Below are 446,596 nucleotides of genomic sequence, written 5' to 3' on the forward strand. Positions count from 1 at the left end.
CTGTATCATCCATCTGGACTCATGTGTTCATTTTCTGCTGAACAACACCGCACAGGACGGTCATCTACATGCAGCGAGAACCTGCTCCGCACTGTTACGAGGGAGGTGTGAGGCTACAGCTGGAGTACTGAGGGAAACGTTATTTAAGGAAGGTTTTAAGTTGCCTTCTTTGAAAAGATTGTGTGACATCTCTGCTTTTCGTTCCAATATTACTGCATTGCAGCTTTCCCCGCTCTTTTTTTATTTGATCCCTCACTACAGCCCATCCAGACTGTTTAACACAGCATCGAGCTTTAAAGGGATTTAAGATGTCAGTTTGTATGTTTGCTAACTCACTTTCAATCAAAGGGCTGTGACTGCCATAACAACCAACTTGTTTGTTCTTACATGACAATGTAGGGAGGCCTGGATAAAATCCAGAAAGCTGGTTCTAAAAAAAGGAAGGAGTAATTAGTAAATGTCATCTGAGAGGAGTATGGCGAATTAGGAGCCTGGTGGATCATGTAATTAGGACTGGAGCCTTTTCATAGACGGCTCAGGGAAGGACGGGGAAAAGGCGGCAGCATCCTCTGCTGAACACTGACAGCACTACGAGCTGTTACAGAAACAGCATGTGACACACGCACACACGCACACACAGACTCATAGAGGGACAGTCGACAATGTCAAACAAGGCTGACAGTGATGCATGACTGTTTGAGTTTTTTTCCCTCTTGTTTCACATATCTTAGCAGTCATAAATGTCACATGTGAAAAACTGCATGTGGATTCAAAAATGCAGTTTGAGGTTCCAGTGAAGATTTTGGTTTCTATATATTTAAATCAAATGATAATCCAAGTATTTTGTGTTATATTATTCTGTAATATTTTATATGTCTTTTAAGTATTTTTAAGTTTTTGGTTTTAACATGTACTTCTCCATTGATTAGATATAGAAACCCATATTTGATTGTGAAAAATATAACCTATTGGTACAAATGATATGGACAATAGATTACTTAATTTGCAACTATTCTCAGAATGGATTTATCATGTAAATCATTTATCAAGTATGAAAAATATTTGATGGTTCTGATTTCAGTATTTTTTGCATCTGTTGTTGTTTGTTTGTTTGCAAGATGACACAAAAAAATTGGATTGGCACAAACTTTGGTGGAAGGATGCAGTATGTGTCAGGGAAGAACACAACATTTTGGTGCATATCTGAAAGATCCATCGTTTTTCATTAATGATCAATAGTGATTGTGGAGGCAGTTGATCATGGACGATGATTACAACAAGATTGCTTAGATATGCAACAGGCCTACTCATATATTCTACTCCTCCATTTCGATTGCCATTGCTGCTCCCTTCGTCTCTTAAAACATTGACACACCTTTCCTTCATGTTAAAAACCATCAATGTTGTAAATACTGCTAGCATACAGCTACATGCAGAACCTATTGCACTTCTGTCCATCCGGGAGAAGGATCCCTCACATGTGGCTCTCATTTAGGGGACTGATATCTATGAGTGTGTTAAATTTGGTGCAGTGTGATTGAATGTAATAAATAGTTGGGCCTTCGTATGATGGAAAAAAATGCCTGTTGGTTTATCAGAGTTTATCAGTCACTGTCATCAACCCACAGACTTGCTGTCCTCATTGTGATGTTTCCTCCGGATGAGACCCTGAGTCTGCTGATTCAGATCGCTTCAAACACACACAACTACTGAAGGGCACACATTTGATCCTGTGATACACTGGTGGCTGCACTGAAACCCCCACATTAACAGCCATGTTGTGTTGCACCTTGGCTCACACGGTGCACTGCAACAGAGCCCACTGTGTTATCAGCCACTCACATGTGTGTCTATGCAAATCTATTCAAAACATGGCAGCTGTTCATGTTTAGATGCGGCACATGCAGCTACTGCTGGATACAAAACACACGTTTACTCTCATTCCTCCTCATCTCAGTAAGGGTTTCACTGATCACCTACTTTTTTTTCTTTTTACAATTGATTAATATTTAACCAGTGAGTGACTAATTGAAAAAATGGGGGCGTGTTGAGGAAAAAGCTGTGGAGCCTGGAGGGATTTGTGGCAGAATAGATCAGAGCGAGCGCAGATAACAATTTAGATGGAGTAATAAATAAATCTCCTCTGTGAGAAGTAGCCGGAGGACTGACAGCAGCAGATTAGAGCCTGTGCCTTTTAAACAAATTGGGTGCTCAAAGAGGCATATTGGCTATGTGCTCAAGCATGTTTTATAGTCGGCTCTGTATCCGTCGAGACACACAAGTCTGTCAGCTCCCGCATGACATCATGGAGCAGCTCAAACAAGCTCACACTGCAGTTTCAACCATTATTTATGTGTTTATTGCAATTACATTTTTAATCTAGTTAATCTAAAGTAACTTCTGTCACACTGTATAGAGTCTACAGTTTTTTTTATTCAAACTGATGCACTAAGGGTCCATGTTTACAGAGTATTAAAGTGGAAAAAAAAGTGGATCAGTCCAAAGAGAAAATGTTTTCCTCTCAGGTTGTTTGTTTATTTGTCTGTTTGTTTGATATTTAGACGGATTATGCAAAAACTACTGCATGGATTACAACTGAAATTGGTGGAGGGATGAAATATGGGTCAAGAAAAAACCCATTAAATTTTTCTGCAGATCCAGCCATGTTTTTTGGCTTTCTTTAACATTGTGGAATAGGAAGTTTTTCAACATTTTCATTGGTTTCTCAAAGAATAATTCATGGATCTTGATAAAGGGTTGTGGTTTGATGACAAAGTGCAACAATATAGATACGCTCATGTTTCTGACAGTAAAATGAATCTGACAAAAATACAGTATCCTCACAGGTCTATATCTTACCACAGAGCCAATAAGGGAGTTTATCTTCTATGATCTGCTTCCTGCCACTGATTTACTGTAGTTGTCTGTCTTTAGCTTTACCATGCAGCTGCAGACATCTGATGTAACATATAATTTGGTGCAGATCCACATAAAACTCTGAATCTACTGATTTTATATGTGGTTTCATGGGGGACTTGGTGGAAGTATGAACTATACTGAGATGGAGTGGTTATATACACCATATGTCTCCAAGGGGCTGTAGGTTTGCTTTTGTGTTACAGTGTCAGAAAACCATCATTTAAGTTCTGATAACAACAAAAATATGTTAGTTGCAAGTTGATTTTTTATACAATGATCAATTGTCTCTGGGGAAAAACTGTGTTTGAAATGATTTGGCACTATACAAATAAATTGAAATTAATATTAATACCTACAGTCCCAGCTGAGGTCTAGAGATCCCCACTCTTTGGAAGTTTCATGTTATCTTGTTTTTACTCTTTTCTTATCTGTAACAATGTTTTTTTAATTTTCTGTGTAATCTCAAATTTCTTTTAAATCGTTTCTCATTCTCTAATTTTTTAATGGTTCCTATTGTTTGCCTTCAATTGTCCATCTTTCACTCGCAAAGCACCTTGTAACAGTGTTTTGAACGGCGTTATACAAATAACGTTCATCATTATTATTCTTATCATATAAAGTTCTAAAGGAAACAGAGAGAAGTGAAAATGCATTGCCTCTGCAGCATTTCAATGCTTTTTCCTTTTGACTGTTATTTTCCCGTGTTGCCTCATGTCTCCAGATTTTCATCACATCCTCGAAACTCAACTTTATGCGGCATCTTGTGGAAACGTCCCTGTCCAAGGTCCTGAATCTGCTTTCCCAAGCATGCGTCATGTGACCGCGAGCAGCAGTGCCGAGCTCAGCGCCCAGTCTGCTGCTGCTGCTGCTGCTGCTGCTGCTGCTGCTCTCTGGAGGTTTCATGTGAGAAAAGGACGAACCTCGAACTACAATCTCTCATCCTGCCTTGTTTTCACTTCATTTTTCGCTGCCACTGTTTTGACGATGCGGGAATTGTGGCTCCTCAGAGCGCACGGAGTGTGACAGAAGATTCTAAGGATGCGGGACTTATGCAGCTCGTTGTGTTCCTCTCTTTTTGCTCAGATGCCAACACGGTGAAGACCGAGTGGACGAGGCTGCTGCTGCTGCTCGAGCTCCGCATTCAGAAAGTCTTGATTTGATTGTTTTTTTTTCCTCTTCTTCTTCTTCCCTCCGGAGCGACTTCAGGAAGATGTAAGGAGGGGATCCCACCGTGTGCAACTGAACGTGCCCCCTCATCCTTCTCTCTCCATCAAAATGCAGAAGGGAATACGACTTAATGATGGTCATGTCACCTATCTGGGACTTTTGGCGAAAAAGGATGGTACGAGACGGGGCTGCCTGAGCAAGAAGAGCTCGGACAACACCAAATGGCACAGCAAGTGGTTTGCGCTGCTGCAGAACATGCTCTTTTATTTCGAGAACGAGTCCAGCTCTCGTCCCTCGGGATTGTACCTGTTGGAGGGAAGCATCTGCGACAGGGCGCCCTCTCCCAAACCCTCACTGTCAGCGAAGGAGTGTTTGGAGAAGCAGGTATGGAGACAGGCACACACAAACGCGCACACACACAGGCTCTCTATCACTGCCTCATTGTTTTCCAGCCCTGCATGTTGACAGTGAAATCTCAATTTCCCTGCGCCTCAAACGTCTCTGAACTCCATTTCACTCCAGAACCAAGTTCTTTTTTTTTTTACTGTGCATGTTTTTCTTCTCCTCCTTCTCACGGTGACCTCAAATCCAGCAGCAGAATAACATGAGGTTCCAGATTGCTGCTGTATTGCACGTTATGTAATGCATGCATGGCATTAATGATGAGGTAACAATTTTAACACCTAATGATATTACAGCAGCCCTGGCACTGGGCTATGCAGTATTTGTGTTGCTTGGTGTTGCAGTGAACCACAGCTTAATATGTTTTCCTTTTTTTTTTTTAATTGGGAGAGTTTTCCTTGGTGCATTAAATGTGACCACAAATGCGTTTCTGCTATTAACCTGGTTGGTTGTTTGTATATTTTGCTTTTGACTTTCAGTCATCATTTCTTTTCTTTTTTTTTGACGTTATAGGGCGGAGAGTGATTTACCTACTGCTGCTTCCAATGAAACATGCAAAAAAAAAAAAAAAAAAAAGTTGTGGCCTCAGGATTTCCATCTTGTGGTGAGATGTGACATTACAGCTGGGGCTCAGGACACAGTGGGGTGCCAGTGATCAGTCAGCTCTGATCTGCATGAAATGGCTCAATCTAATTTTAGAGCTTTCACGTTGCATCATACATAGTGATGCACTGCTTGTGAAGAGTGGCACTTTCATGATTTGTCCATAAGACCCTGTTACTGTGTCGTAAAAATCACGTGTGCACATTTGAGTTTTATGCGTTTTGCTCCTTTAATCAGGAAAACTTTAGATTAAAAGGGTCAACCAGCTTGTGGACAGTCTTATTGTAAATAAACTGCAGAGAAACATTATGCCTCTGAGCCACCAGCCCGTCGCTCTGTGCCTGACTCTGTAGGTAGGGCTGCAATCCAAAGTGAGTCCAGGCTCTTCCTGTGAACAGCTGCCCTTGTGCTGACAAAGCAGAATGCAACACACAGGCTAATGTTGTGCTCATTTCAAGGCACCAAAAAAAAACACCTCCCTGGAAGAATTTTTTATGTTTTTTCTCAGCAGTGTTGTTTCCCTCTACATTCTCTGGCCGATACAGTAAACTAGAGAAAAGTCTATGGATTTGTTCTGCGAATCATGTTAGCAGAGAGTGAAAGACAAATAATTTGACTGATATTAGGAGTTAACTCTCAATGTAAACAAACAAACAAACAAACACAGTAAGAGTATGAAAACATCACCTCTACTTCCTACCCCCCTGGATTTGTGGGGTTTGAGTTTTATAGCAATCCACTCTAATCCCTACATTATATTTATCCTCAAATGCAGTTTGTGTGAAAATGATAATGCGCTTGAGCCCGGGGTTTCTATGGCAACCCTTTTTGCATCCTAAATAATGATGCAGTTGGACGAGGCGGGATAACAGAGGGAAGAGAAGAAGTGTGTCGCATCTCTCCTATTAATGCGAGTGCTACGTGGGTTAAATTTCGTTCTCGCGGTACCTTGGAGGGGTCAGAGTCCATTTATAGAAACCGCATGTTTTCTCGCTCACACTGGGAAACGGCAGCACTTCAAACCAATAACACAAGAAGCCACAGCAGCGAGGGATGTGACACAAGCTGAACCCCAAATCAAAAGATCTGACCGGTAGTAAGATTTGACGGGTTGGGGTCGAAAAAAAAGACTAACATCCAAACCAAAGCTCCTCATTAAAATGAAAGTGGATGCCCGTTGAGTGATTAGTAACACTTAGTTCTCCAGGGAATATATTACTGTATAGAGCTCATTATGTGGTGCAGGAAAGTCCTTTTATAGCACTGCTGTAATAAAACTGAGATGTTTACCAGTCAGCAAGAATTGGTTAACTCACGTAGGAAGAACAGTTCAATCAAACGAAAGAATCATTGCTTTAAGAGCAAGTATTGCTCACGTATGGATATCGTGGGATGTATCGATGCTGTATTGATCTAATATCTCTGTTCAGAGAAGTAACGATTTTTAAATGTGCGTGACTCAGCCGTAAACATAAAGCAGCATGAAGACAGTGTGCTTAACATCACCTCATACCAGACACTCACCGCGCTCCTATCACAGAGATCACGAGGGAGAACTTGCAACAACATGCATGTCTCCCTGCCAGAAATAGATTTCCTTTGACGGTAGGATGAATACCTAATGAAAGTGAAGATGGAGGAACAGTCAGCCATACATGACTATCAGCTGCAGGTTGATAGGTGCCTGTTGAGCATCTGCAGGGCCAAAGATTAGAGTCTGGTCTCAGTCATCATAGCAAGAAGAAGTCCAAGGAGAAGATGACATTTGACTGATAGGAGTTGTGATATATCTTTTTTTATCATGGCTCACTATTTGGGAGCTTTGGTAAGTTTGAACAAGTAAATGGTGAATGGTGGTCTCGGTCAGGCCATGGTATCTTCAGGAGTTGTACATGTGAGGCAAAAGGCTCCTTCAGTTCTAGGAGATCTAGAAGAACTGCAGAAGATGAAAGTCCAAATATTTTCAAGAAACACAAGCAAGTCCAGTTGCCTCCTACATACGCTTGAACAACTCCCACATACATATATATGGTAAATGGTCTTTATTTAAATAGCAGCATTTATAGTCTTGATGACCACACAAAGCACAGTACAGTTTTGCCATTCACAAACACTTTCTCTATCACACATCACTCACACACTGCCCTCAGGGGCAATTCAGGGTTCAGTGTTTTGATATATAAAAATAGTTTAGACCAATTTTTACTTGAACCATTTGGAAACATCCAATATATATTTGGAGACTTTCAATATATGTCAATATATTGAATGTAAAAGTCAAAGTTGTTGTATGTATGTGTCCAAATAGTTACACTAGTTTTGCCACAGAATGAAGTAGCAGATCGTTTCCTCTGTAAAAACAGCAGTACTCTTTTAAGAGTAAAGATATATAGTACTTTGAGGTAGCAGAATGTTATTTGGTATTGAAAGTTGTTTACAAATGAGGAAATATCATCTGAATGGAAACCCAAAATCCCCAACTGTGCATCATATAATGCCTTCATAAAGTACTCAATTAATCTGATAATTGCTATCATTTAAAAATTATGTAATAAGTGTTTCATTCCTTTCGAACTAGTAAATCTGTTATAAGAATCATCTGAGAAAGTGGTGTGCAATCATTGCAAAACATTTTGTTATCAACGGAAGCTATTTCAGTATCGTATCTTATAAACTCAATTTACGTAGAATCTGAATCAGTAACATGCGTAGTATTAAGTTTTAAAATAAATGTAGTGGACCATGAAGGTAAAACTGTATTTTAGTTTAGTGGCAGGTAGATATGTCAGGAAACAACAACCAACCCGTCAATATATGTTGTTTCCTGATGCCTCCTCCTGGTCCCACTTTAGATGAAGGAAAAAGGTAAAACGTCAACACCGTCATTCTTTGTTTTAAATATTACAGCATCTACTGGTTTGTCAAGTTATTTGACCATTTCTCGGTTACGTCTGCATTTAATGATCTCAGGGAGCATTTTCCCACAAATAATCATCTCTTCAATCAGAGGATGCGCACTAAAGACAAATCAAGTAAGAAAGTTCAGTCTGAATTATAAAAAAAAAAAAGGCAATTTCCTCATCCTCAAAAACAGCCTAACCGTGCACACTGCCTGGAGTTGCTAGGAAACAGGTATCGCACAGTTATGTAATTAGCCGTGGCTCCAGCCTTCATGTCTTATGGCATTTCCTCCTGGGAGCTAGAGACATCCCAGGAACTGAGCTGGGGGAGGCTTCCCTCAGTATGCCCCATCAATTGCACTGGTGGGCGAGGAAGATGTGGCTTCCCCAGGCCCTGTGTGATTTTAAATCACCCACTTGATGTCTGCAGCAGCGAGGCAGTGGAACAAACACAAAAACAAAAGCAGCGGATAAGCTTCAGTCAAACCACTATACCGCAGAATGTGTCCAATAATGAATAGTCCTGTTGTTTCTGACCAGAATCCCTCACCTCTCTCTCTCTCGCTTGTTTCTTTCAGTACTATTTCACCGTCAGCTTCACCCAAGAAAACGTAAAGGCACTCGAGTTACGCACAGAGGACGTAAAGGACTGCGATGAATGGGTGGCTGCAATATCACACGCCAGGTAAATGCACGCATTAGTGAAATGTGCAGATACAGCAATTAGAAGTTGAAGCAGTTGTTCAGGGCTAAATAATCTTTGAGTGATGTGCTGAGGGGGGATGTTGCCATGGTTTCATAAGTGGGTTTAAAATATAAGGAAAAACAGACGTGAAAATAAAAAACTGATTGCTCCGCTGCATGCACTAATGTCAAATTCATTGTTTAAGCTGCAATATAAAAATGTGTACGTGTGTGTGTGTTTGCATGTGTTACAGTTACAGAAACTTGGCCACCGAGCATGAAACTCTCATGCAGAAGTATCTCCATCTGCTTCAGATCGTGGAGACAGAGAAAACAGTTGCTAAGCAACTTCGACAACAGATAGAAGATGGGGAAATCGAGATTGAAAGGCTCAAGTCAGAGGTGAGTCCTCTACACGCAGGAGCGGGAGTGTAAACAAATACGCAACATTATTCAGGTATGAACCAATTTTCACACCACAGTCGCACAACCTCAGTCAAATATGAATACACCGCACTACAATCATCTGGATGCCAAGGTAACTGATTTCACTTGAAGGAAATGTAGAGAAATCTGTTTTGAAATCATAGGAAAAGAAATATTCTTTTTCATTTTAAATCTTGGTTAATAATAATGCAATACTGATTGTTCTTTGTATGTAAAAATAATCCAGGTGATTTGTCAAAAATGCTAGATCTTCATCAGGAGATATTATAAATCATGTTTTTTGAAAAGTGGTTTAATATTCAGACATTCAACATCTTTGTTTGTGTTTTGTGTGAAGAAATGTTCGACTCATGTTAAAAAAAAAGAGACAGAAAACGGACTCTTGGCCCAGAGATCTGCCTGCTTCACGAGAAGCCCCAAAAGCTTGATTGTTGCCCCCCAGAGGCTAATTCGCCATCATCAGGAGCCATTTGGCTCCAAGATTATATAGAATGCAACTCAAAATTTACACAAACAAAGATCATGCTATAATTGAAACTCTGAGTTACATCAAACCCCCTGTTGTATTTCCACAGTAAATTGATTTTATTTAGACCTAATACAAATTGTATTTATTATCTAATGATTATTTTGTACATGTGCACACAGTCAGAAAAGCACAACTCTATCACATCTGGTATAAATATAACTACAGATATTAGCTTTCCATTGCACTCCACTTTACAGACTATCTTTAGGCTATTTTGGCTGACCTGTGTCCTCTGATATTCCCTCTTACTGTATTTGAAGACTAAAGCGAGCGCTGTTAAAATATCCAGGATTTTGCCCTCTCTCACTGAACCACAGCAGCAGAGGATTACAGGATTTTCTATCTATAGACGGATGTGTGGCAGCCGCACACAATATCAGTCAGACCGGCTGTAAATAGACTTCCTGGTAGTACATCACCACTGCTTCCTGCACCGCACTCATATTAATCCAAAATACGTATGTGTCTCTTTACTTGTTGTGACCTGCCAGCACCACAAATAACATCTGAACCTGTGGGAAAACAATGTTGATTATTGCTCTGTGAAATGGAAGCACTGCACCATCACATGTAAATGGTCTGTATTTATATAGCGTCTTAATGACCCCTCACAGCGCTTTACAGTACAGTTTATTGCCATTCACACACATACAATGCATCTATGTGCAGCACTTTTTCTATATACGAGAGGCAATTCAGGGTTCTGCACTTGGCTAGAGGACGGCCGCTCTACCCCCTCAGCCACAGCCGCCCCCTCTGCGTGAGCTGCGCTAATGCCGACCACTCACAACTTTGCATCTCCTCTCAGGGACAATGCCTCCAAACAGGGCTGCGTTCCTCGCTGTATTCATCAGATCAAATAGTCATTTTACTTTAATGTGCAAATGTGATGCTTAAAATCTAATTAAGTGCTGAATATGCATGAACACAGCTTTATATTGCGTCTCTTCTATGAAATGCAATGACAATTAGCTCTCCTGCCAAATTCAAAGTAAATGGAGACACTTGGCTTCAAACAGTTCAAATAAGCTCCAGTCTGGGTATTTTATTTATTTTTATTCTACCAGCCTCTTTACATATTGTCAACATGCAGGAACAGTCTGCTACATGTTGCATTTAAATGACCAACGTGAATGAATATAGTGACGCAGTAAAATGTCTCAGTGTTGACAGGTCCAGTCCCGTTGACTCAGTCACTTTGTTTACATGCTGCTACAATAAGTAAGAAGATAAAGATGTGAGTGGGAATAATTGGTCATTCTTGTGGTCGCTCCCGGGCAGATATCCGGGCTGCTCAAAGACAACGAGAAGATCCACGCCAGCCCTGCAGCTGCTCCGACAGACGACGACTCCGAAATCAAGAAGATCAAAAAAGTAAAGCATGCAACCCAAACTTGTTTTATTTTTGAAGTGCATGTAGATTTTGATGAACTTGAATCTGGTCTACTTCAGGTCCAGAGCTTCCTGCGAGGGTGGATCTGCAGGAGGAAGTGGAAGACCATCATCCAGGATTACATCCGCTCGCCGCACGCAGAGAGCATGAGGAAGAGGAACCAGGTGGTGTTCAGCATGTTGGACTCAGAGGCCGAGTACGTGCAGCAGCTTCACATCCTGGTCAACAACTTCCTGAGGCCACTCCGCATGGCCGCCAGCTCCAAGAAACCACCCATCACTCATGATGATGTCAGCAGCATATTCCTCAACAGGTTAGATCTGCAAAACTACTCTAAAAGTAGTGTGTTTCAGTGGGCAAGTAATCTGTGTCTCTGAGGCGCTTTAACACGATCAACTGTCAGAGTTTGGAATGAACCAAGAAAGAAGAAACAAACAAGCAAGAGTCATGAGCCTCAGCTTTAATCAGCTGACGGCCGTTCGGTCACACACCAATCACAGCCATTCTCACATCAAGGCGGTCCGTTTAAATATTACACCCTCCTCGTTGATCTCTGCTGCATCAGACTGTTGCTGCAAAGTTTGGCTTCCACCACTCCAGCCTTGATTTTACTTAACCAGGCTCAAATGTTTAAAATGTTACTCAATGACTTGCCATCAACGGCCAAGCCTAACTGTATTTCCATTTGTTGCAATAAATGGTTTAATTAAGATGAGAGTGTTCCTGACACAAGTATATAAACACAGGATGTTACATAAATTTAATTCCTAACTGGACAAATGCATTAAATAAAACTACATATTTCTTTAAGCTGCAGAAAGGGATTCATTTGTATAGACACCACACAAATCTATACTTATCTGTACTGAGGCTATCAAGGTTTAAAAACACAAAAATATCTAAATATTCAATGACATTTGGAAAGTAAAATATAAAATACAGTATAGAATTAAAAAAAATAAAATGTACAATATATGAGAGAAATCACTCTCATACAGTGTAGAACATATATATCTCTCAAATCAGTGAATGGATAAAATGGATGATGATAAATCAATAATATTGACAATCACCTGATGTATCCTCTCATATAATTACCAGTTTAGAATTTTTGATTAGTCCACTTTTAAACTCATGACAGGAAACCTACAGATCTGTGTGAAAATGTCATAACAACATTCATGGAAAGCAGTAAATGATTATTATGATAATTTTTGGTCGACCGTATTTCTTCCACTTGCATGACATACCACAAAATCAGAGAATAACAAAAATGTACTGCACTCATCCATGCATTGCTTTGCTTTTAGTAGCAGGAAGAAAATTGACTCGTAAACTATGTGAGACTTAGCGATGTAAACATAAACATTTATATGAACATAGTGATTAATAATAATAATGTGATCTGGTATTACACAATGTTAGTCTGCTGTACTCTACTAACTGTAGATCTTTGTCAGACACACAGACAGAACAGTGAAGACAGTAATCTGCATGTGCCCTCATTGGCCTATTCAAAATCTACCCACACACTCATCCAAACATATTCATGCGCAAAACCTGCACATCCATGCTCTCATACACTTTCGTCTCTTTCAACTTCAACTGGTAAACTCTGCATTTCATAAAAATCAGTATCACTCATATTTTTCTCTTTCTTCCAGTGAAACTATCATGTTCCTACATCAGATATTTTACCAAGGTCTAAAAGCCAGAATAGCGAGCTGGCCAACCTTAGTGCTGGGTAAGAAACATCTCATCTACTTTCTTTGTTTCATTGTCATTGCAAAGCTTGTTCTGCATGTGAACCACGATTCTCTTGGTGTATGGATCTCTACCCAGCTGACCTGTTCGACATCCTGCTGCCCATGCTGAACATCTACCAGGAGTTTGTGAGGAACCACCAGTATAGCCTGCAGATCCTGGCTCATTGCAAGCAGAACCGAGACTTCGACAAGCTGCTGAAACAGTACGAGGCCAAGCCCGACTGCGAGGAGAGGACCCTGGAGACCTTCCTCACCTACCCCATGTTCCAGGTCAGCTCGTTTGTCTCGCTGATATACACGCCGAATTAAGGCAAGCCAATTTGTTTGCTGCAGAGCTGCAGCCCGGAGCCAGAGTTTGTCGTTAATTTTGCTCTCTCACAGTCGCTCGGGGCCAAGTTCTTCTCTCCATATATAAATGGTACCCTTGGGCCGTATATTTCACTAGCTTAATACAAGGTGGCTATTGCTATGCCAATGATGCCCCATTGTAACTGTCCGTAAAACATTTGGCCACTTTGGTTTTTTGTACATCTAAAGCTGTGTATCTTTTAAAGACACTGTTTGTGATCCAAACGAAAGACAGTCCATCACCAAAGCTGCCGTCACTGCCACAGATATTGTTTACACACTTTATATGGTCGCTAGTGATAATTTTAAGTCCTTACCTGATTTATCCTGCTTTCTTATCGTAAAATGTCAGTTTAGACTTTAAGGTTTTTTATTTTTATGCAATCCGCTATCACTGATTGGTGTTTTCCTTTAATGATTAATTTAGAACTGCAGTATATTCCACTGGGACACATACATGTCAAAACAATGTATTTATCATGTCTTCTGACCTGCAGTCTGCCAGAGAGGTTCAGTCAGGACTTGGCTTCTAAGTCCCGCCTCCTCTTTTGCTCACAAAGCGATGTCCTGTAACTGCAGCATCAAAATCTGACCAGCCCCAGAAATAGCAGGCATTTGTCATCTTTGGCTCAGAATATCCCTGCAGTGTTTTCAATGTCTCTAAAAAGTGGTTGTTTTTGGAGCTTGGGTTTTAATAATGGCTCATTTCTGGCGAGGTACGCAGTTTCCCAGCAGTCCACCCTGCTGGGGCCAATTGCAGGCTGTGCTGTGTTGATAACAAATTTTTGCTGATGAGTGTAGATTTTGCTCTGCACTGGTCTACTTCTCATTAGTGTATGTGCACGCTGGCACTTGTATGTTCCTGTGTGTGCGTGTTTTGCGTTGTTGTTGATGAGCCCTTAAATTTGAGTATGACTCCCCTGTTGGTTTCTCTTCTGTCCCCATAGATTCCCCGCTACATTCTTACACTCCACGAACTTCTGGCCCACACGCCCCACGAGCATATAGAGCGGAATAGTCTGGACTACGCAAAATCAAAGCTAGAAGAGCTTTCCAGGTACATTTGTCTCAAACCAAGACTTGCATGGGGCTTCAACTGAACAACATAGAGCAATCACAGGCCTAGTTTTCACCTAGATTGTGTGGTGTCTCACAAAGAGCTTTGAGTGTTGTTGACTGAATTTATATAGATTTATATGGAAAAACCAGTACAATGTATCTTTTAAAGATAATATTAAACTCTAAATATGAATATTGATATACCGGTACATTGGATATTATTCGAACCATTTTCTTTGTCCTTGTTTGTTGCGTTTCATTGCCTTTTTGTGTCTGATCAAATGAAAGTGATGGATTTTCCTTTTTTTTTAATAGAATCATGCACGATGAGGTAAGCGAGACAGAGAACATCAGGAAGAACCTGGCGATAGAGCGAATGATCGTGGAGGGCTGCGAGATTCTCCTCGACACCAGCCAGACATTTGTACGACAAGGTAACTCCTGTGTCAAGGCCCCTGAAGTGCCCCTGTATGATCATTAGTCTTTTTGTCACTTACCAACAATACTAACAATAAATTTTACAATTGGTGAAAAATGTTTTGACAAATCTATTTAAAGATGTGTGGCTTTTCTCAAAATTATTGAGATAACTGTCAACAAGGAATGACTTGATCACCTTACAGATTTAGGAATTGTGCATGTTGGAAATATAATCTGCCCCTGTATGTAAATTGTAATCCCTGATTTAGAACGATCCTAGATCCACCACTGTCCTGCCTTCAAAGCATTGCATTACCCTGGTCTCTCATCTTCTGCCCTGCATTAAAGGGGAAATACTCAGTTTTCATGCAAAAAGACCCATCTCTCTTTCTCACTCTCTCTCTCTCTCTGGGGAATAACATGTGCTTCTCATGAGGAGAGTTTTTAATTGCCAAGTGTAATTAGACTGTTCTGAGGGAAACTGATGATGAATCTGGGACTGTAAATGTCACTCATCCCCAATGGGCCTTGAAGGATGAGGACAGGGAAAACAGAAATGTTGAGTTATTTAATCTCTAGTTTCTCACATGACTGTAGATGTATTCACTTATAGAGAAAGGATAGATGAGCAGTGTTGAGCGACTATCAAATATACAACACTATAGTCGCCAAGAGGCTAAGCAGGGATAAAAACTTTACCTTCCGGACGCGCTGGCTGTTCAATAAAACTTCGATGCAAAAGACTGCTGGTTTGTGTATATTTATTTCTGCTAGAAAAACACGCAGTGGAATGTTCCCATTGTCCAATAAACATCACATTTAGTTCTTTGATTGATATAATGCAGTCAGCAAAGTAGGACTTCCCCCCTCACCCTCTCGTTCCTTCATTCACCCGGTGAGAAGCAGCTGATTGTACCTGCTGACATACCACCACGTGAATCAGATCCCCATATGTGACCATAGCAACAAACTTAACATTACAATACTAGCTGGCTGTTTCACAAGCAGTTTCACATCAATTCTTTCTCTTTAGTTTTTCCACTATCTCCTTCTCTTGCTCCCTTTTTTTCTTACCCCATTCTTGGTTACTATCCATTTATATGTCTCTCCAAATCTCCCCATCACCCTCTCTCCTTCTTCTTGCTATTTACACCGACTCTTTCATTGCCACATACAGGGTCTCTCATCCAGGTGCCGATGAGCGAGAAGGGCAAGATCACCCGTGGGCGACTGGGCTCTCTGTCTCTGAAGAAGGAGGGGGAGCGGCAGTGCTTTCTCTTCTCCAAGCATTTAATCATCTGCACCAGGGGTTCTGGGGGAAAGCTTCATCTCACCAAGGTAGGCCTGCGCTGCTGAGCCACAGTGTGGTGGCGCTGCTCCTTATTATCCAACATCGCAGTCTTACAGCGATGTGCAAGGCCCAGATCTCTGGGCTGAACTGAACGAAATACCTGACGGGAAGATAAAAGCTACAGGGTCTGCAATGACCACTGGACACACACACAGGCACATTGTTTGACAGCAGCAGCTTGGTGTCACTTTGATTTGTGTAATGGATTGGTGGTGTATTATTACTCCACATTACTCAACATTAGAGGGCGATTGATGTTTGCGTTTAAGGTTTAAGATCGAAAAGCTTCCAACTAAAAGCCTTAGATAAAGTTACAACACCAGTCTTATGAAATGTTTTAATTGTAACCGTTCACATTTTTAATTAGCTCTGTGTACAGTCAAACAGTCCACTTATATAAAGTCAGTAGTTCCTGATTGTTATTTGGATCTGCACAAAATTGCACACACATATAAATATCAGTCACCGAAACACTTTTTAAAGAGCCATGAATTATTATCTGAGAAATAAATGAAAATGTTTCAAAAAAAACGCCCTTTATTGCAAAGAATGCAATACTAAGTGAAATAATGTTCCAGGATCCGTTTCCTGATCCGGACCTGAACCAAAATTTTATGGGTTCCTGATACATTCCACATCCTTACACCAAATTTTGTGGTAATCCATTTACTACTTTCTGCGTAATCCTACTAATTAACAGATCAACAAACAAACCAATGCAGACAGAAATATAACCACCCTGCCAGAGGTAATTGTTAATGTCTTAAAATTGCTCAACGTGTTTTGCCTTGAATTTTAGAGCAGAGGTGGATAAAACCTTAATTCATTTGTGTTATGATCATTTCTAAAGCAGATATGAAGTAATGTCAGCAGATTCCTTTACACCAGCAGTTCTGACACTTCTTTGCAAATCATATTCATCTTCTCACATGGAAGATGGCGTGAAGTTTAATCCCAAAAATTCATAACAGCAGTCCATTGCAGATTCTCAACTTTGCAGCATTAATGTCTGTTACTATGTTGAGACAAATGTTGCTGGTGTTAAGAGGCAGAGTGTGTACTTTGTGTGTTGTTTGCAGAATGGAGTTGTCTCACTTATAGACTGCACTCTTATGGAGGACCCTGAGGGGACAGATGATGAGTGTGAGTGTTTTATTCATGTAGCATCTTACAGAAATATGCATTGCACGTACCATGTGTGATGCTATATATAATGCATGATTACTTGAGTGTGCCGGACTTCATTCATATTTGATCATTAACATTTGAAAGTACAAGAGTCAATTAAGTCTCTAATAATGTTAAGTAATGATATAACAGTTTTAGCCGATATTTTCTTTGTTTTTATTGAATAAATATTTTATATGAATGTCCTCACTAAAAATGTGCTTATTTCTGTAGAGAAAATGACAGCTTGCGTTACATCTTTATATTTACTTCAAAGCCAAATCAGACAAGAGCGGCCAGGACATGGAGCACCTGGACTTCAAGATTGTCGTGGAGCCAAAGGACAGTCAGTCATTCACAGTCATCCTGGTGGCCTCCTCGAGGCAGGAGAAGTCTGCATGGACCAGTGACATCAGCCAGGCACGTCAACACACATCACAGTCCACGGCCATCAGACGAGGAGCCGAGGATGTAGGCATAAAGTCTGCATGTTGCAGAACTCACTAACATTTCCTCTGTCTTCTCTGTTTGCTTCGTCCGTGCTGGCGCCACAGTGCATAGACAACATCCGTTGCAATGGGCTGATGATGAATGCCTTTGAGGACAATTCCAAAGTCACAGTACCACAGATGATTAAGTAAGCCGTTTTATTTTCCTCCCTTTTCTTTGTATTTGTATTTTTTGTTCCTGACATTTATTTTTCTGTTTTGTTCAACTTTCTTTTTCCTGAGCAGGTCAGATTCAAGTCTGTACTGCGATGATGTGGACATCCGCTTCAGTAAGATGATGAACTCCTGCAAGGTGCTGCAGATCCGCTATGCCAGTGTTGAGCGCCTGCTGGAGAGACTGACCGACCTCCGTTTCCTCTCCATCGACTTCCTCAACACCTTCTTGCACTCGTATCGTGTGTTCACCACTGCAGATGTGGTGCTAGATAAACTTATCACTATCTACAAGAAGCCCATCAGCGCCATACCTGCTCGGTGAGTCACATTACATTTGGACAGACTTGATTTTGCTGGATTGTTGTCAACAAATGTTTGGCACCTCTCCACATCTTGTTGGATTAAGAGGAAGTTGCTCTATTGTAATGCTAGTTGCTGTCATCCTGAACTTTTGGTTTTAAGTGAATACATATGAGTTTCTAACTTCTGTTTTTTCTGTTTGTAAATTTTACCTGAATGTGTTCAGTTCAAAACTTAAATAAAATGCTCTACAGCAGGTCTCACCGTTAAACTACAACAATGTCCATTTAAATACAGTTTCAAATGGTAAATTACCCAAACAATGTAAGAAAACCATAGACTGTACATAAAGAACTTGATGCTTCTCCACATAATTTTAAAATGTATAGTGAGATTTTTTTATTTTTGGTCCATGTCCCATCCACTATCATGGAGGAAGCATGGTTCATGAGCTTTACTGCAGTCAATCATTAGGGAACGATCAAGATGCTTTGGCATGTTGTTGCTCTTTATCTGTTTGTGAAACAAATAGTGTTTGATATTCAGGATGAATATACATATATAAATGTGTAGGTGTTTCTAGAATTAACAGCCTAGATACTGTATTTAACACTGGGACAATGTCAGGCTTCACATGTGGTTTTTGACAGCCTCTGTAAAGCCTCTGTATCTGTGTGTGTGTGTGTGTGTGTGTGTGTGTGTGTGTACTTATACCTTTGTGATTCTTTGTGATCCATTCTTAGCATAGATCTTACAAAGTGAGGACATTTTGGCAGGTCCTCACATTTTCAATGGACTGTTTTTAGGGTTAAGACTCGGTTTGAGGGTTAGGATTAGAATGAAGGTAATCCTTAGGGTAAGGGGCGAGGGAACGAATTGAGTGTCCTCACTAAGATAGTAAAGTACAAGAGTGTGTGTGTTTGTGTGTGTGTGTGTGTGTGTGTGTGTGTGTGTGTGTGTGTGTGTGTGTGTGTTCACTGGTCAATGGCAATAATTGGGTCCTGTTTCTCCCGCCTGACTGGGAGTGTCTCAACCAGGGCTCTCTCACTCTATGGCAATGAGCCTCGATGCTGCAGGGCCCCACCCTCTCCTCTCTTTCCCTTTCCTCTCTCTCTCCTCGTCTGCAAAAGATCCATAGTGTGAAATGCTGATGAAGTGTTGCAGTGGGGCGAACTCGCCACTCCACAGGCAGCCAGGGCCCCACTGTGGGGTTCAGATCAGGGAGAGCTCCCCATGCCCACGCCCTGCAGCACGCTATCCCGTGGCGCTTGTCATGTCACTGTGAGACACCTACACTTGGCTGCTTGTGTCAGCAGTGGCCATGCGCACTATAACTCGCTGTGCTATTTATGGGAACCCGTGAGGTCGCCAGGAGGGTGGCAGGGAGTGGGAGAGGGTTTCTGGAACACTGCAGCATGTATCCTGCTCTAAAACGATAAGATGCGACTGCAGAGGCACTTCTGGTTGCTCAGCTGACTCGGTTTGCATAAATTATTTAGGAGGTGTTGTGTATTTAGCTAAGCTCTTAAAACAGGGTGTACTTAACAAATATCAAAGAAACACATTCCTATGTACTGAATTCAAGTGCATATATCCTCCCTTGATGCAGGTCCCTTGAGTTATTCTTTGCCAGCAGTCAGAACAGTAAACTCCTGTATGGAGAACCTCCCAGCTCCCCAAGGGCCAGCAGAAAGTTCTCCTCCCCTCCTCCTCTCGCCATCACCAAGAACTCATCCCCGAACCGCCGGCGCAAGCTCTCCCTCAACATCCCCATCATCACCGGGGGCAAAGCTCTTGACCTGGCTGCCCTCAGCTGCTCCTCAAACGGCTATGCAAGCATGTACTCGTCCGTGTCGCCATTCAGCAAGACCACCTTGGACATCAATAAGCTTTACGTGTCCAGCCCCATCGCGAGCAAAATCCCAGATGAGGGTGATGACAAGAAAGACAAGGTGGAGGAGACCTCAGTGTGCAAGCAAGGTGGGCCTGCAACAAACATTTCGAGCAAAATACCCCATGTTTGATTTGCTGTAATAGTGATTCGAGTAACCTGTGTTTTTTTGCTGTGATGCAGATCTCTCAGTGCGAGAGGAAAGCGACAACGATCCAAACCAGAGTGACGATGGGGACACAGAGGCTTCTCCCACAAAGTCACCGACCACCCCAAAAAACCTAAAATGCAAAAACTCCTCAGGTACACCCTGTCCTAGACATGTGCACTAACATATAAACAACTTTGTCATGTGATATCCAGGCTTGTAAACCACACACTGACATGCCACCTGTATACAATACCTCTGCCAGTGCCTCATTTATCACTGAGCCCTGAATATGTAACCCAAGACTGAGCACATATCAAAACAAAGCATGTAAGTGAAAATATTACAATTAACAGCCACAATTTACTCTGTTTTATATGGAAAATAAAGCCTTTAATCAGATATAGGTTGCAATAATCTACAATTTTTAATATATACTTCTTATGGAAAACAGTCCTGTAAAACATAAATGTGTTAGTGGTTATGAGCATGTGGGGAAAGCCAATGCTTGGCTTCAGTAGGTGTGAGGGAAACTTGTGTCATAGCAACTGCATCAACACGGTGTGTTTTCCCTGCCGCCCCCAGTAATGAGGCAGTTTCAGAGCCAAGATTATCTGTGCCTTCTGCATCAAATGACAAAAATCAAACAATGATTTTTTATTTTTTTTAAAGAGTACAGCCTGTGCCTCTGGAATGTGTGAATTAGCGGACATTGAGAAGAGCTGTGTTGTGTCTCACATGGTGAAGGATTCTTGGCTGCATATGATCTGTCTATGTTCCCAGGATTTAAACATAGCAGACTGCAGAGAATCTGTTGATTCCTCTGCTGTGCTGATATTTGTCGGCTATATTTAGCTGCAACCATCTTGATTATCAAAGCCTCTTGTAAAGAAAAGTGTGGAGGGAAAGATTTTGTTGGCCTGTAGTGCCCCCTAGTGGAGGCTTGAGCAGGGAGAAGAAGCAGGTCATTCTGCAGTGTATTTGAATTCAGTTACACCCACTATTATACTGTAAATAGTATTTCATGAGTTTTTTGCAATTCTGAGGAATATATAACAAGAAAACCTTTAACTTGCATTGCCTCTTCTTAAACCGACCACCCATTTAATTTACATGGCACCAGAATAAATCACATGGTTATTTTCTCTTTATTTTTTCTTCATTGTAGAGTTCTCTCTGTTTTCATACAATAATGGCATGGTGATGTCCTCATGTCGAGAGCTGGATAACAACCGCAGTGCCCTGTCTGCTGCTTCCGCCTTTGCCATCGCTACAGCTGGAGCCAATGAGGGCACACCAACCAAGGAAAAATATCGACGGATGTCCCTCGCCAGTACTGGTACACAAAACACCCATTATTCAATCAGGATTAAGATGCAACTGTAGTTATTGGTTGACCTCACTCAGGTCCACAGATTTTAGATCCGTAAATATTTTAACTTTCTGGGTGTTTTTTTTGCCAATGCTGATATAGAGTTATTGTAAAATATCCCAAATATATTTTCTGCAGGTTTCCCAACCGATCAGAGGAATGGAGACAAAGAGTTTGTGATCAGACGAGCAGCAACCAACAGAGTTCTGAATGTCCTGAGACACTGGGTGTCCAAACATTCCCCGGTAAAAAAAATAAACAACCAACAATTCAGAAAAAGTTGAAATATTTCTGCACATTGTTAAATTTGTGTGTGTATCTTCAGGACTTTGAGAGTAACAATGAGCTGAAGACAAAGGTTATTGTTTTCCTGGAGGAAGTGATGCACGACCCTGAGCTGTTGACTCAAGAGAGGAAAGCAGCAGCCAACATCATCAGGTACTGTTGTGTGCTGTTTTATTGGATGATTGCAATTCATATTGTAAACCCAGTACTTAAAATAATCCATCATACTGTTCATACCTCTGAGCTTAACTTTCTCCTCTATCCATCAGGACTCTAACTCAGGAAGATCATGGTGACAGTCAGATCAGTCTTGAAGATGTGACACAACTGGTACGTGTAAAGGTTTAGTGTGGAGCAGCTTTTAACTACAGGAAATAAGATTATAATACAATTGTGCAAATATATCCTCTTTTATACTGGTAAGGAGACACTTTACAGCAGCAGCTAATCTAATCATCATTTCTCAATTAATCATTTGGTTTATAGAGTAAGATAAAGACCAACAGATATTTGGTTTTGTATCATCAAAGGTGAGGAAATCCAGAAAATATCTGAAGTAGTTCTTTTGCATTTTTGCTTAAAAAGGTTTCTTGGTTACTCAGTGAATCTCACACCGTCACCAAGGCCCAACAGTCCCCTCAAATCAATCGCTGCACCTATTTGCAAACCTGCATAGATATCAATCCTCTAAATATGCCTGTTTTTTAATCCAGAATTATTCATTGAAAATGTAAAAAAAAAAAACAACCTTTCCCTCAATGCTCAAGAGAGTGAAGTCCCTTTGTCCAAATACATGTCAAGATTTGAATGGGCTCTTTCTTCACCCATGTCCCATCCTTCCACCAACATTCATGCAAATGTATTCAATCATTTTTGCATAATCGTGCTGACAAACAAATCAATCAACTAACAAACAGGACTAAAGACAATGTCTTAAGAGTTGGGAATTAAATAATTTTTTTGTCAATCAACAAATTGTTACAACTCTAACCCACTTTGGCTTTTAAATAGATTTGTGATTGAATAAGTTACCTATGGGGGCTGAGAGATCTCACACAAGCGCATCGACAGAAAACATGAATGCAAAAGTCACAACTTTAAAATGTAAAGCCACAACACAAATTCTAAAGCCACAACACAAATGTAAAAACCACAGCACCAAAGCAAGAGCCACAACACAAATGTAAAAGCTGCAACACAAACACAAAAGCCACAACACAAATGTAAAAGCTGCAACACAAACACAAAAGCCACATCACAAATGTAAAAACCACAACACCAAAGTCAAAACCACAACACAAATGTAATAGCTACAAGACAAATGCTAAAGCACAACACAAATGTAGAAGCTACAACACCAATGCTAAAGCCACAATACCAAAGCAAGAGCCACAACACAAATGCTAAAGCCACAACACAAATGCTAAAACACAACCCAAATGTAAAAGCCACAACACAAATGTAATAGCTACAAGACAAATGCTAAAGCACAACCCAAATGTAAAAGCCACAACACAAATGCTACAGCCACAATACCAAAGCAAGAGCCACAACACAAATGCTAAAGTCACAACACAAATGTAACAGCCACAACACCAAAGCAAGATACAACATAAACTCGACCACAAAGGAAGTGAGTGACCACTGATGCCGGATTGAACCCAGCATCGTGACTTACTGTGGTCAAGTGTCGGATGTTTCTCAGATGTCGTTTGTGAAAAGCGAACACACCAGTCGAATTAGATGCCACTTTGTTTGAGGTGTTACGGTACAGGTGCGTCATTTGTTTTTGGGTGCGCCCAGCACCTGTACCGTAACACCTAAAATAGACAGGCATCGACTTTTCATTCGGTCAGCTACAGTAACTAACTCTGCTCATTTCGTGGTCAACATCCATTGAGCTGCTTGTGTGAGACATCTCAACCACCTTACTTACCTGATGTCTTCTGTCGATCTACATTTCTCTATCAAAAGTAAGTGAAGAAAACAGCTGCCCAGTTGTTAACAATTGGAACCTAGTTCATCTGATCACAGATGAACCAGGTTTCTGAGCATGAACCTTCTTGTGCCATGTACCAACATCAAGTATTTTTGTTATTCACTCACCTTGTGCACCTTTAATCATTTTGGGGTTGTTTTGTGTGTCCTAGGTGGGAGGAGGGAAGACTGAGTCCTTTGACAGTCATTCTGCACTGGAGATCGCAGAGCAGCTCACTCTCCTGGACCACCTGGTCTTTAAGGTCATCCCATATGAGTGAGTGCCATCACATCACCTGTGCATTTTAGTAATAGAGAGGAAATCAAATACCTAAATAATTATTTTCAATGTTTGCCTGTTTACTTTACAGGGAATTCTTTGGACAAGGCTGGATGAAGAATGACAAAAATGAGAAGACTCCGTTCATCATGAGAACAACAAAGCACTTCAATGATGTATGTTCCAATAAACGAGCCCCTCGCACAACTCCTCTATTCTACCTTTTATTGATTTTCAAAAATAACATTGAGTCCATTCCCTCCATTTCTCTCTTTCCTCTGCAAGATAAGTAACCTTATTGCCACAGAGATCCTGCACTGTGACGATGTGGTCACAAGGGTCGCGGTCATCGAGAAATGGGTGGCCGTGGCCGACATTTGTCGTTGTCTCCATAACTACAACGCCGTGCTCGAGATTACCTCCTCCCTCAACCGCAGCTCTGTCTTTCGTCTCAAGAAGACATGGCTCAAGGTTTCGAAGCAGGTGTGTATCACCCTATACATCTATTAACAAGGTTTTTCTTCCCAATATGATTAATTGTGTTCCTAATAACCTTTTCCTCCAGACAAAAGCATTGATTGACAAGTTGCAAAAGCTGGTGTCATCAGAGGGGCGATTCAAAAACCTGAGAGAGGCATTAAAGAAGTGAGTTCAGTTTAAAGACTTCATTTTGAGCTGGATAAATGAGGCAAACATGCAGTACACATAGATGATGGTGTGACGATGTGTGTTTCCACCAGCTGTGACCCTCCCTGTGTGCCCTACCTGGGGATGTACCTCACTGACCTTGCTTTCATCGAGGAGGGAACGCCAAACTACACCGAAGACAACTTGGTCAACTTCTCGAAGATGAGGATGGTGAGATCTTCTGTGTCCTGCCACACAAGTGCCTTTCATGCAAATGTATGTTTTACAGTCTGAAATAATAATATCCTGCTTTTCAGATTTCACACATCATCAGAGAAATCAGACAGTTTCAGCAAACAGCATACAAGATTGACCTGCAACCAAAGGTAAACAGATATTTAGTTTAGTTTTAACTTCTCAAGCCTTTAAAAATGAATAAAACCAAGGGACAAGAATCACTTCCTTGTTGATCTGATTTGGACCAAAATACACGTTACTAGTAATGATAATTCACAAGTAGACACTGTTTTAGTCTAAAAGGTAACAAGCTAAAAAGTCGGGAACTGATTATGTATTTTAAAAACTTTAAAGATGAATTTCAATTTTTTTGCGTGTTTCAGGTAGCCCAGTATCTACTGGATATGAGCTCTGTTCTGGATGAAGAAAGCATGTACGAAGCCTCACTCAGAATTGAGCCAAAAGTGCCCAACTGATAAGGAAGGTGGTCCTCCGTGTTCTTTTCTCTGTTGATATTACACATCAGTTAACATACAAACTTTTGTATAGTTGTACATGTTTAAGATATTTGCTCTTCCGTACAGTGGATGTTTAAAGTTGTCTGAAGACACAAAACATTTCAGCGTATATATATTTTAGTTTGTTACCGTATCCACCACCAAAAATTTACAATTGACATTTCTTTGGGTTATTTCAAGCATAATAACAGAGGTCACTTTGTTTTCAGGTAACTGTGTCTTCTTTGTGACCAATGACATTATTTTGCATCATCACATACTGTGTTGACTTTTGCACTTTCCGAGCACCCCTGCTGCCGGCCATCATTCTCTTTTCTTAGGTTTTATTGACAAGTGAATTTCTCTGCAACCAATGTAGCAATGTAAAAGATGTAACTGCATCAAATCAGGTAAAAGAGCACAGAGGATAGAAACTACATTTAATGCTGTGGGACAATGATCGGTGGAGATAAAGTATCTAAAGCATAACTGTCTCTTTGCTTCCCAAACCAAACCAACAGAGATGTCTTTCCATTTTTGCTCAATACTCTAAAGGAGACAGGGGTTCCCAACCATTTTTGAACAGGACAATATCTATTTTAATAAAGTGTGTCCCAATTCAGGGGCCTCATCCTTCGAGGGACTTTGTGAGACCTCTAGTCCGCAGAGGCCATGCCGAGCTGTCACTAGCTTGTCCCACTCTTACCATTATATAATTCCCTACTTTGACTGGCCGCACATTCTGAAGCCCAGCCACCTGCACAGCTAGCCCGTTAGCTTCATCACCAGCATGCAATTATTCCTGGGATAGGTTGGCCCAAGAAAGATCCACCTGTTGGATCCTTCATTGCTCAGGAATGGAGGGGCGCACTCGTCGGCGGTAGTTAAAAGAGTCTTGAAATGGGATAGTCTTGTCGCGTTGCTGTGACATATAATCGGTTTTCAAATGCAGCCACTGAAGGAGGTGGCTTCTGAATTGGGACACAGCTGTAGTGTCATAGTGTAGCAGCCCAGCGGGAACCATCAAGAATTTAATTAAAAGGGAAAACAAAGCTCTACTGAATGAAAGCTCTACTGCTTACCTCACATTCTCGGAAACTTCTAGTACCTCTGCTAGTACCTCTTTGAGGCTGTACTTAGGCACAGCAATTGTTTGAGCTAAATGCTAATGTCAGTGTGCATTCAAGATCACACTGACAATGTTAACATGCTAATGTTTACCAGGTGTAATGTTTACTACCTTCAGCATCTTGGTTTTGCATGGTAGCATGCTAACATTTGCTTATTAGCAATAAAAACAAAGTCCATCATGCCATTAGTTTTACAGGTATTAAACTACATTATTGGAGGAATTGTAATGCTGACCTGTTGCAAGGACAGACAATCACCAAACCTTTTATAGTTCGGCCTGATGGCGAAATCTGAACCAGGTTTTCTGTCCAATAGTAGTAGAGATATTTTGCACTAAGAAGTAAAGGAAAGGGATCACTAAAGTCATAAGTTTTCATCCAGATTTCATGGCAGCCCATCCATTTGTTGTTGAGATATTCCTATCTGTTCAAATCTCATCTATAGAACTATGCTAGCATTGCAAAACACAATTACATTGTTGTTGGTAATGTTAAAGTATTACCAAACATAATAGCTTAAAGTTGTTCTGGGGGGTAGTAGCCAATATTCTGAGGCCCAGTCGTGGTTGCCAGACCTGGGGTTGGGAGCCTCTGCTCTATGATATGTCTTCATTAACAATTCATATTTTTAGATATTTTTTTAATTGTTATAAAGCTAGACACCTAATTTGTAGCCTGGTGTTAGATAAATTGTCCAGACCAATCTGAGACACCTCAGCTTAATTTGTATCATCAAATATAAGATGTGTAACAACAAACACTGCTAAAAGAAGATTTAGATCTCTTCAGTTTGCTGTGAAAGATGAGTTATCTGAATATTTTGTTACACTTGGAGTACACCAGTTTCTTTTTTTTTATTTGTTCAACTCAATCTCATGACAAAATCTCACACGAGGTGGTAAGTGTTGTACCTTCAGGTTCGGCAAAACTTTTGTAGAGTAAAAGGTTGTTGCTCTTCTGTAATTAAAAGACAATCTGTCCTATTTGCTGTTCCAGTGATTGTGGAACGTGACTGTATATCACTCTGTTATATGCATCGCTGTTACAAACTATGATAAAACCTATGTGAATGGCCTCTGCCTGCAGCATTCAAACACTATTTTTGTAGTAGTATAAGACAGAGTGACCTGCTCTTTATATGTACATGGGAAAGTATTTTGTACTTGTTGTTATTTCACCTCACTGAGATGTGCTGTACATTTTGTACAAGCAGCCCTGCATACTTCTCAATGTGGAACTGTGTAATTCTTTCAAAAAAGAGTTGTATCTCAAGCTTAAACACAAAATGCTACGACAGTGAAGTCTTGAAACTATGACTTAGAGATAGGAGACAACTTCAGAGTGTTTTGCATTTATACTGTAATCCTGTCTATAACCATTTCTGTTAGCAGGAATATAGTAATGTAGTGCTTATTCTGTGAATATTTGTATGTATTTTTACTATGTATGTACAGTACACTTTTAAAGCTCATGTGGCAGGCATGCAACACCTTCACAAACAGAATAATACTATATACTTATACTGTATACACTTATACATGCACATACTCTTATAAGGTATATAAACAAATAAACATTTTGCTGTTAGCAATACCCACTGGTATGAAAATTATCTTTCAACCCTCCTGTTTCCACTCCTTGAGATATATTCCCAGTTTTGTAAAAAAAAAAAAAGAAAAAAGCAGAATTAAAGGTTTGCTGATGACAACAACAAATTAACAAAAATATGTTTCCCAGTAACCTCTTGCTAATAAATCCATTTTATCTCAGGGGCATTTTGTCTCAAGTGTTTTTGTAGATCAATCAGTTGACATCATGCTCATCTAATTTCATGAAATAGAATAGAATCTGAGAATCTAACAACAGAAATCTGTCCTGGCAAGCAATTATGTAAAATTACATACAGTAATTGTAAAATCTGGGCTTCATGTGAAAAAATAATCCCTAACACACACAAATTAATTATTGAAATGCTATACTGGCATCATTTTACTTTTATTACTTACTTGTTGAAATACACAATGTGGAAGACAGTTTGAGAAATGACTGGTTTCTATAAGCGTGTGTAGGATTTCATTATAGTTGATTGAATGACCACATATTAGAAAATGTCTCTTAAAGGTTTTTCCCTAATGTCATTGAGCACATGCAAATGTTGTCTAAACCATGGAAACACTGTTGTCTAGTCCTTCTGAGAAATGTAGGATTTAGTGATAGCTAGTGGAGAAGTCGCATGTTGCAGCTGAATACCTCTCACCCCACCCTCCCCTTCCAAACATTAAACAGAACCTGTGGTCGTCTTCAGTTGTCATCAAAACTCTAAAGGTGTTTAGTTTGTCCAGTTTGAACTACTTTAAAAAACATGGCTGCCTATGCAGAGGACTCGCTACCGATATAAATAAAAAGTATTTGAATATACATACTAAATATAATATAAATATAAATATAAATATAAAGCCCATTCTAGGGTAAAGAAAAACACAATTCATACACTTTATGAAACACAGTCGTGAAAACATCACTAGGATTATTTTATATCCATTTTCTGCCAGTAGATCCCTTTCACTTACATTTTACACTCTGAACCTTTAAGACTACAAATCTACCACCGTGGGAGGAGGCGTCTGGGAAATGTAGTCTTGAGAGTACATGGCAGTGAAAAGCCTCCTCCCACACCCAGCTTCGACCAATCAGGAGTCCGTTTATTGAAGAGGCGCTAACTCAAGCTGTTGTGAGTGTCCTCACCCTGCAGCGGACTCAGATACACAGTGAGTGTTGTGGTCGAATCACTGAAAACAACCGTCTCTGTCTGACCAACTTTACTTCAGTCACCGGACAAAACCCCGGTTACTCATCCCGCCCGGTGTCGCGCGCGCGCAGAGCTGACAAAGGTGGCGGCTAACGCTAGCACCGTGGCTAACTCAGCTCCTCGACAACAATGTCCGGTCTTCCACAAAACAACCTGGAGGAGCAGCTGGCGAGACACAGCAACGCTGCTCAGAGCAGGCTGTCTCTGGCCAAACCCAAACCCGGGTAAGTCCACTTCCAACAAAAAGCACCGCGCCATCAAAACACATGCTAGTAGTTAGCTACAAGCTGTCAGCTATGCTAACTTATCAACAGTATGCAGCTATCAGTGAGGTAACAGCACAGCAGGAGGGTTGAACTTTGTTCGAAAAGTGTATTTGCTCTTAACCACATATACTCCTGAACTAGTTTCGCTTCTGTTAGTTCATCACACACAGTATGTAACAGTAAACATGTGGCCTGTTGAGGTGGTGTTGTAAACTGTCAGTCAGGATTTATGTGTCAATCAAAGCTGCAGTGTGGACTCCAAAACTAGTATTTAATGGGGCCTTTAAGTTTACAACTTTCAAATGATTAACTAACATCTAATGGAGACACAGTAATCTCGTCTCACTCAGCTGATTGCATAACATCAGTTTCATCATCTATTGAGGTGGTGCCAATGCAAACACAGCGAGGATCTATGTCAGAAAAAACCCCACAACCTTCACTCAGGAGCAAACATCAGTGTTTAAACTCAAAATAAATAAGAAATGTGACATTTATTGTGATAATTATCGACATCAACTGGTATAAACTTTTTTATCTTCATGTATTGTCTGGCTATACTGTCCAGTCCCAACTACTAATGATGCCTGGATGCTTAATCAAAGAGAATTGTCAAAAGTCAGTCATGTCCCCTTGGCTATTTTATATACATTCATGTAAATAGTGAGCCACTGGTTGCCAGTTTTGTGGATAATGTCCACACCTGCACACTGTCAACATCTTGTTAGGGTTTTGGCCCTGATGGGCAGCCTTCTGCCAGAGCGGAATATCACAAACATTTTGCATCCATGCTGGGAGGGGTCAGCTGAAATTCTACCTGTCCTGGAGGCATACAGGTTTCTGAGGGATGGCAGTTTGCATGACACCCCTGTCTTCAGATGTTCACCACGTTTTCCTAATTTCATACCTGTGTATTTTTTCAGGGCTTTTTCTTTCAAAAAGAAGTTGTCATTAGGTACAACAAAGGTGGAAGTTCCGACCAAGGTAATCAGCTCAAATGTTTTGGCAAACAGGAATGTCAATGTCCCTAAGAACAGTGTGGTGACTAAATCTCTTTTGGCATTTTCAAACAAGCTTGAGAGACCTCAAAAGTCCAAAATCAACAACTTCTTCCCTGTAAGTTCAAAAGGAAAGTCAGAATCCATCAGCCCAGCAGGTCCCTGTGCTGCTCAGACTCCTCCAGTAGTGTCTGGTATTAAGTCGACTACAGCTCCAACTATACATAACAGTCAGTTTCCTAGTGGAAACAGCATCTCCACGAGTCTGGATGCATCTCTTGGATTTCAACTGGACAACTGGGACGATATTGATGACTTTGAAACTCCTGTAAAAGGAAAAAATGACTCATTCAATTCAGAAATATCTGGGAACAGCACCAAGCCAGTCTCGCCTCCTAATGGAGAAAAAAAGGAATTCACAAGGAAACTAAACCTCGATGACCCTGTTGTGACACCAGACTTTGGCAACTCGTTCTCCAAAAAGAAGGGCCTCTCCAAAAGTGAACAGTCTTGTCTGGAAAAAAATAAACTTGAGCACAGTGTCAACAAAACAGCTGATTCACCAGGACTTAGTTTTTATCAGGACCCAGCAGAGTTGTTCCCAGATGATTCCGCAATTAAAATGCCCAGAAGACGTGGTCATGCTCATCTGAAGTCTATCATGAGTGATAATGACAATGACAACAATTTTGTGTCCGAGCCTTTAAAAGAAAGAAAAGGTAAGATTCTGTTTATTTCTTCATTTGTTTTTTATTTTCACATTTGAGAAACATTTGAAAGACAGGAATGCAATGAATTGTTCTCAAAAGAAGAATCATATTTAATGATCATCTTTTTAGATGATAAGAAAACACTGATTGACCCTGCAATAATAGAGCTCGATGACAAATCAGAGCCTGATGATGAAAAGGACTACATACCCCCTTCACCAATCTCTTATACTTCTCCTATATTGGAGATGAGGTCAGTTGTTTTCAATTTACCATGTCTTAACATCCCAGAAGTCAGTATGTACACGTTTGAGCAGTGATTCATTTCAAACAGATCTAAAATGGCTGATGATGAAAGAAGGAAAAGTCAAGAACACACCAAGAGACCCGTCACAACTCCGCATGAACCCTCTGATCTCCACTCAAAAGACAAAACAAGTGGGTGTTACACCTTTTTCACATTTCACTCATGTATTGAGGACCGTGTTCTTTGTCATTTTCACCAATGATTTTGTTTTTCCTTCATGTCTTAGATGAGCAGCTTTTCAGTGTCATGAAGTCCATTTGTTCTCTGGTTGATTCCATCCCGGAACATGAACTAATAGGTCTGTCTTGTGGAAGTGAGCTTTTACTGAAGAGGGCTCAAAGGTGAGTACATTTGAGTAGAAAATACAGTTGTTGTTATTCATGGTATTTAATGATATCTTTGTTTGACCGCAGTCATCTGTCTTTTTCATTCAGGAAGAGAATTCTTGCAACTGGTGGTGAAGCTCTGTTCAGGATGCAGCAGCCAGACAGTACTGTGTTTTCTGAAACCAGCTTAAAGGAAAGCTCCTCTGTTAGTTGTTGTACGTCTGGTGTCATGTCCTCTAGCAGCTCTGCCGTTTTGGACTCTAAAAAACCTCCTAACATCAGGGGATCTTCAGTAACCTCTGTGGACTATGACTCTGATCTCTCTGACAGTATTATTAATGTAGAGCCCTTGCACAGTAAAGACAATGGGAAATTACGTGTGGAGAATGATGGTGAGTGTGACTCTCCTTCAAATCACAGCCTCACAAAACCATCTTTTAATTTCTCAAAAAAAGTGAGCACAGACCTGGACGGCTCAGATCTCTTCTTCTCGCCCCAGAAGCCAGAGACTGTTCTGCGGAACAAACCAAATACCCCAGCAGCAGTCACAGCTACAGACAACATAGAAGCAGACGACTTTTACTATGATGACTTTGACATAGATGACTTCAATGACTCGGATATCCCTGATTACTTTGACGAAGCCTCAACTTCGTCAGTGACTGGACAAAACTCCAGCACTGTGTCTACTACAGTGAGAGAGGGGGGACCGAGCAAGTCTTCATGGGATAAGAAACCGGCAACACCTGTGTCTGCAGCCAAACCTTCAAAGATCTGCTCCCCCGGTAAGTCAGCATGGCAAGGAATCATCTGTGCTTGTATTTGTTAGATGTCTGCAATGAGGAAATGTATGATTACTGCCTCAACATAGCAAAGCATATTTTGTGCAACTTTTTGGTAGGCTATGTAAACAAAATGTCAAAATTGAGCGATTTTGTCTGTAATTTGTATCATACTATTTATATAAAGGGTATTTTTAGCCTCTGTTGGGCTTTTGAATGTGTTAATTGCACAATATTAATATCAAGAAGCGCTCATTAATTTGATTTTGCAGTCCAAACTCTCTCAGGAATAATATGCACACTAGGTCCTTGGTGAATCCTCTTTAAATTTCTTAGGAATGATTCTCAGACCTCTGCTTTTTAAATTTGTTTTTGTAGGTGTGTGGTAGGTTTGTGCGTTTTGACTGACTCAGCTTTATTGTCTCCCGTTGCAGAGCCCGACTTCAGAAACCCAGCCCATGATCGATTCAGAGGATTCAACTTCTCCTACTCACAGGAAATGATGAAGATCTTTCACAAGCGCTTTGGTCTTCATAAATTCAGGTTCAATCAACTAGAAGCGATTAATGCAACGCTTCAGGGAGAAGACACATTTGTTCTGATGCCTACAGGTTTGTAGACATGCACGGCAGAAATGCACTTAGTTGTGGAACAGCTGCAGTAAGATGTTAAAATCGCTTAAACTGATGCATCTGTAGGTGGAGGAAAAAGCTTGTGTTACCAGCTGCCAGCCTGCGTCTCATCAGGCGTCACTATCGTCATCTCGCCTCTGAAATCACTGATTGTCGACCAGGTCCAGAAACTCACTACACTGGATGTAAGTATGCAGCTCCTGCTCGTCTGTTAGATGAGAGTAAAGTTTCTAAATGAAATAATTTTTTAATGTCACATTGTTCAGATACCAGCGACAAGTCTGTCTGGTCAAAAAAGTGACAGTGAAGCAGGGAGGATTTATATGCAGCTCTCCAGGAAAGACCCCATCGTTAAACTGCTCTATGTCACACCTGAAAAGGTGAGAAATGGATGATTTACACTTTAACAAACAAAAAATCACACCTATAGATCCCAACATTTATCTTCATTTCAGTTATTAGTAACTGTGATTTGTATTCTAACATGGTGCTTCTTATCTTCTCCCCAAGGTAAGCGCAAGCAACAAGCTGATCTCCGCCCTGCACAACCTGTACGAGCGAGGCCTGTTGACCCGCTTTGTCATAGATGAGGCTCACTGCGTCAGTCAGGTGTGTTTATCGTTGCTTTTACTGTGTGCATGTCTGCATTATTTTTTTATTTTTACAGCAGCCCTTAAGAATCATTCTCTGACCTTAATTTTTTTAGTGGGGACACGATTTCCGTCCAGACTACAAGAGGTTGCATGAACTGCGGCAGAAGTTCCCCAACGTGCCGATGATGGCTCTGACAGCCACCGCCACCCCTCGTGTTCAGAAAGATATCCTCAACCAGCTGAATATGACTCGGCCACAGGTGTAGGTGTTTTGATTTCAGGCTCTGTCTCAGATTCTTCTCTTCACTCAACAGTAACTACACATTTTCTGTCTAATATATTTCCAGGTTTACGATGAGTTTCAACCGAACAAACTTGAAATATGCTGTGTTGCCCAAGAAACCCAAAAAGGTAGACGAGGACTGCATCAGCTGGATAAAGAAGCACTACCCACGTAAATAATTCAGAATTACTTTTTTCTGATCCCTCCTCATGCTATTTTCAGAACACTTGGAAATATTCAGCTCAGATGTCTACATGGACACATAAGAAAATATTTCCTGCACATTAAAGGTTTTAGTTGTTTTGAAGCAGAATTTCAGTGAGGAAATCGTTTTTTGATTAATATTTTTGTCAAATGCTTAATTGCTTTTGATAGTCATACTGGGACATATTTTGTCAATAATTAGAAACCCCTTTGAATTTAATTATTAAGCTGCCTATCTGTGCGTTTCAGGTGACTCTGGCATTGTGTACTGCCTGTCCCGTAATGACTGTGATGCCATGGCGGAGAGTCTCCAGAGAGCGGGGATATTAGGTCTGGCATATCACGCGGGCCTGAGTGACAGTGACAGAGAGTATGTGCAGAGCAAGTGGATCAATCAGGATGGCTGCCAGGTGAGGTCACCACTTAATTACAACCACAGATAAATATGACTCGTAGGTGGGAGTTGATACAAGGCTATGAGTCAAATTGCACGTTGCTTTGGTTTCACTGTTCCCCTTTGTCTGCCAGGTCATCTGTGCCACCATAGCCTTCGGCATGGGCATTGACAAGCCTGATGTGCGCTATGTGATCCACGCCAGTCTGCCGAAATCAGTGGAGGGTTACTACCAGGAGTCGGGACGAGCCGGCAGAGACGGAGAGATGTCTCACTGTATTCTGTTCTACACCTACACTGATGTGCAACGCATCAAGAGGATCATCAGCAGTATGTGGCAGAAATCACAGCTATCTTACACCTGTGAAATCACCCAAAGCATGTTTACTTTCCTAATGACTAACTGTACATATTCCTCATGTAGACTTTGTTGTAATCTGTTTTTTCCCAGTGGATAGAGAAGGTGACAGACATGCCAAAGCGACTCATTTCAACAACCTACACAGCATGGTACACTTCTGCGAGAACATGATGGAGTGTAGAAGAATTCAGCTGCTCGCCTACTTTGGAGAGCTCAAGTTCAACAAAAGCTTCTGTAAAGACCACCCTGACGTCACTTGTGACAACTGTGCAAAACCCAATGTAGGAATAGTTTCTGATCGTTTATCTCATATTCAAAACCTGCCTGCCTGTTTCCAGCTGATCTACAATATGAATATTCATGTCCGCAGCAATACAAGATAAGAAATGTTACTGAAGATGTGAAAAAGATTGTGAGGTTCGTTCAGGAGAACTGCGAGAAAGTCGGAGCGAAGTTTGGCAAGACTGCTCAGCAAACCCGGCTGACGCTGAACATGCTCGTGGATATCTTCCTCGGTACAGTACATGTTTGTGCTTGCAATGAAAATGCATCTTTTGTAACTGATGGATGTTGCATGATGTTGTAATAAGACATAGTGGTAATGGTCAATATGTTCTCTTATATTTTGTCAGGAACTAAATCTGCAAAGGTGCAGACAGGAATGTTTGGGATGGGAGGAGCCTACTCCAGACACAACGCTGACCGTCTCTTCAAAAAACTGGTTCTGGATAACGTTCTGGTCGAGGACCTGTACATCACGTTCAACGGTCAAGCTGTGTCTTACATCTCTGCTGGAACAAAAGCCATGAACGTGCTGTCGGGACACATGCAGGTAATCGGTCCCAGTCATGCATCTACTTTAAGGCAGTTTGAAGAGATAGAATATGACTCGATGCTTAATGAAGTCTTAAATATCAATCAAGGCACTGAACAATAAACATCACTTAACATAGGTGGAGTTCTATGAGACGGAGAGTGCGTCAAGCATCAGGAAACACAAAGCTGCAGTGGCCAAGAAGGTTTCTCAGAGAGAAGAGATGGTTCAAAAGTGTCTGAAGGAGCTGACGGATTTATGCAAGCAGCTCGGGAAAGCGTTTGGCATTCACTATTTCAACATCTTTTCCACAGCCACCTTGAAAAATATATCTGGTAATGTCTGAAACAGTTGTTGACTTTTAAATACCACTTCATCTTATATGATACAACCAGCATGAACTTGTTCATCCTTTGTCTCCCCAAATGTCAGAGAAGCTCTCCTCTGACGCTGAAGTGCTCCTGCAGATCGATGGAGTAACAGAGGACAAACTGGAGAAGTATGGAGCAGAAGTCATTCAGGTCCTACAGAAATACTCTGAGTGGCAGCTACCTGGTAAATGACCCACATTAAGTGTTGCATTTGCATATTTAAACTCTTCGCACCCCATGTTCTTTACTAGTTTCTTTAGGGCACTTTAACACCTACCTTGTTTGGTCCGGACCTTACCACATTTGTCTTTGATCAGACCAACAAACACATTTCATAGGATCAAAAGAGTTCAATGGTTCGGTTGGTTTGCATCGTGAAAACACTGATAGTTCAGACTTTCAGACCAGAGGCAGGAAGTTGAGATGGCGGTAGACAATAGAAGAAGAAAAAGAAGTGGCTTGTAGGATTGCTTGCAGTCTTTCCTCTGACAATATAACATTTGAACAATGAGGACATTCATTTTGCTGGTAGTAATACCATGAAGATTTTACAGCAGCAATGAAATGAACCAGTTCATTCATTTTCTCCCGTCAAACTAAGACTACTACCCGCCGCAGACATTAGACACACGCCCGACTACAAATCGATCTATGATCAGTGAAAGCAAAACTAACAAAACCAAATGTAAACAATGTAACAATGGCATAAACCTTGGTGTGAAAACCCTAATCTTGCACATTGTTGAATTAATCTACATTGTTTCTGTAGAGGAGCCGACTGGCGGTGGTGAAGATGAATGGATAGACACGACACGAGGCCGTGCAAATATAGATTACGAAGATGAGGACAACACCGAGTCCTCCACCTACTTTCGTAATCAGTCCTCACAGGGACAGAAGAGGAAGAAAGCTCCGTTCTTCAAGTATTCCAAGAAGAGAAAAGGATACGGCAACGCAAGCTCCAATTCTAAAGGGTCTGTATCGTTTGTCTCACATTTTATATTTAGCAATAAGATTTGCTTCAAAGCTGAAACCTTATTTTCTTAACTTCCCCTCTGTCTTTCTGTGGCTTTAGTCACGGCTACAACAGCAATAAATCATGGTCATCGTCGAGCTCCAGAGGTGGAGCGAAGGCTGCAGGTCGAGGGTCCAGGAGCTCAGCAGGCGATGCATCATCAGGAAGTAGACCGGGCTTCCTGGCTGCCCCGACCCCTCAATCCAGACAACGACCTTTCTTAAAGCCAACTTTCTCACACATGGGCTAGAACTGTCTGAGAAACTACTCATTCACTACATTTCAAACCAGCTGGTGTCAGTGGTTGAAGTATTTATCCTGTTGTATATTTACATTCTGTACAGTTTTCATGTTGGTGTAAAATTGTATTTGAACACGTTTTTTACTGTCTGTCTTAATTTTTTTATATTAAAGTCAAATGATAACATTTATTGCTTCCAGTCGTCAACATTCAAACGATTTTATTTTTGCTTGAGAAAAGCATGCTGTGCTGAATTTGTGTTGTTCCACAAAAGCCACAGAATCACTTTACTTTAAATTCAATGTTTATTTCATGTTTGACTAGTTTCATTTAATGGCACCAGTTACATGAGACTATTGGAGAGAAACAATGTATTATACTGACTTGTACAGAAGGTTACCTACAGTACAAATGGATTCGGAATGGATCAGACTGAACAAGAGCTGGATTTGGCACATGGATTTATATATATTTAGATGTGTATATATACTTGTGGATATGTATTTATAAAACGTAATTAAACAGCAATCTTCAATCCCAGGATAGAACGATGTAGACAACACACCACCAGACATGGATATGCTGTTACACTGAGTAAAGTATATGCACGGTTGTGTGAGGGATTGGTCTATGTCGTCACTCATCATAAACCCCTCGGTGCTACAAACATCCACTTTGATGTGACAGACTAATGCCACAAACAAGATTCAAGGAGACAATTGTGTCTAAATCTTGATTTTGATCATCCAGATTAGTTTAGTAATTCACTTCCATCACATGAAGTTTGAAGGGCAGCCAATGAAACTTGAATAACATAACTTAAAGACTCAGATACTTCACATTTGCCATCTGGCAACGCTGCCCCTGAAGCAAACACAGGACTTTTGTTTTCAGGAATTACACTATACCATGCACTTGTTTTTATTATTGACTCCATCCACTTTGTTTTAATTCTATCAGTGCTTCATCTTCAAATGCCAGTTTTTGCCTTCACTATTGCTTTCAGGGGGACGGAGGGATTTATTACATAAACCATGGATGACATTGAAACTCGACTATCAGTTCACACATGTGGCCCAACCTGAATCCATCTCCCGTGAAGAAAAAGAAAACATGTAAACATGACACAGCAACTTAAGTGTAAATGAACTGTGAATGAAGCGTCCTTCACAGATCCAGACAGAGATGAACACAGTTTCCCCCCGTCTCTCTCGGCCTGGGAGACGGAGTCTTGTGGAGAACAGTTGATAGTGGACGTTTGTGTCTTTTCGCTCTCCATTCCTTCATCTTTGCCACTTTGGTAAAACTGTCAGGATCCAGGCACGGGCAGGGAGAACAATCTGTCACTTAAAGATGTAAAGAAAACAAACAGCCACACGAGACATCTCCAAGGGGAAAAGGATTTTTATAAAATGTCATAACTGAACGCAGCTGTAACTAAGTGTCTCAGTGGTCACATGGTTTTTAAGAGTACAGCAATTTGGTAAAAGTGGTTTCCAAGACAGAAAAAGGACATAATTCACCATTGGATTTCCAAACACTTAACATCACATCTTTTTGCTCTTACAGCGGATTATTGCTCCTTGAATAATGCTGCCTTTGATTTTAGAAACTGTTGCATGTTCAGAGAAGCTACATAAGGCTGATGTGTAAACCTGTCCTGATGGATGAGAAACACCTCTGCACACTGATCTTTAAAAGACGTCCTGCTAACAACTCGGCCTGGCTGCACTGGCCAAGTCACTTTGACCTTTATATCAGTAAAAGAAGTAATAAATATTAATTATGACAAAAAAAAACACTCACTCACTCCTTGTTGGGAGAGCTGTGCTTTATCATTGCATCTGCTGTAATGGATCCAAGTTCATTTGATATAAATAAGCTCCTACATATGACTGGTTGCTTTCCAGCTCTGCTCTAATGGTCAGATGTTGCCTGCTCCCTCCACCACAGATAACGATGGTTTGTAAAGGATAACGAGCCAGAGGAGTGGATCCAGCCACAACGCCAAAGTGCAGGCTGCTCTGCGGTCAGGGCTAAGACTGTAGCCGAGGACTGACAGGCTCGGATTACAAATACAGAAGTAGGTTTAGCACCGTCTGGGCTGCATCTGTGCAGCAGCTGCAGGTGCTGGTGCAGTCGGGATGTGGGGTTTGAAATAGACTAAAAACAAGCAAGACAAGCAAGACAAGCAACCCTGTACAGCCATTAGAGTGGTGAGTCACCACACGCTTTTTAAAATCCCACTTTCAAAGAAGCAGACTGGTCATCTCATTTCCCTCAGTCCTCGCTTACATTTCACGCCTTTCCAATTTTCCTCCTCCTTTCATAGCAAAATATGGAAATTTGACTTTTTTAGTTTCTCTTCTCTTTCTGGATGTCAACAGCTGTCACCTCAATTTCCATTCCTTCTTACAAACACAATAACACTTAACAACCTGCACTTGGTACAGGAGGTAAACACACAGCACAACAGATTTTTACCCAGAATCCAGCAGTCAGGAGTGGTAACTGCTCCCTGGAACTACAAGGCTAACAAATCCAGAGCCTGACCGACCAATCAAAAAATTATTTTTGAAGATAGGCTTATTATAAATATAGTGATATCTACTGTTATTGTTGCTGGTGGCATAGAAAAAAATTTAAAGGGAAGAAATGAACTAAATGCCCATTTCTTCTCGTTACTTGCAAGTTAGGAAAAAAATTTTAAAGTTTCATTCATCAATGAATCTGCCAAGTTTGAGATCATCAATTAATCATTTGGATTCTGTCATAGAAACATACATTTTGTAATTTAAAAAAAACAGAAAATCCTCACACTTTTTTTTCTGGAATTTTGCTTGAAATAATTGTGAAATTCTCAAAATAAATGCAAGTTTATGCTCAATCAATACTCAATCAATGAATCAGCTTCAGCTATAGTTTTAGACATTTAAATGAATTAATACAATTTTAGAAATATAATGAATTTTAAAATTTCAACTGAATTTTTAGTGGGAAGTTTTAATTGTTTTGCTCTGACTCTGTGTCACTGGTCAGGCTCATGTCACCTCTACAAACTCTTCAAGTACAGTAAGAAATGTTAGTGTTATGAAAGTGAATATATGATTTTGGATTATTTGGTATATTGGCATATGTAGTATAATGATATCTCCATATGTTACTGTAAAAATACATGTTTAAAACTGGTTCACTGCTGGTCAAGGGATGAGAGTTGTGATCAGTGGATCTGGATAAAAACACTTCCTCATTTACGTGAATTCTTCTGACCTTACTTGAAACACAGTGCTAAAAAAAGTATAATTTAATCTTCAATAACAAAATAACATTTCAGTTCTGTTAAAATATACATGGAAAACCTCAATATATATTAGGAAACAAACTAATTTGTACAAAAAGTACATCGTTACTCTCATTCTAGTAATAATAATAATATAGTATGATACATAAACCTAAGAGCATGGTTGATATGAAACCAAAATAAATCATTAACTCTCCATACATAGAAATCATTGAAATTCATCGAATTTCAACTTGATGAGAAAATGCAAATCAAATGAATCGGAGAAATAAACAGAACGACTGAACAACTGAGGACATTTTAAAAGTTCTTCATTATTTAAACCATCTGAGCATTGCACATCTATCTAGACTATTATCTACTGGTGCCGGTGAATCTTTGCTCTTCATTGAACATGTCTAACCTCATCTGACACGACTGCGTCACATAACACTATTGGTACTGGTTTTATTTTACCATAGCCTTAGAAAAAAACTCACCAGTAACTTTGTACACGCTAATACACTAAAGTGTAATTGTGTCTTAAAACCATCCACAAAATTCAAAACGGCAAACAGTCTTCAACTTCCTCTCGAAAAAGGCATTTGGTAATCACCCGGACTTTTCCCTGTTTCACCAACCTTCACTATTATTCCTATTTAGTTTTTCCTGCTGTTTGTCCAGCTGTCGTCTGATGGGGATGGATCAGTATCAGAAGATTTTTACATTACTCTTCCTCAAATATGAATCTCAGCAGTTTATCAACTCTAACCAAACTCACTTCCATCTTTTCATGACAACTTCCTCGATCACCTCATCTTCTCTTCTCCTCTTCTAATGAAAATATATGTTTGACAGCAATAAATAATAACTGAAGGCAACGTTCATCCATTGCGACAAAATCTCCAGTTCCTGTAAAAGGGACGGTTGAAAATTCTTCAGTTCTTTAGTTTCAGTTTTAATTTTTTTCCTTTATGTTATTTGAAAAAATAAAAATACCTGAAATGACTTGAAATAAAATTTAAAAAATGCAAAAAAAATGTCCTCTGGCTTTGTAGAAAAAAAAGAAAGAAAAAGCGAATAAAAGAAGCGAAACGAGTAGGTGGTGGTTGGATGTTGAGGAGGGGAGTAACTTAAAGTGGAGGAGGGGGAGAGAGATCCTGGCCTGGTGTTAGCAGAAGTGGTCCAAGCTGTATGTCTGCAGGAGGACGATGGGAGAAGCAGGGTTCATGGTTGGGACGAAGCCGCCCTCCTCCATCCCTCTGGAGTCCTAACCGTCTTCTCAGACCCCCGAACGGGCTTACGAACGCTACGACCTCACTCTCACTTGTTAATGAGCAACCCGCCCACCCAGCGGAGCTTGCAGGCAAACCACCGCCTGAGGGGACAAAAATATTCGTAATGGAACTGCTCAAACTCGGGGGTCTGGCGGATGTCACGTAAAAATGCTACGTCAAGGTCTGACTCGGTGAGGATGATGAGGAGGAGGAGCAAGACAAAGAGGAGTCCAATGGTCACAAGCAGCAAACGGAGGACACTTAAGACAAACTTATTCACCTGTTCCACCTCGCTGAGGGCTGAGTCCCCCCCCTCCTGTGCGGATCTACCGTCCGCACCAAAATCACCCCCTTCCCCGCGCATGGGGGTGCCCGCCTCCGACTCCTTCTCCTCTTCGATGCTGCAGGGTGCCCCGTTGATCTGGCGCGAGACAGCCGGGTCCATGCTGTGCTCGGCCACCGGGGTGGGCAGGACGCTGTCGGAGGGGCTGTAGGCCTCGTCCGAGATCACCGCCGTGCCGTCACTGGCGTCTGTGGCCTGGCTCCGCGAACGCGGCATGAATGATTCACTATGGGACACTGAACGCACCGGTGTGGAGTGGGCACTGTCACGCAAGGACTCCAGACCTTGGGGAGGTGTTCAGAGAGGAAGAGGAGAGAGGAAACAGAGAGGAAGTAAGAAATATGAACGCACATTTTACAGCATGAGAAACACAACATAGTGTAGATCAGGTTCTAAACGGCCGAGACGGCTTTTCTTCCGTTTCACCACAGACACACTGTCTCCAACTGAAGAGCTGAAACCTGATCATTTCCCCAGAGTTAGGCGGAATGTGGAAGCAGTGTGCTGAAAGTTCAGGAGCCGAATAATCAACTCTTATGGAAGAAACATCATGACATCCAAGTATATTTGAGAAAATATAAAATGTTCAACATCCTTTTTAACAAAAGCTCTGAGCCCTAATCTCTCTGCATGTCTAGAGAGTGATGCTAATTCGATTTTCCCACATGTCCTTTTCAGTCCATTGCATTAGAATATCTTTTCAGTTATAATTGCTGCTGTGTCTTCCTCCTCTATTGTTGCTGTAATTATTTATTATGTTAAAACATCTCTGTCTTATTTGCCGCACTGTTGTGGTTTGGTGTGTTCTGCCAGTTCTAAAATAAAAATGATGGCAAAAGTTTTTCCATATGCATGATTTGGTTTAAAAGCTCATATGAGGAAGCTTAATGGTGTAAACGGAGCCTTGTTGCGATCAAATATAAATACAAACCACGAGGCTTATTCTTAGACTAAAGGATAAGTTTACATATTTTCAAATCCATCTTCAGACATGAGTCCAATGCTCATATGTACATTTAAAACATTTAGTTTCGCTGGATGAGAAGATAAACATTGACAGTGCAAACTCAAAGCAAGAGACAAAGGACTATTTCAGCTGATATGAGTGTTTGTGTGAATGCATCCTTAAATTCCAGAGATTCCTTACATTTTTTGAATAAATCAATCCCAACTGAAAAGGTACAAAAAAACATTTGAGCAACAGTATGGAGTGAGACTCTGTTACTGTAAATGTGATCTGATATTGTGAAGGAACATTTAGGTGAAATGTTTCTAAATGTGTAAATAATAGTACATGAAAGTAAACACATGAAAAATCAAGTACTACGATTAAACTGATACATTTTATAGAAATGAAATATTGTCATAAAAAAGTCCTGTATGTTGATTTGCAACAGTATCTTCATTATCTGGATATTAAAGGGAAACAGCAGCCACTTTAGTAGAAGAGGTTAAATCTGAGTCATTTGACTGCTGAGATGATTTTATCATCTCAGAGAATATGTTCATATTGATGAACTCTCCCTACAGTCGACAGAGCATCAAAGCATGCCCAAAATACAGTACTGTTACTGTACAACTGCACTGTTCATTCTGCAGGATAAGTAACAGCACATGAGAGCCACTGCACTCTACAGTGAGTGTACGTGTCAGAGGAGATGAGCCTTTGCTGACGATATCACATTCTCCCCAAAGTCAAAGAAGCAACATTACACCTTCACTATAAAGAGAGGGGATTCAAATCCAGCTTTTGATGAGGAAGCAAATCACTAAAGGGATGTTTAAAAAAAAAAAATCTGCAGGAATAAAGTAGGACAGATTATGTCCAGAGTGTAAAGCCTCTACTGTCAAGCGAAAAGGAGGCATAAAGGTTGAGTGAGCGTCAGCAGCCATCTTTACTTAGTGTTGATCTGCCGCAGTGAGGCAGCAAAAAGTTTTAGGTAGTACTTCCCAATTTTAAAGCCTTTATTTTGAAATACTATAAATTCACACAAAAAATAAACACACAACACCCTTTGAAATACTGCATACTGGATGGAATCAAATGTTGCTGCTACTCTTTAGCCTTGACGTTTGTTTGTGACAAAATACTGTCCCCAAGTAGAAAAATCAAATCTGCCTGTTCCAGACAACCACAGAGACAGAGTCACTCCCTCACTGCCAACATCAATGAGCCAGAGACTGATATAAAACAGAGGAGGCGATCAGCACCATGTAAAGCACACGTCTGGCTGGCTCAGAGTCTGTGATGAGTTTACCTGGAGGTTTGCTGGGCTGAACACAGGGCAGCGGAGTGCCAGGGAGAGGGGTGGCGCTGGCTGACTCCTGCTGCCCCATCAGAGCAGGGTACAGGGGAAGAACGCCCAGGGCTTTGCCCAGCATGCGGGGCCCCAGGCTCAGCACGCGAACTTTTACATCCCGGTAGCAGTGGTTGATCATACGCAGGTGGACGTTCACCCGGGTGGTGATACGGATCAGACACTTCACCATGGCTGCAGCATTCACTTGTTTATCCTGCTGTTATGGTCCCCTGTCCCGGAGTCCAGGCCACAGTCTGCAGACTGTCTGCCTTGGTAGCGGATAGCGGACACGACGAGCGTGAGGTGAAACAGTGGGACTTCTGCAGCAGTGCTACAATCACCAGCATTGGTCTGGCCTGGTTTTGACCCCACCCAGACCACAGACATACATGGAATAGAAGGCCCAAGCTATATTGAGCTGGGGTATTAATACCACTGTAAGGCACCCAGTCAGCACACACTGGGGGTGGGAAGCTCTTATGGCTGAACCCACAGCAAAAGACCCTGAATCCGTACAGTACAGCTGCCACTGACCTCTGTTGATCTCAGTCTACAAACACCTGCAGGACCATGGGGGACGGTCTCACAGACAGAGGCACTGACGCCAACTGTTCTGGACCTGGAGCCGGCAGGGGGCTGTGTTGTAAGTGACTTTAGCTGCTGCTGAACTGGAACAACTCTAACCAACACTTGTGGAAACACACACACACCACACACACACCACACACACACACACAGCTCTGAAAGCTTGCATCGAAGTGGAGCAGCCTGAGTGACGCACACACCTGCAATATGTCCCACCAATGGTGAAAGCATGAAGTGAGCCAAATGGCTCCAGTTACAGCTTGTGAGTGTGTGTGTGTGTTTTCTCAAGAAGGGGAAGAGTTCTCACGAAAGGGACTTAAGGCCTCCTGATCCATGGGAAATATGGCATCAAACAGTGATTCACTGCAATGCAACTTTATTAAGTCCTAAGGCAATTTGGTTTAGACGGAAAAACTAAATCCAGACATGCACTAACAAACATCCACAAAAAAAATTAAAAGTTATTTGGAACTTGAGCTTAATTGCAATTTCTTTAAAAATACTAAAACACTGAGCTAAAAATGAAAGTTCTTTAAAAATACCAAATTCTTTAAAATTACTTCATTTCAAAAGTACTAAACACTGAGCTAAATACGCAATGTCATAAAAGAAATACAATTTAAAAAAGAATACTAAATATAAAAAACAAGTGCAAAAAATGTAATTAAAAAAACAACTAAATAACTAGATATGAATGAATAAAATTAAAAAGTCCACATGGCATTTGAGAGTAAGTTTCATTCATGTCTCAAGCGTACGGTGGAGCACAGAGTTGTCCTGTAATGCCTCGTTCACCCGGCAGATTACTTCTGCTGGTTGGCTGAGCACCTGAGGAGGTAAAGACTCTGCCCGAGACAGAGCACGTGGAGCTGGGTGTGGAGGACATGGGTTGTGTCCCTCATAATGTCCTGGGCCTCAGCCCTGAACCTGCAGCTCATAAAGTGAGGACAGGCTATAAGGGACACTCCAGTGAGTGAAGTGGCTCAGTTCGGTTTTTGACTCTGAGGGACAGACACCAGCAGATGAAGGAGAAAGACAAAATGCTATCGATGAAGGAGCTAGTTTGTCCAGAATATCCTTTTCTTCACCGTTTATCACTGCTGCAATAACATACTATTTACGAGGATATCTGAAAAGGGGAATCACAAGTGCCTCTTGTGTAGCAATGTAAATGACTTGTCAGTGGATGAGGTTGACGTAGAAACAAGCATTCTCACTGTCCAGCCTCTAAAGGACAAATTAACATCTTGTAAAAGAACGTTTCTATCCCACCACACTAACAGCCACCATGAGATTTATCACTGAAGCGTGAGGGAGGAGCTTACCCTCCATGATAGATATGTGCACAGCTCTCCGACGCGTGCGCGGCACACTGGTGAGGCGAGGTCCGTGGGTGATGGATGGACAACTTCTGCTGGGCACGAGGCCAGCCCTGCAAAGACAAACACACACACACACACATACATGCAACAAACGTCAACGCACAGAGAAAACCACCCCCGAGTGGAGGTAACTCAAACTGTAGCGAGTAGGTGCTGCTGATATTAAGACACCTGGTAGCGTGGTGCCAAAAGGAGGAAAATGAAACAGAAATCGGATCGAGAGTATTCTGATCTCTCCTGACTCTACCTGTGTATTTCTGGAGGTTCGCGTTTGATTTTGGCACTCTGCTCCATCACCTCTTTAGCCACTCGTCCACTGTTATAAAGCACAGAGACGATGCTCAGGATGAGTTTCACATACACACACACACATACATACACACAACCAGACAACCTGCTGCCCCCCGATGCCATGAGAGCCATCACTGTAGTGGATGAGTATAATGCATGAGCATCATGACTGAATAACTCAGCTTCATGACGCACACGCACACGCACACACACACACACGCAGGCAAAAATATCAACACAATGAACAATGACTTGCTCTTTGACAGTAAACTGAACATTTAACTGATTTGACCGGTGATGCCACTTGATTTTCAAGAATACTACCTGATATTTTCTATGTAAAATCACATTTCATAGCTTTAAGCTTGTCTGAATGTTAGTATTTTCCTTTAAGGGGAAGTTCAACAAAACTAGAAATATCTTCCCAGTAGTTAGCATCTAGCTATGCACATACATCTGTTTTTTTACATTTACTGGCCCATGAAATGCGGATAAAGACTAGATTTAGGCTGTATCTGTTAAAATAAATATATGTTATAAAATATGTTATATTATATGTAATATTGTGCATTATAAAAGTTAAAAAAAATATATATATATCCTCTCAGATTTTGTGATATACACTTTATGCCAAAGCCCCAATGAGGACTTTTTCTTTGGTTTTAAGTAGTTCATCTGTAAATTAATTCACAGCTCTCATTTAAAGGTTGCAGGGAAAATGTCAAAGATGAAAAAATCGAAACATTATATACCACTAAGGGTGGTTGAGAAAATATGTTACATTTATATAAGTCAGTGTCGTGTATATACAAGGTGATAGTGTGTCATGTGATGAGTCCCCTTTATTCTGTCCTCTATCTTGTGAAGTGTCAGTTCTATCCACTGGGCATACGTAGGCCGACGTTGAAGCACATAAGGCCAGGAGGCCACATCCTCTGGGAACACCTCCCTCTGCACTTCCAGCTGGGGGATGTTTCTGTCCTCCCCTCCCTGTCATCAGTCACACCGCCTCTGTCGTGTACTCTACCTGTAACGAAAACGGCTGCCCTTGAAGAACAGGTTGCTGCTGGACACCGTCCGAACCTGACTGGACTTCTCAAGCCTGGAAAAAAAGGAAAAGACAAGTGAACTAAGTTGTATTGACACAAAAAAATGGGAGGAAAACTCTTATCAAAATAAGTTATGTACGAATCTGCTCCTTATATGATCACACTGAGGCGTCAATACTGTACAAACTAGACTGTCACTCAGTAGAGAGCATACCACCGCCAAGGTCCAACAGTCCAAGCAGCAGGAAATTTCACATTGAAATCAGTTCCCTAAATATGCCTGACTTGTTTTTTCATCAAGATCCATGACTTATTCTTTGAGAAGTCAACAAAAAGTTTAAAAAAAATTGTGGATCTGCCACCTGATCCAGATCCGCACCATTTGCGTAATCTTGCTTACAAACAAAGAGAGGGTAGCGTTAATTATATATCTACAACAAACAGGAAAATAGCATCAAATAACCTATTAAATGATGCATATCCCCTCTTTGTACTGTCGGCTCCTTGACACGGCTCCATACAGTATTCAATATGTTTATATTGCCGTAGTAAATGAGACATTAATGATTGATGCTTTATTTTCCTTTTAAGGGAACACACGATCACAGGTCCTCTCTCTCTGCCTTCCCCCACACTCCTTATTACAGCAAGATCTTAATAAGTGGAAGGTTGATAAAAATCTTTTCTCTGTCTGCCACTTCAGAGAGTCATTGAAAGGTCACATCATATTAGCTCCATCAATTCCTGTGCTAAGCTCTAACCTTGTGATGCCCCCTCTCTCCATCTGCTAACCCCCACGCACACCCTTCATCACCTGAGCTGTCATTACCTCACCACTCCCACTCTGTACTCACACTGCTTGTTTTTTTGTTTTTTTTTTAATCACCCTCCATGAGCCAGGGGTGAGCAGAGGGGGAGCCACACTATTATTCATGGCTGACACAGGGGAGCAGTATCTCAGGAGGAGTGGTGAAGTGCCTGCAGTCTCGTGCCAGAGCACTCTAGCTCGCTAAAGGTCAGCGGCAACTCGCACTTCATTTTCCAGCTGACAAACAACCCGGTGGGAAGATAGGCCTTTCAGGACGCAGAGGCACCTTGACAGTAACCCGCCTGACTGTGATCGAAGCAACTAAATCACGGCTGTAAGGAGAGAAAGAGGAACAGTGGAATTCAATAAAGGAGATGTGTGGACTCACTTATAGAATGCTTGATTCTCCACTCCGCATTTCCAAAGGTGCTTGCATGCCTCCGGAGTGGGTGCGAAATATGTCAAGATGATCTTTTTGTCCTGCATGTTGAAAATAAGAGAGCGTGCAGGACAATATAATAAACCGAGGCAGACAAATCCCGCATCAGTAGAACTTACACTCTTTTCTCCACATCCAACAATTCATGCTCTCACCTCCTTCTGATTTGCATGAACGTGGAACGTCTTGCCTTCGAACTTCAGTTTGGTCACCTCGTCCCTGTCCGGGGGAAGGAGCAACGGTTAAACACGCAGCGAGCGGAAACATAGAGCCGCAGCCTCTTTAAATATTCATGACAAGCACTTTGGGATCACATAAACAGCCACGGACCTCAACATTTGGCTGACAAAACACATAACTGATAATATTCCCTGCAGACTGGGAACAGAGAACGGGAGAAACCTGAGCACTGCCGAAGGCTAAACAAACAAAGGCCTTATAAATATGGCAAACACAATACGTCTGTTGTCATTATGTAACTTTAACCTTCTCACTTAAAAGCGAACAGACAGAAAAACATCACATATACATTTTCAGTTCAGAAATGAAGCTTCTTGCTGACTTTAAATCAGTGTCCAGGCTCTTATATATCAAACTATTTTCTTGAAGTATCTGCTAATCTAGCTGCTGTAATTAGCCATCTGTGCACACATTTCTCCCCGGCTCTTGTCACAGGTAGAGGCAGATGGCAGAGCTTTGTTAACTGTGACCGTGCAACCAGCTGTAGAGCACATGCTGTTTCAACACTCTGCATATAATGCACATATGTCAGATCAGGGGAAAAATCCAGGCTAGCAGTGCAGGATTTGTCTATTCACATCCTGCAAAGACTTGGGGCATAAGTGGAAGTCGCACATTTCGCTCACCATTTGAGAAAATGGACTTGCTTGTTCCCCTGAAGCACCACAAAACCAAACGGCGTGAAGGCGAGGAACGCTGGGTTCCCAGACACGTCCTGGAAATCCCAAAAACAAGTGAAGCATGAGTCAGACATATGGTTTAGCATGTACTGCACTTAACATCCAGTAGGAACATTTTAAGTTTCACAGAAACACGTGTGAGATCAGTAAATATTGAACAACAGCACTTGAAAGACCTTGCACGGATGCGGATCAACACCATATGTCTCCAGCATCTGGGCTTTCTGCAGGAAATTTCGCTCTGATGTTTCAGGTGTCTGTCCACTGAGGGAGAGCAACAACACAACACAACATCTGTGTCAGTGTAAAAGTCAAACAGATATTTCCAAGCAGGACTTCAGAGACACACACAGACAAAAAAACAAATCAGACTATTAACAATAGATGAAGCAAAGAAAATATAGGAGGATATTTACAGAGCGTATTGTTTGTTTCAACTTTAACAATGTGCAGGAACTCTTTTAGAAACAGTGTTTACTTGGTGGTGTGGAGAAAATTGACCACTAGTGGGCAGCAGAGTCTCATGCTGATCGTTATTCTGCTTCCAAAGCATCAGAACTGGATTTGATACTGGAGATGTGGTCACATGCAGCAGAGCAAAGAAAAGACCAGCCCACTCGTTCATGAACAGAGGTGGCAATAAAAAATTCTTTGAAAAACTAAACTTGAAAGTTTACTTTATTTTTATTTGGTTCTTAAATTGTTCTTTTTATATTGTCTTCTGTTTCTTTTTCAATTAGTCATGAGGCTTTTATAAAATGTACTATACACTGCTCATTCAAAACACCTCACACTTAACACTGCACTTCTGTCCTCAGAAATAAACCTCAATTTAGTTCAGATTAGCTGCAGTCAAGAGAATGGAGGGGAAAAAAAGAAAGATAGAGATTTCTCCAGACGTTATGGGATAAGATACTTATTTTAGTGCAATAAGAATGATTGAGAAGGAGTTAGAAGGATCAGTGTGAGAGAAACGCTTCAGAAGCTCACCTACTGTCACTGAGTGTTTGATCTGATCTCTTTCAACATCATGCTCTGCTGCTCTCCCAGTTCAAACCAAGGTCACGACCCAACACCAATAACTGTGAATCTGTGATTCTGACTGCGTTATGTAAGTGGTTGGTGGAGAATGAAGAGAATTTCTCTTCTATCTGCTCAAATAACTGACAGTGATCTGCTTGGCCGAGCCAATTGAACCTCATTACTGCGGTTTATTACATAAATGTCGAATGAAGCCTGGCTTGTTGTTCTGCAGGTATGTGGAAACTGAGAGAGATTGATGGTGACCCTCACATCAACTCCGTCTTGTGTATATCGGCTATCCGGCGCTCCAGCTTCTCTGAGTGTTTGGGGAAAAAGTGGAATTTGGAGCTGTAACCTTCAGGATGTTTGCCGGGGTCGTAATCACCGATCTCAGCTGGAGGAAGCAACAGAGAGAAAAAACATTAAAATCTAATCAAAGTTCAAGCTGATATCATAAGGATTTTTTGTGTGTCTTTTTTGGTGCCTCTGCTGGTGGAGATGGGCTGAACAAGCCAAAGATTATTTGTGTTCCCTTCATGCCACACTGCACTTCCTCAAATGACCCTGAAGCAGATTTTCTCGCTGGAAGGAGGAGCTGACCACGCAGCCCATCTTTAATTCATCAGCCCCTCCTCCAGACGACCTGCCTCCCCTCAAACACTGTGCTCTCTGTGATGTTCGCTGAGCCACCACTCCTCGTGTGTGTTGCATTTGTTTAGGTTTATATTGGTGTGCACGTGTGTGTGTGTATGGTGGGAAGAAGATGATAAGATGCCAGATAACGGCTTCAAAGATTTTCTATCCGAGCAGGATTTCTTGCTTATTAAGAGCAAACACACCATTGAGCCAATAATCATACAAAGTACAGAATAACCTTTTACTTTGTACCATAGTCAGTATCAGTGTGAAAAATAACATCCAATGAGCATTCCCTATTTCTTTTCTTATAGCATGGAAAATTAAAACAACTGCAGGCATATACCCTTTAATCAGTGTTGTACATTTGCCTCTAATCACCTAATTCAGCTTCTTTCCACATAAGAATCTATTTGCTTGACCGGCTGTGTTTATCGGCACGGTAAACTACCAGACACGAGGTGGTCAAAGCACACAGTGTTGTACGTAATTTCCATCTGTCAACTCCCATTACCTTGAAGGATGTGTGCAGCCAGCATGGCCGCATCCGAGGTTTTACACAGGAGCCGACCGTGGTAGAGGTCTCTCTTGATTTGCAGGAAGACAAGATATCTACAAGGGGAGACGACAAACATCTCGTCACGACAGTCTGACGGGTCTGCTCATGATTGTACTGATGTTACTCATACATACTCATAATCACTCATACATTTTAGTTACATTTCTCAGTGATGAGACACAGAAGGAATAAAAGAATAAGAAAAATATAGAGGAGGAAACAACAAATCTGATAAACCTCAAAGGCTGTGGAGTTCACGTTCCCCATGGGGGACGGCGGCGTTTGAATATTTCTTTTTGATTCTGCTGAAATGAGGGCTTTGTTTTGGGGGAAAGAAGGGTCGGTAGGCCCCGAGGGAAGAGCTGCTACTGATGCTGTTCTTCTCTTAAAGCCTCCAGCCTAGTTTCAAACCCACCCAACCAATCACCCCTCTGAGACAGCATCCGAAGCAAACGGCAGAACGGTGATGATAATAATGACTATTATCATTATTATCATCACCAGTTTTATTATTATCGCTGGAGGGGAGGACATGGGGTTATTGAAAATCACCTTTACTCAACCTTCAACAGGAAATAGACATTCAACTCCCTCTAGGCCATTTCCACAAAAGCTAATAACACGTCCTGTAGGGGGACATGCATTAAAGAGCTGCTTACATTTCCTCGGTTGCTCTGCAGTTGGGTCAACAAACCCATTTGAGAGCATGATGAATAAATGAGTTATAATTCATTTCAGCGTGCTGATGGCTGCTGATGTTTTAACTGCATTAAAAGCCTATACTACAATATGAGCTCATAGCTGATCAGTGGGAGAAGTAGTTCCTGGATTTTCCTCAGTGCATAAAGAGCATTTGAACAATATTCAACGGGAATATTTCACAGAAAACATTGTGACACATCACATCAGTGTAAATGTGTAAAATGTAAATAACTAGAATTACCACCCAGTGTTTGTATGCTTCCACCAACCAGTGCAGTTACAGTCACCAACTTTGTTTCTTCTCTATGAGGTCACTGTGACTTCTGACCCCTAAAATCTAACCAGTTAATCTTTGAATCCAAGTAGCAACTCTTCAAAATTTGAAGAAATTCCATAAAGCCCGACTCGACTTCAAGAGGCCACAAACACATTGAGTAAGGCCACGTGACCTTTGACCTTTGACCATGCAAAACTGAAAGTGTTGCGATCACAAGACCAAAAACATATTTTGTGACCTTGACCACCAAGTTCAAACTATTAATTATTATGTTAAAGGCACAGAGGATTCCCTCTAAGTGTTTCTGAGGTATCCTGTACCACCTCAATTTAGTGCAAAGTGAAAATTTGAGCCAAATTTGAGGAAATTCCTCAAGATGTTCTTGAGATATTGTGTTCACAAGAATGGGACAGATGGGCCACCCCAAACCTAACGCGTTCGGGCTAATGGCAGTTGCAGGTGTGGAGGCATAATAAAAGAGAGATGGCTGAGTTCCATTTAGCTGCTCCGTCACATTGTTATGACTGGGACACTTAATGTTTTTATCGGTGTTTTCCTATTTCAGTGTGTGCATAACAACACATAATAATGATAATAGTAATACAATTCTTATATGGCATTAAACTACTGTCCAGACAATCCCAACATAACATGATAGCAGAGGAGCACTCACTGCCTGAGCCCCATACGTGAATGATTATTTACCCTGCCCCTCCTTCTGTGGTCCAACCACTCTCCACTCTCATCATCATGTTGTATCACTCCCTCCTCTGTCTCCCCCACTCTAGCCTTTCATTCATCCTCCTCTTCCTCTCCACTCACAATCAGCGCCCTTTGCCCCCTATCTCCTCCTATCTCCTCCTGTCTCTTCTGTTCATTACGTGCCCTCTACATGCGGTGTGCATTTCATGTCATTATACGGCAGAGAGACAGAGGACCCCCCCCCCCCCCCCCGTCCCCTCAGTCACTGATGCATACATCAGAAAATTGGGCACGCACTCATTCACCAGCTGGCTGCTCTCAGCATTATCTGGAGGCAGTGTGAATTCATAGCTTGTCCCTGTTCTTGTCACTTTTACCTATGTGCTAATTAATGAGAAAATATTACGATGGGGCGCTTATTCAGGAAAAAAATATTTACAAAACTCCTACATGTTGTTGCCTTGGATGTTACACTCAACCTTTTGGAGACCAAGCTACTCGTGAAGGCTTTTACATCCCTCCATGTTTCACAGCTCCTCATGCAAACAGTGTAATATTCATAATGTTTGAGACAGATAGGAACTCTTTAATTATGAAAGGCCATACATAATATTTTAGAAAGAGACATGTTTGCTCCAGCTAAAAATTATAATGCACAATCTGTATCGCAGAGAAACTAGAATGGCATACAATAGAGCGTATACCTCTGCAAAGGTCCACCAGGTAAGCTACACCAAATCAAAGCTAAACTGTATCGGTAGAGAAAGAAAATATCAGAGCATTTAACAGCTCATTTGAAGTGAAACCACAGCACATCATACCGAGTGATCTCCTCCTTCAGAGCAGCAGGATCAGGAGGGTAGAACTTGACTCTCAGACACATGGTGAACGGAGGTTGAGCTGCAAGAAACAAACACCGAACATTTAAGGAACACATCAAATGCTCAGCGGGAGACTGAGGGAGAAAGCACCACTGTTAAAAGACCCAGATAAAGGCAAATCTTTTCTCATGAACTGATCTCTTAACGTCGAGCACCAAACAAAGTCTTTGAATAAAGAAACATTTTATAGGGGCAGCAACTTGTCTGTCTTGATCAGTCGTCTGCTATTTCTATTCTCGTCTTGCATGTTGTTTCCTTTCTTATTTATTTAGAATGGACTACAACTAACAACCATATGTCTCACAGTGGAATTATTTCGGTAACATTTCCTGTGCAATCTTTTAGATATTTATTGTATTTTGTATATATTGGTTTTATTGTATATGTTTCATATTTCTATATTTAATGACATTTGACATTTGATGAGATTTCAAGACGAACTCAATAACAGTTTCTATTGATCAATGTGCATCATCCTTGTCATATTTTCTAATGAATATAAATTGTGAAATATTTTTGCTGGTTTACACTACACATTTTTTGATTAAGAACAAAATGCAATAAAAATTCCCACATTAAAATGCTGATGTATTAGCAACATCTGTTTGTACAAATGACCATAAGTACTCATTGTGTGTTATTACAATGGAGCATATTTTGATTACATATATGCTGATGATTTTTACTGATACAAAAATAAAATGTTTTTTTTTTAATCCACAGTATATCTTATGCATTCAAATGTCATGTATATACAGTATATTGCCAATATCATTCCACACTTCATGGAGGATGGAGAATTTAATGGTCTATTTCAAAGATAAATCTTCAATAAAACTCAATTTAAAAAATACTTACATTTCATTTGCTTTGCAATTGATTTTGTGAACTCCAACCAGTGCTGCATTGAAAAGAGAAAAAGAAATAACAATGATTAAATGTCATCAAAAAAGCAATCCTCCAATTTACATGTCAAATCATGACACTGACACTTTAAATATCAGCTGGGTTTGGTTGTTACCACTGACAGTTTTGTGGGGAAACCTGTTTATGCCACACACGGTTTTACAACAATACACTTCGAGTGCTGCAAAATTTCAAAGCTGTTTTGAATATAAAAAATGTTTTTGTAATATAATACGAAAATATTCAAACAGCTCTGTGTGAGTCTCTTGAGAGACTGTTAGAACAGGGAGGCGGATTAAAAAACAGGTTTCAACTGAAACCTCCAGCTGGTGTTGACTGTCTCTACAGCCAGATTCACCATCTTCTCTCTCTCTCTCTCTCTCTCTCTCCAGGAGCATATTTCTCCCTCCATCACTCTCCCGGGTTACCTTTCCACCAACCCAACCCTCCCACAGCAACAACCACCAAAATAGTCCTTCTGAGTGACGGCACGGGAATTGCAGCATCCTCAGGACTTGGTTCTTGTCTGCAGGACATCAACATGATCTGCAAACATGTGAATACTGCATGAATCAAGCAGTGCTCCGACATGCCTCGCAGCAGCCGAGCCTGATGGAACAACCGTCACTCTGAGAGGCCATGTGAATAAGAGAAGATGAGGAACACAACTTTTCACTCTGGACCCACAGTCTCACTCTCATCCCTCAACTCAACTCAATATATTTTTAAAGTATAGGCAAGAATGTCACCTTAATATGGTTAGAGCCAAACAATCACATCTATATAGATTCACTCTGAGTTCCCATTCAACCACTTTTTAAAACTCTGACTATAACAAGGAAGATTTCAGATTCAGGGCTGTATAGTATATTATAACTTATTTTATAACACAAGTAGGATCTGCCTGATTTTTATTGAGCCCTATTGCTGTTTGATAAAGCAATAGTTCAATAACTTTTTTGTGTGGACTCAAACATTTAGCCCAGCTGTCCCTCAGCATATTGGTGAGTTGATAATGAGTGAAGTTTAATTTTTGGGTGAACTATCCCTTTCTCATGCTGTTCTTCCTTTGTAAATGTACTGTATATAAGGATGGATGGCATTACAGCTCCCCAAAAGTGAAGCCAAAGTTTCTTGATCGGCCCCTGGTGGGCAGCTGCAGTATAGGTAAAAATAAACCCCACCTTCTCCATGTTAGCAGATGGGATATGGACCAAACAGTCAATAAGAAAAACATGCATTTCTCTGGAAAGATTGGTTTTAATTAGTTGGCCGACTTTTCAGTAACTTCTGATTATTATCTCTGCTTTAACAGTGTATGTTTCTCCGGCTGAAGACTTCAGCCATGTGCAGTGAGAGCGAAGGCAGGCAGGTCATTTACTGACATCCAATCATTTCATTGGGTCAGAATGAAATGATTAACCATGTTTACAGGACAGTTGCAAGGACAGTTATAAATTATATAATTGCACACAAACCACCTCTGCCTTGCTCACACATACTGCTGCATAGACACGTACCCGTTGTTTGTCCGGATCCACATATCTGATGCCAAAATAGTCTTTCTCCAGCAAGTTGAGGTGGTGGCAGATGAGGTCAAACAGATACTGTCCCTTTGCATCACGCTGCAACAGAAGAGAGGAGAAGCAGGAATTTAGAAAGCACGACAACAAAAAACAATATTTGCGTGTGTGGCCAAAAAAAGATTCAACAAAGAAATGTGCAATGTCCTAAGTTTCAACATGATAAATAATTCCTGCCAGCAGAGTGGGCATGAGATTTTTTTTAAAACCCTGCCACAGATATCTCAGATTCATCCAATATGAATACACAAGCCAGAGCCATCTGAAGAGTCGGGAATAAACCCGATCCCCAGCTAAAATTGGAGCTCAAAGAGAGGATGGGATAAACATGCTCACATCTCGCTGGGGTTTTGCTGATACTCTGTATTTCTGTAACTCACGAGGAAGCTTCCATCTCGCAACACACACAGAGAAACCTGTGCATTATACACCGTGACAAATACACATCTATATCTGAGACCATCCTCACAACTGAATAACACAACTTAACATCTCGGCTCTTGAAAATCTGGATCAAAATGGGGACGATTTTTTTTTAGTAATCCAACAGTGACACATAATTCTGTCTGAAACATCCCACAGAATTCACTCCTGCCAAAATACAACAGGACAGACACAAATAAAGAGTTGCTCTTCAATCAAATCTGTTTATTTCCCTCTGTATGAAATGAATACACCTATGACTGATGCAGGTATAATTTGCGTATGAAAACTACACCACAACTGGATGAATTTCTGCAGTGAGCCCACATGAGCAAATAGTGACAGAGGAGTCACACTGCAAATCAGTGTCAGTCATGTGAAGAGTTACAAACAAGAGTGAGCTCTCATATTGTTTGATTATATTTAAAAACTCAACATGCAAATATTATATTTTAAACTAAATAAATGAATATGACTGGTTATATAAACTGACATGTTTTTTTGGAAGGTTTTATTCCTCAAAATGGTTTTATCTAAAAGGATAAAACTCTGCTGTCTGTGACATTGAAGCATCCTCGAGTCTGAAGGTATCAGAGAACTAATTGTGATGAGGGTAGAAAGTGGGAGTGAGGAAGACAGCAAACATTAATTCTCAAGCCACAGTCACTGTCACCCCATGCCACGGAGATGTCATGACAAGATGACATATCACACACTGCTCTCAATGGGGATTTCCTTTTTTTTTTTGAACAGCATGAAAGGCTCAATCAGCACCAACAGTTCACAAACACCATGAAGTCACACTGCTCATTTGGAGGCAACTGACCAAAGAGCATTGCTCATTTTTACATATTTGTTAATATATAGACCATACATTATATAATAACCATCAGCTTTTTTTGCTTTTGTTTTTCAGCAAACATACAATCGTAATGATTTAATCGATAAACATAGTGCAGCATTATAAAAAGCCAGACATATTGCTTCTGAACTCGGTGGAGACCAAAACAGAGGTAATAGAAGGATGAATATTGGACTTGTATTCATCAGGAGCCCAGAAAAATTACTGCTAATTAATGCTAATGTGTCCACTGCTTTCATATATAGATCAATAACTATCCAGGCCTCAATATGTAATGAAATATTGAAGCGACTGTGTTAATCCTCTCGGCAAATCAGGATAGTGCATGCAGCATAGTAGGAATGCTACATGCTTCTGATTGGAGAGGTTACATGTGCCAGCAGGAAGTTTAAGCTGGAATGCTGGTCTGTTTTTGCCGGCTGTGTTGTTCCAGGTTATGCTTCTAAGAGTCCACTCCGAGCCATTGTTGCTCTGCAGTTAGCATATGGTAAATTAACGCCAAGTGAGCAACATCTTCCATCTAGTCTCCTCCCTTATACCCTGGCTTTACAATACGTCTGTTTCGTTAACCACCCAACAAAGAACAACAAATACAATGCAGGTTTAAGATGGAAACTCTCATATGGTAACAAATACGTTTAGGAATACAGATTGTATTTCTTGTTTACAGATATTTTCTGAAATCAGGAAATATTAACAGTTTTAATTCAAGTACTTGTTTTTGTGTTACACATGGACAAAAGCCTGATTATGTTCCTCAAAATAATAAGGTATTAAAATTTCAAAGCGGCCGGACAGACTGCCGCTAAGGTCTCAACCCTCATAATGACTCATGAGGAGGTCACTCCTCCTTCCCTTCTCCCTCACTCCCTCTGCTCGTCTGCCCTGTGACGGCAGTAAAAGTGTCAGCAGCAGCACTCTCCTCCATGTCATTACTCTGGCCACAGATAACAAGCCCTTTATTAGGACAAAGGACTGTCGATGCTGTGCTTCTCACTTAACTGACGAGACTCTTGTGACCAAATGCCAACAGAGCTTTGTTACTGAAGATTCAGTATGACGTTTTTGTAGTGAGACACAGGGGCTTCACCGGTGCTCGCCACTGTCAGTTTGAAATTCCTCTGTTGTCGTAACATTAATAACCAATTTGATAACTAAGACACATGATGAAATGGAGAAGCAAGGGTTTCTGCGGTGTGAAGGAAGATGCACGTTTGTATTTGTATGGACCAAAAACACATACACAACAATAAAGGGTCATTTCAGAGTGAATGGTAAAACTACAGTTTTCATGATGATTATTTCATAGGGTTGTTCAGCCAATCAAGTTTTTAATTATTTTATTTAGTTATTCATCATGTATAAGAGAAACCTGGTTTATAATCACATAATCAGGATAGGCTATCAAAAAAAACATGATTATCCCAGTTGGATATCTAGAGAAAGCCATGATTGAGGGAAAACCATGCTAACATGTAATGTAATATTATATACATATACCTGTAGAATCTGCACTTAAAATAAAGAAATAGCACAAAAAATATGTTTTAGGTGTAAAGCATGACTCATCTTTTGTTTTAATCACTGGGCAGAGAAACCTGCTATGAGGAGATGCTATAAGAAGCAACGAAGCCAAGCACAAATAAAGAAAAAATGCTTCTGTTTGGAGAGGACACACTGAGTTAGAAAGGACATCTGTTCTTTTGTTGCATGGAAAGAGCAAGTTTGTTAGTATTCAACAGCACTCCCACCCACCGCCCTCCCTCTCCCCCTTTTCTCGCTCTTTGTTGCCCCCCCCCACAGCTGCATTATCCCCTCACCAGACTTTCTAATTATGAGATCGAGGTGATTGCAGAAGAGAAAGGATGTCCTGAAATTTCTAATTAATACTAATGAACCTCTTCCTCGTCTGAATTAGAATCTTAATGTAGCTCTGCAGGAGCCTCAACAGATTTACTAAGGGTTGTGTTGGTTTGACCTGTGGGGGAAAGAGTTTGAAAACAGGCAGGTGACCTGGTGTCACAATAAAAAACTCTGCTAAGGTGTATTTATTGAATAAATGCTTCAGCGATTTCAGTTTCGATCACTTGCCTATCACAAAAATAGGTATACGGCACAAGCAGGGTATTTGGAGTGAGAGCATTACAAAATCTGGTGTGAAGTCCTGCTCTTGAATATAGATAGGTAGAAAAAACTCCATACAAATTCTTCATTCATAAACTGTGAGAAAACAATTCAATAAATTGTTATGTGGAAGGACTTCAGTGGAAAATCACCTGTAGCAGAACGTGCCTGTTATTTAGAGGAAAACAATCTATTAGTATAATCAGACATTTTTCTAAAGGGAAAAAACTAATTGAGCTCCAAATCAAAACAAATGTCATAATCATGAACCTATCCCAACTTGGTTTGGATCAAACATTTATTTGCTTAATATTTGTCATCTTTGATTGAAATAGTTTGTAACCACCTAAATAAATCTAAATGCTGCTGCTAATGTTTGACTGGATCCACCCATGAATGAATTCAGTCACACTCTGCTTCCTGGTATGTTCCCAAAAGGAAAAGTGTGTTTGACTCTCTTATAAGCTTCCTGATAATAATCTGATAGGCATCTAAAAAGAGACACAAAACATCTTTCTGATACGTCTCTAACTGAAAACAACACAATCTTATTTCTTTAAGTGCCTCCAGTCTACAATGGGCACTTTCCTTTCAGATTAATCATTAAAATGGTCTCTATGTCAACGCTGGGGCACAGACCATTAATAAAAGATTGTTTCACTTTATAGTGAGGGGAGTGGAAACATGATGTCGACGGCTGTGTGTGACTGTGTGTGTGCGACTGTTTGTGCGTTTGTGTGAGCAGTGTTGTAAAGCTAAAAGTACCAGGGGCCCTGAGGTGATTTATTTGGTTTCACTAGCAGATTTCTGTCTTTTGTCCCAGGAGGCTGAGCGATTGCGCTGGTTAATGTGTCAGATTGATTCTGTTACCTGACCAAGCGGCAGAGAGTTCCATTCCTGACGCTGCCACTTCAGCGGAGACCCAGAGCAACAGAAAGGCCAACCCACTACCACTTATGAAGCTGTTTCCAGTTTTTAACACTGTGATATCAAGTCTGTTTCTTTAAATACAAAAGAGTAAACCCTTATAGTTCAAACCATGGTCTGTATATAAAGTTGGACTACAAGTCTCTAGTTACTCCCACAATCCAGAGATGGAGCTGAAATAACCTGGATACGGGTTGGTGGGGTCACATCATTACATTTCCTCTCCAACAACATCGCATTAACTTACTTGAGCCACTGAACAAACATCATTGTTAGAAGAACTATGTAAAAAGACTGAGGAGAAAAACCTATTTGACATACTTTCATGTTTTGGTTTGGCACATGACCCATCTGCTAACAGGAGGCAGGTTTTTGACATATACTGCAACAAGCCACCAGGGAGCGTTTTAAGATATTGTCCATCTTTATATAGCCTACGGTGTAGCCTCAGAGCTGCTTCCTTGGCTGTAGACTTGTGGTCCTTTTAGTTTGGTCCGTGTCTTTTCCAATAACATGGAGGAAGCCTGGTTAATGATCTATACTGAAGCCAGCCACCAGGAGGCAATCAAGACAATTTGGCTTCACTTTTGGGGGAGCTGTCATGTCAAATGCTCACATTAGCTGTTAGTTAGCTGCCAAACAGGTGTTTAAACAGGGTCTATGCATTACAATAATTTGATCTGTCATTCATGTACCTTATTACTACAGTAGGCATCATGCTACATGTAGAGCACTGCCAATAATATAAAATTACACTTGATTCTCGATACCAAATTTAACAGGTATCGAAAACAAAACTTCTGGCATCGTGAAATCCCGAGTTCAATCTGACCAGGCGGAGGAAAAGTGGGTCAGAACACAAAGAGAGTATTTGAAGAGCTGCCCCAGAAATGTGAGGAATCAAGAGAATAAGAGAGAGCTGCTGATTGCGAGTGATATGGATAATTGCTTTTAAAGCTTGATTAAAGACGACTTTATGAGAGAGGAATGTTCCACTTAGCTAAATGCCAAGGCGTCTCCTCATGACCTCTGAGAAATGATTCATAATTGATATGTTTAGCTGTAACCCTGCTCGGCGCTGTTGGCAGGGCTCTTAACAAATCAACATAATTTTACCAAAGTTATCGTGATTTGACGCAAATAAAAGAATTGATTCTGCAAAATGAGGCCAACTTGTATCTTTTATTCTAATTCCTCGAGCTAGATAGGAACACTCTTATAATTCCGGAGCAGGGTTTAACTTTAATTCATCCAATATGTGATAAGAGGATTGAAAGCATAATACCCTTACGTGAGTTTGGTGGATGGCTTTGTCACCTCATGCTTAGGATACAGGTTGAAAAGTAGAAGGAAAAAAGGGAAAAGAGTCTCATTGATGGTGATAATTATAAAACTTTGAGATGAAATCATGAAAAGTTGCAAAACCACAGCTGTTCCACAGGACGTGTGACATTAATAATGGCAGCAGTCACAGCAGCAGCTCTCTGAGGCGTTTCCATAGACTTTATATAGATATGGACGACAGGACAACTTCAAAAGGTGAAGCCAAAACATCTTAATAAGTTTGGATTCAATTATTTATTTGATGCTAAAAAAAGATGGTGAATTGTCATGATTGACAGCTGAGATTGACTCAGGATTGGTCAAGTGTGTGTATCTGTGGCTCCACTTTCTTATTACTACTGCACAAACTGTGGCTATAACAAATGCCACCAGCACAAGATGGCAGATCACATCTTTGAGATATTTTGGCTTCTTTTTTAAAACAGTGGGAAGAAGTCAGGATGTGTCAGTTATCTTTATTTACATCGCCAGCATGCTAACAAGCTCATAAGGATATACAGTATATACTTCAGGGTCACGGACCCTTACCACCTCAAATATAGTGGTTAGCCATCTGAATACTTCAAATGTTTGCATTTTACTCTCCACATCTTTGGTTACTATATATATATATATATATATATATATATATATATATATATATATATATATATATATATTCCTAGTGAGCTTGGAACTGTTCCCTCTCTGAACAGCAGTAAGGTTTTTGTGCTAAAAAGTGTGACAAATACCCCCAAAACAAATTGAGCGGCACAATTGGTGTCATGCTTGGGATTAGCATACAAACAATACTTCATTTCTTTGGCATTTGCACAGCTCTGGTGGTGATGCACCAGGTCTATCTCCCCCGCTGTAGTGCAAAGCTGACGGGCAACAAAATCAGCGTTGCTAATTTAGACCGTTTCAGCCCCTCAGACCTGTCATAAATTCTCTTGCAGTGTAAACTGCAACATGAAACAAGGACGGTTCAGACTCACAGCATGAAATAGCTACCTCTGGGTTTTTACAATAAGACAGAGGCACTGAACCACATGTACACAGTTTAGCTGCTGGCAAAAATTAATTCACAAATAGGCCAATGTCTGTTGTTACCTTTGTTCAGGAGGTTATGTGATCACCCCTTTCCCTTTGTTTGTAGACTGCTTTGTGTAGTTGTTGGTTTGTTACCAAGATAACACAAAAACAGCTGAGTGGATTATCACAAAACTTGGTGAAAGGATGTGGTATGAGTCAGGGAAGAACCCATCAAGTTCATTGTGAGAACTTATTGTTAAATGCTGCACTGCAGGGTCTACTAATTGGGCTCAGGCTGTAACACAGTGTGTTTCAGCCCTGGGCTTCTTCTTTTTTCTTTTTCTTTTAATGATGCAGCGACCTCCATTCTCATCTGCCACTTTGCCAAAGCTAAACCCCCCCGTCAGACAAAGGCAGCTGGAACTTACCATGCAGCCTTCACCATTGGCCCTTTATTTCAAGCGTGTCATCCTAAAAATACATGTGGACACCCATCAGGGTCTAATTGTTCCTCTATCCAAGCACCTTCTGCTTGTAAGAAACTGAAACTTTGCTGATAATGCAAACCCCCCCCTCTCTGTGAGACACAAAACCCCCCCTCTGACTGTTCACTGACTTGGAGTCATTTACTAACACTTTTACATTAGACTTTGAATTTCCCTCCTGTTCATCACACTTAAAAGTTTGTCTCATAGAATCTGTAGATGCTGCTGCTGTCAGAGCTTTAATAAAAAGCACAACTGCCCAAGATAGAAGGAAGAAAGAAAATAGGCTATTCTGAGATATAGATACTCAGACCCAGTTATCCTTTTACTGTCAACTGTAATTTCCCCTCTGAATTCTTGGTCTTTTTCACCTATTATTGTTGAGGGATATTTCCCAGCTGGAGCCTCTGCTATTTTTGTCAAGTGGGCTGATTGAATGTGAAGTCACAAGAGAAAACATTAGTTGAGATTGGCCTTTTTGTCATTTTACTTTCCTTACTTATTTAACATAACTCAATTCAGTCGAATCGCATCTACATCTGCATCTACATCTTGCATCTTGAATATTAGATCATGAAAGAAAATTATTACTATTCCCAGTAGTTTGCACACACTGAGCTTGTTTTGTGTTTATACCTGTAAAGAATAGTTTTGCACTTCAGACTCAGACGGGCTGCAGGGAAGAATCAGCCTCAGGGCTCCATCCATGGAGAACTTTGTTTCTCAGATTCACTCCTCCTCTGTCACATTCAGTTCATCAAATGAGACTATCTAGTCCAAAACAATGAACTTATCTAACAGCCTATACAACCAGTGACCCAGTCTGGTGGGTTTAGTTATAGAAGAGCATGATGAGGGTGATCTGATACCTGTATGGTTAGTACAGTAGGTCTATGGCATCAGGTTCCTGATTCGACTCCCGACCAGCCAGACCAATCAATTCACTACTCTCTCATCCCATTTCCTGCCTCTCCATCCCTGTGTCTTTCAAATTAAATACCCCAAAATATATACAATTTTAAAAAACAAGAACTTAATGGGGTCAATAATAGGACATAAAAATAGATAGAATAACCAGTTCGTTTTGGATAATTGCATAGTCTGTATATAAATATGGACGACGTTACAGACCCCCAAAAGTGAAGCCAAAGCATCTCGATCACCACCTGGTGGCTGGCTACAGTACAGGGCATAAACCCTGCCTCTTCCATGTTACTAGTTGGGCCATGGAACAACTAAAAAGTCAAAACGCACATCAAATACTTTACGTAAGAGATTGTTTCTATGATTTTAGGTGCTTCTTATCATACTGATATGATATGTCATGATTGGCAGGTGATACTGAACCACGATTGGTCGAGCACATGTATCAGTGGGACCTTGATACCATGGCTTCCTCCTCCAATTGCTACTACACAGACACTACAAGATGGCACCGTTCATATCTAGGATATTTTGGCTTCATTCTTGGATAGTGGGAGGCAACAGAGATACGTTGTCCATCTTTACATACAGTCTATGGTTCATTGTAGGTGTGGGAAAGCAAATAAGGGCGAAATTATGAGGCAGACATTCCAGAAGAGATTACTTACAATGACGAGCTTTGTATTGTTTGCTCAGGAGGGAACCAAGTAAACGAATCAAAAAGCTCAACTGACACCATAGACACAGGCGCTGTTCTATTTGTCTTCAGTGTCTCTGGTATATCTGATGATCACGGATACAATGACTTTCGCCTCTGTGGTCAGAGCACAGCGAGAGACACTCTCCTCTTTGCATAATTGAGAGCTTTTGAACACCTCTGACTAATTTATCACTCAAGAAAAGGCCATGCATCAGTTGCGGAGAGGAAATTATATCTTTACTGTATATATCTCAGTAGATGCTCGAATGTAGAAGTTCTTGCAGACGGGTTCACCTACTTTCCATGCAGCATAGACTGATAACACTGTGCAGCAGCATATTGTCAAATGACTTTAGAAACCTATAAACTATGTTGAGTTAGTATCCCAGGCTACCTAAAACCCAGAGCACACACAGCCTCCATTATTTGACAAGGCAGCATAGGTAAACTGCAGACTTGCCGGCAGAACACAGTGATAACGTTTCTGCTGTAAAGTCAAAGGAAAGGCTTTTAAGTGAAAAGGAAGTGCCAATAGGCAGCAGAATCCCTTTCAGTAAATTCAAGCTTTTCTGTGGTGAGTGGGCGGAGGCTTGGTTTTTCTGGCTCAGCCAATAAAGTCCCTTCCAGATGGAATAATGTTTGCTCGACCAACACACTTAAGCTGGGACTTTTTTCAGTGTGGACCCATAGAGGAAGTTAGTCAAACAAAAATAACATCAAGGAACCAAGTTTTTTATAAAAGTAATATCAGTATTTTAATAAATCATACAACACAAAAGTTTGGTGATGGAATAAGATGATTTGGTTATTCAGTACACACAGGTCTGTAATATGGACAAAATCACAGTTTTGTGATCTTCTATCTAAATGTTGAAAGATATTATGATATAGTTATGTTTCCTGAAAGCCAGTTAAGGCACTGTTAATGGATAAAAGTGTCAACATTTTGGGAGCACTGTCGCCTCACAGCAAGAGGGTCTCTGGTTCGAATCCCAGTTCAGCCAGAGTCTTTCTGTGTTTGTATGTTATCCCTGTGGGTTTTCTCCCTTCCTCCCACATGTACCAAACACATGCAGATTGAGGTTAGGTTGATTGGGGACTCTTAATTTACCGTAGTTGAGTGTGAATGGTTGTTTGTCCCAATGTTGGCCCTGTGATACACTGGTGACCAGTCCAGAGTGTACCCTTCGTCTCGCCCAATATCTGCATAATGGATTGATGTATCATTTGGCTAATCAAGTAAATTGAATATCTGAAATAAATATAAATATGAACTTACTCTTACTGCTATACCTGCCTTCTCATCGCTTGCTCGGGAGCTATGTGACTTTTGGAATTGGACGTATTTCTGATTCTGATAAGTAAAAATACTTGAACACATCATCACATAAAACATGATTGCCCATAGTCATCTCAAACAGCCAGTTGTTAGAGGGATAGCTACAATGTTGTAAATGTTACGGCACAAGCTTAATCTATAATCATATTGCAAACCCAGGACATAAAATATATACACCAAATTTATCTGGTGGGACAAAGATAATTTGCTTGATGGCTGCATACAATCAATTAGAAAATTACACTTGATGTTTTGCTGTATTTGCTGCAGTTGGAGGGCTCATCATTAATGAACACACACTTATGACAAAGTACTTGGCTTCTCACTGTAGTGATGGCTGAATTCCAATCATTGTGCCCAGTGGACTTGCAGCATAACAGCCTCCCTCAAACTGTATTTTGTGGCTGATCGACGAACTGTGCTGTAAACCAGAGTGTGAAGTAAACCACTGCTGCTACTGAATGTATCAGACCTACTGTAATGTATGTATGTATGTATGTATGTCTAAATATCTGGGCTCATACATGGTATAAGCAGTACTTGTGTGACAGGCAGACCAGCGTTTGACTGCTGGAAAAGATGCTGTGCTCCATTTCTCTGAATTAGCACCCTTTGGCTGTTTTCAATGCCTCATGCTGAACATAATACCCCCTCCCACCCCACCCAATTGGTACTACTTCACCCTTCATTGTCTCCAAAGCCTCGGGGAAACATTACTTTCTAGTGGTGAATCCAGCCATAAAAATGCAGAAAGCTGTTTGGCCCTGGAGACTGGCTGACTGTGCACCAAGGCGTGAAAGGCCCCACCACTGCCCCTGTGTGTCAACACTCTGATGGAGGCCCAAGGGAGATACGATCTTTTCAATAAATGATTCGGAGAAACCACGTTGTTGTAGAATGTGGCTACACATATTATGACAGGGGTTAATACAGCGGTGGGTGGGTCATCAGACTTGACTTGCTGCTGCCCCGACGTTAAGCCCTGACTGGTTGGAGTGAGGATCGACTCAACTCACTGGGGAGGAACAGCTCAGCAAAGAGAGATTAGAGTTTAAGATTTTAGTTTAGGAGATTAAATAAACTTCCGATGTCAGGATCGCACATTAAAGCCAACAATGTCATGGAGGAAATTAGGAAATAATGTATTTGCCCAACACAGGTTGACCAGCAAGTAGGAAACAAATGAGCAATTTTAAACACTTATTAGCTTATAGTCTCCTAATAAGGTTAATTTATGCTCAGTTTTAGATACGTATACAGAAACGAGCAAAGCCTTCTGTCTGTACTCTTTCATTCATTGTGTCCATTTTGTCTGAATATGAAAACAGGCCAAAGAGGCGAAACAGGGCAGTACCATAGGAAATAATGGGGGGGGGGGGGTCTATTTCTGTGCATAAAGGAGCCCTTAAACTCAGATGTGCTTTAGAAAACACTTGTCTAAAAAGTATTTTCGACAGGTACAGTGAACAATGAAAATGATTTTTTGTTTCAGAACATTAAAATTTGAAATTGCTTTACGAGATTCAACAACTAGTATGTTTTGTTTGATCAAATGTTTTGATGTGGTGTAATCTCTGGCTACTTTTCATGGCAGCACTATAAACTGCCCTGAGGTGGTTAGTGAGCGAAACTAAGGGCACAGCAGCTCCTCTTTTACTTTTCACCATCTTATAGACACAATAATGAGCACAGCCATTTCTTTGAAGTTCTGTTATTTTCCTTGATTATTTAGCATGACAGCCGTGAAGAGTTTAACTATGAAGGCGAGGGCGGCTGCTGTCTTCGACCCACTGTGCTGTACTTGGCAACCAAATGGCGAAGGCAGGACAAGCTCAGGAGGGCTGTAGAGTTGTTGGCTGGGGATTTGGAGCGACAGCTTATTTCAGAGATTTACTGTGGTGTCACTTAGGAAGCTTCAATGGAAGAGTCTCCCTGTTGTCTAATCTTTGACACTGTTAGAGCTGCACTGAACACACTTGAAAGTTTGTTTTTTTCCCAATGGGGCAAAGACAAACAAAGTGGAAATGTACTGCATGTCATAAAATGATCCTGTCATCCTCTTTTTCAAAAAGATGTGAGACGTACTTTATGCTGATCTTATTGAAAAAGAATAGGATGACCGGATCATGTTATGACATCCATAACCTGTAAAAGGGTCTATTTTTCAAGCAGTATGTTTTCCCAGACTGCCACTAACACCATTAATGAGTAAACCACCAAATTATCGATTCAACATCTGTTCATTAAGATGTTAGAAAACAGAGCAAAATACATTTTTATGTCATCAAAGATAGTCTGAAGATAGACTCAGTCTACTGCTTTCATCAAAAATCTAAAAAGCTTATAAGGATTTTTTTTTCCTAGAAAAACCCAATCTGCTCGTTCCAGCCTCCAAAATGTGAAGACTCAGACTTGTGTAAAGTAAAATGAATCCTTGGATAAAGAATAACAAACAAACATCTGACAGAATTCACCCTCGGATTGGGAACGTGTGTCAGGCAACTATTTACGAAAAAATTAATTGATTGATGACACTCAATTATGACCACATAAGGGGGCGCAAATTCATGAAATCCAGAATTTTATTCAAATCTGCACCAAATTGCGATCCCTGGATCCGGCCCTTGATCCAATAAGGCACGATTTCAGGGGTTCTTCTCTGACGCATCCTTCCACCAAGTTTCGTGGTAAGCAATCCAGTAATTTTTGTAAAAATCTTGCTACAGAACCAACCAACCAACAAACAGACAGCGGTGAATGAAATAACCAACTAGGCAGAGCTAAATAATACAAAAATGAGATAGAGAAATACAAAAGATTTAGTAAGTGCTTTGTCTAGCAACACACCTGTGAGTGTAGAACATGTGTAAAACATTTTAGTTAATGTGTTCACAGTGGACGTCTCTACAGAAGCAGCCAACCTTGTCTCGAGGTTAACCACAGGGAAAATTAGTACGAGCATCTTTTAATTGGTTTGCATGGCTCATTAAATGCTGGTATTTTTGGAGCAATCTGATTGTACAGCTAATATAAATTAAGCCTCTTAGGGTGAATCTCCAGAAGTAAAGCGAAAAATAGAACTTTGAAAGGCGGCTGTGAGAAGTCGTTCAGCCTCGATCCTTTCATTTTCAGTCCCATGCAGCTTAGCTTGTTCTCCTCAGGAGAGACATGCTGATTGTCTCATGGCCCCACAGGTTAAAAACCTCCATGCAATCAAACAGGAACCAGCATGTTCGTGTGTTAAAACAAAAGCAGAGATTAAATGTGTGTCAAGTCCCAGCAGTTTTTCCAGGATAGAATGACAAAAATGACTGAGGATAAATGCTATAGCCGTTTCACATAACTCTAAAGAATCTCTAAATGTCGTTCTCCACATCTTCTGCCTGTGTGACACCGCTTTTTCATCCTGAAATATTTGTTTTGTCACATGGGCTCATTCGAACATTCCCTGGAGTTTTTTCTAAAGGGGCTGGCGGAGAAACTCAGAAGAAGTTTGGATCTCCTCAATCGGACATTTGCGTTCACATATACATCTCCTCCTTCACACACATTTTTCCATGTGACCCCAGACCTGTGCCCTTTCCAATACCATCACAGAGGACCTTTGTGTATTCCCGCAACCACTTTCCCTCAAACATCTAACACTCAACACAAACCCAGAGGGACAGACGTGGCCTTTTCTCTTCCTCTTATTCATTCTCTATGAGAACATTATTCCTCACATGGTGATCGGACGGCGGCTGCGAGTGAAAGTGACAGAAGTGGAGAATCTGAAACAAACAGCACCGGCTTATTATTCTCGCCACTTCCCAGGGAAATGGACACACTGCTGCGTGTTTATCACAGAGGGCTTAGCATATTTTTTCTGCACATCAGCCAGAGCATTAGGGGTTATCTTAATATTCTTACTTTTCTCAAAGCAGAGCTGCACTTCAAACACGTTTTCAACAGTTTCATAGCAACGGCGGTTTCCCAGAGCAGCACTCGTCACAAGTCTCTCCTTACACAGGGCCTTACTTTTCATTGCATGCTCTTTGAATGGAAGTAGGCACAACATACACAATGTAAAGATAGCACTCAGTCGTCCTGAGTAACAGAGTCTCCAATTCATCGTCAGCTGTCTCCCACACACATTACATAAGGTATTGATTTGAGTATGCCAGACTTCAGATTTAAAAAAAACAGTGAGTAAGACACAACTCCAAATAGCGTGGCAAATGAAATATTAAAATCTTATCAAAGAAGATCTCCTTGAGTCAAAGATTATTTGCTTTTCCATCTGACACCTTACGACTGTGAACAAAGAGCTCTAAGAGAACTATTTGCATGAGGCAAAAATGTGTCTTCTCAAAGCAGCTTAGTATTTGTATGTATGGAGGATAACAATATGGCATTATATTACTGGTATATAAATTAACTGTACAGCTGAATGCATCAGCACAGTCATAATGTGGAACTAAACAAATTCATGATATCTGCATCTATTGTGTATATCTGTAACCATATGTTGGGAGTGAGACTCTCTCAGTTCAGTTTGTGTGTTTCTGAGATCGCCTCAGCCTGTAGACATGCCGGATGTGGCTAAATTATTTTTGAGGTGGCTTTACCATCATATTGTGGAGTAATAATTTGCAGTTTAGCTAAGATATACTATAAACAGCCCTGCGGCTCACAGTCTTAAAACATACCCACACTGGGATTTGTTTCGACATGTAGGTGTAGGCAAAATATTGTTGGAGGAATTAGGTAAAATTTTGTTTTCGTTTACCATCAAAAAGGATTGTCCCCCTGAATTTAGTATTTCATCTCTGCAACTTTAGATAATTTATAACATGCCCAGAGTTTATATCGAAGATAAAGATACAGGCCTGAAATCTTATTGTGTTCTTAGGCTGTTTTTTTCTAACATTATTACAGACAATATTCATATTTTTGAATGCTCTGTCAAAGCTAAAATTACACACACAACACTAAGTGTGCCATTTTACCTGCCAGTGTCTTGCATACAAGACAAAGCAGGAAAACTCAACAGTAAAACCCTGACATGACCGATCATTTGTACAGATCATAACCCTGAACTGTTTCCCTATTCTCTCAGCATTAGAATCTTTATATTACAGTGAAAAGTGCAGCTTCATCACAATTGCAAATATCTTTACAATAGCCTCGATGAGAATCAGATCTCATAGTTATTGACCAGTACAAAAAATCTAAATACGTTTTTATATATAAGGTCTGTAAAGTCAATTAAGAAGTGTGAATGTCAGCAAAAGAAAAACTCCTCCATGTGAAACTCAAATATTCCTTGTTAGGTTATTGCTACATCAGTCCTTCTATAAGCCTTTAAAATGCTGTGATGGGTTTATCAACGCTGAGGGCAAGTGAAAGACAGAAGTGGGTTACATAAGTCACATTTTCTGCTCTCTGGTGTAAAAGCTTTGACTCTTTGCATCTGAACCAGGAGCAAGACGTGACTGTTAAAACCAACAAGTCAATACTGTGACAAATAGATTGTACTGCGGTATTGATTATTTTTCACAACAGATGAACAGCAAATGACCTAGTGATAAAGAGAGTGTGAGACAACAGACTGTCAATGCAGAGGAGTTAACTGATCTCCTGTGGAGGGGAAACAGCTACAATGACTTAGGTCCCAAACCAGCAACAATCCAACATTATCGTAAAGTGAAATTGATTATTCCATTTTCATCCTTTGGATATTCATTCACAATTATGGTATTTATTCATTCTCTTGCAAACAAAACCTTAAGTGTCTTTGAGGTTCAAAGGATTTTTTTATCTCACGGCTCACAGCTTCTTGAAGACCTTGACCAGTGCTCGGAGTGACTGAATGAGGCCACTGGATTGATGCTGCAGGTAGAAAGATATAAGAGTCCGCAGAGTAAGAGACGGGAGATGTGACATCACACCAGAGGGCTGATGGGAGTGCAGGTGCATGCCTGTCCAGGCTGCCTACTTCGGACCTTCAGTCAAACAAATAGCATTTTGGCCCTGGAGCCTCCCACCATTAAAAAGAAAGGTGAGTTCAGGAAAGTCACTCAGATTCTGTTCCACTTTCTTTCTGAGAGGATTTACTTCATCATGTTTCATTCTGCAGGACAAAGACAAGTAATGTAATGAAGGCTGTAATGCCAAACAAATTTCACAGATTTCCTTTTTCTAATACAGAGATCTGACGGTAACATGCTTCCAAATGTTGCATCAAGTACGAAGGTTCTTGGTTCAAAGCTGCCATGGATTTTTTTCCAGGCACTTCTCCCTATGTCCAAAAACATGCTGCTTAGGTTAATTGGAGACTCTATGTCGATAGGTGTGAATGTGAGAGGTGGTTGTGTTTCTCTACATATCAGCTCTGTGATGCACTGGCAAAAAAGAACGACTGCCAGAAACTGTCTTTTTGAATGTATGACATATCTGTTATCTATTGCCCCACTTTTTGTCTATTTGTGCATACTAGTGTTTTTATGTATGCAAAAATAATGCATTTATTTCCCGTTTTACCTCCAAATAAAGTGGTAACTCATCTGGCTAAACCATCAGGTTATTAACTTTGAAGATGGTCCGACATGGAGCTACTTGTTTACAATGTTGCCACAAACAAGTCCAGAGTTACAAAGTTCAAATATTGTTTTCCTTTAAGATGTGGCTTTTAGTTTGTGGTTTGATTTAGATGCCATAGACCATGAAGCTCTGCCTCACAAATCAAAAGTGAATGCACTGATGTATTGCTCCGTACAGCTGAGGGGATTTTTGATCTCCATGCCCTTTTCAAGATGGACAGGACCAAGCAGAAAACTCAAAAAGCACAACCGTGCTGACTGGTTGAGCGAAGCACAAACCAGCAAAGCTGAAGCAAGGAAAAAGGCTGGGTCACTTCATAGTGAGCAGCCAAGAGGAACAGATTGCTTCTGCTCTGCATGATCACAGTGGGGACTGGCCTGAAAGGGGTCTTTGTTTGCCCAGGGGGTAGCTCAAATGGCATTGCTTGGCCACACAGGGTAGCATGTGGTCTGGTGTAACTGGGAGCGGGGTGGCGTGGGAGGCTGCACTTTTTGCTACCGGCCCTCCCAGCTCCCCCCCGTCTTTCCAACCTCTACTCAGTCATGCAGCCCTGGTAGCGATGATGTCATCCAGTGCTGCACACAGTAGGTATAGCTTGCCTGGCTAGAAAGTACTGTGTCAAATCTGAGATTTAAAGAAAGATAGACATGTTCAGAGACTGATACCACCATCGGAATTGCCTCCAACACTGCCTAAAATGCCAGGTCTGGAGTCTCTGAGTAAGCAAATCTATGTACCGATATCACCCAGATAAAACTGCAATTTTCGTGACAGGAGTGAACATGTGTTCAGTGGTGGGTTATCATCCATCACCTCAGAATCCAGCACACAGCACAATGGTCCCAGAGGAAAAACGTGCACCTCAACACCATCATCACCTCCTTCACCCACTGTGCTGCTACTGCTGTTCTGTGTTAGATGGATGAGCTGTTTTAACAGCCCTATAAGATGAGAATCTCCCGAGTCAGCAGAGGAAAACTGCAACATGGGAAGTATGCTGATAGACTGGTCAGCATATGTGAATTTATGGCTTTGGGCTGGATTCAGACTGCCAGCAATCCAAATAGCAGGGATAAGTGACAGGAAATGGGGATTTGCTATGATAAATGAGACATACATATACATGAGGCCTGGAAATAAAGACAATACGCAGGCAGATGAAGGAAGCAACTTCATCGATTTGACAGTTGCAATACCAAATATTCACAACACAACCAAATACTCACAACATAAAGAAATCCTCTTACACAACCAAATACTCACACCCAAATACTCAAAACACAAATATAGTCCTCAACAAAACCAAGTACTTATACCTAAATACTCACAACACCACCGAATACCCGAAACAAAATAAAATCCCATTCCATTACACAACCAATTCCAACAACACAACCTAATACCCACGAAATAAATAAATCCCATAACATGACCAAATACCCACAACACAACCAAATCCCACATCACACAATGTAATAACAACCACTGACACATCTGATTGAGGATTTAGAAATTTGCAACCAGAGTAGAAGCAACTAAAAAGGCAATTACAAATCTGGATTCATCAGAAATATTTGTTTTTATCTTCAGATGGCAATTTAATCCAAACTGAAGTATTTTACCCAAAATGTGAAAAAAACAAGACAAATTCAAATGGAATTTCAGAGCAATGACAGACACGTGCATATTCACATCAACTGTACCCACCTCAAACAATGTGGCTGTATTTCATCTGGAGGAATAAAGGGTTTGGTTTGACTTTTAAAAAAAAATTCTTTTTTAATTTCCCTTTCATTTTTACATCCATCCACTCCCTTCTTTAAACTCAGATAGAAGCTGCTCTGGATATCACTCAGGTCACAAAACATTTGCACGACTGTGGACACGCAAATGTCAACAAAGGTCAGAGGGACAAAGTTCATACACAAGTGGGTAGATTTGGTTCAGTGGAGATGCATTGATCTGTAATTAGCTGTCTGGTCCAGTGACAGTGATGAATGAAGGTAGGCTAAAGAGGTCTTTATGATGGATCGCCTATTGAAATGATTGTTGTAATTTAACGTGAATCTGTGAATAACAAAAATAACAATAAAATACTGTTATCTTAACATTAGATAATGACTCATTTATAATAAATCATTAATAATATCATCATCATCATTGAGATTTCTTCATGTAGTCCTTTATCATATGACATCAGAGGACAAATTACTCATAACAGAAAAAGTTGGCCTTTCATAATGAGGCTTGGTAGTTTGACTCTTGATTTGTCCCTGAGCAAGACCCTGAGCCCAACATTGCTCCAAATGTAGTACGGGGAAGCAATGAAAATTGCTTTGGATAACATTTGACAATTAAAATGTGACATGTGCAGGTGTACATCTAGGGATTGCAGGGATTTTGTCTTGTGATCTTGGCTAAATAAAGAAAATGTCATAACATTGTGTGTGGAGGTGAACAAATCCCCTGGAAGAACCACGACCTTGAGTCAAATTCACTAAAGAACCCTTTCAAGACAAATGTCCTCTAAACTCTACTTTATAGAAGCCCAGAGCGAACTGGAACCTCCGCAAACCACCAGCCTTGAACCCAAAATGCTGATCTCATTACCACCATGTAATCAGCCTTTTTAATGATGAGGGCCCCTTTCAGCCTCCCTCGGATCACGTCATCCATCTGCTCCACTGGGATGCAGTCCTACTCTCCTCACCGTGAGCCCACTGGAGCAGCAGCGCTGGATTAGCAAACTGTGCTAATGCAGCACCCTTCAGGAACTAATTACTGTACCGGAACAAGCGGATTTTCATCTGCAGGCTTCATATTGCTCACAGTGATGTGCCGCCACTTGCTGTCATTTTCCAGTCTTTGCTGCACACTGAATTTCTGTTAATACAGTAAAGGGAAGACGGCAGTTTGTTTCTGGAGCGTTTAAAAAAGATATAATAGAAAGCATGCATGTCAACTATGGTGATGACTCATAGATGGGGAGATGCTCTGTCATGATAAAGGCAATGGTGAGTGTTACATCAGGTGAGCAGGGAAGTGCAAGATGAGGTGAGACATAGCTGCGAGCGGTAAGAGTTTGGGCACACATTACACAGCACACCTGATCAGCAGTGATGAAATGAGCAGTTGCCATGGTGACGAGGTGCTACAGCATCCCAGAACTCCAAGGACGTAGAAATATCCTTTTTTTTTCCCTCCTTGGTTGCCACTCAGAAACACCAAAGATATACGGCAACACAAACAACAGTAACACAGATGCATGTTTCAGGTGTAACACGACAACTTCGCCATCATCCTCAAGTGTGAATGTAAAGCCATGTGATCATTTCTACATTCAATGTTAAGAGGTTTGTATTTAAAGGTAAGTACATGCCGATCCCTTAAGCCAACCACATTTCACATCAGAAGGATTATTATTCGCATACAGAGAGGAGGTCTGCATCTTCATGGTTCATTGGACGGATTTCTAAAAGCGAAATATTTTTCTATTATCCTCTGCGGCTAGCAGTTATATAAACATCTTGATTGAGAAAATAATCCACTACTGGATAGCAGAACAGGGTCAGGGAGACATAAACCTACAGAGTGGGTTGAGATCTACACATAATGGACTCTGTGCAGAAAGAAGTGGGGATGGAGACACAGAAATACATGAAAAACCTGGATTATTCCAGCACAGTTGCAGCTGACTGCGATATCGAGGAATTCATGCTGAGAGCAGAGAATCTACTTAGCATGTTTGAGATGAATGAGGCATATATCAACTATTTCCAAGGACTGTATTTAAAAAGAATAATATAAGCAGCTTATAATGTCACTTATATTTAGGTGTCTGTTGCCTCTCTATGGCCTTATTCTCTAAAGGAAAAGAGGCATCCACTCATCTTTGTCTGGTGCTGACATACTGAAGGGTTTGTGACTGTGCTTAAATAATATTATATTGTTGGTTTGGCAGTCGGCTGTGCTCCATTTCTCTCCCACTGCCTTCCCTCTGTGACTCATCAGGCAGTAACCTTGACAAATAACCTTCAACACCCACACTCAGCATAGCAACGCTGACAAGATTTACAAAGCACTTTCAGACAGGCCTTCATTTTCTTCCACCTGACATCCTCCCAGTGATGTGAGGTTTAACAACATTCATACACTCACTAGTGCAGCACCCTCTCTATACCTGCCTTTGGAATGGGCGGTTTGATGCTCCGGAGCTACTTCAGATTTATTCCTCATTAAACAGCTATACTGTCACTTTGGTATTGTTTTTGTGATGGACACTGTGTGAAGAGCTTCTTATTAACAGCCTATGGTGCAGAGCGAAGGTAGAAAACTTTGTGTTCATCCTACCGGGTTTATCTGCAGTGAGGATTTATAGACAGTTTCTCAAAAAATAAAACTGAATTTGCTTTATTATTGCTCACGTAAGTTGCTTGTTTGTTACTTAACGTGTTATTTTTTCCATACATGGCATGTCGGCTATTTCCGAGTTTAGCAATCTTCAAACAGAGGCCACAACGTAAAAATGTCAAAATAAAAGCTCTGAAATTCAGCACGATATATAATAATATAATTTTATTCACATTATTAATTATTATTAAAGTTGACCTTATCACGTATCCAAATTCAACACTTGAGTGTGACCCCACAAAGATGGACAGTTTGTAAGATATGCAATCCACATACAGACAGAAAGACAGAAATACAGACAGATGTTTGTGGAATTAGTGGGTTGGTAATTCCCCTTCTGAACATCTACCATGGGCTTTGATGAAATCTGCACGTCAGTTCACCACAGAGAAAGCTGCTGAACACAGAGCAATGTGTTGGAGTGGCAGCTTCATGTTGTTAGTGAGGACCGATGAGCAAAATGTCAAACTTGTGCATTTGGCTTTTTACACAGTAAAAGTCCAGGCATATCTTGTTTCTTTTGAGAGAATATTACTCAGCTGTAGTATTAGTCATGAGGAAAAACAAAACCTCCACTATTAGACCATGAGTACACAAGGAGGAAAAGTGGAGCAGTGTAATATACCAAGCAGTGTCCTGAGGGAGAAATACAACGTGCAGCATGTATATTACTGCCAAAGATTCCTGTGCTTGTTGGAATTGGGCAAAAGAAACATGTTAACGTATTCTGAGAAATACTGCAACTAGTTATGACAGAAAAGAGGCAGATTCTAGACTCCACTGACTTTGTCACATATGAACAACGCAACAGGAGATTGTCTGGGTCACCAGATAAAAACATCCAGCATCCAACATTAGATGAATGAATGTGAGGAAGACTCAGGCAGCAGGACATCTTATGTTTGTGTTAACAGCACATGGACACCAGCCTTGGTTCTCATCCCCAAAAGCTCTTGAATCTCATTGTCTTTAAAAGTGGATGTCTTCTTCTGTGTCTTTTACGTGTATGGCACTTCTTTTACATTCCGACATATCTGTATTCTTTTTGTTTAGAAAGCATATTAGAAATATACATTTTCCAGACAATATCCTGCTGTACTCTCAAGTGAGAGACATTCTTTGGACATTTTACAAGGAGTAGGCAGGAAAAGTTCTGAATAATATCCGAAGCTACTGACTAGCACATTTGCATTCTGACATACAGTCCCTCCAGATAAAAAATGTCTGGAGAAGATAAGTGCATGTCTGAAAGCCACTACAACAAATTAAATGCAATGCATGCAAAATACACATGATAACAAAGGGCTATCTTGCTGTAAGAAAGAACACAACAATCAAATCAAGGTGATGCAGTGGGCAGTGAAGTATTGACTGCAAACTCTGGCCCACTGTCACAGAGTAAACATTGGCTGACAGCTGGGTGGTAATTACTGCACCAGTGGCAGAAGGGCACAGTCTTGGCAAAGTATCAAAACCGCACATACTTTGCCAACAAAAAAGAAAAAAAGAAAGTTTTAAACTAAATCAATATGTTGATTTCTACCAAATTAGCAGAAAAGAGACGTGGCCTACACTAAGTTTCATTAATTAACAGGGAGTGGGCTATTGTTTTCTCATGAAAAGTATAGGAATATCTGAATATCCAACAACCAGAGTATTCAGAACATAATAAATTATTCATAGTGTATTCACTCATTCATAATTTAGACACATGCAACCTTAAGATACAGTCTGGCTGAGGAAATTATGGAATCAATGCAAAACAACAGAGGAAAAACCACATCAGGTTATAATTTCATCACTTTCCTGGTAGATGACTGGTAACCCTGCTTTACTTTTGTTTCTTTTTAATGATGACCCTATGTAAACTTTTCTATAACACGACCAGCTGCTTTCAGACATGCACTGAACCCCACAATTTCTCCCAAAATGTTTCAGAAGAGCTTTATATGAGTACACAGAAGTCTGAGTTAGTCAGTTGCTCCGCACATTTTCCTGCTCCATGTACAAACTCAGGAGAATGTCCAGTTGAGCCTGTGTGAGAATGCAGCAGGATAATATAATTGAAGTTTCTAACACACGAAAGATGCCAGACTGAAACGATGTCATTCAGTAGAAGACACTGAAGGTGTCGACTTGGAAAGACAACGGCATTCCAGAGCTTTTGGAGATAAGGGCCAACGCTGGTGTCAATGTGCTGTAAACAAAAACAAAAGATTTCTGAGGTGGAACTTTTACGTCATCCAGTCTCCTGCGTCCTCTACCCAGAAGTCACCCTTCACCAGAATATTCTGGACATTTTCCTGTTGTTGTGAACATATGACCCAGACAGTCGCCTGCTTCTGTCCTCATATGTGAAAGACAAAGTCCAGAGAGTGTCCAGACATTTTCAGGAGATCGTGTATGAAAGCATCTTAAGAGTCAAGCTAATTGATACTGGTTATTGAGGGATAGAAAACTACAAAGTCACAACACAGAAAAATACTGTTTTGACAGTTGAAGAACAATTTCAGCTCGACTATACTTCCTACAGATCACAGCTTTCCTCAGACATGGCTGTTGCCAATATTAATCATTACCAAAGCAGAAACAACAGTCTGAGACTGCTCCCACCAGAGGAGGGGGGTAATGGGCTGTCCTGAAGGGCACTCCTGGGGGCTTTCCATAAAGCTCTGCTGCCACTCTTCAGTTTAGCAGCCCTCATTAATTATAGAGAACAGTTAATGCATACTGTATGGAAGGTGTTTAGGAAAGCCCAGAGGAGGCAGGAGTGAGAGCAGTGGTCAATAGGGATGTTGCAGCAAATCTCAGCAATTCACCCAGGAGGGTAACACATCTCTCTGCACTGAGAAGACATGTATCAAACTACAGAGAGGCCAAATGTCCAGGTACAGATTAACCACCATATTATTAGTGTTTGAAGTGTCTCAGGGTGACAATACCTGAACAATAACACACATGCTCTGCCCAAAGAAAATCGAAATACAGAAAATTACAAACCAGAGGAACATGTCAACGGAATCGACATGAATAAACAGCACAAAAAGCGAATAATTCAGAGGCAAATATCAACGCCCCTGACTAGTCACATTAAGTGTGACGATTTAGCCAATAGACGTTAAGAATTGAAAAAAAATATGGAATCTAAACCGGACGACAGTAAAAAGCATGGCGGCCTCCACAGAGAGGACCCCCGTCCTTGTTAATATAATGTTTTTAAATATAAAGGGCCCATTCTATGGTAAAGAAAACAACAATTCATACAATTTTGATGAAACACACCAGTAAAAACATCACTAGGACTATTAAGCGTACAATTTCTGCCACAAATCCCTTTCACCTAAATCTTATACCCTGAACCTTTAATCACATTTCTATATATCAAATTTGTGTTATCGAAAGTGTCAAATGTGTTTCTTAAATTGCTCCTATGGTTTTTGAAGCTTTACTGCTGTTCAGGTTCTTATGTCATGATTGCTGTCCTTGGATCAGTCTAAAATAAGCAGCAAGTGGAACATCTGCTTTGTGCCTTCGTTCAGTGAAGGAGGCCACAGGCTACATTTTATATAACCTGTTAAACTTCTTAGACTCTAGGCTTGAAACGCAATAGTGTGAGCAACACAATCAATCCAAGATATATCACTGAATCTTCCCAGAGCATTTTGTTACTCAGGGCTTCGGCAGATCAGATAATGATAGTCACAGAATGCATTCATGATTCATTAGCCATGCGTAGTGCTTGAGGCTGCATGTGGGCGGAGGTGGCCAGGCCAACTCCTCTATGGAGTTTGTTCATTGTACCTGCGCCGAAGATCGACTTCACCTAAAAATAGCCCAGCTTGCCACAAACCAGAACGCAGCAGCATCATCGGTATCCCCACAGCCGACAGGATAACTATGGATCTCTTTATTGAGTGAACCGATGCTAATTTAATTGCACTCCACATTGGGTAGCTCTTGTGATAGATGGACTGTTGTGATGCACAAATGTGGAACAATTCCACTAAAACAAGAGAAAAAATATTGAATTCAGTCTAACGAGAAGATGTGCAAGGGTTTTTGTACTGTCCTCGTACTCTGCTGCTTTACCCCTCCTGCACTGTATGTGCAGCTTAAGAGGCCCGGGGCAAACAATCACTCTTTCCTTCCAAATCATTTAGGAGACTGACGTGCTGGGTAGCTGTGCAAACAGCCCTTCATTTCCTTCAGCGGCACCTGTCTCCCACCCTGGGGACAGTGGGGATCTCCATGAGCACCATTTATTGAGAGGGAAGCACCACTGTTGAAACAATCCTCTCCAGACTGCTATTCTCCTGCCATATGTCACACCTCTGTCACTGCAATCTGCCAAAACAAAAGGCTCAAATTGTTTCCGCGGGTCCACAGCTCTTAGAGGAAACTGTTGTCTACAGATTGTTTCATCAATAATTCCTGTCTAAAGGGTAAGTGTGCAGCTACCAATGTGTTCATTCTTTTTCAGACCATCATATCAGTGTTTGGTTGAGCTGCCCTCAAGCTTTCCTCATTGGTTTTCAATTACATGTTCACAAATTGGAAAGCACAACATACTGCTATGAAGACACCACAAAATGGACCCTTTTGGGAAGCTAGTGTTATTATACAGGCTAGTAACGTGGCTTTGAGGACAGCACTGTCCATTCATCCGACAACTGCAATATCTCAACACTTTTTAAAGAGTTTCGCTACAGATATTCATGGTGCCCAGAGGCTGACTCTTGATCATGTTGTTGTTCCTGTGGGATTATCTAAGACCACCAACAAACAAAAGGTTTACAGTAACCTTTATCCCAACATCTACTGGATGGACTGGTTGAGACCTGACCCCTCTAGCTCAACCATTAGTTAGATTTAAAACAAAACCTTATCCAATTAATATTATTTGACAAAATACCTGACAAACTAGTCTGCATCTTGCATACTAATACAAATTGCCAAATGTTAGCTTTCTAACATGCTAATCTAAGAAATGTACCTCACTCAGTTACAATGGTGGTAAACTCTTAGCCTTTATCAATACACAGGATTTCAGTTATAATCTTGCATAAATTTGACTTTTTCAAACTGTTTGGGTTGCTACACTGTGAGGCCTGAACAATATGGATGATATGGATTGTCTGTGTTGTGCCATTACAACACATCCATTCATTCTAAAGATCTGGTGGCATCAGACCATGGTCACTTAGATCTCTACTAGTGTTTGGTTTATTAGAAGGAAATAAGAAAAATAAAAAGAGTGAAACAAAAACAGCTCATCCTTTTTCACATAAGAAAGAGCAGGGGAATGTAAGTTATGGCAGGTAAAATAACAGAGGCTTTATTCAGTAAGTCATAACACTAACACCACCAGAGAGACAAGCACATCGATAATAATCATACACACGACTGTCGAACCCTGAATCCATGTCACTACTTGACCTGAAAACCTATTTTCCTCAAGACAGCAATGCAGTTTTTCCAGCCTTACACCGTTCCTCATGTGATTTTCTTGTCCTAGATGTGGAAATAGTCTTGTGTAACAATTAGAGTCATTAATGGGCCCCAAATGAAAAGATGGTAGTGATTAGAGAGGAGAGGAAAAGGAGAGGTCTTTATCTTGTGGCTTGTGGTCTAATACATCCAGACATACAACCTAATGAACCGGAAATAATGAGAATGTTTTCTTTCCGTAACTGATTTCCAGCAGCTGTTGTGACTAAAGGAGGAAGACACCTTGGAAATTTCCTGTGACAGGCAGTGGTTGTCCTGCTCATTGAGAGCCAGAGCCTGGCTGCTCTCCAGGTCAGACTGCTAATCACAGACCAAGCAGATAACACGGAAAAATGTTCCTTCACAGCATCAGTTTCATTTTATGATGCTGTTTTGTGAGGATTGAAAATCTCCTGCTGCAACTAATGAATACTTTTTGTCCATTTTTCATTCAATGCATTTACTCAATACGTGTTTTTTTTAAATGTCCATTACAACTTCCAAAAGCCCAAAGTGACGTCTTAAAAACATGTTTTTCTGTTTGATCAGCCGTCCCATGCCATTATACATTCAGTCTACTATAATTTAAGACTAAAAGCTAATTATTCTTTTTTTCTTTGTTAATCAATTAATATTGTAACCATTTAAAGTCAAATAACATTATCATGTTACCATGTTTGCCAATTGCAAATCATGTTAAAGGCCAGCCTCTTGACAACAGTGGCGTTGATAGAAGTTACAGCTCCAAAATTCTCTTTGTACCAAAAACTATGATGAAAGAGTTCATATCTTTAAAATAACAGTAATACAATAATATAACAGTTTAATGTAAAATTAAATCATTACAATCCAAGGAGGCCAAGCTTCTTAATATCTAATCCTGTAAAATATAAAAAGTACTTTTACTATGTACCTGAGGGTGAGATCTGGCAGAAAACCGTATCAGGTATTTATGGTCATTTAGCTGAACTGCAATATTTATATCATCAGCAAGTGAAATTAAATGGATCTCATAGGAGTCAGCACATGTTGATGTCTCCCCTTCTTCAAAAGCATTGGAAACACAATACCTAAATTCAACTGTTCAGTTTTTCATTTGTTATATTAAAGAAAAAGCCAAATTACCCTTTTAATTTCAAACAGACTTAAATGTTGCTGTTTTTAATCAACACACACACATTTAATGAATTAACCCAGAGCCTGTGGTGGACAGCTGGCTTTGTGTTTGTGGCTCGTTGTGTATTTTCCACTGGCCGGCCTCTTTGTCTCCTGCATGTGTTCATCCATCTCCTCTCCAGAGACACTCATCTCCTCTGACTGCTGCACTGTCATTCACACAAAGGAGAAGGAGACTGACTGCATGCATGAAGAGCTGTTCTTATAATCTGCAGGCCCAGAAACGTGGAACAATAGATGCCACCCGGGCCTTCATTTGATTGAAATATTGACTGATGGATGGTTTGGCATGCAAATAGATAGATATGCACCCAGCATAAAACACAACACTTACTTTCTCTGGAGGAAAACTACTGTATCTGGAGCTGGTGGCAAATTACATTGTGGCTACATCCATACTTGTTCACACTATCTAGGTTCACACAGGCGTTTTGGCTCCATATCAGTTTAAATCCCTGTCTACATGACTGAAAACATATATCATGTGACCACTCAGCTACACTGGGTGTGTAAACAGACTGCTTGAGGACACATGTAAGCAGTTGTATCATTGTAAAATGCAGAATTTAGTAGCACAACAGGGTCAACAACTGGTTGTTTTCTTCCGGAAGGGGGTCATGTGATAGGAGCCTGAAACAAATTGGCAAAGATTATGTTGTGACTATTTATTCGCAATCGACAATGTGTTATTAGTGTCTATATCAATGTTTCCAAACATCTCAGTTTTGCCTGTCCAGACAAAACTCCAAGCCCAGAGTTTTTAAACTATAAAGGGGCCGGCAGCATTTACAAAATGAAACTTTTTAGTGTATTTTCAAATGAAAACATAGTACTATGGATGTAAGATGAATTAGGTGATGTAAGATTCAAAGGGCACAAAACCAAAAAAAACCAGCTCGCCTCTTCTCAACGTCTCATAGCAACATCACACACAATTCTCCTCGAGCTCCTCCACTCTACACCTTTCTCATTTAATTATTTCTCACATTGCTGTGCTGTCACACCTGAGAAAAAGCACATGTTGTTGCTCTTTTGAGCCGAGACATAAAAGACAGTAAAGGGAGAGCCGGAGTGAGATCCAGAAAATGAACAGAGCGAGTGCTCTCAGCGTGGCTCAAGTAGCCCTCCTCACAGGCTCCCAGTCACCCCTGTGTGAGCATGACAGCATCTCCTGTTTCTCATAGAGCAAGACACTCATTTGTGAGAGTGCAGATGGTTTTCTTTGGTTACCACTTTTACCGTGACGCTCGAGATCAGCCACCGTCCACTTGGTTAATACCAACAGGAGACAACATTCAAATCATCCTTATGAATATCAAGTAGAAAGAAACAGTGGTGTCGGAGCGCCTCCATGCAGTGGAGAGGTTGTGCACCCTGACTCACCTAAATACAAATCACCACAGCACTCAGCTGGAACTTGCCCAACCTGTCCCATCAGTGAAGGGCTTTTTGCTGACAAGAAGCTTTTCTGTTTATGATACAGCGCTTGGCAAACTAATACTTCAGACGAGCAAAACTTTCTTTGATTGATTACAGCCCTAATTATCCATCAATTATCTATACCGCTTATCCTTTGAGGGTTGTAGGGGGGTTGGAGCAAATCCAACCTGACATTGTGTGAGAGGTGGGGTACACCCTCTACCGGTCGCCACAGTATCATAGGGCTAACATATATTCACACCTATGCACAATTTACAGTTTACATCTGACCTAACTGTCAGAACACAAACACGGGGAGAACACAGTTGCTATGTACAAAGACCCTGACTATACCAGGATTTGATCTGGGAACCTTCTTGCTGTGAGGCGACAGTGCTAAGAACTGCACCACTGTGCTGCCGTCAGCCTTGTTCAATACCAATCAAATAATGCTGTATGAGCAAGAAAAGTGGTCACTTCGATATCCTGACATACAAACAACTTCATGTGCAGCAACAACCAAACCTCCCAAAGCTCCCAGAGTAGGTGAACATGAGGAGAGGAATAAAAAACACAAGACTCTGCTGGAAGAGAAGGGGAAGATGGAGGGAGAGGCACAGCAATCATTAGCTGAAAAAACCCTGCAGAGAGGCTGTGTGAAGCAGAACCACAAGCCTGATGATACAGACACAGAGAAGAAGAGGTGGCCCGTGGAGCAGACAAGGGGCGGGATGAAAGACAGAAACACCAGAATGACAAGGGGGGGAAGGAGAAATATGTCACATAAAATAAAATGCCTTGAAAAAAGTTAGGGTACAATACAATAAACTTGAAGATTATATTAATCCCTCTACTGTGCTTCTCTGGATGTCTTTCACTGCTCTGATAGCAGGAGTGTCATGGCTGTCAGACTGTACAGAAGCTCAGTCTCTGGCCTGCACGCTGTCGATATCCACATCATTATAATCCCCGTAACAAAGCAATGTGTGTATCAGAGATCAGGATTTAGGAATATTTACAAGTGGCAATGTTTTTGGACAGACGGATAAAATGTGCACATGCTCCGACAATGATGCACACAAATATAATGCAGATCTCTTTATTTTTTAATTTACAGCATAAGTCCAGTTCCACTGTTTTTCAAAGCAGTGCGAGCATATGCCAGTCTTTCCTCATTAGTCTGCAGTGGCACCGGGCCTTGAAGTACAGAAAGACAAAGGCTGGATTCTCTTGTACAGCATGAGAGCCACGAGGCCCAGAGACAAACAGGACCAGAGCGATGAAGGAGGAGTGGAGAAGAGAAGACTAGTCTATGACTTCATGACTCTATGACTGTGGATAGCAGCTCATTGGCAGTAAAGTCACAAAGCTGATGACTTTTTATAAAAAAAACATTTTCCCAAGCAACATATTGTGTAAAAAGCAGAAAATTTGTAAATGAAAAAAACAACATCAGCAACAGCATTTTCTTCCCAAAATTCTATTTGTTTAGACGATATACTGTATATAGAGATGGATGACATGACCATGCTCCCCAAAAGGCCAAAGCAGTTTGGCTGGCTGTAGCATAGGTGATAAATCCCACCTCCTCCTCAATGTTAGTGGATGGGACATGGACAAAATAAAAAAAAGTCAAAGTACAAGTCAAATACATTTTTCTCAAAAATGGTCTCTGTCATTTTAGGTAGTTTATATCACATCGATGTTTGTCCAAGTGCTTGTTATTCCAGTAAGTTTGTTTTTAATAAGTTATTTGATGCTTTAAAAATAAGGTGAAACTTGAGACTGACTTGTGATTGGTCAAGTACAAGTATCAGCATTACCTTGCAACTCCTATCTTTCAGTTTAAGAGCAGGACATTAATTTAGGTTTCCGGTTAAGATTTTGTGATGCTTTCATTTAAAACCCTGTGATGCACTCAAATACCCCCTGTTTGTGCTTAGATTTGCTCTGCTTGTGCTTAGATTTCCTGAAATCCAGCTTCAGCTTCTCACCTCATGCTCAGTGCAACAAAACAACTGAGTACAAGCGTACAGGTTGAGTGTGAGCTGTGGTTTTGAGTGAAAGCATTACAATATCTTATTGTGAACTCTTGCTCTCATAGGTATAGGAAAGAATCCCCAGACAGCTCTATCCTCTGACCAATACTGTGCAGATTCTGGCTCCAAATGTGTAACATTCGTATTCAAGATATTTTGGATTAGTGTCATGATAGTGGGAGGAAGGGGAGACACATCGTCTGTCCTTGTGTGCAGTCTATGGTTTAGACACGATAGAATAAAAAAAGGTAAAAAAATAAATAAAAATACTACCGATAACTTCAGCAATAACTGCTAATATGCAGTTGTCTGCAAAGTGATGATCAAGCATTTGCTCCTAAACAAAAACATGAAGGTAGTTACACAACAACAAATGCTCTGCACATAGCCTGGCACAACATTGCAATTAAAATTCTGTTTGATACCAAACTGAGCTCACAAACCTTTGGAGGTCAGCGTTTGAAGGCGGCTATTATCTGATTAACTCTCTGGCTTGGAGTGGTGCTTCATGACCACAGGTTACAAATACCCTTCATCACCTGGAATTGATCAAAGCCCAAACTCTACACCCTTTTAAATGAGTTAAGCTACACAATCCCCACCAAGAGTTGCACTGCACCGTGTTAACTCATTTATGAGGCCACTGAAGTATATAAATATCACCAACAAGCTGTGCAATCTGTTTTCATTACTGCTGCTGTAGGCTATCTCCTTTTAAAGTGAAGTGTGACCTGTGAGAGGAGCAGGATTGTCAGCGCTGCTCCGGTGGTGACTGCAGACCAGTCTCCATGGGAATACATTCTGGTAGGATGTTTAATATTCATTCTTCCAGGTGGAGCAAAACCTGAGACCCCTCTCTGTTTCTTTGTGCACATTAAATCCCAGACAGCACAATGGAGGGCTCAGCAGACTGCTGCCGACACACTGACAGACAGCCTGCCTGCTCTCCGTCCACACACACACGCATGCACGCACACGCACGCACAAAGAGACACTGTTGGGAATAGGAAATAGCCATTTGGTCAAGCTCTGCAGCCACATTTAGCAGCCTAGGCATCCTGACATGACACTGCAACAAATAACGAGAGTTTACCTCAAAGTAATTGTTCATGTTGTGCAGGATCATGTTTCCATGAGCACATAGCAAAAGACTAATTTGGCTTCTTGTCTTCAGCTAAGCTCTTTCATGAATCCCAGTGAGCCAGTGCAGGTCAGACAGAGTTGAATTTCCCTGTCATACCCCGCTGGAGTATCGGGAGCTGCGCACGAGACAACAGCCAAGCATCAGCCCCTTCGCTACCTTGACATGATGCATCAGCTCATTCATCATCAAGACATGACTGATGGAGTGTAACTGGCACGTGGCTCCTCAGTTATAACAAATCCCTGTGAAAGAGATCAGAGGCTTCATGCCTGCCCTGCCCCGCACTGATGTGATAGATGCCACAGTGATGTAATCCTTAATCTCCACCAGCCACGCGCCAGAGGTTCAGCCAATCGTGACGCTGGTGCACATTGATGCTGGTAAACACAAGTGAGGTTCTCATGAGGTTAGTCCTCATGAAACATTCAGACCTAGCACACATTTTAATCATTCATACAGAGCATAGCAACAGTGTGTTAGTCGCCGTGCGAGCACACACACCTGCACACAGAAGCACACTGAACTGGTTCAATCCAAGGTGACATATTGTAGAAGCGGTGCAGGTCAATCAAGGTCCAAGTCAGCAAGGCCTGACCTGCAGTCACAAGGAATCTCTTAGTGTTACATTAGACACTGCAGCGAAAGCTGAAATAGTAAAACACCATTGCACTGAGGTACCTCCTTTCACAAAACATGGTTTAGGGTCAAAATCTTTCTCATCATCATGTTTCTATTAATAAACATTGATTCAACAAATCACAAGCAAGTCACTTAAATCAAAAACAGTTTCAAATAATCGCTTGCACTTAAGTCTGGGTATCTGACCTTAATTATTTTTAGTGAAATATCTGTTTAATACTTCCAGAAGTAGCAGGGGATCCCCCGCTGGATTCACCGCAAGTGACACCGGTGTCTGTGTGTTGGAAAAAGAATCACGTGATCTCTGCAGCAGAGTTAATACATATGTCACTTCCTGCCTCTGCCTGCTGCATTTGGCTGCTCCACCTCTCGCCCGAATAATGCGGATGATTTGTTGATGTTGTGAACGTGTCTGTGTAGAGAACAGCTTTATTCTGTTCAAGCCACAGTAGGTTGACATTGAGCCAAGATGAACAAGCAAGGATCCTGAAACTAAGGCAGCTAAATAGAATTTCTCTTATTTATAACCAAACCTTGCATATTATATGTGCAATACGGTAGCAATAGATTTAAACGACACCCAGCTCTGCACTTCCATGGAAACATTAACAATAAGCACAGCAAGACATTGCTAATGTTACAGAGAGACTGTGGATTATCTATGGTGATAAAGAGATCACAAGCGGTATGAGACTGAATGTGTGTCAGGGGAACAGTGGGACAACCCCAGCATAGTCCTGGTTGGTGGGGGCATGGCATCAGTCACCACACCACCAGTACCCTCCAATGGTATTCTTGGAACAAGCTACCTTTCTGGGACAGCTAATGGTCAAGACTTTGTTGGTCTTTTTGGAAAAAGAAGCCTGACCAGTGAGGGATCTCACATTTTGTTAGGGTAAGTGTGGAGTCACCGTAGCAACAGCTGAGAAACTGGCACCATGTTTCAGAGTAAAGCACCTCTCAACACACACACAGAAGCTACTATCCCCCGCTACTCTCAGGAGATCTTGTAGTGAAAGGGCAGAGAGATGTACACTCTCCATTATCTTAAGCAAAGACGTCACAACACACCACCTTTTATTTTTTGAGTTGATTTAAGTGGCACTACCCTGAACGCAGGTGTTAGCAGTAAATGAAGGGGAATCGCAGGTTTCACTGGGCATAAACTATAATTAACACTGTGTGGAATAAAGTGGGCCCGACCTCAGTGCTGACAGCCATTCAATAAATACAGAATTAATTAGAGGCGTAAACGACAACAACACTGGTTTTCCAAAAGCGTGACAGAATTAACACTGGTGAAGGTGAAACCAAGTACAATCTCAGATGTCACACTTACTCAATGTAAATATATGAAAAAAATAAAGATCATTAGTAAGAAGAGGGATTGGGATCAATTTGGGTACTTTTTCTATTTTAAAAAGGTTTAAAAGCGTAAACTGTACACTTTATATTAAGTGAGTCCCCACTTACTCCCATTATCCAGAAGTTAAGCAAAAATATCCTGAATACGGACGCTGCCATCTTGTGTATTTGGAGCCAGATCGGGATGATCGGGGTCCCGCTTTCACGTGCGGAACTAATCAAGAGTCAGTCTCAGCTGTCAATCATTACGTAACCCCATTTTTGTAGTTGATGGTTCATGTCCCATCTGCTAACATGGAGAGGGAAGGATTTAGGACTTATGCTGGTGGCAATCAAGATGCTTTGGCTTCACTCCTGGGGAGCTGACATCCATCTTTAAGGATAAACAATAATTTTCTCTCTGTCTGTACAGACCATCTTTTCCTTTCTCCTACTGCAGCTTCTAATCAAACACAATGCACAATATCTTTTAAACTGTTTGACTGTGAGACACTGTACTTGTACTGTAGACACAGGCTGTGTAACAGTGGCATATTTGAAGCTTCCTCATAAGCACAAGCCAGGAGATTAAAGCAAACTCAGGCTAAATGACCTGCTTTCAGATGTCTGAGGCTCATCAATAATGCACCTGATCGAGCTGAATTAGAATAACGTTTGAAAATTGCTTCAGGAAATAACCCACAATCAAACGATAGAGTATATGCTGTATTAATGATATATTTGGTTGAATATAATTTATTTAAGAATTTATTTAGGATGCAATTTAACTGTTATTCAGACATGACCGACATGACATGCGAGGCGCTGCTCAGTCAGACTCTGCTCCATTAAAATCTGAGTAGAAGAGGCCTGTAGGCAAAAGAGGATTTCAGGCACTTCCATCAACCTGCTACTACATGAGCTCTAAATCTACAGGGCTATGTATGAACACTCACTGTCTCCTCCCCCCAAAACACAGCAGGAAGATCCATAATGCACTGAGGCAAAACTAAAGTTCATGCATTGCGGCTGCTGCTATGAAAGACGTTCTTCTGGCTTGCCCTTCTGCAGTTTGTGTTTCCAGTTTGTGCTGAAGGTGGTTTTATTGCCAAGGATATCTTTGTCGTCCCTGTCATTGAGGAAGTTGATACCTGCTCCAATGTTAGAGAATAGAGGGAGGCTAACCTAAGCCGGCGGCTAATCTGAATTTTAAGCCATTCATCAATTGCAGAAAGGATCAGAGTGTGATGGAAACAGGTGTGGTGGGAATAAAATCACAGGAAGCCAGAAACTGGATAGGAAGGTGAAAAGGAGTAAGAGAGGAGAGAGAGATTGTGAGAGACTGAGAATCTATGACCTAGTTATGCCTCTCTCTTTGCATTCCACAGTGTAGGTGCCCTGGTATCCTGGGAGATTTGGGGTAATTTGGGGGGCTATAAAAGGCCCAAATAAAGGAAGGAATGAAGGCAGTGTAAAGTTTGAACTAAATGAGGTGCACGCTCCACTCCAGAGGTGTGGATAGTCAGGTGGATTAGGCTGCTTCCTCCCACAGACAGAAACAGGATGCCAGACAGTCACAGCAGAGCCAGAGTGCTCTCCTCTTTCCACTCCACTCCTCTCCTTCCAGGCTGCTGACGTCAGCCACCCGAGACCACACGACTTTGCTGCAAACAGCACACCTGCTGGCTTCGCAGTCCATCTGGCCCGGCTCCCATCTCTGGCTCCGCTTACCGAGCGGAGATGCAGGTCTGTTTACAACCTGGGCACACAGTCACAGTCCTGCAGTAATGCGGGATCTGTTTCATGCTTGCTCATGGCACAAAAAAGGAGCTTATGCAGCATACAACTGATATCAAAGTGACAAAAAAGATGTATGTCTTGTTTATGTTTTACTGCAGTAGGTTAAATGTCGCTTCAGTTTGTCAGGAAGTGACATTATTGTGTCATCATGTTCCTGACTGGTCAGGATTTCCCTACATCCCTTTACTAAAAGCGCCCAACATCCACGAAGGATTTTGCTTTGTTATTGATGTGACAGGCACGCTCACCTACTTTTTTACAAAATCAGCATGAACATAAAACTCTAGATCATCAAAGCGAGGCTCATAATAGTGGAAAAAAAGGCAGAGAATGACATTTTTCATATCAAGGGCCTAGTCTTTTTTTTTTTTTCCCTTTAAAAAGCAACTTGTCTCAGCTGACAATATCAACAGCTGGAAGGACAGAAATGCTAGAAATGCACATGGGGATGCTGGGGTCGACTGATAACATGGAATCCTGCATCACACGGCACAGCCACTGTATGTGTGGATCTACAAGAGCCACATGTTATAGCAGCCATGTTTTGCAGGGCAGCAATGGGATACCTTAGGTGCATTATTGATGTCAAGGATTCAAGGTAAACTGCAGGAGCAACAGCACTAAATGATGGCCATTAATACAACAAGCAATAAATCAACACGCAACTCTACATCAATCCAACAAAGCTTAAAACAATATCCCTCCAAAAAGCTCTATCGGTCATATGTTTGAAAAGTGTGATGTGCTTTTGGGATCCCATCGACCCTTGAGGCTGTCGAGCTAAATGCCTGCAGAGCTCCCCAAATTCACTGCCGAGATCTACCAATCCAAAGAATTGTTAAGTCATACTATCGGGAAAGTACAGTGCATACGCCTGATTCTGCCTCCTCCTCATCCATCCACTCATTCCACAAACGTCTGTGTGTTGATTCTGTCTGTATGTGGAATTCATATTTTTAAATAAAAACTGAATAAACAGGCGACCAGCACTCTGAAGCAATCAGTGGGGGCGGTGCAGTGTGCCTTGAATCTGTGGATTGAGTTGAATATGTCTTGTTAATTGTTGTCCAAAGATTCACTATAACTGTGATCTGCGACTGGGCCAGATCATTTTGATCATCTGATTGTTTTTTTAATCACAACTCAAACTTATATACATACATGAACAGAAATAAAGTAAATTCTGTTTCATCTCATGAAAAAGACTTGACTTTAATGATTTGACTGCAGATAAAGCAGGTAGGATGATTGCAAACTTTTCTGACTTCACTCTGCACCACAGACAGTGAACTGTTTGAGGAGGGCTCACTATTGAGGAGGAATAATTCTGAAGTAGCTCCAGAGTAAAACCACAGGCCAGGAGAACAGCCTATTCCAAACAGGTTTAGAACAGGCACTAGTCTCTGAAATGAGACAAACACTTCTCTTTTGAGGGTCAGCATTTGCTCCTGCTCGACACCAGCAGCAGGACATGCCGGCTCTTGCCGCCCCCCCCTCTCTGCCTCTGTGTGCCGGGCTCACACACAATGTGAACACACGGTGGTCGACAGGTGACTGACCTGAATGGTGCATGTGTACTCCGTGTCGTCCAGCAGTCTCACGGTGCAGCTGTACTCCCGCTCCAGGTTCCTGATGCTGCCACTCATGAATCGGCTCAACATCTTCCCAGAGAGAGAGAGAGGATCGCTGCTCTGCGTCTGCACACAGGACACAGGACCCAGAACAATAAAGCCAACGCGACCGTGCGGGCGAATGTCACATTGACCGCGTCCCCGGCTCCCCTACACGGCCAGCAGCCACATATTCCGCCGCCGAGGCGAGCACCATCGCTGTCCCGCTAAGTTTCTTCTCCTTCCCGTGCTGGAGGGCCCGTGTGAGCCGAGAGCAGAATCCAGGAGGATGCCAGCATCCAGATCCAGCTGAGCCGTGCGTGTGTGAGTGCGTGTGAGTGTGTGTGTGTGTGAGAGAGAGAGAGAGTGTAAATGTGTGTGGATTATCTCTCACCACTCACAGCTGCCACTTCAGCAAGTGGGCGGGTCCCAATGAGAACTGACGTCTAAATCAACCAATGGCAGCGTGGGGCACTGTCTCACTGCTCAATGGGGGCGGGTCACCATTATATGATACATGGCACAAAAATCACGATAAATCACAATAAAGCGATCTTGCGATAATCGATACACTGCAAGACAATCGTGTCATTATCAAGACGTCTGTCTCCCTGCAGAGGTAGAGTGCAGGGTTTGTGTATTTCATTTACTGCAATATGGTGACAGTTTCAATTTGACACAGAGATTAAACAATGTACAAAGAATGAACAAAATGAAACTGAATTTGCTTTATTACAGTTTGCACAATATGCAAAGACAGAATTTGGAAATTAGTAGGTGAAATATTAATTGTTTGTTTATTATGTGTTTCACACACACACACACACACACACACACACACCATTTACATCAAAATATAGGATTATGTTATGTCTCAAAACGTGTGTATGACCATTGAGCCCCATCCTGCTTCCAGCCCAAAACTGTGCAATCCAGGAAATTTTGTATAAATGAATTTAGGCTGTGATGTGTATATTAATAACTATGTCTGTGATTTACAGAATGAATATGTGAAACCTTTGGGTTATGGACTCTTGACAAAGTATTTCTTGGCCAATGAAACAAAATCAGACTGAATGATTAGCTAATCACATGACTGTCACGAGTTTGTTTTGATGCTTTTTGTTTGTTTGTGTTAATCAAGGTGAGCCATCCAGGGTGGGCAGGGTTTTCTACACGCTACCTATAGCATCGCTGACTCAGTCAACATTGAATGTGTTTGACTGCCACCTGCTGGTCAGTCATTGTTGGTGCACTTTAAACAGCCGTCAATGAAAACAATGGAGACTTAAAACTAGTGTGTGAACCTTTAATGGATACTGTTGCCTTCAGGGCTTAATGAACAAAGATTAAATATTAATGTTCCGAGGATTAAATTTTTTTTTTATCTCACTGATGAAGGTAGCTGTTCCCGACTAAGGCTGAAGTACAACACGAGAAAAGAAAATTAGACATATTTAGATGTCTCACAGCCGCCAATGAAAATCCAAAACTTGTACCAAGACATTAAACGTCACATAACGTGAATACAATGTGAGCATAACGTGACTGAGCATTAACCAAACGAGATGGTGCAAAAAAAAAAGTTGCCTCTGAAAGGCTGCCGTGACCCGGATTCGAACCGGGGTTGCTGCGGCCACAACGCAGAGTACTAACCACTATACGATCACGGCGAGCTATCGGGCGGGTGGTCACGAGAGGGAGTTTTTATCAATATGAATGAAAGACGTTGAATAGTATGTTATAGCGTCACATCGCATCAACGACCAGTGTAATGAACTCACACGCTGTAAAATCATGTAACTATTATATATAAATGTATTTTGTAACGATAGAGGCTAAAGTCGAGGAAGCACAAATGCTAACTAGAAAATTCCTCCTCACAAATGTTCATGTGTGCCTCGTGCTTGCTGCCGCTTCCGGACAGACATTTAAAGCTGAGAGAGAGAGAGAGGACATTGTTTTCATGACAATATGACAAATCATAGAAACAATACAACAAATACTGACTCTTTACCTAAAAGGAAAGTTGAACCTTAAGTCGTCTTCAGCCGCACATTGCACATAGCACCATTTTTCAATAAAATCATCCATGTTGTTCATACTTAAAGATCTACAATCAACCCAAACTCTGGCTTTGATTGAGATGAAAACAGGCAGTTCTTTCCCCCCATGTCCCTCCAAATGTCATGACGTAGAGACTTCACTAAAAGTTGACTCGATGCAAACATTGGCCATGAAAGGTCAAAGACAGTTTGAAAAACATAAGGTAGCACTATGAGACATGTTCAAACCATTAATGTAGATTTTTTTGTTAATGAATGTAGGCCTACTAATAAAACCAGCATTCAAACATTAAAACAGTCATTGATCAAAAACAGTCTAACAGTTTGTTAATGTCTCATGTGGAGGTAGAGAGGAGGTAGTTGCTTCATCAAATAAACTAAAGGATCAATGGCATGGTGATGTCATGTCCCCCCTTCCCCTCCAAAGTGCTTTGACCTAAGGTATGTTGTTATGTGGTGCTTAACAAATGCATTGAATTGACTGACTCCTGTGCTTTTCTACAGTGAGTCAGGACTGTCACACAGGATTCTTCTGCAGCGCGGTGCAATGCAACACAGCACATGCACTCATATACAGTATGTCAGAGAGAAGAGGGAGGCAGAGGGAACCATGTTTCATGTTTGTGTGTTTCATCTTAATTGAAAATTCACTGATAATAGATTGTAATTTTTCTTTAAAGTTTTGACTTTTATAAAGTTAAAAAGAATTGAAATGAAAGTTAAAGTTGTATCAATAGTATAGTAGAGTATTACGACTAATTTTAATTTCTGTAAATTTAAACATTGGTGTGAATCAACAGAGGTGCAATGCTACTGGTATATACAAGAAAATAGATACGAAGCAGATATTGTTCAATTTCATTTATTTATAATTTGACAGTTTCCATCCTCCCGGGATTGTGCTGGACTGGTCTCATCGAGAGATGAAAACTCCAAAGCTATCACCTGCTCCATCAAACAGTTGGGGCAACGGGTGACAAAGCTGCAGCACTGTTCACATACGCTCTTTCTGTTACATATAAGAGAGGTTGTACTACACCAAACAGAGTTTTAGCACGACTGGCCTCATGCAGTGCTGCTGCAGCTTTGTATATAGCCAGTAAAGCATTGTACCAAGTTGCAGCAAAGGTGCACAAAGCTGTAGCACTGGTCCAATCCAATGCTAGTGTAACTTTGTGCAAAGCATCTGCAGCACTGTACAAATCTACAGCCACATTGAGCACAGCTGAAGCACTGGAGTCATCCTCTAGAGCTGTAGCGTTGAGGGCAGCCACTGCAGTGTCAAACACAGCATCATCAGCACCAGCCTGGTGCAGTTCTACTGAGGAGTCATACAGAGCATTTGCAGCCTCAGAAAGGTTGCACACAGCTGCAGCACTGGTCTCTTCCATTGGCGCTGTATCACCTGAAAAAATAGAGGCAGGGAAGGTCCTTATGAGTTCTGCTACAGCCTTATTCATAGCGCGTGCAGCGTTATCGAAAGCCGTAGCAACTTGGGACACAGCTGCAGGCTCTGACTCTGCAGTGGCCAATGGACTGGCCTCTGCCTCTTCAACATTATTTTCCCATTCAGACAGTTCAGTGGTTAGCCTGGGTGCTGCTACATTTCTCTCTCCAGGTAGGAGGAAATGGTCGAACAGACTCTTCACAGTTTTAGTAACTGCGGTGCCTACAAGGACACCAAGGGTCAGGAAGGGCATGTTGCTGGGTTTTGTTCCTATCTGAATATGTGGGGATCAGAATGAAGAAAAAATCTGCTTCTCTTGTTTTGTGCCTCTGCTAATGAGCCTCATGACCATACAATGTCAAAGGTAAAGTATAATGTATCAAAGGCATCAATGGTCAAAGGCATGAAAGGATCAATGGCATGGAGGATCCATGGCATGGAGGATCCATGGCATGGTGATGTCATGTCCCCCCCTCCCCCCCCAGAGTTCTTTAACATAATGTATGTTGTTATGTGGTGCTAAACAAATGCATTGAATTGACTGACTCCTGTGCTTTTCTGCAGTGAGTCAGGACTGTCACACAGGATTCTTCTGCAGCGCAGTGCAATGCAACACAGCACATGCACTCATATACAGTATATCAGAGAGAAGAGGGAGGCAGAGGGAACCAGTTGGTGATCACAGCAGGCCAGGAAGAGTAGTGATGTTAATCTAACTGGTGTGAATAATAACAATAATAATAATACATTTAATGCATATGGTCCTTTTCACGGCATGAAATGAAGGTCAAGGTTTTTAAGATAAAACAGAACAGAAGCTTAAAACAGAACAAATTGAACCGTGAAACCAAATCATTCCAGAAAAGAAAACGAGAATGGCGCAAGAACTTTTTCTTATAACACATAAATTATAAATATAAATAAATAATATAAAGTCTCTTAAAGACAAGAAAGAGGTTTTTGCAACAGGCAGCTTCCCCTTCTATTTTATAAGCAGATTCTTACTGCATCACTTATCTTACTTGTTTTCTGTGAGGGGCAGTAAATAAATGAGAAATGATATTGTGAATGTAACTGTGTAGCAATTTGAATAAACATTGACTCACAACAACATTTATGTTAGATGCAGTCTGTTCTCTCAACATTGTAAATATTGTTATTTTGTTGATGTGCTCTGCTACACACAACATCTATTACACTTCTATCCATCCTGGGAGAGGGAGCCTTTCCTTCCACTCTGACCTACACATAGCTTACTCAATATTTTTAAGCATTGCTTCTCGTGGTCAGGACCAGGGCCGGGTCTAGGCAGGGGCAAGAGGGGGCCTGGCCCCCTCAAATAAATGTTGTGCCCCCTCAAACTAAATCCCCCAAAATATATTAAATTTCATATATTTTTTATTATCTCATGCTTCTCTCCTCCGCTCCACTTCTTAATGTCTTAATGTCTTGCTTGCCCCCTCAAATATAAAATATATCAAGTTGTTTCTCATGTCATGTTTCGCACAATGCCCCCTCAAGATTTGTGGCTGCCCCCTCATACATGCCTGTCTAGACCCGGCCCTGGTCAGGACATTTTTTTGAGTTGAACTAATCACCAATTGCTACTATGCAGTTTTGCTCTGTATTTTCCTTTGTTTTCATCAGCACTAAACACGCCAGGGTGAGAAGTGTTATGTACATTACTACCTACTACTGAAAATGCATCCAGGATGATGCAGAGACTATCTCAGACAAAATTCAGAGATCATCAGAGGAATTTCTCCCCAGGCACTGGATTCCACAGTAAATTCATTGAAAGAATTTCTCAGTTTAAATAAGATTTATAGAATTTCTCTTTTGGGGTGAAATGTAATCCTGTGCTTAAAAACTTGATTTCACCCAGAGTAACCTCAAGATTGGAACAAAAGTTAAGAGCGTAATACTGTTTTCCTCTGCATGGATTTCATTTATTTTTAACAACCCATGTTTGAGGTGTGAATTAAAAGTTTGTTTGCTGCCCTGATCACATCAGCCATGTTCTCCAGAATCTCCACTGGCTCCCCATCCCACAATGTAACCAATACAAAGTCCTTCTCCTCACTCATAAAGCCCTCCATAACCAGGCCCCTTCCTACCCCACCGACCTGCTCCACCACCACACTCCATCCTGTCAGCTCCACTCCACTGATGCTAACCTCCTGTCTCATCCACTAAGGACCAAGCACCAGATTCCACCTCTTCCTCTGCGTGTCTATGGGGTTGCTATGGATACTCACTGATTTGAATAGGAACACCTCTTTTTAGAGAGAGGAAGAAGCTCCAGACCACCCCTCAAACAAATGCTTCTAACTCAAAATATATAAGTCCTATCTGTGAAATAAACACATTGTGAGAATCCCAAGACTTCCCCGAACGTACTGACTTTTTTTTCAAAAATTAACATGGCAGTAAATGGACAGGTGAGACCAGAAAACTTTTCTCGATAAATTGTCCCCGCCTAAACTACAGCTCCGAGAGATGTCAGAGTGACATGTGTGCGTAGGAAACAAACTCTATTTTAACCTGATGTTAAAATCATATCTGTCGGACTCCGTTTGTGGCTTTGAGAAGTGTTTAAACACAAAAAAAGTGGCTGAAAAACAGCCGTTTGCACCCATATTTATAGCCAGGGTTAACTATCTTAAGGTGAAGAGTAATTGCCAAAACACATGGAGTTGGAAAAGTGTCAACATGAAACCAGTTCTCACATTGACAATGGTAGAGTTCACATCCCACATACCACATTGAAATTCAACACATCCAGATTTTTGTTTCGATCTGGACACGCTCATATCAGTCCTCTAAATATGTTAGACTTCCTCATCTTCAACATTGTTTTCTGAGAAATCGAGGAAAATGTTGGAAAAAATGACACACAATGTTAAAAAGAAAGTGAAAACTAAAAGAAACTAGATTGGTCCGCTGATCTGGATCCACACCAAAATTTAAGGGGTTCTTCCTTGCCCCACATCACAAGACACATTTTCAAATTTGAATTGGAATTGGTTGAGTGGTATTTGTGCAATCCTGCTAACAAACTAACTAACTAACTAGCTTACCAGCTAACTAACTAATGCAGACTAAAACATAACCTCCTTGGCTTGGCCCAACAGTTCCCTTAAATTAAACCCAACCACACTATTCACAATGTGTCAGTCTGTCAGATATCAGTCCCCCAAATATGTCTGATTTATTTCATTGAGATGTCTGTATTATTTATTAAAAATCACTAAGGCTATTTTCATACTGAGCAGCTTTGTCCCCTCCAAATATTCAGCCTTCAGTTTCTCTAATTGTATCATGGAGGAGGTCTTCTTTGGATCGGTGTGTTGTAGTAGTTCAGTGACAGCAGATCGGTCCTATCAAGAATTTGCTGATACTTGTATTTAGTAGAATACATTCTTCCCTTTATCAGTGCATAATAAGGAAAGTAAAATTATTCCCATGCTTGGTGTTATTTTCTTTAAATTAGTAGGGAACTGAAATATTTGCATGTTACAGTTGCAGTTTCCTTTTTTCATTTGTTTCAAAAATGGCACTGGTTTGATTACTGACGAAAGGCTCATTTTTAAATGTTGAAGGGGTTGTATCACCTTATTTTCACTTTTAAAAGCAAATAAAATATGCAATTGATCCGGAATAGTAACTCTTTCAGTCAAAGATTAAACAAATTATAATCTTACACGGAGCTCATGACATTACACAAATCAAACAGTTGATTTGACACCAAGACATTTAATAACAGCTTGACAATCAAGAAGGTATCGACAGTACTGGTTTATATTTGACAAATCAGGCTAGCGAGCTTGCCACTGACGAAAAACTGTAGTACAAGTAATATTTAACATATTGTGAAATTTATGATGAAATCAGCGGTTGGCGAAAGTGTTCATTTTTATTCAGTGTTAAGTTAAGAATCATAGACAAACTAAACAAATCTCAATCACACACTCATTCATCATGATCATAACGACACATGATCATCAAATCCTGTTCACATCAGCTAAAAAACACATTGAAGTAGTAAGTATTTACAGTAATAGAAACAGAAAGGCCCTTATATGGAAGAGTGAAGTCTCACAGTTCAGTCTCATCGTTCTCTTCAGGTTCGTTGCTTCGTGTGACTGCAACTTTAGCAGTACACTCTGCCTTCCTGGTGAAAGGTTGACGTGGACCAGCCACAGTCAGTTTGCTCCCTGAGATGTTGCCCACGCTTTGAGCAGAGGCACCTTCATGTTTCTTGACAATCTCTGCTTGACTCCCCCCTCTGTATAACTTGCAGGACGCCACCAGAGGTCTTCCTGTGTCCAAATGTTGGCTTTCTGTCTGACGCAGCTTACTGACCGTGTGAGTATAGTGTAGATCCACCTTGATGATCAGCGACTCCTAATGAACAACAAAAAATGATTTCAGATTTAATGTACAGATTGTATTGCAGGGAACCGAATTTAGGCATATACATATAATCAAATTAATATATACCTTCAGCTTCTGAAGTGCACAAATCCTCAAAGAGCAGTCTGGGTTATTGGAGTTGTTAAAAAGTAGAGAGTCCATCTCCTCTGACCGGCCAGGGCCAGAAAATATGTCTTCCATAGGCTAAAGATTTCAGAGCATAACATAGTTAATTAGTATAATTAGTACTTTTTAACTCAACTTTACCAAAAACAATTAAAACCTCTCAAGCACTTCTAATGTTTTGGCACAATAGATGCCTTAACAAATCAGCCACTAGATGTCAGCATGTCTCAAAGTTCTGCCTCTATAATAAGGACACGTTACTGAAGAGGAGTGGAGCAGATGATTAATGCTTCCTGCTCTGTCTTTGTCTGTGGTTGCAGCAGACTGGATGTCTATATATGGGCAGAACTTCCTCAGACATGTGAAACATGGGGTGAATGGTCAGGAAAACCTGCTGCTAATGGAAAGTGACAACTTGCTACCATGAGCAACGTGGAATCTATTATGTAATTACAACACACCCTGTGTAACTTTTTAACTATCTGTGTCTGTGTGACTGTATAGACCTGTTGTGGTTTCTATATGGATTATATGAATATTTACAGGTATACTGCTCAGAGCCACGGTGCAGTCCTGCGTCCGGGGGCCGACAGTCTTCACTGTGGCAAACGCAACCAAAACGTTGGAGAACAAGGCTGAGAAGCTGACTTCCACTTCCACTCCGCAGAGAAACCTTAGCCGCTTTTTCCGCGGTATCTCTGAAAGAAGACATGCAACAACATTAAGACTAAAAATAGATACAAAATTACTTATTATGACTGTACAGACCGATCCACTGACTATCTCAGGGACTTTTTTTTTTAGATGTTGATTAAGCTGCATTCTTTTAACTTGAGTCTGAATTTGTCTGAGAAGATTCTCCACAGATTAATCCCCAATATCAAGAGTCACATTCAAAAACATTGGAGGAAGTTCTAAGGTGTCAAAAAGATAACGTCTTTCCATCAAACAGGAAGACATTCATAAACCAGTTCCTTATTTTGATTCAAAAACAATGAGTAGCCTTTTTTTTTTGAATGATGCTGAAATTATCACATTAAACCACAGTGTCTGTACCATGCAGTCTATGGTCTGTACTTGGTTTGTCACATGCTGTGGTGTAGGCGGTGTGAGGAAGCATTAAGAGAAGTGTTTCTCTTACTCACTCAAGCTGAGGACAGATCAAGAGAACACTACATTTTGTACGTACATATGTATTAACATATCCTGTCCTAAACCCTATTTAACCTAGACTTTAATAAATGAAGGGAAAAAACATGTAGGTGTTGTGGAAACTTCCCCAGACTCACCATTTGCTTGTCTCCAGCAGACATCTCGCAGGTGGAGTTCCTTTGTGTGGCCAGAAGTGCGAACTGGATCTGCGAGGGATCGGGGTTCCTTAAGGGTGTGCTTGATCTCCACCGCCTGCTTACCTGTAACTAAAGGGTCTCTGCCCAAATCTGACAAAGAGAGAGAAAATGAAAATACAGGTAAATGTAAAGCCTGTAAGAGAAGCAAGCAAATATCTGCAGCAACTCCACATACATATATACTGGGCAAAGGTCCAGTGTGTAAGATTTGAGTGACCAATACAAAAAAGAAGGAAGACACAGCTGAATAGCTAACTGGCAAGCAGTGTGTTTTTCTCATACATCAATTATCCCAGATGTTAAAGCAGATATGAGGCAATTTAAAGGTACAATAAAACATCCTGTTAATTTTGAACATTTTTGGAAATAGTTTGGTTAACATAACTGAACAAGTCAACAAAATATGCAAGAGAAGTGAAAGAAAAGAGCTGAAACATATTTAATCATTAATCACCTGCTATAAGAGTTTCAAATGCTTTTCCAACTAAATGGGGTGGCCCAAGTTTTTGCAATAGCAGTGAGTAAAGAATGACTGCATGTAAAAAAAAGGGTTAATCAAGTTCACATAGCTGCTTTTGAGGAACTTAGGGAAGTTTGACGTATGAGATAGTCCATATCCACTGTAACTGACCGGGACGAGTTTCGGGGTAAAAAAAAAAAAAAAATCTTCATGGGACTGTCTTAGCAGTTTAATAAAGATTAATACTTTGGCTTTTGAGATGATTTTGTGTCAGGAATATTTTGGGTCAGCTGTCTTCACTATGCTAACATCTCTAAACAAGAACAGAAGCAGAGGGTTGGGAATGTCAAAGTTAAAACTGTGTGGTTTCAAATAAAAACTACAAATAGCTAAAAGTAAAAAGGGATAAAAACCGGTTGTAAAAATGTTCATAACCAATTGTGCATTTGTTCACCTAAATTGATCATCCACAAAGGCACAGGCACAGACACACAACCAGTGCTGTCAGCAGGGCATCCTGTCCCACTAGTGCTGATTTGTGGGCGAACCAATGATAGAAGTGGCAGGGAGCTGCCCAAATGGCAGAGCAGCTGTCTTGCACTCTGCAGCTCTCGGGTTTCTCGCTGTTCTGCAGCCCACAGTGCAAATTTCCAGAGAATGAGGTCACACACTTAATGGTACCTCGAGAAATTATTTCACCAGAGCCCCATTAAAGAGACAAACACGTTGGGACAACTTGATAACTCCTCACCCCGGCTCAGTCCCAGCTATACTTACAAGTCCTGAGTACACAACACAAAAAGGCGTTGGCAACAATTATGAAACTGGGCTGTGGTACAGTCAAGACTAACGAACAACGTTCTCCCTTCAGATCTGCAAGAAATGACTGCTCACTAAACCATGGAATACAATATTAGTCACTAACTGAATGTATAAACGGTATTTAGGAGGGTTGAGTTGATCTGAAGTAGACTTTAATCTTGAATATACTTTTATGAATGATTTTTAGCATCATCCACAAATTTGTTCAGTCAAAACAACCATATTCCCTTTTGATGATAATCATTACTTCATTCATAGATTGATATATTTTTGATTTGTTCATAAACCAAAAGCGAACCAACACCTTTTTTAAAAATACTTACCCTCAGAAACCTTCTCTAGGACGTGTGTGACCTTGTCGGACAGCAGGATGTGCTTGTTCAAGTACTTAGTGAAGATTCCAGTACTTTTCACTCCTTCCTGGACCTCAAAAGCCTCAGCATCCTCACATCTGCACAGAAACCAATAGATATAGATTTTTTTAAATAAATAAATAAATTCAATACTAGAGCATTTTCTCAAGTCATAGGCCAACAGCTGCACTTGCACTGCGTTGGCTGAGGAAATGTAAATAAATATTGATGTTATAATTTATTTTTAAAAGTACATACGTTCCGTAACCATAAACTGTATTCCCAAAGGGTTTCAGTGGCATGATGACTGAAGGTATGCGATCCTGGTTGTACCTGTTTTTGGATAAATCAAAATAAAGCAATCAATATAAACCTGTTTCTTAACAAAGAAATTACATTGATAAAAATGTATAGGAGTATATAATAGCTTTCATTTGTTTATTTAAATATGCACAGTCAAGTCAATTTGTAATGCCGGGTTCCATTATACCTCGAAGCTCAGCCTTGGATTGACGCCATGCCCAAATAACCCAAGTTGATAGTGTTTCCAGTTCCACAGGAACAATGTTTACATTAGCCAGCTAGCCATTGGGGGTCGGTAATTGCGAGCTCTTATAATGGAATCCAGCATTAGTGAGACGAGAGATGAATTATTGCACCTACCACTTTCGGCAGGTATCCAGCAGGGTCACACTCAGTGCCGTCTGTTTCTGCTGCATGTTGTGCATGACCCTCTGCACACACACACAGTTTTCAGGTCGGTATGGTTGTGGTGCATCAACAGCGACCAAGTAATTCCTCCCAGCGCATTCATACCCATGACCCGCATAGTAGAAAAGGCCTGTGAGAGACATGATGAGACACACATACAGTTCCTGCTTGCGACACTATAAGAACTATAATCATCACATTTTGCATGACACATATTCTGCAATACTGGAACAAGTAATGTCTCTAATCTAGAGAAATGATTGACACAATGATTTTTATCACCATATAATACAGAACATATCAACCATATCTACCTACTATTCCAGTCTGTCTCTATGTCTCAAATTTTTTTAATATACAGTAAGTGCCAGAAACAGGTGTGATTCACAGGGAAAATTGTTCAAAACGTATGATGAAATAAGCAGGGATTAAGACCTATGCATGGAAACATGCTTCCTCAAAAAAGGTTAAGTACACTGCTATTTTTCAAAAAGGGCTGAAGCTGCACTGACAAGCTATTTACTAAATGGCCACATACAGACATATTTCAAGAACCGTTCATCTTATCGGCTTCCTACGTGCCCTGTGTATTGCTCCCAGGAAATAGCAGGGTCAAATTTGTGTCATATATTTAATATTAATAAGAATTGTAATTAAAAGACAACTGGCCCTCTGTAAGTGTGCAAACTGTCTGCGGACTGAGTTGAATTATCTTCTACGTCCTCAGCAACTGGGTCAAACCACAGTTCAAAATTGCTGAACTAATACAGACAAGGTGCTGCGGATACTGATCTCTGTCTCTCTGTCATGGCAGCAACACTCATAGAATCACCTCCTATTTTGCAATTTGTCTTCAAAGAAAAAACTGAAATTGTTGCAGCCTCAACAACCTCCGAAATAGCTGACAAATTCACTTTCAATAAATAAAACTTGAAACTTGAAACCTGGTAGGACGAACAAAAGGTTTTCTAACTTCAGTGCACCACAGACTGTTTATAAAAGGCTCTGCACACAATATCCAGCACACAAACACGAACAAAATGACAGTATATAGTAGAACTGTTTGAGGAGGACTCACTAATGACAATAATTCTGAAGTAGGTCAACAAAAGCCAAGCGAATTGGCAGGTTTAGAATGGGAACTGCACTAGAATTGATAATTTGATGTGATTTCTATCTTAGTTTTGATATAAGCAAAATACAGTATATGACATCATAAGGGACTGTATTGTTATGATACAGCATGATGGTTAGTTTATAGTTGTATCATCCACATTATGTCATATTACTGTTCAATGATTAAGATTCCTTATGTACCTGTGGGCCAGATGTTTAGCCGACAGATAGTCGATAACCTTTTATAAATACCACATGAACAGACATTCAGGAAGTGTCTAAATAGCTTGTGAGAACAGAACACACCTATGCTTTTGATATCTCCCTCACCTGCCCACTCAACCAGAGATACTCAGTGCAAGATGTTGTAAACCACTTGTTAGTTCATGGCCTATGGCAAGTGGGTAGCGACAGATAAAAGGCAAATGACACAGATAAAAGCAAGGAAATTCAAGTCCCTCAAGCATCCCTCACTACATCAGCACTCAGGCAAATAACAAACAACTGGCTGAAAGTTAGTAAATGAAAATAACATTCTGTGAGAACTGAAAACGCAAAGGGAAAGTACCCTCACCATAAACTCCTGTGTCAAGCAGCTGAATGAACTTTTCAATTGCTGCCAGCATCTCCTCCCTCGTTAGGTCGAGCAGGGAAACCACTCTGAAGCCGAGCTGCTGCAGAAGGTTGGCCAGCTCGTGCACGTCCATGATGGGGGCCATCAAGCTGGGGTGGTTGGAGTAATTCAGGTTGCCAATAAGTAGAGCAACTTTGTCTGTGGCTAAAACAAAGAGCAAAGTAGAAACTCTAATACATCCCTTGATAGATTTTTGTTCAGCACACAAAGAAAAAGATTGAAATGTTTGCTATGAAACAGTACCTGTGAGTGCTGTCCCAGGAAGATGACCATTGCAATGGAGGGGATGCAAAACAGAGAAGCACAAATTCAGCATTACTCAAACAAAAATTATACTCATACTGACAGTTTCATTGTGACATATACACTGTATAAACACAAAATAAATTTAAAAAAATAAATGCTGCAAGAACATTAGTTTCATTTTATATCACTTTCCTGTTTTATGTCTGAGTCGGAACGAGCGCTATTTGGAGTCTAGCAACTTCCTTTTTGAAATAGGAAAGTACTTTTCACATCATGGAAACAACTAGAAGCCTCTGTGCCAATACAGTGGAATTAAATGAGAAAACCTTTTTGTTATCAGAGCCTTCTCATTGGAGGAAGTACAGTCTCTGGAAAACACAACGGTGAAATTGGAAACTTCAGGGACTTACAAAGTCAGATAATGATAATTTCATCAATGACCTACCGACGTCAACGTCGACTGCTTTAGTCCATATCTCCTCCAGCTTGTTTGTCACCGAGCACAGGTATGATCCTGCGTGTGCAGCTGTTGCACAGTCAATCTGAAAGTTCCACAATCAATCATTATATTTCCCTTTCTATCCATTCTCCCTCACAAAAGATCATGCAACCACAGATCAAAACTGTGACAAAACATTAACCACAATGTGCTAAATGAATTACACAGTCGTCTAGGGGGTACAGGATTCAGAGCCGGTGAAATGACACAGCAAATATAACGCAGTGTAAACAATCGGTATCAGCACTGAGGTAAGTAAACACTGGCTTGTTCATCCTCTCTTACCTGCAGCGTGTCGCCAGTCATGTTAAGGAGGGCCAGACCATTTCTGTACCACTGGTACTCCGGAGCAGGTATGCCAAAGGCAACGCAGCTGAGAGTGAGTTGTCTACCTCGTCTAATGGTCTGGGGTTTTGGGTTGACCGCAATGTGTAGTTTGCCCTGCCAGTGCACTGGTAAACCTGATGGAAAAAAAGAGAGAGATTCATACCCACAGCAATAAACCAAAAACAGGCTATGCTGCAAAGGTGCAAAACAGTAAAAAACTACTCAAACACCACACAACTGCAGTATAGATCAACAAAAGAATTGAATGATGTATACCTGATTTATCAATGTCCCACACCTTCACTTTCACCCATTTGCTGAACACACAGTTACAGAATTGGTCATTCACCCTGCACACGTAAAGCTGGGTTTTTACAGCTCTGATTGTCAGGTCTGGTTGAGTCCCGTCAGGTACCTTTAAAAGAAAAAAATACAAACAGAATAATAATTATCATCAAGCACAGAAACATGATGCATGAGAAAGTGTGTCAAATATCTTATATGTAATAATTTACTCTATCTCATTTTAAAACTTGAATTAGTCCTTTATTTAAAGTAGTTTAGTAGTAGACTTTGAGCTAACATAGTTCTCATAAAGATATTGAAGAGAAGGATAAAAATGATAATATATAAAATATTCTGAAAATGTTTTTCTGGAACTACCTCCCATCAGACACCCATAACATTGACTCTCTCTCCATTTTCATATCCTGTCTCAAAACCCATCTTCATTCAGTCTGATTGTTTTCCTACATAATGTTTTACTCACTGTTAATTTGACTGATCTTTTAGATCCCTTGTTATTTTTTTGTTTCTATCTCTGCCTTGTAAGGTGGCTGTGAGTGCTGTGAAAGGCAGCTATGAGTAAAATGTATTATCATCATTATTAATAATGTGCTGAAAACCTTGAAATGGTAAAATATATCATTAAGGGCTGGAGAATAAATACATAATATCATCAATATATTTATATTTAATTATTCATATGATATATGATCAATTTATAATATCATGTATTAATTAATTTTCATCACAAGCAAAAGTTCAAAACCTTCCTTAGGGTGCAGAAATGTGTCTTTAAACTTAAAATTTTAATAATAATGTGACATTTATTTGGATAATTATCGACTGGAATGATATTTTTTTTTCATCTTAATACATTTGTTGACTATATCGCCCAATCCTAACTAATATAATTAAATGATTATGTCTTTACAAATGTAAACTCCACACACCTCTTTGTCATCATCAGTGAACCACTGGTAGTTGAGGAGACATGAGCCCTCAGCTCGGACGCTCAGAGTCACCTTGTGGTTCACAGGGACACACACTGAGAGAGGATGGCGCACGATGTAAATCTCTGAAACACACGAAGTGAGAATTTCAGTCGTGGCCTGTGGTTTTATGAAAATCACTCCACACTGAGTCTGAGGAAAAGTACCACAGTACCTCTGATCATTATTCCACATCGACCGGGACGAGATCTGGTCATCAGAGCATGTTCTTCTTCTTTCACCACATCTGTAAGAATGTTATGTTATTGTTTAAATTAGATTATTTTTAATCATCAGAGCTCAGAAAGCAGGAGAGTGAATTACATTAAGAATCTGTGTCTCTCTTCTGGTACAGTGTGAGTTATGCATCAGAAGTTAGAAATGAAACCACTGAGTTTGAACAATATAATAATCGATGATCGATATGAGTGTTTGGTCGCATACCTGTGTCACTCGATCAGCTGCTGGAGCTCAGTCACTTTTCTCCTGTTGATCTTCACTTTATAAAGTTTCTCTTCCCTTTCCCGGAAAGCAGAGGCACACACATGTATACCGTAAAGTCTCTAACCACTGTAATATTATGAGTCTCTCACTACCCTACACTGAAAATTTAAAAATTTAAAAAAGGTTTATTTCTTATTTTTAACGCTATAATTTGTCTTACTTTGAATGGCCAGCTCCTCACAGTTTGTATTGATTTAAACAGTGACAGGGAGATTGACTTGGAGCATCTTTTTTGCAACATTACGGTAATGAGCAATCTGGCCTCGTGTCATCTAAATTTCAGTAAGAGGCTGAGTTTGACGTTACACAATTAAAATGTGTCTTTAAAACTGACGTTTTCGCTAAGGTTGAGAAATCAACATGTGCTATATTTAACCTGCTGTTTTTTAGACACACAGTATATTGCGCTCTCTCTCTCTCTCTCTCTCTCTCTCTCTTTCTCTCTCTCTCATGCATGTGGGTCGTTTTCTTTTGCATTTACTTAGGCGTGAGCGATTGTACACTAGCACTTGACAGTCTTTAATCAGTCTTAATTCAATGCAAACAACTCAATATAAATAATAGTTTTCCTGAACTCTCCCCAGATTTTTTTTTTTGTTATTTTTGGCCAGCTCCAACAGGCCAGGAGGAATATTACACCATCTAATGATACATTTAAGAAATCAAATGGCTAAAAGTTCATTTACACTGAAAACAAACTCATAAATTCCTAAAAGCACATAAGCTAACTAGCAACGATACATTGCCAGCCATAATATAATGTGCAGAAAATATGCATCATCTTTTTTAAACAATCCCTTGATTCCAATGTATTTTTTCAGTTTAATTGTTTTAGTTTTAATTGGAAAGCCCAACATATATTTTTCTCAGATGAACACCATATTGAAGACAAATAATAAAATACATTAGTTTTTCGAAAATCATAACTTCACTTAAATTAACTGTAAAGATGTAAAAAAGATTTAATCCAGGAAACAAACTAGATATTAGCCTGACACCATTCAAGAACTGTCTAAAATCTTAAAAAATAGTTAGATCAATCTAAAACAATGACAAAACAAACACATACACATTCTAAAATACACTGTAAATCAAAGCATATAGATTATATCTCATGAGCCTGCTTTTGTGGAATCGATGTGAAATGTGAGAAGTGAGTGTGTCACTGTGTTTTGACCATGTGTTCAATGAAGTAAGAGCACTTGAGCAAAACACAGGACATCGACCATTGGATGTCACCAGCTACGTCATGAGTCATGTTCTACAGACATGTTGTGAAAGTCCACCTCCACTCACTTTCAGTGTCTGACCTAGAAGCAATCGCCATTATCCAACCTTGTGAGATGGACCCAAACACAGCAGTGATTTTTTTCCAGTATGACATCCTGATGAAGCGATGATTTTTCTTTTGGAATGTTTTCTGGCTGTTACTATTGTTGTTTTTCTAAACTCGATTTATATTTCAGACTTCTTTGAGTCTGAAATATAAATTTTAAGTCTAAAGTCTAGTTCTGAAAGAATTCTGATGTGCTCCTGCACCTATTTGTAGGCCTGCTATAAATAGGAGCCTGCTGGCAACACATGCATGTCTATGATAGGCAGTTACAGAGAGTTTCTTCACAGACTCTGCCTCCAAATCAACACTGACAACATCTCAATGGTAAGTTGGAAGATTTGACCAAGATTTAAGGGAACAGAGAAACAATGACTTATAGTCTTAACCCGTACAAGTATAAAGTATGTTTTGGGTTTGTGTTGACCACTAAACAGCCCTGCTACAACCTGATAGCTGATCTATTTATAACCTGCTCCAAGGCAAGTACTTTGCCTTGTCAGAAAGGACAAGCATTGAGTCTGAGCTGTGTGTTTGAACAAATACCCCAGTGTGTCTCACAACGTCTTTGATCAACTTCAATTGAAACGTTTCTCCTTTTTTTTTTCTTCTCCAGAGGTTTTTACATGGATACCACCCTGAAGTTTGAGCCTTGAATGTTTTACTGCGGCTGACAGATTTATCTCGGATTTTACGCTTTTTTATTTGTGAACCACTCCCACGGACAATGACTTCCAGAAGGCCAATGACTCGCTCTTTTTCTGCTAATGGGAGAACAAGCAGCTTCAGCGAAGATGAGGGCAACGGTTCCAATGGCCGTTCAGAAGGTCGCAGTAGTTACCTCTCCAATGTTAGGCCTGAAAACAGGTAGAAAGCATCATATATGACCCATGTGTACTAAGAGCATGTGCAGCTTGTGAAGCAGATTTGTATGTTTAAAAATCAATCATTTTAATTATATGGTGGTTGAGTACAAGCAACTCGGTCAGACAGATCAAGTAAAGCAAAGTTAATTAGTCAAGCCATTTGTGTTTTCTTCACCATGTTGAGGGCATCACATTGTGGGTTAGAAATTCACATGTATCACAAATAATAATTAATGAAATGTTCCTTTTGTCAAAGAGGAGGGCAGCAATCATTGACATCCCTCTATTTGCCTCCTCTCCGAATAGCTATTCAAGGTATTCTCACTACAGGCCAGCGAGGTAATCCATACTCTTAAAAACATTTCTCCCGACTAATATCTTAACCACAACAACTGGTTTACTCCCAAGAATGAAACACAATCACGTCTTTGACTGTAATGAAATGTGTCCAGTTTGTCTAGTGTTGCATTCGGTTTCAGTGATGATGAACGAAAACGGTTTTGTTGTTGGATTGACAAATCTGTTTTGCCTGAGATTTCACAAGTCTCTTACTCCTTTCACACTGTATTCACTACCAGAAATATTGATTAACATCCTTCCCTGAGTTATTTGAATGTGCTGCACAGACAGAGGTGGAGATGTCCCTACGTGTTGCTGAAGTGTAAAACTGTCCAGTGTCTGAAAGCGAAGGGATTGACCCTTTAACACAGGAGTGCTTCCTTCCAGGAGCACATTGTGCAGCATCATGGCTCAGCTGACCGAGGACATACAGCCGTCCTTTGACACCACCTTGAAATCCAAGGCAGTGTCGGAAAACTGCAACGTGAAGTTCACCTGTGCGGTTTCAGGTGGGTCAAGTGTGTTTTTCTATATGTCACTGCTTAACATTTGCTAGTTTAGTTGAGAGTTGTGAAGAGACAGGAAGTGAGTGTCGTATATTGGGGTTGTGATGATGTGAAGATGATGAAGGAATCTCCGATGACACCGTCTTGATTGTATATAAAAGTTTAATACAAAAAGTTCAGCATCAATACAAGCAAAGCAATCTGCCTGGAGAGAGATTCGGGGCCAATGTGAATCTTCTGTCGAGGCAACTTCATCTCCTCGTTTATATAGGAGGGTTGTTTGCGTAAACCTAAAGAAAATGCATCTGGCTTTCCTCCAGATTGTCCGGTGTCAGGAAGGGAATAGCACCAGCTCTTCACGTTTATACAGTCACAGGAAGGGAGACGACACTAGCCCAAATTTAGTGTTGCACTTAGAACTGTGACCTATCACCCTACCATTTGTTCAGGCTTTCTCCAAATTCCTCAAGACCTGTGGACCTCAAACCTAAAGATAAATTTCTTTTATGGGGAGGACTACACATAGCATTTCAGACACCACATGAGTAAATGAAATAAACATAAAAACACTGGATGAACTCCTCATAAACAAAAGATGATATGACAATGACAAGACTGTTTTTTCAAGATGCTGTGTTTTGTGCTGCAGGCAGATTGAATGGGCAGGTCCAGCTTTTCCATGTGTAACACATCCCAAACATGATGCAACAACCCAAAACACATTGATGCCAAAGTCTCTACTGTATTTTATAAACTATATAAGTTTTGATTCATGAGAATATTTAGCACTAGCTGTCACGTTTGCAACAACAGAATCTACATTTAAATAAACTGGATCCAGATTTTGTTTGGATCTGCACCACACTGCAAACACTCAAATCGCCTATTAAACATGGTTGGTTTTTCCCCCTCAAGATTTATGAATTAAAAAAAAAAATCAATGGAAATGTTGTAGTTTTAAGATTTTAAGATAGAATTCCAGGATCCACCTTCGTATAAATATCCACACCAGAATTGAATGGGGTGTTTTGGGGGTCATGCTCCGCCCCTCTGAAAAATTTAATGGAAATCATTGTTTTTGTGCAATCCTGGTCATAAACAATCAAACAAACTAACCAACCAAGAGATGAAAACATAGCCTCCTCGGCCAAAATATAAGCAGCCCTTTGTGGTATGAATAATGTAATGTAATTGCCAAAGAATAGGTGAATGTTTCAATCAGTTCCTCAAAGTGTATCCATGTCTGTAGGTCACCCAGCTCCAGAACTGAAGTGGTACAAAGATGATATGGAAATGGACCGGTACTGTGGACTCCCAAAATATGAAATTCGACGGAATGGAAAAATTCACACCCTCCATATTTACAAGTATGTAAGACAAAGCTCTGACCATAATCAATCTATTACACCAATGCAGTGGAAATGTAGCAGCTTGTTCATATAATATATCTATAATTAAGATTAATGTCTGATTAATGAGTGTTTCTGTTCAGCTGCACATTGGAAGATGCAGCAATCTATCAGGTGTCAGCCAGCAACAGCAAAGGCATTGTCTCCTGCTCGGGAGTTCTCGAGGTTGGCACCATGAGCGAGTTCAAGATCCACCAGCGGTTCTTTGCTAAGCTGAAACAGAAAGCAGAGAAGAAGAAGAAAGAATCTGAGGAACAATCCAAAAAGGCAGATAAAGAAAACATACTGAAAGAGACAGTGCAAAATAGCCCAGAGCGTCCTCCAAGGAAGCGGCACATCCCGCCACAGGATGGGCCTTTGGTCAAGGAGCCTGATGCTGGAGAACAACTTGGAGCTGCTGCAGAACCTAATGGCGTTACCTTGGAAGTCAATGATATGGCCGCTGTCACATCCATAGACAGCGGCCTGGAGAAGGAGGATGCCTTGGTTAAAAAGAAAATAAAGATCTCAAATAGTGTCGATGTTGACATTAGCAGTGACAGCAGCAGAAGCCACATGATGGGGAACGGAGGTGAAAACTGTTACGATGGAGGAATCAGTTTGGCCCAGTTTTTGGCTGAGGCGCTCCAGTCTCAGGCAGCTGAGGAGAAACAGAACTCATCTTTGGGGGAGAAACCTAAAGAGATGAATGTAAGTGATGGCAAAGAGAAAGAGAGGATGCAAAAGGAGTGGGAAGAAAGAGGGAAAGCTCTGGAGGAAGAGTATGGGAAAAGAAGAGAAGAGGACGTGGCTGCAGAAGGAGAGAATGAAAGAAAACGGTCGTCGGAGATGTTGCACACAACAGGCCACGGTAAACATGGCTCAGACGTCAAACATCACAAGGCTCATAAGGATCATGACCATCACAACATCCAGGCCTCCCTCTCCTCCATGCTCCACACGGTCAAAGACTTCTTCTTTGGTAAGAATAAGAAAGACTCTCACGATCACACTGAGAACAAGGAGAAAGAGTTTGACCACGACTCACTTCAGCCTCTTCAACCAGAAATGCCGCTGTCATTTAGGCTGCACCAGGAACCTAATCCAGACGTATACAAACCATCGAGAGAGGACGTTGTTCCCATGGAAACAGATCATCCACAAGAGCCTTCAGAACATGTGGATATAGTTCAACAATCACATGAACACAAGTGTGAAGACAGTTTTCTGCACACTGACCTGCCACCAGATGATAAACCGCCACCTGAGCGCACAGAAGAGTCCACAGGTCAGAGTGTCAAGGTCGCTGTTGGGGCTACGGAGGCCATGGATCTGTCTGAGGCGACTGGGAGCAGCAGGCCAAGCGAAGACGTGTCATTGTCCGAGCCTCAAGTTCTCACCGAGGTACGTACAACGGTCAGCTGGCTGCCACTCTGAGTTATTTATAAACTGCGTTTGTGTGACAAGATGAGCCACTTCAGTGCCAAAGCCTGAACTATGTCAGTGACGGATGGCAGATTAGGTTTTGAACATCTGCTGGTTGTAAATATGGGAGACTGAAAAGCAGATGACGATTCGTAGATGTTATATTCTTGGGGAGTGTGGGGCAATCAGACAGTACGTGCCCAGTTTGATACATTCAGCAGAAAGTCAGGAATCAGATACTGGTTGAAAGAGTCAGCCTGGATGTGTGAGGCTGTGGCTTAAGAGGTGGTGTGGGTCGTCCACTTACCAGAAGTTCAATCCTCATTTCCCCCATTTCAAAGTGTCCTTGGGCAAGACACTGAATTGCCCCGGACGATTGTACCGGCAGTGTAAGAGTGATCCATGATAGACAAAGTGTCACACATACTGTAGATGCACTGTATGAATGCATGTGTGTGAATGGCAAATGAAAAGCCATATAAATACAGACCATTTACCATTTTTCACTCTATAGGAAAGTGTGGGGAACATAGAGAGTCACAGGGAACTAATAGGAACAGGGGTGGGAGTTGTTGTGTGTCTACATATCACACTGTCAGATCGGTTGTTGGAATATCTCGGATGTTGGCTGCGCAGAGTAGAACACTAGTGCGTCAGAGATCATGATGAAACCTGAATGTCAGAAGTGGCTCTTGTTACAAACAGAGCTGTGCATGACAGAGGAGCTGTAGGCTCTGGGTTAAGCGGCAGTGGAGCGAGTCCCGTGGCAGGTCTCAGCATGAAGGAGGGCCCTGTCACACTGGACACATTCCTCACTGTCCCCTATATCTTAAAATAAATGTCCTGCTCATTTAAAGAAGAGCGGGGGAAGGCAACACTTGTCATGTCAGGGTCCAGGTCGTTGAGTTGTTTTATGTATGTCACAAGTGGAGGATCAAGATTATGGTGCTGTGATAAATGAGCTGTGCACAGTGTGTACAGCCATATAGTAAGAAAAACTGATAGTGGTCCTTAGGGATTTATCTTTGTGGTTGTAGAGAAACATATAAGAAATGACTTTTTTGAAGTTATAAAGCTAAAACATGTTTTATATGTGGCAAATAACATAACATCTTCATCTGAAGCAATGGTACTGACCTTTCCCTTCAATTTCAAACAAAGAGAAAAAAAAGGATTGAACAATTGAAAAATGTATCCTGAGTCACCCCATCATTTGATTCTGTATGTCATTAAGCAGTTAAATATACGGCCTGCATGCTTAACTGATATTCACTGGAATGATGACTAAATCTTATAAGCATGTGATTCTAAATATGTGATGGTACACAGACGGTTTTAGTCACACACATAAACTAGAATGACACTCTGGAGAGTGCTTACCTTCGGCAAGGCTTAACAACAATTAACAATCTCCTTCCATTGAATCAAGCTGCACTGTATTTCACACACTCACAGATATCAGTTCCCTTAATATTCCTGATCTATTTCAGCAGGATCAATAAATTATTTCCAGAGAAATCAAGGAAAATTTAGAAAAACAAATCTCAAAATATTGTTTTTCGAGTTGTTTTCTGTGTAATCAGATGGGTGGAAACATCATATCCTGAGTGCAGATAACTGAACATACAAACCAACCAATAATCAAATGGACGGGGGTTAAAACCGTCTTGGCAGAGGTCGAAAATGACTCTAAAGTTGTTAGAACTTTATTTTTGCTTCTTTTATGTGATCACTAAGAACCAGGTCAAAAACCTTTTGATATGTATTATTGCTGATAATCAATACAGTGAGAATTAGAATCAGGATGGGCTTTATTGGCCAAGGACACATACATGGAATTTCACTACAGCTTTACATTGCTCTCCATCATATCATTTATTAAGATTCAAATATATTTGAGTTTATGAATTGCTTTCTTCAGTGAGTTGTACTTGGGAACTGACACTGAGTTATCTGTTGCTGGAAAAGGGAAGTGAAGTGACTATGTTTCAGCACAATCCAGCTGCAGAGCAATATTGAACTCCAAATTAACCTTTTTTGTCTGTGTGAGACCTAATGGATGACTGATTTGGAGGAAGTCAGATCTTTGTCTGAACAATGTTTTCTCACTAGTGGGACATCTATTTACACATGGACGTGTAGTTCAGATCTGCACTTCAATGTTAGACTAAATGTGACACCAGTTCCTTTCCACTGAAACCCACAACTTCTTGTTCTCAGTAGTCAAGGCTAAACCTGACGGCACGTGGCTTCATTACTCCTCCGCATACATGTTAATGGTGTGAATGGCGGAAACAGGAGCAGAAAGGGGAATAACACTTCCATCCATACCTGAAAGTTTTCACTGTAAATCTTCTCTTCAGTCATATTTAAATTATATTTATATATATTTATATTTCTTTCAGGAATACTAAAATTAAGACTTTCACGTGAAATTATTTTCTTTTTAGTTTTTTTAGTTACAGACTGAATTATGTGGAGCATAACTGGCAGTCTACCAGCAAGTACTCTGTGTCAATAGCACACAAGCATGGGAATTCCCCTGTCCGTGTTTCAACACGAGACACATGAGTCCACAGGCAAAAAACTTGACTGCAGTTTTTTTGTGGCATAAAAGTTAGGATTATATGGGTGATCATTTAGAACTTAATCTAGATAATGTTTGACCAAGAATGATAAAATCTATTTTGTGGAACATCTTATTAAACCCTTCCATGAGGAAACACTTGGTTACAGCTACCTCGCCCGCACGTGACAGGAGTTAAATGGGTTCCTGAAATAAGCTGACAGGTCGTAAAAACACAGGAATATATTGACTGGCTGTACTTGTCCCGCATTCTTTTGGAGGCCTTTCGCTATCGACTGATAACTGATCAACTTTGTTTACAGACTTCCTGTCTACCAAGGATGTAACGCTGGGTTGTAGCAGAATATAATTCATACCTCTGTTGACTTATTAGGCATGCAGTCACACAGTCAGAGGTCACAACCATTTTAGTTTTCGTGTGCAGTTTTTTTTATCATAATAATAATAACTTTGTTAATGTAGCACCTTTTGAAAAAGCCGTGACAAAGTGCTTCTCAAAGAAGACAATTAAAAACAGAACAAAATTCAAAGACAACAAACAAAATGTATCTGCTGATTTAAAATATTATTTATATATATATATATATATATATAGATAAAATAACACATCATTAAAAAAAGTGATGGAAAAGGAAAGGATATAGAAACATAAGTAATAGCAAAAAAACAACAACAATATGACGCTGAATCTTTTTTCAGCCGGTAACAAATCATCTGCAAAATGTTTTGCATGCATAACAAGTCAAACCAACAAATTTGTATTTCATTGGGTTTGTCTTATAGCATTAATTTTTTTTTTTTACTTTCCCTAAGATGGAACACAAAGATTCTCAGACAGCTTCCGTCAACACAGAGGTTCCTGTAAACCAGCGAGAACCAGAGTGTTTGATAGATTCATCAGAGCCCAATCAACAGGCTGCAAGAGATGAGTCTTCACCCAAGGAATACATGTCTGCCTCTCAACAGCAAACCACAGCCCCTCATGAAGAACACCCTGCATCAGCTATTGCTAAGTTTGAAGAAGGCTGGATTCCCCCTAACCGTGTTATCTCACTGTCAGACAGCCACGGCTTTGGTCGAGCAACCCAAGAGGAGCAGCTGAATATCGATTTAGTGGGCAAGGTGGTTAAACCTGACACAGCGGAAGGCCTGTCCTCCTCCAACAAGTTGTGTGAGGAAGAGAAAGCTGAAGTGAAATTGCTCGAACAGCCATGCTCAGATATAAACAGATCTGAGGTTACTGAATTACCAGCAAATTCAGTGGATGAGAGAGTAGAGCCATGTGAGAACATGACACCAGATCAGGTGCTTCCACCTCTGCCTGCTGTGACTTGCGCTGCAGAGGAAGATTGTGTAAGAGAAGAGAACGAATGTACCTCACCCACTCAGGAAATGAGCTTGGGATTTCCGGCTGAGAGTTTAGGGCTGGTTGACCTAAAAATACAGCCCAAATTTCACTTTCCTTCTGCAGGAGAGGAGGTCTCACAAGGCCAAAATCTCAGTGCAGAGCAGAGTGCAAGCTCAGGTTTTAGCAGCAGTGAAAAAAGAAGTGACTTGGAAGAGGCGTCGAATTTTGCCTTAGAGAACAGTTTAGAGGGTAACTTGTGTTACAATGTGAAGAAGGAGGTGATTTTAGACAGTGTTAACACTGAAGCGAGAGATGAGCATCTACAGATTGAAGAGATTGAGAAGAAAGTAGAAGAGATGGATGAATCAAAAACACTTTTAGTAGCAGAGACCAAGGGAAGTGAAGCTGACGTTTCGGAGGAACTGACACATCAACATGGTAGTGAGAAACAACTGGGTTGGCCTTCAGTGAATATTCCAACAATCCACATATCTACCATTGAAGACAGCACAGATATTCAACCAACTGTGCCAGATGTAAACCAACATGAACATTTTGTAATCCCAAAAATTGAAATAATAGAGCCCGAGCTCAAAGATAGCACTGTTCTGGAATTGAATAAGCCAGAATCAGATCTGGCAATGTTGCAAAGCCATGATGCAACTCATATGTCAGAGACGATAATCCAAGACATTAGCGTGACTGACTTTCCAGACTCGCCCTCGCAGAAAAGTATGCAGAGTAATAATTCACTGACAGAGAAAGTAAAGGAAGTTGCACAATTACCTGATGAGACTAAGATAATTGAGCAGGGGCAGCCGCACAAGCAAAGCAGTGAACAGCTCCCTCAGATGGAGACTGCATTAATTCCTGTTATAAATGTGTCATGCACTGATGACAAGGAGGATCATGCATTTGTAAATGCCAACGTTTCGCATGTACTGGAGCCTTTCGAAACTCCAACAGTGCCTTTGTTTGTGGTGCCCCCGATCTCTGTCACTTGTCATGAAAGTGATCCAGGTCTCAGCTTGCCCACGCAAAGTGAGTGGACAGAAACAGAAACTGATGTCACGCTAAGGGTAACAAATCACAATGCGGTCTATGACTTGATGACAAAGCCTGAAAAAAGTCTGAGTGGACAACAGACTGTTGAAGAAGTGGCAGAGAAGATTATAAAAGAGAACACCCCGTCTTTGCTAAGTGAAGCTCTTACACCAAAGGCTGGTGACAATGTGCCATCATCCAATAAGACAACAGAAGACAATACTGTTCCTGAAATTTCAAAGATAAAACCTCTTAAAGAGCCCAAAACAGAGAATTCAGTTTCTGAGGAAGTGCAGAGAAGCAGACCTTCTGTTGACAGACTCAGCTCCAAACCCCCAGCACACCCATCACTGAGTCCAGCCAGTCTCCGCAAATTCATGTCCAAAGCTGTTCTGGACTCAGACAGTGAGACAGTGACGGCTGTCCCTGTCATCACTGTGGGTGATCGTCAGAGTGACAAAGCGGACGAGGATCTCAGTGGAGGCTCGACGCCAACGTCGTCCCTCTCCTGTGAGAACAGTCCCCGGCTGAAACGCAGAGACAGCCTGTCCCTCATACGCTCTGCCACGCCCGAGGAGCTGGCCTCTGGCGCTCGCCGCAAAATCTTCATCCTTAAGCCTAAAGAGGATGGAGATGGAGCAGTGGTTGGTGCGCTGGACACTCAAGGCAAGAAGGAGACCCCCTACATGTCACCCAGTCAGGCTCGCAGGGCGGCGTTATTACAAGCTCCGAAAGGACAGAATACACCACCGATGGAGAGACGCTCTCCACTGCTGAACCGCAGGAAGGCCACGCTGGAGGTACCAAAGGCCATGGACGAGACTCCCAAAGAGGAAGCAGTCACAAAAAAAGAGGAAAAACCAGCTGAAAAGAAGCTAGACCCATTGAAAGGTAATATTTTAATCAATAAATCACTACACCCTATCACACAATGTTAAAGAAAGAGGAAAAAATGTGAGTTGTGTAAAAAGGTTCTTCCCTGACTCATAACACATTCTTCCACAAATGTTCATGGTAATCCGTTCAGTAGTTTTTGTGTAGTCTTTCTCATAAACAACCAAACCAACCAACAAACAAACGGACACGGATTATATACACTGATGAAGACTATAAGTCTCATTGGAATCACAAGTTATTGGCTGTTCAATGACTACGGCAACATCTCTAACTTTATTCTGCTTAGTATTCATAAACAATATTTAAAAAACCAAGTGGTTCCACAAAATCCTAATTACAGTAATGATAATTATAATAATTCTGTAATAGTCCGTATGATTATCTCTTCCCTGGCATTTGAGGAAGTTTAAACATTAGAGTCTCCACTCCCAATGTTTTATAGTATATATTTACCATTGTGCCCTTGCACCACCAGCTCCACAGGTGATCCGAAAGATCAGGGGAGAGCCGTTCCCAGATGCCTCTGGACACCTGAAGCTGTGGTGCCAGTTCTTCAACGTACTCAGTGACTCCACCATCAAGTGGTACAGAGAAGAGGAAGAGATACTGGAAGTGAAGAGAAGGTAAAATCTCTGTCTTGTGCTAACCACCCATGAAACTAATCACCAGCAATATCACACAATGCTCAATTTGTCATTAACTTCATAACCTTTCTCGTTGCTGTTGTTCTGAGGATTTATAGCCGACATTACTGGTAAAAAGTGGGACAGGCTCCAAATGTGAGACAGTATTGCCTGGAGGATAAGTAAGATTAATTTGGGCCTCAGCGTGCACTGTGTGGCCCTCTGCCATTCTCATATTCTAACTGCTGTGACTGTGAACCCCACAGCTGTGACACAGAGAGGTGAATTTCTGGCTAGACACAGAAACTGTAACCCGACACAATATTTCCCTCATCTCCAGGGAGCATTAAAAGTCTATATATGGGCGAGTGGCTGCTGCATCAGCACATTGCTGTCTGCTTGTTTCTTTGTCTCTCACTGACACCTTGTGGGCTGTTGTTGGATCTGCAAAACCTTAGGTGCGAATTTGATGTGTGTGTTTTTCCCTTTTTTTGAAATCCCAAGCGGAGGTGATGAAAGCCAAGTAGCGCTGGCTATTGTGCTGGCATCCAGCCAAGACTGTGGGGTATATGGCTGCACTATCAATAATGAATATGGGACGGACACCACTGACTTCCTGCTCAGCGTAGATGGTACGATACAGTGTTCCTGTGTGGAATCAAGTGTGAAATTAGAATCTAACAATGTCATAAATGCATTAATGAGTCTTTTCTGCATTTACAGTTCTCTCTGATATACTACTAAAAGATGATCTGGAAGGTAAGAGAAATACCACAGGGGCATTTTTATGTTTTCATTATTCTTTTGGGTTGTCTGTATGTCTGTTCATCCCATTCCTGTGAACTCAATATCTCAAGAGGGCCTTGAGGGAATTTTCTTCACATTCTGTAAAAACATTCACTTGGACTAAAGGATGACTTGATTAGATTTTAGAGGTCAAAGATCAACGTCACTGTAACCTCACAAATATCTTTTTCGCCTTGTGGAGGTAGAAGGCCACCAGGGAATCCTTTCACATTTGGCACAAACATTCACTTGGACTCATCTGGATTAATTAAAATATGTTTGTTTTTCCTGAATGTGATATCCTATGATCAGTTCTTCAACTTTGGTGCAAACATTCACTTGGACTCAAAGATGAACTAGATTTCTATGGTCAAAGGTCACGGTGGCTTCATATGAATCTGGGGAAAAGAATGTTGATGGAAACTGCAGTGGTTGGTGGAGGCATACAAACGCAGTATAGTATTTGCACAGTATTTCTAGATCCACATTTTCTATGTGCTATCACTGCTCACTGTGAGTGTGTTTTCTGTTAGTGGGAGAGGAGATCGAGATGACACCACTGATGTTCACCAAAGGCCTGGTGGACTGCGGCAGCTGGGGCGACAAGTACTTTGGCCGCATCATGAACGAAGCGGTGCACATCGGCGAGGGTTGCGCTCACAAAGCCAGTAGAGTGAGGGTCATCTACGGCCTCGACCCCATCTTTGACTCCGGAAGCAATTGTATTATCAAAATTCTAAACCCCATCGCGTACGGAACTAAACAAGAGAGCAACCTGGCTGAGAGGAATCTAGAGATTACTAAGCAAGTGAGTGGTGGATTTATTTTCTACTGTTAATTGTTCAATTGTGATTGTTATTGCAGTATATGAGTCTGATTGAATGAATTCCTTGTGTTGCCAGGAATGCAAAGTCCAAAACATGATACGAGAATACTGTAAAATCTTTACGGCAGAGGCGAGAGTTAATGAGAACTTTGGCTTTTCACTAGAGTGAGTACCACAATAATTATACGCTTACTCTGATTCTTCATATGCAATGCACAACACTGTTAGAGATCAACCCACTGTTTACTTTGTGTTGCCCTCAGAGTGATCCCTCAGTATCTCATGTACCGCCCTGCCAACTCTGTGCCGTACGCCACAGTGGAGGCCAACCTTGAAGGAGTCTTTCAAAAATATTGTATGATGGGTCCTAAAGGCCAGCTGATCACACAAACCGTTTCTGAGGTGGAGCAGAAATGCAGCTCCTTCCAGCACTGGATCCATCAGTGGACACACGGCAATCTGCTCGTCACTCGACTGGAAGGTGAGCCATATGTACGAGGTGATAACACAAGTAAGTGAGAATGAAAATATTAATAATCTCTCAATCTTTCCTCTGCATTTGCAGGTGTTGAAACAAAGCTAACAAATGTTAGAGTTGTGACCAAGTCAAAAGGGTTTGTATCCAATTAATTTATATCCTTGATTTCTATTCAATACATTCAAATGATATATTCTTTGCTATAATAAAGTTGTCCTCTGTATTTCAGATACCAGGGATTAACAGAACGCGGCTCTCCAGAAGTTTTCGACCAGTTCCTGACGCAGCACCAGTGCAACTACTATTGTGGACTTCTCTGCCTGCGCTCCCTGAAGAATATGGACAGTCTGCAGCAGCCCACCAAAATAAAGGGGTCCCGGAGCCCCCTCCTCAACCGCAAGTTAGGCTCAGGGAGCCCGCAGCTGCAGCGTAAAGGACACAGCCCTCAGATATCAAGAAAGGCCAACTCAAGCCCAAAAGTGACCAGAAAAGTTCAGGAGACAGAGGACAATAAATCAGACACCAAAACCAAACCTGCAGAAACTGCTGATGCTCTTGAAATGCAATAGGAAGTAGTTTTTTTTTAAGTCAGCAATATTTAAATGCTTTTAATGGTTACCAATAACCTGTTTCTTTCCAACTACCGAAGCCAGCACGCACACAAAGAGTAAGAGTTGTGAGAAAAACACTGGTTCGTTGGCCTGACTTGTCAGAAAAAACAGCTCACTGTGAATTAACGAGTTAACTTTCTCAGCTACTTAACTTATATACTCCAACATAGTTTAAAAAGTTTTATGAGAATGTGTGGAGAGATAGGCATAAGTTTTTTTTGACCTTTTTGGCTCAAAAGATACCAGCACAGAAAAGTTTTTCTACTTTTAGAGAATAAAAAACACCACATTCAAACACCTGCCTCAGAGTCTTATCAGCTCTGTAAAGGGACAAACATATTAATCGGCTTCAAATATATCGTAATATATCTGCAAGTCACTCTTCTGTTTGAGTGTTTTATTAAAAAGACTGTGGAGTATAAAATATACACGACCACAACCACAGAAGTGATTGAGGTTATGTATTCGTATGAAACACTACATGTGCATCTATGATGTACAGTACATGTGTTGTGTATAAGGTTATTTTAGAGATGTAATTTATGCTAAGAAGTAGAACTGAACTACATGCAGCATTTCTTCACAGAGCAAAGTTGAGCTTATGCTGTGGAATTACACTTTTGGGTCGAAGATGTTTGTGTGCACTTTGTTTGTTTTTTGGCATTTTTTCATTTTAAGTAGTTTTTGAGTACTTTATATATTTATTATAGAGGTTGTCTGTATCTTTAATCCGCCCTTTTACAGTATTTCAGAATATATGATGGAGAATGTCAAAGTAGTAAGGGCTTACCATTGAACTCTTCAACTACGGCATGCTTATTATGCTGATTGACATGCAAACATGTGAGTGTGTTTCCGGCAGTTAGGTAAGTCTGCACACAGAGGTCCACCCAGCTATTTGAAACTGTACTATGGACTGTGTGAAGAGGTCACAGAGAGAGTAGACTCTGTCTGCTGCCTCGCTGATCACTTGCTAAGGCTCGCTGCATGAAATCACCCTTTCGCTGAACAACAGACCAGTAAGTTTTGCTTGTGTACACTTGGTCAACAATTACCAGGATTTCTTCAAGTCAGCATGGATGAAGGATTAGAATGGAAATAAAAAACAATTCATATATCTCATACGTTTGCACAGATATCCACGGTTAAATTCCAAAAGACACAGTTTACAAGAAGAGATGTCACTTCTTGCCTTTTACGAGAAACCTATGAGGATGTCTTCTATTGTTTCTTGGTTAATGATCAACAGTAGAGTCCAGATGTTCGCTCTTAAAGTTCTGCTGTGTTCATGTAATTGCATGACTCCTTATGAATGAAAGGAAATACAATTATAGGAGAAATATTTGAAACGGAATCAATACATTTGAGAAAATAAGTCAGCTGATGATGTTAAGGTGTGGTGTCATGCGAACACATTGTCGTATTGTGTTTACATATACATAAAGTCGGAGGACTAAATATCTAAAGTAATGTGAAGAACAGCAGTAAGTGTGTGAGGGACAGTGTGAATGAGTGAGTGAGTGAATAAATGTGTGTTTACAGTGTGTGCTGTCTTTGGTATGGAAGACCATGTCACCTAATGTTTTTTATAAATAAATAAATGAATACAACATGATTCCAACTTTTATTATATATAACACATTTACAAAAGTATTCTCATAATCTTCCATAACATTATGAAATAATTAAGTCACTCAACTGTATTTGAAACATTTACATTCATCAAACTGAGGTACATTTACTAAAGGTGTGTCCCTTTCAATGGCTTTTTTTAAAATAAATAAAAGCCAAATCTCTGAATTTATTTTCAGTATAATACATGACAGATGTGCATTCAGCTTTACATTTTTAAAGGAATTGTCACACAATATATAAACACAGAGATTGAACAGTAAAAAAAAAAAAAAACAGGTGTGTATTTTTCTTCTTTACAGACAAACGTTAGAAGAATTGCAGCACTGGCAACATTGCGAGAAAAAATCAGTGGCGTTTGCAACTGTGCCCCAGAAGCCTTCAAATGAGATGGTCCCATTGTTTACAGTGCTGTAAAAGAAACCATTCTAGATGTAAATACAAATTTAAAAATCTATGAATCCAGTCAGATTTGTGTTTCAATCAAATGTAAACGTGTACCTTTCAAAGAGGTCTTGACAGCAGGTCTGAATGTTTCCATCCATGGCATTGAAAGCAGACTCTTGGAACAGTTGCACACAGTCAGGCGGGGGTACAAAGAGGATCCCTGAGAAGAAGAGTAAAACTTCACTGCAAGATGCTCTTTAGATGCAGTAAAAACAAATACTCAATATAAAAAAATTCGGAAAGCTCTTACCTGCAATGCAAGCATTTACAAGAGACACACACGTCCCGGTGATCATAGCTCTGAACACAAGAGACGAGATATCGCTTCTTTTTGACGGGCATATGGAAGCTTTTGTGAAAGAAAACAGTGCGTCAAAAAACATCCCTGACACTGAACCAGGGTAAATATATATATGGAATGGAATGGTAAAATACTTACAGAGGCCACCAATCACAATTCCCAGAGAGCTAAAGTTGGCAAACCCACATAGAGCATAAGTGGTGATTATTTCTGATCGGACCTGAAAGAGAAAAAATGTTTGTTCAGTGCCTCTATACTTTTTTATTTGAACTTGTTTATTATTGTAAAGCAAACGTACGTTGTCATTTACTTACAGATATCCACTCAACGTCATAAAGTCCACTGAGTCTGTTGCTCTTCAGTTCAGACAACTTCTCATAAGCCACAAACTCATTGATGAAGAGCTTTGTGCCGATTAGTTCGGCCACAATGAAACAATCTTTGTACGGTACACCCATCATGAAGGCCACAGGCATGAACACATAAGAGCAAATCAACTGTGAATACAGAAATACAAAAGTTCATTTGTTAGACTCACATACATCTCCATAAGTAAATACATGTCAGAATGATGAATTAAATTGTGAGTTCAAGTTTAGGTATATCATAGTTTTGCTAACTCATACCTGAAATGTGATGTCCGGATATCCCACCATGCCTCCAAACCAACTCAAAGATGCATTTATGAATGCAAGGATGGCAAGAAAGGCGATCAAGTTTGCTGCGATGTTGGCAACGAGACCTATGGAAGCAGAAGCTCCATTGCTTGCAGCCTCCAGGATGTTCTGCTCATCTCTAGGAGGGTTTAAAAAAAAAAAAAAGATTTGACACCCCAAACAGAATAAGCGTTATAGCTAAGCATTGGCTGAAGAAAAGCCTAAAACTCTTACAAAATCACATTTTCAGATTTTTATTTGGATCCGCACCAAATTGCACTCACTCATCAATACCAACCCAAAAAACCTGAATCCACCCCCAGGTCCAGTTCCTCTGTACCTTTTGCGTAATCCTGCTAACTAACAAATGCCAGTGAACATTATTGAAAGGATTGAGAAGAAAATAGGAAACACATATACACACCCACAAGCCACCTTGATGTTCTTCTCATCCTTGAAGGGACTCTCCTCTGTCTCTGGATAAGACAGTTTGGAGATGGCCAGGGCACAAGGAGCAGCCATCACAGAGGCTGAGATCAGGGACGACGCATCAATCTGCAAAATACAGTGAAACATCAATTAATGCAGGAAGCTATGGTGGAGTAAATGACTAACATAATTATTTACTGTTGAAATAATAGAACTGCAAATCAGAAAACGTCCAAATATTTGTTTTATTTTATTTTGTTTTAGTGTTATTTTTTTCTTATACAGTTCAATTAATTCTAACACAGTTAAACCACCAGTATTAATCCTCATAACGTAGATGTAATGTTTTGTGTCTTCTTTTTACTGTAGTAATGATCATGTGAGAGTCAAATGTTTCCTCTCCGACCAGAGTTTTTTTTTCAGTTTCAATGTAGTTGATGCTAATTTGTATTTTTATCTTCAATCAATAAACTACCTGAAGATGGTTTTGGCAACAGAACATTATTAACCACCTCCAACAGACTGGCTTCTCTCCAGTGAGCTTCAAACCTGTTTTTGGTACAGCCTGTCATGCCATAACAGTTAATTATTTTCAGGAACAAATGATTAAATTCAGCTACAGGTTGAGTTCCAAGTCGTACCAAACAGGCTGTTTTGTTTTCTGTGGGGAGTTCTGTTTAGAGAAAACTAATATTTCCTTTGGAGTCCCCCAAGGTTCAGTCCTGGGTCATCTGAGATAAGGTTCTGATGCCCAAAATAAAAATGAAAAGTTGCATTGGGAGGAAGGATTACAAAAATGAAAGCCAGTAACTGAGAACTTGAGAAAACTCAACTTGAAGAGAAGCTTTGTTTCAAATAAAGATAGTTAAGTTGTTTAACTCAATATTATTTGCTGTTTAAACTTGCTTTATCTTTTCAAATAAACACACAATCCCACATTAGTATAAGTTAAGTCAACATAAATTCATACAAATGCCATTTTCAGTTAAGTGGACTAGTGTTTTTACACAGTTTAATTTACTTCTCATCTTGGCTAATTGACAATTCGTCACATGACTTGTATTCACACTGAAGTAACAACTTTCATATGCTGGGCGTTCTCAGCAACAAGAACTTCAGGTACAAACATGTGGAAGACCTTATTATTATTATTACGTGCTCGTATCAAAACTGTTTATTCTCACCCCAAATAAGATGAATGTCCCCATGACACTGCCTGCTATTGTGGCAAATCCACCAGTCATGACAGCATGGATCTCAGATTTGGTCATGTCCTTCAAATAGGGGCGGATCAGCAGCGGTGCTTCAGTCTAACGCACAAAAAACAAAAAAAAAGAATAAAAGTAAAGATTGTATTACATTGATTAATTTGTTATAAAACTTCAAAACGAAGTCATAGAAGATTGTGTTGTGAAAAATGAGGCCCAGACCTGGCCAACAAATATGTTGCCTGCAACACTCAAGGTCTCTGTGGGAGAGGTTCCCATCGTTATCTGCATTACCCATGAGATCTGCGGGGAGGGAGACACATGCTCTTAGTCACAGTGTAACTCTGCAGGAGTAAGCAATACACACCTGTGTAGACCTGCAGCAACATGTATAGTGTTTTTGATGTGCAGGATATGTTTTAATTTTACTTTACCTTCAATATGAGCCACTGCATTATCCCCAAAAAGTATAGGATGGACATGATGCTGCTGAAGAACACAACAATGGGCAAAGCCTGAGGATGAAACCCCAAACTAAAGTTAAACACTTTTAATTTAAATATTTTATAACATGAATCATCTCATAATTATATTATGAGATTTTTATCTTAACCTCTTACTTGAAAGGCAAAAATGCCTGTGATCAGATCCCCGAAAACAAATAGCGACCCTTCTTTGGTGTATTCGAGGAATATCTGTAATTATAAGAGAAAGAAACATGGGTTATATTATCCAAAATAATCATTCATTCACTGACTCGTTTAAATTATGATATGCTATAATTACTTGCTTAATTATACTTTAGAATACTTAATAACGACAGTGGGTGAATGACAGATTAAAGTGATTAACAGACCACATGCCTGTGCACACATTCTGCTGATTCAACCACACGGATGACCTAAGACTGAGGGCGAACGGCCCAATAAAGTAGCTTTCAAGATAAGAATAACCATGTATGACAGATAAAGAATATTGTGAGTTAGTAGATAAGGAACACTGTGTGTCATACGAGTAAAGTCTGTTGAGCAAATCAAGAGTTTCCGGATCATGTATGATGTGACTGGCAAAAAATATATTTCCCATTTAAACTACTCTTGTTATTTATTAGGCATTCTATTTACATTTAGGTGAGTTGCATATACATCTGACTCATTAACTGTGATATATGTTGAATATAATATAGACATTTTTGGATTGATATTATACAAATAGATAATATTCGCAATAAAAGGATGGATTTTTATAATATACAAATACTGCAGAATGCACCTTTTCACAGACCTTCTTACAAACAGTGTTAATCATCTGCTTCACCAAAAGAAACCATTCAAGTGAAATACCTTCACTTGATTCCCGAGCCATTCGAAAGCTACGAGTCCAGGCTGTGTTCTTATAACAAAAAGGCCAATGCAGAACTGCATCCCGAGACCCCAAAACACAGGCCTCCATGTCACCTGAGAAGACAATTAGACAATCAGCGTATGAGGGAGTCTCCATAAAAGCCTAGTGTTATTGGACGGAAGTACTTGTGCTAAACCTTAAGATGATAGAGGCACAAGGTCAATGTGATATCCAGTCTCAGCAAAACAGAGCACAGATAACTTGTGTGCGGGAAAAACAAAGCAGGTTTCGAAACAGCAAAGTAATTGTATTTATAATCCCTGAGTAGAGTCACTGATTGATTCAGTGTAAAACTCACCGCCGTCCTGTGCGCTGACAAGAGGAATACAAGCAAGACAAACATGCACACGCCTCCAAACGATATCAGCTGCTCAGGACGATGTCTTGTGTCTAGGACAAGCCACAACACGAGCAGGGCCACGACTGCTAGAATGAAAATCCTGCAAAACACAACACAAACAAAATACTACATATTCACTCATGAACAGATTCCACTGTGAGCACATGACAAACACATGACATCCACTCACCATTTTATCCATCTCAGGTTGGATTTGAAGCATCTGACTGCAGGACTGAAACACCGACTGATGCTTTCTCCCTTGTACTCCTTCACAAGTTCATAACTCACAACCAAAACACCCAAACTGGTCAGGACTACAAGAGCAATAGCCCTCTGGAAGTCCAACACACAGGCTGCGATGAAGTAGGCCACGTAACCTAAAGAATAAAAAAAGTGTTGGATCAAATATTCCTGTATTCACATGAATATTCATATCTTCTGAATTCATATCATAAAAAATATATCATGAACAGGTAATAACACTGAATAAACTTCTACAGGCTGTAAAATATATCCCAAATTATGAGATTTTTAAAATACCTGCCCCAAGTATTCCCAGCACGATGTATTTGAAGGTTGCTGAGTGAGACTTGATGTAATCCTCTGTGGCGTTGATCGGCTTTGTAACTTGGCTGAAGTACAGAGCAAAATAGAAGTCAGGTCTGATTCTGAACAAAACAAATATTTTTCTCTTTTAAATATCCCTCTCTCAAGTGAATACATCTTGTCTTTTTCAAATACAGATTCATTATAAAGTAATAAATATTTGCCCCAAGATTGTTAATTGTGCACATGCCCTTTTATTTACATTGCTTTTAAACATGATTGAAAATTGCAAAGGCATGATACTGTACACCTTCTGTAATGCACAGAAATATTGTTAATTTTGCTGTGATGATATTTGTTATATTTAACCTGACACACCTTAAGTATGATCCCAGTCCCTTTTTGTTGTTTTTATTCTGCTTTTTGAAGCTGTCAGCATGAGTAAAGATGTCCTCCTGAGAAAATAAGGACATTACATTTTTTTAAATGATCATATCGTGTCATTTTCTTTAAAATTGAAAAGCGATACGTACCTCTATCTCAAAACCCTGGTTGTCCACGCCGTTTCCATTGGCATGGGTCACATTTTTCAGCCGGACGCCGTTGATTTCAGCTGGAAAACAGAACAACTGTTAACTTCTGTGCGACAGCTTTTAGGACAGTAGCTGCAGCCTGAACAACAAGCAATGGCAACACATGTAACAAGCTGCGTCTCTGTGTGCTCTGTCAGATAAAAAAAGAACCTTAAAATCATTCCTCTGACTCCCGGAGGCTTATCTTGTGAGGAGTGCTGAACAAAAACACCAGTTCACAAGTGCAAAACAAATAGCTTAATTCAAGGGAAAGCAGAGCTAATGGCTTACTCATTGTGAGTCCTCCTTAACCCAGCTGTCAAATGCTGTGCTGTAAAATACACTGCGGGAAAATATACTCTGCCCTCCATGAAACGTCTTATCATTAATTAACAGACATGTGACGCACTGCTCTGATCTGTCTCAGGAAGTCCATGACAGTGTCACAATGCAACACAAATGATTTTTGATTTTTATGAAGCAACTTTGGATTAGACGTGATAGATATATACTTTATTGATCCCAAAGGAAATTCAAGATGCCGAACACTTTCATCATTTGCCACATCGTGCCAACAGTATTTTTGATAAGATGGGGAGCAAATATTTACTCTTTATTTGAAATGATCAGCACACCTCACTTCAAGTAAACTTGTTTTACTGTGACAAAAATGCCAGTTCTTCAAACAATAGTTTTGAAGAATAAGTATTTCGAGTACTCACTGCAGATAGACTTGATGTCTGTTATAAATGCTATCTGCACTATTAAATTTATAGCAGTGTAATTGCTTCCATAAAGACAATTCATTATGGGAATATTATTGCAGCTATTTGTTGCACCTGCTGCAGTTCAGGTCTGATATGAAAAACAGCTCAGATTCCTTAGAACACAGAGTTCTTCCATGGTTCATAACTCTCAATGTGGGCTCAGTCTGTCTGCATGAAGGAGATTAACACAATTGAGGATATTTGTGTTCACTAAGTTGTCAGAAAGTCTTTGCAGACCCTGAAAATTCATTAGTGGATGTTAACGACCCAGGTACATATTTTGCAGCGTAACATTGAACGCCTCGGCTCGCTAAATCAAGACTTTCTTTTTATGAGCAACATCAACTCATTTCCAGGAACAGACCAACAGACTCATTTGAAAATATAGAGATAGCTTGGGAGATATAATTGTTGATGACAGTATTGGATTCAATACAAAAAACAATTTCAACCTAGATTTAGAAAACATCTCACTATTCTGTTCTTTGTTCCTTTTTATCCCTTTATTACATGCATGGTTATTTAATCTCTGGCAAGTACATTTAAAAACATGTTTAAAATACTTTGTTTCCCAAATGTATTTTGTTTCATCTCTCAAATAACTTGCGGTAATCACTGCTGTATTTGGACAACATATACTTACTGATATATCTGTTCATTACATGTGTTACTAAGGCTTTTTTATTTTTATCTAATGCAACAGTGCCTCAGGCCTGTGTGTCTGTAAACTTTATCGAAGCCTATCTTATGAACAACGTTTGATACCATTTAATCCATGAAGAAATCAATACCCAACTAAAACACATACACACTATTTTATTAGAATTTCCATTTATTGAGGACGGCAATGTTTATGCTGGAAAAGATCCTGAAGAGATGACAAAAATGAATAAACACTCACACTCTCTCTTACTCACACACACAGTTATGTGTCAGTGACTTCAGAGGACATTACAGTGACTTGTGATTTCCTGGGGGACTTGCTGAACTATAACTCAATCCATAATACAGTAGTAATACCTGGACCACACACACACACACACACACACACACACACAGAGTCTATAAACTTGACAGGAGTGGTTCTGACAAGCAGGTATGGAGAACAATGAACCCGAACTCTCTCAATCATGTCTTGCAGGATATCAAAACCTACCTCGCTCACCCAAACATGTATTGTGTCCCACCTCAGAGGCTCCTGCGGTCATTGATTCCCCCAGAAAACACAGAAGCTGAATATGCATGTTTACTCCAAACAAGTAGTCTCTGCATCTGGACAGTCCTCCTCAATTCACAGACAGTAATTTATAGTGGCAGGTGGCAGGGCAGCTGCCCTTAAATGGGCCACAAATTGTAAATACCACTGGGAAACTGGGGCATGTTTATTTACGGTTCCAAATTACAATGCGAGCTGGGGCCTTTCACATCATCTAACTGGCAAATATTGTGCCACATCCATTTATTCATCTATCTACACCAAATTCCACTTAACCTTATTTGACCAGGAATACCCAGTCAGTGTCAACACTTCCTACCAGGAAGAGCTTGGGTACATTTATTAAAAACAAGCAGTAAAACAAAACCTTATCTCTGTCCTTAAAGCCCCAGTGATTTACCAGATTGTACTAACAAGAGCAAACATTGGGGCTGATGCCTGGTTTCCTTTACTTACATCCTGACTTTAAATGAACAGAACACTCACTGAAGCACCAACACAATGGAATGGAGGATACTAAGCATGAAAACAAACATGTTAAGATCAACATGCACCTGGTGAACATGACTATGATTTTGGTATTTTTCTGAAAGCTTTACCTGTAAAATTAGGCCAAAGACAACTCAGTGAACATTGCCGTAATCTTACTGTTTTCATATTTTTGCAATGGACAACATTTTACACTATTATCACCATTTCCAAGCTGTTTGAACGCAATCCATTTGATTTCTTTTGAACTTCAGACTTTTATCAGGCGTGTGGGGGGGGGGGGGTATCGAAGAGAAGCTACTGACTGGCATCGTGCGAATTGTATGATTTTTTTCAAGTTAACACACATACATAGAAAAACACAAAGGGTGTTCTCGTCATATTTCTTATCATATTAAGCTACAGCCGCTGGTGGCTCAGGAGGAAGGCCGGTGGTTCGATCCCCAGCTCTGCCAATTCCAAGGTACTGAACCCCAATTTGCTATGACAATTATGTGTAGTAGAAAAAAACACTGTGCATTGAAGCACTGTGTGAATACGACTTGTGCTGTAAAGTGAAAATCTATTGAATATAATGGAAAACTGATATATAAATACAGCCCATTTACCATAAGCTAGTGAGCACTATAACTTTGTGGAGTTTGACTAAAGACTACATAAAAATGAACGACATAACTTCTTCTCAAAAGTGAAGCCAAAACATCTTGCCCCCTGGTGGCTGGCTGCAGTACAGGTTTTAAATCCCACCTCCTATATGTCAATAGTTGGGAGACTGACGGAACTAAAAACTCAAGTCCAAGTCAAACAAACTTTTCTCAGAGATGATTTCTATCATTCTAGGTGAATTAGTTCTCTTCACACTATTGATTGTTCAAGTGTCAACTTTTCCAGTACGTTTGATTTCAATTGGTTATTTGATCACGCAAAAAGGGGGTGAAATGTCATGATTGACAGCTGAGACTGACTCCTGATTGGTCGAGCGTGTGTGCTGACAGGGCCTCGCCACTGCGGCTCCATCCCCTTTGCTAGCAACACCATCTCTGGCTCCAAATGTGAGAGATGGCTGAGTTACCATCCTTTTGGCTTCTTACCTGGATATTGGAGGAGGTGGAGACGCTTTGTCCATGTTTATGTTCAGTCAGTGAGCTTCACAAGCTTTGTCCTACATCGCTGGGGTACCACTTTAATAAAATATATAATATGAGCAAGATTAAATGCCCTGAGGTTTAAGCAGACATGGATGAACAATGGCAGCACCAGTGATCAGTTAGGGGCCCCTTTGCTCCTGATGGCCCCATGCACATGTTTCATATTTGATTTTGGTGTTAGCTTGATGCTTTCCCTTTCTATTTGAGACAGACGCAGTACAGCCATCGTCAGTGTGTTTGCAGCAGCTGAACCACACTATATCTCCTCCTGCTTCTCCTGATGGACCACAGACCATGATGAGTCGCCTTTCGCCTGTAAGACAACGCCGTGGGTTCGACGCCCTCCTGTCGCAGGAAGAGGAAAACGAAGTTGACGCTAGTAGCTTGTAGCTTAGCCATGAAACCCTGCCGCGGCCAAACCTAGCTCCCCAACGCTCCGCGCATTCACCTAACAGCCTATCTAGCTAATCTGCTGGAGCTGTATAACGCCACCGGGTCCGATGGTGAGCGAACTTTTGCTTCCACGTGGTTTTATCTTTGAGTTTGGAGACATTATTTGCGCGCTAGCATGTTGCTAAGCTAGGTTGCCAACCCTATAGCTTGGCCCCTTTATAGCCACTTCGCTAACTGACACGGCTAACGTAAACATCAATACAACTCGTGTTGCCCAGCCTCACGGTTCAGAGTCGTGTCAGTTTAATGTCAAATCACTTGTTCTGTCTTTGGAGGTTTATGTTTTTCTTCTACAATGTATCCACGGCTCATATTCGCAACGATTAGCTTGCCATGCTAGCTGGAGCTGGCGTTTTGACGTCAGCCAGCTGCTAAGCGGGTGTCTGACAGAAAGTAGAGCAGGGACGGGTTTTAAAGAGTGCAGTAGAAGCTAACCGTGCGTGTTTTTCTGCAGGTTTGTGAGACTGTTCAGCCATGGGTGACATGAAAACCCCCGATTTTGACGATCTCTTGGCCGCCTTTGACATCCCAGATGCCACAGGGTTGGATGCCAAAGAGCCCATCCAGGGGAGTCATGAGGAGACGGACAGTCAGCTGAAGCACACGGGGATATGTCTGGATGACGGCTTGTTGAGCAACCAGGCGGCCACAACATCAGACATACCTGTTGTGAGTGTTATTGTGAAAAACACAAGTCGCCAGGAGTCGCTGGAAGATTTTGGTGAAAGGCTTCACTCAGGATCCGCACTGCAAAACGGATTCAGGGGACAAGGGACCTCAATTGACCCTGTTCAAATAACCAACTCTGGCTTCTCCAAAGCATTAGCCTCCGCCCTGAATGGGGAAAGTTCAAGAGAGTTTATCGGGAGGGCGCCTGTTCAGGCCAAACCTGATCGAAGAGCAATATTTTCAGAGTCACTTTCTAATTTTAGCCCCATTTCCAGTCCTGAGTCTGAAGACGCTAAGAGTAGTCGAGATGAAATGCATCCTAAACAGGAGAGACCCTGTTTCCCAGAGGCTCCAGTGTTGGTGGAGCCTTCAGTGCCAGACATTGGAAAAAGTTTGGACCTCAGCATGTTTGATGACTGTCCAAAGGACTCTGATATTCCCAAGAACACTCAAAGGAGCGGAGCGGATGGTAGTAGGAGTGAGGAGCCGTCTGACATCTCCGGCAGCAACGAAATTGAATTAACACCTAGAGTACACAGTGCACTTCCCCCGTCAAGCTGTAACCAGAACTTTATTGAGACCAACTGCAATTCAGGAACCACGATGGATGTTCCCAACTGTTATTCTCTTGCTAAATCTCATACATCTAAGTTGTCCTCTTGCCTGGAGGCTTTGGTTGCCCTGAATGCTAGAAAAGATCCCAGCGAGCCGACGAATCCCAGAGAGACACTGTCAGCTCACAATGACTGCATGAAAGCCAACCCCAAGGTACCCATCTCCCCACGGAGCCCCAGAAGTCCACTAGAAGCTGTGAAACGTTTAATGAAACCCCCCGATAGCCCTGTTAGCATCTGCAGTGATAGCAGTGGCAAAGCATCTCCTGCAGTGGCATCTGGGTCACCCCCTTTAATACCCAGGGTCAGAATTAAGACCATCAAAACCACAACTGGACAAATCAAGCGCACGGTGACCAGTGTGCTGCCTGATTCAGAAACAGATGAAGTTCATTCTACTTATGAATCCTCTCCATCTCAGAGCATGATTAGTGAGGACTCTTACTGTAACATGTCTCCTCATCAGAGTGCGGCTGCTGATGTTGGAATACAGAATAAAAGCTCCACGACTAGTGCATCTTCACCAAAAGTTTTATACAAGAAATCCGAAGCAAACTCCAGAAGGTCAGGCACAACACAGTCTACGACAGCATTTCATAATACTGGCAGTCCTGTCAAAAGATCTGGTGCACATCAGGGGCAGAAACCAAAGAGAGTGTCAGCCACAACAGGCCAAACAACCAGCACAAACTTCCTTCCCAAAGCGATGCACTTAGCTAGTTTGAACCTGGTCCCTCACAGCGTTGCTGCTTCAGTAGCTGCCCGCTCCACCTCTCACCAACAAAGCCAACACACACTCTCCTCCACCGTGTACAGCACTGTCCCGCTGGTGCATCAGGTCAAAACAGCCAACCCCTACCCTCGCACATCCATTCCTAACACAGCAGCAGGAACCTTAAACAGACTGTTGAACAATGCCAACCCTGTGCCTACGTACATGCCCAACCTAAACCCCCCCCCCGAGAGCAATATCAACCTACCGCCACGCGGGTACTGCTGCCTCGAGTGCGGCGACTCCTTCGGGGTGGAGAGGAGTCTTGCGTTTCACTACGGCAGGAGGAGCGTTCACATTGAAGTAGGATGTACGCACTGTGCAAAGACGATGGTGTTCTTCAACAAGTGTGCCTTGCTGGCACATGCCCGGGAGCACAAAAACAACGGCATGGTGATGCAGTGCACGCAGCTCCATATGAAACCCATAGCAGAGGAACAAATGTTTGCACCCCTGAGCACCGAACCTGTAAATGCCGACTCGTACGCCTCGCCGTCACCCTCAGCTAAGAGCCAAGCTGTTCTGCCCTTATATCCAGAAAACGTCATCCGCCACAGACTCCGATGCTTGGAGTGCAACAAGCAGTTACCTGACTACAAAGCACTTGCAGGACATTACCAGAGACCGTCAGAAGATGTGGAAGAACTAGTGAGTCTCAGCAAAATATTTAATGCATAAGTTTTTATGTATTTTCCAATTCATACTCTTCTCTCTTGTTTTCTTCTTTAACACAGATATGTAAGGTGTGTTCAATGCTGCTACCCAACAAGTGTAGCTTCAGAGCTCACCAACGCATCCATGCACACAAATCCCCTTACTGTTGTCCTGAGTGTGGCGCCCTGAGTCGCTCTGCAGACATACAGAAGCACGTCAAGGAAAACTGTCTGCACTACGCACGCAAGGCTTGGTACAAGTAAGTTTCCAAGCATGAAATGCTTTATTAAAAAGTCTCAGCCACGTACAATACAGTGTTACAGAAATGTCCTAATTTTTCCCCAGATGTCTTCACTGTGATATGGTTTTCAAGACCTTTCAAGGACAAAAGGCTCACATCGAAGAGAAACACTGCGCTGTCTTTTACAAGTGCTCCATGTGTCCGGTTGCCTTAAAGACGTCTGACAGCTGTGAAGTGCATTTGAAAAATAAACACGGCGCTAGCAAATCAACTCCTCAGTAAGTTTACAACACATAAAGAGTGACTGTAAAAAGAGAAATGGCACATTTTGTTTTACAGTTTGTTTTAATGGTTTTCTCTTTGGTCTGCAGGTTAATCTTTAAGTGTTCTTGTGAGACCATCTTCAAGAAAAAGCAGTCACTGTTTCAGCATTTTCATCAGAACGCTCACAAGCGTGTCACCTGTGTGTTCAAGTGTCCAGAATGCAACTCAGTCTTTCCACAAAAGCAGTTATTAATGCAACACTTCAAGGTTTGTTTCTTTGTACACTATAGTTCAGATATGTTAATTGGTTCAGCTAATTTAGTTTTCTGTATTCACATGAAAATTGTACATTGAAACTGTGCATCAAAGTGACATTTAACTGAGTCTTTGGATGAATGATTATTTTGCAAAGCTCAGCTACTGAATATATTGTTAACATATGTATTTTCTGTTTTGCAGAGTGAGCACATTGGGAACACGACAGCAGAGACAGAAAAGAACAGCAGACAGGGCGCCCAACAACAGAAGAGTCACAATCCCGTCAAACCCTCAGAGAGTCCCAGAAAAAAGGCTGAGCAAGACAGCAGACCCCGTGTGAAGCCCACTGGCTGGACGTGTGGGAAGTGTCTCCAGTGGTTCCCCGAGAGAGAATCATATGTTTCTCATGCGAAGACCAAACACGGCAAGGTAGGGGGATCATGCATTTTATATTATATAATATATAAAGAGGTCCAGTGACAAATGAGACCTCCTATCTTCAAATTAAACATTAAACTGGAATGGCACTGAGTAGATACCTCCTCTAGTAAAGAGTTATCCACACAGACAACAATCGTTCCATCAGCAGACAGACAACAGATCGTGGGATAAAATACCTCCCGTCTAGTCTGAAGAATGTTGGTTGGGAGATATAAAATACATAAAGCAATGAATTCTGCATTTTCCCTCTGAAAACCGTATCAAAATAAACCACCCCAATAGTGTGAGTGGTATTTCTGGTTCCTGATTTAAAGTGGTGAACTCTGAGGTTTTCCACCCCAGTTGATTTGGCAACACCTGGTAATGGAAAATGCAGTTTGATACCACAGCTCACAGCATTCTGGGGGACAGCAAAGCAAACTGTCATCATGTTTTAATCAAGAAATCAGAAAAGAATTGGCCTTTTTCTAGTGTTCTGTTAACAACCTCCATCTTTTTATGAGTCTAACTGAAAGGAAGTAGCTACTTGAAGGTGTGTCCTCTAGCTCTTCATCCAGTGACCCACAGTGGCTTCACTTCTTCTTACTCCTTTACTTCCTGCAATATTTCAAACGGCAGGAAATGAGCATTGACTTGTTTTGAAGAGCGATAAATGCTAAAATTGTGTTTCGCTACTTAAATGCTTTTAAAGGGAAGCTGCTGCAATAGGAAATGCTCAGTTTGCACCGTCAGCAACTTGATACATTTTCTCCTAAAATGTTGCCACAGACACATATTGTCAAAATATAAAAGTATTTCCATGGTCTCAGTCTACATTTTGTTAGCTCATGCGGTGATACATCCTTGCCTCCTTGACGTCTGCCACCGACCAGCCACTCTCCTTTCAGCAGTGCGGCATGTATGTGCTGAAAGGAGAGATGACTTCAGTGAGCCCTGCTGCAGAGGTCAGAGTAGGTGCTGATAGACTGGATGGATGCTGCCAGTCCATGAGATGAGCTGCTGATGTCTTGACTTCTGTTGGGAATTTCAAATTATACCTAAAAGTTATGCCAAAGTTTTCCCTTGTTGCGCATTCTCAGCCACCTCATTTGTTTTTAACTTTTTTTAAATGATTTCTCCTTTGACAGGCGGTGAAGAAGTATCCATGTAGACACTGTGAGCAGTCCTTCAACTCCCCAACCAGTCTAAGGAGACACATTCGCAATGACCACGATGGAAAAAAGAAAAATTACACTTGTTGGTAAGATTGTTATATTTGGACATGAACTAATCAGTGTTGTCTCAAATAGCTTATGACCAATCTGCCTTTTTTAATTAGGTATTGTACGGACACAAAGAAAATATTCACCTCAAGTGTGATGTTGAAGAACCACATCAGTCTAATGCACGGAATCAAAAATCCTGATCTTGGCTTGATGCCGAAAACAGCCACCCAGGAGTCCAAAAAGGCTTTGGGCAAGAAGGTACAAAACAAAATGAAAAAACTTACAAACACAAATGGTATTGATGATTTTTTTAAGTGTGTGACCTCTGTGACTTTCAGGGACTTGTGTCAGAAAGACCAGCTGTCGGCAAACAAGGGAAGCAGGATCTCACGGGGAGTCTCGAGGCTCCGTCAGCGAAGCGTCTGAAAACTCAGTTCCGCTGTTCAAAGTGTGGTTTCATCACAGGCGACAGTACACAGTTCCAGCAACATATACCTCAGCATAAAACTGATGAAAACACTCCCCAGTGCCTTCACTGTGGCCTGTGTTTCACATCTGTGCTGTCTCTCAACAGACATCTTTTTATTGTACACAAAGTCAAAGACCCAGGAGAAGAGGGGATGGAGGAACGAAAAGAGAAGGAGGTGGAGGTTAGGCAGAAGGAGCAGGATAATCAGCCAGTCAGATCTGCAGAGACTGATGAGGTAAATCATTTGTTACCACAGCTACATGAAATCGAACCGTCACAGGTAGAAGAGCCAGCGAGTCTGCACTTTGACAGGACCACGGACTGTAATTTAAAACTGAGCGCTCACTCTCACGCGCCAACAGTCTCTCTGCGGTAACGACAACCGCCTCGACACCTCTTGAAAGTCTCAGTGATGTCTTCAGTGTTCCTTGTGAACTGTTTTTCATGTAACGAGGGGTGCTTGACATTAATGCATGGAGGTGGTACAGAGAGTCTGGGCCTCTTCGTTTTCAAATTGTCTCATGTTATTCAGTATATTCAAGCAGATCCTTAACATTTAAAAACAAACAGTATTTTCATAAACGAGACAAATTATTATTCATATTTTACAATGTATTTAACTTTGCATGTTGGTAATGTATTCATCTTGCCTTCCAAGAATACAGCAAGTGCACTCATATTACAGCTGAAGCCTTTTCTTTCTATTACTTTGTTTCTTTGTTTGTTTTCATCCACCCCAACTGGAGACTCAGGAACGTCTTGTTAGTTTTTAGGTCTCGTATTGGTTGATGTAACAGTGACGGTGGATTTTCGCTTTTTGTAACCAACTGTAAATTTAAACGGCTTAAATGTTGTCTGAAGTATTTAACGCTACACATTATTACCTGAATGAGATTCAGGTTGCAGTCTTTATGTTGACCCTGTTGCAATTATTTTTGCAGTACGCTAGAATTTGAGTCGCCATTTATCAGAAAACAGTGCAGTTTGGTATTGGTTTAAAATCAGTCCTTCTGCATTTATGGTTAACAGTTCTTTTTTAACAAGTATCCTGTAAGGTCAGCTACAGAAATAAGGCTATACAGAAGAAAAAATGAATTAACTTTGACAATTTGAGCTTTCTGAAATGCTTTTGTCTTTTACATTGAATTGAATGTGTTTGATTTGTGGGTTCATGTGTTGTCCCAGATCTGGCCTTTTTTCTTTCTTTTTTTTTTAAATAAGATTTTTATTTGAATGAGCATTTTTAAGTGGAGAGGTATTGTATGTTGTGGCGCAGCAGTATTGAAAATACCTCAAATTACCAGAAGTGTATTTTTAGGCAAGTGAACGGTCGATGTTATGTCAAATCAGGGTACATTGTTTTGGATCATCCAGAGCAGGCATGGAAGTGAAGTATGGCTGCATATTGGAGACGAAGTTTTAGAAATCAGGACCTGGTAACAGGAAGACACTCATAATGACAATAATAATAATAATGACGAAAAAACACAGGAATTTCTTGAATCCATAATGACATCAGACAAAAAGAAATAGTGTTGTTTCTTCTCACTCATGTCCTGGTTTGTAAAGCAGCACCTGAATGTTTTGTATTGACCACGTGACGGTTCCTACCTCCATGGTAAATGGCAGTGATTGTTAAACGTTGAAAGGCTTTTGAAGAGTCGCAGGTAATCTCAGTGCAATGTAAAAATGAGTATTATTCAATTTTATAAATTATTTTGGGAATGATAGTGAGGATATTTGGTCATATTGACTCAACTGGTGAGGGAACTTTTCTATGTAAGTGCGACATGAGCTCTCTCATTTCTGTCTAATCTTTAAATCACCACGCTGCAGCTGTCAGTCTGCAGAGGCTGAAAAGAACGATTCTTTTGTAATGCTTGTCGAGAGAGATTTGTACTTTTGATACTGTGTACAGTGAGGACTTGTAAAGGAAAGTAACATGTGTACATACAGTAGCCAATGAACCCTAGATTCACAACATTTCTTAAGCCATTACACCTGTTCAGCATGCACTGGCCCATGTGCCTTGCTGTTATGTTTACGTAAAGTACTTACAAATAAATCGGTGCATTTAATGACAAATCTGCTTTGTGTTGTGGTCATGTGTCACAGACCTGTGTCTGTATTGAACTGCTGGATGCTTGGGAGGAAAGTATCGGTATTAAGGCGTGATAATTAGTGGTTTTGCATGGAGGTCACATACTTGTCATCACAGCAAGTCAAAATGACACAAGGCACTCGAATGTGCATCCAATAAGAAAACAGCTGCAGATGTGTGACTTCATTTCATTAGAATATTAAGCCCATCCTTTCTCACTATAACTGCTTGTCCAGAAGCAGAGCCAAGAGACTTTTAATTAACTGACATCAGGTTGTGACAAACACGTCGGAGGAATGACAGGCAATGTGACCAGAATCTGCAGAGCAGGACTCCTGTCTTCTTTCATCCTCATCTCTCACTTTGCCATGACATCTTCAATGACTTTTGATTTGACTGAGCTGAGAAATAAAGTTTCAAAGATCAAGATGAATCCCAGGAGCAATCTGTGGGCAATGGGTAAGAGAAAAAACCATATAATATATAATCATATATTTGATATTCCTAATGTGTACTTTTAATGGTTTTCATTGAGATTGTGTGTTTTGATCACTAAGGGCATTTCATGGGAAAGAAAAGTGTTGCGGATGGTTCTTTTATGGAGTCGGCTTTTGAAGATGTAAATGTTCCAGCTGATGTCAGAGCTGCCAGTCCTCTGCACACAGTGGAAGACCTGCAGGCGCTGATCATTCAGATGCTGGAAACTGCTCTGCACACTAGAGAGAAACAGACTCTGAAACGTTCGTTCATTTTTATTATTAATATTATTTTTACTGTTATTGCTATTACTGTCATCAACTTTACAACTTACTGTCTTTTTTTATTATTTTAGAGTTGGAGGAGACCCTGCCTGAGGAGCACTAACCAGCATCAGGGTAACAATATGACGAAGAAGAAAAGGAAACAAGTGCTGATATATTTCTGTTTTTCTGCACTGCTTTACTCTTGGATCTATTTATTTGAACCTTTCATTGATGTGTCATCTGTTAATAAACTAATAGAAGCCAGTTCAGTTGTCAAATGATTTTTTTCCCACCTAAAACATATTGTTTATTGGTTTATTGGAATAGCAAAGAATATAACGAAAGTATATGGTTGATTTCAAGATATTTTTCTACACAATGATAAATACGTAAACAAAATCAGTTGTGTTTTTTAGCGCCACCCCTGCTGGTTGTCTTCATAACCACTTTATTTATAGTATCTGGGTGAAAGAGTCATGATCCTCGCTGTTCAGATGATGACGGGTACATGCTTGTTTTTATATTTCTAGCAAACACGTGAATAATTAGGATAACTGAATATTTTGTTACTGAACCCAGTTTGATATAGACTCCGATCCAGGAGATGGCGGTAATGCGCCCGAGCGTTGTCTGCCAACCGCCATTAAACACCGAGAAGAAAGTGTCATCCCTCTTCATGTGTCCAGTTTATTTTGAAGAGGCGCAGCAGCCATGCCGCTGATCGTGATGTGCGGGTTCCCCTGCAGCGGGAAAACACGACGGGCAGAGGAGCTGAAGGTTCACTTCGAACACAGCTCGAAACTCAAGGTTCACATTGTGGGAGACGAAGCTCTGGGTGTTGACAAAAACTGTGTTTACGCAGGCAAGTGAATCCAACTTCCTGTAGCCATCTGGTGTATCGTTGAGTTTCTGTGACTCTGTCCACCAAAGCCTTCACGTTTTTAATTCAACTGAAGCATCTTAGTCTAAACGGAAGCTAGTTCAACTGGTGGAAGAGCAACTTTGGGATTAGTTGGTTAAACGACCTGTTGTCAAAGTAGATTCATCTCTGTAGTGATGTTAGGTTTCCCGACGACTGACTATAATACATCCTGACGACATAGACAGAGATGGAGTGCATGTGTTCATTGAGAAGCTGGGCAGCATTAAATTCGTGTTATTTTGAATAGGGTTTGGTGTGAAGTGTCCCCATCATTGGGCTTTGATGCAGGATCCAACTCTTATCACTGATCAGGATTAGATTTGAGATATTCTCCCTTCATAACAAAAGTGTAATATATGTCAGTAACAGTGTCCTACATGACTTAGTGTTAGTGTATGGGGTTATTCAATCAGCTGTTTCCATCTTTTTAAAATATTCCTTCAGTCTGATACATTTTATCATCAAAACATTTCAACTTTTCGGTTCCAGTTGAAGTTGAACTGTTAGTCTTTCCATACAGTCTGTTACAGGCTGAATGAAAGGGTCTCAGTATATAATATATATCACTTCACGTTCTGAATCAGGGTTTCTTTCGGATTTCTGCAGCAACTTAACCTTGTTGTGTTTGTCCCAGATTCCCAAAAGGAGAAAAATGTCCGAGCCTCTCTGAAAGCTGAAGTAGAGAGGTGAGTCTCAGACAGAGGATCCATCACTGATGTTTTGCTGTCACTGCCACTTTTTAACATTCGATATTTTTTTGTTGTTTAGAAAAGTCAACAAGGACGACGTTGTCATTTTGGACTCATTAAATTACATAAAAGGTAAATCATACGATCAGTAGTTTGCTTTTTAATCCCTGTGATTTATCTGTGCTTTCACATTTAAAACTGAAATACCTTCCAGGCTACCGCTATGAGCTGTTCTGTCTCATCAAACACACACAGACACCACAGTGCCTGGTGAGTGTACTAGAAATATCACTATCTGAATGAAGTCTAGCTGAATATTTGAAGTCAAAGCCTTTATGCTCTCTCTTATTGAAGGTTTACTGCTTGACTTCAGATGAACAGAGCTCGTCGTGGAATAACAGTCGAGATGCTGCTGAGCAGTACACACAGGACATGTGAGTGAGAGACCTCTGCACATACAGAGTGGGTACATGTCCATCTGTCACGTAGGGTTACAAATGTCTTCATGCTCTTTTATCTTTTTTTATATTTCGTCTCCTCTAGCTTTGACGCGTTAGTTCTTCGATTTGAAGCTCCAGACTCCAGAAACCGATGGGACAGTCCTCTCTTCTCCATCCTAAAAGACGATACGCTTCCGTTTGAAGCCATCTCCGACGCACTTTTCAAAAGAAAAGCACCCCCACCTAACCAGTCTACGCAGAGTGTAAGGGACACCCATGCTTTTTCTTTAACACACATGCAGATTAATTTCCTGCCATTCTACCGTTTTGACTGCCTGCCTGAATATTTCCTTGTCTCTTCACAGCAACCGCTGTCGTCTGCAAACTTCTTGTACGAGTTGGACAAGACCACACAAGACGTCTTAATGGTATGTTTTAATTAAGTTCTTTTTTGGGTTGTTTGTCCATTTATCAGTCTCTTAGGTTTCTTTCTAGTTGTCTATTGTTTTTGCTTTTCCCATTTTGTTTTGAGGAGTAGGGCCAGGCAGGATAAAATATGGAGGAAGATTTTTTTTTTAACTTTTAGTTTTTTTCATGCCTGGCCCTGATACTCGTCTTTGCAGTGTTTTGCATCATATTTCCAGATCGACAAAGTGAGATTTGAAAATACTTGTGTACTCAGTGTGGGCTTTTCAGTGCATAGAAAATGAATGCAGGTACTATTACTCACTGGTCTGATGGCATGAACCCTTATAGGTTGTATCTTTCCAATGTCCACTGTCCACCCCATAATAAAGAAATTCATTCAATGCTTTTCCATTGCATTCAGTGGTGCATGTCCTCCCTCTGCACATGCTGACGTCAAGGCTACTACGTAAATGTTGTGTGTTTGTGTCTCCTGTTGTGTGAACACCTCTGTCCCTGTAATTATGTATCCATCTATTGACATCTGTGATGTCATGTGGCTGTTAATGGCTTTCAGACAATAAGAAATTAGCTGCTCTGTCAGCTTGATTTTCTATTGAGTCCAGCAGTAAGTTCCCTGAAATAGTTTTGTTCATTTTAGCATTTTCTTTACATGGACCGAAAGGTTTTTCTTCAAACACTAGTATTTTACACACATTTGCTGTTAATTAAATGAATAAGACAAAAAGTTCGGACTCAGTTTGCACTATTGGACTCCCAACAGTCCAAAGCCTCGGGGAAGTTGTATTTCTCAGTAGGAACATTCACTTCTGTATTTAGTGTGTTTAATAAAGGTCATTTTCAAATTTTCAGGCAATTTTTAACGCACAGAAGACAAGTGTTCCCGGGGATCTCATATCAGTTCCAGGAGCTACAGAAAAGATATCCTTTCTCACATGAATACATTGTTATTTAAAACTCAATTTTCTTGTCCCATTATGCAGCTTGTTTGGTGGATACTTTTTCATGTTTGAATCCCTGCGTGACGTCACGCGTCCAGGTAGCAGTGATCTGTCACGGCTAATGACCTGTGACTCATTTCCATTATCTGCCTCCCTAAAGGAAGTCATTCCCTCACCAGTGGGAGGAAAAGCACTCTATATCAAATGACCTGTCTGGGGATGATGGATGAATGCATGTCCATCAAAGAGCTCAGAAGAAAGCTGCCAATCACTGTTAAAGGTCTTGGCTGTACTAAAATACTGTGTGTGCGTGTGTGTGTGCGTGTGTGTGTGTGGTGCGTGCGTGTGTGTGTTTGGTGGAGAGAAACCAAATTACATTAGTTGATTTTTATTGGCAGCTGATGTTCGTCACACTGTCTCAATAGCAAACACCTTTTCTCCTTTTAAAGGCGTTGATCAAGAGCAGAAACCACCTTTCACATTCCGCACTTTGTACTGTGTAGTTTGTGTTCCTCCTCTCGATACTGTTGTGGGGGAGGATTTTCTGTCTTCATGTGAGAACAGCTTGTACTCAAACGTCCTTAACCTGATGACAAACATCGAGCTCACCAGGGGCATCAACATGGCGGAGCTGCGGAAACTACGGCGCCAGTTCATCAGCTACACCAAGATGCACCCGACAGAGAACACGGGACAAATCTCCAACATGTTTGTGCAGTATTTAAATAAGAGCATTCACTGAAAACTTTTAGCACTGGCCTGTTTTTTGTTCCAAATAAATTGATGTAAATATTTATTGTCTGTGTGTTATTGGCCATTTTAGATAAATCTACTCACATCTGAAATACCAAAAACAGAACATTTTAATGAGAATAAATTACAGTCATTACCAGAAATAGAGTATTAAAGAAAGTACAAATACTTGTACCTGTGTGTTTCTTGACACAACAGAGAAAAAAACGGAAACATAAAACAAAAATTGCAATGTACTTTTTTCCATCCTTAGAAAAATGGAGTTGCTCAGTTTGGTGATTAAACACCAAGGAAGATAGATGGTTGGATAAATGTACTTTATTTTTCTGTTTTATTGGATCTACTCCAAACCTAAATGGGTTCTTCTTTGTGTCATACTCCACCAGCACCACGAACTTCCCTGTGCATAATTTAAAATTCCAACCAATTAGACTAATATAGCTTGAGTCGGTAAATTGAACATGTTCCAAAGTAGGAGTGAGCTTTAATTCCCCGTGTGTTGTGTTTGACCTCTGGGTGATAAGACTGACTAACACAGTTGTATTCCCTTGTTCAAAAGCTGCTTATACTTATAACTCAGTGGAATTTGAGAGGAGAGGAAATATCGCTGAGTCAAGCTTCAAAGATTTTCTATTATGTAAGACGATTGCGAGGAGAAGCTAGAACAGGAAGGGGTTTACAGAAATGTGCATGTACAGTACTTGGTCTGCTTGTTAACCGATTACTGTTTGTTACCTCACTGGAATGATGTGAATGATGTCTGACTTTGCAAAAAATACAGTAAAATGCAGGAGAATAATGGACCTAATGTGCAGATATTTACATGTAACAGACAGAAAAAATTGTGACAATTGCAATTAACAACCATTTTATTGAATCAAAAAACAAAATATACTTTTTCACACATTTTTCAATGAATTTCACAAGAAGTCTGCCTCACAAAGAAAACCAGGAGCAGCAGCAAGGAGGCAGCAAGTTTTACAAAATTATAGACAATGCAAATAGAAAAATAATGGAAACTGATCTAACAAAGAGACAATAACAAATAAACCATTATTTTCAGTTGTTACCATGATCTCACAATTTTTTTCTTCAGAGGAACGCTGGTGCCAAAGATGATGTCCCAGTGACTGAAGAAAGGAGCGTAGTTGCTGTTCGGCTTCTGGTGGTGCATGTCATGAGCCGGAGCACCACCCAGCAAACCAAAAGGCACCAGGTGGTTGAGGGTCCAGGGCAGGTCGTAGCCTATGTGGTCTTCCACGGACATCCAGATGCTGAGGACCGTGATGCACCATGTTGTCAGCGGGTGACACTTTAAAGCAAGAGGGTCCTGGTTGCTCCACAGTCCCACAGTCATCAGCTCTGGGATGCTGAGCTGCTCGGTCGACCAGGAGAAGGGCGCAGCATATTCGTGGTGGATGGCGTGGATCCAACGATAAAGCTGTGGATGCTTGTGATGTATGAAGTGCCAAATGTAGTACTGCGTGTCAAAGACGAGTAGCACAGCCAGTCCATCAATGAAAACCTCACACAGAGTAGGAGCCTCATGTGGCAGTGTTGGTGCAGGCAATATGAACATGCCGATTATTACAGATGGAATAACAAAGAAGATGTGGTTATACAGCGCCTTGCAGAAGCTCTTCACCATCATCCCCACTGTTGGCTGCCTGTCTGGTTGGATCTTGTACTGATACATGCAAGGCACCTTTTCTCCCAGCAGGTCCAGCAAAGCAAAAGGTATACTGAAGAAGAAATAACTGGAAAAAGCAAGTAAGACTGGGAAAAAAGGAGATGAAATGAGAGGCAGGTGGTGAAAAAGCAAATAATCCCAGAAAGGCTGCAGAAGCCTGTCTGAGGGTCTCAGGGGAAGGGGCTGCAGAGGCAGCACACTGATGTTCAGCATCTTGGTGCAAGTAGAACGAACACTACCGCTGCTGCTGCTGCTGCTGCTGAAAGTCTCATGATCGCCACAAAGTTCTGCCTTTATACAGTAGAGTCCAACAGAAGAGGCTTTGCTCTCATTTGGAGCAGATCAGCACTTTTCCCCCTCCTGGCAGCTCAATGTTGACATGCAGACCTTCAAAAGAAGATTAGCAAAAGCATTCAAGCACAAGCATTAGACACAACAAATTGATAAGCTTGAGACTCATGATATCAACCAGTACAGATGCATAGGACAAAGGGCAAAAAAACTTTTTGTAAAAGGGAAATATGGACACACTTCCACAATTCTCAGCTTTCTTATCCGAGTAGCACAATCGATTCTTATTTCGTTGAAGATACATTTCTCATTTTAAAACTAGAATGTCACTCAGTAGAAGTCATACCTCTAACAGTGCCTTTGTGAAACCACATTTGAATTCACAGTCTGGATTTTTTTATTTAAAAAAAATAAAAATCAAGATTCATGAATTGTTCTCTGATAAACAAAAATGTTAAACCCCACACATGTTAACCCTTAGATGCATAAGTGGGGTCAGAAATGACCCCGAGGGTTGTTATTCTTCAAAATCTCTGAAATTAAAAGTTTTTACACTTCCATATTCCAGGTATTCCTCATAAAACATGTTTGTGACTTGTGGCCATTTGAATTTTTTTAAATGTTTTTATACATTTTAACAAATTGCAGTTTTTGTGTCACTACCCCAGTTTTTCATAAGTGGGGTCAAAAATGACCCCAAGCATTTCCTACAGAATCTCAAGGGTTTGCTTTGAGAACCTTTGATTCTTACCAACTGTGACTGTCAGGATACATTTTCTGTCCCACTTACTCATCTGATGCCTGCAGTCTCACCAGCAGGAGGCCAGTTTGACACAGCAGCATACATGTAAGTATGATCTTCATTTATCAACTCCATGACTTTACTGTGATAGAGTATCATGTTGGTCAACAAAGTAGACACTAGTTAGCTAACTACAAAATAATGTAAGTAGTAATGTTAGTACTCTGTTAGCTAGCTTAGTAAGCCATCTGATATTACTGCATTTGTTGTGTAGAGACTCACTGTATTCATAATTCCTTGTAATAAAAGCTAACCTGTTAAGTAACCTATGATATGATTATTGAATATTGATTGGTGTGTGTGGGTGTGTGTGTGTGTGTGTGTGTACACACATGCATGTCTGTGCCTTTACTTACATATAAATGCACAGACATTTACTTAGATAGCTACATATTGATTTATAGTTTTATGTGTCATTGTCTGTTTTATGTTTTCTCATCTAGACTATCATGGCTACTTGGAGGCCAGCTAGGATACCCGAAGACCTTGCTCGAGATATGATCCTGAACGGATGGGATGAAGAGCCCATCGGTGGGATTGACGCGGGATCTGACATCTCAGCTGTAGAGGATCCAGATGCTGGTCCTCCAGACAGATGGACATACTAACAATAATTTTTGAAGATTTTTGATATTATTTGTTGTGGGAAATTTTTATAAAAAGTTATAAATAAGCATGTTAAATGTAAAATCAGTCTTTTGTTTACCCAAATATAATAAATATAATCACCTTTAACCAAAATTAAAGACATTTTTTAAATTCATTTTTGACCCCACTCATGGAAGAGTGTAGGTATTGGTCGTTCATGCATCCAAGGGTTAAATAAAGTGAAAAATCAAATTCCCTGATCTGCAAATCCGAGATTTGATGGGTTCTTCTTTCAGTCATGCCCTACTACACTTCACAAAATGTAATGTCTAATTTTGATTCAATCCACTACACAGCTTCCAATTTTAAATGCAGATCAGAATATTACATTAGAATGATCACAACATGATTTAATAAGGCAACACAAAATTTCATAGAAATCATGATTTGTGTATCATTATGTCAGTTCACCAATTAATACAATGCTCTTTTTCACCAGCTACTTCTTTTCACTGGCTGCCTTCCTCGAAACCGTTTTGTTGGTGTTGACGTATTTGTGGCGATCATTTCTAAAGTGAAAAGAAACAAAATCCTCTGATTAACTTTTTAACAACAGGAACGTGTTAATGTTTTAATGAGTAAAATATTTCGATTACTACTGGTATGTTTTCTTTAGTCATTTTATCGTTCAATAGAAGTACCTGTTCATTTTGGCTTTGTTTCTGCAGCCCAGTCCTCCCTCCCAGTGGCTGGTGCGAGCGCCTCTCGTCATCATGCTCCCACAGCTGATGCAAGGCCTCCCATTGCAGTACGGCTGGAACAAAAGACATGGTTGAGTTTATATTTTAAAAAAGGAGTGAAAAACCTCACATACATTCCTGCTGGGACTAAAATTCATGACTGAAAAAATCAAGATGGCTTTCTTTTTCTCTACTTTTCACCCTTTCACCAAATAACTTCTTAAACATTTTTTTTACTTATGCAGGTTATTGAAACAAAATGACTGATGACATGAAGGTGAATAATTAGGCTTACAAGTAAATGCAAATGTGAAATCTTTGGCTACAGCTTGTGACCTTTTTGAGATGTTCTTTGTAGTGAAGGTGGTGACATAGAGATTGTAACTCAACAATCTACATTTTGTAGAAAAACTTTGATTGTTAGATGAAAGCCGAGACTCTTAACTTAATGCTCTTTTCTAATGTTAATCTGAATGGGTGTTACCTCGGATACCTAGACTACAGATGTCACGTCATGTCTGTAATTAACCTGTTCTTTGGCACAGTAGCCACAAATCATCCTGGTGGCGAGTTCCATGGGGTGGTCCTGGTCCTCATCGTGGCACACGTCACATGGGTAAGCTCGGCCACAGCAGGGAAACCTAAGAATGTGGGAACACAGATTTCACCGACTTCTCCAAGTTCATCTCAGATATCAGAAACGAGGAGTTGGACACAGAAAGGATGTTACCTTAGCCAGCGATGGCTTTGTTTGTAATGTTTACATGCTCCTTTGTCTGGTAGTGGCTTCCCCTTTTGCACAGCAGGCTCTCTAATGGTCTTATAACTTACAGCACTTGAACCTGCACAAGGGGTGAGGGGGTGTGAGGCAACAATGGACCAAGAGTTAACTGTGGAACTTTGTTGCTGTAAAACCTTTGTTGATAACAACTGCAGATGAGCTCTGACCTGATTTTTCAGCGCGGGGCTGAATATACTGGAATCTTACACTCTCCGCCAGTATACTAAGTTTGGTGTGGCAGTGTTCACAGTTAAACTCTTTGGTTTGTCCATAGGAAAGATTCTGATTAGAAATAAAAACAAAAAAAATGATCAGAGCTCATCAAGTTATATTTTATCTTGTTGTGATTTCACAATGTTGATTTACACACGTGTTGGTTCAACATGTTTCAATACCTGGACAGGGCACTCCTGGGAGCAGCTGAGGCAGCCCACAATGAGTTCACAATCCTGAAGCACCAGGTCAGCAGGTGTAACGTTGCGGAGGTCCAGGTATCCCAGGACGTCGCTGTAATGGTGCAGCATGCAGGGCCTGAATGCAGCGTTGATGCTTGTACTGCACTTTTCACATTGAGCTGCGCATGCTGTCCGGCCATTGAGAATCAGGTCTGCTGTTACTTTACACCTGCAGACGTGACACAAACAGCACAGAGTCAGGTTAACACCCGAGGATCTGCTCTTACTCTAAAAAAACTGAATTATTGTTTTTTTCCTTTTGTTCTTTTTCTTTACCTATTACACTGAAGACAAACCGTGATCTTTCGGGCAGCTACGGTGGCTGTGTTCTCTCCCAGCCTCAGTCCCAGCACCTTCACCTCTGTGCCTCTGCGGGGATCACTGATCTTAATGTTCTCCACCAGATGACTGACTTCCTCCTCCTGCTCTTCATCACAGCCTGAATGAGGCAGCTTTCCTCCGTCCACTGCACTCTCACCTTCTGTCATCTCTAGTTTTCCTTCACCACTGGTGTCCCCATCTGCATCAGGAGCAGCAGTGGTGTCAGAGGCAGGCTCAGAGGAGGTGTCTTTCACTGATTTTTCGCATACTGTTGCCTGGAGCTCCTGGTACGGTATAAACTGCAGTCCAGCCTTTTCTACGTCAATGTCTTTTTTTAACTGCAAAAATTCAAAATTCAAATGTTCTAGTTGAAGCATTTATTTAAATGACAGTAAATTCAAAAGGAAGACACAACATCAGTCATCTGCTGTTCACACAGGCTGTAGTCTCACCTGCCTGGCTCCTTCGGTGAACAGTCTCTCCAAACTTCGATCTAGCCAGCGCAGAAAAGGCCGGAAGAGCAGCTCTACCTTTCCCCGGAGCAGATTGGTTGCATGCTTGGCCTGAAGCCACTCCAAAGATGCTTGTTGTGTATGTCTGCTCAGACAGGAACATTGTTAAAAAAGTGACTATAACTGTTATCAATCAACACCAATTGAAAATAAAGTGAAAATTATGTTTTACCTTGCCATAACTGCTGGCAGATCCTGATCCAATGGTATATTCAAAGTGAAAATCTGAGGAAAACATATCAAGGTTGTTAGATTCTGTTGTCTGTGTTAGTTACATGAAAACATTAAAGAAAAAACTTTATTTAATTTACCTCCTGTGGGTAACTGTCTGGGAAGCTCACCATGATGTCAATTTCTTTCAGATCAAAAGGCTGTGGGTCAGAATGCAGAGTGTCATAATATTTCCAGGATACATACTGTATTCATTCTAATGGCAAGCTATATTATAAACTACTTTGGGTCAGTGGTTTTAAATAGAACATTGGAATACAGAATATAGTTTCCCAATAACTTAGTCAAATGAGCCAAAATTGTTAATCACTGCTTTACCCAGTTTCCTTTGTAACAAAAGGACTTCATTCGTTCTCAGTTTGATCCAAATCCTTTGTTTTTCTGTGCTACTTCACAATCTCACTGAGGCTGCTGTGAGTGCTACATTTGTCTAAGTATTACATAATAAACATAGCTCGAAGGTCATGGAAGAGCTGAGATAGGAGGAAGAAGAAACTATGTACCCAGTCTGGATCAGTGGCCTCCACAGTCATCCTGTAAAAGGTTACTTTGCCATCACTTCGTTCCTGAATAATCAGCTGATCTTTGGGAAAACGCTTCTTCAGCTGCTTGATCTCTGTCTCACGTAGCTGCTCTGCCACGTCCTCAGTCAGGTCACACAGCTTGACCTCCTGGAAGATGCCGGGACGGGGCACTGGTTGCATCCTCTGAGCGGGTCTAATCTGATCGCCAGAAACAGGCAGGTCATCCACTGAGGGGAGCTGCGGTGGATGCCAGAAGCGACATCTGTCCTCCATGGTGCAGTGGCCGGAGAGAAAGTAGCGGCAGGGGCGGCGGCCTGCGGCTAGGGGACCAGCAATGGACTTGTTAGCGTGACAAGGCCTGGGCCCCACATTTCCACCAGGGTCCTGGTGGACATCTGGCTTGTTGGGTGTCCTGTTAGTTTTCTTCTCGTGAGCACTGGTGTCATCTCTTACATGCAGAAATTTACATCTGTTGCCAAAACTACAGTGCCTGCCTTGAGAGAAGAAGCGGCACAGCGGCTGGGTGCGATGAACTGGTTCTGATTCAGGTGCATTTCCTTCCTCACCGCTCTCCATTGTTACAAAAACCTGAATAAGAGAATACAGTGACACTGATTATTGAAATGCAATTACTTCTTCTGTTTATACACAAACACTAAGGAGCATTGTTGTGTTTAAATAGGCAAGAATCACCCCAAAATACCCCTAAAATGCAGGAAAAAACTCTCAATCCTTTAAGCTCTTTAAGATGAACTCATGTGGACATGAGTTGTGAACAGAGCGAATATGAATATCTAATTTGAAGGATCTGAAGAGAACCTAGGAAAAAGAAAGTCTGCATTATTTCACAAAAACCAAACAAAGGAAAGGGTGAATGTTGTTCAACAGGAGGATCTGGTGACCCCCTGAAGTTTATTATTAAGACCCCAGATAAGAAATCAAACTGCTGCATTAACATCTCCTCCAGCTGATATAAGCACAGGGACTAAGCCAAGTAAAAACACATCTGAGGGGGGCCATGAACAAGGGTGTCCACATACCTTTGGCCATGTAGCCTGTAAGCATAACATAATAGCAGTCAAACATTAGCTGCCTACTTAGCTAGCTAAACTTTACTAACAGTTGTCCAGGGGAACGATCTTAGCTCTGTTGTCACTTCATTCAAATCACTGATCATTAGTTATTGTTGAAAGAAATGACGTTACCTAAAATACACACAAGGCTCCAGGCAAGAGTTAATTCCGCGGAAAGATAAAACCATAGATTTGATGGTTTGATCGCGAGATGTCAGCTGGATGTTTACGTGCGTGTGAAGTGTAGTGATGTTGCGTCATTACGTATGATATGACGATTTGCTTTTTTACCTCTTTATATACAGTCTATGTTTTTTACCAATGATAAGCGAGGACCCGCCTCTACCTTGTCTTTGATTGGCTTACCGTCACGTAGCTCCCTAATTCTGACCAACCATCACGCTTCTTGCCCAAATGTGAGCCAATCAGAGCCAAAGGCCGGTCTTCGCTTTCCTCGGGTGGGAAGTGTGAAAACGAAAAAAGACCTTCATCGCCCTCTACAGTCTGGAGGGTCACTCTACACTTAGAACATTGAACTCAGCAGCTGAGAAAAGAGTCTCCTGTCTTATCCACAGACTGTAAATAAAAAGTTTCTTATCACACAATCTTTATTAGCAGGTGGAGTTTGCCTAGTCATACATGTTCAAAAGGTCCAAAGTCCCTTCCTGACCTGTGAAAACAATTACACAAGAAAGAATACACAACTATTCTAACAATATTTTCACATAAATGTAAATTAATGTTACTAAAAATTCCACTAATTTGGGGGCATGTGATTTGAATTTTCAGATGACTTTTGGAACTATGAGGTCTTTTGACTTGAAATGATGAGTTGATTGAACAGCTGAGAATTCTCTAAAAATGACTTAGGTTGACAATTCAACCTAAATTTACTCAACTCACACTTTTCATTTTCTTAAAAAGCTATATTTATGAGCTGTTCAAACTCAAACTGATCTACATTGCAGCTGGCCTAGCCCTTGTGTTCACAAGATCATTATAATGCTCAGAAAAAAGATATATTTGAATTCCATAATGAAAAATAACTGGGCAAACTCCATTTACTGTTAAAGGTCGTGTGATGTGATCTGAGAGAAGTAGTAGAACAGCCATTGAATGGACCAAGATAGCTGTCACAACACATCCTTCCTCTTTTGCAGAGTAAGACATCAGTAGGAGCCTGTTAATCTGCTGAGATGATAAATTTCAAAAATGAAAATGATGCAAAATGAAGCGGTTTTACTTCCTCATAAATTCATGAATCACTTTATCCATGTAATTCTTCATATTTTACATATTTTACATGAATATTATCCAAATTGTGACACATTAAAAAGGACATACTAGGTCCATCCATACTGCATCACTATAACTGCTCACTTGCGTAAACCTAACCTGTATTTGCATCCCTTTGTCTTTTTATATCACACTTCAGTATGTATTAATGTTTATTATATTATAATATATATTATATGTTCTAAACCTGACCCGTATTCATAATCCCATGTCCTTTTATACAATACTGCAGTTTATGTTCCTTAAATAATTTTATATAATCATGTATATATAATTTCTATCATTATAAGTGTGGCTTGTATACTTTGTGTCTCCTCCTCCAAAATATCCCTGTCTCCTTTTTACTTTCTCATTCTTGGTTGGTCTTTATGTCTTTTAATGACCAAGTGAACTACACACTCATTTCAGTGTGTTTGTACTTGTGTAAATGGAAAATAAAGTCACCTGAACTTGAACATGAACCGAAATATAGCTCTGACAGAAAGTTTGAGCAAAGTAGAATTACTCATCCTGAACAATTTATCATGTGTTGAGGGGGTATGAATAATTTGTTTCACTGAGCCGCCACTTGACACCACACAGTGAGCAAAGCACAAGCAGACACTCATTGTATAAAGTCTCTATCATAGTCGCTGTTTCTGGCTCAAACATCTACATCTCCATCCCACAGACAGTAAAGGATCCACCTTGTGATTTCTACTTCAGGATGAATTATATGGATGTCAATGCAGATCTCTGGATGAGCTGCTTGGGAAACGACTCTTTGCTGCAGCCTGTGTGGGACAGTCTGAGGCTCAACTACAGAGAATATTTGAGATCTCCACTCTTCCCCATTGTTCTGACTGTGTCTTCCTACTTTATCTTGTGCCTTCCTTATCTTGTTTGTGACTTCATGGGGGACCGGTGGGCCTGGGTCCTGCAGTTCAAGATCCAGCCCAGTCGACGGCCGACAGCCTCCACATTGCTGCACTGTGCAGGAGTCACTTTATACAACCATGTGTTCCTAGTGCTCCCAGCATCAGTGGCCCAGTGGGCATGGAGGCCACCAGTTGACCTCCCAGACCAGGCTCCGTTCCTGATGGAGCTGATAGCTGGAGTGATCAGCAATCTCCTGCTCTTTGACTTCCAATACTTCATCTGGCACCTGCTCCACCACAGGATCCGCTGGCTGTACGTCACTTTCCACGCCATCCACCATAATTACACATCTCCCTTTGCTCTGGCCACTCAGTGTCTTGGCGGCTGGGAGCTGGTCACGGTCGGCTTTTGGACAACCCTGAACCCTGTGATACTGCGATGCCACCTTCTCACTACATGGGCCTTCATGGTGGTGCACGTCTACGTTTCTATAGAGGATCACTGTGGCTATGATTTCCCCTGGTCGACATCACGTCTGATACCATTTGGCATTTACGGAGGGCCCAGCAAGCACGATGTGCACCACCAGAAACCAAACACCAACTTTGCTCCACACTTTAGCCACTGGGACAAAATATTTGGCACACATGCTGATGTCAGCTTCTCTTTAGCTATAAAATAAAAGCCTGTTGTGTTTTTAATGTGTCTGTTTGTTAGGGTTAGCATTGCTTGTCAAAATTATCAGGATATTAAAATGTAAAGAGGATGATTTTTTTCATGTAAATTGAGGCATTTTATTGTATTGTACATGTAATGATTTCCTGTAGATTTACGATAATGTGGAAATGTGTTCATCATATCTAAAAAAAACTAAGATTTTAAGTTTGTGCAAGACCTTAATTAAACAAAACCGTGTCTATCATCCAGTGTCTGGTTTCTTTACACTGAAAGTGATCCTGAGCTCTGGGCTTTCATTACATTCTTCTTCACATTATGTAATCCACCCCCCAACCCCCACATGCTTTTTGCACTCATGTTTTTGCTTTTATGCTTCAATGCATTGTTTGGATTATAAAAAATGTTGTGAAGGAGTAGAGCATGACCAAAGGAAGAACCTGTTATATTTTGGGTGTGGATCTGAGGATGCATGAGGATTATTTTTTCCCTTGTATTCAACCCAGAGACAAAATCTGGATACTTGATGAATCTCCATTGCAGATATGTCATGTATAAAGTCTGCACACTGATGATTTAATGACCACTGTTTTTTTTATACCTCCGATTGCAACTAGTATTGTTAGTGTTTGTTTATCTTGAGATTCTGTTGTTTAAATGTTTTATTTCATTGTATTCATTTGCTGCTTCTGCTTTGTTTCTAGATTCTAGTGGTCCATTTCATTGCTGCTTATCAGGACCTCGGTACATGGTTTTGTTCCGTCTCTCATGTTTTTAGAATGACAATAAATCTTGAATCTTATTGTAACACCAGTCCACCTCATATCATCAGTAATCCTAGACTGCTACCAATACGTCACGTGTTTTATTTATGTGGGACAGGAAGGTACAAGTCAAATTACAGGTCCCAGCACTAGATGCCAGCAAAGCACTCCTATTTCCATTTTGATTGAATCCAACACACTTTTAGTTTAGTTTTAATTTGATTTTTTTATTAAGCTGCATATATCTCTTCTAAAACCCAGAGAGTAGCTACAATGCAAAATGCAAACAGACCATTATGTTTAGAAGGTGAAACACTGAGTAAAGGTTAGTGTGTGCAGAGTGTCCTGGTTGTGTTGGTGGCGCTGTTGTGTCGCAGAGAGTCGGGACATGGAGTGAGTGTGTCTGGTGGAGACATGTTTGAGTAAGAATCCTGCACAACTTTCCAACACGTACAGCTTCCAATCCCCGGCGCTGAAGATGGGACAGTGCGGCATCACCTCCTCGAAGACGGTGCTGGTGTTCCTCAACCTGATTTTCTGGGTGAGTCTGCAGGTTTCTCACTGTTTGCAACGTGCGTCACAGCAGCAGCTAGCTAGCTAGCTACATGAAGCTAAGCTAAGCTAGGTGCCCTGTCAGCTGCTAGGCTAGCTGAGGCGATAAAGAGTGACAAAGCAGTGCAGTTATTGAGAGAAGACATGTTGGGTCAAGTTAGTCTTCACTGACATCGCCATTAAACGAGGCGACTGTCGTTTCAAAGTGACATCTTGTGACTATCGCTCCTCTGACACCTGAGCTGTGAGGAGCCGGTTGAAGTCATTGCACCAAACAGCAGAGAGACCACAGCGATGCTAAGCTAACTCAAAGTGTGTTGTAATGTCAACACTTGCATCATTTCGTTTTCCTGCAGGAGGAAGAGTTAAGAGACAGTTTCCTAAATAAATGCGAGAGACTGTCCCGGAGCAGGAACACACACTAAACATTCAGTTTGAATGAACACGCAGCTAAATGAAGTTGTGTCAAAGTGCTTATACATTAAAAACGTAGTTCAGTGTGAGGGTAACAAGTAAAGTCCTGGAGCCATGACAGCAATACACATGAGTGAGGTAATCAAATGAGAAACCAGGTAGAATGTAGCAAGGACGAAGAGTTTTTCTTTAAATGTATTTCATAAAATAAATGTAATAAAAACGTGTTATAAAGTATACAGGATAGTTAGCTGATAGACAGCTGAAAACAAACAGTAACTAATGACCAGCTAAGATTATTGCACATTAAACAAGTAGGTCACAAGATAAATCCACAGATATTATTTATTGCTCCATTTATAACTAGAAGGATGAAGATCTGTGTCTGGACTTCTGGTCTGTGATTATATCACCATAATCAATAATGCTGTGAGAAAACGTGGCTTCATACCAGGAGAGTAACACATTCTATTGACCAGTTTTGTTGTAGCAGACAGGAATGTATTTGTTCTACAATAAAAAAAGTTGTTTATAATATATAATATAATGTATGGATTAATATTACCTGTACTTTATGCAGTTATATATGTGAAAACATAATCTGTGAAGTAACTATATCTGTTAAATAAATGTAATGTAATGTAATAAAGTTCAGTATTTTTATCTGATTATCAAAAGTTTCAATATGGTAATACTCCGGTAGAGAAGTTTGTACTATTGTAGAGTTATGTTCAATATTATATTGCGTAATATAGGACCAGATCAAATCATACATTATCACAAGGCATTTAACAGATGAAAAACTGTATGGAGCCGCATGCATTTCGTTTTTGAAGGTGTTACTTCGTGGGTACGCTTGAATAAAATGCTGATGTTTCTGTCACCATCAGGCCGCTGCTGGCATCCTGTGCTATGTTGGAGCCTACGTCTTCATTACGTACGACGACTACGATCATTTCTTCGAGGATGTGTATACTTTCATCCCAGCTGTGGTCATCATTGCAGTTGGAGCCCTCCTCTTCATAATAGGACTCATTGGATGCTGTGCGACAGTGAGAGAGAGCTACTGTGGACTCACAGCGGTCAGTAAACCAGTTTTTAAATTAGTAGAAAAAAGTAGTGTTCACAATTTTAGGAGGATCTTGTGGAAGTGATTAATCAAAGATTAACTTTTAAGCATTTGAAAATGCAAGGTGTCACTTCGGGAATGAATTCGAAAAAGGTCTATAAGCACTTTGTTGTTTCACTGAGCACAAAACTGAAAAGGACAATGTAGGACTTAGTATGAAGAAGGGTACTTGTACATGCCAAATTGGCAGTGCGTGTTTGTTTACCCAAGCGTCTGTATTGTCTTTGTAAATATCTATGTTAAACTTAATCTTACACTTTCAATCCTTAGTTTGTGATTATTCTCCTGCTGGTTTTCGTGACGGAAGTGGCAGTGGTGGTTCTAGGATACATTTACAGGGCAAAGGTAAGGAAGACAAACACATCAGGAGATAGTTTGTTTTTCTTGGCATTGATTGACTCTTCTGCCAACACTAGATAATAATGCTAAGAGATAGGTGACCTAATTTAATCTGCTTGTGTTTGCCATCATGTTAAAGGAGGATGTGGTCACAAATGTGTTGACTCACCCCCCTAATCCATTGACAGGTTGAAAGTGAAGTCAATAGCACAATCAAGAAAGTGTATGATGAGTACAATGGCACCAATAGCAATGCTCAGAGCCGTGCCATCGACTATGTGCAGAGACAGGTGAGGACAGAAATCTCCTCTCCATTATCACCACCAACATAAAGGTTTTACCTGTGTGGCTTTTAGAATTGATGGTTTTAATTGTTGACAATTGAACAGCTCCAGTGCTGTGGGATCCATAATTACTCTGACTGGCAGTATACACACTGGTATGAAGAATCCAAAAACAACAGCGTACCCATCAGTTGCTGCAAAGCCAACATTGGAAGCTGCACGGGGTCCCTAACTCATCCTGAAGATCTCTACCAAGAAGTAAGGTTCTTTTTATATTAGTCAAGTTTTCATATTAAAGACTACTTCCTTTTAAAGCTGAATATCTTCATTCTTTCATACGTTTGAACATATTCTGTGTGTATAGGGCTGTGAGGCTCTGGTTGTGAAAAAGCTGAAGGAGATCATGATGTATATCATCTGGACCGCCCTGACATTTGCTGCCATCCAGGTATTTTAACTTTCACTTTGTTACCTCAGAGTTTTCACTATGTGCATTTTGCAGCGCACCATCGTTGCACAACTACAGTGAAGCGTTTCAAAGCTATAACACTAATCAGACATGTTGTCTCTTTCTCCTAGATGCTGGGGATGCTGTGTACATGTGTCGTGCTATGCCGCAGGAGCAGAGATCCTGCTTACGAGCTTCTAATCACTGGGGGCACCTATGCATAAAGGAGAACACATTCAATACCATAACACTCTCTGAGAATTTACATGTCTTCAGTGAGAGCATGAAAAAACATCCCCACACTAACCGCACTAAAGTTACTCACCATACCTTGCCCATTTTTTTCCAACAACAAAAAAAAGCATTTGACCAAAGTCTAATGGTCGATGAGATGCAGAAAGCCATCTTTGTTTCTGACGATGGCATCAGGGTGTTAATCATCATTCTTACCAAACTTTAAAGTCATCTACGGAGTAAGATATGAACAGGGTCATTTCTTCATACATTAGTTTGCACTGTGTATGGCTTTGAAATATTTTGTATTTAAACTTGTCATGTACTTGAATGAAAGAGTGTAAAATGTCACCCTGTACTTCCACTACTACTATTACTACTGCTTCTACTACTCCTCTTATACTACTACTTTAAGTTCTAATTATGACTTCTAGTTTCACCAGCAGTATTCTATCACTCCACAGAGTCAGTGGTAAAGCATTAAACATACCTGGTGTGGGATTAGCCGATCTTTCGTTTAAGAATCAAACCATGTAATCCCTTTTGGATATTTAAAGTACTCATACTGGAGACGAGATAGATTTGTTCCTGTTCAGTTGTTTTGTTTGTCTCTGTTCCAACAATCTCCTGGAGATAGTTATAGGATTTGATTTGCTGATTATATAGGACCTGAGAATGTAAATAAAATGTGAGGTGAAAGTTTGAAATGAAATGTTTTCTGGCTTAAGGATTTCCCAACTTTACAATAATATATATATATATATATTTTTTAGCCATTATGACCGAAACCCATTCATTGGCTGGTTCCTCTGAAAGAACTGGTCTGCAGACAAGGTTCAAGTTTACCATGGGCTAAACATTTATGTAACATATACGTGTAAATATAATTGGATTCACAAGACCTTATTATATCTTTTTACCGAACATTTTGTGACCACTGAATAAACACTGTGAGCCTTCATATGAGAAGAATATTGTGTTAAAAGGAGCTCGCTTTGGTAACTCGATAAAACTCGAGTTACTCGCAGTAACCAGACACCTGTGAACCAAAGAAAGAAGACTGCTCAGCCAAGTATAGAATAGTGCTCAAGTGCATTTCAGCTCCTTCGGACTGTTGTCGTTTGGTCCAATAGTACACTTCAAGAATAGTACTCCACAGTAATTTGACCATTAGAGAGAAAAAAATTGTGATGAGAGGCCTTAACATAATAACTTAATAAATGACAATGTTGGTGGTGCCTAAAATAATTAAAAACAGAATTAGTAAGACAAATAAATGCTCATGCATAAACAAATGTTCTTTTTAGCTTTTTGAAACAAAACATTACACATAGGAATTATATACAAGATACAACATTCAGCCAAAAAGGTAGGGCTTAAAATTTAAACAATTCAATTGACCCTATTTGAATGAACATAACGCAGTGCTACATATCAGTTTCAACCAGCTGTCTGGATTTTGAGGAGCGGTAAACACAACTGGCATTGGTATGTAAAGTTATATGAGTATGTGCCACAGCAATAAATAACTCTCCATTCTACAACCTTAGAGACAGTACACACTTTTAAATGATTATGATTGCATAGGTCTGTGTTAATTGCTGTCAGACAATCCTAAACCATAAGGTGACTTTAAAGAGTGGCACTTTTACTAGACGTTTTTAGCTGATGAAGTGTAGTTGTTATTAAGTCTTACATATGACTGTCAGGTGAACTCATTCTTTAGCGAGGTAAGAGCCTGGAACCAGTCCAGCAAGGCTGTTTCTTTGCACCATCCACCAACCGTCCTGACCTTGATCCGTAACAACCACAACATCCCCAGTAGAAACAGAAAGCTCGTCATCCCCCTGAACAGAGAAATAATGACTCGAGATTATTCTCTAAGTGAACAAGTGCCAGAACTTCTGTATGTGTCTCATGAAGAGAGTTTGACATCAGAGGGAAGATGCTGACCTGTGCTTCGTAGTCATATATGACCGTGTACTCTTCACTGCTCAGTTGAGACACTTGACCAGGAATGGAAGCATACACTTCCTCTGACGTCTCTGCTGTGGAGATTATTGTGAGAAATAAGCATCAGTTCAGCTATTGTGTGGAGCCACTTAAAGGTGCAGTGTGTAGAATTTTGTGATATAGTGTTGAAATTGCATGTTGCAGCTGAACACCCCTCACCTCACCCTCTCCTTCCAAACATGTAAAAGAAACTGTGGTAGCCTTTAATTGTCATAAAAACTCAAAAGGTGTTTTAGTTTGTGGGAGATTGAGAGTCTTCCCTCCCTTCACCTCAGGTTGGTGATTGTCTGTTGTGGCTTTTGGTGGCATAGTGAGTTACAAACTCCTGTTGTGTCGGTAATGTTTGTGGTAGTGTGCGTGTATATGCATTTTAAATGCATTTCCTCTTTAATTTTTCAGTTACCCCTTGTTGCTGTAAAGAATAATAGCAGTATGTATCTCACAGTTGCTTCACACCCTGTGCTGAGAATGATGATGTGCTTGTCACACTTTTTCACACTGTCATCTCAAAGGAGATCGAAGTGTTACAGTGTAATAACTTTTGTACTTTACCAGTAGCTTGTGCAACTGGCTCATTGATGCTCAGCTTGGAGCCCGTTGAACAATTTCCCTGCAAAAGACTTGAAAACCTACAAATAATATTGAAAGGATTCACAAATTAATACTTGTAGGAGAAAAAAAAATCATGCAGTAAATTCATTAATTGTCTTCATTGTCATTCATTGCTTGTGTCACCTTTTCATGACTCCAACAAATCCAGCACTGCCGTTTCTATCAGTTGTAGCGTCCCTATCGTAGTAATTCTGGTATTCAACTGGAGCTGGGGGGAAAAAAACTTGCTTTAATGCAAAATGCAACATCTTTTTCTAGCTGTGAGATAATATTCAAATTTCCAACTTAGAATATATTCAAATCCAAACCAGGAAGGCTGCAGGTTGTATGCCTTACCCGAGGGCGTCGAGCCAATGTAATTCATCTCCACAAAGCAGTTGTTGTCTGTAATGATGTCACACTTTTCCAGTGTGTTTCTCACATCCTCGTAACACTAGAGGAGCAGTTTCAATGAGATTCCGTTATTTGCAATGTATTTGAAGGGCTTAATGAGGCAGCGTCTGGTACAGATGCGTAACAACGGCTGCACCCACCTCATCGTCTTTCACACTCTGCAGTGATAAGTGGTTGCAGTGCACCCACAAAGCGTTCCTCAGTATGCTGAGGCGGTCCTCTTCCTGCTGCTGAAACACCTGCACAACCGCAGCAAAAAGCAAGTCCCCAAGTAAATGATTAAATTGGGTTAGGGTTAAAACTTGTTTAAGTTAGATTCAATTTAGGTTTGTAAGTGGGTTAGGGTAAGTCTTTAGGAAATGTACATATGTGTGTGTGAACTTATATCTTTGAGTACAATTGAGTGAGGACATTTTGGAACTATGAGGAGATATTTTCCTGTCCTCACTGTTTGAGGGTTAAAACTTGCTTTAAGGGTTAGGGTTTGAATTAGTTCTTGGTCAGGGTTTGGCAATTAATCTGTTGTTAGGTTAAGGGGCGAGGGAATGCATTATGCCAATGAGTGCCCTCTAAAAGATAGAAGTGTGTGTGTTTCAACGACCATAAATTGCTGAATAATGTAGAATGGCTGCCTCCTCAGCGTGGCAGGAGGGAGGCTCAGTTGCCCAGAAACATTTTATATAGATGAGTGACTCATACCGTGTTCTGATAATAGGAAGTATTACACAATATCACTGACAAAACAGCACTCGGGTATTACCACTTTTGGTTCAAGTCTGTACATTTTAAGATGTGTTAAGCTCTAGTGTATATTCCTCAACTGATAAATACTATAGGAGGAGAAAAGCAGAACCTCTGTACTTTACCTCACATGTGTTGATGTGTGTTGACTCCCATTCTTGACGGATATTGTCAAGCTGTTCAATGTTTGACATGTATTGTTTCTCTAAAGACAAAAAGAAAACAATTTTTTAAAAGAGAAGGTACATATAACATTTATTATTATTACATATGCCAAAACCACAGTATATCGGTTTATATCTCAACCCATATCTATCTCCATGAAATGTAAATTAATGCGACCATTTTTAAAAAACAATGAATTGCAGTGTACTACAAAACAGATCAGATAAATGTTTTTGGTGGCATAGTAGATCTCATTATTTTGTCCTTACCAGCTTCCTCAGCAGCTTCTCTGCACTGCTTAGATTTATTGTTCATCTGAAAAAGTAGGAAAATTATAAAATGACATAAACCTGTAGTTTTCCCAATAAACTGCAATGTTTTTTTGTTTGTTTAGTTCATTTTGTTACATGATTGATGCAAATTCCATTAAATAGCAAAACCCACAACAGAAATGATTAAATCAATGTCAAAAATGAATGAATTTCACAATTTCTCAAAGTGTTGTGGAGTAACTGGACCAACTGTCAGTGTGGTTTCAGAAATCGCATTTGCCAACAACAGCAAAACTATATGTATGTTCTACTTAATGGTATTTAAGTGTGTAAAATACAACTGTATCTGAAGTTAGCATTTGCTAAAAACAAGTATTGATAATGAAGTGTTTTCAAATGTTAGGGACATTTAAATTGTGTACAAAAAGAATGAATAGCACATACAGTTGTATAGTCAACAATATAGTTACTACATTTTCTTATTCCTCTCATGAACATAAAAACTATTCTTCACCATTTCAATCATAAAAAATAATAAATGTGGCGCTTGCCTGAAAAATGCAAAGACTGAGACAGAAGTAGGGGGGATTTGGAGATGTGAAATGTATTAATTAATTAATTGATTAATACTTTAATTATATTAAAATATTATTATATTTACACTGGGATGTTTGGCTGTCACTGTGTACAATGCTTTATGAGCAGAGGTTGACTCTATAAGGCTGTTTTCACATACGTCTGCATAAAAGCGAATGTTTCTCTGCTGCTGGAAGCAAGATGTAGGAGTGAAGTTACAGTCGCTAGATGACAATGGAAGGATGACACACACGCACACACACCCCAGCAAAGATTTACCTTCTCTATCTGTTTGGGTGTCGCTGTGGGAGTGTTGCCCATCTTCTCAGCCGACTGCTCTGCCTCATCTGCCTCTCTGCAGCGCTGCTCGTAGCATTTTTTAGACTGGGAGGGAAGCAGAATAGAAACCATATGAAACCAAAACACACATGCTTTGTTCATCCACACTTCTATGAACCCTTGGGGTGGGGGAGTGGTGGTGTGGAGGATGGCAGGAAAACAAACTGCAGCAACCAAGAGCTCACTTCCTTCTTCTGAGTAGAGAAGCATGGTATCGGGGTCCTTAATGTGGATATTCACTCTTCATATCTGCAAAACCGTCTTCCGCTCACACGTCAGCAGAGCAATGCCTCTCTAATCACTTAAATTATACCTCCAACACAAAATATAAGCCTCAAAATTTAACTATATAATAAACATTTAATGGCTGAAAAGAGAGACAATTCTTGCACATTAAGATAATATGAATTGACCTTACTTCTATTGTTTTCTTGTAGAGGGAGACTTTAGTTTTCTGGACCTTCTCCATTATGATTTCGAACTAAAGGATCATGTATACGTTCCAAAAAAAAAAAAAATAGGTCATTGTCATCATCAGAAAAAAATCTCTCTTTATAGATTTCCTGTGTATGCAAATGAGAAAAATCATGCTTACCTTTTTCCTGTGTTCTTTCTGTCGGTCTCTGAACTGCTCCATCCTCTTCACCTCGTCTTTCAGGTGGCCAGAGAGCTGAATGTGCAAGTTTCCTATATTCTCAATTTCTAATAAATTACCAAAACACATCAATGAAAAAAAATAACTCGTGTATGGACGCCGTTAAACAATGATACAGGAAACAAAAACTGTGCTCACGTTTCTTCATTTCATCGAAAGATATTCTCAAAGTGCTGTGAAAACAAAAGGAACACAGGGGGGCCTTAATATACTAAAATGTAATGTACTGAAATGTAGAAGAGGAAGAAATACTGATGAGGGCATTGATGTTCAAATCCTACACCCCCACACTTACCAGATCTCATTTAACCCTCCAGCCTTGCGGGCGATGGTGATCAGTTCCTTGCCATATTTCTCCTCTGCCGTTGCCCTGCACAACCACAAAACAGGTGAACCACACGTCATCGAGGCCAATCTCTGCATTCATGTGCGATTTACCCAAATGTTTGAGCCCACCTCATTTTCAAGAGCTCCTCCATGTCTTTGCACGTCCGTCGGCCATCATTAAGCCTCTGAATTATAGTCTCATACCCACAATTGCTGATGAAGTCCACTCCCTGTAGTTACACAGATACCAGACAATGTTCTCAGAGAAGCTTGCACAGTGTTCAATTTTGATGTAAAAGTCAAAAATCAATCTGGTAAATGCAAAATGTTTCATGTCAACTAGGAAGAACGTTTTGATGCTGCATATTGTTTGATATCTTAAAATAGACCCACATGACCTATGCATAGATCCAAAGGACGATATGACGAGATATCATTGAATACTCACTGAGACTATTTTTGGTATCTCACGAACAATGGAAATTATTGCAGGGGGTTGCTGTGGTCTGAATAGAAAACCACCAAGCGAAAAAAGTGAACTTGAATAAAAGTATTTTGACTAATGTGGAAATAAAATTGATGCTGATATTTCTATGATATGAGTGATTGACATTTTGCACAGAATTACTGATAACAGGATGTTAATAAAGAGGAAAAGGAAGCACAGTGCCGTGCAGTAAACCGAAGCTGCAGAGTTCGACTGATTGTTCATTCTCAGCAACCAGTTCTGGATTCTTTTTTCATGGTTACGGTGTTAAATTTGATCTGTGTCTGTAACAGGTGACATTGACACTTTGAGTTTTGGTGTGCTGCACTGTCACACACAATTTAATAGGGTTTATGTACAGAAACAGTGCATCACAAACACATTAAAAGGAAAAGATTGGCCTGTACTGATCTGTATCTGAAGTGATGATAAAGATCAAACATTTGCCACCATGTTAGCTATAATAAGTTACTTATTGAGACTATTTTTGGTGTCTCATCTGCAATGGAAATTGTGGCAGGATGTTGCTGGGTTTTGAATAGAAAACCTTCATACGCAATTAAAAAAAGTTGCACAGACAAAGAAATCCTTAGCTTCTGTTTTTGAAACTGTAGAATGACTGCAAAGATAAAAAGCAGTGTTTTTGCTCACATCACTGAAATAAAAGGTAGTTACAGATGTTACAGATAATCCACCTGGAGCATCTTAAGTGAAAACTGTCCAGACCAAATAAAAGGTATAGATACAGTAGAATGAAAACTTAAAAAAACTTTACCAAACATACTGAACACAAAGCTCATTTTACACCTCAGTCAAAACTCACGATCAACTTAAAAACACAACAAAAAGAGCGCGTATTCATAGCATGACACAAACTCACCCAGAAGGCATCTTTAAATTGTAAAGTCATCTTGGCAGTGGGGTAAAAACAGTCCCTGCTTCAGAATCCACTCAACTTTAAGTCACTTTACTAAACCCAGCAGGGAAACAGGCTGCTGCTGCTGCTGCTGCGGCTGCGGCTCATGAGAATGAAACAGATCATGACACATTCAGGAAACCAGCCTTAAAACAGCCACACACACTTACTAACTCATTTGATTTAAATGAGGAAGAGCTGAAACGTGTCAGGCTGATCCTCGTGTCATTTCACTTTGTTCAAAGGGACAAGGAAAAATGATCCATGGTGACATTTCTTCAAATACACAGCAAACAAACTCCAATTTCTTTCATGATAATTAACAGAAGTGTTGGTTTGAACATAAAAATGTGTGGAATTTAAAGAAGTGGTTTTACTGTATGGCAGTGATTCTCAATCTGAGGTATCGACGGCCATGGGTGTCGCAAAATCATTTCTGGGGTCGTCAAAATGAAATGGCATATTTTAGACAGGGAATTGATTTTTATATCAAATTGCCTTAACCAGTAATAAGATCTGCTTTAGAATGGATGTTACTGAGTGTGTTTGTGAGAGTCAAAGTCTGTGTGCACAGGAGTTAGAGCTTGGACAAAAATGTTTTACTTCACTCAACAAACTTAACAATTGGGAAACTGGCTTTATGCACTTAAAGAAACTTTCAAGAACGACCCCGTGAGCAGCCAGATGTTGTGTTCTGGCCACACAACAGCTGCCTGATCGCTCAGCTGAAGAGAAAAAAATTTGTTTATCACACTACACATCATGTGCCTTACGACTAATTTACTCTTACAGTGAGAAGTCAAAAATGTAAAGCAAAGAATCATAGCAGACGACAGTGCAGAGATACACTTTCAGCAGACTGATTACACTGGGGGGTCATGACATGAAAATCTTGAGAACCACAGCTGTCCTGTGTAATACAACATCTCTGCAACACACACTATTTTGAGAAGTCTCTATGTATATGAGGTTCTGAAAACCACTCTGGGCATTTTGCAATAAATGTTTCCTGTTATTTTGTCAATGTCATTTGCTTCTGCACGCTGATCACACTCCGATGTGGACATCTCTCTCCAGAGAGTGAATCGCATGACTTACGTTACCGTAAAACTAGATCTACGTGGAATCAAATGATAAAACTCTACAACAAGCTTAGAAACTGCAGTTATAATTCATCATGTGATACATGCAGCTGTCTGCCATAGTCTGTCACTTCACTGTTCATGAACGTCTCTTGATTTTTCAAAACTTCCGCCTGTGAGATCTGTCCGTCTCCGTCGCTGTCCATTTCCTTGATGAGGTGAAGAGCCTGTTGACAACAAAGAGGAACTTTTATCCTCATATCACAGATGATGAATAATAGGGATCCTCCAAATACATCATATGTATTAAAGCTCAATCCAGTTTTAACCTGTTTAGGTTTATCAAATGTGGCTTTACCTCTTCTCTTGCTGAACCGTAGCTGTTAGGCGCAACCCAACGGAGCTGCTCCTCTCGATTCAACCTGCCGTCCTTGTCTTGATCGTAGAGATCTTTAAACCGCACAGTTTCCTCAATCTCCCACTGTGAAGGGGGACCCTCTGATTAAGAATAATATAAAGTGATAACTCTGCATTGGTGATAAAAATTGAGTAACACATTATTCTATGCTTAAAAAAATCTCGGTGTCCTCACCATCACCACGGAGATCTCCAATAAATTCACTTAGATTGATGAATCCATCTTTATCTGTGTCATATTCACTCAACACATCTTCAATGGCGAAATCCTATTGGAGAAAATATTTAAATTATCTAACTGTGACATGAAACAGATATGAAACTCTTGTAAAAGGAAGTTAAACTTGTCTTACAGCCATGTGATCCACTTCAGACGGGTGTGTGAAGGCAAGAAACTCAGTTACATTAAGGCCGGGTCTGCCGTCCACATCGGCAAAGTCAAAGCGCCGTCTCTCCTTCAGGTGGAGCTAAAGGAGATATGAGCCTGTTTTAATTTCACATGGTTTAGGATGTGGCCCAGTATGAATATTTACTGAAGGATAAAAGTGAGCCTTACGTGTCTGAGAGACTCTTGCTCTGGATCCTCCAGCACGGTGCTGTCGTCAAAACTGATGAGCTGGTCGTGAGCAACCGTGTTGTATTCCGCCCATGTAACGGCACCATCTTTGTCAGTGTCAAACTCAGGGAATCGCTCCTCTGCATCTTCCAGAGCATATTTTCTGTAGACGTGCTGAATCCACAGTGTAATCTCCTCTGTGGGAGAAAAAAAACACAGAGCAGGATGAGCATAAAGTTTAAAAGAGCGCTATCAATATAATCAGCTGATGTGATATTGGTATCTGAACAATACACAGGAATAAATCAAATAAAAACTTTTATTTTACAGAATATTCAATGCACAAAAGATTGTATTTTTGTAAAAAATAGTTTGTTTTCTTTATTATATTTTATTTCTGTTCTATACATTCGGTTGTATTTACACTTTCTTTTAATTTATAGTTCTTTTTAATAAAATGTGTGCATAAACTGTCAAGCCTCAATTACATTTATTTGTCATAAGGGTTTGATAAAAACATTTTAGGAATCCTTGCAAATTGTTTTTAGTATATATATATATATATATATACATATATATATGTATATATATATATATATATATATTGACCGATATATTCATCTTCACTATCTTTCTTAAAATTGAATGAAACATAAATGTACCTGCACTCAGCAGATTGTTGGCGTTTGTGTCGATCTTCTTTACAATTTCCATCATCTTTTTCCTCTGTTCTACAGGGCTAAGTTTCTTGATCTCCTCCGTGTCCTACAGGTGGAGGAAATCAGTGAAGCACAGAGTGAGCAGGTGATGAATGAAACTGAAGAGTGTAAAAAATAAATATATTAAAAATCAACAATGACCTCATCTCCCAGCAGGACATTCAGGTCGTGTTCAGGGTTGTGCTGCTGGCCAATATAATGATCCTCATGAAGATGCTTATGAGTTTGTCCAAGTCCAAACTGGAGAAACAGCAACAGCAGCAGTGCAGAGGACGCCATCTGCTGATCAACACAATGAATGCAACAAACAGCAAAAGGCTTTTAGTGGGTTAACGTCCCTGGTGAAACATAAAATGACCAGAGCTCAACAGAGTGACCCTGTGGCCATCTGCTGGTGAAAGTTCAGACAAACTAAACCTAACGTGTGAGTCTCGATCGTGCTGAGTTATAATGAAACCGGACGACTTCACAGAAACTGGTCCAAAAAACAACTGACGCTGCTTTAGTTGTGTTTAGTTCCTGGTTGGGTTGAAAACGATTGAGAGAACAAGACAGAGACATTCCAGCAGATCTGAGGGTAAAACTGAAACATTAGTCTAATCAATAGAGACAGTTATAAACATCACAAACAAGCATTTCCTGAAGTTATTGAGACGATGCTGAAGATGATGTCAATGTGTTAACGTGAGAAGATGTTGTTATTACCGCGGGAGGTTCTCCACACAAATGATGACATCACTTACTCTCTTTTATTCTGGAGTTAAACACTTCCGGGTTTAAACTTCAAAATTAGTGTCATGTTATAATGGAAACTACTGAATGAAGCTATTATAAGCACACACACACAAACACACACACATACTACATCCCACTACAAAATCTGAATACTTCTGGAATATGATGCTCCACATTATAAACAGAAAATAATACATTAAATAGGTCTGGGGGTCTGACCTATTAGCTATTTATACAGGATCCACTGATGTTGATATTCTGCAGAAAAGGTGAATTTTATTAGACACATTAAAGTCAAACTGATGCCAACAGCCATATAATAATTTCTACCTTTTTAAAAAAGATTATAATGTTCAATTTTAATTGTACCCCTTTCAGTTATTCTGATTCAAATGTATGGTCATTTGTTGAAGTCTTATGTTACAGTTGTTTGTATGATTTTGTCCACACTATTTATGGCAATGTGGGGTAAGAAAACATCTCTTTGTATTATGCTATGCTAGTTTAACTTAAGTTATCTGTAACTACAAATTGCAACAGGAGATGGATGAACATGGGAGTTTTGGAGCCCATCAGGGTCATTGTCCACTGGATAAATAGTAGAAATCCCACAAACTGTTACTATAAGCTGTGTACAGTTACAATTAGCGTAAGCATATGACGCCATAGCATGTAATGATCGGCCCTCGGGAACTAGTGAACAGTATGAATACTGGTGTAGTGAGCTTGATTCTCTTCACTCGAAATGTTTTTATTCCCCAACAATGCTTTTATTTTGAAGGCTGGCTCACTGTTTGGTCTGTGTAGTTGACTTTACAAACAAACGTCCCGCCCAATCATCATGGTTGCCATGGTAGACCGTCTGAAGTTCCGCCCAGTGAGAATCTTTCCCACCCGTTATTCTGTATCTGATTGGCTGGTGCGCGTGTTGCTTCCGTGTCACTGTGAATTCATTGGATGGGCCCAACGCCAGTCAGAACTACAACTGAAAAGACTTCCTGGTTAGGTTGTCCTAGCCGTCTGGCATGAATGTCCATCAACTTTAACCGGAGACTTTCCTTTATCGCCGCCTGAGCATTCAAAACGCACCGCGGGTCGATGTCCAAAGACAACCGCCATGACGGTCGACGGCGCGGCGCCGGGCAGCACCGCCTCGGCCCCAGGGTTAGCCAAGGCGGGGACGGGAGGGAGAGGTCTGGCAGCAACAGCCCCGGCTCCTCGCATGGAGGAGGCAAAAGCAAGAATACACCCACATCCGCGTTGAAGGTGAGACACGGGTCGTTAGAGAGCTGGAAACCTCACAACAAAGATGTCCTGCTAGCAAGCTTGAGCTAAGTGTCTGGACCGTTGAGGAGGGGTTCGCCTAGCTAGCTGCTCTGCTAGTGAAGGAGCGTTTTTAGGTCACCTTACCCTCTGGAGGTGTGGTGTTGTCAGTTCTGATGGCCTCCTGGGTTCCTGAGATGTTTCTCCCTCCCTCAGTGCTGAGGATGATAAATGACCTTGTGAGATGTGTGATTGGGCTCAAGTGATCTGTGAAGTCTTTGTGTGTATAAATGTGTTCGTCATGTCATCATTAAAGCGTGGTTGTGACTTTAGGGGGAGTGGTGTGTAGGCTCACAGGAGACTGAAGTCTGCATCAGATGACAGATGACGAGGTATCCTGTGTGTTCTTATTGTGCCAGTGGCTAGCAAGTTTGCAGTGTGTGTTTCCATTTGCACACACAGTCAGACCATGTGTTTTGTTTTGTCGCCCCAGCAGCCCATGAATCATCAAGTGCATCCAGACCAATCAGATCCAGAGCATCACTCAGTGACACACACACACACACACACACACACACACACACACACACACACTTACTGTGCCTGCAGCTATACTCTCATCACTGGCATCATTGGGGGGGCCAAGCGGCAGGCCTGCTGTGTGCACATGACTGCGCAGTGTTGTGGTGGAGAGAGAGCGAGAGATGAGAAACAGAGTGAGACTGGCGGCTCGGATGCAGAGCAGGGGGAGCAGTGCAGAGATGCTTTAAATATAGGAAGCTGCAGAAGAGGGTGCAAGGCAGACAGACAGCAGCAGCAGCAGCAGCAGGCAGTGAGGTGGGCCTAAGAAGTGGCCTGGGCCGCAGGGCACTTGTCCCTTTCAGTCGCTACTGGGAGAGGAGTTGACACAGCTGGGCAAGTTGCTATAGCAGTTTGGACTACACAGTAGGAGTCTATTTTGGTCCAGCCGTCAGATGACGATGTCACCTTGCACAAGTGGCACTGCTGGTGAGGGGGAACAGGTTGCCTGAAGTGGGCTGCAAAAGTATGTCAGGGGTGGACAAGGACGAGGAACCTACTCACAGGCTGTACTTCTACTCTGTATGTACCCTCTAATCTTTTAATTTTTCCTCTGTGTCTTTCCTAATGAGCTAGAGATCACCCTCTGTCTTGCTACTTGCAACTGTTTGTAGACCATGCCAAAGGGAAACCTTACACTCGCCCCTTACTCAGCACAGTCTATAAAATAAGCACCCTCTCTAGTGCATGTGGAAGTAGGACTGCCTGGCCAGGGAATAAAGCAGGAGCTGGGCTTCACTGTCTATCTTATTATTCCACTGTGCAGACCAGGAGACAGCTTGTTTGCAGCTGATTAAGTGGATCAAGAGAGTGTTGCTTTAATCCCTTTTTCCCCCTCTGGCTGCCACTCTCAGACAGCCATCAGTTGTGAGAAGGGTATTTTCACAACACTCCTCCAAGGGGCTGTCAAGCTCAGGAAACATAGAGTAAATATCTACCGTGTATATGCACGATGGGGCATTGATGCTGACCCACCTCGCTAGTTCTTTCTCATTATCAGCAGAACCTGTGCTGTTTGATATTCTTTTTATCTCTTTGTAGCCTGGTTCTACTCGGCAGAATAAAGCACAGGCCACTCGACATGTTAAGAATTTTGCTCGGCAAAAGTAGGTCAGCTGGATATCTCCCTTAGGGACATTAAATAGTATCTGACCAATACACGCATGCTGTTTCTACACGTGTTATGCCTAATGAGCCATGTTCACATTATTCTAATACCCTTGAAGTACAGTCTAAAACATTACATACATAAACAAAGGAGTAATTCTCACTTGTTTTCTCAAAGCCTTAGAGAAGAACTGTATCCCTCATACTGTGCATTCAAATGCAGGGATCATGCAGGGATATGCTTTTTTGCCTGAATAGTGTTGCTTGTGAGAGACAGCCATGGACGAAGAGAACGGTTTGTTCCATGACTCATTCACTTAAGAGGAGAGCTAGCTCTCGATTTTTTTTGTGTCAGTCAGAGGTAGTGATGTATTTTAAATCTGAAACCACGTCTTACTGAAATAGCAGTGTTTTGGTCTGGATTTCTGTCACCCTTAAATTTAAATCATTCATGAACACTATAGAGAAGCAGTGCAGGCCATTCTGCTGGAAGAGGGAGCATAGTGAGTGGAGGATCCACAATGATGAGCATCTAGTTATTAGCTTCTGTATTGTTGTGTAACCAAATTGCCAGGAGTCAAACTGTAGTGATGTGAGATTACAAAGGCAAATGATACAGGGGACGGCACAGGGTACATTGTGAATTGTGAAGTGTTTTGTGATTGCTTTGTAAAAATGCAGTTGTTATTATGATTGTTGAGATTTACAGTAACTTATGTTTCTCTGTGTGATGGGGATACAGGATACATGTTGATGCCATGTTTCATCTTCATTTTACATCAGTAAAAGCTGTGAAGAATGACATCTGCAGCATTTATTTTGGTCCACAGTGTCTGCTGCACCCGAGGTTAAAGTCGAGCTCATTGATGCATATTCAATGTGTAGGTCAACCATGATGCATTCTGGGAACAAAGCGGGTTAAGAGCTTCTGCCTGTGACTGTTTCTTGTCAATTTTTACACAGTATGTTTAATGTGTGCTCTGCTGTGGCATCAACCCTTGCTCACACCCTCATACCAGGGTTGGACTAATATTTGAAACAACATATCGGAATGCTCTCTTGTGGAATAATGTAACCAAGTTTAGATTTTTATGAATTTACATTTTCTTTTTCTAGTCGCAATTAGTACTTATTTTAAGTAATTGAAAAACTGAGTCAGGCTCTGTCCTCCAAATATGGTTAGTTCTGGTTAAAAAAAAAAAAGATGGATAAAAAGCCCAAAGTTGAGGCTTCAAAACAGCAGTTCACAAACCAATGGGTGACATCATGGTGGGTTATAGTATATCAGGCTTTTCCTATTCAGGAAATACTTGTTTTGGTGTCTTCATAGGATTTGTTGACAATAATAAAAAAAAAATTTTTTTTTGACAAAACTAATTTAAACTGACCACAAATCAGGTTATTCAACTAATGTGATGATGTTTTTAAGTGGCCTCATTTCTGCCTTAAGCCCCATAATGTGACACAATATGTGGTGAACTTGGTGGACAACATGGGTCATCTCAGCCTCATGTCCATTATTCCACAGAAGTCACTTGTGTTTTTCTTGCAACATACCATGCAAAATTCCCTAATGTGATATTAGCCTTGTTTTTGGCCACAGATCATATCACATTGGAAGTCACTTCATCTAATCGATCAGTTGCACATCTAATTGTGGTCTGATGTCTTCTGTCTCCCCTGCAGGCATCTTTCCAGCGCTCCAACAGCCATGACAAAGTGCGGAAGATAGTTGCAGAAGAGGGCCGTGCTGCTCGAAATCTCATTGCCTGGAGTGTTCCCGTGGAGAACAAAGAGGAGGAAGGTCGGTGGCTGCACGCAAAACAAACTCCGTGTCCACAGCCAATATATTATTATTTAGCTTTCTTTCTTTATTGCCATATGTTAAAGATTCATATAATAATCACAGGAGGAAATTGAGTGTAATGTTTTCATTTGTCAAACTGGGTGTTTCTGGTGATGTTTATTTTAGGTGTTTCTTTGGCTCAGTGGAAGATGTTTGCGGTGGAATAATTTATCAACTGCCTTACAGTGACCACAGTGTTTGATCCTTCTCACAGACAGAGCTGCTAGATGCAACACAGTACCTGCTGGAACACAATGATCAAAGTTTACACCCAATTCACAAAATAGGCTTGTTTGTGATCATCCTTGTTATATGATCTTTGAATATTTAGAAAACTAGAATGGCACTAAATAGAGAACATACCTCATCCAAGGCCCACCAGTCCCTTTTAATGGTACAGTGTGTAGAATTTAGTGACATGTAGTGGTGAAGTTGCATGTTGCATGACATAGAACCTGTGGCAGCTTCAGTTTTCATAAAAACTCTAAAGGTTTTTAGTTTGTCCAGTTTGAACGACTGTGAAAAACATGGCAGCCTCCATAGAGAGGACCCCCTTCGATGTAAATATAAAGTTTTTCAACATGAAGGACAGATTCTAGGGTAAAGAAAACCACAATTCAAAAGATTTACATGCAGCACACTCGTGAAAACATCCCTTTCACCTAAATCTTACACACTGGACCTTTAATTCAATCAAGCTGCGCCACATTTCGAACACTCATAGATATCTATCTTCTTTATGTGCCTGATTTTTTTTTTCTTCATTAAGATCCTTGAATTCTTTCTTGGAAATCAGTGAAAATGTCTGCACCAAAATTGTATTGGTTCTTCTCTGACCCATACCACATTCCTTCACCAAGTTTTGTGTTAATCCATCCAGCATTTTTTGCATAATTATTATCTGCTTGACAATGTGGTATTGAAAGTTTCTCTCTGGACAACCTACTCAGAAATCCCCATCAGGGCCTTCTCATTTTTGCTCTGGCTCTCCCTCTCTCTCTTCAGAAATCTTTTAACTGCCACAGTTCAGTTTATTCCATATGTATGTTTGGTTTATAAAGATATGGCATAACTGAATACATTTTGTCTTGTGCATCTCTTTACTGTTGCACGTTTGATACATTTCAGTCAAATCAACTCCAAAAGTGTTTTGATAAGAGACCATCAGAGCATGTTGATTGTTAACTAGACTGTGTGTTTAGACTTTGTTTATAAGCTTTTTTCTCTCTTTTACACATAGCAAAGTCCAAAAACAACACCAGTGGCAGTTCAAGGGTTCAGAGGATCAACTCTGGTCAACGAAGGAATAAGAAACAGGTTGGTAGAATCATCTGCATCCACCAGAGGGCACTGCTTGACAAGCTAACAGCTGTTGTAAGCTCATGGAGAAGCTGAGTTCTTTTGATAAAAAGTTGTAAAAGCAGAATAGTACTAATTGTAGTGTGAAATGCTCTTGATTTCCAATCAATAACCTAACGTCCAGCAGTTGTTCTTGTGAAAGTTTGTAAAATTTGCAGAAAGATATTTGTTACTGTGCAAAAAGCTGCAGGAGACTCATGTGAACGTTACCAACCACACCACACAAGTGAAATGCTATTTAACTACGTCTATCATTTTCTTTAAGTTGCCATGTATTTTGATGGTTTTCATTTTAATATTTAAAACCTTCTGACTCACTCTGGTAGAAAATACTGGGTTTATGTATGAAATCGCTCTAAATGCATGGTTGGTATTGGTAATATAAGTTAATACAACAGCTGCACTCCTTGTCTCAATAAAAGAAAGAAAAATGTTGTGGCTGCTGCATATGTAAACAGTTAAGAGATTTACATGACATTGTAATAACTTTGTTATTGTTACGATAATGTGTGGTTCATGCCCTGTCTCCACAGAATGCTGGTGTGGAGAGTAAAGGCACAGCCGGTGCCTTGTTGGACAAGGTGGCAGAAAAGAGCCCCACCAAAGCCAGACAGCCTCGGAAGGTGGACCTGCGAGCGCGGTACTGGGCGTTCCTCTTCGACAACCTGCGCCGAGCAGTGGACGAGATTTACGTTACCTGTGAATCTGATCAGAGTGTCGTGGAATGCAAGGTGAGGGTTTTTTTTCTTATTTAAACCCCAGCAGAAATGCTCCTTCCTGAATCAATCAATCAATGGGTTCGAGGTTTGACCTCACCAGAGATTTAAGTGTGGTATGATTTATAAACACTAGAGGGGGGCAGAGATCAGAATTAAATTTCTCCCTCACATTCCTCCTGATTTCTGCTTCATGTCAGAGGGGCTCTCTGAAAGCTTGCTGGCAAGTGAATTATCACAGGCCTGGCTCAGTGGACTGAATATTGATGACAGACTGTAAACAGTACAACACTGTATTTGTGTTTTTGAAAAGTCTACACTTCATAAATTCCACCGTATTTCACACAATTGTCTTTTGTCCGTAATTATGTTTTTGTTTCGGTCTCGCTGTAGAATGCCACTGTGATGTTGCTCCAGGGCACACTGGCATGATCCTGCTGGTCCTGTGTATTGATTATGCTGCCATGCTGCATTATGCTGAGCATGGTTCTGGTGACGCTCTGCGGTCAGTACTGTAGCCCAGTTCCCTGTGGTGTGGTCAGCTTGCTGTCAGTGCAACAGCGCAGCTCCCTGTGGTCTTATCAGCGTTGTTGTCACTTGGCCTGTGTCAGACATCTGGCTACGAGGTGTTTTTTTCCCCTCATACCACTGTATCGCTCCACACCCTAATGCTGTCTAATGGCCAGGGAGCTTGGTGCTGTTCATAATCCCCCCCAACCAACTTTGCCTTAATGGACACTGATAGATGATGGAGTCATCTGGAGGGGAAGCAGAGTGCTCTGATAGCCCCTAGCCACAATCCCCCAGTGTGGCTGTGGGCTTCATTTGTTCTCAGCTAACAATTTTCCATAGAAAAACAAGTGCACAAAAACATAATCAACAGGAAGTAACGCCTAATCCTCTGCCAAGGCTGTTACTGTAATGCTTTGTGTCATTTAGAATGAGAACCTTGGCACTGACCTAATATAATATGTTTCCTGTTCAGAAGGAAATTGCTCAACCTGCAGTGATTCATGTATGATTATTAATAATGCCCACACCTATCTACTCCATGGCCCTGGGCTTAATTAGCTCCTATAAACTGTTCCTTTATCCCACCACCTGATTTATTAGACAGATCATGTAGAAAAGGAAAAAGAAAAGTATGCTGTGTTCTCATGTGGTTGGAATCAGTTGATTTTCTTTTATTCATGTTTGATATGAACTTACAGAGGCAATTCTAAGTAAAAATAGTTGGGAAAAAAATCCCAGAAAAGTATGAAAACTGTAAATTATTTACCTGAGGTCAGTAATAGTGACCTAGGCTGTACCTATTCATTCTTGTCTGTGTGAGGACCACAGGCTTTTACTGCCCATCACCCTTTTACGGCAATGCCCCTGGAAGGTTAAACTTTTTGTCATTCCTCATGAAATGTTATGTGAGGGTTGTATTTAGGTAAGTGTGCCGGTTAACATGCTGAAAGCTGCTTTATGGTGCCTTCAGTCACTGTTGGTTTATCTGTCAGAGGAGCAGCCTTCATTACCAAATGAACACCGGGCCACGGCAGCGGTCTCTGCCTGTTAACCAGCTCTAATCAGCAGACCTGCTGCTGGACACATCTTTCACTGGCCTGACTCGTCTATTAACTAAAAGCACTGTGAAGCTTTACTCTCAATTACCACTCCCTTCACGCTCCACATCAATCAGCTGTGTCTCCGTTTCATTAGAGCTCTGGGGAAAAAAAGCCCTGCACCGCCCGCCACCTCTGGAAAACTAACTCTGTTTGCAGATAATAAACGTTTGATACTTTGAATATTCCCGCTCTGTTCTTCCTCAAATGTTTCAATCATGCATTTGAGCTTGCACAAGAAAGTTTTTAGCAACACTCTTCATCATTTCAATAGTTATATATAGAAAAAGTTTTATATTTTCCTGCATGTTCTACTTGAATAGTTTTGTTTTGTCACGCTAATTCCAGAAATGTTTTAACCTCTGACAGTCCCCAAGTAGCAAATAGCAAAAAATATTTTAGTTTATACAGTTGGCAGGCTGCTGGCTGAATTGGGCTTCTCTGTGTGGAGTTTACATGTTCTCCCTGTGCCATAGTGAGTTTTCTCATTTTACTTAGCTTCCTCCCACAATCCAAAGACCTGCAGGTTGAGTTGGACGGTTGACCATATTTTCCGGGCTCCGTGTCCGCTGTGAGTTGTATACTCTTCCTGTCACATGCACACGGTTCCATTCATTCTAAAAATAAGGGTCCACATTAGTCCATGCATTAAATCCCACATTCCATTCCAGTAGGTGGATATATTGTACCTGGAGCATGTGCAGTTGATGTGTACAGTCAGTGCAGTCACGAATTAGGCAACACAAGGATGTCCTATGAGTTTGCCCATAGATGTGAATGTAAATGTTTGTTTGTCTCTTTATATCGGCCCTGTGATTGGTGACATGTTTGGGTGTATCCCAATGGCAGCTTGGATTAGCTCTTGCCCCCCTGAACCCTCGAAAGATATGCAACATAGTTTGTCGAGTGCATTTTGTTGGTATCAGATTTATTGCTGTTTACATTTTTATTGTCCAACAATATTAAGTGACTAGCAGAATATCTCTCTCCATTGTTGTTCGTGGTTCCACTCTTTGTGTCTTTGTTAACATTGTGCCGGGTATTCACTCTCCTCTTGTAACTCTGTCTTTAGGAGGTTTTGATGATGTTGAACAACTACGTTCGGGATTTCAAAGCTCTCATCGACTGGATCCAGCTTCAGGAGAAGTTGGAGAAAACAGATGCCCAGAACAGGTGATCTTTGGCTTGTTTGTTTTCTTTTTCTCACCCTCTTCTTCTGTCTCTCACTTTCATTCAGTCTCCTCTTCGAATTGCTCCCTGTGGAAAAAAGTGTAAGTGCCGGTGTGTGGTCCCCTGGCCTTGAGTCACAAACAGAACAGATCAATAGCCTTGGCTTTAATTCAAAGTGATCCTGGAGTTTATTGGCTTCTCTTTAACACGGTGACCACTGCAACCGTAAATTGACTAAGAAATGAAATTCCCAGTGCTGTCTCCCAATTTGTTGTTTAAAGCATGCTGTTAATCAATAAGACAACCTGAAACTTTTATATGATCCATTCATTGCATAAATTGCTGCAAGTGAATCAGCCATTTGACTTACTTGCCAAAGTTTGAGCCAAGCTTGTGTGTGGGTGTTTGGCAACTAGAAAGTATAATTAGTGTTTTAGTGTAATTGTAACCACTCTCACTTTGTTCAGGCCCACGTCTTTAGCATGGGAAGTCCGTAAGATGTCTCCGGGACGTCATGTGATGCCAAGCTCCTCGGCAGACAGGATGGTTCCTTCTTCAGGTGCACGTCGTACCCTCAGCTTTGGGTAAGCTCTGTCACACTCACTACAGCCATTGTCAGACATGAACTCCAGAGAAAGTCTGGACTTTGCCTTTCACACATGAGCAACACAGTGGGATTCTCCACTCAGATGCATTCACAACAACACAGAAATCCCTGGATCATAGGCAAGGGGTGATGCAGCTGGAAGGGGCAGGACGTAACAAATCAATTCTGCAGTGGAATTCACGTGTTTTTGTTTACAGCACATTGATGCTGGCATTGGCTCTTATCACCAAAAGCGTTGCTGACATCTTTGTCAGTGTCTTCTGTGTATGGCACTTTTTTTTCATTCCGAGATATTTGTTTTCTTCTAGTTTCTTTCATTTTTGAGTCTGACACATGTTAGAAACATCATCAACAAGCATGCTTGTGCATCCTCCATAGGATCTCCTGCTGTTTTATCACATGGGCTTATTCGGACATTATCCGGAGTTCAGTGCACGTCTGAACGCAGCATATTTCTTGTCCTATCCCAGTTTGGTTCACTGTGTTCTGTTACTATTAGGGATTCAATTAAGTTTGAATTTGTTTGATTAACATTGTATCATAAGGCATACTGCTATTAACCAATCCCTAGTTGTAATGGTGCTCTATGCTTGTTTTGTAAGTGCTTAGAAAAAACAAACTATGTTATCAAGCAATACAGGCATTGATTGCAGAGGGTGAAGCATTTGTTTAATGCTATTTGTTGTCTCTCTCACTCTTCGGCCATAGAATCAGTTGAGGTGTAGATGAAAGTGTCAGTTAAAGACTGCTGAAGCATGGGTTCAATATGTGCACTGCTCTGTAATCGGATGCGGCAGGAAATGGATATTGATCATGATGGAGGTCCGTTGCCCAATGCAATTCCAGGCTATCTCTGAATGGAGAGTGCTGGGGGGAGGGAGACACTTTCCTTAGACCATTGAACTTTCTTTAACAGGCAGCACAGTAGAAGCTGCTCAGACTGGATTTAATTAAGCTGAAAATCCTACCTGTTGAAATTAAGGACTTCACTCAGTAGGTTCACATTTGCTTGTTTTCATTCATGATGTTTGTATGTGTCATTTTCAGCGGTCCTCCACCGTCATTGGCTGCAGCCCGGTTCTCCCACACAGGCCTCAGCTGGGCAGACCGAGTGAAGTGCACTCAGTTCGTCCCCAACTCCAGTCAAACGACCTCATCTCTAGCAGAAAAACCCGGTAAGAAATTCTGCTCAGACTTACCCCACACAAACGTGGTTTGTTTTTAAAATGTAATCAAAATGTTTGCAGTATAACAATTAACATAAAATACAATACAAGTCCACAATGCCCAGGTCTGAAACAAGGAGAGACAAGGGCAAATGTCCTAAAGGTAGTCCAAACAGTCCAGAATAACTAAATATGGAGAAAGTGGAACCTGTCCCTTCCTTTAGGGGTACAGGTCGATCAAAACAAGAATAGATAAATAAAGACGAAAAAAATGTTTGATGGGAAAACTGACAGAATATCAGTCATTATATGTTTATAGAAAACACATATAGGTGCAAAATAGGAGCAATATACATGTACATAACTTCACATAACTTAGTTTTAAAAATTGTGTTTTCTTTACCTAACCATCTTGGTAACATGGTGGCGAAGTACATTTCCAATCTAGTAATATTAGCTCTTTAGATGCAAACTTGCCTGTTTTGAGAGGCTGTCTGGTATCTGCAATCTGGTTGATTATCAATTCTGTATTCTGTATTGTATCTCTATTGAATGAATCTATATTAGGATTTAATGGAGCAGCTCTGTGCATGGTTTCTTTCAAAACAGAGCACACAGTAACATATCTTTCTCTGCTTTATCGATTGAGTGCTTCATGTGTTTTCCAGGTAAAAAGGATGCTGAGGGCTGGGAGACTGTCCAGCGAGGACGCACTGCTAGGCCTCGCTCTGCTGCCATAGTTGCCAAGGTCAGTCCTGTCTTGGCTCAAGTCACCCCAAAAGAGGACAGTGCCAAGGACAACAAGCCACACCTGCCGCCGCAGCAAGAGCAGCAGCTCCAACCTCACTGTCCCTTGGACAATGACTCGACTAAGACGGACATTGAGCAGCGAGTCCCTGCAGATCCTGACCCCCCGGGGAGCGTTGGAGGTCCGGAAAATGGGCACACGATGGAGGTACTGAGGTTCAGTACATTGTGACGTCTTTCTCTCTGAGCAGTCCCTGGGTATCAATTATTCACGAGGAGCTGGGTAACAGTAGACCGTTTTATCAGCCACATTTGTTTTTGTTTTGGGCTCCATGGTATTCATAGACACTGTCCAGACAGACATATCAGTTTTAAGGCGATTGATTGTACACTGACATTTTAGAGGCAGAAAACCAATTTTCGCTCTCATTTTATAGTCTGTCAATGCCTCGAGACACACTTGGTAAGACTGTGTTATAGCAAACGGTTAATTTTGAAAAGCAAATCAGTGTTTCTTATCTATCTACTGAAATTGATCATAATTGGATGTACAGGGCATGTTAGTACCAGCTTCCCTGCATGATTTGTGTTACCAGCTGTGTGTTGACTGGTCTGATTGTTGTTTTTTTGCCACTGCTCTCATGAATTGCTTGAAATATGCATGTTTTTAATTGAGTTTGCGTGTTTTTGTGTGTGACTGTCGGTGCAGCCCCCAGCAGAGAGTGTACAAGACTTGGGGCAATGTGTCGACGCACCCTGTGAGGACTCGCCTCCCTCCATAGCAGCACATACCCCTTCCCATGCCCCAGAGCCCGCCCTGTCCTCAGCCACAGTCCCACCAACAGATCTTACCTTATCAGTCCCGGTCCCCTCCCTGGCCCGCTGCTCTTCCCCAGATCCACCCCAGACGGACGGGCTCGATGCGCTGTTGGTCTTGCGGGACAGCCTGGCTGAGGGGGGTGCGTCACGGGGCATGGTCACATCTGCTCCAGGACAGGCCGAGACTCCCATGGCAGCGGTGAAACTGGAGAGTGTGCTGGACCCCACAGAGCTTTCTACTGTGAGTGCTGAGAGATGGAGGAGCAGAGGGAGGGGAGGGCGGGAGGCCAGGGATTCCCCAAGGGTCCTTCACCGCCTAAACAAAGTCAATCTTAAGAAACTGCCAGACCAAATGTGCAGGCAGACTGCATAGCTCTGTGCAGTGTTGTTACAGCACCATTCACTGAAGAAAAGCTGTGTGTAGGTGGCTTTTGTAGTTGAGCAAGTGCTCCCCTGGTGTTGCCCCAAAAAAATAAGCTCTCAATTTGTTTTTAGTTATTTTGGCTTTTAGAATTCTATGCAAAAATATGCTGCTAAATGTAGTCTGAATTTCCAGTTTTTGTTCAACCCAGTTTGGAATCATTGGTAAACATCTTCTGGCTATATCAGCCACTATTGTTTTGCATTGTATAGTGAGTATAAACAGAGCTTCATTCAGTTAATCAAAGATAGCTACACCTCTAAGTTAGATACTGTCAGTGTCCTGCAGAAAACACTTCAGCTCAAATCCACAGCAAAGGTTATGACATCAAGTTTTTTCCACAGGATACATTTACACACCTCATCTAAAAAATGTTTAGCATCAGTTGAGCTCTAACTTACGTACTTCTGTAGCTGATTCAAAGTAGTTGCTGCCCTGGACTAATCTGAAAGTCATACTTTTATTATTACCATGTCATGAAAATGTATAAACTCCCAAAACATTTAAAAAGTGGAAGTAAGTGGCCAGTTTCACAAAGCAGATCCATCAGTTGCCTCCTTCCACCATCTCTTCATCCTCACAGTAAATGTGCCTTGCATGAATATGGAATGCTTCCTCACTTGTAATTCTTGTGGTGATTGTGTGGTACAAATTGTGACTGGGTTGATTTGATGTTCCCCTCAATCTTTGAATCATGCACCCAAGTATGAGTCAGACCAACTGCTCAAAAAAAAATTTATTGTTAAAGTTACTGGTGCTAGCTCACCTGCAATGGAGTATGATGGTCACATGAAGAAAATAAATCTGAGATTATGAGGAAAGAAAGACGTAATGTAATTTAAAAAAGTCATAATATTATGAGAATAAAGAAAAAAAAATCTTAAAGAAAAAAGCAGCAAGGAGACCCCATGCTCACCGAAGTTGCACTCCCTCTGAATCTTGAACTGATCTGCGAAACCCCTTTGATTATATCTCGCTTGAACTAATGAGTTAAAATATCAGGAATCTCCAATTATGTTGTGACTCTGGAGTTTGTTGGTTTGAACAATGTAATATAATGAAATGGGAAATGTGGGTGTGAGCTGCTTTCTGTGCCATTTGTTCAGCCCCAGTCCATGGCAGAGGTACTAGCCAAGAAAGAGGAGCTTGCTGACCGACTGGAGAAGGCCAACGAGGAGGCGATCGCCAGCGCCATCGCTGAGGAAGAGCAGCTGACCAGAGAGATTCTAGCAGAGAACAATGACCTGGAGACTGACAACGAAAGTGACTTCTCTGTAAGATTCAGTCATTTATACTTCAGCATTTTTTAGGCATCAAGTACAAGTTTTGCTGTAGGTGTTTTACTTCACTGTATGTTGACATGAAAACACAACTTATTACAGGCTAGCATTGGCAACGGAGGCTGTGGAGTCAATATTGACTGGAGCGATATGTTGGCAGATTATGATGGTATGGAGGTCAACATCTAAACATCAAACTTTCATTCTTTTTTTAATGATAAACATATTTATGTCTGTTTAATGTCTGTGCTTAACTTCCTTATAGCTCGGGAGCCATGGCGTCAGAGTACCTCATGGGGGGACATAGTCGAAGAGGAACCTGCTCGGCCTCCCGGACACGGGATCCACATGCATGAGAAACTGTCCTCACCCTCGCGCAAAAGGTTCAAAAACATATTCTATATGCAGTATTTGGTTCATTTTCAAACTGCCTGCTTAGTGTATTTCTTGACACACACTCACAGTATCTACACAATCAGCTTCTCTTCTTGTTCAGTGCCTCCCTGAACAGCACCTCAGTCTACTCCTTTGCAATCCCCTCATCTTAATTTGACAAGGATTTAACCCAGCAGCCTCAGAGTCAAAGACCCACTTACTACATCTGACCTCTTTCTTTATAGGTTACCACCCAGAATGTCTAAACAGGCTGTAGTGTCTATCAAATGCCTGTGTCTGCATTGCGTGTTGTTGATAAGGACACAGAAAGAGATGAATGATTTGTTACTCTGTTTTTGACAGAACGATTGCAGAGTCGAAGAAGAAACATGAGGAGAAACAGCTGAAGGCGCAGCAGCTGAGGGACAAACTCCGGGAGGAAAAGACGCTCAAGCTGCAGAAGCTCTTGGAGAGGGTGAGTGAACCGCGCCAAGTTGACGGAAAGCACCCTGAAGAAACTCCTCGTAAGCTACGGCCAGCCTGGCTCACAACGAGAGATTCTGTCAGCACGCTGCCTGATAGAATCACTAAATATTATAACCCCCTCCAGTCGCATCCAGGCCAGCTGGCCGCAGACGGTCGTGAGAGAGACCCCCTAGCCAAAATCAACAGCCTTTCATGAAGTTTGTTTTTGTTCTCCAAACCATAGTGAGATGAGTGAGTCCTAGAATAAATCAGGATTAACCACATAAATGCATGAAGTGGTGTATATTCACATTAATCCCACGGGGGATGCACTGGAGTGGGCAGCAACTGACAGATCAAGAATCTATTGTCTGTGCTGAAGATTTTTTTAACACTCTATTTTCTGGCTCTTTCTCACTTTTTACAGGAGAAGGAGGTCAGGAAGTGGAAGGAGGAGCTGTTGGAACAACGTCGGAAGATGATGGAGGAAAAGCTGTTACATGCAGACTTAAAACGGGAGCTGCAGCTCCAGGCAATTGTAAAGAAGGCTCAAGAAGAAGAGGCCAAGGTACAGGAGGGGATCCCCTGAAAAGCTGCAACAATATGCATGTGACAGCTGAGAAGTTTTCAGAATTATATTTTTTATTACTTATTATAACATTAGTACATACAAAAAAAGATTTTTATACACTGCACATGTTTATCTGTCTGTACAGGTGAATGAAATTGCTTTCATCAACACTCTTGAAGCCCAAAACAAGAGGCACGATGCACTGGCCAAGTTAAATGAGTATGAGCAACGGCTAAATGAGCTGCAGGAGGACAGGCAGAGGAGACAAGAGGAGAAGCAGGCCAGAGATGAGGCCGTGCAGGTGACACAAAAAAACAATTGTTCTAATTGAAAAATATTCCTTGAATAATTTTCATGTTATGTTATGTCATATCATGTTCATTCTCTTCTACTCTTTCTGCAGGAGCGTAAACGAGTCCTGGAAGCAGAGCGGCAGGCAAGAGTGGAAGAGCTGCTGATGCGGAGGAAGGAGCAGGAGGCTCGTATCGAACAGCAGAGGCAGGAAAAAGAGAAAGCGAGAGAAGATGCAGCCCGGGAAAGGGCCAGGTTCGTAGCGCTTTAGTATGGGAGTGAATACATGCAAACACAAGTAGCTGCACCAATCCTCATTTGATTTTTAATAGTAGAGCAATTACAAAACTTGTGGTTTCACACTGCATTTTGTACATCCCGTCTGAAGAGACCGAGAGGAGCGTCTGGCTGCACTTAGTGCTGCTCAACAGGAGGCCATGGAGGAGCTACAGAAGAAAATTCAGATGAAGGTGAGTTTATATCTTGTTTCTCTAACAAACATTATCCAGGAATCCTCATTTCCAATATAACCCCTGGTTTCTGGTTTCTTCCATAGCATGATGAGAGCAGCCGTAGGCACATGGAGCAAATAGAGCAGAGGAAGGAGAAGGCTGCTGAGCTCAGCAGTGGCCGACACGCGAACACGGACTATGCCCCCAAACTGACACCATACGAGCGCAAGAAACAGTGCTCCCTGTGTTGCGTTGTGGTATGTACAGTTTTACATGTTTCAGGGCTGATTGATGTCTTTTGGTGCCCTTGACTTGTATGCACAGTGTTAAATTTAACAGCAACTATGACTATCACTGCACAGATATTTTTACAAAATACTCATTACCTAGATTGTTACTTAACCTTTATTGTACTCTTAAAAATTGTGTTTATAACATTCTGTATATAAAGAGGGACAACATGACAGCTCCCCAAAAGTGAAGCCAAAACAACCGAAGGCACAGCCTGTTGTCTGGCTGCAGGTCACAAACCCATCCTCCTCCATGTTGGTGGACATGGCCCAACCTAAAAAATCGAAGTACACGTCACAGAATTTTTGGTCATAGATGGTTTCTGTTACTTAAGCTAGTTCTTATAATACTGAGATTTGTTCAAAACTTGGTTTGAATTTTATTTAGGCCATGTTACAAAAATGGGATGAAACATCATGATTGACAGCTGAGACTGAGTCACAATTGCTTCCGCCAATCGCTACTGCACAAACTCGGCCTCTTAATGATGCCTTTGGTGCAAGATGGCAACATTAGTTACTGTTTCTGTATTTTGGCTTCATTTCTGGATCATGGGGAAAGGGGAGACATGTTGTTCAATTTTTATATATATTTTATACAGTCTATAGTGTGTCTTTGGTGTGTATAAATGTAAGGAAAAGAAAAAGACAGTTACATATTCATAAAGATGCTGGTTGGTAGATGATTCAGAGGGTTTTTGGAAGAGGGCACATTTGAATAAGTAAATCCAACAAGCAGAAACGTTTATCTCTTATGGAGCGGCTGCCACGGTAACGAGGGTGAAACACCTTGAGTCCTCAAAGCAGCATCAGATAAAAAAGGGGTTTGGGGGGTGAATGAGGAAATCTTGTTAAAACGCCAGATGACCTTGGCCAGCATCTGACACCAGAGATCATGGATGGGTCAGCAGAAAGCACTTTATTTAATGACATTAAACACAAACCATTCTAAATGGGCTTTGTTCCAGAGATGAGAAAACAAACCTTGCCTCTTTTGTTACCGTTTCACAGAACTGCATTTATTTATCTATGACATCCACTACATTATTGGGCAAACGCTCTTTTTAATATTAAACGTCTCTTTAAGTATTAAATGTTACACATATCAAATCACATTTCCTGTCCTTTCATTTAAATGTTGTTTTGGAAGAGGCAAGGTCACATCCCATTGAAGAGCCCATGTTGTATATCGTTTCACCAGCGTCCCGTGGGGCTCTGTTGACCCCTCTCTGCCTCCCGTCTCCATTGTGTCCGCAGCAGTGACCTCTGACCGCTGTGTTTGTATTTGCAGATCACCTCAGAGGTGCACCTGTTCAGCCACACCAAGGGCAAGAGGCACCAACAGGCTGTGCGAGACAGTAGCAGCATCCAGGGACGGGAGCTCTCTGACGAGGAAGTGGTGCGTATCAAACCACACCCTGCCACGAACAAACATCCACTTATCCTGTCAAAGAACTCTTCAACCGCTGCTGCTGCTTGTGTCATGTAAAAAAGACAAAGAGACGCATCGGTTCTCTTTTATGACATGGCTATTATTGTTGTTTATGCTTCCCCTTGTACACCGCCGCAGCTCTATTGCTGGCATTGTGGGATTACAAATGGGCCTTGAAATGTACACAGTTAGGGTTCAGTGCTTCAGTGAAGGGGTGACATCACCCCCTTGTCTCCAGGCTGTTTTTGTCATGGAGCGCTTTCCATGGGAAGGCAGCTCATTAATGCAAGGTAACCTCTCTCAGGCTGCAATATGAGATTGGCTTTTCAGCAGCAGCTCATTGTGAAGCTGACAACTGTTGGTGCTATATGCAGCACCTTTGGCCTCGGCAGCTCCTTCATTCAAAGCTTTTTTCAGTGTGAAATAATTGATACCCCCTCTTTCCTTCACTCTAAATCATTTCCTCTCCAAATGCAGGTCATTCTTTTTGTTTGACAGTAGATAAACAAGGCAATGAAGAGAAGCACTTCACCAATACAGCCCTATAAACAATTCATATATGAGCACTTCTTCATATACACACTGCATTTTACTGTCAATACTAATTATTTAGAGTTTAAGCCCATGCTGAACTCAAGTCATCCTCATCTTATCCCACATCTGACTAAACCTGCTTGACAGTTTGTATTAAATGTGTTATTAGTCTGGGCTATTACTCATGTATCTTTAATATTTAAATTCCCAGCACTTCTTTTTCTTATTATATGTGAAAGCTAATCAAGTCGTCAAACACCTTTATGTCTGAAGACTTTGTTTAGATAGACTTATGTGCCCCCCTTGTTATTTATATCAAAGTTCATTTCAGCGCTCACCATTTCATTCATGCTACTGCCAACTATTTCAAACTGCAGCTCCATAACTCTTCGTGCAATGAAAGATTTTTAATTAAAATGAAGATGCTTGGCTCAACCGTTCAGAGGTCACTACATAGCTTTTCTGTGGAAGTACGCCCCCCCCCCTAAAGGAATAACACATGGGACTGCGATCCCTGTTTTTGCTCATCGTCTGCTCTGGTTTGATATGATGCAGTTATGCATATGCATTGATTCAGGACATCATTTCTTGATCACCGTTAAACATGATAGCTTAAAAGAAGTGGTGGTCGCTCTTAAGCCGTTTTCAGACAAAAACTCAGGAAAATGTCCACATATACTCTATATGTGGGTCTGGACTCTATATGTAGTTTGTCTTTTATATATGAATGATGCAACAGGAGATCCTCCAGCCAGACGCATTCACAATAACAGGAAGATTCCATATTGTTCAGGCTAGGTGGGTGCGGCATGCTGGAGGCAGGACATAGTTTATTAATGCCTATGCAGAGAACACACACATGTTAGAAACATCAAAATGCTCCCGCTCGCTGTGAATCCCACAGATAATCTCCTGCTGTATTCTCACATGGGCTCACTTGGACATTATCTGGAGTTTTTACAAGGGTGCTGACAGGAGAAATATCAGAGAATTTCTGCAGCAACTGACTGGGACATTTGCTTTCTCATATACAGCCCTTTTGGATAATTTCAGTAGATTATCCAGAGTTCATGTCAGAAAGCAGTTTTACAGAGGCCTCTCTTCTGTTCAGTTTATCTATAAGTGCTTGGCAAGGACAGTTAGAGGAGGAATCCATGCTACAGAGGGTATCAGAGCTGACCTCCCAAATGCACTAAATAGTCCTTAAGGTCTTGTCGTTGAAGCTCGACTGATGACAAATTGAGAACCTTGATGAAATATCCAGACTGCCAGCTGAAGCTAGTCTCTCCCTCCCCACGCTGTCTTGAGATCTGTCATCTAGTTGTAGCTGCAAAGCTGCTGTGAAGAGAGAGATCCAGTGAATAGCTTTCAGTTTGTCTTTGTTTGATTTGCCCCCTCCTTAAATGTCACTGATAGGATGCAGTGTGATACAAACATGTCATGTAAACCACTGTAGTGATGGTAACCCAACCCAGTATAGTAGTATCACATCTTACCTAGTAGCCAACATGACATACAGCTTTACACCAATAGAAAGTCTACCTCTCAGACCTTTTGTATGTGACATAAGAGGCAGTGAATGAATATCCTATATTTGTGTCAGGGAAAGATGTTCAGAGTGGTATCGCATTACTGCAACCAGAGGCAATCTGTGGTGTTGTGCAGTAACACTGCCCTGAGGCCAGCATCTTCTGCTGCTTTGTGACAGTGGTTCAGTGTTAGATACCTTTCTGATTGTCTCTTAAACTCAAACTATACATCTTCCATTTAGGCTAGCAACAGGAAATGTGATGCAGTCCTGCACGGGTCCATTTTCGCAAAAACCCACACCTGCTCGCAAATCTCTGTACCCGACCGGACCAGTTACCCACTGTTATCTTTAAGTCAAATCTGGACCTGCCCAGAATGGTTTATATATGACACGCAACCCAACTCAAATCAAATGGCTTATTTCCTCCCACTTTGGTGGTTTAGTTCTGTTTTTTGAAGAGCTGAGCGATCAATCAAACAGCCTCAAATTATCATCAAACAACCCCACAACTCTCGGCACATTTGGTTTAAAACTTCGCCAGAAATTGACATTTTCTCAAATTCCCAAGCATAAAAACAACAAATCTTGCACGTGAAATAACCAGTACTGTTCAAACACAGAATATTTTGTATTTATGTTGCTCATAGCAAGAAGGTGAATTAGAAAATAGATTTTAAGGGCTCTTAAACTCAAAATGGTCGAGATTCAGTTAGATTGAGTTTCCCTGATTCACATTGCACATTTTAGCCCACTAAAGAACAACTGTTTCTCCAACAACCTTTATTGTAAAACCCCTATTCAGACAGCAGGTGCACTGACAACACTCGTGACCAAAGGGTATATGGCATCTCACATGCAGGTTTAGCTAGACTGCTGAATGGAAAAAACCTTTATCTGTGAGATCATCCTATTCTCTGGGGTGCTGGATGACAGCATAATTGGGTAATTGCTTTCTTGCACATGCATCATGTTGTTCAAATTGTGTTACATTCCCTCGTCTCCTGGAGGAACTATCAGAATCATCTGACAGGGCCAGACAGGAAGCAACACCTCCAGCCCCTTTAGCATGTCCATGGGCCCGTCGCCTCAAAAGATTGTAGACTATCGGAGATTATTACAGGATACAATGTTGTTATTGATAGGTGTAGGACTACATGTCACACAATACATCCAGTGCCAACCTTAAAACGAACAACCTTTATACAATGGGTAATATTTGCTTGTGTATTTTGGTAATTTTGAGATATTCTAAATATTATTTTTAATTTATCTTGTGTTCATAGATATCTCTCAGTGTTTGATAATAGTTAGTATAACAGTTATTGTAAAATGCACATTTACCTTCCTAAATTAAGGAAGTTCTGTATATTGTTCCTTTTCCTCAGTTTTTTTAAATTTTCTTGTTGCAAAAACAACGTACACAGTTTGTATTTTAATGGCTGTGTTTACATGGACACCAATATTCAGACTATTGACTTTAGTCTGATTGAGACATTATTCGATTATGGTCTTCATGTGAGTTACTAATATAATATTTTATTCATATTCCTATATACATGAAACAGACCATAGCATAATTATTATCGCCTTTTTAGAGTAAATCCTTATTCTAGGTAAATAAGGTATTTAGAAAATGCTGTTTACAAGGCAGTATCCTATTCAGACTATTGTCTTAATCAGGTTAATATCACTGTAATGGTGTCCATGTAAACATGGTTACTGATGGCTAACATTCCTGAAATTATGATTACCTGCATTATATTAAATTAATTGTTTTCTACTCTAGGAGCATCTCTCTTTGAAAAAATACATTGTGGACATAGTGACGGACAGCTTGGTTTCTTCTGAGAGCATGAAGCACGTGGAAGAAAGGCAGAAGGCGCGGAAGAAGGCGAAGAAGCTCCGTGCCAGGATGAACTCCAGGTAAAAACCATTTTCTTTCTCTGTCTCTCTCTTTGTCTTATCAATCTGTCTTTCTCCATCCTTTTCGAGTTTCAAAACTGTGCCAGGGTTTTCTTTTTTATGAGTGACAAAGAGATGGAAAGCAGATGTTATGTGCATCATGGCTGTCCGCAAGATAACTCTGATGAGCTTAATTTATGACCACTTTCTGTGATTGGGGAACAAAACTGCAAATCGATGCGCAGCCTCAAGCTTTCACCTGTAAGAGCTTTCCTCCAAATTGCTGCCAGGGTTATGCCAAACCCGAAACCTTCCTCAGTGTACAGGATGTATGTTTAACTATGTATGAGCCATGCCTATTTTTCTTCGGAGTTATTGATTTTTAAATGAAGTATCAAAGAAAATCAATAGTAATCAACAAATAGGAGGCAGAGCTGCTGTGTGTCAGAACCTGGACCTGAGCTCAATCAATTTAACTGGCTGTCAAAACAGGGACGGAGGGGAGTGGAAGGAGACACTGTTGGAAATGCTCACTGTTTGATGTACGATACTACCTTAACCACAATGACTAGTGTAACATGGATGTACTGGACCTTTGCATACTAAAAAGAAAAATTAAGATATCGCTCCATCAAACTCTTTCATTCTTTGCAGGATCCCTAACAATAAATAAACATCAATTGTACAATATGTAACTTCAGTTGTGAAGTTGTGTGATAATTTTGAAGCAGTGTAAATCGAGCTTAAAGATGAGGTCGTGTTTTAAAGTTTTTTTCACGTTGCACTGCAGCAGCAATGAAAAATCAATGTGTTTTTTCTGTTTTGGTTTGTAAAATGTTGGTGTACCTCTCAATTATAAATGTTTGCTATTGGAAAACCATAAAGTGACCTGAAACTCAATTTAAAAACTGTTCAAGTACCCTATGAAAACAATCAGGATCTTTTTATTCTCTTGTTAGTGTTTGCAGGTGAGCCTGAACATGGAAAGAAATAGATGAATTACTAACACACACCTCAGAGCAGCACATATTGGCAAACAAATACAGTGATACCGATACGTCTGTGAAAGACTCATATCGAGTTGTCGGGCTCAAATTATCAGCAAACAACCCCACAACTGTCATCACTGTCATCACATTTGGATTAAAACTTTGCTAGAACTTTACTTTTTCCCCAATGGAGTTCTATCCAGTCCCAGCCTTCGGGAAAAAAAGCATAAACAAAATACATAATGCAGAAAATATCTCATGTGAAAAATAACAAGACAGTTTGAACTTTGGCAGAAAAACGTGTATTCAACTCAGGCCCTATTGGTCATAGTGAGAGGCTGATTTACAAAATAGAAAATTATATTACAAATCCAGCAACTTGTTTTTTCTTTTTTCTTTTTGGCTCGGAAAATGTTGTGCTTGGCCCCCCCCACTTAAGCATTCATGTATTCTATTGGAAAAACAAAAAACTGACCCTGAAACTCATTTTAAAAACTCACTGGTTTTGGTCAAAGAGCCATATGAAAACAGCTGTGGTCTTTTTATCCTCTTGTTAGGGTTCGCAGTAGAGCATGAACATGGAAAGAAACACACACACACACACACCTCTGAAAGAACTAAAATCCTAAATATAGTCACAAAAAAGCCAACTTGATGACGTGGCTGTGGCTCAAGATGTAGAGCGAATTGTACAAGAATCGCAGAGTTGGTTCTTCAGTAGTTTAGCAAGACACTGAATCTCAAATTACCCACTAATGGCCTGTGTTTTAGGGTGAGTGAGAGGGATTGTAAAGTTGCTCTGATTGAAAAGTGCAATGTAAGTGCAGTCCATTTATGACATAATGGAGGGTATATTAACATGGTCTTAAAGGGAGAATATAGAGAGCATACGCAATGCATTTTATAGAGTTATTATGTAATAGATTAGTTTTAATTGTCAATAGTAAACATTCATTTTCCATGGCATACAGGACAACATATGCTGTACTCTGGATTGGTGTACTCATCAACACTAGGATCAGTATTTCTGCTGCCATTTTTTACAAGAAACAAGCCTCTTATAGTATTTTTATTTAGATAATGGATCATGCTTCCATTGCAGTTTCTCTAACCTAGGCATGAGTTTTGAGTTGTGAGTTATAGTAAAGATAAATTATAAATTTCAGAGTTTAAAAAAAGGGGTTTTAGGTTAGGACCTTTTTATGAACAACATCGGGTCAGTGCAGACTCAAAGTCTCTATTTCTTATATTTCCCTTTTTTTTTGTTTGTTATCTGTGCATGGGTCTTTTATTTCTCAAAAGATCCATGCACTCTATCATTTATCATTTGCAAAAAGCCGAACGAAAAAGCTTTTTGTGCAGTCAGTTTTATTCTGTTATTTTCATGGTTTCATGAGAGAGGAGTCCTGTCTAGGTGGCCTCCCTAGAACATCTTTCAGACTTTAGTATATCTTATGATGATTGACCTGTGGATGTGACCATGAGTGTGATTTCTAAAAAGAGAAGTCATATGACGCTATGCAGGAGAGAGCATTCATTCAAAATAGGAGAACGTGTGTCCACAGACTGAAACGCCTATCCTGCCACACTGCTTTATTCTCAGTGCTGCTGGTTTTAGTCCTGTGAGGCTCAGCGGTACTGAGAAAGTGACAACATGATCCGTCTCTGTTCTCCGTCACTCGTGCAGCAGCCCTAGCAGCCCTGCCGAGACCAGCACTCAAAGGCAGCAGGCTCTCAGAGGTCATAAATAACACAGAGCCTCAGTAAACATAAAGGTGAGCCGCTTCACCACCAGGTGGAAATGAGCCGTTTTATTGGGACGCTGTATGGTGTCTGTAAAATGTGAGTGGTTCTTCCTGAACTTTTCTCTGGGCCAACATGGAATCCTCGTCTGTCATAAAACACTGCACACACATTGTAGCCTGTGTTTTTCCCCTTTATTGCATTTGGATAATCTCTTATAATAGTTGTTCTTGAAGGAAACATTTTTTTCAAGATTTATTGTTTGTAGCCTGTCGGTTAATGTTAGGACGTGTTCTGAGCTTGAAAACCTCCTCTTAAAGGGATAGTACACCCAAAAATTAAAATTGACTCATTATCTACTCTACGCTATGCTGGTAGGGAGGTGGGTGAAGTGTTTGAGTCCACAAAATACTTTTAGATTTTCATGAGTAAACAACATTGCAGCCAAATCCAATCCAATTCGTCCCCGCTACCATTGGCCTAAACTGTAGCATCGTGCAATTTGTAGGCACAAACGTGATAGAAATGTTTTTTTCAGGATTAAAAGGAAACATAAGGCATATAGTAGTAGTCATAGTAATAGTACCTTTGTGTTGGAAACACTATGGAGCCATAGCCACAAGTCTGAACCAGTTCTACGTCAATGGCTGTTGCAGTGACACAGGGATCCTAATCGTTTTATATGGAAAAAATCAGGAGACTTAGAGATTTCAAATGATGTGATGACTGAGTCCAGTACAGAACAAAAGAAGACAACCTAAATTAGTCCTGCCAGGCAGTCCCACAGGTGGGACAGTGTATTTTTAAAGATTGTTTCCTCCGCCAAGGTGGTTTTGTTTTCTAGCTGCCACTGAATTCATGCTTGGTTTAGTTTTTCTTCTTTATGTGTCATCACTTCTTGACTGTGTTTCTGTTAAAAAAATGGATGCATTGACTGCATTGATATCTGACATGTTATGAACAACTTATAGTCCTACACGAAAGATTTACGCTTTCTTCTTTTATTGCTGATCACTGTTATAATCATATATATTACCAGAGGTCCTCACATGAACTGCTACTGATGATTATGAATTGCGTGGGCATATTATTATCCTTATCTAGTCTATTGACATTTGATTTTGATTCTGTGAAAGTTTTTTTGCCCTGATAGTAAAATGGCTGACTTTTTAGATTTCATCTTTACTGTTGTGTTATTTTAAAATGCTGTTCACCAACTGTATTAGTATTTGATGCTGTAATTTCTTTTAATAGTTAACGACTATAAGAAGACGTCTACTATATTAACAGTACCATTGAACAACAAGTTTAGTGATAAATGTAGTATCTTTCTGAACGTTAGAATTCATTCAGCTGTAGGAAGGGTTTTGGTATATCATTGTCCTGGTTTTGCTGTGAGGAGAGTTGTTCATTTGTGCTATTGGATGATCGCCCTTGATTGTGAACAGTGGGTCAGGATTTGGTTTGGCCCAGTGTAGGTCTGCCGGGACAAATTCTCCCCTCTTCTTCCAGGAAGTGTTTGATTCTATCAGTGTAGAGATGGGTAACAGGAAGACGCTTTATCCAACTCTGATCAATAGTTACTTATCATGTCTGGGAATACCTGAGTGACATACACAGACAGTTTCATGCAGGCACGCACACAAACACAGACAGTTTGTGTTTCTCAGTCCGGCTCTTGGACAGATGCCACATAGATGCCACTCCCCTATTGACCATGACCTTTCAGGAAGTGACATGTTCAAAATAATGACTCTTTGGCTTAAAATATCCATTAACTATTAATTTGATGAATGAAGTAAAAAAAAAAAAAAAAAAAAAATTAATTAGACTTGAAGACCGGAGGATTTAAATGCAGATTTAGGTTTTGGTGATATGAGTCGAAGGCAGCAGAAAAACTCGTCCCTGCAGAACCAGCGTTTGATTATTTTAAGTCAAGTTACGTGGTTATCGGCTGACAGGCCAAATAAACAAACTCGGCTTGAACTTTTTCTTTCCTCTTCACACTGTCACCCATTGTGATCTTTACTGACAGGCCAAATAATTATTCTGGGATTCAAAGACTTTTTCCTACTTCTCCCTCTGCAGGGCAAAGGAATATGAGATGTCAATGGAGGCAAAGACACAGATCCCTGAATCCCCATACAAGGCCAAGTAAGTTTTTTCCGTCTCACAACTGGAAACTGCCAATTTTTCTTTATCTCAAATGTTTTACTCTCATGGTTATGAAGCCGTGTTGTAGGGCAACAACTAATGATTATTCTCAAATTATTTGTTTATCTGCTGCTTATTTTCTCAATGAAGCATTTGGTCTGTAAAATGCCAATTTCACACTATCACAAATTACAAGCTGATGAATTCAGTTTTATGGCTTTTATTTTGTCCAACAGACCAAATATTTCCTATAAGCAAATCTTATCATTTGATGCAGCATAGAACCAAAGATTATCAACAGATTTATATTAATAATTTGCTCTTGCACATTCAGGTTGCAGCGCCTTGTGAAAGACCTGCTGAAGCAGCTGCAGGGCCAAGACAGTGGCCAGTGGGCCAACAACAAAGTGTCTGCTCTCGACAGAACTCTTGGAGAGGTCTCTCGCATCTTAGAGAAACAGGTAAAGCAACAATTAGATCACAAAGACGGTGTGATTGAGTCTAGTTTTTATGAACCTATAACCATACTTCTCTTTAACATAGATTTCTATTACAATGGTTAGATTTTATCTCAAATCCCTTTGCATCATCAGCTAGTCTTAGGCTGTATACACACTACTACCTTTTTGTTTGGAAGTCTGCCGTACCCATCACTCCGGAGTTTTAGAGCCACTAAAATTGTTATGTTTGGAAATGCTGCTGGTCCCATTTTAGTTTGAAAACTGCATATTATTCTGGATGGGCAGAAATGGAGATGTTTGGAAACGATGATGTAAACACTCACAACCGCTTGCTGATTTTGTCTTTTTGGTCACGATGTAGCCTTCACTGATTCACAAGGCTCCTATCATGTGACCCTCTTCGGGAAGAAATCCACCGGCATTAGCCGTAGTTCCTCCTCCTTGTTGGCTCAATAAAATAATCCCTTCTCAAACTTTGGCCATTGTTGCTTCTTGTTTTAAGCTCTTTCACCAACTAACAACCAAACAATTCTTGTGCACACCAGCACACGCGTGTCTTCCTGTTTACAGTGGCACACACACGCCTAGTGATATGCATGTCTATGTGATATGCACTTTCAGACGAATTGGTATGGATGGGGATTTCAGCTCATATGGAGCCAAAGCGCTTGTGTGGACAGAGATTGTTTGTTTGGAAATGTCGTTTTCAAATAAACACATAGTTGGTGTGGATGTAGCCTCAGTTTCCTACTTTGTTGCTTTGCTGTTGACTCACCAGTTTGCAGCAGTGCACAGGCCATGCCAGCCCTTTGGCATGTCTCTCCAGTGAGAGTTGTGTTTGGCTGTGGCTCCCTCTGTCTCACCTTACTCTAAACCAATGTGCCTTTGGTTATGGCTAATGAAGACCAGATCAACTGTGTTTTCATTGTCCACATGGTACCAATAGGGGAGCTTCCTAGCACGAGAGCTTGTATTGTCTCGTGTCTATCTGGTTTGTGCGACTCAGATGTCACTAGTTTAGACAATGGTAAATTGGATTTCCAGTTGAAATGCACAATAATTGATTGAACAAAGGCTGCGAAAAGAAATTTTTTAGACATTATGCTTTTTTTTCTTACACTTCTTTGCAGCTGTATAAATATGAAATTATTGTCAGACATAATTGCAGACGCTTGTAACTATAGTTGATTTGAAACATCTGTCCCAAAGGTTGGGTTGCATTGTGTTTTCTACAGCAGAAGTCACATCAATTTGAAACTGGGGGAGGAATTAAAACACCTGCCACTGTGTTTATGATGAGGAGAATATACTGCCCACTTCCTGTAATGAGGCATAAATTTCCTGTCAAGTTGTGGTTGGAGCCATCATAATGTCCCACTGTGCATGCCTCTGGGTGTGAGGATGGCGAGATTATGGTGTCCCATCAGTGACTAGGGGGACGGCTGGAGAGGCTATTACCGAATTTCCCCAGAGAGGCAGAGGAAGAAGTGGCTGAGGTGGGTGGCACAGCATCCTGTAAGGAGAGAGGAGGAGGCCAGTGTGATTTGAGTAGCTCACAAGCTGTCACTACATGAGGGCTCCTCCCCTCAGCTCTGCATACTCCCAGTGGGAAGTCAGGGGTCAGCGGGCCAGGGAGGAGGATGAAGAGGAAGATCATGGTTTTGATGGGGTGCCTTGGGCTTTGTCTTTTACTTCAGTTTAAGAGCATGTTCTTAAACTATTTTGTCCTGTTCTTCTTTTCTGACTACTTGTATAAACAACCCCAAAGGCTGAGTGGGACACTGTGATTGGCTAATGAGGCAGTTGGTGGAACACCTCCCTCTCTAATCCCTGCACAAAGTCAAATAAATAGAGTCTCCGTCAGCATGGCTGTCTGGCCCCTGAGTCACTTCAAGTCAGGACCGTTTGGATTATTTGACCTAACAAGCATCTCTCATGTCATTGACTCACCTAAAGATTTGTTTTCCTCCTCCCTATCTGATTCAGTCTCCACTTTCTCTGCTAATTTCTTAGACAACACCCTACTGCACTGCTGTTTGGGTCCCAACCCCCCACCCCCATGTCTTCCCCTGCTTTCTAGGCTGCGTCTAGACTCTGACCTCAGTGTGTTTCTCCCTCTGTGGCCTCTAATGGTTTATTTTGTGTCAAACCAGATTTTTTTCTTTACTCTGGGTGATTGAGAAGAGCAATTTTTCTCAGTGTGTCGTACTTTTCGTTTTTTGCCACACACTTATGTGATTAACTTGTGTATTTATATATTGCCCAAAGTGTTTACCCCTGCTTTTGGTTAAAGTCCACTAAGAACAAGGGCAACTTGTATGACAGTTCAGTTTAACCTGGTGCTCTGAGAACTGAACACTGCAGACTGTCTTACAGACCGTATTACATTTGTGACCGGGGTGAATTTGACATGTAGTGTCAAGCATTATGAGTGGTCAGTAAGGCCTAAAAAGTACTGTGTAAATGCAGTCCATTTACCATTTAACATTTTCCTCTGCCAGCAGTTGGAGCCTGTTTGGGCCAGGCAGTGGCACTGCTGGGGAATGTATGTGGAGACAGGGGACAAGGCAGAGAAGCAGGATAACTGGGTTTCTTGCTTGGGCCTTAAGCAGACTGAAGCCCTCTTTTCACTGGTCAAAAAACCCACTAACATCTGGCTCTTATCTTCAATGGGATTGGATAAAATCTTCATTCACTCCTGGGTCAAATGACTTTGCAGTAGACAGGTTTTTATCGGCTCCGGCTCCAATTGGCACTGATGGAAACATGACACCTGGGTGAATGTTCAAATTTCTTTTCTTTCTTTATTTTGGCAGTACATACTGACGCTGTACTTTTTCTGTGCGACGCTATGATGTGCCTTTAACTTCGAGAGAGTTGGCACGTAAAAAAGATTTGACAGATACAACTTTGAATATGTTTATTATTAAGTTAATTTTTGAACAATTTTTTTAATATTATAAAAGTACATGTTAAACTATGTAATTCAAAATGTACAGTATTGCCATATTATTGGTTTCAGAGCTTTCAACTGTCAGTTTGGCGAGCATACAGGCTGGCCCAAAGAAATTAAGTATAAAATAAAATAAGACAATTGATAGAAATCATAACGTTATTACACTGCACAGAGATTTAAATAGATTAAAAAAACTGAAATATGTATTGTTTAATAATAATAATAATTGTTTTGGTTCTGACAAAATAGAAACAGCATTACAGCACAACAACCAACCAATGCCAGACACTATGCTATTCATATGTTTACATCGTACCATCTATCAAAGATGTACATCATTAAATGTCTCTATATAGCACTACTTAATTTTTAATTCCACACAAAAGGTAGGGTTTACAGTAAAAGGAAGGCAAAGGATAATTTAAACAGTGAGGATGAGGGGTGAGGTCTTTCTTATAAAATACGGCTACATTTGCACCTGAATATTTTGTGATACATAAATGGAAAATGAAAATCTGTTCATTCTCTGCTGTAATTTCTTCTTAAACACTGTTTTTCTTCACTTGGAGACCAATAAGAAGTGAAATGGTTCTATGATTCTTGGTGAATTAGTTTACAACTAGAGGCTGTCTGTGGTTTCTGTGGTAGGTTGAATTTTGCACCACACTGGTCTTTGATTAATCTTGGTTCATTATACAGAATAAACAGAAGTTAGCAGAATTATCCATTTCCATGTTCGGCCTGCACTCACACAGTGCACTAAATCATATGCTAGTATATCACGTAAACACACAAGTTTATACACAATGCTAAATGTTTACCCCAGCAGCCTTGTTGTGGTTTCCAGTTGACTCGGCCCACAGAGCTTTGTTTACCATTCTCTAGCTTTTCGGTAAGACTGTGCAATGATGAAACCCGTATGAGGAGAGCATGATCCGTCATACTCTGCCATTGTTGGGTTACAGTTGTGAATGAGTGAATTTGTGACTTGATGGTGCAGATCAAAGTTGAGGGCGGTCCTTAATGAACTCTGACAGTTGTTGTCCATCTGTTGGTGTGGCAGGACGAGCGAGGCTTGGCCCTCCTCTCTGCTTTAATTGAAGTGTCTAGTGGGAGGGGACTACAAAATGCAATCTGGCCAGTCTGCTGTTCTGCGGACACTGTCACAGGAATCACCAGCTGCTTCTGCCTTCCTATCAGCGTGGGTAACAATGGTCACCCTGGACAATAATTGAATAAGATTCCCCCTTTTGTATAATTCAGGAGCCATCCATCTCACTTGTGTTTTAATGCCCAGCCTTTGGTGCTTTCTTCCTTTCTTCCATTTGTTTGTTCTTTTGAGGGAAAATTAGTTGCAGCCCCTGCTGGGTTGTGACCACACACAGACAGAAACCCTTAAAGTCACACTCCGACATTTTGGGAAATATCATTGTTTGCAGTCTTACCCCAAGCCACATGAATTTCATCTGTCAATACAGACACACTTTAGGTCTGGAAGTAAGTCAGTTGACCACAGAAGATGCATGTGAGCATTAAATTGACTTTGACATGTAAAATTTGTGTAGTGACCCTTTATAGAATCAATGGCCGTGATAGTGTGCTAAATGCTATCACTACCATGCTAACACACTCACAATGACAATGTTAACGTCTAGCCAGTATATTCTGTCTTAGATTAGCATGTTAGCATGCTGACATTTGCTAATTTCAGCACACAGAGAAAAGCTGTATCAGGGGATTGCAAATGTTTCGATAGAGTCATCATCTGAGGAATATGAACATTTAAATTGCAACCAAGCATGCAACCAAGCATGCAACCAAGAATCTTTGCGACTATGACTATGCTCCATGCATCTAGCCCAACTCGTTTACCCTTGCAACCATTCTTTGAGCTAAGGTCGTCTCATTGCATAAGAAGGAAACTGATAACTCATCTTCTTTAGGTTAGTCTGCAAACAATTGTATTTCCTACTGTGCAGGAGTGTCTCTTTAAGAGCACTGGGTAGATGATCTTTATTGTAACTGTCTCTGGGGAATGCAGTTTATGAAGTTTGCTGCCATTATAGAAACAAAACATTGTTTTCATCCTGTTAAGTTTGTATGTAAATTTGGCTCACTGTGTATATATACTGTCACTGTAATTATATACAAACATGATTCCTGTTGCCCTGCATGGTTAGGTTTGTAGAAAGGGTATATCATCACCACATGCTTTTTTCCATTTGCTCACTGCACAAAGATCAACATTCACAAAGCGCCAAGCTGTTAACGTACAGAGCAAGACTTTAGTTTGAGTATTATATTTTCAGAGAAGCATGTGACCTCACTGTAATACTGCCATTTTTGTTTTCTGTGGTCCATTGCATGCATAGACCACCTAAAGATAGTATGTCAGGTAGTTTGAACTTAATCCTCTGAACCGGTATAGTTCAATCATCACAACAGATGAATCTGTCAGCAGAGCAGAAAGGCCCTGACTAGCCAAGCAACTCTCGCCTGCTTTTCTCAGGAGGAGGCCAGGACTGGGCAGGTCCCAGTTACCCCCTTTAATACCATTTGATAAGCTGCTATGAAAGAGCTGCCTTTTTTTCATTTAGCCTAGAAGCTTTTAGGTAGGTGTGTTGATGGGTGGGTTAAGAGAGGGGTTAAGCCAAGCTCACTGACTGAGACCCAATTGATTAGGCATGGACACTGCTGGCAATGTACAGAAAGGAAGTTATAAAGAGATTTTTATACAAACTCTGCTTCAACAGACATTTTTCATTATGTTGAAGGTAAAGTGTTAATGTTTTTGTTCCAAACCCCAAGTGTGTGTGTGTGTGTGTGTGTGTGTGTGTGTGTGTGTGTGTGTGTGTGTGTGTGTGTGTGTGTGTGTGTGTACCTCAGCGGCGGGCAGGAATGACAAGATGAAGAGCTTATCTGTAATTTGGTAAAGCGCTTCTCTCAATGTGTTCAGGCTTGTTGGCAACTTCCCATCTGTGGAACAAAAGCGCTGTGAAGTGGCTGGATTTTCGTGCTGTCACAGCAGAGAGGAGCCTGTAACCTCTTTCAGGTGGAGGAGTGACCACGGTGTAACACGGCTGTCTGCAGTTGCGCAAAGAAAACCCTCCATCAGCAGCTCCCCTCCAGCTCATTTTCCTCCCGGTCGACCCAGGCACAAACATGCCCGACAGTCAACGCTCACTGCCGGCTTTGTACTTGTTGATTTATAAGACTCTGTAGCAACAGCATCTGACCTGCTGCCAATTATTCTATCATCACAGGAGGGCAGGACCTAACTATTTACATGTGTTCATAAATCTAATGTGCCCGTATGATGTATTTTACCTCTCCTAAAGTAATTTATATATATTCTATTTTCTTTTGTATTTCAACTGAGAAAAAAACCCAACAAAAAATCCAGCAACGAGTGGAATAGTAAAAAATTCCTTTACTCATTGAGTTCAGAATATGACCATTATTACAAAGGTAGTCATTTTACCAGTATCTTTGACTGTGGGATTACTGTTGATTAGAAGTATACTTCTTTATCACATACGAGCTGCCCCAAAGTAAAAGTGTCAGAAATAAAAAATGATATGACTCAGTAAATATTGGCAAATCACCACTTTGAGATGTTCAAACAGACTAAAATCAGGCTGTAAAAATCTGTGTAAATGCTGACACAGCAGGTACTAATATAAGTAAGTTCAGAATCATTCTTATCTCAGAGGATCTAATGTATTTTCAATTCAGGTTTGTTTATAATAAGAATCTAGCATTTTTTTTCTATTCTATCCTATTTGAAATATCTTCTTAATTTTACAGCATATTTGTCTTTGTTCGACCGAGTGGCATTTTCTCAGTTTCACTTACTCTGTGGTCAATCCGTCGAGACCACCCTGGCGCTAACTGGAGCCTGCAGAGCATTTGCCTTCCCCTGAAACAAGACTGTTATGGGGCGGAGTTGGGTTGTGCAATTTTGAGATTAAACAGGAATACTTTAGGGATCACTTTGTTTCAGGTTTCAATCCCCGGGCCCCTGTAGGAGAGGGAGAGAGGTCCTCTCCCTGGTGAGGGCCATATAATCCCCCCCGTCCAGTCGGTGTCTCGTCGTCCTCTGACTGTACCTCTGCTTGTCTGTCTGTCCTCAACAGAACAATGCGGACCAGGTTGCTTTCCAAGTGGGCGGCGGCCTGTCGGCGCTGGAACAAATTCTGCATGTCATCACTGCTGCTTCCACACCCACTGCAGTTCCTCGTATTCCTCTCAAGTGAGTACCGTCGCCAAACTGAAACATGATCATATTCATTTTATATAGTGATACATGTGATCTTAAATGTTTTTTATTGTTTAGTTCACAGCTCAACACAAAAAATCAGTTGCTATGCCCTTAAATTTATTATCCTGACATTTGATCAAGTTTACAATTTAATCCAGTAGGGTGAGCCGTCTCTTAAACTTATGATTTGGAGAATTAGATTTTTGGGAACACTGACCACTTGATGTTTTAATTGTTGTGTCCTGCTGATTTTAGCCATGGGTAAGTGTGATCTATTTGAGTCAGTTCAAATCTAATTTTACATTGTCAGCAGTGGAACAGGACATTTTTCTGCCATGACAAAAACTCTCTGAGCGGGACCTGCGTGATGACCCCACTGTAGATAAACATTGTCTTGGGCAGGGTTTTTAGTGCTTTACCCCGAGTGCTTTAATGCTTTTATTTGTATCTCTGCTCTGAGCATGTTTAAATTTTTTAGATCAGCTAAAGGTTTATGGGGTAATAAATAAATTATACTGGTTAAGATAGAAATAAATAAAACATTTTGGATTAAACACAGGATTAAAAAATGCATTGTCACAAAGATGGAAATGTGCTGTTGTCATAGTTCATAAAAAGTCCACTGGAAAGTGACCAAACCTAACCTAATATCTGTAATAAGCCTTCCTTAAAATCTCAGTTTTTGTTCATGAATATCAGCCACAGTGTTGGAAGAATAAAAATAACTAACAATTTGAATTGTTTTAAGCCACAGAAACACTCTTGATCAGTGCAGTCTCATCTGGACTCAGCTGTATATTCACAAGGTCGTAAACAGCTGTTGCACTCACTGACTGTTTCCTTTCTATAACCTCACTGACAACACGTGGCTTTATTCCCAATTTAATATTGTTTATACAATTGCACAAAGTAAGTCACTGTTTATAGTTGCTTCATCTCAATAAATACCTTCAAAATGCATCAATAGAGTAACAGTGCTGCACGTCTGGAAATGGAGAACATTTCCGTAATCAATTTGTGTTCATTTTTTTTCTCTGAAAACACAAAAAGCATGTGTCCCATCGATCATTTATAGTGCCGAGTATTTTTGAGTTGTGGGCTCGACGTTTGCATGGCCTGCCAGTAGATAACCTTAAAGAGGCTGCTACTACTCACTAGTGGGACTCTGTAATGGACTTGAATGGCCTTGCTCTCCCATTCATTAGCATTTTCTGGTCTGTGAATCTCTGCTAATGGACAAATGCTTCTTATATTTATAAGGCTTTTAAAGGGCATCACATGTATATTGATTTTTCAAAAAGACATGGAAGAAATGTTAATACTTCAAATGGTGAGAGTCTTCTTGCTAAGCGTTTGTTTGCCGAGTTCGTTGGTGCATCGGTGCATGACGTTGTTAGCTCAAGTGCAGAATTCCCTCCTTGGCTTTTAAGACATCTTCTTAGCTGTGGTGATGTGATGAAACACGAGGGGAAGATTAGGCTGATGTGTTTTAAATCCTTCTCAACACTTTTCCAAGCCAACTCTGGAGTCGTTTATGAATAATTATAAAAGAATGGTCTTGACGTAGCTCATAAGTAAACTTTTCACAAGGCTGAACAAGTTCCTCTGCAGAGGAGTTTTACACAAGCATGAGATTAGCACAATGACGCAGACACACAACAGTATATCCACGGACTAACAGGTTATTTTAGCTTGTTTACAATTGAGCTGGATACTTTAAATCAGGTTTGCATTTCACTTTCATACTGCTAGACCTTCGGGGGCTTTGCCAACTGAGAAATGAACTGCAGATAAGCCTCTGATCAACATAGCAGCCCAGACCCATGCTGTCACTCATCCTGAGAATATATATACTGTGTGCTGTATGTTCTGTAGTGCGGACTGAAACAGCTTGTCCAGCAGCTTGTAGAACGTACCTCCATAAGTTAATCTCATTCACTTTTTCTATTTTGGAAACCATATAAAATGCAAGAGAGGTCGCACTTAAACCTTTCAATTCAATTGTATTTGTATAGCGTCAATTCATAATATACATTATCTCAAGACACTTCACATTGAAGCTTGTGATGAAGCTCAGTCGGGTCAGAGGAGTCGGTGGCTGGTGACGAAATGCAACACAAGGACGCAGCCCAGCTTTCAACTTATCACTATCCGTCATCTTGATGGCTGTGTGGCCTAATGGGCTGCTCTACAGACGCTAGCCCCAGAGTGCGCTGCATTATCTGTTTACAGTGATGCTGCTGTATTGATCTCCTCCTCCTACCAGATGAGCAGAGTGATTTACAAAAAAAAGGCAACTGAGTAGATGCTCCTGCCGTATCTCTCCCCAGGGAGGCTGATTCCATCTTGTTACCATTATATTAATGAGCTAATTCCTACACCAGGCTCTGCTAATGTCCTGGTGTAACCCTGTGGTCACTGGAATGTCTAGATTAGCGTTTATGCTGCCACTCTCATTCACTTTAGCAGCAGCGATGAAATCTCACAATGCACAATAACACCTCAAATATAAGCATGTAGTTTTTTAAACTTAAATTTACTTCAAATTTCTATTTTCAATTTATTTTATGCTCAATAAATATTCTAAATCAAATCTGCTTAAAATATTTCTCAAGTCACTACTAGTTTTTATTATTTTTTTATAAATCCATTAATTGAAACATGTCATTTTATTTCATTTGACTTAAATATGAAATAACAATTGTAGCGTATAGCCTACTGTGTGTTCAAAACCTTATTATACCTATTACATTTACCAGCAGCATCAGTACCAATAGTATGCTGCTTATAATCCTTATTATGTAGTTGAAACAGTTCTGGCTCAAACTCTTCTAACTAGTGAGGACAATAAAATAAAGGGTACATCTGTTCAACCTACAACCGTTTAGTTGTAGGTTGAACAGATGTCAGGATTTTATTTGTCCTGTGTCCTCTGTTTTCCAATAGGGGTCAGTGGAGAGAAGAGAGGAACAAAGACTGTTACAGCTTTCAAATGGTCTTAGCACAAGTCTCTTGCATGGTCGCAGCTTTTATAGAGACCAGACGTATTTATATTTGAGTTGCAAAAAATCTAATTTATAATTTAATGTTTTTTGCATCCGTTGACAAATTTTACTGGTTTAAAAGGGCAGAGCTGAAGAAGGTAACTTATTGTTACCTTCATGTGTTAACCCAATTTGTATTTCCACCTCAGTCTCACATGACCTGGTGTATCCTGTGAACTCAGATATGTCAGTGGTTTTATTTCAGGATGTTTTCAACCATTTGAAGGTGTGTGTTTCTGTGTGTTTCTGTGTGTGTCCGTGTGTCTGTCTGTGTGTGTGTGTGTGTGCATGCACTCATGCTCCTGTGCATGATGGTGTGTGACGGCTCATCAGATTTCCCCCCCACCTCATACCTGGCCACTGTGGCACGACAGCCAGTAGAGTAGATGTCTTGGAAGCACTCAGGGTATCGGAGAGATCAACGGTAGAATCAAATTAAATGTCATTTAGATAGCAGTGAATGAAGGGATTGTTTGACAGAACAAGGAAATGGATTTGCTCTTCACCTTTTATTTTGGCTTAGGATACTTTTTCTTCCCCTGGACACAAATTTACCCTGTTTAGGAGGCAGGGACTCAACCTGATCTGGAAGTTGGTCTGATTTCTGCAGCGTCGTTCCAGTCAGGCTTGACTGTGCACATAGGAAACGCACAGAGAGGGCGAGAAATGTGAGCCTCGGGTGGAGGAGCACCGATCTAGGGCCTGATAACTTGAGGCAGTGACAAAAAGCATAAAGAGTCTTTTACATGTGTGTCCTGTTGTCAGCTCAAAGGAGAGTTGGCTATTTACTATAATAAATGACTTTATGTTTAGGGATGGTCAAAATCCATAATCCCTCTATCTCTCTGTGAGGTAAACATTGTTTATGTTTGCTACTTGTTATTTATATCTCAAGCAGTGAAACTTTCATGTTTGTCAGTCTTAATATTTTGGTGTTACAAGCTTTAATGTAGAGGTGTGTTGCACCCCCCTCCGAAAAAAGCCTCAACCTTATCGTGTGTTAGCCTGTTGGCCACCCAGGCAGAGACCCAGAGGGCTGAAGGGTGGCGAGACGGGATCAGGTGTGCTCCATCTCTCTGCCTCTTGGGCTCAATTCTCTTTGGATTTGAATGGCTTTACAAGTAAAATGGTATTCCCTGGCTGTGTGAGGTTAAGCTGTGTAGTGGAGGTGCGCAGATTACATCGCTCATTATTTGCCTCTCACTTTCTTTCTCAATTTCACTTGTTTTTTTTTAAATTGGCGTCAGCGCCCACTGGTAAGTCCACCAGCTAAAACTCATGACAATAGTTTAATGCTTCTATGTTCAAAGCAGCCAGGTTCCTAAAGTGACAGTGCAGCAGGTGGGTGGAGATAGATGGCGACTGTGGTCATTTTGGGAAAATGTGAAGCACTATCTGTGTAATATAATAAGAAGAACCCTATAATGGTGTAGGTGGAAGAATGCTGCCTGTTTGGATAGAGGGGGCACGTCAGTCCCTGCAACATTTTTGTGCAACCTGAGACAGGCTGGCATGGCACTTCACTAAATTGTTCCGCAAAATCTTTGACTGGAGCTGTCATTGAGGGGTATTGAGACAGAGAGATTCCCAGAGAGGGTGGACTATCAGGTGTCATGCTCATCAGGCTCAATTAGGTGGGAGGAAACCAAAGACAGATCACTGTGACGGTTCATTGTGTGAGCCGGTGTCAGGGCATAACTCAAACATGTCTTTTTACAGGCTCCTCATTTGTTCAGAGATGACCAAAGACAGGCCTGATTAGCTGCGTTACAAAGCAATTGCATGCCCATTACATGAGCAGTTGACTGAGTTGATTTGGGAAGCCACAGGGCCACATCTGTCCTGCCAAATTATTTAATTAAAGTATGATAGTCAGGTTTGTGGAGAATAGATTTCAATAAACACATTTACAGTGCCTTAGTTTTACTATCATTAAATACATGGAAAAGATATATGCATGCATATATTCATTACACTTTGGGGTTTAAATTTAAAATACCAGAAAGAAAATAAGGAAACAATTATAAACATCCAAATTATAGGAGAAAAACATGAGTAAAGATATATTCAAGTTGTGGTATATTGTAGCCTGAAGGGAAACAGACTATATTCGGAAAGTTTAACAAGGGTCAAAATATTCCAACATAGTCACAAACTGTTGTAAAATAACTTTCACACAAATGACAACTTTGACAAAGTTGGTGTTTATTTTGAAGATAGCATAACTTTGCCAAAAGATATGACAATGGATTAAGAACAAATCCTTATGATTTTTCCTTTGCTTTTTTCTTTGTGAGCATGTGTGTGATAGGATTAAACAAAAATATGCTACTAGCTAATTATGTTTATTGATGATGAGTAGGTGCAGTTTTCAAGATTTAAAATCTTAAATCAATCTCGTGATCATGTTATTTTTATGTTCATCGCTCAGCTGTTGACTTTTGATTCTGTGTGTCCTCTTAACCACGTATTTTTACATTGTAATGTACCTATTCTTTCAAACAAACTGTGAACTTTGAACTTTACGATGAAGTCAAAGGTTTTGCATGACCTGCAGATCCCCTCAACTAAAACTCCTCTAAACCCTTATAAGAAGTTCAGACTTCTTCATTTCTTTTCTGATGCAACGATTTAATATCCCGTTACACACAGTTAAGGATTTGCATGGCAGAATTCCAGGAATCTGTGGTGACACTATTGCCACTGAGAATTTATTTTTATTTTTTATTTATTCATGCGTGAGACGTTTGGCTGGAATAATGCACCAGATCTTAGTTGTCACAGGTGTAATCAACAGGGACATGATCTTAAACACTACAATGGTGACTTAAGGCACCTAAACTAACTCTTGTCCTCTGCAGGAATGTACATTGCAGCTGCCACAGTTAGAATTTCATAAGCTGCTTGAAGCATGTAATTATACAATAGTATTTGAGAGCGGGTATTTGAGTTGTCGTGTTAGTATTTGCATAGAAGCTGATCCTTGTCTCATGTTTGCTGGGGAATCACACAAAGTTTAGTTTGGTTGGGTTCTCATGTTACCTCACCTCTTCAGTGCACTTAACCATTATGGTTACACTTTTTATACCATCTTTATGCTTTAATAGAATTACTGTCAATATAGCTGGCATACAATGAGAAGCAAAAAAGCTAATTTCATGATATATATTTTTTCTAAAGTGCTGTTTCTTTTTTCACATTGACGGAAGTAAGATTTGATGTCAGATTTGGACACTTTCCCATTGGACTAAATGTAGTGCTTCTCACATTAACACCACATTCCATGTCTGACAGCTTTACACTGCAATGTCAATAATGATACGCCAAAACGACTGATCCGCCCACGAGCAAACGCAAAGCAAAGACTGGAGGAAGTTATTGACAGACTCGGGTCCGCCTCAGGCTAATCTATTTTCCTTTACCATGCCAGCATGGTTTGACGGAAAACGCACAGCAGATGTGAAGGTTTCGGTAGATATCAAAATGTTTACCAGTTGAAATAAACATGGCCTACTTTAGGCACTGGAGAGGCGGATTCCATTCTTCCAACGAGCAGATAGGACACGCCATTCCGCCAATGGCTAAAATATACAGTTGTCAAAAAATATTAACTGATGAAACGGGGGTGAGGGGGAGTAGCAGTCACAGCAGAACGACTGGTCAGTTATCTGAAGCATTAATCTTCTCTGGGGCTTGTTTGAGAGCAGACATAATACAGAGGCTCGCTGTGGCTGCTGCCTGGCGGCTATGACAAGCTGCTGAGAGGAACAGTTTTATCTCTATAGCGGAAATGCTGCACCATGTCAGCCAAGATGGGGCTGAGATTGTGTGCAGCTTCTCTGAAGGTGTCTCTAGTGAGGGGAGTCTCCGCATAAGTAGCTGATATGAGTGTTTTTATTCCCCCGAACGATTTACTTTCTCATGCTGTCGGTGAGATACTCTTTTGACTCGTAAAGACAAACTGCACCCTTAAGGAACCACAAATACAGAAGAGTGTGTTTGGTTTCCTGATGACTGCAGATAGTCCTGTCAGTGCCCAGGGCTACACATTTACATCGCACTTGTAGTGTTCCTGTAATGAATTGCTAGCGGGGAGTATCAACATGACTCGAGGTGTTTTGAAACATGTGAATGATGATTTGTCATCTTTCTGTTAGATCTCTCTGTGCTGCTGTAAATACCTACTACCTGGCATGTTCCCGTTGCCCCACCAACTGCTCCTATGTGCTGTTCAGCAACAAGATAGCACTTCTCATGGACCTGCTTCTTCATCAGCTCACAGTAAGTCTGTGCACCTCAACACATCAACAAGACCTAATTTGCCATTACAAACAAAATACTTTTGCTGTGAGTCTTTTTTTTTTTGCGGTTTGTGTCAATGGCACTATTATGCCTTGTCTTTTTCACTGATATTTATTCCTGTTGCATTGTTAATGAAAGACAGAGCAAGATACAAACTAGCTACTAAAACAGCATTGCTCAAGCCCTCAACCATTGCGTCCCGACTGAGGGAATGTGAGAGCACAGTCGGGCAGGCAGGCTGCACTGTGGCGACATGTCAGCCCATATCCTTCAGCACTCTGTAAGGAGGACTGTAAACATCAGCCCACTCCAAACATCTGAAGGTGGCGGCTCGCTGGGGCCGCCTGCACTCACAACACAGACGGGACAAGGCACAGGCACAGGGCTGTGGTACATGCATGAACTCTGCTGGGGCTTCCTTCTCCAGGGCCGAGTTCCAATCCAAAGCAGTCATATTTCCTTAGGGCGCACAGGGAGAGGTTAGCCCCGTATGTTTCAGTTTATATAAAACATATCCCAGCAGCTGCTCTGCTGACTGACATATCCAACAGCACTGCAGGAGACAAACTAACTGTTCTCCATGTGTGCAATTGAGATTAAGAATTGGACTCAACAAACCCATGCTCCTGCACACCCCTCTTTGATGAGCTGTGATTTTAAATTACAACCATTAACTTCTACATGTGCTTGTCTGTGTTCTGGTATGCGTGTGCATGAGCAGTAGGGTAAAGCAGTGGGGGTAGTGCTGCCTCATGACCATGTCCACTTTTAATTAGATTTGTGGAGAATGTCGGTGGATTTACCTATGCTGTCAGCGTTCACCCCAACCATTAGACCAAATGAGAAGGTTTTACTTACACTGCTGCAGCACTATATTTTAAACACAGCCCTCTGCTTGTGTATTTCACGATGTTTGTCTTGAAATGTGAATAAGGTCTAATTCTTTGGTAGCATATTTATTTAAGCCTTCTTCTTGTCAAGATGTAGCTTGTTCTTTACTTGTTTTCATCTTTTTTTCCTGTGTTTGTGTACTATCTACCATTATTGTAGTCATTGCGATGACGATTCCACTAATTTGTGGCCTGAAGCATTTAAATAATGAATAGAAAATTGTATAAGAAGAATTTAAGAAAAGCCCTTTTATAAACAAAAACATTTGGCTCTGTGTTAATTAAATATGTATGCTGAAAGTTGCAATTTCTCGGTTTTGGTTTATCTCTCTGCACTTATTTTTTGATATTTTGTCTAATGGTATTTTGGACGTTGTCAGATTTCTTCAGCAGCTTGTCAGGGATTCTCAAAGAAGCAGTCACCCTAGTGATACAAATAACAGGTTAATTAATTGCATAAAAGGTAGGTAGTCTATGTTGTTCTTAGTTCTGATTTTTATTTTTTTCGTCCAGCTCTATGTCCCAGATGAGGACAAATCCATTTTTGGACGTAGTGTGAACAAACAGGTCTTTGAGGGTTTGACGACAGGCCTGCTACAGACCATTGCTACCATCCTTGGCTCCCTGTGGCCACATCTCTCCGAGTCTGGACAAGGCGAAAACGCATGGATTTCCTCCCCAGATGCCAAAGTCAAGTCTGCCACAGAGTCCTTCAACACTCGCTCACAAGACCTCATCAGGTATTTTTTCCTTCCAGTGCTCCTCTCCCACTGCTTCTCCCCCTCCTATATGGCACCTTTCTTTCTCATCTCACAACCTTTTTACCTCCTTTAGCACATCCCTCCTCTACTCCTCTTCACCGAGTTGAGAGTTGGTCAACCTCTGATTTCCTCAACAGCCCGCCTAATGTAAAGAATAGGCTGACAAAATGTTAGATCCCTTGGACGTGGTCCAACTGGTGTCTTGTTAGAATGGGAGTTGTGTGAGAATGACGGGGTATGCTGGCATCCTTCCAGATTGTACTTTTTCCACACATTTAGTGCCACATTTCAAGTTCAGTTCTGGAGTTGGGGGGGGTACAAAGTAGCATAAACAAAGAGCACTTCCAAAGCTTTGAAAGGTCCCCTTGAACCTGGTGTTTGAGCTCGCCATGTGGATCTGAGCTGTACGAGTCGGTGCTGTGTTGCAGAAATGTGGCCTGTGAGGAAAGGCAGGCCCAGCCTGATGGAGCTCTTGTGGAAGAGTGCAGTCTTTCCACCATCCCTCCCACAAGCCATGATTCATCCAGACGGAGCAGCTGCACAGGCCCACCACTCTCATCCACTGACCCAGTCGTAACCCTGGAGACAGGGGAGGGCCTGAGAAAAATGGTATCGTCAGGCTGGTAATCCCAAGTACGGGCTCAAGATTTACCTCAACTGCCTTGTATAATGTATCTGCTAGTGAAGAAGGACAAAAGATCAAAACATTTTCAGCTTTTGCAACACCCTCCCATTATACCATCCCATATATCACACAGAAAGGAGTTCACCATTTCCTCTCCTCTCAGTTTCCCAGTTTGGCTTTCAGTGCTTTTAGTCCCACATCCTTGTCATGAATGTTTTCTATCCATGCTCAAAATGATGATGCAAAATGGGGTACGTTCGACCACCAAGCTGGTTGTCAACAAGCGAGCAGGCATTTAACAGGGAAGTCTGTGTGAAGACAGATCCTTTCAACCAGAGTAAAGCTGTAGAAGAGGATCAAGTCAAAACAATGGGAGTCGGTTCAAGTGTCAGATGACCTGGAGTAGCGGTTTGAAAACGGTCATAATCACCTGTTTTTAGAGAATGAGGACTCTGAGTGACAGTTCTAACAAAAAAAGGTATGTGAAAGAAGCATAGAGTCGAGACAGTCATAAGATGAGGAACAGTGACCACATCAGCCCTGATCGGCACCCGTAGCACCCACTAGATTTTTTTCATAGGCTGTTTGTGAGCCCGGAGGTGCAGGCCACACCTGAGCTGCGAGAAGACGGGCCCAGGTCAGCAGACTGTCAAGGGCCTAGAGCTGGTCTGGCACAGGGGCCAAAACAGCCCTCTAATGACACTATTAGCAGTGATTTGTGACTGAAAGAGTACAGGGAACATGATCATGAGACCTGTCATTGCCAAAGACAAATTGGAGATATCACAGTAATAGCAGGGGGTGTAGGGCTGAGGTGAGGTATCTGCTTTCAGCTGCGGTGCTGTGGAAGTAGGCACAGTAAAGGTCTTTGTTTGCCTCTGTGAGATGAGATTTTTACAAGGAACGTCACCTGTGGTAAATATGTATATAACTTTTTTGGGCAAAATTTTGTATTAACCACTGCATGTTTCTGTCATGTGTTTCTTACAGCTACGTAGTAAACATGGGTCTGATTGACAAGTTGTACGGGTGCTTCCTGTCGATCCAGGGTCCTGTCGACGAGCACCCCAAGATGTCTGCTTTCCTCCAGCAAGCCTCGGCTCTGCTGCACAGCATGTGTAAGCTGCGTTTTGTCGTAACCGCACGGTGAGCACATCTCTTATAATATACACCTTTTTAAATATCTATGATCTCTTGATCGTCCTCTGACAACACACACACATAGAAACCTCTCTCTCTTTGCATCCAATAACAGAGCCTCGGTCACTATCAGTTCTTAAATGTCACAAGGATCCATAAAGACGGGCTCACGGTTACTCAAACAAAGACTCTGGTTCCTCTGCAATCAGCCAGCAGGTCGTTTCCTCCAGCCAGGCTAAGCTGTCGTTACTGCACATAGAGATAGGTATCTACTTGACCCAGCGCTCTGTCACTCACCATAAACCTTAGCCTGCAGCAGGGGGGAAGCCCACCCATGTGCGCTATGGTGACCTCCACTAAGAGAGGTTCAGTGGCGCCGCTGACAGAGGCTAAGCACACAGACACGCCGAGGGACATCAACACCACAATTCCTCACCTAAAAGGAAAATAAATATTGACTATGGTAGCAGGCCCAGATATGCTTTTATGTCACGCATTACAATAAAAACCTTATATGCATTTAATTCTTACACTAAATCTAGGTAGCCATTGAGCCATAAAAACCTTGGTTCTTAACACCACATCACTCCAACACCTCGTCATTTGATTTTTTCAGTTTCACCCACGACTCTGCTGAACCTTACCAGCTGCAAGGTGCTTCAGTAGCAATGACCAGCTGCTTCTCACCAGCGTGATGGAAGACGGCTACGGCAGGACTGTGTTTGTCACTGAATATCTGTGAGAGAACACTGATCACGCAGGTTTAATGACACCATGGTCAACGCCGCAGCCAACGAGCTGTGTTCTGCCAATGCGCCTGCAGAATATTTTGACCATACCAGTTGCTCTGTCAGGGGATTATAATGGCATTCAGAGGCTGTGTTCTTGTCTAGCAGCATATTTCACGCAGAGCCTGTTGGCTAACATCAAGTATCGGCATGCACTGCAGCCTCCATCCAGAGGTCACACACCCTCCATTCTAAAGGGCTGCAAATCATAGCTGGTGCTGCTGTGGTAATCTTAATTTATCTGTTCATACTAGCGTACCGTTTTCACTAGTCTTCTGCATTGTGACCTTAAAGACCTGTTATTATTATTGAATTGATTACATTTTATCTGGCATTTTATTTTTTATTTTTCTGAGGTCAAAAAATGCATCAATGCTGAACGTGTTTTCACATCATTTTGTGTTTGGTTTATTTTCAAATTTGATCTTTCATCTAAATGTCCATATTTTGGAGCCCATAGCATGAAAAAGGAACATTCCAAATAAAAAAAAACTAATACCATAAAAATGTTTAAACGTCCTGACTTGATGCCAGACAGGTTGGTTTGATTTTACTTATTAAATTTAGCCTTTTCTTGCTCATACCTCCCCTTTTCAAACCAGCTTTATCCTTGGCTTTGTTGTTAAATGTGAGCCACAAAGAAAGGATGATGTTACCAATCCTTTTAACCAGCAGGGTCGCATCTTGTTGGAGCCAAACAAACACCTTGAATCCTCTCAGGCGGGCTTTGATTCAATGTCCCGAGGCTCTCAGCACCTTGTCAGGCAGCTCAACACAATCTGCCAGCTTTGAGTCGGTGCCATGAACTTCACATCATGACTTTGCTATGTTTACTGTAGCGGTGGAGAGGGAGCGGAAGAGACTATCTTTAAGGTTCCACTCTTCATCTGCAACCAAACTTGCTGGCGGTGGCTTTCACCAGTTCAGTCAGAACATAGTGGAACATTTTGGAGAATCCTTGCATGCAAAGAAGACCACGGTTATTTCATGAGTAAAAGAGAAGCATATGAAGAGCATAAGATGAACTTAAGAGCAGCTGTGGTCCAACAACGTCAATATGCTACAGATTTTAAACTTTGTGCTCTTCCACCCACAGCAGTAAGTTAAGTCAGGGAATGCCGCAGCGCTAACAGGGTAGTATCTCTTATCTAGAGGGAAAGTTATCGCTTAGCTCTTGTCTGGTGAATAAATCTATGAGCTGCTGAGCTTCAGACTGTGACGTCACTACGAAAGAACAGTCTGATTTTCATTTTATTTTTTTACTGCTTGACAACAGCATAGGGGCACAAAGATATTTGTTAATGTTATTTTCCTCTTTTTTTTGCTTGCCATTCATTCCCCACCTCTCTTGCTTTCCAGAGCTCCCAGTATTTTTGACAATAAACGTCAGGACCCCACAGGACTGACGGCCTTGTTGCAGTCGACAGACCTGGTGGGAGTGGTGCACACGCTGTATTGTATCCTTCTGCACAGCTTCTCACCAGAGTCTGCTTCTCAGAGTCAGGAGCCCTACGGCCCCGGGGTCATCCAGGTGGCTTTGCAAGGCATCCGCTTCCTCAACAGTTTTGCCCTGCTTGACCTATCTGCCTTCCAGGTATTCATCATAAACCCCAAAATATCATCTATTTACACTTGTCTAAAATGGAAAAAAAATCATTAGCTCCAGCAGAGTTTGGAAATTAGTGTAGAACTTTTTTAAATTCTTTATCTGATCTTTGTTTTAACATGTTTTCTGAATTCCCATTGCCAGAACATAGAAAGAAAAGCTGTTAGCTTGCTATTTAAGAGACGAGTGTCATATCACAAATTGGAAGACTATTTAAATCATTCAATAAATAAATCAGTATACATGATCAAATTGTTGCTAGTTCCTTTTGTTAGGAGCCATTAGAAGAGGAGTTACTCTCCTCAGGACAAAGCTGACCTGTGGACATAAACACAGGTGCCCCTTGACCTCAGGTCAGCTGTTGGAGTTGAATAGATCCTGATGGGTCAGCCGTTAGGACGAAGCGCGGGTGATTAGCACCGTACGCTGGGGCTGTACATTACCCAACCCCGAGGAGGAGAGGGCAACAGCTTCACAGTGCTAAGTCACCGCGTGGACGGAAAGGCACGGGAGCAAGCGTTAATTATTTTAATGTCTTGCAGTAATTACTTTGAAGCGGGTTCCTCTCGCTGACCTGACACACTCTGGCAACTCAAAACAGCTGGAAATGAAAGGGTTTCCCTGCTGGAGTTTTATGAACATTTTAAATAATGTTTCTTTTTTTGGCCACGAGTTGTAATCACCTTGTGTTTCACATTACCTCACAGCACAGACTTAATACTTATTGTAGCGGGTGGATGATTGGAATTCAGGCCGTAAATTCACTCTTCTGCCACATCAGGGAATTTTAAAAGGGTCCTTTGCAGTATAGACAAGTTGTTTTGCTGTGGTTGTATGCAACAAATCTGTGATCCTTAACAAAGGGAAGAATTGCATTTTTTTTTCTGCTACTTGATTTTCAAACTGACATGATTTTTAAATCTAAATTTCTGCATTTATCGTTAAATAACATTTAGCTTTTTGTTTAGTTTGACTGCTTACATGGTCCATGGAATTTACTACACTGCCTGTGTGTGGATTTTGTTGCTTACACATAATGCACAGCCTCTCAGGTGCTGTGTTTATGGATGTAACAATGCTAACACACCCAAACTTCCAGTGCAGTTGTGATGATCTTATGGTGCTCTGTCACCCTGACGTGTTTAATAAATACTGTCTGTGAGCCGCCTTCAGCATCTCATCTCTGAGCGGAATTTGGGTGTTTTATGGTGGGACTGCTTACACTGTTACACCATGTATTTTCCCACCAGCTAAACATATAACCTTTTTATTACTATGTGTAATTAATGCATGGAGCTGTTAGCAATCACAATGTGTGATTAATGGTTATTTTACTGTGGAACATGCTAACTTGCTTTTGTTTGTGACTTGCCAGTCTGTTCTCGGAGCTGAGGGCTTGTCTCTGGCTTTCCGGCACATTGTCAGCTCCTTGCTCTGGTACTGCTCCCAGCATTCCTCTGAAGAGCTGCTGCATGAAGTCATCACCTGTGTGGGATACTTCACCGTCAACCATCCTGACAACCAGGTAAAGCAGCTTTAACCTTCGTGCTGACTGCACAAAAATTATTATGCAATTTATTTTGCAATTCTAAGCACACATGTGTGTGTGTGTGTGTGTGTGTGTGTGCGTGTGTATATGTGTGTGTATATATATATATATATATATATATAGATTTAGGTATTTGTTTAAATAGTGATTTAGAATTATTTTTTTTTTATCAGTTTTATTTGTTATTAATTGGTATACATTTTTTAATTAAACAATATGTAAATTGCCAGAAGTTATGATAACCTCCAATCCATCTTATTACCAAAAGAGCAATTTTGATTTGTCTAGGTTTGTAAAGCCAACAGAAAAAGGTTAAAAGGTGCTCAGAAATTATAAAGCCAGAAATTGATAATTTATGAATAATAAATGATTAATCACAACATTGCTAACGCCAAATTTTACTTGAAAATTAATTTAGTGCAGCAAATTCCAACATTTGTTAAAATAAGTTGTCTACTTAATTTTTCTATATCTCTATTTGATGTTAACAAATGGCTTGCAGACCAAAAATTTAATATTTTCAATTTATTATCATTTAAGTTAAAAGCATCTGAGGCTGGACTCAGACAATATTTAGGATATTTGTTTAAAAAAATCTGAAATATTGATCAGTTATTTGAGTAAAGCTAATCACTTAAATATATTTGTTTTAGCTCTGTTAAAAACGGTTCATAATCACTGTTGTATAACGTTGTGTCAAACTACTAATCTGCTAATTGTTGCTCCACGAGTTGTATTTAATGTTTTCCAAAAGCTCTCTGTTGTATTAACAGGGGTAGTATCACCTTACTTTTGTTATGCTCATGTATTATTTGTCAGAAAACCGCTGTAGTTCGGTTATCGTAACAAAAAGCACCTGTTTAAAGATCCTGTGTTTGGTCCGTGTGTCGTCTTTTGTCCCACAGAGTGACACATTGTTCCCTCCCGCTAAAGCAGGGGCTGCGTGCTCTCCCCAGTGTTACAACTACTTAGGGGGCTCTATTGAAATGAGCAGGATGTGATGGAGCAGACCTGGCTGCTGTGTAATTGGCTGTCATGCATGGCCCGTCTACCGGGCCTCTGATTAGCCATGCTACAGTTGGCTGGGCTTTGATTGTGTTAAACCTGACCCACACACACAGCAGCCACAGCTTCATTCTCAAACCTCTGATATGTCATGTAAGTGTGCAGAGTCGCAGCCAGACCCTATCGCAACAATTTATGGGCTGATTACTTATTCTAATTTTCCAGATTTTTTTACTTTCAATTAAAGCTTCCTCATCCCCTCTATGGCACTAATGCTCCCCTCTCTGCTCCTATCCAATTTAATTATTATGATGTACAGAATTAGCATTTGTTGGTCATTGTAGATCAAATTTGCATATTTTATTGAATAATTAAATGAGGACCAACGATTAAATAAAGTGGATGACAGATGATTTGTCTTTGAACAACCACAGCAGCAGTAAAAACTGAAGCCACGATTGACTAAAAAACGTTTGCCTTTTGCTAATTTGATGCAAAATCTGTCTCTCCTCCACAACCTGGGTTCTGCCAAGAAGAATATTTAGAGAAAAGCTTAACTTGCTTTTGGGTTTAAAAATCTAATTTAGAAGAAGAAAAAAAATCACATTGGAGTATAGATTGTCAGGAAACAAGATCCCACACAACCTCCACGCAAAGTTGATCTTTGCCAGTGGTCCAGTTCCTGGAACGCGTCCATTCAGCTCTGCACCAAGATGGACGGCGTTAAGGAGAATATTTAGAGCAGCTTGAGCTTTTCTCAAGCTAATGTAAGCATTGGCAGAACACAAAAGCAGCCCGACCCGAGGCTTGTGCGGCTGATTCACTGTCGGCACTTCAGCTTTTGTTTTTATAACATATATATACACACACACACACACACACACATATACATTCTCATACGTATATGAGAAGCATGAAAAATGGCTTCTCATAAAAAGTCGAACTTTGAAGCTGCACCATACGTTGTGATGTATTCCCTTTGCTCTGAACGCATTAATAATTCACCTTATGACACAAAAAGCTATTGGGAGAGTGACATATGTAGGCTTGTGTTCATCAACTGTCTGTGGTCGTGAAGGCCACTGAGCCATGTAGCCATATGTTTCATTGTCTGTTGAGTGCGTCAGTAGTGACATCTTCACAGACACACACACACACACACACACAAAAACAACTGAACAAATAAAACGTACTTTATAACTTGACATGTTACTGTGCTGCCTTTTTCCGTGAAGAGCTATGTCCCAGTAATCTCCTTGTCTTTTAGATCCACTGATTCATTTGTGATTCATCCTCAGCGATGATCGGCTGAATCTTTGAACTGACGGAACTGTAATTTCAAACTGTTGACACGTTAACCCGCCTGATTTCCACTTGCCTTTCAAAGAGACACAAGCAATTTCAAGAGTGTGGAAATCTTAAGAAAACTACAGCTCTTCCTTGTGTACATGGAAAACGGCCACACACAAACCAGCCAAGTGAGCTACACACAAAACACACACATATACACTTAGAAACTGGTGTAATTTCAGGTAGTGTATTGACCCTTTTTCATGTGCTGGCTCCTGATATGAGCTCTGTGATTCAATTTTATAAATAGTTTTCTTTAGAGCATCTCATGAGCTATGTATTGTCTCTGGGCTGAACATCCCACACACATCTCCAGAGCCCAGCCTTATCTGTGGGGGTCATTCCTCTTCTTCCTCTTCTCTACGAGGGCGTTTCCTCTGCCCTGCAGGCTCTTGCCGAGCTTTGGGCCTGTAATTCCTGTTAACCCGATGTTGAAACGCTCCCTTCAGCAGTCCATTACTGCCAAGACAACCAAGCTGCTCACTGCCTGCAGGGTAAGTGCAGCTCGTGCAGACCATAGGGAGCCAGCGTTGGGGAATGCACACTCTGTATCACCCAGCAGAGTAAACAGAGGCAGAGAGATGCAGACAGACGCACTCGGCGAAGACTGGCAGGAGAGGGCCTGATTGTTAGCTCGGTAGATGATTTACACTCTGCTTCAAGGGTGAACGCAGGTCCAACGCACTCAAATTGAAGCCGAGGAAACTTTTAGCCGTTCATCGCTTTTCAGTGAGCAGTTTCCATTTGTCTGCGCTGTTGTCAGGTTACTTTCAGTGTTATCTGCGGTACGATCTGGGATGGAATGACAGTGTCAGCTCACAGAGATAAATAAAGAGTTATTAAGTTTTATTGTGTAAACAGCAGGTTTTATTAGGTTGTAAGACAACCAACAGTTACCTTTTTAAAAGTCAAGTTGGAGTGTCGATGTCAATGTCTGCTTCGCGAGCATCCAGTTGTCCAAAGGCAATTTACACATGTCTCAATGAGCAGTTGTAAATGTCGTAAAGAAGCACTAAACAGTCGTTTGACCAACTTTGCTTTGTGGTGTCTGCTGAGCTGTTTCTCTTATCAGTGAAGCAGCTCCACTGTGATGGATCTGGTTTATGTTGTGGATGGATGGAGTGTCTGATGTATGACCCTGCTCTGATGCTGCTTATTCCAGAGGTGTTGGATCTGTCTAGACACCACACTGCATGGAAACGCCTCTACACATTTTAGACCGTTACTTTCATAGTTTGACATTTAAAACGAAATTCATATTTTACTTCATTAATCAAATTGGAACATTTCGTTGCCTCAGCCTCATGCTTGCAGTCTAATAATGAACTTTTTCTCCCTCACTGTTCTCAAATCTGCTTTGACTTTAGTTTCCATTTGAACACCGGATTTTCCCAGGAATTTGTTTGCGTTTCAAGACATTAACTTTACACACTCTTTGTCGTAATTGTGGACAGTGAGGATGTTATGTAATGGAAGCATCATAAAAACTCTGCACCGTTTTAAAAACACCAGGGCTCTGAACTTAAGGGGGAACAGAACAGCTAAGGCTCTTGAGTTTTTACAGGGTCTGCGTTATACGCGGGCCAGATGTATGTGTTCAGATGCTTGTTGTTAGTTTTATGATGTCAGGCTTTGAGCTGCAGATACTTCAGCTGGAAGGGGAGACGTTACACTGCGGAGTAATCTCTGGTTGGAACCCATTTCGGGCTCTTGTGTTGATCTTCACCTGGTCGAGGCGTGGAAAGTTGGCCAAGGCGATTCATTTTCTTTTGTTACCTCCAGACTCTTGCTGCCACCAGGCTTTGTTTTATGTCCTCCTGCGTCAGCCACTTGAGAGTGGACAATTTGTTTAGGCAGCTGAAGATGGAACTGCGCGTAGTTGAGGATTATGAGAACGCTGGGTGATTTGTGGGTTGGATCTCTTCAGAGCCGCAGCTCAAACATCCAACACTCGCTATAGTGTTAAATTATGATACCTCAACCATAAATGTCCCGTGTTTAAACACATGAATGATTCTTTAGCTTTTGCAGAATCATGATTTTGGCTCTCTAATCAATTCAGCTGCATTAATTTATGACCCCCCCCCCCCCCCATTGCCTGTTCATCTTTGGGCAGTGTTGCATCAGACATGATAGATATGATATTATAGGATTTAGTGGAAGGTAGCATGAAAATACTTAAAGTATAAGCATTGAAAATAAGCAGCTCTACCTTGAAAACAACCAGAGCTCTCCCTTTCCCCCTTCCTCCTGTGGATGACTTTGTCCAGTGAGTCCCACATTCCACTGTGAAAAACACTTATTGAGTCAGTGAAACTTTTTTTGTTCCCTGTACTGTTCCACTCACACATTCACAGCATGATTTTAAGACTATTACAATATTTCAGTCAGCAGAGCAGAAATTATCCACACATTCTCTTTGCTCTCCAAAATCATCACGTTCATCTCGGGTTGACAAATGCGGCGCTCTCCACGTTTGTAAGTATTTGTTATGTGTTACAGTTGAGTTTGTTTGATCTGTTCGTATGGATTCTTTAAACAAGCGATGATGGGAAATGACGCTGCTTCGTGTCCCTTTGAACGCCGCTGTAGAGGGCAGCTCTGAGAAGCTTCACCTTGAACTGATAAAAGCAAAGAGTTATCGCTTTGTTTATCCTGCCGCTAAAACTTGGGAGTGCACTATCAAAGGGGAAGCGTATTAGAGAGCGTGTTTTTAAAATCTTGTAAATCTGGTTAATTTATGTCACTGTGACTTGGGGACCTCACCGTGCCCTTCTGGTTTGCATTGGCATTAAGCCCTAGGCTCGTAGAGTGTACCTGTAAAGCAGCGTTTTTTTTTTTTTTTTACCTCTTAGCCGCTGGTTCTCAGAGGGGTATTTGGCAAGGCTCAGGAGAGTTGACCAAAGAATTAGGATGGAATCCCATCCTTCGCATCAGTCCCCTCTCTAATAAAACAAGGCTGCTAGTGATTTGGTTTTAATGCTGGTGGCCCGGATGTGACGGTGTGTGTGATTGACGGACTGTGATGGAGGGCAGGGGTGAAAATACCATTAATGGTATTGTTCATTTCTTAAAGTGGGGGTGGCCTCACTGTCGGTGGAGGTTTGCTCACCCTGCCTTTTCACCCGCCACCCGTACCCCTGTTGCACTGTGAACACCCTCTGAACCCCAACGTCACTCCTGCACTGATTCTGTGATTCCTCTGTGTTGCTTAAAAGCTAAACGCAACACTTGAAAGTGAAGTTTTCACCCACTGATAATGACATCAGTTCACATTGTTTCTCCTCTTGTGTTGCAGCAGCCCTGCCATTGCTGTTGGTACAAAGGAAGAACAAAACATCCCATCAATGTGTTTTATAGCCTGTAATTGTGTGGTGGGAGGCTGTGCCCCCCAGGTCTCCTCCTAATGGCTTTTTGTGTGTTGTTTTAGTGGCAGATTTACATGTGGGAGGGGCACAGGCCTGTGATTTACGACCAGCAGTGCCACTGACTGGCCGCCTGACTGGCTCAGTGACTGACTGGCCCTGCTCCCTGTGTGTTCCAGGTGATAGTGCAGTCTGGCCGCCAGCCCAGCGTGCTGCAGAAACTGTGTCAGCTGCCCTTCCAGTACTTCAGCCACCCGCGCCTCATCAAAGTGCTCTTCCCCTCCCTCATCTCGGCCTGCTACAACAACCCTCAGAACAAGGTCATCCTGCAGCAGGACATGAGCTGCGTGCTGCTGGCTACGTTCATCCAGGTAAACACAGGACCATGGACACACATACAGTATATCAACCCACATATACTGTGTATTATCACACATGAACATACTATAAATAAACAATTCTATGGTTTAAATATCAGGATCAAAGTGTTATTGAAACTAAAACATTTTTAAATGAGGTGTGAATTTCTTTCAATGCTAATGTCAAAGTGAACCAGTGCCCTTTATCACCACATTGTATATGAATATAATGAGATCAGATACATTTAGAATGTACACAGAAACTGTTTTCATTCAACTAAATCAAGGCAAAATATCCGTTCTTTGAAACAACTGAAACGAATATATCTTGAATCACAGAACCCAGATCGTTACGCAGATCCACACCAAATGTCACCTGTTCGTATATTAGTGATCTATATATGGCTGATTTATTTCATTGAGATCTCTGCATTATCTCCGGAGAAATTCACTTCTGTTATTTTTGTGTTTTTTTGCTGACAAATAAACAAACATAGAAACAAACACAAATAACCTCCTTAGGTAAAAATGACTGGAGCTGCCCCCCTTAATCGAATCCACTCCAAAAGTTAATGGGTTCTTCTGTTGCTTGGACAAATTGCAATAAAAACATATCCTCTATGGCGGAGGTAGAAATGTATTTAAAGAATCTGGCATCACGAGTTTCATGCTTCTGAATAAAACTCATCTTTGACAGGTGATTAACGATCGTTCACCCTGTTCGGTGAATGCGTAGCAGGTTTTTCTTTTTTTACAAACTGCTTCCTTCACATGGATTTACCTGCCACTGCTTCAGCTCCCAGTAAACAGCTTGTCTCCTTCATCTTCCTCTAACAACACGCCCCTCACCGCTCTGCAGCCACCACTGTTTAGACACCGATTAACTTCCATTCAAAGGGAGACGAGCTATTGTCATTTCTTTCAAACAAAGCAATAATGCATGGCGTCCTGCCCCGCTGCCCTCATTGTTGAGTTAACCTCAGGAGCATTCCTGGGGCTGAGACAGTTTCATCCAGGATGGTTCGATATCGTTTGTTATACTAAAACAAATTAAGTTTGATAAGAAAACATTTTGATTAAATTAAAAAATAGTTTCAAATCTTGAAAGTGCAAATTTTAAATAAGACATACTGTATGAACTTTCAAATACCGGCACTTTACTGTTAGAGACATTAATGCTTCTTATTAATCCCCCTAGGATTGTGCTGCAAATGAGAATGTGTCAGACAACAAGACAAAGCACGCAGGTATGTTATTCAGATGAATGTAATTGCATGACAATAAAATTGGAGGGATTGTATTAATTCATATTTTTGATTCTTTAAAGATATTTTAATGGTTTATAAAATGTGTGGAATCATGTGAAATTTAAATATAGATTCTCCATTCAATCCCGTTAATATTTATAATTTTACACACACAAGTAAGGAGACTTAACAAGTTTCTGTTGAGAAGATTTTTTTTTTTTTTAAGGTAAAATTCAAAATAACTTTCTTTGTTTTAAGAGGTTTAAGGATTTGTGTTGAACACGCAGGATAACGTAAATTTGTTTTTTTGTCCGTGCAAAGTGTCCCAGCTGCTGGATTACTGTGAGTTGTCCAACCGCTTTCCACAAGATCAGTGGGACTCAGCGCTGCAGTTTTTCCTCAAGAAGCAGGAGGAGTGATGGAGCTGCCCGCTGTGTACGCACAGTGTAAATACTACAAGAGACATTGTGATTAGAACGTGTTTGAATTATTTTTTCTGACTTTAATGTTCTTATATGTTCTTCAGACTATGACAAGTACTAAGATGTGAAGTCATTTCCCATGTCGGTTCATCTGTTTTGATTTCTTTGAAGTCAGATTAATTTGTTAGTGGAATTTGCACAAAATGTCTGATTTGTATTTCGCGATTAAAACACACAACTTTTCTATGTAACGTCTAAACAAACATGTTTCTTTGTGTCTCCGCACCGGAGACAACCAGTGTCTGTAGGTATTATGTTTTATTAAGGAGACGTAACAAGTTTTCAATGAGAAGATTTTCTTTGGGTTTTTTCTGGTAAAATTCAGAATTCTTTTCTTTGTCGTAAAAGGTTCAAGGATTTGTGTTGGATACACAGGATGACGTCAATTTTGTTTTCTGTCCGTGAAGAGTGTCCCAGCGGCTGGATTACTGTATTTTGTCCAACCGCTTTCCACAAGATCAGTGGGACTCAGCGCTGCAGTTTTTCCTCAAGAAGCAGGAGGAGTGATGCCCACTGTCCTCAGAGTGAACACTAAGAAAAAGACTGAGATGTGGACGTGGTTGAATTTTTTTTCTGACTTAAAGGTTCTTATATGTTCTTCAGACTATGACAAGTACTAAGATGGGGAGGTCTTCTCCCATGGCGGTTCATCTGTTTTGATTTTTTTGTCAGATTGATTTGTAAAAGGAATTTGCACAAAATGTCTTATTTGTTTTTTGAGATTAAAACACACGCATATTAGTTTTACATGTAACTTCTTGGTCGTTCACACCTGTCCGCTTGTGAACAGATCACAAAAACCAAATGTTAAAACCAGGTGCGTAGAGGGTCATAGACTCAAACATGAACTGGTTTGATTTTGGTGGTCGAAAGTCTAAAGGTCAAGGTCACACAGACGGGGTGGTGTGCACGGTGTATGCCCACTGAAGCTTACAAGCTCCTTTGCATCACTGGTGCACGCAGCATGAAAGCCATCAGTAGAGCTTCACCATGGCTGTGGATCAGGAGGGACAAACAGTGGGCTAATGCTTTTTGGACACATGCCGGGAACTGATCACTCCCAAATGGGTCACCTGGGCGAGGGTGTCTGAAGTTGAAATACCCAATGACCCCAGTTGCCATCACTGAAGATGTGTGTATCACAAGATGTATGTTTATACCGTGTGAATTTATTGTTTTTGTCTCAGTTTGGAATGTGAATGAGCAGAATGTTTTGTTTTGTCAGGTTTTAGTTGAATGACCTGATGTGTTTTCATGTTCTGTTCAGAGGCACTTAAAATTAATATAATATTTTGAGTTATTTACATTTTCTGTATAAAATACTATACTTTGTTCCTCATTTTTATTCTGTGCAAATAAAACAACTTTAAAGTAAAACCACGACTGAAACCTCAACACTTCTGCTCTTGTTTGACTTGATCCTCATGTATAACTTGTTTAATGTTTAAAACATATCTATGGGTTGGTACATTTCTGCAAATTGTAGACAGCAGATGCCTCTATTGAATCTCAAACTCATGTTAATATTATGTTTAAACCAGATTGAAGTTCTTGCAATGTGACACCTTGAAGGAAATATCACATCAGATTGTCTGCGGCTTCAAAATATAGTGACACAGTTTAAAATTGAAAATAGCCCACCATTACATCATCATAGCTGCCTTTAGTTCTGCACATAAAGAAACTCAACCTGCACATTCAGACGCAGGATAAAGCCTGAGTGTTTATTTTGGGCTTTAGCCTCATTTATACTGATCACTGTCCATTTACTGTCATTATTCTTTAACTCACATTTCTGTAAATATCTCGTTGCCACTGCTCTGTCTCCTGTCCACCCTTTTAAAAGATTCAGTGCAGGAGCATGTCTTAAAGACTTAACAGGATTTGGATTCTCAGCGAGCCTCCTGTTTCCTTCCACTGATAAAAACCGATCCCTCCCCAACAAATTGTTGAGGTATAGAGTGTCAGTCCAGGCTTGACCTTTGACCCGTGTGCTCCCTTGTCCGGCGGCTATTTTGCCATTGGAGGATTTTTTTCTCTCTCTAGTGGAATGAAAATAAACTCGGGACGCGCCAGGATGCGTCCGCGGGCTGGAGGCAAAGTCTCCTCCGTGTTGTTGTGGGTCCAGTCGGTGTGGATCCTCCTGCAGGTGATGCCAGATGCTGATAAGCAGCCGCCTCTGTCTAGACTTGCAAACCGTGGGCCTCAGGTTAGATGGCGTAAGACCATTTGTTTAGCTTAATCAATTTGATCCTTTTTATCACTGTATCTGGAAGAAAACATACTAATATTTGTTATGATTAGGCCCATGTAAGCCCTGGCTGTTGCATCCAGATGCCTTGATAATAAAGATAATGATGATCTCAGTCAAACATGGCCTGAGGCTGTAGCTTCTGATTCTCTGACCTATGACACACAGGCCAAATGTTACTAATATCTTGTCATCCATCTGTCACTGATCCACTTGGCTGAGAAGGACTTTTAAAAAATCCGTTTTTTGTGTTCACTCAAAAGTCACTTTAAATATATATTTTAAACACTAAAATATCCAAATCCAATCTACACACTTCTCTTTATTTAGACCTGTAGTGTGTTTTTATGATAAGTAATCCTCTGCAAAGTTTGAATTTGAAGCTCTGAAACAGTGTCAAACATTATAAGCAACATTTCCATTTACCTCAACGCTGATTTATTTTTTTTGTCCAGGGCCATTATTTAAAAAAAAGAAATCCCTCACGGAACAAATAGATTATTTTCATGCAAATAATCAGTTAGAACTATGCTTTTATTGATAAGATCCACTATGTCTGTCCTCGTAATAAATAATATTAATAATAACTTAATTTTCTTCCTGCAGAAAAACGCGCATCAGTTAATGTACAAGAGTCGATATTGAAACTTACAAATCATGCATCATCTACACACTTTGTCTTTGAGTCTGGAACATGGTACGTGTTAAATTCTCAGACGTCCAGTTACAGGATGTTTTCCAACATATTCCCCATCACGTTGTGTCCAGCTCGGGCTCATGCATCAGAGAGAGGCCTGCAGCGTCGTGTCCGTCAGCAGCTGCCGAAGTGTCCTTGAGCAAGGCCGGGGTCAAAGGGAATAGTCAGACCGGGATACATCCTCGAATATAATCCATCCATCCTGGTCCCTTATTGGGTTTTTCTTCTTGATTGAATGTCACTGAGCGCCTCCTCCTCCTCCTCCTCCTCCTCCTCCCTGCAGCCGCTAAGAGGAGCTGGGTGCGGGGTGTTGGTGGGTGTGGAGGGGGGGGGCTCCCGGTGACCTCCAGGCCTCCTCACGTGTCCACGGGACTCGGCACCATGCTGTTCGGTGTGTCCGGTAACTGCGACGACAGGGAGGTCACGTCGCTGCCCGAGGAGTTGCCCAGAGAGCCGGACTCAGAGAAGGACACCTGCCGGAGGACACAGGAGTCATCATGTTTTTATTTAAAGCATGAGAATTATATCTGTTAAAAATATATGAAAACAATAATCAATGGTATTAATCATCTCAGAACCCATCAACACATCACATGACTCCATGAGCTTTGTCACAAAAACAACGTTCTTGTTAATGCTTTTAAAAGCACATTTTAACTGGATTTTAATTTGAAACTCTGCACTGTTTACATTAGTTTTATTGCATTTATATATTTTTTATATTATAGAATTGCAGGTTTACTTATTATACTGTTATCCGTTGTGTTGGGACTAATAAAGAATGACATCGTTTTCTTTAACTTCATCACTGTATTCTACTACAATAACAATAATACATTTATATTTTTATTTTTTTCTATCTCCTCACAGTTAAAAATATTGAAGGTTTACTTATGGAACTATATTTGACTGTCTCCGTTGTGGGTCTAACCAAGGATTATCTTAATCTTATATATCATCACCATCACTGTATATATTCTGTTTACAATGAATGTAATAGTTCTATTAAATTCATATTTTCATTTTTGTCCATTTCCTCACATTTACCAAGTATTGCATGTTTACTTATTTTTACTTTAATGATGTTTTTGACTGTCTCTGTTGTGGGACTAATCAAGGATTATATTTCTTGAATCTTATATACCATCATCATCATCATCATCATCTACAACAACAACAGCTTGACTAGACCATCAACTTAATCAGAATTACTCTTCATTATAAATAAATCTTGAGTAACGTGTCACCTTTTTCTCTGTGTGTGTGGTTGCTAATCTATTCCCCATTTGTACTTCAGAAACGGATTGAATTTCGATCCCGAATAATAATAATCCATGTACCAGTTGTTGGAAGGCAGGCTGGTCCAGGTCGCTCTGCAGGGCGAAGTCGCTGAGGGTTTTCCAGGGAGGCTGGTAGGTCTGCACCTCCACTGGGTTCCCCTGCACCGTGTTGTCATGTCGGATGGGGCTGCCTGCCACCAGAGGTGTTCCCGTCAGGCCCTGCAGATTCTACACCAGAGAAAAACACTCAGTTCACATCGTTCAACCGGACAAGTGATTTCTGCACCAAGGATTCTCTCCTGCACGAGTAGTGTCGTTGATGCAAAAGATAAATACAAATCAAAGCAGTTTTTTTCTTTAAATTACATTTAGATTTAACTTCATTATTATCAACTAATCATGAATCTATAAAAATGCAAACGTTTGTATAAACTGAGCCTGTAAATCTTATTTTACAAAGATAAATTAATAAATACAAAATAAAGGAATAAATACAAGTAAATTAGATAATAAACTAGCCAATGTTTATTTCTGTCTCTTTTACCAAATTCACTTCCTCAATAACACATTAAGATACTTTTTTTTTAACAATTGTTTTCTTATTTATGAAAATGTTATTACAGAATCGCGAGGAGGCGAAAATGAAAAAATAAGAAACAGTTGTCAGAGGTTTTTATTCTAGTTCTTTAAAACATTCATGGAAGCAATTATTAATTTTTTCTCCGTTTTTTAATTTACAGTTAGGAGTTGTTTTATGTTGAAATCTGAATTTATTTAATTTTACAATGCTTTTTATCTGGTAGTATATATAATTTGATTGTGTCACCACTAACACTACAGGAACATCATCTGGTTCCTGATTATTCACACGGTCTGTTGTTAAGGTTTCAATATGTATTGAATGAGTGAAGGAATTCCTCACGTGTTTAATGGGGAAATAGAGACAACAAGTAAAAAAATAAAGTGCAGATGTTGCACAGGCTGATTTGACTTAATAAACTTTAGATTCATAGAATAAAAAGAGTGGGGCCATGATGAACGAACTCACGGTTTTGTCGCTGTGCTCCTGCAGCTGCAGCTGCTTCATGAGGATGGTCCTCTTCTTGTCTTTGCAGCGCTTGTTCTGGAACCAGACGCGGATCACCCGGGGGCTGAGGCCGGTCATCTCCACCAGCTGCTCCTTCATCAGAGCGTCCGGCCTCGGGTTGGCGTTGTAGCACGTCCGCAGGGTGTGGAGCTGCTTCTCGTTCAGCACCGTCCGGACCCGGGTGGTCTTCTCGGACTGCTTGTGGACGTGGCCCCGGTGATGTGGAGGGTGCCGGACCGAAACCGGTTCTGGGGGGGGGAAAGATTGAATTATTTTATATTTAAGAAATGATTATGTATAAATAGGCCTCGATTAAAATGAATAAATACACTTTTAAACCTGCGAACTCTTTATTAAATTAAAATCAATTTCAATCAAAACATAACAAAGTCTATGCTTTTTTAATTATGTTCATTTTGGAAAATGTTTTGCTGTAAATACCAAATATTATCAGGCTGTAGGCCTATGAGGTCAATGCGTTCATATAGTGAACAGACATATTGTCCACTGTATTTGAAGACAAGAACAACATAATACATATAATTATATAGAAATACAATAATTCTATACATGCCTGGAAATTATTGTATTAAGACTAGGCCTATATATCCAAACAAAAAATACAATTATTATTTAGCAAGTAAGAGCAAAGAAAGAGGCATAAGAATAATAATAGTAATAATTATTATAATAATTATAATTATACCTGAGATGTGCAGCGGTCTGCTGTGGATGTTCCCCGGGCTGAGCGGGCTCCCAGCAGAGCTCCGCTCCACCAGCAGACCGTGGTCCGCCCGACACAGCAGCTCTTCGTCCCGCAGGGAGAACTCGTCCCCGGGCAGGAGGTGTCGACTGCACACCGAGCACCGAAAACACTCCATGTGGTAGACGTTGTCCCGGGCTCTCATCACCAGGTCGCTGCTGCAGAAGCCCATGTTACACTTTGCACATTTGATGCCAAACAACCTGGGGAAAGGAGCAGATTGGTGCCATGAATGCATTGTCCCCGAATGATCCTGATTATTGCATTAAAGGGAAGTTACGCTGAGCTGCACCATTCAAAAGAAGAACAATAGAAACAAATTGAATAAAATAGAAAAAGGAAAATCCTGCAACACAAATCTGATGCAGGCCTGCAGCTCTTTGTCACATCGAGGATATTCTGCTCCCTCAGCTCTTTCCTTTCATCAGCACAAAACAAGGCCTCTAAAACCCACAGGACAGCAATTTAAAATAAAGTCCCGCACCATATTGACCTCCATACCTTGCATAGTCTCTTTTACAGTAAGTCTTTCCGTCTCGCACGAAGCAAGTGCACGTCTCGTCCAGGTACTGGCTGCACTCCGCGCACTTGAGGCAGGCTGCGTGCCACTCCAGGTCCGGGGAGACTCTCAGGATGTACTGGTCGTGTATCTGACTTCCACAGCCCACACACATTGCGATTCCCGACTTCTCTGCGTGAGAGTGGGACCGTGCATTAATGCATTTTAATCCCCGTGTGACACCCCCTGTTAGAGCCCCTTCACCTGAAGGAGAGGAACTGTTGTCGTGCGCGCAGCGGAACAAACATGGCAAGAATATCGCGCTGCATTATTATTATGATGAGCAGCTGAAAATATCTCCCACTGCATGTGTCGCTTTAAACCCACGAGAACTATAACTTTATTTTAGAGTCTTGAAAATATTCAAGCTTTTTTTTAGGACAACTGGTTTACATATTATTCTGCAAATGTTGGAAATTAATGAAGCCATTTAACATCAAATTCAAGATCCTACACGCCGGTAAAAGGAAAGAAACTCCCCTTCAGAGTTGAGAGGAATAGGGAGTATCTTACTTTTTGAATGATCCCCCATATCATCCAAGAAAGAAGTGTTGAGCAGGATATCCACCATACAGGAGAAGTGGCCCAGTGCGGGACGACAGAAGAAGAGGAGAGGAAGAGAAGAGGAAGAGAAGAGGAGAGGAAGAGGAGAGCGTCCCGTCCCTGGCTGGATGATCAACTTGTATTCCTCCACCGAGAGAGCGAGAGAGAGAGAGAGAGTGAGAGAGGGAGAGAGGTGGAGAGAAAACAAAGATCCTCGACCAGTGACGTAGACCTGGACCTCTCTGAGTCCGGGGAGAGGGTGTCATGCAAATGTCTGCTGCTGGACCCTCACTCCTTTTTTTCTCTTCGACTTGTGGGACAGGCTGAGAATATTAACTTGTGTGTGCGTGTGTGTGTGTGTGTTTGTGTGTGTGTGTGTCAGTGTGTGTGTGTATCTGTCTGTCTTAACTCCCTTTACAATTATACAAATTTATGGTGACATCATATATTTACATTATTCACATTATTATGAATTCCTTTGGCATTCAATCCCCTTGGTATTTTTCTATTGTTATATAATAAATAATAATTGGTATATTATAAGTAATACGTGGAGATTTTATACCAGATTATCAATATATCGGAATATAAGTTACATTGTCTTTTTACATTACAAGTTTTGTAATGAAGTTTTTTTTCCTAGTATCTCCAAAATGTGGTGAAACATTTAAAACGATTAATTTCAATTTATTAGGCCTATTTCTATAGATTATAGATTACTATTCTATATTATTATTATCATTATATTATTGTCATTATAAATCAGATTAAAATCTGGTTGTTAACATTATTTAAATGTTTTTCTTTTCTTTGAGTGACTATTCTCACAGTGGAGCGCCCTCTACTGGATGAAATATCATAGAAATATTGGATCATCATACAGATACAACTTTTTCTTTGTCATACATTTTTTGAATTTAGATTTAGTGACTGGCACATGTAATGAATTTTTGAAAATTAAAAAAACCCTTAAATTATTAGGTTTATATATATATATTCATATATTTAAATAAAACAATAATCAGTATTCAGAGGGCCATAGAGAGACATCAGAGCAGATACTGTGTGAGGGCATCATGTTTAGATTGAGCTTTTGGGGGAAATGAAGTCTGCAGCAGCAAACCTTAAATAACAATAATTTCGACTACAGTCAATGAGTGATTCAGTCAGAGAACAACAGGCTCCACATGAGCCATGCAGGTTCTTATTTTCTTTATCTGTCTTCTCTCTCTTACCCACTCAGACAGAGACAGACAACCAACCAAACCTCGTACCTGCTGTTAAAGCAGCTGAATCAAAAGGACGAACTATTCAGAAAACGTTTCTTAAAGATCTTTTTTTTTAAAAAGAAGAGAGATTGAGATTTAAGCCTAAATCTTTTGGGAGTTTTGGGTATTTTTACGGTAAATATTTGATTCAGGTAAAAGCTCCACCGAGCACATTCGATGATGATTTCAAGTAAACTTTATTTTCCTGATTTGTTTTCTTCTATGTGTGAACAAGTGTTTTATAGCATTAATGAAATGTCATAACAGATTTTAGACTCTGGCTGTAACTGTAGTTTTATAGAGAACTTAATACAAATAGGTTGAAGAACAGAAAGAGCCACAAAAGTTTGTCTTTCCAAAAGTTGTCCTACTTTACTCTGAAGTGAGGAACTGAAAAATAATAAGAACAATAAAAATGACAATAATGAACGACTGTTATGAATCACGTGTTTGACTCACTGTGTCATCGTGTCAATCCAACTTTAACTAACTTTTAGAGAGAGGGAGGGAGAGGGGGGGGGGGGGGTATTGAGTTACCGTTTTCTCTCGCGAGAAGTCGTCACACACGTCAGATCACCTTTGGCACAGTTCAGCTCCTGCTGTAGTTTCTCTGAGGAGCAGAAACCAGCGACAACATGAACAGAGCCTTCAACAGAACGAGCCTGAGGCAGCTGGTGAGTGTGTCACACTTCAGCTCAACACTTCAGCTCAACACTTCAGCTCACACACGCACTGTTGCGACGGAATCAAAAACCTAAACACAGTTAGCATGCTTGTTTTCATCGCAGCAGCTAGCTAGCTAGCCGACGAGCTAATTTAGGTCAAACTTCGTGGTCCTGTATTGAATGGACACGTGCGACACGACAGTTCGACCTGTCCTGACTCTGGTTTCACACACGCATCGCGATATTTCCAGAATATGAGCCAACAGGGAGCTTATGTGTTTGAGCTAATGCTAAAGTATTAGCATAGCCAGCTGAGGGGTTATGAAACCTCAGTTACGAAAGGACAGTGTTATGAAAGTGTTACTGTTGAAGAGTCGTGTGTTGAATCTCAGGTGAGGCAGCGGTAGACATCACACTATAGAATATGATGTTATGTTATTATAGGTGTTCTCTGTTAGTTTGACTTTATCACAACGACCTTTCCCAGCTGATGTTGGTCAGTCATGTCCGGATGAGACAGGTACTATCCTGCTTCACCCGAACCTGAGGCAGCTGTTTCAAAGGTTGTTTGTCCACCACCAACTAGTTTTATATGTTAATTCATTCCAATAACATCCAACATATTTGATCACATGTACAGTTTATCAAGGACCTCAGCAAATAAAACAGCCTCTTCAGAAAAGTTGATTTAGTTAAAAATGATTTGGCGTAAAACATATTTGAAAGGTATTTGAATGCACACAGCCATATCTGTCTGTGTGGGCTCTGTAAACTGAGGTGTCGACATTCCCTCCTCCAGACTGGTCTCCTCCAGAGGTTTCAAAGCACCTTGGTGGTTGCCGAGCACAACAATGACAAGCTGACGCCCATCACGCTCAATGCCATCACTGCTGCCAGTCAGCTGGGTGGAGAGGTGTCCTGTCTGATCGCTGGAACAAACTGTGCTAAGGTAGGTTATCCTATGAGACTCGAAGCATTGTCTATATATAATATACCAATCTGTATTTTTTAGGAATATATAGCTACGTAAACACACAAAAAAACTGAATGTAGAAAAGTGTATGTTGAAAATGAGAGATAAGGAAGCAATAGAGCATTACCAGGATACATGGTTAAATCAGATTGTTTTTGTGTCTTTTCAGGTTGTGGAGCAAATCAGCACAGTACAAGGTGTGAAGAAGATTCTGGTGGCCCAACATGATTCCTATAAAGGGGCCTTGCCAGGTATGTAACTCCAAGGATACTTCATGCTTTTTGTTTATTTAATCTTCATGCTCAAAGGAAACTGATCTAGTAACTGAGGGAAAGGAGACTGTTTTCATTGGATTTCCCTGCTTACGTGTTTCTGAAGGCTGGTACTGATAATTACTTACTGTCATTTTTTGCTTTGTCTTTCTGGGTCAATAATTGCCTATACCTTTTTCCTCAGAGGAGTTGACTCCACTAATCTTGGCCGTACAAAAACAGTTCAGCTACACCCACATCTGTGCTGGTGCATCTGCCTTTGGAAAGGTAAATCTCAGGCCAGAGCAGTGCCTATATAATATCCACTTTAATGTTTTGAAATGCATGTATTTTGTTATAGTTGAATGTATTTCCCCACCATACACCTGTTCTGAAGTGTCAAAATGTCTTGTTAAACAAGTTAATTTTTACCTAATTGATATTTACTAATGTTTCTATATCTACAGTACTTTTTCATCGGATACTTTCAATACTCAAGTATGATCAGTGTATATTTCTTAGCTAATTCCTAATTTTATCTGCAGAACCTGCTTCCCAGAGTGGCTGCCAAGTTGGATGTCGCCCCAGTGTCAGATATCATTGAGATCAAGTCTCCAGACACCTTTGTCCGAACCATTTATGCAGGTAAGTCATTATGGTAGAAGAAGTAACGAATGATTTTTATCGGTTTTGAGAAAGCTAAAAAAAAGAAGTTAAATCATGTTACCTGGCTTTGGTGTAGACTTGATATGAATGTTTGAATGTCTGGATTTGGCTCTGGCAAGTTTGTACTTGTACTGTTTTTGTTCAATGTTTTTTTATTAATCATATTTTAAACTTTCATAGGAAATGCGCTCAGCACTGTGAAATGTAATGAGCCAGTCAAGGTCCTCACCATCAGAGGGACGTCCTTTGAGGCAGCGCCAACAGAGGGAGGAAGTGCCCAATCAGAAGATGGTACAGTAAATAACAGAGTCATTCAAAGACATCTGCAGTACATGCTAAGGAGTTGTTTAAAGCTCTTTAAACCTTGTTTGTCATTATTTTTATTCTCACTGGGCATTGATATCTGATCTGCAGTTGCTGCGTCCTCACCCGCTGGAGTGTCTGAGTGGCTGGAGCAGTGTCTGACAAAGAGCGACCGCCCAGAGCTGACGAGTGCTAAGGTTGTGGTGTCAGGAGGTATGAGTCAACTCTCTTATCTTTTTTTCTATGTTTCACAAATTATTTTAATTGAGGATTCATTTGTTAGATTTGGGTTTGCTCAGGTGTCTTAATAATATGCTGGACTGATTCTTTTGTTGCAAGATTTTTTAAACTTTTTTATTAAGTTTTGGTAAGCAGGGGTGAGAGTTCAGTAACATGTGCTTGTTCAATGTTTTTTTTTTCTTAGGTAGGGGCCTGAAGAGTGGCGACAATTTCAAGCTGCTTTATGACCTTGCTGACAAACTGAATGCTGCAGGTAGGGTGGGGTCATTATGTTGTCTAAAAAATTACCTGGGCACTTATTTGTACGAAGGTAAATTGAAAATTTCAAAATATTACTTTTACAGTTGGTGCATCCAGAGCTGCAGTGGATGCTGGGTATGTCCCGAACGACATGCAGGTTGGACAGACTGGGAAAATTGTTGCACCAGTAAGTTTTCCCTTTTCTGAGGTGGTTATTAAGATTCTCTTCATTGGGTGCAACAGCTCGGTACTTCAGTAGGTGCAAGGTGAATAGGTTAATTTAAAAATATGTCTTAAGGCAGGCAGCTCTCAGAGGATACAAACCTACTGCATTTGAGAAATGCCTGTCTATCTTTGGCATGCTTACAATCCAGTATCATCAGGAAGTCTGATCTGCTCTTTTAAAAGGTTAAGTTGCCATTATGTGTTTCAGCTGTGTTAGCCCCTCTATGATTATCCACACATTAGCCCCTGCAAAATGCTTGTGATGGCACATTAAGGGCCCTAAATGATTTAGCTGATCCATTAAAACAGAGTGCAGTGGATATCTGGTCAGAGCCTCAGACCGGGGCAGACTCTCCAAACTGGATTTTCAAAATGTTGTGACAAAGTTAATAAATTATGATTATAAATCAGGTTTGGTTCTTCTCCCTTCCAATCTAAAAATGTTAAGTGTATGAAGCGAAATAGGAGATACAGGTTGTGTTCACTTTTATGAATGTTAGATAATATTTCCTTCTTCTGATTGAAGTACGATCTGACAAGATTTGTCTCTGTTTTGTCTTACTCATTTATTTATTTCTGCTAGAAAGGTCAATGCAAGGGATTATAAAGTGAGCTCTTTCAGACACCATTCTAAAATCAAATGATAATCTTGTTTCTGTTGCAGAATTAAAACACTTCACAATTAACATCAATAAATAAGTGCATATATTTTTACACAGTACGATCTAGCAGTGTTGTAGTGCAGTTGTACACTGCTCAGTCATAATGACGATATTCTTTTGAAATGATATTCGGATGTTTGGGTCAACTTTGGTCATATTGGCTGGGCTATCTACTTAATACTTTTACACTGCACATGCCTGCAATCAGGGAAAGAAAAAATGGAATACCTGTCTGGTTTGGGTCAGGCTCGGTTTGATAAATTAAATTGTTCTGTGGGTATTCAAGTAAATATAAGATTCAATTGGAATGAGTCATCCCAGTTTTCATAATCTGATGAGGATCATTTACATCGATAACAGAAATAGCAACTGTTAGATTCTGTGGATTGTGTCTGGTTGCTTGAAAAGTTAACTTTATGTTCACAAAAGTGCTTGACTTATCTGATACATGAAATAGTCACTGAAATACTCTTGTGGTAGTGCAGGAAGATGGTTCTCTCAGGAGGTTTAGGGTGATGCGACAATGTTTGACCCTTTTCACACACCACCCTCCGATAGATTACACACCTGCGGTCATCACACCATCAGTCAGCTCCGCGCTGTCATAGTTCTGAGGTGTACCTTTTCCAAAAGCCTGGGATTACACTGCACGTCAACAAGAAAGTAACACTTGTCTGGTCGTCTTCTCTTCACGTCCACAGGAGTTGTACATCGCTGTCGGTATCTCTGGAGCCATTCAACACCTGGCTGGAATGAAAGATAGCAAGGTAACGTCACTGGAGCCGAGGATTTTACCATACCCCCCTTTTCTCACTCATTTTTATTTTACTTTGCATGTTCTGTTACTTTTGTTCTAAACTTAATTTAAAACAGAACAATGTGCCGCATGTAATGATTTTAGATTTTATTAAATCTAATGCTATCAAGCAGCTCTCTTGAGTTTGGGCAAAGACATATGGAAACATATGTAAAATAGTTGTTTCCTGGCTGCAAAAGAATTCGAACCACATGAAGTAACATTTCAAATGCCATCTCACACACAATGAGTAAACAGCACTAAGTCTAATAACTATACCATTTAAAATGATGTATGGGGGTTTCTGTTTTGTTTACAATTAAGTATCAAATGTTTAATTGAATATTTAAATTGATATAATAATGTATTTGTGAAATTATCAATGTTTCTGTGCCGTTGTTGTGTATCAGTGCTGAAAATGTTCTTTTTATATTTAGACTATTGTTGCTATCAACAAAGACCCAGAGGCTCCCATTTTCCAGGTGGCTGACTATGGCTTGGTAGCTGATCTTTTCAAGGTGAGCTTTTGGGATTCAGATTGCTTCAGTAATGACACTGACTCTAACATTAGGGAACTTGAATTGCAATTAATGGAGTGCATACACTCACCAAGGCCCAACAAATGGCACACACGCATTATACCCTGGGAATGTTGTGACATAAATCTCACATTGTTTAAGAAAGCGAGAAAAAGTTTCTGGATACACAGCAGGAAATCCTGCTAAAAGCTGGCAAACAAACAGACAGACGTGGGTGAAAACATACATTAACCTCCTTGTTGGAGGTAATGACCAAGCAGTGAAGCCATAACATCACTCATGAGGTATGTGTGGACTCACACGGTATGTTCTTACTGCTGAAAGTCCAGACTGATAATCAGAATATTTGCTTTCTCACTATTACATTTTGCCCAGTGCCTTATTCCACGGAATGGAAATGTGCATGTGTTGAATTATTAAATTCTTGAATTAATCAGGAGAGTTGTGGTCGGAGCTTTGCTGCTAAGAGACAATCACATTGACATCTCAGAAGATGTAAGATCAATAGTTACAAAGCAAAAGCTTGTAACAGTTTTGTCTTCAGGTTCCACCCGCCAGGCCTCTTACATACTTTGCTGCTTCCTTGTATCAGTCTGGTAGTGGGGGGTCAGTGAGCCACGAGTGAAGGCACTGCTAAGACAGGATTCCAGTGGTGCTTGTTAAAGGCTAGTAGGTTATAATTTCATGTGTGTCCTGTCGGTCATGCTTTATTTAGCCCCTCAGCCGTGCATGAGCCGCCCAGGTGTCCTGACAAACTCTGTAGAAGTGATTAGTAATAATAGATAGTGGCAGCAGAGTTGTGACCCACTGGGAGAGATCACCTTACATGTGATCACTCCTCAGATAGCTGATTAAAATGGATGGGCTTTCTACTTTTTCCTCAAATGGTCAATTGATACCTCAGACCAACTCGGGCAGTGACTGATGGTTCAGCACTGAGGTTTCTCCACCCGTGAGAAGAGCCATTTAATACATTTAAATAACTAACTCATATTTACCACAAAATGCTTTTGAATATGTCTTCTTTAAATAAACATGACTGGTTATATCAGCGTGTTTATTTATGGTCTAAATGCCTCCCGTGAAGATCGCTGTGCATTTTTCAACCTTACAAAGACTGTAAGAAATGTTTGTGTGATCGCGGCATGTTGGGGTCTTGAGTGAGCAGCAGCATATTTGATGGTTTGTGTAATAACCTATAAATAATTTGATGAATGGAGGCTTCTGGGTAATGCTTGCAGGAGGCAGGACATGATGTACAAACTTGGCTGTGGAAATCACGGTTTTGTAAACCACGTGTATGACACCTCTCTTCCATCCTAAGATATTTGTATTTTCTTTGTTTTTTCACTCCTGCCACATGTTGGAGACGTTACCAACACGCCAATTCCCTTGCTGGGAATTTTAAAGACATTATTCTGCTGTATTCTGACCTGGCCTCACTGGGACATTCTTTGGACATTTTATTAGGGAGCAGGCAGAAAAAAATCCAGAGAATGTCCAGACCAACTGACCTTTGCGTTCTCAAATACGTTCAGCCCTCGTCTAAAAGCAGCATAACAGAAAGTATTAGCCGAGTTTGGTTCTGAGTAAAATGACTATTAAGTATTTAAATGTAAATCTATTCTGTTTTCTCTTCAGGCTGTTCCTGAGATGACGGACGCTTTGAACAAGTGAAGAGAAACAAAGGTTGAACTAAAACTTCCAGTGCACAGCTGGGGGAGAGACCACAGGATGTTACAGACGCTGGTGCTGTGAATGTCTGCGTTTGGAAATAAAAACCTCAACATCTCTGCCTGACAAACACTCAGTATGGAATTAAATGAGTTTAACATCAAAGTTTTCTACAAGTACCAGTAAATAAGCTTGTACTCACCTGTGGCAAGAGTTTAATTTGTGCCTCCAGTAGTCCACATGTTGTCATGTATTTCATTTTAAGATACAGTAATGGATCTCTGGGAATGCTTACCTTCTCTTCAGATGTGTGACGATGTAGTTTGGCTGTAAGATGTAGCTGTTCACACTGAGGATGTAATTATTGAGATGCTCTTGGAAAACAATTCTATTAAATTGTCAAGTAATAACCAAGTCTCTTATTTTGCCACGACGTCCCCTTTATTGGGTTTGTTATGTAATGCCCTCTGTCCATGATCAAGATGGAAAATGCCTATTGACACAACAATAAACAGAGATAGTTTGCAATGTTAAATTGGCAAATCCTGAAGGTTCATGCTGTAATTTTCTTCCCAACATTTTATTGTAGAGCCAGTCCCTCAACATGTTTGTCTGTGACGAAGATCAAACCCATCCTGAAATATTTACATAGCTTCCAAACATTAAAATCACAAAAAGGTAGTATTTTAGACTGAATGGTATGAACTCCATCATACGCAGGTAGATTTAACTTAGAACTTATTTTGGTGTGTGAGGGACATGCTGCATTTTTATTATTTAAGTAAACACTGACTCAGCTGGGTTTGGTCAGCTTCCAGTCATGGCACCTGGATTAAAAAGTCAAAATCACTTCAATCACCCTCCAGTCAAAAGGTTTCCGCACTCTTTCCACTTACAGAGTTTAGATAAAAATGATAACACTGATAATATAGAAAGACAAAGGTTAGAAAGAAGTGGAGACTGATCTGATGTACCCTGCAGCAGTCCATCTAAGGGGACTGATCCTGGTGAGTTTGGAGACACCAGACTGACAGACTGATCAGCTGACTCACTTAGACCTGTGATCAAACCACGCCTCGTAGCTTGGGGGGGGAGGGCACTGATCACAGTTTGTAGCTCTCCAGTGAATCGGTCCAGCGTCTCCAATTCCTACAAAGTATATCAGAGGAAATGTACATATCAAAAGCCAGATTTCTTTCTGCACAGACCAGTTTGAAAATTGTGGGCTTTCACCCTGTTGCTGGTTTTTCTTTTGGTAAATATTTAGTTCATAAAACTCAAGTGTTTTTTTTATAAGTGTCTATTCCTGATAAGTGGTTCCTGATAACAAGTCTGTCCATCTCTGTCCTCCACTCCCTATTTGTGCTGCTCTGGCAAGTTCATCCTCTCTCGGCTCCAATAGTACGAAGAGGATGAGTTTACGTGCCAGTGACCCCCGACAACATGGGAGTTTAGTAAAGCGTTTTTTTGCCGTTGATCTGAAAAGTGATCCATGTGTCAGGCAGAGTCTCATGCCTCTGACAGGCGGTTGACTGGAGCGTCTACTGGCTCCATCATCCTGTACTTCTCCTCCAGAAAAGCCTCATTGCCCTGCAGATGGATGAGTGGTTTAGAGTGGAGCCCGACTCGAAGATCCTGGTTCCTCTTGTTGTAGATGTTGACCCTGTGCTCCAGCTCTGGGCTGGTTTTGGTGGAGCCTGCCGGGCTGGGCGGTTTAAGGTTGACAGGGTCCAGGCCCTTCTGTGTGAGACAGGAGTTCTCAGTCAGAGAGGAGAGCAGCTCCTGCACCACAGCACTGGGACTCCCTTGGGGCTGCCTTCCCAGGGCCAGGGGGCTGCTGTAGGGTGGAGGGTAGCAGCGCTGGTCGCTGTAGTCCGTGGAGGTGGAGGCCTCCCGCACAGTGGAGCTGCAGTCTGTGGTGGAGCCCAGTGTGTGGCTGCTGATGCTGTGCTGGCGGGCGCTGAAGCTGGTGCGGGACACTGTGGTCGTGGAGGCCTCGCTGACCGAGCTGCCGGTCCGCTGCAAACAGCTGGACAGCACTGCATCTGCACTCACCAAGGAGGAGGGAAGCTGGCTGGGGTTGTTGGGCAGGTGCACGTCTATGGCTGCTGTGGTGATGACTCGTGCAGGGTCCGGGATCCCCATATCTGCAAAAACAACACGAGATGTTTAAATATTGTGCAGCCACATGGGCTGTAGAGGAGACACAATGTTGATGCTCACCACTGCTTGGCTCACTGTAGTACTGGCTGATGTAGTTGTTCATGTCATCTTGACCATGGTGATCTGAAGAGGAGAAAAGTGGCCACGTGAATTCATCTCAGACACAATGAAAGAAAAACCAGTGAGAATCTACGTGTCTCTGCAGAGAACGTCCTGCTGCGTTGTGCATGTGTGAAAGACAAACTCTAATTAAACTATGTAGCCAATTCTAAGGATTTTACCCAAAGGTCACATCTGAAAACAGCTTTATAGACCTAATAGCTTTACAGTCCAGTGTGTGTAACCTAGAATAGGTTGTTCATTATTCTACAGAGACGGAATTCAATGTTCCTGTACAGAAACAAAGGTAATGTTACAGTACAGATGAAAATGCATAAAAAGTGTAAAATTTAGAACAAATGTAAGTATAGAAACTGCATAAAAGCACACATTTAAAAACATTCTCTCTAATTAAAGGCACATAAACCTTTAACTTCTTATATAAGCAGGTAATGTTGGGGCAGTTTTGATATCCATTAGGAGCTGGTTCCAGCAGGGGGCAGCGTAGTAGCTAAATGTGGCTAAATGCCTTTTGCATTAAAACACTGGTTCAGTCTCCCTATCCAGAATTTCTAATAATTTAATCTATAAGATTTTAAAAATATCCATCATTTTCCTAAAGCCTGAGCTGATGTTTTTAGGTTTCTAATTTTGTCTGAATCTGAAAAACTAATTTTGCGTTCATGGATAACAGAAAAGGTGGAATAACTAAATGCTGCTTGATAAATTCCTTTACCAGCTGATCAGTCATTACATTTGTCTTGTAGCTGTTGCTCTTCTAAAATAACACAACACATTGTTTCATTATTATGTGAAAGAGCAGCACTCTGTGTTTAAGTTCCACAGATATAAAATCAGTGTTTCTCAAAGTGCTCTCCAACAAGTTTTTGCATCACTGTCACATAATCGTTCTACGATAGGGCCGGTCATTGTTTATCTTAAGCTGTGACAGCAATCGTCTCCAGATGATCAATACCACATGAGTTTACGAGAAGAGGGCCCAGTGTGAAGGCTGTCTGACTGGAAACACTGTGGCCCAGATATAACGCAGGGAGGGGCTATGATTTATAATTTTGATAAAGGAAAAGCTTCAGGATTTTAAAGCCCTGACGGCACATTGTTGCTCTAAGTCCAGTAAGTTATGACCTGTCACTGTGTAAAAGCTTTATTTTCCATCTAGATGTGGCACAAGAGCTGAGATGTGAATTGTGAGATGTTTGTGATAAGAGGACACCAGCATCTCCACTCTTACTCTTCTTAGATGTGTTGTTTTCTCTTCATTTAAAATAATGTGTTGCTGTTTTTAAATCACCAGCCTTACATGTTACGTTCCACTGACATGTTAATTCTTTTGTTCCTAAGGATGAAGAAGGATTTCTCATTCAACCAATCCAAAGAATTTAAATCTGCAACCTCCCTGTCACAAGTCATCTTCTTCTACATCAAACATTTAACCAGCCACTTGTGTGTACCTGGATCTGGTTTAAGGATAAAAGCGCAGCCCTGAATCCCCCCTCAGTGAACACCAGTCTTTGAAAGCCTGTGATACAAAAGGAGTTGGGTGTTCCGGACGGTTACCTGCAGGCCCCCCGGGCTCTCTCGCTTTAGCTGGAGCGTGATGCTCCGAGGCCCCCGGGGCCAGTCCATCCACCTCCTGGAAAGTGCTGCTTTGTTTACCCCACATATGGTGGATCTGCATTGCTGCTTCACGCTCTGCCACCAGGTCCAGGTCCTGCTGGGCCAGGTGGGCTCTCAGCTGCCTGATTTCAAACTGAAACGAAAGACAGACACAAGGGAGAAGAGGAGAAAAGTCTATATTTTCCACCCAGGTAGTCAATAGAGAATACACAGGAGTGTTTTTACGGGTATTAAATACTAATAAAATACTGTGTATTCTGGCTAATACACCATCCCCTTTTCTCTGAGCATTGTATGCCTCTGTTATCAGTACTGGATGTATTGCTTACATCACAGCTGACCTTTACACATACAGTAGAGTGTGCATTTCCAAAATTGCAGTATAACAGACATACAGTAGAACAGTCAGTGGATGCATTTGAAGTTAAACTAGATTATTACATTTTGAAGAAGTCATTCAGTTGCTTTTAGATAAAAGTGCAAAGTACTGGATATCTGATATCCACCAGGCTGCTGTAAAAAGTTAATTCTGATGGTGTTAACAGATTTGACCAATGAGGAAGGCATCCTGTATTCGTTTCTTGTTTAGTGCTTTGCCTCCCCCTGCTGGTGTGATACAGAGAAACAGATTGTAGGCAGGAGATGTGAGACGGATGAGAGGACGTACTGCTTGTTCCTGACAGATCTGAGTGAGACGGTCAAGCTGTTCCTCCCTCACTGCCTTGGCCTTCTCATACTGGTGGATCTCCAGCTCCATCTCCACCTTCACTTGCAGCACATAGGCTGGAACAACAGGATGGAGAGCAGACAGACAACAGAACAACATATTGGTCAATTCTCTGAAACGACTCCAACTAAAAACTCTTGATTCATGTAGAGATGGATGAGCTGATCTTTGAGGTTATTTTACACCGTTTTAGTCAAATAAAATCCTCCATATTAACTGGTTCCCAACAAGGTCTGCAATTAACATGTTGTACACATGCTGACAGAGGTGACATCACAACGGTCCTGCAAACAACACCATCTTTGTGAGGCTTCATTTATGTTGGGTTTTTGTGGAGGTTGTGGCAGAAAAGGTTTTTAGTCAGCAGTATGTGAAGTTAAGTTTTTTGTCTGCATGTGTTTGTTTATCTCTGTTAGTTTGCAGGATTACACAAAAAGGACTAGACAGATAACTATGAAACTTGGTGGAAGGATGCAGTATTGGTCACCCAGAACATTTTGGTGCAGTTCCTGATCAGGGGGCAGATCCAGGAATTTTTTATTTCACATTGTCGGTTTTTCAACATTTCCATTGATTTGTCTTGATGAAAATAAACAGGCACGTTTAGGAGACTGATAGAAATGAGTGTTTGCACTTTGAGGCAAATAAAAATAAAAATCTTTATTGAGTGAATTTAAATGTGATATAATAAGGAGACTGTTAGGCCTTGGTGAAGGTTTGAGCTATGTAGTGGGTTTGTGTTCTAAAGTGTTAAGATCTTTTGTTCACTCTCAACTATCATCCCTCTTTACATCTTGGCTACTGTGTTATATTAAAAAACCACCAGGGGGAGCAATGCTAAAAAACATGCTCAGCTCATGCCCCTGTATGATGAAATAATGTCCATGTAGCAACTACTGTACTAAAACCACAGGTTTGTTACAACACATGATGTCCCACTATCACTCCTGGAGGAAAATAATTGGAAAAAAACAGCTCAAGACTGAATGAAACCAATACTGCAGAGAGCTCACTGCAGTATCTGTCTCTGTAACCTGACAGTAGAGGACAGGACGCAGGGGACAACACCCCCCGAGCCCCTCCCTCCTAGCCTCACCATCAATGATCCTCTTGACCCTCCAGATGCGCAGCGTGATGATGAGACCAATAGCATCCCAGGGGCTGCTGGGGCCGTTGGCCACTGTGGAGGCCACCATGGGGGCCAGAGAGAGGACGATGACAGCTCCATCAAACACCTGAGAGAGAACACACACACACACACACACACACACACGCACACACGCACACACGCACGCACGCACGCACGCACGCACCAGGTTACTATTGTGCCTGTGGTTCCCATATTGAGGTTTGACATTGAGGGAATGACACTGCAGTGAGAGGGGCCCGAGGCAGGACTAATGGGACCCATGGGAGCTTACCTCAACTTTGTTTTCTATGTAATCCCAGATCCCCAACACCACGATCCTGAACACCGTCTGAGACAGAGAGGAGGAGAGAGAGCAGGTCATTCACAGGGAACACTGGAAGAAACCAAGGATGCTCAAACTGAGAGAGGCTGGATGATGTTGGGTAGTTAATAGTAGTAAAAGGTATTTGCAGTTATTTGGATTTCTTTTGTCCCTCCACTGGTGATCTATCAGTGACACAATATTCATACACATCACAGACGACACCATAGGTTTTCATCTCAACAAGTAGAGACACCATGTTTGGCTTCTGCTGAGGCAGCAGGGGCTGGAGATGGCAGCTCCTCCTCCCTCTCTGTTCCTCCCCTAACCCCCATCCTCATCTCAGTTATCAAGGTTGCAGCTGATTCCACTGCCTCCATGTGGCCCAGAGGACCTGCTCTTATTGATAAGTAAAACTACAGCTCTGAAAAAAGTTAGCAGTCGGGTGAGCATGACAAATGTGGCCGGCTGTGAAGAAAATTGCAATCAATATAGCAAACCTGAGGCCCCCCAAAATAATTTAAAACAAGTGGCACAGAACAGCTCCACCTGCATTCCAGGATTTCTGCTGCGGATCAATGGAAAAACCTGAGCGGGACCAAGAGTAGAGCAGTTTTGTTGAGTAAGTTCACCTTCACTGATCAGAATCTACTCATGATGCCATGACAGAGGGCATCTCAGTCCTGTAATGAGAGTCTGATGGCCTTCCCGCCTGACCCCACATACTGCAGGATGTGGCGTTAACGGAGAGGCCGCTGCATCAGCTGTAAGCGAGCCTGCTTTTGTGTTGAGCGAGGACACGACAGAGACTCACCTCTGTGAAGAAGACGGAGAGGATGGCCAGGCTGATCCAGTGGATGATGCTGGCGAACTGAGATGCGTTGTTGACTGCAGGGGGATAAAGCAGAATAACGCGTTGTCTTTTTAAATCTCGGTGTGATATGAAGTGGGGAATGATGGATGCTGCAGAAGCTGTGACCTGCTGTGTGACATTGAAGCTCTGCAGTAAAGTGAGCACACACATGCACACACAGACATGATGAACCGTGATAACTATGAATTCATAACAAACTGTACATGCATGTATCTGCGTCTAATTGCGGACGTTCCCCAAACAGCACTCGGCTGTCAGCTGAGGTATTTCTCTTCACACTCCACCTCTCCCTCCCATCTGTCTTTGTTTGCTTTGTTCACTGATCTGTCCATCAGTCCATTCATCTTCCTCCTGTCCTCCCCGCACTCATCCACCAGCCGGCTCCGTGCTGCCTCATTTCTTTGTCCGCATATCTCCCTCCACACATTTGTTTCACCCCTCCCCCCCCCACACACTCTCTCTCGGTCAAGCCGTCCCAGAGGAACAATGAAGACTCAAATGTGTTTGGGTACAGTAGGAGCAACACTACCGCTGCGTGTGTGTGTTCTTCACTCATCTCCCTGGCACCAAACAGGCCACGACCCCTGACTCTGTACTTATGATGGATGAGGATGCACGCACCGAGCCGGATGATGTAGATGTGGGCGGTAGCAGGGTGACAAGGGTCACACTGGTATTTCAACCACCTGACATTGTGCGTTGACTGTGGAATACTAATGAGAGGGTTAGATTCCTCCGGCCCATGATTGATCAGAGCCTCAGGTCCCAGAGCAGATGATCAGTGACACAGACTCATTATACAGTACATGTATGACACCAGGTCAGCAGCTGATCATTATGCCTGCACATGATCACATACATGTTGCACATTGATTTGTCTTACTACCGTCACCAAGGAGGCTGTCCTCTGGTCTGCGTTTGTTTCTTAGCTGCTTTGTTTCTACTGTACCGATCTCTATTAAACTTTGTGGAGGGGTGGGCCATGATCCAGGGAAGGTTTTCACTTTTTTTTTACATTTTGAGTGATTTCTCAGAGAATAATTTGTGGATCTTATTAAAAGAAAGTCAGGCATGTTATTCATGGGAAGGCTATTTATGACTGTAAGTGATCTGGTGCAGCTCCAAATAAAAATCTGAGTTTAATGAATTTAAATGTGGCCTTGGTGGAGGTACGTGCTGTCAAGATACGAACACTGCCCTGAATTCTATTACAGTAAATCACCATTAATTAAAGTATGACCACTGTTACAGCTGAGGGGTCCACTGACTTCATTCACTGACTATGATGTTATATGAATATGAACATCTCCTTAAAGGAAGTAAAGAAATACAATAACGTCCTATTGGCCAATTGATTTTTTTTTATACAGGAGTAAGAAATGATTTAATGAGCATCCCTTTAATTTGAAAGGAATCGTGACCACAAGTTGTGATTCTGAAGTTGATACACGACCATTGAAATTCTTTTTGGAGGACAAACTATGCCATGGAGGCATTTTCTAAATTACCTCGAACTAAATTAACTCAAATTATGTGAGGACTGATATCACTTTACAAAAACTAATATTGGCTGACAACCTGACCTGGCTAATGTATTGGTCTGGCTCTAGTATATTGTAGAATATCTATTACCTCTGCAGAGGAGGTTGTGTTTATTTGTTAGTTTGTCTGCTAGTTAGCAGGATTATGCAAAAACTACCGCATTGTCACCAAACTTGGTGGAAGGATGTGGAATGAATTTGGGAAGAAACTATAACATTTTGGTGGAGATCCAGTATTTTTTCTTTTAAACTTTCTCTAACATTGTGTGATTGGGCGTTTTCAACATTTTCCCTGAGTTATTCATGGATCTTGATGGAAAGAAAAAAAAGGAAGGTGTTAGTTGCTTGTTTTTCATGATGGTTAAAGCTGTTTCCTGCTGTATAATAAAGCCAGGAGCATGTAAATGATGCCTGTCTTTGATTAAAGTAGCATGTTCCCCTATAAGTTACTTTTGTTCCACAAACATCCTTTATTACACTGTGAGAAAAAGTTAGTCTGTCATTTACTCTTGTTTTATTGCTGTAACCTCTGTGAAAGCACGGTTTTCCTGCAGCACAGCTCTTGTGCTGATTAAGGTCTTGGGAACCTGCTCCTTTGTGTTAGGTCTTTGAGTCTATACATTGACCCAGTGCCTCTGTATAGCAATTAGTAAACAATTGTGCTGAGCTCTGTACATTCCCACCTCCTCTCCAAGAAAAGTACACAACCATATCATCTTGGTCATCTCAGCAGGCGTCAGCCATGTTGCTGGAACTCACACTGCAGCAGCTTGGCATCTATGAGCAGCTCCAGCGTCAGCAGCAGCACCACCAGGACGACACAGGCCACCAGGAAGCAGTTGAAGCCCGCCGACAGCAGACAGACCTGCCACAGCGCCGCCCTCCTCCCACAGCAAGGCTTCAGCCAGTTTGACCTGAACGTTCGGAGAAGGGGGAGGTCAGACACAGAGGGGAGGGGGGAGGGGGGAACAAAGATAAATGGTGAATCTTGTTGTGGTGTTACTTTAATATGTAATGCTGGTACAGAGAGCAGATCTGACAGGACGCTTGCAAGGGCAAATCAATAAAACACAAGGAATGTCAGGATACACAAATCGTGAGGTGTATTCAACCTTGACTCTGCTTGACTCCAGTCAGTGTTAAAAACACTATATGGACATTTAGGCTAAAAACATGGTGTAGGTGAAGCCGTTTAGAGTAGAATTTGCCTGTTGGAGCTAACGGCAACTTGGATGAGACCACAGGAGCAGTATGGAGGTTTTTTTTTTTTTTTTTACGCCTGAAGAAGGAGTCACCAGTTACTTCAATTGTATTGGATTTGGCTGCAACGCTGTTTACACTTGAAACACTTCACACACCCCTCCATCGGTGAGTGGTGAGTAGATAATGAGTGAATTTTCATTTTTGGGTGAACTATCCCTTGACTATGGAGTTGGTCCTCCCTTGGCAGCTACAACAGCCTTCACTCTTCTGGGAAAGCTGCGGGAAGTCTTTGCGGCGTCAGACACTGATGTTGGACGAGAGGGCCTGGCTCGCAATCTCCGCTCTAGTTCATCCCAAAGGTGTTCGATGGGGTTGAGGTCAGGGCTGTGCAGAGTCAAGTCAAGTTCAGTCAAGTTCTTCCACACCAAACTCACCCAACCGTGCTTTCATGAACCTTGCTCTGTGCACTGGGGCAGAATCATGCTGGAACAGGAAAGGGCCCTCCCCAAACTGTTCCCACAAAGTTGGAAGCAGAATTGTCCAAAATGTCTTGATAAACTGAAGCGTTAAGATTTCCCTTCACTGGAACTAAGGGGCCTCTTCCAAGCAATGGTAATGGGACTGAATCAAACACCTGAATTCGACGATTAAGAGGTTTTGTCTGTGTATTTTCAGCAGAGGTCACCATTCTGCATGCAAATCACACAAAAACACAGCTGAGATTAATCTACATGTAATTTTAAATGCAAAGCACAAAACTCACTTTCTGCTGGGGCTACAAGGTAATTCCACACAAGAATTCATGGGTGTCATTTCTTATCTCATCTCCTTCTACAATCATTCGTTGTTGCCATTTCTTTCCAACAGTCCTCTGAACATAAGATCATCAGGCCGTGTAATACTGACTCCAAGAGCCATTACTTTGTTTGTTGTCTATTTTTAGTAACAGATTACATGGCATCTGCTGTTATCCACATTCAAGCATTAAATAATTCTTTGTGAACCATCAGAAGATTCATATATTCATATATATATCATATAATACATTCAATGCCAGAAATAGCATGACATCCATACAGGACACTCTCTTTATGACACGTGTTTATAACCTTTAAGCCAGTAAAGTGTGGTTATTATAGAGAGATTAGAGTCTCTCCTTCCTAATTCTCCTCCCTGCTGCTTCGCTGGGTGAAAGGATGGGTCTCTGGGAGGAAGTGGCTCACTGACTGACTGGCTGGCTTCATCTGATTTTTCCATGATAGGCTGCTCTCACACCTGCGTGCCTGGTAAAGAACATCAGAGTGAAGGGATGAGTGTGTGCTCTTATTCCCACTGGTTGAAGCAGCTAATTCTTATACATGGCAACTTATTTTCCATTAGTCCAGAGAGTGCTAGTGTCCTGGTGTCCTCGCCCCGTGTCCCGATAACACTGGGCCTGGAGATGTGAGCGTCAGACCTGCCTTAAATCCATCTTCCGCTAATCAGACACTGGGACTGTCACAGAGTCGTAGGGATGTATGCCCCCCCCCCCCCCACACACACACAGGGCTTCCCCTTCCTGTCACAGCTTTGCATTACTTACACACACACACACACTCTCTCTCAACTCAGATGTACTCTACGAAACCGAGACGCAAAGAAGGTAGGAGTGTTTGTGTGTGTGTGTGTGTGTGTGTGTGTGTGTGTGTGTGTTGTACTTTATAGAAGGCAACACTGAGAAAGACAGTATGTTCCCTCGAAAATAGCAGCTATCCGTTGTCACCTGTCCCCCACAGGAGGCAATGTCTGTCAGACAACAAGAGAGGATGCAATTTACTCCCTACTCTCCTCTTTCTTCAACTCATAGTGAAGGTGGCAAACGCTGAGAGGAAGCGGGGGTGCAGAGCGGTTCAAAGGCACTGGGACTCATCCAAAAGTGAAGCGGAGTGAGAGCCAGAGAGGAAGGATGGCTAGTTGGAGGAGGAAGAATGAGAAAGAGAGAAGAGAGGAAGATGCTGAGTGAGTTCAATGATGATTCTGGTTTATTGTAACTTTGGTTTTACCCGTTGAGTTAATGATAGCACTGTGCTCTAAAAGTAAATAGCTCGAGCAATCAAGTGGGATAAGAATATCATACAAAAAAAACACGTTATGCTTAACTTATCAGGAATTAGACTAGCAGACCTGTGCAAGAAGCCAGAAATAAAAGATGTGTAGTATTTTGGATTAAAAAATTTTTTTTAAATAGTTGCTGAAACTAATAATTTCCCATGAGAAAAGAAGGTGAAGTTACTACTGTCCATTATAAAAAATCCTACAGTTTACAAACTGACTGTTTTGGTGCAACTGTGTCCTACTGTGCTTGAGTTTTGGGCACGTTTACGTCTGGGTTCACCTCAAAAACAATAAAAAACTTGGCTGGTTTATATCTTATCTAATGGTCTGTTGTTTCTTGGCCAGTTGGGATGCACTGAAGTGACGTCCCTGTGTTTTCAGAACCATTACCAACAGCAATCATGGCCAACCTATAAAAAAATAATAAACTGATCCTATGAGGTAAAAAAGGGAGAGGTGATCCTGCTGAGCGGTGTCATTTTGCAGAAGAACCTCACACAGCTTCACTTCCTGACCATCCTTCACCAAGGTCAGCAGAGTGGTTGGAGCTCTGCCACGCTGTGTCGATGCTCTCCCAGAGGCCAACACTCAGCCCTCTGCAGCAGCCCCCTGTACCAGCCAATGCCTGCAGATTAGAAGCTCAACACCTGGGGTGGCAAAGAGGTGGTGGAGGGTAATGGTATCATTAGCAGACACCAGAGAGACTTTCCCCCACACAGCACCGATCTGTTCCCAAGGAACAAAGTCTGCCAGTGGGGGAGGAGGAGGAGGAGGAGAGCCAAGAAAAAGAAACATTTACCTGAGGATACCACACAGTCGATGGACGTTTGTGCACCATTAGTTAAAAGATGGAATAGAGACACCTCACTTAGCTCCGGGATTGAAACGCATGATTTAACTCGTGCTGTGTGGAATCATAATACATTCAGACCTCTCCCATAAGCCGGGCAGAAAAAGGTATTAATTTAATAAACCTGTAAAGAAAAACCGTGTCTGGAAGCGGAGTGAATGGCAGTGATGGATCACTCCAAGCTAAGAAACTTAATTTTAGGGAAATCACTTTAAACTTTGAACGCTGAGGACCTGAAGTATTTATGAGGAAGTCGGGCTGCTTCAGCGTTGGAGCCAAGGATGAAAATCACCTCACTCTCTCCCAGGGTCACAGCTGGCAAGGATTGAATGGGCAATATCTCAAGGGTTGGTCATGCAAGCATATGTGCATGCAAAGAAATCCTTACACACACACAGTTGCATGTGGTGTGGTACAGGTTCATAAAGACATCAAGAGGCCAGTGGCTACAGTGAGGGAAGATCGAAGTGACCCTGACAGTTCAGAGAGAGAGGGGGGGGATTAGATCATGAGACTGATCGATAGTGGCCTGAGATGGAAGTGATGGCATCGGGCACATGACCCCACCTGACTCCAGTCGAAGAAACAGACAGGACAGAGTGCAAGACGACTGACGGGCACAGAGGAAAGTGTCCGGCCGCTCTGCTGGGGCCCATTCACACACACAGACAGGACAGAGCTTTGGCCCCGGCCCCAGCTGAGTAACTCTCAGTGTGTAGGAGAGCAGGTATCACGAGGAGCATCTCTTTCATTATAGTGTCTCCTGTAATTGAAACAGGATAAAATACAATGTAAACTCATTAGGTGCAAGTTAAATGGAAATTAAATCAGAGAGGTGGTGCTTTGTGTTTGTGAGTTAAGAGATGGAGTGAGAGAGGGCGGGGGAGAGTGGGAAAGGGGCATATTCATTCAGAAGTAATGAGCCTGAAAGACTTTCAAGGCGTCTGAGCTATTGATTGTAACACACACACACGTGCACACACACACACACACACACACACGCACACGCACACACGCACACGCGCACACGCACACACGGAATAAATACAAACTCTAACATCTCCTTGAAACTGCTCGTAGAGGAAAGTCTAAAATAATGTGTGTGAGTGACTTGTGTTGCCAGTCCTCTAAATAATTGATTGGAACTCTTGATAAATGTCTTGATTATACATTCACATCAGTAACACTGCTCAACCAAAAAACAACTCAACACATTATATGCTACAGATCTGTTGCATTTGCCCCACAGTTACACCTGCATCCAAAACCATAAATCATGGGATGACGATCAGACCAGTGGTCCTTATACAAACATATGATTTATTGATGCAAAGATTCCAGCTCCTCCAATGTGAGTATTTGATGCTCTGCTTACATCTGCTCTCTGTCTTATATGATTAGCTTTCTTGATTCTGGACTGTTTTTCATTTTTATTATTTTATGACATTTTGCAGACAGGGAAGGAACTAGTTTATTGATCAAGAAAATAATAGACAGATTTATGGATAAAGGAAATAATCAGTCATGTTAGATTCTTCTGATATAGAACTGAACAAAAGCTGATTTCTTTCTTTCCTTCCTTCCATCCAGAACATGCAACCTCTCTGCACTGATAACAACACGGCTCTGTGCTCCCTCCAGTGTAAAACTTCAGCCGATTCACAAAAATCTGCTGAGCTCAGCAGGTTCTGGTCGGGGAAAATGGACCACGACTGTGTGCCTGCAGGCGACTGAGCAGCAAAGGTGGGAGGACTTCAACCCATTCAGGCTGTTCAATTATACAAACGCACCTCAACTTACTTTTTAAACTTGAAGAGGCATTTTTTCTACTTGATAGCGTTGCAATTATTAAGAAAGCACATGTTTGGCATCCTCCTATGAAAATAAAAACCACAGTAACAACTGGCTAAATCCGCTCATCCATAACCACTGCAGGGCAGGGTATCACGGCCGAAGAAAAAAAGAAAGGAAACCCGGAGAGACGGAAACCAGCAAAGCAATAAATATGCTGAATAAAGTGAAGCTATTGTGGCTAATCAATGATGCATTGTAGAGCTGAGAAGTCTCATTGTTATTAATCTTTTACAGTCTCACGCCCGGGGAATCAACATTTGTGTGGTAAATTAACAAATCAAATGAAGAGAAATCAATTCCAGTAAAATTAAGTATTGGCCTTGTATCTGCATCCCCTCTGGTTAAAAATCTTTTTAGTGAATATACATGCAGCTTTCCAGTAAAACCACACTGTTCCACTTGTCTCCAAACGTGATCACCTGTCATCTCTTCACTCCGAGCATCGTACACCACTTGACAACCAACAGAGGAGATTCAGAGCAGGTCTACGCCAGAGAATTGGGCCACAGATACTAAGCAAATGGAGATGGATGGGGCTCCATGTGCAAAGCAGCAGACAAGCTGTCCCTGATAAATGGGTTTTCACCAGGACACTTGATCTCTCTCGCTCTCAGCCTAAAAAGCAATCTCGCACTTTGCATGTCTGTGAATATTAACAAACCCTCAAACCCGGCACCCAAATGTCATCTATTGTGTTGCATGGTGCCAGGCAAGAGAGCCAATTTGATGGAGAGGACTGTTCCTCTCTGTGTGTTTGAAATAGAGTCAGATGGGGGGAGGGAGAAATCCTGTTCTTTTTCACACATCCATCAACATAGAACAGGTGTAGTCCGGCTACGCTTCTAAATCCCCATGAAATATCGCTGCTGCCAAGATTCCTACTCGAGTCTGGCACGGTCCTTCACATATATATTCTGCAGTCTAGATTTTTTCTAATTATTCCATCTTCCTTCAACCTTGAGCATTTCAACCTGGGTTTGATTATGTGCATGCTGACATGCTGCTGTATTAATGCTCCAGAGTGAATGAGAAGTGGCTGGAGAATTTTATTTCACTGGGGGAGGCCTGAGCACTATGTGGACTAATGTAATCAATCTGCCCTGACCTGTGCATATATAATATGATCCAAGATTTCTGCAAACATGGGATCAGCTGTGGCTTAATCCCACACCGCAATCCAACACATATGACAGTCATCAAACGAAGCCATCTCCCTGTGAGCTTTCTGAATGAAAGCATGGAAGAGAGTTGTCAGCTCCATTCCTCCGTCCATCCTATCTCTTGATCCGCTCCGCCTCCACTCTCCTCCAGTCAAAGCAGCAGGTTGACCCATATGAACCATCTGTCATTCCTGCAGTGCCTCACACCTCTTCAGTCTGCCCCCTGGAGATCAGTGGCATATGCTGCTAGTGCTGCTGTGGACAGCAGGCTGATCTGGGGATAAAAACCTATGACAAGTGCAGGATGTGCAGCCTGAGGTCTACAGGCCGACGCCAAGAGTCCTACCCAACCTATCAACACAATGCAATCTAAATACACCAGCTTGTTGTGGCACCATTGTTAAAACCTGTAACACATACTTGAGTTTATTAGTGACTGACTGCCTCCTTATCTTATCCAAAGTCACCTGAGATATGCAAGTATTCTGAAATTATTATCTCTGCAAAGGGGTTATTTTTTTGTCTCTGTCTTTTGCTGGGTGACGGATTTCCACAAATTTTGGTGGAAGGATGGGACGTGGCACAAATCTGGACAAACGGATCACCAATTGATGAAAAAGATCAGGCACATGAAAAATGGCACATTTAGGGGACTGATATCTATGCGGGTTGGGTCTATGAACTTTGCTCAGCTTGATTGAATTTAAGGGGACCGCTGGGTCTTGGTGGAGCGATGTGCTCCACTGTGTGCCATTCTAGTTGTAGATGGATAGTGACAGAGACATATATCTAAGAATAAGGCAGGCAAATGAAATAAACCTTTGACTCAAAAATTGATGAACACAGCACAATGAAAAAATGGTTTCTGCCTTGAGTCATGACCCAGCTCTCAAAAAAATATATTGGTTCAGTAGTTTTTGTAAAAATAGTCAAACAAATAAAAAAACAAACGCTGATGAAAACATGCCTATTAAATACCTGTTTATTATTAAGCACTGGTTGCTACAGGATTGTTGAATAGGTGACTTGACTTGTCACCTGCTCTCTTTCATTGTATTTCCCATCTGTCTCCACTGACACGATCAAATAAAGACATGAAATTCCTAAAAAGAAAAATCTTGCACAAGAAGCTGGATTTTAAAAATAACACACTGACACAAATAGGACAATAATTTTAAATAAATATGGATTTGCATTGACACCACCCTCATCTTGAACTTTCCAATAAGTTCTGAAGAAGATGGTGAAATCTATTAATAATCCCACCCAGCTCACCACTGCACAGGATCTGCATGTACTGCATGTGCCCCGTGTAGTCCGCAAGAACATCCACCTCCTACATGATCGCCCACGTCTCCTCTTAAAGAGCCACGAGAAGCTGCCGTGCAAGATGAAATGTGTATTCTCCTGCTCTGCTTTCACCAAACCAAGCCACAGCCTCATCATCACATATTTAGGCTCAGTTTAGAGGCAATAAGCCATTTTGTTTTTCATCTCTGGCTTTTGATATAAAGTGATTCCATTGTCCTGAATGTTTTTCCAAACCACATTTTTATTTTTAAATTAATATCAGAATTCACCTGCTCATGGACTTACTACCACAGGACGTAATCACATCTAGACCACAACATGACTCAGATATGTAGGCGTCTCTGGAATACAAGTCATAGTAGTTTGCTAAAACACACCGTCCTGCTGATCGCCAAAACTCAAGCACAGAGCCACTGCAGCACCGGCAGCGAGGTGATGAAAGTGGGTTTACATTCTTCTGCACAGTCATTTACAAAAGTGCTAAAATTAGCCTACAGTGTGTGGAGGAGTCTCTGTGAAGACACGTTCCAAAAACAAGGAGAAAAACGCCGACACAGATCAGTCAGTTCACTGATCTGTCATTAGGGCCTGTGATGATGTTGATTACTCTAATTATTTTCGCAGCATACAACACATCCCACCTTTGTTTCATTCCTCTGATGTTACAAACATGAGTCACAAAGGAAGCAAGAACCTGTGATGACGAACAACAGATTTTTTCCAAAGGCGACAAATGTGTGAAACTGTGATGACAGGTGCGTCTTACGATGTCTGTGACGGGAAAATCAAGAATTCCAATCTGAAAAGCTCTGGACATACTGTGACACTGACATAGACTGAAAGAACACTGCTTTATTTACTCTATAATGTTTCTAGACTCTCTGGACTCTTTCTTAAAAATGTTTACCTGCTTTTGCTCTTTCGCCTCTTTCTCAGGAGCTCGGTGACATTTGAATTTCCCTAAGGGGATTAATAAAGTATTTCTGATTCTGATTCTGAATTTTGCTGATCCGAACCAGCGTTGAAAGAAAATATTGAAATTGTTGTCTTGATAAATCTGCCAGAGACACGTCCTGCAATTTTCCACTGCACAATGCCAAATCCCAGGGGACCAGGGTGTCATATGGGGCCATATGAGAATGCCCACTGTGATGAAAATGTTGCTGGGCTGCCACATCCTGCCCTCTGCTGTGACATTGCTACTTCTGTCCTTTTTATGATCAGGAGACAGTCACAAAAATTGCGAAGTAGGGTGAGAGAGTGGGTGTTCGGGACAGGACCCATCTGTCCCTGCACTCTGTCCCACAGAGACGTCGGCCTGACCGGGCCAGACAAGGTGAAGTCCAGCCGGACATGGTCGGCTGACACACCGGGGCTCGGATGGCAAAATGCCGGATGCTCTAATTAAGCTTATGCTGTTTGTTGACTCTCTCTGTGTGGACGCCAGCATCTCAGCGAGTCAAAGGGTTGTGAGTCACGCTTCCTGAGTGGAGAGCCATGGACACTGGCTACAGGGGAGCTGTTGGTGGGGTGTGTCCTGTCCTGTCCTGTCCTGAGAGTGTTGGGCCTGCAGGAGGCCAATATGGCGATGAAGACAACAACACAAACCCAGGATAAGAGTCCCCCGAGGACAGAAACAGCGCAACGCAAGGCTACAGTGCTAACAACACTTTCCACCAGAAGTCGACACTGTGAACAGAAGCCTGTCTGGTGGTGAGAAATCGCTGTGTCATTGAACTGAAATGAGACATTGTCCATTTTAAACGGTGACACTAATAAATTCATTGGCAAATATCCCCCGACTCCAGGACTCTAATATAAAACGAGGGGTGATTCAATACGTCAAGCGTAATTACCATGTGGAATAATGGGCAATGCAGAGAATGACGGCAGAGCTATTCTCTGCCAGGGTAGATTATAGATTGTACTAATTGCAATTCTGCCTTAATTATGGATGAAGCGCTTTCAAGCAACAGCAGAGACAATGTCTCAGAGAGCGTATCTCCAGTATCTTCTCAGCTGTGTTGGCCAACATTAGTCAATATGTAATTACATCTTCAGCTTCTTAGTATACAAATTAATTATAGAAAGATTTCATTGATATCGTAAAAGTAATTGGTTCGCAGCCTCCACAAAATGTGGGATCTCTAATTCCTTTCAAACCATTCAAATTAAAGTGTTGAGATTCATGTTGTTTCAGGACTTCACATTCCCCACATTCAGCTCCTCTTTCCCTACAGTGAACACACTCAGGCTGATGTTTCAGGACGTCCAAACCACTCATGAGTATTTAGCAAAAACAGGATCATGAATGATACCTGTGGTCAAACTGTCAAGCAAAAGCAGAGAGTAAGGGGACGTACCCCTCTCTGTTGTCCTCTTCATCTGGGTTCGAGATGAGCTGTGATCCAGCGAGGGATATGTCCAGGGCGGCCAGAGGCAAGTCTCTGTAGGCGAAGCTGACCAGTTGGACAGGGGCAATGCACTGGTTGTCCTCCTCCACCTGCTGGGAGATCACCTCCAGCTCCGAGGCTCCAGCCCGTGGAGGAACCCTGTGACACACACACACACAAACACGCAGAGCAACATTACAGTCAAAGAGTGGAAGTAGAAGCTGTGGGTGTCATCCATGGTTGGTTTTGCATGTTTGCATGTGTGAAGTTTGCAAAGCTGGCGGAACTGCAGCACAACTCGATGTCAGGGTGGGTTGTTTATTGGAATTAGCCAATAAACCTATGCTGAAAATGCTTCAGGTAGCAAAGTGTGAAAAATAACACCTGGGACTGTGCTTTATTTTGATGAATGAAAACACAAACACGGTGGGAGTTCCTTGTTTTCAGTGTTTACTGGACACATTCGTCATGACAAGTTGATCTACATTTCTCATTAGGAGAGTGTGTTGCACAGTTTGTCTCAAACCACTATATTAATTTGCACACCCCACAGATTAACACTTAACCGATTCAAACATTACAGATACTGGTTTTTAACTACAAACCATTTGTACAGTTTAGGCCAATGGCTTCCATTCATCGGACTGAAACTGCTTATAATTAATCTAGTGCACAATTTGATGTTCAATTGTTTTTGTTAAATTTGGGCGACGCTAGCCCAGTTGCCAACAGTGAGTGATTCCACATATCACATCCTTCCACCAAGTTTAGTGGAAATCTGTGCTGTACTTTTAGTGTAATCTTGCTTACAAACAAACATAACCTCCCTGACGGAAGTCAAAATCTATTAGTCTCAATCGATTTCGCTGAAACACTTGATATGTCGGAGTCAGAGATGATCAAAAGTCACCTTTTAATCACAACATCCATTGCTCCTCCCCTGGATTGGATTGTTGTTAAAGCATAGCACATTAAATAATTGTATCAGAGGAGCCATTAAATAAAGTTGTACAGTGATAAATAAAATAAAGGACAATTAACATTGTCTGAGGCTTTTTCTCTGTTTCAATTTGACTGAATACTCAAAGGAAGGGAAAATAATAAAATAGCTATAAAAACCCTGTGGCATACATTAAAAATGGCTACCAATGCTGCTATGAAGCAAGTATTAATATTTGTTGAACAAAAAGTGTTTTTTGTTTTTTACCCCTTTTTTATTTCTCTACTGTATTTCCACTGTGATGACGGCGATGTTTGGCCGAACCAGACAAAGTCATTTTATCTGCCACTGAGGTCCTCAAATTTAAATATGCAGGGGTGTGTGTGTGTGCGATCCTTTCGAGCTCCGCAGCCAATAGTGGACAAGGAGAAGTCACCCTGGAACAGGAGGCTCACGCAGCTTGGCAGCCGTCCCAGTGCACCCAGCGTGGAGACATCAATAACCCCGATGCTTAACGGTGGAGGAAGGCATTGATTACAAGATATGAGGGAACAAAAGCTACTGGGTTGGTAAATTCTACAACCTCTGTGTGCTGGAGGTGAAGCTGTGGGAGGAAACGGTTAGTTGAAGATCACTGAGCAGACCCACCCCCTGGTTTATGTGAAGTGGTCAGTCAGGGGAGGAAAGTAGCTCTTTGTTTTCCCTGTCTTGCTTCTTGACTAATGGCTGTTAAATAAACTGACGTAATAAGTATCAAAGAAATCATGAATCTATGCACAAATTCTTCTCATTTTCACGCCCTGAATGTTTGAATATATTATCTTTGTCTCTGCGAGTCCTGCTCACTCAATGTGTTGTTCAGCTTTAGGGTCAAACGCCCGTGTATCAACATGCTCGCCACAAAAACACAGCTGCACACACCAGCGCTATCTGTGGACTTGGCACCTCCGACCAACCGCAACAAGGACGCTAATCGGTCATGACAGACTCAAACTGTTCGGTGCATCAAAATCACGTTTCCAGACAATCACAGAGCAGGCCAGGAGCCATTATGTGCAGAGCCTGATGAAGTGGCTGGTTGCCATCCTGGGGAGAGGAGCGGAGGCTTCACATCTGAACACTGCACCCTTCAACGATTCAGGCAAGGACAGCCAGTGGCATGCTACAGGCTGCGATCCTTTCAGAGGAATGCCATATTAGCAAATGCCACGAGAAAGCAAAAAGGTTAATGCGGAGCGTGCATGGCCAGGGGGGGAATCTCACACTCATACAAAAGGCACCAACAGTGTCTTTTTAGTTTACATGTATAGGTTAACGATATAATATGTATGAATTTTTAGAATGTGTAACTATAAATGTGTAATCTGTGTTTTATGCATATAATAAATGCCAGGAATGTACGTTTCCCTGGTGACAGCAATCCATAGCTACTGCCCCTGCATTTTCACATCACATCCCCATAAATCACTACACAGTGATCAATAGATAGATACGAATATGATGGCCTGCTGAGATCTTGCTTTGATGATGTGACCCTCCATGGAGACAATTCACTTCAGCAACACATTTCTGGAAATCACATAAAAGACTGACTGTTTTGACTTCCACACTTTCTATATGAACATCCTTCTTGGCAGGACTCAGTGGTTCCATAGATCTGGGCGATCTATTTCTACCCAAGTTTTCATCAGAATGGAATTTGTTAATGTCCAGGGCCGAGGTTTTTGTCAGCAGTGAGTCGTCGTCTTCTTATAGATTTGAAACATGAGCCAACTTTCAATGGATAAAAAGCTTTAACTAAGACGTTTGTTCAAATTAAACATAAATAAAAGCTCCTGATTAACATAATATGTAATTCTGACATGACACTGAGCAAATTGAGTATGGTATAGTTTTTCTATCAAAGTGATACGGGGTGAGACTGACATCTGTCGCCTCATTTTTTAAATCGCCTATTCAGAGCGATAAATGATCTGCTTCAGTCACTTCACTGGAGTTTAAAGTGCTGCCTCAGCATGAACTGGTGGTTTGCAGAGGGCATGGGTATCATTGTCATTCCGAGAGCTCACTGCCACAGTATTTCTGTCCAGCTGTCTGCAGCCCATCCACTCCGTCTTAGCCAGAACGTTTGTATATAAGGAAACTTGGCCACTCTTTGGTGCAAATCACTGTTCTGATATTATCAGGGAAGTGGGACCAATTTGCCAAATCGTTTAAATGGGCAAGATTTTCCAGCAGCTCGGCCACAAGCTCCTGACACAACGGCACATTCGTAAGATCTGACCTTTTACTGTTATCAAACCCACTGCATCAATGAAGAGTGAATCCATAGAATATCCATATATTGCCCAAACTAACAAGGCTAAAATCACATTAAGATTTACTCTGCAGACATCCCAACAGCAGCTGATTGATCTACAAATGAAGTTGCCAGTGTCTATTTGTGACCAACTCAAACAATGAGTGGTACTGTCAATTAACAACTTCATACTCAGCCCCATGTCCATTTATTTCCCCTCAAGACATACATCTCAAATAGCCAAGGGCAATCTAGTTACTCATATCATTAATAATTACTAACACTGCGTTCACTGGGCACTGCTTTCAGCTTCACCCACTTGATGCTGTATTGAGTATTTTATTCTTTATGTTTTGTTGCATTTGGGCCTTTAAATGTTGAATATTACCTACCATGACAAAACATAATCTTAATATAAATAGTATAAAGTATAAACTTTGTAACAGAAATACAGTTAATGGCATTTAAAGCCTCTTATTAGACTAGAAACATAAAACTGAGAACTACAATTCTGGAATCTAACAAACAATTAAAAGAAACATCTGATTGATGACATAAACATAATATAATAATAGTTCCTTTTTTCAGTGGATTTCCCTGCAGTCATTGTGCAGAGGAATTAGGAGCAACATGGCACCGGATCATGTGACTCTGAGGTTAGTTACATGTTAGCTGACCTGTTTCAAAGCCAGTGGGCTCCTCCGGGTGTGTGGTGTTTGCTCTTTGTGCACTGAATGAGAAAAAAATTAATAATGTACAAACGGCTCCACACATGAGCGAATAATAAGAGCTCGGCTTCATCAGGAAGGCTGTGTAATCTTCCTGTCTCAGTTTTCTCTTTGCACACACTGCGAGTTAAATGTGAAGTACATGCAGAAATAAAAAGATTGTACGTTTTTGAATTTTGTTGTGTTTGAGCATCCAACATTTTTCCACGTTGCCTCTCACTGTTTAAAGCGTGAGAGAGAGAGAGAGAGAACAGTGGGTGGGAGGTTACAGCTGCATCAAGTCTGGGAGAGCAGGGGTGAAAATAACTCCAAAGACCTTTCTCTGCATGAGAGTTTTTCCCATCTGCCACTTCAGACTCTCAGCAGCGTTCAGCAGCATTAAATCAAGCCTTTGTACTTAAAAACCGGTCAATATATTCTTTATATGCACACGTTCTCTCTGGTTATAGACATTTTAGCAGCAATGCAACCATGAGCTGCTCCGATGCCCGGCCGGTGATCTGTGGTGGTTGGAAGCAGCAGCACCCTGTGCCTTTAACCAGGAGATGCAGCTGACTGAACCCATTTTGCATTCACCCTTCACTCCCCCTCCACTCTACTCCACCTCCTCCCATTCCACTCGGTTGCCCTGCTCCCTCCCTCTTCCCTTTCTCTTAGCCCCAACCCTGGCTGTCATCAGAATGCAGGGCCTGTCTGGAGGACCTCACACAGAGTAATTATTAATAAGAGAAGATGACAAGTGAACATCCCTCCTGAATGCTAAGAGACACCGACGGGGACTAGAGATGGCAGCTTTCTCACTCTCAGAGACGCCGGACCAGGCCGCTCAGAGCTCTGCTTTTTTCCCCACTGATCTCTGTTCAAAGTCATCCACAGGAGGGACAAGAGAATATGGAGGTCACGTTCTGATCGTCATATCCTGTACTACGGCGAGGTGTCCTTTGTGTAAGATGTTCATAAATAGATATTTCCTGAACTTGACTCTTGTGGGTGTTATTATACTTACTGGGAATTGCTCATGTTGAGGTCTTGTTGCAGCAAATAGACGTCCACAATAAGTGACCTCAAGTGTGAAATGTGATTTCACCACCGCAGAGACCTGGCTCCTACCACACCTACAGAAAATACAACAAAGCAATGTCATACAACAGGGAAAGAAAATAAATGCAGTTAATCACGGGATATAATCTGTCTGCTGAGGAATATTGTGAGAGATGATTGGAAGCTCTACTAATAGATCTCATTGGGAAATTGATTTGCCAACTGCTGTTTCGAAGGTCATGAATGAACTACCAGGCCAACAACTATAAAATATATATTTACAGTTGTGTTTTAAAACAGAAATACATGAACAATTATCAGGGTAATATCACTTCTTGTACGTCCCTCGAAGGCGCCCTGTCCTAACTTCAGCTCCGTTCAACTACTTTCCTAGGGAGCACTAAAGTGTAATGGATTTTAAATCTCCTCCAATATACGCTCCGCTCTGTGAATCAGGGGCTGAGGAACATCACACCTCGTGCATAGCAAGTGCAGCAGGACGCTCTGCTCTTTGTGCCACGGGATAGAGAGCCATTTATGTCCACGTCTGTTCGGGTAAAGCCCACCCCAGCTGCTTTGCAAGGAGCAGACATGAACTGAGCAGACAGGAGAGCCACGAGCACACATATAGCCACTGCTTCCAGATGAAGCATCCACTTTGTATACAAAAACACACAAGCCCCCAGTTCTCAGATGTACACTGAAATCAGCTGTCAACGAGAGATGACTGCATTGCTTTACAGAACATTTGACTGATTTGAGGAGGTGGAAACCTGCACACACACACAGGGAAGGTGAGGAGTCAGCAGCCACAGCAGAGTAATGTGGTGAAGCACAAGCAGATTAATTGCCACTCAGGATAAATCCCCCCGGGGTCCTTCAAGGGCCGAGCGATATTGTTTCTCCACAGCACCCAAAGAAAACATTTGATCTGGTCACAAGACATGGAGAAAGTCAAAGAGAATAACACATTAACAAACTGTTAATGTGAGAAGTCACTGTTGATGTGATCAGAAGGAGAAGTGTGATGCTGAGTGTGTCTCTCTCTCTCAAATTGTTAATGTGAGAAGTGTTTATGGACTTGAGTAAATGTCGGTAGCCTATGAGATCCAACACCTTGAGGTACCACTTACAACTGGCTTACTTATTTTGTACATTTGTATGCATTTGAATTGATGTTGTGTTGTATCTCATCTGGACCCTCAGTCTGAAAAATTAAAGTCATCATCATCACCACTGTGTTACTTACATTAGTGCTTCATTAGAGGAGGTGGCTGTCAACCAAAGCAGCCATTTCTATTCAACTCCAACAACTAAAAATAAAAACACTGTGGTCTACTTCTCTAGTTCCTGCATTTCCCCTCACCAATATGCATTAGTAAAAAATATCCACCATGAACATCCCACTGTGCTTATACAGGCCACACACTCTCTGTAAACCACCAACTTGCCCTGTGCGCTTTAAATCCCCCCCCCCCCCCTGCATGGTAAAGAGATAAAGACACACTAACCTTTTGGCGTTTATTGCTCTACATTGTGTAAAGTGCTGTCGTGACTCCTTTGCCCTCGCAGAGATGATCGCTGTATCTCCCTCCTCGCCGATGATAATGATGGTGGTGGAAGTGGTGATGATGATGAGGGAGGCTCGGATCTTGCTGTGTGTAGGCTGCGATCCCCCTTAAATCTGCGTCGGCCGAGCTCCCGTATCGCCCCTCAGAAGACAGCGCACGATGAAGACCCCCACTCCGGACTGGAAGCAGCATCCTTCAGCGGAGACCACGGGGCTTGTCACCGAATCAGGGAGAGACTGACATCTTCGGAGGGATGTGCATGCAGGGCTTTCCCCTCCACCACAGTCACAGCAGGGACTCCATGTGCCCGATGGTAAAAATAAGAAGAAGAGGAGGAAGAGGAGGAGGAGGAAGAGGAGGAGGAGGAGGAGGAAGAGGAGGAGGTGGAGATTCACGACCGGGAGCTGTCCAGGTGCTGAAACCGGGATTCCAGCGGCGACAGATGTGAGCCGCCCCCGCTGCTCAGTCTCAAAGCTGCAGTCTGGATTTACAAAACACACCCATGACGCCTTCACATGGATCATACATGTCGTGAGTTTCCCTGCTCAGCGATAAAAGCCCCCCCCCCCCCCTTCTCTCTCTCTCTCTGCGACCCTGGAAGCGTCGACGTAGAAAAACACTCGCTTCACTTCACCTCTTGAGCTTCAGAGTTCCTCGCGATAACAACCCACCCAAGTTCATCTTAGTGACTGTGTTTCTTTTATTTTAATGTGATTGATTGATCTGTAATATTCCCTGTGCAAATTCTGAGAAATTTGGGCTGATCGCCAAAGAAATAAAGAGATAAATCAATTGTATATTTTTGTATAGCACCAAATTACAACATATATTATCTCAAAGCATTTTACATCAAACAGAGGACAGAACCAGAGTCAAGGTGGGCTCCCATCTGGGGTGAGAGAGGAGAGGTGGGTGGAGAATTGGGGAGAGAAGAGAGAGAGAGTTGTTATAATGAAAATAATAAGAGTGATGTTTATAGATGTTATGTTGTTGTTAATGATAATAACACTCATAATACTAATAATAATGAGAATGAGAGACAGACAAAGAGAGAGAGAGAGAGAGAGAGAGAGAGAGAGAGAAAGAAAACATATGCCCTAAAAAACATTCCATTCAAACAGCCAGGGTTTGTGATGTCACAAACCAGAGAAACCAATCCTGTTTAAGAGAGTAAAAAAAACAATCCTGGCTCCACCCACTTTTGTGTAATGCTGCTAACTAACAAAGATCACATACTTTAACCAAGGCCCAGGAGTCTCCTTCAATATTTAAATTCAATACATTTTGTACCAAATATCCGTTCCCCTAAATATGCCAGATGTTTCTCATTTTACTAGAAATTTGTAAAAAAAAAAAGGAATCATGGATCTGCCCTGATTCGGATCCGCATCATGATTTAATAGGTTCTTCCCTGATCCATACCGTATCCCTGAACCAAGTTGTGGTAATCCTTCCTGTAGTTTCTGCATAATCCTGCAAATTAAGAGACAAGAAAACAAACAAACAGATGAAAACATAACGTAGAGTTTTTACAATGTATTTTGGTGCAGATTTCCACTGCAGGTTAACTAATGAGGGAGACACCAACAGCCTAACCCTATGAGCGTCATCCCTACGTAGCTCAGACCAACACTTTTTCACATCATTTCACTAAACAATTAAGTAACAAGAGGCCATTTGATGATTCAACTAACGGTTCTGAGCATTAACCCGCAATTACTGGTCTGAAGGAAGTGGTGCCATGAGTTCTCAGGCGACAAAAAAAGTTCCCATGATTCCACTCATGCCTTCTCCACATACCTGGCATTCAGTTGTTTGTAACCAAACCCAGACACGCCGAGCTCACATGCGCAACAGGTGATTTCCTCTCCCATCCTCTGTCCAATCCCATGATGCAACTGAAACTCCATGAACAAGAAAAGAAACACTGTCATCTTGTCATCACCTGGTGGTCTAACCCACATTTCAACACTTTCCCAGGCCTCTGATGGTTAATTGTGTATTACTCACACACCACATATGACACATTCAAGACAGAATCACCTATAATCACTTGGTACAGTTGTATCCTGACGTTAAGCATTTCATTCACAATGTGGACAAACTGCAATCACAACATTTTTCTAGTACAAGGGAGGAACACGCCCACATGACAGTTTCTTCCGAGGTCTGACTAAAAGCACCTGTGAGTTACTTTGAAGTGACAGTATGACTCACCTTCACTGACGACCGAAAGCTGGGATTTCAAGAGCTGGTAACGACAAGATTTTTGATTTATTTCAGACAAGGTGATGATATTCCTCTCATAACTCTTTTCTTTTCACAAGGTTGTTTGTATATGTAGGTTTGTTTTCATTATTGGCATCTGAAACATCTGGTTTTATCATTTTTTCTTTCCGTAGTGGTGAAAGGATTATTTCCCTCTGTAAAAAAAACGTGTTCTGTGTTTTCAGGAAACAGCAACAAAAACGTCTAAATGATGGCAGGTAAATATGAAAGAATATAAAAAGACAAAGATAGTCTTAAAGGTGACGATTCAGTTCTGTTCCAGCATCTTTACTCAAATGTTATGTTTGTGTAGATCATGGAGAACTGTGTGATGGGCAGGAGGCCACCTATTGTATGAATGGAGCGACATGCTACAGAATACCCTCTATGGATACACTCTCCTGTGTGTAAGTTAATTAAAAAATATTTTTCAACTTTCTTAAGTGTAAGAATGAGTCTATAACATCTATGCAGGAGTATATGTTGATTTTACAGCAGAGCATAATTGTATTGTTTCTACGTCACATCTTCTTTCAGGTGCAACGATGATTACAAAGGCAGCAGATGTGAGGAGTATCTGCTGCAGAGTAAGATCACCTACGCAGGGGAGGCGGGGTTAATTGCAGCCGTGCTCATCATTACTCTCCTCATCTTAGTGGTGCTCGGATTTGTTATCTACTACGTGCGCAGGTAAGCAGATTATGCATTCGTTTTTCTCAAAACTTAAAAAAAAGGGAACATTAGGACGTGGAATTCATAAGTCTGCGGATATTTATATTTATTTATTAAAGCTCATGACCATGACTTGTGTCTTCACACAGGATGTTGAAAGCCAATCAACAGAGCCAACAGAACAACCCGCAACAGTATTGGAGAGTAAAACCACGAGTTTAACCTGTATCTTGATGAACATGAACATGTCCTCTCTTGTTGTGTGTTGGATAGGACGATGAATTAATCTTATCATATGACTATGAGAGATGGAGGAAAAGTGCCGTGCCAAATGTAACTAAAGTGAGCGAGCGAAGAGCCGATTAATCGTCTCATCAGATTTCTGGATCCAGTTTGTTAAAGAAACATGTAATTCATTAAATCACACACACAAACACAGGGTGTGAAAGTGACAGATCTGAATCACTTGGATAGTATAACCTTTATAACACAGCTAAAGAAGTTGGCACTGGTGTCCATCATGTTACATCACATTCATTTCAATGTGTTTTGTATTGACAGAGCACAGTTGTCGTTGAAAAACTAGTTTTTGAACTATTAAGCTGCACATTGAAGTTATTATAAGTGAAAAATAACTTGTATTGATTAGGAATTATGCAGAATTTGTTATTAGTAAATATTTTCTAATTGTGTAAAAATATGTAATGATCCCTACTGAATCATTTGACTCTGATTTTTGGTGACACGGAAACAAGCACGCACACGCACACAGCATTAATCTACTTGTGAAGTTCCTGACTGACTAGTCATTCGCTTGAATGGCCTCTAAACTAAACCTAACCGTCAGCACTTCATTCCTCAGCCTGCAGCCTATTCTTAAAATAATTATGATCTAATCTTAACCCTAAACCATAATTGCCCCTTGAAGAAGTCCAGACTGGTCAGGATGACCTCACTTTTTAAAAATGTCTCCACTTGGCAGTTTGAAAACAAACACACACACACACACACACACACACACACACACACACACACACAGCAAACTTAAGAGATACACTGTGTGAGGGACTCTGTATAATTAGCTTATCCCAAGCCGTTCATCAGTTCACTTAAATCTAAAAATAGGGGCACAGGAGATCAGAGATCCCAGGAGTTTTCTAATGAGAATGGTGACATCAAGTCTGTGTCAATTCAGTTTGAAGAACAATTAAAACTTGTTTAGCTGCATTGCTAATAGTTTGTTAGTCTCTGGTTTGGGTGGGACACACAGTGGTCTCACATAGCTGAGGCCAAGTATTGAAGCAAAAACACACTTTGAACAGCTGACAGCTTAGTTACTGATCCTCATTCAGGCCTTTTATTTTATAATTCAAAGAAAAGTCAGGATTTTACTTGTGGCTTGAGTCAATTTATCAGAGGCAAATACATTCGATATCAAAAGTTGGTAATATCAACCTATGTTCTATTTCCAGAGCTACCCTCCATCAATACACCATAGCGTTTTTCTAAAAGTATGTGAAGATGCTATGAAGAAATATCTGGGTATAAACTCAGTTACATAGCACGCTGTTTTAAATGGCAACCTTAGTGTTTTTATTGTACATGAAAAGCTTTTCTAAAATTTCTAAAAAATTAATTTATTGAAATGGATGGATTGAGATTCATTTTTCAGGCAGTTTTTATTGTGAAATGAATTCCTTCCTGTATGAAGCCAGTCACTGGTATCAAAGGTCAGTGGCCTGTTGGTGTAAGAAACTGCCTCCACCTAGTGGTAAAATGGCATCTGTGCTTTGTGTTGTAATTAAAAAGGTGTTTATTATGCAAGGTATGAAATGTATATAAATACATGTTAATATTTATTTCATTTTCGAAGACTATGGTACTAAAAATAAGCTCTATCAAAATGACACCGGATCACAAGATCATCATTATTGTGGCGGCTGTGGCTAAGGGGTAGAGTGGACATCCTCCTCCTCCAATCAGGAGATCGGCAGTTCGATGCCACCTGCATGCCAAAGTGTCCTTGGGCAAGATACTGAACCCCGAATTAAAAAAAGAGCTGCTAATAGATGCACTGTTTAAATGAGTGAATGGCAAACTGTCATCATCAAGTCATAAAGAGCTTTTCATCAAGACTAGAAAAGCTCTTTAGCTTACTCTTGCAGGCTTTGTCTGGCTTTGTCAAACTCATGTGCAATTTTCAGTGCAGTGCTGTTGAGTCCCACAGACTGCATGTTAGTGATGATGGTGACCACCACCCCCTGTGGGAGCGGACAGCTCTGTCCTTGATGCTGCTCCACCTCCTCTCTGGGTAACACCAGGAGGACGCTGCTCGCCCCCACAGCGCCGCCTGTGTGCGACACGTAGTGCCTGCGCCTCCTGCACTGGCCATATTTCTGCAGTTTCTCCACGACCAGCCAGCCCTGGGCATACAACCCATCCTTATCCCAGCTGGCCTCTGTCCTGTCAACAGGTGCCCACAGATCTATGGCAGTTTTGGGTTTAAGGAAGCCTGGCAACAAGCCCTCTGTGTCCTTAAGGTGGGCTACCTGGTAGCTGTAGAGCAGAGCATTACCGAACAGCAGCAGGTCTCCCACCGTGGAGAGGAAGCCGCCTCCTGCCCACTTGTAGGAGTTGTCCACATACTGGCAGTTTACCACACGTCCTCTCTTGTTGACATGATAATATCTGTGGAGGAACGTTATATTTTAATATGGACTTACCAATGGAGTCTTAGCATGAAACGACCTCAAAAGAACAGTTCTGCTCTGATGTTACTGACACATCTCCCCCATAATAACTTCTGAATATTTACTCGAATTACCTGGAGCGGTGATAAATAATAGGACCATTCTCATCAGGCACTGTTTTGAGCATCCCCAGCTCACGGAACATGTTCATCATGACGTCCATGAAGTGCTGGCCGGCAGCGCGCTCCACAGCAGCACTGAGCAGAGTATAGGCGTGGGTGGAGTAGTAAAAAGTGGAGCCTGCATGACGCAAAATATAAATCGTATAAATCTTCATACATTTACATTGAGAATGAATCGTGTTTGACTTGTTTCATTAGCAGGGAAATCTGTGATTTACCGGGTTTGAAAATGAGTGGGTCATCCTTGAAGAGGTCCAAGGCCTGAGTGACACTTTCAAAGTTGTCCTTCAAATAGTATTCTTCATGCTCAAACTCTTTTTTCTTCTTAGCCTTTGTGTTGTCCTTCTCTTTACTGCTCTGTTGAGTAGTGTCTTTGTTTTCAGATGAGCTCTTTTCATCCTCTTTCTCTTTAAGCAGTGGCTTTAGAAGTCTTTTAGCTTTCTCCCTGTCCTCTTTCACCTTTTTCACATCCTTCTCATAATGTCGGATACCGCTCAGGTGGGACAGGATCATACGAGGGGTTATCGTCACCTGAGAGAACAGAATAAATAACGTGAATGTGAGATGAACACAAAAAATGCACAAGACAGGACTGCTGAAATATTTTGTGCATCTCTTCAACTGACTTACATCCTGACCCTCAAATTGTTTCTGGGGAAATTCAGGGACATATTTCTGGACAGGGACATCAAGATCCAGTTTCCCTTCCTCGCACAGTCGTGCAGCAGCTGCAGATGTGAGGGGTTTACTGATGCTGGCGATCCGCATCACTGTTTCTGGGCTGCACGGCACACGGTTCTCCAAATCAGCAAAACCGATCCCTGAATTTTAAAGAGTCATTTTGGGATGTGATTTCAGTGAAGTCAGTGTGTTGCATTAAATCAGTTTTGAGGCATTTCAGTCAAGGAAAGAGACCATGGATGGCAATGATGCTTAATTTCCTATTGTTTGTCACTGGGTCTCTTATTCCTGTGGCAATCCGCTGGTCTGATTCATGACAGGAACGGCCACTTTAACGATGGGAGGTGTCTCCCATTTTTTTTTCTTCACAACCTTCAAAGGATTTTTCTTTTGCCAAAAAAGGCAGGAAATCTGTAAGAGCAACAGTGTTGGCAGCAATGGCAATTACTGGGGTCCCGGCTAAGGTGCAAAAACTGGCAACCGATGGGACTTTCAGCAACCTCACCAATTGAGCATTCATTTTCTTGTAATCCTTTGTGGGACCATGCAGCCTGGTGACGCATAGACCCGACCATTTTGCATAGCTCAGGCCCACAAATGAAAACATGATGCCAGTGTTTGCATAATGTCAGCAAGAGGGACAACTCCAACAGCAACTAATGATTATGAGAACACTCACACAATTTAGTCAATAAAACAGAAATTGAATTGGCAGCTATTTTGATGGTTGGTTAATCATTGGTGGCAGAGGTGTTCTCCAGCTTCTCCAAAACAACCATTTGCTGTTTAGTATAATTATAAACTCAATTTCTTATGTTTTAGTACAAAATAAGTAACTTTATCCCGTTTTCCGCTCTGGGTAATTGTAGTATTACTGTATAAGAAAATGTCAATGTCAAAAACTTGATTGACCAAAGGTACAACAATAAAATAGCAATACGCAACATGTCATAATATTGATAATAAAATCTGCTGTGAGAATAACACTCTCAACTCGAAAAGGCTAAAGAGAAGAGATGTGTCTTTAACAATGATTTGAAGCGTGTGAGAGAGGGGGCAGTATCTGCCTCATCTCTCTTAGTTTACATGATTAGTTTTGCCCTATCCCTACATGTCTAAAGCATCACGATTATGTTATGTATATTATTAAGATCCCACTGACACTCGAAAAATGAGCCACGACGGCCCAATACTGCTATTTTACCTAACTTCATACTACAAGTGGATAACAAAAACTCAGTCCTGAGACAATTCATTCGTTTTTCTGTGGGAAATAATTCCTTGACCCTACAGAATCTCTAAACTATCTCTTTAAGGTTTGATTTGTAGAATGTAGTGACATCTAATGATGAAGTTGCATGTTTTCAGCTGAATACCCCCCACCTCCCTTTCCCCTTCCAAACAAAAAACAGAAACTGTGGTAGCCTTCAGTTGTCATAGAAACTCAAAAGGTGTTTAGTTTGTCCAGTCTGGGCTACTGTAAAAAAAACATGGCGACCTCCGTAGAGAGGAGCCCCTCCGGATGTAAATATAAAGTTTTAAATATAAAGAGCCCATTCTAGGGTGAAGAAAACAACAACCGCACAATTTAGATGAAACTGTAGTGAAAACATCACTAGGATTATTTTACATTCAATTTCTGCGAATAGATCCCTTTCACCTAAATCAAACACACTGGACCTTTAAACCATTTCACCACCAGAGGCACCTACCCTCACACCAGACCTGAGCACCGTCCACAGAGACCCCGACCACCAGCCCGGGAGCCCCGACCTCCGCCTGACAGCACACAGACAACACACACGTGGATTATTATTATTATTATTATTATTATTATACAGGATATAGAGCCAAGTGAGTGCTGGTGAAACAGGCCACACACTGTGTTCCTACCTGGATCCTGTGCAGCAGCTCTCTGCTCACTGACACCGCAGCTCTGTATCGATCGGTCCGTTCCGCTGCTGCAGCTTCATCCCCACACCAGCGGTGTTTCAGCCCCACAGCTAAAGCTAACCCCACACCGAGCCCGCACACCCACAGCCTGGACTTCCCCTGTGTGAACCCCTGCGTGTGGAGTCTGTGCTGCTGGGAGAAACCCTTCCTCTGCTGCTGCTGCTTCAGCCTCGTCCACAGAGACAGAGACCGGGAGGACAGGGGCCGAGGACACGAGGGACAAAAGCGGCGGGTGACAAACAACCGCGACATGGTGAGAACCGCTTCTGTTGCTGAGCGGCTACTTCCTGAAAGAATCATCGAACCAGACCTGAACAATCGAGTCAGGTGGAACTGCTGCATTCACGGGCTCCTCGGAAAGTCCCACTTTTCCGTTTGTGAACTCGACCAGCTTCTCCTTTTATATATTTGATATTCTGAGACACCTTTATTGATCTTGTTAGTAACTGTTGGTGGAACTCTTTGATCCTTACTCAATATATTTATATGTATATATATATATTTGCATGTTGAGATTATGATTTGAACATGTAAATATGTAGAACTTTTAAAGGCCTGGTTTCTGTTTTTAATATTTAGAAATCAGCTAAAACTCATCTTTCTAAGGTAATTCAGTGAATCAAATCGTGTGTTTATTCAATGAAAAACATGACATCCTGTCTGTTCTCATTCAGCAGGTACGTGACTCAGAGCTGCAGGATCTAGATGTGACACTGACACGCAACTATCGTTGTGTTATTTTCATCCTCTCTATTATTATTATAATAACTATAATTGATTCTCCGCTGCTATAATTGCTGTTACAATAATGTTAAGTTAGTGCATCTATTAGTATCACTTTAATTGGCGAGACTAAAATATTGTGAAATAGGGAAAATGAAAACACACACACACACACACACACACACACACACACACACTCTCTCTCTCTCTCTGCCCCCCCTTATCTCTCACTGGTGCAACACAGGACTTTGAGGTTGTGACAACTACTTATCTGCTGTGAACATGCGAAGAACACGAACATGCTTGTGTTCACAGTAACAGCTGAATAATACGATGAGTGCACACAGTTTCCCTTAGTAGATTACAGTAGCCTTCTTATTTTTCGTTTTTAGGCTCATTACATGTCTAAGGGAAAATGCATTTAGCTCCACTGATGGCTCCTGAGTAAAGTAAGATACCCTGCAAAATATATGGAGGTCACGTTCATTTTTCTGCTGCTGCTATGTGGTCGGATTAATCAGAAACTGAGTTGATACGGTCCAGCAGTGCTCAGCTCCAGTGAACCAAAGAAACACATGACAGTGTTTTTCCCCCAGATGGAGGTGAAGTTCAGTGTCAAGCGAAAATGAACCAAATTGAAGATCTCTGCACTTGTACTGAAAAACACATTCTTCATCTCTGTGGGGAAGATGAAGTCTATTTAATATTCTTTTTTTATTCTGTCCGTCAAAAATATATTAAAACTATTAATTTACTCCACCTTCAAACTAAATGGACAAAAGGGCAACTAAATTAACCACAAACAAAGTTAAAAAACTTTCAAAACGTGCTTTTATTTTCTAATTTGTACATGTCAGATATGATAAACACTTGAAACATCTACGTTAACATAAAAGCTAAAATGTTGCACAACCAGATGACTCAAATCATACTTTACAGACAAGATGAACACATTTTTAAAATGGTTTTTTTTAAGAAAACTAAGACTATACCGTGATGTATTAGCATTTTTAAGACATTGCTTTACAGTACAGTAGCACCAGTATACATACTGACTGGTGTAGTCAATGTATACTTACACTTTCTGGGAGGAGGGCATGTATTTCTAAAACATATTGTCTTACAGTTTGCACACGGTTCATAATGTTGAGGTTTATTATATTAAGTGCAAAATTTCTCCACTTTATCCTTTGGAATGTGCATAATCAGAGTCGAATGGAGCGTACCTGATCAGCTTAAATGCAGATGTAGAAAACAATATTGTAACGGATGGCACAAAAGAAATAAACCTACATCATTAGAAGATAGAAACTGGCTTGCAAAAACAATGGTGAGCTCAGTTTAATTTTCATCAAAGGGAATAATGGTGAAGCTTTACTTCCCTTTAGCTTTGCTCCTTGGTCAGGTTCTGCTGAAGGCAGGGCGGTGCGACGGGAATAGCATCTGGCTGTTTGTTTCTCCACCACAGACAAGGTACGAGGAGAGGTTTACGTAAGCAAGGTGCAAGGACAAAAAGCCAAAAACCACAGTGTGTGATGGGGTCAGACCGTGCTTTCACAAATTATTCAGTTCCATTAGAGTCTGGTCCAGCATCTGGTGCATATCGAGGTTCTCCTCTTTAGCGTGTGAGAGTTTCTCTGTTAGAACATCAAACGAAAAGGTTTTAATCTCACACAGAGCGACACAGGTTAGCTTGCATTAATAATGAAGCTGGCTACATCGTTCAGGTCAAGTCATTCAATTAACCCGTTCTGCACAACACTGGCAGAAAACAAGAGAGCTCGTATTATGATGCGCAAGCAACCATGCAAACAGGTTACAGTCTACAGAGGAGTCCTTATTAATGCACATAAACACAACAAAACAATTATTGTAAGTTTTAAAATAAGAAAATTTAAAAACATATTTGAGCTAATCCCTGATTTTTTTTAAACTGCATTTCACTCTAAATACATCTCCACAAAAAACAGCAACACAAACTTCAAGCAGTGCAAGCGTTGTATATACACCGACAATGCAAAACTGACAAGGTTCGGATGGCACACTGCATCAGATTGTCGTACACATTTTAAAACGAGGAACATGAGACATTCACACAATTTAGTCCTCATTCAAGGCCACACGTAGTTCATTAGTGAGCAGGCGGTTTTTCTCAAGCTGCGGGTGGAGGCGATCTTTGCAGTCAGAGAGCAAGTTGAAAAACAGAGAGAGGACAGGAAGTCAGAGGAAAAACAGAAAAAGAGAGAGGCATTGTCTGTTGATGACACCTACCTGCTTTAGAATAGGTCACTTAAGAGTTTGTTAAATCTTTGTAAACTAACACTAGAAATAAATCTGAATAGCCTTTAATTGTCATTTTTGAGAGGGAGTTTTCTTTCTTCCTCTGAAACATGTAACACACATTGATGGTAACGCATGACAGGGCAGTGTGTAGAGTAAAAAAGAGGACCATGGCAGCATAGTTTCACTAACTTTAAAATCAGATATTATGGAAACAAAATTTAAAAAAAATAGGGATTCTATAAATGCTGTGTATGTCAATCTAAGCATTTACTTTAACATGTCTGATCAACATTAGATTAAACTCCTGAGAATCAATTATTCTCCTGCCTCCTTTTTCTAGTGTAAGAATGTAGCTTAATGATTGTTCTACATTCTCGTTTACATTATGAAAACACACAGCTCCAGCAAAAATATACCTTGCTCGTCTTTCTGTGCCTGACTTTATGGAAATAAACTTAATAAAACGACTCAGAATGTGTGATTGTATATTTATTCACATTATGACAGGATACCGTGTTTCATACAGAGCCCACGTGTCAACACCACTGATATCAGTTTCATCCAGTTTTCTTTTAATCAGCAACCAGGCTCAACAAATCTCACATACTGTTCTGTGCTCCACCGTTCCTTTACTTCACCACAGTCTTCCTGATCACAATCCAACACGAGTTCCCTCCGATCCCCAAATCTTTCCAGTCCCCTCATCCTGCCACAGGACTAAATATCCAAAAGTGCTCGCATGCATCAGTCTCAAATGCTAAGAGAGACTCGGCTCAGCTTCCAGTCAAGTACCTGCAGTTGCTTTAGGTTTACGTGTTCACTGCTCTATTGAGATATTTCTAATATCTCAGCCTCACAGGACAAATATCTGAACAACAAACAAAGAACAACTATGACACTACGCCTAGGGAATCTCAACTAGTGGTTTGTTGAGAATGCAGAAAACAAAATGAACATCAAAACTTCCTGGTTTTATTAAAGCCATGTGAGGATAAATTGAAAAGGAAAAAGGACAGAGTAAAGAGATACAGCTTAAATAGAAGGAAGGACGTTTATTTTTTACACAACGCAGAAAGTTTCTAGGATTCTGTACAAGAGATGGGATGCAGTAATCGTTGACATGAGGATGAAAACATAAGGAGGACAGGAAAGCGAAGACAGGGAGGGAGGGGAGAATGGAGAGAAGGCTGGAGAGGGCAGACAGGTGCTGCTCAGCCGGCAGGAGGCATCTTTGATGAGGTGTAAACAAATTATCTGTGTGGGAGAGAAGAAGTACAGTGAACCGGGGGGGTTGGCGCAGGACCTTCACCGAAATTTGAGATGTGCACCACAGTACACAAGAACCACGCGAGTCACGGCACTGCACGACAAGACCACAATGCACAATGGGAGTGCATTGTGAGGTAGAGCATGCAGTCAAACACAAGGTCAAAACAACTGCGCTCTCTGATCGAGATGGTTGCTCGATCAGCGCCAGTAGAGGCGGCACGGGGCGGGACAGATGTGGTGCACCTCGCCAATCAATCTCTGTCTCAATCTCATAATCAAATGAGGAGGGACAACAATTAATTTAGGGGCTCGGCCACACTGATGAATGAAACTGGGACAGTGTTAACCAGTAAGATAAAAGGATGGGGGGGGGGGCTCATACAAATAGGCAGGCATTTCTTCTGCACAGACGTACACCATATTAGTTTGAATGGAGACACATAACAGTGAGTTACATTGAATGAGATCAATTGAAATGTTTCCATGACAACAACCTTCATGCATTGTGTAAATGCAATATCATTTTAGAAAATTTGGGAATTCTAAAAAAATGCACTAACTAATAGAATACAAATATTCATATAAAAAATAATAAAACTCACAATTATCCAGCTATAAAATGTAAACAGACCCATGCTGCATGCATCTCAATACTTCAGTCCTGTTCACAGTATTCTCAATCACCAATAATACTGATACATCATCAGTATCATTGTAACATCTTGAGTTGAGTATTATTATTGCAACTGAGCTTAAACTACACAAAACTTTCCACAATGTCTGTTTCAAGACATTCAACATTAAGACTATTTAAAAACACAGGTGCATTAACATCATAATTCTAGGGGCAGATGTACTAATAGTAATGGTTTCACAACATATCAGGGTGATGAGGTGGGCTAGCTGATCATGCACAGAGGACGGAGGGGACAGACGGTGACAGTGACATGAGCAGGCACGGCAAGTTGAGAATTACATGGAGGTCATGTCGTTGAGGGCGTGGTCCAGCTCCTCGCTGATGGCCTTGTACTTCAGTTTCTGGGCATACAACTCATCTATTGGGTGGGCCGGGGGTGTGGGGGTGGGAGGGAGGAAGGTGCAGTGAAAAGGTGAAGTGGCACGTGACAAGGAGGTGAAGGGGAGAAGCATCCAGACCATAGAGAGAGGAGGGAGGACGACGGGAAGAGGTGATGTATAAAAGAAAAAAAACAGTTGAGAAAAAGAGGAAAACAAAGTTACACCAGAAATGACAGAATGGAAGCAACAAAGGGTCAATTTCTGCCATGTGGCTCTCACGCCTTTAGCTTTCCACTAATTCAACATCCAGGCGTCATATCTGAGAAAACATTCAAGCCATTCTTTCCGACCTGGAAACTCAAGAACAAACCAACTCGACTTAAACGAGGCAAGATAAGATAAGTATGATGCTGTCTGATAAAGAGCCATGATGAAATGAATAGGAAAGTAGAAATAGTCAACAGCAAAGCAAAGAATCAGCTGATGGTAAAGAGCTGAGCATCTGACTATCATGAAACAAAATATTTTAAAATAAACAGAGTAACATTCTGGGGAGCAGCGCAAAAAAATCATACCTTCCAAGTCATCGATGGTCTTCTCAAGCTTGGCTACTGATCTCTCAGCGAACTCAGCACGAGTCTCAGCCTGTGGCAGAGAGAGAGAGATTTACGAGTTAAGTCCAACACTTCCACTGCGACTCCTGTGAACGCTCCCGGACTCCAGATAAGGCCTCGTGAAACTTTACCTCCTTCAGCTTGTCGGTGAGGACCTTGATCTCCTCCTCGTACTTGTCCTCCTTCTGTGAGTACTGTGGGACAAAAACAACAACAGGAGTCAAACTCTGGATGTCCCAGTGTGCTCAAAGTAATGCCATATATACGTATACTGTGAAATAAGAGTGAGGGGAAGAGATTCAGGCTCCTCCAGGGTCGTCTGCCCCCCCCCAGTCTACTATAAGGGGGGGTGTAACAGCATGCACGTGGCCAGGAGGGTCACGCTTACCTTCTCAGCCTGGGCCTCCAGTGACTTCAGGTTGTTGGTCACAGTTTTCAACTCTTCCTCAAGCTCAGAGCATTTGCTGGTGTTTTAGATGAAAAGGGGGGTAAAGTTGCCGAAGAGAAGAAGAGGGGGGAGTTGGAGGAAAATGAGGGAAGGGATGGACAGAACCGGACACGGAACAGGTGGAGGGATAGAAAGAAAGAGAGGAGGGAGAGGACACAAAATAAATATAAACTACAAGGATAAAAAGAGGAGGGGGACCCCAATTAGCTTAACAAAGTCCCTTAACACAGCAGGCATGTGAGAATAGCAATATGGCTCATGTCATCACACAAAAAGGTAGCTTGTAAAAAAATGATTGGGTGAATGCTTCCTGGGTTCATTTCATGCTTCTCTTAAACGTGAGGTGTTATTCTTGCACAGTCCCTGCCATGTTAGAGGCGTGAAAGAGTGAGAGAGCAAAGAAAGAGGAGAGCACAGCAAGCAAAGCAGAGGCTCCATTCAGCAGCGCGAATGAAAGTGAGAGAGCCACAACGATACAGAAGTGTGTGTGTTAGTCTGTGGTACCTGTGCGACCGAGGAGGTTAGTGATTTCATGCTTTGCTCCAAAACCCTTAGCTCTTCCTCCATTGGCCGAGCTCGTCTGATAGTGGGCGTGGCGATGTTCGTGTGCAAGCCACAATCATTCAAACCACGGAGGGCATGCAAATAACCAGCAGAGACAGTAAGAACACAGGGCAACACTGCTGGACACAAAGTCACCACACTCATGAGAGCCAACTGCCTGTGGTCACGTGAGCAGAAGTGCAGAATTGGTGCATGTGAAAAAGGTTGGACGTCTCACCTCTCTGTCAGCTCAGCGCGCTCCTCTGTGCGCTCCAGGTCACCCTCAATGATGACGAGCTTACGGGCCACCTTTGGGCGCAGCACAACAAAGTGTCACAACACAGCTAAGACTTGGTGAGCGGCACGTATAGGACGAAATATTCCCTCAAAATAAAAGTGAAATAAAATGAAGTTATACTTTATGACACTTTACTTAGACTCTCCACTGAACTTTTAAAGACACACTATATTTCTTATATATGTCATCTATAATACACTATAATGTAATAATGGACAGATAGAAGGACATTTGTTATGGTATGTCTTATATATTTCAATGTGTACTTATAATCAGTATTTTAGATTTACAGTTATTCAGTTTGATTTGCCCTCAGTTTTTTTATCCTATGTTAAGGGTCTGGGCATTGTTAAAAGTACTAAACTAACATTATATCATTATTATTATTGTTAAATATACAGTATTAAGACTTCTCATATGAACACAATATTGTATCTGTCACTATCTGTTTACACACCAGCCTCCATTTACTGGGGCCCACAAAAAATATAGTAATTGACAAATGTATTGATAAAAGTTTATAACAAATTAGAGTGTGTTTTAAACCATTTTTCAACCATTAATGAAAGGTTTATTTTGTCTAATAAGATGGTGGTTTAAGTTAACTTATGATTTGGATAAAAATGCAAGCAGAGTATTGATGCTGATTATTATCAGTATTTGTCACAGAGTATTTTAACGGTGGTATTGATTGCTCTGCATGTGCAGTGTTCAGGGGGCAGTCATTGGGCCTGGAAACTTCACCTCCTCATATTTGCGGTCAGCCTCCTCAGCGATGTGTTTGGCCTCTTTCAGCTGGATCTCCTGCAGCTCCATCTTCTCCTCGTCCTTCATGGCCCTGTTCTCAATGACCTTCATGCCTCTGTGTGACAGAACCAACAGTAGAGTCAGGAGCTGGGACCCGACAGATACAGCATTCTCCCAGAGGAAAAAACATGTCTAAATCTTTAATATTCTCTTTTAAAGGTGAATGACTGATTGCTTTCTGACATAGAGAGAGAAAATACAGGATTTGGAATGACTGCGCTGTCTGACACAACTAAGCGAGCACAGAGGCAGTGCTTGTGCCCCTCACAAAGAGATGGAAACACAGCTGCCTTGGATGTGTTTATGCCCTGCCACCTGCTCTCTACAGCAAGAGAGCGAGAGGAACAGAAATGGCAGAGATCAGACGTACAAGACTGAAGAAAAAGAGGAAAGAACTCACCTCTCGCTCTCATCAGCAGCCTTCTCAGCCTCCTCCAGCTTGGTCAGGGCAGTTGCCAGACGCTCCTGTGCACGATCCAACTCCTCCTCAACCAGCTGGATACGTCTGTTAAGAGAAGCGACATCTGCCTCAGCCTGGGGAGAGAGGAACAGCGTGTCAGAATATTTGGGGGGCAACAATAACTCTTACAAAATAAAAGCTGGAAACTACACATGTGCACACGTACACGTCAGCCCAAAGAATGTAGGTGGTGTATCTGAGTGTAGTCAGGGTTGCTCATAAGTGTTTCACAGTAGCACCTGTAGGGAAAAACCCACCCAGGAGAGTTGCCTGTGCTCCTCACTGATCATAATGATAACAATGTCCCCGGCTGACAGAAGTTTGACTACCCCAGCCTCATTACTGGGCCCGTGGGAGAACATTAACAAGGCTCAAGTCAAAGGGCCTGGGACAATAACACTGGAAATGACTGCTACACATTCAACCCCAGGGGACACTCTCTGGACAGATTCCAACTGAGAGAAACATTTAATATCACCCGTCACAATTTGCATTAATGGGGTTGTGATGTTGAAAAAAGAGAGCAGGCCTCTTTTGAGATCAGTCAACTTCTGCTTCCTGGTGTCTGAGGTCTTTTCAGGCTCTTTCCTCTTGCAGCTTGTGTTAAAGTGTGCAGAGCAGCATGGGCCAAAGTGCAAATGGAGGTTTGAAGCATGACAAGGAAGTTAGTGATCATCTATAAACTGCAGCAGTGGCCTTGATTTCATTTAAAACACACTGTAAGGCCCTGACCAAGGATTTTATTCTCATCTAGTTAAGAGCTCCTGTGTTCACACAAAGGGAAATCACTCTAACTGTGAAAACCTGTTGTCCTTATATGGACAAGTCAAAGAGCATATGCTTGCACAGTGCAGACTGGCACCTTAGATATTGCTACGGTTTACTTGTAACTTCCTGCTTTCTTGAAATGATTCTTTTAACGTGTTTTAACCTTGTTCCTGCCGCCTGCAACTCTGAATTAACCGAACTTATTACGCAGCAGCCCGGATGGGACCGTTACAAAGAAGTGCGTCAAAATGAGACGCAAAGGGACATAAAGGAGGCAGATTTAGCATTTGCCTCAAAGTGGCTGCAGATGACTGTGACCTGTGCATCTACTGGCAAAACGTCTGCAGTCATAAGCTCTGAGCCCCGGAGCAGCAGGGTATCAGACCCGGGGCAGGACTTAGTGGTGAAGCTGCAGGGAGCCGAGAAAAGCTCATCATGCAGGACTGCGCTGCATCCGGAGAAATCCCTCTATCTCACTGCGTATAAAACACAATGAGCTGTACACTAATGCACAGCACGAGAGGGGGGATGAGGGCTAATTTCTGCGGCTGTGCAGCGTCTTTACGCGCGGTTAAGCGTGCTTACTTGTTCCCTGGTCTTCTTCTCCACAAGCAACTCCTTCTGTAATCTCTCGACTCTCTCCTCGGCATTGTCCGCCTGCATTTGCAACGATTTGATCCTTCGTTTCACCGCCTCCAGCGATGTAACCCCGGCCATTGTTTTACTCTACAACTCTATACAGGTATATTATGAATAGGTTGTGTAGAAAAACACTACAGGCGACAGTGTGCTGCGGCACAATTTCCGAGAAACTGTCAGGCTGCGAGGTGACGTCCTAGATTGTGTCGAACGCTGCGTAAAGACGGTGCGCGAGCTTTCTGGAGACGCGCTCTGCAGTGGCTGTTACTTGTCCAGGAAGTACCGCGTTTATTAAAATATACATATTCTGCATGATTGTTAATATCCTGGAAATCTGCTCCATCGATCCCCCAGAATAATACAAAGATTAATCTTGATTGTTAAAATTGGAGTTTATCTTTTTTAAACGGCAGGAACACACTCAGTCCTTACACTATGATGCTCATGCTTGTGGTGGACTAGCGATGCTGCAGCGACCTCTGCTGGTCAATTGTCCAAAGTACACGTGGTAAAAAAAATATATTGTGAGACCAGAGGCTGCTCGATAAGTCTCATTGAATCCAGTAATTACAGACTAAGTTCAAACAGATGAAGAAACAAGGCCGTAAAACAGTGAGTGGTAGTTAGAGCCACTTGGACATACTTGGAAGTAAACTAAAGGAAGAATGAGACAGAGACTGCAGCGGTTATTTTAGACCAAGGGGAATAAAAAGCCACATCAAGTGATTGGTTAAAAGTCAGTGGACTACAAAGTCTAACTCCCTGAAGGAATCCGATTAAAGGATTACGACAACAGGCTCTCCTCGGAGGCAGAGTTTAAGCCGGACTGCAAACTGATTCCCTGATTGACCCAATGTGAGCAAACTTATCTGTCCGCCGCACTTGAACCTGACCTCAACTCCTTAGTAAGAATTGTTTATCATGAGAAAATGTTGAGGAAGGCCCGAAGTGGGTTTTGTCTCCTGTAGGCCACGACCTTTAGAGGCCTTATACTGAATTCTTCACATAGTTTTCCTTTCATGAATTTAACAAAAAAATAAAAAAATATGGGGGGAATTAAAACTAATATGAGAGACAATATATTCTAAAAATGACTTTTCTGTAGAAGATCTAAATGTGTTCGACAGTGAGTTCTGTGCCTGAGACATTTCGAGGGGAACTAGTGTTTTTCCCTTAGCTAAGCAAAGAGCGCAGCCCGCAGATGTGAGCTCTATCTTGACCATATAAAGCAGTGGGCTATATTTATCCAGGCGCTGCTCTCGTTGCTCCGTGAAGACTACTTCACGATTCACTCTATAAAAAACTTCCTCCTTTAAGACCTAGTGTATGAGACAGAACACATCTAGATATCTGGATCAAAAACACATAGTTACATGATGTTAATGTTTCTATAGCATATGGATGGATTGGATTAAAAAATGTAAAAGGTGTTTGTTTGGGCTGACTCGTAAGTGATTGAACATGTGATTCCAGACAAAAACACACAAGGACAGTTCAACAATAGTTGGGCATTTGATCAAAAAGTCAATTTGGAGTTTTTGAGTCAATTTTTAAGATTTAAATTAATTTTTTTAAGATTTAATCGAAATAAAAATAATAATTTGAGGGTTTAATTTGAATGAAGCCACGACAGAGGGGGGGGGGGGGGGTTCATCCCTCTGTGCTGTTGAACTGTCGTTTCACACACACACTCACAGTGGTGACAGAGTGAAGGGGCGTGAGGGAGCGTGATGGTGCGGGAGTGGTGCCATCGTGGATCCTTGTGGTTACTTACATCGGCGGCTTTCTTCTCAGCCAGCTCAAGTTTCTCCTGGGCATCTTTAAGAGCCTCAGAGTACTTGTCCAACTCATCCTCAGTTCCCTTCAGCTTCTTCTGCAGCGCTACCAAATCATCCTCAAGCTGAGGTGGGTTTCAGTGCAGGACAGTTCAGTGTCAGGAGGAGGAGGAGGGGTAGTGATCAGCGTGAAGAGACGGAGTCGCGTGAGTGCGCACAGGTTGCGCACAAGAGCGCACAGGACAGGAGAGGACAGGACAGGACAGGACGGTGGAAAGAGAGAAAAAGGAGAGAAAAGTTAGCTCATGCACTGTCAGGATCAGATACCTTGGTGGCGACTTCCTCAGCGGTCAGCAGCTTCTCCTCAGCAGTTTGGAACTCCTCAAACACTTTATCTCTCTCGTCCTCAGATACGCGCAATTTCTTTTCCAACTCTCTTATATCGTCCTCTAACTACACATGCATTAGAAAGACATTATAGAGTTAAACAGAATATCAAATACACATGCATTAAAGTCATTTGTTATCACAGATGATCACATTTTCAACATCATTTTCCTGTCTATGTTTAGCGACAATTTCCAGCTCAGAAGAGGAATTATAACATCCCCAGAAGAGAGAGAGAAAAAAATCAAGAAGAATGTTTTACTCTCAATTGAATCCTTATTTTGGAATTATCCACGAGTAATTAATCCTTATTTAGGACTTGTGGAATTATCCACGAGTAATTAATCCTTATTTAGGACGCGGTCCATTTAAATGGCAGCAGATGTATACTGCTGCTGGTAATCCTGTTTTTTTTCTCTATGGATCTGTGAGATTTTCCACAAGAGGAGAAGGAAAAAAACACAACTAGGTGCCGACCTGTTTGCTTCTGTCCTCTGCTGCTTTCTTGTCTGACTCAGCCTGCTCTGCTCTGTCCAAGGCGTTCTCCTTGTCGAGCTTGAGCATCTGCATCTTCTTCTTGATGGCATCCATGTCTGCTTATTGCTGTGGCACCAACCAAACGTCCAAATGAAAACCAAGGAGAGAAGTGAGAGAGGGGCTTGAGGGGCGCCTGTGCCTAACTGAACGCTAAGCTGGAGTACAGAGTCTGCCTGACTGTGCCCTGTCACATATGTACTTTCAAGGGGGCCTGACTGGATTCCTTTGGACATCCAATACCATTTTGGAGGAGGCGTGTGTGGGCGCCCCGGCGTTTTTTTTAAGGATCTGCTCTTGGATTCGTTGCTCCCAAACATTTGACTTCTGATACGCCTTTATATGGGATGTGATGGACAGGGGGGAGGCTCCAATGGAGAGACGTCCTAATGGTAATGGTACAGAAGCCATTTAAACAGAGATACAGATGAGGACAATTTCTTACTGAAATCAACAATAAATTTCTACATGGCACTTGTGAAGTTTGTTGAACCAGTGTTTCAGCCCATGTAAAAGCAGTGTTGTCTCTTTGAAAAGTGCCTTTAGAGTTTTTGCACCTTCCTTTCACTAAAATATGTAGTTTTATTCAATTGTATCTTCCCTATATTCCCATTTACACTGCTCCTTTTCTCTTTGACAGGGTGGGAGTGGGGTCACTTGCAGCTCCAGACACAGGGTTTTGTCAGCCTGCAGCCACTGGGGTTGTCTGTGTCTCTCTGTGTGAGTGTGTTTGGGGGGGTGAGTTAGTAAAAGCCCCACTGGGTGGTCACTTGTAGTCACTCTGGGCAAGTGGGCAGTCTGATAAAAGATGCTTTCGGTAAGCCCTGCAAGCCCTAGAGGCATTGTTCACAGTCTGAGGGGCTCAGGACAGAGAAGTGTTTACCTGATAATGTATCGGATATCCTCCCTGTAAACTGTTGATGTGCCATTTGAATGTGGCAACACAGCTTCCAGCTCCGGCCAGACAGGGATGAGTTTTATACCTCAGATATAACAGCTGAGCCACTGAGTGACTTGGTATTAGAGAAATGTTAACTGCTTTATAAACTACTGAAGAAGAATATGTCAGTTTACATGCATCTCAGTAATGAGTAGTTTTGTTAATTTATTTTTTTGTCAGATTACACATATATTTTATTACAATGTATAAATTATAAATTAATATTCTGATCCAATAATCCCCTTAAACCATAATTCAAATGTGACTACTGACTCTCTTACTGACCTAAGGAAAAGCTAAAACACACGGCTGTGGTAAGTGAGGACACACCAAGTGTCTTCTGCTCCTCACAAAGATCCTCAAGGGTATTTTTAGGATCGACTTCTCTTTCTTGCACCTGCCTTGGTCTGTAATATGGATCTGACAGTCTGTGCCAAGAGTCCAAGGTCTAATGCTATTAGATATGTCCCCCAAAATAATCCTCGTCCTGCTCATGCTTTGGTCTGTTTTATAAATTATTGTTGCTAGGCCTGGCAAATGAACAGGGCGCTCCTTCTCAACACCTTACTGAACAAGAAATGGGATCGGAAGGGTTATTTAAAATCTTATTGTTAAATTGCTTTTTATAACTCTGGCACCAACCTTTTCTTAGACTCACTGATAGAAAAGTATTTTCTGTCATCTCGGTCCAGATCAAATAGACATCCATTTGTATAATTGTGATTGACACTAATAAACAATGTCCACAGATCCTACCTTATTCCTGCCGCAAGCTCTTCTCTCAATCTGGATCACAATCAGTCTCATGAGGGTTTGAGGATCACTTCTTCTTCTTTTTCTCAATAGTGATTTAAAACCCAAATACATTTTTACATTTTGAAAGCATCTGCTGCCTCCCGAGAAGTCTTTGACACTTCCAAAGCATTATGTTACTGATGTAAGTCATTTGTGAATTCATAGTGTCTCTAAGAATGTACATCATGTCATTGGGTTTATTTTACAGAAAAAATATACCGAATTCAATATTGTATGCATGAAGATATACTTTATAATGTTCTTTCTGACAGCACAGTTCTAATTGTGTTCTTCATTTGAAATTTGATCTCAGTCTTCTTCAACAACCTTTCACTCGGGGAAGTCAGAGAGGTTTGTGATGGTACAGAAGATTGGCTGTGGCATTCTGGGAATGAAAATAAGCTCTGTTTATGATGTATTCCTTTTACATACTGGCAGAGTAAAAATAGCTTATACAAGGTCCAGTGAACTTGTTTTGTCACAGATCCGGTCTGTGTTCCCTTTGGGACATTAAAGGTCCTCACACATTAAGACAGAGTCAAGTTTCTTTTATTTTCGAACATGGTATGATGATATGAAAAAATGACAAACTCATCCAATATTCATGGCAGTTTCAAAAAGATTGCACTGTTTTGTGTCATTTCTAAAAAGGTTGATTCTTAACCACCTGATGAAAACATTGGTAAAATAAAAGAATGTAAAAGTAGCATTTCAACTTGTGTTTTTATTCTTGCTCTCTTCATTTCCCTCCCAGATCTTTGCCACCAGTCACATTAGTGAAGATTTCATCGCCTTACGGACGATGTGTCTGTGTTGAAAACATCGAATGCATGAGCTCATTCAGCCAAGTGTCCTCTCGCTATTCACCCCTCCTGGGCGGCAAACAGCTGTGAGGATGTAGACTGACTTAACTGAATGAGGACTTCATTCCTCACAACATGTGAGTGTGAGGAGAAAAAAAAGACAAAACTTCCATCAGACAACTGTTGTCCAGATCTGAGATGATCAGATGTTGGATTCCTGATTGTGTCTCTGTGTCCTGATTCAGCCGCCATGAGGAAACAGCTGAGTGAAACAGGTGCAGCATCCTGGAGAATGTATATTCACACTTTCATTATCTTTACTTCCATGTGAGATTAATGACAACCACGGTTATAAACAGTGTTGGAAATGTTTCAGTGTTAATTAAAAACAAGGCCACAAAAATATCTGTATGATGTAACAGGGTCAAAAAACTATTTTTACTGGGATATGCAGGAAGTCAACAAGAGTCCCTGAACTCTCAGACGTTCACCTCAGTATCTACCCGAGTGCTGCGGCACCAATGTGAATACTGTAACGCTGTATCAGTTAATCTGTTAGGCCTGCAGTGACAACCTACTATGCATGTGGAATGTCCGGTTCTACTCAGTCGCCGCTTGGGGACGGAGAATGGGCTTGACTTGGCTGTTGTGCCTGAAGTCATGTTTACATAAGAGCACCCCTGGGAGGGACATTTAAGGCTCTCTCATGTTTAAAATCTTACCACATTAAACAAACCATGTGTCTGCCGCTGAGGAGGCTCAGTCGCGATGGCCGTCTAATGCAGGGAATTGCATCTGGGGAAGTGTCTGAGACTCTCAAAATTCATATTATACCCTGGAAAACTGCTTCTGTAATTATTTTCCAATTATGTGCTTCTGCTTTCTGTGGACACGGTATAGCGAGGGACGATAGAGAGTAGCTTGCCTTTCACAGTGAGCGCACAGCCACTGAGTGAAACTCTGAGAAGCACAGCGCTGGCAGGCTCCTTCGTCAAATACCATGTGAAGATTTCTGCAGACATCGTCCAGATATATATAGAGAGAGAGAGAGCTCCTTGGCTCTTTGGGACGTTACCCATGGGATTAGATAGCTCCATGAAGGGGCATAATCATTTAGCATAGCAAAAATGGAGTAGGGGGAAGTGGGAGGGTGAGCCCCGAGCTGTAACCCAAGCCTGCTCGATGACCTACTGCTGCTGGTTGTATTCACAGTAATGTTCCACTGATATATACCACTGGTTGGGAGGTTCAGAGTGGTACATTGGTGAACACAGGTGGACATCGAACAGGGCACAGAGACGGCAGCAACAGTATTTTACTTGGATGGATTGTTGCAATAAGGTTGTGACACTTTGACACACATTTGGGAGCGTGGTGATAAATCTGTCACAAATGGTGTAAATCAGACAGAAGTGTTCCTCAGTTGGTTGTAATTCCATTTAAACTTTCTGTTTAGGTAGTTAAAGCTGAGACTTCGGTATAAAGTGCTCCAAATTCACCCGTATTCACCACCACCCTGTTTAATCATCTGAGGAGTCAAATTCCTCAGGTATGAAGGTCAAATATTTCAGCTCCAGGTGCTTCACTGAAGATGCATGGCATTCTTCCTGTGCCAAAGTTATTTCTACAGTACAAGTGGCTGCTGTTGAATGAAAGGATCTGTCATTTCTCCAACTGTAAAGGGCTGTAATAAATCCCCTGCAGGCCGGGAGTGGGGGCACGGACCTCTAGTCTTACATATAGGAAGCCCCACGACTGGCATGTTTTAAAGGTTCTGCTGATGTAAACATAAGGAAAAATGTCAGAAAGTATCAAAATACATTCTTGTACATCTTACAAAGATGTTATTCCCAAAGTTTAGGAGGCAGAAGTTTGCGGAGAATGCCTGGTGATAGTGTGCATGCAGCTATGACTTACTAAGAGAAAACAAGCGGAGCATGTGGAGTAAAAATACCAAACATAAAAGCGTCCAGAGCTGCAAACACAAATGTGGTCAGAAAGTCATAATGGAGGAATATTTGTGGCCTCGATGGGGCTCCTCCCAGACTGTTTGTTTGTGTTCTCCCTCCACAGACGGGACGCACAGAGAGGCAAGAATGTCGGCCATATCTGATGCTGCTCAGTCAGCTTCGACTAAAAGAGAGGGGGGGTTTGAGGAGAGAGAGCATTCGGGGGGAACTGTCACGATTCATTTCTTGCCCGTGTGGGAAGCCCTGCTAGAATCCACGGTGTAAAATTAAATTCTGGAAAGGGTCAGACATGTCACAGCATGAAAACTTGAGCAAAAATCTGCCCAATATGAATTTGTCTTCAGTTTGGGAAAACATCACTTACATTGTGTTTATTTGTTCACAGAGAAAAAGGTTAATTCAAGAGGGATGAAGGGAGAAGCTGATTGTTTACAGGCGGCCTGAACTTGAACTTCCCTCCACAGCATCACAGCTGTGTCATGCTCACTGACTATAACACTCTCTGTCCTCTACTGATATACTTGATATCTTCACCCTCACGCTGCCTAATTATTGTGTTTTGGTTCTAGCTGGGTTTCTGTATCTCCATTCGCAGCTGCTCGGCATCTTGTAGATAGCTCTCTTTAAATATTTGTCTTCAATCTTTTGCCCCTCATTTCACAGGGTTAGAAGTTTCCGTGTTTGCACACGGAGGGAGAATCTTTCATATATGTGTCCATATATGGGCTCTCTCTCTCTCTTTCTCTCTCTCGTGTAAGCTGGAGGAGACGGAGGAGAGAACGAAGTTGCGGGGGCTTTTGTGAGGTCCAAAGTCGTACTCGATATTTCTTTCCATTCCACAGGGCTATAAAACTTCTTGGTATGCACTTCCATTTCAGCCACTGTTCTCTCTGCCACAGCACTGACTGTCAGAGGCCTCGGGCACTCAGCAATGAAACAATGACAAAATGAGGAGGATGCTGCACTTCTATGATAGCACTGTATTTCTCCTTGTATAGTTTTGCGATTAAATACTTTTCAAAAAACTACAATCCAAATAAACCTAAGGGAGAGTAGTCCTCATCAAAAACGCTTACAACAACAAGTTGTAGCAAACAAAAATAGTTCTTCTTTCCTAAATTTGAGAAAGGAGAGTGAAGCTTTTTGTCACGTTTATAAGTATGAGTTCCAAACCACAAAATGACTATAGCCTGGCTGAAGAAAATAGTTATGTGGAGCGCATGTGAGAATCTTTGGTGATGAGACATTCCGGTGTGGTTGTGTGTGGCTGTTTGAAAGCTCGCTGTGTTCGCAGTGAATGGGTCACAGTGGTCTCTGTGCAGTGAGGAATGCCACAGTAACCCACAGCTCTGCGGCACCTGCATTCTCATACCAGAGCCTGCCTAGAGCCCCACGTTTGATCACACGCCGTGACCAGTTGGGGCTCAGACTCACCGCACAGTCAAGACAGCTATAGATTCTTACAGTCTTACAAATCAGTTGTAAAACAGCTGTCTGAGGGTGCAGACATTAAAATAAATAGAAATCCATCCAGTGTGGTCTGGTTAGTTCCTGCTCTGAAGCCTTGGATGTTAGGGATAACAATATACAGTATGATAAGAGCGTAATTATGCTCCTATAGGCATCAGTCCCATCAAAAGCATGGGAAAGGCCAGTGGAAGAAGAAGCACTCAGATCCTTCACATTAGTGACAACCTCTCCATTACACTGAGAAGTCCTGCATTTAAAAGTTTACATGAATAGTCAAATAACTATGTATCATGAGAGAGAACAGAATCATCACTTGAATACATCAATGTGTTCTCAGTATTTAACAGTTGGTAGAGTTTTATCAATAATAAATACCATTGGGTGGTTTAGTCCATTGGTTTTCAACATGGGGGCCATGCACAGTCCAAATGGTCACAAGGAGAAACAGACTGGTGGTGATATAACAAAAAAAAAATCTGCTTCACAAATTTGTATTAATTTTTCATGCTCTTGTACAATCTTTTCTTTTAAATGAAACATCAGAGAAGTTTAGAGGGAAAAGTCACTATTTGTTTTTCCCCATGTAAAATCTAAATCTAAACAGTAACGAGAATGGTATTCAGTCGAACACATGGTTGGCTGTGGCTCAGAATAAAGAGCAGGGTGTCCACTAAACATTGGTGGTTTGACCCCTGGCTCCTCCATTCTGCATGCCACAGTGTCCTTGGGCAAGACCCTGAACCCCAAATAACCCCTGATGCCTATCTTGAATGACATGTGATAGAGACAGTGCAGCACATAGATGTATTGTATGAATGGGTGAATTGCAAAACTGTGCTTTAAGGAGCTTTGAGTAGTAATTAAGAAAACAGAAAAGCTCTATATAAAAACAGACATCTAATAAGGCCCAACTGTCCCCTTAAATTCAATCAAGCTGCTCCAAACTACAAACACTCATACATATCAGTTCCCTTGATGTGCCAAATTATAAAAAAAAAAAAATCAAGATCCTTCAATTATTCCCTGAAAAATTGGTGAAAATCTCTATTAAAAAGAAGCCCAATCTCACTATGTTCAAAAGTGAAAGAAAAAAAGAATCCTGGACCAGCCCCTTTGTCTGGATCTATGACAAAACTGAATGGGTTCTTTCTTGGCCCACACACTTCCCTTCCATCAAGTTTAATGGAGATCCGTTTGGTATTTTTGTGCAATCCTGTTGCCAAACAAACAAGTCAACAGACAGGGGCACAAACAGCTGTCAAATGCATTATGTGGAGTAAGGAGTTCAGTATTTCCCCCTCAAATGAAGTCGTGTGTAAAGTAGCTCAAAAGTAAAGAATCCAAATTGTACTATAATTTGTCAATTTTACAGTTACTTTTCAGAAGTGGGAGAGATCCATCAAAAGTAATCAGGTCAGACAACAGTAGGAGACAGGAGGTCATGGCAAATGGTCCATGTTAGACTGCAGTAGTATGGATTAATCATTTTGACTGTTCCCACACCAAATCACCTCCTGAAAAGTGGAAACAGTGTTGAGAAAAATCTGCTGAGCTCAGAGCGACTGTTTATTCAGCTTTAATATGGGGCCGCGCAGGCCGCAGGTTTGAGGGAAGAAAAGGAGCCCTGAATTTTTTTGTTTTTTTTCTCTCTGCAGAAATGTGGCCTGTCATCTGACGAGTGTTGAGCATAGTTTCCTTATTAAGACAGAAGGGCTTGGATGGACGAGTGTTAGATTTCACTCTAGACAGCTTAAATCCCAGGAGACGCTGCAGTTCAGTTCCAGTCGGCAGCACAGTCTGAGACGGACCGCTCTCTCCGTGCTCTTCACTCTCAACACACAGTTTCAGGCACGACCAAGAATTATCACTGTAAATCACAGAGTAAAGGCCTGACTTTAGAGGAGAGTGCCGGGAGTCACACACCATCTTTTAGTAGCTGCGCCTGACGTTATGTGTGGAGTTGTCCAAAATTAGCACTGGAGTTTTGAGTCTCAGCTCATTCCCAATATAGCCTCGCTGTCATTGCTGACTGAAGAAATACTGCGTCTTCCCTACATGATGCGGCTAAAGGTGCCGCTGTGCCGTCATGGAAGACACAGACTGTGAATGGCAGAGGGTGAACGCTGGGGGTGAAGGCAGTTAACTCACATTCCCACGTAGGGAGGCGCCACCCACCTGTTATCGCATGGAAATGGGTGAATTCAGTGTGATGGTTACGTAAGGGCCAGAATATGAGACACTTCCTGGAATTTCGGCACTCAAAGAAACCACGAGTATGTGAACACACAATGGTTTCATTTATCTAAACCTCTAAAGCTCTAAAGTTGTTCTTAGGTGAATTCCATCAAAGGACTATCGGGTATGAAATTAGAAATAAATCAACCCTGATCTTTATCAGATAACTATTGTAACCTTCAGAAGGGACGGACCAGTTCCAAGTTACGAAAGCACAGAAGTCGTCGTCTGCACACTCTCAGTAAATCAGAGGCTGTAAGTTATGGAGCCGACATGTTGGGAGAACCCGGTTGATGACCTAAAATAGTCAAGAGCTCCAGACCTGAGTGAAAAGGTGCTCTACATCCATCAGCTGTTGTCTCCCAGGTTTATGTTAGGGGAGCGCTGTGTCTCCCAGCAGGCAGAGAGGTGGTATGTGAGAACAGGCATCCTTTAAACACAGTGAGCTCACTCACTTAAGAACCATACTGTAACTGTCCACAGTGTTGCTTTACGTCAGGCTTCTCTGAACATTTAGTCGTCAAGACGGTGCCTGTGTGTTTACATGAAGTCTATGCTTGTAATGTGAAGTGTCTGAGACTCAGGTAAACATGTTTCAGTTTTATGTTTTAGTGACAAAACCCAACATCCTTTGATGTAGAGAAAATACAGGATAAGTAACATTAATCTGAGAAACAGCATGTTGGACGTTTTCTTTTTAGGTTTTTGGTGATTTTCCCACCAGTTGGTTAAGTACATTCTTATTTCTCTTTACCGTACAATCTTTGGCTCTGGACTATGTGAAGCCTCCTGACAAAATGGACCAAAGCCAAACATTAACTACAGGCATTCGCCCCAAGAACAATGTTGGTTTCCACTGTTTTATCAGCTTGAGCAACCTGGAAATGTCTGACATGGCTGCTAAACCGCTGTTAAAGCCCGACCTTATCCCTCCATTATGCAGATGTTTTTATATTTCAACCTTAATGTGATTATACATTTTTAAAAAACCAAGCCACACAGGACAAAGGAGGAGAAAAGTTTAAAGCTTACATGGTCCTGAGAAAGACTTTGTAAGATTCAAATGTCCATGAACAAAAAAATCTGAGAAGTGTGGCCCAGCCCAAAAACCCAAAAGCCTTTCCTGGCGTGCATTTTTTCCAAACCTCCCTTCCTCTTTCATCCCGTTTCTTGAGAACTGCTGAAAACCAGCTAAGAGCAGAAACTCTCCCTCTCTCTACACTGTAAAAGACCATTATGCCCTCTTGACCTGTTGAGTTTAGAGCTGGGGTCTAAACAGAAAATAATTTGGCCAAACTGACAATTCACACACAGGTTTCTTCTATAGAATGATTTAAGCCTGTTTTTCTTAGCATATGACTGATTAAAAGCAATTTTAATTTGTTCCCAACAAGGCAAATTGATAAACTGACAAACACTGAGATTTAAAGAGTATTATTAACATGCTATAACTGGCTACATTGCTTTACAGTGTGACAACTCTCAATTTCACCAAGGCTGTTCTTAGCACAAGCTGCCTTAACTTCATTCCTGCACAGTAGCACATCAGAGCATACGCTAACTCCTCATTTTTTCCAAACTGGAAAATATTATAAAAATGTGGATTTAAGAAACCTGCTAACCAGGGTGTATTTGCTGCTGCCCAGCTTGAATACAGTGTAGGTTAGTGGGGAAATGATGAAAGCGGAGAACTGACTCAGTGTCGTTTGGCTTTGTGGGTTAACGTTGCTTCAGTTTTGCGAACCCCAGTCCACTACAGTAAATATAAGACATATCAGAATCAGGATGCTGGAGATGTACACTATTAATGCTAAGATTTAATTTAGTTTCTTTAGATTCATGGGAACTTAAATTAATCTTTGACCGGTTCCAGTGCTTCAGATAAGTGAAAGATTGAGGTTCAATATTAAAAGCATGTGATGTATAATTCTAATGTCTGCACTATCATTTCAAACTGAAAATTCTGGATTTCTTGCATGCAGGAGTTCATGCACATCGTCCTGCAATTTAATTTACTAATCTCAATTTTGAAATTTCTGCAGTTTCGACATATGCTCCACATGAGCCTGTGGGGTTGAAGAGGTTAATGACATACGCCACATTGTAATTGATCAGGCGTCAAACCCATGGTGCTGAAAAGGTGCATCTGGAGGCCATACCTGCATACATGTGCAGGAAGTCTAATGTCGACCAACAGCATAACAAAGAGAGAGCTTGAGAAATAGATATGAGTTGAAGAATTGAAGAGAGGGGTGATTGAGTGCATTTTCTTTTTCTTTTTCATTGGAGCAATCATGCTGACCATAGTGGTCCCCCCGCCAAATGGAAACATTGCAGTAAAAGCCTATAAATGCATGACCTTATGTGGAAACTTAATGATAGCCATAAGAGAGTGGTCTACTAATTAGCTTGAAATCATGTCAAGGACAATAGGATGGAGGATTTGAACCAGACCGCATCTCTGCTTCACATCATTAATCTCCTAACTCTGTCCAAATGCCAGATTTAACCAGACAAACATCCTTATGGTCCTCAAGACTGAAGAGGGAGAGAGAGGGGGAGACAGAGACAGAGCGAGGGTGAGTAGTGGATGGACACTCCCAGTTAAACACATGGCTTCAGTTTCCCCTCTCTACCGTGTGGCCTGGCCTTGCATGAGACCAAAACACTAAAACAACCAAATATGGTGTTCATTAGGGCGACTCAATGTATGGTGCTATAAGCCACCTCTCAAACCATTGTGACACACTCAAAAAGTTAGATTTATTGCTAATTTATTTACTGCTAATGATCTAAAAACCTTACAATTATTTTTGCTCTGTAACGGTGGAACCCAGAATACAAAGATTTACATGTGAATCAAAATATCTAAATGGAAATCAGGAAATCACGTTCTGCTCTGTGAACAAAAAACCTCACATCCATTTTGTCCTTATTTGGTGTGGAGGACTTTGCCAAACGCTCCACTAGAACATTTTTCTCCAAACATCCACTGACTCCTCTGACTCAACTACGAAGGATAATACTGACATCTGCAGGAAAGAATGTGGTACGACATTTTGAAATCACTCATGCACTGATACGAAACAGGATAAAAAGGTAGGGGTTGTTTTGAAACTTTTTTATTTTTTGGTGAATACAAAAAATACTTTTGTGACCAGATAAATATTATACATACAGCATCAAATCATAAAACCAATGCAGTCTGTTAAAGAAAGCACAACACCGATTCATAACAGGGCTACTAAGGTTTTCTATTTCCTGTTAATACTCAGACAAATCAGTTAGACAATATATTTCAGGGTAATTCTTACATTTACTGATAAAAACAAATCTTTTTTTTCTTAATAGTGATTAGACGATGAAACAAGGAAGTTATTCAAACACAAATTGCCACATGCTCATGGAATGCAGTCTAGTGTTAGAGTTCTGATATGGTCTCTGAATCCGAAGGTATCCACAGATGCCCTTTTTATTAAATATCAGCATTATAACATTGGAGGCAGGTATATAGGTCACCAGCCAAGGCATTGTACTGTATGGCAAAGGGACTAGGTGACAGTTTGTTAAGACCTCGATGGGCTTTAGCATGGCATCATGTTCTGATCCAGAGAGGAAGAGGCTCAGGCTCCAAACTGGGCCTGATCTTCAGCTGCTCACAGGACAGACTCGAGTAAGGCACTAGTACACAATGCAGACCAGACACTGGCATGGACAGACTGAGGAGATGAAGTGCTAAACATTTCCTATATAGAACACATCAATATACCAAAGTAAAGGAAAGTATTGGATCAGTTTCCTCCATCAGAACTTCCTTCTGCTTTGTATGTGACGGAAGCTTTAAATTGCCTTCTTCAGTGCGTAAGTTTATGATCAGTGCAAAACGTATTTCTCGTGTCATTCAGGAGGGCAAAGCCAAACATCACTGCACATATGCAATCGACCAGCCAGTGACAGCGCAGACTCTGGTTACTATCTTGCTAAAATCATTGTATTGCTATTGACCGTCAGTCCAAAGTGAAAATACCTTTGCAATAACAGCGGGGTGACGAGCGGAAAACTAGCCGTATGTAAGTGTGTGTGTGTGTGTGTGTGTCTATGTGTGTGTGCAGTACAGCGGCACCCAAACTTAATCTGGCCAGTGTTATTGGGAGAGGAATTAATTCAAGAAGACAAGCCAGAACAAACATGACAAACAATGTAAACATATATTTTCCTTACACAGCTCTGTGTAGGTGAGGGAGGAACTGCTGGGGTCACATGAAGCGGCTCGACACACACAAGGAGAAAGACATATTTGGTCACATATGTCCTTAGAAAATGTTGTCAAGAATAAATATTTTATAGCAAGTGTTGGCCAGTGGTCTGCTTTATTTATTGTGTCACTCTGACCAAAATAAGATGCATCAGAATCCTTGATTTGAAATGATGAACAACAATTTCACATTTTCAATAGTAAAATACAAGGGCCTTTCCACTCTATACTACTCTATTGGTTTGTAGCCTCATTGATATGTATGGACATTATGGTGCATGCAAAGCAGTGGTGAAACAAGGAGTCCCTCCGCCCTCTGCTTTCTATTAACCCTTGGATGTTTTTACATAGGATGTTGGAGTACAAGCTATGGACCCTTAGGTTGGTTGGAGATGTCACGTGTTCATTTCTATTTGCTCTGAACCTTCAACACTTATAGAACATTCAATGATTATAGAGGATTTCTGCATTCATAACATCTCAAATTCATGATTGTAACAGTCAGTAATGCTCATGATGGAGTAACACTCAAAGCAATGATACGTTTACCATACAACTTTATCACACTTTCTCAACCTGCTCATACCGACAACTTTCTCCTTATTGAGTGTCATTAACTGACAAAAACAAACACACACACACACACGTACACACTCACACACACATACATACACACTCACACACTACAGGGCACAGGCACTTGTTGTTCTCACCCAACAGGCCTGTTTCAAGTGCTGTATATTCCTCGATTATAAGAGAGTAAAGCAGCCATTGATACATTGGCAACATCAGCCTATGACAAGAGGGGTCTCATCAGTGCAGCGCACGTCCTTCCCCACTCGGCTCTCAGCCCTCGTCCTCCCTCAGCTCGCTGGGCAGGAACTTGTACTGCTGCTGCCGGATCTGAGCCAGCTTCTTACGGGCTTCCTCCAGCTCCCTCTCCTTCCTCAGCATCTCCTCCTGAGCCGCAATGATCTGAGGAGAGCAGGAGCAGAAAAGACATGAAATGTGGATTTCGCTAGTTCTAATCCCGTGGACATGTTCAAACTATAAATGGCTCTGAACAGCCTCCATTTCTTTTAAAAATCTATTAGGATCTAAAGTGAATTTTAAAACTATACAAATACCCTATTTCTCATGAGGATAGTCTTTGGGTACATGTCCACGTATTTGGATTTGAATTTCAAATCAAACACTAACTTTGAGCTCACAGTGCCACCTTTCAGCTTTAAGGGGATTTACAGTGGATCCAAAGAGCTTTTTCCAAATCACTTGAATGGGACTGTGCATTAGAGGACATTTTAAATACAATAATCAATATTTAAAGCTGAAAATAAAAGCCATGATGTCAGTGTTCGTGAGTATAATGTTTCATGTCTTTTCTGTGAATGTTTGGCATAAAACATAGTAGGATGTTTCTGTTATTTCTTCAATATAGCAGAGGAGTCATAGAAATCATCATCTTGTTCAGTTCTCTGATTAGAGTTGGAAAAATAGTTAGTAAATTAGGAGTTTGAAAAACAAAATATAATATTTCTTATACTCCTTTTTTTTAAAGATAGTGGTCTATCAAACACATTCTAAAGTCTTTAAAGACATAATGTGTTGAAATCTCCCCCTTGCACAACAATGATCAAACATGAGTGAGACAGCAAATCTCATTGGTCAAATAGAGAAGCTGACAAGATAAAGCCCAGCTGGGGTTCACCACTGACTGAGACACCAACTTAATCTATCAAGATGAAAAGTAAAGCTTCCTCTAGCACCCTGCAGTTCTGGAAAAAAAAACAGACACATCAATAACTGTCAAATTTTCACAGAGACGTAAAGGAAGCATGTTATCTGCTGTAACAGGAAGATGCTGAAAGTCTTCTAAGAGCTGATGTTTTGCAGCTGGCAAACCTTCTAAACGGCTTTGAAGTGAAGCTGATGAGCCCTTTACCCACAGCAGCTCATCACAATCTCAGAAAAACAACAGTGGCATTTCAGCACATCAGCGAGAGCCGCAAACGTTCGGTGAAAAGGGCAAACCACACAATAAGGATGATTTTTCCTCCGGGTCTCTCATGAAGATCTTTCAGGGTTTTGTCTCACCTGAGCTATGCCTCCGACGAATTTAGTCTTCACCACCACGCTGTCGTCTTCGGTCTTGTCAAACGCTGCTTTCTGAGCCGCCTTCACCAGGCTGTCTGAGGCTCGCTTCACGGCGTTACCAGCAGCCTTCAAACACACCGTTTCAAAGTTAACGTGCACACACGCACAGTTTCCATGGACAAATAAAGACTTTATGGTTTGAGTGTTACCTGTAGTCTCCTCATGGCTTCAGAATCCTGGTCTGCCTTCACCTTGCAGGCCACCAGCAGCTGAGCTGTAGAGGCCGCCACCTGTTTGGCTGAAGAGATGAGCTTCTCCTCGCTGGCGTGGCCCTGAACTGAGGCGTTAGCTGCCTCACACAGGTTACTGGTGGCTGCCGCTACCAAACGAGCCTACAGCGAGCAAAGAAAATCACAGTCATTACCTCCACGGAAGAGGATTGTTTGTTTGTCGGTTAGTCTGCAGTATATAACACAAGAACTACCAGATGGATTACCATGGAACTTGGTGGAAAGATGTGGAATTTCTGTAAAATTAACTGATGGAGTGTTTTTCCCCGTTTGTGAATTTTTCAAGGAACAATGCAGAGATCTTTACAAACAAAATCAGCTAATATCTATGAATATGTGCACTTTTGTGCAGATCTGGAGTTGATCTGGATTTTATGACTCAAAATAGTTATTGGTGGGGTGAAGTTTATAACTGAATATCAGAGAATGGATATTTGTGTTTAACAGATTGCAGAACATTTATGTGTTCAAATATATGTATATCATTTCAATACATATATACAGAATATGTGATAAAGTAGCCTTGATGGGGGTAGAAACTCTTATAGGAGTAATTTTTTTCAGCCTCTTACCGCTGATATGAGACCCTGTGACCACTGGCCATCATCCACTGCATTAGCTAGATTGGATCCCACCTGAGGCAGGGTTAGAGGAAGAAGTTATTGTATTTCAACATTAGTTATACAGCAGTATAGTCATCTGTCTGAGTGGTTGTGTACACTGACCTTCCCTTGTGCCACCAGTTCTCTCTGTGCTGCTGATGCAGATTTAACGAGAGCACTAGTTGCTGCAGCGATGGACTTCGCGGCCTCTAAGATCTGCTCCTCAAAATCCAGCGTCTCATCTGCCTGCTGGGAGGAAAACCACACATCACCTTAAGACTTTGGAAAAAGTTAATTATTATTTATGTCTGTAACAATTTGCTTATAGTGCTGAGAATTGTTCATCATGAACGGCTGAACATTCTTATTCCCAGAAAAAATATTTATTACCGTCACCAAGAGGGTTATGTTTTTGTCTGCGTTTGTTTGTCTGTTATTTAGCAGAATTACACAAAAACAAATGGATGGATTATCACAAAATGGTGGAGGTAAGTGTTATGGGTCAGAGAAGAACACATAAAATTTTAGTGTGGATCTGGAGCAGGGGGCGGATACAGGATTTTCTTTTTGTACTTTCTTTAATAGCCTGAGACTGGGCCTTTTATTTTTACATTTTCATGGATTTCACCAGAGAGTAATTCATGGATCTTGATGAAAAAATCAGGCATGTTTAGGGGATCCCAATAAAAGATCAAATTAAATATGGTTTCATAAGGGAGGTATGCGCTCTACTGAGTGCCATTCTAGTTTTTCTATTTATTTATTGGCCTACAAATAAGAGAATGTTTTCATACTACGATTATAAAAATACTTTAATCACCTCATGAAATATCCACTAAGAGCTCTTGTTTATTTGCAGAATATAATCGCCCTCCTACTTTCCTAAAAAAACAAATCCCCCAGAAGAGTCCTCGTTGGGAGCTATACGCCCCTAAGTGCAACCCATGATGTTCAAATTGCACACAGAGCACAATCATGATTATTTCTTATTTCTGACAACAGAGTGACATTTTGCAATGTTTCTCAAAACTGAACTAATACCCAGAGTGAAGATCATAATATATCAGTTCAGGGACAGTCAACCAATGACAGTCTCTGCCTCGGGGAGTCAACAGCATCTGATTGACCTCTATAAACACACAAGGCACACGTGGCTGGAGACAGGGCGGGACACTGTAGGAATATGTTTGATATATAGTTGGACTGAATAACAACCTAATATATCAAACATATCAGACAGAGCCCTGCAGAGAAGGCTTCCAGGTCTACTACGGCTCAGAGAGGGCAGGTAGTGGTAAGGGGGGGGGGGGGGGCATGCCGAGGGAGCAGGAGAATCCTCCCCACACCAGTGCAGGGTGGGAGGGATGAAGATGAAGAGAGGAGAGGAAGCAAAGAGAAGGAAGGAGGAGAATCCAAACTGTTTTGGATAAAGTAATGTTATTTTGATGCATAAGCATAGATTACATGGCGGCTTGATACCTCAAAGTCTTGTAAAGACCCTTTAAAATTCTCATTTTATGAATCATTTTCACTTCCTTAAAATTGCAAGATTTATAAACTTATAAACTAAACTCCTTGATGAGATGAAATAATCGGTCATGTGTAGAGGACTGATTGTTATTAGTGTGTGAAATTTGGTGCAGATCCAAACAAAAATATGGATCTAGTGAATTTAAATGTGGTTTCATAAGGGGACTGTCGGGCCTTGGTGGAGCTATACACTCTGGTGCCATTCTAGTTATTTCTTCTTCTGCAGCTGAACAAAAATGTAATTTAGAATGGACACATTTGGAATGGGGTTTATCAAGGCATAGCTGAAAGCGTCACTGAGAAAAAGAAGTAGTAAGGTTCAGTGGTATCCTCCTTTAAATAGTGGAGTTGCCTCCTATTAGATCACTAGAGGGAGACACTGACATCTAAAAGAGGAAAAGCCTTTCACTCGCTAATCCCCTTCTCATAAATGCAGTCTGTGGCTGTGGGATTATAGTCTGAGACAGAGCATTATATGGTCTTTATTAAAACTGGTGTAACCTAAATATGCACTCACACGGGCGGAGGGTGGAAGTGACCATCACTGTACAGGAGGAGGAATAGAAAAAGGGGACACACAGGGAACAGCACTAGGATCTAACTATATTCAGTCTCCGTAGACAGATAAACAACACAACCATCATGCAATTACCCACTTCACAAACACAATCCCATATTACACATAGAACAATATGAAATTGATTTCCAAGAGCTACCATGCCCTGTATCTTTATCCTTTTATTTTCATTATGCTGTAAAGTTGTTTTGTCTTTTAGGAGATGAACCACATTGTGAAAAAGTCTCCCTGAGCGTAGAAATGAGGAACACTGCTGTAAAACAAAGGAAGTAAGTTCTCTCTTTTGGAGAAAAAGGTCACAACAGTTCATTACACATTTGAACTCATTCCAACACAAGCTCGAGGACCCAGCGGTGCAATTGTGTCTCCTGGCAACGCAACTCCAAATAATGTCCGAAAGTGCGTTTGAAGAAAGTTTTCCCGAGCATTACATGTTTGCTCACCGGACCAGCTGTCTGACTCAACACAGTGTGTGTGTGTAACAAAGACATATGTTCTTTTCTCCTTTTATGATGATGTAAAATATTGCAGCTCAGTCGCTGAAAAAGACGACTCCACATCAAAGTCAGTGTCACCTTTTTCCTGCCTTTGCCCCGATGCACACCCCTGCTGATTAATGGCAAAAAGCTGCGTGTGGGTTTGAGTGGGTGGAAAAGTAAGAGAGAGGGGCACTTATACCTTGGGCTTGGCCCTCGGTTTCAGCTGCTCCAGTTTCTTGGCGGCGGCTTCAATGGAGGCCGCAGCTCCGAGGAGCTCGGTCTCAGCGATGACAGTGGGGTCCTCGGGGTCCACGCACTCTGAGCCTGAAAAGGGATCCACACATGCCCAAATGCTGGTTACAGTGTGTTTATCTACTGCAGAAGGACGATTCAGGAGATAACATTTTCATTTCACTAGTTAATATAATAAGAATGATAATAAAAAACCAGAGTAACAAGGCTCTTCACAAAATAATAACTCAGCAATGCAATAAAACAAAATAGATAAAAGAACAACAATACGACAACAAGAGAACAACATATAAAACTACTAAATAAGAAATATATTTAAAAAAACTACAAAAAATAAAAATGCTCCTCTATGCAGGTCAGTTTTTACCGGCTTTTTACAAGGGGTCAACATTCAACTCCAACCAGATGTTCGTTTCTCATGCACAAATCCGGGCATCACACAGATGTTAAATCTCAACTTCCTTCAACAGCGTCAAAGCTCATGAACTCAAACAAAACTATTTAAAGTCTAAAGTCTCAAAGGTAAATAAAATAAACTTAAAGTTGGATGAAGCGCACATCCGATGCATCATTGTCTTTTTATAGGTTTTTAAGCACCTATAAAACAGAGCTGTTCGGGAACAGCTTGGTAAAGCAGATGGAGCGATGTTTTCATAGATTACGTCGAGCTCAAGGGAAATCTGTTCTATAACCCCCCCACCCCTCCAAGCCTTCATCTATTTCCCTACACCCCCCCTCCCTCCCTCGTTGTGGCTCTATGAAAGGTGATCTGAGGGAACGAAACACACTATATCCCACTTACCTCCATCTGAGGCAGCAAGGAAAGAACAGAGGGGGAGAGAGGAGAGAGAGAAAAGAGGCAGGGAGAGAACACATGGGACATTAGGGAGGTGAAGTGGATAGCCCCGCTGGGTCTCAGGCTGTACGCTGAAATTTAATTCTCACCCAAACACAATCTATTACCCCTGTCACATGCAGCAGTGCAGTTTCAGGAGGAAGCAGTCGAGTGTGTTTGTGTCATAACAATCCCACACAGCTTCATTAAGGACAATTTGTGGGGCAATCTCTCAGCGGTAACATTTCAATATTCAAAAGTGATTTTCCTGACCCATCTTTATTAAGGATGGAGACAGGTTTGACTCACTAACACAGTAATATTATTCATGCACTGGAGGATAAGGCCTCGTTTGACTAATCTCCAACAATCCACTAATGTATTTTTTTTAATGTTTTATCAAATTGGGTTAGCTCCTGATGGGAATCTCCATTTTTTTAACCAGCTCTATGCTTCAATCTCAGCTTTCCGTGTTTTACACAACATCGCAAAGTCATTTCAACATTAAAAGCTGCAGCCCTGGAAAGCACATGAGCCTCTGTAAAATTCATGACTCTGAATAAAATGACATTTCACAGAGTACCAAACACTTTGAATGATAAATATACACAACTTTCATGTGTGTTAAATGAGCCATAAAATCCTGACATCACTGAGAACGGGGTCACAGACAACTTACTTACTTGTCAACCCAAACTCTTGTTTGTGTGTGCTGTGTAAGAGTGTGTGACAGTGTACATCTGCAGTGTGTGTGTTATGTGTGTGTGTGTGGCCTCACCTTTCATGGCCTCTGCTGTCTGGACGAGCTCTGTCACACATGCTGCCACGTGTTTCGAGTGCATGGCCAGCTGCTGTTTCTGCTCCGGTGTAGGCTTCTGCAGCACCTGACAACACGAGAGCCCAACAGACGCACACACGCACACGTGCACACACGAAGATTAATCAGAAACTAAAGGTGATGGCTGACATTAAACATCTGTATCTGTTCTGCCATCGTTCCAATGAATCTTAATAAATTATGTATATAGCCTGATGGATATGGATTTTTGGAATATTGTCTGAATACTGTATATCGCTTGATATAAATATGCCAACATATTAATCTTTAATTATGAGAAACTCTGAAGCACTAATAACTGCAAATAATAATAATAATACATTACTTGAATTTAGGGTGGCCAAGTTAATTTTTACATTTGGATTTTTGGTCACTTGAAAAACTATTTTTCCTGGAAAATTAGTTTTTACTATTTCTTCATACTAAACTGTAAAGGTACAGTCTGTAGATTTTAGTGAAATCTAGTGTTGACATCGCATGTTGCAGCTGAATATTCGTCATCTCACCCTCCCCTTCCAAACATGACACAGAACCTGTGGTCGGCTTCAGTTGTCATAAAAACTCAAAAGGTGTTTAGTTTGTCCAGTCTGGTGGACTGTAAAAAACATGGTGGTCTCCACAGAGACGATGTAAATGTAAGTAAGTTGTTTTCTTTACCCTTCAAGGAGCAGATATATGTAAGTTTCACAGCAACACACTTACATGACATGATGGAGAGTTTTATCATGAGCTAAGGAATTTTTTATGCAACGAGGTGCTCAGAAATGAAATGATGTATAAATTGATGTGAATGGAGTGAAAAGGAAGCCAGGAAATAATTGACAAGCATCACAGAATATCATCTTTTATAAAAGACCTGTGAAATCTCACTAGGTAACAGTAAAGACCAGAATCCACCTATACAGAGCTGGAGATACACATGCACAAGCCACCATTATTTATTTATGACACATGTTTTATTCTAACCTGCAGCACCTGCTCCAGAAGGTTGATGTATCCACTGGTGCACTCAGATCCGTACTGCAGGGCCCTGCTTCTCAGTTCCTCACTGACTTCGTGGTGGAACGCTGCTTGCTGGAAGGGTGAGAAACAATGTGGTGTGATAAATTTAAAAAAAGGATAGAAACATTGTTCCCAGTGGAATGTTAAGATTCAACACAGGTCCTGATATCAAAGTAAAAAATGTGCTACTCAAGGTCTGGAAGAATCATCACATTATTTAATTTGGCAAATATAGATCAAATGAAAAGGTAATAAAATCTCTAATGATGTGATTATAAAACACAGCATATGATGCTCTGGTTCTCTCTGTAAGGTGCATGACTTTGTAAAAACGACTGAGTCACTTTCAGCGAGAGCAGTGGACTAGACTCTCGTGTTCTACTTGCTCTCAGCAGGCCGGGCTCATGTGTTCCCTGGCAGCCTAGTCGCTGCCTGCGTGAGGCCTAGTTCTGGAAGGGCAGTGTGGATTAGCACCTTGCAGGTAGTCAGCATATCAGAGATGGCTTTTCGGCTCAGGTTGGCAGTTGCAATAACGTCCTCCTGCTGGGCAGAGTTCCCCGCAGCCACCGCCTTGGCCGTCGCTATGGTGATGCCCTTTGTCATGCGGGTGAACTCCTCGGGTGTGGTGGACTTGTCTGGGACGTCCTTGGACTGGAACACCTGATGGGATGATGAACCACAGACACAGGTGGTTGGGAGCAGGTATGGATGACGCTTGGATATATGAATACAGAGTGGAACATTCTCTTATAAGAACTGCACATGGATGCCGTGTAACTTCAGTAAGTGCAAACAGAAAATCCTAAAATGGGCAGTGGTATAATTAGTAAATTAGACTGTGGATTTGGCTTCAGCTCTTGGCAAAGCCTCCTCTCGAGGTGGAGGTCCTCTGATAAGCATGAGCAGTAAATTACAAAAAAAACCACTTGAAATCTTCTTCCTTTCTCAGTCTGCCTTCGTCTGCTACCCAGATCCTAACAAGAGCTGTGAGAACCCTGGAAGGGCTGTGAGGAAGGAGGCGGAAAGAAGCTGGACTGAGAACAGAGAAAAAAAAATCTCAGAAAAATAGACACAGATATCCCTGACCTCTTTCAGCCAGCTTTGAGAGAGGTTATATCTCATCTCCCTGTTGAGCACAGAAGAAGTGGTTTGGCCTGTCAGGCCTTCTCACCGTCAGCTCCTGCTTGATGCACTCTATGGTGGCCTCCAGTGCCCTCGTCCCGCGCGTGGCTTCATCCTCCACTGCCTTCACAGTTTTTAGAAGAGACGTCACGTTGGTCACCATGACCTGTGAAAAAAAGTAATAATGAGCCTCGCAGTCAAACCAGGAGGTGGAGCTCTTTCTCTTCGACTGCAAAGCTTTATATTGCAAAAAATGATTTCTGTCTCCGCCTTCACGGTTCTGTTAGAGTGAATAATGGCTACATGTGTTAAGGATGCTCATCAAATGGAAATTAAACAATCTGAATAAAGACAATGGGTTTATTTCAAAATTAAAAGAGGCTGATTTAGTGCTGGTGATACATTTTAGTCACTGACACAGAGTATTATAAAAATACATTTTACTCATGGTGACACATTCTGTTCTTTTGAGGCTGCATTCACCAAAGTGAATATCATTAGGTTAGGAATCTGAGCAACATGATCAGCAGGAGTTTGAGAGGGTCGCTCTGGGAGGTCACCATATGTTGGAAGAACAGAATCAATCTGTCAACATGGCCGAGGTCATGGGTGGCCCTAATTCCATTTTGTTGAGAAAACATGAGAAACCATATGCAACAGTTGGGATGACAGTTGAAAGTAAAATAAATAAACTGAGGAACTTTTCAGGAGATTTTTAGACTATAACCATAACAAATACTTGTCCAACCTTTACCTTAACATAACATAACCTTACCTTAACCTTGAAACATGTTTTCATCTTAATATTAAATTATATACATTATGGGAACTTGCTTTTTGTCCCCATAAGGACGACAATTCCCATAATGTAACTGTGTAAATAGGTTCAGGTCCTCACACACACACACACACACATACACACACACACACACACACACACACACACACACACACACACACACACAATGCAAAATGTATATCTTTGTAATAAGTCCAGTCCCACACACAGATAAAGCCAATAAAATACACACCCTGATAAGGACTCTCATATCCTCCTTGAACGCACAATGTTGCTTCCACTCATGTCAAACTAAACGCAGCTCTAATAAAAAGACAGCGTTTGTGGAATGTACGTGCTGTGTCCTCTCAGTTAAAAACCATTAACCGGACAACCAATTGGAGATCGCATCAGTGAGATCAATACACAGCTGATTCAGATATGAAATTGTCATATGTCATTTGTTTGAGCCGTGCGTTCTTTTACCTTAGCGGCGCCCTTCAGCTGATACATGGACGAGTCGTCGGCTGGCTTGCCGGCGGCACATTTGGTGGCCCCAATGAGTTCGGCCAGAGCTTTGGCCACATCGCGCACCGCATTTATCAGAACCACCTGCGGAGATAGAGCTGGAATCAATACGGCACAATGGTCAGAGTATAGGTTTATCAGCTGTTCCCTGAGGAGAGGATTTAACACTGCAGCCCTTATCACTCCCACCTCGTCATGATACTTCAGACTTAGTGAGGGGCAGAGATAGAGGCATATACACACAGGGAAAAGAGGAGACACAATGTGTATCAAATAAAACTAAAATCACACAGAGAATATAATGCTGGCTGAACAGACAGATAGAAGTCATTCATTGTAAATTACTAATACAGGAGGAAATAATAATGACACAGTGTCATTATAGAACAACAAAGCTCCCTACAGCAGAATTCAAATGTAATAACTGAGCTTTGTTAAAGATTAAAATGATTAACTAGAAATGAATGCATACAACTGTGACTACATTTGGCTGAAGCATAATTGTGTTTTGGTTTTGCATCACCTGTGTCTCAGGGTCCTCAGAGCCCATGCTGGTGGCTCCAAGTTTGACCACCTCAGTGAGCTGGGTAATGGTCTTGGCAGAGGACTGGGCAGCCTGGGCCAGTTTCTCCTGGCTGGATGCGGCTCCAGCAACCAGTAGCTTGGTGTCCTCCACCAGCGCCTTAGCCGTCTTCAAGATGTTCTCCCTGAGGGACGGCACGGGGGACACATTGTTTCTCAAGCTGCTCCACAGTTGCACTCAAGCACCAGCAGTATGAAAGGAAGCTGTTGTTTTGCTTTGTTTTCTGACACAAACATATGTTTATTATGGGCATTCATTCATTATGTGAAGCGTATCTCAGTAATCTATTCAGTATTTATAAGGCAAACTGTACTTCCACTGAGTGAATCATCCCAAGAAAATGAAGAAGAGCGTCAGAGCGGCAATGGATTCCCTGCGTGCAGACTGTACAAGCCTCAATCATGCAATGCAAACTTTTTCATAGTGTACTAATGCCAGCTCATAATGATGTCGTCATGACAACATTTACACAATAAGACGACGAATGATAAATAAAACATAGATCATTATGCTAATCTAACTTATTAATTTATGCTGCTCTTTTAGGTGATTTCAGCTTTTCATTTAGCATCATGTGTTTTGCTCTGCTTGTCTTGTTTGAGTCAGAGTCATCGCACCTGTGGTCGGCAAAAGACTCTTCATTCTCAGGGCTCAGCGTTCCAGCTGAGGCAAACATGATGGTGGTGTCCAGGTCAGCGATAATGCCAGAAACAGCACTGGCTGCTGTGATGCAGGCCTGGGTGCCTTTGTTCCCCGCCTGCAGTGCTGACAGCACCAAGGACACCTGGAACATTTGAAGCATGACATTAGATATGCAGAGAAGTCCTTCAAACATGCTGTGTCCAGAGGTATGAATAACACCCGTTTCTTGCATGTTTTTAATGATTCCAATGGAATGTCTCTTGTTGATATTAAAAAGGAAAATGCTGGTGGAGCCTTAACAGAGCAGGTAAGTGAGGCTGTTTTTTTTGGGGGTGAAATATCTGGACAAGCTGGATTAAAGCAGGAAGCTCGGACCAAGACAAGAGAGCAGGGTTAAGCATTCGTTACATCAGAGTCTGCTGCACAATCACATTAACCCAATGGATCTGTGTCTGCAAATCACATAACTCCCTTGAAGACTGGTCTCTGCCCATCTCTCATCAACAAACAGAAAGCCCTGAGAGGAACATTTCAGTCACAAGCTTCAAATGTCAGCAAGCATGAGACCACGGATTCTAAATGTTTTACGTGAGCCCTGAATGAAATTATAGCCTCAGAGTGGAGAGAATTTCTAACATGTGACCAACACTGGAAAAATGCTAACAGGGTCAAAACAGGGAGACGTTAGTATTATTATTAAATGCACAGTTTGAGTGTGGTCAGGAGAATATGGTCTGATATATTTGATGCTATATTTAATCACCTTAAGTTTTACAGTGAAAATAATGAATAATAAGCACAACACATACCTGCCTGCTACAATATAGTGAACACTTTCTTAAATCTTGCACACGCTTACAAGTTCTCTATCACTTTATTTAAATAGGGATGTACTGTATATACAGCCGTGGCAGTAGCAAATGCATGAAATATATTTTCATTAAAATGCAAATTCTAAGTTGATGCTGCTGCCAAACTTCAAACAGCCAAGATAGCAAATTATGACAGTAAAAATAGACTTCCCTTAAAAAGGCAAGATAATAAAAAAACCTCCTCCTGCATGAGATAATGATATACCGTACCAGTTCGCGTCCACATGGCTCACCTTCTCTGTGACTGCACGGGCGCACTCGATGAGCTCCCTCTTGGAAAAGCTGTCAGTGGGGCTGAGCTGCAGGGCTCCCGCCTTCTGAACCAGGTAGATACAGCCATGGCCCAGCTCTTGCACCCGTGTCTTTATCTGGAAACCAACCTGAAAAGCATAACCGAGCGTTGACTTACACTACATCCTATTGTCTCATTTGTGCACTGTCAGCGTACTACACAATCACAGTCATGTCCCTAACTGGTGCGTCTCTTATCCAGCGAGTGGATGAAAATTATGTCAAGCACCCTAAGAGCGGGAATGCTGGCACTACACTTCTAACTTCCAGATTGAGATTCACGGGTGGGTGGTGTTTCACTATGAGCATCACTATAGGCTTTTAGACTTGTAGAAGCACAATGTCGCTATGGTAACCAACAGGGTTTCTAGCAGCCTGTTATATACAAGATATTGTAAAGAGCTGTGCCCTTATTAGTGAAATCTTTTCACACATTGCTTGTCCTCTGGACGATGCAGCATGTGATTGCAGAGAGTGGTAAGGAATACATTTCTGTTTGATCTCACGCTGTCTGGAAAAGCATTGAAAAAGGGACACCACATCAACAAACGGCCATCATCTGCCTTGATCAATATGTCCGAGTGTGGATATCTCACTCTGGTATTTGAGGGGAACAATAGTAATCTGTTAAATCTTTCCCCCACATCCTCTATAGGACAGAGAACACGGCTTCTTACCTCCTCTGGCTCTGCAGTAGCTGCAGCAAGACGTCCTTGGTGTGCTAGCTGTGCATAGTCCACTGTCACCTGAGAGGCAAGGCCACCAAGCTCCTCAGGGCAGGTCACTGACTTTGTCATCTGGCCACAGATAGATAGATAGATAGATAGAGTACTTTATTCATCCCCGGAGGGAAATTAAGGTGTCATAGCAGCTTGTGTATCGGAACACAACAAAACACAATGCAATAGAACAAAACAAAACAAAACATTTAGGTAAAAAGAACAGAAACAGAAACACAAGATGAATAGGCAGACAAGTAGTGCAGTGGCAATATGATGATAATAGTAATAATGATATGATGGTAATGTTATTGTTAGACAGTATATAAGAATATTAGTACAGTATATATTTATATATATATATATATATAGTATACAGTATAATACTATATATATATATACAGAGAGAACATACATCATCAGAGGAGTCAGGTTAATTCTTCTCTTCCCACTCACACATATTGTTGTGGTAGTAGATTGGGACAGTAACGTAGAGCACAGAGTCAAGCATTGATATCACAGCCCATGCACTCACCATCTCCTGTGCAGTGATGGCAATGGCCTTGGAGAACTTAACCATGGTGGTCTGGTAGTCCACAAAGGATCCCTCGGGTTCAGGCGGTGTTCCTTCATCCAGCTGTGAAGATCAAACCTTTAGCAGTGGTTTTATTTCAGGGCTAAGATAAATTTCCAATGTGACAGTGTTGCACATGTGACCTTGTTGGCCATCTTTCTCACATACACACACGCACACTCGTAGTGGGATGACAGACGTAATATGAAACAATATAATTTATAATGTTAATTGTGGAATATTACTCTTGGTAATGAGCATCAATTTGTTCATTAACATTTTAGTTTTGGCCCCTGATACCAGGATGGTGACCAGCCATATTTTTGTAAATATTCAGAATCACATCTGATAATGACAATATGTTAATAATTCATTATTATGCTATAGGTTTGAAAATAATCTGCCCTACATCAAAAATATATTTATTTAATAATGGTCACCTGCCTATATTTAAAGTGAGAATAAAATAGAGTGTGAGCTAAATGTATATATCTGAGAATGTGCAGATCATCATTCATCGCAATGTCAACACACTGACATGTTCACCAGCAGGATAAGTGACAGCTAACATCATCAGTGGACTATGGATTTGAAACTTGTCATCTCCTGGACTAATGAGAGTCATTGACAAGGACACACTCGCAGCCCCCCCACTGTGGAATCCCCCTCACAGGGAAAGCTCATTTTGTCTTCAGACAGATGAGGAAGGGAATATGTGTCAACCTGAAATCCATATAAACCACCGGAGCAGACGTTACACATACTGTTTCCTCGATGAAAACCCACACAAACACACTCACCCTGCCCATGGACTCTGCGATGGACTCCACCATGCCCCCCACCATGCCCCCCTCACTGGCTGCCTCGTTCAATGTCACCATGATGTCGTCCACAGCCTCCTTCATCAGCTGGGATGCTTCAGAGATGGCATCGTGGGTGTGGGACGCCTGGGGACACAGTGGGCTGATTAACGGTTCTGTGACACTGTCTTGGTTTAGCCAGAAAGAAATTTATCAGCTTGACTGCTCCCGACTGTCCTTACAGCTGGTAGTCAGAGTCTCACTAGAGGATACTTCACCAGGCTGGGTCAGTTTTGTACCACTGTATTTTCAAATAATTGAAACTCCACGGTCTAAATTTAATAAAGTCAACATGCTATACGAGAGTAAAATGTAGTATATCAGATTGTAGCTACACACTATTAAGAAAAAGGATTATACAGAGCAGGGTTAATCAGGCAATCATTTTGTTACACACCGACTAATGATGCCAACCAGTGCTGGTTCAGTCCCTGCAGGTGTTCCTGATGTATTACATTCACAATATACGAAGTCCCCATGACCTTTGACCACTGAAATCTAATGAGGTCATCTTTCAGTGACAACTGGTAAACAATAAGAAATAAGAAATTCTCTACAGGCAGGCTTGAGATATCTCAAGACAAAAACATGTTTTGTTAGGCCACTGTGATTTCTGACCTTTAACCACCAAAATAATACATAGCTATGCAAATATTATGAACTTCTAAGTACCTTCGGATTTCCGCCACCTTCCTTGGCAGCGTACAGCATCTGCAGGGCTGACTCCGACAGGGTCTTGGTCTGGTCCAGGATGGTCATCTGCTGCTGGTGGTCATTGAGCTTTGAGGCGAGGCCCACCGACGCCATGATGAGTGGATCGAAGTAACTGGCCAGCTGAGTCACCTGGGAGAAAAGAGAGTTTTAAGAGAGCTGTCTGAGGAAGGGTTGAGTCACAAGATAGAACAGACAGAACAGGGGTTTTCTATCTAAATCCAGAGTGGATGAAGGGATATATGATCAGACTGGCACCTTGTGTCCTAGTTGGGCAGCTTCGCCTCGGGCTGTGGTAGAGACAGGATCAATCAGATGCCCAATCTCCTGCACAGAGGATGTCAGCTGCTCCTGGAGCGCCTAGTGAGTTACAATGGGAGAGAATTATAGTGTAAGTCACAACAGAAAGAGTACAGATCCCATTAAGGTCTTTGTCTCAGACAAGATAGAGCTGATGGGGTACTTGAACTCACTTCCATGGAGATATCATCTCTGCAGGGCAGGGTCTGCCCAACAGCAGCCAGGGAAGCTTGCTCAATGTCCCGGATGCACTTATTGATGTTATCAATGGAGTAATCACACTCCCTCTGTCCTGGGGCCTTGTCCCTATCATCAGACATATTGAAAACATGTAAATACATATCTTTTTGTTTGAATGAACATACAGTATAAATATAGATAACACACAAATTGCACACAGGTAAGACACATTGACATTCAATATTTTGGGAGGTTACAGTAAAGCTATACAAGTGGCTTTGGCTCAGGAGATAGAGTGGATCTTCCACTAAGCACATCAAAAAATGATATGAACCCTAAATTGCCACTGACAGCTCTTCCGTGAATGTACCATACACAAGCACAGCATATAGTAACACTGTATGTGTGTGTCAATGTCAAAGTAACTTGTATTGTAAAGCATTTTGAGTGGTTGATAAGACTAGAAAAATGCTGAAGAAATGCAGATCATTAAGAATAAACCATAGAACAGTCGTTTAGATCAGCAATAATTACCCATAAAATGTTATATCTAGGTTGTTTACTTGGTAAAAACTGACATTGGTTGTCAGGATCAATGACTTCCTGAATTCTTGCTGTCATTCTTGCTTCCAACCAGCAGCCATTCAAGTCTTTATGCTAAGCTAATCAGCCGCTGGCTTTAGCTTCATATTTAGCATTGAAAGATGAGAGCTGCATCGAAAAACTATGCCCATAGCTGTTGTGAGAATAGAGACATCTGTGCATGTGCCTGGAGGATGATGATGAAGATGGAAGACAGTGTAGACGATAACTTTGGTGAAACATGTTTCAAATCCACTGAATCATCATCAAGTATCATCATCTCTGCATGAATCTCAGCATCTATAAACTAATGCTGCAATTTGCTTGTCTGAGCAGATGTCACATGATAAAACCCCCAGTTTCAGCAACAGGTTTTTTTCTTCAACGGTGAGCAAACCTTAAAACATTTTGATTGAGGATAATCCTGCTGAGACGTATGGGGTAAGGATTATTACAAACCTAATAGAGGTGATGAGGCTCTTGATGGAGTCAGACACCGTCCTCGAGTGGCCAGCAAGTATGGACCAGGTGGGCGGATCTTTGGGGTTGAGGACGAGTGAGCGGGCAGTTTCTAAAAGGTAAGTGGAGCTATCGAGCATTGAGCGGGCTGAACGCACAATAGGCTCCTGTGCGGCTGAGCCCTGTGGAGGTGAAAACACGAGTGCCGGTGAAACAACAGTTTAGATTAGCACATCAACAATGAACAATGCGAGCCACATTGGTATGAAAGAGTTGTTAATATTTCTTGACGACTTTGGAGGGATCAAAGGTGCAATCAAAGGGAGGGATGAGATTAGAAAGGCAGCTTTACACAGACGCAGGAAGAAACACCTTTAGTCTTTATGATCCGAGCCAAAGCCTCCCTCGACAATTAGATTAACAAGCTGAAGATTAGAGCAGCTGTGCTGTGAGAGAGTGCAGTTAAATGCTGCCCTCCAACAGATTACAGCCATAAAGCTTTTTAGAGGACTGTGTGAGGACGGTTCCGCTCAGATTGAAAAATAAAAATCAATTTTTCTCCCAAAGTCTTTCCTTGATATTAAAAGAAACGGGAAAATTGGAGCTCAATCCAATTCCCTGCCATGTTCGCTGTAGAAACCTTTTGTATTGGCTCATATAAGAGTGCCTCTTTCAAAAGGATTGAGTGCACACAGTCACATACACAAGCCATTAAATCAAGTCAAGCCTCAAAATCTATGTCGGATGAGTGGTGAAACTTTACAAATTGGAGGATTCTGAGAACAGAGGATGTCATAAAACAACACTGTCCATTTTAAATCAGTTCAGTCATTAGCAACTGTAGAAAATGAAAAGATAACATTGTGAATGTTTTATTACAAACAAGCATCAAAATGACTGAATACCTCATTGCTGATTTGTGCCGGGATGCTCGCAAACTCTGGGTTGTTGGCAAAGGTTGAGAGGTTTTCTACAGCCTCGAGGAGCGGGGTCGTAGCAACACGGCACCTGTTTCTGTTCTCCTCCGAAAAATCTCCATCTAAGCCCTGAAACAAGACAACACCATTTCAATATTTGTCTATATTGGATTTATTTTTGGATGTAACTGAAATATACACACATCCACAGCTTCTCACTCGATGAAGAATTTCTGTAACAAATTTACACTCAACGTTTTGATCAGTTGGGGAGTTGACCTTGATGGTTTTGACGAGGTTGGCTGTGGTGTTGGCAACCTCTTTGGCTGACTGGACAAACTGTCTCCTCGCCACCGGGTTGGAGGTTTTGGAGGAAGCCAGGCGGCAGGCGTTACAGAGAGCTGAGGTGTGTTTGGCTACAATAGTTGCTGCAGACAAGACCTGACAAATGGATAAACACCATCACGAAGCAGAGTTGTATAAAATGAGGCATCCCCGATGAGGTGTGCAGGGCAAATTATTTACGACATTGGGATCGATTTTAAGGTTTTCAAAACTAATGAGCCATTTAATTTATGACACAATAGATCCATACCAGGGAATGGCTCTGTAAAATATTCCAGCCCTGGATTGGACTGTCTTACCTGTGAAGGACTACTGGTGGGGTCCACAAGGTTCTGACAAGCCATTTGTATAGCCTGGTGGGCCCGAGCAAACTGAATGGGATCCACCAGCCCCTCGTGACCTGACTGACTATTGGGATCAGACACGCCTACAAGATAAGATGCCTACAGGGCAGAAAACAGAAACCCTGTTATGGTAAAGATCACTTTGCCACAAGACAGCTTTTATTGTCCTTGAAGACTCTGTTATCACACTCACACGTGTGTTCAATGTTCTCTGACATACAGAAATGACCACATGAATACATGAATAGATACATACATAGATGCATATTGTACACACGCTGCATAATAGGTCATCTTTCTCAGAGATCAACAGTGGAAACAAATGATTTGTCAAAGTGTGACCTTTTCAAGACAGGCCACCTGAATCTTGCTTGGAGGTGATGATGATCATTTTCTGCTACAGGGGTGGGAGTCTGTAAAACCCCCAAATGAAACCAGGGGCCTGTACCGGGAGGCAAGCTGCACATACCCAAGACATATTTTCAAATTCTTACCACCGTGAATAACTTGTTTTTCGAAGCAGGTTAAAACTGGCTCCTTTAATTCTGGGTTCTTCTATCCGGCTATGATAGAATTCATGTTGAAGAGATAGAGTCAATAATTTAAAGCAACATTGTCAGAACCAAATGCAGCAATCTCAAAGAAATCAGCAGAACAGCATCTGATCGTTGTTTTAAAAAGGGTCTATTTGTTTAATGTGCACTGCAGGTATCAAGAGTAATGCTGTAATTCTGTGCCTGTCAATAAACCTTAATCCCATCATATCTGCAGCCTTTTATAAGAATACTCGTGGTATGTTTGGTTTCTTGTTGGTGAAATGTTCTGAGTTGAGATTGTACTCTCAATTTAGTCAAACTTGTTGCCATGGAAATATGGAAAAAAACTGATTTCAAGAAAGCCATATTATGACAAGGCACCACTTCACAACCTGATTAAAATAAATGTGAAGTTTCATGAAAGATGTCTGAATGGTTTTCAAAATCTGCTCTGAAAACAAAAATCCGAAAGGTTTGATCAATAAAAACATGCAAGCTATTATTAACCCAGTCTTGGATCTCACCTGTCCTGCAGCCTCCGTCAGCCCACAGAGAGCTTTGGACGCCACACCCACACTCTCCCCAAAGGCGAGCACGTCGCCCGTCTTACAGTGCTGAGAAATACCTGCCATCGACTCTCCGAGGACCTGAGGCGTTTGGAGACGGAGAAATGTTGAAATGCAAAAATACGATTTCCACTTGCCTACAACGTAGAACATCTCTGTCTGGCAATTATTCTAAAAGCCTATACCTTTGAATTTTCCATGACACTCTCGATGCAGTCAAAGTAGGAGAGTTCGCTGACAGGCTCGTTGGGATTATCTAGGAGCCCTCTGACAGCCTGTGTACAAAAAATGATGAATACGAAACAATAGTTATACACAATAGAGACACCACTGAACACTGCTCTGAGAACCTTTCACAATTATCAGCTATGGAAATTAGATCTGAAAAAGCAAACACTATAAATGTAAATCAAGCTGATTGTAATACACTGCCATGATAAATCATGATAATCAAGGCTTTCAAATGCACTGCGTCGTTGTCATTTTCAGTTACTTGAGCTTAAGTGATTGTAGGCTTCAGTATGCAAAATCCTCTTGATCAACCGGGGTCACTAATGCAGTTAATGTAGTTCTGACTTTAATATCCATCTCCGATGAATGTCTCCATAAGTGTAATCAAATGCAAAATACATGGAAGACAAGGGTGGAAAGATGCTCCTTGTTTCGCTGATGGAAAACTACAGTACAGGCACGGACAACATAAAACAGACCTGAGAGGGTTTGTATGTGAGTGTGTGGTAAAGCGTATGTGAGGACGGATACCTCCAACTCCCTCAAGGCGTTGTCACACTCCTTTTGTCCCGCTGCTTGCTGGGTACAGAGCGTGATCAGCTGGTTAATACTCTCAGTCACCGCCCTGAAACACACAGGCAGCCACACAAGGCTTTTTAGCTCTCACATGTGTCCCCCCCCCCTGCCTGCACACACAGCCTGGCTTCACTCACACTAACTAACACATGCTTTTAGCTCCCCTCCTCAAGCACATGGCACTGCTGCGATAGGCTAACGCAAGAGTATAGAGACTGTCTCGGGTTTGCGTTCAGCATTGCCGAGCACAGACAGGCTCTATCCATGGCTTCCATCTTCCTAATTAGACAGAGAGAAGTCAGTCAGGCCCGAAGCCCTGCGGGACCAGCTGCTTGGCTTCTCTCCACCAGGGGGAGGATACACACTCCCTGCAGCAACGCTGAGCAGACGCAGCTTGGAAGTGGCATACAGATGCAACGGGGGAGACCTTTTGTGACATTTAAGTGCAAAATCTGGATTGTTTTACACAACTTGCGACAAATGTGAATCTGGAAACAGTTCAGTGTATTAGCAAACACTGCAAGATCTTAATTACAAGCAGTTGAGGAGGATATCAGATACAAATTAGGGGCTGTTTGCATGTTATCACACACCTTGCTGCCACAGCGAGAAGATTCTTCGCGTTGGCTGCACCTGGATCCACAGACAGAGACTTGGCAGCCAGCAGCAGCTTACTGGAAGCCATGGAGATGTTCTTAAGATTACCAATGACCTGGATCTGGTCATCTTTGCTCTGTACAGGAAAAAAAAGGAAAACTTTTGGATCTAGAGCTGTCGTCAGAGAATACAGTATTTTTTTTTTTAAGGGACAACATATTGAAGAGAATGTTCCTACTGAATCCCCACTACCTATATCCTCTTTTCTCCCCTAGCAAGAGAGCCTTGTTGTCATGCTACATCAACTCCAATCCCCGATGATCTTGGTAAATTAATGAGGAAAATAGCCAGAACAAGAACTTCACAAGATCTCATTACCTCTGACTATGTTAGTGCTCAAGGGGACAATCATTTGCCTAAGTGAATTAGATTAAAAGATCTAATTAACATATCTTAGGTGCTAAAGTGACACAAAAATATGAGGTCGACCTCTCAGTGTTTAAGCTTTCATGTCCATCAAAGGGTTGAGCACTCCTCTCTGTGTGTGAAATAGTGGTGTCAGTGGGTTATCGATGAACTGTTTCAGTGGAGTGGGAAGGGGGGGTGTTATATGATCATGGAACCTACTTGGGTGTGTCCTGCCATCTCAATGCCAGCATCAAGGAACTCGTCAAAGTCTTGACTGAACTTGCCCGAGGCTGCAGCCAGCTGGCCGCTTGTTCCACGAGAGGAGTGGACGACCTCGCCTGCAGAGTGGTTGAGTTCAGCTGCCGTGTGGTTCAGATCAGTCTGGGCCTCCTGGAATGTCTTACTGCAGGGAGGGAGCTTCAAAGACAAGACTTGCATTAGCCACACTGTGGAATATCATCAGTCACGTAAAAATGGAAATACCCTGTGCAATTACGGGGTGATATCTCAAATTTACGCAAATGGTTTGTGTCGAAACACAGAATTCCTGAACTGTGAGTTGTATGCCTCCACCAACCAGTGCTGTTTCAGTCTGAAAATATTTTTTTCTTTTTTAAGTTCATCTATGAGTCCAAAATTTGAAGAAATTCCAGACAGGCAGACTTCAGATACCATGTTCAAAAGACCAAAAATGTGTTTCGTGAGGTCACAGTGATCTCAACCTTTAACCACCAAATTCTAATGAGTTCATCTGTCAGTCCAAGCCAATGTTTAAACTACATTTGAAAGGATTAACTCAAAGTGTTTGTAAGATATCACGTTCACAAGGGAGAAAAGTGTGGACAACCCAAAACATGCTGCTTTAAACATAAGGAATAAAAATGGCAACAAATCTTCAAAATAAAATATGGCATACAATATCCACCAGCAGCTTCTTGCTGGCCTCTCCAATGCTCCTGAGGGCCATGTCAACATCTTTTTGGCCTGGCAGGCAATTCACACAATTATTCAGGGAGTGTGAAACCGCTTTGGCCACCTGAAACACAGCACAACACTCTGTCAATACACTGTCCATTTGTCATTCTCACAATGTGCAACACAAAAACCCAGATCAAAGCAATAAGGAGAAAGACACAAATACAAATTGGGCTGACAGTGGTGCACAGTCATCTGTGACACTAATTTATGCTGCTGTCACAGATATAAGCCAAACAATATGTTTATCCTCAGCAGGAGAATGAGCAGTTTTACTCTGGCGCTCCTGAGAGAGAAAAACCAGGCGAGAGACAGAGCAGAGTGAAAATAGCAATGCTTAGGGGGGGATGATTGTTGTGGAAAGAAAAGATTTTTACAAATCACTGAAGGAAGGAGAGAGAGAGGAACAATGTGACTGTTACATGAATATCACTTCTATTTCTATGATGCTATACCTGCGCCAGTCTCTGCTGACTCTCAGCATCTCCAGGGTGAACCAGAGCCTGGTGGGCTTCATGGATCAACATGGCCGAGCCCTCCATGACGCACTGGGCTGAGTCGAGCATTGCAGCTGCAGCCTGCGGCTCCTTGGTGCTGGCTGCCACGCCCCTGGCTGCTTGGGCCAGTGTCCTTAAAGCCTGTGCTGTCTCTCTGGCAGCCACACCTGCAAACAACCGGCCACACACAGCAGACGATATCATACTGTAAACCAAAACTTAGTAGTATAATAACAGATTCAGTAAATACTAGAAACTGACACGTGCTACAGATAATCTAATGTGCTGTCTATAGATATAATACAGGCATACTATTCTACAAACACAGATGAGATATGATGCTGCCATTCTCCTCTGCTGTACCTTTTATTGTAGTTACAAGAAGAAATAATGTCTCTGCAGAGATCAAAACTGACACCACACTAAACACATTAATTTCAAGCTCATTACTTTTGCTGTGCAGCCTCCTGTTTAAGCAACACAAACTGAGAGCTACGTGCATTTCCTGTCCTCTTACTATAATTGTAATAGCATTGTGGAAATGAGCTGGCGGGGGCTTGACGGTGCCATGCTGAGAATAAAACTGATGCAGAAATGCCCTCATTGTTTAAATAAATTAGTTAATATAATAAAGATGGCCCCCACATGGGGGGTGCCCTTAACTTATTATATACACAGAGCAGAGGAGAAAAAGAGAGCAGCAAATTGCATCAAATTGCATTAGCTAGCCAAGTGGAGCCATTTGCTGATGGAATGTTAAATGTAGTGAAAATAAGATTAATGAGCAGTGAGCAGCACCCTGGGCCACAGCATGAAGTGCTGCTCTGGAGCATTGTTAGAAAATGTTATTCTCTATCTGTCTTCATCTCTTCTCCCCTGAGATCTTCAATTATGCCAGAATTGACGGCAAAATGGCAGAGGCAGGCTGGATTCAAAGGGCTCAGTTTAAGGCAATAGTAGCAGCACGAATAAAGGAGTCGTGATTTTCTCTACCTGCTCTATCCTCACACCCTCTCTTGGCACAGAAGCTGCATTTTCAATAAAGGTTAGTCAGTAATCTATGGATATTTATCATATCCATCCTGTCTTTCTAAATGCATAACGGATTTAGACAGAAATAAATCTCTCATTGTAGAATAAACTTATTTTACCTGTATAATGTTCGTTGCCTTGTGCCGCACATGTTAGCAGCTGAGCCATGGACGAGCCCACAGCCTTAGATGTACTCCCCAGATCCTGGGCACACTTCTCCAGCTGCATCAGAAAGCATAAATATTATTTGATTCACAGTTACTATCACTTCATTATGACAACCCTTCTACAGTTGTATGTGTAAAGTGAAATGTTTCACTTGAACTTCACGATGTACTGACCGTTTCCCCAGGAAGAGGTTTGAGTTGGGCATCGATGACGGACATCTTGGCATCCTGAAGCTCACTTTTGAGTGTCTGGACTGTTTTCAGGGCTGAGTCGATCTCCAGAGGACCACATGCTTCATGGGCCTTTAAACACACACACACACACGCACACACACACACACACACACACACACACACACACACACACACACACACACACACACACACACACACACACACACACACACACACACACACACACACACACACACACACACACATAAATGTTACTCATATGCAAGCATCCACTATGCAGAGCAGACAGTTACAAACATGCAAGAGAGCAACACAAATTGCTCACAATTTCCTGCATGAGTGAGGTGAATGCTGCTACATTTAACATTTATTGTGTGTATATACCTTCTGAGTAGCAGTCCTGAGCTCCGCCAGGCAGGTAGCCAGGTTCTTGGCACACTGGCCCAGTTGCATAGCAGCAGCCTGGTCAGCCACCGTCGGAACGGCTGACTTTGTAGATGCCACCATCTTACTTCCAGGCTGAGGGATGGTGACAGAAAAACACAAAACAAATGAATTGCTTCAAGCACAAAAAAAAGCATTTTTTTGTGTGAAGATAGAGAATGATGGTTGCTGGCTGCGTCATGGTGAGAGGACAAACCTGTAGGAAGCTCTGGCTGGCCATGATGAGGGCGAGCTGGGCACCCAGCTCCTCAGGCTGGGCCTGGCTGCTCCTCATGCCCTGCACCAAATGGGGGATGCTATCTGCTACTGCCTGCATTTAAACACATGTAATCTATGTTTCATATCCACACCATCACTTGTGAGGGGAGAAAAATCAAACAAAAATGACCAAAACATTCATATTTTATGGGTTAAAGGTTTTCCCGTGGATTTTTTTAAGAACATAAGAGCTCATAAGAAAGAGTTCATGATCATACCTTGCAGCTGTGAACGAGCTGTTGATGTGAGACTGTATTTTTGTTGGAGGCAGCAGCGTTTTGTGCAGCTGCAATGGTCTGAGTAGCAGCAGCCGCCGCCTGCTTTGCAGCTATCTGTTCAGAGGAGAGACATAGAAAACATTTAGACAACAGTAAGAGATTAGTGCTGACGAACTGCATAACATTAATTTCCTCTACGATCAGAATTACTAGATCCACACCCCTGCTGGTTTGTTTGTTTTTTTTATTTGTTAGCAGGATTACGGAACAACTGATTCAGATGAAAATTTGCTTATATAGCTAACTCTCATTTGCAGTATTGTGTCCGTTGATTAATGAGCACTGTCGCTATCAAATAAACAAACATAAATAAAATAAATACTGCTTGGCTCTCATTCATTCACAGATGAATTAGTTGTGAAGCAATGACAAGACTGGAGAACAAAGAAATGCTGTCCTTGTTGAGTGGACGAGGAAGAGGTGTGGTGAAAAAAAGAAACATGGAATAGATGATATATTATACTGAGAAAAAGAACAAGACAGAAACATGAAGAACAGACACGACAGGTAAGGAGTCAAACTTTTTGTATTTACTTCTATATTTGGATCTAAATAAAAGCATGTGCTCATCTGCACATCAGCTGAACGCAGTAAGATTAAAGGCCCCTTAATGAGTCTAAATGTAAAAAATGCTACAAGCACACCTCCAGAGTCATGGGACTTTGGTTTTCACTGGCTCACACATTTCCTTGATGGAGGCGACCATTAGCACAATTCCTGTGACCACCTGATGCAGGGAGGCAGACTGAGATATACGTCTGATACAGAGCTGATCCCAGCCCAGGGTAATGCGAGGTTTATGTGAAATTGAACATCGAGCGCTCCAGAGCAGAGAGGGCCCAGTCATTAGGGGCAAACTGATACCGACGACTACACGCAGATCTCAACAGGCAGATAGTTCATTCACAGCACTAATGGGACGTGTTGCTCACTGCTGCAGGAAAGTGGAATAACACAGACGAAAAATACTAAATGGGCCGTTTTTGTACAAATGACCGGTGAAGAATTTCATTATTCACATTCTTTCCTCATGTCTAAACTCAGCTGTTATTTCCACTACATTTCATCAGTGTTTATACCACAGCAATGACACGATGTGGGAGAGAGATGTTTGTGTGACATGATTGCCGGTTAGAAGACTTATTTTGATGAAGGTCAAACAACACAAAGACGACAGCGTTCTGATTCCAATGACTCACCTCCAGTCTGTTGACCAGTTTTTTCTTTATAGCATTCTGAGCTGCAGCGTTAGTGGCAACACGGAGCCCCTCAGCTGCCTCTCTGAGCCGCTGCTGCTGGTCCTCGTTCTCTGGGTAGGCAGCCGCCCCCTGAGGGTGCATGAACACATGAGGGACACGTAAACACATCCATGACACACATGCAGATATATACTGTATACAGACACACACAGTATAAAATCAGACCACAGCGATTTAATTCTAACATCTCCTGTTATCCATGTTGTACAATTGATGCAAAGAGGCAGACAGTTTCCAAGGAAACCGTCAGTGCCAGATTCCCACTTCCTCTTTGATAATGGCAGTGATGTGGTGATTAATGTGTCACAGATCAAAAACATCTAACGAGCCATAAGCAGTGTTTCACTTGCTCGGGTATTTCACACTGATAATATCCTGCTCGACGTTGCCAGGGGCTTATTAACAGCCACTGATGCTGCACCCTTTTATTTTGGATGTAAAATCATGCTGGTAGTTAGAGCTGACAATAGTCCCAAAATATATATTCTACAAAAAAGCAAAGCGATTCAGCCCAGCTCATCTTTTAACACTGCACTCGGTGTGAGATGACACATGTAATTTACAGGAGCTGAAAAAGAAAGCATCTAGATAAAATGCAACATTATCAACTGTGTGTTTGTGGATCAAATTCTTTGTTACCTCCAGGTTATGTTTTCACCATTTGTTTATTTGTCTTTTAGCAGAACTACACAAAGACAACAAAACAGATTTCCATCAAATTATATCCAAATAAAAATCTGGATCTAGTGAATTATAATGTGGTTTTCAAAGGGAACTGTTGGGCCTTGGTGGAGGTATACGTGTCCTTCTAATTTGCAATATGATAGAATTAATGTGAATGTGTTTTTATTTAATTATTTGGAATACATGACTGAATAGTAGTAAGGTAATATTTTGATATAAGCAAATACTGGAGAGTAAAGCTGTTCCTTTCTCACCTTAGCGGCCTCCACCATGCGAGCAGTGGCGTCAGCCAGGAGTTTGGCTGCAGCCAGAAGTTTCTTGGAGTTGTCCACGTCCACTTCAGCCTCTGCATCAGATCTCATGGCATTGACCAAGTCAGAAGTGGCCTGAGCTAACACCCTGGCCTGACGCACCATCTCACCTGTTAAAACATGAACACCCACACAAATATTAAGGTCTTCCACCAAGATTGAGGCCCAAAGACAATCAAATTCAGCTTGTGTTGTAAAGCCGAGACTGAGTCTGTTCATATAACTTTGTTTTTCAGTGTGGGCTGGATATTGTGTAGGTTCCTGGGGATTTGTAGGAGATTGAGAATGATGGACAAGTTTGTAGTGTTGTGATCGGTTTAAGAAGTGGAGAAACATTTCATGAAAAAAAAAAAAAAAATATTCTTCCTTAAAGAAACTGACACAAACCGCTGAACATGCTTTCAAATTTGTGTCAGTGATGGATGAGTTTGTCTGTACTGTTACACCTTATGTTTCAACTGCCAACTGTGCCTCATTAGTGCTGATGTATGAGCATCAAAGCTGTCATATGGGCAATTTTATATAGGAATTATGTTATGTGTATATTGTGAAATATTATATGTTTTCAGCATTCAGAGACTGTAGAGATAAAAGAGACAATGTAGGGACCCAAAACTTTGTCAGGAATAATTATTGCCATGGGAATAACAGGATGTCTGGCAGCTAAAAGCATCATCACAACATTAGACATTGCATCAAGTGGACAGTGAATAGATGTAGTGTTCCTGTGAGCCACATCATTGTTTTCATCTTTATGTGCTCTTATAGCTGAAGCTTACTGGTGAGTCATCCCCTCTGCCTCGCACAAATGAAAGTCTTCAGAATATATATGTGTACCATCCCCCCACACACCTGCTATAAAAAAAACTTGTGTCTCCCAAACACCCACCTACAGCTAGAAATAACTCACCCAGAGACGTCTGTGAGAGACAAGCTATCTGGGTGCTTTACAACCTACATCCTGTGGCCTGGGGAATCAACAAATACCTGTAGAATGAACAATAATCACTGGATGCGGATCCACTGCTTCACATTTTTTGTTTTTTCCTGTTAAAAAAAGTTAGTCCTTCCCAAAGGTCATGTGTTTCCTTTTAAGTTTCAAAGCCTCCCTGATGTTGATTGGGACCAGACTGAGCGCTGTGTAGTGGTTTTGGATGACATGTCTCCTACAACCCCTTGAGAATTGGCTGGGTTTGCGAATTCTTCAGCCTCATGACTTGAACCATAACAAATAGTCCAATGGTTGAAAACGTTTGAGCCGCATTTTTAAGATGACTTAATAGATGTGCAAATATGGACAATATCCTACGGCGCTCTGTCAAGTGGAACCAGGTATTAATTAAGAAGCATATGATTTGTTATGTTTTACTCTTGTTGTGAATGAACAGGCTTGGATCATATCAGGAGACCTTTTCTTTCTTTTTTGTGCTCACCAGCATCACCCATGGAGGTGAAGATGTTCTCCGTCACGTTCATGATTGTGTCTGTGGCCTGGTCGTAGCGTCCGATGGGCTCTCCGCAGCTGGCGTAGTGGCGGACATGTTGCAGCAGGTCGCTGAGGGACTGGCTCACCACACCGGCTGCCGCCCCGACCTGCTTCAGCAGCTCGCCGTCGTCGCTGGCCGAGCGGCACGCTTTGACGCAGGTCTCCACCGAGCGGTCCACCAGCTTCCCGGCCTCAACAAGCTGCTCCTGACACACCGGGGAGCTGATGGTTGGACTCACCACCTGCAACACACACAGGTCATAGAGGCTTAAGAAACATCACAAGAATTGAGGAATAAGTTGATTTTATTTCTAAGGTAATTATTTCATCTAACCAACAATAAAAATTCTATATAAATAAAATTGAAATTGACAATCAGGCGTGTTCGGGGGACTGATATTTTTTAGTGTGTGCATTTTGGTGCATATGTAACCTGGGATTTTAAATGTGGTTTCATAAGTGGACTGTCGGGCCTTGGCCTGGGTACATACTGTTTATTTTTCAGCAGGATTATGCAAACCATCCAATTCTGGTGCAGATCCAGTTTAACAGGAGGATCCAATAATTTTTTTATCACTTTCCATAAAACTGCGAGTGATTTTTTAACATTATTGTGAATTTCTCAGGAAATAGTGTGTTGAATTTATTTTAATCCAAACCAGGTGTTTAGATCTGTGGAATTCATTATTTTAGACAATTTAAGTGCAGATTATCATTCTTCTATTAGAAGAGCAGATGTGTACGGCTGTTTGGCCTTGGCGGAGATATGTGCTCTAGAGGCCATTCTACTTTGATTTAAGATACAGCACAAGAAAATTGGTTTCTGAATTTTAACATTTCCAAAGTAAAAATCTAATTAAGCTACAGCGACTAATGCAATATATCCTGACTAGAATATTTACTCGGATTTCCTGCCTCTTCAGACATCCTTTACCGACTTGGCTGCAGAGATGAACAAGTTTCAGATAAATACCTTGGTGCAGGCGACCAGCTGTGAGGTGGACAGGGCACACTGAGTGGCAGCTGCGATCACCCGGTTCTGCAGTACGGTGTCCTCGGCCACCTGGGCCACGTTCTTGGCCTTCAGGACTAACATAGCAGCTGCATTGGCCACCGCTTTGGCCAGATTCATCAGGGTGTCCTGCAACATATTAATCAATGTCCTTCACTGGAACACGGCACAGCTGCGCACATGTGACTGAAGGGACGGGGAAAGCAAATGTTTAGTCTAACTCATTTTTCTTCAGTTGATTTATGGACAACCCATGAAGCCCCCTGCAGAAAAATGCAAATAGTGATAATGCATTTGTGGATGTGAATGATAAATCATATCTGTTATTAAGTACAGAGAGACTACACTACACTGATGTTCATGTAGTAGATAATTGACTACAGAGAATGTGGGATTAACACTGACGGCTGTAAGGAGACTTCCAGGAAGTAAAATATGTGCATGTGGCAGATAATTTAATTTAAAAGTACAAGAATGAATGAGACAGATAGGAAGAGCTATAGATAAGCTGTCTGAGACAGTGTCATACCACTAATGAAGCCCTGCTTCTGACACATTGTTATACAGCCTGAGGTGATTACATAAGAGCCTATTGACATTTTTAAAGACGTTCTGAGATTCCGTGTTTGCCTTCCTGTTTGGCCGGCAGTGTCATAGGAACAGTGAGTGGGTGGTGTCCAACCTGGAACTTCTCATCGGTCTCGCCCTCCCCCATGTGACGGAGCAGGTCCCCGCTGGCCTGTCCGATGCTTCCTGCCGCAGTCAGCACCGTCTGTCTGGGCTGTATGAGAGTGACATCACCACAACCATTACACTGGCCCGTTCTCAAACAGGCCTCCATGAATTATCTAAAGCGGACTTCAGGGTCAGAAATCCTCCCAGAAAGCATTTCTTTAATTCAACTTCAGCGGGAAATAAAAGGAAAGACACTGCATGCTGCTACCAGGATTACAGAGGAAGATGAAGTCTGGGTCAGTACAATAATCTGTGGGTGTCTCACCTCGGCGGCTGCAGGCTCAACAGATCGGAGCAGATCTGATACGGCTCCTGCCAACATCCTGGCAGCACCCATGAGCTTGTGTCCGCTGCCCACCTCATCATCCATCAGTGCAGCGAGCAGTTTGACACCCTTGGACATCTCCGTGAGATTGGAGGAGATGGTGGTGATGGCGCAGCCCACCGCTGTGTAGTCTGTTTCTGTGGGCTCACCTGCGGAGGATGGACAGCCATCATTACAAATTACACATCTTTGTTGCGCAGCTGCCACGTTGGTTTAGCTATTGCACGGGGCAGCTTTCGTGTAACACACGGTAACACACACATCAATGTCAGTGTCATAATTAGAGCCAATTTGAAATGGTTCCACGGAGATGAGCACGTTGATGGAGCAAGTGGCCCTGAAGAAAAACTTTGTGTTGGAGTGAGGGGGAGTATAAGTGCAACCAAACAGATGGTGAGGTAAGATTAAAACCCTGCAAATGTCTGGCAGGAGCTCCACTGGCTTTTTGCCAAACAACATGGGGAGCAGAGAGAGATGTTGCCAGTCAGAACAACAAGTTCACGATTTATTCATCATAAAAATATGATATTTTCCCTTGTTTAAAAAGATCCTAATCAGTGAGTGTTTAACTCTGACGATTATGTGAAGATAAACAATATTTTTTCACAACAGGGCCATTTCCTTTAGAGCTTTGTCCAGTGTGCTCTTCATAAACCAGGATTCTGGTGTCGAAACAAATACAAACTGAAAATGATAACGTGTGCCATCTTTTAGCTGTTTAGTATTCTCCAGTACTCACCTGCAGTGAGATTGACCACAGATGCCGTTCCAGCAGTGATAGCATCAACCTGAGAGTGGATTTCATGTTTGGATTCATCCACTTTGTTCTGAACCCAAACCCTGGAAGCCTTTCGGTGGAGGAGGAGGAAAAGGAGAGCTGTTGGCTTTCATCACAGTGGGTGATTTTCAGCTCACATAAACTTTTTTTGTGCGGGATTAAAGGACTCTGGCTGTAACACCTACAGCTTTGGAAACACTCAAGCATTAAATACAGCCTCCACATCTACAGTCGGTTCTACATTTTAATTATATTTGACAAATACGATTGACTTTGATGTGATGAGAATTCTTTAAAGCTCTCTTTGCTGAGCAAAACCAGAGGCTGTGATATCAGAAAGCACAAAATCATGATTCTTAGAAAACGGGAATCTGTCTAATTCCAGAAATCTCTGTTTGTCTGTTTGCATGTGGAAAACATATCTCAAAGACGTTCATCTTATCGACTGAATGGAAGTACAGTGCCAAATTTGGGGAGGTGTGGACACGCAATACATTCAATTTTAAACTTATTAAAAAGGCGACTCATCAACATGTTGACGATCATGACAACGGCAACTGAGGCCTCATTTCCACTGGCCAAAAAACCCACTACTATCTGGCTTTTGTCTGCAATGGAAATGGAAACAGTCAGCATTCATTCCCGGGTCAAATGACTCTGCAGTAGACACTGGTTTAAATCGGCTGTGATGGAAACTCACAGGTCAAATGAAAAGACATGTTTAGAACCATGTCTCGGCCCTATAATAGTAGCTATAAATGATGGGTATCTATCCATGCTGTATCTATTCAAAAACACACTGTGGAGAGTGAAGAGAAGACTCACCAAGTCATGTCCCAGTGGAGGAAGATTATCAACATGTCCCAGGTCGGATTGGGCCTGTTGCACAGCCTGCATGCTGCTGTTGATGGTCCCCATCAGGGCCTGCTGGGCCAGACTCTGACAACAGCAAACAACACAGATTGCAAATGACTTAACAGAAGCAATCTAAATACACGACATGCATTGTCTGTGGGTGTAAAATTGTCAACCTCTCAGTCATGCAATCTAATATCTCTAAACCGCAGGAGACAGATGGGCTTTTACTGTGAGTATAAGGAACTTCTCATTCCCTATCTCACTCACGGCCATATTCATATTGTTCTTGTTGTTGGTCATTGTTGACAGCAGGAACCACATATAATATTTCACCACCACAAACACCACAGATCAGATTTACATAAAAAACAGGATGTTTTAAAATAGGAGCGCTGATCATTTTTTCATCTCCTCTGTTCACACCATGTTTTACTTAAACAAACCTGCCTCAGGTTAAATGCTACACATAAATGCTAAGTTTATTATAGAATATGGTGACACTAGGGATTTCTTTTTATATCTGGTGTAGTTGCATTTGTTACTGTGTTTGGTTGCAATTGCAAGTGCGTTTACTCACCAGCGGGGGCATGTGTCCCCTGTGCATCTGCCCCATGGTAATTTGTTGCTGGGCCGAGGGCATGGTACCCACATTGAATGTGTCAGGGCCGCCGATGGAGCCCGAACGAATGATGCCCGGAAGGGCTACTGAGCCATGCTCCACGCGACCCACCCGGTTAAACTGCTGCTGCAGAATTGTGGACCTAAGACGGAAGGAAAAGAGACAGGAAGTGCAGGATAAAGTGTCGGAGAAAAAGAGACAGCAGGATGCATTCAAAGTGAAACTTCTGTGTAGTGGAAGGATCAGTAATATGAAGTCAAACAAAGCAAAACACAGGTTCTTTTCATTTAATCTTCTGATCAATTATAGATTAACTTATCTTATGATAAATAAAATAGGATTTATTTCATTATAAGTGTAGACAGGGGCGTTGTAAATTCCCAAATGGAGCTGTTCTGGACATGGCTCGTGGATCTTTAAATTCTGATAACTAATCAAGATAATAATGTATCTGTTCTTAATTTAAATGACAAATATTACAATATTGTAATTGAAACAATTACCACGCTTGTTAGCGACTGTTCTCAAGGTGTGTAGGTATTGTCATAAAATAAATAAATATACTGTAAAGGAAAATGTCTGCTTTCCTTTCCAGCTCAACAGATGCTCCTGACTCCACTGGTTAATTCTGGCTTGTTTTGAGAAGCAGCAATTATGCCTTTGTGTTGAGAACCACGACGAGAGTAAATTGGCCCCTGAGCAGCAGGAATACGATGCCCCATCCTGCCTGAGAGCGGTTTCACTAACAGACCGTGTGGATTTATAATGAGAACAGATTTCCAAGCTCTATGATGGAGCCATAAGCATTAAGTTGATTTTCATCACTTTGCTAAGCAACATGGGAAAAACAAGAGATGGCAAAAATAAAAAAAGACAGTTTCCAATGAGATTGTATCTTCACCCAGGATATTATATTATGAAATAATAATTAAGTGGCTTTACCCTGAGGCAAGTTTTGTGTTTATGTTTGTAAAAACAGGGAATAACTTTCAATTCTTAACTCGAAAATTCAAGAACACTATCTGTGAGTGTAGCTAGTGTTAGTGCTGCTTTAAAATTCAAAGTGACTGGTTTTTTTTGTCTTTAATTCTAACATAAGCTCCCTTGGGGGGAAAACTGTGCTGGGCAGGCAGAAATGTAATTACATGCACAATTAAACAACAAGGTTTAGATTCATGAAGAATAAGTGGACTGTGCTTGCTGAATCTGAATGGTCAGCATCCCCCTGCACGAAGCAGCACACAGACAATACAGTGGATAACATCACAACACAATATAATGCAATACTACTCACTTCTTAGGGGAAACCGATTCCTCCAGCATGGTGGACTCCTCATCTCCCTCAAGGCCAAAACGATCCTTACTCTGCTTCTGTAGCGAGGAGAACCCGACACGTCACAGCAGACAGTATGAGACAAATGTACAGATAATTGGATGTATGCTCTATGGATTCAAAGAGTTCTATTATACAATGACTTGCCTTTTTAAGAATGATGTCAATGTATCCCGCAATAAGTTGAGATATCTGCTCTCCCTCTGTAGTCTGGACAGAGTAGTAACTCTCCTGGTACTCTCCAAAATCCTTGAGAGATTCAGAGCAAATTAAGTCACAGTGTTCCAACATATATCTGGTAACATATTCTATATCTCGTAAGAGCCTCACAATCAGCTTACAGAAGAAAGACAAAAGTCAATAAACAACAGCATCTCTATTATTTCTAACCCCCACAAAATGAAAAATGAGCCGGCCTAATTCTCCAAAGAGGTGATTAAAAGGAGATGTAGTGTAGTTCCAAGCTTTCCGCAGAAACACAGAGGTTTTTTTTGTAACTTTAAATCAATGTTTGCAAAAATACCTCAGAGTATATATTTTTTAAATCTGCATAATCTATAAATCTTTGAATTCAGTACTCCTCTCCGATACTGGATGGAAACAGACAGTAGGGTTGCCAGCAGCTGGTAAAGAAAATTGAAAAAGCTTTTAGATAAATAATACATCCAACTTCTGCACATTCTTCTTCGAGCATCTATTGTTAACTCGGATGAAAAAGCTGGCGAGCATGCTCCAAACATTCAATACTGGAGGTCTGAGGTCGCTGCAATTTTTCAGGTTTCTGTTTGTACTGGAAAATGAAAACTAGGGGAAAGGATTGAATGTGATGCAGAGCTGTGTAATTCACCCTGTACACGGAATGACTTAATACGTGTGATGGATTAGGAGCTTGTGGCATTCGACTATCACAGTACCAGGGTGAAGCTTTTGGGGGAGGCAGCCCATCTTTTCACTGTCGTCAGAGGCCAGTCCTGCACCACGTCCTTCGTCTTCTCATCCACTCGCATCACCGACTCCTTGGTTATCCCCAGCAGCCGCGGCACCAGCTTGTTTTTGCCCTTCATCTTTTCCTGTCAGATAGGAAAACATCAAGCAACCTTTAACGTCTCTGCTTAAACACCCACGTGGATGATTCATCCACGGCACAGATGCACAATCGCAGCCGTACATGCTTTGTCCGTGACTTAAAGCCCTAAACGGAGGAGAAGGCCGGTGGTGAAGTGACCCAGCAGAGTTCAGCCTTGTTTAACTGCTGCTTTATTGAGCAGGCTCTCCACAGGCTTTAGTCACTGTCATTGCACCAGCATGATGCCCACACCTGCTCTCTGCCTGACCAGCTCCAGTGCCCTCCACGCTCTGCCCACTGAAAATCTATTGCAGCTCACTTCAGAGACCGAGCCTGCACTTGGCTCTCCTCCAGGGGTGCAGAGGACAACACAGAAATTAGCTAGTTGTAGAGACAGGGAGATAAAAATATAGTATATACTTTTTTTGTCTGTCTTTGTTTGTTTTTTTTATCACTGGGTTAAAATAAGGAGCTCTGACAATGGAGCGAAGGCCAATCAGTAGACGGGTTTCTGGGTTCAGGGCTCTTAAACACAAGGACAGATAACATTATCCCAGTGTTGCTGATATCTTCACACAAAGGTTTATTCAAAACCTCCATTGTTTTAGGCTACGTTACTCCAGCGTCACGATTATCAAGGCTGAATCGAAGCAGGAAGTTTGATTTTCTAATCACAAGTGGGTATGATATTATTTTAAATGCTTAGCCTTGATCATTGTTTGGGTAAATTTGCATGTTCAATTAATCACCATGGATAAGCAGACACCCACACACAGTCCTGTCTCCATGACTTTAGAGGACATTACATTGACTCACATTGATTTCCTGGGGACTAACTCTAACCTTAACCAGAGTTACAACTCGCTTAACCATAACCTTTACCCTAACCTTAAGCTAAATCTAACCTTAACCTGAACCTAAACCATACCTTAGCATAAGCTTTAACCTAACCTAACATCAAAATTAATCTAAGCCTTACTTGCTTTCTTTAAGGAGGACAAGTCTCCATAATGACTATGTAAACAGAATAATATAACTGAGTAATACTTGGACGGCACACACACACACACACACACACACACACACACACAGTATTTTCAAATCAACATAGAACCTGCAGTGATTAAAGAGTGTCAGATGTGAAATGGAAGTTCATGCTCTCAGATGTGCTTCAAACAAGCCAGGTCTGGGCATTGAGAGCGAGAGTGCAGCTGCAGTGAATTATTTAGCAGAGTCTTGAAATCTCCATCAGTAAATCTGCTCGTTTGGAGGCGGACAGTGCTCGTGTATGTGGATGCACACGCACGCTCACTCGCAAAGATAATGTGAAGCTTGCAGTCCGCTTTAACTGTGCAGGCCAAACATTCCATTTATCGTCCATTAAGACCCCAGCAGACAACTGAACTCTTCTTCCTCTTCTCCCCCTCTCTACTAACTGGGCTGCTCGTCAGAGAGCTTTTGTAATACCTGCCGGCGCAACTTCCTCCCATTCACATTCAGCGGCACCTCCATCTCCCTTTTGTGTTTGCCAAACCAGAGTAGAATCGCTCGTGTCACAAGTATTCCACAGCACTGAGTTTTCAGCTGAACAGCAAGTGCACAATCTTCCACTCTGAACCTTCTGATGTTGTGATGATGGGTTTTTATTTTCTGAGCTTTCAACAAGCTTTCATACCTGTTTCATATCAGACGGGCCCACTACCAGCTGCCACTTATAGACACGACCTGAGTTTTATTTTGGCTCAGCAATCATTTAAAATTGTGGTTTTTAAGAATTGGTTTGTATTTTCATAGTCTTGGCCCTCACTTGTATCATACAGTGGAGTATTGGGACCACTTACATGAAAAAAAGAAATTGGTGATTTTGATAATAAAGTCGCTAAATGAGAATTAAGTTATCATAGTTATTATAAATATAATTTTAGGCTATGTGTCATTTCAGAGGAATATCAGTAGATCAGCCTCTCGTCTGTGTTACAATGAGGAATGTAGAGCATCAAGTCAAATTACACTTAAGTATAGGTTTGACAAATAAGGGCACACTTACTTAAATCTTTTATGGAAAATGAATTGGTAGTGTTTGACTGTCGGGCTATCAGTGGACCTCGACGAGCATGAGATCTCCTTACTCACACCGGCAGATCACAAAACACAACAACAAATTGCAAAACACAACGGTATTAATTTGTAATGGATAAGGAATAAAATGGGTACCTGCTGTCGACAAGGCTCATCGCAGATTGGATGGACGCATGGTTTCGTGATTTAATATTGTGTGCTCTTATTTGCAGTTGCGTTTTATCATTTGTTGAATTGTTTTTGTGATTTGCACTTGAGGGTATTTAAGGGCAGAGAAAACATTTGCTGGGAATGTAAACTTAATGTGCTTGTGATCTTATGCATGCAACAAATCTGTGAAGCCGTTTTCCATTACCTCATCAGTCTAGTTCTTACCTTCACCAGGAAGAAGGACACCCCGTATGTCTGCAAGGACCTGGCGAGCTTCACATATTTCACTTTTGCCTCGATCTCCGTCATCTCTCCGCAGTTTTTATGTTCCTGGAGAAACAACAGCAGTTACATCTGCACCTCCTCAGACTGATCATTACATACATATGTCAATATACTTGAAACGAGGTTATCTACATGTGTTCTATTTAGTCACTTTGTGTCTCAGCAGAGAACAAATCACTATAATTCCCCTGGCCCGCCCACAGTGTCAAACACAGTATTTTTAAAAACTTTTTTACATACTTGGAATATTTTCTTCTCGGACCCTCTCTGCTTGATGTACTCCTTAGGTAGGAACTCCTTCAGGCTATGGGGATAAATGACATTTTTGCATTGTTACACGTTTGAGCTACAGGCATTTCCTTTTCTATTAACATACCTCCACATATGAGGTCATTCTTGCCCTACTGCCTACATATCAGAAAACAGTTGTAACAGCTGACATCACCCCTGAGCTTTCCACTGCAGGAAATCCCTGAAGTAACAGCCCGCTCTGAAGCGGGAGATGACACTGTATGTGTGTGCACAGCTGTGAACGTTGACTGATTCTGAATGTTGGTGTTAATGCATCTCTTTGAAAAGAAAAAGAAAAGTAAAGCTTACTCCAGGAATCCAGGCTTGTGCTTGTGCTCCACATGAGGTCCGAACTGGATCTGAGCCTGGATCCCCGCAAACTCACAAGCTTTATCAAAGGAGACAGGGTGGGATCCATTCAATATATCATCCCGCGCCTGGAGGAGACACATGTGAGGGTGGGGGGGTAAGTGAGAGGAAGAAACACACATCAAGGGAAAGGACAGAACAAAGGCATGAGATTTATCCAAACTTCACCCAATGGAGTCCCGTAATGAGCACTTGTTGTGCTTCAGAGAAGTGAATGAAGTGTATATCTAGAGCAACTACATCATAACTGACTCTGCCACACCGGGCAGCCCAAATAACATGTGGTTCAAACAATAAAAGCTGTTTTGCAAATGTAACAGCTCCAACAATTTGTCATCACAGCCCATTCGGTGTTAATAAAAAGGAAAAGAGCATTACACAAATGCAACACAGTGTCCCATCTGCATTACAGAGTGGCCATCAATCTGATGTTAAGAAATCTAATGACTACATGTTTTTCTTTCTACCGAGTGGAAACAAAGCCTTGTGTCTGTTTGCTGCTGCTGAGACGTCACTTATGTTTCGATGCATTTTCAGCCAAGCTGTCTACATTATCTTCATCATTTAGATAGATGGAAAGGGAGAAGGCTTTGTTGACATCTTTCAAACAGTTGTCAGTGTGCTGTTTTCTCCAGGGGGCAGTCAGCTCTGTCTATCACTCTCTCTCTATCTCACTATCTATCTCAGTCTCTCTTGTGCACCGCTGCAAAATGAATGGCGCCAAAAGCCTAGAGGTGGCGCTGAAGGTGAGAGAGGCTCCATCAGTGCTTTTAGCATGAGCATATCAGTGCGCAGCGTGGACCCGGCTTCTTATGTCCCATTACATCAATGAAAAACTAAGCAGCAGCTTACTGCTGTAATGAGGACAACAATCTCCTCCACTCACAACCACGTTCTTTCCCCAGTGTAATTCACAGTGGAGTACATAAGCTCTCACTGAACACAAGAAGACACTCTAAAATTAGCCCTCACACATGCAATTCAGTCCGGCACACACTGTTACTACTCTGTATTCTTCTCAACGAAGATGCAAGGAAAAATGGAGATATGTTTTAAAATAAGTATTGCTAGGTGGATGATGATTGGTAATAGGATATCATGTAACCAGTGGACCACTAGTTATTTAGGACAATAATTGAAGTTGCAGTATGGCTTTGCATTAAGTAATACATAGATATCACATAGATACTATGGATTATAACTCTTTTTACATGTTGAAAGTCCTGTTTGTTTGTTGGTTTGTTTATTTGTCAGCAGGATGATGGAAAAAATACTAAGCAGATTTTCACGAAACTTACAGGAACAGTGGGATATGGGCCAGAAAAGAACCCATTACATTTTGGCATGGATCCAGAAATTATTTTGTAATATTACAAGATTTCCCAGGAAATAGATCATGAATCTATGAAAATAATGCAGATGCAGATTTAAATGGGGTTTTACAGGGGGGGTGGACTATGACCTATAACTACCACAAACATGTTGCTGGGATCATGTTGATTTCGAATGAAGTCAACAGTTATATGAATCTTCAATTGTTTTACAGCTGTGTCCAAAAGAACATGACTGAAGCCCTGGCTTGTCCTCCGGGCCTTGGCAGACATATGTGCTCTACTCGTTAGGATTTTGGAGTTTCCTGGTTACGTGTTTGTATGTGTAATGGTTACATGAAGGGTTGGACAATCCTGGTTTTAAGAAACTCAAATGTCACACAGAGAAACCAAGAAACTGAGGGTAAACATCTTATTGAGGTTTCCAGAATAATCCTGAGCAGGAGTTTCCTGTACCCTTTTTTTCAGTAAAACAAGTTAAATGCAATTTGAAGGACCATTAGATTGGGTTTTGCTCTCATCTTCCATTGCTGGTGATAGGAGGTGGTCAACAGCTACAACGAATTTAACTCAGTCTGTCTAGATATGACAGTTTGACACACAGAATCAGCGTCCTGGATACTGCTCTGTTAGAATAATGTGTACAAGCTGATAAATAACCTGTCTCCCGCTTGTTCACACCAAATGTCACATCCAACACCATTTACACTTGAAGCAAATGGTTGTGCAGATAAGATTCAGCTTGAAAGGATCTGTCCTTCGCTTAGGCTGGAATGATGTGTGGAGCTACAGCTGTTGTCAAGAGCATATCAGCAGAATAAAGAGTGTGTCAGGTTATGATGGTCGAGCAGTACACCTCCTACCTCCTTACTAGACAGCTGATAACCAGGCAGTCAGTGAGTGTGAAGCATGAACGAAACAACTGATTTCAATCAAATACTGAAAGATGGAGTCGTGTGGAGCATTATTCACTATTGCTATTATAGTCAGTGACAGCTACATACAGTAAGGTGTAGACACTGAATTGATCATTGACTGGGTTATTGATCACTAATTTACAGGTAATTTAAATGTAAATTTGAAATCATGTTTCAAATGATCAGCCCAATAATTGTACCACATTTATCAACAGACAGGACAGTGAGTCCAGTCCCTGAATTTCTCACGGCGGATGTGACATTTTAATGGAGACGCATGAGTGGAAGCGAAGCACAAGACATCAGAAGCTGTGACACATAAAGCCCGGGGCTACGACGCTGAGGTCAACAAGTCCACCACGGCCCGGCAGAGCACACAGAGTATAATGCAGCCATAAAAATAAATGCTGACATAGGGATACACTAAAGCAACTGAATTCACAGTGTATGAGCAGCACAGTTGCTAGTAGATCAGTGAGTAGAGGATTAATCTACACGATTATCTCAACGCTTCATGACTTGACATGCAGTTTTAATCCTAAATGCATGAAAGGATGAATTGGGATGGCTCATTTAGCACAAATTATTTAGGATACCTGAACTGGCTTTGGTCCATATGTATTTCTCTGTTGTTCATTTTCCAATAAATCAAAAATACTAAAAAGCTCATAAAATGCTTTAAAAAACTGAAACAATGCAAGTACTAGAAAAACATTTTATGACATTTTGTGGCCTTGGTTGTAGTATTACAGATTTAATTCTGCTGTGAATTAAGAGTTAATATCTCTTTATTAAGGATCTATACTATTTACTCTTTCGCTTTGGAGTATCCTGTCTCACGGTACAAAGCGTATTCTTTCTGGATCAACAAATGTGAGCAAAAGCAAAAGCAAAAGAAGAGGACGCAGGGAGTGATGCTATTGCAAGAGAGGTTTATCCTGGTCTTAACACAAATACATGACAGAAAGGGAGTGGTCGAGTAGTAAAGGAGATTAGTCTGTTACTGGCAGAGCTTCCATTATGAGTGTGTGTGTGTGCATGAGTCTGTGCATGTGTGGGTGGGTAGGATTGAAATCATGGAAGCTTCACATCATTAATAAACATAAGCTTGTTTTAGATCATTGCTGATTCGCCGGGATGCTCTGTCAAAAGAAATGCCAGCAATAATGTCAGCATCTGCTAAATCTGAATTCAATTACCCTGTACTGCTGAGGTTCTGGGAATTACATGAATTGTGAATGATAAAGGATGTTAAAGAGGAAAATTTGTGAATTTGTGTGTGTCTGTGTGTGTGCGGGGGAATTGGTGCACAAGAAAGAAAAGGAAAACGAATAAGGAGAAGAAGCTGGGGGTATGTTCCACTCTGCTAGAAATCTCTCTTCTGGCTCTGTTTGGCCTTTTTATCACAGTGACAAATTAGAGCCTGTGCCATGTGAGGGGTCTCTGTGATCTGGCAGTGTGACAATCCTAGTGTGTGTGTGTGTGTGTGTGTGTGTGTGTGTGTGTGTGTGTGAGAGAGAGAGAGAGAACGAGGGAAAGACAGATAGGAAAGGCCAACGGAGAGGCAAAAGGAGGCGGGGGCCAGGGGCGGGGATGTTATTGTGAAAGGAAATATGAGTCTGCGTTGAGAGGAGCGCATGATATGCGCCGCGCCGTAATGTGTGCCAGGGTAAGAGGGTGGAGATGTGCTCGCGCGATTATGTCAGAATGTGTAGGAGATGGAGAGTGGGAGTGGAGACAGGCGAACTGTGAGAGGAGGAAGGAAACGTAGGGCAGGAAAAATAGAGGCAAAACCAGGGAGCAGACAGATAGAAGGGTGGATGTCTTTTTATGAACACACGTTCAGGAGGCAGAGATGAAGAGAGTCGAAAGCTATACATATTTCAGACGTGGTATATACTTTATCTCTGGGCACAGTTTTTTAAAGATCATGTATTTTTTACATCCAATAATCTCTGTGTGACTCATTTTTAAATAAATACTCTCTTACCCACGCTCTCTGTCTATCTCATAGAGTACTAGGTGGATGTGAGAGAGTGTGCTGTGTTCGGGAACTCCACACCCCTCTGTTTGAGTCCAGGTGTCAGTGGGGAGCTCTCCTCCTCCTCCTCCCCTGGCTGGAGGGGCTAATGTGAGTGCAGTGATGTGTGCAGTGACCAAACCCAAAGTAGTTCAGTGCCGGAACTCCCCCTGTGCCAGCAGGCCTCCCTCTATCCCTCCCTCCCAGTTTATAAAACTGGTAGAACTAGCAAATGAGAGAGAGAGAGAAACGAACCTAATAAACACAACACCACCTCATCCAGATGTAACCCCACGAAGCCAAACTATTTCTCCTAACTACCAGATGTGCAGTATGCTGAACATTAAATCCACCTCCAACAGGAAGTGTTCAGATAGAGACATAACTCACTGCCTCCAAAACTCCTCAGCCTCAGGAACAACTTCTATACCACAGACCTAACCCCTTCTAACCACTGAATCACTGACTGGTTTTTTAAACAGAACTCCCGCTGTTCAGTCTGGAGCAAAACCCAATACCATCCAGCTGAGAAGTGCATTTGTTCAATCAGATGTACATTGGTAGGGATTCTTTATTGCACATCCCATCTGACACGGTGTCTGCCTCGAGCAAATTCCTATTGAGCTCTCCAGACCTCAAAGAAGAGCAGCACAGTCTGCACCGGCCTACAGCTGAATCCATCCTCAGATTATCCTCTGAGACACCCTGATAAAACACATCCGACAATTTCAAGGTTACGGCCAAAAAATCAAAAAGCATGTATAGAGAAGATTGTGTGCTTTCAATGGACTTATGTCCAATTTTGAATGTTTGGGTTCACTCTTGTCACTCTTGTTAGCTGTTTTTCCAGCCACAGCTTTTCAGATTAAAGCTACTATAAACCCATTGTAAGCTAACTATCACCAAACAGAAGGCAGACAAAGTTAGCGACCAGCTAATGAAGAATTTGCCAGCTACACATCCAGAAACTTTATGAGGAGACAAAAACAAAAGGTCAGTGTGTACTACTGTACATTAAAGTTCATTGACTGTTAAATGTAAACCAACTACAAACTGTGATGTGACAATATTTTCTTTATTAATTGTTATGCTTCACTATTCAGACAGAAAACATGCAGTTTTTGAAATAGAACGAAAGCTTTGCCTTCATATATTGTTGTGATACTGCACAGAAGAACCAAGTTTTTTAATTTAGACTCAAAAACCTTAACGGAATTACTTTCCTGTCTTGATTATTCTGAAACTACATATGCTAACCTGCTTGGGTCTAATTTTGCAGAATGTCCTGTAACAGGAACAAATTTAGGCTGTGGTCATCTTTCTCTCTGCACTGTGTTTTTTCTTTGTCAGCGTAAAAATGTGTGCGCGTGTGTGTATTTGTACTTATATATTTGCGAGGACCATGGTTAAGACTTTGTTTTAGGGTTAGGTGAGGGTTAGGGTTAGGCATTTAGTAATGCTGGTTAGGGTAAGGATTAGGGTAAGGGGTTAGGGAATGCATTATGTCCATGACTGTCCTCACAACTATAGAGAAATGTGCTCGGAGTTCGGAGTTTACCTGAACGTAGAGCAGGTTCAGCTGAACCGGGTCCCTCGAGTCCACGTTCTGGTCCGAGTAGAAGAACTTGCGCCTGAGCAGCAGCGTCTCGCTCTCCTCCACCCCTTGCTCTCTGAACGTCCTGCTGTGGTCCAGCCAGTTCACTGCACAATCAATACACACACTGTTACCACATCTGCACAAATGAATAGACAATCACTTAACAAAGGTTTTACTAGAGGAGGACGCTGATGGTGAAATTAACCCGGCAGGTCGAAACCCTTTCGGACAGACAATTAGCCAAATTAATCACGGAGAAGTGGAAATCTTCTGTGGGCACGAAAAGTGTCACTTTTGTTATTTTCAGCTGAGATGAGAACTAGTTTTTCCAATTCGAGAGGGTGATTTATATATTCGAATGTTTCAAAATGTCTTTGTCCTCTGGGCAAAAGATAACGGTGGTAATTTCATTAAACTTTGATATGTCCACGCAATAAATTAGACTTGAGTGATGAAGAGAAATGGGCATGAGGCCATCAAGATATCAACAACACCCCTTCACACTCACAGTCGTCGTCTGTGTGGAGTTTGGCTTTGAGCTTTTCCATCTTCCTCTCATCCCGGAGCAGCAGCGTTCTGTCTTTCTTCAGGGTCCCCATCCCGTCCTCCTTCTTGTCCTCCGTCACCTCCTGAATGAGGGAGTACTCCTCATAGTTGGTGATTCCTGAAAATTGCACAAGTTAGCCTGGGGAGGAAGAGGAGGGGAAGGATGCCTCAAACTGGCATGATAATTACTACCACGAAAGAGAAAGTGGTTCTCTTGCACTCTCTTTTTATCTCTCTCTCTCTCTCTCTCTCTTGCTCTGCTCTGAAACAGAAGTGAAGGGAAGCTGGTGCAGAGCCAGTAAAACTAAAATGGGAGCGAGGAGGAGAAGAAGCCAAGCAGAAAGACCCACTCCAAACAAACATTTTCTAATAAAGCTATCTGCCAGACACACATCCCTCTGCTCCTCAACCAAATGAGCTTGATAGCAGCCCCTTTCTAATTGAAATATACAGCTTGGGGAACATCTCAGTCACAGACCAGGATGGCACTTCGGCATTTATTAGCAACAAGCTTGTTTGAGCTTGATAAACTGTTCCCATTGTGCTTTGAGAAAAATGCGATTAGGACTCTATCAAGCATGCATGAAACCTCCAACGTGGTTAACTAACGCTGCTGTTCAAAATATGAAATTAATAACACGTAATAACACAGAAACATAATGCAAAGTCAAGTGCTGGGGACTAAAAATATGACAGAGAATGAATAATTCATGGCTTGGACGATGGCTTGACAAGATTCATATTAGCAGAGCTGGGAGACTTATCACTTACCTATTCTGCTGCAGATGGTGACCAGCAGCTCGCCAACTGTCTTTGAGTCGTCCACCATGATGGTTTTAATCGCACCATCCAGCATTTTGATCTTTTGCGGCCTTTGCTTCTTCTTATATTCCAAGATGTCCTGAGAAAAACAGGAGAGACAAGCACAATGACAGGGGGCTGATGCAAGAACAGGGCCAACTGAAATCTGATTGGCCCATGAGGTGCCCCTGTTAGTTACTTACGAACAATACTAAGAATCAAATTGCTATGAATTTATTTTTCCTTGCTTGAACAAATTGATCAATGCTTAGGAGCTAGTTCAGACATTAAACATTTCACAGTGCACATTTGTAGCAAGGTCCAACAATGCATCTATTTTCTTCGAAGACTGAGGTCATTCAGAGCAACAAACACATTATGTTATTGTTGTTATAACTGTAACAGTATGGAATCAGTGCATGGATCAGTTGTCTTTCCATGCGACTTAAAGCCAGACTGACAAGACTCAGAGATTGTGGGATGTTGTCACTGGCAGGTAATATTACATCTGACCCCTCTCATGTCTTATTTGAGAAATATTAGCTTCACCATCTAACAGGAGATTCACAGTCCCGAAGGCTCGACTGACTGAAGAACTCTTTTGTTCCTCAGTCTGTGAAACAGTTTAATCATAGTTTGAGCTCTAAGAAAGCCTTAGTGTTCTGCTCTGCAGCCACATGTTTGATTCAGTGTCATCTGTTTGTGTATAATGTTTGTAGAAATCTTTTTTGTTCTTTTGTGTAATCACATGTTTGTGTGAGGAGATGGATGTCTTGGGATGCAGGACAAATTTCAGAAGAGATTCTGACAATAAAGTGGAATCTTATTTAATATAATTTCAAATGTGACTTTTCAGACTGAAATTTATCACAGTCAACAAGGAATGACTGAAATGTTGACCTTACTGAATCAGGAATTGTTTATGGATGTTGGACGTATAATTGGCCCCTCTGCGTAAATTGTGGCCCCGTCACAGCTCCTGATTTAGAAAAAAACTCCATACACCACTGCACAGTGACAACAGTGCAACAACCCTACTGATCCCTGCTGACTGAAAACCGTGGTCGCTCACAGCGAGCAGGGAGGCATCATTTTCTCAGCTCCCTCTGGAAGATGTAAATCAGTTTGAGAGATGATGAGCGACAATGATGGAGCTCCAACTCAGACTATACGACTTAATCTTACCCCATTCCGCAGCATGTAGTAATCCAGGGTTCTTCCAGACTCCAGCCAGATTCCTTTCCTGGGATCATCGTCAGAAAGGAAGAGGCCATAATCCGAGGCTGAAAAACACAGAGCGTGCAGATGTAGATGCTTATAGATTTCCATTATGTAAATGAGATACTATGCATGTTAAACCATTTCTCAGTCAGCAACCACACCTTGTCCTGACTGGGCCTCCGGCACTCTCTCCCTGATGATTCTGCAGGCGTCATACACAGGCGTGGACGGCTCAAACTGCATCGTCTTCACCACGTTGCACTGGCGAACGCAGATCTTCAGCGATAAGGCCACCATCTTGATGGGTAGTATAACGGCCTCACCGACCTACACACCTTCGAAACACACATGGGTTTAAACATTAGGTGAGTGTGTAAAGTCATATGTTAATATCACAAATAGATGGTCTGTGTTATGGCTGCCATCAACAAGCCATTATACAAATGACCTGTCATAAAATAATTTTTAAATATATACTTGAAGGTGTGAAGAGGAAGTACTGGAGGCAGATTATAACACCGCAAGGCACAAGAACAAATCATCACAATTATCTCCTCAGGGACATTTTCACCTGTGAATATTGAATATGTGTTGTGCCGCACCCGTCTCAGCGGCTCCTTACTCTTCCCTTGCTGTTCTGATATTAAAGGGTTACGTGCACGGAGAGATTGCAGCGTGTGTAGAATTAGCCAAACCAAGGCAAGCGACATCATCTTTCAGCAGAAAAGGGGGGAGGAAAAAAAAGTGCAAATCTCTCTAATCTGCAGAAATAACAGGAGCGGAGTCAAAACAAGAAAAATGACATTCTGCCACTGCCATCATTATTCGCCCTTCTCCGGGTTTGCACTCTCTCCACTGTATGCAGACTTTGCTGAGGGTGTTTTAGCACAAATAGCAATTAGGGTGAATCAGTTCAGATATTCAGAGATTCAAAGAAAAGGCAGATACTGATGCTGCAGAGTGACTCTCCTCCTCTTTGACCTTGGCTTGAAAGAGGAATGAAAGTGAAATAGGAATAGGGTCATTTATACCAGGGAGGATCACTGCCTCTTTATAGACCTAAAATCTAGTTAATACTTTATGAAGAACAAAAATTAGTCTGTGACTAATTCAAAGCCAACCCATCTCCTCTGGTATATTAGCACAGATTATTACCTCCACCAGGGTTATGTTTTCATTAGTGTCAGGTCGTTCTTTTTTTTGGGAGGGGGGGTGACACACAAAAAAGTAGTGACCATATTACCATGAAACTATAGGTGGAAGGATGTGGCCAGGAAAGAACCCATTTAATTTTGATCCAGGAATTTATTTTAATTTCCTTTAACATTGTGAGCTAAGGAGGTGGCCAACAATTGATTTCTGGAATAATAATTCATGGGTCCTGATTACAAACATCAGAGATGTTAAAGAGGACAGATATTTATGTGAGTTTGTGTGTGTGTGTGTGTGTGTGTGTGTGTGTGTGTGTGTGTGTGTGTGTGCAAATAAAAATGTGGACCTAGTGAGTTTAAATGTGCTTTCATATAGTAATTGCTGAAAGTCAGCATACTCAAATTGCTGGTTTGAAGGATGTTACGTTTAATATCATAGAAGACAGAGACACAGGAATGGATATTTTGGATTTTTATTTAATATATTTTGTATAACCTAGAATTCCACAGAAGGAATTTCTGGTGACTGAAGATTCAGTTAATTGACTAATTGTTTCAGATGCTCTACATTCCAAAACTGAACACAAGAAGAATTTCAGGATTTTTCCTCCCTGGTCGGATGTGAAGGCAAAAGTTCAAATCTTCACACTGACACAATTCAGATCTCAGGCAAACTTGGAAACAAAGAGTTTTTTGTGCTCACATCTCATCCACAGATCCCCCCCCCCCCCTTTTGAGGCAGAGCAGACAAAGTCTGAGAGAAGTGAATTTTCTATAATCGAGTTGTGAACGAGTCTGCCTGTGACTGTAGTTCTGTCATGGCCTGTGGGCTCCTCCTCTCCAACTGGCCCTCTCTCTCCATCCCTGGATTTTTTCTTCATACAAAGTGGGAAAGACGAGCACAAAGGAGAAGGGGTAATGGCGCCACATGAGCTTTTCTCTACACAGGCTGGCAGAGAGGCCCCACCGAGTTTTTGTCATCCAGCTCTTTCCTCAGATACTCTCCTCTAGACAAACAGCCTTGAGACCCCAGACTGGCAACACAGCAGGCAACATGTAACCCCCCCAACACACACACACACAAAATATACAGAATGTGCTGTGAACATTTTTGATATCTTCTGAAGTTGCTCGAGGTGCCATAGTTACCTCTGACGACAGGTACATTACTAACCATGGTGTAGGTCTACAGCTAAAGCAACACTCACTATCTGTTGTGAGCAGCATCACTCACTTCACAGAGTAAAGGACGACAGAAACCACATGATCAAACCCAGGAGGATAATGATAATCCCTGAGCTTACAGTAGTGCCAGCACACATTTTTCACTAGGATCCTCGTGCAAACACTCCAGTGCAGCCAGCTCCTCATTAGCTCTGCTCTCAGGCATGGATGGATCTATGTTTGACGGAAGAGCAAACAGAAACAACTCACTTTCTTAGGTTCAAAAATTAAATTCCAAAGCCATATCTCCCGTAACAATCACCAGTCCATCAGACGGAGGAGCATCCTGCATTGAATTAGGTTTGTTTACTGATACATCTGAAGACATGAAAATGGCCAGAGGGCAGCTTGATTGGGGAGGGGGGGTCGAAAACAAGGGCAATTCAGTAGAGAGCAGGGTCTGCAACTCTAATGAGTGACTGTAAAACAGCAGCAGAGCCAGAGAGCAACAACTGCTGCCAGTACCAGTCTGCCACAAGTGAGGAGACGGCTGGACAGCAGTGTTGGTCTGTGTCTGATCAGTTTGTTTGGACTGTGTTTTCCAGATGCTTCAACAACACAGTCAAATTTGAAGCAGAATGACCCTCGAGAGCAGGTTGTGGATGAGAATGAATAACATCCTTTCAAGGGCACGGCGCAACAATGCAGTGCACCCATTTCAATTTTGTGTGGTTTTTATTTGATCAATATCAGAGTAAATGTCCGCGTGTCCCTCCTGCTGTGTAGAAACGAGAACGTTGAGCATGCTGAGTACAACAAAAGCCGGGATCAGTCGCTGTGAAGGAGACATGCTCGGGCGACCTGGAGCCACAGCCTCGATTTCCAGCTGTGAGAAACGCACAGGCTCTTTACAGCTGCCTTGAATGCTGCAATCATAAGGAATTACTGTACTGCACTATGCAGTGTGAGTCACCCGAAACAATTCTTACTTTTACATACATTTATCTTGCTATACAATTTCACTAAACTAAAAGCTTGAAGGGGAAGAAGGTGCATCACTAGAATGAAAGTTGATTGTTGAGTCTTATCTCCAGGGATGTTCAATGCTAACATTATGGGATGGATGATCTTTGTCCTGAGCCCTTACCACCAGACATCGATGGCAGATTCACATGCCTCATACGCACACACAACATATGACCCACACACATTTTATTGCATCTTTTGTCCTATTCTCTTTGACACACTTAAGGTTGCTTTGCAGTGTAGGCAGTGGTTGCCAATGCTAGAATAGTAAACTTCCATGTTTTCCCTAACTTTATTCAAGAGCATGGCCTTTCAATTTGTGAGCAGGACTTTTTGATTTCAGGTTCAGCTTTTGTAATGTTCTCTCTCTAAACACTGGGCTTGCACTCAGATATACCCTGATTCTGCTTAGTTTTCCTGTACTCCAGCTTTCGCTCTTCTCCTCGCACTCACGTGGCATGTTATTGGTTCGGCTGGACAAAAAAATCCAAGTGTAGAAGTAAAAAATCAAAGAGCAGATTCAGAAGCAGCATGAGCAGAGGAGAAGAGCTGAAGCTTGAGCGTATGAAACCTAAGCACAAGCAGGGTATATCGCAAAGCAAGCGCAGGGTTTTAAGTGAAAGCATTACAAAATCTTAACTTGAAATCATTTAGACCGGTTCTCAAACTGAAAGACCACCAAAAAAACTGTGATAAAAAGTATTCCTGTAGCATTTTCTGCAATTGATTCAGGGTAATATTTTCACCTAGGGACATAAACGTGCATGTTTGGTAGAATAGCCAATTAGGAGCTCCCTCTGTCCGAACAGCCTCTTAAAAGTCTTGTTTTCTCTCAGATCAGTTGATTCACATTATGCTGAAAGTAATTATGTAATAATTGCTCAACATTGCCAAAAATATTAGCTTTAAGATGTAGCTGTGCAGTAAAGATATATAATATAAAGTATATAATTCCTTATTCTCAAAGTAGCCAATCAAACTGAAACCACCGCCCCCACATTGCTCACGATTGTCAAGGTCAGCCCATTAAACAGAGATCACATGAGAAAGAGTAATGATTTCCTGGTAAGCTGTGCAGTTCAGACTCTTTAGGAACACAAACAGAAATATTGATGCAGATGCAAACTGCTCTTGTCTTACTTCTACGGAAGGCAGCCACTCTAGGATACACACTAGATTAGCATGTTGTCTCTAAAGAAAGCACGACTATTGTAACGGTTGACGATTAGACTTTAACAAGCTGTGATGCCACTGGAAATAACCCCAAAGCTCACATGAAACAGCCAGTAAAGCAGCAGGAGAGCACTGTGGCTGCAGCCTTCACTAACCTCACAAACACTGAACTGGCCTTTATTGTGCCAAATTATCTCCAGTCTGGCCATCTGTTATTACTGTGTAATTTAAGCATTTGGCATGTCAGTGACATTGCGAGTATCTCTGACCTCAGCAGTTATCACGACTGTTGAGAACAGCGGGATTTTAGCATGTGTGCATTGACAAAATGCTAATCTACGCTTCAGTTCCTCCTCCTCGCTCCTGCACTGACAAGCCTTTATCCCAGCTTGTTTGAAAGCAAGGTCAGATTCCTGCAGGACCACAGCGTACGTCTCAGGAGACCATTACGTTTTCCTGGAACACAGGCGGTCCTGCGGTGGTTCGCGTACTGTAACTGCAAACAAAGGTTGTTGTTTTCATCCAATATTCCTGCAATCCTGAAACTGCATTTCTGCTCAACCCCACAATGGAGAGCCTGTCAAGGTCAGCGGTGTTGTTTTCCACCAGATGTGAACGCTGCCTCTCAATTTATTGTCTGCTGGTCTATCATTTCCACCACTTCACATCCTAATTTGAATTGGTAAATTAGGGAGAACCCAAGAGGTATAGGCATTAATCAACCACCGTAAATACATCTTGATTATGAGGATCAGGCTCAGTTGATTTACAACTAATGTAAAGCAAATGACTGTACGTCTATTTAAGGGCTGTAATCTGAACAGCACGAGGGGCCACGGAGACGTCGCTCTATTAACTTGTCACATTAAAAACATGAGGAGAATATAATCATGGAACACTGACGCAAAAAGTAAATATTCATAAGATGCCAACTGAACTATAGATGGAGCAGGTTTATTCTTAAAGGTGCACCAACACATTTAGCACATCTTTTCGCCTATTAAAAATAACTATGTCATCGATTACATGTACCATTTCAACATCACTGCTTTCGCATGCCTTGCAGAGACTATAATCTTTCTTATCAAGATATCCTTGTGCCCATTTTCTGGCTTCTACCTGAATACAATTCTGATAATTAATAAGTCAAAGGCTTTCACCTCCACCCCTGCCACTTCCTGCGTACGTTTTCATAAATTCATTAATAATTGCTCCTTCTGAATAGAGCTATAACCAGACAGCATCATGAAAATGAACTGACCCTTTCTTTCTAAAGTTCACATGGATTAACATGAACAAGCTGACATGTTAAAAGTGGCCAGCACATTTTTTATTTCAATAGACTGTCAACCTGTGCTCTAAAGCCACTCACAGTTATATTGACTTATTTTTTTGTACATTGAAGAATTGACCTTGCTCTGACCCACTCTGTGGACCGCAGGCCCTGTTCCTAGGTGACACGCTCTGCTCTAATGCAATTTGAGGGTATAGATACTGACAGAAATTATGAATCTTGCCCTTGTCATGGGGACGTAGAGAGCAGCTCCACGTAGAGAGCAGCTCCTCTTAATCTAAAAATATCCAGCAGAGTAGAGCATCCTCCTGCAGAACTGTTTTAAAAAAGAATCCAGAGGCAGCGTAATAACTGTAACTGTTCCTTCCTGAGGCATTCATTGATACCAACACCTATAGAAATAGATTAAAATAATTTATATTAAATATTTAAATTGCAACTGTTGATTCATGACAGAAAATGATTTAGGCAATAAGTATGGGTAAACATTCAGCTCAGTTAGGGCCTTTTTTGTCCTGATATATTTGTATTCTTATTTTTTATTTTTGAGTCCCTCCGGTGTTAGAAACGTCACCCACACGCCCACATTATTTTGGAGATTCTGCGACTGCATTCTCACATGGACTCACTCTGACATGGTCAATGCTGTATACTGGGAATAGCCATAATCCAGCTGTGATATGATAACAGCCTGGATGACAAGGCTTTAATTTAGCTATGATTCTAGAGTGTTAAAAGCTACCCTTCAAAACACGTGTTAGGTGTTTATCAAAGTTCATACGTGAACCATCCGTCATCCCTCTTTTAGAGATATGAAGAATGAACCCCCTAATAGAAGCAGACAGAAGCAGCTACCAGAGGAGGAGAGGAGCTCCACCCAGCATCTGCAGTCAGTCAATCAATGAGTTGGTCCTCTCTCTCTCTCTCTCTCTCTCTCTCTCTCCAGACAGATGTTGGCAAAACATTTTTATTCCATTAAATACTCTGATGGTTCAGCTCAGTACAAAAAACAAAGGATTCAGCCCATGATGATTTCATTATCACTATCAGCCACATTGAACCATAAATCTTTTACACTGCATTTACACAATATGGCCTGTGCTCCACTAGCCTACATCTGGTTTTTGACCAATAACTATTTCATGCAAAGTGATGTAATGATGTGAAACAGGGAAAACATTTGGAGTCAGTGGTTCAGTGTTTTGCACTTCAAACATATTATCAATCCACAGAACAATTTGCTTTAAAAATTAAGGATACATTTTATTGTCTCGCATGGTGATTCATTTCACCGTCTTAGATATGAAAACATTCTATGAAACCTTATACTTAAACAGCACACTTTTTGTGCATGTTCATTTCAAGTCAAAGAAAATATTTTGTAATGTGATTGCTGAATTTATGAGTATAAAATTCTGAACAGGTGCTTGTCAAGTGGCTTCAAACACTCAATCCACTCAGGTTTGTCTACTGATCACTGCAGAGCATATGCGAGGGTTTGATGCCGACATACTTCAGTGTGTTCAATCTGGAAGTAATTTCTTCCCCACGGTTACAGAATATAGTTTCATGCTCGCAACCAAATCCAACAGATTTCTCATTTTTGTTAAATAATTTATATCTTAATATTAATAACCAATATACTATATGACCTGAATTTACAACCCTGTGTTAAAGGCAAATAGGCAATTCTCATTTGTTAAACTAGGATGGTACTCAGTAGAGCACATACCTCTCCCAACAACCAACGGTCCCCTTAAATCCAATCATGACACATCAAATTGCACACACTCATAGATATCAATCCCTGACATATGTATTTAATCAAAATCCATAGATGAATCATCGGGAAAATGGCCGACAATCCATCCTAGTGGAAAAAAACAACCAACCAACCAACCAACCAACCAACCAACCAACGATCCAACTGACTGACTGTCCAACCAATCAACCAACCAGCCAACAATCCAACCAACCAACAATCCAACTCACTGACTGTCCAACCAACCAACCAACCAACGATCCAACTGACTGACTGTCCAACCAATCAACTACACCAACCAACCGACTGCACTGGACATTAGCTGCTTTTTTAACAGCATTAGAAAACCATGGTGCTGATATACTATTATAACTAATGTTTCAGGCATCAGAATCCCCGATATGGACATGTGAATCATAGTCATGATTAGAACCCCAGATCATTTTGTTGGTGACTTAGGCACTTTGCCCACTGAGTCTGATTGACTTCACCTTCTCTGTTATTGGATATCAAACTACACACCAGCCACAGTTAACTGTGTGATGCAGTGCAATCAGTAGAGTGTACTCATGTCTTTTGACGGTATGTTAAATTACACCAATCACAGGAGGAGACATAGTTAAGTTTGGGGATTTTGAGTGGTTTAGTTTAACATGGAAACATGTCCACATCTCAAAAGCAGATAATAATTTGTGAATGGATATCACAGAAATGTTTAAATGGTGAAAGTGTTATCTAATTAATATCAAGAGTATTTCGTTTTTTAGTAGCTAGTTTTATATAGAAAGAGCATTAACAGGCTATAGTATGTCAGTAACTATCTCATAATCCTCTGGAACAGCAACGATTATTTCAGAATTATATATGTTGTTCTATGGTGTATTCAACCATAGAACATAACCTAGACACTGTCTTCCTATAGATTCTTTCAGCCATGTTGTTCAGACTAGCAGGGAGAGTTGTGGGAATAAACCTTCTCTTGTCGTTCTGTTTCTGCTTCTGTAGACATACAAGCACGGGATGATTAAGGAGCAGCAAGAAAAGACTCCACAGATGTGACAGTAATTAGTGTAAGAATATAAAAGAACAAGGCAGAGGCAGCTTGTGAAATCATTGCATCAGAATTACAAAGGTCACAGTTGAGATGACAACCCTGCAGTGTTTAAACGTCAATCTTACTCTCTTTACACCATATGAGAAAATCAAAGCAAATTGTTTTACATTATAAAAAAGTAGCAGCTTGCAAAGAGCTGTCTGCCAAACAATATTTGATAAAAAACGCAGGCCAACAAAACAACACAGTCTTTTATTGGCTGTATAGTAAATGCCTCATATCGTAGCATGATAAAATAGGTAATGTAGAATAGGTAGAGGGTGAGGTGAATGTTGAACGGTCATCACAGTAGTTGTGGGGTGTTCAGAAACATACTGATGATATATCCTCCCCACCGGCCCCACCGCTTAAATCATTTCTGTTTCACCTTCAAAAAGGGGGTTATGATTCCGCCTGTGTTTGTTTGTTGGTCTGTTATAGTTACCAGTTGTTGGAAGGATGTGGTAGGGATAAAAAACGAAACCGTTTAATGTTGGTGCTGATCAGGATCAGATGGTAGATCCAGGAATTCTTCTCCCTTGTTTTCCAACATTTTTGTTGTTTTCTCAGAAGAACTTGTGGATTTTGATGTAAAAACTCAGGACTGGTATTTATGAGTGTGTGTAACTTGGTGCAGATCCAAATAAAGGTCTGTATCTGGTGAATTTAAATGTGGTTTAATTCGGGGACTGTTGGGCCTTGACAGAGGTATGTGCTCTTAGTGCCATTCTAGTTCAGACATGAAACCCCATTTGGCCATTTTCAGTTGCAGCTCCCATGTTCATCAGATAAAAATCAATCAATGATCAATACTAAACGTGTCAGCAGCAGAGTAGAGCTGCATCACAAACCAGAGAGTGTTGACTTTCAGGGGATTTGGTGTCAAAGGAAAAAAGTGGCTATTCTACAATATTTCTGATTTAATCCAAATGCTAGACGGGAACGAGACAACGTTGATAAAGCAATCTGCAAAGTCTGATGGAGGTAGGAGCATCTGAAGGTAATATTTCAAATCTACACACACACCTTTAGGTGGACTCCAAAAGGGAGGCTGCCTGAAGTGAAATCTAACGTTAAAGATCAATGTTGGCGCTCCACAGTTATTGCGCCAACACATGTCTTTTCTTGTAAAATGTCCAGTGAAAAAGTTTATTACCTAGTGGGAAATGTTCCACACCATGGCATCCTAGGTTTGCATGGATTACAGCAGGCGCATCAACAACGGACAGGATGCAAACACAACACATCGACTCAAACAACTCCATCGTCCTACAGTGTTAGATGACACTCTCACACCTCTGGTTCCCACAATCAGCGTGTTTTGCCTGCAGTGTCGCACCCTCGTAAATCAGGTGACTCCAATCTCCTCCTGTCTGCGCTGAGCCTCTCTCTCATACTTCAGTAGCTGACTGCCTACTACCACTTGCATGCTGATTACAGTATCAAGAGCAGTGAAACGGAACATGCCCTGGCTTCACTCCAGAGTGTGATACAGCAAGGGACTCTATCAGCGTTTCATATCCTCTAGCACGCTGTAAAGGAAGAGACGTGACACACAAAGGTGGAAATACGCTGTTCTGGTTCTTTAAGCAAAATCAAACATTTAGCTAAGAACAGCACAAGCAGACATACAGGACCAGTTCAATTGTTAAGAGCAGTTCCACATTAGTTTCTCCTGCACAGCGTCTGGTGGTATGTGCTCTCAGTAAGCTCAGAAGAGCAATATAAAAGGAAACACTTACCAACATGGTATAACAGTATCAAAGTGGTTATTGTAAGAATGAAATCCCCTGTTAATGGTGAGTGAGACCATGTTGTTACATGAGAGGAGGTTCAGGGAGAGGCCATGTTGTTGGCCCATTGTTTCCAGATCACCGGCTCTGCCCACAGTTGCCATGGCTGCTGCTGTGCCCACCTTTTCCTGGACATATAAGGCCGGACAGCAGCGGCAGCAGCCACATCCACTCTGCCCTCAGGTCCACATCCACTCTGCAACTGCTCAGGGTCACTCGGATGCAGGTTATGCTCCGCAGTGATTTAAAGAAGTTCAGCTATTAAATGTCAAGCAGACAAGGTCAGAGAGATAGCGCTGTGACATGAGGAGCTGCTTTATGTAAGGGTGCGTACACTACTATTCAAACCTCAGTTTCACCCAGAGGGTCTCTCAGCTCTCCTTTCACATGTACATGGAAGCGTTCGGCAACAAAAAGAGATTGAGGGAGCTGACTTTGATTCATGTTGAAAGAGCATGTCTGAAAAATGAAAATACTTCTCTGTGAAAATGTCACTCCGGTTTCACAGGAGGAAAAAAACATAATGTAACGTTTCGTGAGGAGAGCTGCAACGAGAGCTGTGAGAATCATCAGCCGGTGGATTGATCCCCACAGTGCAGTGAAGAAGACGTACGTGCACAAAGACAGGCAGACACAGAATGTACAAGAGGAGGCACTTAAGCTGGAACCTTTTCCCTGCGCTCAATTAACCAAACAACTTACCAGAGAGTGCGTTCACTCCCGAAATGATGAACGGCTGATCAACATCTTGACCGGACAGTAAAAGTTGAAAGCAAACTGTGCAAAAGCCAAAGCAAACGAAAAAGCCCATTATTCTGTGAACATGGGAGGACATTCTGAGCACAGTATCACTGTGTGACTCTGTGCAGCTTTGTTTTTCTCTCAGCGAGGACTAAAAGCACTCGAGAATCAAATGTTTAAGTTGGCTGGAGATGGCGTACACAACGACTTTCCCTCAGATAAATACTGTCCACCTCAGAGAGTTTTGCAAGCGGAGGCTGCGTGCCAGAGGCCTCCCTGTATGCATGTTTTTAACATGACTGCTTTTTTCTGGTACAGCTAGATGAGAACTTAGATGAGAATACCATGTTATTCAATAAAAAAAAACATTAACAGAAAGAAAAAAAGTCACAAAGTAATGTTTTCCAAAATGGTTACCAGAAAGGTTTTTTATGTATTTAAAGGGGAGGAACATTTCAAAGTTAACATAATTATTTTGCCATAAGAACAGAGTGTAGTGTGCTTTTCAAAAAGTAAATGAGAGAAAGGCCTTTTAGAACTGTTAAGAACCAACATTCTTGGTTTTCTGATTGTTAGAGGCTGTAGATGAATCCACATTTTTTTGTGTGTTTTGCTGTTTTTCTTTTTATGTAGCCTGGTTATGAGAAAGAAGGATAAATACACTGGGATAATTTTTAGTGGCGTTATCATGATAATTGAGCCAGCCATAAAGTTCTGAGTAAATCAATTCTTCCTACTGGTCGGGCTCACAAGTCACAACGCTCTGTGAAGCCTTAAATTTTCGCCCACAGTTACAGATTAAGTTGTCTTAATTAAATAAATCATCCGAAGATGAAAGAGTCACAAATATAACTCAGTCATTATATCAATTATTTGAAATAAAATTATATCAAATCAAAATGTATTTGTATAGACCACATTCACAAATCACTATTGGCCTCATTGGGATTAACATTCTGTACAAGGAGGAGGGACTTCCTCTGTCCTAAACCCTTGATTAGGTATATTTAGGCTATTTGTTTAATTATTAAGTTTATCTCTCATTAAATTTACAGCCACAGCCAACGTGCCTCACAACCTAACACTTTTACTTTGAAGGTGAGCTGTCTCTGTTTCTGTCTCTGGATTTCTTTGTTAAATTTAATTGCACGAGTTGGATTAAGTGGACTCCGTGTTGTTCGATACAAATATTGAATTTTAATTTTAACAGGATTTCGACAACATCGGCTATCAAACAATAAGACAACACCCATCAACATTCATTAACAGGTATGTACATGATAGACAATGAAATTAGGAAATACCCTTTCCTGAACAACTGCAGATGAATTACACTTCACGCACAGACTTAAGGTGGTATAATATACACAACTCTTGTAAGTTTCTTTCCACCCTGAGATCTGCTCAGGACATGTGAATCATACAATACAGCACCAGATGCGATTAACTTACAGGAACACATAAATTATACAGCAAACAGGTTTTTCTGCATTCAAAAGATTTCTTATAGATGATTTTCTGGCCATCGCACATGGATTTCCACCCCCTAGACTTCCATGTGTTTCTGATTACTGGAAACAAACATCTCTGGCTCAAATCCGCCTCATAAACATCTGGTCAACTAACTGCCCGCACACACACGGCATGGATATCCTTTGCATATTGTGCAACAGGGTCAACTGAGACCTCCACGCTGACTGCTTGACATTCTTCTTGCGCATGCTTTCAGCTCGGCACCATATGGACAGAGGGGAAACAAACGCGGCACATCCCTGGACACGACTCGCAGCCGGACCTATACTGAGGCACAGGAGCCACATGATAAGGAGCAGAGCATGTAGGGGATGCTGCCATGCTTAGTTAAGGACTCACAGCCTCCCTATTTCATGCTCCACATCTGCCGGTTGCCATGGCAACCCTCAATTTGGGCAATTCCCAGGTCAGGTGGCTTCTGACAGCTCCGAGGAAACAAACGGGGCCTTTTCTGCAGCAGCGTCGTCTGCAGAAGAAACCAATGAACGATAAAAGGCTCTGACTTTCATTAGTGGTTCTCTAAGATGGTCACTGAAGTGCTTTCAATGGCTACACACAGTGTTTAAAGAGACAAGCTGTCACTGCTATAGATCAGCTGAAGGGTGTCTGAACCACTTTTACTGAACTTGCTCTGTACTTTCTCATGAGGCTACATGGCATCGAGCGTTCAAGGGTCTCAATAGATATTTCACAACTGGAGACACAAAATAAAACCAATGCATAGGCTAAACTGCAATATTCCAAGTCCTATCATTACTGCGGAATCACAGCTTTTGTGACTCAGCAGAATACAAGCTCCAAAACCAAAAGCAACAACGGTGAAATAAACACCTCTCCCTTACACACTCACGCTACACTTGTAAATACATTCAGCATTTCTGCCGTTTCATGGTGAAGTTTTGTGAGGTTGAACTGTTTTTCAGCTGTGCGTCGTCTTTCACGCCTCATCTGTGCAACAACACACCAAACTGCAGAGAGCAAGGAAACCCACACAAGTCTGGCCGTATATCAGAAGTTCAATTACAAGCTGGTCATTATGACAGCATGGGTGCAGTTGAATAAGCCAGTGTGGGTTTCATACAAACATGAGCAGCGGGAGCCGATCATTAGCAGCGGGCGTCTGCAGAGGCGGGACCCGGTGGCTCAGCTGGAGCCTGTGTGAGAGGTTCTTCGTCTCACCGGGGAAGTCCAGAGGAAACATATCGCAGACCAAGTGCTCCCCGGCTCCTTTCTCTTTAACCTGATTACTGTAATGAGCTTAGAGACTGTTGCATACACAACATCTAGTGTGGAAGCACACAAACACTGTTACTGGCAACTGAATGCCAAATGCACATCACGCTGAAACCCAGCACAGCTAGAAAGCTCATCAGGCTATAGAATTGTTATGATGAACAGGAAACTGAAATTCGTAAAGGTGAAGGTTAAGGTGAGTCATGCGTGTTTAGGAGGTAGCTCAATCTCTTAAAGGCTAAGGAAATGATGACAGCCAAAAAATAAATACAGAGCTTTCGTGATAGTAACGAGTATGCTGAGACCAGATGAAACTGCAAAACCCTTCTTTGGATATCACTTCTTTGACTATACTCCAGAAAAGCTGTACTGCCACAAGTACTGTTTGTAAAACAGCTATGAAGAAAATTTGGTAATATTTCACACTGGAAAGTCCCAAAAGAAAAACAATGATGTGAACCGCATGCAAGACTTCAGTTCTGAGATATTTAAATGCAGCAATTGCTTTCATTGTATTTCTTTATTACTTATTTGTGTTTTTTTTGGTTGTGGCTGTTAAACTTGATAGTAAAAGAAGCTCTATGTAATTCCTTCTTTGTATCTATTTGTTTTTCAAAAGGTTTTATTGAAGCAAGGCCATACAACATCATAGCAATTGTTTTTTTTAATAGCAGCATACAGCTGTTAGAATATATTACATAAGTTGTTGTTTTTTTTAAATGATTCTCTTATCGGATTGGTAAGCAGTATCCACCAATATGCCGATAAAAAGTCCAAGTAATGGGGGTCCATGTATCAGACTTCGTCTAGTGAGGGGACATCTCTATGCAACGCAGTCAAAGAAGCTCAACGTGGCTCATCACTTCTTGAACAGTGATCAGTTTAGATCTTTAGACCTTTTATTCGAACATTTATAAACTCTGAAAAAGAGAAATCCATAAAATAACTTGTAAACAACTTTAGTTACAACTGAAAACAGATTCTCTTCATTGTAATCTAGTTTTATTATTTCATTGGATTATCTGAATCATATAAACTTGAAAGCGATTTTTTGGCTGTTCATTGTTCCTTGTTGTATTCTACAATAAATATATCAAGATATAACTGAGCCCTCATGTTCTGTGGAGACAATAGAGCATCTACAGAGACACACTTTGTATCAAACATAGAGGAAATGGTTTAGTGGTTAATTGTTAATGCTTTGACAATTTAAAACAAGGCCTGTATATTAAAGTCTATATTATGGACTACGGTCCACTGGAGGATCTCCTGCTCTGTTCTCATTCAAACTTTCTCTGCAGTTTTTTAGTAGGGGGCTGACTGGAGAAACTCAAGAGAAAGTCCAGAGCCTCTCACTCGGACATTTGCATTCTCACATATCAGCCCCTCTGGAGAATGTCCACAGATTATCAGGAGTTCATATCTGAGAGTGCATGTCAGATAGAGAGACGTGAGTAATTCTGCCTGACATGATGTGGGACGTTGTTGTGATCTACCTGGATGAAGATGCAGCTCTAAATCATGACGAACAGAGACTCATAAAGGATTTCTCAATAGTGGACCAAAGACCATTGCACAAATGCACAATAATCAACATCGCTCTAGTTGCATTAACAAATGTCATGATAACTGGGTTTATCAGTGTGCACACAACAGCTTCAATATTAGAGGAGCAGGAAAATGAGTCATTTTCATTGAACACCATGGTTTGCTGAGAATAACTGACAATGAAAAATGTATCCTTTGCTCCAATTATATTTTATATTAAAAAACTGTCTCATGGGCTAAATAGTTTCATTTTATTCTTGCATTTATATAATTAATGTGTAAGGACCCTCTAGCCAATTTTTATATTGATTCAGCCTTTCGTGAATTAAAAGTGTACATTTTTATGTGTAATGCTAAAGCAACATTAAACACTCTGTACTACAGGTGGTAAGGCCCTACTCACTGTGCACAACACATTCCCTGCCCCTTACAATCACTTTATTCATACAGAACTTTCATTTTAACCTTGCTCAAATTTGATTTTATATAGCTTTTTACCATAAGTACTACATACAACAAAAAACAAAGTTTATACCCAATTAATTTATGATACTTACAAATAAATAGTATCAACTACCCTCTGGGGACCCTGACAAAGTATTGAAATGGTCTAGTGACTGATAGATATTATTATATATATATGTTGTTATAGACTGAGCAACAGCTGAAGGACAGGATGAATGTCAGAGCAGTTCTGTTCTCAAATCGACAGATATCCGTCCTTGAATAAACACATTATCATGGCTCACACTGTGCAGATTAAAAATCCATAATAACAATAATACAGAACTATAATTCAGACATGAGCCCTGTCAGTCTTCTTTAACGATACACAGGATGGTTTCCCTAAGCGGCTATCAGGGGGAGAACGGGTTTGATGGTACCTCATAAACAAATACCTAATCAGTTCCTAACTGAGAATACTGGATCTCTTGAACTTCACCACAGAGGGACAGGATTTTTTCTGTTGTTTTTTTTTTTACATTTGAAGAAGGGTGAAGTGAATTTAGATTTTTCCATGAACTATCCCTTTAAGGTTAGCCTCACAGATCCCCTGGCATGGCTGTAAACCACCACATGTATTTTCTCTTTTCACTCTTTAAAATTGTTTCACATAAAAGAGCTAATGCGGACATGTTCGTTTTATTTGTACATTCAAGGTCAATGGCGAGGATCTAAAATATTTGAGATGACTGAATGCAACTGTTGACGATTTCAAAAGTCTATTTTATTTTCTGCTGCTTGTTTCCGGCTACGGAGCGTTAACTGCTTGCTTACAGAAAATGTTTGTACATCATCCCACCGTTCTCAACAAAACAAACGTTAGAGTGCATATAATATCATTTCATAAAGCATGATTACACAATCTGTCAGCAGAACGGTCGATTGAACATTTTCATGTGGCTGACTGTCGTACCCGAGGTCAGTGTTGGGGCTGCGTGCTGCTGATAGCAGTGTGTTGTGAGTGACCTAACCACAGTGCAGCGCAGTACTTTTCCATGGAGTGTCGGGCTTTCTGAGATTCACTAATTGCCCTGATGAATTCTGCCACCATAGCACTCGACTCATTAATGCTGACACACACTTCTAATTAGATTGGGGGGGGGCATTCAACCAACTAATAACTTGAATAATTATTATTTCTGCTTTTTGAGTTGCGGTGATAACATTTCATTATCCCCACTAAACACAACACCTACGCAAATAGCTAGTTATCAACAGCCCTTTTCATAATACGTGTCATTTTCATTCTCGGCTCTTTGGCAGTTTATCATTAATTGAAAAAGAAAGAAGTGAAGCGACAACACGAATCAGAGTTCTGATATTGGAACATTGCTCCATGTAGATTTAAGTGGCTCCTTTGTCCAGAATATTATTTTGTAAGTTCATAAAATGGCAGAACATGTTTCAGGAGTGGCACAGAAATAGTAATAGTAGAAAGCAGTTGTACTTTTTATTACCTGTTATGTTTTCATCAGCATTTGTTTGTTAGTTAGCCGATTACCAAACTATTGCACCAATGACCATGAAACTTGGAGCAAGGATGTGGTAGGGGTCAGGGAAGCAGACATTACATTTTCCAGATCAGGGGACAGATCCAGGACATTGTTTTCCAACATTTTTGTTGATTTTTGAGACTAATCTAATTGAGACGGATCTTGATGAGAAATCTGTGAAATTAGGTGCAGATCCAAATGAAAATCAGTCTGTAGTTAATTTAAATGTGGTTTTATTAGGGGACTGTTGGGCCTTGGCGGAGGTATGCGCTGTACTGCGTGCCATTCCAGTTTTAAATAATTTGAACATGGGAAAGGATTAAATTGCCAGTATATAATGATCAGGCTCCAGCAGGGGATGGGGTGTAATAAACCAGATCATGTAAATCAACTGTGTGCAATAAACAATGTCATTGCTGTTCTGTTCCCTTTCACAAAAGGGAGAAAACTTGGGTGCAGTTTCTTGCCAAACAAATTGGCCCGACACAAAAATGTTAAAGAATAAAGCACCTCGGATTGTTCAGGATTTAAAATCATACATTAAGTTGAGGCTGTTAGGAGAGTTACACAACTAAAATGCAACCTTGCAGTAACTTAGCCACAAAAATCACAGGTCAGTTGTTAGCTTGTAACCAAAGTGAGGCGGCGGAGGCACAACAAGATTAAAGTTCTATTCACTCTAACTTGCTTTTTGAAATCGTGAAATATTGTTGGAGAGCATTAAGACTTTCCAGCTGTATAATAAATCACGAGGAAGACTCAAGTCAACAGTTTCTCTGAGAAAACATAAAGCGTATTTAAACCAGTTGGGTTAAAGGTTGAAACCACACAACTAAACATTTCCCAAACTCAGCAGCACATGACTGGGAGAGGGAAAGAATGGAGTATCTCATAGGAGATGGCAGTAAAAAACGTAAGTGTCAGCAGTGCTTAAAGGCAGTAATGCGCTAATGTGAGTAGATTTAAAAAAGAATCCAGTTGATTTTGCCTCGATGTAGAAATACACTCAAGGCATTTTAATGCATAGTCAAAAACATGATTTGATGAATGATTTAGATGTGATGTAGCTGCGTCACTATGATATATTATATTTGGTCATTAACACCTTAACATTACTATAACTCCTGGGAAATACAACACAAGACTGTTCAACTGTTAACACCACATAACAGATTATGCATATTTATCAGTGTGCCTGAGGCAATATTTTACACTGTGGCAGACAATACAATGTATTGATAGTCAGAATGTGCTCCGTATTTAGTTCCAGTCATGGCGCGTAAACTAATCAGCTGCACATGCCTGCATGAAGCATCTTAAAATACCATGATAAAGGATGTAAAAGGATAAAACAGGGGCCTGTAACACAATTTTGCTGCTTGGTAGGGTCATAAAGAAGATGTGCTTAGTTGTCTAGTATGTCGATAGATCAATCAATGATTTGATTATCCGAAAAACGATATGCTGCTTTTCTAGTCTTGACGACCTCTCAAAATGGTTTTACAGTAAAGATTTTCCATTCACCCGTTCACACACACTTTCATACTGTGCATCTATGTGCAGCACTTTCTCTATCACACATCACACACACACACTGCTGGCACAGCCGTCAGGGCTAATATGGGTTTCAGTAACTTGTCCAAGGAGGCTGGGATTGAACTGCCAACCTTCTGGTTAATGTTCTACCTCCTGAGCCTTAACTGTAAAAAAAATTCTGTAATGTCCATAATGTCCACAATTCCTAAAACTGCACCGGCATGAGAGCATTGTTGTTATGTCTTTAAAATCATTTTTTTTGTTACAACTAACAGTCCAAACTTATTTTTACTTCAGTGTGTTATAAAACAGGGGGTGGGTGGAAGCAGATAATGTTTGGCATTTTTCTGTATACTTAATTGTTCATTGCTAAAGTAATTGGTGATTCTTTTACTGCCAATCAACAAACTGTTTAATTGTTGTAGCACAAGACTAAATCGCTCTCTGAACAACACACTGTCTCTGTGTGACAGAATTGAGCTTTTTCATATTGCGAACTATAGTTAATACTTGTAACAATGCACCCAAGAATATCAAATATTAAATATTTCAGCCTATATGAGATTAAGAACTACGGAATCAAAGAACAAGCTGAAAGAATAATGTTTGTTTGAAATTGTATAAATCCTTCACAATCATATTTACATTGGTCTAGCATTGTTTTCTGTCAGTCTTCCACTGAGAGGTGAGACAGGTTGAAGGAACTCAAGCATGTAGGCAGGCAATGAATTGTGCCCTGTTCCTTAATAAGTGGACAACCCGTCCATTTCTCTGTTGCCTCGCCTCAGATCTCTGTCAGGAGCACTATCGCCATGTTCATTGGTAGAAATGTGTGGGAGAACCTGACAACCTCCATTTCAGCTTTGGTTAACAAGACTAAAAGTTATGCTTCAAAGATTTGTAGAAAAAGAAGAGAGAGGAGGAGGAAGATCAGGGTACAGAGCGCCATCTCCGACCCTCTCGGTCAAACTTCCACATCTAATTGTGAGGCCGAGCACACACCAGCGACACTCCACTCAGATACAGATTCTTTAATCTCTCCTTTTATATGACATGTAATCTCCATCTATACCCAGGGAGCAGCCAGAGAGGCAGGAAATGAAATCAATGCTGTGTCTCTGCGCTGGGCGTTACTTCATTAGCATGGGCACTACAGATGTAGCAGTAAATCTGATTTATTAAAGGGCGACGACGAAAGCACTGCAGACAGACGGAGGAATTCATAATAGCAGATGATAGGGACACCCAATCTCCAGTGTTTCACTGCTGCTTTGCAAATGTTTGACAGAGGGCAAAGGGAGGGGAACAATTTGCTCTCTTTCTTTGCTGCAGCCGTTAAGGATTTAGATCCAGAGTCATGTTGGATGAAATATTTTAAAGCGTCAAACTGATATCCTTATCTTGAATATTAGAAGGAAAAGTAAAGCAATTAGAAAAACCATACGTATACTACTATCTATACATGAAGAGAAAGGGCCGGTTAAGTATATGACCTCCAGCGACTGATAATCATGAGGCATATCAATTTCACTGCATTTAGCGTGTTCATTTGTCATTTTTCCTCTGTGTTCACATCAGTTATACATGATACTCGATATGAATTGCCCTCTGGATCTTGGCGACATGTTTTCATCAGCCAGACTAGTTGAGTAAACTGGATTTAATTGGGTTTATTATAGGTGTATCCAAGGTGAGCATAGCACTTAGCGCGGGTTTGACATTTAACAGTGTTGGGCATTAGTGCGCAGCTCTCCTTCACACCACTAGGCAGGGAAAAGGTCTATTATCGTAATTATTTCCCCAGAATATTTCAGTTCATAATAACCTCAGCAGGTAAAATGAAATATAATCATTTCACAGCTTTTATAGAGTTGGGTACAGAAATCAAACTCAGCCTTTACCAATTGGACCAAATCACAATGCAGATGTCAAGATTGGTGGCAACACTCTCTACATGGCTGTGGCAATACGTAACGTGTGCTTACAGTTTGCTAGTAGGTACCTCAAACTCGAGTTTTTGCCTGAAGTTAAACAGTCAAAAGTGAAGCTGTATTTAGGATTACAACACCAGGACGTGCAGCGTAACATCCAAGCAATAGTGAAAAGCGGGTAACTGAAAGAGGGACAGCAGCTGCAGAGTCCATTAAGCAACAGATTATTGAGTTGGTGGCCAATTGATTGTCCAGTAAACCAAGAGAAGAAGAAGAAGGAGGGGAGGAACACAACAAACTTAAAGGTTCAGTGTGTAAGATTTAGGGACATCTAGTGTTGAAGTTGCATGTTGCAGCTGAATTCCCCTTCACCTAACCCTCCCCCTCCAAACATGACAGAGAACCTGTGGTAGACTTCAGTTTTCATAAAAACTAAAAAGGCGGTCAGTTTGTCCAGTCAGGAAGACCGTAAAGAAAAAAGATGGCGGCCTCCGTAGAGAGGACCCACTCCAGAAATCAACAATTTGTACAATTTAGTTGAAACACACTAGTGAAAATATCACTAGTATTATTTTGTACTCAATTTGGTAGATCCCTTTCACCTAAATCTTACACACTGGACCTTTGATGTACATTTACATTTACATTTAGGGCATTTAGCAGACGCTTTTGTCCAAAGCAACTTACAATAAATACATTTGTCACAAGGCGATTGATCACATGATGTAGCTCCTGGTGATGCATGGGATACATCAGAAAGCTGCACAGCACCAAACACATCAGCGGGCAGTGTGGGCATCCCTGGCCCAGGCAGTGAGAAGACAACTGATGACAAGTTCGGAGCTGAAGTATTTTGTTGTATTAGGTACTGAAACTGTCTGTGAAATTATTGCAGGTAGGTTAGATTTATTTAATATGTAATTTTGCTATGCATTTAATGATATTTGTATTTCTAAGTAAGTATGCTTAACTGTTAATGGTAAACATATTCAATTTCAACTTCCAATTTGCCAACAGAACCATTTCAAAAAATATTGATTTAGCGTCAGTATTGGAAAAAACCCAAAGATACCTAACCCTACGACCAAAACACAGAATCCAAGAAAGCACAACCATTTAACCTTATGCAGCTTTGTGAAGCATACTGAGTGATGTCATGAACATTTATCAAATTTAAGAATTGATCTGAGGAAAACTCATCAGCATCCTGATTAAACTTACTTCTCATTAGCAAGCTATGCAGCTATGTGGGGTACATCTGGCCACCAGTTGTGCTACGACTACACCCTTCAGAGGTCAATATGTTAGAAACCATCTGGGGTTGACGACATCTAATCCGACGGTAGCTATGGTGATGTTATGGAAAAGTCATAGCCTCTGTATAGCAGATGACTTACAGTTGGTTGCTCATAGGATAGACCACACTGGTACCCCCGCCCCTCCCCAATTCTGAAAACAGAGATTCCAAATGATTAGTTGTGCAGTCCCATGGGACTGTAAAGCTAAGGAGGGGGGGGGGGGGGGGGGGGTGTAATTCAATTAGTCCCATGGTTCTGCACCAAAGGGAGGCAGACAGATCCATCTCATTGAGACATCCAGGATGTGCAGGCCTGGTGCATGCACAGAAGATATTGGCAGCAAATCATTAGTGCTGTTGGTTTGAATTAAAGATAATTTCACCTTATTACAGAACTGCTGGGAATGAATAAACCCAGGAATCTCTGCACTACCAACACAGAGCAGTTCCTCCTGAATGAAAAACACTTGGCGATGGTGACAAACCTTGTTTACACGAAGCATGGCAGAATGAGGAGAGTGTGCAGACTGATGCTAACAGAGAGCAGAGCGCACCACCTTCCATGACAAGCCAGCGACATTTTAGGCAATGCCTCTGAGCTTGTGCCATGTGTCGTGAACGCCGTCTCCCACTGAAGTCGCATACAGATCGGCCTTTCAGAGCGCAGCCCTCCTCCGCTGTCTCTTTGTCCCTCCTCCCAGCCGGGAAATTTATAAAGCGTCACTCCTTGAGATCCTGTAATTTATGACAGCCTTTTCGCAGGCACAGAGAAATCAAATCAGACTGTAAATATAGTGCATGTTTCCCAGTATGAGCTCTTCACACAGGCGGTAGATCACAAATAAATGCCAGAGATCCTGACAGTCATTAAATAACAGCATCAATAATCCCACATGTGGCAGCACTACATTTGATTTTGGATTATGGAGAGGGTAGAAAGCATGGATAATGAATGAGACACAGCACAAACAAATCAGAGAGGAGGGACCGTTACTAGAGGCACCGAGCTGCACGTCAGCCACTTCATACAGGATCACCAGTCCTGGTCATCGGTAGCCAACTGACCCTTGACCTCAGGATGGCACCCACATGGACTATGTAATGGGACACCATGCCAGCTGGACTGAAGGGAGAGGGTGTTATCTTGTGGAAAACGTAACAGGGGTATCATATCCACAGCGCAGGTGGGCAGTTGCTCTCCCTTGGCTGCAGGTCCATCGGTCCTGTCGGAGGAAACTGAAGACTCGACGGAGAGAGAAGCGAACAGCTGCTGTATAGTGGACTGAACAGATGGCAATGGTGGCAAGAAATTAACACCGTATCATTTTAAACATCTACACAGCATCTCTATCTGAGTGAAGAAGGGACATGTCTGCAACTTCAACACAGAAAAATACTCATCTCAGGGTGTTCTTCATCTGGTTGTTTGCTGGCTGAATTTTTTTTTCAACACTGTGTATTCTCTAAGAAACATAATGCTACCACCCCTTGCAGTTTGTTCAAATGTCTTTTTTATGTCTTCCTGTACAGGAGCCTTCTAGTAATGACAATGGTGACTTTGCATAAACTCAGACATGATCACTCACAATAAGTGATGCAGGATTGTCAGGATCAGAATCTGCAGCGTTTCTTGTCCCACAACATGTAAAACATTTACCACAATATAATACTCTTGATACTGTATTGACAAAATGAAAATCGATGAGTCTGTAGGTGAACTGTGTGTTCACATGTATTGGAGGAGGAAGGATGATATCCTTGTGTGCTATAGGCCTTTAGAGCCCGAACAAATCGATCAATATGCACCTTTCACAAACATATCGGTGTCTGTGTTAATATTTGCTCATACGTGTCAAACAATACAGAAAGAAGAACTTTTTTTTCACATTTCTACATTACTTTTTTTTATTCCTGATGGTTTTCAATTAATATTTTTTCTATTTTTGTTTTCTCTTTAACTAAAGTTATGTATTAAAAAATGTATAGTAAAACAGCTTAGGAATTATTGCAGATTTTCTTCTTTCAACCAATATATCAGTATTATAAAGTTTTTACTCCCCCAGTAATTGGTCAGACTCGAACTTTAAATGAAGCTTAAATGCCATGGCATGAGAAACTATGACTATGTTGCTGAAAGTGTCCTCAGTAATCCACACCGACAGCGTCCTACATGTGCTGCATTGACATGATGATTTCATGATGATATTAATAAATCTACTGAGGTGCCAGCAACACTTCAGCCGCTGCAGTCAAAACTAAAAATGTTCAACTTCTTCTCTGAAGAATGTGATCAAATTTTAGAACACTGTGCTGCCAGATGCCTTAAGAATGCTTCACTATATTTAGTGTCAAATGTAACTGCATGGTGGCACAAGTTAAACCCTCATAATTTACCTTGACTATGCATAAAAATCCCTCTTCGCCTCGAGATATAATATTCCCTATTTCTTCGTTGAAGTGTCACAGCAGGATAGCCACAGGGAAGAAATTAGAGAGCATAATATAAAGTAAACAATCAACTATGTAATGTACAAATGATATGATATGCTATTTTTGTTGACTGTGCCAATACCTCCCACAGCCTGAGGTCTCTTTCTTTTCTCCGCCTGTAGAGGTCAGATGACGTAACGTACTTTGCAGGAGATGAACGCATGATAGGTTTTGGTTATTACTCTACAACCTATTCTCCTCAGTGTTACATACACAAAATATCACAACATTCAGAAGACGATCCAGGGAAATAATCTGATTCAAGCTACTCCTCATATCAAACTAATCCATCATTAAAGGTCCAGTGTGTAAAACTGAGGTGAAAGGAACTATTGGCAGATATTTAATGTATAATAATCCTCATGATGTTTTCACTAGTTCGTTTCATCTAATTGTATGAATTGTAGTTTCCTTTAACCCAGAAAAGACCCTTTATATTCAAATACTTTATATTTACGTTGAGGGTGGTCCTCTCTACGGAGGCCGCCATGTTTTTTACGTTAGTCCAGACTGGACAAACTAAACACCTTTTGAGTTTTTATGATAATTAAAGGCTACCACAGTTTCTTTTTCATGTTTGGAAGGAGAGGGTGAGGTGAGGGGTGTTCAGCTGCAACATGCAATTTCAACACTAGATATCACAAAGTTCTACACACTGTACCTTTAAATGTCATGAAATGGTACAAACGGAAAGATATATGAATGCGATGGTAACAAATTATACTGAAACAGATTCAATTAGAATCTGCTTTAAGAGGAAGTTGATTTATTCTTGACATAAGTGGCTGCTGACACAATAACAGGAAACTCAATCACAAAATAAATCAGCTCACCAGCGTTGATTAACAAGACAATACTTGTTCGAAAGAAAGTCACATGTGGTATTCAGCTCCTGTTTAAGACCGGCAGCATAGGGACAAACAAGGTTACAGTATGAGACATCAGGATCTTGTATAATTAATGTCTGACTTGAATTAAAATCTCCTCCTTTGCTAATGAATTTGTACCATCGGGCCAGGTGACGCTATTCCCACAGCGACTATTTGGAATTTATGTCGCACTCGACCCAGAGGATCAGCATAACAACTAAGGTTGCGTCAACACATTTATGAGGGCAGATGGATGTAACTGTTGTGCAGTAACATTAACAGATGTTATTTACTATGTGAGATACAACTTACGAGGGAAGTTTTTGCAAAAATGTTTGTCTAATACCAGGTGTTTCCAGACAGCACGAGAGCTTCACCCTGAGATATTCAAGTAATTGGCCTGGCAATGATACAGAACTATTCCTTTTTCAATCATTTTCAATAAAGCCATCTTTTCATTTATAAACTGCTTTCTAAATCCCAAATAGCCTAATAAGTCTGAATCAAATCATTTAAATTATGTATCCAAACACAGACATTAGGCTACTTGGAGTGAGAGAATTAGAGAATTAAGCTGTTTACACATCATTGATATATTATCATCTAATTAAGTTGTTACAGTCTATTTACACATTTAGTAGACATAAAGGTACATTAGCATTTCGACGCATCAATACACCAGTCCTCTCCTTCCCTTTTAGCTCTGTTTTGGTCTCCACCATGTTGTAAATATGGTTTATGTCAATAAATGTGGCTCTTCAGTGGCTAAACGCAAACTCCTGTTCACCAGCTAGTCACTAACTCTGCTCGGTGCTGGGAACAAGGACTTTTTAGAGCATTTTCTTGGAAACAATTGTCTCCAGCATCTAGAAACTCTCCAGATTCATATCCACATTCTGATTGAATCCACTGTTATTAGGATATAAAATATTTTAGAGCAGCTTTAAGGATAATGAGTTGACAATCCTTATCTGTTAAGGTACGATAACACTGGAAAGACAATTTGACGGTTGCAGAATTTCCATGACCAGTGATCAACACCACCGTTCCTTTCTCATGAAGAGTCCGACACCATGATCCAACACAGTGGAGAAGGCTATATCTGGGCTGTGCTATCTCTTCGAGGCACAATTTGCCCACCCCAAATGTGTTCCATGTTCAAAATGGCCACTGGAAAAAGAGCGTTTAAGAAGAGTATCATCACAAATCATGCCATGGACTCCTGAGCGAACTTAATCATTCAATCTCCCAAAAAAGAGTGACGAGCGCAATCCGAGATATCGCCTTCCACTGAGCGTAACCAGAGATTCCCTCTGCCCTTAACACAAGGTCACTGCACTGCTGATGAGCTGAGTATACAAGGCTAAAGTAACACAATCACTTATACAGTACCGCTTCCAGCTGCTAAATGCACTTCAGCCAGGCCAATATGAAATCATTTCAACGCGAATGTGTCGGAGCAGTCCACAGCTCCTCTTTGAGACTCAAGGTGCTGACACTACACAGCCCTGAGCCGGGGGGAGGGTGGGGGGAAGCGAGCGGGAGAGAGACTTCTCGCTCGGTCAGCAAGCCTTGCAGCCTGCAGAGGATCAGAGCAGAGGATAGCAGTAATTTCAGTGCTGCTCTTCAGACAGGAGAGGCTTTTCCCCCAGGCAGTCGCAAAAAACCGCTGCTGCACACACAGCGGACCCGACGGCCCTCAATTAACCTTGATGTGAAACTACTGCCTTAGTCCTGCATCACAAAACCAACAATCTCATTCCACAGTAATATCATTGAGTTTACTTTATCTGTCTGTCTCTGGCCCACCTCTGTACAGCCTCTGCTCCCACTAAGTTGTGTAAGCCTCTCAACCTCTGGACATCTCCCACTGCACACAATGTACACACTGCTCTACAAACACCGCTCTCTGATTTTTGACAACAAGGTAAACAATTGTGTTAGAGTGAAGAAAATGTTCAGTGAGTCATCAAGTGATTTATGTCCAAACTGCACTGTGGCACAGGACCCCCACCACTCAGCTGTATTTGGCTCTGATGTATCATTGATGCAGATCAATGGCAAGTGGCTTGATCACCAGGATATCTGCCCCACTGTCATTGACCTCTGGCTCCTGTGGCGCTCCTGAGAGACCCCCTGCCAGAGAAAAACACTCCCAGCATGTTGATGAAGGGAGCGAAAACCATCAGAGCCTTTGAGAGCACCCCTCTAATGCGTTTTCAAAGAGATACCGTCCACAAGAAAACCTTCCCATAAGCAGAGCACAAATCAAAACAACATATAGAGGCTGCTGTGGATCAGTGGGTCATCCACTGACAAGAAGGTCGGTGGTTTGATCCCTGACTCTTCCTCAAAAATGTCCTTAGGCAAGATACTAAACCCAGAATTACCCCTGAGAGCTGTGGATGAATGGTGTGTGATAGAAAAAGTGGTGTGTGAATGTTACAAACACTCACTGTGTCTCATTTTTGTGTCTAAATTCAAATAGTCTTCTAAACACAGAGACAGTCCCTGGCAGTTTGTGCCAACAATAGAGTCAAAAGGAGCAGAGCAGATCACAACAAGGTGACGAGTCACTGAGCACAAGCAGCCATTTAACTGAACAGACACAATCAGGTGATAAACTGCATTATTTGGATTCTGAGACCATTAGAATCCAAAGCCTCAGTTTTTGCAATTGTTGGAATATTGACTTAAACAGAATAAGTACATCCGCTCCTCTTGTATTTAAATACAAAGTCAAATTAATTGTGGTATTTACTTCACTCAGACTTTTACACTGACACAGATACACATCTGAGAGAAAAACAGCATGAGTGCACCCACTCTCTTTTCTCAGTGGAGGCCATCACATGATCTTTAGCACAGGTATCACATGATCCTTGCCCCTGGTAATCAGTTTACCTCAGAAGCAGGGGGTCATGTCCTTTATCATTCCAGTGATTCTCAGGGAAACCAAATCAGTGATGTTTCACTTTGGAAATCTTCTGTGTGTATGTGCAGCATTTACCACCTTTACTGAACAAAATTAAAATGGCGTTTATTTGCACACGTATTCACTGACAGTACAATTCACACACATTTTTTACATCAAAGCAGAATATTAAAACTGAAACTTTTATCAGATGCTCATTCACTACTAAATGAATCTCAAACAGACACATGAAGAGAACAGGTTAAAGAATATTCATTTTCTCCAAAGAATTAAAAAATGAATTTGCAAACTCGAAGCCGACTTTTCCTTGATTCACTTCTGGCCGTCTTCTCCTCGGATGAAGGCTCATGTTCTCACTGGTCATGCGCAGTGAAAGGAAGGACAGGGGAGAACACGCACCTTAAAGGCCAAACCAGGATTCATACTATGAAAATTCTTTCTGTGACCCAGCAGCGCTAACTACTGTACCACTGTGCCGACATCAAAAGAAAGCTATTCACCAAAGATAACACAGGCTCAATGGTTCAACTGTTAACTGAATCCTCACTTCTCTTCTCTTTTCATGCCACTAACCCAGTTTTGTGCTCATATACACCGTGTGCTTGACAGCGAAGGTCGGAGCCGTCGTCTGCTCCTTCAAACTGGCATCACATTTGACCCACTGATGAGAGGTACCACAGGCTGTGCCACTGTCTCTGCCGGCATCTACTGACCTACTTCTTTAGTCTGCTTACGCATCGCTGGCACAGCCGCATTAGTTCAGACCACATGTACTGTAAATGCTCTGTATCAAACACCACGGCCAGCTTGGTGTGGATTGTATTAAATGTAGGTACATTGTTTTACATTCTGCACACCAATAGAAAATAAATGATGTGATGTCTGGCGAACACGTCTCAGCAGATTTATGGAATGAAATAATGATCCACTTAAAATAATGAATACATTTATGTTGCTTTAGATATTATTAAGTTATCTGCAAATTAAAGACTGCAAAATGAAATTGTAATAGTGCCACACATTGTATAGATAAGTGAGTGATATATGTTGAGCTGAACACTGATGTAATGGCCAACAGTTTTTCATGCAGCCAAATGAGTCTGAACTCACTAACTCTTTAATTACAGCTGAGAACAACGTGCTTCAAATCTGAAAACGCATTAGTAATGTGGTCGAGTGTTTGCTGATGACAAAAAAGGCCTGTGTGCGTTACAGCTCTCACAAATCGACCGCCTGCCACATTCATCTGGGAAAAAATAATACCGGAAACTGTGATTTCAGATTGATGAAAGATGTGAGAATGGCAGACAGCTTATGCATCTATAGAAACAGACCTGGAGGCGAGCCAGGCCCTAAAGAGGCTGTGATCACAGAGACAGAGCTGCAAAAAAAAATGAGCACGTAGGAGAAATCTATTTTACTGGTAAACACCAAACACAAGAGCCGGGTCACAGCCACAGCATGGGGTGTGTTTTAGTTTCCACCTCCTACACACTCATGCGTTAAATACGGTTGGACAATCTCACTCTGGAGTGACTTTCCAAACCCCTGGCTTCCCACCCTCCAACCAACCCAACATTTCCGGGGGAATTCCGACCAGGAATGCATTCTTGATGACGGAGCATGTGTAACAGCTGAGAGGAAAATCACTTTCTAATGAAACAGCCCGGAAACACAGTTTGACTTTTGAAGAAGTGCTTGTTCTCAACACTTTCTCTGCTGAAATACCTACTTGGGGAATGCGTGACTTGTGTTTCTGTTACTCATGGAATTGTTTTGAGGATGTCGTATCTCTCCCTGGGTTGCAGAGTTTGAATTAACAGTGACTGATGAGATGTGCAGCACACTTTGAGATCACGTCTGAAACTTGGGATCCACAGTAAATTAAGTGCAGAGGTGAAAGTGTGAACTAAAGATGTTGTAGCAGAGATACCTCTTAATGGCCTCCCATAATACAGAATCACTGTGGTAATGGCCTCTTCAATAGCTGGCAATGAGTGGGAAAAAGGCACCATTTAAATAGTGCTTGGCTTTAATTACCACTGCAAAGTGAAATTGCTGTGTTTAATATTTCAGAAGCTTCGAGGGAAGAAGTGTGGAGTGTTACAACACATTTGTGCTACTTTTCATATTTTAAGGTTAGATCTTTTTTTCCAATTTCGTTTGGCACAACATTACAAACAGGCAAAATGTTGGTTTTCTGACCTTGGGACTTATAGCGCCTAGTGTTTTTGTTTGATGGAACAGTAAGCCATTATCAGTCGCTGCTGGCAGATGCGTGCTGCATGTGAGCTTGTGACATTGGTGTTGCTCTGATCTAATTATATCTGGGTACGGTGTTGTGGGAAGGTTACAGTAGGTGCTCACACTGAGTCTCCATTTTTGTATGAGACACGGACAAGCAGAGATCTCATATTGGGAGCCAACAGGTGCACTGAGATTTATATAGCTTCAAAAAATCATATATCTGGATTTTGTTCGCTCTTACTGCTGCAAACGCTGCGTCCACCCATAGACATGAAAACAAACACATAGAGTGTATGCACACACAATGAGCAAATCCAACATGGCTAGTAAACACATGTACAGTAATCCTACAGAGGAAAAGGTATTTATGATTCATAAACCCTCTCCAGGACTATTTAATCTGACGATTATTCTGTATTGGCACATTTTGACAATCTGCCATTAAACTAAGCGATGTACATATGATCCTATGTCACTTTGGATAATTAAAATCTGAAAAATGGGCTGAAATCAAATCATGCTTGCATCAAGGTGTCAAAATTTCTGAAAAAATGCATGCCTCTAGTTCTGTAGATCCATCACACATGAAGCAGACTTCAGCTCCGAAGCAAAAATAATGAAGTCCTACACCTTTAACTGTCAACATCCAACCAATACATCTATTCAGACTGCACACCTTCATCAGTGATGGTTTATGTCATGTGGGTGCAGCCATCATGCATTTATTTTATACACATCAACATTAGACCCAGAGATGTATGACACAAACTCACTGAACAGCGACATCCTGTAAAAACAGAAAAATGTTTGCAGGTTCTTCATCAGCGTTGAGTTAGACACGCTACAGAGGAGCTTATATAGCATTTCCTACTGTGTGTGTGGTGGATGTTCATATTCTCCTTTACAGTACCATCAGGGAGGACAGTGTGGGCACTCCCAGTTTGAATCAAGCTGCTCTAGAATGTCAATGAAGCCTTATTGTATAGAGGCATCCAGAATCACAGCTGTCTCCATTATGCTGAGGCAGCTAGACTTTTCTAGTTACATCAATCAAGTGAAATAAAGTATTTTCCTGGATTGTGCGAAACCCCGTAAGAATCCTTGATTTGACCATGACTATATATCCAAGACGCCTCTGGTAGTAAATTGTCAGCTGCTCTATCCTGTGGAAGTAGGGGGTGAAATCTGTCAAACAGTTGCACATGGCAGCCAAGAGCTTCTTCAGTTAATGGGTATGTCAAAAGAGGCTAATGTGTAGCCAACGTGGTTTGACATAGCGAGCCCAGAACTCACAACTGTTTCACAAAGTGATGCCCTGAACTGAAAACCATCCATGGTAAGAAATGCATAGGGCTTTACTGTGTAAACTCTGTGTTGCTGTGTTGCTTGGAGAGTATTTACTGGTCTGTACCTGTGAGAAACATCATGTCACAGCACAGAACATGCATCTTCACAAGTGCAGCACTGGAGTGTGTGTGTGTGTGTGTGTGTGAGTGTGTGTGTGTGTGTGTGTGTGTGTGTGTGAGGCATCATCAGGCAGCAGAGGCAGCCTGTGACAGTTTAAACAGACATGTCCTTCAGTGAGAGGGTGCACAGCCTCCCTGCTGGTGTCTTAGAGAAAAGAAAAAAGCACCACAGCCAGGTGAGTGCAACCTCTGATCCCTACACACAGAAAGGTGGCAGATACAGAGAAAGAATGAGGTAACACACATAGCAAATTGTTTTGGCCAGGATTTGGAGTGATGGCACTTGGGAAGTCTGCTTCTGTTTGCCAGATCTGGGCCACAAGTAAGCCGTAGCAATACCACATGTCAACCAAAGGTGCCAAAGGTGGCCCAAATGTGTTTTATGCTATTAGGGCCAAAGTCAACATAAAGACATGGGCCACTTAGGGTACACGTCCAGGTTACACCATGACTTGAGCACCGCATTTTTGCCATAAAAGGGGGCCACACTTGCTAGTTTACAAGGGGGCAACTTTGGGTTCACGTCCATTTTATTTCGGACCACAAGAAGGACTGAATTGCCGCATCACTGCCTAAAGTGGCCCATTTGTATGCAATCAGGAAATGGGCAGATTATGAGGTTTGCAAGCGTTGGCAGTCTAACAAAACTTGACAAAACCGACCGTACAGGATGTCCTGTGCATGCGCTGCCCACGGTTTGGACGCCTCCTGCCAATCACCAGTGTTTTGGGTCACATCCCTGCACACTCTCACATCCTCTGTGTCATCTTTGATCCAGAAAACATTCAGGTCAAGTCCAAGTCACACTGAGAGCAGCACATTGCAATGATGCTGAGGCTGGGCCAGCATTAGTGCCATAATTGAATCCCCCATCAAGGCACAAAAAACAAATCAACTCTCCTGGATATTTAACATGCTGCAAAACAAGTAGGTCAGAAATATTCAGCTTGCCTTTTTTTTCACCTCTTATCTGTCAATGTCAAAAGCAGTCAGTCACATATTAGCCGATGGAAAACACACTTGCTTTAAGCCTGAGAGCTACAACCGAGAAGAAGCCTGCAGGAGGTGTCACATCGAACACAGCGATCAAGTGGATACAGAAAAAAAGGTCGTCGGTTAATAGGAGAGGTTTTTCTGCGCTTCTGCTGAGGCGACACGGAGCAGGTCCGCCTCCTCGTAGTGAGGAGGAGGAGGAGGAGGAGAGGAAGAGCACCTTCAACAGCAGCAGCCACAGGGGTTTTCCTTATTTGATTTTTTATTTTATTTCCAAATATCTTCATAGGAATGAGGCAGAAATCCTTACCTGATGTCCGGGCCGCTCGGCAGTGCATGGATGTTTGATGAGGGGGCTGCGCAGCGCACCGCACCGCAAGCGGGTCAGCTCGGCTCGTCTGCCTGAGTCCTCCACGGCATCAAGCCCCTCCTCGTTTATCGTACAGTGGAGAGAGAGGGGGGGTGAGGGAGAGAGGGAGGGAGAGAGAGGGAGAAAGAGGGAGAGAGAGAGAGAGAGAGATGAGGAGGAGGAGGAGGAGAAAAAACTCCACATATCTATGCGCCGGGGAGGGAAAAAAAAGAGGAAGCGGCGTCACACTCCCCCTGCATGTGTCTGACGATCATAGCGATGTGACATGCCCCGTGCACCCCCCACCCCCCGGCAGCAGGGGCTTTAAATACTCACAGATAAAATCATAATGATGCACGAACGACGTGAATGACTTGAGTCCTCGCTCTTATTTTGAAAAAACCCGCTTTGAATGTGTGCAGTGAAGTGCGCCCTGCAGCCAGGAGCGTGCGTGTGCATTAGGAGAGGAGGGTCCTGTCTCTGCTGGGCCCCCCGAATCACCACCGTGACACGAGACTAATGCCACGTGGGAGATGGTGTTTACCGTGTGGGGCGGTGGGCACGTCATCTGCACCACATCTCAAACAAGTGCCATCTGGAAGGAGCACGTCACCTGCCACAGGACTAAAGGCCACATATCTACTACGGGTGTGTTTGTGAAGCTGGTCTCATAAACCACGCATTGTTATCACTATTTTCATCACATCACTTTTAGTATGATTTGCAAATGTGTGTCATAGACTTTATTTTGTATGTATCAATCTGACTATGACACCTCCTCCTCGGTCCTTGTAGGACCACTGCTGTTTTCTAAACATATACTGCCCCCTAATGGACATGTGCAAGCATCTATGCAGAGGCAAGGACATGTTCAGATCATAGACTGTATGGTTCAGATGCTGCAAATATGAGGATGACATTTTACATATGTAAATGTTGGAAGAGAACTGACTATGGGTGTGTGTGTGTGTGTGAAAATCTTTTTTGCTAGATTCACACACATCGTAGAAAATGCTGAAGACAACAGTCAATTTTGGAATTTCATCACTGTCCTGACAATCATAATGTATGTTGTACTGAATAAGGTAACACGTGGTTTTGATGATTGCATTGCACACAAAGACACACACGCACACACACACACACAGATTCACAGGCATGTTCAGTATGTCCGTGCATGTCAGGCTGGATAATTGACTGCTCCGTGTAGTCACTGCTCACACAGGATGGGTTAAAGGCAAAGACTAAATTCCCCCCCATGTTGCATGTAGTTGTGTGCTGTGTGTTGCATGATTTGTGGGATAATAAAGGAATCTTAATCTTAATATTTCCAGAGAAACAGAGTTTATCTTTACTTTTTTAATACACTCTATCATCCATGACATTCTTACACGTTGGTTTCCAGGGAACAAGCACATGGAGAGATTTCACTTGAATTTGTGACGTGGCCTGAGCTTTTTGGAACAATATTTCTGAGAAGAAGCTCATTTAGGACACTTTCCTGGTGTTTTGTTAGCACTGGCATCATTCTGTCCGGTAGTGCCTGGTTACACATGGTTACTCCACTTGACCCTTGTCCCATGCACAGTGGAGCTTACAACCCTTCAGTGTAGAAAACCAACAGGGACAAAACTATGAAAAACATTGTTTTGGTAGCAATTCCATGTCAAATATACAACAACAGACAGAACTGACAACTACTTACTAACCGTCTGTTGCACTGTTTGAGTGTATTTGTAAAAATAACTGTAAAGTTATATCTCTTTAATCCAGGGTCAATGACACCTCCCTGTCAGGCATGAGTCATTCTCAATGCAGCTGCTCCATGTGCCACCACAAGAGGGTAGCACTGGAATAACAGTGTTTCAATAAAGGTTGCCATGATTTTAAATCTACCAATGTTCTGCCCTGTTCCTCAGGATGATGTTTTAAAGGCTCATGTTGTGTGGACATCCATTGCTCATCTACACAAAATCTTACTTTGTATTTCAAGTCAAGATCTGAATGTTTGTAAAGTTACCAAAACGACAATATCAGGCCGAATTACATGGAGTGATCAGTGTATGAGAGTGATGCATCATTCAAGCATCAGTTTTCCAAGTCATGTGATGATGCAGCATTTACAACTCAGGTAAGCTGCATCAAAATTCACACTCATAGAAATCGATCCCCTTAATATTTCACCAAGATCAGTCATGTCTCACAATTAAAGAGTTAAGGAAGATTAAGTTCCTAGTAATGTATTTAGTTGTTTTTGGGACAAGGCGTGAAAACATAACCTCCCTAGCGAAGGTAATTATGTTGATATTTCTTGTATTTATTTCAAAATCAGTGTAGAATAAGTTATTATAGAAAATACTATTCCCAGATCTTTCAACCAATAGCACCAGACACATTTATTTTAGCACCGAAATGAGTTTCATAGCAAGTTATCAATGACTGAACCACTTTTTAGATAATCAATCAATGTATTCCGCCTCAACTCTAAGCTGCATCCTTTCTGCATTTGCCATTTAAAGTTAATGGCACTTCAAATGTTCTTAAAAAGTGTTTGGAGGTTTTTATCTTCATCTTATCAGATTACCTTGTTTGTCATCACAGAACAAGGTCACACGCCATCAAATTTAATTAGCTGGAAAAGCAAACATGTGAATTAGAGCCTGTCGTTTGTTTGAAAACAGTCGTTCACTTTAGAAATCGTGAACTTATCACTGAACGGCTACTACAGGGGCCACTGAGCTCTGTTGTGGTTTGGATATTTCCATGGGAACCAGTGACCGAGGAGAGAGGGAGGATCCTGTTTAAGCAGCACAGGGGGCGTATTCACTGGTTTCCTGCTTCATTTAAACTGCTTGCGTCTCCCTAATAGCCACAGATGTGCTGCACTTGACAAGCAGGAACCTCCATCTGCTGTCAGGAGAGCCTCAGAGATTTCTCACATCACCCTGGAGCCATCACAACAACTTTGTGGATTTTCCACATCTTTAATATAAGGTGAGAAAGTCTCTTCCTAATTTTCCTGTCATACTGCGTTTGTGTTTTTATTTGATTTGTGAACACAATGCATGACTTAACAATTGTATAATTTTGATTTTGTAGTTTCCATATTTCCACCTGAGGACCCATGTGGGTGGTGGAGAAGATCCGTGTGTCAGTGGAGAGATCTAACCTGCCCGTCCCACCAGCCGAGCTCAGCTTTAAAATTGGTGACATCATGTTTGGAGACAAAGCGGACAGGACCAAAAGGATTTTCCTCTGTCCTAATGTCATCACTCCTGACAACATCCCAGAGTTCTGCATCCCCCCAACAATCCCATCCTTGCAGGAGACGAAGAGCACAGAGTCGAGCCGAGCCGCCCGCGTAATCAAGGTGTCTCCCTGCGAGAGGCCCAGTCTTGAAATAGAGGTGACGCACCACGAGCCTCTCAACCCACACATTATCCAGGTGGAAAGCGTGGATGAGGGCCCCTACGATGACTGCAGTGAAGAAGAGACCACCAACGCAGACCCCCAGAGTCAGGCTGCCTTGTCCCTCCCACACATGGCCAAAGCCCAGACCTGCTATGGCTTTTGCACTTTACTGGAGAGCCCCCACACCAGAAGGAAGGAGTCGCTCTTCCACTCCGACCCTGGCTCCTCTCCCCTGCTGCTGCCCAGGAGTCGATCCAGCGTGTGCTCCAAAGTCTCCCCCTCTACCTCACCCTCCTCTTCTCCTTCCTCTTTTGGCCTAAACACCCTGACCTCCAGGCTTTCCCCAAAATGCTACTCCCTGAACTGGCAGACCGCTCTGGACAGTGATACCACTTCTTCCACCGAGTCCTCTCCTTTCAGCTCGCCACTGCTGACCAGGTGCCCCGGCAAATCTTCCCTCTTCAAGTCACTGAGTCACGAACTGCTCCTGTCAAGGAACATGAGGAAGGTAATGGTGTCCAGGAACAATTCCCTGTCTACAGATGAAGGCAGCTCCACAGACAACAGCCCAAATGTCATGAGGAGAGCATCAGAGAGCTTGGCCGAAGGCCTGCCCGGCAACTATAGCCTGGCACCGCCCACCATCTTCCCCATGGACTTGACTCTGCACAGAGAGAGGGTAATGAAGGAACAAATGGTGCCCATAGGGAAGGATGGCGTCCTGAGACTCTCAGCAGAGTACTGTCCAGATAACCAAAGACTGCGCGTTCGACTGATCAGCGCTGAGGGCCTCTACCCGCTCTCTGTAGATCCTAAGATTATCAACTGCAGCGTCAGCCTCTGTCTGAATCCTGGAAAAGTCCAGAAGCAACGCAGCACAGTCATCAGAAAGAGCCGTAATCCAATCTTCAACGAGGATTTCTTCTTTGATGGGATCACAGAGGAGAACCTCAGCCAGCGATCCCTTCGCTTTAAAGTGGTGAACAAAATGTCCACCCTGAAAAGAGACTATCTCCTCGGCGATTGTGATTTGTCTCTTTCTCAAATTGTGTCATGATAAACCCAAAGGACTTCCACATTGTTTTATTAAGAATTGAATTATTTATTTTCATTTTTGTATCCAATACAATATTTTATAATGATTAAATTATTCAACACACTATATGGTTGTTTGTCTTTAATCTATTGCAAAATAATGTTGATAAATGGTAATATCATAGATTGTGTCCATTCAGACTCATTGGAAAAAAACATTTTTGAAATATACATTTTCAGAATTTAATTATCAGGATATTTTTAAGTTAATAACTGAAAACAAATGAAAGCTGGAGACAAAAAGTTCATCCTCACCTTAACATAGCACATAAACAAACACTGAAGTAATGATTTACAGCCTTTTCATTCATTGACTGGTGTGTTAATGCGGCAACAGCATCAGCTGGAGCGAGACAACCACCATCTCATGTTTCTCCTAAGCCTGTTGTCTTCTTTCTGACCTTTCACATGATTAAAAATATCAGTAGAAACCAGAAACCTAAGAGGGGGGGGGTTTCACCGGGGAGTAAACGCTTCATTTTAATCAGTGCACAAAAGAAGCCTTTTTTCCTCCACTATGGGATGGAGGAAATACAGATATACACTGATACACTGTGATACAGACACTCATGTTTCATGAATCAGTTGGAACAGCAATACTTTAGTTGAAAAGTATATGGTTAGCACCTTTCATTAAAATATTATGAAGAGAATAATTCTCAGTAAAACCTATATATTGTTTATGAGATAGATGATAGAATAGATTTTCAACTCTTTTTGACTTTTTATTAAAAGTTTTTTTTTATCTCGATTTAGCCCCCAGAATTTCAACAATATTCAATTTGATTTAAAGGTCCAGTGTGTAAGATTTAGGTGAAAGGGAACTATTGACAAAAATGTAATGTAGAACAATCCTCATGATGTTTTCACTAGTTCGTTTCATCTAAATTGTGTGAATTGCAGTTTTCTGATTTATCCCATGCATCACCAGGGGCTACATCAAAGGTCCAGTGTGTAAGATTTAGGTGAAAGGGATCTACCAAATTGAATATAAAATAATACTAGTGATGTTTTCACTAGTGTGGTTCATCTAAATTGTACAAATTGTTAATATCTTAACCCTAGAAAATTGGCCCTTTAAATTTACATCTGGAGCAGGTCCTGTCTATGCAGGCCGCCATCTTTTTTTTTACAGTCTTCCTGACTGGACAAACTAAACACCTTTTGAGTTTTTATGACAATTAAAGGCTACCACAGTTTCTTTTTCATGTTTGGAAGGAGAGGGTGAGGTGAGGGGTGTTCAGCTGCAACATTCAATTTCAACACTAGATATCACAAAATTCTACACACTGTACCTTTAAGAATCGAAAAAGGTACATAAAATAAATAAAAAATAGGAAATTACAAAATGAGATTTGCGTAATTCAGGATAAACTGCTTTGCTTAAGTTAACTTAAACAGGCTTGTTTTCAGACAACTACAGAGTTGAATGCACTCTGTGTATACTGAGGAGAAAAACAGCATCTATATATGCAATATACATGTATGTTTGCACGAGTGAACAGAGAAGCAGCTCCTATAGACTCTGGACATGTATATCCTGCTGCTTGCTGCAATAAAGATCAGGCTTAAAACCACTGGCTGACACTGTCGCTCCTAGTTAAAGATTAATAGGTTTCACGGGCTCACAGAGGCTCAGATAGGGGACAACTGCTGGTTATACAGTATATGACAAAACAACATACAGCAAATAGTCAAGATGGGAGCGTTCACAAATGTTGTACATTGTAAATAGCTATTGATGTAATGCTGACGAGATTATTTGGTTAAGAAGCTCAATGGCTGTAATGACGCAGGCTTTATAATGCAAATATTTTACCAGATTTAATAGTTTGAATTGTGCCGCTGAGAAAAGCCTCTGGACAAATATAGCTCATGATCCACTTTCAGTTTGAACCACAGCTTCAGCCAGGGGCCACAAAGACCTGCAATCCCCTCTCATTTGTTTTGATGGAAATAAGGGTTTTGTGTGTCTACAATACGTGACTTAATATACAGGGTTCTGAGTCACTGTAATACATGGGGAAACATCTCCCCCCTGACAAAGAAACCCATTCAAATCCCTCACAGACGAAGCTACATTTCTGTAACAATACTCCTCTGCACAGGATACGTTTCCAGATCCTGTAAGGAGGCTGATACCCTTGGACGCTTTTGTGCAAAGTGTTGACTCAGCTGTGAAATACCCTGTAATAAATTAGAATTACCTGTGATTCGTCTTTACTGGTCAACCACTGATAGGATTCAGAGGGATTGACTGATCTATTTTCATTCATTAGAGCAGAAGAAGTGGTTTCACAGAGCACACCGAAAATGTTTCTCAGTGAGGACTGAATTTAAGCATCGAGTAATGAAAGGAATTTATATTTGCTTTAAGATCACATCAGACGATTTTAATTGTAGCAATTATATTTCTTTTATATTTGCCATTTGAACACAAGACTCAATAGTGCAATATAGTGCAACATTTATGGCAGAAGTAAAAAGATGCTGGCTGCTCTAAAGGGCTCTCTACCTACTACTGATTAGTAGAAGTGATTTCTTATTATCTGTAGGAAACATCTGTCTCCCTGAGAGCTGTGCATCATGAATGTAAATGCACAACAGGGGATGTGCTTGATCTCAAGTGTCTGAAAACAGTTGCTGGTTACCGTCATTCACCAGGATGCCTTTGCCCAGCAAATACACATTTATAGTATCAAAGTAATGAGCTGGAACTGACAACAGCTACATGTAGAGATTATAATTCATTCTTCAGTAATATATATCCCCCTCTGACATAATCAACTCTCTATTTGCACCATGCAGGCTCTGCTCTGTAGTTTCTTCAAATGGAAAGAAAAAGGTGCTCTTGCCAAGAAATGAAAACTATCTACTTCCCCTGCCATATCTCACTGGTCTTTTTTTTCTATGGCTCCCTACGTAAAAGAGTCCATTCAAACCAGTCCCCTTATCTTGCTTTTTGTTTTACCAGGCTGTTATACTGTGCCAATAGAAATATAACATACACTTTAAAATGTCACTGGAAACACAGTTGACTAATGTGGTCACCGGAAGCTCCTGTGCGCCACCTTCTTATGTTCTCAGGGTAAAATCTGTTTTGGATTTGGAGACGACAAAAGCTAGTGGACGTTTTGTAATTTGTTATCAACCTCCCACTGCAATCCATCTGTCGAGGGGGAGGAGGTGAGCCTCCCATCAGTTGGCCTAATAAATAAAACAAAAAAATGCCCCAGGACAGAACCTTTTTTGTATTTGGTGTAGTTATATCAAGCAGTTTATTTTCCAGGAACAAGCCATTCAATAACAACACAGTGCATATGTTAATGTCTGTCCTTGGCCATGTAAAGTTGGGACCCTAAAATCAAATAACAACAAATTACTGATTGCATGTTTTAAATAGCTATCTTGATGTAGACAATGTAAATTAAGTCAAATCACATTATAGAAGCATAGCAAAAAATTACGATCCATTGAAGAGAAACAAATAACACTGAAACATTAGAGCAAGGACAGACATGAAAAGAAGGTAAATCACAAACCAGTTTTGCCAAACAAATGAGTGAAAGCAGAGAAGAGAAGAAAGAGCAGATAGGAGTTAAACAGACATTAGCACAGACTATATATTTGCCCAATTGTTGATATAATTCAATATAATCATGATCAGATAGGCATCCAGGAACTTAGACAAACAAACCAGACGAGTACATTTGAGTGGAGTCAGAGCATTTTATTTCCCAGCATTGTGTGAGGCTTTTAGTCACAGACTTACAAAACCTTATACTATCCTTATTTTGCCTGATGCTCTTACAGTCACAACCAGTCTTAATATGGAGTCTGTGGTCTCAACTCATCATAAAGTATTCTTTCTCATTTCCCCCTACCCAATGATATAAACTATGTGCAGCATCAATCAATCCTCACTGCTGTGGGCCCGGTCTTACATCTGCATGTCTGGGTCAGGACTGGAAACAGGATGCACAGATAGCACACATTTGAGTAAATTATATTTGAATTCGGGAAGATTTCCAGATGTGTAAATGTTTTGTTTTTTATACATACACACAAAAGATAATGCTGTTTCTATTCTGTTCTTGTTTCAGTTCTTGTTTTTAACATTTAATACTATTTGTACAATCACTTCTTTATACAATTTCAAGCCAGTAATTCAGTTTAGCTTCAGCTTGTGCAGACACCAGAATTCCCCCCTTCAGAAATAGCATTTTCTAGTTTCCATGACATTGTCTGGACAAAGCATCCCAATGTGTATTTTGATACACACAGGAAAGAAGCCTCTTTTGTTAGTTGACAAGGAAAGCTGGTGAGCTTATTGACTGCATGTATGCGGACGACCATTATTGGTGACTGCTAATGGCAACCTGTCTTTTGAGCATGTAGACACGTCGTTTACCCTGCACAGCCACAACATTAACATTGGTTACTGGTTTAAAGCCGACTGGTTTATACTTGATGCAAAAGAGAATAATCCTTTAACCAAATTTGATCTTGGGTTACAGTATTCAGGAGCTGTTGTTGAATCACCTGATTAAAAGGTCAAAATCTTCCATGATGTCAGTAACGTTGCTGTGAGCGATGGCTGTTTCAAGGCCATGACATCACTGTTTATGACCCAACTGTTCAAACTGGTAAACACTGCCCTCCGTGCTCAGCTTTGCACCAGATCAGTGGAAGTAATGAGCAGGCTTCACAATTTATTTCAGCTGCGTCATGAGTTTGTGTCAGGACATGTCAATAAAAATGAAACCAGATCTGAAAGAGACGCACACAAATACAATACACCCACAACCTGGCAATATCTGATGAAGCTCCAAACTCAGTCTGCTGAGGTAAGAGATTGTAAATTTAATGTGATGTCATTTCATTTGTTAATCAAATACTTTAGATTATTCAAGCAGAATATTTGATTCGATAAAATATATTATATATATTCAGCTCCTTCACTCTGCCTCTGACTTGTCAGTTACAGCCTCTATTTTACCGTGCACAAAATCCACTTCATGTGACCTGTGGCTTCACCTATTGTTATCTGTATAAACATCCTCAGTTTACAAAGAGACTAAGAACAAATCATGCTGTATGTGCACGTAGCAGATTCAACACTTAGACTGAGCACCTGCCCCCGTGTTACACCACCCACCCACTCACCTCAGTCTCTGCATGGAGCTGAGTCCAAGCGTGACCTGTTTGGTACATAACAACCAAACATTACTGTAGGTCGGACTCCCTCACGTCTGATCAGCATAGAACAAAGGTGTCTGAACACGTTCAACCCTGCTCGGATTTCTATGCGCTGAGACTCGGCATGAATCCGCCACAACACCGTGGTGGTCTGGCTCAGGAAAGTAATTATGCACAAGCATTGGATGTTTGGTTATTGAGTATCACGTACAGTGTGTGAGGCTAATAATATCTCATCATGAGGCCTTGCGTAATACACCGGTTGTGTGTGTTCATTGCTCAGTTGCCCCCATGATGTCTGATCACACTGGGGGGCAGACACATGCTGGTGTGATGGTTAATTGCATTAGAACAATCAGGGCTGGGCTTGCACAATATTGTCTAAATAAGCATTACGCAGTTAGAAAAACAGTTTTCCACATACAGATCATGTGACAGGCAGTGTGGAACATGACACAGGATCAGCTCCATCTGTTTAAAGTTAAGTTTAGACCTTAAAAAGTTATAACACACACAACATATCATATGAAATAATGACTATGGTTTCTTATGCAATTATCTTTAATGAAAATTTGCAATAAGCAAACAATGAAAAGTAAATATATGTTTAAACTCAAGGCAAAATTAATGGTGCATATTCGGTGAACGGAGAGATGACACTGTCTTCCAGCTTGTCTTGCTGTGTTGTTTCCTTCCTCCAAAGAGCGCCCTCCATTCCCATGGCAACGAGGCCCAGCTCCAGGGGAAACCATGGAGATCCTGCCTTTCATGTGTGAGATGCTTTTATTTCGGCACATAAGTTGATAGAGGCTGTCCCTGTCTGTTTGATTCAGATGCATCTCAGCTTCAGTCATGCTGCTGCTGCTTGCAACCAAAGCCAGCTGTCAATACACCCTTCCTGTAAATGTGAAATGAAGTGGGGGGGTGGATTGTGTTGTGAAGACTCTTCGCTGCTCTGAGACAGATGTACATATTTTTTTTACTATGTTTGGATGCTTTCAAATAGCCCCTGATTTCACATACAAGAATAACCAACAAATCACGATGCCAATGTTCACTCAATAATGTTTCATTACCTCTGCTAAAGAGGTTATGTTTTTTTCTGTGTTGGTTAGCAGGATTATGCAAAAACTACTCAACCAATTTTCCTTGAAATTTTGGGAACTGGGCTGGATCAGGGAGCAGATACAGAATTGTAGTTGTTTAAACAGTGAGATAAGGCTTTCATTTTTTAGATTTTTGGGTTTTTTTCTTGAGATTTGAATAACAATTCGGATCTTGTGAATTGAAATGTGGTTTCATGAGGGGACTAATGGGTGTGGAGGTACATGCTCTATGGAGTGCCATTCTAGTGCCTTCATTGGCAATTCTCTATTTGTTGGGAGAATTAATGAAAAACTGATGAACTGATTTCCATTAAAGTTTGTGAAGGGGTGGAGCATGACCCACGCAAGAACCCATTCAGTTTCAGAGCAGATGGGGGGGCAGATCACTTTTCAACATGGCAAGATAGGGCTCTCCGAGTGTCCATCTAGTTTAATTTGAGATTAACCAGGGATCATATTCACTTAGTTTTCTATCAATATTTTCAGAGGGGATACATTTCAAACACCTAAAATCTCATTAAAGCTCCTGGTGTCCAATGACGGTGCATTGTGTGGTAATGGTCGTTAGCCACTATTTTTTGTCTGCTCAGTCCACGTATAGTCTGGCGCTTGATCGGGGTCCCCGAGAGGGAGAAGGAAAGAGACACATCTAGGTCTGTCTTTGTCATTTTTACTGTCCTACTTACTGTGATCCACTTCCACATCCAACATCCAAACCACAGAGGAACTTCACAGTCCCAAGTCGACTTTGTTCATCCTTGACTTTGAGGTATTACAAAAGTTGTGGACTCAGAGCCACTTGTTTTATTTGGGGAGAGTCATTTTAAGGTCTCATGCTGCATCATTTGTCAACTTAATTATCGTATTTTAGGGGAGAAATCCAATGTCATCATGGTTTCATAAATGCAGAGTTTATTGAATTGCCATTTTCATTTTAATGAACCAGCGAAACAGATAAAAGTGCAATTATAATTTGAAAGCACTGTAGGGTCTGAAAAACGACTTCATAAAAACAGAAACCCTCTTTCAGCTCTCACTCGTAATGCAGATTTCTTCAGCTCTTCTATCAACACAGTTAGGTAACATGGACCTTTATCACTGGTATAGTGATTTTTTAAAGCTAAATGTGTTGAGTGAGCTTAGCTAATACGAAAGAATGTTTATATAATGACATTAGACATTATCAAGGTTTCACATCTTCAATGTTGCATAATTTGAGAAAATGAATTCCCTCCTGGTATATGTGGAGGTACTGTATTACCTCATGATTCACAAAAGGGCTGTAAATGTAATAATGCACTAGGGCAATAGATAAGAAATGGTTCACTACCTCCAGGCACGAAATTTAACTGAGAGTAAACATCACCGCTCGGTGATGGTTCTTTGTTTGCCAAATTGGTTCACTGGGCAACCGACTGATACAGACCAGGGTGAACTGCAGTGTCATTTTGAACAAGTGTTTCACAACTTGTGGCACTGACAGAGGAGTTTGCCTCAGGAGAGACGGCTGAGTTTCACCATGAAATATACAGTTGAAACTCTCAGACTGCACTTTCAAGTGTAGCATAAGCTTCCCTTTTCATGGTAGTCGGAGACCACAGCGGCAATAAATCTGACGCGCATAGAATTGGCTGCTTCTGAAGCACTGATAGCGCCTTCATAAATTTGTCATCGTTTGATTGTGAGAAAGGTGTTACTGCAGTTGTTGATGCTAAGAGTGCACAGACAGGGCAGGTGATAAAAACGAAAGCCTGCGCTTGCAGCTTTGCTGCCAAAACCCAAGTTCTGTTTCAATTAGATATAACCAGAGATGTATTCCAGTCGTAAAGTGCCAGAATTACATCTTGCCCTAAGGGACTAATAGAATGATAGCATCTTTAAACACTAAATCCTCTAGACTGTGTCATAAATCTGAACTAATACTTTCTTTTTTCCCACACATTGGTTTTGGAACAGAAATGTTTGCCTCGGCCTCTCTATTAATTCAAATGGTGCTGTGCTTCAAAATGCAATTTATTTTCTCTTTATTGCCAAAAGTACCTCAGATGGAAACTGGTTAGAGTATGACATTGTTGACAATGACTGAAAGAGTTTGGCTTTTCATACCAAGGATATATAGTTATATGAAGATTTATCTTAGGGTTTGACAAGAGCTGTTAAAAAAGCGCATCTGATGTTTTAAGACGATGCATAAACCTCCACATATGTTTATCAAAAGGTTTTTATTAGGTTTCTTATTACCGTAAAATCCAATGTCAAGAGGAAAACATCAGACAAGGTGCAATTAGTTTAGCAAATTATGCAAAATTGGAATATTTAAAAATGCTAACGTTTGACTTTAAAGCATGTTAACATAACACTTTAAAACTTAATATCATGCAAACCGTGCTCCTTTGTTGGATGCATATGTTGTGTTGTGTTTCATTTTGATATTGTAAGTCATATGAATGTAAGCTAACTGCTGAGGAAGAGAATAAAAAGAAGACATGTAGAATGCTAAATGAAACGCTTGCTAACAGCAGACACGCCCCCTCACAGACACGCCCCCTCACAGCAGTCACCTGTCCACTCTTCCTTTAAGCTAGCTGTTAGCTGCTGCTAACTCATGCTAACTAATGGTTAAACTGCTGCTTTTACTAGCAAACCTGCTCACAACAACCACACAGATCCCATCATTTAAAAGAGCAATATGTTGGGAGGTGACAACCAGGACTTGTTTGTTGTTTGTTTGTCACATTTTAACAATAAGGAGTTTTTATTTTTGATAAACTTTGACCTTTGCTGCTCCTCTGAAGAAACTCTGAGCTGAGATGCTGGATATCACCAAGTAAGCCTCTGCCCTTTGTTCAGCCTTGTGATGAGTCAACGTGTTAGCTGTGTGCTGTGGGTGACCATTTTAGTGCTTATGCTAATACTGCTAATGCTGTCGGTGACTTTGTTGATCCACCACCATCTTTGTGTGTTGCTAACCACTTTACCACTTAGCCGAGCAGCTCCCTGAGTGGTAAAGTGAAATATTTGATTTTAGTGGAGCGTAGTTTCTCATCTGGTTGTTGCTGTTGCAGGTTAACCCATCACAATGCTAGTGGGGAGAGACTGATGGCCAACTCTAGTTTGAGTAGTTTGGGTTTGCAAGCTGAATTGTGTTTTTGTCACACTGCAGATGTTTATACTGTTCTTGCTTTTCCTGTTATATCATTGGTGTACCTGTACCATGCACATGTACTGGTATTCATACTTGTGTCATCTTGTAGTACTATTTGTGATTTCACAATATCCTGTACATAGATATAAATCCTCTAACCCTGCCTGTTTTTTCCCTCATCAATATCCATGAATTGTTCCCAGGGAAATGGTGAAAATGGTGAAAAACGCCTCTCCCAATGTAAGGTAAAAAAAAAAATCCTTGATCTGCACCAAAATTTCATGGGTCCTTTCTTGACCTAAACTGCATCCTTCCACCATTTTTCATGGAAATGGTGCCGTCGTTTTTGTTCAGTCTTGCTAACAAGCAATCAAACGTACGAACCAAAACATAACTTCCTCGGCAGAGGCAAAAAGAGAAATGCACGAGAGATTTCCTCTATTTATTGATATTGAATTGCTTGGAAGTTACTATACGCTTGCTGATGCCAAGTTCGCATACTTACAATGTTCATTATTCCCCTCATGAACCACACATAGAGTCCACTTGATAGCAGCTCTGGTCTCAGCCTCTGTAGCCGATCTAGCGTCTGCTATGCTGAACCTGATGTATGCTCATGGAAAGTGATGAGGTCAGAGACGCCAAACATAGGCTGTGTACATTGTCTGTGTTCACTTAATTAGAAATCTGTTCCATATTGGCTGGCTAACAGCTTTTTTATTATAGTTCTTAATACCAATCATTTTACTTTTCTTATGTCCTGGAGTATTTTTTTAATTTACTAATTTATTTAATAACTACCTGACCAGTGAGTCCTGAGGTTGATGACAGAGACAGGTTATCAAAGTAACTCAACTGTAATTTATATTCACTGTTTTCTAACAGCGAGCTGATGCTGAGAATATAAACCTAATGCATCTGCAGCTGCTGTGGCTGCAGACTGATTCAGTACCGCAAGGTCTTCATAAAACATCATGTTGGATAATTATAAGCTTCATTTGCTGTTCTGCCCCGCTGTCACAATACACAATGGAAAAGAATTTGTTTAGATAGGCAATACAGGCAACAGGCCTCCTAATCTGCTGAAAGCGTAGTTAATCACTAATTTGGCACTCTGATCAAAACCTTAATTGATTCATTTGGTGAATTATTGCATTAGTTTCTCTCTGAGAGCTACATCATGCCTCAAGCCTCATGCATCAAGTTGAAAGCGAGAGTTTCCAAGGCCACAAAGCTCAGATCTCAGCAGGGCACATGTTTCGCACCATGTGAGGCAGCATGTGTTGGTACACATGTAAGTGCTACAGTGCGGAAAGAGGGCACGTTTGTGTGTGGTCTTATGCGTATGCATGCAAAACTGTGTCTGAACGGTATCTGCCCTGCACAAGGTGAGATGACAGGGCCGGGTCATCATTTGATGACATCATGAAAGACGTGGTATGGATGCTGTTTGTTAAGAATCTGAATCAGGTTTTATTGCCATTTTATTTACACATACAAGGAATTTGTTGTGGTGTGTTTGTGCAATTATAAATATAGAAAATAGGCAAAAAAATTATATAAGTAAAATAAATAAGGCTATTTACTGTATATAAAGGTGGGCCTGACAGCTTCACAAAAGTATACCACCACATCTGTAAGTACATATCAAATCATTTTATTAAAGATGATTTCTATCATTTTGGGTACTACTTATCATACTGATGTTTTTCCAAGTTTATCTTTTATTAGTTATTTGATGCTGTAAAATTTAGTGAAACATCATGATTGATAGCTGAGACCATTGGTCAAGCACATGTATCGATGGAACCTCACTACCACAGCTTCGAAGTGGAAGGAAGTGGAGACATGCCATCCATCTTTATACACAGTCTGAGGTGTAGGCCTTTACACAAAAAGTTTTAGCAAGTCATAGAAGGAAAAACACAGAGGTTGATAATAAAGCTAGAGTTCTATTCAGCTGCTTTATTTTAGGTCCTGGTATTATGCGCTGGTTCATTGTTAAATTGTCATGATTAACTGGAGCACTTAAATACAATAAAAAGTCAAAATTACAAAGAATAAGTTTGTCAGCCAAGACTGATGAGGGCTGAACCAGTTAAACAGTGCAGAACTGAGATCATATAGATGATAAACTGAGATGAAAAATTCTGCCCCACTTTTGGGAAGGAGCTAATAAAAGGAAAGCACTTTTAGGTGAGTGGTGAATAATGCAATCTAGGGGTCGCTGGCGTGGCAACAGGCTTATGGTCTGGTTTATGCCCAAAGAGCTTTTCTATTAATTTACTAGCTCATAAAGTTTCATGTCATTAAATGGATAAGATACATTTGAGTATTACCTTATCTAGGATTATCTAGGATTCTAGGATTTCGACAAGGCCTAATAAGGACACAGTGTCTAGTGTAAATCTCCACTTTGTCCTGACATGTCGTGTGGTGACCCCGCTGAGTGTATGAACTGTGTGTAATCATATTTACTGAACAACCAAGGGGCCTTTGGAAGAAGCACACAGGTGACATACAGCCATTGATGTAGCGGACAAATGAAAACCAAACCCTTGATGATATCATGAGCATTTGTGATGCCCCAGCTGTCGACTGGCTGGAATAAAGATCAGGTGTCATCTGATATGTTATCCTGGTGAGGAACAGAGCACTATAGGCTGTAGGAGAATGTGGCCCTTGACTCAGTCACTCATGTACAGAGATACGAATGAATGTATCTGGTCCTTCACAAAGAATACACACCCACACAACCACCTCTGTGTTCTCTCAGGCTCGTAGACACATTGTCACAGTTTCCGTGTCCTGTTTTGTGAAGTTAAAACTACAGCCTCAGGCATCACTGCCTTAGATTTCTTCAAAACGGAAATGACCTGCATCTTTGCCCCATTAGTACAGACCTGCATACGCTTTAACACTTCCTACTGCATGTGAAGTATTTGGTTTAGAATAGCAAATTAGAACCAATTTAGCTCAGAATGTTCCATTACAAAATTCTACCGGTAGTACTAGTAGTAGTAATTGTAGTCGTTAGCTACGTTTGAGTGCATCTGTCTAAACATGTGAGCTAAAAGTGGAACATTGAGCCCATTGAGGAGAAAAGGTATTTCTCCGCCAGCAGCATTATAGCTATATTGAATTTAAATATATTTGAAATGTATTGATTTATTTTGTATTTAGGTACTCAATTTGAGGAGTGGTAAATGATTATTGATCTTAATCATGATGAGGTTTAACCTGTGCTTAGATAGTCAGTATAGGTAACACTTAGCAGAATCAATTGTGAACATTAGTATCATGTTGTGAGCAGGTTGTTTGCACTTCAACAGCAGTTTAATTTGTGCTGCCATCTGCTGGTGATACCTCCTCAACTCCGTCTGAACCAAACTCCATTTGTCTTTGTGGGATCCTCATGCACAAGACACATGGATTTGATTTTAAGTGTTCTCTCACTGCCCTGAACTATAATTTGACCTCTACACAAAATCAATTCTATGCAGAGGCATGTTTGCTTTTAGATTCACACATATAGAATATACAAATGTACAAACACATACTCAAACACATGGACATGTAGCAGCAAAACCCCTGGACACACACACTGACTGATTTCTTCATTGAGTAGTGCAAACAAAATAAAAACAAGGAATGCATGACTGATGATTTCCACCATTCACCTTAAATATCTCTTTATTTTGGCCCACAGCAATTATTTACAAGTGTTTACTCAACAAGATCAAGTGTGTTCTCAGCAGAGAGACACTTGTTTACAACCAATCAGTGGGCCTGGGCTCATGAATGTTAGGATACACAGTGTGAGACCCTTTCTCTCACCATGCTATTTTTAGTAGACACCAATGCCTTCCGGCAAAAATCACATGAATATGGATAGTGTGCTCGGCTGTACAGAGTGGTTTGCAGCAAGAGAGCAATGATTCAGAAAGACAGCCTGCACGTACGCTGTGTGTGTGTTCAATAAATACATGACCAGTGCAGGAGTATCATTAGGTTTGAAAAGAATATAATACTGAGGGATTGTTGGGCACTAAATATGTATTTAAAAAGCATACATGGGAAAATGGGAACGTTGAAACCAAAATTTGCTCCCATATTTTGTCATCATTTAAAAAAATAATACTTTGTTGTACGAATTATAATCATTTAATAAGTGATTCATTTGCTTGTATCAGTATCCAGTCAGACATTATGAACTTGCTTCATAATTGCTGATTAATATGTCAAATTATAAAAAATCTCTCAGTCGCTTTATATCACAAAGGACAACCACAAAACAGCAGATTCTGCCGTTTTCAGATTTCATAAGAGCTTGCAAAAATAGCATCACCCATCAATGAAAGATATTGTTTCAGAAATTGTTTCACAGGAATGTACTGTATAAGAAGAAATAGGCATACTAATTTGCTTTAAATATAGAATGTAATTTATTCTTAATCATAGGCAGTGAGCATTAAAATATTGATTAAATTATACCACAGAATACTGCCACAAATTTATAATTAATGGCTTTTGTTTTTTCCTGTTTCATGCTTGTTTTCTTCATCCCTGAAATTCGGTCATTTGTTACTTGTGAAAAATAGCAGAGTACTTGACTTTTTCTTTGAGCCAGTCCTAAATGTATCTGGTTTACTTTCCGGCAGTCTTGTGCCAACTAGCATGGACTAGCTTCCTGTCCTTGACCTCAGCATACTTTGCAAGTCAATATTATTCAAAGGCTGTCCATGGTTATGCCTTTAAATAGGCCAATTTAGGCTTGGAGCACATGCATCTTGGAAGACAGGTTTATTTTGGTGTAACTCAATTTTTCTCAGCTCTCCTTGGCCGTCGGGAACTATCCTTGAGAAAGAGGCCATAGGCATCGGTACTTTTCTAAACATCTAAAATCAAGTTGTACTCGGTGTATTAAAAAAACCTTGATGGATGTGTTTCAATGGTTTACAGGTCCTGCAAGTTTCGCAGTGTCCAGCAGAGAGTGCCCTGACTCTGTTTAACACTGGCCTGCTTTGCACTAAAGGGTATGTCTTGTTCACTATTCCACGTCTCAGATATCTGTTGTAAGATTCTTAGTTTAATATCAGCTTGCAATAAAAGAAGACAAATTGCATTTGAGGTGCACTTTGCTTATTGATGCAATGCAAGTAGTTGTGTCTAATTAATTTGCGTCTAATTTGTTTCTCATCCAGACTACATTTGTTCTCAGGGGAGTACAGTATTCACTTAGCAAATCTAAATGATTCATTTGTCATGCAGTTTACAGCTCAAGGCTATGGTTAATAATTTGGCCAAAGCATTTTATAGAAATACGTATCATGGCTCTGTTTCTTAATAATCTCTATCCCACTGATGATTTGTCACTGACTGTGTATCTGAGTGTATCTTCTCCCTCTCCCGGCCTCCTCTCCAGTATTACTTCTTATCTCCTTTATTCTTATCTGCCTTGTTTTCTTCAATTGTCCTCTCCCCACGGAGTGGTCTTGTTCTCCTCACTTGCAGATGATGTGGTTTGGGCGGCTGGAGCTGATGCAAAGTGACGTGTCTTCCCATCACAGGAGTGGAGCTGAGGCTGGGCCTCACTTCCCCCGCACTGGGCTGTTTTTGTTCGCTGCAGCTCATGCGGATAATTTGCCGGGATGCAGTGGAGGGCTGTCACAAGGACTTGGCTCAAGGGGTGTGGGAAAATAGCAGAAGCGTCTTCCATGCTCAAACCCTGCCTTAATGATGAGCATTAAATATGAACATCTTTGTGTAAGCGATGCATTAGGCACCCTACATGTCCCTCTCCTTGCTTTAGCTTTTTCTCTCTTTGGGTCCCTTCTCTCCCTCCCTGGTTCTCCCAGTCTTGTCCAGAGTCTTGTTTGAGAATCAGTTGAATAATCCAACTGACAAGCAGCCTTTAGGTCATAGCATCTCAGCTCAGAAAATATTCACAATTCTTTGTGAAAGCACAGCACAAACACAGCTCTGTGTTACTGAGCTAATGTTTCTCTATAAATGCAGCCGAAATGACGAGAGAAAACACTTGCTTTGTTTCAGCATCCTTAACCATTTTCTTTAATTCTTTGGAGGCTTTTAATGTGATCGCCTTACTGTGCTGTAAATCTTTTTTTTTTCTTTACTGCATTGAATCAGCCTTTGTAGGAGAGCTACGGTAAAGTAGCTCCAGACCAAATGATAAATTAACAGGTAGAGAGCTCCTTCATACTTTACTGATAAGAGGCAGCTGTCCCAGTTCAGTTGAATGAGTCTAGGTAGAATTGCTACATTGACAGTTACAGATAAAGTGATCTCAGGAAACTAAGGAAGAAAACACACCACCCTCCCTTAAAATAGACCTCCCTGGGTACTGAAGCAAAGGACAGAGTGACATTGTGAATGCTAACATCTGTGCAGAACCTTGCACTACCAAATGCCCCAACCCCAAGTTTGAGCAGACTCTACCGTCATCCTCCAAGGAGCAGCCATTTTGGAAGGCTCTCCCGGCACAGATGTTGCATATTAAAATGTAGGGCTGTTTTAGCAGAGGAAATGCTGTGGAGAGAGAGGGGCTGCTCCTCTGTGGGCCTCACCTGTGCCTTCATCCGAGAAGCCAATCCAAGAGAGGCTACTGTCTAACCAACCAAAAACAAAGTGACATTCAAGATAAAGTCACCCTGTCGCCTCTTTGACCCTGGGAGTCTGTGGATGTGGACAGATTATTTCACACATGAACGTAACGTGTTTACAACAGAGACAATTGGCTTTAATGCTAATTTTAACATCATTTTCTGTTACTACCTTTAATCACGGACATCCCTCTGTCATATGTGTCTACTTTGTGAAGAATAATGTCAAAAACATGAGGAGAACCAGTGACCCTGTCTCACTGGTGCTTAAACAGACGATGAGCATTTGCCCCACAGCAGTTCACATAGTCAAACAGGCATTGTCCACAAGATGGAGATATTCACCAGTTTAATGCTGAGAGCCCACCTGGCTCCACATGAAACAAACAGACAGAGGAGTCTGAGAGACACAGGCAGGGGGAGAGAGGGAGATGCACTACATGGTTGTGTGTGACAGATTGTGTTTGCATGAGGCAGTATGTGATGCCTGTATAATGTTTGAGTGTGTGTCTTTGTTTATGTACATTGTAGAGGGTACGTGCCTGAGTGGGTGTGTGTTTTTGAACAGCGCAGTGCTTGCCGGCTGAGGTGCTGAGGGGGCAGAGTGTGCTAACAGAGAGGATGTGAGTGGTCCCTGAGCTTATTGGCGTGAGTCCCAGGGGCCCAGAGCAAAGGAGAGGTCAAAGCAGGTCAGCTGTCCTGTGTTTTGCCGGGCCCTCCGGCCCGCTGTGTGCCTGGGAGGGTTCAGGTGTGCGTCGACCTTTTGCTCCAGCGGGCTGTAAGTAAAGAGACCGGGGTCTGCTCCTCTTATCCAGGAGGCAAGCTGCTGCTGCAGGAGGCCTGACCTGGACCCAGAGAGGCCTTCATCCTCCTCATCCCACCTTTACATCCTTAGTTAGGAGGGTTCCCGAAATCCACAGTTACTTCCAAACTTCAGCATGGAGCAACAAACCAATAAATGAGTTACAGTGCTACTAAATATTACCTAAAATAATAGCCTTCTAATGCATACCAGTTATTGGTGATATACTTTAAAATTATATTATTCACAATTGTTGTAACAGGTAGCAATTTCTCAGAAAGATTTTTTTTTCTTTTAACAGTTAGGAAATGAGGAAACATTTTTTTCTCTGTTCTTTATCATTGTAAATTGAATAATTTGGGGCTTTGGACTGCTTGTTCAACAAACCAAGCAATTTCAAGACAAAAGTTTGAGCTGCAATTTTTTCTTTTTTAGACAAAAATAAATCATTTTTTCATTAAATAATTGACTGATCAACAGAAAAATTAGTTGTTACCCTCATACATACATGATTATTCATTTGTTACAAATAAACAACACACATTAGTCCACAGTCTCACTGGTTTAGAATAGGTGGCCTCTCATTTGTACTGGATAGAAAGAGAGAAACGATTGTTGTGTTACAGCATGTAGTGCAGTACACTCTGATGCTTCATGTCATAATATGTTGAAAATAGAGGACATATTTAAAAATGAGAGAGACTGAATGTCAAAAATACCAATCAAATTCATTCTTTTCAGTGAACAGTCAGCTCCAAAACATCATTAAAGAGGCTGGTTTGATTGCCAAGAATATCTTAGTAAAAAAAAGGGCCCATTTCTCTCATGCAGCATAATGATGAAAAGCCATCGTAATGATGTTACAACTATGTTACTGCACATTCTTTTATGTGGGCTGCAGTCATACTTTCTCCTCTCTGTTATTGTTTCTTTATGGGAGTCGTTCAAGGATGGCAATGCGCTAATCCCGGGAACCGTCATAATAGCTTCTATGGACAGCTGAGTGCGCACACCTTGTCCACGGGTGCATTAATTAAGATGGTCGCTTGAAACCACCAGCAATTAATGTAGTGTATCAACAAGCACAGCGCACCACAATAGTGAACGGTAGCCAAATGGTATCACTGCAATGGCACCTGGTCCTCAATAGGCATTGTTTGGCTACCTTTTGTGCCCATGTAGTGTGACATATTGCCCTCAAGCATTGACCATCTGACCAGGGAGAGGGCTTTAAATGCTAGGCTAATAATAGGAGAGCAAAGCCAGGCAAAGGATTGGGGTAATTATGCCCCACTGTGGGACATGATGGGTGAAAAGAGCAGAGAAGAGAGGAGATAATTGTGAGAGAAACAAAACAAAGAATGCGAGAGCCATTAGTTGGGTTACACATTGCAATGTAAAGAACTATATACGCTTTTTCTGAAGCAAGACAGATGATATGTGAGTCGGAATAATTAATGGCAGATGGCATGGACAGTCCACCTACCTGAACTGGACCAACACACACCGCCGCCTGATGTGGGAGAGCTGGGGCTCCTGGTCACTGCAGTGTTCATGTTCAAATCAGGCATAAAACGTGCTAGACCATTTCCAGGATCCGAAGCCAAGGTCTTGGCAAGAGTCTGTCTCTCTGGGTTATACAGACCTGCCCTTGAACTTGGTTTCCAGGGAATAGACTCATTCTCTCTTGAAAAGTGGAGAAAGGAAGCTATTATCTGACACAGCCTGTGGTGGAGAGACTGGGCGATGATAGAGAACTCAGCCCGGGAAAATGAGGCTGAAACAGACCACCAGACCAAAGTTTGTTTGCATAGTGACTTTCATATTGTTTGTGTTTGTGCGTGTGTGTCCATGTGTGTGCTGCTGTACATGTGAACTTGTGTGTGCGTGCTTAATTTGCAGCATCACAGTGTATGTGAGCCCCTCACTGTGAGCAAAGGAAGGATGCAATTTACATTTTTGTGCACATGTACAGGAGCAGCAACAAATAAAAACCCTGTGCCTAAAAATAAAATGACTTGAGAATTAATTAAAGTCAGAGAGTGTGCAGCAACAAACAGATGTGTCCTATTTAGGGCTAATATCAACTTTATCTAACTAGTGTAGGGAACTTGTGATTGATGGCGTCTGTCACTGTTACAGCTCCAACATGCCTTAATCCTATCTAGTGGTTGCACAGCACCCAGATACACAATGCCTGATCTTTTATTCCTTTATTCAAATCCCATCGATTGAATAGAGTGATCAGAGGCGTTGCCCTCTCTGGAAGAGCTTAATCTCTCCCTGACACATGGAAGACTTGCTGGACTTTGATGATGCAGCCGCATATCCTTTTGGGCTTTCAAACAACTCTGTGTGCGCCGCTACCTCCATCAGCTGTCTGGAGAACAATCATTCAGTACAAAGCACTGTCAAGGCTTCAGCAAGCAGAAGCTTCACCCCGCCAGCCTCTAATGCACCCCCCTGCTCCTCGCCCGTCTGCAATGCACTGTGGGATTGGATAACCAAATCCCAGATGCAATTAGTGGTGCTTTCAGAGGCCATGGTTTAAGCAATATGCTGGAATGCTCCATTGTGCCCCTGTGCACTGGTTACGGGCAGACTGGAGTTTCATCAGATCTGCTGTGCTAAAGACATTTACTAAAAGTTAAAATCACGTCGGACAATTCACTTTGTTGCACTCATGGCGCTGAGCAAGAGCAGTCCTGAGGATTTTTAATTGATGGGTTTATTGTTTCAATGTTCTCACTAAGGATAACATAATTACCCTGTTCATTATACCTCTGTGCTTATGTTAAAGAGCCTGTGATTACAGCCGATGCAAATGCTTGCATGGCTTTCTACTTCATGTTTTTATGGTATTGCATCTATGGATGTTTTATAGTGTTTTAAGGTATTCTACTTGAAAGAGTCAGTCATGGCACAATGACGTTCCGTCGATAGTGAACGAGCAGGCGATGATATATTTATCCCTCAAATAATTCTCAGGTCTGACTACTTCTCCATTAAAATGATAGATTTGACTTGAATAACACCCACACAGCAATGGATGTCACGGCAGAAAAATGAGCCCGTGTTGTCACAGCAGGGATAGAATGTCATCTGTGTATCAAATGTGATCATCTTCATGGGCTTGTGGCGTGCGTGGAGCGCTATGTGCTGTCTTGTAATGTCTTGTGACAGCCACACAGAACCCATCCCTCACGGTGTACCCAGACCTACCTGGGAAATGACCATCCCCATCAGACCGGCCCTGTCATCTAACACATGTCAATGTAGGGCAGCCTCATGTGGCCAGAAAGGCTGTTTGTGTAAACAAAGACACAAACATTTCAAGGCTTGCATGCCTTTACACATCAAGTGTGCTCTTTTAACATCACATGCACAGTACTGGCTGTACTGCAAGCACATACAGTCTGTGCACAAAGCACAGGCACAAAAACAGAATAATCCACACAGAAATCAACAATATATATAAAGAAAACTAAGCTTTGTGTATCAAATAATATTTAATAATTTTATATAATGTCCGATGCTCATTCAACACTAGATTAATGTAGAAATGGTCTCAGTTGAATTCAAGCTTATACTTAAATGTGCATGTAAGAGTAACACTTATCCTGGAAAGCTGCAGCCTCTTTTGGCAGCTGTTAAATAAATAAATATTCATTTATAATATGAGAGAATTGCTAAATCAAAATGTCGTTTACTTAGTGACGCAACTGATTTGAGCACGGATTATGACATTTTGCAGCAGTTAGCATTAACAGTGGTTCACTTTTATGATTTTTTTTTACGGTGACTGTTCTCATTTTCATTTGTAGAAGAAAATTTCTTACATATTCATATGTCAGTAATTCATTATTATTTTGCACAGATTCATTTTAACTAAAAGGCTATCTCAGGAGTTTCCCAAAAAATTTTCATGAGATAATTGTTGCATGTTTTAGTACTAATTAATAATGTTTTGAATGGATAAATACAAATAACCAAATCAGAAAAATAATGAAAATGTCAAAAGGACATTAAAAAAGATCTGTTATCAAACAATCTGAAACACAGATGTAAGAGCACAGCATCTTAAAGTAATATGTGATTACTATGTGTGCGGTTGAATGTTTGTTGATTGCTTGTTTTATAAGTGAATCACCAGGCAGCCAGGAGGCCCAGGCTTTAATTTGTCATGATTGTTTCTGAACAATGAACAATTCACAGGTCAAAGCCACCTGACACATTTTATATGGAATAAAAGGGGCACAGATTATTGGCATGTGAGTCAGTCTCAATCAGCAAGAGCACGTTATAATGAATTAAAACTGAAAACTAGAAATCGTATTTTCTCTAATGCACAAGGAGTTGTTAGGCTTGAAGTAATAATTTGTCTACCTTTTCTCAGGTTTATTTTCTGGTAGTGCATCTTTGAAGCTTTGTCATTTGTTCCCTAACAAAAGAATGTTTGTCAGCTATTAAAAGAGCAGCAAAGGCCACTTTGCTATTCCCCCACCTGACAAATAACATAAAGCTGCGAGTTAAAAAATTCATATTTATCTTGCTGTTTGCATTTTGCAATTCTGATCATATTTAAACAGGCCTCTGAACAATCTGCAATTTTTTTTCTGTCAAATAACTTTTGAGTATTGTGTTGGATCATGCGAAACTAAAACCCCATCCTATGATTGTGTGCTGTCTTCTTGGGTTGAGGGGCTTTACAAAATAAACTAGCTCCTTTTGGCTGCATTAGAAGACAGAGACTGTGCTGACTTGCACACTTTTGAAGAGAATTCTACATTTGTATGGCTGAATCGATACAATTAAAATTGCCTTTTGCGTTAAGCAGTTCTTCCAACTCAAAGTGGGGACCTCAGCAAAGTTGTTGTTTTCTCAGTCTACACCATTTACCTCAATTCTATCATCACTGACAACCTGCTCCCAAACTTCAAGGCCAAATGTGCATAAAACAAATCATTTCAGGGTGTCAGCAGATAATGTGGGGTAGTGATGCAAATCTGTTTACCACTTTTCCTCCGCTACATTAAAGGTGCTTTTGTGTTGCGTGCTTTGACGGCATGTCACAGAGCAAAGAGTGTGTGTGTGATGTGTGTGTGCTTGTGTGTGAGAGACAGAAAGGCTGAGAGGGTGATTAAGAGGGAGCTTGTTTATATATGTTTGCTTTAAGTGTGAGCAGGTGGATTTTGAGGAAGCATCTGCTTCCTTCAAGTGGTTTTGAAGTGTATTTGATATCACATTTCAGACTTTGATGTGAATACGGGGACTAATTGTGATCCGTCTTAATATTGCTTATATAACACTACAGAATAACAGGGGAGGCCATTATCCTTTTGATTTACTGATTATAAATCTGCTGTCAATGGAGGTTTTGTCACTGTTGCAGCCTTAACTTGCTCTGTGCTTCAGTTTTTTCAGAATTTACAGTGTGGGTGATCACAGCCTTCGTCTCTGGCGCAAGTTTCGATAACACAGAAAAGTTGTAACAAAGCTTGTCTTGTGCTGCAGCGTCTCTTGCTGACACTGTTTATATTTCAGAGCCTCAGTTCACCCTCATGTTCAGCAGCCTGCTCTTTAATTATGATTAGGCTGTTCACACTTCTCACCCTCCTCATCGCTCAATTATAGCACAATATTGATTTGTTCCTGGAGAAACCATCAAGGATGCACGGCTAGGAAATCACTGATATGCTTCCTAATATGATAAATGTGTTTTAATCCAACATTACATTAAAATGCCATCTTACACTGCTATTAGTCACTGAATTAATGATGAGAATTAACTAGTTTGGCAGTTGGAATGAGAATGGCCCTTGTTTTTGATCATTTTGCTCTCAAACTTTGTCCCTATGTCTAATGAACCTATTTCTTTAAATGGAACTTCTGATGAAACAACAATTCATCATCACCCATAACAGAGGTTTGTTTGGGATCTTTTGTTTCTTTAAGTTTGAACATCGTCCCAGAGGTATGCGTATACATAGGATCTTAGAGTATGACACATACAATAGCAGTCAGTTGATTATAGATAGTATCTGCAGTGGCACCTTAACTTGAGTGCATCATATAGAGAGAGCACACAGACTTGCTGGCGAGCCCGGCCATCGAAAGAGAGCATGTGGCAGTGTCAGTGGCCTAGTGCGGCGTGGCCAGGTTTCCTGGGGCGAGGGCTGTTCTGTGCTCCATACGGAGTGCCTGTGCTGGGAGCCTGGGGGCCATGCAGTCCCAGGTCAGCAGATGGGCCTGTGATTATTATTTCCAGGCCTGTCTTACCTGACCACTTCCTCACTCCGTGAACAGCTGTTTCACTCGCTTCACTGAGACGCTACATGAACAGCCATTTTTCTTCTGTTCTTTACTTTGTAGATAGTATAAATCTTTACTGTGACCCTGCTCTGGGCTCCATCCACCTGTGTCTTACCTCGGGCAAACGCTACCCTGGAGGATTGCTTTTTTTTGCTGTTGGACTTAACCAACCCAGGAAAGAAGACTATTAGGAATATTTTCCAGACAATGGATCAGAACAGAGTGATCTGTGCTTTAGAGGCTTCAGCTAAAAGACAGAAGAGGCATTTTCCCATCATCCATAATTGCTCCCATGTCTTGATCTTGATTCTGAACCTTTATTTTGACATCCATGACGACTGCTGATATTTGATACAGAACGTATTATTTAGTTTGCTCTTGACAATGTGAAATTGATGCCATTATAATCTATAATCTCTATGATGTGTTGAAAGTAGTATGAGCATGCCATTTCTCTTATACTTTGTCAGGTTTAGCAATCACATACTGCAGACTACGGTGCTTTTGGATGAATACCCTCTTTAGTCAACCAATTCATCACACTGCAGGGAATATTGTTCTACAGCACCTGGTGTTCAGACTATTTCTGTGTTCTAAACACTGTTGGTACAAACCATTTGTTCTCCATCCAACAATGCTTGCAAAGCTTCATTACTGTTCCATTATTCTTGGGGGATTTTGCACCCATCTTGAATATTATTATTATTATTAGAGGAAGTCATAAGTTATTTTTAATTTGGAAGCCAAAAGGGGGGCATTTTCTCCATCATTATTTAACATTATTTACGACTTAAATGCTAGATTAAAAAAAGAAAAAAATGCAAAGAGTTAGGGACAACTATTGTTCAACAGGATCTGAAGCTTGAAAATGTCGCTTTGTGAACTTTCCGAGCAGAGTGTATTATTGGACAACTCAGGCTTTGGTTCAGTATACCAACAGACACAAAAAGCTTTTGGTCTGAGTGAACAAACTTCAAAAGTAATATCGTCATTGCAGTGCCATCCAAGACAGAAATATTTTTTCCAGAGAACAAACGGTTTTAGCAAGTAGTTTAACAGCAACAAAAACAAACTGGAGAAAAACATTTAACCAGGAACACAAAGAGAACTGCTGAAGCAGTTTTAAGCCTCTCAAATCATTCAACATAGATTCATTCTCTGAATGAAAGAGCAGAATCTGGCTTATTTATTGATGAAAATGAAAAGGCTGAGAAAGGGGATTTCTTTGAAATGCGAAACATAAAATAATAGATTTTCTCAACTGTATAAATTCTAAATCCAAAGGGTTTGGGGGAGGAGGCAAAGCACATTTTGACTAAACTAACTCTGCCCGCACTATGATGAAAAAAAATCCCCTTCCTTGTTAGAAAGATAGGGAATACACCTTGAAGGTCAGGTGACTGGCTTTCAACATTATAGGCCCTCGCCGCTGAGCCGCTGTTGATCAGACACCTCCTTTCACACAGCGGTTACATTTAGATTCCCAGCCCCTCCCTCAAATCCCACAGTGTGTTCTCAAGGAAATGTGTGGAAATGAATTATGGAAATTTCTGATGGGAAACTTGGTGCATTAGTGTTTCATTTAGCTTGCTTGTATCCTGAAGCGCTGCTCCAACCTAGGAGGGACAGAGCTGGAAATATAACTCCCAGCGGCAGGGAAGCCCACAGGGGTGCGTCTCCCAGTCAGGGCACGGGCCAGTCGATTTATCTGCCAGTGGCCTGGGCCTGTCTGATACAAGCTCTCTCACAGGTGGATTTATCACCATCGCCTGGAGCTGCAGGCCTACAAACTCAATACAGGCCTTCATTTTTTATACTGGCTAAGCACAGCAACCTCTGGTAACTCTCCTCAACCTCTGAAACTCAAGGTGCACTCCTCCAGACATGTTATATTTGTGTCAGTGTTCCATTTTGAAGGTGGTTCACAAACTTCAAAGAGAAGAAATATTCATTTAGTCCTCATATAACTGTTAGTTTGTTGGTGTGCATATGGTTAAAGACATTTTACGAATATGAATTTCTGGCCAGTCAGGGTCATCCCTTGGTATCCCTTCTTGTACCATAGCTACATAACACCATTTTAAAACTGTAAAAAGTAAATACTTGCGTTTTTATTTTTCTCCATTTTTGGCCATTTTACTAGATATTTTATTTGGTAGACTTCAGTCGAGAAATGATAAATAATAAGAAAAGAAAGAGAGATGTGGAAAAACAAGGTCCTTGGCCAGATGGGAAACAGGGATGTTGTGGCGTCTTATGCCGAGTTAACACTACACAATTTTTTTGCTTTTTGACAAAAGCCTCAGATCTGAGCCAAATCTGCATTAAATCAGTCTCCTATTGTTCTGTGTGAAATCTTTAAAGATGCAATTCGAGAGGCTTGCAGACACCTCACCTCCTAGAGAAACTATCAGGGACTAGATTTCTAGTGGGCTATATATTCTGACAATTACATGAGTGCAACAGTGTGGTCACTATTCAGGTTTCCCCAGGTCAAAGATTATATTGTGTGATTTTGTGTATAATCTCAAAACGGCTGTAAAATTCCCAATCACAAGACAGCAAATCATGTTACGTGAACCGCAGATTAATCTGACGACTTTGAAAGTTGTGTAGTGTGAATTTGGGATGAGCTTTTATGTCCCTTATCCCCATCAGGATACCACAGTTGTCTTTCAGAACAAGCTACAGTGGAATATATGTTAGTGTTACTAGTCAGCCATAGTTTCTTTAGTTTGATTGAAGTCAATCTGCTCTGCTCTAGCCTCCTTTTGATTGTTTGTCGAAGTTTGTTTTTCTGAAAGAAATATTCTTGTTGAATCTAATAAACACAAAGTCTTCAACTCAAAATAACTTAGATCTTGAAGGTTTCCGGTTCTCTCCCTAATGAAATGCTGTGCAAGTTACAAGCCACTGAGCGAATGTCTGTGTGAGAAGGTGAAACAGTCACATTTATTGTTATTGTTACACATGCTTAGCTTTTCAGTTTGAATAATAACTTGTGGAGTGTTTGCTGTAGAGTTTATAATTGTATTGGCTCCACTTGTGTATTTTTAATTCATATTTATTTCTTTTCCAGTGCATAAATTAAAGTAAAACCAACCAACCCTTGTGTATTTCCCATCATGAGAATTGCAAAATTGCAAAATAAATGAAGAAAATTATGGAGTATTCCTTATACAATTCGACATGCAAAAAGTGCACTTGAAGATATGCTCTGTCTTTACAGGCTGTAACAAGACAAGTCTGTAATCAGATCTCATCAGCTTTGTTACCTAAATGAATCAGAGGACAGCAGCGCCAAAACAAGCAGAATCTCCACCAAATGTTATTTGTTTAGCTGGAACTTGTCTTTTACTGGATGGCCATTTACATTCAATAACTAATTCTTACACAACCAAAGTATTTGTGAGTACTGACAGTCCTGATCTATGTAACTTGGCACAATAGACACTCTGGACTGATGGTCAGAATTCATATCTGCAGTCTGTTCCACTTGTCATGAGGTTTGACAGTAAACAAGCCTGTGCTGTCTGGTGCTCGCAGCTGTGGTGGATCATGTAAGAGACAAACAACATGATCAACATCATTCTGCTCATAAATATAATACAAGCATGTGTGTAGCATCCAGTACACCAGTTATTTGATCACATTTTTATATGCTAATTATTTCCTGGCCTATACTAAATTAAACAAAGAAAGCAAATATTGGGTAAAATATAAATCAATGGATTTTCACACTAGTAGCTTAGAGACTGCGTTGAATAAGACACAATGTCCTTCGTGAATGAGGAAAGCATGCAAGTTCAAAGAGAGGATATCTCAACACTTCCTCAACAAGCATTACTATATACCACTGAGGGCCCTGTAGTGCCACTTATGTAAGTGGAATAGAGGAGAGGAGAGAATGAATTTGCCACAGGTGTGAGTTTTCCCAGAGAGGTTTAGAAATGGAAGACTACACAGACTGTGTGTGCACAAGAAACGCCATTGAGCATAGCCAACGTTGAGGCATCTATAATGCAGGATTCTCAACAAGACAACTCAAATTGACAGAAAGGCAGTTTTCTCTTAAGGTGCTTTCCAAAGAAAAATGGTTTTCTGGCCTTTCCAACTGTGTGGCATTCACTCCTTTATGTCTTTGTCATTTCACTGTGATGGATGGTGCTGTGGTCAAACAAATAGTCTGAGACTTGAACATGAACATTGGTACCGAAATGTGTAATTTCATTGAATGCAATTCTAGTTTCTTCTGCCAGTGTATTTCACTTTTTGCACCAGCAGACCATCTGTGAGTGTGTGTGCATATAATGCTCATTTAAAGGTTCAGTGTGTAGAAGTTGCACTGGATGCAGTACATTACATCTTAAGCATTCACTTTTTATTTTTTCATTATCTGATATCATGAAAATATGTTAGATAGGTAATCTTTTACCTGACTGGCTAAATCAGCCGATGCAATATGCAAATCACCGCACAGAAACTTTGTTGAAAAAGGTAATAAACATTCAAGAAAGGTTTTACCCTGTTCTGAAGGTTTTAAGTATTACAGGAGATTAACCTCCTGTGAGCATTTAGTATTTTTATTCCTGCAGCACAGTCCTTAACAATCATCTAATGGACTCCATATTGTTATATTATCACCATGTGAGGGCAGGACCTGTCTGTCCCCAATAAAACTTCAAAGGCCAAAATTGATTACTTAAGTGCTAAATTAGACTGTATTACTTCATGACCATACCAGTTATTCATTTTATCTTACCAAGGACTATCTGCATAAAACTGCTGTGTGATAACCTTGACCTTACCTATCATAGCTAAATAATTCGAATCAACTTTTTAGGTTCTTGAAACTTCCATTCTCATTTGTTCTCAGTTATACTAACTGTACTCCCAGTGCTCAAAATACAATGTCAGCTACATTCCGATAACAAATATCTGTTTAAAGAAACACATTGTAGCAGCCAACTGGTCCCCATGTAGGAGGCAAACCCTTCGGCCAGCGGCAAGCTGGTCCCAGCCTGCTGGCAGCAGCAACAGCGTGCCCACTTCATGCTAGAGCCACACCTCCACTCACAGTCCGTCACGCCAGCCCGCAGTGCATACCTGGCAAACGGTGCAGCGGCTTGCCAAGGAAGATTTATACCTGGTGTTTGACCTACTTGAGTTTGCATCTATATTAGTGAAGGAAAGGGCTTGGTTGTGGCGGAGAGAAAGGTCACAGAGATCCCAGGTCTTCCTCTGATGCATCAGGATGATGGAACTGGCTAATTTAATGAGCAACAGTTGTCCCCTTGGCTGCTACAGATGGTGTCCTGCAGCTCAGCTCAAAGCCGTCTGGAAACATAGCTTTCACAGCACACATATCACCCATGAACATAGGCAGGCTCTAATACTTTACAGGTGCAAACTGGACTTATTCCAATTCGGTTTCACAGTGAAGGTATACATTTTTACATTTTGGTTTACCATTTTCTAGATTATTTGTTTATTTACCAAAAATGAAACTATTTGGCACCACATTTATTTTGAGTCAATAACGAAGCACACTAAAAAGAAGAAAAAGAAGTAATACAATTTTAAAGTTTTTGAGAATTATCTCATCAATGCTTAAATATTCTGGCCTTTCATTTTGTGGCATTTAACTCTTTACAGTTACACTATAGAAACTAACTGTTCCATTATTTGAGAAATAAGTGTATTTCCATTTATTGTTCTTTTTGGATGTGTATTTTCACACAGAAATATATTTCACACTGGCTGTACAGTATTCATACCGAGTGCATAATGTGCTAAATGAGAGTTGTTAGGTCTGGTTAAAATGTTTTAAAATGACATTGTGTCTACAAACATGTTTTAGGTCTGTGACAACCAAGTTGTTTTTACTATTAATGTAGTCTATCATTAAACAGATGATGAGATGTTAAAGATAAGAAAACATATCATATTGTCTTTTTTCTACATTATTGAATTGTCACTGCATTATTTTGAAAACTGACTTTAAGATGAATTAATTATTTAAAAAATGTATCTAATACTTAACATTTTGAGTGATGATTTTCTTTAAACTACAGGCAGAAGCTTAGGAATGTGCTGTGCTCTTTTTAATATTTGAGTTTGCTTAAATTAATATTTTCCTCAGCCTTACCTCCAGCCTCCTCTCCATAAACAGGTTCACAGGCTCTTACATCCAGCTTTAGACTCATTCTTGTTTTCTGTCAGTCACTCAAGTATCACTAAACAAAGGAGCTTTTATAGAGAAATAAAAATCATTATAGGTTTCATCTTTTTATTTGAACTTAACATGTTAATCTTATACCAACACCTTTTAAGCTATAAACTACAGTAAATAAGTTATAAGAAAATATTTCTTGCAAGTGAATTTATATTTTTCAGATAAGCTGTATCATATGTTTTAACCTTAGAATCAGGGTATGTATTCATTTTAAAGTGTTTACTTTCACACTGGTATGCTGCATTAATCCTCATTGAAAAGTTCACGGCACACAGTTTTTCAAATAGTTTTAGTTGTCACAACAACAGCTGTATTTTTTTGTCCATTGGTAACATTAAAAGTCACCTGGCACTAAACCTAAAATAATTTGATGTCTGTGGAATGAGACGCAAGAGGAATGTGTTGGTGCACTGGGTAATTTGCATGATAGAATAACCTTCCTTGTGTTTGTGAAAAAAGAGCTAATGTATTCAGTGTATTTGTGGTCATGCTCTTCAGTTTTTTATCACCTAGAGACTAGCATTAAATCACCTCACTGGGGGAATGAGTCGCAGGAAAGGAAAAAAAATGAAGCAGCTTCTGGATCTAATGAATTCCTGGGAGAATAAACACGCCTTTGAATAAAGCCCTAATCACGAATTAAGTGGTTGTTGCCATCATACCTTTGTAGAACATACCCACAGCCTCAGACCTGTGAATGTGTGTGTTCACATTATTTCCTCAGCTCTGGCAACAATGAGACAAGATAAGAGGTAAGCTACCCGGCCCTCAGCCGGTCCGTGTTTAAAGATAGGGCAGGTCTCATTTCCAAACTAATCCCTTGTTTCGATCCCCGCTTCATTTGCTCCGTGCAGACCGCAGCTTCAAGGGTCACACTGAAATAATAGGGAAGCTGCCCGTTCTGTACGAAGGTCACGTTTGCCTTACTCCTTATGTTTAACGCTTCCAAACGAGCTTCATGATGTATCATTATGATAAATGAAATACTTAATGAAAATATACTGGTCACAAAGTGGCTGAAATCACCTGCTCATAATCAAGTTCTTTCTGTAATATTGGCCCACAGACTTGCATTGAACAAGGTAAAGCAACCGGCAGAACAAAGACTGGAGTAAGTTTTTCTCAGTGAATAATCCCACTGAGCCCTCTTTGAAGGAGTTCTTACACCAGGAAGGTGGATAGGGCAGATTTTAATCAATACAGGAAAACAAGGAGCTCAGGGGACGTGAGGAGCCTACCAGTCAGGATGAAGATTAAACACCTCTGTCTAAAACACACTCAGTTCATGTCAGAAAGCCCGGGTAACTTCAAATCCATCTATCAAAATGGTATCAAACTGTGTTTTTCTAACAAAGCAATGTTATATGACATGTATTCTCCCCTACAGCTGTAGGTGAGCAAGTGGATCATAAATCATAGCAGGCAAAGCTCAGCTTGACCTCTAAACGGTTGTATATCAGGCTATTCTGATTCAGTGAGGATGACTTTTGGCCTCAATAGATACACTTACTTTATTTGGGATTTGAACAGTGGAGCCTTAATAATCCCTCAGGGCTGCTTCTGCATAACAAGCAACCTCTGGTTTTGTCCAACAGCTCTTCTTAGTGTACTTTTCATGCAGACCTAAGAAGTGAGGCTGTGCCGCGCTATTTTGAGTCCTACAGTTCAGATGATATATATTTTCTTGTATTTAAATGATCTCATGACTGCTTAAGAACAAACAAAGCCACGGTGCAATAGATACATTCATCAGACTGTGTGAAACAACACTCTTGGGGAATGTAAGGCTATCTCAGATGCAGTGATGGAGGTCGCTGTTTTGAGGGACTTTGCACGAGCGCAATGTTTTTCTGTTGTGTTAATTAGACACTCCCAGTCATGTTGGCTGCAAGGCTGGTTTTGCTGTGAAATAATGTCTTTGATTAAAAGATCCAGCACTCATGAGAAGGTCTGTGTGATTAAAGCCACGCTCAGTCGGGGGACCCCCCAGCTCTCTAACAGCAACACCCACCCCCCCTGCCTTTTTTTCACCTCTTTCCCCAGACTAGAGGAGAACAAGGAAAGGAACAGAGTTGCCTGAAGTGGCCATGCTGCTAATTTCATAAGCAGCCTCGCCACTTTGACTCACTTAAGGAGATGAAAGACAGTTACTGTAATATTTGAAGCTGTGGCCACCGCAGCTGAACAGCACAAGAGCGTTTTCAGAGGGAAAGTTTGAGTGTGTTTCATGAGATACGCTGTGTAAGAGTGTGCTGGCTGGAGCATGAAATGCAGCACAATAAGAGAAGCAAATGCTGTCACAGACCCGTCTAAGGCTGAGAAGACTCGGGCCTCCTCTCAGAACTGTGGGTCACAGTCAGAGGGCCTGGTTGAATAATTGATCAATGAATGTGCAGTGAAAACAGAAACACAGCTTAGCACTATATTTCCCCTCTCCCCCTGTAATGTGCATTGAATCCCACAGATCCATCAGCTACATGCAAAGCTCCGCTGAGCTGAAAGGCCTCCAAGTTCACTTCAATTATTCAGCATCCCTCCAAGATTATGAATTATTGAGCTAAAAGTATGTTCCATATACGGCCATGTGCTGTAGCTTGCTGTAGACAGCATCCACTCCGTAGATGTGTGGGAGATCTGGGTTTGTGTGAAACAGCGAGGCAGACAGGAACTATTAAAGCCATGGACAATCACAACTGTGGGTGACAACCTAAAACTGTAATGCCATGTTTAATTGGCTAAATTAAGGAATAATGAAATCAAGAAAGACTGTTTGAAGTGTGAGCCATTACAGTTTGATGGGCGTAGCAGGCATGTGGAAGCTCTCCTCCTCACAACTTATTTAATTAGCTAAGCAGGATCCGGGAGTGGTGCATTCATAAGTTGACTATTAATTGTTTCTTCCATACCTTGGCAGTATCCTGGGCTCCTGAGTCTGTTTTTCTCTTTGGGGCAGAGAGTGAAAGGTGTTTAGTTTTAGCTGCCATCTGCCGACAGCTTGCACAGCCAGCTTCGATCCAATCACCCTCTCTGATGGCATGAATTGTGCCCAGTCCTCTGATGAAGAGTTGGGGTTCGCTTTTCTTGGCTTGAGCCGGGGGAGGAAACAGATGATACAATTAATTATCAATAGGTCCCTCAGTAAATCAAAGCCATTTTGGCAGCCCATGACAAAAAAGGAAGCCCACTGAACTGCCTGCGAGTCTTCGCCATCTCTTCATTGCCCATTCTCAACAACTGCTCTCTGGCCGCCTGCCTCCAGTACAATCCACAAGGTGTTTGAATAGATTGTTCAAATATTTTCACTCTTGATTCCTTCTCTTTTGTTTTGAATATGAAGCTAGGTTTGTCTGTGAAAGAACGGAGGACCAATTGACTGAGTGCATTCAACTCTCCTGCCCATCACCCAGGCTCTAATGAGCATTGGCTGTGACTGAGGCAGGGAGGCAGGGAAGGCAGGGAGGCTGATAGTAGCTCATTATCTCCCTGCCCATGCTGGCCTCTGTATTCCTGTTTGTGGTGAGCCTCTTCTCCTCTTATTGTAGGGTAAACATTTACCTAGTGGAGACAGGCATTGACCATTAAGCACTGGGGAGCTTTGGTAATGGAAAGAGGGCCCACTGGAGTTCTGCCCACCACCCTCCTTAACAGAATAACTCACTCACACTCACTTTGGCATGAACCATTTATTGGAATTTACAACTGTCTGGGGAGTATTTCTCTGCTGAGGTTGAACTATGGCTTTGGCCTTACAAAGCAAAGGCCATTAAGCAGGGTTTTTTACAAGCCTAAGAAAGCTAGACAGACTTCATGGACAAGCCATGCATTTTAAAACTGCCAAGGAAAATGTGTTCACAGTGTTGTCAAACACAGGGCAGCATTCACCTTTGCCACAGTTGTTCTGGTGGTCATTAGTAATGACATTATGGGGCTTTTATTACCAAACAGATCCCTTGAGTGTGTTTTGGTCAACACAGTCCCGGTGAAAGCTGACACTGAAGACAATGGACTGGTCGGTTCAAAAATGTCCCAGTTATGTGTTGAGTTTTTGTGCTTGAACGTGCCAGTGCTCCTCCGGTGGTTTAAGACAATATAAGCGTGCTGCGGGTGATCAAGTGGCTGTTTTATAGACGAAGATTGCGTTTTCATCATCTTCCCTGCTGTCTTTTAGAAAAGCGACACATATGATAGAGATAGTGTGTGCAGTCCCTCATTCTTATATTAGCTCACCCCACTCTTCCCCCTAGGGAGGAGTGGGGTGAGCTCTCCAGGGTTAGAAAGGCTCATTAGGCAGCCACTGCCTCCCCATAACCCAGCTGGGTCTGAGTGCCAGCAGACTGGGCAGCCATCTCTCTCTTCATTTCTCTCCTCTCTCTCTATTTATCCATCCACATTACACATACAGGACTGCCTCGATTTTCAGATTCACAACTAAGTGTTCAATCACAATAGACAATATTGACTTGGTTTATTATCTGTAAACATGTCTGTGCAATGAATCAGCTTTAAATTAGTAAGGAGGGAAAAATGATAACAAGGCTTAATATTCACCTGGCATACAGTCATTTCAACCCTGTCTCCAGCTGAATTTGTTATCTGTAAGTCTTCCTAATATGATTGTGCATTTTGTGCAATTGTAGATGCTGTTTTGAGTACGAACTTTATTTTGGACCCCCCTCACGTGCACCATTAGGAAGCAAGTGTAAGGCATGATTTCTCAGAGAGCTCCCCGAGAAGCCACCGGTCACATGCTTGTTAGTGCTCTGATGAGCCACTTTCCCTCCCTTCATGTTCTGGTAATTATACACTCAATTAGTAGCCTCTTTGTGTCTGTTGCCTTAAAGCTAATATTTTATTATTGATGTCCCTACTAATACAGCTGGGTGATATTAGGGGATTTCTTTATGTTGAGGGATCAAGCAGTGAATTATAAAACTCAGAAGTTAGATGTTTGTGATTCGGTAGACTGTCCTTCATCCAGAGGGTCTGAGTTCAAGCCCCCGTGACAGAATACATCCATCCTTTTGAGATGTCCTTGAGAAAAACTGTGAATCCTGGCCACACTCTTCTGTTGCTGACTCTGCACCTTGACCTCTCTGCAGGGGGTAGGCATGCAAACAGATGAACTTGCCTCCAGGCAGAGATCAGTTGAACACCACAAGGCAATATAGTGCAACATATGGGCAATAAAACAATAGCAATAATAAGCACAATATAAGTTTCATCAACAGCTATATATCAATATATTCCTTATGCATTGCACAAGCATGGTGAGGAAGTATAATAACTGGTTTTATTGGGCCTAATTCATCAATCAGTCTTAAGTAGAAATTTCGTCTTAAAACCAACTAACGCAGTTTGTACGAAGATTCTGACATTCACCAATGTTTTCTTATCTGGGATTTGTTCGTGTAAGAACAGAATCTACGCACACTGAAGAGCACTCTGACGCACACTTGACAACTGGAATGCTTCTGCAAAATAATCAGTTGCGTTTTTTACATTTATTATTCTAAAATTGTATAATAAGATTTAAATGACCATAATATTTGATCATTTTTATCTTAAAAAAAGACAACTTTCAGCGAATATTATAAATGATGTATTACATGCAAATGTTGAAAAGGAAAACACACACAGAATATTGGTTTATACTGCAGAAGATAACACTTTTAAACACGTGAACATGTTTAAGAGGAGAATATTTAGTCACAAGTCACCCATCTTTAGGTTTTACATATTAAATGTGTGACACACTCCATAGTTACTGCGACAGCTTTTTGTTTAAATGTTCCGCCTATTTATTCTGAAAAACAAGTTTATTTCTGTCTATGGATGCAACCAGGTGTGTGGATGCAGAGCTCTATATATGCACTGAGCAGGACCTGAATATTATTCAAAACACATTATCTGCCCCAGCATTTCCGTTCCCAATTTGTCCCGATGGGTCCCGTTAGGATCAGGTCAAAGAACACAGATGCATGAATCTGTTTGCTTAGAAAACTTCTTTAGAACAAATTTTAGAAAATTCTTAAAATATCTGTTAATGAGGCCCAATGTTCTTTTCAGATTTGTAAAGTCTTGCTGTTTATCATGTGTTTTTTATTCCCTGCTAATTAAGAAGAGTTTATACAATGACCTCTACTCAGGAGCAAAAATGTCTTTAAACTCATGAACTGATGGATTAACCGGATAGTTATCAATAACAGGTAATATAGATTTTCGATCTCAGTTATGTTCTATGGTCTATGTATATATTATCTATACATACATATATATATACATATACATATATTTTTTGTATACTTTGAGTTCATATAAGGAAAGCCAGTCTTTGACGGCACCTTTTTTTAGATGATGTGTCTCTTGTCTTATAGTCATAAGAAAATAGAAAAACACAAAGATCTCTTGTCTGGGTTGAAACCCCCCCCCCCCCCCCAATGGTCCAAGATCCTAACATCGCCTCTGCAGCATAATCTTAGTAAATGATGTGAAAACAGTGAAAATACTGTTATTTCATTTGTAGCCTTCAAAGAAAAAAAATATTACCAGGAATTGTGCTTTATGCAGCAGTGGTAATGCTAGGGGGGTTTGCTCAAATTACTGCTTTCCACTTTTCAAGGCTGTGGACAGCCTGTCTTCAAATTAAGGCTGCTAAGCGGGAGAGTCAAATTGGAATTCCGATTCTATTAAGAAGTCATGCCCAGCAGCAAATAATGCCAAATGGGCCCAGTGCAATAGGAGAGAAGACCATTATAGAGCAAAAATATTAAAGCACTGCTGATCTATTTGCTGAAGATAAACTTAGCATATGTCTCCCAGTGCTGTCTGGCCAGGGTCCGCAACAATGAAGACGTCTTTTTTGGAACTTGATTAAAAAGACACGTTGAGATCAAAGTCAAATGGCTCCCGAGCACTGCAGATGTGATGAAATCTTTTCCGGGAGAAAGAATAATACATTTCTTTGATAATAGCTGTGCAACATGAAACAATGCGTACAGTCTGTTTCAGCAGTTTTATAATTACCAAGACACTGCAATTGAAATATGGCCAGTTGTTGTATTTAAGTAGTGAGCATGTGAGGCTCTGTCTGGTTATATTCATTGTGGTGTATGGCATGAAAACGTAAGTTCAGGGGAGACACAGAGAAGTCATCATATTACCTCCTGCAAGGAGATGTCCAAGCGTCCCAATGCGTCCATTACATTGCCTATATGCAGCTCTTGTCTGTTGATTTCTCATTTAAAGCTGTTTGGCTCCTGACAGTTCATCGGGTTCTCATCTCCGGGCCAGGGATGAGCCATCGTCGGACCACATCAGGCATGGAGAGGCAATCACAGCTGGGTCTTTTTTAGTCATGGTGTGCTCTCCCAATGACAAGCCCACTGGCTCTGTGTGTCGGTTCTGGACGCTTTTTTGTCTGCCCGCCTCTACAGCGAAACTTCTCCGAGGTACACAGATCGAGACAGGGGTGGAGAAAGACGGAGAGTCAGACACATCAGGGTCATTCATCTGTAACAGTAACCGAGCAGTGTATCACACCAGCCACACTACACTATCAGACTGCACCATGCTGAGAGATATACCTGAGGACTGTCATAAGCAGCCCGACACCGGGACCCATAGATGGCTCATTTTCAGTAGACACACACTGGTCTATCATTGCCTTGTCAGAGAAAAATATTACTCTATAGTTCCACTGTATTGCGCCACAGATCTGTTCAATCCTGCAGATAGCTGAGAAGATGCACGGCATGCCTAATCATATGGCCTGTGAATGTGTGGGATGCGGAAATTTATTCTGTGACGTGCAGTATTTCTGTTGCAATTTTCTCGTCCAAGTGCATATGCTATTTCCAGATTACTGTTATCATATGAAAGCCATTCCATTTATGCTTATAACCTGTAGTGAAAGAAAATGAGACCTGACGTCCCCAAAGAAAACATAAAGATACAAGCCCTTCGGTGTGTGAACTGTGAGGCCTGGAATGCAATGATTATAAAAAGCAGAGCTGTGTTGCTGTGCCTGTTCATTTTGAAGAATGAAAACATTGATGGTGTCACTAACAGTGACTAAGTACATGAAAAATCATATGTTAAACGTACAATATGTAAATTTGGCCGCGAGGGGTCTCTCACTAAAAACAATGGGATCATGGGAGTTGTTGTCTTCACCACCATTGCAGATGAAAATCTACCTGATGTGACTCAGCCACAAATCATGTTCATGGTTGAGGTAATGTTTTGAAGTTTAGTTCGACATTATGAAGCAAATGGCAAAGAGTAATCCTGATCATTTACAAGTGACCAATACAAACAGGGGAAGGCAAAACTGCTGACTAGCCATCTTAAATACCCACAGTCCATTTTGAACAAATCCTGTTATGTATTAGCAGTACAGAATATATACATATCATAGAAGATATAATAATAATATAAATAGAATATGGTATGTCATAGAAAATGGTGTGCATAATAAAAAATATAAATATATAGTTTGGACATTGTTGGAACCATTTTGGATAATGTAAGCCACCAAATATATAATATAGGTCTAGTAGTTTTTAGACATTTCATTGAGGAATTGTTACATGTAACAAAATAACTAAAATAAACTACTTAAGCTTATCTCTCAATTAGAAGAACGTTGTTTAAGATATCTCACCCAGATATAAACCAGTTACTAAATGCACTACACCATTTATGGAAACTCCAATACACAGGCACTATGTGGTGGGGAGTTTTTACTTTTACTGTTACCACAAGGATTAACGTTTCTTTAGCCTGTAATGGAGGGAATCTACTTGAGTTGAGTCAAAGAGGGAGGCTTTAGCTGGTGGCTACATCTTTTGGCTGGCAGACTCCTCTATCTGGGGCAACACAGGTGTAAAGGAATATTCTTTTAACTGGCTTATTCATGGCAACTGGGATATACGTTCACAGGGTATCAAAGGTTTGTGTAAACAGCTAGAGCCAAGTAAGATTTTTAGCAGAGGATGGCCAATAGCCAGGTTACTCTCTTCATGTAACACACTTTTTTATGTACTGGGCTGTCTGAGCTATGCAGGTGCATTACTGCCTGGTGCAATAAGGCATGGTGATTTAGCTGGTTAGGCAGAGGGAAGGGGCAAAGCGGCAGAGATGGAGGACAAGATGGAGAAAATGGAGTGCTTCTGCTAGAAAGATGTTGCTAAAAATTCCTTGCCTTTTATTTGGGTTTTAATTCTGTTAGTATAATTGATAAATATTACTCTGGTTATTACCATTTTCAGCTGAAGTAAAAGCATGTAATGAATCATTACTGCTGCACTGCAGAGTTACAGCGTTACATATTGATGCACGAGAACTTAACAGAAAGGCTGATCTTCTATGGTTGAAACTGCAACTGTGTCTCTGTTAGTTTTGTCAAAAGGGCATACAATACCTATTTAAATATGAATTAATAGAAATTATAGAATAAATATGGAATCATTTAGAGAGCATGAAGGATACATGAATTGTTAAATAGCACTGAAAATAATTTTAGTCTATAACAACGTCTGTTTCTGCTTTGTAATTGAAACACATATACATATATTTGAAATTGAATAGATAACCCTGAAATCATGATATAAAGATGATGGACTCAAACAGTATTTCTCTGTCATGAACTTATCATTAAATTAATGTTGAAGCATTACACCACACCATACACCAGTGTTTAACAGGAGTGGTGTAGTTGATGGTAAGGTGTTGCGAGGCTGGTCTGTCAGCACTTAATAATGACAAATATTAAGTATTTCTTATTTTGTCTCCTATCCTTATCCTTCACAAAGTGTGTTTAAATATGACCTCACAAAATCTGAATTTAATTGGTCTGATAAAACAAAGGTAACTGAGTACACTAGAACACTAAACTATAATTTCCAAGCGGAGAGACAGTTCTAAACAGAGTTCCACTTTCAGAAGCCACCCATTACTTGTAGAGTGACTTCTTTGTGTAGCTACCTGGGTTGCAGGTTTATTTTTACTCTCCCTATGTCCCTCCTCATTCTTTAGCAGCTTCAGGAGATGGCGTTAGTTTGGCTTCATCTCTGACAAAAGATAAATGAGCTCTGGGTCTGTGGTGATCCACTATGGCTGCCAGGGGGTTCCAAAATAGCAAACTATTTTTCATATGGAGCGAAGTGATATGGAGTGCGATGCAGCAGGCGCTAACATTTACCATATCATAGTATGCGGGAATGCATTTCATCCTTCCCTTTTTCTTACTTTTACTTTCAATTTTCGGCTTATATTGGAGGGGTGAGCTGTGGCAATTAAAGTTGATCAAGTACGTACTGAGAGCGAGCTTACATTCATTATTGATAAAGTTCATGGCTTAAAAAACTAAAATTATAACTCAAGAAAAAATTAAGTTATTATCTCAGTGGAAATGATTCAGCATTGTTTTAATTATAAAAGTTATTCTTTCCTCTAGTCTCAGCATTCATGTGATATTCTCTGTCTCCTACGCTCGTAACAATGTGTAGTAATTAGGGTGGATTTGCAGAGCAGCGCTGTTGCTTTGATAGCATCTCAAAATTGGTCATTAATCACCTTCTCACCGCGAGGCGGAAAAACAACAGCGATGTATTTTCACAGGAAAAAATGTCCTGTGTCAACAGGAGATCCACCAACCCTCGCTATCAGCTGAAAGAAACTTTTCCATTTAAATGAGGAGCTACAGAGCTTCCGTGGCTCTTTGAAGAGCCTGCGCTTGGCACAAACAAGAGCGGCAGCCTCTCCTGTGTTTTTAACAGGCGAAACATCGCTGACACCTGATGGGTGATCAAACACGAGCCATCACTCCCTGAATCCTCATGGGGGCTCATCTTTGTACTCCTCTCTCTACAGATAAATCTGCAGACCACGCTGTTGGGACACCCTTCCACTCAATATTTACTAAAGGCTCGATCACCTGACTGGATGCACTATGCCTATTTGTAAAGGCAAATACGTTTGTTGGTTTCGCAGTATTTGCACTCTGACTACATGCCTGTCAGTGCTTTGAATAAATAGCCACCCACAATGTTTCAAGTCCCACTATAGATCCCCCCACCAATATCCTGAAGGGATAAGTTGCTGGCTAAATCACCTCTGGGTAGAAGCAAGCCTAGATCCCTCATGGGAGCGGAGAGAGTTTGCCGGATGGTGCCCATAGAGAGGTCAAAGTTTTCCCTACTAGCAGGACTTGAATTTTCCTTCCTCATTGACGTCTCTGTCCTTCTCTTTAATGATCCAGAGGCAGTATGTGAGTTGCGTTCATACTCGTTAGAGCTGTATTAGCATGAGCATTACAGGAGCAGGCGATCAGATGAAGTCGGACTGGCCACACAGGAGATGTGCTCTGCAAGGGCCTTTCCTTGTCACTAAAGTGAAATGATTTATGATTTATTTTCCAATAACTCCCAGCCTGCTCTGTGCACTGGGCCCTCCTGTCAACATACGGGCACGACCATCCCCCTACACCTTCCCTCCCACATCCACGGTGGAGGCTTCTCCAGACCTTTCTTTTTTTCCTCGGTTGCGCCAATTTGGGAAGGGCTTCCACAGTTATTAATACAGCTTATTTGTACACGTGCATGTCTGGTAATTGGAACAAGGGAAAGGGATGGTGGCGAGATTAAAAAGCCATGAATGACAGAGCTCCAGTGGTGTTGGAATCAGTCGGAGGCTGGCAGGCTCGTCACACCTGGGCCTCCAGGCAGATGGTGAGGGTTGAGGGTTACATAACACCAGGCTAAGCCATATGTCTCCCAACCACACAGAACCTTTAGGAAGCTCATAGCTCACCTCCAAATGCAGTCCATGTGAGACTAGAGGGCAAATGTGTTCTGCTCCCTGATCCCAGGCCAGATGTTGGGCAAGTTGCTTCTCTGGGCCTCTGTTGTGAACACTGGCAACAAAACAGCTAATAATTGGATGGTGGTGTAGAATAAAGGTAATGATCATTATTTGTTGTAAAGAGTGGTCCAGAAAACAGTTTGATTACATATGGCTGAGGATATACAGTATCTCAGGTCTCATATCGTAACTATTCAGATGAAGCTCGAATCCATGACCGTTGATATGGGTTCTGCTCTTAGGCTAATTTCAGTTCATGTAAGTGCCTTTTGAACATTCACTGTTGTTTACAAAAGCAAAAGGCTTAAGAGGTCTGTTTGAAAAAAATCCTCTCCTGGCTTCTCCTCACCTTATTCTCAGCTAATTAGCCATGGTAGATTTCCTCATTGTGATACCACTGCTTGACAATGCAAGGCTTAAAAAACACAAATGCAGAAGCAAATGTACCATATCTCACACAAACACTTTCAGAGTGACATTCGAGACATTTTTCGGGAATGTTATAATACACAGACGATGCAGCCAGAGGAGATAAGTGAGCTAAATGGGAAACAATAGACGCTGCAGCAGGACAGGAGGATATGATTCTTCATTGTGTTAATCACAGTGGAACAGCCCTGTCGTCTTCACCAAACAGTGCCAGGGTGATGCTAATGGCACTGCCAACCATGACTAAGAGTGCACTCCGAATGATTGATAGCCAGAATTATATCAAGGTGACTTTCAGTCAGCTCCATCAGGTTGTTTAGTTTGATCGATAATAACCAGCGCATCTTTACATAGACATGCCTGCCACACAAACTCATTCATCAGTTCACAGTCATTATCTTACTCCTTAATTTTAGCAACCGAAAGAAATGTTTCAACCTCCTCTGTCAGAGGTTTGTAAAATATCTGCAGAGCCACGGAGTAAATATGTGAGATCTCAAAGTAACTTCTTCAACTGGAGAACAGTTTTTCATTTAGTGTTTTTCAGTTGTTCTCTCTATTCCCAGTCCGAGTGTTACTTTAAAGAGTAACACTGGTCACAACCGCCCTTAATGTGGATGTATGAGCAGGTCAGGCCAGCTGCGGAGCAATGTCTCTGTCCACTTGGCGCCCTGCCCCTGCCTGTGCACACAGCGCAGTGTGTCCACAGGCTACTACAACAACAACAACACACAAAGAGTGCCCCATGTGCTACATCACAAATGAAAGATCAAACAACAATGTTCACCATAGGCTCTCAGTGCAAGCTGCTAATCACAGTGAATTTAATGTGTTCCAGTTGAGAGATCACTCTGAGAATACTCCAGTTAAACTGTATGTTTAATGTTATTTTTTTCTTTCCATTTTAAAAGTCTCCACATAATAGTGTACACATATTGTTGCATTACCACGGTAGGATTGGATGAAAGTTTTTTTTATGCTGTATGACTCTCCCCTACATTATATTAGACTCACACAGTGCACATTTTGGCTAATACAAAAAGTCCCAGGGCACTTGTGCTGCAAAAGTCAAACAATATAGAAATATCGTATTATATTTTCAAGAGAAGAGCTCATTTTAATGCCTCTCATTACCCCAGGTCAAAAGCTGAGCTTTCGCATGCCCACGACGGAGGGTTCAGATATCAAATTTGAAAAGACAGGGCAAATCCCAGAACGTGGCAACAAATAGTCCAATGGCAGTGACTCACCTCTTTGAGAGGCTTATGCAAACCCAGGGGGAAGGTGATGGATTTTTTCCCTTACCTACAGTGAGAGGAGCAGATGCTGGAGAAAGATTCTGGACGTCACGAGAAGTAAAATATGAGTGTGTATCTGTGTGTAGTATGAAACACTAGTTCAGAGAGTTCTGGTGTTTCGATAACTTCTGAAATACTTGGAGGGTTTAAAAAAAAAAGGACAAGAGGAAGAGATTACACACTATCGAGGCAGGAGGAGCTGCTCCACAGGAAGGCCCACATCTTGAGAGTTATATTCGTGGACATGAGGTTGTTTTTATTGACACATGGGAGATAAAAAGGGTTGACTGCAAACTTTCATTCAGTTTCGATCATTACATTCATTCATTCACTCTTCACAGAAAAGAAAGTGCATTGAAAAAACAATTATTCACCCAACAAACAAATACTTCAATTGGGAACAAACAGAGGAATTAAATTGAAATGAAGTAATAACACATTTTTCAATGTTAAAGTGTGAAAATGAATGTGAAGGAATAGTTATTCCTTCAATTAGGTTTTGCTTGTAATGTCTCCCAGGTTAAAATATTACAATTCATTGTATTACTCATTGCAAATTCATAATAAAAGTGCTTTGTTTAATGGCGCACAAGTTGAGGTGAGCTTGATTAACTCACTCTTCCCTGCGACCATTCTTTTTATGAAACACTTAACTTTCCTATTCATATCTACCAATTTTTCAGCTCTGTTAATGCAGGCATTGTTTATTTTGAAAAGGTCATTAGAGCTGTGAGGAGAAGTGGGCTGTGTTGAAATGATTTGATTGAGGTAGTGCAGGTAGCTCTGGCACCGTGAGTTATGGACACCCAACAGAGAGGAGCCTCTTCATTAGTGGAGTGATTAAAATTGATGGGAACCTATGGAGCTCCAGCCCCCCTCGAACTCCCTGGAGCATGGCTCTCATTCTGTGCTCATTTATTTGGGACTTTGTGTTGATCAATAAAAGGTGCCTGCTGCTCACTATGGGGTCTGGCTGGGGAAAAAAACCCACCAAGGAAAAAGAGAAGAGACTTGTTTTGTTGTTGAAGACAAACATTACATTTCTAACCGTGGGGAAAACGTCAGCTTTGGCTGTTGTCTCTGTGTAATTTACTTTACTGGCTGTCTATTTTAGTAGTGGTGGATTTGGGGCTGTTGTTTAGCAACCCAGACGGTTTCCAAAACATAGTTTGGAGAACTTCAAGTTTGGTCACAATTCAACCAAAAGGAAAATGGTTTAAAGAGAATATAATGCTCTAATCCCACAATTGAGCCTGATAGAATAAAATCAAAATCATTTATGAGTGCATCCTTTCATTACTGGATATTGCATTTTAAAGATACATAATAGCTTTTCACTTGTTTACATGAATGTGACATTGTCCCTATGACTGCGTTGTAATGACACCAGTCCTCAAATATGTTTTTTATGATCATGGCTTGAAAATCATTCCATTTAAAAAATTAAAAAATGTTTTGCTTATGTTCTGATTACATGAAAAGCATGTGAATCCTGGTCCTCTGATTATAGTCTATATAGGTAGCTCTATGTTTTTAATGTGGAAAATTAATTTACTAAAGTAAATCAGTTCACTGCAGAGTACAATCGTTTTACACAGAAAATGTCAAATAGATTTAAGGCACATTAATTGAAGTTTGTGCTGGCTGTGTAGACAGAGAAATACACTTGAAACCGTGGTCACTAATAGAAACAGGGATTAATTTCTGTGTATTGGACCAGAGCCAGATAATGGGCAGAGATGCTGAACAGAAGCCAGACTCTCTTTGTCTGCGTCCAGCTCTGCTCATTAGAGTGGTGCTGTGCAGCTCATGGCCCATCGTTCCCCACTGCTATGCAGGGCCTTGCCTAAACAAACAGAGATGATGAGAATCACATGTCAGATGATTGCAGGAAATAAGAGGTTCTGCACTGCGCTGGGTTCATACCACAATATACTTGGGTTCAGGAAAGGTTACTTGAATGATGTAGTCTGTATTTTATTAAACATTCTCATTAGTGTTGTAACCCTCTTGCGTGTCCACGACTACTATCGTAATCTGATTAATATCAATTCTAGTATAGGATTAATTTGGAGTGTTTCATTTTGTTCACTATGCTGATTGTAATTAGTGATGCACTGATCTGACACAGTGGATTACTGTTCGCACCAACACTGACCTTATGAAACAGATCAGATGATGGTCAGACATGAACAATGTAGATACAATAGTGTTCTATAATAACTGAGAACTAACAACCATTATTAAAGAACTATTAACTACTGCAATGACTGATAGGACAATAAGATACATGCACCCTAACAATCATGCCCAATCATTTGATCTGTAGCAGTTTGGTGGAACGTGTTGCTCTTCCTCCTCCATGATAATCTGTGACTTGCCCGGACCTGCCCACTACTCACATGTGAGTTGACTGAGTGAGACCTGAAGAAAATTGGCTCCTGACAGCAGCGGAGATGAGAGAGCGTGCTTGAGAAACGGTTTAAATAGAAGAAATCAATGTAAATATAATAAATATAGTTGAATAAGGACAATTTGACATTCACATCATGTTTTGAGTGAATTTACTTCTGATTACAGCTGGGATTCTTGATTAACATTGTAATTTCTACAATTATTAGAATTCTCAAGGATTAACACAGGGAGGATGTGATGATGTGAGATGGCAATGCTTTCAGAACAACTACATTTATCTAATTTACTTTTTGACTTCCTTTTACTTGAAGCTGTACCATCATTATTAATTTTTATTTACTCATGTTTCAACACATTGTTCATCTGCAAAAGCATCGCTTAGAGAAAAACACATTTTATAATGAAACATAGGACCCACGATGGATTAAAGTTGGTTTCTGGCAACAAGTAATTTCAGCCTGGTCTTTTAATGTGCCTGTTGCTTTTGACTGTGCTTTATTAGTTTGTCTTACAACTAATGAAGCATTGACTCTTACTATTGTATATATTTTTTCCTTCACAGTGGGGGGGGGGGGTTATGATAACTGGGAGGTTTAAGTATGTAAAGTTCAAATGTTGATAAAAAACTGTTTGTATGTATAGATCTGTACACAATATCAGATCTGATTGCAACTGATGAAATAAACATTTGTCGCTCAAACACTGATGACATCTAAATTGTGAACGACAAATTTTAAGACAATTAAAATGACGGCTTTTGACTTGAGCCCTGTGATTTTTCTGTGTGGACATTTCACCCTCCCTCGCCCGGCGGATCCAGAGAGAGCTTTGAGGAAAGTCTTTTTGTGTTAAAGCCTTTGAATATCTATTCTTTATGATCTCAATTCCCTCTGCTGAAGTTCAGAGTGTGCGTGAGGGGAGGAAGGGGAAGGGTGGAATCATAACACTGATGATGAGATGACACTGAACATACTTTGGAGAGCATTTTTGATTCTTTACACATTTTCCTAAACTCAGACAAATATATCCAGAAGCTATCACTGTATTCCATATAAGCTGGTTCGATGAATAATGGTTGTTATGACAGGGAGCAGTGTCAATCAGACATGATAGCTTGAAGAAGTAAAATAAACATGAAACAAGGCGAATAAAAAGAGAGTTATATAAAGCTCTCCTTGATGTTCAGCATCGTACCTCTTTACCCCTGGTGTGTCTGTTCTATAATGGCACAAAGTAGGGATGGGTTGGCGCTGTCTTTTTCATCTGCCTGCCTTTTGTTAGTATGTTGAGAGAGGCAACGAGAGAATGAGGAAGGAGGAAGAAGAGGAGAGTGCTGGGGATTGGACCCGGTCCCTGCACACCCAATTAAAGGAATCTTCTGCTCAAAGACACAGTCTGGCAACATGTGTTCTGACATTTGTCTTCCTGAGTGTTGTGATTTACGATACCATGGAGCTAAAGGCTAAATTAGCAGCCGCCCAACATCACAGACTGCACAGTAATGTCGACTGGGCGAGGATTGTCGGATAGGATCAGGCAGCCAGTGTGCTGCTGTCTTGTTTTCGTCATCACGTTCAACAGTATAGACGAGTGACCATGGTGCGTCGTTGACTGTCAAAACAGCATTTGCTGTAATGTAAGATTTGCAAAACGCATTTTGTGTAATTTTTTCTGTTAACAACATGTTAAGAAGCAAAATCCAGACAGTAGCATAACATATATGAGCTGCATATCAATAAAACTCATAAATATCAGTCCTTTTAACATGCTTGATTATTTTCACCATCAAGATCTGTGTATCATTCCTTGGGGAATTAGTGAAAATGAAATATAATTTCACAATGCCCACGCCAAATAGGGTTCTTCTTGGGCCATTTTGGGGAAACCTTTCAGTAGTTTTTGCATTATCCTGCTGACAACAAACAAACCAACCAACAAACAAAGAGAGGTGAGAATAGAACCTGTCCGAGGTAGTAGGAATAATTTCAACTCAACTTACATGCAGAAAAATGCCAATATTGTGTAGTTATTCTGTACCACCCCTCTGCAGTGTTAGGTGAACTTGTGTGGCTCCTGTCATCAGCACATATGTATGCTGTGCAGTTACAGTGCCTTATGAAATGCTCTGTCCTGGATGTTGGGTCGCTTCCCTCGCCTGAACCTTTAAAACTTAAACTCTAATCGAGTTGCTCCTTCCCCAGACGCTGCTTTGATCTCTTCCTGTGGGACCTGTTTGTGCCACACAGGCATCTCTGATAAGCCTTCGAACCAGGCACCAATTACGCTACTAATTACACAAGTACAAAAACCTCGACCTTGCACTTGCTTTACCTGCCTCTCCGCTTTGCTTCAGAAATTCAACTTCTGTAGACATCTTGCACACAAACAAAAACAGACACATTGATACACAAACTTCTGCACAAAGGCACAAAATGCATAGACAGGGAATAGGTGCGTTGAGCTTGAAGATGTGCCATCCTCGCAGCTGATGTAAAGGTGTGAACTCACAAGGTGAGTGGATGCTGGAGGAGAAGGCTGCCTTACGGTCAGCAGGGAGGCGGAGGGCCTCTGGGAAAAGCTCTTAACTTCTGTCAGGAACAAATAACCACACCATTTTTCACCTCGTGATTTTTTACTGAGAAAAATAATTCTGGTCCCCAGTCATATGAACTCTATCTACATGCCATGAGTGGAAGGAATTGACACCCACTCTCAAATCTACATATCTTTGCTGCTACATATCTTTCACTTTTTCTTTTTTTTTTAATTTGGTGTAATACGCCCACTTGAAAACTCAAGGATTCTGTATTTCTTTTGTGAATAAATGAAAAATGTTCTTAGTCCTGTTGACTAAGTAATGTCTTTATTTACTCTGTGGCCTTCAAGTAACACTCAAATCAGTATAATTATCAGTACAAATCACAGTGTCTCTGCTGCACCTCATGTCTAATAGACAAACTGAACACTTCTGTTGCTAAAATGACACAAAAAAAAAAAGGGAATTAACTTTAAGCACAGCCACGCACGTGTTATTAAGCATGCTGTAAAATCCCTCATTATTTATAAATATAGACAACATGTGTGTGCATCCTGAGGCTGAGTGTGGACTCAGAGATTTTCTGTGGTCAAGCTGCTGCTAGGTGGTGCTATTGTTAGCATTGTCTCTGAGGAAGGAACCAGACTTTCAGTCAAGCAACACAATAGATTGATCTGTATTTTCCTCAAATAGTAAATGTGTAAAATTTATTAGCCACCTTTATACTGTAGTTTCATTTTTCATATTCATATTCCTTGTGTGTGTATATATATTGCACTTTATACAGTATTTGACATATTAGCTGAAATAAGTGCCATTTCAGCTGTTCCTGTGTCTTCACTCGCGAGACACTGATTCTAAAAGTGAAAATATATAAGAGGGGGTGCCCCCATGCTCGAGCATGTTGCCATACATCACATCATTTAACACTTTGAACTGTCAGAAATGTGTCACTCAGTCTCTCTCTTGATACCCTCATGTGCCAGACTGAAATCATAAATACAATCATTTCCCCAATGTTGGGCTCTTTATTCTGTCAACCGTTTCAAAATGTGACTGTGCCTCTTCATTTCCGACACATGAATAAGTGAAAGGCCATTAATATGTCTCTTTCATTACACTCTGGCACTCTGCACTGCATGGGTGCGCAGAGAACTGCGTGTTTGCCGGGTTCGGGTTCTGATGTCCGATTTGTAAGGCAACAAAGATATGTCACCATGTCCGCATGAAACAAATGTGTCATTCTAAGAATTCATATTTTGTTCCCGCTGTTTAAACAGACAAGTATAGCTGGAGTGTGAGGAGGAGAGTAAATTCCATGCTGTAAAAATTTCATAGTGTTTGCCGCTTTAAAATTATAAGCAAAACATCATCTGAATTAATTACTTTTTTTTTACAAACATAGCTGAACTGATCTTTTCTGAAGAGAATTATACAATATTAAAGATTCATACATGTAACCTCCAGTACCCGAACTGTGTTACTTTAAAAACAAACATTTTTCCAAAGTGAACAGTGCAAACATTGTGAAGACGGTGCTTGTGGCCAAACTGGTCAAACAAATGTTTCCATTTGTTCTGTTTAAAGATCACCCTGTCCTTTGACAGACACATTTTTCCTTCTTTTCTGTTACCACTCCCAAGACAAGATTAGAGGGGAAACTCATCAGTCTCCTTGGCTGTTGTCTGATAAACTTTTTATTTGAAGGGTGTCCTGTCTGGTGTCTCTGGTGTCTTCCTCCAGTGCACTCCTGATTTGAAATATAGCCTTACATAATGAGGGAGAAAAATAGAGCGGTGTTGCACCCCTGAGTCGGTGTCAGCTTAATCAATCATTTTTAAACACAGGCAGGCATGCTTACTCTACTCGCTTCACATCCGCCACATCCTTCCCCTGCTCAGCAATGTGACAGCAGCATAATTCATTTTAACTCAAAAATTAATCCGGCAGCATCAAACTTGTCCTTGCATCCTTTTGGTTTAAACACAGGCTGGTGTGTCGGTCTGAGTGTGTGTTAATGTTGTTTTCGTTTGTGTGTTTAAATTGTGCTATATTCTGCAGCTGCAAAATCAAACATTCTGCTTTATTCCTATCTTAAATGATGCACAAATGTAAAGAGCGTTGAGATGCATCTGTGTACGATGTATTTAAATTACAAGTGTGGGTGTGCATGCATGTAGAAGCATGTACACTGCAGTTATGCAGACGTGCTGTTTTTGAGTTTGTTTTTCAGCGGTAAAATCCCTCAAGAGGTGCTGACGTCCCTCGCAAGTTCATGATTCTCAGCTTTGATGCTGAACATGCAACAGGCGTGGAATGTGAGTGTGGGGTTCACACAGTCAAATTGCAGTGGGTCAGGAGGTTAAGGAAATCTGGACGAGTGAAAGCTGAGCAGAAGGAAAGGGACTTGGCCTCTTCGCTTGGCAGTGAGAGATTCCTTCTGGCTTGCTGTCAGAAAAGTCGGCCCTCAGCGCAGCCATGCTCCAAAAGTTATATCATGCTCTTGGCAGTGAGTTACATGCAATTATTATTATTACTATTTACTGTCATGTATAAAATATCTCTTACCTAATGAAGTTTTAACCCAGCTTGAAAACAAACAAATATTGAAAGGTCAACACACCTTACA

General features: G+C 41.2%; 23 protein-coding genes and 1 non-coding gene across 49 annotated transcripts; 11 read left to right on the forward strand and 13 right to left on the reverse strand.

Annotated features, from left to right (window-relative positions):
• The first annotated feature begins 3,738 nt into the window (after positions 1–3,738).
• rasgrf1 (Ras protein specific guanine nucleotide releasing factor 1) lies at positions 3,739–28,157 on the forward strand. Its single transcript, XM_020078452.2, has 27 exons — positions 3,739–4,470; positions 8,570–8,676; positions 8,930–9,077; positions 10,933–11,025; positions 11,104–11,357; positions 12,709–12,788; positions 12,887–13,080; positions 14,106–14,215; positions 14,533–14,651; positions 15,815–15,975; positions 17,068–17,131; positions 17,433–17,575; positions 17,710–17,792; positions 17,890–18,138; positions 19,730–20,100; positions 20,195–20,314; positions 21,328–21,498; positions 21,670–21,776; positions 21,857–21,969; positions 22,086–22,146; positions 23,967–24,070; positions 24,165–24,249; positions 24,359–24,556; positions 24,639–24,718; positions 24,814–24,931; positions 25,018–25,086; positions 25,321–28,157. Exons 1-27 carry the CDS (start codon positions 4,195–4,197, stop codon positions 25,411–25,413), a joined length of 3,771 nt encoding a protein of 1,256 aa, XP_019934011.1. The 5' UTR covers positions 3,739–4,194; the 3' UTR covers positions 25,414–28,157.
• Positions 28,158–29,256: 1,099 nt separating this feature from the next.
• On the forward strand, positions 29,257–37,858 carry blm (BLM RecQ like helicase). Of its 4 annotated transcripts, none has more exons than XM_069528288.1 (22): positions 29,257–29,597; positions 30,563–30,623; positions 30,714–31,356; positions 31,513–31,600; positions 31,682–31,785; positions 31,881–31,995; positions 32,089–32,765; positions 33,197–33,373; positions 33,461–33,579; positions 33,661–33,774; positions 33,905–34,003; positions 34,101–34,249; positions 34,335–34,441; positions 34,724–34,884; positions 35,003–35,198; positions 35,320–35,510; positions 35,600–35,744; positions 35,862–36,061; positions 36,183–36,378; positions 36,476–36,598; positions 37,184–37,388; positions 37,490–37,858. In XM_069528288.1, exons 1-22 carry the CDS (start codon positions 29,503–29,505, stop codon positions 37,677–37,679), a joined length of 4,155 nt encoding a protein of 1,384 aa, XP_069384389.1. In that variant the 5' UTR covers positions 29,257–29,502; the 3' UTR covers positions 37,680–37,858. The 4 variants fall into 4 exon arrangements, with proteins under 4 accessions (XP_069384389.1, XP_019934964.2, XP_019934965.2 ...); XM_020079407.2 differs by having other exon boundaries at positions 29,258–29,597; positions 31,477–31,600; XM_020079405.2 differs by having other exon boundaries at positions 30,563–31,356; positions 31,477–31,600.
• Positions 37,859–39,056: 1,198 nt separating this feature from the next.
• LOC109624067 (FERM domain-containing protein 5) lies at positions 39,057–95,811 on the reverse strand. 3 transcript variants are annotated; one of them, XM_069528289.1, is made up of 14 exons: positions 95,355–95,810; positions 57,551–57,655; positions 55,983–56,025; positions 55,065–55,143; positions 52,518–52,615; positions 51,638–51,761; positions 50,521–50,608; positions 50,291–50,379; positions 49,580–49,643; positions 49,374–49,465; positions 48,156–48,230; positions 47,085–47,153; positions 46,781–46,887; positions 39,057–42,854 (listed from the first exon to the last, which is right to left on the reverse strand). In XM_069528289.1, exons 1-14 carry the CDS (start codon positions 95,454–95,456, stop codon positions 42,274–42,276), a joined length of 1,716 nt encoding a protein of 571 aa, XP_069384390.1. In that variant the 5' UTR covers positions 95,457–95,810; the 3' UTR covers positions 39,057–42,273. The 3 variants fall into 3 exon arrangements, with proteins under 3 accessions (XP_069384390.1, XP_069384391.1, XP_069384392.1); XM_069528290.1 differs by having other exon boundaries at positions 49,374–49,456; positions 95,355–95,808; XM_069528291.1 differs by lacking the exon at positions 47,085–47,153 and having other exon boundaries at positions 95,355–95,811.
• A 1,195-nt stretch (positions 95,812–97,006) lies between these two features.
• On the reverse strand, positions 97,007–97,078 carry trnah-gug (transfer RNA histidin (anticodon GUG)). Its single transcript has one exon. It is a non-coding gene; the product is annotated as a tRNA-His (tRNA).
• A 5,576-nt stretch (positions 97,079–102,654) lies between these two features.
• malt3 (MALT paracaspase 3) lies at positions 102,655–111,822 on the reverse strand. The gene is made up of 15 exons (XM_069527846.1): positions 111,696–111,822; positions 111,427–111,498; positions 111,213–111,337; positions 110,254–110,392; positions 109,936–110,111; positions 109,597–109,693; positions 109,149–109,157; positions 108,846–109,049; positions 107,108–107,285; positions 106,703–106,777; positions 106,415–106,542; positions 104,750–104,899; positions 104,004–104,158; positions 103,422–103,538; positions 102,655–103,325 (listed from the first exon to the last, which is right to left on the reverse strand). The coding sequence occupies exons 2-15, from the start codon at positions 111,467–111,469 to the stop codon at positions 103,017–103,019; spliced, it is 1,905 nt and encodes a 634-aa protein (XP_069383947.1). The 5' UTR covers positions 111,470–111,498; positions 111,696–111,822; the 3' UTR covers positions 102,655–103,016.
• A 1,431-nt stretch (positions 111,823–113,253) lies between these two features.
• On the forward strand, positions 113,254–128,285 carry alpk3a (alpha-kinase 3a). Of its 3 annotated transcripts, XM_069527843.1 has the most exons (15): positions 113,254–113,415; positions 113,705–113,955; positions 114,261–114,293; positions 114,681–114,802; positions 116,049–116,166; positions 116,292–117,591; positions 121,013–123,482; positions 123,964–124,111; positions 124,616–124,743; positions 124,835–124,870; positions 125,431–125,705; positions 125,800–125,888; positions 125,987–126,204; positions 126,289–126,337; positions 126,431–128,285. In XM_069527843.1, exons 2-15 carry the CDS (start codon positions 113,816–113,818, stop codon positions 126,768–126,770), a joined length of 5,466 nt encoding a protein of 1,821 aa, XP_069383944.1. In that variant the 5' UTR covers positions 113,254–113,415; positions 113,705–113,815; the 3' UTR covers positions 126,771–128,285. The 3 variants fall into 3 exon arrangements, with proteins under 3 accessions (XP_069383944.1, XP_019969469.2, XP_069383945.1); XM_020113910.2 differs by lacking the exon at positions 114,261–114,293; XM_069527844.1 differs by lacking the exons at positions 113,254–113,415; positions 114,261–114,293 and having other exon boundaries at positions 113,825–113,955; positions 114,581–114,802.
• Positions 128,286–128,423: 138 nt separating this feature from the next.
• Positions 128,424–134,727, reverse strand: slc28a1 (solute carrier family 28 member 1). The gene is made up of 18 exons (XM_020078762.2): positions 134,642–134,727; positions 134,312–134,391; positions 134,157–134,233; positions 133,773–133,864; positions 133,420–133,609; positions 133,188–133,329; positions 132,829–132,942; positions 132,106–132,180; positions 131,920–132,000; positions 131,708–131,788; positions 131,462–131,587; positions 130,273–130,403; positions 129,819–129,987; positions 129,507–129,689; positions 129,331–129,412; positions 129,142–129,240; positions 128,946–129,051; positions 128,424–128,855 (listed from the first exon to the last, which is right to left on the reverse strand). Exons 1-18 carry the CDS (start codon positions 134,643–134,645, stop codon positions 128,741–128,743), a joined length of 1,947 nt encoding a protein of 648 aa, XP_019934321.2. The 5' UTR covers positions 134,646–134,727; the 3' UTR covers positions 128,424–128,740.
• A 3,438-nt stretch (positions 134,728–138,165) lies between these two features.
• Positions 138,166–146,095, forward strand: znf592 (zinc finger protein 592). The gene is made up of 9 exons (XM_020079326.2): positions 138,166–138,473; positions 138,878–141,126; positions 141,213–141,391; positions 141,478–141,651; positions 141,745–141,904; positions 142,097–142,324; positions 143,464–143,576; positions 143,655–143,799; positions 143,880–146,095. Exons 2-9 carry the CDS (start codon positions 138,898–138,900, stop codon positions 144,384–144,386), a joined length of 3,735 nt encoding a protein of 1,244 aa, XP_019934885.2. The 5' UTR covers positions 138,166–138,473; positions 138,878–138,897; the 3' UTR covers positions 144,387–146,095.
• Positions 146,096–147,497: 1,402 nt separating this feature from the next.
• kti12 (KTI12 chromatin associated homolog) lies at positions 147,498–151,068 on the forward strand. The gene is made up of 9 exons (XM_020078717.2): positions 147,498–147,716; positions 148,411–148,462; positions 148,545–148,597; positions 148,680–148,735; positions 148,820–148,899; positions 149,009–149,168; positions 149,271–149,333; positions 150,184–150,252; positions 150,871–151,068. The coding sequence occupies exons 1-9, from the start codon at positions 147,566–147,568 to the stop codon at positions 151,012–151,014; spliced, it is 828 nt and encodes a 275-aa protein (XP_019934276.1). The 5' UTR covers positions 147,498–147,565; the 3' UTR covers positions 151,015–151,068.
• An 808-nt stretch (positions 151,069–151,876) lies between these two features.
• Positions 151,877–152,928, reverse strand: ch25hl1.1 (cholesterol 25-hydroxylase like 1, tandem duplicate 1). Its single transcript, XM_020078566.2, has one exon. It carries the CDS (start codon positions 152,926–152,928, stop codon positions 152,092–152,094), a length of 837 nt encoding a protein of 278 aa, XP_019934125.2. The 3' UTR covers positions 151,877–152,091.
• LOC109648091 (uncharacterized) lies at positions 151,877–159,306 on the reverse strand. Of its 2 annotated transcripts, XM_020113899.2 has the most exons (13): positions 159,166–159,306; positions 157,940–158,548; positions 157,517–157,576; positions 157,378–157,430; positions 157,146–157,290; positions 156,649–157,031; positions 156,313–156,541; positions 156,085–156,199; positions 155,867–155,978; positions 155,666–155,777; positions 155,098–155,210; positions 154,893–154,965; positions 151,877–153,102 (listed from the first exon to the last, which is right to left on the reverse strand). In XM_020113899.2, the coding sequence occupies exons 2-12, from the start codon at positions 158,534–158,536 to the stop codon at positions 154,896–154,898; spliced, it is 1,989 nt and encodes a 662-aa protein (XP_019969458.2). In that variant the 5' UTR covers positions 158,537–158,548; positions 159,166–159,306; the 3' UTR covers positions 151,877–153,102; positions 154,893–154,895. The 2 variants fall into 2 exon arrangements, with proteins under 2 accessions (XP_019969458.2, XP_019969444.2); XM_020113885.2 differs by lacking the exon at positions 151,877–153,102 and having other exon boundaries at positions 154,786–154,965.
• A 1,625-nt stretch (positions 159,307–160,931) lies between these two features.
• On the forward strand, positions 160,932–162,003 carry ch25hl1.2 (cholesterol 25-hydroxylase like 1, tandem duplicate 2). The gene has a single exon (XM_020078850.2). The coding sequence runs from the start codon at positions 161,036–161,038 to the stop codon at positions 161,867–161,869; it is 834 nt and encodes a 277-aa protein (XP_019934409.2). The 5' UTR covers positions 160,932–161,035; the 3' UTR covers positions 161,870–162,003.
• A 951-nt stretch (positions 162,004–162,954) lies between these two features.
• tspan3a (tetraspanin 3a) lies at positions 162,955–166,733 on the forward strand. The gene is made up of 7 exons (XM_020078919.2): positions 162,955–163,167; positions 164,483–164,674; positions 164,992–165,066; positions 165,249–165,350; positions 165,450–165,602; positions 165,709–165,792; positions 165,924–166,733. Exons 1-7 carry the CDS (start codon positions 163,105–163,107, stop codon positions 166,014–166,016), a joined length of 762 nt encoding a protein of 253 aa, XP_019934478.1. The 5' UTR covers positions 162,955–163,104; the 3' UTR covers positions 166,017–166,733.
• Positions 166,734–167,303: 570 nt separating this feature from the next.
• On the reverse strand, positions 167,304–173,949 carry pstpip1a (proline-serine-threonine phosphatase interacting protein 1a). Of its 2 annotated transcripts, none has more exons than XM_069528738.1 (15): positions 173,487–173,949; positions 172,249–172,349; positions 172,088–172,162; positions 171,931–171,965; positions 171,733–171,839; positions 171,556–171,618; positions 171,078–171,182; positions 170,220–170,265; positions 169,911–169,990; positions 169,185–169,283; positions 168,988–169,084; positions 168,775–168,859; positions 168,592–168,668; positions 167,980–168,071; positions 167,304–167,873 (listed from the first exon to the last, which is right to left on the reverse strand). In XM_069528738.1, exons 1-15 carry the CDS (start codon positions 173,514–173,516, stop codon positions 167,742–167,744), a joined length of 1,224 nt encoding a protein of 407 aa, XP_069384839.1. In that variant the 5' UTR covers positions 173,517–173,949; the 3' UTR covers positions 167,304–167,741. The 2 variants fall into 2 exon arrangements, with proteins under 2 accessions (XP_069384839.1, XP_019934471.2); XM_020078912.2 differs by having other exon boundaries at positions 167,980–168,074.
• A 150-nt stretch (positions 173,950–174,099) lies between these two features.
• On the reverse strand, positions 174,100–178,657 carry rcn2 (reticulocalbin 2). Of its 4 annotated transcripts, none has more exons than XM_020078917.2 (8): positions 178,442–178,657; positions 176,438–176,575; positions 176,240–176,342; positions 175,578–175,774; positions 175,375–175,488; positions 175,197–175,290; positions 174,963–175,102; positions 174,100–174,831 (listed from the first exon to the last, which is right to left on the reverse strand). In XM_020078917.2, the coding sequence occupies exons 2-8, from the start codon at positions 176,573–176,575 to the stop codon at positions 174,688–174,690; spliced, it is 930 nt and encodes a 309-aa protein (XP_019934476.1). In that variant the 5' UTR covers positions 178,442–178,657; the 3' UTR covers positions 174,100–174,687. The 4 variants fall into 4 exon arrangements, with proteins under 4 accessions (XP_019934476.1, XP_019934475.1, XP_019934474.1 ...); XM_020078916.2 differs by lacking the exon at positions 178,442–178,657 and adding an exon at positions 177,002–177,070; XM_020078915.2 differs by lacking the exon at positions 178,442–178,657 and adding an exon at positions 176,927–177,020.
• scaper (S-phase cyclin A-associated protein in the ER) lies at positions 177,938–236,018 on the forward strand. 3 transcript variants are annotated; one of them, XM_069528735.1, is made up of 31 exons: positions 177,938–178,297; positions 181,667–181,784; positions 183,067–183,143; positions 183,719–183,916; positions 186,584–186,684; positions 187,149–187,265; positions 188,336–188,463; positions 189,123–189,409; positions 189,911–190,261; positions 191,548–191,715; positions 191,824–191,890; positions 191,987–192,104; positions 192,460–192,571; positions 192,989–193,129; positions 193,278–193,433; positions 193,536–193,678; positions 193,812–193,893; positions 193,980–194,132; positions 195,457–195,564; positions 199,449–199,585; positions 204,385–204,450; positions 204,785–204,911; positions 212,004–212,119; positions 219,330–219,453; positions 220,878–221,104; positions 222,741–222,896; positions 225,038–225,272; positions 226,660–226,809; positions 232,733–232,924; positions 234,111–234,159; positions 234,481–236,018. In XM_069528735.1, the coding sequence occupies exons 1-31, from the start codon at positions 178,130–178,132 to the stop codon at positions 234,576–234,578; spliced, it is 4,470 nt and encodes a 1,489-aa protein (XP_069384836.1). In that variant the 5' UTR covers positions 177,938–178,129; the 3' UTR covers positions 234,579–236,018. The 3 variants fall into 3 exon arrangements, with proteins under 3 accessions (XP_069384836.1, XP_069384838.1, XP_069384837.1); XM_069528736.1 differs by lacking the exon at positions 177,938–178,297 and adding an exon at positions 179,200–179,395; XM_069528737.1 differs by lacking the exon at positions 189,911–190,261.
• Positions 236,019–237,796: 1,778 nt separating this feature from the next.
• On the reverse strand, positions 237,797–243,762 carry isl2a (ISL LIM homeobox 2a). Of its 3 annotated transcripts, none has more exons than XM_020079183.2 (6): positions 243,627–243,762; positions 241,221–241,410; positions 240,663–240,922; positions 239,918–240,204; positions 238,930–239,097; positions 237,797–238,062 (listed from the first exon to the last, which is right to left on the reverse strand). In XM_020079183.2, exons 2-6 carry the CDS (start codon positions 241,391–241,393, stop codon positions 237,946–237,948), a joined length of 1,005 nt encoding a protein of 334 aa, XP_019934742.1. In that variant the 5' UTR covers positions 241,394–241,410; positions 243,627–243,762; the 3' UTR covers positions 237,797–237,945. The 3 variants fall into 3 exon arrangements, with proteins under 3 accessions (XP_019934742.1, XP_019934740.1, XP_019934741.1); XM_020079181.2 differs by lacking the exon at positions 243,627–243,762 and adding an exon at positions 241,792–241,970; XM_020079182.2 differs by lacking the exon at positions 243,627–243,762 and adding an exon at positions 241,792–241,945 and having other exon boundaries at positions 241,221–241,405.
• etfa (electron transfer flavoprotein subunit alpha) lies at positions 243,623–250,733 on the forward strand. Its single transcript, XM_020079185.2, has 12 exons — positions 243,623–243,763; positions 244,554–244,703; positions 244,897–244,978; positions 245,184–245,266; positions 245,524–245,623; positions 245,825–245,935; positions 246,059–246,160; positions 246,372–246,440; positions 246,532–246,614; positions 248,016–248,081; positions 248,548–248,628; positions 250,291–250,733. Exons 1-12 carry the CDS (start codon positions 243,725–243,727, stop codon positions 250,324–250,326), a joined length of 1,002 nt encoding a protein of 333 aa, XP_019934744.1. The 5' UTR covers positions 243,623–243,724; the 3' UTR covers positions 250,327–250,733.
• Positions 250,734–250,891: 158 nt separating this feature from the next.
• tmem266 (transmembrane protein 266) lies at positions 250,892–276,549 on the reverse strand. Its single transcript, XM_020079180.2, has 11 exons — positions 276,201–276,549; positions 274,655–274,763; positions 269,652–269,840; positions 259,576–259,730; positions 257,216–257,289; positions 256,372–256,428; positions 256,047–256,185; positions 254,891–255,006; positions 254,164–254,356; positions 252,547–252,609; positions 250,892–252,470 (listed from the first exon to the last, which is right to left on the reverse strand). The coding sequence occupies exons 2-11, from the start codon at positions 274,666–274,668 to the stop codon at positions 251,833–251,835; spliced, it is 1,638 nt and encodes a 545-aa protein (XP_019934739.1). The 5' UTR covers positions 274,669–274,763; positions 276,201–276,549; the 3' UTR covers positions 250,892–251,832.
• A 1,880-nt stretch (positions 276,550–278,429) lies between these two features.
• On the forward strand, positions 278,430–279,652 carry LOC109624256 (pro-neuregulin-4, membrane-bound isoform). Of its 2 annotated transcripts, none has more exons than XM_020078803.2 (5): positions 278,430–278,514; positions 278,714–278,746; positions 278,842–278,935; positions 279,066–279,218; positions 279,350–279,652. In XM_020078803.2, the coding sequence occupies exons 2-5, from the start codon at positions 278,737–278,739 to the stop codon at positions 279,420–279,422; spliced, it is 330 nt and encodes a 109-aa protein (XP_019934362.1). In that variant the 5' UTR covers positions 278,430–278,514; positions 278,714–278,736; the 3' UTR covers positions 279,423–279,652. The 2 variants fall into 2 exon arrangements, with proteins under 2 accessions (XP_019934362.1, XP_019934363.1); XM_020078804.2 differs by having other exon boundaries at positions 278,451–278,548.
• Positions 279,653–280,530: 878 nt separating this feature from the next.
• Positions 280,531–285,072, reverse strand: lactb (lactamase, beta). Its single transcript, XM_020114069.2, has 6 exons — positions 284,647–285,072; positions 284,466–284,532; positions 282,703–282,893; positions 282,291–282,603; positions 282,025–282,190; positions 280,531–281,888 (listed from the first exon to the last, which is right to left on the reverse strand). Exons 1-6 carry the CDS (start codon positions 285,046–285,048, stop codon positions 281,354–281,356), a joined length of 1,674 nt encoding a protein of 557 aa, XP_019969628.2. The 5' UTR covers positions 285,049–285,072; the 3' UTR covers positions 280,531–281,353.
• A 1,171-nt stretch (positions 285,073–286,243) lies between these two features.
• On the reverse strand, positions 286,244–297,621 carry tpm1 (tropomyosin 1 (alpha)). 6 transcript variants are annotated; one of them, XM_069528741.1, is made up of 10 exons: positions 297,215–297,621; positions 296,678–296,803; positions 293,109–293,242; positions 292,646–292,763; positions 291,842–291,912; positions 291,001–291,076; positions 290,744–290,806; positions 290,574–290,643; positions 289,958–290,036; positions 288,750–288,966 (listed from the first exon to the last, which is right to left on the reverse strand). In XM_069528741.1, the coding sequence occupies exons 1-10, from the start codon at positions 297,326–297,328 to the stop codon at positions 288,963–288,965; spliced, it is 855 nt and encodes a 284-aa protein (XP_069384842.1). In that variant the 5' UTR covers positions 297,329–297,621; the 3' UTR covers positions 288,750–288,962. The 6 variants fall into 6 exon arrangements, with proteins under 6 accessions (XP_069384845.1, XP_069384843.1, XP_069384847.1 ...); XM_020079000.2 differs by lacking the exon at positions 296,678–296,803 and adding an exon at positions 296,350–296,475 and having other exon boundaries at positions 297,215–297,480; XM_069528744.1 differs by lacking the exons at positions 288,750–288,966; positions 289,958–290,036 and adding an exon at positions 286,244–287,066.
• An 11,938-nt stretch (positions 297,622–309,559) lies between these two features.
• tln2b (talin 2b) lies at positions 309,560–391,596 on the reverse strand. Of its 4 annotated transcripts, none has more exons than XM_020079370.2 (57): positions 391,461–391,596; positions 358,040–358,213; positions 357,843–357,940; positions 356,628–356,757; positions 355,819–355,974; positions 355,272–355,414; positions 349,386–349,513; positions 349,026–349,089; positions 348,726–348,830; positions 346,120–346,275; positions 345,353–345,454; positions 345,167–345,243; positions 343,831–344,014; positions 343,221–343,334; positions 342,357–342,465; positions 341,558–341,766; positions 341,240–341,338; positions 340,519–340,686; positions 339,493–339,787; positions 338,003–338,169; positions 337,005–337,133; positions 335,746–335,859; positions 335,466–335,579; positions 335,210–335,344; positions 334,805–334,933; positions 334,583–334,685; positions 333,390–333,598; positions 332,876–332,995; positions 332,179–332,376; positions 331,548–331,687; positions 330,910–331,003; positions 330,333–330,422; positions 330,106–330,228; positions 329,001–329,144; positions 328,636–328,797; positions 328,345–328,485; positions 327,440–327,621; positions 326,392–326,524; positions 326,177–326,278; positions 325,880–326,050; positions 325,148–325,294; positions 324,309–324,410; positions 323,732–323,851; positions 322,997–323,143; positions 321,867–322,033; positions 321,190–321,373; positions 320,625–320,750; positions 319,410–319,526; positions 318,713–318,898; positions 318,203–318,310; positions 317,177–317,282; positions 315,511–315,635; positions 312,849–312,974; positions 312,696–312,758; positions 312,043–312,225; positions 311,834–311,959; positions 309,560–310,714 (listed from the first exon to the last, which is right to left on the reverse strand). In XM_020079370.2, the coding sequence occupies exons 2-57, from the start codon at positions 358,173–358,175 to the stop codon at positions 310,586–310,588; spliced, it is 7,635 nt and encodes a 2,544-aa protein (XP_019934929.1). In that variant the 5' UTR covers positions 358,176–358,213; positions 391,461–391,596; the 3' UTR covers positions 309,560–310,585. The 4 variants fall into 4 exon arrangements, with proteins under 4 accessions (XP_019934929.1, XP_069384567.1, XP_069384566.1 ...); XM_069528466.1 differs by having other exon boundaries at positions 317,177–317,273; positions 328,612–328,797; XM_069528465.1 differs by having other exon boundaries at positions 312,849–312,971; positions 328,612–328,797.
• A 2,759-nt stretch (positions 391,597–394,355) lies between these two features.
• Positions 394,356–396,072, forward strand: c2cd4a (C2 calcium dependent domain containing 4A). Its single transcript, XM_020078819.2, has 2 exons — positions 394,356–394,493; positions 394,599–396,072. Exon 2 carries the CDS (start codon positions 394,624–394,626, stop codon positions 395,965–395,967), a length of 1,344 nt encoding a protein of 447 aa, XP_019934378.1. The 5' UTR covers positions 394,356–394,493; positions 394,599–394,623; the 3' UTR covers positions 395,968–396,072.
• Positions 396,073–446,596: the final 50,524 nt, after the last annotated feature.

The sequence above is a fragment of the Paralichthys olivaceus genome, chromosome 7 (assembly GCF_024713975.1).
Source record: "Paralichthys olivaceus isolate ysfri-2021 chromosome 7, ASM2471397v2, whole genome shotgun sequence".
Taxonomy (NCBI): Eukaryota; Metazoa; Chordata; class Actinopteri; order Pleuronectiformes; family Paralichthyidae; genus Paralichthys; species Paralichthys olivaceus.

Bases quoted from the DNA above. Each gene is read 5' to 3' on its own strand.
- isl2a (XM_020079181.2), bottom strand. From the start codon at position 241,849: ATGGTGGATATCCTGCTCAACACTTCTTTCTTGGATGATATGGGGGAT. The intron at 240,923-241,220 runs GTATGGAGGTCA...TCCTTTCCCCAG, and splicing joins TGTAAAAGAGACTATGCAAG to GTTGTTTGGCATCAAATGTG. The intron at 240,205-240,662 runs GTATAATTATAA...TCCCCCCCCCAG, and splicing joins CAGACCGCTGCACATCTCAG to AACCGGTTTCGGTCCGGCAC.
- etfa (XM_020079185.2), top strand. From the start codon at position 243,725: ATGAACAGAGCCTTCAACAGAACGAGCCTGAGGCAGCTG. The intron at 246,161-246,371 runs GTATGAGTCAAC...TTTTTTTCTTAG, and splicing joins TAAGGTTGTGGTGTCAGGAG to GTAGGGGCCTGAAGAGTGGC. The intron at 246,615-248,015 runs GTAAGTTTTCCC...TCACGTCCACAG, and splicing joins CTGGGAAAATTGTTGCACCA to GAGTTGTACATCGCTGTCGG.
- LOC109624067 (XM_069528289.1), bottom strand. From the start codon at position 95,456: ATGTTGAGCCGATTCATGAGTGGCAGCATCAGGAACCTGGAGCGGGAG. The intron at 51,762-52,517 runs GTAATGGGAGTT...TGCTTCCTCCAG, and splicing joins GGCTGCACACATCCTTCAAG to CTGAGATCGGTGATTACGAC. The intron at 49,466-49,579 runs GTGAGAGCATGA...TTCAACATGCAG, and splicing joins TTCATGCAAATCAGAAGGAG to GACAAAAAGATCATCTTGAC.
- slc28a1 (XM_020078762.2), bottom strand. The intron at 129,241-129,330 runs GTAAGTATTTTA...CTTTCACAAAAG, and splicing joins AATTGTGATTGGTGGCCTCT to CTTCCATATGCCCGTCAAAA. The intron at 128,856-128,945 runs GTACACGTTTAC...TTTCTTTTACAG, and splicing joins TGTCAAGACCTCTTTGAAAG to CACTGTAAACAATGGGACCA.
- c2cd4a (XM_020078819.2), top strand. From the start codon at position 394,624: ATGTGGGTGGTGGAGAAGATCCGTGTGTCAGTGGAGAGATCTAACCTG.
- tmem266 (XM_020079180.2), bottom strand. The intron at 259,731-269,651 runs GTACGTCCCCTT...CCGAACGTTCAG, and splicing joins GAAGAGGACAACAGAGAGGG to GTCAAACTGGCTGAAGCCTT. The intron at 252,610-254,163 runs GTAACCGTCCGG...TCTCCTCTTCAG, and splicing joins AGAGCCCGGGGGGCCTGCAG to ATCACCATGGTCAAGATGAC.
- znf592 (XM_020079326.2), top strand. From the start codon at position 138,898: ATGGGTGACATGAAAACCCCCGATTTTGACGATCTCTTGGCCGCCTTT. The intron at 141,392-141,477 runs GTAAGTTTCCAA...ATTTTTCCCCAG, and splicing joins GCACGCAAGGCTTGGTACAA to ATGTCTTCACTGTGATATGG. The intron at 143,577-143,654 runs GTAAGATTGTTA...TTTTTTAATTAG, and splicing joins AAGAAAAATTACACTTGTTG to GTATTGTACGGACACAAAGA.
- lactb (XM_020114069.2), bottom strand. From the start codon at position 285,048: ATGCAGCAGTTCCACCTGACTCGATTGTTCAGGTCTGGTTCGATGATT. The intron at 282,604-282,702 runs GTAAGTCAGTTG...CTGTTCTCTCAG, and splicing joins AACAATTTGAGGGTCAGGAT to GTGACGATAACCCCTCGTAT. The intron at 281,889-282,024 runs GTAATTCGAGTA...GTTCCTCCACAG, and splicing joins ATTATTTATCACCGCTCCAG to ATATTATCATGTCAACAAGA.
- tpm1 (XM_069528744.1), bottom strand. From the start codon at position 297,328: ATGGATGCCATCAAGAAGAAGATGCAGATGCTCAAGCTCGACAAGGAG. The intron at 292,764-293,108 runs GTGAGTTCTTTC...TCTGTCACACAG, and splicing joins GCTGCTGATGAGAGCGAGAG to AGGCATGAAGGTCATTGAGA. The intron at 290,807-291,000 runs GTAAGCGTGACC...TTTGTCCCACAG, and splicing joins TGGAGGCCCAGGCTGAGAAG to TACTCACAGAAGGAGGACAA.
- tln2b (XM_020079367.2), bottom strand. From the start codon at position 358,175: ATGGTGGCCTTATCGCTGAAGATCTGCGTTCGCCAGTGCAACGTGGTG. The intron at 326,525-327,439 runs GTTTGTAATAAT...GTCTGATGATAG, and splicing joins AGCCTCATCACCTCTATTAG to GGACAAGGCCCCAGGACAGA. The intron at 321,374-321,866 runs GTGCGATGACTC...GCCGTCCCTCAG, and splicing joins GAGTCTTTTGCCGACCACAG to GGAGAACATCTTGAAGACGG.
- rasgrf1 (XM_020078452.2), top strand. From the start codon at position 4,195: ATGCAGAAGGGAATACGACTTAATGATGGTCATGTCACCTATCTGGGA. The intron at 24,557-24,638 runs GTGTGTATCACC...CTTTTCCTCCAG, and splicing joins GGCTCAAGGTTTCGAAGCAG to ACAAAAGCATTGATTGACAA. The intron at 24,719-24,813 runs GTGAGTTCAGTT...TGTTTCCACCAG, and splicing joins CTGAGAGAGGCATTAAAGAA to CTGTGACCCTCCCTGTGTGC.
- ch25hl1.2 (XM_020078850.2), top strand. From the start codon at position 161,036: ATGAATTATATGGATGTCAATGCAGATCTCTGGATGAGCTGCTTGGGA.
- tspan3a (XM_020078919.2), top strand. From the start codon at position 163,105: ATGGGACAGTGCGGCATCACCTCCTCGAAGACGGTGCTGGTGTTCCTC. The intron at 165,351-165,449 runs GTGAGGACAGAA...ACAATTGAACAG, and splicing joins TCGACTATGTGCAGAGACAG to CTCCAGTGCTGTGGGATCCA. The intron at 165,793-165,923 runs GTATTTTAACTT...TCTTTCTCCTAG, and splicing joins TGACATTTGCTGCCATCCAG to ATGCTGGGGATGCTGTGTAC.
- LOC109648091 (XM_020113899.2), bottom strand. From the start codon at position 158,536: ATGGAGAGCGGTGAGGAAGGAAATGCACCTGAATCAGAACCAGTTCAT. The intron at 157,032-157,145 runs GTGAGACTACAG...GAATTTTTGCAG, and splicing joins TCACCGAAGGAGCCAGGCAG to TTAAAAAAAGACATTGACGT. The intron at 155,979-156,084 runs GTCAGAGCTCAT...CCCCTTGTGCAG, and splicing joins GCCCCGCGCTGAAAAATCAG to GTTCAAGTGCTGTAAGTTAT.
- malt3 (XM_069527846.1), bottom strand. From the start codon at position 111,469: ATGACCAGATCTCGTCCCGGTCGATGTGGAATAATGATCAGAG. The intron at 111,338-111,426 runs GTACTGTGGTAC...CGTGTGTTTCAG, and splicing joins ATGTGGAATAATGATCAGAG to AGATTTACATCGTGCGCCAT. The intron at 106,543-106,702 runs GTATGTACTTTT...GTTTCTGTGCAG, and splicing joins ACAGTTTATGGTTACGGAAC to ATGTGAGGATGCTGAGGCTT.
- alpk3a (XM_069527843.1), top strand. From the start codon at position 113,816: ATGACTTCCAGAAGGCCAATGACTCGCTCTTTTTCTGCTAATGGGAGA. The intron at 123,483-123,963 runs GTAATATTTTAA...TTGCACCACCAG, and splicing joins GAAGCTAGACCCATTGAAAG to CTCCACAGGTGATCCGAAAG. The intron at 126,338-126,430 runs GTTTGTATCCAA...TCTGTATTTCAG, and splicing joins GTTGTGACCAAGTCAAAAGG to ATACCAGGGATTAACAGAAC.
- rcn2 (XM_020078915.2), bottom strand. The intron at 175,775-176,239 runs GTACATTTATGT...TTTCTCCCACAG, and splicing joins CAACAATCTGCTGAGTGCAG to AGGAGATTACACTGTGGATT. The intron at 175,489-175,577 runs GTAAGGCTCACT...TATCTCCTTTAG, and splicing joins AGCAAGAGTCTCTCAGACAC to CTCCACCTGAAGGAGAGACG.
- ch25hl1.1 (XM_020078566.2), bottom strand. From the start codon at position 152,928: ATGCTGAACATCAGTGTGCTGCCTCTGCAGCCCCTTCCCCTGAGACCC.
- LOC109624256 (XM_020078803.2), top strand. The intron at 278,936-279,065 runs GTAAGTTAATTA...ATCTTCTTTCAG, and splicing joins ATGGATACACTCTCCTGTGT to GTGCAACGATGATTACAAAG. The intron at 279,219-279,349 runs GTAAGCAGATTA...GTCTTCACACAG, and splicing joins GTTATCTACTACGTGCGCAG to GATGTTGAAAGCCAATCAAC.
- blm (XM_020079405.2), top strand. From the start codon at position 29,503: ATGTCCGGTCTTCCACAAAACAACCTGGAGGAGCAGCTGGCGAGACAC. The intron at 31,357-31,476 runs GTAAGATTCTGT...TCATCTTTTTAG, and splicing joins GCCTTTAAAAGAAAGAAAAG to ATGATAAGAAAACACTGATT. The intron at 33,775-33,904 runs GTGAGAAATGGA...CTTCTCCCCAAG, and splicing joins TCTATGTCACACCTGAAAAG to GTAAGCGCAAGCAACAAGCT.
- scaper (XM_069528735.1), top strand. From the start codon at position 178,130: ATGTCCAAAGACAACCGCCATGACGGTCGACGGCGCGGCGCCGGGCAG. The intron at 188,464-189,122 runs GTAAGAAATTCT...TGTGTTTTCCAG, and splicing joins ATCTCTAGCAGAAAAACCCG to GTAAAAAGGATGCTGAGGGC. The intron at 192,572-192,988 runs GTGAGTGAACCG...CACTTTTTACAG, and splicing joins TGCAGAAGCTCTTGGAGAGG to GAGAAGGAGGTCAGGAAGTG.
- kti12 (XM_020078717.2), top strand. From the start codon at position 147,566: ATGCCGCTGATCGTGATGTGCGGGTTCCCCTGCAGCGGGAAAACACGA. The intron at 148,463-148,544 runs GTGAGTCTCAGA...TTTGTTGTTTAG, and splicing joins CTGAAAGCTGAAGTAGAGAG to AAAAGTCAACAAGGACGACG. The intron at 150,253-150,870 runs ATATCCTTTCTC...CTGATGACAAAC, and splicing joins TTCCAGGAGCTACAGAAAAG to ATCGAGCTCACCAGGGGCAT.
- pstpip1a (XM_020078912.2), bottom strand. From the start codon at position 173,516: ATGACTTTACAATTTAAAGATGCCTTCTGG. The intron at 171,619-171,732 runs GTAAGCATGATT...ATGATCCTTTAG, and splicing joins AGAAAGAACACAGGAAAAAG to TTCGAAATCATAATGGAGAA. The intron at 169,284-169,910 runs GTAAAGTACAGA...GCGGTTGTGCAG, and splicing joins CACACATCAACACATGTGAG to GTGTTTCAGCAGCAGGAAGA.